We start from the raw sequence: 493,160 nt of genomic DNA on the forward strand, positions 1-493,160 counted from the left end.
TTATTTCTCCATTTGTAACTCACTCACCAAAAATCACAATATGCTGTTTTACATTTTGTGTTATTTATGCTGGTCTAATTCCTAAAATGGAAAAGCGGAAGAATCTGTGGGCTCTTGGATAGTAATAATAGTTAATAGGGTGCTCTTCAATATCCCAGGTTTGTGGCATTGATGAATAAAAAATCAAATCTATACTTAAAGTCTGATGTTTATATGTTATGTATGAAAGGCATATGTATGCATTGTTTACTATTTTGATTTCTTTGAAACAATGTAATTGTTGGAGTTCAGGTGTTTGACGTGATTGATGGGTGACTAGGTGCATTCTTGTCAAATAGATATGCTTATTCATTCATGATTATGGATACATTCTGCAATGAGTTAATCTGGCTTTGAATCTGCAACAGAACATGTCAACAATTTAGTTCTGAATTGATTTAATACAGCAGTGCATTCGGACACCATGAATTGAAATAGATGTAATCTTGTTCATATAGTTGGCAGAAATGTTAAGGGATTAAATACCGGCTGAAGGAGAAGAGGAACTGGTCAAATTAGGGTATGTTGCTAATATCATCTAGGTAGATAGCTAGCTTCTTTGCAAAAAAACTTGTACCTAGTATTCATGGCACATTGTAAATATCTGACTGCTACTAGGATAGTATTCGGTACAAGACCCAATGCATAAATAAGCCAACAAATATTAGTTAAATAAAATATGGAACAGTAAATGAAAATGTTCAATATATATTTAGCTTTGGATCAAAGTAGCTAGTAGCTAGCTAGCTGACAGCAAAGGTGTCAGCTAGAGATGACTTGCAGGAGCTTGCACGGATTTGTAGTCGTGCATGTCTACTTTGTTGCTAATTAGTATTTTCGAATCGGAGAGTAAATAGAGCCGAATATATTGATAAAAGTCATCGTGTCCGAGATTTACACGGTTATTAAAACGTCACGCCAGGGAAAGCTTACATGAAACACAGACCTTGTTTGAAGTGGTTCTAAAATCCCCTATGGGAATAATGAAGGGTTATTGGAACCATTTCCGTGTTTGACCGCTAGGTTTTATGGGTATTATGACTCATCCACTGTGGGGCTCTATGGATATAGAGCGTGTGACTTGAAGTGACTAAACATCAAGCACAGAGCTGCACACACGTTAGCAACACATGTTCTACCAGCAGCACAAAAACAACGATGTAGTGAGTACATTCAAATGTTTGATGATATCTAGATTAGAACTGGACTGAATTTAAATAGAGTTGTTTAGAAACCAACGTTGTCTCGGAACATTTTGTATTATACTGTACGTAAATCTCAGACACTCCATTTAGTATGATATGTAACGTTTCGTATGGTATGTATTACTTTGTGGATGTCCATCATTCATTTTGTGTAAAATGTTATGAATTACAAGTTGTATGATATGTTTACGAATTGCAATTCATACTATATGTTACGAATTGCAATTTGTTCAATATGTTACGAATTTGCAAGGTACAATATATTATGAATCTGCAAACCGTATGATAGGTTACGCATTCCAATTTTTTTGGCTAATGTTGGCTAGGTGGCTAGCGCTAATGTTAGCTAGATCTAGGGGTTAGGGTTAGGTGAAGGGTTTGCTAATATACAAAGTAGCTAAAAAGTATTAAGTATTTGCTACTAGCTAAAATGCTAATGTTGTCTGTGATGAGATTCAAACAACACAAACTTTGGGTTGCTAGATGTTAGACACCCACCGCATTATACGCCCACCCATCCACTCCAACCAACCAGCCTCCTTTTGTTTTTGCCTTGTTAAGTAACCTTCTATCTCAGTTGTCACCAACCTTTTCTGAGTCAAGATCACTTTAAGTCAAAATGCAAGCAGAGATCTACCACTCAGATTAAAAAAAAAACATGACTTAAAAAACATAAGCCTATGCAACATTAACCAATTAAAAACAGTTCTGTAGCAATGAGGTTTGTGCAGTAGGCTATAGGCCCAATACATTATCACTGCATATTGTCTATGCTTAAATTGCCCTGCCAATGTTGTTCTTCTCATATCATTTTGAAATTATATTTTAAAAATGTAGGTATACAGTGCATTCGGAAAGTATTCAGACCCCTTGACCTTTTCCACATTTTGTTACGTTACAGCCTTATTATAAAATTGATTAAATATTTTTTCCCCCTCATCAATCTACACACAATACCCCATAATGACGAAGTGAAAACAGGTTTTTAGAAATTGTTGCACATTTACTAAAAATAAAAACAGAAATACCTTATTTCCATAAGTATTCAGACCCTTTGCTATGAGACACGAAATTGAGCTCAGGTGTATCCTGTTTCCATTGATCATCCTTGAGATTTTTTACAACTTGATTGGAGTCCACCTGTGGTAAATTCAATTGATTGGACATGATTTGGAAAGGCACACACCTGTCTATATAAGGTCCCACAGTTGACAGTGCACGTCAGAGCAAAAACCAAGCCATAAGGTTGAAGGAATTGTCCGTAGACCTCCGAGACAGGATGGTGTCGAGGCACATATCTGGGGAATGGTACCAAAACAAATTCTGCAGCATTGAAGGTCCCCAAGAACACAGTGGCCTCCATCATTCTTAAATGGAAGAAGTTTGGAACCACCAAGACTCTTCCTAAAGCTGGCAGCCCTGCCAAACTGAGCTATCGGGGGAGAAGGGCCTTGGTCAGGGAGGTGACCAAGAAACCGATGGTCACTCTGACAGAGCTCCAGAGTTCCTCTGTGGAGATGGGAAAACCTTACAGAAGGACAACCATCTCTGCAGCACTCCACCAATCAGGCCTTTATGGTAGAGTGGCCAGACGGAAGCCCCTTCTCAGTAAAATGCACATGACAGCCCGCTTGGAGTTTGCCAAAAGGCACCTAAATGACTCACAGACCATGAAAAACAAGATTCTCTGGTCTGATGAAACCAAGATTGAACTCTTTGGCCTGAATGCCAAGCGTCACATCTGGAGGAAACCTGGCACCATCCCTACGGTGAAGCATGGTGGTGGCAGCATCATGCTGTGGGGATGTTTTTCAGCGGCAGAGACTGGGAGACTAGTCAGGATCGAGGGAAAGACCTAACGGAGCAAAGTACAGAGAAACACTTGATGAAATCCTGCTCCAGAGCGCTCAGGACCTCAGACTGGGGCGAAGGTTCACCTTCCAACAGGACCATGACCATAAGCACACAGCCAAGACAACACAGGACTGGCTTCGGGACAAGTCTCTGAATGTCCTTGAGTGGCCCAGCCAGAGCCCGGACTTGAACCCGATCGAACAGCTCCCCATCCAACCTGACAGAGCTTGAGAGGAACTGCAGAGAAGAATGGGAGAAACTCCCCAAATACAGGTGTGCCAAGCTTGTAGCGTCATTCCCAAGAAGACTCGAGGCTGTAATCGCTGTCAAATGTGCTTCAACAAAGTACTGAGTAAAGGGTCTGAATACTTATGTAACTTTCAGTTTATGTATATTTTTTTGCAGAAATGTCTAAAAACCAGTTTTTGCTTTGTCATTATGGGGTATTGTGGGTAGAGTGATGCTGGGAAAAAACAATTAAATCCATTTTAGAATAAGTCTGTAACGTAACAAAATGTGGATAAGGTAGAGAGGTCTGAATACTTTCTGAATGCACTGTATGATCATCGATAATTTGTAGTATTACTTGTGATGCACAGCTGAGTGAGCATAATAATTTGCTTTATTTTATTTTTTACTGGACTGATGGTCTGCATCTGATGGTCAGTTTGAGGGGAGGGAGGGAGCAGCAGTGAGGCTGTGCATTCAAGGCTTATTTTTACAGTCTATGACTCAAGGAAACCGTGCAGCTACATTGATCTGAGCTATCTGATTGGCCAGCGGTAGGCCTATAGGTGCACTTGATTTGCTCTCTGGGCCTGCCGGGTAGGCAGAGTTCTATCTTCAGACACATGAAATAGTATTTCCCGGCACTAGGGCTGCTGAATCAAGTGCACCTACCGCCAGTGCGAAACAAAAAAAGAATAATAGGAATGCAAGGGTTTATCGTTGGATTTTTTACAGAAATGTTTGGCGACCGGTTGGTGACCACTGTTCTATCTTATGTAACCATACCAAAAGTAACATATCATACTAATTTGAGTGTGAGCATTTACTCTGGTAAGTCTAGTGTATGAGACCAGTCTGCAGAAACATGTCAGTCCCACAACAACACAATGATACAAATACTTTGTCAGTAGGTCAATGCTTTTTTATTTTCCAAAATGCCTCATACAGCTCAGAATAGTAGCCTACTGAAATCAAATGATGAAATCAAAATCAATGAAAAGTACACTTTGAACTTCGGAATTATACAGTTCAAACAGACATTAGCTAATTGTTTGGACGGAAAGTGTTTGTGTAAAATAAACAAAAAAGAAAAACCACAAAAACATCACTATCACTCCAACATATCATTGCTGATGCCACAAATACACAACTCTGTCTAAAATCACATGATAGAGAGATAGTAGTGTTCAGTCTGAGACAAGAATTTCAAATCTTGCAATAATAAGAGATGATACATGAACATTCAGAATTTGATCCATCGCAATCACACATAAAATAGGTAGGCCTGCTCTGGATTTATGAAAATTCATGAAAGAATTAAGCAAAACAGACAAACACATACTGTATCTCACAAATTCAAATTCATCCCCACCATACATGTCCATGACCCCATAATTAAAATACAATCATTCATTCTCTACTCTATTCTACATTATCTATTTGCTTGAAGCCTATTTCTCACCAGCCATGGACAACAGTAAATATCAAAGTCCAAGAACATAATTTCCATCCCTCACTCTCTTCTCTCTAATGTACCTGGTGTCAACACTGTTACATGACTGGAGATCATTTTTCCAGGTGCCCACAGTGTAATCACTGGGAAAAATACCTTGCAAGAGAAAGAATGTCCTGTTAGATAAATTAGAAGCTTGATGCTCTCCCCATTCCCTATATAGTGCACTACTTTTGACCAGAGCCCCTTATATAGGGAATAGGGTGCCATTTGGGACACAACACTTGTTCTCTGCCACATATTCATTTAGTTAAAAAAAGGCAGCCAGCTAAAATAATGAATGAATCTCTCTAATTGGAGAGCTTACGTAATAACCTGTCTGCCCAACGTGCTGTGTTATAGATTTATCCATTCCCCAAGTTTTAAGCCTGCATCAGTAGTATTTCTTCTCACTATGCAGTAAGGGTTGAAATCTTGGCCTTAATATGTTTATGTAAAGTCTTCTAAAGGACTTACTTAAATATTTATGATGTATATGGACGTTTGAGATGTGATTAATATCCCAAATCAGTATTCAGCCCTGTGTTCATAGCTCCTTGCTCTGGTTGTAAAACTGTTTACTTGGCTTTAATTGACTCCCTACACATTTCCCAGCATCATATTGACACATTTCCTTTGACAAGACATGCGAGTGCACGAACACCACAAAAAACAGGATGCTAAGTAAATACATCAACAGTGGAACTTTAACATCGTAAAACCATAAAACCATGAAACGTGACCCTTTCATATCTAACGCCACCAACCACTATCATAGCACCTGTGTTATGCTGTGTGTTTCTCACAGCTTTAGTGCCCTATCAACTAATGCTATCGTACTAGGTTTTAGCTTGTCAACAGACATTATTGTACCGCTCTGCAATTTCACACTGACCTTGTGTTGTGGTCATTGGTGAGAGTGGGTGATCTGTATGATGCACAGTAAACATAGCAGTTATACTTCCCACAGTATTCCAGGTCTTTGACACAAATATATACTGAACAAAAATATAAATGGAACATGCAACAATTTCAAAGCTTTTACTGAGTTACAGTTCATATTTGGAAATCAGTCAATTGAAATAAATTCATTACGCCCTAATCTATGGATTCCACATGACTGGGAATGCAAATATACATCTGTTGGTCACAGATACAGTACCTTAAAAAAAAGGTTGGTGCGTGGATCAGAAAACCAGTCAGTATCTGGTGTGACCACCATTTGCCTCATGCAGCGCGACACATCTCCTTTGCATAAAGTTGATCAGGCTGTTGATTGTGGCCTGTGGAATGTTGTCCCACTCCTCTTCAATGGCTGTGCGAAGTTGTAGGATATTGGCGGGAACTGGAACACGCTGCCGTACACATCGATCCAGAGCATCCCAAACTTGCTCAATGGGTGACATGTCTGGTGAGTATGTAGGCCGTGGAATAACTAACATCTTCAGCTTCCAGGAATTGTGTACAGATCCTTGCGACATGGGGCCGTGCATTATCATGCTGAAACATGAGGTGATGGCGGCTGATGAATGGCACAACAATGGGCCTCAGGATCTCGTCACGGTATCTCTGTGCATTCAAATTGCCATCAATAAAATGCAATTGTGTTCGTTGTCCGTATTTTATGCCTGCCCATAACATAACCCCACCGCCACTATGAGGCACCGTTCATAGCGTTGACATCAGCAAACCACTCGCACACACGATGCCATACACGTGGTCTGCGGTTGTGAGGCCGGTTGGACGTACTGCCAAATTCTCTATAACGATGTTAGAGGCAGCTTATGGTAAAGAAATTAACATTTAATTCTCTGTCAACAGCTCTGGTGGACATTCCTGCAGTCAGCATGCCAATTGCACACTACCTCAAAACTAGAGACATCTGTGGCATTGTGTTGTGTGACAAAACTGCACATTTTCGAGTGGCCTTTTATTGTCCGGTGCACAAGGTGCACCTGTGTAATGATCATGCTGTTTAATCAGCTTCTTGATATGCCAAGGCTGTCAAGTGGATGGATTATTTTGGCAAAGGAGAAATGCTAACTAAAATTTGAGAGAAATAAGCTTTTTGTGCATATGGAAAATGTCTAGGATATTTTATTCCAGCTCATGAAACTTGGGACCAACACGTTACATGATGCATTTATATTTCTGTTCAGTGTACATGCCCATTCATTACTCAAATCCTTTCATTTTTATACATGACTATTACACATTCTGCCTTACAACATACTTTATGCCCATTGCATCCTCTAAAGAAATACTATTGATTTCACTTACTTTGAATGCCACTATCGCCTCACAGTGTTGGATGAAATGAAAGCCTCTGAAGCAAAAAGAACGGTGGAATTGCACCGTCAATCACTCATTGATTTCTGTCCAATGAAAGCTTAATGAAGTGAAACTCAATAGTGGCCCATTTGCTAAAATAGAGCCATCAATGACAGTGTCCCCAATACCAAAAAGTTTACTGGCTTAATCTGTCTCGCATTTATGCGTACTTGAATACAATGCAACAGTCTGGTCTCTCTCAACTAAATTCTGGTGTGGGAATGTCATCATCTGTATATTCCTAGCAGTATTCTCAGTGAAACCGAATAAACAGATCTAAAACAGACCTCCCTCTTGAAATCTCTCTCCTGTACACATCACAAACTCAATAACTACCCCCTCACTCTCCTCAATCAATGTGTTATCCCATTGTCCCAAGTTTTATTTAATGGTGATATATATGGACACAATTACCAGCTTCATCTGAATATCCTGGAGTTACTTGTTGGTCTTGTTATGAAGTAACCATCATGTTTGTCTGCCTCTAGCGTCTCCAGCTCCAGTTAGTGTGGTACACAGATCTGTAGCTCGGCTGCTGCTGGCCTCCCAGAGGCCTTCCGTACCCATGACTAGCCCCAGAGGGCCCGATGTTGGTCTCCGTCAGGGACCTCTGTGGCTGCCACTGTCTGGGCAGGGACCTGTAGCCAGTCGGACCGGCGGGGGCTGAAGCTATGCTCTTGGTCGGGGACAGGAACAGAGGCACAACTCTGCTGTAACTCTGACTCTGACCCTGGTTCTGACCCTGACTCTGGCTCTGACCCCGGCTCTGATCCTGGTTCTGACCCTGGCTCTGACCCCAGCTCTGACTCCGGCTCTGCCTCTGGTTCCATCTCTGGTTTGGGTTCCATCCCTCAGTCTTCCTGGGAGGATCGTAGGACACCCTAGCCTTCCACTCGGCAGGGGGCTCAGGGAGGAGCTTGCGCTGGGCAGCCGAGCGCACGTTGAAGGCGATGGCATGCTGGGGGTTCTGGAAAGCGAAGGCCTCGTCAACCAGGCCCATGGGGTGGTGGGCTGCGGCCTCCCAGGGGGAAGGAGGCTTGTGACTCCTGTCCAGCCATGACATCTGCCTCTCCGGGGGTGCCTGAGAAGATGAGGCCTGGGCCGGGGGTTTGTATGAGGGGAAGGGGGACCCAGACGATGACCAGAGGCCCAGCGATGGTGCTCTTACAGCGGGTGGGGACAGAGTGTAGCTCCTGCCAAACTCCTGGAAAAGGGACATTCAGACATGTTTACTTCAGACAGGGGCAGATTTAGACATTCTTGTCTGACTACTAACAAATTGCAGAGTGTAACTTGGAAAATGGCTTAGACAAAGTTTGAGAGCTTCCTTTGAGCATTTAAGACCCACATATAGTCCAGTATGCTCTTAAATCTCTTGCAGCACAGTAATGTGTAACTATAAAACTTAATGTTAGGTCATGTTTTAAGTAATATTTTTGATATGGTATATTATTATTAAATAGAGAATCTAACTAAAGCAATTAGATCATTTGTTTTGAACACCCATCTCAAATTAGTTATGTTATAAATCATCAGTTTGTATTCTCTTGAGTGAATAGAAATAACCCGGCATTAGTCCTAAATCATGTGAGGATTATTTTGGTAATCAGAATCTTTATATGTTAGACGTTAACATTCACGCTGCGATGTTCTAAAGGAAGAAAACTACCACAATCATATGATACAACTTGATAGAGGACACTTACTCAAGTAGGCTACTTCACCATTTTGTATTGTCACAATTCCAACACTTAGCCGGTCTTTTGATTTCTCAGAACAATTGGCTTTTAAGTGTGTGTTTCCAATGTAAGTCACGTTTAGCTTGTTTAAATTGGATCTGACTGGCATTGTGGATTACAGGCTTCACTTTTAAGGTATCTCAATGAGTCTGCAAATCTCCTCAAGGGCTGTTATCTTGTCCTTCTCACTGTATCAAAGACCAGGGTCATTTTAAGTCCCAATTAGAATGCCTGCACAGGCGGAGGAAATGTGTCGAGTGGGCAATGCTGGCAGCATCTCTTGTATAATCAAAACAGTCTTCCTGTAACTTAAATAGCTCAGAAGGGAGTGTGCTGCCATCTGGTGAATAAGTGTAAGAACAGCCAATAAGATCAGCTACTATAGAAACTTGTCACTCATAGGACAGCAAGAGAGTGATGTCAATTGCAGCAAAATAAAATGGAATTGTATGAGTCATTTTAGGGGGAAATTCAATGAATAACTTGTTTAGTGAGTCAAGATATCTGGTAAGCTGTAAGAGGAAAACAAGATCCAGCTGTCTTTGCAATCCAGCTGTCATTATTTGGACTGGGACACATATGAATGGGCTTAAATAGATTAGAAGACAATGTAAGGACTTGTTTTATTCAATAATTATGTTAAAGAGGATTTGTACATTTGAATTGATATTGCCTTTATTACATTTAGTCTATTTGTTTGTTGGGATATACAGTAGGGTTGTTGCACCTCCAAAAAGCACAAGAAAGAAGATTGACACCCACCGTCTCAGATTGTTCTAATATCGTTTCTGTTGTTAGAAAAAGATAAGATTAGCATTCCTGCAACACTATTTTGTTGAAATATATTTAGATCTTTGAGAAATTAAGTTAATTGATTGCACCCAAATGGGCCATTTTAATGTATATGATTCATATAATATTCAATAAATATAGTACCTAACATTCGATTTGGACCAAACTTTTTTTCTAACAATGAGTTAGACATGAGGAATCCAAGGAAATGGTCAAAAGCCACCCACGGACCTTCCACACTCCACGCCAATCCAACCCCAACAACAAGTATATAGTAACAGTTCTCCATGTTTGACAAGTGGAATGGAGCTGTGGCTCGGAGTGTTGTTTTTTCATCCTATGTAATGTATTCTCAATTAATTTTGGGATGGTTTCCCCCCCTGTTCAGAGAGGTTAGTCATTGAAGTTGTTGGGTTTATGTCTCATCCTGATATCACTGGGTATTGACCACTAGATGGTGCTGTTCCTGCTATTTGGTGATACTTTTTTAAAGAACCCCCCTCCCCCCTATTGTTAAAGGGATAGTTCACAGAAATGACATATTGGTTTTCTTGTAAGCAGTCAATGGACCAGGTATAACAGCAACCCATGCTTTGGTTTTGTTTACCTGGCCACTGTTTAAAATGCTAACCTTTTAGCATTTGTGTCACAAATCCAATGCAAATCAATGGTACCTATATTTTCACACTTCATGTCCAAATCATCCTAAAGTATCAACACATGTATTGTGTAACTCACTGATGTTACTTAAAGATGATTTGGAAATGAAGTGCGAAAATGCTAATATACAGTACCAGTCAAAAGTTTGGACACACCTACTCATTCCAGGGTTTTTCTTTATTTGTACTATTTTCTACATTGTAGAATAATAATGAAGACATCAAAACTATGAAATAACACATATGGAATCATGTAGTAACCAAAAAATTGTTAAACAAATCAAAATATATTTTATATTTGCGATTCTTCAAAGTAGCCACCCTTTGCCTTGATGACAGCTTGGCATTCTCTCAACCAGCTTCATGAGGTAGTCACCTGGAATACATTTCAATTTACAGGTGTGCCTTGTTAAAAGTTAATTTAAGGAATTTCTTTCCTTCTTAATGCGTTTGAGCCAATCAGTTGTGTTGTGACAAGGTATACAGAAGATAGCCCTATTTGGTAAAAGACCAAGTCCATATTATGGCAAGAACAGCTAAAATAAATAAAGAGAAACAACAGTCCATCATTACTTTAAGACATGAAGGTCAGTCAATCCGGAAAATTTAAAAAACTTTTAACGTTTCGTCAAGTGCAGTCACAAAAACCATCAAGCGCTATGATGAAACTGGCTCTCATGAGGACCGCCACAGGAAAATAAGACCTAGAGTTACCTCTGTTGCAGAGGATAAATTCATTAAAGTTTACTGCACCTCAGATTACAGCCTAAATAAATGCTTCACAGAGTTCAAGTAACAGACACATCTCAACATCAACTGTTCAGAGGAGACTGCGTGAATCAGGCCTTCATGGTCGAATTGCTGCAAAGAAACCACTACTAAAGGACACCAATAAGAATAAGAGACTTGTTTGGGCAAAGAAACACGAGCAATGGACATTAGACCGGTGGAAATCTGTCCTTTGGTCTGATGAGTCCAAATTTGAGATTTTTGGTTCCCACCACCGCGTCTTTGTGAGACGCAGAGTAGGTGAATGGATTATCTCTGCATGTGTGGTTCCCAACGTGAAGCATGGAGGAGGAGGTGTGATGGTGTGGGGTGCTTTGCTGGTGACACTGTCTGTGATTTATTTCGAATTCAAGGCACACTTAACCAGCATGGCTACCACAGCATTCTACAGCGATACATCATCCCATCTGGTTTGCACTTAGTGGGACTATCATTTTGTTTTTCACAGGACAATGACCCAAAACACATCTCCAGGCTGTGTAAGGGCTATTTGACCAAGAGGGAGAGTGATGGAGTGCTGCATCAGATGACCTGTCCTCCACAATCACCCGACCTCAACCCAATTGAGATGGTTTGTGATGAGTTGGACCGCAGAGTGAAGGAAAAGCAGCCAACAAGTGCTAAGCATATGTGGGAACCACTTCAAGACTGTTGGAAAAGCATTCCTCATGAAGCTGGCTGAGAGAATGCCAAGAGTGTGCAAAGCTGTCATCAAGGCAAAGGGGGGCTACTTTGAAGAATCTAAAATCTAAAATATATTTAGATTTGTTTAACACTTTTTTTGGTTACTACATGATTCATATGTGTTATTTCATAGTTTTGATGTCTTCACTATTATTCTACAATGTAGAAAATAGTAAAAAATAAAGAAAAACCCTTGAATGAGTAGATGTGTCCAAACTTTTGACTGGTACTGTAGGTACCATTGACTTGAGTTGGATTTGTGCCACACATGCTAAAACGTTAGCATTTTAAACAGTGGCCAGGTAAACAAAACCAAAGCTTGGGTTGCTGTCATACTTTTTCTATGGACTGGTTAACGGGTAACCAATATGTGTTTTGTGATTTGAGTGAACTAACCCTTTAACAATAGGGGGGGACATAATGATAATCCCCTAATAGCAGGAACAGCACCATCTACTGGTCAGAACCTGGTAAAATCAGGACGTAGGATGGGACATAAACCCAACAACTTCAATGACTAATTTCTCTGAACAGGGAAAAAAAACATAACCAAATTTACTGAGAATACATTACATAGAAACAATATTCAGAGCCGCAGCTCCATACTACTTGTCAAACGTAGAGAACTGATACTATATACTTGTTGTTGGGGTTGGATTGGTGTGGGGATCTGTGGATGGCTTTTGACCACTTCTTTGGATTCCTCATGTCTTACTCAATAGCTAGGTTTCCATCCAATTGGCAACAGTTTTTAATGTGAATATTCTAAAATCCGCATAAAGAAAATATGAGCATTTTCCCACTGGTGGTGTATTTCCACACAAACGGACTTGTTGTGGATAAAAATCAGTGCTTGATGACGTAGTGCACACAATGTACTTTTTTGCTTAAGTTTTCATGTACCGAATAAAAACCAAAAGTTCAATGTGTTTCCAAAGCATTTTCAACTCTACCAATAGTTTTGTCAGAAAAACTGTTGCGTTAAATAGCAAATGTGCCTACTCTGGACTTGGCACATGCGCTCTAGACAACAGCTCACATATACAGTGTGGGTAGGCTAGTCTACAGGATGAGATTATTATGATTTCTTATTTGTCAAACAGCAGTCAATCATCGATCATCATGTCACCAGAATCAGACCCTCGATATTTATTGGAAAGGAGCATCAAGATCACTGTGCACTTCACCACACTGGGAAGCTCATCATAAGTTATTTCATCTGTAGCCTAATAAACTGCATGGTTTCGTAGTGGGAGGACCACACACCATTTCATCACATGACTCCAAGTTTACTTCGATATGATGGTTATTATACTGAACAAAAATATGAACGCAACATGCAACAATTTCAAAGATTTGACTGAGTTACAGTTCATATGAGGAAAGCAGTCAATTGAAATAAATTCATTAGGCCCGAATCTATGGATTTCACATGACTGGATTACAGATATGCATCTGTTGGTCACAGATACCTTAAATAAATGAGCCTCACAATTGGCCTCCGAACCTTGTCACAGTGTTTTTGTGCATTGAAATTGCCATAGATAAAATGCAATTGTGTTCGTTGTCCGTAGCTTATGCCTGCCATACCATAACCCCACCGCAACCATGGGGCACTCTGTTCACAACATTGACATCAGCAAACCGCTCGCACACACGACGCCATACACATGCCATGGTCTGCGGTTGTGAAGCCGGTTGGATGTGCTGCCAAATTCTCTAAAACGATGTTGGACGTGGCTTATGGTAGAGAAATGAACATTCAATTATCTGGCAACAGCTCTGGTGGACATTCCTGCAGTCAGCATGCCAATTGCACGCTCCCTCAAAACTTGAGACATCTGTGGCATTATGTTGTGTGACACAACAGCACATTTTAGAGTGGCCTTTTATTGTCCCCAGCACAAGGTGCACCTGTGTAATGATCATGCTGTTTAATCAGTTTCTTGATATGCCACACCTGTCAGGTGGATGCATTATCTTGTCAAATGAGAAATGCTCACTAACAGGGATGTAAAGAAATGTGTGAACTAATTGAACTAATCGCTGATTCCCAGCCACAGTCAGGGACACTTGGGTGTCTGCCTGGGGTTGGAGGGGGTGACGGTAGGGGATGGAAGGTCAAACTTCGATGGGCACCATTGAGTCTGGCTCTACCACACCAGTTAGTCCAGTTAGCATTGCGTGTCACCGTTAGCCATTTGATGATGTCATGGCAACTGGGGTTGTTCGAGAGAGAGTCTACTGGGCTGTCGTGATAGTGCTACAAAGGGATTTGATATTTTCTGTGTTTTCCACTTGGCTCCTACATCACTGGTTTATAAGCAAGCGCAATCTATTACTACCTGTTGACTACCTCAGATGAAAAATACTGAGATGAGGGCATTTGTTGGCAAAGAGATCATGTGTGAACAATGTACACATTTTGGGGTCTTGTCTCATTTAATCTACCAGGAAACACGTTGTGCATCAATAAATGCATTTCTATTCATTCTGCAACTCTCCCATTCCTTAGCTATAAGCCAGCCAGTTTTAGTATTGATTGCGACTTTCCCATAACTCATATAGAGGTCTATACAGTAATTAAAATGGACAACCAAGTAGAACAGATTTTACATTTATATTTTAGTCATTTAGCAGACACTCTTATCCAGAGCGATTTTTCCCGTCAAGGGCATATGAAAAGATTGTTCACCTAGTCGTCTCTGGGATTCGAACCAGAAACCTTTCAACCAACGCTCTAAACCACTAGGCTACCTGCCCTCCACCTAAATAAGTCTTCATTAGCATGCATAAAAATACATAAATCTATGTGAGATTAAGAAGCAGGTGTAGCCAATAGGCCAGGACTCTTCTAGTCAGGTCATTCAAGTAGGGATACAATTTCCACCCGATATAGCCTGTGCCTGCAGCCTGCTGTGGGCACCGATTGATATTAAGACTCCCTCTCAACAGATGACATCCCCTTGACAACCCCTCTAACATGGCTCCCAAAACGACGTGATGATGCAAGACTGACGGGTAAACATTTAGGTCAGAGATTGCTCATCCTCCAATCTTATCCAATGAGTTCGCACCAAGCTCCAATTCGATGAGGTCGTCAAAGCTCGAAATACCCTTGATGCAGAATCAGTGACCATGCGTTCAGGGATGGGAATGTGCCTTTTGAGCACTTTCCTCGATTCTAGAGATCTCTAGAGTTCGGGTGAGGAACATATCTGATTTCTAAGTAGGGGCAGCTGGCTTGTTACAAGGCTTTTATAGAAGGCGAGCAGTGAGCTATTATTGGAAAGTGGTTGGCTATCCATTGGATTTATAATAATAAAACACAGTGGTAACAGTGGTAGTTACCTCCACTCTGACAGTACAAAATCATGTTGGCTATGCCAATAAACATGTCAGTTGTTTAGAAGGTGACATAGAGTACCTGCACAACTTTCTTCTCCTCTATTCTAGTTGACTCTATGTTCTCAAAGTCCCTTTGGCTGTGATTATTGAAAGGATGATTTGTATTTTGCTATAACTGAAAATAGTATAAGATGTGTTGCATTTTTGTAAATCCAAATCTACAATCCATCGGTGTTCATATTTGAGTAAAGAAGTATCAAAACAATGAATGCATATTTTAATTATGTGGGTGTTGTCATTTTTCTACAGAAAATATGGTGAAGTGGTGACATGGGTGACAAGGTGGGAACAATGTTGTTCCAAGCATAAAGAAGGTATAGAGGAAAAGTAAAGAGTAACAAACAGAATGGGATCTAAAAATGCATGCAGAAGAGACCAACCAAGGAAATGCAAACAGAAGGATAAAATACATTTTTAATTGCATCGATGTGAATCTTTCAGAAAGTGCACTATGAAGAAGAAACACACAAAAGAAAATGAAAAAGAAACAACTTCAAGAACGAAAGGAAGCAATTATAACTTAACATTACAGGGTGATTCATCCTAACTCACCTTTTTTCTGTAACTGTGCTTATTTAAATATCCCTTTTAATAATGTTTGTTTTTGGCGTTATGTAAAATCAAAGCAGGTGGACAGAAACATAGAATAAGGATGCAAAACTGAAATCAGAATACAATAATTTGTAGGCCAAAGTTAGAGAGGTAGTGAGTGACTGCCATTCGTGTAGGTGAAAACCTCAAGCCTACTAACCCTCCCAAACCAACAGCTCTCACTACACACAATCATACAATCTGTGACATTGGACAGTTTAAATGTAGAAACCTAACATGACGCAACAGCTGGTAAAAAGTTTAAAATAAAACCTAACCATTCAAGTAGGGTCTTTGGAAGACGCTGAAGGAAATTGTACACGATCTACATCCTACATTCGTCCAAGTACATTCCACCTCTAAGAGATGGGGCCCTAAAAAACACGCACGCACGCACTCACGCACTCACACACACACACACACACACACACACACACACACACACACACACACACACACACACACACACCCTTTAAACCCCCTATGCACCTTTGAGACCCCTCTTTCAAAGTCACTAAGATCTCTTCTAGCCATGGTAGACAAAATAATGGGCAACTGGGCATTTTTATACATGACCTTATGCAAGATGGGATGTTAATTGCTTAATTAACTCAGGAACCACACCTGTGTGGAAGCACCTGCTTTCAATATACTTTGTATCCCTCATTTACTCGTGTTTCCTTTATTTTGGCAGTTACCTATATACTTCCACATATAAAATACAATTCCTTTTTGCGATGCAATTTATGAATATTTTTGGCAAAATGAAGTCGGCAGGTTTCCTATTCATTATAGCATATGAGCATTATATCCACCAAATCTAAATAATTTCACTATACATAGAAAACATACATATCCTCCTGAGACCCAGCAATACATTTTTGTCCTCTCTAATGGACATTAGTTTTTGGTCCGTATCTCTTAGGCCATACATGACACTGTGTTAGGTCCTGTTGTACCGTTGAGAGGACATTCTGGGCTTTTCAATGATAACATGTGTGGGGGTGTCACCTTGATCATTTTTTCTTTCTGGTTCTTTAAAATGCCTACCATCACAATTAGCACATTTCATAGTAAGTGTGTGTAATTGTATAATTATCATTTTTGTGAGTTTGATATTCAAATGGGTTCTAATAGGTACATATCTCAGGAATAGTTTGGTGAGTTTTTAGAGCAGTGTAATCATATGTCACATTAAATAAGAGCTAAATAATAGCTTGTTAAATGTCCTCTGTAGTGGACATCAGGATGCGCTAACTATGTTTTTTTACCTACTGTCCCCACTTACTGTAATGTTACATTTTTCATATTTCTTCATATTTACTATCAACCGAGTCCTAATGGCCACTACATTGCACATTCTTTGAAATGTTGTTTTTCACCCCAAAAACATAATAATAATTTTAAAAAATAACCTAAAACTGGGTCACAGGAGAATATGTAAAATAAAGCCAGACAGTTCTTAAACCTGTCTCTAAATATATTTAAACTGACCAGTCCTAGTCTCCCTTACCATGTTTTAACCTCTTTAGTCGCTACTAATCACTTAGTCTTATCTCTTTGTCATCAAGGTCAATTTTGACAAACAATTATTGCACATCTTAACAGCTAACAAATACACTGTTGATATTGCAGAAGAGCTTCTCAGAATTAGCACTCGCTCACGAACCGCCTTAGTCCTCAGTAGATCCAACATTTTCTTAAATTACCTTTCAATCTTCTCTCATTTCCATTTTTTACTTTCTCAGCAATAAACACTCACCTGTTCACATTCTGTCAATGCCTGCTCACAGGCTCCAATGCCTGCTCACAGGCTCCAATGAATCAACACTGATTCTCATCATAAGTCCATTGAATGCACTTCATTGCTTTCCTGAAAATCTACATTTTATTCTTTTTGGGCTCGGGTAACTAATAAGATATACCAATATCATATACTTCATTTTCAATGTATTTTGCATTGCAATAATGCTAAGAAACAAACTTTGAGAAGCTTTGCTTAGCTGATGGAAAACTACATCCAAACTTTATGATATTTTACATTCTAAAATGTGTCATATTGTGACATCATTTCTAAAAACATATGTTGGCTATAAAATGTTGAGAAAAGGCATCTTAAAAGCCTTCTATGAATATATTGCATTTGTATGAATGTCTATGTTGTAACTAGATCTTATGTTGTTTCAAGCAAATATTAATTAGTCATCCTATCAAAATCACTCTTTCTCTGCAGCTACTGGCTTCCATACCTGGGCTGAACTCTTTTTGGCCATGAACCTGGGCTTTGGAGCGGTGCTGCCCCCAGAGATGGACTCAGGCTTTGCCGCTATGGGAAAGCTGGGGACCACATAGGTACTGGGAGTTAGTGGCTGGTAGGGGGCTTGGGGTACTGCTTGGTAAGGGGGGCTATGGGCTGGCTGATAAGGACCTTGGGGGGTCGGTTGGTAGGAAGGGTTTGGAGCTTGGGGCTGGGGATGGGGCTGGGGTTGATAAGGAGCTGGAGGGGCTTGTTGGTAAGGGGGATAATATGGTTGTTGGTAAGGGCCTGCAGGAGCTTGCTGGTAGGGATTGTTAGGTGGCTGGTAAGCATTAGATGGGACTTGGTGGTAGGGACTATCGTGCATGTGTGGTTGAGGGGGCATCCCATAGGGCTGCTGAGGGGGCTGGGGCAGCTGTGGATAGGGAGCATTCATTGGTCCAGCCGGCTGGACAGGGGAAAGTTGCTCATATCTGATTGGTTGGTTTTGGTTTGGAGGGACTGGGGCAGGGGCTGGGGCAGGCTTTGGTGCAGCGGCCTTGGCAGCCTCGGCAGCCTCCACTGCTGGGCCATACGTAAAGAGGGAGGCATTGAGCTGATACGGCTGATGTTTCATGACATCTATAACAGCAAGGGGTTTGCAGGCAGGTTTGCCTTTCCCTTTCTTGGCTTTGGCTGCAGGGCTAGATGAAGGGGGTTGCTTAATGGCCCCTGGTGGGTAGGACGGGGACTGTATGGGGTTGTAATTTGATGTAGGGGGAGCTCTGCAATTGGGTGAATATTTCCACGAATGAGGTACAGAGGGAGAAGGCGATGTGGGCCTTGCCTTGTTTTCCTGCGCAGTGGCTGCCTGGGCTTGCTGGGCTGCCTGTGCAGTGGCTGCCAACACAGTGTCCGAATCCACAACATACTTCTCCATACGAGACTGCCTCTTGGCGAACAAATCAGCTCCTTTCCCCGTAACAGCTGGCATCGACAAAGCCGAGCCCATGCCTCGCACTGGTACCAAGACGCTGGCCATTGGATTGATGAGGGGTGATGATGACCTTTCTCCAAGCGTGTAAGAATTCATTCGGTGTGGGCGAGGCGGAGGAGTACAACGGGGAGCATTTTGTGGCGCATTCCCAGGTTTCGGAGAAGGTTGACCCACTCTGTCCATCGGGGTCTGAGTATTCACTGGTGCTTGCTGTGGTTGTGGGGCCCAGGTACTTGTGTGTGTCTGAGGCTGTGCCTGAGCCGGGGCCCATGCATTCATTGGTGGCTGTGGGGGTGCCTGCTGTGGAGGTGGCTGTTCCCAGCTTTGCTGGGGTGGGGATTGGGTTGGAGTTGTTTGGGCCCAAGGTGACTGTGGCTGGGCCTGATTCTGATCTGGGGTCCAGGCATTAATGGGTAGCTGTGCTTGCTCTTGAGGTTGCTGGGCCCAGGGAAGCTGGACCTGAGTCTGAGCAGGTGCTTGGGCCCATGTATTCATATGGGGTTGGGGTTGGGGTTGGGCTGGTTGGGCCCAAGGTGGCTGTGGTGGCTGGGCCTGGCTCTGTGGTGGTGTCCATGCATTCATTGGAGGCTGAGGTGATGACACCCAAGGTGGCTGAGGCTGGGCCTGGGTCTGGGCCTGGGGCCAAGCCTGTTGTGGAGGCTGAGGCTGTTGACCCCATGGTGGCTGGGGCTGTTGCTGTACTTGTTCTTGAGGCAGAACCCAAGGTGGCTGGGGCTGTTGCCGAACTTGTTCTTGAGGCTGAGCCCATGGTGGCTGGGGCTGTTGCTGAACTTGTTCTTGAGGTTGAACCCATGGTGGCTGGGCCTGTGCTTGTTCTTGAGGCTGAGTCCATGGTGGCTGGGGCTGTTGCTGAACTTGTTCTTGAGGCTGAGCCCAAGGTGGCTGGGGCTGTTGCTGTGCTTGTTCTTGAGGCTGAACCCATGGTGGCTGGGCCTGTGCTTGTTCTTGAGGCTGAGTCCATGGTGGCTGGAGCTGTTGCTGAACTTGTTCTTGAGGCTGAGCCCAAGGTGGCTGGGGCTGTTGCTGTACTTGTTCTTGAGGCTGAACCCATGGTGGCTGGGCCTGTGCTTGCTCTTGAGGTTGAGCCCATTGGGGTTGTGACTGGGCAGGTGCTGGAGCCCAATAATTCATCGGTGGCTGAGGCTGAGCTTGAGGCTGAGGAGGTGGAGGTTGGGGAGTCACCCAAGGGAGCTGTGATGGGGACTGACTTGGAGCTGGAGCCTGGGGCTTCATTTCAGCAGGTGTCCAAGTACTCACGGGTGGCTGCTGTGGTGGCTGCTGTTGTGCCTGTGTTTGCAGCGGAGCCTTGGAACTCACTTGAGGCTCGGGTTGCGAATGAGGCTGAGGTGGAGAAGGTCCATTTCCTCCCCAGGCTGGTGCTTGCTGGGGCTGCATCTCCACCTGGGACCCTGGGGGACTCCATGTGTGTTTTTCTGGAGAAGGGGTGTTGGCAGGAACTTCCTGGGGTGCAAGAGGGGGGGAGGGTTCTGGGGCAGGTGCAGGGGTTGGCTCCAGTTCTGGAGCAGGGGCGGATTCCGGCTCGGAGGCTGTAGCAGGTGCAGGGACACTATTTTCAGCATGCAGCAGCAACTCCTGGTTGGCCAGCTCAGGCTGAGGGGACCAAGGCGGAGAGTTGGGGTTAATGATGGGCTTTGGAGCGACTGGTGGAGGCGTCTTATGCTTGACCCTTGGTGACTGGAGAAAGTTGCAAGCCTCAGCCCCCAAACTAAGGTAGTCCTCTTCCGTGACTAACTCGAAATCCAACTTCTTGTCACTCCTGTTGAGGAGATTCATAAGCTCTGGGTTGGGTGGCACTTTGGGAGCCTGTTTGAAATTGAACATTGGCTTGTCCTTGAACCTGTTCCTTGTGTCCTGCAAGATCCCAGACTTAATAGCCGGCGTCGAAATGCGCTCGTCGCGCGAGGCAATCTGCTCCCCCTGACCCAGCGCCTCTTGGTTGTTCCCACTCACTGGGGGAGGAAATGGTGCGGGCACCTGGTTTTGTACCGAGAAGGGTTGGGGGGTTCGATTGCTCATGGAACTCTGCATTTCATTGGTTTGGTGGTTGGCCACGCCATTCATGTTAGACGAGTACTGTTGAATTTGCTGCTGCTGTTTGTACTCTTGCTGCTGGTGATACTGCTGCTGTTGTTGATATTGTTGCTGCTGGTATTGCTGCTGCTGGTTGTAATGCTGCGGCTCGTACTGTTGTTGCTGCTGGTATTGCTGCTGCTGCTGGTATTGCTGTTGCTGCTGCTGCTGTTGCTGCTCATAGTACTGCTGCTCTTGGTACTGCTGATACTGTTGCTGCTGCTTCTGGTGCACGTTCACATCCATGTAGGCCTGGCTCTCTGTGGTGGCCTGCATGTACGAGCGCTCCTCCAACTGCTGGTAGGCCGCATGCTTCTCCACCTCCTGCACTCCCTCCACAGGAATCCCCTGGCGCCTCATCTCCTCATGTTCGGTGGCGATCTCGTCCATGCGCTGGCGGCGCTGGGCAAACATCGTGGCTCCCTTGCCCGTGGTGTTGGGCAGTTGCTCCATCTCCTCTCCGGAATTGAGCTTGCGCTCGATCTCGAGTAGTCCCGTGTCCCAGTCGCAGGTTATCACTCTGCCTCCACCCTGGGCATTAGTAATGAAGTCCTCGTCAAGCTCTGACTCGCTGGTGGTGGCTACGAGGGTGAATTCGATCGCCCTGGTGTTTCTTTCGTCGTAGTCTTCCTCCTCCTCGCTGTCGTCGTCCTCGTACTCTGGTTCGCTCTCACCGGTGCCGTAGCTGACGAGTGTATACTTCTTAGCCCTCTGTCGATGCCTCTTGAACATCAACACCCCCTTGTTGTTGGGGTTGGGAGTGCCAGCGTTCAGAAGAATAGCAATACGCTTACATTTAGATTTGGCCTCCTTCACCTGCTTGTCTGACAGGCTCTCACTGCGCCTGAGCCCTGCGAAATAGAGAGAGAGAGAGAGAGAGAGAGAGAGAGAGAGAGAGAGAGAGAGAGAGAGAGAGAGAGAGAGAGAGAGAGAGAGAGAGAGAGAGAGAGAGAGAGAGAGAGAGAGAGAGAGAGAAGGGATATTTCAAATGGTTGCTTCTTGTGGCCTATTTAATTTAATTGCATATAATGTGTATTAATAGCTTGGGTAGAATTGAGACCACCACAAATCATTCCATTTGGATGAACATGCATCGGAAAATGTTTGCCACACCAAGTTACACTGTTTTCAGATACCAGTAGGCCACCACATTTTCTAATGTTTTATGATAATCTTGAATACATCTTAACACTGCATGTCCACCCTAATGACATTGTGAAAACATATCTTAATACATTAAAGCAACCACTCACTAATTACTTTCACTGATATTTCACTTTATATAAACAATCACTCTTTAAATGGCAGACATGAAAAATGGCAGAATTTCTGACAAACTGCAAACTCAAATCAGACCATGCTATTAGCTAGTTCATTAAAAGCAGCGTTAAATATCATAGCAGACCATTTGATTCACCCCATTATATTGAAAACCTGAATATGTTTTTAAAGCAAAAACAAATTGTTAAAAATACCCCTCAAATGACATAAATGCAAGCAATAACCTACACATTTCCATAAACATACATAAGAGCTAAATCTAATCCATTCATTCATTCAATATTTTCCTGGTCCTGATCTTATACTTGGCTTTCTATAGCCCAACAAAAAGTAATTTAAAGCCAAATACCTCAGTGCCAATACTTATCACAGATTTGATCATTCAATCTACACAATCTCTATTCAATCAACACAAAAAGCAATTACCTAATTCTATGACCAATTGTCTAATATCCTCCTCGTTTGTGCCCCGATAATACACGATAGTAACACAGCTGTGACAGCCTGTTCAACGGGTGGTCCCCATAGTTTCAGCCAATGGCAGAGCATAGAAGAGATAAAATGGATTAAAAATAGTCTGTGGGACGGAAGTGCATTCACCAGCACCCAAGCACCTTTCCCAGTCCTTATCTGTATGTCCACTCTCGGATCTGTCACCTAAACCCGAGCCGACGACAGTCATGTCCACCCACTCTTTAACAGCACCAACCCTACACACACATACACAAAGCGGTGATTTATAAAAGAACCCATCTTTACATTTTTATTTCCCTCAGTATGACTAACCTCAATGTGGAGGAAGACGGTGCGTAGTGAGTGACACTCGCTTTATGGCGCGGGCTAAGACATACGGTGTAAAAAGGATCGGGTAACAGGCTAGTGCAGCACATGCTGGTGTCCGTCAAAGAGCACTTCTGCAGGCATCATCAACGCGCTGACATTTTATTTATGTCCCCCTGCACGGCTCAATGAAATGCCATATTTATCGCCCTGAAAGACACATCCTCATCAAGCCCCTATTCTAAGCTAAAGGAAAACATTTGATAGGACTTTTTTTAAATATATTTTTTTTAAACTGAGAATTCTCTCTCTCTCCCCCCTATTAAATTGCCACAATCCTGCCTTCAGTGATCGTGGATACTACAAACTCGAAATTCAGGCTTGAACTGAACCTCTCTGCTTCAATCCAAACAAAACCCCTCCCAAGTAAGAGAGAGCATCTACTATTTTTGGGGCCACATTTTTGTGTGCAACAGGGCACCGGGCTAAGGAATGCACACATGCCTCCCAGAGTTGAGTTGACAAATGCAGTTCACAGCAGTGCTACTGTATGTCAGTCTGCTAATAGTTCGGAGTCGGTGCACCCTATAAGACAACACTAAAAACACACACACAAAGCAGGACTAGTAACAGCGGAAACAGGCATAGAGTACTCACTGGCGTGCCTGGCCCGGTGCTTGTTGGGTTTCCCAAGGTCCTTCTCAGAATCCGAGTCTGGCTCCTCTGCCGGCTCCGCCCCCTCTTCGGGAATTCCAAAGGAGACGGTGAAGGAGGTGGGAGCTCCCTGGCTTTGCCCTGCTCCTTCCTTTCTTGGGGCTCCACCAACACTTCCACTGGCCCCATAGGCACCCACCACCTCTACCAGACGTGGAGAGCCCCTCCCGACAGCGGGGTGCTGCAGGGTGATCTCCACCACTCCATGCTGACTCAGGGGCTCCCTAGCTGGGCCACAGACGTAGAGCGAGTGGGTGGTGGTGTGGAGGAGGGCCTTGTTCTGGAGGGCTTCTCTCGCCTGGATCTCCCCCTCTATTCCAAGAGCACTCCCCAGGGAGGTGCAGACGGGATCCTCCAGGGTGTGTTCAGCGAGGGACAACTGGAGCTCCACCATTGCCCCCGGGGAGAAACTCCCTCCCTGGGGTCCCGCTCGACCTCTGTCCCCTCCCCCTCCGAGTAACTGTGACTCTGGGCCGCTGCACTCCCCAGGCGCGGGCACGCAGAGCTGGGTGCGGACCAGGTGGGTCCCTCTGGGGGCCTCTGTGTCACTCTCCATCTCCCCATAGTAAGCCTCATCCTGGGACTCGGCGATGTAGAGCTCCCTGGGTGATTGGGACCTGCCAAGGGAAAGGATGCGGAGGTTGGTGCTTTCCAAAGCCTCGCCAGAGGACTCCCTTGTGCCAAAGTAGGTCTCCTCTGAATTAAATTCCTGGGGGGTTAGTGCGCAGCATCTGTATGAGCAGAGGGGGGAATGGAGATTGGGGAGCATAACACATCATACAATAGTTCAATGAAAATCATTTTGAAGTTGCAAGTGTTGAGACTGTGCATAATAAGAGTGTGGTTTGGTATGGTCATTTGGTTTGAAATTGGATAGATAGATAGATAGATAGATAGATAGATAGATAGATAGATAGATAGATAGATAGATAGATAGATAGATAGATAGATAGATAGATAGATAGATAGATAGATAGATAGATAGATAGATAGATAGATAGATAGATAGATAGATAGATAGATAGATAGATAGATAGATAGATAGATAGAATATCTCTGTTTCCTTTTTCCTTGAAGACACAGGCAAAAGGTTATCTGGTGATCTTTTGATCTCATGATTTGATTGCCTGGATTTCCAATATGAAATATCGTTGAATATTGTGCTGTGCACCAGAGCACTTGCCGTTTGTGTTAACTAAAGCCATCTCATCAACCAATGGCCCCTCAAGTGGTCACCATAATCAAGCAAACTCAATCTCCGTCCCTCATGTTAAATGACTGGAGTGAAGCACTGAAGTGGAAAGTAATCACAAACCCACTTCCTTTCCCCTTTCAGCGTCATAGAGGAATGCAGTATGTCGTTGTGTCACTACAATTATTGCATTGGAGTCAATTAGAACCTAGCAACCAAAAGGGAAGGGGATGAGATATGTGACCAAACATATTTCATTAAGTGGTAATGCCCTCGAAGCCAGTGTTTGAAGGATATATTGGCACAGGTGTTGTTAGGCCTGAGACGTAGTCGAAGTCCCGACACAAATCTACGGTTGCTACCCATATGCCACACCTCCTCGGGCCTTATTGCTTAATTAATTTATATTGGGCACAATATAATCTGAAACACAACCAAAGCAAACAGCAAATGCATCCAACAAGTTTGTACAGTCACAAGCTTAATGTAGTCATTGCATGCTCGTAATATGGGACCAAATACTTCACTTTTTACTACTTTGATACACAAGTGAATTTGTCCCAATACTTTTGGTCCCCTAAAATGGGGGGACTATGTACAAAAAGTGCTGTAGTTTCTAAACGGTTCACCCGATATGGATGGAAATACTCTCAAATTAAAGATAGTCTGCACTTTAACCTCATAGTCATTGTATAATTTCAAATCCAAAGTGCTGGAGTACAAAGCCAAAAATGGTCACTGTCCCAATACTTTTGGAGCTCACTGTAAGTGTTCCCTTAAATATGGGCATCGGCACCAATATCCGTTGGCACACGAGACGTGCACGGTGTGTGAGGCCCGCTGAGTAACTGTTTAAAAGCTGCTTGTTGAGCGGGCACACAAATCTGCAACAGCTGGTTCGTCAGCAGCCAAGACACTCAAAGGTCAACACACTTGCCTATGAACTACTATCTGTCTGTCCGGCCACCATATTCCAGGCCACTCAACCGTGTACATGCAAATAATACACTAGTGCTTGTTGTGTTGTATTGAACCATGCCTTGTAGTACATGACCCAGTTGATCACACCAATGCGGCAGTAAGTTTTGAGAGCATTGACATAAACCTTGATAAACCTGTAGCACCCTGAGGTTGTAATGTTAACGTGGCAGTAATTTTTCCAAAAAGAAAACTAAGCAAAAGGCATTTTTGGGGGTATAATTCTGGTTTGAGAAGCAATGGTGTAGTTAATAATGAAAAATCCAGCCTTTGGGGTTACCTTTTGACCAGTAATTGCAGGCAGTCGACACAGGCGTCAATGAGAGCAATAGCTTCTGAGAGGGAAAGGTCGCCGCTGGGTTCCCCATTCAGCGACACCACCTCATCCCCCTCGCAGACCCCGGCCAGGGACGCATGACCCCCCTCTTCCACCTACGGGATGACAAACAGTGGTGAGTCCCCATGACATGCCTCAAAATAAAAATACAAATCACCTACACCTATAACTCAGGTTAGTGTATTTACTGTATGTAACCGAGGTGGTTTTGGTCAACCACAGTTGCGTGATGAGTAACATTGCCTGAGATCTAAAGGCTTGTGTTAGCTCGCCGAGTTAATGCCTAGGACTAGACTTTATCTCAGCAGGCTAACACAGCCGTTTGCCACGCAAGATACCCAGGTTCAAACTCCACATGACTGTAGGTAACATTTTCCATAGGACATCTACATGGATAAAATACAGAAAACCTTCCCTCTTAGACTATGAGGGCAGTCATTCAAACAGTTTGAGTATGTTTAACCAAGTGGATATCGGGTCCCTGGTCATTGGCAAGACTTAGGATGATGTTAGTGACGCGTTAAGCCTAGGCATTAGCTCTGGGAGCCAACTTGAGATTTTGTGTCACTGGCCTACACACAATACACACCCCATAATGTTTTTAGAAATGTTTACAAATTCATTAAAAATGAAAAGCTGAAATGTCTTGGGTCAATAAGTATTCAACCCCTTTTTTATGGCAAGCCTAAATACGTTCAGGAGTTTTTGAATGACTGCATCATCTCTGTACCACACACATACAATTATCTTTAAGGTCCTTCAGTTGAGCTGTGAATTTTAAACACAGATTCAACCACAAAGAAGGGCACATATTGGTAGTAAAAATGGAAAAAGCAGACATTGAATATCTCTTTGAGCATGGTGAAGTTATTGATTACACTTTTGGATGGTGTATCAATACACCCAGTCACTACAAAGATACAGGCGTCCTTCCTAACTCAGTTGCCGGAAAGGAAGCAAACCGCTCAGGGATTTCACCATTAGGCCAATGGTGACTTTAAAACTGTTACAGAGTTTAATGGCTGTGATAGGAGAAAACCGAGGATGGCTCAACAACATTGTAGTTACTCCACAATACTAACCTAATTGACAGAGTCAAAAGAAGGAAGCCTGTACAGAACATGCATCCTGTTTGCAACAAGGCACTAAAGTAATACTGCAAAAAATGTGGCAAAGCAATTTACTTTTTGTCCTGAATACGAAGTGTTATGTTTTGGGCAAATCCAATACAACACATTACTGAGTACCACTCTCCATATTTTCAAGCATAGTGGTGGCTGCATCATGTTAAGGGTATCCTTGTAATCATTAAGGACTGGGATGTTTTTCAGGATAAAAAATTAACTTTATGGATCTAAGCACAGGCAAAATCCTAGAGGGAAACCGGGTTCAGTCTGCTTTCCACCAGACACTGGGAGATGAATTCACCTTTCAGCAGGACAACCTAAAACACAAGGCCAAATCTACGCTGGCGTTGCTTACCAAGAAGACAGTGAATGTTCCTGAGTGGCCGAGTTACAGTTTTGGCTTAAATCTGCTTGACAATCTATGGCAAGACTTGATCAACAACCAATTTCACAGAGCTTGAAGAATGTTTAAAAGAATAATGGGCAAATGTTGCACAATCCAGGTGTGGAAAGCTCTTAGAGACTTACCCAGAAAGAATCACAGTTGTATTTGCTGCCAAAGGTGTTTCTACAAAGTATTGACTCAGGGGTGTGAATACTTAAGTAAATTAGATATTTCTGTATTTCATTTTCAATACATTTGCAAAAATGTTCACTTTGTCATTATAGGTTATTGTGTGTAGATGGGTGAAAGAAAAAATATATATTTATCCATTATTAACTCAGGCTGTAAAACCACAAAATGTGGAATAAGTCAAGGGGTGTGAATACTTTATGAAGGCACTGTATTGTTATATATGTTTGTCATATTTCTGCTGTTGGGAAGAGAATAGGATGTTATGCAGAACAATATGTTGGAAGGACAAGGCTATGTATGTTTGTTCACATGGAAGTCAGTGATGTATGTTTACTATAGGTTAATGAGGCAATACGAATGTGATGTGACTCAAATGAAAGGCCATTTAGTTGACTGAAACGGCAAACTGTTTTTGTAATTTTGACAATAACTAGACTAAATCATTATTCAAATGACAAAATGTGACCAAAACTAAATTATATTTTAGTCAAACTGACTAAGACTATACTAAATCTAAAAAAAGAGTGCCAAAATTAACACTGGCCTTAAGTCAAATGTCTTTATTGATACGAGTCCTAATGGAACCTCTATTAAGATATCATTGACTTAGATGACAGCACAACAATACAACTCCACACCACACATTTTCGGTGCAACTGCTGACAGAAAAGTTGGCATAAGAAATCACCACTATATTCACGTTAACCCAGTGCATATGCCAATGCTAGTGTGACCAGCCAGTGTAGACAAACCCGACAGGTCATTTCTCCACCGTCAGAGTTCTGTGACATCAGAGTGTACAGTGTCCACCAGTAAACATACCACAACAGGTGCTCGTCGTGTGACACAACAATGCAAATTGCTGCTTCGGTCAGACCCGTAACCCAGACGTTAAGAATAGCCAAGGAGCGGGGGGGTGTTCAGGTGCAGGAGTTACCACTGACCTTCTCTGCCACTTTAGATATGGCAGTGATACTGTATCTACAGCAAGAACACAAGTCAGCTCCGTAATGCGGTCAGCTCCAAACCACGTCAACTCCATAACTCAATCAATATTAGATGCATGGACATACCTAAAGTAATAGGGACAACATAAGGACTCAGCTGACATTGATACTTATTTTATTTAATATAACTGTGTCACTTATAATATTAGGTTACTGTACTAATTGAAATTACACTCACCTCTAGAAATATATGAGAAATACAATGTGGTGGATACAATTAGAACATGTACTGTAGATTAATAGAACATACTACTGCATTATAAAGCTACAGTAAATGAACTATAAATAGACTGCAGCTAGTTATGGAGTGATACAATTACCACTGTGCTGTGATAAAACAATATAGAATAAAAGACACGCAAACACTATGTATGTGGTTATTAGTGAAATGAGTAGGATTTGGAAGTTATTCTTTAAAAAGGTGCAATCTGTGATTGCTACATCAATTTTTAGACTTTTAAATTAATGATATGCGTATATCCATGAATTCTTGAAGAATATACCTTATAAATGCCTCATGAGCTTAGTTTAACTGTCGTACCCCATTAGAACCCAAAGTATAAGCTTGTTTTACTAAATTGTTTGTAAAGAATGTAATTACAAACAAACACTGTAAAGATTTAAAACATGGTTAAAACTATAATTTTGCATCCATAGCTGTATCTATGAGAGTGGTTACATTTCTCCAGTCGCATTCCTCAGCAGTTAATCGAAAGAGTGGCGGGGTGGCGCCTTTGTTATTCTTTGAACTACAGATTGCCCCTTTAAACAATATCCAGCACTGGTGGTTTGTATGAATAACTATGCACACCTTTTGGCCTCCATTCCCCTTGAGAACCCTTTTCGGGAGTGGAGGCCAAAAGGCGTGCACAGTTGTTCATACAAACCGTTTATATGCCAGCAAATCATGCAAATGCAAGCATCACTTTGCATCCGTTTGGTAGTAAATCTGCTTTGTTCTCTATTAAACTCTCCATGAAATCTGATACCACTGTGTCAGTAATTGTATATTGCACAAATGACCAAAAAAAGTGGTTTGAAGCAAAATGACTTAAAGATACTTGAAAATATATACATTCAAATGGATGATAAAGATCTGTAGTCAACTTTCAACAAAAGAGTAATTGAAACATTGCTTATCATTGAAGCAAGTAACAACCTTTTATGGCATCTATATCCAACAAATTAAATCAGTCAATTGAAATAAATGAATTAGGCCCTAATCTATGGATTTCACATGACTGGGATACAGATATGTTGGTCACAGACACCTTTAAAAAAAATGGGCCTCACTATGGGCCTCAGGTTCTCGTCACGGTATTTTTGTGCATTGAAATTGCTATCAATAAAATGCAATTGTGTTCGTTGTCCATAGCTTATGCCTGCCCATGCCATAACCCCACCGCCACCATGACGGCACTCTGTTCACAATGTTGACATCTGCAAACCGCTCGCCCACACGACGCCATACATGCGGTCTGCGGTTGTGAGGCCGGTTGGACATACTGACAAATTCTCTCAAATGAAATGAATATTGAATTCTCTGGCAACAGCTCTGGTGGACATTCCTGCAGTCAGCATGCCAATTGCACGCTCCCTCAAAACTTAAGACATCTGTCGCATTGTGTTGTGTGACAAAACTGCACATTTTCGAGTCCCCAGCACAAGGGGCACCTGTGTAATGATCATGCTATTTAATCAGCTTCTTGATATGCCACACCTGTCAGGTAGGTGGATTATCTTGGCAAAGGAGATATGCTCACCAACAGGGATGTAAACACATTTGTGCACAAAATGTGCGATAAATAAGCTTTTTGTGTATATGGAAAACTTCTGGGATCTTTTATTTCAGCTCATGAAACATGGGAACAACACTTTATATGTTGCGTTTATATTTTTATTCAGTGTAGATTCTATTTTTTATTTTTTTTATAGATTTTCAAATATCATGTAGCCATTGCAAACTGCACGTGTCTTTGTATGAAATCCATGTATGGCATCACTGACAGTTGTCTTGTGAACAGCTCTGAGTTCTGACAGTTCTCAGTTCTCTCTGACTGCCATAGGTCATATCTTCAATGCCCCCTAGCTGCCGTGATAGTAATCCATTCTGAGAGGTCCATTTGTATCGTAACACCATTTTCCAAAAAAAGCTCTTCCATTTGCTATATTTATAGCCTCGTTACCCAGAGTGACCTCTGGCGACTGCTTTCCACAAAAATCATGTTCAGCTCTCCTTCTAAGCATAATATTTAGGCATTTATATACAGGCAATTACCAGGGACGATCCCCAAGGACTCTCTGACTATTTAAACAACATGGCCCACAGCTGTTTGAGGCTAACTGTAAATAACTCTTTCCCATGCCTCGTAGGATTCTCCCATGTCCAATGAACAATAAAAGGACAAATGAAAGTGTGACATTGGATTCAGTGAATTGAGTGTGATGTTAAATGCTTAGGGGACAATACTGCTGAAGGTTCAACCTTTGTCAGTTTTGCTTTGTTGCTCTGTCCCCAACTGCCCGAAAATGACACTCTCTTCACTTATTGCTCTCAGATCACATTTTATTTTGTGTACAATCATTGTGTACATATTGTCTGACACACAGCAGTATTATTACTAGGTTTTTACTTGTTATTTGTCATGGGTTGTTAACCACTGACTCATCTCTTGTGGACAGCTTCGCAAGAGTTTTACTTCTGGGTATCCAAGATTAACCACAGACAACAAACACACCAGTCAATCCTGTTTTAGTTCATTGTTCAACTTTGGGTGGGTCACAACTTCTCATCAGTTACTAAGAGTTGAATAACAAAGTTGATGACAATGGAATTTTTAAAAATGTTTTTCTAGGGACACAAATTCGGACAAAAACATGTATTTCCCATATAGGAGTTCTGCACATAGGCTTACTGGACATAGCCTTGTCTAGTCAGTCATAACCTCGTCCCCAGGCTATTGCACATTTGGGCAGAAAGTGTCTGGGAATGATATTAAGTCAGTCACAACACTGATGTTTGTTCCTCTACTCTGGCACTAGAGGGCAGTGTACAGCCAATGTTGGGGAGCACAGGTCATAAACTGCATGAACTTCGATTTTTCTCCCAACAGTGACTAAGCTGGGAAACAACCTAATTGTACTAAAGTCCACAGTTCTGGACCCGTATTCATAAAGTGTCTCAGAGTAAGAGCACTGATCTAGAATCAGTTTTGCCTTTTAGATAATAATGAATAAGATTACATGGAGTGGAGGGGACGTGATACTGGATCAGCACTCCTACTTTGAGACACTTTATGAATACGGGCCCAGTTTTATTCCATGAAATTGTCTTTCTCTTACAGTGAAAATGCACAAATGCTTTCACAAATATAGTATGAACTGAATGAAAATATAAGTTTTTACATTGGCCCATAAGATTATTTCACACCATCTTGTCTCTACTCCCTTAAGTACAGTATTCAGGCCTTCATATTCAAACATAAAATTGGCCATTGATTAAAGGTCCAATGCAGCTGTTTTTATCTCAATATCAAATCATTTCTGGGTAACAATTAAATGCCTTACTGTGATTGTTTTCAATGAAAATGCTCAATTATTTATTTATTTTTTACAAAAAAGCTTCTTAGAAAATAAAAATTTCCCAAGCAAGAATTTTCCTAGGACTGTCTGGGAGCGGTCTGAGTGGGGAGGGGAAAACGAGCTGTTATTGGCAGGGAGGTTTGGAACTCTTTCTTATTGGTCTATTAACAAATTTACTACCTGGTGATGTCACCAGGCAGACCAAAAATCCATCCCACCAAAACAGGCTGAAATTTCAGGGGGTCTTTTCAAACAGCTCTTACACTAAAAGGGCATTATCATTATGTTCATAATTTCACAGAATTATTCCAACCTTAGTGTGGAAATATATTTAAAACACAGGAAAATCATGTTTTTGACTGCACTGGGCCTTTAAACGCCCACCCCAGTAGAAATCCAATTTTTTGGATGGCCAGAGTTTACCCATGATGTTGCACAACGATGTAAGTCAATAAGTCAACGTTTAAGTCAAAGTATGATATATTTGGGCTTGAAGTGACAAATCCGAATGTGTGACTTTGTATGTTTCTGTGAGTCTTACGTGCCTTTTCCTATGAGATGACGTGCAAATTCTTTTCAGGCTACGTTTCGTTTCAGGGCTGGGTTTTATTTAAATGTTACCACCCACCAGCATGGCAATGTTTAATAATCAGAAACACCTGCTGCAAAGTTATTCCTATTCGCGAGTCGTCTGTCGTCCAACAGCTTTTCTCTGTAGCCTACACGTGGGTTTCCACTAGATAAAACAGCCACAAAGTCAAAAATGTGCTATATCATACAAATTCATGAAATCAAAAATGAGATTTTTTGTCTTAATTTAAGGTCAGGGTTAAGGTGGGAGATAGGTTATAAGAAGAACCATTTTTGAAATAGACGGAGTTTATGACGTTGTAGCTGCGTTAAATAGTGACGACCCTATCCTTGTCTGCCTTGCCATGGAGCAAATTCAAATAGGGGGTGCAAACGTTTCTGCACCACCCCTTTTTACCAGCTAATTAACATAAGCCATTGGATAATTGGTCAAGTTTCACTTATTTTTGAGCTAGTCTGTATTAAAAAATATGACCATTTAATATAGCTCCCCCCGTCGCTTCAAGATGAATGGTTTTGACCGCTAACGTTTTAGGCAAATTCGTTTAACATGGCCTGGTGCCCCGGGTGTGCAGGGTTTGCTCATTTTCGAACATTCCATTGATCCTAAAGATATAATCTCTACACACCCGGGGCACCGGGCCATGCAAAATGAACCCGCCCATTGCTTTAATACACGTTGCAAACCGTTAAATAGTTAGACTATCCATATTACCGGAGTTTATATTATTAATATTTATATAGTGGATTTGCTGCCACAATTTATACTCAACAAAAATATAAACACAACATGTAACAATGTCAACGATTTTACTGAGTTACAGTTCATATAAGGAAATCAGTCAATTGAAATAGATTCATTAGGGCCTAATCTATTGATTTCACATGACTGTGCAGGGGTGCAGCCATGGGTTGGCATAGGCCCACCCAATTGGGAGCCAGGCCCAGCCAATCAGAATACGTTTTTCCCCACAAAAGGGCTTTATTACAGACAGAAATACTCCTCAGTTTCATCAGCTGTCCGGGTGACTGGTCTCAGATGATCACGCAGGTGAAGAAGCCGGATGTGGTGGTACTGGGCTGGCGTGTTTACATGTGGTCTGCAGTTGTGAGGCCAAATTCTCTAAAACAACGTTTGAGGCAGCTTATGGTAGAGAAATTAACATTAAACTATCTGGCAACAGCTCTGGTGGATATTCCTGTAGTCAGTACGCCAATTGCACGCTCCCTCAAAACTTGAGACATCTGTGGCATTGTGTTGTGTGACAAAACTGCACATGTTAGAGTGGCCTTTTATTGTCCCCAGCACAAGGTGCACCTGTGTAATGATCATGCTGTTTAATCAGCTTCTTGATATGCCACACCTCTCAGGTGGAGGGATTATCTGGGCAAAGGAGAAATGCTCACTAACCTGGAAGTAAACACATTTCTGCAAAAAATCTGAGAGAAATAAGCTTTTTGTGCATACAGAAAATGTCTGGGATCTTTTATTTCAGTTCATGAAACATGGGACCAACACTTTACATGTTGCATTTATATTTTTGTTCAGTAATAGATAATGCATTGATATACAGTATAGCTGCGCAATTTAGATAATGCATTGATATATACACTGAACAAATTTATAAACCAGACAGGCAACAATTTCAACCATACCTCTCTATTTCCTTTGACATTACTCATGGGAATAGCCCTAGTTGCATCCCAGCTAGCACATAATGTTCTGAGAACCATGTTTCTTAGAGCTTGGTGAGAACGGGGTTGTCCAATGGTTATTTTGCATACAACCTTCCCCCTACTTTCTCCAAATGGTGCAGGATAGTTGCTTGGCTTTGGAACATTCTCAGCACATTTAAGAAACTTGATAAAAAAACGTTTTTTTCTTGTTATTTCATTACTTTCCTAAAAGTTCAAACATAGTTACATTTAATTTACATTTTGGCAATGTTCTAGGTACGTTCTCCAACTGGTTTGACGTTGGGAATGTTCTCAAATAGTACAAAGAACGTTAAGAAACAACGTCCTTCTCTGGGAATTTCAGTACTTCAGTATTACGTTTCCTATCGGTTTCCTCATGGTTCTATTTAAAGTAATGTTCTCAAATTGTTCCGAAAATGATGCTGTGTCACAATAAAAAAAACAAAATGTATTTGCATGATTAATGCTTAAGGAAATACATTTCCATGTGTCTTATCTGTGCTTGGAGTTCAAAAAAGTTAACCCAAAATAAGCTAGCTGTGTTATTAAGTCTTATTGAAACATTTAGTGAACGTTTTAAGGAAGTTATTCAAAAACCTCAAAATAGCCTATCATTTCCATTCTCAGAGCGTTAATAAAACCTTCCAGGAAAACTTTAAAGGAACCAGAGTAAAACGTTCTCAGAACCTCCCTACAACCTAACAATAAACGTTCCCAGAATAGGCAACATTTTCACTTCTGTTCTCAGAACGTTTAAAAAACATCAGGAAATGTATGGCTTTGTTCCCACAACCAATGTGAAACCAAAAACATACATTCCCACAACTTCCAAGGAACCACATTTGCTAGCTGGGCTGTTTCTCCTTGCTGTCACTCACTCTGCTTACAACTGTAGGCCAGAATTTCATGTGCTGCCTTGCCTACATTATTTTGATCCCCATCCTAGCCACCTGCCTCTGTCAGAGTCAAACCAGAGTTCCCACTCTCTCCAACATAGTATCAACATGATTCACATACGTATACCGTACCATAATAGTAATATACTACTGAAAAGGCCACTACCTGACAACCTGTGATAAAAAACAAGACCTTGCTATATATACAGATACGTTTTATGGGTTTCTTTTATGAGCTGGTAACCGTCTGATAAAACAGTGTGACTCCAGCCTGGGTTTTAGGAGCAGCCTGTGTGCAAACAGGGCCGTATATGGAGGCCTCCTGTGAGCCTGTGTTTGGACTCTCTGTGGGAGGAAAGTCTGTCTGGACCACCACAGCACCACTCCTCCCTCCCTCCTCCAAAAAAGGAGGGGAAACCTTTCATTTCTTTCCTCTCCTGAGCCATAGTGATAGACACAGATGTCAGACAATGTTCTGGACAGGACTGCTTTGCCACTGTTAAATATCAGCCATAGATTGCTTATAAAATGTTCCTCAGGGTACTGTATATGTTCCGCTTAAATTGTTATTGCTTTTTTTCTCTTGGTATGGAAAGATCAACAAAGGAAACACTCAGACGCTTATTAGTGTTCATAAGAGTGTTCATAAGAGGTTTGAATCTGTCATTCAGATTACAGGGCAGCTTTCAACATAATCTTGTGTAGTTACAATGTGGCATTTACCATACATAAAGATTTTAACAGTAAGACATTTTATATTGCCAGCTGTAGGGCTAAAATGAGACTATTTATGCTCACGGCACGCTTGACTGCTCCTTTCCCAATTTTCCAACATAATTTTTAGTGTCTTAAACACAACACAAAACAGGAAATACAAGACTGTGCATTGAACACATAGCTTCAGGCAGTTCCTACTCCATGCAGCTTTAAGCAATTATGTTTTTAAATCTCAGGCAAACATTTTCCATCTGTCTTACAGGTAACTATGGAACTGGGTTTTGCTGTATAGATTCATTTAATCAATAAGGCAATGTGTACTGTATAAAAAACTCTACTTGAAATCAAGGTTTGCATTTTTTTCACAGCAAATGACAAGCACTGATTGACCACCACAGTGAACTCCCGCAGTCACCACAAGTGAATGGACAACGCCATTTGTCTCCTGCTATAACTCTACGACTGCAGGGAATGCGTGAGAAAAGGGTATTTGATAGTACAGCATCTTAATCAAGCTCATGTGGTCCACCATTAGGACTAATGCACAAGTAACAAAAGGCCTCTATACTCTCAGGGCTGGTTTCCTGGACACAGATTAGGACTAGTCCTGGACTAATAGGATATTTCAATAGAGATTCTCTACTGAGCATGCTTTTTAGTCTAGAAAACCGGTCAAAAGAAGGGTAAAACAGCTCTGATCCAGGAGCGATATTCCCCAAAAATGGGGAATGACTTTACTTCCCTCTTTTGAAATTACTTCTGTGCTCCTCCTTGTATTAAAGTGGCAATCAGCAGTTGAAACAATAACAAACTGCAGATTGCCCTTTTAACATTGACATTGACTTAATATAAAGACCTTCTGACTCCCTTTAAGAAAATATTTAATCTGGTCTTTGGACAATGGGGTTTACTTGATACGCAGTGACATACTGTATCTCAGTAATTGGAAGCCCTATTTATTCACTTACTGCCATCTGTGTAGACTACATAGGACGTTAACTCGAGGGTGACTGTCAGGCTTTCTGGATTCAGTATGGACACAGAATCAGGGTAACGTACAGTACTTATCTCATAGGATTTAACCATGTTGGAATAGCATCACTGGCGCTTTCAAAAGAGCTATAGCGCAAACTGAATCCCAACTATATTTATATTGTCATAGCAATCCATCTAGCCAAGGCCAGAAATTAGCCTTCATGGATGAATTCCCAGGGCATTTTTCATCTCATGCATTTTCCCATGTCTAGCTGTCTGGAATGTGACACCATTTCAAGGAGCTGTAGAAATCAAAGGACTCTGTTTGCCACAACCCCCTGCACTGTGGCAGGAAATGCCACCTGACAGTAATTGATTAATCAACAATGTGTTTCAAGCACAGTGAATGCCACTCTTTAGGACTATGACCATGAGAGATAGGGAAACGGAAATCGCAACATCCATGTGGACTGAAAGTGAGTTTGAAATGGTGCAAGTGTTGTAATGTTTCATTGTATGATCAATTCAGTACACCGAACCTGAAAGTATTAGTTTGGTCTCTTTACGCTGTTATCAGAGGTAGGCCTTTCCTTTGGAGTTAACAGTCCCCTCCATATGTATTTGGACAGTGAAGCAAAAATGTTCAATGTATCTCTATACTCCAGCATTTTGGATTTGATATCAAGTGTTTCTTATGAGGCGACAAGACAGAATGTCACCTTTCATTTGAGGGTATTTTCATAAATATCTCAGGTGATGAACAAATAAACCATGAGAGCCACGCACAGACCTGCGTTTTTAAGTCAGTAATAAATCATATGTAGGTGTTTTTGTCTCTTATTTCCAACAGCATAAGGAAGAACACAGCGGTCAAATGGTAGAGTAAGTTCAAATTAAGTTTATTCAACATGCTGACTTGTAAAGGGACTGTCTTCATGAATCTATATGTTCGCGACAAGAGGGGAGAACTCCACACTAGGAAGCCTAGAGGCTAGCACTACGATGTCAAAAGTTGATGTCAGTCAACATCGACGTAACATGTTTCACAAATTCGGTGAGGCAGGATTTGGAGAAACCCAAGTGTTCAGTATAATACCATTTCCAGATGCAAAATACTTCGAAAATCAATTCAGTAATGTGGGATTGTGTTTACACTAAATCAGTTAGAGGAAATGACATGAAAATAGACATGCTGGCTACAACATTTTCCATGAATAAAAACAACAAAGAAATATCCCCTACTTATTGAAATGTGGCTGCATTTCAGTCAGGCCAAAGAGTTTCTGCACCTTTAAAAAATGAAGTGCGTTGAGACTTCACCAACTTTGTTGGTAAAAAGTCAGATTAAAAAACAACTTCCCATATATGGAAAACAGCCTCTTGAGTGTAAAGAGACCCCCTCACACTGTGGGCCTACTGCATGTCAGTACATTCAACAGCCACTTTCTCCTTAGAGAGAGGGAGCCCCGCTCACACGTAATCCAACAGAAGCTTTGAATAACTCCAATTGATCAGATATGAAAGTGCCCTACCTCTGCCAGTGGAATATTTCTCACAATCTTGGTATGTTAGCTTTTAAAGCCTTTACTGACAGCTCTTCTCCCCCACCCCCTGCTCCAACCCTCCTCAAAAAGTCTCAAGACAAGCTTAAAGTTATGTCTTCCAGATGACTTGCTGTTACCACGAGGTCACTCTTCAGATGTCGTCGATTGAGTCGTAGACTCGCAAGAGACGTCATCTATTGCCATTTCACACCGGCACAGGCAAATATTTGACAGCTAAGCTAAAGAAGACATACACACAGGGCTTAAATACAGTGCATTCGGAAAGTATTCAGACCCCTTTTCCACATTTTGTTACGTTACAGCCTTATTCTAAAATTGATTAAATTGTTTTTTTCCTCATCAATCTACACACAATACCCCATAATGACTAAATGTAACAAAAAACTGAAATATGACATTTACATAAGTATTTAGACCCTTTACTCAGTAATTTGTTGAAGCACCTTTGGCAGCGATTACAGCCTCGAGTCTTCTTGGGTATGATGCTACAAGCTTGGCACACCTGTATTTGGGGAGTTTCTCCCATTCTTCTTTGCAGATCCGCTCAAGCTCAGTCAGGTTGGATGGGGAGCGTCGCTGAACAGCTATTTTCAGGTTTCTCCAGAGATGTTCGATCGGGTTCAAGTCCGGGCTCTGGCTGGGCCACTCAAGGACATTCAGAGACTTGTCCCGAAGCCACTCCTGTGTTGTCTTGGCTGTGTGCTTAGGGTCGTTGTCCTGTTGGAAGGTGAACCTTCGCCCCAGTCTGAGGTCCTGAGCGCTCTGGAGCAGGTTTTCATCAAGGACCTCTCTGTACTTTCTTCTGTTCATCTTTCCCTCGATCCTGACTAGTCTCCCTGCCGCTAAAAAACATCCCCACAGCGTGATGCTGCCACCACCATGCTTCACCGTAGGGATGGTGCCAGGTTTCCTCCAGGCATTTAGGCCAAAGAGTTCAATCTTGTTTCTCATGCTCCTTTAGGTGCCTTTTGGCAAACTGTGCCTTTTACTGAAGAGTGGCTTCCGTCTGGCCACTCTACCGTAAAGGCCTGATTGGTGGAGTGCTGCAGAGATGGTTGTCCTCCCTGACCAAGGCTCTTCTCCCCCGATTGCTCAGTTTGTCTGGTCGGCCAGCTCTAGCAAGAGTCTTGGTGGTTCCAAACTTTTTCCATTTAAGAATGATGGAGGCCACTGTGTTCTTGGGGACCTTCAATGCTGCAGACAGTTTTTGGTACCCTTCCCTAGATCTGTACATCGACACAATCCTGTCTCGGAGCTCTACGGACAATTCCTTCGACCTCATGGCTTGGTTTTCGCTCTGACATGCACTGTCAACTGTGGGACCTTATATAGACAGGTGTGTGCCTTTCCAAATGATGTCCAATCAATTGAATTTACCACAGATGGACTCCAATCAAGTTGTAGAAACATCTCAAGGATGATCAATGGAAACAGGATGCGCTTGAGCTCAATTTCGAGTTTCATAGCAAAGGGTCTGAATACTTATGGAAATAAGGTATTTCCGTTATTTTATTTGTAATACATTTGCAAACATTTCTAAAAACCTGTTTTCGCTTTGTCATTATGGGGTATTGTGTGTTGATGAGGACTTTTTTATTTGATCCATTTTAGAATAAGGCTGTAATGTAACAAAATGTGGAAAAAGTGAAGGGGTCTGAATACTTTCTGAATGCGCTGTAACAATGTGCTCAGACTTTGGAGAGACCATCTTTTGGAACTTAGCACCCTTAACCCTAAAATACTGCAGTTTAATCAAACTTTATTTGTTTGACAAATCCAACAATGAGTTCAATGAGGATGTCATGTGCAAAACCCTTTTCTTGAGGAGTGGTGGGTGTTTTCATTGCACTTCCCTACAAATTTAATTCAACTTTAATTTAATTCAATTTTCCCCTATTCCTTACGCTACATTAGAAAGGCCTCATTCACAGCTGCCTTGCCTAATAAAGGCCCATTGTTACTGTCTGATGTGAAGTAAATAAGCCAAGTTGCTCTACATTAGTGTTTTTTGGAATGTCAACACATTCCCCAATTCTGAAAAAAACAAGGTTTAGAGCGAGACTATTTGTCTAAAAATGGAAATCCAGTTGTTTGGCTTATTTATAGATGAACATTACTGGAGTGGCTGTGGCCGAGTGAGGCTTATCATGGATGATATGATACAGCAGCATTGTAATTCTGTCTGTGTCAATTAAAAGTTATTACATTTTACATTTACATTTTAGTCATTTAGCAGACGCTCTTATCCAGAGCGACTTACAGTTAAGTGAGTGCATACATTATTTTTTTATTTTTCATACTGGCCCCCCATTATCATTGATAATGGGCCAATGGGAGAGTTATAGTTATCTACTGCAGGGACTTCTGCACACGTTGTTTCAGTGAAAATGTCAGTTTATCGTGGCAACATTTACATTTAAAATGAGGATTTGCACTAGGGCTGCACTCCATTTAGTCGACAGGCTGTTGGTCGACGGAGATTTTTTTATTCGAGTAGTGGCAAATATATATAAGCTACTCAAAGTAATTTTTTCTTCACCTCAAACAGCAAGTAAACAAAGTCTGTTTTTACATCCATTGAGAATGACAATAGTTCCTCAACGTAGCCTATGTGAAAAATCTTTCCAGCTCTCTTCCTTTCGAGTACCACTCAGCATGAAAGGGGGAAAAATGTCATGCTCTGATCCAGTGGAAACATCCTAAAATAGTCCTACCTGATTACTTCTTATCCCTTGCGCAAATAGCCTACAGCTATGTCTGTCTGGAGCTCACATTTATACAATGTTGCAAGTTTGCTAGCAGGAGCTTCAGGCCTGACCAAGTTAAAACAATAGTTGATACAATGTTTCAAGTTCCTTGTAGCCAATGTGATTTATAGGATACTTATTTTTATCAGGATATTTTCTACCTGCGGGCTGCAAAAGTCTTTATTTGTTGTCTTTATGTAGGGGCTATTTTTACATATTGGCAATAGAAGTTACTTTTAGATTTGTATTCTTTTTCATTAAGGTAGAATTTTGATTAACCACATGACATTTTGAGATATGAAGACTTTACTATAAATGAAATTAAACTGTTCCACAGAAATGTGCATATGAAAATCATAACTGGCACGCAACGCAGATCAGTAGAAATGGTACGATAACTTGGCAATCCAAATGGAAAAAGGTTGCAACCCCCTAGTGTAGCCTATTAACGGCAACTTCAGGAGCATAATGCAGAATCTGCAAAGGCCAGTAGCAGTGGGCAGCAGGAGGACGAGGGTCAGAACAGGGTTATTATTACTTGCTCTGCCCTAAATAAATTAACTAAATCAATTGAATGTCAACATCAAGTAATAGAATCAAGGATGACTTCAGTTGAAATTGAATGACACAAAAAGCTAACATTTTCTAAATAGCCACGTCAGTGCAACGTTGCATGTCCAGAAATGTATGTATGTTCAGTTTTCATTTCAAATAGAACAGGACCAAAGTACAAAAACTCAAACTCTGAAACACATATACCCAGAGGTTAACATCCCTTTATAAAAGCAATGCAGTTACGGTAACATAGTAACTGAGTGAGTGTTTGTCCAGAAAAACAAAGATATTCCCTTTGATCGTGCTCCATGACACTGAACAAGTGCCAGGCACTTAAATCTCGGTGATAGGCGATTTCTCCCACTCTCTTTGAATTTCAACCTGACTTTTATGAGATTCTTCTGACTTTCGTGTTAAACACTGCAGTGCTGTTTAGTTGAAAGGCCACTGAGCATAATGGGTAAATCAATAATTTATTAGCTTAGGATTGACCTCAATCAGTAGAACAAATTCAGACAAAGTCAAAAGGTTGAATTCAACTATTATAATATATATATTATATATAGAGGTAACTGCCAAAATAAAGGAAATACTTGAGTAAATTAGGCTTCTGGTGGCTCTGTTATGGTGTGGGGTGCATTTTCCTGAAGGGTATCCTACAAAGCAGGTTTGAGGAGTTAGTGAGGTAACTTTGGTCAACTCTAAATTCAACTCGGAATAAACGGTCATACGGAATTGGCTCACCTTTAAGACAGGTACATTTCTATGGCAACGAATCCTTCAGAACTAACCTGCTCCAGGCCAGGCTAACTCACGGCTAACTCCACTTACCCAGAATGAAATGACTGAGGACCAATGAAATCCGATTCCCTTCCTCTTGCAAAGATTGCATCATCCACAGGCAGCTGGTGGCATCTTAATTGGGGAGGACGGGCTCATAGTAATGGCTGGAACTTAATAAATGGAATTGTTTCCTACACATGAAACACGTGGTTTCCATGTGTTTGATGCCATTCCATTTGCTCCATTCCAGCCATTATTATGAGCCGTCCTCCCCTCAGCAGCCTCCCGTGGCATCATCATCCCCTTCATTTGAGGAAGACTACTGATTTAAATATTTTATTAATCAAATGTTTTTTTTGTCTTAAAAAAGAAAGTTAAAATATATCACATTACACATATAGTAATGACAGAATGCATTTTAAATTTCACGCAATGTAAAGCTTTTGTATGATAGGAGTGGGGGAAAAAATGTGCTTGTGCATCGATAAGCACCCCAAAGCACACCAAAGATGGCATTAAAGATAAGTAATAAAATAAAGATGGCACTTCTAAAAGCCTATTTCACACCATAGCCTGATGAATTTGCAAAATAAAATTTCATTTTTATTTCGGTGCAAATTAAAATGTGGCACTGACTCCCCCCATGGATTGATGTTTCAGCATTGTCTCAATGAAGAGTCCGGCGTTCGACTAGCCATGAGCGACATGCCTGCTAGAGTTAGCGGCAGGCGGACAAGCAATATCCATCCTCGTAGAATGGATGAAGCCTGAGTTGGAATGTGAAGCTAACTGAAGCTGGTTAGCTTTAGAAAACCCTGAGTAGATCTAGGTTGCTTCGTAGGATACCCCTCTGGTATGGTTTAGGTCCACTCAAGGTAAACACAAATAAATACACAGCCTTTCTGAGTGAATCATTTCTATCCTGATAGGAAAATGCCCCCATCCACAGGGCTCGTGGTGGCCCAATGCCTTATTAAGACTCTGTTGGTGTTTCCTTTATTTTGGCAGTTACCTGTATATTATATGTTATAATATATAAATGTCATAGAGTTCGTAAAATGTTTGATTTTCATGTATTGGGGGGATTTTTTGGTACATACTTTTGATGTCACAGGAATGTATTTGTGTAAAAGAAATGGGTTTACTCTCTCTCTATGGTTGACAAGTTAATGACAGATTTCCTTAAACAAGTCCTGGGGAGTGTAACATTCCAACACCTGGAAGAGCACATGTTGAATTATTATATGAGCATTCTAGCTTCAAAGTCTAACAAGGTAATGGCAGTAGCCTTGTGGTTAGAGAGGCAGGTCAGTTAACGCCCACTGGGTACAGACGTCAATTCAACGTCTATTCCACGTTGGTTCAACGTAATTTCATTGCAATGAGGTGGAAAAACATTGATTCAAACATTGTGTGCCCAATGGGCGGAGGGAGGGTTGACAGTTCAAGTGAAGCAGTTTTGGCTATTTCGGTCAGGCTTGAGGTAATGCTTTTCACATGGTATCATATGATTTACAAACAGTCTTTGTACATGTTTTTTTTTTGGATAAGTAAATTACTAAATGTTTCACTTGAGGTTAAATAAATCATATTGGTGCTCAAAGGGAGTATTGTGGATCTATGAAGTGGACAGCTCTTTTAAAATTGGAATTATACCATCTATGAAATGGTGTACAGTGTACACTTCTGTAGATAAATGGAGGCGCTTCAGTAAACTATGCTCTCATGATGAGTAAATTTGCCTGAGACCTGAACACTTGTGTTAGCTCCCTGAATAGTTCAGTGGGCTAACAGTCTTGTGGCACTCTTTGGGCCGGTTTCCAGGACACAGACTAAGCTTAGTCCTTGACTAAAAAGCACGTTCAACGAAGATTCTCCATTGAGCATGCTTTTTAGTCCTGGACTAGGCTTAATATGTGACTGGGAAACCACCCCTTAGTGCTTAGTACTTGGTGACATCATCAATCCTGTTTACTGAATTGCAACGTCTGTCAAAAAAGGACCTTTAAAATAGTTTAATTCTTTAAAAATGTGGTTCATATGTTTGGTCCATATGTTACCAACGTCATTCCCTGGAGTTCCACAAAGCAAAACCAGGCTCTCCCTAAAACAAAGGATGTAATGACTTAAATAGTCCTATAACCAGTAAATGGCTACTAGTGAGGTTTGGGTCAGTGTTGTGGGTCCACTTAAAATTTCAATTAGGAGAGTGTACCCCCACAAAGCTTAGTTATTTGGCCATTTCAGAGTTAGTATTTCATGATGAGGTATTAAAATATTTATTGGTTCAGCCTTTTTTATTGGGCTGCCTATTAGAACTTTTAGTGCAGGGGAGAGCATTGCTTGCGAGTTGTTCTACTGGCCAGAACAAATCAATGCCTCACAGTCCTAGACCCCCTCTAAGCTACACCTTGACCCCTTGCTGGGGGGCTGGCTGTGGTCGATGGGGTACCAATCTACACCATCATTCACAAGCATAATCATTTTGACTTCCTTTACAATGCACTTGACATAGCCTAGTCACACTGATCCATCAGCTGTCTTTGGATGGCATTGCTACATAAAGCACCCATGCGCTTTAAGGATCAGTTTATCACTATGCGATGCTTCCCAGGTAGCTCTATGTGTGGCCAATGAAGGAGAGGATTGCCTTTTGGTAACAGTCTCTCTGTCAGCATGGGTTTACTGTCCATTATCTATTACAGTAGTGCACTGTACCTACATAGTAATGTGTAGCCAAGTGGCCACTGTTCCTAAACACGAGGAGAATAAAAGTTGTTGGCCACAAATGCTCACCAAGAAAGTTATGCCATTTGGAAAGGCACCATTATTTCAGCTGGATACAATTACTAACATGTAGCAAGTAATAGGCTACAAATTAGGACTGCATGGGATAGGCCTTCTGTATGAATCAACAAGTGGTTGGCTTCGCAATTAGGCCTATAGGCTTCAATGATCATCTTCTTCAATTAAACAAGATTTAACAAATCTACCATTTTCGATTGAGACTTATCTAAATAAAAGTTCCCATCCAACAGCTTTCCATCTTTCCCTCTTTGTTTAGGTTATTATCACTCCGTGACCCCTGAAGGAACGCGAGAGCTCAAGCATGTTTAGATTCTTGCTGAAATCTTCATTAGCAATAACTGATAGATCGCTCTGCACTCCACAGTCCTCGAGCACTGACCATATAAGGGTTCCCAGAAATCATAGGCATACAAGAAAAACATATCCGACACACCAGAAAAAGGGGAATTCTGCCTGTCTCAAACAAACGCTCTCTATACTCAAAACATTTGCCCAAATCAAGCCTTTTCAAAACAATTCATTTACCATATGAAATGTAGGCTACAACGTCAACCCTAAAGAGCAACATCATTAGGATCCCTGTCTCAACATCTTCCCAGCAAATAACCTACATTTCAGCTTAGCTAGTTAACTCACTTCCAAGTGGCCACTGTTCCTAAACATGAGGAGAGAAAAAAACTTGTTGGCCACAAATGCTCACCAAGAAATGTATGCTATTGGGAAAAGCACCGTTAGAATTACTAACTTACATTGTCTGGATGCACTAACATAGGCCTACAGCCAAGTTCAGAATGATAAGATAATAGATGACATCCTCTTTTGAAAATGGAGTTTCAAACAAACAATGTTTGACATAAACATGTTCCTAAAGCCACACTGTATGACATGTAAATGCACGTTTTACATGGTTCAACAGAAAGATTCCAGAAATAAAAGCGAGACAAAACAAACCTGCAATGCGACAGAGCATAATCTTGATGAAGTCTCCGTTGGCCTATGTTAAAACATTCCAACTCCAAAAGCATTAACAATTAACAAAAACATATTTCAAACTAATTATGTTTCTACCTGATAAACCTGCAAAGGTCGATAGGCATCCCCCTCTCCTTCGCAGAGACTGAAGCCCCAGGGCGCGCCTCCGCGCACAGTTACACAGATACAATCCCCAGTGCCCATGCCACACGCAACAGGCGCCCACCAAAACCGCTATCATCAAATTGTCCGGAGTTCGACCAACAGGGCTCTAGGAAACCAAGAGCAACACAGTGCAGTATAATTCCCATCATCTGCAAGTTATCCCGAGTCCAGCCCGCTCTGAAACGTCATTGCACATTGCCCCGCCTGCTCATCAAGTGGTGAGCTCTTGGGAATGTTTTATAGCTGCATTTGTATGGGGCCACCGAAACTTAACTTCTTATACAGTGTAGCTACAATAATAATGGGCCTTATTATTATTTATCCCTATAAATGTGTTGATTAATTGCATTGTAAATGTAAAAAGAATATCTGATGACTAGACAAATAATGGACTATTGGAGCCGAACTTTGCTCCTTATAGTCCAAGGACCTTACATGCTCTTGTTTAGAGGCGAATTGGCTCTGGCAGCCAATACTCTATCTACACACAGGTGTTTGGAGACGAAGATATAGCTAATTAGCCAGGTGCTACCTCTGTCTTCAGTCTATTTTCAGTAAACAAGCCCTGTAACATGGAAATGTGGCTTAACCCTATGTGTAGTAATTTAACCTTTTGTTTTTTGAAAAGTATTTATCGCTGAGAGTTGGGGCTCTTAACAACAGGCAGAAGATAGGCCTACTATTGTCAATAGGCGCTAAATGTAGTTCGCGTCTATGAATGGGTTATCTGATGACGTTCTCAGTAAGTGGTGGCCCGCGGTAAATTTTCTCGAGTTTGAGCATGTGAGGTACCCAGGATATTGAGTGTACTGTTTTGCGTTTGGCAATTGCCTACCTATACAATAGAATAAAAGACAATATAATAGCCTATAATAGAGAGATGTTAGTGGCAATAGAAAATAATAGGAACATTGTACTGATAGGGAACTTGTCTTGTGCACAGGCCTACACAAACACTAGTAAGTGGATAAACACAATACAGTCACATGTCACCTACAAATATGCAGAGATGCAAACCATTGAATTCAAGTGGTGATTGTCTATTGAGACACTTCATGTTTTCACATCAGAAATAATCTGCACAAAATCTGGAGTTGGTAGAACTAGCCTGTTGGGACTTTAATTGTTATGAGCTAATTGGCCTGGTCTCAATTACATAGACATTGTTGATAAGCCTTTTTAGATCACGTTTTTAGATCACCTGATAGTGGATCTATTCAAATTGTTACTGCCTATTGAATGGAGAACGAAATTAAGTTTAGATAGGCCTACTGCCTAGTTTACATTATGAGCAGTTGATGGCCTGGCTGACAGATCAGAAATGCACAATTTTCTAAGCCTTGAGAGTGTTTTATGCTATGCAATCGGCGCAATAATATTTGTCTATGCTGACGTGTAGGGTTTCCCACAGGTTGGTTCATGCGCACTTACCACTGTGAGATTTACAGCGCGTAACATAGGGACCGGTGCTGTGTTGGAGTTTGACGTGGCACTCTACTTTGACTATCAGGAATTCATAGAAAAGAGCCTCGGCAGGTACTCCCCAGAATAAAGGTAAATAATAAAATTTTACAGAAAAGCCTAATACGTTTTATAAGAGAGTATTTCACTGTCTGATGTAGGCCAATTAAAATGCATTTTATACCCAAATGCTTTCATAGCTAGCTATGTACTGTTAGCTAACGCGTTAGCAATTTCCGTGTATGAACGACACATCGTATTTATTTGTAAATACACCGCGCACACCCGAAACGCAATTGTTGTGTTGGATAGATGGATATTGTTTCGGGTGGCGTAAACAACCTATATATTTTCACGCAGTTGATAAATATTGATGTCTGTCTGGTTGTAACTGAATGGTAGCTAGGCTACCTAGCCTAGGTCCTAGCTAGGTTGGTGAAGCTCAGCTTTTAAACCATTATAACGGTCTTTGACGTGGCAATTCTGGGTAGTGGCTGAACTACTCGTCGTATAGTAGGCTACGTTTTTACCCATGACTGTTTCTTTTGATATTTCTGTCTTCATCTATGGATTTTTTTTCTCTCCAATTTTAAGCACTTTTGCATTTGATATGAGTCGCAATACGAGACAGCTGTTTGTGGCCTTAATTGAGCAATATTTGACAGCTGTTGTATAGACTTGTGCAAGTCCATAAAGTCAAGATCAGGTTGTTCTAAAACTGAAAAAAATGCAGCCTTACCGAGAGATTTAAGGACAAAAAATAGCTTACAAGGGAGACCAATAATTCGTTTTTTCCATTATTATTATTTGCCTATTTTGCAGAAGGTGACTAACTTATTTAGGCCTATGTATTTATTTATAACCATTGGACTTACTGAGAAGCCTATTGCTCAATAATTATTTCACCAACACTGCACATGAGCTTGTGAAGCTAGGCCTAAATCAGTAATTCAATAATTTGAACCGCAATTAAGAGATACTGTATCTACCTACAATTTCTGCTCCAAAATGTCATTAAGCAACCATTACACAGGCTATCACCAACCAACAGTTGTAAGACATGATATTATATATAGTAATAATATAAGAGTATAATTACATTGTGTTCTCAAATGTTATCGCATATATTAATCTTGAGAGAATAATCATTCTTATTTTAGGACCATTGTTGCAGGAAACTGACTGGCAACAACAGTATAAATTGAGTCACTTGTAGATTAGCCAATGTTATCAAAGATGGAACTCTCTTATCTCCCAATAGTCCAATGTTCTTGGGTCTTGTTACACGTGAGCGTTGACGTTGTCTTGAGGTCAAATATTGCTTGTTGGTGTTGCCTGGTGGAGAATACATTTACATTTACATTTTAGTCATTTAGCAGACGCTCTTATCCAGAGCGACTTACAGTTAGTGCATACATTATTTTTTTTCATACCCCCTGTGGGAATCGAACCCACAACTCTATCAACTGAGCTACATCCCTGCCGGCCATTCCCTCCCCTACCCTGGACGACGCTGGGCCAATTGCACGCCGCCCCATGGGTCTCCCGGTCGCGGCCGGCTACGACAGAGCCTGGATTCGAACCAGGATCTCTAGTGGCACAGCTAGCACTGCGATGCAGTGCCTTAGACCACTGCGCCACTCGGGAGACCTGTGAGATGATTTACAGCGCGTAACATAGAGACACTTATTTACTTTGTACTGGAGGAAAATACTGATGTTAGGTGTGAGAAAAGTAGTGACGACCACAAAGCATATTAAGTGTGCAGTCTATGAAAAATCTTCCCAGGTGCAAAGTGACAGTTGTAGCTTGGTTTGTGAAATTCTGTGAATTAGAGTTTTTGTAATCTCATTATTAAATTCAAACAACTTTTTGGGCCCGTCAAGACTACTAGAGAATGCTAGAACAATAGACATTTCCTTAAATTATCTGCCTCATCAGAAAGCAAAATTCCTTACTCGGTGCTTCCATCTTTGCAGGTTGTTGGATCTCCTCCATTTTGTAATGAGAAGACCATAACGGCACATAGGATGAGTCAGCAGGGTTATGTTGCCACACCTCCCTACTCCCAGGCCCAGCCTGGGATGGGGGGCTACCCAGCCGGGTTTGGGAGCGCGCCTGCCCAGCCCCTCTATAGACACTATGGGGGACCACCTCAATCATTCCCCGCCCCACCAACAGGTAAAGCCACGTGCCTTTGGTCTTCCATTCCTCCTGTGAAGTCTTCTGTTTAGTTTATCATTTAACAGGTCTGATCTTGTCAGTTGGGAAGTGTCCAGTAGCAATTGTTCATGAACGAGTCAAGCGATGCAGCTTCAATTGAAATTACCACATTTAAGCCTAGGGATATGTTTTTTTTTTCTGTACGGCCATGCTATTGTGTCATTATTTAGGTTTGCCCATGTTTGTACTGTACTCTGTATGTAATGTGTGACCGTAAGAGGATGCTTTGTGGACGGACATGCTATTGCCATAGCATTTAGATTAGATGTTTTGCTCAGGTGCATGCTTTGTATATAATGTGTTACCATAAGAGAGTGCTTTACCTTCCAGGTATGATGAAGCCTGTGTCGTCCCCCTCCGGCATGCCTCCAACACAGGTCCCCAGCCATTACGGTTCAAACGGCCAGCAGAACGGCGCGCACCCTCAAAGGTAACAGAGCCTCCTCCACCGAGTCCATTTACTACAGTAACATTGTTATGGTCCAATTCTACCCTTCTCCCTGAAGTATGCACTTGATCTGTCCCCCTCATGGAATTTGATTTAATTTAAAGGAAAAGGACTGGTGCAGTACATGTGCTATAAACGCCCTCTAGCCAATGTTAACACCAATTAATTGCTTTCAAAGAATGCTAGAACAATAGACAACCCTAAATCCTTAAACATGGGTACCCTCATAGATATCATCCTGACTAACATACCCTCTAAATACACCTCAGCTGTCTTCAACCAGGATCTCAGCGATCACTGCCTTATTGCCTGCGTCCGTAACGGGTCCGCGGTCAAACGACCACCCCTCATCACTGTCAAACGCTCCCTAAAACACTTTAGCGAGGAGGCCTTCCTAATTGACCTGGCCCAGGTATCCTGGATGGATATAGATCTCATTCCGTCAGTAGAGGATGCCTGGTTGTTCCTTAAAAGTAATTTCCTCTCAATCTTAAATAAACATGCCCCATTCAAAAATACAGAACTAAGAACCGATATAGCCCCTGGTTCTCCTCAGACTTGACTGCCCTTGACCAGCACAAAAACATCCTGTGGCGTACAGCATTAGCATCAAATAGCCCCCACGATATGCAACTTTTCAGGGAAGTTAGGAACCAATATACACAAGCAGTCAGGAAAGCAAAGGCTAACTTTTTCAAACAGAAATTTGCATCCTGTAGCACTAACTCCAAAAAGTTTTGGGACACTGTAAAGTCCATGGAGAATAAGAGCACTTCCTCCCAGCTGCCCACTGCACTGAGGCTAGGAAACACTATCACCACCGATAAATCTACAATAATCGAGAATTTCAACAAGCATTTTGCTACAGCTGGCCATGCTTTCCATCTGGCTACCACTAACCCGGCCACCAACTCTGCACCCTCTGCTGCAACTTGCCCATGCCCCCCCGCTTCTCCTTCACACAAATTCAGACAGCTGATGTTTTGAAAGCGCTGCAAAATCTGGACCCCTACAAATCAGCTGGGCTAGACAATCTGGACCCTTTCTTTCTAAAACTAGCCGCGAAATTGTCGCAACCCCTATTACTAGTCTGTTCAACCTCTCTTTCATAACGTCTGAGATCCCCAGAGATTGGAAAGCTGCCGCGGTCATCCCCCTCTTCAAAGGGGGTGACACTCTAGATCCAAACAGCTACAGACCTATATCCATCCTGCCCTGCCTTTCGAAAGTATTCGAAAGCCAAGTTAACAAACAGATCATCGACCATTTCGAATACCACCGTACCTTCTCCGCTATGCAATCCGGTTTCCGAGCTGGTCACGGGTGCACTTCAGCCACGCTCAAGGTCCTAAACGATATTATAACCACGATTGATAATAGACAGTACTGTGCAGCCGTCTTCATCGACCTGGCCAAGGCTTTCGACTCTGTCAACCACCGCATTCTTATTGGCAGACTAAATAGCCTTGGTTTCTCAAATGACTGCCTCGCCTGGTTCACCAACTACTTCTCAGATAGAGTTCAATGTGTCAAAACGGAGGGCCTGTTGTCTGGACCTATGGCAGTCTCTATGGGGGTGCCACAGGGTTCAATTCTTGGGCCAACACTTTTCTCCGTGTATATCAATGATGTCGCTCTTGCTGCTGGTGACTCTCAGATCCACCTCTACGCAGACGACACCATTTTGTATACATCTGGCCCTTCATTGGACACTGTGTTAACAAACCTCCAAACGAGCTTCAATGCCATACAACAATCCTTCAGTAGCCTTCAACTGCTCTTAAACACTAGTAAAACTAAATGCATGCTTTTCAATCGAACGCTGCTAGCACCCGCCCACCCGACTAGAATCACCACTCTCGACGGGTCTGACCTAGAGTATGTGGACAACTACAAATATCTAGGTGTCTGGTTAGACTGTAAACTCAACTTCCAGACTCACATAAAGAATCTCCAATCCAAAGTTAAATCTAGAATCGGCTTCCTATTTCGCAACAAAGCCTCCTTCACTCATGCTGCCAAACATGCCCTCGTAAAACTGACTATCCTACCGATCCTTGACTTCGGCGATGTCATTTACAAAATAGCCTCCAACACTCTACTCAGCAAATTGGATGTAGTCTATCACAGTGCCATCCGTTTTGTCTCCAAAGCCCCATACACTACCCACCACTGTGACCTGTACGCTCTTGTTGGCTGGTCCTCACTACATGTTCGGTCGTCAAACCCACTGGCTCCAGGCCATCTATAAATCACTGCTAGGCAAATCCCCGCCTTATCTTAGCTCATTGGTCACCATAGCAGCACCCACCCGTAGTCTGCGCTCCAGCAGGTATATCTCACTGGTCATTCCCAAAGCCAACACCTCCTTTGGCCGCCATTCCTTCCAGTTCTCTGCTGCCAATGACTGGAACGAATTGCAAAAATCTCTGAAGCTGGAGACTCTTATCTCCCTCAATAACTTTAAGCATCAGTTGTCAAAGCACCTTACCGATCACTGCACCTGTACACAGCCCATCTGAAATTAGCCCACCCAACTACCTCATCCCTATATTGTTATTTATTTTGCTCTTTTTGCACCCCAGTATCTCTATTTGCACATCATCTCTTGCACATCTAGCATTCCAGTGTTAATACTATTGTAATTATTCTGCACTATAGCCTATTTATTGCCTTACCTCCATAACTTGCTACATTTGCACACACTGTATATATATTTTCTGTTGTATTTCTGACTTTGTTTTTTTTACCCCATATGTAACTCTGTGTTGTTTTTATTGCACTACTTTGCTTTATCTTGGCCAGGTCGCAGTTGTAAATGAGAACCTGTTCTCAACTGGCTTACCTGGTTAAATAAAGGTGAAATAAAAAAAATTGCTTTCAAACCCATGAGTGGGAGGGAGAAAGTGCACACTTCAGGTAAAAGGGTAAAGAATTGGAAGGCAACCATCTGCATCCCAATACTCTTAGTGCATTCCTCTTCCATTTTCTTCATGACTAATAGGTGAAAGGACTGAGTTGGTTTTCCTCTGTACTTTCAAATCAGTGGTGATTAAGGAAAATAAGCAAGGCAAGGAAGCTAATTGATACTATTGGAACAGACTAAATATTTAGCTCTTTGTTTACTTTCCTCCAGCTACCCTGCCCCTCCATACGGACAGCCGCCTCAGTCCCCCTACCACAGCACGGCCCACCAGGGCCCGCCCCCAGCACAGCAGCTCACCAATCAGATGGGTGCCATGAACCTTGGATATGGTAATTAATCACTGAACTCAAGACTGTTGTTTTAAGGATGGTTAGGGCATCCCATTTAGCTGGTATACAAGATGCAAACCAACTCCCAAACAAGTTAATAAGTAAACTGCCTTGATGCCCAAACAGTAAAATGGAAGCTTTTAGGTAGATCTACTCTTCTTACTAGTGTTAGTCTATATATTTATGGCGTTGTCAACAGAGGCACCACAACTTAGGTACACTAGCATGCAGTATGTTATTGTTAAGGCTTCATTCATGCAGTGTGTTGAAAGTTGTTCACCCTTCCCTTGCTTTTCCTGCAGGTCCAGGCCCCATGCAGAGCCATCAGGCGCCCCCCACCTCCCCCTTAATCCAGCAGCCATTCCAGACCACCCCTCCCCCAGCCATGGGACACCCACCACTGGGCCCCCCACCTACGGGTCCTCACTCGTCTCAGATGGCTCCCCCACAGTCGCCCCTAGCTGGTCCACCTATGGGAGGGCCCCCATCTATGGGTGGCCCCCCACCCATGGGAGGCATGGGTAGGCCCTTCCCTGGCCCACCCCCTCCAGGTGCTGGGGGATTCCAGCAGCCTGGGCCTGGAGCAGCCGGACCACCAGGATACCCTCAGCAACTACAAGGTACAGATAGCACAGTAACCTGGAGCTCAACAGTGGCCATTTCAAAGCTTTATGGATTTGTAGGGCCAGTTTCCTGGAGCCAGATTAAGCCTATTCCTGGAATGAAAATAGGTTTTCAGTTCAGGGATAGGATTAATCTGGGTCCTTGGATATGGTAACTCACTGTGGAACTCAAGCTTATTGTATTGAATGTGGCGAGGAATGTGCACAAATTGCTTTTGGAGGACTGTACCGCTAATTGTGTTCTTGCCAATAGGATTGCACTAGGTGCAGGTCACCAGAGCCTGACACTGTGGAATTGTTTGTGTGTCACAGGTCAATTAGGGGGGCAGATGGCGGGACCTGGGATGGCGGGACCTGGGATGGCGGGACCTGGGATGGCGGGACCCTTCCAAGGTGGGGCAGCCCAAATGGCCGGGCCACCTCAGAAAAAGCTGGATCCTGACTCCATCCCTAGCACAGTGAGTTCATATTTAATTATCCTGTGACTTGATTTGGCTACTTCACATACAGTATATATGACTTACAAATGACGAAGTCAACCCTGTTTATTTATTTATTTCACCTTTATTTAACCAGGTAAGCCAGTTGAGAACAAGTTCTCATTTACAACTGCGACCTGGCCAAGATAAAGTAAAGCAGTGCGATTTAAAAACAACAACAACACAGAGTTACATATGGGATAAACACAACGTACAGTCAATAACACAATAGAAAATCTATATACAGTGTGGATTGTTGTCAGGCAAACTGCAAAAAAGCAACAGCAGCATGTGAATTTATACCGTACCAATCTGTGTCCTTTAACACACACAGCCAGCAAAAACAGACAGAGCGGAACTGATTGAAATCTTTCACCCAGCCTGACTGCTTGTCAAGGAAATGGCTCACCACAGTATAAGCTTTACTGACAATGCACCTCTCTGGTTTAGACACAAGTCATCGAAGACGACCAAGCCAAACGAGGGGGACAGGTGTACACTACGAACGTCAGGGGCCAGGTGCCCCCGCTGGTCACCACTGACTATACAGTACAGGACCAAGGTAAGGCACAGGAATACCAGTGTTGGAATAACATGTTGTTACCTACCTTTACCACCTGGGGGTGGCCCGTCAGGAAGTCCAGGATCCAGTTGCAGAGGACGGTGTTTAGTCCCAGGATCCTTAGCTTAGTGATGAGCTTTGAGGGCACTATGGTGTTGAATGCTGAGCTGTAGTCAATGAATAGCATTCTCACGTAGGTGTTCCTCTTGTCCAGGTGGGAAAGGGCAGTGTGGAGTGCAATAGAGATTGCATCATCTGTGGATCTATTGGGGCGGTATGCAAATTGGAGTGGGTCTAGGGTTTCTGGGATAATGGTGTTGATGTGAGCCATGACCAGCCTTTCAAAGCACTTCATGGCTACAGACGTGAGTGCTACGGGTCGGTAGTCATTTAGGCAGGTTATCTTAGTGTCCTTGGGCACGGGGACTATGGTGGTCTGCTTGAAACATGTTGGTATTACAGACTCAGGGACATGTTGAAAATATCAGTGAAGACACTTGCCAGTTGGTCAGCACATGCTCGGAGTACACGTCCTGGTAATCCATCTGGCCCTGCGGCCTTGTGAATGTTGACCTAATTAAAAGTCTTACTCACATTGGCTACGGAGAGCGTGATCACATAGTCATCTGGAACAGCTGGTGCTCTCATGCATGCATCAGTGTTGCTTGCCTTGACACGAGCATAGAAGTGGTTTAGCTCGTCTGGAAGTCTTGTGTCACTGGGCAGCTTGCGGCTGTGCTTCCCTTTGTAGTCTGTAATAGTTTTCAAGCCCTGCCACATCCGACGAGCGTCAGAGCCGGTCTAGTACGATTCAATCTTAGTTCTGTATTGACTCTTTGCCTATTTGATGGTTCGTCGGAGGGCATAGCGGGATTTCTTATAAGCGTCCGGGTTAGAGTCCCGCTCCTTGAAAGCGGCAGCTCTACCCTTTAGCTCAGTGCGGATGTTGCCTGTAATCCATGGCTTCTGGTTGGGGTATGTACGTACGGTCACTGTGGGGACGACGTCATCGATGCACTTATTGATGAAGCCAGTGACTGATGTGGTGTACTCTTCAATGCTATCTGAAGAATCCCGGAACATGTTCCAGTCTGTGCTAGCAAAACAGTCCTGTAGATTAGCATCTGCGTCATTTGACCACTTTTTTATTAACTGTGTCATCGGTGCTTCCTGCTTTAGTTTTTGCTTATAAGCAGGAATCAGGAGGATAGAGTTATGGTCAGATTTGCCAAATGGAGGGCGAGGGAGAGCTTTGTATGCGTCTCTGTGTGTGGAGTAAAGGTGGTCTAGAGTTTCTTTTCCTCTAGTTGCACATTTAACATGCTGGTAGAAATTAGGTAGAACGGATTTAAGCATTAAAGTCCCCGGCCACTAGGAGTGCTGCCTCTGGATGAGCGTTTTCCTGTTCACTAATGGCCTTATACAGCTCATTCAGTGCAATCTTAATGCCAGCATTGGTTTGTGGTGGTAAATAGACAGCTATGAAAAATATAGATGAAAACTCTATTGGTAAATAGGGTGGTCTACAGCTTATCATAAGATACTCTACCTCAGGCGAGCAAAACCTTGAGACTTCCTTAGTATTTGATTTTGTGCACCAGCTGTTGTTTACAAATATACACAGACCGCCACCCCTTGTCTTACCGGAGTCAGCCGTTCTATCCTGCCGATGTAGCATATAGCCCGCTTAGCTGAATGTTGTCCATGTCGTCGTTCAGCCACGACTCGGTGAAACATAAGATATTACAGTTTTTAATGTCCTGTTGGTAGGATAACCGTAATCTTAGGTCATCTAATTTATTCTCAAATGATTGAACATTGGCTAATAGGATTGATGGAAGAGGCAGTTTACTCGCTCGCCGTCTGATCCTTACAAGGCACCCCGACCTACGTCTGCGATATCTCCGTCTCTTTCTCCTGCGAATGACGGGGATTTGGGCCATTTTACAGCCCTCTAACCAATTGTACTATTATGTGTGTTTTTCCGCGTTATTTGTAATTTAGTCTGTACATAATGTTTCTGCCATCGTCTCTTATAACCAAAAAGAGCTTCTGGATATCAGGACAGCGATTACTCCCCTCGTATTGGACGAATATTTTTCCTTCAACAAGTCGGACGCAAAGGATATCCTACAGACACCCGACATCTTCTCCGGTGAAATTCACACTGAAATTATTAACGTTGCTTTATTTCCAGTCCATCACTAGCACACCTGACTCAACTAATCAAGGGCTTTGTGATTACTTGACTAGTTGAATCAGGTTTGTTTGTGCTGGTATTGAACAAGAATGTGCTGTTGTGGGGTTCCCCAAAGAATGGATTAGTAAAACATGACACAGATGGCTTTGGACAACACCGTAATAGCCTTAGTTCAATCATACACTTTTGAATGATTTTTTTAATGGCAACATGGGGAACATGATAGGGGTGTATTCATTAGTGCACAACGTAGCAAACTATCAAAATGTTTTCGCAACGAAAATGAGAGTTTCTTATTGGACAAGTTCACGTAGGTCCCTCCCCATTTATTGATTTAAGTAGTAACGTTTGATACTGTACTCAAAAGGTATGAATAAGAACACTGAACACTATTTCTTTGTAAAAATACTATGTAAAAGACAGTAAGTTATTTACAACCTGATGAATCTTTAAAGATATGAGGGAAGAACTGAACGATATTGTGAGAGGAAGGCTATATGTGTAAACACAAAATGCAAACCTGTTTAAAATGTATTTATATTTTCTTGAATATGAGTACATTCTTTACTCTCTAACCAACCTAATTAACATATATTTTTTATTTTTGAAACTTTCTGTTTCCATTTCTTCTTCCCCTTTAGGAAACGCCAGTCCAAGGTTCATGCGTTGCACCACCTACTCTTTCCCCAGCACGGCTGACCTGGCCAAGCAGTGCCAAGTTCCCCTGGCCACCATCATCAAACCCTTCGCCACAGTGCCAAAGAATGAGGTAGGCCTTGCCCTCTGTATGTTTGCAGAGATTATCCACATTGTTTTATAAAGTCAGACCACTAAGCCGCTTATGAATTCTGAACCCAATATGTTTCAACCCAAACACTACATAAACCTCAGGTACATACTGTAGAAATGTTAGGGGAGGGAGACACTAGCACTTTTCGTTTTCCTCAGAAGCTCAATGAGTCGTATACTTTTTTTTATTCCTTATAAAAATATACTTTACGTACAAGTGCTGTAAAAGTTCTAGTGTCCTGTGGACAACCTCCATTTGGATCCTGTGTGGTCCCAGGAAACCTGACTTAGATATTCTTCCCCTCGCATTGTCATCGGCGCCAAAGGGCCTTTTTAGGCAACGTTAATGTAGCTTTCTCTCTGTCTCATAGAGAGAGCTAATCAGCTAATGTCAAGATCTGCGGGGACCACAGAAGATGAAAGCGGTTTAACAAAGCACTCATGTCAAGCACATTGCCATCTCAGGTTAGCACTCAGTGTCCAGACAGTGCTAGCACGATTCCCATAGTAGGAAGTTAACGTATGCTAAAGCGCTGCATGGATTCCATATCAAACGAGCTAGCATTTTATCAGCACGTTAGCATTGTTGTTTGAAATGAATGACCTAACTGCACAAGCACTCGAGTCTTAACGTTAAACTCTTGTATCGCACTTGAACTTATTATAAACAAATGTATAATAACATCACGTCCTCTTTGGATGAACTGTTCTAATACTATAACTACTTGGCTGCATTGACGTCTGTCTGCAGTTTTATGGCCTTGGAGCGCCTATGAAACCCTTACTGTAGTACTTGTTTATATACTGTTGTATGTAAAAGCCTCCCTTCAAGAAAGAGGAGAAACCAAGGTTCCCTGAACTGGTTCCTTCCCCTGGTTAAAAGTCTAATTGGAGTTTCTCAGGATAGATTTAGATTAGCTTTACGCCTAGTAGTGACCATATTTTAGACAATGTTTTGGTTGTTAGGCTACAATGTTTTGGATAGTATATCACTTCTGTGGTGCTAATATATTGTCTGAACCCATTGAATGAGGCTTGGCTCTAAGATTTTATGCCCTCAAATAAATCTTCTAACTAAGGCTATTTGAACTGGGTGCGCACGTGTGTGTGTGTGTGTGTATATAACATGTGCGCACAGTTAGTTTTTGCTAATAAATGTATGAGTATACAGACTTTGTGCACATGAGCATTTTAGAGGCAATTTTTACCATATGTTCCCATGGGTTTGTTTGTGTGTGTTAGTGCCGAGCGATTAGTGTTTTTTGAGGTCGGTTCGATTATTTAAAAATAATCAGATTTCGATTATGTTTTTAGACATTAAATGCACTATGCATTATGTAGGTTGAATGCTGTAACACAGAATAAAACAATTAATAAAAGTCCCATGATGGTAGTGACTACCCATTACTGCTTATCACTTATTAACCATACTTTATTCACATTATTTAAGTTTAAATTACATTTGTTTTAATTAGATTACTTTATTATTTCATTCAACGTGATCTCTATAGAGCTGCTGCCTTTGCTGTCTGGAAAAAAATATTTGTGTTTTAGTCGTTTTTCAAAGTAATTATGCATACTTTTATGACTGCTAAATACCAACTATCTATCACTTAGATCATGTATTTTCTGGTAGAGATACCTCACGAAGCAAGTGCTCGCTATCCCTCTCGATCGCGCATTCTTCTGTCTCTTCTCTCGGTGTCTGCTCCACACTAACTTACCGTAGCGGGTGTAAAAGAAACACACAGACTGGACAAGTAGGCGCGCAATGGATTATCGTCGTTGTAGTTAATTACCACGTTTTCTGCGCTAAACTATGTAGAATATTGGCCTGTTGGAAACTACAACTCCCTATTTCAACTTTCAAATGGTACCACCGAGATGGTTGGAGGTCCACACATCAGAGAATGTTGACTTGAATGGGAATGTTTTTTTAAATTATACTGTCAATCCTCCATAGGAAACATTTTGAAAACATAGAAATATAGAAAATAAATGACAATTGTAAGTTGACATTCGATGGTGGGTGGACCTACGGTCATCTTTGTGGTAGTAATTAGAAGTTTACATTTCAATTTCAGTGGTGTACCTGCTAAATTGCAGTGCTCTGAATGGATAGGTCCATTCTATTAATTATATTTCTATGATTGAAATGACTGTGTTTAAGAGCATGTTGGGTCTCAACCGATGGCGTGCAAAACACAAAATCAGATCATGTGAAATGGGGTCTAAGCTACAACATACGAATATGAAGAAAAAAATCAGAGTTCACGCGTCTTTTATATAATTGACATTAAAGGTTTTAAAAATGACAATTTGTATTAAAGCAGTTTGACCACTGTTTTGTAAGCTTTTAAATTATATCAAACTCAACCGTTTATCTTTTCCAGTGATGAAGAAATGGATGTCTCATGGTATGGTGGGGTATGCAAAATGGGTCAACTTTGAGCACCTTTATCTCTTAAATGTTTTGGCATTCAGGTCCAAAAAGTTACTTTCTGAGTACTATTTCTACAATGGGCAAATATGTATGGAAGGTTTCGTTCAAAGCAAAAGGGGTGCTGTCAAAAAGTGATTGAATTCAAATAGATTACCCACTCTGTTGGACAAGGGTTAAGGGTTTGATAAAAGTTAAATTTTTGACTGAAACCTTGCATCCTGGTCATGATTACTGATATATGAATTATACAGTCAATGACTGGATGCTTCTGTTGGTGTATAGCCAGCTGGTGCTACTCTATAAACTGGTGAAGATGAGGGCAATGGAATGCATGGTCATCATCATGGTTAACCTGAAGCCTGTATATTTCACACAAACGACCAAATAAGGAATAATCTATCTGTACAGTTGACTATAGCCTACAGTTGACTCTAAAACAAACAGATGTGTGACAGCTGTCTTATGAGACTGACTATCTCCTCTGTTGTGTGGCCCAGACTCCTATGTACGTCGTGAACCATGGTGAGACCGGCCCAATCCGCTGTAACCGCTGCAAGGCCTACATGTGTCCCTACATGCAGTTCATCGACGGCGGCCGCCGTTACCAGTGCGGCTTCTGCAATTGCGTCAACGAAGGTACGTCCACCCATAACAAGGAGCCGATGCGGGGCCTTATTGGGTCATAATGGTCTGTGGCTAAAAATCAGCTAAGGATCTGACCAACCTTTTTGAAGATCAAAGCTAGAATAGGTTGCTTTAATTTGGGTAACCAAAATCTCAATGATAGTTTTTTGGGTTATTCTTAATATTTCTGACATAAGTTCCAACCAGTGCTGTGCTTTGGGTTAATTTGGAACTTTCTTTTATATAGAACCTAATGCACTCAGGTAGGGGACACTGCCTGAGAAAGACAGTAAAGGGGGGTGGTTGCTAAGCAGAGGCAATATTATGTTTGGGTTTGTTTTTGTCACCGCTGCTAAAACACGTTATTTTGTTCTTTCACAGTGCCAGCCTTTTATTTCCAACACCTGGACCACATGGGCAGAAGGGTGGACTTCTACGAGAGGCCAGAGCTGTCGCTGGGGTCCTACGAGTTCGCCGCCACCCTGGATTATTGCAAGGTACGCGATTCCCTACTATTGCAGTTTTTCTGCCTTTCTAGTGAACCGTATGTATGATATTGCTTGGTTTCATTTTATACAAATAGACAGAAATAGGACTTGGTAGAAACTAGTTTGAATGACTTTTGTATGGATGAAAAGTTAATTAAATCAATATTCTAAGTAGTTTATACGTCACCAATAGACCCAATAGCTTACAATGTGAATTGACATGGGGGGGGGGGGAAGCTGTGACAATGCATGGATAAAACGTTCAATGCTTGGCAAGAGTCTATCTCCTAAAAACTTATATGGACAGAAAGTGAAAGTTATTAGGATCTCCAGTCCCAGTGGTCTTTCTGAGGGGGGTCTATAAATTGTGTGTGTGTAGGGAGGAGGGGCTCACCTCTTGGCAGACACTGCATTCTTCATTCAGGACCAGATGATTAGAAGGAAGCACAGGCAAAAGCATGTTCAGTTCTGTTCCGTCCAGACCACTGCATTAAAGCCAAAAGATCTCAATAGGTTCTCCATTTTGTTGTGCTCTGTGGGGTTGTCTTTTCTTGTACATTCTGAGTAGGGGTAGGTGGGGGCTAGCAACTTTACGTTTCGCTACTTAAGCCAACGTGTTACTTCAGTCTGTTTATTAATATTTGGAAATGTAGTCCCGGACGGCTTTTATCGAAAGCCTCAGAGGTAAGCTATGTCACAGACTGTTACCGCGGAAACAAAACAATGGCATGCTCATCCACATTCCTAACATGGAGGGCAGTCGGATGTTACATAGTCCCTCCTAACGGCTCCAAGATCCAAGCAAGCTGTACGTTTAAACACAAATAAAGTACTGGGTGTGGTGGAGGTATGAAGAGTCCATTGACCAATGTAGTTTTGATGAGAGTAGCCTACAATTTCAAAGGTTAAGGGATAAGTGGCTTCAGTGTAAACACTTGGCACTATGGCCAATATACCACGGCTAAGGGCTGTTCTTATGTACGACGCAACGCGGAGTGCCTAGATACAGCCCTTAGCTGTGGTATATTTGCAATATACCACAAACCCCCGAGGTGCCTTATTGCTATTATAAGCTGGTTACCAACATAATTAGAGCAGTAAAAATAAATGATGTTCTGTCATACCCGTGGTATACGCTCTGATATACCATGGCTTTCAGCCAATCAGCATTCAGGGCTCGAACTTGTGATGAATGAGCCGTCTGATTCAATGAATCAGCATCTGTTTACATTTACATTTTAGTCATTTAGCGACGCTCTTATCCAGAGCGACTTACAGTTAGTGCATTCATCTTAAGATCACAATCGTATCAAGTACATTTTCCCTAAAAGTATTTATCATCAAAGTGAGTGCTAGTGGGAAAAGAGAAGTGTCTGTTTTTTTTGGGGGGTGTCGGGGGCACCGTGATTTATTTAAGATAATCTTCAAAGCGGTAGGGTTTCAGATGTTTTTGAAAGATGGGCAGGGACTCCGCTGTCCTACATTTACATTTGACATTTTAGTCATTTCGCAGACGCTCTTATCCAGAGCGACTTAGTTTAGTGAGTGCATACATTTTTTAAAATTTTCATACTGGTCCCCCGTGGGAAACGAACCCACAACCCTGCCGTTGTAAACGCCATGCTCTACCAACTGAGCTACACAGGACTACACTTTAGGGGATGCCGGGACAGAGAAGAGATTTGACTGGGCTGAGCGGGAGCTGCCCTCCCGTAGGGTTGGGAGGGCCAAGAGACCAAATGTGGCGGAACTGCGTGCTCGGGTTGGGTTGTAGGGTTTGAGCATAGCCTGAAGGTAAGGAGGGGCAGTTCCCCTTGCTGCTCCGTAGGCAAGTACCAGGGTCTTGAAGATGATGCGAGCTTCAACTGGAAGCCAGTGGAGTGTGCAGAGGAGCGGGGTGACATGGGAGAACTTAAAAAGGTTGAACACCAGGCGGGCTGCGGCATTCTGGATAAGTTGCAGGGGTTTAATGGCATAAGCGGGGAGCCCAGCCAACAGAGAGTTGTAGTCTAGACAGGAGATGACAAGTGCCTGGATTAGGACCTGCGCCGCATCCTGTGTGAGGAAAGGTCATACTCTACGGATGTTGTAGAGCTTGAACCTGCAGGAGGGAGTCACTGCTTTGACGTTTGCAGAGAATGACAGGGTGTTGTCCAGGGTCACGCCAAGGTTCTTTGCACTCTGGGAGGGGAACACCCTGGAGTTGTCAACCGTGAAGGAGAGGTCTTGGAGCAGACAGGCCTTCCCCAGGAGAAAGAGCCGACATCCAAGCTGAGATGTTTGGCCATTGGAGGCAAGGTCAATTGTGTTGATTTTATGGTATAATTCAACAATAGTTGTGTTGGTGTTTCAGGGTTTTAAAACTGCATTTAGACAGTCAAATATATTTTAAATACAGCAAAATATGAGCAAATAAAAGAAAAGAAATAAGGTGAAGTAACACAGTAGTTGAATTGAATTTGTAATTCAAAATGTTGTCGCTCTTTCTCTCGGTCTGTCAGAACAACAAGCCAGCCAGTCCTCCAGCGTACATCTTCATGATCGACGTGTCCTATGCCAACATCAAGAGTGGACTGGTCAGACTGGTGTGTGAGGAGCTGAAGACCCTGCTAGACAACCTGCCCAGGTACACACACATAAGCATACGCACACACACACACGCAAGCTATCAAACACTGACCTCTCATAATCAAGGAATAGAGCCTTGAACCGCCTGCATTTGAGCACTTTCTAGAAACTGGCCCAACATCGCTCTGCCTACAGCCTAGCTCCAAGGTCTTTTATATAAAATCTGCTAACTTGTGATAGAGGTCTTTGAGACCCACTACATAACCTTGGAGGTCACAGTGAAACTACGTAAGCCGTCTCCAATGTCAGAATCCTTCATACAATGCTGTGCCCTCTAAGGTGTTATGAGTAATGAGATACCATGCTAACTGGTGTCTCAAGGCAGAGAGAAACCACATTTAGATTTATGGAAGTGTTGGTTTTCGACACCCCCATCAGCCATAATGTGTAGCTGGGTGGTTTGTTATTTGGGTGGTGGGCTGCAATACACTGCCAAATAAGGAGGTCCCACAAGTCCAAGGCAAAGAAAAAAGCTTTAAGCCAAGTATTCAAGTATCTCATCGGTTGAAAATTATTGCCTGAAGGTTGTTGGGAGTAGGTTGGTGGGAGGGGGGAGATGCTAGGGGGAGGGAAAGAAGGAGGGTGGCCTAAGACGGAAAATTTTATTGTGCAGATTCCAACCTTGAATCCCGTCCAAAACACAAGAAGTCCGCTGCACAGATGGGTCTGATTTTGGCTGTTTTATGTGGGTCGCCGGCGAGGAAAAAAGGTTTTGATTTATCACTGAGAAAACGATTCTATACTTCACCTGGCCTTTTCTAAAATAACTTATTTGGAAACTCGCTCTCGCCCCTAGCCTGCAGCCTTATGGACATATTTGTACAGAACCCTTACGTCACCCCCGAAACAGCTAGTAGTGTTCTCCCTGTTCTCCGTTGTGAAGCTTTGCTCTCTGCTGCATTTAAACTGATGGAAAACATGTTGGACACCCAACACTTATATGGATGAGCAATGCTGCCGAAATAGTCACATCTTTGCCTCTAGCTTGTTAGGGGGGAAACGGGGCTCGGAGAAAGCAAAAACAGGTGTAGACTAAATCCTGTAGTATTTCTCTCTGTCATCTTAATATTTAATAATTGATACTGGGTATGAAAACAAGCAATAACAAGCCTGCATTGCCGGACTGCTTCTCCTATCAGTTCTTATGAATGATGTTGATAGAAGTCCGCTCTATGGGACTTTACATTGAGTTGAGGTACATGTTCCGTATTGCTCTTGCAGTGCTCAGAAAGAAAGGGAGACAAGCCCCAGTTACCCCTTGTCAGATGGGGAATGATTTTACATGTCGTTTTTTATAGTGAGGGTTTTAGATACAGGCCCCAGTTCAACAGACCTACTAGTCCCACAGGCTCTGGTCTATGTCACACTTGGTTCTCTCTACTACCTTCCCTCTAGCCTCGTCAAAACAAGTTGGTTTTATCTCGACTGCGTTGAATTCTCTCCAGTCCATGAAAATGAAAGCGAGATCTGTAAAAGGGAGGGAAACAGTCATATATTTCATTGACAGTTTCTTATTAATGTAATTGAACTTCTGTTGAGGTTGGAGAGGAGTGTGTGTGTTTGTGAGAGAAAGAGAAGGAAATTGTTGGTGTAGTTTAATGTGCGAGAAAGTGTGTGTGTGTGCTTAATTGAAAGCATACGTGGCCCCTTGTTTCCTTCACCTATCAGCACTTTGCCCTGAAGAAAAACAACTCTACGCCTCTCTCCTCAGCCCCTCTAAGCCTCAATACCCCACTACCCCTCCTAGAGAAAAAGCAATGTCAGGACCTTCTGAAGTCTAACTCTCCAACACACTCGCTCTCTTCCTCCCGCTCTCCTCTGCCAATAAACGATCCCATATTCTGTTATTCCACTCTTCCGTGGATGTTTGTGTAAGTTCATTAGGCGTGCATGGGTAATGGGCCTTTTAATTAACTGAGTGGTGGCTGCTGCAAGAGGTGCCCATCCTCGGAATAAGACTCTCTCCCATTTTGTTTTGGTTTGCCCTAAAAAAGCAATTCTGCCCCCAGGAATGTTTTTAGCGCATTGGTTGCTTACCCTAAAACTTCACTGTGATTTATAGGGCGGGAAGTTGTTTTGGTAGATCAAATAAATATACAAAGGTCCTCAAACCAAGCATGAAATAGGGCCTCAGCTTTGATGTAGTGATCTCGGAGTGGTCCATGGAGAGTTGTGGGAAAGCCATTAGCTTTCTAATTTATCATTACCTCTTGAAGCATCCATAACCAAATCATGGACCAAAAGGATAGGAGCAATTTCATAAGTCAGCTTTGACTTGGCTGTTATCTATGCTGTAGGACTGTATGTATAGTTAGCTGAAGCTAACATACCTGGGTTCAAATACTATTTGAAATCTTTCAAATATGTTGAGCGTTTTGCTTTAGCCTGCCTGGAGTGCCAGATGGGCAGAGTTTACACATTTGGGACTATTCTATTGTTTCCATTACACCATGAAAGTTCATTCAAAGACAGCTGAAGTATTTTAGTGATTTCAAATAGTGTTTGAAACCAGGTCTGATAGCTACCGCTAAGTGCATACAGTGTGTATCCACATTGATTTGTGATCCGTTCATGTCAGGAACACTGTCTTTTAAAATATCATGTTTAGAATAACACTTCAGAATAGGGGACTTATTGCTGCTTATTGGCCATTATGTCAAAGTGGATAAACGACTACAACATTTGATTACTTCATATACGCTGTAACATAGTGCCCTCTAAGGACCAGCATGGTTAGAAAAAAAATTAAAAATTCCCATCTGGTCCCAAATCTGTGTGTTTTAGACATGATTATAATTCATGACTCACACCAGGCTACTCTTTCTCTCTCTCTCTCTCTCTCCCCCTATTGACACACACACACACACACACATTCATCTCGCACTTTTTTCCTCTCTTCCTCCCCCACAGAGAGGATGGTGCTGAGAGCTCGATGGTGAAGGTGGGCTTCGTCACCTACAACAAGATCCTACACTTCTACAACGTGAACAGTGCCCTGGCCCAGCCCCAGATGATGGTAGTATCCGACACGGCAGAGATGTTCGTCCCGCTGCTCGACGGCTTCCTTGTCAACTTCCAGGAGTCGTGCGCAGTCATCAACAAGTAAGAGAAAGGGCACATCTCTGACATGAGAGTTGATTTGAGTAGTGATCCTTGATGGCATATTTTCTAATATTTAGATATGTTAATTAGTGTGTATGAATGGCCACAGGTAATGTGAGGAAGCTGAACCTCTTGAAGAAGGCATTGACACTGTTTAGCTTATATAGCCCAATGGAAGCTCTTTGTTTAGAAAAAATAACAAGATAATCTCTGCACACTGCAATCTATGCTCCAAAGTCGGACAACCTGATGAAGACAAAAGGGTGAAAATCTTGTCTGGATGAATCTTACTTTGGAGCGTAGTGTGTTAGTAGTGGTTGTTTTCTTTTTGCTAAACGTATACTTTGTCTTTATATCTCCAGCTCCTTCTCAAAGCCCATGGATGTGCCTCTATTTCTGTCGAAGCTGATTTCTGAGCTACATATTTCATGTGGTAATAACAAATGTTGAATGACAGCATTTGATTATCTTGCCCATCAGAAGGTTTCCAAAGCCTCATTTTCTCTGCATCTCTAGTTTGTGGTTTTCATCATAAACGCCAAGATGGCGTTGAAAAACAGTTACGTCCAGAGAATGCTTAGGAGGTTAAGTGGTCCCTGGAAAGATTTTATATTAAAAATACTTGTGGATTTATATGGGAAAATAGTCTTATCTATGCAGTTGTGTATGGCACCAAAATGATTTATCACCACTTTATATTTTGGTGTGTCTATGCAGTCGTACAGAGTACATGGCGGTAGTCCATGTCAAACAGGGACCTTTGGCTAAATCTCTTACTCCCGATATAATTAAACAAATGTGAGTTGAGGCCTTGGTTTAGATCCAAATATGACTTTAGAAGAATTGAGTTGCTGCTAGAAAGGGGTTTTGTCTACTGTATGACCTGTGAAATGGACTCTTCTGAACTGTTCATGTGCATCATAGTCCCCCAATGATCTGTGGAATTGTAAGGACATTGCCTTTCGATCTAACCACTTGCTGTCCCAGTGATCTAAAATAACTTTCTTATTTCTCTTCCTTAGAAACCACAGAAAGGTGAAAGTACTACGGTCAATGTCCATCCAGTTAACTAATTATCCTTATAGATTAGCTGTCATAAAGGAGGCAATGAAACAGAGCTATTTAACACGATTATCTACCAAGTGTTGAAAACCAATGTACCAGAGGTGAACGATTGTGACACTGTCCCTCTCTCTTAACCCCTTTCCAGTCTCCTGGACCAGATCCCTGACATGTTTGCAGACACCAACGAGAGCGAGACAGTCTTTGCCCCTGTCATCCAGGCTGGGGTAGAGGCACTGAAGGTGAGAGGCTGGATGTCAACTCCCACTCACACACAAGGGAAGGGAACATGGCAAGCCAACAGTTACTTTGTCCAGGTGGTGATGGACACTAAAGTGCTGATTTCACTTAAATTGTTTATTTACATTAGGACAGATACAAAAACACTGACATATTGAAATGAAAAGACAACAGATTAAAAGACAACATACTCACATAATAAGTTGATACAGTGCATTGTGAAATCCGACTAGATTATTATCAACCAATCTTAAAACTAAAGGAAGTAGAATAGTCCAAACAAATAACAGCTGTAGAGGCCAACTGAACTTTTTGCAGTCACAGCCTCCTTACCGCCAACTCTCCCCCCAAAACAGGGATTGTTTTCTTTTGTCGACACAGACTGTTATACTGCGCTTCTGCAATTGGCATTGTGCAGTAAAGTTTCTCCAACTCAATGACTTTGCAACTTTCCTTTTCGCTTCCTAATAGAACTGTTTATTTAATCGGCTCCAACTGAATATTTCCCAAAGACTTGTCTTCAGTTTGATTGAATGTGTGGTAGAGGTCAAATAGATTTGACATGTGAACAGACAGCCTTGCAGAAAATGCTAGTACTGGCATAATGGTGAGTTAGCAACTCATTTGGGTCGGTAAGACTGTTGACTATTGCCTTAGCAATCTGTTGACCTAGAAACTCCAACCATAGAATCCCCTCACTGAAAATGAACACACAGAGACCCGTCCAGTTCAAATCAATGTTGTTCCCTTCATTGAAACAGTCCCACAAGGAAATACATTTATGTGCACACCTTTTTTTTATATTAGCACTCTCCTTTTATCTCTCTTGTCTCTCTCTAGTGTGATTATTTATTTGCGTCCTCTCCAGGCAGCAGAATGCAGCGGCAAGCTGTTCATCTTCCACTCCTCCATCCCCACCGCTGAGGCCCCTGGGAAACTGAAGAACAGGGACGACAAGAAGCTGATAAACACAGAGAAGGAAAAGGTGAAGCAAAATTGGCAGTCTTTTAACATTTGTATTCAAAATGCGGACTTTAAATGCACCATATCATCGGCTATCCCATTTTTTTGACTGTGTGAGATATCCATAGCCTGCTGTCTGTGTGTGTTTGTGTGTCCTGTCTTGTTTGGGTCCCCTGCGGTGTCCTAGACTCTGTTCCAGCCCCAGAAGGCTGTCTATGAGCAGCTGTCCAAGGACTGTGTATCTCAGGGCTGCAGCGTGGACCTCTTCCTCTTCCCCAGCCAGTACGTGGACATCGCCACCATGGGAGATGTCCCCACACACACAGGAGGCTCCGTCTTCAAGTACAGCAACTTCCAGGTACGTACACATTACATCCACAGCCGAGGACAGGCGCCACAACCCAACATATAAATATTTTGTAGTCCACAGTCCATAAAGTCAAATAAACCAATAAATAAATAATGTGATAATGTAATTTGTAAGGAGGGAGGGAGGGAGCAACATGGTCACAGCCACGGGAAAACCTCGGGAGCCTAAGTCCGAGTTAGGCACCACCACCAAACATGGCATGGTAGAACGGGATAGTTTGTATTTTGTCCAAACTGCCATTTGAGTCCACCAATTGTTCTGTTATTGAACAAATGTGATGAATCACATTACCTTAAATGCATTAGAGCCTAAATTGCATTCAGATCTTGGCCCTGGTACAATAGTCCATGGAGGGTAATTGTGGAAACTCTGCCACCTTGTGGTTGACTGTAGCACTACCTGTGTATTTCAGGTGGACATGGATGGAGAGCATTTCTTGAGTGACCTGAGGAAGGATGTCGAGAAGGCCATCGGGTTTGATGCCATCATGAGAGTCCGCACCAGCACAGGTAATTCAGCCATCTACTGTATTAAGTGTATGAACTCATTTCATTGCCCTTGTATGTACTCAGAAACCCCAAAATATGTACAGTCTCGATTGTAGGAATTTTTATTTTATTACATTTGTTTCCAACAGTTTTACAAGGTCGCCAGATAATTCCATTGCATTGATTAAAATTTGAGGTAAAATTGATTTTAATACTGCTGGACTGTACTGCCACTCCAAGATACTTACTAATAGGTGTCCCTTGTCTCTCCTTCCAGGCTTCAGGGCTACAGACTTCTTTGGTGCCATCCACATGAACAACACCACAGATGTGGAGATGGCTGCCGTGGACTGTGACAAGGCTGTGACGGTGGAGTTCAAACACGACGACACACTTAGCGAGGAGACGGGCGCTCTCATGCAGGTGTGTCTCGCAACCACTCATAAAACTCAAAACGAACAATGTGAATCTGATTTTAGAATGGTTACCACTAATAGATATTTAGGCTCACTGCAAAGTGGGTATTTGACTGCAACCAAAACAAAAATATGCATCACATTTAATAACCAGTGGTGTAAAGTACTTTGAAGTACTACTTAAGTTGTTTGAGGGTATCTGTACATTACTCTTTAATTTGACAACTTTAACTCCACTACATTCCTAAAGAAAATATGTACTTGTTACTCCCTTACATTTTCCTACACCAAAAAGTATGATACATTTCGAATGCTCAGGCAGGACAGCAATATGGTCCAAATCATGCACCTGTGAATATAACGTGTTGTCATCCCCACTGCCTCTCATCTGGCAGACTCACTAAACACAAATACTGCATTTATAAATTGTGTTGGCGTGTGCCCCTGGCTATCCGAAAATAAAAAAACAAGAAAATCAGGCTGTCTGGTTTGCTTAATAAAAGGAATTTGATGTATAACATTTACTTTTACTTTTACTCAAGTATGACAATTAGGGTTCCACAAAGCCTTAAACATCCTATTCTGATATGTTAGATTAAAACCCTGACAGTCTTTTAACCCACTAATGGCTTCTGTGTGTGTTCCGTTTCCCAGTGTGCATTGCTGTACACGACCATCAGCGGCCAGCGGCGTCTGCGGATCCACAACCTCAGTCTGAACTGCAGCGCACAGCTGTCTGAGCTCTACAAGAGCTGTGAGACGGACGCCCTCATCAACTTCTTCACCAAGTCAGGTGACTACACACAGCAGAGTATTACTGTCTTTAGGCCTGTGTCAGTATGGTCCAAATGAGGGAAATATCCTATAAGTGTATCATAAGATCATAAGACATTATAAATCCACTTTAAAGGCATTATGTATGTTTGCCTCATAGAAGTTACCAAAAGGTTTGATTGAAGAAGAGATACCTCCTGAACTTGTCCATTTGGAATGTTCATGTATGTTTCCTGTTTGAATATATTCGCTCCCTCCCATCTAGGCATATTGAATGAGATTTGGGTATAAATAATATCAGTTAAATACCACTTAGTAGTGGAACATAGCTGGCTGATGTGTAATTCTGCATTATATACAGCATACTCATACCCTATATGTACAGTGAGCTCAAAGTATTTGGACAGTGACCATTTTTGTTGTTGTTTTGGCTTTGTACTCCAGCACTTTGGATTTGAAATTACAGTACTTTTTGTACATAGTCCCCCCATTTTAGGGGACCAAAAGTATTTGGACAAATTCACTTATGTGTATTAAAGTAGTCAAAAGTATAGAATTTGGCCCCATATTCCTAGTACGCAATGACTACATCAAACTTGTGACTCTGCAAATGCATCCAACTAGTTTGTAATTGGTTTTGATTGTGTTTCAGATTATTTAGTGCCCAATAGAAATGAATGGTAAATGTATTGTGTCATTTTGGAGTCACTTATATTGTAAATAAGAATAGAATATGTTTCTAAACACTTATACATTAATGTGGATGCTACCATGATTATAGATACACATGAATTAATCGTGAATAATGATGAGTGAGAAAGTTACGGAGGCATAAATATCATACCCCCCAAAAAATGCTAACCTCCCCTATTATTCGGTGATGGTGAGAGCATGTCTTGTGGGTATGATCTTTGTGCCTAACCTTTCACTCATCATTATTCACCATTCATTCATGATTATCTGTAATTTTCTAAACACTTCATGCTTCACTTTAGCTACCTTGTATATGTAAATCACCTTAAGAAAACTAAGAGGTGAAGTAACTTTTAAAAGCAGAACCATATGCCTCCCATAAAGTATTAGTGACAAGCAAACCCCTTGGATGAGACCACTTCAAATCAAATGTATTGGTCACATACACATGGTTAGCAGATGTTATTGCGGGTGTAGCGAAATGCTTTTGCTTCTAGTTCCGACAGTGCAGCAATATCTAGCAAGTAGTATCTAACAGTTCCACAACAAAACCTAATACACACAAATCTAAGTAAAGGAATGGAATAAGAATATATAAATATATGGATGAGCAATGTCATTATCAGAGTGGCATAGGCTAAGATGCAATAGATAGTATAGAATACAGTATATACATATGAGATGGGTAATGCAAGATATGTAAACATCATTAAAGTGACTAGTGTTCCATTTATTAAAGTGGCCAGTGATTTTTAAGTCTATGTAGGCAGCAGCCTCTCTGTGCTAGTGATGGCTGTTTAACAGTCTGATGGCCTTGATATAGAAGCTGTTTTTCATTCTCTCGGTCCCAGCTTTGATGCACCTGTACTGACCTCGCCTTCTGGATGATAGTGGGGTGAACAGGCAGTGGCTCTGGTGGTAGTTGTCCTTGATGATCTTTTTGGCCTTCCTGTGACATCGGGTGCTGTGGGTGTCCTGGAGGGCAGGAAGTTTGCCCCCGGTGATGCGTTGTGCAGACCGCACCACCCTCTGGAGAGTCCTGCGGTTGTGGGCGGTGCAGTTGCCGTACCAGGCGGTGATACAGCCCGACAGCATGCTCTCAATTGTGCAGACAGGTTCAGCGTGGGAACACAGTTACTGACCTTCAAATGCCCTCTACCTCTCCCTTCCTCCCCCTCTCCCTCCCAGCGTACCGTGCCATGCTGAACCAGCCCCTGAAGACGGTGAGGGAGATCCTGGTCAACCAGATGGCCCACATGCTGGCCTGCTACAGGAAAAACTGTGCCAGTCCCTCCGCTGCCAGCCAGGTCAGTGGCATACAACACAGTTAACTTGAATAGAGAACGTTATTCTCCATTTGTGACAAATTGTCTTTGTGTATGTAGGGTAATATGTGAACGCTTTCTACTAATCCAGCACTGTGAGGTGTGTAAGATTGTGGTGTTATTCACTCATAGGTCAGTGTGTGAATGCTAAAAACTGAACATGGCGCAGCATATGGTCTCTAGGGACATGAAGTATACTAACATCCAGAAACGTACAGGTGCAGAGTACAAAAGTAAACTGATAAAAGACAGATTCCGGCACGCTTGATTCCTACTGCAGTTTTATGCTTGCTTTCGTCTTTTCAAGAATTGCAAACAAACAATATTACTGTGGCATCAGGGAGTCCTGTGTTTATTAGGGGTGTTCTCACTAGCTCGTCTCTCCCCGTGTAGCTGATCCTGCCTGATGCCATGAAGGTGTTCCCGGTCTACTTAAACAGCCTGTTGAAGACTGGTCCCCTGGTGGGCAGCGCTGAGCTCTCTACAGACGACAGGGCTCACCAGAGACTCAGCACCACAGCCATGGGGGTGGAGGATACCCAGCTGCTTCTCTACCCACGCCTCGTCCCACTGGTGAGACAACACACCAAGTACTCTCTCCTGCCTTATCCCACTGATGAAAGCATACACACACAAACACACCCACCTCCTGCTTTACCCATGTCCCATCCTATTGATGAGAACTCTCTCACACACACACACACACACACTCACTCTCGTCCTTTTTACCAACTGCAATTCCTTCTTCATTGAGGCTAATGGACCTCACTCTTAGTAGTTTTATATCACTCTTTCCCAATCCCACTGTCCTCATATCATAGTGCTGAGATCTGACTACAAGTGATACAATAAAGAAACAAATATATTCCGTGTGGATCCCAGGCTAGCCAAAGGATTCTGAGGTTAAAGACCCCTGTTCTACAGATGAACAGCATTTCAGTGTGCGTCTCCTATAAGCAACTACAATTGAGTCGATGCATTTACTAGTTCTTTGGTATTGGCATCCCTAAGGTGTGACATCCTCTTATTTGATATGCCAACTAATTCCATAAATATGATGCCACTGTATGAGGCTGTGTATTGCATGCCAGCAATTACCCAGCACTTTAACGAAACCTGCCATTTTAAGGTGGTAAGAAAAGTTCAATAAATTGTGTCCATGAACAACTTCTGAGAAGCGTGTTTGAGGGTAAATGTAACACTAGGCGCTGGAGGGGATGGCTGCCGTTTTACGGGCTCCTATCAGTAAATCACTGGGGCCAAGCTTCCTGCCATCCAGGACCTATATACTAGGCGGTGTCAGAGGAAGGCCCAAAAAATTGTCAGACTCCAATCACACAAGTCATAGACTGTTCTCTCTGCTACCGCACAGCAATTAATCAAATGTCCACCCGGACTAAACTCAGTAAAAAAAGAAAAGTCCTCTCAAACTTAACATGTGTAAATATTTGTATGAACATAACAAGATTCAACAACTGAGACAAACTGAACAAGTTCCACAGACGTGACTAACAGAAATGGAATAATGTGTCACTGAACAAATGGGGGGGTCAAAATCAAAAGTAACAGTCAGTATCTGGTGTGGCCACCAGCTGCATTAAGTACTGCAGTGCATCTCCTCCTCATGGACTGCACCAGATTTGCCAGTTCTTGCTGTGAGATGTTACCCCACTCTTCCACCAAGGCACCTGCAAGTTCCCAGACATTTCTGGGGGGAATGGCCGTAGCCCTCACCCTCCGATCCAACAGGTCCCAGACGTGCTCAATGAGATTGAGATCCGGGCTCTTCGCTGGCCATGGCAGAACACTGACATTCCTGTCTTGCAGGAAATCATGCACAGAACGTGCAGTATGGCTGGTGGCATTGTCAGGCTGGAGGGTCATGTCAGGATGAGCCTGCAGGAAGGGTACCACATGAGGGAGGAGGATGTCTTCCCTTTGATTGCCTGCAATGACAACAAGCTCAGTCCGATGATGCTGTGACACACCGCCCCAGTCCACGACGGACCCTCCACCTCCAAATCGATCCCTCCAGAGTACAGGCCTTGGTGTAACGCTCATTCCTTCGACGATAAACGCAAATCTGACCATCACCCCTGGTGAGACAAAACCGCGACTCAGTGAAGAGCACTTTTTGCCAGTCCTGTCTGGTCCAGCGACGGTGGGTTTGTGCCCATAGGCGACGTTGTTGCCGGTGATGTCTGTTGAGAACCTGCCTTACAACAGGCCTACAAGCCCTCAGTCCAGCCTCTATCAGCCTATTGCGGACAGTCTGAGCACTGATGGAGGGATTGTGCGTTCCTGGTGTAACTCGGGCAGTTGTTGCCATCCTGTACCTGTCCCGCAGGTGTGATGTTCGGATCCTGTGCAGGTGTTGTTACACGTGGTCTGCCACTGCGAGGACGATCAGCTGTCCGTCCTGTCTCCCTGTAGCGCTGTCTTAGGCGTCTCACAGTACGGACATTGCAATTTATTGCCCTGGTCACATCTGCAGTCCTCATGCCTCCTTGCAGCATGCCTAAGGCACGTTCATGCAGATGAGCAGGGACCCTGGGCATATTTCTTTAGTTTTTCAGAGTCAGTAGAAAGGCGTCTTTAGTGTCCTACGTTTTCATAACTGTGACCTTAATTGCCTACCATCTAAGCTGTTAGTGTCTTAACGACCGTTCCACAGGTGCATGTTCATTAATTGTTTATGGTTCATTGAACAAGCATGGGAAACAGTGTTTAAACCCTTTACAATGAAGATCTGTGAAGTTATTTGGATATTCACTAATTATCTTTGAAAGACAGGGTCCTGAAAAAGGGACGTTTCTTTTTTTGCTAAGTTTAATTACATTGACACCTCCCCCCTCCCTTTGTTTTTACACTGCTGCTACTTGCTGTTTGTCTATGCATAGTCACTTTACCCCTACCTACATGTACAAGTTACCTCGACTAACTTGTACCCCTGCACATTGACTTGGTACTGGTACCCCCTGTATATAGCCTCGTTATTTTTTTAACTATTTCTTGAACTGAATTGTTGATTAAGGGCTTGTAAGTATTTCACGGTAAGGTCTACTAACATTTAATTTGATGTATAAGTTGCCCTTAGTAGAATAATTACATGCTTCATAATTGTGACCAAATATCTGAGACAATGGCAGTTGTTGTTCTCCTTCACTTCAATTGCAGTGTTTGCTTGGAAGGGGCCAGGCACTTGTGATTAATTTTGTTTTAATTTGTGTGACACTGTCACCAAACACTGCAATTGTTTTAAAGCAACACTTTGTAATATTGCAAAATTATGGGTGGAATGGTCCTCCTAATAATATGCTGCAAACTCTGGATTACTGCTCACTCTGACCTGAATGAAAGTGCAAGATGGATTTAACTTGTCAGGCTAACTTGATGGGTAAAAAAAATATATTTGCAATCTCATCCAATACTATTTGGTTGGGGTACATGTCAATACTCTTTTGCAGGGATGCATCTACAGTGGGGGGAAAAAAGTATTTAGTCAGCCACCAATTGTGCAAGTTCTCCCACTTAAAAAGATGAGAGAGGCCTGTAATTTTCATCATAGGTACACGTCAACTATAACAGACAAAATGAGGAAAAAAATCCAGAAAATCACATTGTATGATTTTTAATGAATTTATTTGCAAATTATGGTGGAAAATTAGTATTTGGTCAATAAAAGTTTCTCAATACTTTGTTATATACCCTTTGTTGGCAATGACACAGGTCAAACGTTTTCTGTAAGTCTTCACAAGGTTTTCACACACTGTTGCTGGTATTTTGGCCCATTCCTCCATGCAGATCTCCTCTAGAGCAGTGATGTTTTGGGGCTGTCGCTGGGCAACACGGACTTTCAACTCCCTCCAAAGATTTTCTATGGGGTTGAGATCTGGAGACTGGCTAGGCCACTCCAGGACCTTGAAATGCTTCTTACGAAGCCACTCCTTCGTTGCCGGGCGTTGTGTTTGGGATCATTGTCATGCTGAAAGACCCAGCCACGTTTCATCTTCAATGCCCTTGCTGATGGAAGGAGGTTTTCACTCAAAATCTCACGATACATGGCCCCATTCATTCTTTCCTTTACACGGATCAGTCGTCCTGGTCCCTTTGCAGAAAAACAGCCCCAAAGCATGATGTTTCCACCCCATGCTTCACAGTAGGTATGGTGTTCTTTGGATGCAACTCAGCATTCTTTGTCCTCCAAACACGACAAGTTTAGTTTTTACCAAAAAGTTATATTTTGGTTTCATCTGACCATATGACATTCTCCCAATCCTCTTCTGGATCATCCAAATGCACTCTAGCAAACTTCAGACGGGCCTGGACATGTACTGGCTTAAGCAGGGGGACACGTCTGGCAAAGCAGGATTTGAGTCCCTGGCGGCGTAGTGTGTTACTGATGGTAGGCTTTGTTACTTTGGTCCCAGCTCTCTGCAGGTCATTCACTAGGTCCCCCCGTGTGGTTCTGGGATTTTTGCTCACCGTTCTTGTGATCATTTTGACCCCACGGGGTGAGATCTTGCGTGGAGCCCCCAGATCGAGGGAGATTATCAGTGGTCTTGTATGTCTTCCATTTCCTAATAATTGCTCCCACAGTTGATTTCTTCAAACCAAGCTGCTTACCTATTGCAGATTCAGTCTTCCCAGCCTGGTGCAGGTCTACAATTTTGTTTCTGGTGTCCTTTGACAGCTCTTTGGTCTTGGCCATAGTGGAGTTTGGAGTGTGACTGTTTGAGGTTGTGGACAGGTGTCTTTTATACTGATAACAAGTTCAAACAGGTGCCATTAATACAGGTAATGAGTGGAGGACAGAGGAGCCTCTTAAAGAAGAAGTTACAGGTCTGTGAGAGCCAGAAATCTTGCTTGTTTGTAGGTGACCAAATACTTATTTTCCACCATAATTTGCAAATAAATTCATTAAAAATCCTACAATGTGATTTTCTGGATTTTTTCTCTCTCATTTTGTCTGTCATAGTTGACATGTACCTATGATAAATTACAGGCCTCTCTCATCTTTTTAAGTGGGAGAACTTGCACAATTGGTGGCTGACTAAATACTTTTTTCCCCCACTGTAAATACTATGGTTCTTGTTATAGTGTGGTCTAACATGACATTCATGTGCCAGCCCCCTAATTTGTTCAATAAAGTAAATGTATTCATTAATCCTCCTCTTCCAGCACAACATGGACGTTGCCAGTGACATGGTGCCAGCTCCGGTGCGCTGTTCTGAAGAGCGCCTGACAGATGCTGGCATGTTCCTGCTGGAGAATGGGTGCTCCCTCTTCCTGTGGCTGGGCCAGGCCTGCCCCCCAGAACTGATCCAGAGCATCTTCAACGTGACCTCCTTTGCCCACTTGCCCATTGACCTGGTGAGGACAGTAACTTCCTTACCCCCAAGCTCTACAGGAGATGGGGTGTTTCGAAACACTGAAGTTAGTCATACCATTAGTTCAGATGGTTGCGATATTTTAAAAGTTAATTCCAGACTGTGTAGAAAGCACAGCATATCACTAATATTCATGTGTGTGTGCTTTCCAGAGGTCCCTACCAGAGCTGGATAACCCCCAGTCTAAGAAGCTGCGCTCCATTATTGACTCCTTGCTTGACCAGAGGCCCAGCTCCATGAAGGTACAGTATTCAATGTTGGTTACTGTGCATACTTTCCCCAAACTAATTTGATATAATGAAAGAATGGTATCCGTTTTTTGCCTGGAACCTGGTTTTGCCTGTAAGCAATTGTCAAAATGTAAGGATTAGTGAAATAAATTATTTGAATAGACAGCTAAAATATATCAATTAAGTTCCAGGGAGAAACAAGCAGCAGGACTGTAGTACTCCAGTGCTCTGGATAGGAGCGTCTGCTAAATTATGTAAATGTAAAATGCACAGTTTTGTTCCTCAAGTTCGGTCGTAAGCTGACTATGTCCCCATGTTATCCCAATATAGCTCCTGATTGTGAAGCAGAAGGACCGGTCGGAGATGCTTTTCCGCCAGCACCTGGTAGAGGACAAGGGGCTCCACGGTGGAGCCTCCTACATGGACTTCCTGTGCTACGTCCACCGCGAGATCAGACAAGTCCTCACTTAACACCCACCACTGGATATCACCTAGCTGGGCTGGGCTAGGACCAAAACAACCAGAGGACCACACCACCTCTGACTCCAGAGCTGCCTTTCCAACACCCCTTTACCCCCCCCTCCCCCCAAACCTACGGGACTACCGCTCGCTCTCTGTCAGAGTACCAGGATCTGTGCTCCAGTCTGCATTGTACATTTTCGTGTACTTGTACGAGTCAATCTGACTGCTTTAAGTCTGTTGAATTTATGTACATTAACAATTAACTGATTTCTATGTAAATGGGCCAATGATGGTAAAAGGAATTGGTGGGGTTCAGAACATCAGGACCACAGCGTTGGCTACATTTTGAAACATTAGACTATGTTCACTCTGTTTCACTATTGACCAAACCAAATTTCAAATTTTTTTTGGGCAATTTCAATGTCTGTTTTAAGTACATGCATTCCTTCCAAAATTGTAGGTTTGTCACAATTTCTCATTATTAGGGAATAGTTGACAATGCCACAGCACCAAATGGTAATTTAGCCACATGGACTGGAATAAACACATCTGGTTGCAATGACTGAACACTGGTGCCGTGGCTATTCAATTAATGTCTCACTCCACCATTTGTGATTTAGACTCCATTATTTTGCCATTCCCCTTAGGAATGGAGAGGATTTGCTAGCTAGTTAATTCATCCAAAGCTGAATCCAGTGACAACTCACTGCTAAGAATAAGGGAGAAATAACCCAAATCAATTATTTATCCGTAAAGATGCGATTAAAAACATTCCACACTTAATTCATTCGTTATATAACTATATGCAGTTTTGTTTTTATCAAGTTATTGCCGTCATTCATTTTAATATAAAGTCAAGTATTGTGTCACGTTTTACATGTGCGCTCTGCAAACCAATGGTTGGTTGTTTGTATGCGATGTGGAGGTTTTGGGGAAACTGTTCCTGTGCCAGTTAACCGTCTGCCTTAATTAAATTGTTTTTATGGTAGCAAATACTAGAGGCCATTATTCTATTCCAGTGTGATATAGATAGATTGAAAACATCTCAGGTAATTTGTGTACCTAACACTTGTGGTGCAGAGCTGGAAAACAGTGGCGTTACTGTTTCACTGAAAAGGTGGATGTGTTTGAGTGAAGGGCCTTGGAGTGGCGTGCCTTGTACATTTTGATTAAATTCCTGACTATATCAAGCTTTTGAAAAGTATTGTGCTTGTTTTTTAAACTTTTAATTCCACTGATATTCTCACTAACAATATTGAGTTGGTTTAGTCTGGTGTAGAAGTTTAGTAACAGACTGTTGAATTACATTTTAAGTAGTATGGTGTAGAATACTTCAGCTTTAACTATATTTTGACATTTAGTCAACCAAAGAACATTTCAGCACAACATAACTACACACACATTAAATATCTGAACACGGGCCTGTGAACATTCGGAGCCGTTAATTGAATCGCTGTGTAATTAGTTGAGCACATTAAATGCCCAGTGAGCTCACTACTCTTGAAGTCCTTTAAATCTTCCTGCTAGGCCTCTACACAAATTAAACCTACACTATCAATGGTAGCAGTTTCCAAGATTTAGCTAATTGCAGTTAGATTGTTGGGGCGTGAAAGAGGAACATAAATAGTTTATATATAATATATACACACCACATATTTCAAAATAGCATTCAAGTAATCAATTACCTACTTTTTACATAACAGGTTTGTTTCTGAACTCAACACGGTTTCTCAAGATTGGAGCAGCAAATGGACCCCCATTATTTTAATGTGTAGAATTTTCACCTTGGCAGTTTATGCATTTCAAACACTTGATTCTCTGTGGTACCTGTGGGAATGATCACCTGAATTGCCAATATTTCAAAGTACATTATTTATATGAATAAAGTGATAGGCTCAGAGTACAACAAGGTGGCGCTATTGTATTATTTTGTCGCTTCTCTAAGGGTTATATGGAGAAAATCATGCCCCTCCCTTCACCAAAATAAATGTTACCTAAAAGTGACCCTCCCCTATACCCAAAATAATAATTAAAACAAAGTGGATAGAGAACATGTCTACCGTTTACCCTCACTTCTTGGGCAGACCAGCGCCTTAGAAACTATTCTTCGTCCTGTAAGCATTACATGGCAACGCAGGAATTTTGGCTGCGGGCCAGGTTGTGGGTTCGCAGACCACTGTGGACAAGAGAAGGGGCTGAAATATCTCCTTTATAGTAAAAGCATTGCCTGAATCTATCATTGTATTTCCAGGTCCAAGAAAAATAGCCTTTTATAAACATTTCATGCAATTCTACGTCATTTTACATATTAGCAGAATCTTTTTTTAATACCACACAAATTACAGGCTAAGAATTGACAGAGTTGGCCTGTGTTCATCTTATCATATTTTTCCAATACCAAATCATTGTGCATTGTTTGCAACGAAACTATCCCTGTTTGCAAATAATTATATCTGAGACATATTGAGTGGCACAGCGGTCTAAGGCACTGCATCTCAGTGCTTGAGGCGTCACTACAGACCCCCTGGTTCGATTCCAGGCTGTATCACAACCGGCCGTGATTTGGAGTCCCATAGGGTGGTGCATAATTGGCCCACGTCATCCGGGTTTGGCCGGTGTAGGCCGTCATTGTAAATAAGAATTTGTTCTTAACTGACTTGCCTAGTTAAATAAAGGTTTAATAAAATAACAATTCTGAATCTGAGCATGATACTTTCAAAAGTTAGGCCTACCGTTCCACCCCAGACAGAGTAAGCCTATGTGAAAAATGGAAGCTTTAACTGCTGGCTACTTTTCTTCCGTGGCTTAACCATCGATAGAAGGTCACAAGTGTTTCCCTAAAAGCTGTCTAGGTTTAAACATCTATTGTACAGAAAATAAATAGCTTAATCAATTGATAGTGACAGAATTCAATTACTGATAAATACATCATGGGCAAGAAACATTGATTTTAATAAAATCTATTATAGTAGTAGCAAGCTCACTACATGTCCAAAAGTATGTAAACCTGCTTGTCGAACATCTCATTCCAAAATCATGGGCATTAATATGGATTTACAGTGCATTCGGAAAAAATTCAGACCCCTTCACTTTTTCCACATATTGTTACGTTACAGACTTATTCTAAAATTGATTAAATAGTTTTTTTCCCTCATCAATCTACACGCAATACCGCATAATGACAAAGCAAAAACAGGTTCATAAATTGTTGCACATTTATGAAAAATTAAAAAAGTATATATCACACACTACCGTTCAAAAGTTTGGGGTCACTTAGAAATGTCCTTGTTTTCGAAAGAAAATCAATTTTTTTGTCCATTAAAATAACATCAAATTGATCAGAAATACAGTGTAGACATTGTTAATGTTGTAAATGGCTATTGTAGCTGGAAACATATGATTTTTTATGGAATATCTACATAGGCGTACAGAGGCCCATTATCAGCAACCATCAGTCCTGTGTTCCAATGGCACTTTGTGTTTGCTAATCCAAGTTTATCATTTTAAAAGGCTAATTGATCATTAGAAAACCCTTTTGCAATTATGTTAGCACAGCTGAAAAGTGTTGTGCTGATTAAAGAAGCAATAAAACTGGCCTTCTTGAGACTAGTTGAGTATCTGGAGCATCAGCAATTGTGGGTTCGATTACAGGCTCATAATGGCCAGAAACAAATAACTTTCTTCTGAAATGCGTCAGTCTATTCTTGTTCTGAGAAATGAAGGCTATTCCATGCGAGAAATTGCCAAGAAACTGAAGATCTCGTACAACGCTGTGTACTACTCCCTTCATAGAACAGCGCAAACTGTCTCTAACCAGAATAGAAAGAGGAGTGGGAGGCCCCGGTGCACAACTGAGCAAGAGGACAAATACATTACAGTGTCTAGTTTGAGAAACAGACGCCTCACAGGTCCTCAACTGGCAGCTTCATTAAATAGTACCCGCAAAACACCAGTCTCAACGTCAACAGTGAAGAGGCGACTCCGGGATGCTGACCTTCTAGGCAGAGTTGCAAAGAAAAAGCCAACTCAGACTGGCCAATAAAAATAAAAGATTAAGATGGGCAAAAAAACACAGACACTGGACAGAGGAAGATTGGAAAAAAAGTGTTATGGACAGACAAATCGAAGTTTGAGGTGCATGGTGGAGGCAATGTGATGGTCTGGGGGTGCTTTGGTGGTGGTAAAGTGGGAGATTTGTACAGGGTAAAATGGATCTTGAAGAAGGAAGGCTATCACTCCATACCCTGTGGACGGCGCTTGATTGGAGCCAATTTCCTCCTACAACAGGACAATGACCCAAAGCACAGCTCCAAACTATGCAATAACTATTTAGGGAAAAAGCAGTCAGCTGGTATTCTGTCTATAATGGAGTGGCCAGCACAGTCACCGGATCTCAACCCTATTGAGCTGTTGTGGGTGCAGCTTGACCGTATGGTACGTGAGAAGTGCCCATCAAGCCAATCCAACTTGTGGGAGGTGCTTCAGGAAGCATGGGGTGACATCTCTTCAGATTACCTCAACAAATTGACAACTAGAATGCCAAAGGTCTGCAAGGCTGTAATTGCTGCAAATGGAGGATTCTTTGACGAAAGCAAAGTTTGAAGGACACTATTATTTCAATTAAAAATCATTATTTCTAACCTTGTCAATGACTAAATTTCCTATTCATTTTGCTATATTTCCTATTCAAACTCATTTCATGTATGTTTTCATGGAAGTCCGGGCTCCGGTTCAAGTCCGGGCTCTGGCTGGGCCACTCAAGGACATTCAGAGACTTGTCCCGAAGCCACTCCTGCGTTGTCTTGGCTGTGTGCTTAGGGTCGTTGCCCTGTTGGAAGGTGAACCGTCACCCCAGTCTGAGGTCCTGAGTGCTCTGGAGCAGGTTTTCATCAAGGATATCTCTGTACCTTGCTCCGTTCATCTTTCCCTCGATCCTGACTAGTCTCCCAGTCCCTGCCGCTGAAAAACATCCCCACAGCCTGATGCTGCCACCACCATACATCACCGTAGGGAGGGTGCCAGGTTTCCTCCAGACGTGACGCTTGCCATTCAGGCCAAAGACTTCAATCTTGGTTTCATCAGACCAGAAAATCTTGTTTCTCATGGGCTGAGTGTCCTTTAGGTGCTTTTTGGCAAACTCCAAGCGGGCTGTCATGTGCCTTTTACTGAGGAGTGGCTTCCATCTGGCCACTCTACCATAAAGGCCTGATTGGTGGAGTGCTGCAGAGATGGTTGTCCTTCTTGAAGGTTCTCCCAACTCTGGAGCTCTGTCAGAGTGACCATCTGGTTCTTGGTCACCTCCCTGACCAAGGCCCTTCTCCCTCGATTGCTCAGTTTGGCCGGGCAGCCAGCTCTAGGAAGAGTCTTGGTGGTTCCAATCTTCTTCCATTTAAGAATGATGGGTTCTTGGGGACCTTCAATGCAGATAAGAAATGTTGGTACCTTTCCCCAGATGTTATGCCTCGACACAATCCTGTCTCGGAGCTCTACGGACAATTCCTTCGACCTCATGTAGGACCTTATATAGACAGGTGTGTGCCTTTCCAAATCACGTCCAATCAATTGAATTGACCACAGGTGGAATCCAATCAACCTGTAGAAACATATCAAGGATGATCAATGGAAACAGGATGCACCTGAGCTCAATTTCGAGTCTCATAGCAAAGGGTCTGAATACTTATAAAAAATAAAATTTCTAAAAACCTGTTTTCGCTTAGTCATTATGGGGTATTTCCACAGAAATAGTTTTATTGAATCCATTTTAGAATAAGGCTGTAACGTATCAAAATGTGGAAAAAGTCAAGGGGTCTGAATATTTTCCGAAGGCAGTGTATATACAAAAGTATGCGGACACCCCTTCAAATGAGTGGATTCAGCTATTTCAGCCACACCCGTTGCTGACAGGTGTATAAAATCGAGCACACAACCATGCAATCTCCATAGACAAACATTGGCAGTAGAATGGCCTTACTGAAGAGCTCAGCGACTTTCAATGTGGCACCGTCATAGGATGCCACCTTTCCAACAAGTCAGTTCATCAAATGTCTGCCCTGCTAGAGCTGCCCCGGTCAACTGTAAGTGCTGTTACCGTGAAGTGGAAACGTCTAGGTGCAACAACGGCTCAGCCGCGAAGTGGTAGGCCACAAAAGCTCACAGAACGGAAGTGCTGAAGCGCGTAGCGCGTAAAAATTGCTTGTCCTCGGTTGCAACATTCACTACCGAGTTCCAAACTGCCCCTGGAAGCAACGTCAGCACAATAACTTTTAATCGGAAGCTTCATGAAATGGGTTTCCATGGCCGAGCAGCCGCACACAAGCCTAAGATCACCATGTGCAATGCCAAGCGTTGGTTGGAGTTGCTCATCTTCGCCCTTTCCTTCTCAAACTGAACCAAACAGACTACAGGCTACTCCGAGTGCAAGATATGCATTTTTTGGACTAGGCCTAATCAAAAAATTGTTTCGGAAGAAGCCTTTGACTCTCCTCCTGAACTGCCACCTTAGGCCTACACAGCACAGCAATTGATTAACCAGCACACAAAAAAGTTTTTTATCAGCAAGAGCAGAGCAGGCCGGGGCTCAGGGTTGGAATATCCATTGCAGTGTGTAATGCAGCCTAGTTTTATTTACACCATCCCAGCAGCTCTCTTAGAAATATAACTTTGCCCTGTGCTTCTCCGAGCATGCACTTCGTAGATTAGAATAGCCTATAGGCGCACTTGATATTGCGCGCCCAGCGGAGAATCAGAGATGAGGGGTGGCATCAGGCACACATCGATATATAGCATAATAAGCAACTAATTCTAAAACACTGAGAAATATAGACGTTTCATCAATTACAAATTATATGACCCTCCCCTGGACTAGATTTAAAAAATACTAAACCCTCCCCTTGACTGAAATTGAAAAAGCATGACTCTCCCCCACTTTCCTCCAGGTACCCATTCTGTAAATGTCGATCCATCCCTAAGTGTCTGTCACAGTGCTAAGGTTAAAAGTATAATTTGTTAGGCACAAGCAAAATAACTTCAGTACAGAAAAGTGTTTAAAAAAAACATGAGAAATAGTAGTTGATTCATTTTAACAGGCTTCGTTTCGATGCATTCACATTTTCCAATATAAGATTTTGAGTGCATAAAATCAGAAATCATAGAACCCAATTATTACCCTCATGCAATAATGATCTATTTAAATACATTAGGACGTAAGGTTGAATAACAGATTGACAGAAGTCACTTTTTTGCAACACTTCTTTATCATTAGGGAACTTGTTTTCAGTAGGGAGAATTTTTTTTTGAGATGTAGTGAAACAGGTACTACCTGAACTTGCCTAAACATCAGACTTACCATGGTTACGCCATGGATAATCAGTCTGAAAGAAGTCGCTGTAAAAAAGATGCAATAGTCTCTACAAACCAGGTTACTTTACCGGATATCCGTGCTGTTGGTCCTTTTGCTGGAAGGTAGGGGAGATCAAATGTTTACCCAACTTTTTGCGGCGCCAGTAGGTTCTGTCGCTTGTATTTTCCATCTCCTGACGCATTTCACGTGATGCACAATATGTAAACAATAGCCAAATGTAACCGAACGTTGTCGACATAAGCCTGTTCCCTGCAATCAGCTGGAAGTGCTTGTGAAATTTGCTTGGGACAACATTCGGTCTGTGCTTCGGTTAAGCTCGGCCATTGTTGACATATTGTGCAAATCGCATGCGAATTGCGTCAGCATTGAAAATACAAACCGATACAGACCAGCGTACTGAAAGTCGGGTTAATAACACTACTCTGTGGATATTTTGTCTCAGATTACCTCCTACATAAAGGACACAATCAGTGGACAACAGGTAAAGCACGTTCAAATGAAGTTTATTCAACATTTTGACTTGTGATGGGACTGTTCACAAAAAGTGAGCCTACATGTTTGAGACGAGAGAAGAGTCTATACCTGAACTTATTCCAAAAAGAACTTGTTTTCCATTGCAGGCGTTGCTGTGCCCTACTTACCTCAACCCATGTGTTTAGGAGATACTTAGCCAGCTGAACAAAATCATTGGTCAAATAAGATCAAGTTAGGTACACAAAGTTATTGTCCTAGATGATGCTTAATCATATGGACATCAGAACACATTCCCAAGGGGGCACTTACATGGATAAATAAGTAATTGCCAATTAAGGCAAGAGAAGTGAATTGCACAGAATACTGCAGATACTACCTTGCTCGTGTCCACATTGCTTTTACCAACCTTTCAGATAGAAGAGGACGAAATAGTAGGGTTTTTGGAACCTCCTGTAAGTGAGTGAGATTGGGGAGGGTGGGGGTGGGGGTGGGGGTGGATCCCCATCTGCTACCCAGCATGCTCTGTGCCTTCCCACATTTGGGACCAATCAGGGCTCTAATCAGAGACAGCAGGGGCCAATCAGTCCTCATTATGCAAAGAAACTGGACACATGCCCCAAACAAGAGGAAAGAAAACACAGGCCCCATCCAGAAACAACCTCTATCCAGAAACAACCTCTAGCCCCTTAATACACTTGTAGGTGGTTTGATTCCTGGCCATGCGACTTGGGTTGAATGGTCAAATCTGATTTGCCCTCAAGTGGTTTTTAGACTTATTTGGCATATCTTGTTGCTTGCTAGCTACTCTGTTAACAGTTTGACAAGAACATGTAGTAGGTAACTAGTTTGTTTAAACACATTAGTGAAAGATAAACAGCTACCTAGCTAGGTAGTTGACTGCTTTGGCTAGCCAAAAAGCACTTGTTTTGAAAGTTAGATCATCTTATCCTTAAAAGTGTTCTTACACTATGATTTTCAGCATTCAAAGCAACTGGGAAACATCCTTGTTGTCACCTTAGCTTGCCACATAACTTCTGAGAAGCACGAGCACCACCACCACCAATCAGCCTACACCACTGCGCACACACCCTTCATTATTATGACAACTAGCAAATGACTGCGGTCCTCTGTAGCTCAGCTGGTAGAGCATGGCACTTGTAACGCCAAGGTAGTGGGTTCGATCCCCGGGACCACCTATACACCCAAAAAAATAATGTATGCACGCATGACTGTAAGTCGCTTTGGATAAAGGCGTCTGCTAAATGACATATTATATTATTCCAAAACAGATTTTAAAAACAAAACTGATTTGAGCAGTAAGGCCTGCAGTGTGAACAAGGCCTGAGAGGATTGGATAGATATAAAATTAAATAGATCATAGCTCACCTTGCCTTCTGACAGGCCGAGTGGAATTATTGCCATATTGCTTACACCTGTCCAATCCTCTCAGATCTCTGCAATTGTCTAGAAAGTTGGGGCTAGAGGTTGTTTCTGGACAGGGCAACATATTTACAAAAACAAAAAGGTGACAGAGATTAGATTTGCTTGTATAACTTCATCCCAGTGACCCTCTTTATAAGACAGTGATAAATATACATTACATACCCAATAATACCTTAAATTCACCCCAAGAGTTAGCTTCTGCTTAATACTGAACATCTGACTATCCCTTTGTACACTGACTACCATATTATATAAATAAAATCCAACATACTAGTGTAAACTGCAAAATAGTGCTTCGAAACATGAATGGAAACATGTCGACAGGACACATGATCTCTACACGGGGAAATACACACATTTAGGGTCACATAAAATACATTTACAAGCAGCATAATCTTGTGACAAGATAGTCGTTCCTCCTAATCGTAGACTCAAGGTAAGTAACAGCTACCTGTGTGCTTCTAACGATACTTTTCACCATCCCAACTCATCATCAAACTCAATGTGGAGTGCATCGTCTCATTCTAGTTGGTAAGTAAACATGAACAAAGTTGAACATTGCTCAGATTCTTAACTATAGTATAAACATATTTTTTAAAAATGGTACAATGTTAAGTCTATATTTTATCCAGGTCCCAGGAGAGCAAAGGATGGACCATGGTGGGTGAAAAACCTCAGAATTCGGGGCCTACTTTAGCAACGCTTGTTTGTCACTATTCATCACAAACGCTCACCTTTCAAACTCATTGTGTCCATCTGTTCAAAGGCAGTGGCAAAATCTAACACAGCTGGGTTTCCTGTACTGCAGATAAAAGCTGACTGCAGCACAGCTGTTAAGATCGAGGCATCTTTGTACACAGGAGGTTTGAAGAGTTCAATCTACTCAATCAAACCACAAAACTCAAATTGAAAAGGAAAGATTGGAAAGATCATTGCTTTTTTGCAAAGTTATTCAAGAATGTTTCATACCATTACATCTATACTGTATGTTTTGTGTGGTCCATTGCAATGGACAATATGTTTGCCTGAATAGCGTACAGTTGATAGAATAGCGTCTGTTGATAGTCCGGTCCAGAGCTCTCCAGGTCAGCCACAAGTTAAATGACATTATCAAAGAGCTGCATCGATCTCATGATGTTCTCATCCTGGTGGACAAAGATACATTTTAGAGATATGTGCCTACTTCAATGACAACTCTTATGTGAATACCAGAGGTACTAAATATTGCATTATGCAAAACATACATTTTTGTGTATGGGTGGTCCTCTGTAGCTCAGCTGGTAGAGCACGGCGCTTGTAACACCAAGGTAGTGGGTTCGATCCCCGGGACCACCCATACACAAAAATGTATGCACGCATGACTGTAAGTCGCTTTGGATAAAAGCGTCTGCTAAATGGCATATTATTATTATATGATGCAATTGCAGAAAAGAAGGCAGAATTAACTCACATTTTGGCAGCAGTCAATAAACTCGTCTATGGTTACAACTCCATCCTTATTTTTATCCATCTTCTGTTGGTCAGGAAGGGCAGAGATGTTGGGAAGGCAACGCAAGATAATGTATAATGTAACAGTATAGACAGAAACAAATTGAAAAGATGGTAAATTGTTCATTTCATTCCACATAACAAATGTCACTGTACTTTAGGGTAATTTGTTTCTAAATATGACAAGCATTGGACTATGGGTACATACAATAATTGCTGCTGATGGTGAATATAATATGCACATTTTGGCAACAATGTATCGAATAAAAAAATAAAAAACATACCTGAAAAAATATCTCCACGTGTTGCCGAGGCGTATCGTCTTTGAGTAGGGGATATGTGCATTTCCCCATCATGTCATAGATGGCCTTCATGATATCAAGCATTTCCTTTAAAACGGAGAGTAAAGATAATGGATACGTTGACAAGTACATTATGCAATACCACACTTTCAGGGTATCATACCAAGAAACATTGACAATAAAGTAGGGGATCGTTCTTTTTTACATATCATTAGACTGGTTGTCCAGTATGTAACGACGTCATGCTCTATATCTACATACAGTAGGTCATCACTCATACATGTTACAATTATTAGAAGGTCAGTATAGTTATCCCTTTTATTCGTATTTAAAGAAATCAATATATGATTCACTCTGTTCAGTCATCTACCATATCAACATCATAGAGACAGCAAGTTGTGACATTAATGGTAAGTACCTCTTTAGTAATACATCCATCCTTATTAATATCATACAGATTAAAGGCCCAGTTGAGCTTCTCCTGGACTGAGCCTCGGAGCAAGATAGAGAGGCCCATTACAAAGTCCTGCAGTAGAAACACAACCCATTAGACCTTTGCACTTACACAATGAATATCTCGCTCATAAAGATGAATTTAAAATTGTACCAAGAATATCTCAAACATCAATGAAACCTGAATGGATTGATATGATACTGATACATCCAACATACACACATGTATATTAATGTAGAAAGAATGAACTTGAATTTAACTTAGATCACTTAGATATGGTAATCAAACTAAGTATCAGGTCTAAAATACATACTGCATTCATCGGTGTGATTCTTCCAAACAATATTCTTCCCAAAAAGCAACAAATGAACAAAGAGAACATTATATCCTTGAGGTGCTAAATAATACATATTATTTGATTTGTAGAGATTTTTTAGGATCCCTATGAAATAGACGTGAGGGTTATTCAGTACTATGGGACAGAAGGTCCCAGTGTTTATTAACACCAGATAACTAGGGTGTAGAGCAATGACAACATGTCTGTTGTAATAAGTAAGACTATACTCTTCATTACTGTTAATTATATGTATGCTGGGTGGGATTCCCATGCATATATATAGTTCCAGCATTATCTTGTGTCTTGTGGGTAAAGCTCAAGCTATGGAAAGCTCAAGTTTTATCAACTTCTGTCAAATGCTCCTAGGGCAACGGGGTAGATAAACTGGGAGAGGATTGAGAAGACCAACTGAGTATCTCATCAACGTCATTATACTTTAGAGACTGATGTCAGTCAGTGATGAACGGTCAAGGAGGATACACTAGCTTACCTCGAAACTCACAGATCCATCTTTATCTGTGTCAAATGCGTTGAACAGAAAATGTGCATACGTCGAAGCGTCTGAAACGAGAGTGACACAGCCTCAGTCAAACATTGTGATGACAAGTCACAACCTTCATTTACACGGACAATACATGCCGACAGTGGTTCCAACTAGACATTTTCAACTGTGATGTTTTTGCTCCTTTGTTCAACATAAAAGCAATCATACGTTTGTTTCCCAAAGCAGAGTAACAATAAGAGATATTAGAGTTGTTTTCATTTGATAGTTTTCACAGTAGCAGGCCTTTAAGCAAGATGTGTTATCGCTCCCTTTCAAAGTCACGTCTTCACATGTTTCGGTTGCAACTCTCAGGTAATCCCCAAATATTTTCAAGCAGCATAAACAGAACTAAGCGTCTGTGTGTGCCTGCGTGCGCACTCAAAGCTCTGCCTGTCTGTGACTGACTGACGGCATGTGTGTGTTTGCTGTAAAGATGAAAGATCAGAAAAAAAAGTGTGCTGAGTTTCTTTTGTTGAGCTGTGTAGGCTAATGCAGATGACAGTCCATCAAACACAAGGAACCCAGGGGGACTAGCAGAAAAGGCTGCCCCAGTCAGTGTAACAAATAAACGGAGCACAAAAGAACAAGTGATATAACGACATTACAATGTTACATTGCTTCTTAATAGGAAATCCATCATTGTACAGTGGACAGTAAGACACATACTGTAGATCTATTACCTACACTACAGTATAGACAATTTTGCTTCATGTACTGGTTGAGCAGAATGTATCTGTGTGAGTTTGGCTGCAATCCAGCACTGTCATGTACAAACAGTTTATATAGAAAAGTTACATTTTTTATAGGTTTCTAATGTACTATAGGCTCCTGTACTGTATCATTGTGAAATAAATGAAGATGTGTGTTTTTCTGAGGTAGACAGGTCAAACCATATCCCCGGCGTTTACACAGTTTGGTCTCGCTGTAATGCAACTGACATCTAGAGCCATATATTTTGAGATATATTTAGCTATGGACACATCATATAAAAGTGACTTGGGGGACACATTGTCCGGTGTCCTTCAATAAACAGCAGTAGTTTGTTTTATTTCTTAATTTCTTTTTGGGTGAGATATAGTGCCTTATAAGGGGCTTTAAAAAACATCAAATCGGTGAATTAGAACTTGGGAGTAGAAGAACATTACTTCACCTTTGGGCATTGCGAGCTGAATTAACTGAATATCGATGTGCCATAGAACGTTCAGGTGCTCAGGCGCTTATTTCCAAGAACCCAAACCCCTCTCTTTCCAGTTATACCAATTCCAATGACCCAATTCCACTGGATAATCAAAAGCAAAAGCACACCTTGGCTGTACACATTTTGTCCGTCCAAATGCAAAAACCCATTATAAAAATTGACTAAGCATTATACACTTGCTTTTTCAAGTCAGCATGAAAAGAAAACCTAAAACTGTCTTCATTTCCACTTTGCCTGTAATGTGATATTCCTTCATTCTTTGTCATAACCTTTATTTTACCATTTTGGTCTACCTATGCCTAAACAGAGGCATTGCGCGAGATAACCAATCAACCTAATGAGTTACAGAGAAACAACGACCAGGGTTGTTTTCAGTAGGCATAAAACAAAAAGCGTTTTGAAACAGAAAACTACCATACTTGTTGGATGAGTTTAAGCACTAAATTATCTGTTTCAAAGTATTTTTGTGCCATTTTGTGCTTACTGAACACAACCCAGTGTTAAACATTTCAGCCTAAAGCAGTATGGTTCATAGGAGCCATTCGTCAACCAGAACAATTCTCACCAGATGTGTCAACATACCTCCCTGTGGAAAGAACTGGGAGTAGATGTCTTTGAAGGTGTCTTCATTGACCACACCACTAGGGCACTCCTGCAAAGAAAAGGGAATATCATTCCATAATTCATTAAAGGTTTCTCAATTAAAACATGTTTTCAAAAAAGGCTAATTGATTTGATCACAGGGTCTTTGCTTCAGACCCATAAGGTATTCTCAATTTGCCTCCAGAAAACCTCTGACATGGCCAACCCCATGCTGCAAGACGTGAAGCAAGCCATCCTTTCTACTGCTTTGAAAAAGACCCCCGTAGCCTTTCAAGTTTTCAAGTTTATTCGCCACATGCACAGGATACAACCGGTGTAAAACAGTACAATGAAATTCTTACCTTACCTTGTGATAATAGAAATACAATGCAGTGATAATAGAAAATAGAATAAAACATTTAAGTAAGACTAAAAAACAACGATGAGTGTTAAAGAAACATTAAAATGCAAGTATATACAGGTCAGTGCCAGTACCTTATTCAATGTGCAGGGGTACTGGAGTGGTTGAGTTGGGTTTATATATAAAAAGTGACTGCTAGCAGGATATACAGTTGAAGTCAGAAGTTTACATAGACTTAGGTTGGAGTCATTAAAACTTGTTTTTCAACCCCTCCACAAACCCCTCCACAAAATTACTTGTGCATAACACAAGTAATTTTCCAACAATTGTTTACAGACAGATTATTTCACTTATAATTCACTGTATCACAATTCCAGTGGGTCAGAAGTTTACATACATTAAGTTCACTGTGCCTTTAAACAGCTTGGAAAATTCCAGAAAAGGATGTCATGGCTTTAGAAGCTTCTGATCGGCTAATTGACATAATTTGAGTCAATTGGAGGTGTACCTGTGGATGTATTTCAAGGCCTACCTTCAAACACAGTGCCTCTGCTTGACATCATGGAAAATTCAAAAGAAATCAGCCAAGACCTCTGTCTGGTTCATCCTTGGGAGCAATTTCCAAACGCCTGAAGGTACCACGTTCATCTGTACAAACAATAGTACGCAAGTATAAACACAATGGGACCACGCAGCCGTCATACCGCTCAGGAAGGAGATGCGCTCTGTCTCCTAGAGATGAACGTACTTTAGTGCGAAAAGTGCAAATCAATCCCAGAACAACAGCAAAGGCTCTTGTGAAGATGCTGGAGGAAACAGGTACAAAAGTATCTATATCCACAGATTCCACAGTAAAACGAGTCCTATATCGACATAACCTGAAAGGCCGCTCATCAAGGAAGAAGCCACTGCTCCAAAACCGCCATAAAAAAGCCAGACTACAGTTTGCAACTGCACATGGGGACAAAGATCGTACTTTTTGGAGAAATGTCCTCTGGTCTGATGAAACAAAAATGGAACTATTTGGCCATAATGACCATCGTTATGTTTGGAGGAAAAAGGGGGATGCTTGCAAGCCGAAGAACACCATCCCAACCGTGAAGCACGGGGGTGGCAGCATCATGCTGTGGGGGTGCTTTGCTGCAGGAGGGGCTGGTGCACTTCACAAAATAGATGGCATCATGAGGAAGGAAAATTATGTGGATATATTGAAGCAATATCTCAAGACATCAGTCAGGAAGGTAAAGCTTAGTCGCAAATGGGTCTTCCAAATGGACAATGACTCCAAGCATACTTCCAAAGTTGTGGCAAAATGGCTTAAGGACAACAAAGTAAAGGTATTGGAGTGGCCATCATAAAGCCCTGACCTCAATCCTATAGAAAATGTGTGGGCAGAACTGAAAAAGCGTGTGCGAGCAAGGAGGCCTACAAACCTGACTCCGTTACACCAGCTCTGTCAGGAGGAATGGGCCAAAATTCACCCAACTTATTGTGGGAAGCTTGTGGAAGGCTACCCGAAACGTTTGACCCAAGTTAAACAATTTAAAGGCAATGCTACCAAATACTAATTGAGTGTATGTAAACTTCTGACCCACTGGGAATGTGATGAAATAAAGAAAAGCTGAAATAAATCATTCTCTCTACTATTATTCTAACATTAACACATTCTTAAAATAAAGTGGTGATCCTAACTGACCTAAGACAGGGAATGTTTACTAGGATTACATGTCAGGAATTGTGAAAAACTGAGTTTAAATGTATTTGGCTAAGGTGTACATAAACTTCCGACTTCAACTGTACATGTAAACAGGGCTGAAACGTGACTGGTAGTAGGAATATATAAATACTTATGGTAGCATACTAATGGTAATATATACATGTAAACAGGAGTATGTGACCAGTAGCAGGATAAATGCTAATGTTAATGGAAATCAATAGTCAATGGACAGCAGCGTAATGGCATAATACATCTAATCAATGATCATTTTAGCAGCAGTGTTGGATGGTGGTGTTCAGTCCCAGGGTCCAGAGCTTGGTGACAAACTTGGAGGGCACTATGGTGTTGAACACTAAGCTGTAGTCGAACAGCATTCTCACATAGGTATTGCTCTTATCCTGGTGGGAGAGGGCAGTGTGGAATGCAATTGAGATTGCATCCCCTGTAGATCTGTTGGGGTGGTATGCAAATTGCAGTGGGTCTAGGGTGTCTGGGATGATCGAGGTGATTTGTTCCATGATCAGCCTTTCAAAGCACTTGAAAGTAGTCATTGTTGCAGGTAGCTTTACAGTTCTTAGGAACAGGAATGATGGTGGTCAGCTTGAGACTGAGGTTTACAGACTGGGACAAGGAGAGGTTGAAAATGACCGTGAAGAGCATGCGCAGCTGGTCTGTGCATGCTCTGAAAACGTGCCCTGGAATACCTTCTGGTTCCATGGCCTTGCCAGTGTTGACCAGATTAAAAACCTTACTCACGTCGGCCTCGGACAGCGAGATCACCCAGTCCTCTGGGCCGACAGTGGGGCCCTTGTGCATGGCTCGGTGTTGTTTCGAAGCGTGCATAAAATGCATTGAGTTCGTCTGGGAGATGGCATAGTTGGATAGATCACGGCTAGGTCTACATTTGTAATCTGTAATGGTCTGTAGCCCCTGCTACATGCATCGGAGCCGGTGTAATAGGATTTCACCTTGTTCCTATGTTGTCCTTTTGCCTGTTTGATGGCTCTGTGGAAGTCGTAGCGGGACTTATTGTACTCAGTCGTGTCCTCAGCCGAAGCCTCTAGGTTGGCTGCGAAAGCCCTGTGCGCGGTAACTCTGTTCTTTAGCTTAGCGCATACCTCTGTGTTAATACAGGGCTTTTGGTTGCGGAGGCAGCGAACCTTCACTGTGGGGACAATGTCGGCGATGCATTTCCTGATGAAGCCAGAGACGGAGGTGGTTAGCTAATCGATGCTATCCGCAGAGTTCAGAAACATATTCCAGTCAGCGCTAGCAAAGCAGTCCTGCAACACACCCTCCGATTCAGAGGACCATTTCTGTACAGAGTGAGTTGCGGGTACTTCCTGGAAACAGGAGTATAGAGACATGATCTGATTTGCCCAAGGGAGGGCCTTGTATGCTTGCTTGTGGGTTGAGTAACAGTGGTCTAGGACTTTATTGCCCCTAGTGGCGAAAGAGACATTACATAAAAATTTTAGTCATTTAGCAGATGCTCTTATCCAGAGCGACTTACAGTTAGTGAGTGCATACATTATTTTTTTTATTTTTCATACTGGCCACCCGTGGGAATTGAACCCACAACCCTGGCGTTGCAAACGCCATGCTCTACCAACTGAGCTACAGACATGTTGATAAAAGTTGGGCCTCACGTGTCTTAGTGATGCAGAAATAAAATCACGGCAACAAGAGAAGTACCCATAGCAAAGTGTTGTTAGGGCATAACTTCTGCATTGAGATGTGTGAGCCTTGTTTTCAATATCAGCTTGTTGCCAGCCAGCATTCACACAGGCCAGATATTGACGTTTGGGAGTGCATTTTTACTACTGGGGAAAATCTCTCAACCGAAAGGTATGAGGGAATTGTCTCCCCACATTTTCAAAACAAGAATCGACCCTTAGCCAAGGCAACATGGGGTTGAACGAATTCATATTAGATTACATATCAAGGGAAGGTAAATGATTATTTAAAAAACTAACATTGGGGTGATATTTTCTTTTAGCACAATGAATGCCTTTGGGAAGTGGATATATTATCCACATCTAAGGGAATCATCTATACTGAACAAAAATATAAACGCAACATGTAAAGTGTTGGTCCCATGTTTCATGAGCTGAAATAAAAGATCCCAGAAATGTTCCATACGCACAAAGCTCATTTCTCTTACATTTTGTGCACAAATTTGTATACATCCCTGTTAGTAAGCATTTCTTCTTTGCCAAGATAATCCATCCACCTGACAGGTGTGGCATATCAAGAAGATGCTTAAACAGCATGATCATTACACAGGTGCACCTTGTGTTGGGGATAATGAAAGTCCACTCTAGAATGTGCAGTTTTGTCACACAACACAATGCCACAGATGTCAAGTTTTGAGGGAGCGTGCAATTGGCATGCTGACTGCAGGAATGTCCACCAGAGCTGTTACAAGAGAATTGAATGTTAATTTCTCTACCATAAGCCGCCTCCAATGTTGTTTTAGAGAATTTAGCAGAAAGTCCAACCGACCTCACAACCGCAAACCATGTGTAACCACGCCAGCCAGGACTTCCACATCCGGCTTCTTCACCTGCGGGATCATCTGAGACCAGCCACCCGGACAGCTAATGAAACTGAGGAGTATTTCTGTCTGTAACAAAGCCCTTTTGTGGATAAAAATTCATTCTGATTGGCTGGGCCTGGCTCCCCAGTGGGTGGGCCTATGCTCTCCCAGGCCCACCCATGGCTGTGCCCCTGCCCAGTCATGTGAAATCCATAGTTTAAGGCCTAATACATTTATTTAAATTGACTGATTCCTTTATATGTAACTTAGTAAAATCATTGAAATTGTTGCACGTTGTGTTTATATATTTATGTTCAGTATACTTGTAGTGTGGTTTTCTTGATTTACTGATCAAAGGACCTGGGATGCTGTTACTGTACCTTATTATAGAAAAAATATATAAAATAAAAAAACTAGAGGGCTAACAGGATTTATTTCCAAAACCTTCCCATGGAACTGTGAAGAGCTTCAACCAGATAACACTTAGCCAGTCAAAACAGTGAGATGGGTACAATTAAACCATAAAACAGTGGAATCATTAGGAAATGTGTTTCAGGCAAATACACTGGCATTCAGTGGGGAGCGGTTTTCACCTAATAGCACAGAACTACAGTATATCAGATGCATTAGGCTGGCCATTATCATCCTTGAGAGAGTGTGGAGAGAAGTGTGTACAGACCACAATCGCAAAAAGGAAATAGGGATATAAAAAGGGCTTTTAAAATGATGAAGTCCTTTTGAGAAGAAAATAGAGTTTCTGGGGCCTCTTATCAAATGTGCAGAGGGCGTCTTCTTCAAGTCCAGAGATATACATGCATCTGCCCTTGTCTGCGCAATGGAAATCTATACAATTATATTATCATAAAAGCCTCTGGAGCTATTGTCAAGGTCATCTAGCTTTTGTTTCTTACAAGCTAGAAGAACCAATGATCAATTTATGTTTAGACATCCACCAAGGACACCTTTTTAAAATGAGATCAATGCTTGACTTGAATAATTGTTACCTTTTGTTCTCGTCTGTAAACAATGAACAGCAGCATACAATTAAACGTTTATCTTGTCTCTGTACAACAAGACAGAACTAGAATATCCATCTTGCAGTGCATGCTTTTATTTACACATACAGTGGGGAGAACAAGTATTTGATACACTGCCGACTTTGCAGGTTTTCCTACTTACAAAGCATGTAGAGGTCTGTTATTTTTATCATAGGTACACTTCAACTGTGAGAGACGGAATCTAAAACAAAAATCCAGAAAATCACATTGTATGATTTTTAAGTAATTAATTTGCATTTTATTGCATGACATAAGTATTTCATCACCTACCAACCAGTAAGAATTCCGGCTCTCACAGACCTGTTAGTTTTTCTTTAAGAAGCCCTCCTGTTCTCCACTTACCTGTATTAACTGCACCTGTTTGAACTCGTTACCTGTATAAAAGACACCTGTCCACACACTCAATCAAACAGACTCCAACCTCTCCACAATGGCCAAGACCAGAGAGCTGTGTAAGGACATCAGGGATAAAATTGTAGACCTGCACAAGACTGGGATGGGCTACAGGACAATAGGCAAGCAGCTTGGTGAGAAGGCAACAACTGTTGGCGCAATTATTAGAAAATGGAAGAAGTTCAAGATGACGGTCAATCACTCTTGGTCTGGGGCTCCATGCAAGATCTCACCTCGTGGGGCATCAATGACCATGAGGAAGGTGAGGGATCAGCCCAGAACTACACGGCAGGACCTGGTCAATGACCTGAAGAGAGCTGGGACCACAGTCTCAAAGAAAACCATTAGTAACACACTACGCCGTCATGGATTAAAATCCTGCAGCACACGCAAGGTCCCCCTGCTCAAGCCAGCGCATGTCCAGGCCCGTCTGAAGTTTTCCAATGACCATCTGGATGATCCAGAGGAGGAATGGGAGAAGGAATTGGGTCTGATGAGACACAAATAGAGCTTTTTGGTCTAAACTCCACTCGCCGTGTTTGGAGGAAGAAGAAGGATAAGTACAACCCCAAGAACACCATCCCAACCGTGAAGCATGGAGTTGGAAACATCATTCTTTGGGGATTATTTTCTGCAAAGGGGACAGGACGACTGCACCGTATTGAGGGGAGGATGGATGGGGCCATGTATCGCGAGATCTTGGCCAACAACCTCCTTCCCTCAGTAAGAGCATTGAAGATGGGTCGTGGCTGGGTCTTCCAGCATGACAACGACCCGAAACACACAGCCAGGGCAACTAAGGAGTGGCTCCGTAAGAAGCATCTCAAGGTCCTGGAGTGGCCTAGCCAGTCTCCAGACCTGAACCCAATAGAAAATCTTTGGAGAGAGTTGAAAGTCCGTATTGCCCAGCGACAGCCCCGAAACCTGAAGGATATGGAGAAGGTCTGTATGGAGGAGTGGGCCAAAATCCCTGCTGCAGTGTGTGCAAACCTGGTCAAGACCTACAGGAAACGTATACATTTTACATTTACATTTACGTCATTTAGCAGACGCTCTTATCCAGAGTGACTTACAAATAGGTGCATTCACCTTATAGCCAGTGGGATAACCACTTTACAATGTGGGGTTTCAAATGTCTCCGGAAGGTGGTGAGTGACTCCGCTGTCCTGGCGTCGTGAGGGAGCTTGTTCCACCATTGGGGTGCCAGAGCAGCGAACAGTTTTGACTGGGCTGAGCGGGAACTATGCTTCCACAGAGGTAGGAGAGCCAGCGGGCCAGAGGTGGATGAACGCAATGCCCTCGTTTGGGTGTAGGGACTGATCAGATCCTGAAGGTACGGAGGTGCCGTTCCCCTCACAGCTCCGTAGGCAAGCACCATGGTCTTGTAGCAGATGCGAGCTTCAACTGGAAGCCAGTGGAGTGTGCGGAGGAGCGGGGTGACGTGAGAGAACTTGGGAAGGTTGAACACCAGACGGCTGCGGCATTCTGGATGAGTTGTAGGGGTTTAATGGCACAGGCAGGGAGCCCAGCCAACAGCGAGTTGCAGTAATCCAGACGGGAGATGACAAGTGCCTGGATTAGGACCTGTGCCGCTTCCTGTGTAAGGCAGGGTCGTACTCTCCGAATGTTGTAGAGCATGAACCTACAGTATGATCTCTGTAATTGCAAACAAAGGTTTCTGTACCAAATATTAAGTTCTGCGTTTCTGATGTATCAAATACTTATGTCATGCAATCAAATGCAAATTCATTACTTTAAAATCATACAATGTGATTTTCTGGATTTTTGTTTTAGATTCCGTCTCTCACAGTTGAAGTGTACCTACGATAAAAATTACAGACCTCTACATGCTTTGTAAGTAGGAAAACCTGCAAAATCGGCAGTGTATCAAATACTTGTTCTCCCCACTGTACATACACAATGTCATTCTGATATGGCCATCAGACTGTTAAACAGCCATCAATAGCACATTAGAGGCTGCTGCCTATAGACATAGACTAGAAATCACTGGCCACTTTAAGAAATTGAATATATAATATATATACTCATTGACAAAAAACCTTTATTTTTTGACAGAATGTTTAAAAAAGGTATAATCTTCGTAAAGGATATCATCGGTAGGACTGGTGGAGTTATGTCGCACATGCAGCTAACAAAAACATAGAAATGTTTGCTCTACCCAAAATTACAACCAAATAATTGCAGCCTTACCGCAAAAGTGGAAGAGGAAAGTGGAAGGGGGAGAAAGTAAGGAACTTGTCTGTCGGCCTTGCATTAAAGAACATAATTGGTTAAGGAAAACTGTGATAAATAAAAAAGTATATCAGTTTCACTTAAGGACCAAAGGATTGACAGCCGTCCCATATAGATTGCAAAATAGTTGGGAAGATATTTTTGACGTACCGATCCCATGGCATAGTGTTTATGAACTGACACGCAAAACGACACCGGATTCAAAAATTTTAATCTTTCTATTTAAATTATTATATAAAATTCTTGCTACCAATATAATGTTATTTATATGGGGGATACAATCTTCCCAGCTCTGCAGATTTTGCTGTGAAGAGACAGAATCATTAGATCACTTGTTTTGGTTCTGTCCATTTGTAGCTTGTTTTTGGACACAGGTCCAGGAATGGCTAAAGGATTGCAATATTTACCTGGAGCTAACCTTGCAGAAAGCATTACTGGGTGATCTGAAAAGTCATAGTCAATCGATCAATAATATAATAATACTTTTAGCAAAAATGTTTATTTTTAATTCACAATCTGTAGAAGCAATGAGAATAGAAAGGTTCAGAACTTTTGTAAAACATCACAATACGGTTGAAATATATATGGCAAATAGAAATCCTATATGGATGGTGTTAAGAGATAGATGGGAGGTATTGAATGGAGTTGAAGGATGGGACTAATAACAAATAACAAATAATAACAAGATAACTAATAATGTAAGCATACTGTGTCCATAATAAGTATATAGGTTGTATGTTGGGAGCTTTTGGGAAAGAGCACAGTTAGAAAGATATGGCATATAGAAGCAAACCGGATGGACATCATGAAAATGATCGGAGGTTGAGAGTAGAAGTAGTTCAGGAGCAAAAACAAATAAAATATAATTATTGTCAAATTGACTGTGTCCATAAGGTGTAGATAGTAAGTATAGGCTGGAAGTAGAGGCCTGGGCATTGTTGTTCACTAATTTACCCCAAGTAGGGAAAGGATGGCGGGGTTGAAAAGTAATAAAGGGGAGTATATATATATAAAAAAAAAAATAATGGAACACTAGCCACTTTAATAATGTTTACATATCTGCATTACTCATCTCATATGTATATACTGTATTCTATACTATTCTACTGCATCTTAGTCCATGCCGCTCTACCATCGCTTGTCCATATACAGTGGGGAAAAAAAGTATTTAGTCAGCCACCAATTGTGCAAGTTCTCCCACTTAAAAAGATGAGAGAGGCCTGTAATTTTCATCATAGGTACACGTCAACTATGACAGACAAATTGAGGAAAAAAATCCAGAAAATCACATTGTAGGATTTTTTATGAATTTATTTGCAAATGATGGTGGAAAATAAGTATTTGGTCACCTACAAACAAGCAAGATTTCGGGCTCTCACAGACCTGTAACTTCTTCTTTAAGAGGCTCCTCTGTCCTCCACTCATTACCTGTATTAATGGCACCTGTTTGAGACTTGTTATCAGTATAAAAGACACCTGTCCACAACATCAAACAGTCACACTCCAAACTCCACTATGGCCAAGACCAAAGAGCTGTCAAAGGACACCAGAAACAAAATTGTAGACCTGCACCAGGCTGGGAAGACTGAATCTGCAATAGGTAAGCAGCTCGGTTTGAAGAAATCAACTGTGGGAGCAATTATTAGGAAATGGAAGACATACAAGACCACTGATAATCTCCCTCGATCTGGGGCTCCACGCAAGTTCTCACCCCATGGGGTCAAAATGATCACAAGAACGGTGAGCAAAAATCCCAGAACCAACGGGGAACCTAGTGAATGACCTGCAGAGAGCTGGGACCAAAGTAACAAAGCCTACCATCAGTAACACACTACGCCGCCAGGGACTCAAATCCTGCAGTGCAGACGTGTCCCCCTGCTTAAGCCAGTACATGTCCAGGCCCGTCTGAAGTTTGCTAGAGTGCATTTGGATGATCCAGAAGAGGATTGGGAGAATGTCATATGGTCAGATGAAACCAAAATAGAACTTTTTGGTAAAAACTCAGCTTGTCGTGTTTGGAGGACAAAGAATGCTGAGTTGCACCATACCTACTGTGAAGCATGGGGGTGGAAGCATCATGCTTTGGGGCTGTTTTTCTGCAAAGGGACCAGGACGACTGATCCGTGTAAAGGAAAGAATGAATGGGGCCATGTATCGTGAGATTTTGAGTGAAAACCTCCTTCCATCAGCAAGGGCATTGAAGATGAAACGTGGCTGGGTCTTTCAGCATGACAATGTTCCCAAACACACCGCCCGGACAACGAAGGAGTGGCTTCGTAGAAGCATTTCAAGGTCCTGGAGTGGCCTAGCCAGTCTCCAGATCTCAACCCCATAGAAAATCTTTGGAGGGAGTTGAAAGTCCGTGTTGCCCAGGGACAGCCCCAAAACATCACTGCTCTAGAGGAGATCTGCATGGAGGAATGGGCCAAAATACCAGCAACAGTGTGTGAAAACCTTGTGAAGACTTACAGAAAACGTTTGACCTGTGTCATTGCCAACAAAGGGTATATAACAAAGTATTGAGAAACTTTTGTTATTGACCAAATACTTATTTTCCACCATAATTTGCAAATAAATTCATTAAAATCCTACTATGTGATTTTCTGGAATTTTATTTCTCATTTTGTCTGTCATAGTTGACGTGTACCTATGATGAAAATTACAGGCCTCTCTCTCTTTTTAAGTGGGAGAACTGCCAATTGGTGGCTGACTAAATACTTTTTTCCCCACTGTATGTATATATTCTTAATTCATTCCTTACTTAGATTTGTGTGTATTGGGTATATGTTGTGAAATTGTTGGATATTAATTGTTAGATATTACTGCACTGTCGGAGCTAGAAGCTCAATCATTTCGCTACACCCGCAATAACATCTGCTAAACACGTGTATGTGACCAATAGAATTGGATTTGATTTGATTTGAGCTTCTTCCAAAATCAATCATTCGCTTGGTAAAAGCACAGAATCCCCTCCTGGAACAAGAGCCTTGCAGGCTAATATTTGTTTTGTGCGTGCAACAAACTGTGTAGCGTTTTTGAGTTACTTGTATAGTTTAGGTCAGAAACTGTACCAATTGTTTGGAATGCGCTTGTTAGCATTAAGTTAGTGTTCTCTATGAGGATTCCTTAGTACTTGTTAGCATTCTGGTAAGTGATATTTTTTGGGCTTTGAATATTTTTAATTTTTAAATAAATACCTGCAGTCAACTTGTGCACAAGGTAATAGATAAAGCAGATCGCGTTCATCATTTCGCCCGTTAGATAACTTTTCATTATGAAGCTTACTGGTACTCGCCACCCCTCATTTCGCAAAACAGTGTTTTGAGCCAGTCACGTGTGTTTGTTTACAAAGAAGCACAACAAGCAAAATGGGAGCTTCGTAAGATGAGTCACTCCTGCAGAGCAATTTAAGTGAGGTGATCAAGTTACACTTGTATGAAATTCATTACCAATTATTAAGTTAACTATCTAAGATGTGCCAAATAAATTATCTCCAGCTGGGTTTTGCTAACTTGCTAATGTTAGCTAAGTTTGCAAGATCAAGCTTCTTAGTAACAGCAGCAGAGACAATCCTCTCCTGGATTAAGACAAATATTCTGCTTTAACAAAATGTCATGCTGTTTTAAAATGAAACACAATACCTTGCTCGTTAAACCTCTTAGAATTGATTTGTTTGGAAATCCACATAAAGTGTTGGTTGTAGTAGCTTTCCAAAGTGTTATCTTATGGTTATGAATACTGAGGTTGCACCGGTCATTGCTATGGTGGCCATGAGGTGCAATACCCCAAAACAATAAGAAGAAATTGGATAGAAACAAAATAACTTGACAAACTAAATGAACATGTCACAAACTGAATGAACTTGACGTGAACACAACTAAGTTGGCACAAACAAAATGTAAATTGGCCAAAACAGGTCACTTACAACATTTATAGAACTCACCCATGCATGCAAAACTGTATAAAATCCAAGGGAGACAGCGAAGGGTGGTAATTGTGTGGGCCACAGCTGCTGTTTGTGGGTGAGGGCCAACTACATAAACAAGGCTGGTAGGTGGCACCCTCAGACTTTTTAAAAGCAGGGCTGCCTCGACTCACAACACCAGCAGGCATTCGATCAGCTGTGTGGCAGATCTTTGATTATGGTTCCCATGTATTATGACACCCTTAATAGGCCATGGGATACTCAAAAAAAGGTGTGATAGATGAAAACAAACATGTTTCTATCAAATGCAAAACCAAACCTTCCAACACATTAAATTATTTTGTTACCACACACAGAGATGTACAAGAGAAAGAGCACTAGAGAGCTGAATCAACTTCAAACCTATTCCCTTTGTACCTAAACAAAAAGGTTTCTGCTGTACAGACAAAGTTCGACGTATACAATATTTATTTGGAGCCTTTGTTGTTCTGCTAATTAAAACAATGTTTTGGGTTCTGTTCCACCCCCCCCCCGTCTTGTTCACGCTGCATGAGGCCATTTCAAGTAATTACACTCAGAAGGGTTACAGTATGTTGAGACATTAAACCGCTTCGCTTAGTTCACCTCTATTGTCTGCTAGTCAAAATATGGTTGTGAGCCTTGCGGTGTCTTGCAGAGTGTAAATACAGTTTGTTCACACTATCCTCAAAACCCCAGGGACTGTTAGGAGATTACAGATGTCAACACTAATTGGACATAGTGACTAAATGTGAAGGAAATGAAGAATGGCTGGGTTCCAAACCAAAAAATGTCCTCCCTCTGCCCTTTATACAGTGCAGTAACTCGCACTAGCACATTTGAGGAGACCATATAGGTGAAAGCATATAGGCAATTCAATAACATTGCTTTAATGTATCCAGTCATTCCAACAAGGGCAGGGAGAATGTAGGAAGTTTTCAGTTTGCAATCAAGCCAATTGACCCAAACTTAAGTACCCGAACAATAACATATTTACTTCAGATATTTCATGGAGAACATACACTACCGTTCAAAAGGTTGGGGTCACTTAGAAATGTCCTTGTTTTCCATGAAAACATACATGAAATGAGTTTGAATAGGAAATATAGCAAAATGCATAGGAAATGTAGTCATTGACAAGGTTAGAAATAATTATTTTTAATAGAAATAATAATTGTGTCCTTCAAACTTTGCTTTCGTCAAAGAATCCTCCATTTGCAGCAATTACAGCCTTGCAGACCTTTGGCATTCTAGTTGTCAATTTGTTGAGGTAATCTGAAGAGATGTCACCCCATGCTTCCTGAAGCACCTCCCACAAGTTGGATTGGCTTGATGGGCACTTCTCACGTACCATACGGTCAAGCTGCTCCCACAACAGCTCATTAGGGTTGAGATCCGGTGACTGTGCTGGCCACTCCATTATAGACAGAATACCAGCTGACTGCTTCTTCTGTAGGAGGAAATTGGCTCCAATCAAGCGCCGTCCACAGGGTATGGCATGGCGTTGCAAAATGGAGTGATAGCCTTCCTTCTTCAAGATCCCTTTTACCCTGTACAAATCTCCCACTTTACCACCACCAAAGCACCCCCAGACCATCACATTGCCTCCACCATGCTTGACAGATGGCATCAAGCACTCCTCCAGCATCTTTTCATTTGGTCTGCGTCTCACAAATGTTCTTCGTTGTGATCCGAACACCTCAAACTTCGATTCGTCTGTCCATAACACTTTTTTTCCAATCTTCCTCTGTCCAGTGTCTTTGTTCTTTTGCCCATCTTTTATTTTATTGGCCAGTCTGAGTTGGCTTTTTCTTTGCAACTCTGCCTAGAAGGTCAGCATCCCGGAGTCGCCTCTTCACTGTTGACGTTGAGACTGGTGTTTTGCGGGTACTATTTAATGAAGCTGCCAGTTGAGGACCTGTGAGGCGTCTATTTCTCAAACTAGACACTGTAATGTATTTGTCCTCTTGCTCAGTTGTGCACCGGGGCCTCCCACTCCTCTTTCTATTCTGGTTAGAGCCAGTTTGCGCTGTTCTGTGAAGGGAGTAGTACACAGCTTTGTACGAGATCTTCAGTTTCTTGGCAATTTCTCGCATGGATTAGCCTTCATTTCTCAGAACAAGAATAGACTGACGAGTTTCAGAAGAAAGTTATTTGTTTCTGGACATTTTGAGCCTGTAATCGAACCCACAAATGCTGATGCTCCAGATACTCAACTAGTCTCAAGAAAGCCAGTTTTATTGCTTCTTTAATCAGCACAACAGTTTTCAGCTGTGTTAACATAATTGCAAAAGGGTTTTCTAATGATCAATTAGCCTTTTAAAATGATAAACCTGGATTAGCAAACACAACGTGCCATTGGAACACAGGACTGATGGTTGCTGATAATGGGCCTCTGTACGCCTATGTAGATATTCCATAAAAAATCTGCTCTTTCCAGCTACAATAGCCATTCACAACATTAACAATGTCTACACTGTATTTCTGATCAATTTGATGATATTTTAATTGTCAAAAAAATTGTTTTTCTTTCAAAAACAAGGACATTTCTAAGTGACCCCAAACTTTTGAACGGTAGTGTACATCTAAAATTGTTAAGAGATACATTTAGAGGAGAGGGTTTGGTTAAGGGCAGCGAAGACAGGTCACGTGGGCAAGCCTGCTGAAAGACAGCTAAAATGTTTCCTATCGATTCCATCAAAAAGCTAGGCTCAAGAACCTGCAAAAAACAGTCAACTTCACTTTAGGCTCTTCTTCCATCTTTAAGTTTGATCTCAAATCTATAAAGAGAAGCGTTTTGCCACGGACGAGGACATTACCTCGTGCACTTCCCTATTACATTTCAGGAGGTGAGGTCTAGTTCATCTCTCTCCTGGGGACATCTCATGGGGACGCTTTTATTTCAGACTGATGATTCTCAGAGGTGCGCTACACTGTGTCCCTTGCTGCTTGTTCTTTGTTATTTAATAAACCCATTTTAATATCCTGCGAGGAGTAGATTAGGTCAAGAAGTCCCTCGCTTTAACTGGAAAGCAGGCGAGGAAACAACATTTGCACTAAGTCTGTCACAGGTTTTTATTTTGGCTGTTTTGTGACCTGATTCGGTTAAAAGTGAAGTGTAAGGGAGCTGTGAAGGGTGTTGTGGGGTTAACCTCTGACCTCTCTGGATTGTCTTACTTTTGATAGAGAGTACTAGGTAAACATCGATTATACTGTCTATGTAAGCTTGATCTATTCCTGGCTTTGAAAGTACGGTGGTGGGAATTCTAGGTCACATTTTGCATATTTTACAAATGCATAATCATGGATATTACAGTAATTCTAATGTACCTCAGATATTTGGTAATTTGGAAATGCCATTCAATTAAAGTGCAATTTCAATGAGGGTTTCGGGTATTGCATAGTCATGATACTGTGGACACAGCACAGTGATTACAACCATATTTCTATCAAATGCAAAACCAAACCTTCCCACACATTATATCATTTTGTTACTCCACACTTTGAGAGATGTACAACAGAGAGAGTACTAGAGAGCTGAATCAACTTCAAACCTATTCCCTTCATACCTAAACAAATCAAGGTGTCTGCTGTACGGACACAAAGTTCGACAATATTTATTTGAAGCCTTTGTTGTTCCGCAAAGCTCCTGCTAATTAAAACGTTTGTGTTCTTGTCAACCCCACCCCCCACCACTTCTTGTTCACGCTGCATGAGGCAATAGAGTAATTACACTCAGAATGGTTACAGTACATTGAGATATTAAATCGCTTCCCTTATTTCACCTCTATTGTCTGCTAGTCAAAATACTGTATGGTTGTGAGTCTTGCAGAGTGGAAATGCAGTCTGTTCACGCTATCCTTGAAACCCCATGGACTGTTGGGAGATTACAGATGTCAACACTAATAGTACATAGCGACTAAATGTGAAAGTAATGAAGAATGGCTGGGTTCCAAACCAAAAAACGTCCTACCTCTAATTTATACAGTGCAAATATGCACAGTTCCCCATTATTTTGGCTACCACGGCTAGAAGAGATCTCACTGACCTTGAAAGAAGGGTCTCCAAGGAGCACAGGGGGTTTAAAGAGTGCATGTGTGTCTCAGTCACCAGATCTCAACCCAATTGAACACCAACTAAATATCAACACACACCTGGCCCTAGTAGGGAGAATCTGGAGCATGACATTTCTTGTGGAAGAATGGTGTCGCATCTAGAGTGCCAAGGCGCATTGAAACTGTTCTGGCGGGTCATGGTGACCCAACGCCCTATTAAGACACTTTATTTTGGTGTTTTCTTTATTTTGGCAGTTACCTGTACATAGTCAGCAGCATTCCCAGTCACAGTTTGAATGGGTCCGAGGTCACTCAATGTATCTGTATTAATTTGATAAGCTTGTGAAATGAACTCATCCATGAGAACAAAATCATAACTGTAATTTGTGGAATGCAATAACCAGCCGCACGTGAAATTCCTTCCAATGACTCATCCCGGCAAGGTTGGGAAGAAAACGTATGGGGAAAATAAGGTTATTGACAGAGGTTTGAACAGTGGCATCTCCACTGATGGAATTGAAAGTGTCACAATCTGAGATGGCAATCTTGTGCCCCATGCCGAAGCCCTGGCTCTGAATTCCTGAGCAGCGCCGAAGAGTTGGTCAGACGTGAGGACATCTAGGTTGCAATTACCAGGAGACGATATTGTACCACCCGTGGACGCTCACCCAGGAGCCATTTGATTCGCACCCAATTCTGAGACGTCAAAGACACAGAGCCAAAATACTCGTAATGGAGACTGTGCCAGACTACATTTGTCTGGCTAGTTTTAAATGTTGCCTTTATTCTGCCTTTGTCACTGGGATATAGTGTGAACCATTGATCAGGTATTTGATTAGCCCACAGGCCAGCTGATGGCGATATTGAGTCGTTTCATCTTAACGTCCAAAGGGAATATATGCAGCTGGCTAAACATTCCCAGAGGACCTATTCGTACATAAAACATTATCCATTCAGACTGCAAAGCCGTCTATTTCCTCCTTAACTTGATTTAATGCAGTTAAGAAGTTAAAGAGTTATAGCCTTGTCAATGGACAGAAGAAAATAAACGGCTGTGAGTTTTCCAAGTGTGACATTGTCCTTATTGGAAAGGTACCCAACTACAGTAACTGCCCGACATTAGAGGAGTGATGGGTCTAGCTTCTGCAGAGAGAGGCCACTATCATTGAACAATCTTCCCAGCTCTGCAGACTTTGCTGCTAAGAGACAGGATCATTAGATCATTTGTTTTGGTACTGTCCATTTGTAGCTTGTTTTTGGACACAGGTCCAGGAATGGCTAAAGGATTGCAATATTTATCTGGAGCTAACCCTGCAGATAGCATTACTGGGTGATCTGAAAAGTCAGTCAAATCGATCAATAATATAATAATACTTTTAGCAAAAATGTTTATTTTCAATTTACAATCTGTAGAAACAATGAGAATAGAAAGGTTCAGAACTTTTGTAAAACATCACAGTACAGCTGAAAAATATATGGCAAATAGAAATCCAATATGGATGGTGTTAAGAGATAGATGGGTGGTGTTGAATGGAGCTGAAGGATGGGACTATGTGTGTATGTACAGTGGGGAGAACAAGTATTTGATACACTGCCGATTTTGCAGGTTTTCCTACTTACAAAGCATGTAGAGGTCTGTAATTTTTATCATAGGTACACTTCAACTGTGAGAGACGGAATCTAGAACAAAAATCCCGAAAATCACATTGTATGATTTTTAAGTAATTAATTTGCATTTGATTGCATGACATAAGTATTTGATACATCAGAAAAGCAGAACTTAATATTTGGTACAGAAACCTTTGTTTGCAATTACAGAGATCATACGTTTCCTGTAGGTCTTGACCAGGTTTGCGCACACTGCAGCAGGGATTTTGGCCCACTCCTCCATACAGACCTTCTCCAGATCCTTCAGGTTTCGGGGCTGTTGCTGGGCAATACGGACTTTCAGCTCCCTCCAAATATTTTCTATTGGGTTCAGGTCTGGAGACTGGCTAGGCCACTCCAGGACCTTGAGATGCTTCTTACAGAGCCACTCCTTAGTGTGTTTTGGGTCGTTGTCATGCTGGAAGATCCAGCCACGACCCATCTTCAATGCTCTTACTGAGGGAAGGAGGTTGTTGGCCAAGATCTCGCGATACATGGCCCCATCCATCATCCCCTCAATACGGTGCAGTCGTCCTGTCCCCTTTGCAGAAAAGCATCCCCAAAGAATGATGTTTCCACCTCCATGCTTCACGGTTGGGATGGTGTTCTTGGGGTTGTACTCATCCTTCTTTTTCCTCCAAACACGGCGAGTGGAGTTTAGACCAAAAAGCTCTATTTTTGTCTCATCAGACCACATGACCTTCTCCCATTCCTCCTCTGGATCATCCAGATGGTCATTGGCAAACTTCAGACGGGCCTGGACATGCGCTGGCTTGAGCAGGGGGACCTTGCGTGTGCTGCAGGATTTTAATCCATGACGGCGTAGTGTGATACTAATGGTTTTCTTTGAGACTGTGGTCCCAGCTCTCTTCAGGTCATTGACCAGGTCCTGCCGTGTAGTTCTGGGCTGATCCCTCACCTTCCTCATGGTCATTGATGCCCCACGAGGTGAGATCTTGCATGGAGCCCCAGACCGAGGGTGATTGACCGTCATCTTGAACTTCTTCCATTTTCTAATAATTGCGCCAACAGTTGTTGCCTTCTCACCAAGCTGCTTGCCTATTGTCCTGTAGCCCATCCCAGCCTTGTGCATGTCTACAATTTTATTCCTGATGTCCTTACACAGCTCTCTGGTCTTGGCCATTGTGGAGAGGTTGGAGTCTGTTTGATTGAGTGTGTGGACAGGTGTCTTTTATACAGGTAACGAGTTCAAACAGGTGCAGTTAATACAGGTAATGAGTGGAGAACAGGAGGGCTTCTTAAAGAAAAACTAACAGGTCTGTGAGAGCCGGAATTCTTACTGGTTGGTATATGATCAAATACTTATGTCATGCAATAAAATGTAAATTAATTACTTAAAAATCATACTACGTGATTTTCTGGATTTCTGTTTTAGATTCCGTCTCTCACAGTTGAAGTGTACCTATGATAAAAATTACAGACCTCTACATGCTTTGTAAGTTTGAAAACCTGCAAAATCGGCAGTGTATCAAATACTTGTTCTCCCCACTGTATATGTATGTGTGTATATATATGTATGTATGTATGTATGTATGTATGTATGTATGTATGTATATATATATATATATATATATATATATATATATATATATATATATATATATATATATTTGGAGGGAAAAAAACATATGGGGGATTGGAAGTGATGCAGACAATTACATTGATGGAAGTTACAATCTATCTGCAATATTAAAGCTGATCTACCCCCTAAAAAATAATAAAAAAAGAAAAAAGAAAAAAAAGAAACATGCAAGACCAAATGCCACCTTAAAGGTAGACTCAGCGAAATGACGTTGACATGAGCAGCACCGCAGATATTGAAATGAGCGAGATGCAAGACTTCACTCTCACACAGTCACACACAGTATCTGCACATGTGCATGGGTTCCCTTCACGCTGTTACAGAGTGATAGTCACGGCACCAAAACAGCAGAGAAGTGTGAGCCTCGCACTTCAACAGCCTTAGTTGTTGCAGAAATTGACGCACTTTGCCATTTATTTTCTGCATCTACGACATATCGCTGAGCCTACCTTTAAAACCCTGGTCTTGGTTAAAGAGGAGAGAAAACAAAAAGCTCTAGAGGTAGGGAAGCGGAAGGGGTGTAAAAAATATTTTGATGGGAGATCCCATTGGGGCAAGGAGTCAGGGAGACTACAGGGTGCCAATTAACAGCTGCCTCACTCATTAGACCACTTATCAACCCCTATTCCCAGTCTCCTGTGGTGAAGGGCTAATGGGTAGAGTTCACCTCCGTGCCTTCCAGGGTCTCGGGTTAGGGGCCATGGGGGCCAGGGCCACTCGGGATGCAGGTATCATAGGCCGTTGGCTCCCCCTTCTACCCTTCTTCCATTTGTCACCATCCAATTTGGGTCAAATTCATTCTGGGTCATCTCATTACGGTTCACAACAGAAGTGAAGATTTCGATTGTATACGTACCTCCCTAAGGATCTTTGTATGACCCGATTGTACATTAGAATATATTCCATTCTAGCTTATGACTAAGTATGACCTAATTGTTCCTTGAGTACTCTAGAATATTCTCGAGTGAGAAATCTTCCAACTGTGATTACACTTGTGCCATTTGACAGAAGGTCACACTTCTACACGCAGGTGATAAAACAATTATATTTGGCCATTAAACCTATTGAATACTTTCAATGCCCCCTACAATTCCTTAGGCAGAGTTGAAATGCCATGAACCCAAGGTCAGGGGACAATTGAAAAGAAGTTTCCCCCTGCACCAACAAGAGCTCAATAAAGCAGTCGGAATGAAGTTCAATAGATCAGGTTTTCTTTTGAAAGTAAAAACAAGTGTAGCAAGTAGACTAAACATCAACACATCTGGCCATAGTAGAAAAAAAAAGAAAGCTGTCTAAGAATGGAGACACGAATTTGACTGGATGTAGAGTACCAGTCAAAAGTTTGGACACACCTACTCATTCAAGGGTTTTTCTTTATTTTTACTTTTTTTTTTACATTGTAGAATAATAGTGAAGACATCAAAACTATGAAATAACACATATGGAATCATGTAACCAAAAAAGTGTTAAACAAATCAAAATGTATTTGAGATTCTTCAAATAGCCACCCTTTGCCTTGATGACAGCTTTGCACACTCTTGGCATTCTCTCAACCAGCTTCATGAGGTAGTCACCTGGAATGCATCTCAATTAACAGGTGTGCCTTCTTAAAAGTTAATTTGTGGAATTTCTTCCCTTCTTAATGCGTTTGAGCCAATCAGTTGTGTTGTGACAAGGTAGGTGGGGGTATACCGAAGATAGCCCTATTTGGTAAAAGACCAAGTCCATATTATGGCAAGAACAGCTCAAATAAGCAAAGAGAAACGACAGTCCATCATTACTTGAAGGTCAGTCAATGCGGAACATTTCAAGAGCTTTGAAAGTTTCTTCAAGTGCAGTCACAAAAACCATCAAGTGCTATGATGAAACTGGCTCTCATGAGGCCCGCCACAGGAATGGAAGACCCAGAGTTACCTCTGCTGCAGAGGATAAGTTCATTAGAGTTACCAGCCTCACAAATTCACCCCAAATAAATGCTTCACAGAGTTCAAGTAACAGACACATCTCAACATCAACTGTTCAGAGGGGACTGTGTGAATCAGGCCTTCATGGTCGAATTGCTGCAAAGAAACCACTACTAAAGGACACCAATAAGAATTAGAGACCTGATTGGGCCAAGAAACACGAGCAATGGACATTAGACATGTGGAAATGTGTCCTTTGGGCTGGAGTCCAAATTGGAGATTTTTGGTTCCAACCACTGTGTCTTTGTGAGACGCGGTGTGTGAGAATGGATGATCTCTGCATGTGTATTTCCCACCGTAAAGCATGGAGGTGGTGGTGTTATGGTATGGGGGTGCTTTTCTGGTGACACTGTCTGTGATTTATTTAGAATTCAAGGCACACTTAACCAGCATGGCTGCCACATCATTCTACAGTGATATGCCATCCCATCTGGTTTGGGCTTAGTGGGACTATCATTTGTTTTTCAACAGGACAATGACCCAACACACCTCCAGGCGATGTGAAGGAGAGTGAGTGCTGCATCAGATGACCTGGCCTCCACAATCCCCCGACCTCAACCCAATTGAGATGGTTTGGGATGAGTCGGACCACAGAGTGTAGGAAAAGCAGCCAACAAGTGCTCAGCATATGCGGAAACTCCTTCAAGACTGTTGGAAAAGCATTCCAGGTGAAGCTGGTTGAGAGAATGCCAAGAGTGTGCAAAGCTGTCATCAAGGCAAAGTGTGGCTATTTGAAGAATCTCAAATATAAAATATATTTTGTTTTGTTTAACACTTTTTTGTTTACTACATGATTCCATATGTGTTATTTCATAGTTTTGATGTCTTCCCTATTATTCTACAATGTAAAAAAATGTAAAAATTAAGAAAAACCCTTGAATGAGTAGGTGTGTCCAAACTTTTGACTGGCAGTGTATATTTGGAGGAGGACCTTAGCGGAGAGACAAAAAAGACAGTGCATGTTCTCTCAATGGCTTTGGATGCGTGGTGAAACTGGGCCACTTACGTTCTTGAAGCCTCGGTAGAGGATCTGCAGCTCCTTGCGGTTAAAGCGGGTCAGGGCCTCCAGTTGCTCCAGGCCCTCGGGGCGATGGCGGACGGCCGACAGCTCCAACTCATCCTCCACGCTGTCTGGAGAGGAGGAAGGAGGAGTCAGACTCATTCAGAAGCTTAACACAATTGGCTGCATTTCACCCATAAAAGAAAAGAGTGTCCTGTCCTATTTCAGTCAGTTGTGCAGAGCCACAGGGCGTTCTGGAGCCCACAAAGACCTCACAGCACTGACTCGTCATCTAAGAACAGAGATTAGCAGTGTGTAATTTACACTAGCCACGTTAAACAAAGGATTTATAAGAAACAATAGTGCTCTACCATACACTAGTTTGTATTATAGCAGCAAGGTTAATTGAGTCAATGATATGAATGTCAAACACTTCTTCTAAACATGCTAATTCTGGATCCTTAAGTAAGCACTGCAGCTATTGTGAAACCAGTTACTTCACAGGCTATTGTTATATAATACTGGGGATAGCATACCATTACCATAGCATAGCAGCTTAAATACAGGGTCTATAAAATGACTGCTCAGAATCAACTCTCCACCATAGTGAGCCAAAGGAGTCTATAGCCACTTCGAAATGTTTGATTGTTATAGGAGGAGGGAATAAGGATACACTAGCCCAGAGGGCTGAGATGAATAAGTATTGGAACCAGCTCACCTGTCGCTGTTATCTAATGTGATAAAAATGATCACCCATGTTGCTAATGTAATCCCATTGAAATGCCATTCACGCATACCCCACTGTAATGTCTTAAAGGCCTACAGCCAGGTGAATCTCAGACACACAGTATCAGTCTCAGGAGGGGTAGAATATAGGCTAGTAGCGTACAGTCATTGTCAGTTTAGCCATACCCACTTGATGATCCCTACAATTTGATGTTATTTGACATTAGGCTTAAGGGTAAACTTCTAGCACACTTCCAAAGCCAACCAATCATGGAAGATCTTTTCACATCCTCACCTGGTCCCTTCATTACAAAATGTTACATGACAAAACTGAGCAAAACCCCCAAACGTTTGGCGGTGTCCTGATCTCTCCTCATGAAATATCACAGCAGAGGTAATTAGCGTTATCTAGACCCAGGAACAACGGCCCTCTGGCAGGGAGCCTCCTCGAGATAAGGGCCGCTGAACTCGGAGAGGCGCTTTAATGGGTCTGTAATGATGGCAGCCGCCGTCTCGGGTCTGTCAACGCCAGCGGTTGTCCTCAGAGCCGAGCACTTGAATATTCTCTCTTGCACACACTCACCTGAGGTATGCCAGCGTCTCGCCACCCCTCATTAGCCCTGAGAGGAGTCTTGTGGACGGTGGCCAAAATGCCACATCTCTTCTCAGTATTGGATTAACCTGCTGAAGAGCTGGTGTGTGTGTGTGTGTCTACAAGCATCAATAGGATAGGGAAGACACTTTCATAGCTCATATGCTGCCAATTTCAGAGTTTCCCTTTGATGCTGATGAAAACCTTATGCTCCGACTCCAAAAGACTACAATATCTTGTGATCTGGTTTATTATGCTAATGACAAAGTGCTCGTCGTCCTCAGATTGCTATAATCAAATCCTGCCATCACTCACACTGTCAAGTCAATTAATCACACACAAAGGCCATGGTGAGTCTGTCCAGTCCACTGCGCATGTTGGCACCACACAGTGAGGTAAGAAACTGCGTGAGGGGTGATTCTTCAACAGAGCTATGGAGTCTGCCTCTACAGTGGGCTTGTTGGATGATGAATGGGACACACACAGGCACACACAGACAGTGACAACCCAGATTAATGATTCACCCATTTCTACTGACTCAGTTATGATATAGTCATAGGGTTTCAATAAATGTTTGTGTTATTTAATAGACAAAGGACAATTAACAGGTGGGTTGTATCAGACTTCAAACTTTGTTTAACACCTTGGCTTCAGTGTCTAACCAAGTTCATTGACATCTTCCATATTGGCATTTGCATGTCTTTTCCCATGCACCGTTTTTCTCATGACATTAAGGAGCTCACTCTATGAAGTTTGAAATTGATTTGAAAAGGGAGGGATTAGACTTTGGTATTAGGTCCCACATTCTTTGTAGAATCTGAAGTAAGGATTAGGCCTCTAAAAATGTTTCCTTGGCGGCATCTCTGGCCAGTGGCCAGCCACATAAGATGAGGACACCAGAGAACAGACTGGAGAAGCAGTGACTGCTGGCCTGATGTTCCTTTCAAAAACCTCACTGACTGTATGGTCCTCTGTAGCTCAATTGGTAGAGCATGGCGCTTGTAACGCCAGGGTAGTGGGTTCGATCCCCGGGACCACCCATACGTAAAAAATGTATGCACACATGACTAAGTCGCTTTGGATAAAAGCGTCTGCTAAATGGCATATTATTATATTATTACTGTACTACAGTACCACAGAATAAAGGGTGGGAGGTAGGATAACAGTTAGGGGGAAAGAGAGGTAAAGGGGGGAAAGAAAGAAAATGAGTGAGAGAAAAATGTTATGAGAGAGAGAAAGACACTTGCTTTGGCTACTGGCAGACGACTTTTTGGCGGCAGAGCACGGTAAGAGCTTCATTAGCCGAGCTTTGACGCCGCGCCTGTGGCCGTTCTGAGAGTAGACGTAACCTAGGAGATACAGCATAGTGAGTGTCACGGTTACCATCACAACCGACGGCTGCTGTGCATGCTGGGAGACTGAAAGGGAATGGGGATTGCAAGCAGTGGAGATGAGTTACTGTCACAAACGGTTCTCAAGACAACAACACTGGACAGGAGTGCATTTACGTGCCCTGTGTAAACATTCAGAGTCAGCACATATATTCCTCAAAGTGAAATTAAGCATCTCAAATCTGGGCCCAAATTATCAAAGTGCATGCATCTCATGTCAATGTATTTGTGTGCAGATGCAGCCTATAAGACCTTGTCTAAGCAGCTTGGGTTCACGATAATTCAGTGAAGTATTTAAAAATTACTTTCGATTTGCCTTTCGAATGTAAAATACTAATTTGCAATGCAGTAACTTTGTTATTACTACACTAGTACATCGAAGAATCTATTCACTTCACTATGGCACTATTGTATATCCTCACTGTAAATCACCTCCAGAGTTATGTTTTATGTTTACTGTATTTAGATTGTATAATCTGTGTATTGACTTGTCTGTATTCTGTTTGTACATTGTCAATTGCTGGCAGCAGCGCCTGCAACGCCTGCTCCATGGAAACCAGTCAGTATGTTACATGACTTATTAATATACTGTAGTATTGTGGCACTAAGTCATCACTGTAAGCAGGGCTTTTAATACAATCTGGAGCACATGACCTCAGGTTGGACTTCAATCATCATCTCTAAACTTATTACACACACTGTCAAGCGTATCGCTTCACAAACGCCCAGGGGTCCATGTTGTACCTGCCACTGTGAGCTATATTATACATGACTGCCGAATGGATAATGTTCCACGTAACCCACTTTCGCAACAGCAGCGTGTGTCAACACAATTTCTACCACCTCAAGGGGATGCAAATGCTAAATCTTTATGATCGCTATAGCGTGTAATAAAAAAAAACTCTACAAACATTATCTACGTAGTGTTCTAATGGTGCCCTGCACTCAACATGAAAGTCTTTAAATAACACGTTTAAGAGTCCTCTCTTACAAGCGCTAAAGTTGTTTCTACCCTCTTGCCAGAGTCAGTGCTGAAAAATAGTCCAAGGCTTTAAGGCGAGCGTGGGCATGAGACAAGCTCTCAAATGATGTCGTTTGTCACTCACTTCCAACACTTGTAAATCCAAGACAGCTTTGATGTCAGGTATAAAGAATAACAGCGGTGATAGACTGTGTTGCGTGTTTGTGAGGAGTCAGACACACTGACAGCCTGTAGATGGGAAATCTAGAGTGGCGAAAGAGGCTTCACTTTACTTGGGACTTGTTCAGTGTGAGGCTACATTTAACAGGTTGTAGATAGAAATATACTACGCAGAGTATGTGTGATGGAAGTCAAAATGATAACACACAGTGTATAGTTAGATTCTAGAATATACAGTGAATTCGGAAAGTATTCAGACCCCTTCCCTTTTTCCACAAAAGGAATAGAAATCTCAATCTACACACAATACACCGTTATGACAAAGCAAAAAACTTTTTTTTGTTTTTTTTTAGCAAATGTATTAAAAATAAAAAACACGAATACCTTATTTACATAAGTATTCAGACCACTTGCTATGAGACTCGAAATTGAGCTAAGGTGCATCCTGTTTCCATTGATCATCCTTGAGATGTTTCTACAACTTGATTGGAGTCCACCTGTGGTAAATTGAATTGATTGCACATGATTTGGAAAGGCACACACCTGTCTTTATAAGGTCCCACAGTTGATATCAGAGCAAAAACCAAGCCATGAGGTCAAAGGCATTGTTCGTAGAGCCCCGAGACAGGATTGTGTCGAGGCAGAGATCTGAGGAAGGGTACCAAAAAATGGCTGCAGCATTGAAGGTCCCCAAGAACACAGTGGCCTCCACCATTCTTAAATGGAAGAAGTTTCAAACCACCAATACTCTTCCTGGAGCTGGCCGCCTGGCCAAACTGAGCAATCGGGGGAGAAGGGCCTTGGTCAGGGAGGTGACTAAGGACCCGATGGTCACTCTGACAGAGCTCCAGAGTTCCTCTGTGGAGACGGGAGAACCTTCCAGAAGGACAACCAACTCAGCAGCACTCCACCAATCAGGCCTTTATGGTAGAGCGGCAAGGTGGAATCCACTCCTCAGTAAAAGGCACACGACAGACCTCTTGGAGAACTCTCAGACCATGAGAAACAAGATTCTCTGCTCTGATGAAACCAAGATTGAACTATTTGGCCTGAATGCCAAGCTTCACGTCTGGAGGAAACCTGGCACCATCCCTACGGTGAAGCATGGTGGTGGCAGCATCATGCTGTGGGGATGTTTTTCCGCGGCAGGGACTGGGAGACTAGTCAGGATCGAGGGAAAGATGAACGGCGCAAAGTACAGAGAGATCCTTGAAGAAAACCTGCTCGAAAGCGGTCAGGACCTCGCAGGAGTGGCTTTGGGACAAGTCTCTGAATGTCCTTGAGTGGCCCAGCCAGAGCACAATCTTGAACCCGATCAAACTCTCGATCTCTGGAGAGACCTGAAAATAGCTGTGCAGCGACGTGCCCCATCCATCCAACCTGACAGAGCTTGAGAGGATCTGCATAGAAGAATGGGAGAAACTCCCCAAATACAGGTGTGCCAAGCTTATAGCATCATACCCAAGAAGACTCGAGGCTGTAATCGCTGCCAAAGGTGCTTTACAAAGTACTGAGTAAAGGGTCTGAATACTTATGTAAATGTTATCCGTTTTTTATTTTGAATACGTTTGCAAAAATTTCTAAAAACCTGTTTTTGCTTTGTCATTATAGCGTATTGTGTGTAGATTGATGAGGGGAAAAAACAATTTGATCCATTTTAGAGTAAGGCTGTAACGTAACAAAATGTGGAAAAAGTCAAGGGGTCTGAATACTTTCCGAATGCACTGTATATATTGAAGCTGATTAATGACAATCTACTTCGTTCTTCGAGACAATATCCATCCAGGCCAATAACCTGTGTGAGCTATGTCGCAGACAATCTCGCAGACACAATCTCCTCCTCCTCTAGCATGACAATCTTATTGACCATATGGTCAGATGTCTTGCTGTTGTCAGCCATTCCTGTTACCACACTGACACACACCCTGTTGCTGAGTGGCAAGGAGAAGTCTGTGCGTCCTCGCAAAAGACAAAGCAAGGGTAAGGGGGTGCATTGCTACTAGCGTTAGCGCAATGACATGCTAGCTGTTCTCATAGACTTCCAGTCATTGAGCCAACGACTATCCATTTAAAAGTGCGTCTCGGCAGAAATATATATATACTGTATATACAAAGTTACATCATCTTTTTTGCAGCGGTGGCAACAAACAAAGCAGTGGGCCACCGCTGCTAAATGAATATAGGGGAAACACTGAGTAGCTCCACTAGGAGCTAAAGGGAATAAGTCAAGTAAGTATTGTGACTACTGTAGCCAGTATTGACGATATTCAAAGATAATGTTTGTCTGAAGTGAATGCCCAAATTATACGAATATATAATTGCATGTTTTGTTATTTTCTAGAGCTGTGCAGTAAGGGACTAAGTGCCTGGCTTGAGAAATGGCAGACAACAGTGGAATTAACGTAGGGCCTGAGTGACGCGGCCCTTAATCAAGGAGGAAAAGAGCATGCAGCCAGTGTGTCTGGATGAATAAATGCCCTTTGTTCCTTTATTGACTAAATGGATGTGATATGTAATATGTAGGGGTCAGCTTTGACTATGAGTTGGCAGGCGTCACAGTGACTGCTTCCTTACCACTGCTCTAGTGAATTGTCGTGCCAAGTTTGTAGTGTGACATACAGTATTAATGATAAGCAAAGGTCGAGTGTTGTTGTCCTAACCAAGACATTGTTGTAATATGGACAAACTGATTTGAAATCACAACGCAGCATAAAATCACAACATGCACACTGCTGTCATTTCATACTTTTGCCTTCTGTGAAAAAGGAAACAACCCTGGCACAGTTAGTTACCGAATAGATTGACACAGTGTCACAGGAATGGTAGGTTGTTAAGTGCAATGCTCATCAAAATGTTGGCGCATTTTACTTTTTGATTCAGTCTCTCGTCAATAAAGTGGTTGCCTTAAATAGTTTGCCCTAGAGGCAAAACGAGGAATGAATTCTGATCTCGTCAAGGGTTATAGGAAGGGCAATAAATGCCCCAGTAAAACAATTACCAGGGGATGCTTTTACTTTTGCGGCCTGGCAAACACACAAAGTATACAGTTATGCTCAACAACAAAAAAGGATGCCAGAATAGCGCTATTCCCTACAGACTGACTTCGGACACATCAAATCAAATCCCAACTGCTCAATTTCATAAAAGTATGACATTCACAAGAGTAATTTTTCCTACAGTAGAGCTAATGGTTACGATTACACTCACTGCAATCAATATGATATATGGCCTGAAAAACATGGTTTAAGTATTTGATAGATTAATAGTATGTATACACTCAATTGCCTTTGTTTCAGAAGACAAATAGTTAGACATAGTTGAATGCTTATAATCAATTCATAGTTAAACAGCATTTTTCTGCTGAAACAAACAATTTGATGATTTCTGCTGCTGTGCTTGTGTAGGTTATAAGGTGAAGGGTAGGGGTGGGTTACCCTAGTTCTGAGGGGCCACATGGGCTGACGTTATTCAGTACACATACAATCCATTATTTTGCTGACCGAAAGGTCCCTCACATACAGTAGCTTATCTTATAAAGTATCAGCAGTTTATTTTTGCAGTTAATTTCTTACATTTAAACAGACCATGTATTTTCCTTCAGATGACTTACAAGCTGAGATGCAGTATACCAAAGGCATGACAGTCCAGATCAGGGAACCATGATGAACCTTTCCACGATGAAGAGTATTCTGGGTGAATGTCCTATTATCAGAACAGACAATGTATCATGAAGAGGAAACATAATTCCCTTACAGCTTTTCAATCTTAACATCCCTTATGTAAAGCTCTGATCTTCTCATGACTTCCATCAAACCTCATAGGTTACCCTCCCCTAACAACATCCCTTGTACAAATATCCCCCAATATTCCAATATTACTGGATCATGGTCTGAAACAGAGCTAAACTTCAGTTAGGCCTTATAGTGCTCTGTTCAGAAAGCTTTTGTTTCTCATGCCTGTCAAAGTCTTACCCTGGCATGAGTTAGCATCAGATCCCAGACATTATGTTCGCTCTGTGGCGTCAGGAAGCCGGGACAAAAAAACCAGGCCACCACTCAGAGGACCTACAACTTATCATCCGGCGACACACCTGCTAGTGTTACAGGCAATCACACTTGTGTGTCATAAGAGCCTTTTCGTAGGTCTGTGGATCTCTTAACCGTGCCTGGTCATTCCATTACGGTAGATGACAGGTTCCCCGTAATTACCATAACCCGTGTTGACCTGAGGATATCCAGGCCTTGTTTGGTGATAATGCGGTCAGGTCGTTAACCAGAGGAAAGGAAAGGAAACCACTTCACTCGGGTGATGAGAAACCCAGTTGAATAATTGAGGAGAGTCATTAAAAGGTGACCATACTATACCATATAGTGTCCACTCCAATGCCCTAAGCTACCCTCTTAAAAGGTAAAATACTATTGCATTTATTAAAGTGGAACTGACAGTGTTTTAACTACTTTGCAGATATGAAACAAACAGACAATCATAATATCAGTAAAAAATATCAAATCCCCAGTTTATGCTACAAAACCAACTTTATAAGAAGTTTTAAAAATAGGTTCTATTTGACTCAAAATTCCATGACGTACAGTAAGGCATTGTTGGCAGAACAGATGGATGCAGCTCAATGCATGATTCATATAATTCACCAATACATTTATTGGTAGTCCAACAAATACTACTATAAAGGTTGTAAATCACAGCTGGCCTGGTACATTGTTTTGTGCCTCCAGCCATTAAGGATGCACTGTTTCAGTTTTTAATGACTCAATATTTCGGATAAAAATGTATGAATGTAATGAAGGCTGGGAATGTCAATACAATCAAACTAACAAGGGCAATGATCACAAGTCAGTCATAACGTGGCTAATAGTTTAGCTTATCTATTTACAGTTGAAGTCGGAAGTTTACATACACTTAGGTTGGAGTCATTAAAACTCGTTTTTCAACAACTCCACACATTTCTTGTTAACAAACTATAGTTTTGGCAAGTCGGTTAGGACATCTACTTTGTGCACGACACAAGTCCTTTTTCCAACAATTGTTTACAGACAGATTATTTCACTTATAATTCACTGTATTACAATTCCAGTGGGTCAGAAATTTACATACACTAAGTTGACGGTGCCTTTAAACAGCTTGAAAAATTCCAGAAAATTATGTCATGGCTTTAGAAGCTTTTGATAGGCTAATTGACATCATTTGAGTCAATTGGAGGTGTACCTCTGGATGTATTTCAAGGTCTACCTTCAAACTCAGTGCCTCTTTGCTTGACATCATGGGAAAATCAAAAGAAATCAGCCAAGACCTCAGAAAAATAAATTGTAGACCTCCACAAGTCTGGTTCATCCTTGGGAGCAATTTCCAAACGCCTGAAGGTACCACGTTCATCTGTACAAACAATAGTACGCAAGTATAAACACCATGGGACCACGTAGCCGTCATAGCGCTCAGGAAGGAGACGCGTTCTGTCTCCTAGAGATGAACGTACTTTGGTGCGAAAAGTGCAAATCAATCCCAGAACAACAGCAAAGGACCTTGTGAAGATGCTGGAGGAAACAGGTACAAAAGTATCTATATCCACAGTAAAACAAGTCCTATATCGACATAACCTGAAAGGCCGCTCAGCAAGGAAGAAGCCACTGCTCCAAAACCGCCATAAAAAAGCCACACTACGGTTTGCAACTGCACATGGGGACAACGATTGTACTTTTTGGAGAAATGTCCTCTTGTCTGATGAAACAAAAATAGAACTGTTTGCCCATAATGACCATTGTTATGTTTGGAGGAAAAAGGAGGACGCTTGCAAGCCGAAGAACACCATCCCAACCGTGAAGCACGGGGGTGGCAGCATCATGCTGTGGGGGTGCTTTGCTGCAGGAGGGACTGGCGCACTTCACAAAATAGATGGCATCATGAGGAAGGAAAATTATGTGGATATATTGAAGCAACATCTCAAGACATCAGTCAGGAAGTTAAAGCTTGGTCGCAAATGGGTCTTCCAAATGGACAATGACCCCAAGCATACTTCCAAAGTTGTGGCAAAATGGCTTAAGGACAACAAAGTCAAGGTATTGGAGTGGCCATCACAAAGCCCTGACCTCAATCCTATAGAACATTTGTGGGCAGAACTGAAAAAGCATGTGCGAGCAAGGAGGCCTACAAACCTGACTCAGTTACACCAGCTCTTGTCAGGAGGAATGGGCCAAAATTCACCCAATTTATTGTGGGAAGCTTGTGGAAGGCTACCCGAAATGTTTGACAATTTAAAGGCAATGCTACCAAATACTAGTTGAGTGTATGTAAACTTCTGACCCACTGGGAATGTGATGAAATAAATAAAAGCTGAAATAAATCATTCTCTCTACTATTATTCTAACATTTCACATTCTTAAAATAAAGTGGTGATCCTAACTGACCTAAGACAGGGAATTTTTAGTAGGATTAAATGTCAGGAATTGTGAAAAACTGAGTTTAAATGTATTTGGCTAAGGTGTATGTAAACTTCCGACTTCAACTGTATGCAGCTATTTATTTAGCAAGAAAAACACGGAGCCTAACATTAGCTAGCTGCTGCTGGGAGGATGTCATGTCATTGGACGAGTGGGTAAGTGGACAAATTTTTTGGCTACAGCTAGAGATGCAGTTGTCATTTGGTTAGCTAGCAAGAAATCTGAATCACTTTGCTATGTAGCTATGCTGAACTTGAACGACTTATCCACAGTTAGCATATCTCTTAGTTGTCAATCAAATGTATTTGGCATTGATCAAATGGGTGGGCAGGCAGGCAAGTCCCCACTCAGTTGACAAAATGTGGGTTGGGACAAGCATGCATTGGCAGGCAGGCTACTTTTCCGAATTGTTTATCAGTGCAATTTTGACTGCCAACTACACGCTGAAAAGGTTTGAGGGTTTATCTACTGTTCCCTCGTTAGACTTTAGCTCATCTCGCTCTGGCTAACATTAGTTGTTGATTTTGATGTTGTTGATGTGCATAGGCAACTGAGGGAGAGAGCCTACCTTCCATGGTTCTTTGATAAATAGGACTGTAAAGTTCCCAAAGGTAAGAGGACTCCCGTGGTATTTACATATTTGCAGAAATCCATTCAGGTGTATTTTGTGGCTTTTGGTGAATGCTTTCTAATGATCTAAAGTCACGCTGTTGCTACTGCCTGTTAACACACAGTCCAGTTCAAAGAGAATGATGGCAGGCCCGTGTGGCAAATGGTTTATTTGCATATAGGCCTACTGTAGCTCTGATTGGCGCACCGGTCTGTGTCGAGTACAGTTCTGTACAAGACAGATGTTTTTATTAGGTTTTAATTACTGCAGTGTCTATTAATTGTTCGAATACATGGCCGCTTTCCCACTCTATATTGCTATAGAATTTTCCCAAATGCCTTACTCCACGTCAGGAGTTCCCAAACATGTTTAACTCAGGCCCATCTTCCAGCATTGGGGAACATCCCGCACACGCCACGTCTATTTCTATGGGCACTGTTCATGAAACAAACTGTTCACACAGCTCTTGGTTGAGAGAATATTGTGTCATGGGGTGCAGATACATTTGTGCAGTTTTAAAGATCATTTTCTTGCAATTCTATACATTTTGCCATGTCTGATGTGATTAATGTGATATGAGTGACTCAAACATTACCAAAAAAAAAATAATCGATAGGCTAACAAAACCTAGCTAAAAAAAGTTAGCTGACATGGGCTAGTTGATCTGGACATTTCTGACAAGTTATAAATAGCTCTCTAAGGTATGCAATAACTGACATGACAAGAGGAAAACTGATGATGTACTAGCCAATTTCGAAATTGCACCTTGTGCATTCTCCTATTACAACTTTCAAGTCCTTGCCGATAACAAGCATCTCCACAACATGATGCAGCCACCACCATGCTTGAAAATATGAAGAGTGGTACTCAGTGATGTGTTTGCCCCAAACATAACGCTTTTTATTCAGAACATAAATGTCATTTCGTTGCCACATTTTTAAAAGTTTTATTTTAGTGCCTTATGCAAATAGGATGCATGTTTTGGAATATTTGTATTCTGTACAGGCTTCCTTTTTTTCACTGTCATTTAGGTTAGTATTGTGGAGTAACTACAATGTTGTTGATCCATCCTCAGTTTTCTCCTATCACAGCTATTAAACTCTGAAACTGTTTTAAAGTCACCATTGGTCTCATGGTGAAATCCCTGAGCGGTTTCCTTCCTCTCCGGCAACGGAGTTAGGAAGGATGCCTGTATCTTTGTAGTGAATGGGTGTATTGATACACCATCCAAAGTGTAATTCATAACTTCACCATGCTCAAAGGGATATTCAATGTCTGCTTTTTTAGGTGCCCTTCTTTGCGAGGCATTGGAAAACGTCCCTGGTCTTTGTGGTCCCTTTGTTATTTTCAAAAACAATGTTAAACACTATTATTGCACACAGAGTGAGTCCATGCAACTTATTTTGTGACTTAAGCACATTATTACTCCTGAACTTATTTAAGCTTGCCATAACAAAGTGGTTGAATACTTGACTCAAGACATTTCAGCTTTTCATTTTTAATTAATTTGTAAAAATTTCCAAAAACTGAATTCTACTTTGACATTATGGGGTATTGTGTGTAGGCCAGTGACACAATCTAAATGTAATCTATTTTAAATTCAGGCTGTAACAACAAAATGTGGAAAAAGTCAAGGGGTGTGAATACTTTCTGAAGGCACTGTACATGAAGAGAACAAACAGGCATAGGGATAACATGATTGGTCAGTGTCAGTTATCTCTCCTTCCTGGTTGCTTGTGCACCAAGAGTGAAACGGAAGCCTGGTCAGAACAAACCATGTGTTGTATAGAAAAGTCACTCCACTGTCAGTGGCGCGACATGTGACAAATGACAATGAGTGTGAAAGTGTTCTGTGGGAATTGAACATGTCAGGATGGCCAACGTCACAACAGAGTCTGGGGAAGGTTATTGCCAGAGAGCGTTATTGGACCGGCAGTCGCAAGGTGTTGATGTCTATCTCCCCTCACTATCGTCAGCATTGTGTAAAAGTAGAGATGAAAGTATGGGCAAGAGCCCATGAAAGACACACTGAAGTCAGATGTCATTGGCTGCCCATAACAGTCATCTTGATCGAGGTATTGCTTTGCCTTTTGTGACACCTTACACATTTTTTCAACTGCAGACTGCTGTGGACTCCGGGATGAAATCTGATAAACAGATTGCTGAATTGCTCTAGGAGTGCATTTTACATTTTATTATTTCTGCTTTAGAGGAATAAAAGGGCTATGATCAGTGAATTGGAAAGTTACCACAGAGGACAGTATAGATAATGGTAATGGCTGGAATATGTTATGTGAATGACACTAAATATGTCACACAGTAAAGGCGCTTTAGAAAGCACACAGACGCGATCCCCTCCACTACAGATTATTTCAATCAATCATTTGTCCTCAACACTAGAACCGCTGGGACTTGACGCATACAAAAAGCAGCAAATGACGCCTTTTAAGATTTTACTTTGTCTTATTTTTTTACAATACAAAACATACACTTACAAAATGACAACATACAGACACACACAACCATCCACAACATCACCCCTGCCCAGACCCCCCTGCTCTCACACGCCCCCATCTCCAGCACCCGTATCACTCTCCACCACATGGGCTCAAACTGCACTACTTTGTTTCCCTCTATCGCACACACACTTTTAACATTTACTGTAGATAATAAAGCATTTGATCTTTCCATTGTGTTAACAATGGAGGATTGGTTGATCTCCAGCTTCCAAGCACAAGTCCCTTCAAGATGATTGACGAGAAAAGCATCGTCCAACCCATCAGGCATCTCACTGCAACCCCACTTGCCATGTCCCGAAATATGCAGTCAGACGGACCAAAAGCAAATTTACATTGCATTACCTTTGACAGCCAACATTCCAACTCCGCCCACAACTCCCGAACTTCATTGCACTCCCAGAAGACATGGATCATTGAGTCATTGTTAGCCTTACACCCAAGACATTACTCTGCCGTTGCACTGTAGAACTTGTGAACCATGTCCCCTTTGCAATCAATTCTACACATTAGTCCATTCAGGACCAAGTGCAAACCTCGTCAACTCCAATTTCGTTAGTTATGTTCCAACACTCCCTCCATCCCAACATTAGCTCTCTTCAAGTCCCAGTTCCAGTAGCCTACACTTTTTTCCCAAGAGATTATCAGTTGGATGGGCTCTCTGCAAGGTTCCGTACATCCCACCCATGATATGAACATCCCTCTCTGACCCAAATATGGCTACCTCAAGATGACTCCGATGTTCAAACGATTCCAAATCGAAACCTCCTGATACAGTGAGGGAAAAAAAGTATTTGATCCCCTGCTGATTTTGTACGTTTGCCCACTGACAAATAAATGATCAGTCTATAATTTTAATGGTAGGTTTATTTGAACAGTGAGACAGAATAACAACAAAATAATCCAGAAAAATGCATGTCAAAAATTTTATAAATTGATTTGCATTTTTATGAGGGAAATAAGTCTTTGACCCCCTGTCAATCAGAAAGATTTCTGGCTCCCAGGTGTCTTATATGCAGGTAACGAGCTGAGATTAGGAGCACACTCTTAAAGGGAGTGCTCCTAATCTCAGTTTGTTACCTGTATAAAAGACACCTGTCCACAGAAGCAATCAATCAATCAATCAGATTCCAAACTCTCCACCATGGCCAAGACCAAAGAGCTCTCCAAGGATGTCAGGGACAAGATTGTAGACCTACACAAGGCTGGAATGGGCTACAAGACCATCGCCAAGCAGCTTGGTGAGAAGGTGACAACAGTTGGTGCAATTATTCGCAAATGGAAGAAACACAAAATAACTGTCAATCTCCCTCGGCCTGGGGCTCCATGCAAGATCTCACCTCGTGGAGTTGCAACGATCATGAGAACGGTGAGGAATCAGCCCAGAACTACACGGGAGGATCTTGTCAATGATCTCAAGGCAGCTGGGACCATAGTCACCAAGAAAACAATTGGTAACACACTACGCCGTGAAGGACTGAAATCTTGCAGCGCCCGCAAGGTCCCCCTGCTCAAGAAAGCACATATACATGCCCGTCTGAAGTTTGCCAATGAACATCTGAATGATTCAGAGGAGAACTGGGTGAAAGTGTTGTGGTCAGATGAGACCAAAATCGAGCTCTTTGGCATCAACTCAACTCGCCGTGTTTGGAGGAGGAGGAATGCTGCCTATGACCCCAAGAACACCATCCCCACCATCAAACATGGAGCTGGAAACATAATGCTTTGGGGGCGTTTTTCTGCTAAGGGGACAGGACAACTTCACCGCATCAAAGGGACGATGGACGGGGCCATGTACCGTCAAATCTTGGGTGAGAACCTCCTTCCCTCAGCCAGAGCATTGAAAATGGGTCGTGGATGGGTATTCCAGCATGACAATGACCCAAAACACACGACCAAGGCAACAAAGGAGTGGCTCAAGAAGAAGCACATTAAGGTCCTGGAGTGGCCTAGCCAGTCTCCAGACCTTAATCCCATAGAACATCTGTGGAGGGAGCTGAAGGGTCGAGTTGCGAAACGTCAGCCTCGAAACCTTAATGACTTGGAGAAGATCTGCAAAGAGGAGTGGGACAAAATCCTTCCTGAGATGTGTGCAAACCTGGTGGCCAACTACAAGAAACGTCTGACCTCTGTGATTGCCAACAAGGGTTTTGCCACCAAGTACTAAGTCATGTTTTGCAGAGGGGTCAAATACTTATTTCCCTCATTAAAATGCAAATCAATTTATAACATTTTTGACATGCGTTTTTCTGGATTTTTTTGTTGTTATTCTGTCTCTCGCTGTTCAAATAAACCTACCATTAAAATTATAGACTGATCATGTCTTTGTCAGTGGGCAAACGTACAAAATCAGCAGGGGATCAAATACTTTTTTCCCTCACTGTATGGAACCCTCAAATTGCATGTCCAAAATTACCCCTCAATTCTGTCATTGAAATACACCCATTTCCCATTACCAAGTCATATTTGGTTTCTATGCCTTTAGTTTTCCATGTGGACCAATTCATCGGTGAATTCTAAAAAGGTATCCAAGGATTGTTCCATAGGGTTGTGTTTTTAGGGAGTGATATTGGTTCTTCATATTGTTAAAGTGTTCTTAACTATGAAGTTGTTAATGTTTTTAGCTTTATCCTTATAAAATAGACACGTAAAAATATTCTTCCCTTAAAAACTTTGGGCATAGGACAGTCTTTCACATTCAGCCCCAAAATAAACATTTGCCTGTAGTCATGAAAATACATGTATTCATCTCTCAAGTCATGACACATGATTCCAATGTTACTGATGACAGGGGCTACTTCTTATGCAGACTCGTTGGTACCCCTTTCGATTGAGATTAACACCCTGTGATAGACTGAAGGTCAACTCATTACAAGTAAATGAATTGTGCAAGGGAGATCAATAAATACAAAATAAATATGTAAAAAAATGTATCTCCATTGCACACACACTACATGACCAAAAGTATGTGGACACCTGCTCGTCGAACATCTCATTCCAAAATCATGGGCATTAATATGGAGTTGGTCTTCCCTTTGCTGCATTAACAGCCTCCACTCTTCTGGAAGGCTTTCCACTAGATGTTGGAACATTGCTTCCATTCAGCCACAAGAGCATTAGTGAGGTCGGGCACTGATGTTGGGCGATTAGGCCTGGCTCGCAGTGGGCGTTCCAATTCATCCCAAAGGTGTTCGATGGGGTTGAGGTCAGGGCTCTGTGCAGGCCAGTCAAATTCTTCCACATCGATCTCGACAAACCATTTCTGTAATGGATCTCGCTTTGTGCACAGGGGCATTGTCATGCTGAAACAGGAAAAGGCCTTCCCCAAACTGTTGCCACAAAGTTGGAAGCACAGAATCGTCTAGTGTCATTGTATGCTGTAGCGTTAAGATTTCCCTTCACTAGAACTAGGGGGCTAAGCCCGAACCATGAAAAACAGCCCAAGACTATTATTCCTCCTCCACCAAACGTTACAGTTGGCACCATGCATTGGGGCAGGTAGCGTTCTCCTGGCATCCGCCAAAGCCAGACTCTTCTGTCGGACTGCCAAATGGTGAAGCGTGATTCATCACTCCAGAGAACTCATTTCCACTGCTCCAGAGTCCAATGGCCGCGAGCTTTACACCACTCCAGCCAACGCTTAGCATTGCGCATGGTGATGTGTAGATCACATGTACCATTCTCCCTTACCTCTTCAATGAAAATCCCATAGGGATCCCCTCTACATTATGGACATGGTATGTGTATGAAAACCATCATCAAAATAGTTTTTTACATTCACATTTACCACAAGAACCAAGGTATGAATACTGTCGTGTGCATGTTTTGTTAATCATCTATATAATTACAATTTTTTGGATTCACAGACTTCACCCTCCCTACACCTCTGATGAACATAACAGGAAACCTGTTCGATCACCATGCACTGCAAATCTTTCTGGCTATGGATACGAAGAACATCAGCACATTAACATCAACATGCCAACATCAACATGCCAGAGGATATACCCATTGGACTTGGGGCTCTGCTGGGAGTTCACCTCATATTTTTATATTTTTATCCTGCTTTGCCACTAAAATCCTAATAAAATATTGTGTTATTGTTAAGCGTATTACTACTACTACTAATAATAGTAATAATAATAATAGGGGAGGGAGGAGTAGTTCAAAAATTAACCCCACAAGGTTCTTCAAAAGGTTATTTGAGGATCCATTAAATGGGGTTCTTGAAGAACCATTTTAAAGAGTTATTCGGCAAATTATAAACCTGTCTGTGTGGCTGATAGTTTTCACTGTTTCATACATCAAGTAATGAAAGTGGTACCCTGAGGCAGTGACATCCCCTTAAATGAAGTGACTTTAGACCAGTCAGCACTTTCACAACTAACTAAAATGGCATAAACTCATTGACAACAACATTATGTGCTGACTTTAATTAGCAAAGTATGGGTTAAAGACTTTCAAAGCCAGACAAAATGCATGAGAACACCTACCTCCTCTGCATAATTATGGAAAACACTGTTGCCTGATTTTTTGGAGGTGATTGTTTTTATTTAGCTAGATAATTATAGTTAAAGTGCTGATTGAGAGTATTCCCCCTGTATTGTCTTGATTGAATAATAAATAATGGATGGGTTACTTCAGGCCTCAGGCAGTCAGCTTCAAAGCTCCTCAATCAAAATTGAATAGTTTCAAGACGAAAACTAAAATAAGAAAATATGTTTGCCCACTGACAAAGAAATGATCAGTCTATACTTGTAATGGTAGGTTTATTTGAACAGTGAGAGACAGAATAAAACCAAAAAAATCCAGAAAAACGCATGTCAAAAATGTTATAAATTGATTTGCATTTTAATGAGGGAAATAAGTATTTGACCCCTCTGCAAAACATGACTTAGTACTTGGTGGCAAAACCCTTGTTGGCAATCACAGAGGTCAGACGTTTCTTGTAGTTGGCCACCAGGTTTGCACACATCTCAGGAGGGATTTTGTCCCACTCCTCTTTGCAGATCTTCTCCAAGTCATTAAGGTTTCGAGCGTGACTTTTGGCAACTCGAACCTTCAGCTCTCTCCACAGATTTTCTATAGGATAAAGGTTTGGAGACTGGCTAGGCCACTCCAGGACCTTAATGTGCTTCTTCTTGAGCCACTCCTTTGTTGCTTTGGCCGTGTGTTTTGGGTCATTGTCATGCTGGAATACCCATCCACGACCCATTTTCAATGCCCTGGCTGAGGGAAGGAGGTTCTCACCCCCCAAAGTCAATACTTTGTAGAGCCACCTTTTGTAGCAATTAGAGCTGCAAGTCTCTTGGGGTATGTCTCTATAAGCTTGGCACATCTGGCCACTGGGATTTTTGCCCATTCTTCAAGGCCCTACTGCTCCAGCTCCTTCAAGTTGGATGGGTTCCGCTGGTGTACAGCAATCTTTAAGTCATACCACAGATTCTCAATTGGATTGAGGTCTGGGCTTTGACTAGGCCATTCCAAGACATTTAAATGTTTCCCCTTAAACCACTCAAGTGTTGCTTTAGCAATATGCTTAGGGTCATTGTCCTGCTGGAAGGTCAACCTCCGTCCCAGTCTCAAATCTCTGGAAGACTGAAACAGGTTTCCCTCAAGAATTTCCCTTTATTTAGCGCCATCCATCATTCCTTCAATTCTGACCAGTTTCCTAATCCCTGCCGATGAAAAACCTCCCCACAGCATGATGCTGCCACCACCATGCTTCACTGTGGGGAAGGTGTTCTCGGGGTGATGAGAGGTGTTGGGTTTGCGCCAGACATAGCTTTTTCCTTGATGGCCAAAATGCTACATTCTAGTCTCATCTGACCAGAGTACCTTCTTCCATATGTTTGGGGAGTCTCCCACATGCCTTTTGGCAAACAACAAACGTGGTTGCTTATTTTTTTTCTTTAAGCAATGGCTTTTTTCTGGCCACTCTTCCGTAAAGCCCAGCTCTGTGGAGTGTACGGCTTAAAATGGTCCTATGGACAGATACTCCAATCTCCGCTGTGGAGCTTTGCAGCTCCTTCAGGGTTATCTTTGGTCTCTTTGTTGCCTCTCTGATCAATGCCCTCCTTGCCTGGTCCGTGAGTTTTGGTGGGTGGCACTCTCTTGGCAGGTTTGTTGTGGTGCCATATTCTTTCAATTTTTTTATAATGGATTTAATGTTGCTCCGTGGGATGTTCTAAGTTTCGGATATTTTTTATAACCCAACCCTGATCTGTACTTCTACACAACTTTGTCCCTGACCTGTTTGGAGAGCTCCTTGGTCTTCATGGTGCCGCTTGCTTGTTGGTGCCCCTTGCTTAGTGGTGTTGCAGACTCTGGGGCCTTTCAGAACATATGTATATATACTGAGATCATGTGACACTTAGATTGCACACAGGTGGACTTTATTTAACTAATTATGTGACTTCTGAAGGTAATTGGTTGCACCAGATCTTATTTAGGGGCTTTATAGCAAATACATGCACCACTTATCAATTTTTTTTTTTTTATTTCACTTCACCAATTTGGACTATTTTGTGTATGTCCATTACATGAAATCCTAATAAAAATGCAGTTAAATTACAGGTTGTAATGCAACAAAAAAGGAAAAACACCAAGGGGGTTGAATACTTTTGCAAGGCACTGTATGTCCCCCCCACTTATAAAACCAAAGTTGTGAACCTGGTAATTATCATGCTGTTTAATCAGCTTATTGATATGCCACACCTGTCAGGTGGATGGATTATCTTGGCAAAGGAGAAATGCTCACTAACAGGGATGTGAACAAATTTGTGCCCACATTTTTTGAGAAATAAGCTTTTTCTGGGATCTTTTTTTCCGCTCATGAAATATGGGACCAACACTTTACATGTTGCGTTTATATTTTGTTCAGTATATATTTCACAGTGATTTACAGTTGAAGTCGGAAGTTTACATATACCTTAGCCAAATATATTTAACTCAGTTAGCATCACCACTTTATTTTAAGAATGTAAAATGTCCGAATAATAGTAGAGAGAATGATTTATTTCAGCTTTTAATTATTTCATCACATTCCCAGTGGGTCAGAAGTTTACATACACTCAATTAGTATTTGGTAGCATTGCCTTTAAATTGTTTAACTTGGGTCAAACGTTTCGGGTAGCCTTCCACAAGCTTCCCACAATAAGTTGGGTGAATTTTGGCCCATTCCTCCTGACAGAGCTGGTGTAACTGAGTCAGGTTTGTAGGCCTCCTTGCTCGCACACGCTTTTTCAGTTCTGCCAACAAATTCTCTATACGATTGAGGTCAGGGTTTTGTGATTGCCACTCCAATACCTTGACTTTGTTGTCCTTAAGTCATTTTGCCACAACTTTGGAAGTATGCTTGGGGTCATTGTCCATTTGGAAGACCCATTTGCGACCAAGCTTTAACTTCCTGACTGATGTCTTGAGATGTTGCTTCAATATATTCACGTAATTTTCCTTCCTCATGATGCCATCTATTTTGTGAAGTGCACCAGTCCCTCCTGCTGCAAAGAACCCCCACAGCATGATGCTGTCACCCCCGTGCTTCACGGTTGGGATGGTGTTCTTCGGCTTGCAAGCGTCCCCCTTTTTCCTCCAAACATAAATGGTCATTATGGCCAAGCAGTTCTATTTTTGTTTCATCAGACTAGAGGACATTTCTCCAAAAAGTATGATCTTTGTCCCCATGTGCAGTTGCAAATCGTAGTCTGGCTTTCTTATGGCGGTTTTGGAGCAGTGGCTTCTTCCTTGCTGAGCGGCCTTTCAGGTTATGTCGATATAGGTCTTGTTTTACTGTGGATATAGATACTTTTGTACATGTTTCCTCCAGAATCTTCACAAGGTCCTTTGCTGTTGTTCTGGGATTGATTTGCACTTTTCGCACCAAAGTACGTGCATCTCTAGGAAACAGAGCGCGTCTCCTTCCTGAGCGGTATGACGGCTGCGTGGTCCCATGGTGTTTATACTTGCGTACTATTGTTTGTACAGATGAATGTGGTACCTTCAGGCATTTGGAAATTGCTCCCAAGGATGAACCAGACTTGTGGAGGTCTACACATTTTTTGGTGGAGTGGTTGAAAAACAAGTTTTAACTGTAGATGGTACAATGATTCCCTACACTATTCAGTGCTTGTTTTCTCACAGAAACCGTAATTAAGCGAACAATGTAGAATTTTAGCAACCAGAAGATAGCCACAAAGTCAGAACATTTTGACAACAGATGCCACTCCGGTGGGAGAAATCAATAGGCGAATACCACAGCCAGGCACGACACTGGCGGTTAAGTAATACTGTGAAACACTATCATTCCACTACTAGCACCACATATATTATGGCCATTTTCTGAAATTACAAAGCAAAAATCTCAAAAATAATAATAATGTGTAGCGCCTTTAAAGCAAATGATAACAGGGACGTTACTCTGACTAACACCTTCAAGAACACCTTTCAGAAGTCACTCTCAACCAAATTCCCACAGAAACGCTACCGTCAAACTCTGGGTGGGCTTACAACAAATCCTCCAACAAGGACACACAGATTAGTCAAAGGGCGTGTGACATGGTTAACTGTTAATACACTCTCCATGGTCTTCCCTGTAATGGATGACACAGGGTTTTAAATTGAAACTGTTCAGCTCCCCATGTAATAGCACTGTGTGTGGTGCCAGGGCCGAGAAATATTTATCTTACCCTGACACACTGATAAGTATGTACCTGTGAGGCCTCGCTCAGCACTATGCACTAATGGGTCTGAGTGTGTGTGTGTGTGCTGCACAGATAGTTCTGTTAGCATGACTGAGTCAGGAATCAAGTGTCAGCAGCTCATCAGGCCGTAGGGTTTTCACATTGACTGATTACAGCTCAGGCTTTCAATTAGAGATCCTAAGACAGTATTGATGAAGTGTTAAAAACTGCAGGTGGCCGTCCTATCGCCTCTGACCACAAAACATTGACTGTCATTTCTGCTCATTTCCGATGATCGCCAACGTTCATCGACACCCAGCAGGTGATCTACTGCACACGACCAGCATTTTTTATGACGTGTCTTGTCCTTTAAGACAATATAGTTTAGCCAACCACAAATTAGAATTATAACTACAAATATAAAAGTATCCACAGTGTTTGGTCCGGTGGGGCAGCCAGTGCCTGATGCAATGTTCCAGAACATTATGTGCAATAGGAGAAATTGTCTACTGCCTGGTGTTGCTCAGAAGTGATCCGAGCATGCTAATAGAAAACTCCCTGGGTCAAACTGTACACAAACCCTGCTGGGCAGGAGGGGCATTTTCAGCTCCAATATAGTCAGCTGTGAATGGTACCGGGTCGGAACCCCTTTTCTAGTACCGGGTCGGAACCCCCTTTGCCTCCAGAACAGCCTGAATTCTTCGGGGCATTCTACAAGGTGTCGGAAATGTTCCACAGGGGTTATGGTCCATGGTGACGAGATGGCATCACGCAGTTACTGCAGATTGGACGGCGGTACATTCATGCTGCGAACAGCTCTATTGGGTTGAGGTCTGGGGACTGTGCAGGCCACTCAAGTAAACTGAAAGCTGTCATGTTCCAGGCAATGTTTTTCTACTCCTCAATTGTCCAGTGCAATGTTTTTCTACTCCTCAATTGTCCAGTGTTGGTGAACTCGTGACCCCACTGGAGCCACTTCTTCTTGTTTTTAGCTGATAGGAGTGGAACCCTGTGTGGTCGTCTGCTGCAATAGCCCATTCTTTAAAAAAAATGTATTATTATTATTATTTTACCGCTTTTTCTCCCCAATTACGTGGTATCCATTTGGTAGTTACAGTCTTGTCCCATCACTGCCACGCCCGTACGGACTCGGGAGAGGCGAAGGTCGAGAGCCGTGCGTCCTCCGAAACACAACCCAGCCGAGCCGCACTGCTTCTTGACACAATGCCCGCTTAACCCGGAAGACAGCTGCACAAATGTGTCGGAGGAAACACTGTACACCTGGCGACCGTGTCAGCGTGTACTGTGCCTGGCCGGCCACAGGAGTCGCTAGTGCACGATGGGATAAGAATATCCCTGCCGGCCAAACCCTCCCCTAACCTGGACGATGCTGGGCCAATTGTGCGCCGCCCCATGGGTTTCCCAGACAGAGCCTGGACTCAGGATCTCTAGTGGCACAGCTAGCACTATGAAGCAGACCACTGCGCCACTCGGGAGGCCCTGCAATAGCCCATTTTTGACAAGGACTGACGAATAGTGCTTTCCGAGATGCCATTCTGCACACCACTGTTGTACTGTGCAGTTATTTGTCTGTTTGTGGCCCGCCTGTTAGCTTTCACGATTCTTGCCATTCTCCTTTGACCTCTCTAATCAATGAGCTGTTTTTGCCCACAGGACTGGCGCTGACTGGATGTTTTTTGTTTGGTCGCACCATTCTCGGTAAACCCTAGACACTGTCGTTTGTGAAAGACCCAGGAAGGTATCCGTTTCTGAGATACTGGATCAGGCGCGCCTGGCACCGACGATCATACCACGCTCAAAGTTGCTTAGGTCACTCGTTTTCCCATTCTAACGTTCAATCGAACAGTAACTGTCCACCTGCTTTCTATAGCAAGCAACGGCGACATGACTCACTGTCAGTAGGAGTGATACATTTTCATAAACTGGCCAGTGAGTGTATGCTAGAAGGTCTTATATGTGGATGGCAGATATAGGCCTACAGTACTATTAATGGACTGTGGCATAACTGATGTTCCTACGGGGCACTGTACTGGACAGCAATGAGAACTTCAGAGCACACTCCCAGTATGATTCCTATGAGAATCAAGTACATGTTCAGTTTGTTTAATCAATTTCAGGCTATGGTTGAGTCTGCGAGGCAAAGGAGAAAGGACAAGAGTGCATCTGTACATTAAGTATGTATCTTTCACCAAGGAGAGAAAGACATATTGTTGACTGAGGTTAGGCAAGTGTTCTTTGTATAACTGTGCCTTGAACAATAATTATAAAATTAGCAAACGTTCTGGTGATTTTCTAAAAGAAAATTCCAATTTTCCGATCATAAGTCTATCACTTCTACCCCCAAATACCAGACATGTGCAAGACTGCCTAAACACCATTCCACTACATCTTTTGATGAGGCTAGTTGTGCATGATGATCATCATCATCTTCATCATCCAATTCCCTCTAAAACATGACTAGATTGGAGATGCAACATGTCAATGTAGTTATTGATCAACTGTCAGGCGGTCTAAAAGCTTAGCCACCAGACATCCTGTCAAGGTGATTATGCTGGGGTGAACTGATTCATGAGATAGTGACCACACCATCTGGTTTTCATAGGTTTATACCACACACTGTGAAGGTTGATACAGTATCTTTATCCAACCACCACGGCAACAGATCGATACAATGACTACTGCTGAAAAGTAGGACAATTGTCTTTCAAAATAAAATACTAAAGATTTACATCCAGTATATCAACCTAATTTAGTGTCCCTTGTGATGTAATTTTTTTAAAAATGAATTATTAGATACACTTGAATTTGCTTGTAGAACTTCTTAGGAACAATAAAAGAGAGTAACAGTCCGATACTGAAAGCATGTTTGTATATGACCACAATTGATATTGATTAAGCAATGGCAATTGAGTGTGTATACAGTGGGGAGAACAAGTATTTGATCCACTGCCGATTTTGCAGGTTTTCCTACTTACAAAGCATGTAGAGGTCTGTAATTTTTATCATAGGTACACTTCAACTGTGAGAGACGGAATCTAAAACAAAAATCCAGAAAATCACATTGTATGATTTTTAAGTAATTAATTTGCATTTTATTGCATGACATAAGTATTTGATACATCAGAAAAGCAGAACTTAATATTTGGTACAGAAACCTTTGTTTGCAATTACAGAGATCATACGTTTCCTGTAGGTCTTGACCAGGTTTGCACACACTGCAGCAGGGATTTTGGCCCACTCCTCCACACAGACCTTCTCCAGATCCTTCAGGTTTCGGGGCTGTTGCTGGGCAATACGGACTTTCAGCTCCCTCCAAATATTTTCTATTGGGTTCAGGTCTGGAGACTGGCTAGGCCACTCCAGGACCTTGAGATGCTTCTTACGGAGCCACTCCTTAGTTGCCTTGGCTGTGTGTTTCGGGTCGTTGTCATGCTGGAAGACCCAGCCACGACCCATCTTCAATGCTCTTACTGAGGGAAGGAGGTTGTTGGCCAAGATCTTGCGATACATGGCCACACCCATCCTCCCCTCAACACGCTGCAGTCGTCCTGTCCCCTTTGCAGAAAAGCATCCCCAAAGAATGATGTTTCCACCTCAATGCTTCATGGTTGGGATGGTGTTCTTGGGGTTGTACTCATCCTTCTTCTTCCTCCAAACACGGCGAGTGGAGTTTAGACTAAAAAGCTCTATTTTTGTCTCATCAGACCACATGACCTTCTCCCATTCCTCCTCTGGATCATCCAGATGGTCATTGGCAAACTTCAGACGGGCCTGGACATGTGCTGGCTTGAGCAGGGGGACCTTGCGTGTGCTGCAGGACTTTAATCCATGACGGCGTAATGTGTTACTAATGGTTTTCTTTGAGACTGTGGTCCCAGCTCTCTTCAGGTCATTGACCAGGTCCTGCCGTGTAGTTCTGGGCTGATCCCTCACCTTCCTCATGATCATTGATGCCCCACGAGGTGAGATCTTGCATGGAGCCCCAGACCGAGGATGATTGACTGTCATCTTGAACATCTTCCATTTTCTAATAATTGCGTCAACAGTTGTTGCCTTCTCACCAAGCTGCTTGCCTATTGTCCTGTAGCCCATCTCAGCCTTGTGCATGTCTACAATTTTATCCCTGATGTCCTTACACAGCTCTCTGGTCTTAGCCATTGTGGAGAGGTTGGAGTCTGTTTGATTGAGTGTGTGGACAGGTGTATTTTATACAGGTAACGAATTCAAACAGGTGCAGTTAATACAGGTAACGAGTGGAGAACAGGAGGGCTTCTTAAAGAAAAACTAACAGGTCTGTGAGAGCCGGAATTCTTACTGGTTGGTAGGTGATCAAATACTTATGTCATGCAATAAAATGCAAATTAATTACTTAAAAATCATACAATGTGATTTTCTGGATTTTTGTTTTAGATTCCGTCGCTCACAGTTGAAGTGTACCTATGATCAAAATTACAGACCTCTACATGCTTTGTAAGTAGGAAAACCTGCAAAATCGGCAGTGTATCAAATACTTGTTCTCCCCACTGTATATATATATATTTTTTTTAACAATCAGCGGAAACAGCCATTTAGCTTTTAATGCACATATGACTATTTCCTATGTGAATGAGAATACTACAAGGACTCACCAACATTTGATTAATAGTCTTAACTACGGTTGAAAGTGTGTTTACCAAACCATAGCCTGATGGATGGTCTTTACCTTAACTAAAAGTGCTTACTAAACTTTTCTACTTGACTTAGACAACTGTTCTGCCAAATTAAACAGTTTATTTAGTCATGCCACGTTCTGTGCTCAGTTCAACTGGAGTCTGCCCTTACTTAGTAACATCTAAGTGTTAATGATGTCCCTTGTGTACACCAAACGAGATGTGTACTGAGCTTATAATAGTAATTCACACCTTCTATGATTAGCCAACACACTACAGCACAGAGGAGAAAGGCACTGTCTGGCGTATGTAAGCACACACAGCGCAATACAGCGATGATTACACAGGCACCAAGAAAAATAACCCCTCCCACAAACTTCTTCCTTGAAAATATCAAAAGGTTTTAAGAAATCTAAAACACAGAATGACTTAAATTCAAGAGGCACAAATCTCTCTTGACCTGTAGGCCAATATAAACCACAACCGGAGATGTATTACAGTCTGAGTTGACTAAGCCTCCAGCACCCGTATCTTCCTCAGCTAATTCTGTATCTCTTAATGCTCCCTTTATTCAGCCCCCATCTCATCGCTCAGTCAGTTTACTCTACTCCTCCCTAAGGGCCTCTTCACACTACACAACTTTGACTACACATGCTAGTCCCAGGAAATATACTTTTGTTGTGTAAAGAGATGGATCTAGATTAAAATCTCTTTGAGAGATGTCTCCCACACAACCTCCGGAGCAGGGTTTCTGTTAGCCGGTAATCCTAAATAAAATTGTTGCCGGCCAAATTGACCAGAGAACCCACGGTGCTCAGAATGCAGAAATCACATTTAGATTATGGTAATTAATCTTAACAGAACATGCAACTCCTGTAATGAAGCAGCCAATAAAACAATTTTCAAACATTTGCCAAAACGCAATTTGCAGGAAAACTCTATTCTAAACAGCGCACCTGATGAGATCAGTTCCATACGTGATGGATGAAAATCTCTGTTAGAAACTTAAAAAGAGGGGGAATCTAAAGATGCAACAACTAGGATGGGTTGCTAATATGACTAGGATTGTGCCTTTGGCTTCTGGACAATGAAAGAAAGTTCATATGAAAACCAATACAACAGGAGAGAAATGCATGGTTTCAATGGCATATGAGGAAGTCTTTATAAAAGAATTGCCCTCATGTTTCTATGGTCAGATTTTGCCTAGGCTTCTTTGAAGTAAGGTAAGACATGCCTCATAATATGAAGTAAAACGTTCAGGTTTCAAACAATTAAGTACATCTTTTCAAAATACATACTGCCTCCAGGTCACAATACAAAGTGGTGGGTGATGCGCTGATGGAGTACCGTTGCCTATGCACTCAAATGGCGAATGGGAGGCGCGCTTCAATTACCAGTTGAGAAATAAAAATAGTCGCTCTTTTTAAATCGTGGTCATCAGAACTGTTTAACACGCGATTGCATTTAGAATTGTTGCGCAATTATAAAAGCACATTTCACTCCAGCAGAGCAGAGGAGCTGCAGCAGCGCTAACGCCGTCTGACAAGTGATATTCTGCTAAAAATAGGCTCTGTATGCTGTGATCAATAAAATACATGACGACTAAAGAAAATACACACGCCCCAATTTAATTCCCCCAAATTTTGCTAATTAACCTATAGACCGATAAGCATGACAATCAAATGTATATCCATCAACTGATATTTACATAAATGAATAAAAAGCATTCTGCAATGGGATTGTTTTTTCTCCAAGTCAATTTGGCCGGCAACTATTTTATTTGGGCCAAAATCCGGCAATTACCGGCTAACGGAAACCGTGCTCCAGAGGTAGTGTGGGTGACATCTAAACCACATACTCCTCTTAGTGGTATAGTGTAAAGAAACTACACCTCTCCCACACCACATCCCTGCAAAAATTACCTTCATACCAGAACACAGCATTTTTGCTCTGTTAGCATAATTGAAATTAAAAGCTTTTAAAATATCCACACATTTGTGAATCGTTGTATTAATCAAGTGTCCAACATTATGTGCAATATGGTTTAGATGAGAAGCTCCTGTATAGTTTGAAATTATATCCTTATTTTGTTTGTCTATATACTCTGGTATTTACGGTACGCTAATAGCTGGCCACACCACATCAAAGACTAAAGTAAGGATAGTGAAAACAGAAAAGTTGCAAATGATGTTGAACAGGGACAGATCTCACTACACATATATTACTAATGTAAATTCACCCTTACACAGTAGTTGACCACCCCGGTCTTATAGTGGCTGGCTACACCAGTTTAAGTTTCGCAAACTGCTCTCAGACACTCAACTACAAAATCAAAGAAGCTTCATTGGCAAGAAAGGAGCTCCACAATGTTGCAAAGCAATATAATACAAAACATTTCACATATCAAAATAACATCTGCAAGCAAATTAAAACACAGTATAATTAAGTAAGGAGAGCCACCAATGGACAGATCACTTATACTACAATTCAAAGCCCCTCGCTCTCTTTGTTTTCCATCGCTCTGTCTCGCTCCTTTCCATCTCTGTATCTCCATCTCTCTCTCTTACCCTCGGAGAAGTTGATGAGCCCCAGCAGGTGCAGCAGTTTGAGCGAGGCACAGACCAGCACCACGATGCCCACCGTCTGCAGCCCCTCAGTCTCCCACACAGTGTTCAGCATGCCACCACCATGCCCAGACCCTGCAGCCCCGGCTTCGGACCCCGACCCGGCCTCCTCGCCCTCAGGAGCCCTGGCCACGCCTTCGGCGCTCCAGTTCCCCCGCGCCCACTCCACCTCCGTTGCGCCCACACGCACGGGACGGATGCCGCGAGGCACCCGCCTACCGCCCGCTCACTCCCCAAATCCAGATGGGTGGATGAGGAGTCTACCTTAGAGTCCCAGAAAGTCTGCTAGAAGCATACAGGTAATGTTACAGTTTCGCTAAGAAGTAAGAGAGTAGTGGAAGAGTGACAAAGACAATAACGTGGCTCCTGAAGTCCTTTTAAAGAGTGCCTCTTTCTCTTTGACTCTCTTTCTGTCTATGTATCTCTCTCTCTGTCAAGGGAGAATAGTCTAAGAGCTACGGATGAGGAGAGAATTAACTCCTATGTTACCTCTGACAGTTAGTAGCACTCTCTCACTGTGGCTCAGATGTAGAGAGGGGAGGGAGGCAAAGGAGGGATGGAGGGAGGCAGAGGGGAGGGAGGGAGGCAGAGGGGAGGGAGGGAGGCAGAGGAGAGGGAGGGAGGCAGAGGAGAGAGAGGCAGAGGGAGGGACGGAGTACATGTACGAGAGAGAGAGAGAGAGAGAGAGAGAGAGAGAGAGAGAGAAAGAGGGTATAAAAGAGAGAGAGGTAGAGTGGGAATGTATACAAGAGATAGAGAGAGGGAGGTGCGGAGAGAAAAAAGTATGAAATGTATGCACTCACTACTGTAAGTCGCTCTGGGTAAGAGTGTCTGCTAAATTGTAAAAAAAAATGTTAGATGTAGAAATGTAAATGTAAGATAGAGAGGGGGCGGTAGAGAGAGGTAGACATATGCACATACAGTACAGTTCTCTAATATTATGAAGAGAAGTAGGCTAAACCCAGTAAATACTGGTCTAAACTATTGGATACTGGGACAGTTGTTTATTTACATAAATACATATTTCTCCATCAGAGCACGAATTGATCACAGCACATGGCAATAATGAGAAACAGTCCATTTGAAGGGACTACGGACAGCACCATAGATTAATAATAATAATAATAATAATAATAATAATAATAATAAGCCATTTAGCAGACACTTTTATCCAAAGTGAATCAGGTAACCTTTGCCAATAAGAGCAAAAAGCTCATTGATTACTCTAGCTCATTAACTGTGACTGATTACATTTAGGATCCATTTGATTCAACAGAAATATATTGAAGTAGGTAGGAGGTAGCGAGGGGAAAAGCAATATAGCTTTTCATATCCTAACTACTCTCTAGCGCTATGTGTGTGTACTTGCTCCAGGAAAAAAAGCCAGTGATCATACCCCCACCAACTGGGCTGCTATAGAACTGTTCACAATACCACCGACTTTATTATGGTTTATGAATTCTTCCGAGCTGTTCTCCATCTACCCACTGAACCATCCTTTCAACTAACAGTTCAGTCACATGAAGGCAAAAAATAAGTGTATAAGTTGTGACCAACAGCACCTTAATTACATCTAATAAGTAAGTCCCCTATGAAGACAAATATATACCCATTTTCATTTACATTTTGCTCAAATTTACACAGCTCTTATACGGAATGCAAATTCAAGAACAAATGAAAACAATATGTTCATCTTCTCCTCGCATGAATAATTTAGCATATTGCCTTTTTTTTATCCACCAAACATAGGCAACTGTATTTCATGAAAATGGTACTGTGAGTGCTCATTGGTAGTATGTGTGTCTCATTCACAGTGCTAAGATGTCCTCAGCGACAATATTACTCTAAAAGGCACCTGGGAGTAAGGGAACTCAAATGTCAGATTTGTGTTATTGCAGGAAAGGCACTAAGGACATATCAAGAGGAACCTAATAAAATACCCATCATATCTGGCCCTGTGCCCTCTCTGAATCGTGGCATTGAACGCTTTAGCAGGATTCCTTCTCTTCACAACTGACTACGTGATTATTGGAGCTCAATGGGTGTAACTTTTGTTGACAATTTCGATACCTTTTGGAAACAAAACACGTTTTATAAGGAGGATGGGATCCACCCAAATCATTTGGGTTCCTGGATCCTTTGACAGCATTATAAGGCTGCATTGAGACAATGACTTATCAATGACCCAAGCCCAGCTCAGTTAATCCCAACCATTGTGACGCTGAGTTGTCATAATGCTTCAGCAAATGTACATGATACCAGGGGCGTTGGTAGACACAATGTAAGTAACCTAATGTATGTCCCTCCAACTGCCCTGAATGCCTCTGCTGATCCTACAGCAATTGTATGCAGTAATCATGTGCCTATGAACTAGATGTATACTGTTAGCACTGAGGCGGTGTGCCCTAGTAGGAAGTCCACTGTGTGCAGCTCACCCTGCACTAACATAAATAACATGAGAATATCTACTTCTGCTAAGCTTCCCAGTAAAGCAATGAAAACAAGTAAGCATCGCAGAAGAAAAGTATGTAGCTTAAGAAACAAGGTTAATGAAATCAATAATTTGCTAGTAACAGATGACTAAATACATATTCATATTCTGACTATCTCTGAAACTCACTTAGATAATACCTTTGCTGATATTGTGGTAGCAATACAAGGTTCTAACATTTACAGAAAATACATACATGCCAATGGTGGAGGTGTTGCTGTTTATATTCAGAACCACATTCCTGTAAAGCTTAGAGAGGATCTCATGTTAAATACTGTTGAAGTAATATGGCTACAGGTTAATCTGCCTCACCTAAAGCCCATTCTTGTGGGAAGCTGCTATAGAACACCAAGTGCTAACAGTCAGTATCTGGATAACATGTGTGAAATGCTTGATAATGCATGTGATATTAACAGAGAGGTATATTTCTGGATGATTTAAATATTTACTGGCTTTCATCAAGCTGCTCACTCAAGAAAAAGCTTCAAACTGTAACCAGTGCCTGCAACCTGGTTCAGGTTATCAGTCAACCTACCAGGGTAGTTAAAGACAGCACAGGAATTAACTCATCAACATGTATTGATCACATCTTTACTAATGCTGCAGAAATTATCTTGAAAGCAGTATCCAGATCCATCGGCTGTAGTGATCACAATATAGTAGCCATATCTAGGAACACCAAAGTTCAAAAGGCTGGGCCTAATATAGTTTATAAGAGGTCATACAATAATGTTTGTAGTGATTCCTATGTTGTTGATGTAAAGAATATTTGTTGGTCCATGGTGTGTAATGAGGAGCAAACATTTGTGGGCAGAACTGAAAAAGCGTGTGCGAGCAAGGAGGCCTACAAATCTGACTCAGTTACACCAGCTCTGTCAGGAGGAATGGGCCAAAATTCACCCAACGTATTGTGGGAAGCTTGTGGAAGGCTACCCGAAACGTTTGACCCAAGTTAAACAATTTAAAGGCAATGCTACCAAATACTAATTGAGTGTATGTAAACTTCTGACCCACTGGGAATGTGATGAAAGAAATAAAAGCTGAAATAAATCATTCTCTCTACTATTATTCGGACATTTCACATTCTTAAAATAAAGTGGTGATCCTAACTGACCTAAGACAGGGAATTTTTACTAGGATTAAATGTCAGGAATTGTGAAAAACTGAGTTTAAATGTATTTGGCTAAGATGTATGTAAACTTCCGACTTCAACATTTGTTGCTGGCATGTCATGCCTAAGTTTGCTAATCTTGCCAATGAAAAAAACATTAAAGTAGTTGGCAATATTAGTCGATTTTGTGATGAATGAGCCGTCTGATTCAATGAATCAGCATCTGTTTACATTTACATTTTAGTCATTTAGCAGACGCTCTTATCCAGAGCGACTTACGGGAGCAATTAGGGTTAAGTGCCTTGCTTAAGGGCACCGACAGATTTTTCACCTAGTCGGCTCGGGGATTAGAACCGGCGACCTTTCGGTTACTGGCACAACGCTCTTACCCACCTGCCGAGCCGACTAGGTGAAAAATCTGTCGATGTGCCCTCATCGCATTCCCAGTGGGTCAGAAGTTTACATACACTGAATTAGTATTTGGTAGATTTGCCTTTAAATTGTTTAACTTGGGTCAAATGTTTCGGCTAGCCTTCCACAAGCTTCCCACAATACGTTGGGTGAATTTTGGCCCATTCCTCCTGACAGAGCTGGTGTAACTGAGTCAGATTTGTAGGCCTCCTTGCTCGCACACGCTTTTTCAGTTCTGCCCACAAATGTTCTATAGGATTGAGGTCAGGGCTTTGTGATGGCCACTCCAATACCTTGACTTTGTTGTCCTTAAGCCATTTTGCCACAACTTTGGAAGTATGCTTGGGGTCATTGTCCATTTGGAAGACCCATTTGCGACCAAGCTTTAACTTCCTGACTGATGTCTTGAGATGGTTGCTTCAATATATCCACGTAATTTTCCTTCCTCATGATGCCATCTATTTTGTGAAGTGCGCCAGTCCCTCCTGCAGCAAAGCACCCCCACAGCATGATGCTACTACCCCCGTGCTTCATGGTTGGGATGGTGTTCTTCGGCTTGCAAGCGTTCCCCTTTTTCCTCCAAACTAAACGATTGACATTATGGCCAAATAGTTATATTTTTGTTTCATTAGACCAGAGGACATTTCTCCAAAAAGTACGATCTTTGTCCCCATGTGCAGTTGCAAACCATAGTCTTTTTTATGGTGGATTTGGAGCAGTGGCCTCTTCCTTGCTGAGCGGCCTTTCAGGTTATGTCGATATAGGACTCGTTTTACTGTAATCGTGATACAGGTGTAAAATACAATACATTGCACAGAGAAATGGCTTGTTATCAAAATTCAATTCAGCTGGGTTCTCACTGGAGATGGGAATGTATTATTATTGATGCCAAAATTTCAAGCTAACAGTTTCAATGAGAACAGAATGAAGGCAATATTACACCTCGACTGTAATTTAAAAGTAGAGTATAAGCCTACATAAATATGCACATCTTATTTTTGTTTTTAACCCTTTTTTTGTGATATCCAATTGGTAGTTACAGTTTTGTCTCATCGCTGCAACTCCCCTATGGACTCGGGAGAGGCGAAGGTCGAGAGCCATGCTTCTTCCGAAACACGACCCTGCCAAGCCGCAATGCTGCTTGACACACTGCATTCGGAAAATATTCAGACCACTTCCCTTTTCCACATTTTGTTACGTTACAGCCTTAATCTAAAATTGATTGAATTACATTTTTCCCCTCAATCTACACACAGTACCCCATAATGACAAAGCGAACAGGTTTTTAGATATTTTTGCACATTTATAAAAAAACAAAAACAGAAATACCTTATTTACATAAGTATTCAGACCCTTTGCTGTGAGACTTGATATTGAGCTCAGGTGCATCCTGTTTCCATTGATCATCCTTGAGATGTTTCTACAACTTGATTGGAGTCCACCTGAGGTAAATTCAATTGATTAGACATTATTTGGAAAGGCACACACCTGTCTATATAAGGTCCCACAGTTGACAGTGCATGTCAGAGCAAAAACCAAGCCATGAGTTCGAAGGTATTGTCCATAGAGCTCCTAGACAGGATTGTGTCGAGGCACAGATCTGGGGAAGGATACAAAAAAAATCTGCAGCATTGAAGGTCCCCAAGAACACAGTGGCCTCCATCATTCTTAAATTGAAAAAGTTTGGAATCACCAAGACTCTTCCTAGATCTGGCCGCCCGACCAAACTGAGCAATCGTGGGAGAAGGGCCTTGGTCAGAGAGCTGACCAAGAAGCCGATGGTCACCCTGACAGAGCTCCAGATGGGAGAACCATCCAGCAGGACAACCATCTATGCAGCACTCCACCAATCAGGCCTTTATGGTAGAGTGGCCAGACGGAAGCCACTCCTCAGTAAAAGGCACATGACAACCAGCTTGGAGTTTGCCAAAAGGCACCTAAAGGACTCTCAGACCATGAAAACAATATTCTCTGGACTGATGAAACCAAGTTTGAACTCTTTGGCCTGAATGCCAAGCATCACATCTGGAGGAAACCAGGCACCGCTCATCCCCTGGCCAATACCATCCCTACGATGAAGCATGGTGGCGGTAGCATCAGGTTGTGAGGATGTTTTTCAGCGGCAGAGACTAGGAGACTAGTCAGGATCGAGGGAAAGATTAACGGAGCAAAGTACAGAGAGATCCTTGATGAAAACCTGCTCCAGAACGTTCAGGACTTCAGACTGGGGCGAAGGTTCACCTTCCAACAGGACAATGACCCTAAGCACACAGCCAAGACAACGCATGAGTGGCTTCATGACATGTCTCTGAATGTCCTTGAGTGGCCCAGCCAGAGCCCGGACTTGAACTCGATCGAACTCTCAATATCTGGAGAGACCTGAAAATAGCTGTGCAGCAACGTGCCCCATCCATCCAAACTGACAGAGCTTGAGAGGATCTGCAGAGAAGAATGGGAGAAACTCCCCAAATACAGGTGTGCCAAGCTTGTAGCGTCATACCCAAGAAGACTCGAGGCTGTAATCGCTGCCAAAGGGGCTTCAACAAAGTACTGAGTAAAGGGTCTGAATACTTATATAATGTTATTATTATTTGTATTTTGTTTTATTGCAAAAATGTCTGAAAACCAGTTTTTGCTTAGTCATTATGGGGTTTTGTGTGTAGATTGATGAGGGAAAAAAAAACAATTTAATCAATTTTAGAATAAGGCTGTAACGTAACAAAATGTGGAAAAAGTGAAGGGGTCTGAATACTTTCTGAATGCACCGTATGTACAGTACCAGTCAAAAGTTTGGACACACCTACTCATTCAAGGGTTTTTCTTTATTTTTACATTGTAGAATAATAGTGAAGACATCAAAATTATGAAATGACACATATGGAATCATGTAGTAACCAAAAATTATTACACAAATCAAAATATATTTTATATTTGATATTCTTCAAAATAGCCACCCTTTGCCTTGATAACAGCTTTGCACGCTCTTGGCATTCTCTCAACCAGCTTCATGAGGTAGTCACCTGGAATGCATTTCAATTAACAGATGTGCCTTCTTAAAAGTTAATTTGTGGAATTTCTTTCCTTCTTAATGCGTTTGAGCCAATTGCGGTTGATTAACCTGGTGGTAGCCGACTAGTGACAGTGACTAAGTTCAGGGCAGGGTACTGGGTGGAGGCCGGCTAGTGATGGCTATTTAACAGTCTGATGGCCCTGAGATAGAAGCTGTTTTTCAGTCTCTCGGTCCCAGCTTTGATGCACCTGTACTGACCTCGCCTTCTGGATGGTAGAGGGCAGAATAGGCTGTGGCTCAGGTGGTAGTTGTCCTTCATGATCTTTTTGGTCTTCCTGTGACATCGGGTGCTGTAGTTGTCCTGGAGGGCAGGTATTGTGCCCCCAGTAATGCGTTGGGCAGACCGCACCACCCTCTTCAGAGCCCTGCGGTTGCAGGCTGTGCAGTTGCCTACCAGGCGGTGGGTGATACAGCCCGACAGGATGATCTCAATGGTGTATCAGTAAAAGTTTGTGAGGGTCTTAGGGGGCCAAGAACATTTATTCAGCCACCTGAGGTTGAAAAGGCGCTTTTGCGCCATCTTCATCTCACTGTCTGTGTGGGTGGACCATTTCATTTTGTCAGTGATGTGTACTCCAATGCGGTCCCGTCGATGTGGATCGGGGCGTGCGCCCTCTGCCGTCTCCTGAAGTCCATGATCAGCTCCTTTGTTTTGTTGACGTTGAGGGAGAGGTTATTTTCCTGGTACCACTCCACCAGGTCCCTCACCTCCTCTCTGTAGGCTGTCTCGTCATTGTTGGTAATCCGGCCTACTACTGTTGTGTCGTCTGCAAACTTGATGATTGAGTTGGAGGCGTGTGTGGCCACGCAGTCATGGGTGAACAGGGAGTACAGGAGGGGGCTGAGCACACAAACTTGTGGGGCCCCTGTTTTGAGGATCACCACCTACGGGCGGCCCGTCAGGAATTCCAGGACCCAGTTACACAGGGCGGGGTTCAGACCCAGGGCCCCTTAATGATGAGCTTGAAGGGTACTATGGTGTTGAAGGCTGAGCAGTAGTCAATGAACAGCATTCTTACATAAGTATTCCTCTTGTCCAGATGGGATAGGGCAGTGGGCAGTGCGATGGCGATTGCATCGTCTGTGGATCCTTTGGGGCGATATGCAAATTGATTGGGTCTAGGGTGTCAGGTAAGGTAGAGGTGATATGATCCTTAACTAGCCTCTCAAAGCACTTCATGACGTCAGAAGTGAGTGCTACGAGGCGATGGTCATTTGGTTGTTACCTTTGTAATCCGTGATTGTCTGGAGTCACTGCCACATACGTTGTAATTGACCCGTTGAATTGCGACTCCACTTTGTCTCTGTACAGTTTTGCCTGTTTGCATTACGGAGGGCATAACTGCACTGTTTGTATTCAACCACATTCCCAGTCCCCTTGCCGTGGTTAAAGGCGGTGGTTCGCACTTTCTGTTTTGCGCGAATGCAGAGATCAATCCACGGTTTTTGGTTTGGGTAGGTTGTAATAGTCATAGTGGGAACAACATCCCCTACACACTTCCTGATGAACTCCATCACCGTGTATACGTCAATGTTATTCTCAGAGGCAACCCGGAACATATCCCAATCTGCGTGATCAAAACAATCTTGAAGCATGGATCCCGATTGGTCAGACCAGCGTTGAATAGAGCTTCTTTTTTGAGTTTCTGCCTATAGGATGGGAGGAGCAGAATGTAGTCGTGATCTTATTTGCCGAAGGGAGGGCGGGGGAGGGCCTAGTAGCCATCCCGGAAGGGAGAGTAACAATGGTCGAGAGTTTTTGAAGCGCGTGTACTACAGACAATGTTTTTATTTTTTTACCTTTATTTAACCAGGTAGGCCAGTTGAGAACAAGTTCTCATTTACAACTGCGACCTGGCCAAGATAAAGCAAAGCAGTGCGATAAAAACAACAACACAGAGTTACACAAAACATACAGTCAATAACACAATAGAACATCTATATAAAGTGTGTGCAAATGTTGTAAGTTATGGAGGTAAGGCAATAAATAGTCCATAGTGCAAAATAATTACAATTTAGTATTAAAACTGGAGTGATAGATGTGCAGAAGTTGTGCAAAAAGAGATACTTGGGTGCAAATGAGCAAAATAAATAACAATATGGGGATGAGGTAGTTGGGTGGGCTAATTACAGATGGGCTGTGTACAGGTGCAGTGATCGGTAAGCTGCTCTGACAACTGATGCTTAAAGTTAGTGAGGGAGATAAGAGTCTCCAGCTTCAGAGATTTTTGCAGTTTGTTCCAGTCATTAGCAGCAGAGAACTGGAAGGAATGGCGGCCAATGGAGGTGTTTGCTTTAGGGATGACCAGAGAGATATACCTGCTGGAGCGCATACTACGGGTGGGTGTTGCTATGGTGACCAATGAGCTAAGATAAGGCAGGGATTTGCCTAGCAGTGATTTATAGATGACCTGGAGCCAGTGGGTTTGGAGACTAATATGTAGTGAGGGCCAGCCAACGACTGAGTACAGGTCACAATGGTGGGTAGTATATGGGGCTTTGGTGACAAAATGGATGGCACTGTCTTAGACTACATCCAATTTGCTGAGTAGAGTGTTGGAAGCTATTTTGTAAATGACATCGCTGAAGTCAAGGATCGGTAGGATAGTCAGTTTTACGAGGGCATGTTTGGCAGCATGAGTGAAGGAGGCTTTGTTGCGAAATAGGAAGCCGATTCTAGATTTCACTTTGGATTGGAGATGCTTAATGTGAGTCTGGAAGGAGAGTTTACGGTCTAACCAGACACCTAGGTATTTGTAGTTGTCCACATATTCTAAGTCAGACCCGCCAAGAGCAGTGATTCTAGTCAGGCGGGCGGGTGCAAGCAGCGTTCGATTGAAGAGCATGCATTTAGTTTTACTAACGTTTAAGAGCAGTTGGAGGCTACGGAAGGAGTGATGTATGGCATTGAAGCTCGTTTGGAGGTTTGTTAACACAGTGTCCAATGAAGGGCCAGATGTATACAGAATGGTGTCGTCTGCGTAGATGTGGATCTGAGAGTCACCAGCAGCAAGAGCGACATCATTGATATACACAGAGAATAGAGTCGGCCAGAGAATTGAACCCTGTGGCACCCCCATAGAGACTGCCAGAGGTCCAGACAACAGGCCCTTCGATTTGACACATTGAACTCTATCTGAGAAGTAGTTGGTGAACCAGGCGAGGCAGTCATTTGAGAAACTAAGGCTATTTAGTCTGCCGATAAGAATTTGGTGATTGACAGAGTCGAAAGCCTTGGCCAGGTCGATGAAGACGGCTGCACAGTACTGTCTTTTATCGATCGCGGTTATAATATCGTTTAGGACCTTGAGCGTGGCTGAGGTGCACCCATGACCAGCTCGGAAACCAGATTGCATAGTGGAGAAGGTACGGTGGGATTCGAAATGGTCGGTGATCTGTTTGTTAACTTGGCTTTCAAATACTTTCGAAAGGCAGGGCAGGATGGATATAGGTCTGTAACAGTTTGGATCTAGAGTGTCACCCCCTTTGAAGAGGGGGATGACCGCGGCAGCTTTCCAATCTCTCGGGATCTCAGACGATACGAAAGAGAGGTTGCACAGGCTAGTAATAGGGGTTGCTACAATTTCGGCAGCTAATTTTAGAAAGATAGGGTCCAGATTGTCTAGCCCAGCTGATTTGTAGGGATCCAGATTTTGCAGCACTTTCAGAACATCAGCTGTCTGAATTTATGTGAAAGAGAAGCGGGGGTGGCATGGGCAAGTTGCAGCGGAGGGTGCAGAGCTGGTGGCCGGGGTAGGGGTAGCCAGGTGGAAAGCATGGCCAGCCATAGCAAAATGCTTATTGAAAATCTCGATTATCGTAGATTTATCGGTGGTGACAGTGTTTCCTAGCCTCAGTGCAGTGGGCAGCTGGGAGGAGGTGCTCTTATTCTCCATGGACTTTACAGTGTCCCAAAACTTTTTGGAGTTAGTGCTACAGGATGCACATTTCTGTTTGAAAAAGCTAGCCTTTGCTTTCCTAACTGATTGTGTATATTGGTTTCTGACTTCCCTGAAAAGTTGCATATCATGGGATCTGTTTGATGCTAATGCAGTACACCACAGGATGTTTTGTGCTGGTCAAGGGCAGTCAAGTCTGGGGTGAACCAGGGGCTATATCTGTTCTTAGTTCTGAATTTTTTGAATGGGGCATATTTATTTAAGATGGAGAGGAAAGCACTTTTGAAGAACATCCAGGCATCCTCTACTGACGGAATGAGGTCAATATCCATCCAGGATACCCGGGCCAGGTCAATTAGAAAGGCCTGCTCGCTGAAGTGTTTTAGGGAGCGTTTGACAGTGATGATGGGTGGTCGTTTGACAGCGGACCCATTACGGACGCAGGCAATGAGGGAGTGATCGCTGAGATCCTGGTTGAAGACAGCGGAGGTGTATTTAGAGGGTAAATTAGTCAGGATGATATCTATGAGGGTGCCCATGTTTACGGATTTAGGGTTGTACCTGGTAGGTTCCTTGATAATTTGCGTGAGATTGAGGGCATCTAGTTTAGATTGTAGGACGGCCGGGGTGTTAAGCATATCCCAGTTTAGGTCACCAAGCAGTACGAACTCTGAGGATAGATGGGGGGCAAGCAATTCACATATGGTGTCCAGGGCACAGCTGGGGGCTGAGGGGGGTCTGTAGCAAGTGGCAACAGTGATAGACTTATTTCTGGAAAGGTGGATTTTTAGAAGTAGAAGCTCAAACTGTTTGGGCACAGACCTGAATAGTATGATAGAGCTCTGAAGGCTCTCTCTACAGTAGATTGCAACTCCGCCCCCTTTGGCAGTTCTATCTAGACGGAAAATGTTGTAGTTGGGGATGGACATTTCAGAGTTTTTGGTGGCCTTCCTTAGCCAGGATTCAGACACTGCTAGAACGTCAGGGTTGGCCGAGTGTGCTAACGCAGTGAATAACTCAAACTTAGGAAGGAGGCTTCTGATGTTAACATGCAAGAAACCAAGGCTTTTACAGTTACAGAAGTCAGCAAATGATAGCGCCTGGGGAGTAGGAGTGATACTGGGGGCTACAGGGCCTGGGTTAACCTCTACAACACCATAGGAATAGAGGAGGAGTAGAATAATACGGCTAAAGGCTTTAAGAACTGGTCTTCTAGTGCGTTGGGTACAGAGAATAAAAGGACCAGATTTCCGGGCGTTGTAGAATAGATTCAGGGCATTATGTACAGACAAGGATATGGAAGGATATGAGTATAGTGGAGGTAAACCTAAGCGTTGGGTAACGATGAAAGACATAGCATCACTGGAGTTTCCGCGTGTATGGGGGGTGGGACAAAGGAGCTATCTGAGGCAGGTTGAGCGGGACTGGGGGCTCTACAATGACATTTTATAATAAGAACTAACCGAAACAGCAATAGGCAAGGCATATTGACATGGGAGAGAGGCATAAAGCAATTGATTGCGTGTGCTAGCGGGCAGGGGCTAGCAGATGGATCTTCGTGGTCGTCGCAATGGCAAGCCTGTTGAAACCACATCAGACGATCACGTCGGCAGACCAGTCGTGATGGATCGGTGGGGCTCCTTGTCGACATCCGGTTGACAGAGAGGTAGATAGCCCTGAGATGGGCTTGGCTTCGGTAGCGTTTTCCTCAGATTTGCTTTGTTAAAGTCCCCATCTACAATAAATAAGGCCTCAGGATATGTGGTTTCCAGTTTGCACAAAGTCTAGTGTAGTTCCTTGAGGGCCTTCGTGGTATCGGCTTGAGGGGGAATATACATGGCTGTGACTATAACCGAAGAAAATTATCTTGGGAGGTATTAAGGTCAGCATTTGATTGTGAGGTATTCTAGGTGAACAAAAGGACTTGAGTTCCTATACGTTATCACAATCACAACATGAATAGTTAATCATGAAACATACACCTCCGCCTTTCTTCCCGGAGAGTTCTTTATTCCTGTCTGCGTGATGTACTGAGAACCCAGCCGGCTGTATGCACGGGACAGTATATACGGAGAGAGCCATGATTCCTTAAAACTGTATGTTACAGTCCCTGATGTCTCTCTGGAAGGAGATCCTCGCCCTGAGCTTGTCTACTTTATTGTCCAGAGACTGAACATTAGCGAGTAATATACTCGGAAGCGGTGGATGGTGTGCACGCCTCCTCAGTCGGACTAGAAGTCCACTCCAAATACCTCAGTCGGACTAGAAGTCCACTCCAAATACCTCTTCGCCGCCGGTGGCGTCTTGGAGCAGCCTCTGGGATAAGTTCAATGGCCTTTTTGGGGTACGAACAAAGGATCCAATTTGAGAAAGTTGTATTTCTGGTCAGAATGCTGGTGAGTTACCGCCGCTCTAATATCCAAAAGTTATCCAAAAGCTCAGCCCAGTCAAAACTGTTCGCTGCTCTGGCACCCCAATGGTGGAACAAGCTCCCTCACGATGCCAGGACAGCGGAGTCACTGACCACCTTCCGGAGACACTTGAAACCCTACCTCTTTAAGGAATACCTGGGATAGTATAAAAGTAATCCTTCTACCCCCCCCACAAAAAATAAATAAATATATATATACATGTATAAAATAAAATAAAAGTGGTTGTCCCACTGGCTATCATAAGGTGAATGCACCAATTTGTAAGTAGCTCTGGATAAGAGCGTCTGCTAAATGACGTAAATGTAAATGTAATTTCCAGCTGTATATCATCACACAAAAAACATTATGGGCTAATAATGTAAGAAATAACAACAAGAAAATAAAATACTGCAAAGTTGCTTAGGAGCTAGAAACAGAGCTGCCATTCATATCCTACAGTACAATAGAGCAGTGAGTCATTCAGTCACCAACACGCATCTCTAGTTGCCCAATGGTGTCAATTCACGGAGCCATAGCCAAAATGATAAACACTTGGGAGAGACAGATGGTTTCAGACCCAAATAGAGGCTAACAGAGCGTGAGAGAGAAAGAGAGGAAGAGAGAGAGGAAGAGAACGAGAGAGTGGTCTCCATCCATCAATGTTACAGATTAACCTTCAATTAGATAGCTCGTTACATTTTTGTTCCAATGGAGGACATGGGTCAACTGACATAACAGGTCATTTGTGTGAACCTTGTGAAACTTTTTTTGTTGGAATACAATCAAGTCCCCATATTCCAGCAACATCTGTCTTCCGGTGCGTCCAGAGTAGCCAGTGTCTGAAAATGTCACTCGGCCTCGTCGATGAATAGTGCCTCTCCATTCCGAGACTGATTCCTTATCATGGAGCACATGTGCCACTGAAAAACCTGAGGCCTTTGTTCCTCTGTCTCTGCAGGCGAAGATATTGATTTTGTGGACAGATTACATATTTTCTCTCTCCTGGCTGTCTCTCGCTGCCCTCCAGCCTGCCTCGCCCTGTCATATTCGCATGGGGGGGGGGGAATCTTATAACCAGGAGTCTGGACTGACCGGGCCCTGCAGGAAGAGGTAAAAGACTGAGTCCTCCACATCGACAGTGTGTGTCTGTCTGGAAGCTAGAGCTGCGTTTGCACAGGTAATGGCAAAGACAGAATGAAATCATGAAATTGCATCACGAATAGCCAACAATCGATGAATAAGCGCCGTACCCCAGTTGGATGGTGTTTGTCAATGGGAAAATTCAGAAGTTTAGAATAACCGAGGTTTTTATGCCTTTTCATCCCAAAACCCATGACTATGATGATTCCAGATTGACAAATCATAAATGGAAATATAAACACCACGTGGGAGAAAGTAATTACATTTGCTATCGTTGAAAAAGTAACTTCATTCCTTGTTTATTAGCACCCCCCATGTATACCTAGCCACTAGTCAAGCTTTAAAAAACAACCCCAAACTAATTTCCATTCAACTTTCGACAGCTGTTATCTTTCCCCAGGCACCCAGGGTGGAATTTTTTTTTTTTTTAATACTTTGTTTATTGAATTTTCAGTACCAGCATTTAGTAAATAATTGCACTTGAAAGTTATTTGGTATGAATATGGAACAACAATTTGAAGACAACGATACAGCAAAACATAGAGAGACAGACATGAAAGAAAAAATAGGCATTGAATACATAAATAAGATAAAACACAAAAAAAAAAAAAAAAAAAAGGAAAAATATCTGTTTTGATCCAGTTGTTATAGGTCAGCTAGCACAGTTATTACCGTCCTTAACATCCGAGATGTCGTATATGCACATACCAGGCTTCTTACATCACCAATATATAAATATACATCACTCTGGAACTGCATGGAAATGTATTCTTTTAACATAAGAAAAGAAGGGAGCCCACTTTGCATAGAATTTGTCTACAGACCCATTGAGTGTCTGTTTTATTTTCTCCAACTTTATGCAATTCAAAATAGATTTAATCCAAAGAGCATGAGAAGGGGCTGCAGAGGATTTCCATCTAAGTAAAATTAATCGTCTCGCTAACAACGTGACAAAGGCAATTACATCCTTATTCATTTTGGTCAATTGTATTGTGGGTAAGGAAACTCCAAATAATGCAATGAGAGGGTCTGGCTCGATCTGTGTGTCGCTTAATTCTGAGAGTGTGTTGAAGATGTCTTTCCAGAAACCAACAAGAGATGGGCAGCACCAAAACATGTGCACATGATTAGCAGGGGACTGGTTACATCGAACACAATTAGGGTTCACATCCTTGTAAATTTTTGATAGTCTTGCTTTGGTCCAGTGGGCCCTATGAATGAGTTTGCATTGGATGAGGCCGTGTCGAGCGCAAATAGAAGAGCTATGTACCCTTTTGAGTGCCCCTTCCCATAGTTCATCAGATATTTCCTCACCCAGTTCCTCCTCCCAAGAGGATTTGATATTGTTTAATGAGATGGCTTGTAGTGAGCAAATTTGTCTATAGATTATTGACAATGTGCCTTTCTGATTAGGAAGTGGGGTGAGAAATGTGTCGAACTGTGTTCCACCAGAAAGGTTGGGGAATCCTGGATCTATGCTGCGGACATAACTCCGGACTTGTAAGAACCTAAAAAAAATGATGTCTGGGGAGACCAAATTTAGCTGATAATTGTTGAAACGTACTAAATGTATTGTTAGTATACAGGTCTCTGAATCTTTTAATACCGAGATTAGACCATGTTGAGAAAGCACCATCAATCATAGATGGGGAAAAGCTGGGTTTGAGGCTACCGGAGCCAAGGAAGAGGTTGTTTGAAACCCAAAGTGGCGTCTAAATTGATTCCAGATCTTCAATGTTGTTTTGACACATATATTATTGGTGAAGGAGGAGTAAGGGCCTGTAATAGAGGAGTGAGCGAGGAAGACAATGATGCCGGTGTAGACGAGGCAGCCTCCATCTCCAGCCAAGTTGGGGGTGGGAATATCACTCTGCTCTGCAACCAGTACTGAATGATCCTAAGGTTAGCGGCCCAATAATAGAATCTGAAATCTGGTAGAGCTAGACCGCCGTCTGGTTTGGGCCTCTGCAAGAGCTGTTTTCGCATCCTAGGAGGCTTTTTTGTCCCATATAAAGGGTAGAATTAGGCCGTCGATCTTTTTGAAAAATGTATTGGGTAGAAATATTGGAAGGCACTGATAGAGGTATAAGAATTTAGGGAGAGTATTCATTTTAATAGAGTTAATTCTAGCAACTAAGGAGAGGTGTAGCAAAGACCACCGTTCCAAATCGTCCTTAGTACGGGTTAAGAGAGGAGCAAAGTTGGCTTGAAAAAGGTTTTCAAACCTACTTGTGACATGTACCCCGAGATAAATAAAACTACTGTGAGCTATTTTAAATGGCAAGTTATGTAAAGGGGATTTTTTTGCAGCCATGTTAAGTGGCATCAATTCACTTTTACTGAGATTTAGTTTATACCCTGATAAGTGACCGAAGGATGCGAAAGTGGCAAGGGCAGCAGGGACAGAGACAGAAAGATTGGATGTGTATATTAATAAATCATCTGCATATAAAGACAGTTTGTGTTCGTGCCCATATCTGACTATGCCTTTGATGAGGGGGTTGGAGCGAAGTGCTATTGCAAGTGGCTCTATGGCGAGGGCAAACAGTAAGGGACTTAAAGGGCAACCCTGACGTGTCGATCTTTGCAAAGGGAAGCGATCTGATTGAGTGTTATTAGTCCTGACAGAGGCTTGGGGGATGAGTACAGAAGTTTTATCCAGGTCATGAATTTGGAGCCAAAGCCAAATTTATTTAGAGTGTAAAAAGGTATTTCCATTCCACCCGATCAAACGCTTTCTCCGCGTCCAGGGATATAATGGCTTCAGAGGTATTGTCGATAGAAGGATTGTATATAATATTAAATAATCTTCGGAGATTGAAGAATGAGTGTCTATTTTTTATAAATCCTGTTTGATCCGGAGAGATAATTGATGGGAGGACAGTTTCTAGCCGCGTTGCCAGAATTTTGGCTAGAATTTTATAGTCCACATTTAGCAAGCTAATTGGACGGTATGATGCACAGTCAAGAGGGTCTTTGTTTTTTTTAAGAATAACACAAATGGTTGCTTGAGTGAGAGTATGTGGGAGAGCACCATTTACAAATGCATCATTGTACATTTCAATTAGAATAGGGGCTATTTTGGTGATAAACTTTTTATAAAACTCTGTCGGGTAGCCATCAGGCCCTGGGCTTCTCCCAGATTGAAGGGATTTGATAGCGTTAGACAGTTCTTCAACAGTGATCGGCTGCTCTAATTTTTTAACCAAATCCCGGCTGACCGAAGGCACAGAAAGTGAGTGGAAGAAATCATCCAATTCCAGTGTATCCGCTTTACTTTCAGAGGTATATAGAGACTGGTAAAATCTCTTGAACTCCTCATTGATCCCCCAGGATCTAATGATATCCCAGATGATGTACGAATTTTTGTAATCTGAGATGATGATGATAGTTGACGTAACTTGTGAGCTAATAATTTACTGGCTTTATCTCCTTGTTCATAGTAAGTGCTCCTAGACTTGACAAGCATTTCAGTAACCTGGTCTGTTAATAGTGTGTCAAATTCTGCTTGCAGAGTTAAACGTTCCTTATAAATATCCGGGGGATGGTGAAACGGCATAAATGTCATCTAATTGGGCAATACAGCGTGTTAACATAGATAACCTATTCCTTTTCAATTTGTTCTCATGTGCGGTGTAGGAGATAATTTCACCTCTGATATAAGCTTTCAAAGTTTCCCAGAGGGTAGACGCAGAGATGTTTGGGGTTCTATTTGTAATCATGAAAAAGTCGATTTGACTCAAAACAAAATTGACAAAGTGTTCATTACTGAGCAGTTGAGTTTTTAGTCGCCAAGGCGGTCGCTGATTGTCTACATTTTGAAAAGCTACTTCCATAGTAACAGGGGCGTGGTCAGATACAACAATTGGGTTATATGAACATGAAGATATGGAGTGGAGGAGCCGGTCATCAACAAGGAAGTAGTCTATGCGCGTAAAAGTGTGGTGAACCGATGAGAAAAAAGAGTATGCTTTCCCAGCTGGATTAGCCATTCTCCAAGGATCTGAGATTGCGGAATTCAGACATAAAGGTTCGAACAACTCTAGCTGAGGTTGATAAGGTGGTAGGTTTAGTGGAGGATCGATCCAATTGTGGGTCTAACCAACAGTTAAAGTCACCTCCTAAAATCAACATATGGGTGGACATATCTGGGAGTGTAGAGAAAACCGATTTGAAAAAATCACCATTGTCCCAGTTAGGAGCATAGATATTAACAAGAAGAACCTTTGTATTGAGCAGCCTACCACTGACAATTATATATCTACCATGGGGATCTGCGATCACCTTAGAACATGTAAAAGGTACCGATCTGTGAAGTAAAATAGCCACCCCTCTCGCCTTACTCTGAAATGAGGAATGGAACACCTGACCCACCCATCTGCACCTAAGACTTGAGTGTTGTGATACCTTCAGATGAGTTTCTTGAAGAAAGATGATGTGAGCTTTCAAATGATGAAGATGGTGTAGCACCTTACTACGTTTAACTGGGTTATTTATGCCCCCTGCAGTTCCAAGTAAGAAAATTAAAGCCATTCCCTCCAGCAGTATGGGCTACACTAGGCTGAGTCATATCTTAAGAGAGAGAGAGGATGTGTAAAGGACAAGGTACAATGTAAACTGAAGATCTTAGTTGAACCTAAAAGCGCAAATGTAAAAAACAAAAACAAGCGAAGAGGCACAAAAACATATACAAACTATATACAAATAGAGAGTGAACAAACCCTTCCCTCACACCCGCCCTTGCCGAAGCATCTCCCCAAATGAGATGCAAGCAAAACCCTAAATACAAAGAAAGTTTAGAGCTAAGCATGATAACTCTTACTCTGTGCTACCTAAGATTAGTGACCATTTAACTAGAGTAAGCCAAACATGGATAGAATGGTCCCCAACAGAGTTTAAGGAAAATTATCCTCGATTAAGAGAGGTTTAACCTCGACGCAGATGGTAAATGAACAAACTGAAACAGCCATGCAGACCCCCAGATATTGGCATTAGAGGCGGCAAACCTGGGCTGGAAATAAAGAGATAAAAAAGAGAATGACATTCATATGTCGATGAACCCAGCAAAGATGGCTTCGTTAGTCACCCATTCGGCCTGCTAACTAGCCTGCTAGGAAGACCAGCCAGCCAACCATTTGTTACACACCATGCGGTACAACAGCCGCTTTCACGTTCTTGTTGATGAAATCTGCCGCTATAGCCGGGTCCTCGAATCTGTGCATGGAGCCGTCCGGTAAAGTCAGTCTCAAAACCGCAGGGTAGATGAGGCCGAACTTCACGCCCGGGCAGGCGTGTAGTTGGCGTTTCACAGCTCCAAAGCTAGCCCGCCTCTTAGCCACAGCTGTTGTGTAGTCCGCAAATATCGAGACTCTTTTACCCTTATGTAGAAGAGGGGATGCTTCTCCTGATCTTCTCAGTATGTCGTTGCGGACGTGAAAGAAATGCACCCTGATGACAAATGGTCGTGGGCGTTCTCCGTCCCTGGGTCGGCTACGCAGAGTGCGGTGAGCCCGGTCTAGCAATGGCTTCTCCTCTAGCCCGAGTAGCTCCTGAAGTAGCTGGGCCATGTACTCCGTGGGCCTTGGGCCCTCCACTCCCCTCCGGTATTCCCAGTAGACGAATGTTGTTCCTCCGCATTCTACTTTCCATATCTTCGCATCTATTATCGAGGAATGCCACCCTAGTTGTCAATGAGCCGACGTAAGCCTCTAGCTCGCTAATGCGAGTGCTGTGGTCTGTAGCACCTCGCTCCAAATCCGATAAAGTCACCCCATGTGCGTCGAGCTTATTCTGTATACTCTCGATAGATTTTTTAAGCTCGTCTTTGATCGTTGATATCTCTGACCTGAGATTGGTAGAGAGACAGTCAATTTTTCCCGAAAATGTCGGTTTTGAGGGTGCCTATCACGGATTGCAGCATCTCCACAGTCAGTGTTTCCGTGGGGCCGGCATTGGCAGCGTTCGGTGGCGGGGGTGAGTCGGGAGAAGTTGCAGGCTTGTTGCGGCCTGCTCTTGCAGACTCTGTTTTTGGCCGGGTTGATGTCATTACGAATTTGAATTTATTAAACTTGAACTGAGTTGTTTATGGGTCTCTTCAGACGCCTGGGCAAACAGAAATGTATGCAATTTTGCAAAGTTAAATATATAAATTTGGTCACTAACTCAGGAGCGATAGGGAGACGCGTGCTACATCCTTGGCTTCCAACAGCGCCCCCCCAGGGTGGAATTTAAGCTCGCGTGAAACTACAGGACCAAGAGGAGACACAGCTGTAATCAATCAAAACGCTGACAATCGTTGGACATGCAAAGAGGCAAAGACTAGATCTTCTGCGCTTTTTCAGATCAGGAGCGTGCTAGCATTGTAATCAGGCGACACTTGAAGCGGTCTGCTCAGGCATGCAGAGCAGCTTTGGTGTTTGGGTTGCTGTTGTATTTTGGGAGCGCGTTGAAATGAGTCCATCATACTTACAGAAGCATCGCCTGTGAAGGGGATGGCAATTAGAAGCTATGATCCGAGGAAACCCGTAGAGGAGCTGCATACACAATGAATGGTGGAGGGACTCTTACAATGCAGAGATATTTATTAAAGGCGCCGCATGGTCAATCCGAGGTCTGCAGTGGCCGTACAGCGTTTACTGCGATGCGGCCTCCGCAGAAGTCAGATCAAACATAATTTTTGCGGTTCGCCGAGCAGAACTGTTGTGAAGGAAGTTGTCAAGGAAGTGAGTCTGTGTTTATACAGGACCTCCCGCCCCCACCTACATTCAACCAATCGTGTCAATGCGGAGCGACACAGAGCCCTCCACATTGTTACAAAATTTGAGAGGTGCACAGTGATGTGGTACGGAGCTTGATTTGGCATCTACACGCATCCGGAGTCTCCACAATTGCGTCACACCCTCCATACAAAGCATCGGACCACATTTTCGGATCAAGCATAAATTGGCTTTTAGTGGCCTCTTTGGATCTTGCAGACACCCACAAAGGAGAATGTCACACACAAAAGTACACATCTACAGATGCCGCGTGCTTACATCAAAAGCACCAGACCCCTTGGGTCTGACAATAGGCTTATCGCTCACTCCAAGGTGCTACATATGCCTCCTTCATTTTCATACACTTCAAGCCCCAGGGCTCCTTGTGAGAACTGTTAATCTCAAACAGGTGACAAGGGATTTTTTTTCACAACACTCAAGTTGCCAGTGTGCACTGTGGCTGTTTTTGCTGTCAAACGGCTTGCTCCGCACCATCACACACAATAATAAAAAAATCGTCTGACTTCAGGAGACACAGAGGGCCAAAACCCCTCACTCGTATGATATTGATTGATCCATTTAAACAATTGTCTGGAGTCCCTGCCACATACGTGGTGTCTGAGCCGTTGAATTGCGACTCCACTTTGTCTCTGTACTGTGTTGCCTGTTTGCATTACGGAGGGCATAACTGCCCTCCATAATTGGTTTTCAATGCTCATGGCTCTATTGACAGAGAGAGGAGGTCAATGGGTCCAATCAGTTGTACACCAAATTGCTGCCGGCTGGACAGGCATTGTCTGCAGGTGGACAGTCACACAAAACCCAGAGGTTTGAACTCAGTGTGCTGCTGCTGATAACATTGACTCGCTGTTCCATCTTAGGTCTTAGCCTGGTCGCTAACATGGTCTAAAAGCCTTACTATGGACGTACTGCATGGAAGACAGAGGGCAAGAAGCCTTTTTGAAGGACTAGCTTTGTACTTCTGATTTACAGTATAGGCTAGGCTACCATCCTTCAGTGGCAAGGTACAACAAAAAACAACAGTTGAGTAAAGGTCGCTGAAGAATATGAGGTGGCTGAAAAACTGTGGGGAAAGACATGGGGTGCATACAAAGGAAGTGGACATGGGGCTGGGCAATATGGCCATATAGAATTTTTTCAAACATTTGGTTGATTCACGACACAGTACATCTTGATTTTTTGTATGTTTCCTCCAAATAAGCTTTGTTGTACAATTAAAGGTAAAATACTTCACATTTTAAACAGTCAGCAATAATATAATGAATTCAGGGCTTGTGAAATTATACGTAGGCTAAATATAAGCCTTCCACAACCATAAGACCCACTAATAAGCTTTTTTGCAATAATCACTGATCTGGCTGTCAAGACTGTCTATGAAAATGCTATTTTCATTAGAAATTTAACCAGAACCATGCATAATGCACAATCACTAATAATGACTAACTTCATGTACAGTGGCTTGCGAAAGTATTCACCCCCCTTGGCATTTTTCCTATTTTGTTGCCTTACAACCTGGAATTTAAATTGTTTTTTGGGAGGTTTGTATCATTTGATTTACACAACATGCCTACCACTTTGAAGATGCAAAATATTTTTGGGGGTGAAACAAACAAGAAATAAAACAAAAAAACAGAAAACTTGAGCGTGCATAACTATTCACCCCCCCCCCCCAAAGTCAATACTTTGTAGAGCCAACTTTTGCAGCAATTACAGCTGCAAGTCTCTATAAGCTTGGCACATCTAGCCACTGGGATTTTTGCCCATTCTTCAAGGCAAAACTGCTCCAGCTCCTTCAAGTTGGATGGGTTCCGCTGGTGTACAGCAATCTTTAAGTCATACCACAGATTCTCAATTGGATTGACGTCTGGGCTTTGACTAGGCCATTCCAAGACATTTAAATGTTTCCCCTTCAGGGTTATCTTTGGTCTCCTTGTTGCCTCTCTGATTAATACCCTCCTTGCCTGGTCCGTGAGTTTTCGTGGGCGGCCCTCTCTTTGCAGGTTTGTTGTGGCGCCATTTTCTATTTAATGGTGCTCCGTGGGATGTTCAAAGTTTGGGATATTTTTTATAACCCAACGCTGATCTATACTTGTCCACAACTTTGTCCTTGACCTGTTTGGAGAGCTCCTTGGTCTTCATGGTGCCGCTTGCTTGGTGGTGCCCCTTGCTTAGTGGTGTTGCAGACTCTGGAGCCTTTCAGAACAGGTGTATATATACTGAGATCATGTGACTAATCATGTGACACTTAAATAAAGTCCACCTGTGTGCAATCTAACTAATAATGTGGCTTCTGACGGTTATTGGTTTCACCAGATCTTATTTAGGGGCTTCATAGCAAAGGGCGTGAATACATATGCACGCACCACTTTTCCGTTATGTATTTTTTAGAAACAAGTTATTTTTTTCATTTCACTTCACCAATTTGGACTATTTTGTGTATGTCCATTACATGAAATCCAATTAAAAATACATTTAAATTACAGGTTGCAATTCAACAAAATAGGAAAAATGCCAATGGGGATGAATACTTTTGCAAGGCACTGTAGCAGGCATTATAGAACATTAATACAGGTCTCATAAACAATCTCTCAAGCACAAGCCCACGTGCTAGTGAGTAGCCAGCTAATCTTCATATTTAAAGTTTAGGTAACTTGAATCTATTTGCGAGCTAATAAGGTAGAACAATTTAATTGTTATGGACACACTCTTCTGTCAGTCTCCAACTGTTTGAACAGCATGCTTGCGCCCGCAACCGTCTGTCCAAACACGAGATATGGTGAGAAAATCGTGGTTGCTGAGAGGAAATCAATTCAGGCAGTTATCTCTTGATGGGATCATGAAAATAGTGGAAGAAATAGGGAAGGTAGAATGTGTGTCATCAGTGTTCAATCTAAGTGTCCTCGGTTCAAGTAAGGAGTCGGTAGCAAAGAAAGGCAGTCAATGTTCATGGCTTGTCCTATTGACAAACTGTCATTGCTGTCTAGTCTCCAAAAACGTCAAAGCCGTATGGCAATTTCCTGCTGATGACACAAGTACACTGAACAAAAATATAAACGCAACAATTTCAAAGATTTTACTGAGTTACAGTTCATATAAAGATATCCGTCAATTGAAATAAATTCATTAGGCCCTAATATGGATTTCACATGACTGGGAATACAGATATGCACCTTTTTTTTAAAAAGTAGGGGAGAGGATCATAAAACCAGTCAGTATCTGGTGTGACCACCATTTCCTTAATGCAACACGACACATCTCCTTCGCATAGAGTTGATCAGGCTGTTGATTGTGGCCTGTGGAATGTTGTCCCACTCCTCTTCAATGGCTGTGAGAAGTTGCTGAATATTGGCGGGAACTGGAACACGCTGTCATACATGTCGATTCAGAGCATACCAAACGTTCTCAGTAGGTGACATGTCTGGTGACTATGCAGGTCATGGAAGAACTGACATTTTCAGCTTCCAGGAAGTGTACAGATCCTTGCCACATGGGGCCGTGCATTATCATGCTGAAACATGAGGTGATGGCAGCAGATGAATGGCATGACAATGGGCCTCAGGATCTCGTCATGTTCTCTGTGCATTCAAATCGCCATCGATAAAATGAAATTGTGTTCATTGTCCGTAGGTTATGCCTGCCCATACCATATCCCCACCATGGGGCACTCTGTTCACAACGTTAACAGCAAATAGCTCGCCCACACGATGCCATACAGCGTGTCTGCCATCTGCCCGGTACAGTTGAAACCGGGATTAATCCGTGAAGAGCACGCTTCTCCAGTGTGCCAGTGGCCATCGAAGGTGAGCATTTGCCCACTAAAGTCGGTTACGACGCCGAACTGCAGTCCGATCCAGACCCTGGTGAGGACCACGAGCACACAGATGAGCTTCCCTGAGACGGTTTCTGACAGTTTGTGCAGACATTCTTTGGTTGTGCAAACCCACCGTTTCATCAGCTGTCTGGGTGGCTGGTCTCAGACCATCCTACAGGTGAAGAAGCCGGATGTGGAGGTCCTGGCCTGGCGTGTTTACATGTGGTCTGCGGTTGTGAGGCCTGATTGACGTACTGCCATATTCTCTAAAACGACGTCGGAGGTGGCTTATGGTAGAGAAATGAACATTCAATTCTCTGGCAACAGCCTTGGTGGACATTCCTGCAGTCAGCATGCCAAATTGCATGCTCCCTCAATACTTGAGACATCTGTGGCATTGTGCTGTGTGACAAAACTGCACATTTTAGAGTGGCATTTTGTCCCCAGCATAAGGTGCTCCTGTGTAATGATAATGCTGTTTAATCAGCTTCTTGATATGCCACACCTGTCAGGTGGATGGATTATCTTGGAAAAGGAGAAATGCTTACTAACAGGGAGGTAAACACATTTCTGCATAATATTTGAGAGAAATAAGCTTTTGTGTATACAGAACATTTCTGGGATCTTTTATTTCAGCTCATGAAACCTGGGACCAACACCTTACATGTTGCGTTTATATTTTTGTTCAGTATAAATAGCCTTTAGAAAAAGTCAACAAAAAAGTGGAGGAGAGCACCACAAGTCAAATTGATCGGTCCAAGCACCACAAACATTTAAGACAAATATGTACGGCTTCCAAAGCTTTTCCTCCAAACACAATGGGTGAGTAACACTGTTTGACTTTGACTCATCACAGTACAACAATCAAAACGGGTCAATGGCTAAATCCACTCATGATTCAAGATTCAAGAAATAGGGAAAGTGGGACCTTTTCCCCCTTTCTTTTTAGTGATTTCATTACAGTGTGATCTGTAGTAATGTATTATGGATCTGTTTGCTGAGAATGTGAACGGAGAAAATGTCCGCTGGTTGTGTTGATCACTAGTGGTGGAAAAAGTACCCAATTGTCATACTTGAGTAAAGATACCTTAATAGAAAATGACTCAAGTAAAAGTCACCCAGTAAAATACTACTTGAGTAAAAGTCTAAAAGTATTTGGTTTTAAATATAGTTAAGTATCAAAAGTAAAAGTAGAAAATAATTACAAATTCATAACATTAAGCAAACCAGACAGCACCATTTAAGTGTTTATTTATTTATTTGCGGATAGCCAGGGGCACACAACAACACTCAGACATTTACAAACAAAGCATGTGTGTATAGTGAGTCCGCCAGATCAGAGGCTGTAGAGATGACCAGGGATGTTCTCTTAATAAGTGTGTGAATTGGACCATTTTCCTGTCCTGCTATGGATTTAAAATGTAACAAGTACTTCTGGGTGTCAGGGAAAATGTATGGAGTAAAAAGTACATAATTTTCTTTAGGAATGTAGTGATGTAAAAGTAAAAGTAGTCAAAAATATTTATAACTTTTAAATATAAATAGTAAAGTACAGATATCCCAGAAAACGACATAAGTACTATTTTAAAGTATTTTTATTTAAGTACTTTACACCACTGTTGATCACAATAAAACTTTTCAGAGTTATGAGTTTTTCTTGTGGTTTCAAGACCTAAATGGCTAGATGCTTTCGAGAAGGCAGTAACAGTGGTCGGGTGCAAGTGGTTGGGTAACGCTGAATGTGCAGATGTCCAACACTGACAGGATGCACACACCAGTGTTTACAAATGGTTATGACCAGCCCAGGGATGGGCAGCTCATTGATTGCATCATTTCCTAGAACATTTAGGCCCAGAGCCAATATAAAGTGTCCTTACTTTAATTACCGGGGACATTATAATAAATCCCATCAGATTCTTGTATCTAATTGGGATGAGTAGAGAATTCACATCGGAAGTGAACATGAACCTTCATTCTTTTATCAACTATTCTCCTCCATTTAACCTCCCAAGGGATACAGCCATCCCCAAAGGGAATATCTCTTTGGTTTTAATAATGTTCCACCACTTTATATTTCAGGATATTTTCTTTCTCGTATAATCCCAGTTAATTGTGTGGAGACATCCCTTGTCATAAAGCAGTTGATGCCGGCACAGCATTATCAGGGGCCATCTGTGCAAATTTGCAAAATGGATCAGATATCTTCGGCAGCAGACAGCCGATCCCTGCTGCAGTTTGTGCAAACCTGGTCAAGACTTACATGAAACGTATGATCTCTGTAATTGCAAACAAAGGTTTCTGTACCAAATATTAAGTTCTGCTTTTCTGATGTATCAAATACTTATGTCATGCAATAAAATGCAAATGAATTACTTAAAAATCATACAATGTGATTTTCTGGATTTTTTTTTTTGTACCTATGATAAAAATTACAGACCTCTACATGCTTTGTAAGTAGGAAAACCTGCAAAATCGGGAGTGTGTCAAATACTTGTTCTCCCCACTGTAACTCCACCAGTCCTACCGATGATATCATTTACGAAGATTATACCTTTTTTTTGGGGGGGTCAAAAAAAATAGTTTTTTTGTCAATTAGTATATTTGAGTTTAACCACAATATTTGTTGCATTATTGTTCTGTCGTTTCTGGAGGATTAAATTGAAATTGCAACCAACTTTCTATGGCTTGTTTTAGAAATAGTGATATTTGGGAGATGATTTCCTTTTCAAATAACTGAAAGTGAGAGGTTGTAATCTGAATAAAGTGAAAAAGGCCATTCTTGAACATTGGGTGAGACAATCTTACTAATTTGCTAGAGAACCAGTTCGGATTTATGTATAACTTTTGTATGACTAAAGCTTTTAGTGATAGGTCTAATGCTTTAATATTTAATAATTTCTGTCCTCAGAATTCATATTCATTATATAAATAGGCCCGTTTAATTTTGTCTGGCTTGCCGTTCCAAATGAAATTGAATATTTGTTTTTCATATAATTTAAAAAACTGTTCGCTAGGCATAGGCAAGACCATAAGCAAATAGGTAAACTGGGATAATACTAAAGAGTTAATCAGGGTGATTTTTCCACAAATTGACAGGTATTTACCTTTCCATGGTAGCAAGATCTTATCTATCTTTGCTAACTTTCTATTAAAATGTATTGGAGTGAGATCATTTATTTCCTTTGGGATATGTATTCCGAGTATATCCACATCACCATCAGACCATTTTATTGGTAAACTACATGGTAATGTCATAATTTGGTTGTAATCCAGAGAGGTTAGAAAATGTATCTAGACCCTCTATGAGGCTGTGGAGGGATTCTAGTTGTGGATTTAAAAGAAAACATGAATCATCAGCGTACAATGACACCTTTGTTTTTAAGCCCTGGATTTTTAATCCCTTGATATTGTTGGATCTGATTTTAATAGCTAACATATTGATGGCCATAATAAATAGATATGCCGATAGTGGACAACCTTGTTTCACTACTCTTGACAGTTTCAAACTTTCTGAGAAATAGCCATTATTTACTATTTTACACTTAGGGTTACTATACATGATTTTGACCCATTTTATAAGAGATCCTCCAAAATTGAAATGCTCCAGGCATTTATATATAAACCCCAGTCGTACTTTATGAAATGCCTTTTTGAAGTCTGCTATTACATTTACATTTGAGTCATTTAGCAGACACTCTTATCCAGAGCGACTTACAGTTAGTGCATACATTATTTTTAATACTGGCCCCCCGTGGGAATCGAACCCACAACCCTGGCGTTGCAAACGCCATGCTCTACCAACTGAGCTATATCCCTGCCGGCCATTCCCTCCCCTACCCTGGACAATGCTGGGCCAATTGTGCGCCGCCCCATGGGTCTCCCGGTCGCGGCCGGCTATGACAGAGCCTGGATTCGAACCAGGATCTCTAGTGGCACAGCTAGCACTGCATCGCAGTGCCTTAGACCGCTGCGCCACTCGGGAGACACAATGAATAGCAGGCCTGGTTTCCCAGATTTTCCATAGTGTTCTATTGTTTCCAATTGCATCCAGAAGTTCCTCCTATGTAATTTCACCTTCACATGAGTCTTTCTGTATGGCTGTTAATTTTACATTATCAATAGAAAAAAATACTCTAAAAAATGAACTTTAAGGGATAGCTAATACAGAAAGAAGTCAGCATATGGGGTAAACTGATTTCCACTTATGACTCAAGGACTGGAGCGGAGGGAAATCCAAAAAGAACACAAACTGAAAAATTCCTGTCTTATTACAAACAAGATAAAGTCAAGGTAAAGCACATTCATCAATAAAACATTGTTTTATAAAGCTAGGGTATTCTGCTGAAGAGGATGGAACATTTGTGGATACTGTATTTCTTGTGATGGTAGAAATGTTGTAATTACACATTCAAGGCACGTTTTGGAGGGTAAGGGGGTTGAAAACATCAAACCAATTACGATAATACAACAGCCAGAAGTGAAGCACTTAGCTGCATAAAACATCCTGTGCGAGGGATGTTATCTGCTACACACCAGCATACACCACATTTCCAACATTGGGAGAGCCAATGTGTTCATAGTCAATTAATTAAGCCCTTCTGATCATTAATCACCATGGAAACAACAGATCCGTAAATTACTGTATGTTGTTCATGCTTGTGACAAGATACACTGACTTTGCTTGTTGTGTATTAGAATCTCTGACATTTATTTCAACGACCCATAGTTTGCAGGAATGTGAGGAATATACGGGATTAATGATTTTAAAGATGTGAGACAGTAGGAGACAAGATTGGTCTTCGTTCAAGGACGATGGGCCTCTCTCGACGTCTGGTATGACCCATGACCTGCTCTAAAAGAGTTATTTTAAATACGGAAGCGACTCCGTTTACGGGGCAGTGAACAGATCCAACTAATTGGACTGAACAAAGATATGTAAAATACAGTATCCCCCTTAGCCAAGATTAAAAAAGGACCACTGTCATAAAATCGTTCCTACGCCGGGAGTGTGTCCGGGCCAATACAGACGGGAACAGATTATTAAACAAAGCCATTAAAAGTCAGCTGCAAAATCCTGTTTGACCTGGTGTAAAAATGGATGACTTTGCAGAGACTTACTACCTCCGCAAAACTTACCCCTCTTAAATCGTTTGGTAAGACCAAGAGCAAAGTGCTCAAGGAAAATTAAACAGCTCAACCTACTTTTTGAAATGCAGGAGCTCAAAGTTGAAGTTACGATCGGTTCTTTTACATTGTCCTTTTTTTTTTTTTTTTTTACATGGTCCTATTCGGGATATAGGTAATTAGCTTTATCATCAGCTGAAGTGTCAATCAAATTGCGTTGTCTGGCGCGTAGTTGAATTAAGATGTGGTTCAGAGCTTAATGGTATGTTAGGTTGAGTACAATGTCTATGGATTACAATGTCTATTGTGTCTCCTCTGAAGCAGAATGGTTTTCCGAGTGGGGGGGGCTTTCATCTCATAGAAAAATGTGTTTTCAAAACACTAACATGGAGACTCCCATCTCCTCTATTAAAAAGGTGTATGTAAGCAACATAAAACAAATTACAGGAGGATGCGTATGCGGATGAACAAATCGCATTGACTTAATGTGCACCGTGATGCATGATCCTGTAGAACTAATGCCTGTGGAAAGACTACCTACTCAGGCATAATTCAATGTAGAGCTCCCTTTAGTGACAATATGCCTGCTATTCCACGTCTGATATTCCAAGCCATTAGAATAGATTGTACAGTTTGTACATTTGCCTTCAGTCTGTATTCAGCTATACCCCGTTAATTCATTCAGAAGGTAATAAAGGTGCAGGGGAGAACTTTAATATGAATAAAACTGGCAAATACCTTAACACTAACTCATAAGCAGAATGCAATGCTTATTTTCTTTTAGCAAACCAATGTAGGTTTTGAAAAACAGTTCCTTGAGTTGAATACTCATTAAAAAGCGGTCATTTGTTCTAAAGCCGATTAAACAGCTTGAAAATGGTGTATAGAATAGCCTCCTGTAGCTCAGATGGTAGAGCGCTTGCAAAGCCAGGGTTGTGGGTTCGATTCCCACGGGGGTCAGTATGAAAAATGTATGCACTCACTAACTGTAAGTCGCTCTGGATAAGTGTGTCTGCTAAATGACTAAAATGTAATGTACATTTAAGCACACAGAAGTGTGCAAAAAAATATGAAACTCATGCATAAAGCAACAAAACCTCTCACTCACATCTGCTTTTGGATGGTTATTTATTGATAAGCTGATTTATCCACTCTGAATTATTAATTTTTCAACTGTTTTTCGTAATGACTATAAAATAAAAACACTGAGCAGAGGTTGTCTAGCGGTTGCCATTGTGTTTGACTTTCCTCTTCAAAGGCCCAGACTGCAGCTTGCAGTAGTTCATATTCAATCAGCAAAATCTACGACAGGTCCTTCAAGGGGTTAAAAACAGCCTATGGCTCCATCCTGTGGCAGGTTTTAGAACTATAACTATGCCCATGTGTAGTTTTGTGCATCAATCCACATTATTTCTGCACAACAAGAATGTTTTCACTTTTCATGGAAACCAGGGGTGTATTCACGACAAGAGCACACTGTTTTGCAACGGAAACTAGAGTTACTGTTGGACAAACATTTCATTATTTTTGCTTCCATTTGTTTCCTAGTGAATACACCCCAGGTTATCACATTTTGACTGGGCCCAACATATAGTGTCTGAGGTTTGTCTTTGTGTCCACATGGGTTCGGCCTTTAGAAACAATCCTGTACAAACACAAGCAATGGAATCGGGCACTCCAGGCAGGCCAAATCTTACGGTTTACGTACAGTGAGGGAAAAAAGTATTTGATCCCCTGCTGATTTTGTACGTTTGCCCACTGACAAAGACATGATCAGTCTATGATTTTAACGGTAGGTTTATTTGAACAGTGAGAGACAGAATAACAACAAAAAAATCCCCTCTGCAAAACATGACTTAGTACTTGGTGGCAAAACCCTTGTTGGCAATCACAGAGGTCAGACGTTTCTTGTAGTTGGCCACCAGGTTTGCACACATCTCAGGAGGGATTTTGTCCCACTCCTCTTTGCAGATCTTCTCCAAGTCATTAAGGTTTCGAGGCTGACGTTTGACAACTCGAACCTTCAGCTCCCTCCACAGATTTTCTATGGGATTAAGTTCTGGAGACTGGCTAGGCCACTCCAGGACCTTAATGTGCTTTTTCTTGAGCCACTCCTTTGTTGCCGTGGCCGTGTGTTTTGGGTCATTGTCATGCTGGAATACCCATCCACGACCCATTTTCAATGCCCTGGTTGAGGGAAGGAGGTTCTCACCCAAGATTTGACGGTACATGGCCCCGTCCATCGTCCCTTTGATGCGGTGAAGTTGTCCTGCCCCCTTAGCAGAAAAACACCCCCAAAGCATAATGTTTCCACCTCCATGTTTGACGGTGGGGATGGTGTTCTTGGGGTCATAGGCAGCATTCCTCCTCCTCCAAACACGGTGAGTTGAGTTGATGCCAAAGAGCTCCATTTTGGTCTCATCTGACCACAACACTTTCACCCAGTTCTCCTCTGAATCATTCAGATGTTCATTGGCAAACTTCAGACGGGCCTGTATATGTGCTTTCTTGAGCAGGGGGACCTTGCGGGTGCTGCAGGATTTCAGTCCTTCACGGCGTAGTGTGTTACCAATTGTTTTCTTGGTGACTATGGTCCCAACTGCCTTGAGATCATTGACAAGATCCTCCCGTGTAGTTCTGGGCTGAATCCTCACCGTTCTCATGATCATTGCAACTCCACGAGGTGAGATCTTGCATGGAGCCCCAGGCTGAAGGAGATTGACAGTTATTTTGTGTTTCTTCCATTTGCGAATAATCGCACCAACTGTTGTCACCTTCTCACCAAGCTGCTTGGCGATGGTCTTGTAGCCCATTCCAGCCTTGTGTAGGTCTACAATCTTGTCCCTGACATCCTTGGAGAGCTCTTTGGTCTTGGCCATGGTGGAGAGTTTGGAATCTGATTGATTGATTGCTTCTGTGGACAGGTGTCTGGAGTTGTGGACAGGTGTCTTTTATACAGGTAACAAGCTGAGATTAGGAGCACTCCCTTTAAGAGTGTGCTCCTAATCTCAGCTCGTTACCTGTATAAAAGACACCTGGGAGCCAGAAATCTTTCTGATTGAGAGGGGGTCAAATACTTATTTCCCTCATTAAAATGCAAATCAATTTATAACATTTTTGACATGCGTTTTTCTGGATTTTTTTGTTGTTATTCTGTCTCTCACTGTTCAAATAAACCTATAATTAAAATTAGACTAATAATTTATTTGTCAGTGGGCAAACGTACAAAATCAGCAGGGGATCAAATACTTTTTTCCCTCACTGTATTTGAAAGAAAACAAATACTATACCGATGTCTGCTTTCAAATGATAACGCCAGCTTGCCATTGTGCTACCATGATGACAATGACGTCAGAGAATAGTGAAGGGCTGTGAATGGTGCTGCCATGGTGATTAGTGAATCACTGCCGAGTGAAAAGTTTCTCTGGTAACAACTTTCAGTCACAAAACAAGAACATCACACAATGTCACTTGTCGCTATGACTAAGCAAGTGGTCTGCAATTAGAATGCCATTGTAGGTTTAAGCCTAATTGATGAAGTGACAACTTAAAAAACGCAAGTCATCTTGGCTGCACCCCTCACATTGTTTACTTGCATTATAAAAAATGTAACAATCAAGTTTGTTGAGCTCAGGATAGATGTTCAGATAGACAGATGGTTTGTTCCAAAACTAAATGGTGAGCTGTAACATTTGCACTTCCTTTAACATATTTTTAGAGTAGGACCCGAATACCTGTTAGACCTACTCTCCCCATATGAACCTCCACGCAGCCTACGTTCAAGCCATGCAAAACTGCTCCATGCCCCTAGGACCAGGCTCCGCACAATAGGGGCCTTTTCCTCCTACGGACCACACCTATGGAACTCCCTTCCTGATGATCTCAGGGCTGTTCAGACTGTTGTGGCTTTTAAAGCTGGCCTTAAGACTCATCTCTATCGGCTGGCCTACCATTTATTGTTGCTTTTGTGATATATACACTATTTATACAAAAGTATGTGGACACCCCTTCAAATGAGTGGAATCGACTACTTCAGCAACACCCGTTGCTGACAACTGTATAACATCGCACACACACCATCAAACACCTTTGGGATGAATTGGAACGCTGACTGCGAGCCAGGCCTAAACGCCCAACATCAGTGACCGACCTCACTAATGCTCGTGGCTGAATGGAAGCAAGTCCCTGCAGCAATGTTCCAACATCTAGTGGAAAACCTTCCCAGAAGAGTGGAGGCTGTTATAGCAGCAAAGGGGGACCAACTCCATATTAACGCCCATGATTTTGAATGAGATGTTTGGCGAGCAGGTGTCCACATACAGTGCCTTCGGAAAGTATTCAGACCCCTTGCCTTTTTCCAAATATTGTTACGTTACAGCCTTATTCTAAAATGGATTAAAATATTTTTGAAACTCAGCAATCTACACACAATACCCCATAATGAGAAAGCGATAATCAGCAAACCGCTCGCCCACACGACACCATACATATGGTCTGTGGTTGCGAGGCCGGTTGGACGTACTGTCAATTCTCTAAAACAACATTGGAGGTGGCTTATGGTAGAGATATGAACATTCAATTCTCTGACAACAGCTCTGGTGGGCATTCCTGCAGTCAGCATGCCAATTGCACACTCCATCAAAACTTTAGACATCTATGGCATTGTGCTGTGTGACAACTGCACAATTTAGAGTGGCCTTTTATTGTCCCCAGCACAAGGTGCACCTGTGTAATGATCACGCTGTTTAATCAGCTTGTTGATATGCCACAACGGTCAGGTGGATGGATTAACTTGGCAAAGGAGAAATGCTCACTAACAGGGACGTAAACAAACTTGTGCACAAGTTGGACATTGGAGAGAAACAAGCGTCTTGTGCATATGGAACATTTCTGGGATCTTTTATTTCAGCTCATGAAACATGGGACCAATTCTTTACATGTTACGTTGATATTTTTGTTAGGTGTGATATATATATACACTACCAGTCAAAAGTTTGGACACACCTACTCATTCAAGGGTTTTTCTTTATTTTTACATTGTAGAATAACAGTGAAGACATCAAAACTATGAAATAACATATATATCATGTAGCAACCAAATAAGTGTTAAAGAAATCAAAATATATTTTATATTTGAGATTCTTCAAATAGCCACCCTTTGCATTGATGACAGCTTTGCACACTCTTGGCATTCTCTCAACCAGCTTCATGAGGTAGTCACCTGGAATTCATTTCAATTAACAGGTGTGGAATTTATTTCCTTCTTAATGCATTTGAGCCAATCAGTTGTGTTGTGACAAGGTAGGGGGGGGTATACAGAAGATAGCCCTATTTGGTAAAAGAACAAGTCCATATTATGGCAAGAACAGCTCAAATAAGCAAAGAGAAACAACAGTCCATCATTACTTTAAGACATGAAGGTCAGTCAATATGGAACATTTCAAGAACTTTTAAAGTTTCTTCAAGTGCAGTCAAAAAAAACATCAAGCGCAATGAAACTGGCTCTCATGAGGACCGCCACAGGAATGGAAGACCCAGAGCGCCCTCTGCTGCAGAGGATAAGTTCATTAGAGTTACCATCCTCAGAAATTGCAGCCCAAATAAATGCTTCACAGAGTTCAAGTAACAGACACATCTCACCAACTGTGTAAATCAGGCCTTCATGGTCGAATTTCTGCAAAGAAACCATTACTAAAGGACACCAATAAGAAGAAGAGACTTGCTTGGGCCAAGAAACACGAGCAATGGACATTAGACAGGTGGAAATGTGTCTTTTGGTCTGGAGTCCAAATTGGAGATTTTTGGTTCCAACCGCCGTGGCTTTGTGAGACACGGTGTGGGAGAACGGATGATCTCTGCATGTGTATTTCCCACCGTAAACCATGGAGGAGGAGGTGTTATGTTGTGGGGGTGCTTTGCTGGTGACACTGTATGTGATTTATTTATAATTCGAGGCACTCTTAACCAGAATGGCTACCACAGCATTCTGCAGCGATACGCCATCCCATCTGGTTTGGGCTTAGTGGGACTATCATTTGTTTTCAACAGGACGATGACCCAACACACCTCCAGGCTGTGTAAGGGCTATTTAACCAAGAAGGAGAGTGATGGAGTGCTGCATCAGATGACCTGGCCTCCACAATCCCCCGACCTCAACCCAATTGAGATGGTTTGGGATGAGTCGGACGGCAGAGTGAAGGAAGAGCAGCCAACAAGTGCTAAGCATATGTGGGAACTCCTTCAAGACTGTTGGAAAAGCATTCCAGGTGAAGCTGGTTGAGAGAATGCCAAGAGTGTGCAAAGCTGTCATCAAGGCAAAGGGTGGCTACTTTGAAGAATCTCAAATATGAAATATATTTTGATTTGTTTAACACATTTTGGGTTATTACATGATTCTATATGTGTTATTTCAGTGTTGATGTCTTCACTATTATTCTATAATGTAGAAAATAGTAAATATAAAGAAAAACCCTTGAATGAGTAGGTGTCCAAACTTAACTGGTACTGTATACCATAGGATGCTGCTGAAGGGAGTAATAATGGCTGGAATTGAGTAAATGGAACGGTATCAAACATGGAAACCATGTGTTTGATACCATTCCATTTATTCCATCCATAAATATGAGCCCGTCCTCCCCAATTAAGGTGCCACCAACCTCCTGTGATGTAAACCTACTTCACTATGGCAGTCTGCCTGTGTGATGAAGAAATAGCATATTATCCAGGGCCAATGGTTGGATTTAATGTTCTCACTCCAAAACTCATGCTCTCTGTAAAAGTATTCCAGACTTTAATAAAAAGTAACTTGTTCTTCCCCCTATACTCTGGTGAGTCTGCTGGGCTATGGAACTCTAGAGCAGCACATCAAAAAACCTGCCACCCTGTTGTCAGCTATCCGCAGACCGTTCCCTGAGGAACGATGGATCTATCTAAGCTTTCAATGGCCACATTTTGGAGCTGACCAAATGCATTTAAGTTTAGAATAAACAACTCATTTTCATTTTTATTGTAAGATTACTGATATGACGACTGTTTGATGCAAGATTATTAATGTTTGTAAACTCCTGAGCTGCATGTGGGAGAGAGGACAAGGACACGCCATGAGTTATAGAGGTCACTGGTGTGTGACAGAGCGTCGGGGTGCCAAGATAGATTGGGGGCAACTTGTGATAATCTTAGAAGGTGTACGTGATAGAATGGCCTGGCTAGGGTGCCACATGATACCATGTATGGGGATACTATTGTAGGAGATGAGTGACACTCAATAATGATTGGCAACTGTGGGATAGAAGTAGCTTGGAGAGCATTATATAAACAGATATTTTCTATGGAAGTCATTCAGATGGCAGGAGGCTACGTCCGTACCGCCTGTCATTGAATCCAGTACTGAATTAAATAATGATGAATCAACTCTTAATCTGTATCCCATATTGTCTTACATCCTGAAGTACTTGATACCAGAGAAACTCGTCATAACAATTACAAAACAATAAATTATTCATAGCATGTTTGTCCCATTGGCCTTCACATTGAGATGGCTCCTGCCTTATGAGCCATTCCGGCTTGCACAAGCCAATGATTCGTGCAAGGCCACCTACCTACATAATAAAATAAATAATACAGTGAAAATTACAGTACAAAATAAATACAAATGTCTGTCTTCAGAATGGCTGCAAGACAGAGACTGTTCTGTATTCCCAGGTAAGGCCCTTGCTTCTGGTACCACTGAAGGCCCCATTATTCAGTCAGGCAGCTTGAAGAAGATGTGTCATCATCCAGGCCCATGTCACAACATGCAGTGTCCTGATAGGGAGATGACAAAAGGTACATGATACATATATTATCACCAAAGCCATGTTAGCGTTCACTGCACGTTGCTGAACAGTTCAACCCTTTTGTTAGTGTCATATTGATATATGGAAATTCACATACAATATTCAGTTAATAAGCATTGACTAATACCTCCAGGGTCCTGTGGTGAAACGACCACGATGCAAGGTATTGGGCAACAGCTTTCTTCATGGGCCCATATTCACAAAACGTATTCAGAGTAGGAATAGTGATCTCGGACCAGCTCCCCCTTCAATGTAATCATTTTCATTTTGGTCTAAAAAGGCAAAACTGATCCTAAATCAGTACTCCTACTCAGATGCTTTGTGAATATGGGCCCACCACTGCGACAACACCAAAAACATAAGGATTAGCCTAGTCAGTAACTTAGTTAACTAATGAAACACTCATGTAAATGTACACAAGCCTATTCAGCCAAATTATACAAAAAATCTACTTTGTCAGTCACCAATGCATCATTACACAGGCAGGGGAATGAAGTAGCTTGACAAAAAAATTTCAATAGTCAGTAACTAGTCTTTAAAGTATAGTTCGCAAATATACACTGTGTACAAAACGTTAGGAACACCTTTCTAATATTGAGTTGCACCCCCTTTTGCACTCAGAAAAAGCCTCAATTTATCAGGGCATGGACTCTACAAGGTGTCAAAAGTGTTCCAAAGCGATGCTGGCCCATGTTGACTCCAATGCTTCCCACAGTTGTGTCAAGTTGGCTGGACGTCCTTTGGGTGGTGGACCATTCTTGATACACACGGAAACTGTTGAGCTTGGAAAACCCAGCAGCTTTGCAGTTCCTGACACACTCAAACCGGTGTGCCTGGCACCTACTGCCATACCCCGTTCAAAGTCACTTAAATATTTTTTCTTGCCTATTCACCCTCTGAATGGAACACTTACACAATCCATGTCTCAATTGTCTTAAGGCTTAAAAGTCCTTCTTTAAACTGTCTCCTCCCCTTCATCTACACTGTGTATAGTTATTTTCTAGAAACCTGGCTACAGTCCACTTAGCTAGCTAGGATGAACTCAGACTGATGGTTTGAGTTAGGTAACGTTAGCTAGCTTTCCCCCAGCAGTTTCAATCTAGCTAATGGCATTTTTTTATCAACTTTATCAAATCAGATGGATAGCTAGCAAATATATTTGTTCCCCCCCTCACATCTAAAGCTGCCTGATACAGCTTGCCAGTTGCTAGTAAAGTGTGATTTGTAATTCAAAAGCCAGCTAGCAATGTCAAGTTAATGCATTTTACCCAAAGAAATCATGTACACATAAAAGAGACAATTACCTTCAAGCAGATAATTTTGGCTTTATTCTCATACTTCAGGCCGAGAAGTGCTACCTGTTTGTGGAAAATGCTTCTTCTCCAGATGTTGTCCCCAGTCAGCTCCAGTCTTCATCTGAACTGACGTCATAGGCTGTGTCAAGCACTTGAGGGGGTGTTTGTTGCTTACTAGCGCACGTGCTTCACAAATTGTTACCTCTAGCAGCCCGGGGAGATTACATTTTTCCCTCATCAATCTACACACAATACCCCATAATGACAAAGGGAAAACATTTAAAAAATATATATATATTTGCAAGTGTATAAAAAACGGAAAACATACCTTATTTACATAAGTATTCAGACCCTTTGCTATGAGACTCGAAATTGAGATCAGGTGGATCCTGTTTCCATTGATCATCCTTGAGATGTTCCTACAACTTGATTGGAGTCCACCTGTGGTAAATTCAATTAATTGGACATGATTTGGAAAGGCACACACCTTCCCAAATCACAGTTGACAGTGCATGTCAGAGCAAAAACTAAGCCATGAGGTTGAAGGAATTGTCCGTAGAGCACCGAGAAAGGATTGTGTCGAGGCACAGATCTGGGGAATGGTACCAAAACATTTCTGCAACATTGAAGGTCCCAAGAACAAAGTGGCCTACATAATTCTTAAATGGAATACGTTTTGAACCACCAAGACCCTTCCTAGAGCTGGCCGCCCGGCCAAACTGAGCAATCGGGGGAGAAGGGCCTTGGTCAGAGAGGTGACCAAGAACCCGATGGTCACTCTGACAGAGCCCCAGAGCTCCTCTGTGGAGATGGGAGGAACTTCCAGAAGGACAACCTTCTCTGCAGCACTCCACCAATCAGGCCTTTATGGTAGAGTGGCCAGACGGAAGCCACTCCTCAGTAAAGGCACATGAGAGTTTACCAAAAGGCACCTAAAGGACTCCCAGACCATGAGAAACAAGATTCTCTGGTCTGATGAAACCAAGATGGAAATCTTTGGCCTGAATGCCAAGCGTCATGTCTGGAGGAAACCTGGCACCATCCCTATGATGAAGCAAGGTGGTGGTAGCATCATGCTGTGGGGATGTTTTTCAGGGGCGGGGACTGGGAGACTAGTCAGGATCAAGGGAAAGATGAACGGAGCCAAGTACAGAGAAATCCTTGATGAAAACCTGCTCCAGAGCGCTCAGGACCTCAGACTGGGGCGAAGGTTCACCTTCCAACAGGACAACGACCCTAAGCACACAGCCAAGACAATGCAGAAGTGGCTTCGGGACAAGTCTCTGAATGTCCTTGAGCGGCCCAGCCAAATCCCGGACTTGAACCCAATCGAACATCTCCGGAGAGACGTGAAAATCGCTGTGCAGCGATGCTCCCCATCCAACCTGACAGAGCTTGAGAGGATCTGCAGAGAAGAATGGAAGAAACTCCCCAAATACAGGTGTGCCAAGCTTGTAGCGTCATACCCAAGAAGACTCGAGACTGTAATCGCTGCCAAAGGTGCTTCAACAAAGTACTGAGTAAAAGGTCACAAATGTCATATTTCAGCTTATTTACTTATTTTTGCAAAAAGACTCATAACAGTTTTTGCTTTGTCATTATGGGGTATTGTGTGTAGATTGATGTTGGGAAAAAAGCTATTTAATCAATTTTAGAATAAGGTTGTAACGTAACAAAATGTGGAAAAAGTAAAGGCGTCTGAATACTTTCCGATTGCACTTTATATGTTTTTAAATAATATTGTCTCTGAACATAACTAAAGTTATGGAACATTTTCTTAACACTCTGAACAGTTTGAGAACGTGTCTTCAAACAGAACCATGAGGAAACCTGTAGGAGACGTTATACTTAAGTACTGAAATTCCCACAGAAGAAAGTTGGTATCACTTTACACTCGTACCCGTATACGGGTTGAAAATGGCAGATTTGGGCACTGATAACCCTCTAAATTGAAAAGCAGTGGCTGTACAGTAACATGCCGTCAGAGCTCTGGCTCTGCGCTTCACAGCACTGTATGAGTTTTGACTGACAACCATTCTGAACTTGAGCACCTTGCGCGACAACTTGCCCCATCCCTCCCGCTAATTGGCCAACTTTTGCAAATGTTTTGTTGTCCGAGCGAGGGAATGCTGTAAATTAATCAATGTTTATGATCACTATGTTTTATGTAGTTACAAGATGACATGGCGTCATACCCTTGGTTGTTCTGAACAGAATGAGCCTATGTTTGTCTATTGTGAAGAAAAAATTATCCGCGGAACTCACACTTGAATGCACTCATGACTCCTTTCTATGTGCACAACAATTATGATCCCTTTCCTTGAATTGTTTTGTGACGGTCTAACACTAATATCGTATTTTATAACTTAGCTAGTCATGTTGGCAGTAAAACAGGCTTTCAAGTGATTCCCACCTGACCCAGATTGTGATTTATAAAATGACCGGAAACAGTAATTGTAATTGTGAGGGCAGGGATGCTTCCAAACAAAACAAATACAAGTGTGCTTGCTCGTTCCTCAACGGCACAGCTAGGAGAGCTCAAAAAAGCACCTTATAGGCCTAGTTGAAGACTCTTCTTTGAGTCATAAAGGTGCATTGAAATTACTTCAGAACTGTGCACAATTTGGAGAGGTGTGTGGCCACTTAGAGACATCAGTTAGTACCCCAACTCAAACCCTTGTCATTCTTTTGTCTTATGTTGCACCTACCCCACATTTTCCAGAAATATTCTCATCATGTTACTGAATATAGCCTATCCAGAGTATTTTTAGATTTCATTATCAACAAATGTGGCAAAAAGTACAGTAAATGTAAAATTCACATAAAATCAGTGTAATGTAAAAATTAAAGTAATGAAATACCAAGAACAGTTTTTTTGTCAAGTTCCTTAAAAATGTGCTGAGAATGTTCCAAAGCCAAGCAAATATTCTGCAGCACTCCCAGAAAGTTGTGGGAAGGTTGTGGGAAGGTTGTATGCAAAATAACCACGCTCTCACCAACCTCTAAGACACATATGGTTCTCAGAGCATTATGTGTTAGCTGGGCATTGTTTTGACTCTCTTGCCAATCATCATCTCGGTTCACCTGTCGTTGCGTATTACAACTACCTATTTCTCACCCTCTCACAGTTTGACTACTTTGTACTGGATATGTGAATGACTAGCAAAATAATGAAATCTTAGTGGTCATAGAAAATGAAATAGCTAAGAGAGCACAGTCATGACCAAAGGGCATTTGATCCAGAGGGAACTACAGATTCAAATATGTTAACAGAATCAATGCCTAACCTGTTGACTATTTCTTAGGATGCATAAAACGTACATAAATAGCTATGAAAACACAATTCTAGTCTGCAACAGGAGCTATACTTAACTTTAACCAATACATCAATAAGGAACCAGACAAGTCCACAATTAAGTTGAATAGTTTGAGTAGTGACAGAGCTAAATTAAATCAGCTTCTACAAACTGTGCAATCAAATACAACTACGAAGTTACATTCAACAAGGTCGGACAAACCTCTCGTTCAAAAAAGTCCTCAAAGTGACTTTAGGGCTCTGACAAAACAACAAAGAGAGAGTCTTGGTTCTATCTTACCGTCGTTACCAGTCTCTAAAAGTCCAAACTGCTCCAGAACCTTGACAAAGAGGACCACCACCACTAACACCACGATCATCTCCAGCCCCTCCAGGTTCATGGTGATCGAGTCAGTCGGGTCATGGGCTGCGCATGGCCACGGTCACAATCACAGAGCTCACTGCCCGTCTACAGGCCAGTTACCTCCACTTAGAGAGCCAGCATCTCAGACTTGATGAGACACCGTAGAGAGAGAGAGAGAGAGAGAGAGAGAGAGAGAGGGGGGGGGGGGGGGGGGGGGTGAGAGGTTAGGGGAGTAAGGAGAAAGAGCAATGGGAAGAAAACAGGAGAGAGGGTGAAGAAACTAACAAAAATAGAGGAAGAGGGGGAGCGAGAGAGCAAGGGAAATGGAGCGACACAAAGACAAAGAGCGAGAGAAAAATGAAAGGGGGAGAGAGAGAACAAGTTGCCAGGGGCTGTGGGGATTACCAAACCCCTCGTTATCTTTTCCCCACAGTGGGACACACCAATGCTGCAGAAAGGACAGCAAATCACATCCCAGCATAGGAGGGTCATATGGGAGCCACTCCCCAAACCCCCTGTTCCCCCCTCCATGATACCTGGGCTATCCCATGACCCCATGGATCAGGGAAAGTCCAAAAGGCAGCTCTCTAGGAATAAGGCACTTCTCAATACAGTACATTCCATAATGGTCCAGCACGAACAGAAGGAAGCATTCTGAATAGCCTGTTGCTATGGTGACAGTAAACATTTACAGAACTATAGAGGTATTTGAGCACCTGTGTACGTTTACCAAAGCACATGGTACAGTAATGGGGAAAAAGTGTTCACGGTGAAACACTGTCCATTTTATCCTTTTCTGTACTCATCTACGTTTAAAAGCTTTACAAGTTGGAAATAATAAAAACACCTGGGACCAATGACTTATTCTGTATTAAAGGGCATTTCCTTCTAAAACGCATAACTAGGTAACCGCGTAACATTGAAACCATCAAAGTATGGTAAGTTACATAAACCCGTAATTAAGTATATAGTAAATTATTTCTCAAAATATCCTATTCTGCAATTACTACCCAGAATTCACTACACGGTTTCAACCGATTCAAAGGAATTGGAGGAAACTTTCTTTTTACTGATAGTGTATGACTGCCCATTGCAGTCACATGGCCACTTAAATGGGTCTCTTTCCTCCTCTTTAACTGTTGTAATAATGACATTATGCATTAGGCTTGATTGCGACGATATAGCCTCTCAGGTTGTTTAGGCAAATGTAATTAACATGTTGGCCTGCGCTGCGCTGCCCTCAAACATTAGCAAGGTAAATGCATTAGCCCAACTTGATTTATGAATCCACTTTGATAAAAAGGGGTCTAAATAAGTATATAAACATGGTTTGTTCTAATGGGAGAGTTTAATTGAAAGCACGGTTATTTTTGTACTGGCGTTTCATGGAGATATTAATTGTAATATTTAGAAATATAGTCATTCTATCGTTCTTAAAACATGCACTCTTGACTGGAAGCCTTCGCTCATGAAGTGGAGTATGGGCCTCTTACCTTTTCGATATTGCAAAAGAGGAAAAACTTGGTAACACTTTACTTGATACCCAGTTTCATATCATGTTATGACACAGTCATAACCATGTCACAATGTCATAACAGCTGACATAACATGTCATAACCTGTCATAATATGGTCATAACACGGTCATGACCCATACATTTACACCTGTTGTGACATACAGTACCAGTCAAAAGTTTGGACACACCTACTCATTCCAGGGTTTTTCTTTATTTTTACTATTTTCTACATTGTATAATAATAGTGAAGACATCAAAACTATGAAATAACACACATGGAATCATGTAGTAATCAAAAAAGTGTTAAACAACTTAAAATATATGTTATAGTTGAGATTCTTCAAAGTAGCCACCCTTTGCCTTGATGACGGCTTTGCACATTCTTGGCATTCTCTCAACCAGCTTCATGAGGTAGTCACCTGGAATTCATTTCAATTAACAGGTGTGCCTTGTTAAAAGTTAATTTGTGGAATTTATTTCCTTCTTAATGCGTTTGAGCCAATCAATTGTGTTGTGACAAGGTAGGGGGGAATACAGAAGATAGCCCTATTTCGTAAAAGACCAAGTCCATATTATGGCAAGAACAGCTCAAATAAGCAAAGAGAAACGACAGTCCATCATTACTTTAAGACATGAAGGTCAGTCAATCCGGAAAAATTCAAGAACTTGTAAAGTTTCTTCAAGTGCAGTCGCAAAAACCATCAAGCGCTATGATGAAACTGGCTCTCATGAGGACCGCCACCGGAAAGGAAGACCCAGAGTTACCTCTGCTGCAGAGGATAAGTTCATTAGCGTTAACTGCACCTCAGATTGTAGCCCAAATAAATTATTCACAGAGGTCAAGTAACAGACATCTCAACATCAACTGTTCAGAGGAGATTGTGTGAATCAGGCCTTCATGGTCGAATTTCTGCAAAGAAACCACTACTAAAGGACACCAATAAGAAGAAGAGACTTGCTTGGGCCAAGAAACACGAGCAATAGACATTAGACCGGTGGAAATCTGTCCTTTGGTCTGATGAGTCCAAATTTGAGATTTTTGGTTCCAACCGCTGTCTTTATGAGATGCAGAGCAGGTGAACGGATGATCTCCGCATGTGTTGAACCCACCGTGAAGCATGGAGGAGGTGGTGTGATGCTAAACTAGCTAGACGCGAACTAGCTAAATCGATTCAGTAGCTAGCTTTACACTTAACTAGCTAACAGTAGCTACTAAGGGTAAGTTTATAACCTACATTAATTTTTATTTTACATACTGGTAACCAGAGTCGTTTAAAGGGAATTCACGACATGGGTGACTAGTTAACATTAGCTTGGCTTTCTCTGTGTGTTTCATACCGTGGGAGGAGGGGTTGGTTCGTTGAAAGAGAGCGATGGCTAGCCAATATGCTAACTATTCTAGCTAGCTAACTAACTAACTGGCAGAATAAGTTGACGACGTACTCACTCAAACTGTCAAAACGAACCACAAAACTTTACACAAAGTTAGACACGGACACGAATGATCTGTTTAGCATGTTAACACACTATTGGTAGTTTGTTGTAACCGAGTATTGGTGCTAAACCGTGTGTTATTGGAAGCTAGCATTAGCTATGGCGTCATAGGATACGATGCCCTGGGCGGTTTTCACGGAAGAATACTGTACCAAGTTAGCTAGCTGAAAAAACTAAGTATATTCCTAGAAAACATGGAACCGCTGTAGTTTACAACAATTATAATTTCTAATGTGGAATTTGGGAGAGTTATATTTCAGTGCTTCAGTGAAAGGTAAGTGAGGGAGGCCCCGCTCTCTCGCTTTCCCAGATGTTTAGTTAATTTCATTCCGATCTTCTTTGCATTATTGTAGCCTTTTCTGTAGCCTGTCAACTATGTGTCTGTCTATCCCTGTTCTCTCCTCTCTGCACAGGCCATACAAACGCTTCACACCGCGTGGCTGCTGCCACTCTAATCTGGTGGACCCTGCGCGCACGACCCACGTGGAGTTCCAGGTCTCCTGCAGCCTCTGGAACTGCCGTTCTGCGGCTAACAAGGCAGAGTTCATCTCAGCCTATGCTACCCTCCAGTCCCTCGACTTCTTGACGGAAACATGGATTACCACAGAAAACACTGCTACTCCTAATGCTCTTTCCTCGTCTGATCATGTGTTCTCGCATACCCCGAGAGCATCTGGTCAGCGCGGCGGTGGCACAGGAATCCTCATCTCTCCCAAGTGGACATTCTCTCTTTCCCCCCTGACCCATCTGTCTATCTCCTCATTTGAATTCCATGCTGTCACAGTCTCTAGCCCATTCAAGCTTAACATCCTTATCATTTATCGCCCTCCAGGTTCCCTTGGAGAGTTCATCAATGAGCTTGACAAGTTCCTTTCCTGAGGATGGCTCACCCCTCACAGTTCTGGGTGACTTTAAACTCCCTACGTCTGTCTTTGACTCATTTCTCTCTGCCTCCTTCTTTCCACTCCTTTCCTCTTTTGACCTCACCCTCTCACCATCCCCCCCTACTCACAAGGCAGGCAATACGCTTGACCTCATCTTTACTAGGTGCTGTTCTTCTACTAAATCTCACTACAACTCCCCTCCAAGTCTCCGACCACTACTTTGTATCCTTTTCTCTCTCGCTCTCCTCCAACACTACTCACTCTGCCCCTACTCAGATGGTAATGTGCCGTCGCAACCTTCGCTCTCTCTCTTCCCTCTGCTAAATCCTTCTCCCTCCGATCTCCTGATTCTGCCTCCTCAACCCTCCTCTCCTCCCTTTCTGCATCTTTTGACTCTCTATGTCCCCTATCCTCCCAGCTGGCTCGGTCCTCCCCTCCTGCTCCGTAGCTTGACGACTCATTGCGAGCTCACAGAACAGGGCTCCGAGCAGCCGAGCGGAAAAGGAGGAAAACTAGACCCCCTGCGGACCTGTCATCCTTTCACTCCCTCCTCTCTACATTTTCTTCCTCTGTTTCTGCTGCTAAATTCAAGGCACACTTAAACAGCATGGCACCCACAGCATTCTGCAGCGATACGCCATCCCATCTGGTTTGCGATTGTTTATTTTTCAACAGGAGAATGAACCAACACACCTCCAGGCTGTGTAAGAGCTATTTGACCAAGAAGGAGAGTGATGGAGTGCTGCATCAGATGACCTGGCCTCCACAATCACCCGACCTCAACCCAATTGAGATGGTTTGGGATGAGTTGGACCGCAGAGTGAAGGAAAAGCAGCCAACAAGTGCTCAGCATATGTGGCAACTCCTTCAAGACTGTTGGAAAAGCATTCCTCATGAAGCTGCTTGAGAGAATGCCAAGAGTGTGCAAAGCTGTCATCAAGGCAAAGGGTGGCTACTTTGAAGAATCTCAACTATAACATATATTTGTATTTGTTTAACACTTTTTTGGTTACCACATGATTCCATTTGTTATTTCATAGTTTTGATGTCTTCACTATTATTCTACAATGTAGAAACCCTTGAAATAAAAACCCTTGAATTAGAAGGTGTGTCCAAACTTTTGACTGGTACTGTGTATATATATATATATATATATATATACACATATATAAACATACTGTTGACACGTAGGCTATGGTGAAATGGTATGTTTTGCCTTGTGTGGTAGATTTTGTGGGTTTTTACACTATGTAGGTGTCATAACCAGCCATAACGTAGTGCAATATACACTAAATATACAAACGTATGTGGACACCCCTTCAAATGAGTGGATTTGGCTATTTCAGCCACACCCGTTGCTGACAGGTGTATAAAATCAAGCACACAGCCATGCAATCTCCCTAGACAAACATTGGCAGTAGAATGGCCTTACTGAAGAGCTCAGTGGCTTTCAAAGTGGCACCGTGATAGGATGCCACCTTTCCAACAAGTCAGTTCATCAAATTTCTGCCCTGCTAGAGTTGCCCCGGTCAACTGTATGTGCTGTTATTGTGAAGTGGAAATGTCTAGGAGCAACAACGGCTCAGCTGCGAAGCGGTAGGCCACACAAGCTCACAGAACAGGACCGCCGAGTTCTGAAGCACGTAGCGCGTAAAAATCGTCTGTCCTCGGTTGCAACACTCACTACCGAGTTCCAAACAGCCTCTGTAAGCAATGTCAGCACAATAACTTTTCGTGGGGAGCTTCATGAAATGGGTTTCCATGGCCGAGCAGCCGCACACCAGCCTAAGATCACCATGCTCAATGCCAAGCGTTGGCTGGAGTGGTGTAAAGCTCGCCCCAATTGGACTCTGGAGCAGTGGAAATGTGTTTTCTGGAGTGATGAATCACGCTTCACCATTTGGCAGTCCGACGGACGATTCTGGGTTTGGCGGCGGATGCCAGGAGAACGCTACCTGCCCCAATGCACAGTGCCAACTGTAAAGTTTGGTGGAGGAAGCGTAATGGTCTGTAGCTGTTTTTCATGGTTCGGGCTAGGTCCCTTAGTTCCAGTGAGGGGAAATCTTAACGTTACAGCATACAATGACATTCTAGACGATTCTGTGCTTCCAACTTTGTGGCAACAGTTTGGGGAAGGCCCTTTCCTGTTTCATCATGACAATGCCCCTGTGCACAAAGAGAGGTCCATACAGAAATGGTTTGTCGAGAAAGGTGTGGAAAGACTTGACTGGCCTGCACAAAACCTCAACCCCATCAAACACCTTTGGGATGAATTGGAATGCCGACTACAAGCCAGGCCTAATCACCCAACATCAGTGCCCGACATCACTAATGCTCGTGGCTGATTGGAAGCAAGTCCTCGCAGCAATGTTCCAACATCTAGTGGAAAGCATAGTTTTGGTCATGTAGTGCATCGGTGACCAACAGATGCAGATCTGTATTCCCAATCATGTGAAATCCATAGATTAGAGCCTAATGAATATATTTCAATTGACTGATTTCCTTATATGAACTGTAACTCAGTAAAATCTTTGCATTTATATTTTTGTTCAGTGTACATGCAATATTCAAAAGTCAAGTATTTGTGTGTGTTTGTGCATTATTTTCTGTAGCTAACCAAGTTTTACACATTGGAGACAGGTCATTCTTAGCACATATTTCCCTCATATCTGGGGCCATTTCCCCTTGATTAGATTCTAATCAAATTCTAATAGTGTCTCCAATGAGCCTGGTCAATTTCAGCTCCTGAACTATGAAGCCAGGAAATGAATTCCATCGATTTCTGGTATTGACCCCCAGCCACACAGAGTATGAGTCGTATGGCCTCCCTGGCAATGAGAGATTTCATTATGACACATTCACTGCTCCTCAGTGGAATAGACTGTACTGTGGCTCCTGGTGTCTGCAGTATTTGATCTTACTGTATACAGTACTTCCATGGTGGTAGGAGAGTGACTTATGAGTTTATGACAAAGGGCAATGAGGATATCATTTTGGTGATGTGATTAATCTGGATGATGTGAAGTGTATTACTGCACTTCAGTCTTCATTTTTGTTGCAGAAAAAGTGAATAGTGTTGTCTGAAATAACCCTATTAAAAATCTAAAATGGTCTACAATTCAAGCAAATGTTAAAATATATAATTTCCAGGGGTTCCTAAACTCTGGTCAGCCCTCCCTGGGGGTGTCTATTCCCGGAGAGCAGTGATGATGGCAGGGCCTTGGCGGAGGCTGAGAGGTGATGAGCTGACCATGCTTCACCCTGATATGGATGGCACTCCACAGCAGTCACAGAGTGCATTAAAAGAGTAGCCCTGTGGAGCACTGAGAAATGTGAACTCTGTAGCCTCCTCTATGTGTGTGTGTGTGTGTGTGTGTGTGTAGTGGGTGATGGGGCTGTGTGCATGCGTATGTGTGTTGCAGATGGCCAAGTTAGCATTGCCACTGCCGTCCTGAGACCTGAAGTACTGTCACTTCTGACTGTGGTAGCGTTGTCACGCGTTAGAATCCCAGGTAGGCTGTGGACAACGTTGTGTGTTTGTCTGAAGCTCTGTATAGCAGGAAAAAAACAACCAGCTGTGAAGTAACTGTCCTCAACATGGAGGAACATTTTGACATAACATCCACAACATATAGGTCAAGTTCGCTACATGCTTGACCCATGTCCATTTTATGTCTATCATGTCATTTTTTGTTAAACACGCTCATACATGAATATCAATGAACCATGGCCAGATGTCATAAAAATAAATGTAACAGGCCATTAAGAACCACAGTTCACGGCATTAATATGGATGACTTCTTTGCCCTTCAACACCTATAGACAATGCTTACCATTTAACTTTGCTTCCCGAGGGAGCATTAGACTCGTCTCGACAAAGTGCTAAATGAAATGAAGCACCGGCTGAGCTCAATATTGATATATGCAATGCATAATTCAGGTAGAGTACACATTTCTGCCAGTCAAGTTACTCATGCATGATTTATGATTGCAAACGTGGATACACAACAACCTAGTTGATGTATCCTAGCCCTATACATGTGCCATGTTAGATCAGTTTCTAGGAACATGCCCTATACATACTGTATATCGTACTGTATAAGGTTGTGACTGATTTTTAAGTAGGGCATATGACCAAATGGCATACATTGATAAATAAGTCCCCCAAAAATTGATGCGTTAAACTGCTACGATTATAATTACTTTGATGTAGCCTACCCGTTCCAGTTAAAGTAGATGCTTGAGTAATTTATTGTATCAATTTGTCAGCCATTACTAATAAATTACATTATATGGTTGTCTGATTAACTGATTGTTCTATATCTGAAGTGCAGCATATCACCTGGAAGTCTTCCACTTAGTCTTTGTTGATGAAGGTTTTCCAATAGCATTATGTTGGGTCCTAGAAGAATTGTTAGGAAATGTTTATTCAAATTGACAGTCAAACTGATACAATTTCAGCACCATGTCAGTCACATCTGGGGTTGCAGAAGAGGACAATTGAAACAAAGCACAGCATGGTTGGTAACATTTGGCACTACTGAAGATGCAGTCCAAGCCAAAATCATCAAACCTCGAAAGTGATCTAATATTTGACACTACGTCCCACGCCATCTGTTGTGTAGAGCCAACCTGAGGTATACACTGTATATCAAGATGTAGGACCTACACAACAGATGGCATGGAATATTGGCCTAATCGTCCAACATCAGTGCCCAACCTCACTAATGCTTGTGGCTGAATGGAAGGAAGTCCCCACAGCAATGTTCCAACATCTAGTGGAAAGCCTTCCCAGAAGAGTGGAGGCTGTTATAGCAAAAAAGGGGGGACCAACTCCATATTAATGCCCATGAATTTGGAATGAGATGTTCGACGAGCAGCTGTCCACATACTTTTGGTCATGTAGTGTGTCACAACAGGTCTAAATATGTGTCATGACAGTGTTAGGACCATATTATAACAGGTTATGACAAGTTATGTCAGCTGTTATGACATGGTTATGACACGGTGTCAAGTAAAGTGCTACCCAAAACTTCTAGTGAAAGTTTCTAGAAATATGAATAGTTATAGTCTCTCGTTTTCAACCTATTTTCTGAAAAACTCATTTAATGTCAAGTTTGATAAGGGTGACTTTCCGATAGTCACCTTTTTCAGTGACGGCAACAAGAGCTTGTCTTCCGCCTTCCATCTTGCTGCAAAATGGCTAGAGACAAAGGGTAACTTAAAGTGGAACTGACAGCATTTTAACACCATTAAATCTTATTCAAATCTGTTCATATAAACACCCAGGAAGAATGACACATTTTTTGTACATTTCCTGACAAGCCACCACTTAGATATGGTCATTTTCACGTTTTCATAAAATAATAGAATGTTTGGGAATTACGTATAGTAGGGTTGGGCGGTATCCAGATTTCCATACTTTCACACCGTGCCTGTGCCATCCCGGGATATACGGTATTACCGGTACTGCACAAAAGGGGCGCACATTTTTTTTCCAAACGTAAAAAAGGCCCAAATAAATATCGCTTACCAGAATGCTAACAAGTACTAAGGAATTCTCATAGAGGATGCTAAGTAAATGCTAACGCAAGCATGCAAACATTTACTACTAGGACAGACAACCCAGCTCATAAAGTTATTCAAGTATCTCAAAACGCAGTTTGCAGCACACACAAAACAAATCTCAATTCAGGAGGGGATTGTCTATGCTGATGTTACCAAGAAGCTTGATCTTGCAAGCTAACATTAGCCACTTAGCTAACATTAGCAAATTAACAAAATTATTTGGCCCATCTTAGATCGTTAATTTAATAGTTATAAGATACTTTTAGTAATGTAGTGTATGTGGACACCTGCTCGTCAAACATCTCATTCCAAAATCATGGGCATTAATATGGAGTTATCTCCTGAGTGGCGCAGTGGTCTAAGGCACTGCATCGCAGTGCTAGCTGTGCCACTAGAGATCCTGGTTCGATTCCAGGCTCTGCTGTAGCCGGCTGCAACCGGGAGACCAATGGGGCGGCGCACAATTGGCCCAGCGTCGTCCAGGGTGGGGGAGGGAATGACCGGCAGGGAGGTAGCTCAGTTGGTAGAGTATGGCGTTTGCAACGCCAGGGTTGTGGGTTCGATTCCCACGGGGGGCCAGTATGAAAATAAAAAAAGAATAATGTATGCACTAACTGTAAGTCGCTCTGGATAAGAGCGTCTGCTAAATGACGTAAATGTAAATGTCCCCCATTTGGTTCTACAACAGCCTCCAGTCTTCTGAGAAGGCATTCCAGTAGATGTAGGAACATTGCTGCGGGGACATGCATCCATTCAGCCACAAGAGCATTAGTAAGTTCGGGCAACGATGTTGGGCAATTAGGCCTGGCTCGCAGTTGGCGTTCCAATTCCTCCCAAAGGTGTTCGATGGGTTTGAGGTCAGGGCCCTGTGCAATACAGTCAAGTTCGTCCACACCGATCTCGACAAACCATTTCTGTACGGACCTCGCTTTGTGCACGGGGGCATTGTCATGCTGAAACAGGAAAGGGCCTTCCCCAAACTGTTGCCACAAAGTTGGAAGCACAGAATCGTTTAGAATGTCATTGTATGCTGTAACGTTAAGATCTCCCTTCACTGGAACTAAGGGGCCTAGCACGAACCATGAAAAACAGCCCCGTGACCATTATTCCTCCTCCACCACACTTTACAGTTCGGATTATGCATTGGGGAAGGTAGCGTTCTCCTGGCATCCGCCAAACCCAGAATCGTCCGTCTGACTGCCAGATGGTGAAGCGTGATTCAACACTAAAGAGAACGCGCTTCCACTGCTCCAGAGTTCAATGGAGGCAAGCTTTACACCACTCCAGCCGACGCTTGGCATTGAGCATGGTGATTTTAGGCTGGTGTGCCATTGAAACCCATTTCATGAAGCTCCCGACGAACAGTTCTTGTGCCGAGGCAGATTAGAACTAGGTAGTGTGTTGCAACCGAGGACAGACCATTTTTACAAGCTACGCGCTTCAGCACTCGGTGGTCCCGTTCTGTGAGCTTGTGGCCTACCACTTCGCGGCTGAGCCGTTGTAGCTCCTAGACATTTCCACTCCACAATAATAGCACGTACAGTTGACCGGGGCAGCTCTAGCAGGGAACATTTTTTATGAACTGACTTGTTGGAAAGGTGGCATCCTATGACGGTGCCACGTTGAAAGCCACTGAGCTCTTCAGTAAGGACATTCTACTGCCAATGTTTGTCTATGGAGATTGCATGGCTGTGTGCTCGATTTTAGAGACGTGTCAGCTACGGGTGTGGCTGAAATAGCCGAATCCACTAATTTGAAGGGGTGTCCACATACTTTTGTACAGTTGAAGTCGGAAGTTTACATACACTTAGGTTGGAGTCATTAAAACTTGTTTTTCAACCACTCCACAAATTTCTTGTTAACAAACTATAGTTTTGGCAAGTTGGTTAAGACATGTACTTTGTGCATGACACAAGTAATTTTTCCAACAATTGTTTACAGACAGATTATTTCACTTATAATTCACTGTATCACAATTCCAGTGGGTCAGAAGCTTACATACACTAAGTTGACTGTGCCTTTAAACAGCTTGGAAAATTCCAGAAAATGATGTCATGGCTTTAGAAGCTTCTGATAGGCTAATTGACATCATTTGAGTCAATTGGAGGTGTACCTGTGTATGTATTTCAAGGCCTACCTTCAAACTCAGTGCCTCTTTGCTTGACATCATGGGAAAATCAAAAGAAATCAGCCAAGACCTCAGAAAAGAAAACTGAAGACCTCCACAAGGCCGGTTCATCCTTGGGAGCAATTTCCAAACGCCTGAAGGTACCACATTCACCTGTACAAACAATAGTATGCAAGTATAAACACCATGGGACCACGCAGCCGTCATACCGCTCAGGAAGGAGAAGCGTTCTGTCTCCTAGAGATGAACGTACTTTGGTGCGAAAAGTGCAAATCAATCCCAGAACAACAGCAAAGGACCTCGTGAAGATGCTGGAGAAAACAGGTACAAAAGTATCTATATCCACAGTAAATGAGTCCTATATCGACATAACCTGAAAGGCCACTCAGCAAGGAAGAAGCCACTGCTCCAAAACCGCCATAAAAAAGCCAGACTACGGTTTGCAACTGCACATGGGGACAAAGATCATACTTTTTGGAGAAATGTCCTCTGGTCTGATGAAACAAAAATAGAACTGTTTGGCCATAATGACCATCGTTATATTTGGAGGAAAAGGGGGGACGCTTGCAAGTCGGAGAACACCATCCCAACCGTGAAGCACGGGGGTGGCAGCATCATACTGTGGGGGTGCTTTGCTGCAGGAGGGGCTGGTGCTCTTCACAAAATAGATGGCATCATGAGGAAGGAAATGTATGTGGATATATTGAAGCAACATCTCAAGACATCAGTCAGGAAGTTAAAGCTTGGTCGCAAATGGGTCTTCCAAATGAACAATGACCCCAAGCATCCTTCCAAAGTTGTGGCAAAATGGCTTAAGGACAACAAAGTCAAGGTATTGGAGTGGCCATCACAAAGCCCTGACCTCAATCCTATAGAACATTTGTGGGCAGAACTGAAAAAGCGTGTGCGAACAAGGAGGCCTACTAACCTGATTCAGTTACACCAGCTCTGTAAGGAGGAATGGGCCACAATTCACCCAACTTATTGTGGGAAGCTTGTGGAAGGCTACCCGAAACATTTGACCCAAGTTAAACAATTTAAAGGCAATGCTACCAAATACTAATTGAGTGTATGTAAACTTCTGACCCACTGGGAATGTGATGAAAGAAATAAAAGCTGAAATAAATCATTCTCTACAATTATTCTGACATTTCACATTCTTAAATTAAAGTGGTGATCCTAACTGACCTAAGACAGGGAATGTTTCCTAGGATTAAATGTCAGGAACTGTGAAAAACTGAGTTTAAATGTATTTGGCTAAGGTGTATGTAAACTTCTGACTTCAACTGTAGGTAAACAATTAACCTAGCTAGGTAAACAACGTGTAAGATCACACACGTAACGTAACATTGCTAACGAGCCAGCCAGCTAACGTTAGCTAGTTAAACAACAATGAACATAGTGCCAAATCATAGTGCCTCACGGTTGCAATGCCACGGTTGCCCTTAGTTTGAAGATGTAATCCGGAGACAGGTGTTTTCGCCATCTCTTTAGGTATCATACTCTAATTCCACTGAGTTCAAAACTCAATCCTCCAGAAAGAGGCATTTCTGCAAAATAAACGTTCAAATGGCTCTCCTGTGAAGTCGTGACTTGTGACATACGCCTAGTATCCTGAAAACGGGTCACATACGGTATACTGCCCAAGCCTAACGCATAGTAAGGTCCCATAGTAATATTTTCCTGAATAGAAATATGGGACCAAATACTAAACTTTTGACTACTTTATTTCTAAGAATCTTTAGGGGTGTCAATAATTTGCACCCCTACCTTTTTGAGAGAAAAAATAATTACTTGTTAAACTAAACCTTTCTCTGAGCAATTGTATTATAAAATGATATGATTTCCTATTTTTTTGCATACAATATAGCTAGCTCAGTGTTTGAATTTATTTTATTCAGTACATTTCGGACCTCACTGTATTTAGAGTTTGGCCAATGTGGTTTCTGCATTATGATGCATTTACTTGACACTTCATGGCAGCCATGTTAGCTCCCCATTAATAAGACATGGGGAATATTGAAACAATGCTATGTAACAATGTCTAGAATTAGAACAATATTCAACATTTTAAAAGTTGGCCTAAATAAATATATGGCTTTGGATATACGTATATGACATACTCAACGAACCAAAGGTGACAATATGGGCTATAATTGCAAAGCGCTACAACAATTAGGATGCCCACAGAGACTGTCATTGATGGTACCCATACCACGTTTCTCTCAATGTTGCTCTAGGGGGGACTCTTAGGAAATATTGTTGATTTACCATGGCAACTACCTCGGCGGCATGAACGTTTTTGACCAGCTCATTTAGGTTACCTTTTGTTTGTGGCAGCTGGGCTCACTAAATATAGCTCTCAGGCCCTGGTGGTAGGTTGTTTCGTGTTGCTAGCTTGTGTGATCTTTGGACATGTCAGGACAGGCTGGACTGAGTGGCTGAGAAAGCACTAACAGTGTATAGGGGCTTAGTGAAAGTGCTGGAGTCCATGGAGCCCTTGAAATTCAACCAAGAGCATGGCTATTCCATAGCGGTCCTGGAGGGATGAAACACACCTGGTTTTCATTCTCTCCTTCTCAAGAGAGACCAATTTGTTCCATATTCTATAAATTCTCAAATCATACAAATTGAAGTTAAAAATAATTATAGTCCCTGGGAAATCTTAATGACAGCAATCAAGAGCTGCGCTGCTGCATGACACACGTCACTCCTGCACACAGTTTGCCACATCCAGCAGATGGGTGATTGGTGAGGATGGCAATTATGGGAGCTACTGTACAGCTGAGTCTTCTCAAATGGCATTCATTAAAGCATGATCAGTGTGGATTGCATTACTATGATATCAGAAACTGCCCTGACCAGCAGCCCCAGAAATCCCTAAAACAGATCTACACAGACATCTCCACAATGGTCCGGCTTCAACAGGGATAACATGGTCATGTTACATGTTTCAATTAGAAATCAAGCTATTCCGAACAGTTCAAACGGCAAGAAGAAAAGGTATAGGTAAAGATTATTCTAATCCCTTAATCTTAATCTCACGAGCTCCACTCGTATATAGCTTTATGCCCATCCAAGGTCTTCCCCAATGAAAGGAAGCCAGATAACTTCGGCAAACTTCATAACATGCTCAAACACAACAACAAAAAACCAGTGGATGCTCAGATGGCGTTTGCCTCATATTCTTGTGCAAACATCCAACAGCACATTCTTCAAGATTTGCTCTCATTACACCAGTTCTTGGCACGTTCTCACAGTAGACAAACAGAAAGGTAGGAGAGGGACCATGGTTTCCTGGAGTGTATTGAAATCGAGTTACCATTGAATTCTTAACTCCTGGAAGCCCCGAGAGGCTAGAAGGCGTTAAAACAAATTGTTTTCCATTTGTTGGTGGAATTAAATTAGACAAGCCCTACTGGCCTGTAGCATTTCAAGCAATGAGCTTAATTGCAAATGTATTTGATTTTGCTCTCAGTAGCTTCCAAGTAATGGATTGGGGTACAACGACAAAAGACAATTTCATCCTGTAAGGCTTTCTTTCATTCACTGATAATATAGCTAGGCCTTGTAAACACACTGACAGGCAATTCATACAAACAAAGCAAATATTGCCTAATCCAACCCATTTGTGTTAGGTTTAAAGGAATACTTTGGGATTTTGACAATGAGCCCCTTTATCTACTTCCCCAGAGTCAGATAAAAATTGTATCCACGAGTACATGTCTGTGTCCAGTATGAAAGAAATTAAAGGTAGTTTTGCGAGCCAATGCAAACTAGTGATCCTTGATGAAAACCTGCTCCAGAGCGCTCAGGACCACAGACTGGGGCGAAGGTTCATCTTCCAACAGGACAACAACCCTAAGCACACAGCCAAGACAACGCACGAGTGGCTTCGGGACATGTCTCTGAATGTCCTTGAGTGGCCAAGCCAGAGCCCTGACTTGAACCCGATTGAACATCTCTGGAGAGATCTGAAAATAGCTGAGCAGCAACGCTCCCCATCCAACCTGACAGAGCTTGAGAGGATCTGCAGAGAGGAATGGAAGAAACTCCCCAAATACAGGTGTGGCAAGCTTGTAGCATCATACCCAAGAAGACTCGAGGCTGTAATCGCTACCAAAGGTGCTTCAACAAAGTACTGAGTAAAGGGTCTGAATACTGTAAATGTAAATGTTCCAGTAAAACATTTTTTTTTAAACTAATTTGCCAAAATTTCTAAAAACATGTTTTTGCTTTGTCATTATGGGGTATTGTGTCTAGACTGAAGAGGAGAGAAGAAAAAACAACTTAATCCATTTTAGAATAAGGCTGTAACGTAACAAAATGTGGAAAAAGTCAAAGGGTATGAATACTTTCCGAATGCACTGTGTATCTGTTCCAGAGCGATGAGGGAAGGGTTGACCATCTTGACCAACAGAAGCAATTACAATGTTGGACGTGCAGGCTGAAAATGGTGGAAGCATGTGTTTTTGGGGATGCTTAACATTGCCATCATAAATGCGTACTTTGTGTGGGGGCCCCTTCCCAGAAACTGCAGCCGCTGGTCACTGAAGGCATTCAAAAATGCAGCTTGTGCATTCACTTTGTGATATGGCTACAGTGCCAGGAAGAGGGGAGCCAAGAGTGTGGCACCAGGGCGTGTGGACCGAGTTGTAACTCTTTTGAAAGCAGATGAAGTTTGAAGGGCACAAGAGAGGGTGTGTGGTGTACATCCGGAGTGGACGCAGGGCAGAGTGGGAGATGTGTAGAAACCTCCTTTGGGTGCTCTACGTGTTCTGTGCCACTTTGCATGATGGGGCCGTGCTTCCAGAAGTTCCATGACATGTTTTAGGCTAAATGCAAACACTAAAATGACAGTGTGAAATATGAATTTGTCCTACAAATCTTTTAGAGAAATGGTGTACTTTTAAAAAGTCTCTGAAGAGTTGTTGTGATTAGTATGTTTGGTTCATTGTCATGCTGGAATACCCATCCACGACCCATTTTCAATGCCCTGGCTGAGGGAAGGAGGTTCTCACCCAAGATTTAACGGTACATGGCCCCGTCCATCGTCCCTTTGATGCGGTGAAGTTGTCCTGTCCCCTTAGCAGAAAAACAGCCCCAAAGCATAATGTTTCCACCTCCATGTTTGACGGTGGGGATGGTGTTCTTGGGGTCATATGCAGCATTCCTCCTCCTCCAAACACGGCGAGTTGAGTTGATGCCAAAGTGCTCGATTTTGGTCTCATCTGACCACAACACTTTCACCCAGTTCTCCTCTGAATCATTCAGATGTTCATTGGCAAACTTCAGACGGGCCTGTATATGTGCTTTCTTGAGCAGGGGGACCTTGCGGGTGCTACAGGATTTCAGTCCTTCACGGCGTAGTGTGTTACCAATTGTTTTCTTGGTGACTATGGTCTCAGCTGCCTTGAGATCATTGACAAGATCCTCCCGTGTAGTTCTGGGCTGATTCCTCACCGTTCTCATGATCATTCCAACTCCACGATGTGAGATCTTGCATGGAGCCCCAGGCCGAGGGAGATTGACAGTTATTTTGTGTTTCTTCCATTTGCGAATAATCGCACCAACTGTTGTCTCCTTTTCACCAAGCTGCTTGGCGATGGTCTTGTAGCCCATTCCAGCCTTGTGTAGGTCTACAATCTTGTCCCTGACATCCTTGGAGAGCTCTTTGGCCTGGGAGTGCATAGGCCCACCCACTGGGGAGCCATGCCCAGCCAATCAGAATGAGTTTTCCCCCACAAAAGGGCTTTATTACAGACAGAAATATTCCTCAGAAAACCCCTCAACCCCCCTCAGACAATCCCACAGGTGAAGAAGCCGGATGTGGAGGTCCTGGGCTGGCGTGGTTACACATGGTCTGCAGTTGTGAGGCCGGTTGTACGTACTGCCAAATTCTAAAACGACGTTTGAGGCAGTTTATGGTAGAGAAATTAACATTAAATTATCTGGCAACAGCTATGATGGACATTCCTGCAGTCAGCATGCCAATTGCATGCTCCCTCAAAACTTGAGACATCTGTGGCATTGTATTGTGTGATAAAGCTGCACATTCTAAAGTGGTGTTTTCTTGTCCCCAGCACAATGTGCACCTGTGTAATGATCATGCTGTTTACAGTGGCTTGTGAAAGTATTCACCCTCCTTGGCATTTTTCATATTTTGTTGCCTTACAACCTGGAATTAAAATTGATTTTTTTGGGAGTTTGAATCATTTGATTTACACAACATGCCTACCACTTTGAAGAATATTTTTTATTGAGAAACAAACAAGAAATAAGACAAAAAAACAGAAAGCTTGAGCGTGCATAACTATTCACCCCCCCAAAGTCAATACTTTGTAGAGCCACCTTTTGCAGCAATTACAGCTGCAAGTCTCTTGGGGTATGTCTCTATAAGCTTGGCACGTCTTCAAGGCCCTACTGCTCCAGGTCCTTCAAGTTGGATGGGTTCCGCTGGTGTACAGCAATCTTTAAGTCATACCACAGATTCTCAATTGGATTGAGGTCTGGGCTTTGACTAGGCCATTCCAATACATTTAAATGTTTCCCCTTAAACCACTCAAGTGTTGCTTTAGCAGTATGCTTAGTGTCATTGTCCTGCTGAAAGGTGAACCTCAGTCCCAGTCTCAAATCTCTGGAAGACTGAAACAGGTTTCCCTCAAGAATTTCCCTGTATTTAGCGGCATCCATCATTCCTTCAATTCTGACCAGTTTCCCAGTCCCTCAATGAAATATCTACGTCTGGCTCTAACCAGAATAGAAAGAGGAGTGGGAGGCCCCGGTGCACAACTGAGCAAGAGGACAAATACATGAGTGTCTAGTTTGAGAAACAGACGCCTCACAGGTCCTCAACTGGCAGCTTCATTAAATAGTACCCGCAAAACACCAGTCTCAACATCAACAGTGAAGAGGCGACTCCGGGATGCTGACCTTCTATGCAGAGTTCCAAAGAAAAAGCCATATCTCAGACTGGCCAATAAAACTAAAAGATTAAGATGGGCAAAAGAACACAGACACTGGACTTTTTCTTTGCACCGGGGCCTCCCACTCCTCTTTTTATTCTGGTTAGAGCCAGTTTGCGCTGTTCTGTGAAGGGAGTAGTACACAGCGTTGTCCACAGCTTTGTACGAGATCTTCAGTTTCTTGGCAATTTCTCGCATGGAATAGCCTTCATTTCTCAGAACAAGAATAGACTGACGAGTTTCAGAAGAAAGGTCTTTGTTTCTGGCCATTTTGATCCTGTAATCGAACCCACAATTGCTGATGCTCCAGATACTCAACTAGTCTCAAGGCGGCCAGTTTTATTGCTTCTCTAATCAGCACAACAGTTTTCAGCTGTGCTAACAAAATTGCGAAAGGGTTTTCTAATGATCAATTAGCCTTTTAAAATGATAAACTTAGATTAGCAAACACAACGTGCCATTGGAACACAGGACTGATGGTTGCTGATAATGGGCCTCTTTAAGCCTATGTAGATATTCCTTTTTTTTTTTAATCAGCCGTTTCCAGCAACAATAGCCATTTACAACATTAACAATGTCTACACTGTATTTCTGATAAATTTGATGTTATTTTAATGGACAAAAAAATTGCTTTTCTTTCGAAAACAAGGACATTTCTAAGTGACCCCAAACTTTTGAACGGTAGGGTTTACTGAGATCATGTGACAGATCATGTGACACTTAAAGTCCACCTGTGTGCAATCTATTTAACTAATTATGTGACTTCTGAAGGTAATCGGTTGCACCAGATCTTATTTAGGGGCTTCATAGCAAAGGGGGTGAATACATATGCACGCACCACTTTCCCGTTATTTATTTTATTGAATGTAGTCATTTTTCTCATTTCACTTCACCAATTTGGACTATTTTGTGTATGTCCATTACATGAAATCCAAATAGAAATCCATTTAAATTACAGGTTGTAATGCAACAAAATAGGAAAAACACCAAGGGGGATGAATACTTTTCCAAGGCACTGTAATCAGCTTCTTGATATGCCACACCGGTCAGGTGGATGGATTATCTTGGCAAAGGTAAAAGGCTGACTAACAGGGATATAAACACATTTGTGCACCAAATTTGGGAGAAATATGCTTTTTGTGCATAGGGAAGATTTCAGGGATTTTTTATTTCAGCTCATGAAACATGGGACCAATACTTTACATCTTCCGTTTATATTATTTTCAGTGTATATTATACTTGGTACATTTTGAGTGAGTAATTTAGTAAAATGTAGCCTACTATTGAAATACTCTAGGGTTTTTTGTCGTGTTGAGTGGTAATAATTTTTTTGCTATTGTCTTCACACAACGGCAGACAAAATGAGTCTTATTCAATCAATCAATCAATTTTATTTTATATAGCCCTTCTTACATCAGCTAATATCTCGAAGTGCTGTACAGAAACCCAGCCTAAAACCCCAAACAGCTAGTAATGCAGGTGTAGAAGCACGGTGGCTAGGAAAAACTCCCTAGAAAGGCCAAAACCTAGGAAGAAACCTAGAGAGGAACCAGGCTATGAGGGGTGGCCAGTCCTCTTCTGGCTGTGCCGGGTGGAGATTATAACAGAACCATGCCAAGATGTTCAAAAATGTTCATAAGTGACAAGCATGGTCAAATAATAATCAGGAATAAATCTCAGTTGGCTTTTCATAGCCGATCATTAAGAGTTGAAAACAGCAGGTCTGGGACAGGTAGGGGTTCCATAACCGCAGGCAGAACAGTTGAAACTGGAATAGCAGCAAGGCCAGGCGGACTGGGGACAGCAAGGAGTCACCACGGCCGGTAGTCCCGACGTATGGTCCTAGGGCTCAGGTCTCTCAGTTGGCTTTTCATAGCCGATCATTAAGAGTTGAAAACAGCAGGTCTGGGACAGGTAGGGGTTTCGTAACCGCAGGCAGAACAGTTGAAACTGGAATAGCAGCAAGGCCAGGCGGACTGGGGACAGCAAGGTGTCAGCATGCCCGGTAGTCCTGACGTATGGTCCTAGGGCTCAGGTTCTCAGAGAGAAAGAGAGAACGAGAGAATTAGAGAGAGCATACTTAAATTCACACAGGACACTGGATAAGACAGGAGAAGTACTCCAGGTATAACCAACTAACCCCAGCCCCCCGACACATAAACTACTGCAGCATAAATACTGGAGGCTGAGACAGGAGCGGTCCGGAGACACTGTGGCCCCATCCGAAGAAACCCCGGACAGGGCCAAACAGGAAGGATATAACCCCACCCACTCTGCCAAAGCACAGCCCCCGCACCACCAGAGGGATATCCTCAACCACCAACTTACAATCCTGAGACAAGGCCGAGTATAGCCCACAGAGGTCTCCACCACAGCACAAACCAAGGGGGGCGCCAACCCAGACAGGAAGATCACGTCAGTAACTCAACCCACTCAAGTGACGCACCCCTCCTAGGGACGGCATGAAAGAGCACCAGCAAGCCAGTGACTCAGCCCCTGTAACAGGGTTAGAGGCAGAGAACCCCAGTGGAGAGAGGGGAACCCGGCCTGGCAGAGACAGCAAGGGCTGTTCGTTGCTCCAGAGCCTTTCCGTTCACCTTCACACTCCTGGGCCAGACTACACTCAATCATATGACCTACTGAAGAGATAAGTCTTCAGTAAAGACTTAAAGGTTGAGACCGAGTCTGCGTCTCTCACATGGGTAGGCAAACTGTTCCATAAAAATGGAGATTATAGGAGAAAGCCCTGCCTCCCGCTGTTTGCTTAGAAATTCTAGGGACAATTAGGAGGCCTGCGTCTTGTGACCGTAGCGTACGTATTGGTATGTACGGCAGGACCAACTCGGAAAGATAGGTAGGAGCAAGCCCATGTAACGCTTTATAGGTTAACAGTAAAACCTTGAAATCAGCCCTTGCCTTAACAGGAAGCCAGTGTAGGGAAGCTAGCACTGGAGTAATATGATCAAATTTCTTTATTCCTATCGACATGAATGTGGTGTCATTAAAGAATAGGTTGTAACTTGTAATTTGTTATTTGTTTTTGAGCTATGTCTGATATGTGTTAGAAAATTAGCTTTATCTTAAATTCTCAGTAATCTACAGCAGCATTCTAGAATTCCATTGGTGTCTAAAAGGTTAATGGAAGGATTTGTATGGAAAGCCAAGCTGAAGCCAACAGATGTTGTCGTCCTCATAATAACCACACATGGTTTTACCGCAACACCCTTTGATTGAAGCGGCAGGAAACAAACGAGTGGCCACAAACCCCACAAAAATGAAATCAAGGATAATCATAAGGGAGCAGGAGAACTTATAAATCATGTCTGATTTAAGGTAAGCCTATGCCAGTACTTGAATTTCTGAACTCCAAATTCAAGTAGGCTACTTCAAGCCCCTTGTATTGTTTAAAAATGGAAAACAAAATGCATTTGTCATGTTATTTCATTGCCAGATCATATTGTGAATAAGCCCACTAGGCTATGTAATTTGTTGTCATTATATCCAGAATAATTAATAGGAAGTGTGTTGGGTGTTGCGCAATAGTCTATCATGCACAATTGCGCACAGTAGACTAGGGTGTCAAATCCGAGACACAAAACATGAACTCATTACCTTGATGCTTTCTCTATTAAATCTAACGAGACCCTGCTGTAAATCAAGCAGACAACAGATGATCAACTTCAATCGCTAGGGATATTAGATCCAACATGGATCCAGGCACAACTGTCTTCACCGGCCAAAATAATTTGACACCAAAATATTCTGGACATTCCTCGTGAACACCTTTTTTCCAGCACTTGGGCTGTTGTTGCATTGCATGCACTATCATAACAGCTGTTGGTCACTTGACTGTCATACGGAAATGTCCTTCCTGGATCAGATGATGTGTGAAACTATCATGGCATAATTAATCAACTCAACACCAAATGCGCATCCAACAAGTATTATGCATAATTATTGAAGAACCACAATGTCAGTATCGATTTAGGTTTTAAGTATGAAGGTAAGGTGACCCTTTCGGTTAGAAGCATTCGATTTTTCAATCGCATTTATTATTTTAGTTTTGTGTGCCCATGAAAACATTTTCACCCTGTAACATAAGACAAGATGTCAAGTAGTTACCCTGCATTTCTGAGTTCTCTATACAAAAAAACTCTCCGACAGCTAGATCCAGGATTCTTACAGGGTTCAAGTTCAATGTCTAATTTAACTGATTAATGCTTAATATATGATATAACACCAACTTACACTGCCATAAATGCAAGGACAGAAAAGTAATGTTTTATGTCACACGATTTTGGACAAATCCGTTAAGACACCAACCATGATAAAGGGTTAAACATAGGTATTAAATCAACTCCTGATTTGTATTGAATATAGCTATGATCCCCCCTTATATCTTAATGTAATGACATAAATCATTGATAATAATCTGCTTATCAACAGCTGTAACAAGTGGTCCACTATAGGAAATCCTCACTGGTACCCTAGTTTATAAAAGGACCCAATTACAGTATAAACCGAGTGAAAAGTGCTATCACTGAATGACTTACAGTACATGGTTGCACTGCATGATTTTATTTCATACATCTAACCATTCACAATACTGTACCTACCCATCATGCATTTGGACACAGCTTACAAGTCTATAACAATATGACTTTATAATGAGGCATGTATAGCACAATATTGCCATCGATTGCCTTTCAGCAGTGTAAAACGCAGTGTGCATATCTAAAAAGATGGCCCTTTTCATCTCCACAGGTTGTTGTATTGTTATACAATCAACATACAGTACTGTGTTTGTGACTTTGCTGCCATCAAATGGCCACTGACAAAACAGCAGGGTTAGACAGTTCCCAACTATGAATTAAATCAAATCAAATTTTATTTGCAGTTTTAAGAAGGAATACCCACCTCGAAAAAAATAAAAATATACTATATAAAATAATACAAAATAAATGTAACAAATACAGTTGAAGTCGGAAGTTTGCATACACCTTAGCCAAATACATTTAAACTCAGTTTCACAATTCCTGATATTTAATCCTAGTAAAAAATTCCCTGTCTTCGGTCAGTTAGGATCAACACTATTTTAAGAATGTGAAATGTCAGAATAATAGTAGAGAGAATTATTTATTTCAGCTTTTATTTCTTTCATCACATTCCCGGTGGGTCAAAAGTTTACATACACTCAATTAGTATTTGGTAGCATACCTTTAAATTGTTTAACTTGGGTCAAACATTTCGGGTATTCTTCCACAAGCTTATTGGGTGAATTTTGGCCCATTCCTCCTGACAAAGCTGGTGTAACGGAGTCAGGTTTGTATGCCTCCTTGCTCGCACATGCTTTTTCAGTTCTGCCCACACATTTTCTATACGATTGAGGTCAGGGCTTTGTGAGGGCCACTCCAATACCTTGACTTTGTTGTCCTTAAGCCATTTTGCTACAACTTTGGAAGTATGCTTCGTGTCATTGTCCATTTGGAAGACCCATTTGCGACCAAGCTTTAACTTCCTGACTGATGTCTTGAGATGTTGCTTCAATATATCCACATAATTTTCCTTCCTCATGACGCCATCTATTTTGTAAAGAGCACCAGTCCCTCCTGCAGCAAAGCACCCCCACAGCATGATGCTGCCACCCCCGTGCTTCACGGTTGGGATGGTGTTCTTCGGCTTGCAAGTCCCCCCTTTTTCCTCCAAACATAATGATGGTCATTATGGCTAAACAGTTCTATTTTTGCTTCATCAGACCAGAGGAAATTTCTCCAAAAAGTACGATCTTTGCCCCCATGTGCAGTTGCAAACTGTAGTCTGGCTTTTTTATGGCGGTTTTGGAGCAGTGTCTTATTCCTTGTTAAGCGGCCTTTCAGGTTATGTCGATATAGGACTCGTTTTACTGTGGATGTAGATACTTTTGTACCTGTTTCCTCCAGCATCTTCACAAGGTCCTTTGCTGTTGTTCTGGGATTGATTTGCACTTTTCGCACCAAAGTACGTTCATCTCTAGGAGACAGAACGCGTATCCTTCCTGAGCAGTATGACGGCTGCGTGGTCCCATGGTGTTTATACTTGTGTACTATTGTTTGTACAGATGGATGTGATACCTTCAGGCATTTGGAAATTGCTCCCAAGGATGAACCAGACTTGTGGAGGTCTACAATATTTTTTCTGAGGTCTTGGCTGATTTCTTTAGATTTTCCCATGATGTCAAGCAAAGAGGCACTGAGTTTGAAGGTAGGCCTTGAAATACATACACAGGTACACCTCCAATTGACTCAAATGATGTCAATTAGCCTATCAGAAGCTTCTAAAGCCATGACATCATTTTCTGGAATTTTCCAAGCTGTTTAAAGGCACAGCTGGAATTGTGATACAGTGAATTATAAGTGAAATAATCTGTCTGTAAACAATTGTTGGAACAATTACTTGTGTCATGCACAAAGTAGATGTCCTAATCGACTTGCCAAAACTATAGTTTGTAAACAAGAAATTTGTGGAGTGGTTGAAAAACAAGTTTTAATGACTCCAACCTGAGTGTATGAACACTTCCGACTTCAACTGTAATTAAAGAGCAGCAGTAAAAAGAGGCTATATACAGGGGGTACCGGTACAGAGTCAATGTGCGGGGGCACCGGTTAGTCAAGGTAATTGGGGTACCAGTACAGAGTCGATGTGCGGGGGCACCGGTTAGTCAAGGTAATTGAGGGGGGGGGCAATGCAAATAGTCTGGGTAGCCATTTGATTAGATGTTCAAGAGTCTTATGGCTTGGGGGTAGAAGCTGTTTAGAAGCCTCTTGGACCCTAGACATGGCGTGCCGGTACCGCTTGCCGTGCGGTAGCAGAGAGAACAGAGCCTTCCTCTGACACCACTTGGTATAGAGGTCCTGGATGGAAGGAAGCTTGGCCCCAGTGATGTACTGGGCCGTACGCACTACCCTCTGTAGTGCCTTACGGTCGGAGGCTGAGCAGTTGCCATACCAGGTAGTGATGCAACCAGTCAGGATGCTCTCGATGGTGCAGCTGTAGAAAATGTCAGTCAAATCTCGCGCCCTACACTTGTCTGTCCATCGCACATATGAACAAGTATAGCCTAGGTTGCCTAGGCAAAAATAACTATAGCTTGCCCGCTCCATAGCAAGATGCTCTATCTGCACTGATTGGTGAAGTAATTTAATATCGAGCTAAATGTTTAAAATATATTTTTTTTAAAGATTATTTCAGAGGTTTAAAAAGGAACAGAAAGGAACTATATAAACCGTTACTTTTTTGGGGTTCGAACCGGTCAGAACTTAACTTAGCAGGTCGGAACATTGGAACGAAAAAATAATATATATATAAAACTAAACGATTGGAAAATAATTTTGGTTCCAACCCCTGGTGAGTGCATACATTTGTACTTTTTCGTACTGGTCACCCGTGGGATCGGAACCCACAACACTGGTGTTGCAAGCGCCATGCTATACCAACTGAGCCACACATCTTCCAGGCCCCTAAGAGTGATGCTAGTCATTCATCACAGGCCCGCACAGACTGTACGATTTTAGCAGTCTTATGCCAAGATTTTGCCGTCCCAGACAAAATTTCCACGCCGTGGGCAAATTCTTAGGTCGTAAACTATTGTTGGACGTCTTGGCTCATTCAGTGTGACAGGGTCTAGGTCTGCCGATTAAGTACTACTGCGTGCAGCCGTAGGCTCCGACAATATTATGGCAGTGTCAAATGTTGAGCTTTTATCGTGTATTATGGCTGGTTTAACGAGCCGATCCCGGTGACTGACCAATAGGAACATGGCCGGCACTGAGTATTGTGAATAGTCCTATTATTATTATAGTTTGATTTAAAAGTTTGCATGCGTTGCAAGAAGAACGATTTCCATAATAATCTTGTTTACATGACATCTGAAATCAGGCTACCTGATTGAGATTTTGATAAATGCACAAAATCTGCAATCAAAATAAACGTTCTACCATGTTATTTTTGGGAAGCCTTTTTGATTCCGAGTTCTGACATACAGTGAGGGAAAAAAGTATTTGATCCCCTGCTGATTTTGTATGTTTTCACACTGACAAAGAAATGATCAGTCTATAATTTTAATGGTAGGTTTATTTGAACAGTGAGAGACAGAATAACAACAACAAAAATCTTGAAAAACGCATGTCAAAAATGTTATAAATTGATTTGCATTTTAAATTAGGGAAATAAGTATTTGACCCTCTCTCAATCAGAAAGATTTCTGGCTCCCAGGTGTCTTTTATACAGGTAATGAGCTGAGATTAGGAGCACACACTTAAAGGGAGTGCTCCTAATCTCAGCTTGTTACCTGTATAAAAGACACCTGTCCACAGAAGCAATCAATCAATCAGATTCCAAACTCTCCACCATGGCCAAGACCAAAGAGCTCTCCAAGGATGTCAAGGACAAGATTGTAGCACATATACAGGGCCGTCTGAAGTTTGCCAATGAACATCTGAATGATTCAGAGGAGAACTGGGTGAAAGTGTTGTGGTCAGATGAGACCAAAATCGAGCTCTTTGGCATCAACTCAACTCACCGTGTTTGGAGGAGGAATGCTGCCTATGACCCCAAGAACACCATCCCCACCGTCAAACATGGAGGTGAAAACATTATGCTTTGGGGGTGTTTTTCTGATAAGGGGACAGGACAACTTCACTGCATCAAAGGGACGATGGACGGGGCCATGTACCATCAAATCTTGGGTGAGAACCTCCTTCCCTCAGCCAGGTTATTGAAAATGGGTCGTGGATGGGTATTCCAGCATGACAATGACCCAAAGCACACGGCCAAGGCAACAAAGGAGTGGCTCAAGAAGAAGCACATTAAGGTCCTGGAGTGGCCTAGCCAGTCTCCAGACCTTAATCCCATAGAAAATCTGTGGAGGGAGCTGAAGGTTCGAGTTGCCAAACGTCAGCCTCGAAACCTTAATGACTTGGAGAAGATCTGCAAAGAGGAGTGGAACAAAATCCCTCCTGAGATGTGTGCAAACCTGGTGGCCAACTACAAGAAATGTCTGACCTCTGTGATTGCCTACAAGGGTTTTGCCACCAAGTACTGGGTCATGTTTTGCAGAGGGGTCAAATACTTATTTCCCTCATTAAAATGCAAATTAATTTATAACATTATTGACATGCGTTTTTCTGGATTTTGTTGTTGTTATTCTGTCTCTCACTGTTCAAATAAACCTACCATTAAAATTATAGACTGATCATGTCTTTGTCAGTGGGCAAACGTACAAAATCAGCAGGGGATCAAATACTTTTTTCCCCTCACTGTAAAAAGTTGGTATGTGAAAACAATTTCTAAGATTTTTTTTCAGAACTCTCTCACGCATAAGCATAGACGGAGGCTTGCGCTGCTGGTGCTGGCACATGCTTAGATCAAATACACTACTGCAGTTGATGTAGCCTTCGTTGGCTGACGTAGCCTCGCAAGCCAATGGCAGAATGTGAAGACAAAACTGAAGCCAATCGTAAAATCTGGCCATGTTGATATCAAGATTTTAATTTGGTAAAGATCACACAGTGTGACATGGAATTATTGTAAGACTGAATCTGACGTACAGTGTGGGAAGGCCTTTAGGAAGCCTTCCTAATATATCTGTCAGTGTATACCCCAAGGAGACACGTGATTAATTATAGGAAGCAAGTGATCGTGTCAAGGGCCACACAACGTTATGAAGAAGAAAAAAAAACATGTTTATGGCAACAAGTACCCCCTAAAAACCAACCTCTGTGACCCCACCATTTCAATCTGTGTGTCAACACAGCAATGCTTCAAAAGTGACTTTGAAAAATAAGTGAGATCTCATTTGGTTCTTAGGGATGGAAGATGAGGGGTGTTTGGATGAGGTGTTTGGATAGCTATATTGTTAGTATTAAATTTTGACAAAGTATGGATATTTGAGAGACTGTGACGGAGAAGTCCGTCACTGGCCGTGGGCAGCATTTGGTAAGCTAACACACCCACACTCATCTCCCCCTCCCTGTTCTGTGTTCAGCTATGCTAGCAATGTGGGTAGACACACAAGTTAATTTAGCGATCTCAGTTCATACATTACACACATTATTCTTACCTCCCTTCAGTAACAGTTTGGTCTGGTATAAGGAATATACAGACAAGCTTTCATGTTTAATTTAAGTGACATTTATTGTACTTATCAATGTTATGGATGAGTGCACTGTTTGTTTGTTTCTGTTCCTCTCTCTCCGTCTCTGTAGCTTCCGGGTATGCTGGAATAAGGATCCGAGCTACGGCAATCGGGCTGGCTTTGTAGTGCCTGTCCCAAATGGCGCGTTCATGTGAATGGGTGTATTGAAGACACCATGTCAGCAGTGATGGGATACTGTAAATGTGTTATATTGTGCTATATTGTATTATGAGAAACCGATTGCAAAGGTTCAATGAATATAATTCATGATATGTTTAGCTGAGTGGAAAATGTAGGCTTTGATGTTCGTAATTGCTTAATTCATTAATGAGTTTGGTATGTTCTGATGGGAGGGGCTTCCCCTACAAAAGGAGCCTCTCTTTCAGTTCAAAGGTGGGAACCTTTTTGATGGAGCAGCACTGTTTAGCTGTCCCCATAATGTATACTTCTGGTGGCAGTACTGTTTTTCATCCGGAATCACTACGGAAATAAACACCCTTGCACAGAAGTACTTTTGCGGCTCCGCCATTGTTTTATTTGATAGAGGTTTTTCAGTTTAGCCTTCTGGCCTACTCTATGCGACAGAGACTATGAACATTTATTTAATCTCATTTTAATAGACTCCATGGCTTTGAAATAGAAGATCGATCCATTGGTGTTTGCAATCCTACGCATCCTTCAAAGGATAAAGAGTTAACTTCACACTAATGAATGATATTGGTGAGTTGTTGAATCAACCAACATCTCTTGGGCCATTACTTTTCTCTATTTTTACAAATGATTTGCCACTTATCTTACAAGAACCTAGAATGCCTATATATGCTGATGGTTCCACACTCTACAGCTCAGCACCCACAGTCACCGAGACTTGACCCCAAGAAGAGTAGCCGCTGCATGTGCAGGATACTAATAAACTAAACTAAATCTTGAGAGCCAAGGAACCAGACTAGCTTTATGAGGATCGATGTTAACTTCAACCCGAGGCTCTGCATCGCCAATAGGGCTATACCAGTTACTAACACTACATAAATCAACTGCAGTTTGAGTGACAAGGTGAGAGGACAAGTATTCTCCAGGTAGTAGGGATGTCCAAAAATGGACAATGTGTATTTGTGATCTTTGAGTGACTAGTGTCCTTTAGGAGTGTGTGTGTGTGGGGTGGGGGGGGCATCTCTGGTTGGTTAGCAAACCCATACATTCATTAGTTCTATCCAGACAAGCAGTGTAATGTATGCATACTGATAACCAATGTCACCTCAAAACTTGAACATTGTGAAAATTCTGAGCAACTTCCGGCGCCCGTTTACTGTGAACACTGAGGCTGTACCCACTTTAAGTTACAGTTTTAACAGTGGCCAAGTAGGCTACTGTGGCTATTTGATCATAACGTAGGCCTACCAGAGTGGCCTACCATAAAAAAATGTATCCCATAACATTTTAACATGGAAATAGCCGTTCTATCATTCAGCCTACAGTAGCAGCAAATGTGTGGTGTTCAATGTAGGCCTACATTCCATGAGACTTTAGAAAAAAACATGGAGGACTTGACATGAACCAGTTTATCCACTTGTCCTTCAGACAAGGTGGTGACTGAAAATGTTGTTTAATGCATTATTATTCCCATATCATTATTATAGAGAATCAGACAAATTATGCTACCCTCACAGACTCAGAATACAACACTGCCCCTTTGAGACATAAAAAAGCTCTTTAACTGACTTTCTTTTCAAAGATGTCTAGAAATGCACACATTACGTGCTCTTCTAAGAAGCAACCACTCCATTGTTCACTAGAAATTAAAATGGGTGTCCTTTCGTAAGAGTAGGGGTGTTAACCCCGGAGTCGCAGATAAATTCCCAATCTGGCCCTCATACCATCATGGCCACCTAATAATCCCCAGCTTCCAATAGGCTCATTGATCCCCACTCCTCTCCCTTGAAACTATTCCCCAGGGCGTTGCTGTAAACTTACCTGGTAAAATAAGGGTTCAATAAAATTCCTGCAATGTTCAGGCCCTACCCTACCCAGGCCACATTGCTTCTGCCAAATTAAAGACCAGCCCAAAATCAGAAACAACTTCCTCTGTTAGTAAATCCATTAGCTGCACCTCGATGTCTGTCACTTGCGCTCTGCTCATGACATCTCTGGGTCTGTGAGTATCCATAGCAACAGCTCTGCTTGCGCTGCTCAATGATGAGACATGAGAGCTGTTAGCGACTTTTTCTCTTTTTACTCTAAACTCCGACAAAACTCAAGGAACATTTTCGGTGAAATAATCTCTCCTGTTTTATATTTGATGAGGTTGAAGCACTTCTGACACCATTTTATGATCTTAGTCAGATATGACTATTGCGCAGCAGAGCACGAGCAAATGGCTCAGCTTCACAATGTTAGAGATTAATTTAGTGATACCCGAGCCCTACCCGTACCCTAGTTATTGATGAAAAAAAACAGGCCCTACCTTAACCGATGTACTGTATAATTTTGGGGCCCATCTGGCTCGGGTCAGGTAGCAGAGCTCTAATCGGCAGTAATATGCTTTTTAAAAAACGTTCAACTAACCAAGTGAGGTCTCTGCTATGGATTTGCTCTGTAAATAAGTGTGTTTTGAAAGCAATAGAGTTGTGCCCTTTTCAAAAGCGAACAACCCTCTTGTGATAAATGCCATGGATCTTTAGTGATCAAAAATAATCAGAACCTTCGTTTTAAAGTCTCATTTTATGGACAGTAGCAATACACAGTGTGGTATAAAGGCATGCTATGAAGCTACTTTATGCACTGTATGTGTTGCTTAGTAGAGTGTCCATGAACTGTGTGATTTAGTAGCACTGAGTGAATGGCAACCATGTAATCAGAATGCGATGACGACTTTTACAACTTTAGGGCTCTGTAACAAAATTCACGCTCAAACAGACACACAACACAACATATAAACACGTAGGGAATGTGAGTAAGTAGCACTTCCACCGTGTGAGCAGAGTGGAAAATGGGGTGATCATGGCTGAGCAGTACCCTGGGTTTAGTGGCAGCTGCTCTCCCTGCGGATGTCACAAGTCTCTCGTAGTTCTGTAAACACCAGAAGGCCTATACCAGGGCCCGGCCAGCAACACGACCCACTCGGTACCCCTCCACCGAAACAGAGGGAGATCACAGCAATCAATTAACAAATGTACTGGGATTGCCGGAAAGAAGAAAACGCATGTGTGACCAACTGGGTTCAAACCCAGGTCTTCTACATGCTACAAGACCATTTTGGTCTCTTGAGCTAAAGCCTATGCATTAGATCAGGAAGCTCATCCAAGTATCAGGCAAGGTCACGCATCACTCGAGTGTGGTACATCATGATATAGTTTAAATTGGCCTTTTCTGCTTGATAAATTACATGATATTAACATGAAACTTAAAAAACTAAATGAGCAGTGCAGAGGAAGTGGTGGAAAACATTTAGTGCTTGCTTATACAACCATTCACCTCCATTTGACAGATTAGAAAAGTACAAAACAGACATCCATTTACCCACTAAGGGGTTGAGTCACTTGATATTTTGCAGTTTCTATCTGAGAGATAATGCATCGAGTGCAGCACTCCTACGCCAACCCCACTCACAAACAAACCCTGAAAAGATCGAGTCACAGCAGATTACGTCGACAACAAGCCCACTACACCTAAACCTACAATCATAATGAAACCACCATAACTACACTGTCACATCATTTCACAATACTTCAGTAGCTCAAAACCCACTCAGACCAACCCTGAACAAAAGAGTCAGAGCCGGTGATGTCCACAACAAAATGCACAATAGATCTAGACCTACCCATAGAATTACATATATAACTCTATAGAAACTGATTTATATGGTTTTGGTGGACCTACCATCATACTGAACCACCATAACTAGCGTACACTCTCAGATCTCTTCACCTTGAGACACTTCAAAAGAGTGGGTCTGAATGGAGTAGAGTAGAGAGGAGTTGGAGGTTATGGTTGGCTAGGCGCTAACTAAAACAGTAGCTCTTCACATGTAGGTGAGTGCAGCTTTGGTAATTAATGTGAGACACCGAGTGGGTAGTGGAGTGGCACTCAGGGCTTCTGGCCCCATGCATTTACCATGCAAAGAATCAGCCCAATTCATCATCGCTGCCATCCACTGTGATGGTCCCAGGAGCTCAGTCTGGGTTTGAACTACACACACACACACACACACACACACACACACACACGTGTCTTCATGAAGAAATGCTAAATAATATAAACCAGAATAATAAGAGCTCATTACAATGCTGAGCACAGTGAGTGAGTATTCATCCATTTGGAGGTTTGCAAATCTTGATTTCAGCTTAAAAGGGACATTTCTAAAATGTTCAACTTCATATTAATCATCTCCAGCACCACCCCGACATCAACGTGTGAAGATAGCACATTTCTATACTTTTTTGTTGAAAAAAAGATTGAGGAAGATAAGTGTGATTTTAAGCAATTATGAGTAGTAGGCATTGCCTACTAATTGTCTATTAATTGGTTGATGATGTTATTGGAAACGCTCATCTTCCTTTAACTTTTTTTCCCCACAAAACAAAAATGCGCTATTTTCACATATGGTGATGTTGGGGTGGTGCTGGAGATGATGAATATGAAGTTGAACATTTTAGAAATTTACCTTTAAGAGTTTATGGAGGGTAGTTGTGCCTCCCTGGTCCACATGTTCTCCTATCTGGGTTCTGGTGAAATGTGCACAGACAGAGCTGTCCAAACTGATCTATTGCCTAAGAGAGTTAACCAGGCTCCCCCATTCATTTATCTTAAAGCTTGTTTCACAATACGTCAATGAAATATGACTTAAGATAAGAGTGATCCATCAGTGATCAGTCTCTCCTACAGCACCAAACGACTAAATATAACTTTTGACAACTTACGACCCCCACCACTACCACCATGACTGACCACCTATTAAATATTTCATTGTCCTTAAATTATGGTCTTAAACTCTGTTTTAAAGCTGCAATATGTAACTTTTTGGGCAACCCGACCAAATGCACATAAAACTGTGAGTTATAGATCTGTCATTCTCATTGCAAGCAAGTCTAAGAAGCAGTAGATCTGTTCTATGAGCGTTATTTCTATGCTTCCCATTCTTAAGTTTCGTTTTTTGCATCTTACTTTTGGTTTTGTACACCAGCTTCAAACAGCTGAAAATACAATATTGTTGGTTATGGAAAATATATTACACAGCGGTTTAGATGGTACAATAATTCTCTACGCTATACTTGCTTGTTTTGTCACTTAAACTGAAATTAGGCAAACTATTCAAATTTTTGCAACCAGGAAATGGCGGAGCGATTTCTGCATAGCACTCAACAAAGCAGTCACTGCATCACTTTTTTGGTAAATAGCTGAGGGATGGAGCTGGAGTAACCACTCAAATTCATAAAACACTCAAATTCATCCATGGGATGAACATTAGAGTTTTAACCATGTTTTGAAGCTATACAGTGTTTGTTTACAATTACATTGTTTAAAAAAACTAGTTTATATTTTGGGTTCGGATGCCAGTTGAACTAAACTTTTTAGCTTTAAGTTATATTCTTCAAGAATCAATGGCTATATGTCATTCATTTCAAAGTTCAGAAATGTATGTATCAATCCCTGATTACCCATTTAAATTGTGAAAAGTGGCATTTGAAAGTTCAAGGGGTAAATAATGTGGAGTCAATTTCATGGTCTGGTGGTCTGGCACATTAATTCATATAGGAGTATAATGAACCCAACAACACATTACTAATGGACAAGTCTGTACGGGATTGAAGAAAACAAACACCCTAAAACATGTTGCAAATACAACAGAGAAAACACATATTAGAGAATGAAAAGATAAGGCTCTCTTTCAGGTCTTGTCTTTGAAAATAATAAACAATTGAGCACATTACCTCAATGTCTTCAGTAGTTAGGGTAATCTAGTTTAGTGATTACGACCACCATCCTGCATACCAACCCCCCCCCCTCCCCTCCCCCCCACACACCCTGGCCTACCTGTCCTTTTGCGCCTCTGATCTTTCTGAAGAGAAAAGATGACCATCAAAGCACCCATGTTGCCCCCCTGTCCCGGTCTTGCTCAGTGATCCAGAAGTCCTGCTAGTTTTGACGAGACTACAGCTGTACACTTTGCTGGCTTCTGAGTAGAGCAGAGGAGAGCTGATGAGCTGCAAATAAAGAGTCTCTGGACTGTGCTTCCTAGCTTCCCTTTTATCCATCCAGGCTTGGTGAGCTGGGTGCGCAACGACGGTGTGGAGTGGGAGTCGAGCGCCGGTGCCACCCTTTTTCAGTTTAGAATTTTGACGCGTTTTTCAGTCTCTGGCCCACCTCCTTTTCTCGCTGAAGTGGGCACTTTGGACCAGAGTGTTGCTGCACTGCCTGGCTACTTTGTACCAGTTGAGCACCTAGATTCATTGAGCTCTCTGAGCAGGAGCCAGGAACTTGCTATGGGAAATAGTAGCGGCACTCAACAGATACCCTCCTCACAGTGGGAGGGAACGAGGGAAGAAAGGGAGGGAGCTCAAAGATAAATATTGTTGCTCTTCATGAGTGAATAGGTATTTTTAAACTATAGCCCCCATGCTGTGAGAATGGGGAAACCATGCCATATCTGTGACATTGACTAAAGAACGTAGGCAGCCGGTGTAGATATTTCAATTACAAGCGGGTCAATCACTTGACGACAACAAGGTCCATCTGCACTGTATCAATCCTGAAAAGGTGGAACCAATTTAAAGGCAGATTAATGTGTCAAGAGACATCTCTCATCATGCTGTGTATAACACCTGTTTTTCTGATTCTGCCAGCATATTCTAATTCTCTATGCAACATAGACATGTTTTTCAAAGGATGAGATCCTGGAAATTACTATGGAAGGTCATGCCTTGCTGCAAATTTCCTTCAATACATTAATCAAGGTTTTCATCCCCCCCCCCCTTATTTACATTTGATTTAATTCAATCACATTCGTTGAGTCCTCTAATTACAATCCTGCAATCACAACATTCATAACACAAAGGAACAGCAATGGGACGCATGTAATCAAAAACGCCACAAAAGACAGAAAATGTTTATTGTTTTCCCTCCAAATGCATTGATATGCAGAGTGCATAGACTACTAGTGTATCGAACATCAACAGGTTGTACAGGGAGAGAGTGGTGTTTGAAAAGGAAAACAATTCCAATTCATTGAATGTTTCTGTCAACACATTCAAAGTCTCCCTCTACCACACCAAAGCCTTTTCTTAACCTACCCATACAACCCTCGAAATGTGATTGCGAGTTTTTAAAGGAGACCCTTTGCCTGCCTATTTGTGTTGGACACAAAAGGCTTTTTGGATATTTGCCATGTTATTTGTACTCTTTATTGTTATTCACTGTCACTATTTCTATTATCTTTAACGCTGCATTGTTGGAAAACGACCCATCAGTAAGAAATGTCAAGCATGTGACAAATAAAATGTGGATGGTCAGAGAAGCGGAGGGATCTTGCGATCCCCCAGGTGGCCTTCTGAAGGTCTACAGAACGCTGGCCCGTTTTCTACAGACATGGTCTCCTACTTTAAAATGTATCACTGGCACTCGACTTCTCTTTCACACAACAAAATTTAAAAAAAAACTTCAATGCCCACCGCCACCCCCGCAGAACCCTTAGCCGTCCTTTCAAAGATCATTCACGTCAGCGGTCCAATTTACAACACGACCGCCCGCAATCAAGAACCAATTTTCCCGCTTCCTGCCTCTCCGGTGTGCCCGTCGCCGTTCTGGGGCCTCCTACAGATCAAAGTCTAAGGAAGAAACGAGTATGTGGGGCTGGGGATGATGAAAACAACTTCAGCGTGGCATGAGCAAGGCTTTAGAGTGGGATGATGACGCACTACCTGGCAGTGCGTCATCATCACCATCCTGAAGGTCAAAAGGCCCTTTGGGTCGCCCCCTGCACTGGATCTACATTGTAATTGGGTTTCTCTCAAGGAGTCCGAGTCCAGTCTACAAGGGGAAATCACACCTGCTTGACAACTAAATTACAACCAGAACCACTCTGACCAGTTCGATAAAATACATGGCATTGTTGTGGTAGGATCCGGGAATAGGGCTACTGGTCACTTTTACATTTCTTTTTTTCTGCCTCCAGTGGTGCTTTTCAAAGCATAAGTCACAGCGGGAGAGAAATTGCAAATTGCTGGCCAATATCTTGGTTAATCTCTCGGCTATAAAGATCTACTTCAATCGAATTCTGGAATGTTTGCATTGCAAATGGATTAGGCTTGGTACAACATCTGATGAATGTACAATACATCAGATAATTTTACTGGGGGAGGTCGGGTAATGTATTTATGTGCACAAAAACAAAACACCACATCCGTAATTTTAGTCCCGTGCGAATCTGCCATGTCAGTAATTTTTACATGGTGAGGCAAATTCCAAGGTCCTCTGATAATATTAATCCCGTCCCCGACATCCCTGTTTCCGAGACTTTAGAGTTTGACAGGTGCTGCTTGCAGTTTGAGCAAGAAAACGGATAAATGGATGCTTAAAACTAAGTGCTGCGCATATCTTTCATCAGAATGGCCTACATTTATCAACTTTCAAAGTGAATACTTTTATTTAAAATGTGTTTTGTGCCAATGAATTTCAACATGGCCAAAACTCAGAATAATGTGCAATAAAAGTATTGTGCCTAGGCCGATTTAATGAAACCCTGGCTGTAAATGTAGGCAATATATCGCAAAGCAGGGCATCCCCAATTCCTCACTGAGCTACATTTGAGAAAGTTAACAATATTTTACATGATCATATTATCTTCAAGCCTAGAATAATAACCTACAGGTTTCCGTCCTAATCAAACATTTAAAAAAAATTAAGACAGGATATGAGTACTGTGGAGGTAAACCTAAACATCAGTGTTTCTGCTGCAGTAATTTAGCTGTGGCGCTACACCACAGCAATATTATTGCAGCCACGGCAAAAAAATTTAACATGAAAATATATTTCTGCCGATGCACACATTGAACAGTCCACATTTGCTTTTCCTCTGCAAACAAAACAAGTATTGAATAGAAAGATCTGACAACCCCATAGTAGAATACTTTAGCTATTTACCTAGTCGGCTTGTTTTTGTGTGTTCTATGCGAGATAAATATTCCTTGAGGCACATTCAAGTTATGAGTGCCATGGGGAAACATGCATTCTGACAAGCAGTCAATGCACAACAATTCTTGCAATCGCAGGGAAAAGAGCAGTTAATTGCATTTGTTAAAAAGAGGGTGATCCCAGCTTTCCAATCCTATTTTATTTATTTCTCATCTCCTAAAAATAAAAGAACGGTACCATTTTAAATGCAGAGTTTTTAGCAGCAGCATGCTCTGCAATTTGCTGTGAGTGCATAGCGGAGAGTGGGGCTAAATGTAACTCGGGTCAATTGTAGGGTAACCTGGGGTTAAACGCCAACCCTCCTCAAAATCATTATTTGGGAGTGACTTAAATTTTGATGAGACCGATTACATTTTTAGTTGAGCAAGAGTATTGGACAGCCAGGGAAAGTTTTTGGGTAAAAACTGGTGACATTAAGTGTTTTTTGTGAGAAGTACAGGAAGGGGGTGTATTACTCCGGGTGGCAAGTTACCCCAAGTTACTCTAACAGGTAGGCCTGTTAGTTTTTGGGACATTAAATTAATCAATAGGATGCTAACAAGTTAAAAGATGACATTCAGGATCTAGCTAATGATAAACCAATAGAGGAAATGCAGATGGGCTACCCCATGCTTCAGCCTATTTATTCACTGTCACAGGAATCCAAGATGGCGTAGCAGTGCGGTCGTGTTCTTTGTTGAGTGTCCGTGTAAATAGCCTTTTTTTTGTATTTTTTTGTATTTTTCGTACATATTTCCCTATCACACTTTTCATCCTTCTCCTAAATATACTTTCCTGCAACCCGCCTCACTCAATGTGGAACGGATTCTATTATTTACTCACCTTTATCTAGAATCTCCAGTTGAAACTAGCTAGCCAGCTAACTAGCTACTTGCTATTAGCCACCGTTAGCGGTTTTCACCCAGAACATCGGATTTTGTGCCGGAATAACTGAATCACTGGCCCCTAACACCGGATCGCAACTAGCTAGCCGCAACCGAATGGATGTTGCTGTAGGCTAATCACCACTGCCCCCGAAGCAAGCACCAGTTAGCCTTGAGCCAGGCCCATATCCCGGCTATCTACCCCTTTGTCTACCGGACAGGAGTAGCCAGCTAACTAGCTACTTGCTATTAGCCACCTTTAGCTGTTTTTCACCATTGTCCGTGGCCTGCACTACCAGCCAGCTCTAGCCTGGACTATTATCGGCCAGTCTGCACTGTCTGCACAGCGCGTTATCGACCCAGAACATATCGGATTTTCTGCCGGAAATACTAAATCACTGGCCCTTTAACACCTGATCATCGCAACTAGCTAGTTGCAACCAAATGGATGTTGTTGGTGGCTAATCAGCCTTGAGCTAGCCTCGAATTAGGCACATCTCCCGGCTATCTACCTCTCTGTCAACCGGACGGGACCTCCTAGAGTCGACATGGAGCCCCGCCGATCCATCACGACTGGTCTGCCGACGTAATCGTCTGTGGTTTCAATAGGCTTCCCGTTGCGATGACCACGAAGATCGATCTGCTAGCCCTGGCCCGCTAGCACACGCAAACAACAGCCGTGCTTCCTGCTCGCTGTGGTTTAGCACCAATTCGAACTGCTCTCGGACTCACATATTGCTATTCACCTGTGATTGCTTTATGCCTCTCTCCAATGTCAATATGCCTTGCCTATTGCTGTTCCAGTTAGTTGTTAATATACAACTTCAATATAGAACCCCAAGTCATTCTCAAACTGCCTCAAATAGCTCCTTTGTTCGACCCCCCATACACGCCGAGACCGGCTCAATCGGTGCCTCCAGTGATGCTCTCTCTTTCATTGTTACCCAACGCTTAGGTTTACCTCCACTGTACTCATATCCTTCCATATCCTTGTCTGTACATAATGCCCTGAATCTATTCTACAACGCCCGGAAATCTGCCCCCTTTATTCTCTGTACCCAACGCACTAGAAGACCAGTTCTTAAAGCCTTTAGCCGTATCCTTATTCTAGTCCTCTTCTGTTCCTCTGGTGATGTAGAGGCTAACTCAGGCCCTGCAGCCCCCAGTATCACTCCTACTCCCCAGGAGTTATCATTTGTTGACTTCTGTAACCGTAAAAGCCTTGGTTTTCTGCACGTTAACATCAGAAGCCTCCTTCCTAAGTTTGAGTTATTCACTGCGTTAGCACACTCCGCCAACCCTGATGTTCTAGCAGTGTCTGAATCCTGGCTTAGGAAGGCCACCAAAAATTGAGACATTTCCATCCCCAACTACAACATTTTCCGTCTAGATTGAACTGCCAAAGGGGGTTGAGTTGCAATCTACTGTAGAGATAGCCTGCAGAGCTCTATAATACTATCCAGGTCTGTGCCCAAACAGTTTGAGCTCCTACTTCTAAAATACCACCATTCCAGAAATAAGTCTCTCACTGTTGCCGCTTGCTACAGACCCCCCTCAGCCCCCAGCTGTGCCCTGGACACCATATGTGAATTGATTGCCCCCCATCTATCCTCAGAGTTTGTACTGCTTGGTGACCTAAACTGGGATATGCTTAACACCCCGGCCATCCTACAATCCAAACTAGATGCCCTCAATCTCACAAATTATCAAGGAACCTACCAGGTATAACCCTAAATCCATAAACATGGGCACCCTTATAGATATCATCCTGACTAACTTACCCACTAAATACACCTCCGCTGTCTTCAACCAGGATCTCAGCGATCACTGTCTTATTGCCTGCGTCCGTAACGGGTCCGTGGTCAAACAACCACCCCTCATCACTGTCAAACGCTCCCTAAAACACTTTAGCGAGCAGGCATTCCTAATTGACCTGGCCCAGGTATCCTGGATGGATATCTATCTCATTCCGTCAGTAGAGGATGCCTGTTGTTCTTTAAAAGTGCTTTCCTCTCAATCTTAAATAAGCATGCCCCATTCATAAAATTCAGCACTAAGAACAGATATAGCCCCTGGTTCTCCTCAGACTTGACTGCCCTTGACCAGCACAAAAGCATCCTGTGGCGTACTGCATTAGCATCGAATAGCCCCCGCGATATGCAACTTTTCAGGGAAGTTAGGAACCAATATACACAAGCAGTTAGGAAAGCGAAGGCTAGCTTTTTCAAACAGACATTTGCATCCTGTAGCACTAACTCCAAAAAGTTTTGGGACACTGTAAAGTCCATGGAGAATAAGAGCACCTCCTCCCAGCTGCCCACTGCACTGAGGCTAGGAAACACTATCACCACCGATAAATCTACGATAATCGAGAACTTCAATAAGCATTTTTCTACGGCTAGCCATGCTTTCCACCTGGCTACCACTACCCTGGCCACCAGCTCTGCACCCTCCGCTGCAACTTGCCCATGCCCCCCCCCCCCGCTTCTCTTTCACACAAATTCAGACAGCTGATGTTCTGAAAGAGCTGCAAAATCTGGACCCCTACAAATCAGCTGGGCTAGACAAACTGGACCCTCTCTTTCGTAACGTCTGAGATCCCCAGAGATTGGAAAGCTGCCGCGGTCATCCCCCTCTTCAAAGGGGGTGACACTCTAGATCCAAACTGTTACAGACCTATATCCATCCTGCCCTGCCTTTCGAAAGTATTTGAAAGCCAAGTTAACAAACAGATCACCGACCATTTCGAATCCCACCGTACCTTCTCCGCTATGCAATCCGGTTTCCGAGCTGGTCATGGGTGCACCTCAGCCACGCTCAAGGTCCTAAACGATATTATAACCGCGATCGATAATAGACAGTACTGTGCAGCAGTCTTCATTGACCTGGCCAAGGCTTTCGACTCTGTCAACCACCGCATTCTTATTGGCAGACTAAATAGCCTTGGTTTCTCAAATGACTGCCTCGCCTGGTTCACCAACTACTTCTCAGATAGAGTTCAATGTGTCAAATCGGAGGGCCCGTTGTCCGGACCTATGGCAGTCTCTATGGGGGTGCCACAGGGTTCAATTCTTGGGCCGACTCTTTTCTCTGTGTATATCAATGATGTCGCTCTTGCTGCTGGTGACTCTCAGATCCACCTCTACGCAGACGACACCATTTTGAATACATCTGGCCCTTCATTGGACACTGTGTTAACAAACCTCCAAACGAGCTTCAATGCCATACAACACTCCTTCCGTAGCCTCCAACTGCTCTTAAACACTAGTAAAACTAAATGCATGCTCTTCAATCGAACGCTGCTGGCACCCGCCCACCCGACTAGAATCACTACTCTCGACGGGTCTGACCTAGAGTATGTGGACAACTACAAATACCTAGGTGTCTGGTTAGACTGTAAACTCTCCTTCCAGACTCACATTAAGCATCCCCAATCCAAAGTGAAATCTAGAATCGGCTTCCTATTTCGCAACAAAGCCTCCTTCACTCATGCTGCCAAAGATGCCCTCGTAAAACTGACTATCCTACCGATCCTTGACTTCGGCGGTCTCATTTACAAAATAGCCTCCAACACTCTACTCAGCAAATTGGATGTAGTCTATCACAGTGCAATCCGTTTTGTCACCAAAGCCCCATATACTACACACCACTGTGACCTGTACGCTCTTGTTGGCTGGTCCTCACTACATATTCGTTGCCAAACCCACTAGCTCCAGGCCATCTATAAATCACTGCTAGGCAAATCTCTGCCTTATCTTAGCTCATTGGTCACCATAGCAACACCCACCCGTAGTATGCGCTCCAGCAGGTATCTCTCACTGGTCATCCCCAAAGCCAACACCTCCTTTGGCCGCCATTCCTTCCAGTTCAATCAATCAATCAATTTTATTTTATATAGCCCTTCTTACATCAGCTAATATCTCGAAGTGCTGTACAGAAACCCAGCCTAAAACCCCAAACAGCTAGTAATGCAGGTGTAGAAGCACGGTGGCTAGGAAAAACTCCCTAGAAAGGCCAAAACCTAGGAAGAAACCTAGAGAGGAACCAGGCTATGAGGGGTGGCCAGTCCTCTTCTGGCTGTGCCGGGTGGAGATTATAACAGAACCATGCCAAGATGTTCAAAAATGTTCATAAGTGACAAGCATGGTCAAATAATAATCAGGAATAAATCTCAGTTGGCTTTTCATAGCCGATCATTAAGAGTTGAAAACAGCAGGTCTGGGACAGGTAGGGGTTTCGTAGCCGCAGGCAGAACAGTTGAAACTGGAATAGCAGCAAGGCCAGGCGGACTGGGGACAGCAAGGTGTCAGCATGCCCAGTAGTCCTGACGTATGGTCCTAGGGCTCAGGTTCTCAGAGAGAAAGAGAGAACGAGAGAATTAGAGAGAGCATACTTAAATTCACACAGGACACTGGATAAGACAGGAGAAGTACTCCAGGTATAACCAACTAACCCCAGCCCCCGACACATAAACTACTGCAGCATAAATACTGGAGGCTGAGACAGGAACGGTCCCGGAGACACTGTGGCCCCATCCGAAGAAACCCCCGGACAGGGCCAAACAGGAAGGATATAACCCCACCCACTCTGCCAAAGCACAGCCCCCGCACCACCAGAGGGATATCCTCAACCACCAACTTACAATCCTGAGACAGCAGTTCTCTGCTGCCAATGACTGGAACGAACTGCAAAAATCTCTGAAGCTGGAGACACTTATCTCCCTCACTAACTTTAAGCATCAGTTGTCAGAGCACCTTTCCGATCACTGCACCTGTACACAGCCCTTCTGAAATTAGCCCACCCAACTACCTCATCCCCATATTGTTATTTATTTTGCTCATTTGCACCCCAGTATCTCTATTTGCACATCATCTCTTGCACATCTATCATTCCAGTGTTAATACTAATTGTAATTATTTTGCACTATGGCCTATTTATTGCCTTACCTCCATAACTTGCTACATTTGCACACACTGTATATATATTTTCTGTGGTATTTTTGACTTTATGTTTTGTTTTACCCCATATGTAACTCTGTTGTTGTTTTTATCGCACTGCTTTGCTTTATCTTGGCCAGGTCGCAGTTGTAAATGAGAACGTGTTCTCAACTGGCTTACCTGGTTAAATAAAGGTTAAATAAAAAATAAATAAATAAAATAAAAAATGTATTTATAGCCACTATGCTGCATCAGTTGGGATCAATCATACGCATCCAATAAATTAGTCTGCAACGCACCACTCGTAGTGATTCAGAGCTAATCTCTATAGCAATCCAGCTAATTACAAGCAACTGGCTAAACGAAAATACCTTACCTCTTCTGAGATGTTGGAGTCCATTTCCCGGTGCTTGACACAGGAGCTCAGCCAAGATAGCATAAAGTAAAAAGGCTGCACCATTTTCCCATCTGCATCTCCACCCCGAATCGCCCATTGTCCACATTTAGGCTATTGTTTATATACTGAACAGAAATATAAAACGCAACATGTAAAGTGTTGCTCCCATGTTTCATGAGCTGAAACAAAAGACCCCAGAAATGTTCGATACGCACAGAAAGCTTATTTCTCTCAAATGTTATGCAAAAATGTGTTTACATTCCTGTTAGTGAGCATTTCCCCTTTGCCAAGATAATCAATCCAGCTGACAGGTGTGGAATATCAAGAAGCTGATTAAACAGCATTATCATTACACAGGTGCACCTTGTGCTGGGGACAATAAAAGGCCACTAAGATGTCCAGTTTTGTCACAACACAATGCCACAGATGTCTCAAGTTTTGAGGGAGCATGTAATTGGCATGCTGACTGCATGAATGTCCACCAGAGCTGTTGCCAGAGAATTGAATGTTTCTCTACCATAAGCCACCTCCATCGGTTTAGAGATTTTGGCGTGTGACTACGCCAGCCCAGGACCACCATATCTGGATTCTTCACCTGCGGGATCGTCTGAAACCAGCCACCCGGACAGCTGATGAAAATGTGGTTTTGCACAACCCAATAATTTCTGCACAAACTGTCAGAAACCATCTCAGGGAAGCTCATCTGCGTGCTCGTCGTTCTCACCAGGGTCTTGACCTGACTGCAGTTCGGCGTCGTAACAGACTTCAGTGGGCAAATGCTTACCTTCGATGGCCACTGGCACGCTGGAGAAATGTGCTCTTCACGAAATAATCCTGGTTTCAACTGTACCGGGTAGATGGCAGACAACGTGTATGGCGTCATGTGGGCGAGCTGTTTGCTGATGTCAACATTGTGAACAGAGTGCCCCATGGTGGTGGTGTGGTTATGGTATGGGCAGGCATAGGCTATGGACAACGAACACAATTGCATTTTATCAGTGGCAATTTGAATGCGCAGATATACCGTGATGAGATCCTGAGGCCCATTGTTGTGCCATTCATCCGCCGCCATCACCTCATGTTTCATCATGATAATGCACGGGCCCATGTCGCAATGATCTGTACACAATTCCTGGAAGCTGAAAATGTCCCAGTTCTTCCATGGCCTGCATGCTCACCAGACATGTCTCCCATTGAGCATGTTTGGGATGCTCTGGATCGACGTGTATGACAGCGTGTTCCAGTTCCGCCAATATCCAGCCATTGAAGAGTGGGACAATATTCCACAGGCCACAATCAACAGCCTGATCAACTGTATGTGAAGGAGATGTCGCGCTCCAGATACTGACTGGATTTCTGATCCATGCCCCTACTATTTAAAAAAAACGTATCTGTGACTAACAGATGCATATTTATATTCCCAGTCATGTGAAATCTATAGATTAGGGCCTAATGACATTTATTTAAATAGACATATTTCCTTATATGAACTAACTCAGTACAATCTTTTAAATGCATGTTGCATTTATATTTTTGTTCAGTCCACATCATTGGTTGGGATACAGGTGATAATGCTTATTGCTAACAGCATACCTGATAATATGGACCATGCATAGGCCAATATGTTATTGAGCTCGTTTCGGGAGGTGGAAGTTATATTTTAGATGGTGTCAGCATAATTTTATTTTAATACATTTTGGAGTAGAATGTCCTTTAAAAACGGTCACCAGAACTGCGCACAGCTCCTCACTGCCTCGAACCACAGATGGCTACTAACTGCTCAGAACCACGGACATCTCCTAAATACTGAAATCCATTAATATAAATAACCTCCCTGCGACTAGGCTCACTCTATAATCCCAAACTGCAGGAGATACAATAATCATACAGGCAGGATGAGAGGATTGACAAATCCTCACAGTGCCAGAGAAGTATTGGGCCAAAAAGACTTTAAATGGTATACCCTGTTTCAAAGTTCTTCCCTGTGGCCTGCTGGCACAGATCTGGTTTTAGATTACCTTCCCTAAACCTAATAATCAGGGGGTAAAAACAAAACGGGCCTTAGATCAGCATCTAGGGGCAACCTCATCTAGGGGCAACCTCACCCTACTCCTATCTTGACTGCAGCTACCTCTTTAGCTGCATTAGCTCTGGCAACACTTCAAGCACCCTGCCATCCACTGAGCCTGTGGATTTAAAAAGCTGTGAGACTAGCAGTGTAAAATTGTATATATCCATTGAGTCTGCCCTCAAGCTACAATACCCCAGCAAGGATCAGTCCAAGCGCAAAGTCATTATTTTCACACTTTCATGCCTTCCATCATTAAAAGTGATTAGATGCGTCCCTTATTCTTCTAACCATAATTTCATCTGCAGTAATAATAATATAATAATAATAATACGCCATTTAGCAGACGCTTTCATCCAAAGCGACTTACAGTCATGCGTGCATATTTTTTTTTTACGTATGGTGGTCCCGGGGATCGAACCCACTACCCAGGCGTTACAAGCACCATGCTCTACCAATTGAGCTACAGAGGACCACCCAGTAAGACTTCCATCTGTGTGCAGAGATACCATGTAAGAATCATGCCCCGTGTGTTATCACTGGCAAACATCTGAAATGGCATTCTGTCACAAGCTGCTGTCCCTACTTGTAATGCAACCTACATTGCAAGAGCATAACAATTATTGACTGTTTATCACTGTCCTTAGTAAGACAAATTGATTGGTTGTGTGTTTTTTACACAGGCTGGAACTCAATTTAGACATTGTGGGAAAATCACATTCTATTTGCACCTTTCTCCTATAAAGGTTTTTAAGTAGTGTGATTTATCGTCATTTTTCTGAGGACACTAAATCAAACCGAATTCGATATCAAGGAAAGAACATATACAACAAAGTAACAACATGATTTCTGTTTTCATTGATTTTGGTCCTACTGTCAGATAAAAGCAAGGTGGTGAGTTGAAACGGAGTTCACTGCACAGACAACCCAGTCAGTCTGCGCCTCACGTATTTGATTTACAGAGACGTTAGTCAGAAACACCCATTACAATCTATCTCCGCTCTGTCGGTTATCACCGTTTCCAATGTACAAGCAGGGAATGGAAAGCTGGCTCATTTCATCATGCTCAATGAGCTGACTGACTCAATGCGTGGCTTTTCTGTATCTCACAATGTTCATTTTACGGTTGCAGATATTGACTGTGTCCCAAATGGTACCCTATTCCATATATAGTGCACTACTATTGACAAGGGCACATGTGGAACACAGTGTGTCAAAGAAACAAAAATTATTAAATGAAACTCATTCATCTAACCCTTATCAGAAATGGCTCATCTTATGTCAAATTAAACCAGTTTAAGTTGATTGCTTCTTGCTCACAGATAAAACTGAATAAATGAACAATTTACTAAGAGTACTAAGTGTAGCCTGTGTTGCACAGTCAAGCATTGAAAAAATATTTTAGAAGAGAAGAGTCTAGAAGAGCTAGTATACAGTGCCTTGCAAAAGTATTCATCCCCCTTGGCGTTTTTCCTATTTTGTTGCATTACAACCTGTAATTGAAATTGATTTTTATTTGGATTTCATGTAATGGACATACACAAAATAGTCCAAATTGGTGAAGTGAAATTTAAAAAATAAGTTGTTTCAAAAAATTATACAAAATAAATAACGGAAAAGTGGTGCGTGCATATGTATTCACCCCCTATGCTATGAAGACCCTAAATAAGATCTGGTGCAACCAATTACCTTCAGAAGTCACATAATTAGTTGAATAAAGTCACCAGTCTGCAATCTAAGTGTCACATGATCTCAGTATATATACACACTTTCTGAAAGGCCCCAGAGTCTGCAACACCACTAAGCAAGGGGCACCACCAAGCAAGCAGCACCATGAAGACCAAGGAGCTCTCCAAACAGGTCAGTGACAAAGTTGTGGAGAAGTACAGATCAGGGTTGGGTTATAAAAAAATATCCAAAACTTTGAACATCCCAAGGAGCACCATTAAATCCATTATAAAAAAATGGAAAGAATATGGCACCACAACAAACCTGCCAAGAGAGGGCTGCCCACCAAAACTCACAGACCAGGCAAGGAGGGCATTAATCAGAGAGGCAACAAAGAGACCAAAGATAACCCTGAAGTAGCTACAAAGCTCCACAGCGGAGATTGGAGTATCTGTCCATAGGACCACCTTAAGCCGTACACTCCACAGAGCTGGGCTTTATGGAAGAGTGGCCAGAAAAAAGACATTGCTTAAAGAAAGAAATAAGCAAACACGTTTGGTGTTCGCCAAAAGGCATGTGGGAGACTCCCCAAACATATTGAAGAAGGTACACTGAGCTTTTTGGCCATCAAGAAAACGCTATGTCTGGCGCAAACCCAACACCTCTCATCACTCCGAGAACACCATACCCACAGTGAAGCATGGTGGTGGCAGCATCATGCTGTGGGGATGTTTTTCCATCGGCAGGGACTTGGAAACTGGTCAGAATTGAAAGAATGATGGATGGCGCTAAATACAGGGAAACCTGTTTCAGTCTTCCAGAGATTTGAGACTGGGACGGAGGTTCACCTTCCAGCAGGACAATGATCCTAAGCATTTACATTTACGTCATTTAGCAGACGCTCTTATCCAGAGCGACTTAGAAATTGGTGCATTCACCTTATAGCCAGTGGGATAACCACTTTACAATATTATTTTTAATTTTTTGGGGGGGTGGGGTGGAGTAAGGGGGGGTAGAAGGATTACTTTATCCTATCCCAAGTATTCCTTAAAGAGGTGGGGTTTCAAGTGTCTCCGGAAGGTGGTGAGTGACTCCGCTGTCCTGGCGTCGTGAGGGAGCTTGTTCCACCATTGGGGTGCCAGAGCAGCGAACAGTTTTGACTGGGCTGAGCGGGAACTGTGCTTCTGCAGAGGTAGGGGGGCCAGCAGGCCAGAGGTGGATGAACGCAATGCCCTCGTTTGGGTGTAGGGACTGATCAGAGCCTGAAGGTACGGAGGTGCCGTTCCCCTCACAGCTCTGTAGGCAAGCACCATGGTCTTGTAGCAGATGCGAGCTTCAACTGGAAGCCAGTGGAGTGTGCGGATGAGCAGGGTGACGTGAGAGAACTTGGGAAGGTTGAACACCAGACGGGCTGCGGCATTCTGGATGAGTTGTAGGGGTTTAATGGCACAGGCAGGGAGCCCAGCCAACAGCGAGTTGCAGTAATCCAGACGGGAGATGACAAGTGCCTGGATTAGGACCTGAGCCGCTTCCTGTGTAAGGCAGGGTCGTACTCTCCAAATGTTGTAGAGCATGAACCTACAGGATCGGGTCACCACCTTGATGTTAGCGGAGAACGACAGGGTGTTGTCCAGGGTCACGCCAAGGCTCTTCGCACTCTGGGAGGAGGACACAACAGAGTTGTCAACCGTGATGGATACTGTTAAAGCAACACTTGAGTGGTTTAAGGGGAAACATTTAAATGTCTTGCAATGGCCTAGTCAAAGCCCAGACCTCAATCCAATTGAGAATCTGTGGTATGACTTAAAGATTGCTGTAAACCAGCGAAACCCATCCAACTTGAAGGAGCTGGAGCAGTTTTGCCTTGAATGGGCAAAAATCCCAGTGGCTAGATGTGCCAAGCTTATAGAGACATACCCCAAGAGACTTACAGCTGTAATTGCTGCAAAAGGTGGCTCTAAAAAAAAATTGACTTTGGGGTGGTGAATAGTTATGCACGCTCAAGTTCTGTTTCTTTATCTTATTTCTTGTTTGTTTCACACAAAAAAAGATTTTGCATCTTCAAAGTGGTAGGCATGTTGTGTAAATCAAATGATACAAAACCCCAAAAAATCCATTTTAATTACAGGCTGTAAGGCAACAAAATTGGAAAAATGCCAAGGGGGGAGAATACTTTCGCAAGCCACTGTAAATGGCTGCTATAGGACATGACTTAGACCAAAACTTTGTCAATCGCTGTTATAAAGGATTGTGAGAAATCGGTTGTTAGAGGGTTGGTGAGGACATTAGAAGTAAGGAGCGTGGGTGGAATTAAGTCAAAGAATGTGTCAGTGAGCCTTCATGTGTGAGTGTGAAAGAGAGACAGCGACAGAGAGAGAAAGAAAGCGAGAGAGAAAGAGAGCGAAAGCAAAAGAGAGAAAGAGACAGCGAGAGAGAGAGAGAAAGAGTGACAGCGAGAGAGAGAGAGAAAGAGAGCGACAGCGAGAGAGAGAGAAAGAAAGCGAGAGAGAAAGAGAGCGAAAGCAAAAGAGAGAAAGCGACAGCGAGAGAGAGAGAAAGAGAGCGACAGCGAGAGAGAGAGAAAGAGAGCGACAGCGAGAGAGAGACCGCGCGCGAGCGAGAGAGAGATAGCAAGAGAGAGAGCGAGATAGCAAGAGAGAGAGCGAGATAGCAAGAGAGAGAGAGAGATAGCAAGAGAGAGAGCGAGATAGCAAGAGAGAGAGCGAGATAGCAAGAGAGAGAGCGAGATAGCAAGAGAGAGAGCGAGATAGCAAGAGAGAGAGCGAGATAGCAAGAGAGAGAGCGAGATAGCAAGAGAGAGAGCGAGATAGCAAGAGAGAGAGCGAGATAGCAAGAGAGAGAGCGAGATAGCAAGAGAGAGCGAGATAGCAAGAGAGAGAGCGAGATAGCAAGAGAGCGAGCGAGATAGCAAGAGAGCGAGCGAGATAGCAAGAGAGAGAGTGAGATAGCAAGAGAGAGATCGAGATAGCAAGAGAGAGAGCAAGATAGCAAGAGAGCGAGCGAGATAGCAAGAGAGAGATCGAGATAGCAAGAGAGAGAGCGAGATAGCAAGAGAGAGAGCGAGATAGCAAGAGAGCGAGCGAGATAGCAAGAGAGCGAGCGAGATAGCAAGAGAGCGAGCGAGATAGCAAGAGAGCGAGACAGCAAGAGAGAGCGAGGTGAAGCACGTCTCCAAAATGACCACTACGGGGCAGCAAAACACTGCAGTTAATCAAACCAAACCGTTGCAGTTGCTCAGTGTACATACAGTGAATTCTGAAAGTATTTAGACCCCTTGACTTTTTCCACATTTTGTTATGTTACAGCCTTATTCTAAAATGTTATAAATACATTTTTCCTTATCAATCTACACACAATACCCCATAACGACAAAGTGAAAACAGGTTTAGAAATGTTTGCAAACATTGAAAATAAAAAACTGAAATAACTTATTTACATAAGTATTCAGACCCTTTGCTATGAGACTCGAAACTGAGCTCAGGTGCATCCTATTTCCATTGATCATCCTTGAGATGTTTCTAGAACTTGATTGGAGTACACTTGTGGTAAATTCAATTGATTGGACATGATTTGGAAAGGCACACACCTTTCTAAATAAGGTCCCACAGTTGACAATGCATGTCAGAGCAAAAACCAAGCCATGAGGTCGAAGGAATTGTCCGTAGAGCTCCGAGACAGGATGGTGTCGAGGCACAGATCTGGGGAAGGGTACCAAAACATTTCTGCAGCATTGAAGGTCCCAAAGAACACAGTGGCCTCTATCATTCTTAAATGGAAGAAGTTTGGAACCGCCAAGACTCTTCGTAGAGCTGGCTGCCCAGCCAAACTGAGCAATCCAGAAGGACAACCATCTCTACAGCACTCCACCAATCAGGCCTTTATTGTAGAGTGGCTAGATGGACGCCACTCAGTAAAAGGCACATGACAGCCCGCTTGGTGTTTGCCAAAAGGCACCTAAAGAATTCTCAGACCATGAGAAACAAGATTCTCTGGTCTGATGAAACCAAGATTGAACTCTTTGGCCTGAATGCCAAGTGTCAGGTCTGGAGGAAACCTGGCGCCATCCCTACGGTGAAGCATGGTGGTAGGGATGTTTTTCAGTGGCAGGGACTAAGAGACTAGTCAGGATCGAGGGAAGATTAACAGAGCAAAGTACAGAGAGATTTTTGATGAAAACCTGCTCCAGAGCACTCAGGACCTCAGACTGAGGCGAAGGTTCACCTTCCAACAGAACAACTGGGGGACAAATTAATCAATTTTAGAATAAGGCTGTAACGTAACAACATGTGGAGAAAGTCAAGGGGTCTGAATACATTCCGAATGCACTGTATAAACTAGATGACTTATAGGGGGCGCTGTGTTGAAGCCACCGTGCCTCCATCTTCACCCACCATTGTAAAACATTTTGGAAGCTATAGAAATGCATTGCTCATTGCTCATGAAACTATAGCAGGGCATGCGATGACATTGTTTTAAACTGCCATTAGGAGAGAGTTCTGAGCTGTAACCTACTGCAATACACAACATGGTCAATGACCTCTCATTAACATATGTGCCTCTATTGAGTGACACCTACAAGTAGGAGTTAAGACACCCAATCAATACCATTGGTGTAGGAGCATGTTCCCAGGGGGTGAGAACGAGTTGATGTCGATTGATGAATAAACTGCCTGTGTGTATGGACTGAGTCAGGATTTGAATAATTTGTGTCACATGTCGTCTCATCTTCCGTACCATATGTGTAGCATATTCCTCAGGACATACAGTGACGGAAAAAAAGTATTTGATCCCCTGCTGATTTTGTACGTTTGCCCACTGACATAGAAATTATCAGTCTATAATTTTAATGGTAGGTTTATTTGAACAGTGAGAGACAGAATAACAACAAAATAATCCAGAAAAACGCAGGTCAAAAATGTTATAAATTGATTTGCATTTTAATAAGGGAAATAAGAATTTGACCCCCTCTCAATCAGAAAGATTTCTGGCTCCCATGTGTCTTTTATACAGGTAACAAGCTGAGATTAGGAGCACACTCTTAAAGGGAGTGCTCCTAATCTCAGTTTGTTACCTGTATAAAAGACACCTGTCCACAGAAGCAATCAATCAGATTCCAAACTCTCCACCATGGCCAAGACCAAAGAGCTCTCCAAGGATGTCAGGGACAAGATTGTAGACCTACACAATGCTGGAATGGGCTACAAGACCATCGCCAAGCAGCTTGGTGAGAAGGTGTCAAAAGTTGGTGCGATTATTCGCAAATGGAAGAAACACAAAATAACTGTCAATCTCCCTCGGCCTGGGGGCTCCATACAAGATCTCACCTCGTGGAGTTGCAATGATCATGAGAACGGTGAGGAATCAGCCCAGAACTACACGGGAGGATCTTGTCAATGATCTCAAGGCAGCTGGGCCCATAGTCACCAAGAAAACAATTGGTAACACACTACGCCGTGAAGGACTGAAATCCTGCAGCGCCGCAAGGTCCCCCTGCTCAAGAAAGCACATATACAGGCCCGTCTGAAGTTTGCCAATGAACATTAATGATTCAGAGGAGAACTGGGTGAAAGTGTTGTGGTCAGATGAGACCAAAATTGAGCTCTTTGGCATCAACTCAACTCGCCGTGTTTGGAGGAGGAGGAATGCTGCCTATGACCCCAAGAACACCATCCCCACCGTCAAACATGGAGGTGGAAATTGAAAGGGCATTGAAAATGGGTCGTGGATGGGTATTCCAGCATGACAATGACCCAAAACACACAGCCAAGGCGACAAAGGAGTGGCTCAAGAAGAAGCACATTAAGGTCCTGGAGTGGCCTAGCCAGTCTCCAGACCTTAATCCCATAGAAAATCTGTGGAGGGAGCTGAAGGTTCGAGTTGCCAAACGTCAGCCTCGAAACCTTAATGACTTGGAGAAGATCTGCAAAGATGAGTGGGACAAAATCCCTCCTGAGATGTGTGCAAACCTGGTGGCCAACTACAAGAAACGTCTGACCTCTGTGATTGCCAACAAGGGTTTTGCCACCAAGTACTAAGTCATGTTTTGCAGAGGGGTCACATACTTATTTCCCTCATTAAAATGCAAATCAATTTATAACATTTTTGACATGCGTTTTTTCTGGATTTCTTTGTTGTTATTCTGTCTCTCACTGTTCAAATAAACCTACCATTAAAATTATAGACTGATCATTTCTTTGTCAGTGGGAAACGTACAAAATCAGCAGGGGATCAAATACTTTTTCCCCTCACTGTATCTGGAAGAAACACTTGCACCCTTTGTTCCCAGTCAACTTTTATGGGGGCACGTCCGGGATCAGGACATTGACATGAATGTGTTTCACATTTTCAGTGCTACAGCTTACTCACGATAGGGTTCTACTCATGTTCAAAGACACAATTCTCAAAACAAACGCATACTGTAATATTACTGAATACTAATGTAGCAAACTACTAGGATTGCTAATGCATCCCAAGTAAAACTACAGTAGTTAAAGATGCTCCGGAACATTGTCGACTACTAAGCTTTGGGCTGGACATCACTGTTGTTTGAAAGCAAAAGTTTGTCTGGAAGCTGTGCTATGCCATTTTCCCAAAATGTTCCCCCACGTGGGCCAGCCCTCTAGCAATTCGAGTTCTGGCCAATGAGCTTCAGCCCCTCGCCATTTGAGTGACAGCTAGCAATAAGCACGCACAGCAGAGCGAGAGGGCAATGACGTGGTTCACATATCTGCATGTATGTGACGTAGTCCAGAATAGTCGGGGATCACTTTTGGTTCGTGAACACTACTTTCATAACAACTGGATAAAAAGTATACAAAAGTACCAGATATTCTCTTTGATGTGGAACACAGCCATTAGGTAATCCTCCCCACTTTTGTTGATGTCCAGAGAGGGACCTGCATGATGAGGTACAGTAGCACCAGTGATGTGGCGCTGATGTTTGGACAGCAGAGGGCGCTACAGGCTTCTAGAAGAGAAAGACTACACTGAAACCCTCTCAGCTAAATAACCTGCTCCCCCATTGTCAGTATGGCCTATGGTCTCCGGGTGTATACTCTTAGCGTGTGCACTTCATTCTGCAAGGTTAACTCTTCACTATATTACACCACATGATCATCTTCTTGTGAGAACTGCGTTAGGGAATGTTCATCTATTACATTTTTGTCAAGAGATCTGACTCATCATCCGAGTCATGAAATACAATTTCTTAGTGTCGTTGAATGAGAATAACTAGAACATAAATGTACCGTATCATCTATCTATGAAAACATTACCACCGTCTAACACCCCCAACATGCCTTTAAAGATTGCTACACTCTCCTCAAAATCAGAGGAAAAAGTTAATTCTCCAAAACAAACTTCGAACAGTGACCGGAGATCGAACCCCCAACTTTCCAATCTTGTGTCCACACTGAGATTGGAAGCTTGGGAGTTCAATATTAAAAAGACTCCGAAAATGGGACCCAATGCCGCTCCGCTTAGCACTCAGCATTATGGAGATTAATTGGGGGTGAGGCCCTGTGACAGACTAGCATCCTGTCCAGGGGGGTGTCCTTGTACATCAAGCTGCCTCACAATACAGAAACAGGAGATGGGCTCCTGCCCTATGGGCTGCTCTGGGTCAGACAAGGGAGGCTTACTTGTCCAAGGTTTACCTACTTGCTTTTACTACACTTAGCTTAGGGCCTAGAAGGATATAAACATAATATAAATAGTGGAGAACAGACAGACTCAGTAAAACGGTTATTTATCATAAGGACAGCAACAGAGCCGTCTCCTCTACAAACTATAGGCCTACAAAGTTTGGATCACTATAGAACTCCAACCACCTAGTATACAGGTCAGTTACATGGCTAACTCAGCCTTGTACCTTTTTAAATGGTGGTTTTGTGTCTAGGCCATTTGGGGAAACTACTGGCCTCTTTGGATAACAGAGGCAGCACTGTGAATCAGTGATTGAGAGGATAGTAGGGCACCACTGTAGCTGAAAGGATTTTTGCAAACTGCAAGCAGAGGCGTCCCACTGTCAGAGGAAGCCAAGTGGAAGTGCCTCAGGAATACTAATTCAGCGTTTTCAGCAGTATGACAGGGAGGTAAAAAAAATAATCGAGGAATAACAAATAGTGGCTTTTTAAAAAAAAGGCAACTTACCAGGAGGGGGGTAGAGGGAGAACAACAACCCAAGAAATAGGATTGTTCCAAAAAGACTGAACAGACATAACATTGTCAACAGACACAGATTAGAAACCACATTATGAGTCCCTAACACAAGAATCAGTGGTGCCTTCTTAATAAGTAATGCCACCTCTGCTCCACCTTGCCCAACTCTGTGGTGTGAAGACAAATCCATCAACTGATCCAGAGACAACTTGGCTGTCTTACCCATGTTTGGGAAGTTCAGGACCGGTGTATGGGTTTAAGGAGAACTGATCTAGAATCAGTAGTTGAGAATAACCAGAGCCTCCCAGTAGGCTCAGCGCTTGCATGAGCAGCAGTTGGTGAGAGCACGCAGGCCCCTAGTATGCCATGGCACAGATGCACATTTCCAGACGAGTCTGCGACCTGCTGTTTTTAATTAAGGCCCAATTAAGACAACGGCCTTCTGAGGACACGGGAGGCGCCGGTTGCGGGCACGCGTTAGGGTTGTGTTTGCGTTGTCATGGAAGAGAGCAGACGGCTCAGATTAGAGGGTGCTCATCTCTGTGTGTGAGTGAGAGTGAGTAAGAGAGAGAAGAAAGATTGAAGGTCTGTACTGTATGCTTTGTGTCTGTATGTAACTAGTGTGTGTGTGTGTGTGTGTGTGTGTGTGTGTGTGTGTGTGTGTGTGTGTGTGTGGGTGAAGGAGAATTAACATATTACAGAAGGTTGCCAATCCTGTCATGTTCTCCTGTCCTTTTCCCATATTTTTTTTAACAACCACACATTAGTAAAGATGTGACATCACAAGGCAAAAGGGGCACTTTGCCAGATGGTACACTTGCGGAATCCTGGGGCCACACATGGGGCCACACGATGTGACATATGACATCATCAATCACTGACAAACATGACTCAATGCAAACACTTTGCTCCTTCCAAAGGGCAGTACAGTACAGAGTCATTGGAGTGTGAATTACAACTTAACCACCTATGGGCCTCCAGTAGCTTCAATACCCCACTTGTTGAAATGTAATATAAAAGGTAGAGGCCACTGGATTAGTTAGCACCATCAGGATGGAAGCCTTTATAATTTCCCACTGTTTAAAGGAGGACAGGTCTGTCAGGTCAGGATACAGCTCAGGTCCATGGGTAGTAGGTAGCAGTTGACCTTAACGCACCCGTTGTTTTACTCAATATCAAATAATTTTGGTGTAACAATTAAGGACCTTACTATGATTTTTTTCAATTGAAATGGTCAAAAAGAAACAAAAATAGTTTCTTAGCAAAGAGCAATTTCTCAAGCAAGAACTTTACTATGTCTGGGAGTGGTCTGAGTGGGGAAGGGAAAACTGAAAACTAGCTGTTATTGGCATAGAGGTTTGGAACTCTTTCTTATTGGTCTATTAACTAATTTACCCCATGGTGATGTCACCATGGAAGGCCAAAACTTCCTCCCACCAAAACAGGCTGAAATATCAGGCGGCCTTTTCAAACAGCTCCTACACTAAAAGTGCATTATCATAATTTTCACAATTTCACAGTATTCACAGTATGGAAATGTATTCAAAACACAGGAAAATGACGTTTTTGACTGCACTGGGCCTTTAACCACTGGACCAGGGTCAGATATTGTTTAACCCCACTAATATTCAAGGTAATGATTGGGTATAGGGTAACCTGATCCTAGATGTGCAGTGAACGTCCATCTCAAGCAGTTTATTAGACCCAATTTTCCCATCACGGACCAGTGGTTATGTGGGACTGGGTAGCGTGGAAAGGCCAGGCAGCAGGACCGGTTGGGCGCTCGCCCCAGTAGCACCTGCTCCAGTCTATATGTACTGTAGCTGATTAGCACAACCCCACCTGCCGCCATTCTGTCCCCTGGAATCACAGCCTTTGTCAGTTTCTGTTTTCACACCAAGTCAAGCTGCAAAGGGCTGACACAGAGCCAACCAATATGGGCCAGCATGTAACAACACAACAAGCTCTAAAAAGGCACAACTCCAAAAAAATTGATATTCATGACAATACAAACTACTATAATACAGGAAATGCAGAGCTAAAATATGAGTAGGTTTGGCCCAGTCAAAATTCATACTGTCTTGTCCAACGGACCTCAAATCATGGCTAAAAATATAATTTATGATACATGTGCAGGTGATAACTGTGCAGCATACTGAATCATTTGGCTCTAGGTGTAAACTTAGAAAATGAGGACAATAACACTCCACCAGTAAATCCAATCAGTTATTTGGGAACACAAATACAGCTATGCCCAAGTGAACTATCAAAACGCTAGCAGGAAACACAATTTATCGGTATTGTTTGAAGTGCTCAGAGATGTTGAGATTACGTCAGAGTGATACATCTCCACTTCATTTGAGGTGCTCCTGCATACCATTACCTAAGCAGGGTGAAGATGAGATTAAGAGCTTTGGGATGAGGATTTATACAAATTAAAATCTCAGCCGACTTTACATTATTGAATTATGGGCATTCATTATTTTATTTCTCAAAACTAGAGAGCTCACCAGTGCCGAGAGAAGCGACGGTATCATCGCTCATGTCACGTTGTCATGGTGATGATTCATCTGGTGCGCTTTTGAGCACATTACTTAAGTCCTTCTGCGGTGTCAGACTCTAAACTGATTTACTGTCTACTCTTGGCTCATTTTTCTTTACAGTATATGCATCTGATATTCTTAGAAGCACTGGTTTGAAATACAGGAGCTGACAGCGGTTTGCAGTGCTTTTAAACTGTCAAGGTGTGGGTTTGCTTTTTGGGTGGTCCTCATCAATGACTGTGTGTAGTGTGTACATTTACTTTTACATTTTAGTCATTTAGCAGACGCTCTTATCCAGAGCGACTTACAGTTAGTGAATACATATATATATTTTTTTTTATACTGGCCCCCGTGGGAAACGAACCCACAACCCTGGCGTTGCAAACGCCATGCTCTATCAACTGAGCTACATCCCTGCCGGCCATTCCCTCCCTTACCCTGGACGACGCTGGGCCAATTGTGCGCCGCCCATGAGTCTCCCGGTCGCGGCCGGCTGTGACAGAGCCTGGATTCGAACCAGGATCTCTAGTGGCACAGTTAGTACTACGATGCAGTGCCTTAGACCACTGCGCCACTCAGGAGTGTAGTGTGTGTGTGTGTGTGTGTGTGTGTGTGTGTGTGTGTGTGTGTGTGTGTGTACACAACATGTTCCAGAGTGATTCAATCCCTCCAAGACACCATCTTACAGAGACGTGAGAAAGACTCCCAGAGACACCAACATATTCTTGGAATCGCACCATCCAACTCCCAACACGTATCCCACCCGCAGCATTGTGTAGCTCACACGTCGGCCACCACACCCACATGAAGTGGCTCGCTAATTCCAATTCTTATTAGGCATATCTGCGGGGAACCGTCTGAGAACCAAATAATAAACTGCAATACCTGCTCAGTGCTCACACCACTGAAATAATATGGTTAAGTATATTTGGAAGACTGAGAACATATGGCTGTCCCCTCAAATCTTGGTCAACAGAGAGTCGTCTTGTTCTTTCGACCAATCAATTGGTCAACATTTTTAAACGTGTATTTTTACATACAATGCATTCGGAAAGTATTCAGACCCCTTGACTTTTTCCAAATTTTGTTACATTACAGACATATTCTAAAATGGATTAAATAAATAAAAAATCCTCATCAATGGGCAATGGCGCCAAAGGGGATGACTGCAGTTTTACAGGCTCCTAACCAACTGTGCTATTTTGTGTGTTTTTTCGCATTGTTTGTAATTTATTTTGTACATAATGTTGCTGCTATCGTTTCTTATGACCGACAAGAGTTTCTGGATATCAGAACAGCGATTACTCACCTTGACCTGGATGAAGATTTTTGATTTTATGAATCTGACACGAAGGATATACTGTTTCTCCGAGACCAGGCCCAAATCCCCGTGAAGATCAGACGGTGGTACAGGGGACGGAGATCGGGGTGCCTTGTGAGAATTTGTTGACGAGTGGGTAACCCGCCACTACCATCCGTTCTATTGGCCAACGTGTAATCAATGGAGAATAAACTGGATGAGCTCCGTTCGAGACTATCCTACCAACGGGACATTAAAAACTGTAATATCTTATGTTTCACTGAGTCGTGGCTGAACGACAACACGGATAATATACAGTTAACTGGGTTTTCCATGCATCGGCAGGACAGAACAGTTACGTCCGCCAAGACGAGGGGTGGTGGTGTGTTTATTTGTCAATAACAGCTGGTGAACGATGTCTAATATTAAAGGAAGTCTCAAGGTATTGCTCGCCTGAGGTAGAGTACCTCATGATAAGCTGTAGACCACACTATCTACCAAGAGAGTTTATCTATATTTTTCGTAGCCATCTATTTACCACCACAAACCGATGCTGGCACTAAGTCTGCACTCAACAAGCTGTATAAGGCCATAAGCAAACAAGAAAATGCTAATCCAGAAGCGGCGCTCCTAGTGGCAGGGGACTTTAATGCAGGCAAACTTCAATCCGTTTTACCTCATTTCTACCAGCATGTCACATGAGCAACCAGAGGGGAAAAAAACTCTAGACCCCCTTTACTCCACACACAGACGCATACAAAGCTCTCCCTCGCCATCCATTTGGCAAATCTGACCATAATTCTATCCTCCTGATTCCTGCTTACAAGCAAAAACTAAATCAAAATCACATTTTATTTGTCACATACACGTGTTTAGCAGATGTTATTGCGGGTGTAGCGAAATGCTTGTGCTTCTAGCTCCGACAGTGCAGTAATATCTAACAAGTAATAACTAACAATTTCACAACATATACCCTATACACACAAATCTAATAAGGAATGGAATTTAAGAATATATACATATATGTACAAGCAATGACAGAGCGGCATGGACTAAGATACAGTAGAATTTTATAGAATAGAATACAGTATATACATATGAGATGAGTAGTGCAAGATATGTAAACATTATTAAAGTGACTAGTGTTCCATTTCTTAAAGTGGCCAGTGATTTCAATAGGCAGCAGCAGCCTCTAATGTGCTAGTGATGGCTATTTAACAGTCTGATGGCCTTGAGATAGAAGCTGTTTTTCATTCTCTCGGTCCCAGCTTTGATGCACCTGTACTGACCTCGCCTTCTGGATGATAGTGGGGTGAACAGGCAGTGGCTCGGGTGGTTGATGTCCTTGATGATCTTTTTGGCCTTCCTGTGACATCGGGTGCTCTAGGTGTCTTGGAGGGCGGGTAGTTTGCCCCCGGTAATGCGTTCGGCAGACCGCACCACCTTCTGGAGAGCCCTGCGGTTGTGGGCGGTGCAGTTGCCGTACCAGGCGGTGATACAGCCTGACAGGATGCTCTCAATTGTGCATCTGTAAATGTTTGTGAGGGTTTTATGTGCCAAGCCAAATTTCTTCAGCCTCCTGAGATTGAAGATGCTCTGTTGCGCCTTCTTCACCACACTGTCTGCGTGGGTGGACCATTTCAGTTTGTCAGTGATGTGTACGCCAAGGAACTTTAAGGTTTCCATCTTCTCCACTGCGGTCCAGTCGATGTGGATAGGGGGGGTGCACCCTCTGCTGTTTCCTGAAGTCCACAATCATCTTCTTTGTTTTGTTGACGTTGAGTGAGAGGTTATTTTCCTGGCACCACACTCCCAGAGCCCTCACCTCCTCCCTGTAGGCGGTTTCGTCATTGTTGGTAATCAAGCCTACTACTGTTGTGTCATCTGCAAACTTGATGATTGAGTTGGAGGCGTGCTTGGCCACGCAGTCATGGGTGAACAGGGAGTACAGGAGGGGTTTGAGCACACACCCTTGTGGGTCCCTAGTATTGAGGATCAGCGAAGTGGAGATGTTATTTCCTACCTTCATCACCTGGGGGCGGACCGTCTGGAAGTCCAGGACCCAGTTGCACAGGGCGGGGTTCAGACCCAGGGCCTCGAGCTTAATGATGAGCTTGGAGGGTACTATGCTGTTGAATGCTGAGCTATAGTCAATGAACAGCATTCTTACATAGGTATTCCTCTTGTCCAGATGGGATAGGGCAGTGTGCAGTGTGATGGTGATTGCATCGTCTGTGGATCTATTGGGGCGGTAAGCAAATTGAAGTGGGTCTAGGGTGACAGGTAAGGTAGAGGTGATATGATCCTTGACTAGTCTCTCAAAGCACTTCATGATGACAGAGGTGAGTGCTACAGGGCGATAGTCATTTAGTTCAGTTACCTTTGCTTTCTTGGGTACAGGAACAATGGTGGCCATCTTGAAGCATGTGGGAACAGCAGACTGGGAAAGGGAGAGATTGAATATGTCCGTAAACACAACAGTCAGCTGGTCTGCGCATGCTCTGAGGACGCGGCTAGGGATGCCGTCTGGGCCGGCAGGCTAGCAGGGGTTAACATGCTTAAATGTCTTACTCACGTCGGCCACGGAGAAGGAGAGGCCACAGTCCTTGGTAGTGGTCCTCGTCGGTGGCACTGTGTTATCCTCAAAGCAGGCGAAGAAGGTGTTTAGCTTGTCTGGAAGCGAGACGTCGGTGTTGGCGACGTGGCTGGTTTTCCTTTTGTAGTCAGTGATTGTCTGTAGACCCTGCCACATACGTCTTGTGTCTGAGCCATTGAATTGCGACTCCACTTTGTCTCTATTCTGATGTTTTGCCAGTTTAATTGCCTTGCGGAGTGAGTAGCTACACTGTTTGTATTCTGCCATATTCCCAGTCACCTTGCCATGGTTAAATGCAGTGGTTCGCGCTTTCAGTTTTGCGCGAATGCTGCCATCTATCCACAGTTTCTGATTAGGGTAGGTTTTAATAGTCACAGTTGGCACATCATCACATATACACTTCCTGATAAACTCAGTCACCGTTTCAGTGTATTCATCAAAATTATTTTCCCAAGCTTCCCGGAACATATCACAGTCCACGTGATCAAAACAATCTTGAAGTGTGGATTCTGATTGGTCAGACCAGCGTTGAATAGTCCTTAGCACGGGTACTCCCTGTTTGAGTTTCTGCCTATAGGAAGGGAGGAGCAAAATGGAGTCGTGGTCAGATTTGCCGAAAGGAGGGCTGGGGAGGGCCTTATATTCACATCAATGGGGCTGTAGTGGAGCGGGACGAGAGTTTCAAATTCCTTGGTGTCCACATCACCAAAAAACTATCATGGTCCAAACACACCAAAAAAATCCTTAAGAGTGCACAACAATGCCTTTTTCCCCTGAAAAGACTTGGCATGTGTCCCCAGATTCTCATCGAGAGCATCCTGACTGGTTGCATCACCGCCTGGTATGGCAACTGCTCGGCATCAGACCGTAAGGCGCTACAGAGGGTAGTGCGTACGGCCCAGTATATCACTGGAGCCAAGCTCCCTGCCATCCAGGACCTCTATACTAGGCGGTGTCAGAGGAAGGCCCAGAAAATTGTCAAAGACTCCAGTCACCTAAGTCAGACTATTCTCTCTGCTACTGCACTGCAAGCGGTACTGGAGCGCCAAGTCTAGGTCCAAAAGGCTCCTTAACAGCTTCTACCCCCAAGCCATAAGACTGCTAAACAATTAATGAAATGGCCACCCGGACAATTTACATTGACCCCCCCCTTTGTTTTTACACTGCTGCTACTCGCTTTGTATAATCTATGCATAGTCACTTTACCCATTCCTACATGTACAAACTACCTCGACTAACCTGTACCCCTGTACATTGACTTGGTACCGGTACCCCCTGTATATAGCCTTGTTATTGCTATTTTATTGTGTTACCTTTGATTGTATTTTTTACTTTAGTTTATTTAATAAATATTTTCTTAACTCTATTTCTTGAACTGCATGGTTGGTTAAGGTCTTGTAAGTAAGCATTTCACGGTAAGGTCTACACCTGTTGTATTCGGCGCATGTGACAAATACAATTTGATGAATCTACACACAATACTCCATAATGACAAAGCAAAAACAGGTTTTTAGAAATGTTTACAAATGTATAAAAAATAAAATATTACATTTACATATGTATTCAGACCCTTTGCTATGAGACTCGAAATCCTGTTTCCATTGATCATCCATGAGATGTTTTTACAACTTGATTGGTCCACCTGTGGTAAATGCAATTGATTGGACATGATTTTGAAAGGCACACACCTGTCTATATAAGGTCCCACAGTTGACAGTGCATGTCAAAGCAAAAACCAAGTCATGAGGTCGAAGGAATTGTCCATAGAGCGCCGAGGCAGGATTGTATTGATGCACAGATCTGGGGAAGGGTACCAAAACATTTCTGCACCATTGAAGGTCCGCAAGAACAGTGGCCTCCATCATTCTTAAATGGAAGAAGTTTGGAACCACCAAGACTCTTCCTAGAGCTGGCCGCCCGGCCAAACTGAGTAATCGGGGGAGAAGGGCCTTGGTCAGGGAGGTGACCAAGAGCCTGATGTTCACTCTGACATAGCTCCAGAGTTACTCTGTGGAGATGGGAGAATCTTCCAGAAAGACAACAATCTCTGCAGCACTCTACCAATCAGGCCTTTATGGTAGAGTGGCCAGACGGAAGCCAATCCTCAGTAAAAGGCATGTGACAGCCCGCTTGGAGTTTGTCAAAAGGCACCTAAAGGACTCTCAGACCATGAGAAACAAGATTCTCTGGTCTGATGAAACCAAATTGAACTCTTTGGCCTGAATGCCAAGCGTCACTTCTGTAGGAAACCTGGCACCGCTCATCACCTGGCCAATACCATCCCTACGGTGAAACACGGTGGTGGCAGCATCATGCTGTGGGGATGTTTTTCAGCAGGAGGGACTGGGAGACTAGTCATGATCGAGGGAAAGATGAACGGAGCAAAGTACAGAGAGATCCTTGATGAAAACCTGCTCCATAGCGCTCAGGACCTCAGACTGGGGCGAAGGTTCACCTTCCAACAGGAAACAACGCAGATGGCCACGCTGTGTAAAAACAAAAGATGACAGCGAGTGCCTGATGACTGGCGCACGTAGTCTCTCTCTCTCCTCCCTGCTGCAGCGAATATGCACCACAGCAAGAGTTTATCGCTCTGTCCGTGCTGATGCTGCAACATATTTACAGCCATTTCGTTTCTGACTTGTTTCTGACAGAAAAGTTCTGTTACCAAAATACCTCATTTGTTTAGGAAAAACATTCCCTATTCCCTCAACCCTTGCTCCCTTTACTTGAAACATTGCATGCACGTGACCAATGGGGCCTGACCTATAGCCTATCATAATCACATCAACTGGTTATAACAAACGCCGAACACCGTAACACGTTAAAGCAAAATGGATGTGGAGGACGTGAAAAAGAAACTTGAAACAGGGGAACGTTTACTGCTTGCTCTGGAGGGAAAGGGAGAGGGGAGGGAAAGGGGAAGTCCGATGTGTAGAAGACACATTTTGACTTAGTTGTGGAAACTACTGGAGATCAAGAAAAAGGGTATAAGAGGTGTGTGAGTATTGTGTGCCAAACAGGTGCTGTTAGATTACAATATTATATTGTTTTCTGACCATTTGGAACAATGTAAACAATAAATATATTTACCAGAGAGTCTGTTTTAACGTGAAACCCCCCCCCCCACCCCCATATATAAAGCCTTTATTACAGGACTAAAAACAGTTGCATGCGGTTTATTTATTGGTAAGGCTAATTATCGAAAGCTCCCTGTTATTTCATTTTTAACTAAAATGCTTGATTGCATTTCAAAGCATGAATGACTCGTATGAGGTGTGATCACAAGAACGAATGAATGATTTATAGCTACAGTAACCTATATATTGAAATATAGCCCGAAGTAAGTTACGGTACTAAGACTAAACAGGACGCGCTCTTAGGCTTACAGCTCAATGGTGGATATACAAGGCCAGTGGTGTAAAGTACTAAAGTTGTTTTTTGGGGGATCTGTGCTTTATTATTTATATTTTTCCTAAAGAACAGAATGTACTTTTTACTCCATACATGTTCCCTGACACCCAAAAGTAGTCGTTACATTTTGAATGCATAGCAGTACAGGAAATTGGTCCAATTCTTGCACTTATCAAGAGAACATCCCTGGTCATCCCTACTGCCTCTGATCTAGCGGACCCACTATACACAAAGTGTGCCCCTGGCTATCCGAAAAAAAAATTAAAAGAAAATGTTGCCGTATGGTTTGCTTAATAAAATGATTTTTAAATTATATATACTTTTATTTTTGATACTTACAGTAAGTATATTTGAGCAATTACATTTACTTTTGATACTTAAGTATATTTAAAACAATCCTTTTAAACTTTTAATCAAGTAGTCTTTCACTTGAGTATCACAATTGGGTACTTTTTCCAGCACTGTACAAGGCTACTACTACAGTGAGGGAAAAAAGTATTTGATCCCCTGCTGATTTTGTAAGTTTGCCCACTGACAAAGAAATGACCAGTCTATAATGTTAATGGTAGGTTTATTTGAACAGTGAGAGGCAGAATAACAACAACAAAATCCAGAAAAACGCATGTCAAAAATGTTATAAATTGATTTGCATTTTAATGAGGGAAATAAGTATTTGACCCCCTCTCAATCAGAAAGATTTCTGGCTCCCTGGTGTCTTTTATACAGGTAACGAGCTCAATCTTAAAGGGAGTGCTCCTAATCTCAGCTTGTTACCTGTATAAAAGACACCTGTCCACAGAAGCAATCAATCAGATTCCAAACTCTTCACCATGGCCAAGACCAAATAGCTCTCCAAGGATGTCAGGAACAAGATTGTAGACCTACACAAGGCTGGAATGGGCTACAAGACCATCGCCAAGCAGCTTGGTGAGAAGGTGACAACAGTTGGTGCGATTATTCGCAAATGGAAGAAACACAAAATAACTGTCAATCTCCCTCGGCCTGGGGCTCCATGCAAGATCTCACCTCGTGGAGTTGCAATGATCATGAGAACGGTGAGGAATCAGCCCAGAACTACACGGGAGGATCTTGTCAATGATCTCAAGGCAGCTGGGACCAGTGTCACCAAGAAAACAATTGGTAACACAATACGCCGTGAAGGACTGAAATCCTGCAGCGCCCGCAAGGTCCCCCTGCTCAAGAAAGCACATATACAGGCCCGTCTGAAGTTTGCCAATGAACATCTGAATGATTCAGAGGAGAACTGGGTGAAAGTGTTGTGGTCAGATGAGACCAAAATTGAGCTCTTTGGCATCAACTCAACTCGCCGTGTTTGTAGGAGGAGGAATGCTGCCTATGACCCCAAGAACACCATCCCCACCGTCGTTTGGGGGTGTTTTTCTGCTAAGGAGACAGGACAACTTCACCGCATCTAAGGGACGATGGACGGGGCCATGTACCGTCAAATCTTGGGTGAGAACCTCCTTCCCTCAGCCAGGGCATTGAAAATGGGTCGTGGATGGGTATTCCAGCATGACAATGACCCAAAACACACAGCCAAGGCAACAAAGGAGTGGCTCAAGAAGAAGCACATTAAGGTCCTGGAGTGGCCTAGCCAGTCTCCAGACCTTAATCCCATAGAAGTTCTGTGGAGGGAGCTGAAGGTTCGAGTTGCCAAACGTCAGCCTCGAAACCTTAATGACTTGGAGAAGATCTGGAAAGAGGAGTGGGACAAAATCCCTCCTGAGATGTGTGCAAACCTGGTGGCCAACTACAAGAAACATCTGACCTCTGATTGCCAACAAGGGTTTTGCCACCAAGTACTAAGTCATGTTTTGCAGAGGGGTCAAATACTTATTTCCCTCACTGTATAAGAAGCCGACTAATGATAATGACATTACTTGTTATAATGATGATAATAATAATAATTGTAATAATGAGATCAAGAAAACGGAGGGTATAGGAGCGAGAGCTGCATGCATATTATGTGTGACAAACAGGTGCTTTTAGATTACAGTATTATTTTTCTGCCCGTTTGGAACAGTGTAAACACAAAATAAATAAGTAATACCAGAGTTTTTACATAAACATACACAGTGTACAAACATTAACAACATCTTGCTAATATTAAGTTGCACCACCCCCCCTTTTGCCCTCAGAACAGCCTCAATTCGTCAGGGCATGGACTCTAAAAGATGTCAAAAGCGTTCCACAGGGATGCTGGCCATTGTTGACCCCAATGCTTCCCACAGTTGTGTCAAGTTGGCTGAATGTCCATTGGGTGGTGGACCTTTCTTGATACACACAGGAAACTGTTGTGTGAAAAACCCAGCAGTGTTGCAGTTCTTGACAAACCGGTGCGCCTGGCATCTACTACCATATCCGGTTCAAAGGCACTTCAATCGTTTGTCTTGCCCATTCACCCTCTTGAATTGCACACATACACAATCCATGGCTCAGTTGTCTCAAGGCTTACAAATCCTTCTTTAACCTGCATCATCCCCTTCATCTACACTGATTGAAGTGGATTGAACAAGTGACATCAATAAGAGATCATAGCTTTCACCTGGTCAGTCTATGTCATGGAAAGAGCAGGTGTTCATAATGTTTTATACACTCAGTGTATAGCCTATCATGAAAAAGGGATAGAATGTCATCTTTGAGTAGTCCTTCAGGCCATGTTCTGTCAGTCACATTGCAAAGCCATTACCACCACTCTGATGACAGAAAGTCAACAACACTAACAGGTGAAATGTTAGCAGTGTCCTCAATATTAACATTAGCGGTAACATTGTGGTACCTGTCAATGTGTAGACTGCTTCCCTATTCATAGTCAGCTGCTACTTGTGTAACGATCCCGGCAGTCTGAGTCGGGTCCTGTCTGTGGACTAGTTTTTCTGTTCGTGATCTCCAGTTTCCCGAGGGTTCTGGAACGCTCCGGGGAGCTCTCTTGATTTCCGCACCTGCATCCCATCAGCAATCTGCACACCTGGTCCTGATCATCACCCTTCTTAGGCTCTGGCCTAACATCCATTCCCTGCCGGATCGTTAGCCATAAACATCATTCTCCCGGAACCTTCACCCAACCCCTGCCGTGCCATCAGTTCATCTGCTACTTCACCACCACCTACTCATCTCCGCCACCCGCTCCGTCTACTGGACTATTCTGTATCTTTATCTGTAAATAAACACTCTCATTCGTTCAACTCACCTTGTCCTGGTCTGCTTCTGGGTTCGGTCTTAGAGAACCGTGACAGAACGATCCGGCCATTAATGAACCCAGCGGACCTGGACTCTGTTCGCCATGCCATTACCCATCAGGAGAAGATGTTGGGCCATCATAGCACGGTACTACAGGAGATCGCGTTGTCAGTTCGGAACCTTTCTACCGGTCTGACGGAGGCCCAGAACCAACGCAAAGTTCCGGTGGAGGATCCACTACCGGTTTCACCCATCTCGCCTGCCGCTTCTGGAGCGGTGTCCTTCCGTGAGCCCAAGGTTCCGACGCCGGATAAATATGAGGGGGAGCTGGGAAGATGCCGTTCCTTCCTTATGCAGTGTGGATTAGTGTTCGATCTACAACCCTACTCTTATGCCACAGACAAGGCTAGGATAGCCTTTGTGATTGAGTTGCTGCGTGGTCGAGCGCTGGAGTGGGCTTCAGCCGTTTGGGAACGACAGGATCCCTGCATGGCTTCATACCAGGGGTTCACGGCCGAGATGAGGAAGCTCTTCGACCATTCCGTCCGAGGGAGGGACGCAGCTAGGCGCCTGTTTTCGCTTCGCCAAGGAACTCGCAGCGTGGCCGACTTCGTGATCGAGTTCAAGACGTTGGCTGTGGAGAGTGGGTGGAATGAGGAGTCTCTGCAAGCGGCCTTTTACCAGGGTCTGTCGGAGCAGCTCAAGGATGAGTTGATCTCCTATCCGGAGCCTAGTGACCTGGACAGCTTGGTAGCCTTGTCTATTCGGGTGGATAATCGAGTCCGAGAGCGAAGGAGGGAGAAGCAATGGGGTCCGTCCAATCGATCAGCTTCTCAGTTCCCAGTCGGGTCGGGTGGTGGACCAGAACACGTCGATCATTCTCCACCACAAAGGATTAGGGGAGAGGTTCTCTCTCCCGATTCTGAACCCATGCAAGTGGGGCGGCACGGGTTAACCAAGGAGGAGCGTCAACATAGACGTAAGACCAACTGTTGCCTCTACTGTGGTAGCTCGGGACATTACATCTCCACTTGTTCCCGGCGGTCGTCAAACTGCCCGGCTCGCTAAAGTTGGGAGGACTTTTAGCGAGCCAGTTTCAACCTCTCAGTACCTCTGTCAGACCCCGTTTCCGGCTACCCTTGTGAACAGGAATCAGAGCTTAGCGATTAACGCTTTTGTCGATTCAGGTGCCGATGGAAGCTTTCTTGATGCCGAGTTGGTGGAACAGCTGGGGCTTTCCAAGGAGCAATTGCCGGAAGCCATTGAAGCGACCACTCTGAACGGCAGTAGTCTGGCACGTATCACGATGAGGACTGAACCGGTTAAGATGCTGTTGTCGGGGAATCATTCGGAGATGATTTCATTCTTCATTCTGCCGTCTTCCCATGTTCCTCTAGTCCTTGGATACCCCTGGCTGAAGGAACACAATCCCACGTTCGATTGGGTGACGGGCAAGGTAACGAGTTGGAGCCTTGATTGTCATGCTAACTGTCTCAAGACTGCCTGTCCCCATTCGGTTCCCAGTCAGGTGATTGAGGCTAAACCCCCAGATTTGTCCCTGGTTCCCGAGACATATCACGATTTGGGGGAAGTGTTCAGTAAGCAGAAGGCTCTGTCACTCCCTCCCCACCGACCATATGATTGTGCCATCAACCTGTTCCCTGGAGCTGTCTACCCCAAGGGAAGGTTATACAGTATCTCCCGCCCTGAACGTGAGGCTTTGGAGACCTACATCAAGGAGTCCCTAGCTGCTGGTCTCGTTCGTCCCTCGTCATCACCCCTGGGGGCAGGGATTCTTCTTTGTGGGTAAGAAGGATGGCTCTCTTCGACCGTGTATTGATTATCGGGGGTTGAATGACATCACGGTCAAGAACAAGTATCCCCTGCCCTTGATGAGTTCTGCCTTCGACTCCTTACAGGGTGCTACGGTGTTCACTAAGCTAGACCTACGCAATGCGTATCACATGGTCCGGATCAGAGAGGGAGACGAGTGGTTGACGGGTTTCAATACACCGATGGGTCACTTCGAGTATCAGGTGATGCCGTTTGGACTGACCAATGCTCCAGCGGTATTCCAGAGTATGGTGAACGACGTCCTGAGAGATATGATCGGTCTCTTTGTGTTTGTTTACCTGGATGACATTCTGATCTTCTCGAAGGAACCTTCCGACCACGTCCAGCATGTCCGGCAGGTTCTGCAGCGATTGTTGGAGAATCGCCTGTTCGTGAAGGCCGAGAAGTGCGAGTTTCACGCCCACACGACATCCTTTCTCGGGTACATCATCTCCAGGGGAGAGATTAGGATGGACCAGGAGAAGGTTAGAGCGGTTCTGGAATGGGCCCAGCCCGGTACGAGATTGCAGCTCCAGAGATTTTTGGGGTTTGCGAATTTCTACCGCAGATTCATCCGGGATTACAGCCGTGTGGCCGCTCCGTTAACGGCCTTGACTTCCAGTATCAGGAGCTTCAAGTGGAATCCGGAGGCAGATCGAGCGTTTCTGGATTTGAAGAGGCGATTCACCAACGCACCCGATTCTCTCTCAACCGGACACGGCCCGTCAGTTCGTCGTTGAAGTGGACGCGTCTGATGTGGGAGTTGGCGCCATCCTGTCGCAGCGATGCTCCACGGACAGTAAACTCCATCCCTGCGCCTACTACTCTCGTCGCCTTTCGCCTGCGGAGAGGAATTACGATGTGGGTAACCGGGAGCTTCTCGCGGTGAAACTTGCCTTGGAGGAGTGGCGCCACTGGTTGGAGGGGGCGGAGCAGCCGTTTATTGTCTGGACTGACCACAAGAATCTTGCTTACGTGCAATCGGCTAGACGTCTCAACTCCCGTCAGGCCAGGTGGTCGTTGTTTTTCGGACGATTCAATTTTTCCCTGACGTTCCGACCTGGATCTAAGAACGGCAAGGCGGACGCCTTGTCTCGGATGTTCTCCAAGACGGAGGAGAGTGGGTCCAAGACCGAGACAATTCTCCCCCGGAACTGCATCGTGGGAGCTGTTAGGTGGAAGATTGAGGAGGAGGTGATGGCGGCTCTTCGGACGCAGCCCGGTCCCGGTAACGGTCCACCTGGTCGGTTGTTTGTGCCTGAGTCGGTTCGTCCGGCGGTCCTCAAATGGTCCCACGCCAGCAAGATGGCTTGTCACCCTGGCGTGGCTCGGACGATGGCGTTTCTTCGCAGACGTTTTTGGTGGCCTGCCATGGCCGAGGATACTCGGGGTTATGTTGCTGCCTGTCCAGTGTGTGCGCAGAATAAGAGTACCAATCGGCCCAGCTCTGGACTACTTCACCCCCTTCCTATTCCCCGGCGACCATGGTCGCATCTGGCCCTGGACTTTGTCACCGGGTTGCCCGCTTCTGAGGGGAACACGGTCGTTCTGACTATCGTGGACAGATTCAGCAAGTTCGCCCACTTTGTGCCAATTGCCAAGCTTCCCTCTGCCTCGGAGACGTCCGAGATCCTGGTTAGGGAGGTTTTCAGGGTCCACGGGTTGCCCAGTGATATCGTTTCCGACCGTGGCCCTCAGTTTACCTCTGCTGTCTGGAAGTCCTTCTGTTTGGCCATTGGAGCTACAGTCAGTCTCACATCTGGTTTTCACCCCCCAATCTAATGGTCAGGCGGAGAGAGCCAACCAGAAGATGGAATCCACGCTACGCTGCCTGGCCTCTTCCAACCCCACCTCCTGGGTCTCTCAGTTGCCTTGGGTTGAGTATGCCCACAATACTCTCCCCTACATCTGCCACTGGGATGTCTCCCTTCCAGTGCCTGTATGGCTACCAACCTCCCTTGTTCCCTTCTCAGGAGAAGGAGCTCTCAGTGCCTTCTGTTCAGGTCCATATTCGTCGTTGCCACCGGACCTGGCATCGGGCCAGAAAAGCACTCCTTAGAGTTTCGGACCGGTATCAGCTCCAGGCGAATCGTCGCCGGATCCCCGCTCCCACCTACACCATCGGAGATAGGGTCTGGTTGGCCACACGGGATCTTCCTTTACGGACTGAGTCTAGGAAGTTGTTACCGAAGTTCATTGGTCCGTTTGTGGTGGAGAAGGTGATCAATCCGGTGGCAGTTCGACTCAAACTCCCGAGGACGCTCAGAGTCCATCCCACCTTTCATGTCTCCTGCCTCAAGCCTGTTTTCCTCAGTCCTCTGTTGCCTCCTCCGCCTCCTCCTCCTCCTCCTCGGATGATCGGAGGTGGTCCTGCCTACACGGTGCGACGCATCATGGATTCCAGACGGGCGGGGCCGGGGTTTCCAGTATCTCGTGGACTGGGAGGGGTATGGTCCTGAAGAGAGGAGTTGGATTCCGCGGCGACAGATCCTAGATGCTGACCTCATCAGTGACTTCTACCGCCTCCATCCTGGCGCTCCGGGAGTCCGCCCGGTGGCGTTCGTCGGAGGGGGGTACTGTAACGATCCCGGCAGTCTGAGTCGGGTCCTGTCTGTGGACTAGTTTTTCTGTTCGTGATCTCCAGTTTCCCGAGGGTTCTGGAACGCTCCGGGGAGCTCTCTTGATTTCCGCACCTGCATCCCATCAGCAATCTGCACACCTGGTCCTGATCATCACCCTTCTTAGGCTCTGGCCTAACATCCATTCCCTGCCGGATCGTTAGCCATAAACATCATTCTCCCGGAACCTTCACCCAACCCCTGCCGTGCCATCAGTTCATCTGCTACTTCACCACCACCTACTCATCTCCGCCACCCGCTCCGTCTACTGGACTATTCTGTATCTTTATCTGTAAATAAACACTCTCATTCGTTCAACTCACCTTGTCCTGGTCTGCTTCTGGGTTCGGTCTTAGAGAACCGTGACAACTTGAGTGTGTAAGGGAAAAACCTTTCCCTGAGAGATGGCTTACCTGCTGAAAACAACAGCCCCAAACAGCCCCAAGGACTGTAACAGAGCTAGCAGCTAATGCTAACACAAACATTATCAAATCAAATCAAATTTTATTGGCCATATGCGCCGAATACAACAGGTGCAGACATTACAGTGAAATGCTTACTTACAGCCCTTAACCAACAGTGCATTTATTTTTCATAAAAAAAGTAAAATAAAACAACAACAAAAAAGTGTTCAGAAAAAAAGAGCAGAAGTAAAATAAAATAACAGTAGGGAGGCTATACAGTGGGGCAAAAAAGTATTTAGTCAGCCACCAATTGTGCAAGTTCTCCCACTTAAAAAAGATGAGAGGCCTGTAAATTTCATCATAGGTACACGTCAACTATGACAGACAAAATGAGAAAAAAAATCCAGAAAATCACATTGTAGGATTTTTTATGAATTTATTTGCAAATTATGGTGGAAAATAAGTATTTGGTCAATAACAAAAGTTTCTCAATACTTTGTTATATACCCTTTGTTGGCAATGACACAGGTAAAATGTTTTCTGTATGTCTTCACAAGGTTTTCATACACTGTTGCTGGTATTTTGGCCCATTCCTCCATGCAGATCTCCTCTAGAGCAGTGATGTTTTGGGGCTGTCGCTGGGCAACACGGACTTTCAACTCCCTCCAAAGATTTTCTATGGGGTTGAGATCTGGAGACTGGCTAGGCCACTCCAGGACCTTGAAATGCTTCTTACGAAGCCACTCCTTCGTTGCCCGGGCGGTGTGTTTGGGATCATTGTCATGCTGAAAGACCCAGCCACGTTTCATCTTCAATGCCCTTGCTGATGGAAGGAGGTTTTCACTCAAAATCTCACGATACATGGCCCCATTCATTCTTTCCTTTACACGAATCAGTCGTCCTGGTCCTTTGCAGAAAAACAGCCCCAAAGCATGATGTTTCCACCCCCATGCTTCACAGTAGGTATGGTGTTCTTTGGATGCAACTCAGCATTCTTTGTCCTCCAAACACGACGAGTTGAGTTTTTACCAAAAAGTTCTATTTTGGTTTCATATGACATTCTCCCAATCCTCTTCTGGATCATCCAAATGCACTCTAGCAAACTTCAGACGGGCCTGGACATGTACTGGCTTAAGCAGGGGGACACGTCTGGCACTGCATGATTTGAGTCCCTGGCGGCGTAGTGTGTTACTGATGGTAGGCATTGTTACTTTGGTCCCAGCTCTCTGCAGGTCATTCACTAGGTCCCCCCGTGTGGTTCTGGGATTTTGCTCACCGTTCTTGTGATCATTTTGACCCCACGGGGGTGAGATCTTGCGTGGAGCCCCAGATCGAGGGAGATTATCAGTGGTCTTGTATGTCTTCCATTTCCTAATATTTGCTCCCACAGTTGATTTCTTCAAACCAAGCTGCTTACCTATTGCAGATTCAGTCTTCCCAGCCTGGTGCAGGTCTACAATTTTGTTTCTGGTGTCCTTTGACAGCTCTTTGGTCTTGGCCATAGTGGAGTTTGGAGTGTGACTGTTTGAGGTTGTGGACAGGTGTCTTTTATACTGATAACAAGTTCAAACAGGTGCCATTAATACAGGTAACGAGTGGAGGACAGAAGAGCCTCGTAAAGAAGAAGTTACAGGTCTGTGAGAGCCAGAAATCTTGCTTGTTTGTAGGTGACCAAATACTTATTTTCCACCATAATTTGCAAATAAATTCATAAAAAATCCTACAATGTGATTTTCTGGAATTTGTTTTCTCAATTTGTCTGTCATAGTTGACGTGTACCTATGATGAAAATTACAGGCCTCTCTCATCTTTTTAAGTGGGAGAACTTGCACAATTGGTGGCTGACTAAATACTTTTTTTCCCCACTGTATATACAGGGGGGTACCGGTGCAGAGTCAATGTGCGGGAACACCGGCTAGTTGAGGTAGTTGAAGTAATATGTACATGTGGGTAGAGTTAAAGTGCCTATGCATAAATAATTAACAGAGTAGCAGCAGCGTAAAAAGATGGGGTGGGGGGTGGGGGTGGGGGCAGTGCAAATAGTCCGGGTATCCATGATTAGCTATTCAGGAGTCTTATGGCTTGGGGGTAGAAGCTGTTGAGAAGTCTTTTGGACCTCATGCCCACGGATTTCCACATGACTGTAGTGTGTTGCATAGTTTGCATTACATCACATTGTTCAATCAGTCACTTGCTGGGCTTAAAGTGGAAGTGGATGGTGTGATTGCCAAGTGATCAACAGTGTCAGTTCCCTTTGACAGTGATTAGTACTGTTTCACCTACAGATGCTAGGCAGGGCACTTAATTACCAAACACTGACTGCCTTTCTTGCTATTTGTCTTTACTCTTTTGTGAGAAACACAATCGGTTTATGAGCTACTCTTAGAGTTAATACAAAGATGGCTCAAGACCATTTCCATTTGACACCACCTTCGCCACCTGCAAGATTCGCTGACGGACAATTGCAATGAAAAAGCTACGTTAAACCAAATTAGTTAAGATGTCCATTCAGAAGGTGACCGGGAATTAAAGTGTTTTTGGCCAAGGTTTGTCAGCAGAGTTGGTACGGTGTTCTTTTTTCCGCCGTCAGCCTAATTCAGTTACAAACACTACAACGTAGACACTCGGGGACAACAGGATAATTAATGGCACTGGTGGCTTCACGACGATGAAACAGCGGCCATGTTTTAGTCGATTGCCCCTGTGAAAACCTACTATAAATGTCACAAATGGAGAATGTGGGATTGAGCAGTAAACCAGGATGTATCTTTGTCACCAAGTACTGAAGTTGGGTCTGGTTGGGTCTTCATGATGGTAAATGGGAAAGTTCACGCCAACATACATGTCTGTCATACATTTACAGACATCAGAAGTGGTCGACTAATGTTGATATGAGTCAATGTTCCATGTCATCTGTTGTATACGGCCTACATCTTGATTTACAGTGTATACCTCAGGTTGGCTCTACACAACAGATGGTGTGGGACGTAGTGTCAAACAGATCACCTTTGAGGTTTGATGATCTTCGCTTGGACTGCATTTTCTGTTGTGCGAAATATTACCAACCATTCTGTGCTCTGTTTCAATTGTCGTCCCCTGCAACCGCAGTTGTGACTGACATGGTGTTGAAATTGTATCAATGGGACTGTCAATTTGAATAAACATTTCCTAACAATTATTCTAGTACCCTACACGTGCACAGACCTAGTGGAGGACTTCTAGGTGATATGCTGCACTTCAGATAATGGAACAATCAGTTAATCAGACAACCATGTAATGTAATTTATTAGTAATGGCTGACAAATTGATACAATAAATTACTCAAGCATCTCCCTGCCTCAAATGGAACGGGTAGGCTACATGAAAGTAATTATGAACGTAGCAGTTTAACAAATCAATTTTTTTTATCAATGTACGCCATTTGGCCATATGCCCTATTTAAAAATCAGTCACAACCTTATACATTTACATTTCAATATACAACATGTATAGAGCATGTTCTTAGAAATGGATCAAACATGACACGTATGCATAGGGCTAGGATAGATCAACTAGGTTGTTGTGTATCCGCGTTTGCGATCATAAATCATGCATGAGTAACATGACTGGCAAAAATGTGTACTGTACCTGAATTATGCATTGCATATATCAATATTGAGCTCAGCCGGTGCTTCATTTCATTTAGCACTTTGTCGAGACGATTCCGCTCAATTTAATCACGAGTCTAACGCTCCCTCGGGAAGCAAAGTTAAACGGTAAGCGTTGTCTATGGGCTGTAGCTCAGTTGGTAGAGCATGGCGTTTGCAACGCCAGGGTTGTGGGTTCGTTTCCTACGGGGGGCCAGTATGAAAAAAAGTACGAAAAATGTAAGCACTCACTAACGGTAAGTCGCTCTGGATAAGAGCGTCTGCTAAATGACTAAAATGTAAATGTGTTGAAGGGCAAAGAAGTCCTCCATATTAATGCCGTAAACTGTGGTTCTTAATGGCCTGTTACATGTATTTTTATGACATCTGGCCATGGTTCATTGATATTCATGTACAGTTGAAGTCGGAAGTTTACAAAAACAAGTTTTAATGATTCCAACCTAAGTGTTTCAACCACTCCACAAATTTCTTGTTAACAAACTATAGTTTTGGCAAGTCGGTAGGACATCTACTTTGTGCATGACACGTAATTTTTCCAACAATTGTTTACAGACAGATTATTTCACTTATAATTCACTGTATCACAATTCCAGTGGGTCAGAAGTTTACATACACTAAGTTCACTGTGCCTTTAAACAGCTTGGAAAATTCCAGAAAATGATGTCATGGCTTTAGAAGCTTCTGATAGGCTAATTGACATCATTTGAGTCAATTGGAGGTGTACCTGTGGATGTATTTCAAGGCCTACCTTCAAACTCAGTGCCTCTTTGCTTGACATCATGGGAAAATCAAAAGAAATCTGCCAAGACCTCAGAAAAAAAATGGTAGACCAACAAGTCTGGTTCATCCTTGGGAGCAATTTCCAAACACCTGAAGGTACCACGTTCATCTGTACAAACAATAGTACGCAAGTATAAACACCATGGGACCACGCAGCCACCATACCGCTCTCCTAGAGATGAACGTACTTTGGTGCGGAAAGTACAAATCAATCCCAGAACAACAGCAAAGGACCATGTGAAGATGCTGGACATAACCTGAAAGGCCGCTCAGCAAGGAAGAAGCCACTGCTCCAAAACCGCCATAAAAAAGCCACACTACGGTTTGCAACTGCACATGGGGACAAAGATCGTACTTTTTGGAGAAATGTCCTCTGGTCTGATGAAACAAAAATAGAACTGTTTGGCCATAATGACCATCGTTATGTTTGGAGGAAAAATGATGCTTGGCAATCCGAAGTACACCATCCCAACAGTGAAGCACGGGGGTGGCAGCATCATGCTGTGGGGGTGCTTTGCTGCAGGAGGGACTGGTGCACTTCACAAAATAGATTACATAATGAAGAAGGAAAATTATGTGGATATATTGAAGCAACATCTCAAGACATCAGTCAGGAAGTTAAAGCTTGGTCGCAAATGGGTTTTCCAAATGGACAATGACCCCAAGCATACTTCCAAAGTTGTGGCAAAATGGCAACAAAGTCAAGGTATTGGAGTGGCCATCACAAAGCCCTGACATCAAGCCTATAGAACATTTGTGGGCAGAGCTGAAAAAGCGTGTGCGAGCAACGAGGCCTACAAATCTGACTCAGCTACACCAGCTCTGTCAGGAGGAATGGGCCAAAATTCACACAACTTATTGTGGGAAGCTTGTGGAAGGCTACCCGAAACTTTTCACCCAACTTAAACAATTTAAAGGCAATGCTACCAAATACTAATTGAGTGTATGTAAACTTCTGACCCACTGGGAATGTGATGAAAGAAATAAATCTCTACTATTATTCTGACATTTCACATTCTTAAAATAAAGTGGTGATCCTAACTGACCTAAGACAGGGAATTTTTACTAGGATTAAATGTCAGGAATTGTGAAAAACTGAGTTTAAATGTATTTGGCTAAGGTGTATGTAAACTTCCGACTTCAACTGTACCAGTGTGTTTAACGAAAAATGACATGATAGACATCATAAAATGGACATGGGTCAATGATTAGAGGACATCGGTCAAGCATGTAGCGAACTTGACCTATATGTTGTGGATGTTATGTCAAAATGTACCTCCATGTTGAGGACAGTTACTTTACAGCTGGTGTTTTCCGCCCCTGCTATACAGAGCTTCAGACAAACACACCAACTAAAACACACAACACTGTCCACAGCCTACCTGGGATTCTAACGCTACCACAGTCAGAAGCGACAGTACTTTAGGTCTCAGGACGGCAGTGGCAATGCTAACTGGGCCATCTCCTACACACATACGCATGCACACAGCCCCATCAGCCACATACACACAGCCCCATCAGCCGCATGCACACAGCCCCATCAGCCGCATGCACACAGCCCCATCAGCCGCATGCACACAGCCCCATCACCCACCGAGGAGTTCACATTTCTCAGGGCTCTTTTAATGCACTCTGTGACTGCTGTGGAGTGCCATCCATATCAGGGTGAAGCATGGTCAGCTCATCACCTCTCAGCCTCCGCCAAGGCCCTGCCATCATCACTGCTCTCCGGGAATAGACACCCCCAGGGAGGGCTGACCAGAGTTTAGGAACCCCTGGAAATTATATATTTTAACATTTGCTTGAATTGTAGACCATTTTAGATTTTTAATAGGGTTATTTCAGACAACACTATTCACTTTTTCTGCAACAAAAATGAAGACTGAAGTGCAGTAATACACTTCACATCATCCAGATTAATCAAATCTCCAAAATGATATCCTCATTGCTAGGGCTGTTGCGGTGACCTTATTACCGGCAGTCAAATTTGAAGAAATAGCCTAATAGTTTATCAACATTTTAAGCTAAACGTTCTGATCTGTTGCGTCAGCCACATTGCATAAAAATTTTTTTTTGATGCTAGTGGTTGTATTAATTTGGGATCTATCGCATCCCACAACTGTCCCAGACTATGTTTGGAATATTTATTTCTCACACAGAATAGGTCGACTTTTGTACTATGGAGGATAGTAGATTGACAGGTGCTAGTGCTTTTGCTGTTCGTTAGGCCTACTCATCTTGTTGGCTGACGAAAAGTAAATGTGGACAGTTCTTCCAATATCTTCAATATGCACCTCGGAATTGGATAAGGACGCGCACAGTTGCATCCCCGATGTGTCCGTCTTAACTTGTAGCCTATGAGAAAGACCCGATCACGTGACAGAGAACCGTGTGAGTGAGAGATGCTTCGGATTGCGCAGCACACTCAGGGAGAAGGGCACAACGTATCATTCCGGGCCGCAAAAGGCATGGATTTTTTTTATGGTGCATTACAGCCACAAAGGGGATGCCGCCGTGAAATTTGAGGTATTATCAAGTGCTTGTCAAATGTGAATGAGAGACTATTGGAGTGTGTAAAGCCTGCGCAAAAAACAAAGCAGAGCTCATGCCTTTCAAGCAACTTTTGTCAAATAATATAATATACAGTGAGGGGAAAAAAGTATTTGATCCCCTGCTGATTTTGTACAAACTGAGATTAGGAGCACTCCCTTTAAGAGCGTGCTCCTAATCTCAGCTCGTTACCTGTATAAGAGACACCTGGGAGCCAGAAATCTTTCTGATTGAGAGGGGGTCAAATACTTATTTCCCTCATTAAAATGCAAATCAATTTATAACATTTTTGACATGCGTTTTTCTGGATTTTTTTGTTGTTATTCTGTCTCTCACTGTTCAAATAAACCTACCATTAAAATTATAGACTGATCATGTCTTTGTCAGTGGGCAAACGTACAAAATCAGCAGGGGATCAAATACTTTTTTCCCCTCACTGTAAATAATAATAATATGCCATTTAGCAGACGCTTTTATCCAAAGCGACTTACAGTCATGTGTGCATACAGTCATGTGTGCATCATTAGTCTCTCATCATGCAGCCTTACAATGTATTAAACATCAAAACATATAGCCCAACGTTTGTAGAATAACTAAAGTTACATTAATAACTCTAAATTAAGCATTTGGAGTACCTATTTCTTTGTTAACTGCTCAACACAGAATAGCCGCATGTGCGCACTCCCTTAAATCGTTTGGAGAAAATATTTTATTCAGCTTTCTGCAATTGTATTCTTCATATTATAAAATAATATACAATAATGCCACGGAATTATAAGCAGATCTTGTCTGCTAAATCAACTAGTGTAGCCCACAGCCATATGGCATAGCCACATCAGCACCTAACATAAGGACAACTCCGAGTATGCTACTCTTTTCTTCTGAAATAAACTAAATTTTCTTCATATTATGCTTCTTTAGACCTGTCAAAAATAAATAATGGATTTATGTAAGCTTTATTATAAGCTTTATTACATGGATTTATTAGACTTTTTAAAATGTCTTGTAGGCTATGTGTGGAAGCCAGGAGATGCTAAATGTGTTTATGTTAATTAATGGTCAATTACCGTGAGACCGACAGTTATTTGCTTGACAATCACCGGCTGAGGAAATTGCGTTACCACCACAGCCCTACCCATTGCCCTTCGTCATAAACTCATAAGTCACTCTCCTACCACCATGGAAGTACTGTATACAGTGAGTTCAAATACTGCAGACACCAGGAGCCACAGTACAGTCTATTCCACTGAGGAGCAGTGAATGTGTCATAATGAAATCTCTCATTGCCATACGACTCATACTCTGTGTGGCTGGGGGTCAATACCAGAAATCGATGGAATTCATTTCCTGGCTTCATAGTTCAGGAGCTGAAATTGATCAGGCTCATTGGAGACACTATTAGAATTTGATTAGAATCTAATCAAGGGGAAATGGCCCCAGATATGAGGGAAATATGTGCTAAGAATGACCTTTCTCCAATCTGTAAAACATAGTTAGCTACAGAAAATAATGCATACAAATGAGCACGAACAAACACACACAAATACTTATCTTTTGAATATTGCATGTACACTGAACAAAAATATAAACACAACATGCAACAATTTCAAACGTTTTACTGAGTTACAGTTCATTTAAGGAAATCAGTCAATTGAAATACATTTATTAGGCTCTAATCTACAGATTTCACATGACTGGGAATACAGATCTGCATCTGTTGGTCACAGATACCTTAAAAAAAAGGTAGGGGCGTGGGATCAGAAAACCAGTCAGTATCTGGTATGACCACCATTTGCCTCACACAGCGCGACATCTCTTTCATATAGAGTTCCCCAGGCTGTTGATTGTGACCTGTGGAATGTTGTCCCACTCCTCTTCAATGGCTGTACGAAGTTGCTGGATATTGGCAGGAACTGGAACACGCTGTCGTACACGTCGATCCAGAGCATCCCAAACATGCTCAACGGGTGACATGTCTGGTGAGTATGCAGGCCATGGAAGAACTGGGACATTTTCAGCTTCCAGGAATTGTTTACAGATCCTTGCAAAATCGGGCCGGGCACTATTATATTATATTATTATTATTATTATTATATTATATTATTATTTATATATTATATTATATTATATTATATTATCATTATCATGCTGAAAAATGAGGTGATGGCGGCGGATGAATGGCACGACAATGGGCCTCATGATCTCGTTACGGTATCTCTGCATTCAAATTGCCATCGATAAAATGCAATTATGTTCGTTCAGCCCCACGACGCCTTACACGTGGTCTGCGGATGTGAGGCCGGTTGGACGTACTGCCAAATTCTCTAAAATGACACTGGAGGTGGCTTATGGTAGAGAAATGAACATTCAATTCTCTGGCAACAGCTCTGGTGGGCATTCCTTGCCAATTGCATGCTCCATCAAAACTTGAGGCATCTGTGGCATTGTGTTGTGTGGCAAAACACATATTGTCCCCAGCACAAGGTACACCTGTGTAATGATCATGCCGTTTAATCAGCTTCTTGATATGCTACACCTGTCAGGTGCATGGATTATCTTGGCAAAGGAGAAATGCGCACTAACAGGTAAGTGAACAAATTTCTGCACTAAATTTTAGAGAAATGTTGTTCGTATGGACAATTTCTGGGATCTTTTATTTCAGTTCATGAAACATGGGACCAACACATTACATGTTGCGTTTATATTTTTGTTCAGTGTAGTTCACATGAAGTTCAATTATTGCGAGAGATCCATTTTCCCTCCTGAATTCCATTATTAGAATTAGGTAGTGCTCCTCAGTTGAAGAAAATGTCATTTATCTCAGTCCCTTCAAAACATGCCCCAGTATGCTTTAACTGTGTAATTAACCTGGGCCCAGAAGGTACAGTAATATTCACATCCTGACATGTACTGAATTAATAATGTGAAAGAAGCGGAGTGCCTTTCAGACATACATTGAAACCCTCCTTGTGTATGTTTACATTACATTGTCCTCAAGTTATATAAAAACACATGTGGGGCTGTAATAACCATGAGAAGAAAGATGTGAATAAAGTGTTTACAGTAAAGTTGATATGGGTGTTTCTATGTACACATCAAAACGTAGGCCTATCTTGAAGCTCTGAACAAGACATTAGTTAGCAGCACTTCCAATTGGAGAAAGTTGAAAATTCGTACTGAATATGAATATTTAAAATAAGAAAATATCTGAGTAGACATTAGCGCAGTAAGAAATATTCAATATTAAGTGAATAAAATGAAAACTCCGGTGTACTCATTGAAATGTAAAAATATAGATTTATACTGTAGAAATTGTTTCCCAAACATGAAGAGTAACTCATAGAATATGGCCAGCAGTCTGGCCAACAACTGAAGCAATTCTATCAATTTGTCGTCATGGCAGAAGTTTAAATGATGCATTTCGGCCACAAAGCCTGTCAACACTATTGTCAAGACACCAGTGGCCCTGTCAACATGATACAAATCTACGTACCATCCCTTTTATCACAATGACTGGTATCACAGCACATGGATATTGCAACCAGTGTGACCATCTGCTATGGAAACAACTTCTCAGACTCACACTGCTTCTTGAAGTTAGTATGAGGTGAGCGCACGCACCCTCTCTGACGTACACGCAGACACAAACACGTGGCTACAAATTAGCTAATGCAGCTTCTACCACCAGGTCATCAGACTGTTGAACAACTAACCCTAGCCGTCCACCTGCACCTTAGAGACTATTTGCACCTCAGGCTGTCAGCACAGTCTTCACACACAAACCCACACACAGTCAACTCTGCCGTTCTATAATAAGGCCCGAGGGGGTGTGGTATATTGCCAATATACCATGACTAAGGGCTGTTCTTACGCACGATGCAACGTCGAGTGCCTGGATACAGCCCTTAGCCGTGGTATATTGGTCATATACCACAAACCCCCGAGGTGCCTTATTGCTATTATAAACTGGTTACCAACGTAATTAGAGCAGTAAAAATAAATGTTTTGTCATACCCGTTGCATATGGTCTGATATACCACAGGTGTCAGCAAATCAGCATTCTGGGCTCGAACCACCCAGTTTATAATATATTATTAATTCAACTGTGCGACTAAGACACTATCCACTTTATATCTGTAACAGTTAACATGACATAGCACATTCATCTTTTATACTGTATATCCTATTGTGTACATATTTTAATTACTACACATACTACCTTCCTCTAAATATATATTTTTTACTTGATTATTATTGATATTGTGCTGTAAACTGTACATGGCCAATACAATTTCATGCACAAAACAGACACAAAAACACATGGCTACAAAGGTGCTAAAACACCCCCCATCTCATGTTTCACTTTGATTGCCTATTATGTCACGCAGATGAAGTTCTCAGACTTTTAACGCAGAGAACTGCTGCATCACCATGGGTTATTATGCCAATGCAGGGGTCATAAAACTCTTGTGGAAGGCAATTAAACAGGCCAACACATGAGATGCCTGCATATAGAGCAATCAAGGCCACAAACTTTCGAGTCTCATAGCAAAGGGTCTGAATACTAACGTAAATAAGGTATCTGGTATTTTGGGGTGGAGGTTTATCAAAAATGTCTAAAAACCTGTTTTCGCTTTGTCATTATGGGGTATTCTGTGTAGATTGATGAGGAGAATGTTATTTAATCAATTTTAGAATAAGGCTGTAACGTAACAAAATGTGGAAAAGTGAAGGGGTCTGAATACTTTACGAATGCACTGTAAATCTTGTAGTTATCATGGCCAAATTACGTGCCCAGTTTGTTACTACGTCGATAAAGACAATATTCATTCGCTCCTTTGCCGCCTAGGAAGTGTGTGTGACCGGACCTTCTCAAATAGCAGTCAAGTACCCCTGGTTTCTAGCCTTCTAAAGCCAGTGTGATGACGTCCTAATATGGACATCATAGGAGTGACTTTCTTTCATAGAGAATAATGCCGTCCTAATATGGACACCGTAGCAGTGACTGTCAAAGGGATTAATAATATGGACACCGTACGATACCTTTTTTTGTCTATATCTGAAATTGGTCACATGTAGCCTAGCGGTTAAGAGCGTTGGGCCTGTAACTGAAAGATTGCTGGTTCGAATCTCCAAGCTGACTAGGTGAAAAATCTGTCCATGTGCCCTTGAGCAAGGCACTTAATTGCTCCTGTAAGTCGCTCTGGATAAAGCTTCTGCCAAATGTCTCAAATGTAAATAGTCCGGATAGTCCATCTGTAGGTGCTCAACAGATAGTTTGTTAATAGTATGACCGACCAACTGTTGATAAGCAACTGCTTGCTAAGGTTAGGGTTAGAATAAGGGCTAGGGTTAAGACAAGGGTTAAGGTTAGGGCTAGGGTTAAGTAGATAGTTGAAATGTTATTGATAGTCTATATAGTTTGTCGAGCATCTACAGATGGACTATCCAAATAAAGTGTTAACCAGAGCTTTGAGCCTTTTTCATTAGGCCCGTTTTGGCTCCACTGTCCTGGGAGTTGGCTGCGAAGGGTTGGCCCCTCTTTGCCAAGCAGATCGATCGCTTTGTTACGGGACGGGTAATTGACAAATAATTCTCAACTTGCCTCTGGGCTGCTTCAAGAGCAATTTGTTCGGGCATCACTCGGCCCAGGGGCTCCAGCACAGAGGGGGGAGACAGAGGGGATGCTGATGGGTAATGTGATCTCCTCGTGACGTGTAGTGAGCTCCGACTGGTCTCTGTCCTTGTCTGTCTGTTTTGGGTGTACTGGGAAAAGCAACACTGACAATCGATTAGGAGCCTGGCGCTCTGGTCGAGGGTAAGTGAGGATGGCAGCTCGAGGTCTTGGGGACGTAGTATTTCCGATCCACTTTCTCTCCCCAGTTTAACATCGGAGAGTTTAGCTTGGTTTTCTGATGCTGACATTCAAGAGGAGCTTGTAGCCATTTCATTTGCTGTCATGAGATGTTTTAGCCTAGTGTTGCATGGTATACCAAAACTTCGGTACATTTTTGATACTAGAACATGAAAAACTGTTCGGTACTAGAATTGTTGTTACCTTGAGTACTTTATCAAATGTGTCTCACGTCGTCTACTGATTGAGGGAGGATCAAGTCTGTATCAATGCAGCTGATGTCCCCTTCTAGCGTGAGCGCACTGTGCCTGCTCCACTTACGCATTGCTAGCTCTAGCCTGTCCTGGAGCCACTACACTCACAGGGAGTCTGGGCTGCATCATGTTCGCTCCCCACTCATGCTGCACAGAAGTTAACACACTTGAACAATGCAACACAGCATGTAGAAATGGTGCAACTGTAATTACTTTTGGAAAAAATGTCCATTACAGGCTAGAACACTTTGCAATGAAAGAAGATTACGGTAGAGTCCAGCTTTGTAGGCTAACTTTCCTTAGCTTACAGCTGAAGCTAACATCAATTCACTACCCAAGTACTTTGTGATACCATAACGCAAAATATGCTGATTTCTAGGCTGATTGTTATCTCTCATTGTGTGTATATGACATTCATACAGTGAGGGAAAAAAGTATTTGATCCCCTGGTTTACCCACTGACAAAGAAATGATCAGTCTATAATTTTAATGGTAGGTTTATTTGAACAGTGAGAGACAGAATAACAACAAAGAAATCCAGAAAAACGCATGTAAAAAATTTTATAAATTGATTTGCATTTTAATGAGGGAAATAAGTATTTGACCCCCTCTCAATCAGAAAGATTTCTGGCTCCCAGGTGTCACACTCTTAAAGGGAGTGCTTCTAATCTCAGATTGTTACCTGTATAAAAGACACCGGTCCACAGAAGCAATCAATCAGATTCCAAACTCTCCACCATGGCCAAGACCAAAGAGCTCTCCAAGGATGTCAGGGACAAGATTGTAGACCTACACAAGGCTGGAATGGGCTACAAGACCATTGCCAAGCAGCTTGGTGAGAAGGTGACAACAGTTGGTGCGATTATTCGCAAATGGAAGAAACACAAAATAACTGTCAATCTCCCTCGGCCTGGGGCTCCATGCAAGATCTCACCTTGTGGAGTTGCAATGATCATGAGAACGGTGAGGAATCAGCCCAGAACTACGCGGGAGGATCTTGTCAATGATCTCAAGGCAGCTGGGACCATAGTCACCAAGAAAACAATTGGTAACACACTACGCCGTGAAGGACTGCAATCCTGCAGCGCCCGCAAGGTCCCCCTGCTCAAGAAAGCACATATACAGGCCCGTCTGAAGTTTGCCAATGAACACCTGAAGTCATCCTGCCAATAACGAGGCCTTCTGTGCAGATATCTTAGCAGTCACATACTATTTATACCCATCACACTCAAAACAAAACGTACACATCGTTAATGTATTCTCTGGTGTTTGTTCATTACCTGTGGACTGAAAGGTATTCTCGTCCCATAGGAGCGCATCAAACGCATATCCAATACTGCATTCAGTCAGATTACCTTAAATCGCTAACGTGCGTATTGTCCCTCTTTATGGAGTTTCATTGCGGTGCTGTGGGCTCTAGATTTAGCCACCCATTATCATGCAAGGGACATTTTTCATGTCTAATTGTTCCCTCCATTAAAGAGGAACCTGGAGGAACTGTAATTTAGCATGCTGTCACTAAGCCGAGACCAACAGATGCTTCTGAAGATATATGCTCTTTGTGCTCAGTGTGTCGGTGATAAAAGGTTAAAGATGGGAGAAATATACTTTATCTGAAAGGTTAGATAGGATATAAATAGACTTCAACTGAAATGTTATCCATAAAATAAACGTTCTCATGGCCTCTCAGACCCATTGTTAAAAGATGATTGGGTGGAATTAGGATGTTAATTTAAAGCAGGGATGGGCAACTTTGTTAACTCAGTCGTGGTCTCAACTTACTGTTCAGAGTCAGAATAGTAGAATACACAACGTGCATTTGGTTGTGCATCAGCAGTTTCTCTTATGTCAGTCACTGACAGTCACTCAGTGGAAATTGATCATGTCAGCTAAATGTTTTTAGATTAGAAAATTAATCTAGCTATCTAAATTTATAGTAATCATGGGCGAATTATCAACCGGGGGACCCCATTAATTTTGTTAATCACTCACTCAGATAATATTAAAAACTGCAAAGATTTCTCTCCAACCTATGGCAAAATTGGTCGAATTGTAGGAAATCAGTCTTAAAACTGCACATTTTTCTCTCGACCCCATGGCAAAAAGACTAGAATTGCATGAAATTTGTTATACAATTGCTCAAGCTCTCCGCCCATGGCAAAATGTGTAGAATTGCAACAAACTTGCTTTAAAACGGCAAAATGTGTAGAATTGCAGGAAATTAAATCTAAAACATACATTTTTCTCTCTGCTGTCAAAAGGGGCGCCGCTAAAATGCTTTGCTCGCAAGGTAGAGTGCCCCGCCAACTAAATTTAACTCGGCTCTGACTACATGTGTGGGTAAGAATGTGGGTATGCAGACCCGCGAGCCACTTCGGAACCTCATGATGAGTTCAGATTTGTTATGGCCCCCAAAGTTTCCCATCCTCGATTTAAAGTATAGGCCTATGTGTTGGCTAATTTATACTATTGATTATGATATACTGCTTATACACAGTGTTTAAAAAAAACTTGATATTTTCTAGCATTAAAACAGCTTATTGATAAAATTGAGATTTCACTGATCCTGGTCGATATGTCAATCAATCAATCAATACTTTGAAAAGGGTTGACAAGAACAACCGCGTTTTAGGCTTCCCTTTTGGACTATCCATAGGGTCACAGCTTGTCACACAGTGAAGTCAACCAAGCTGATCAGGAAGGAACTTAAAAGGGAGCACCTTCTCACCAAACCAATTAACGTAATGCCATGTCAACTTAAATCATACGACCAAAAAGTAGAGAAGGTCCTAATCTCATAACATGACAATTGGCTCTAGGTCCAACTTCTTGCGACTGAAATAAAATGCATTTCCCCTGGTTTAGATAGATATGCTCTGATGTAGTATATTCTCTTAATTTCATTATTCAACAATGAAGAATAAGCCGTAATTTCAGATTTCAGGTTGTTAATATGAACTATAAATGACAAGCCATTTTATGATAGTTCTGCAGATAGCCAATGCAGTTATCAGGAAATTAAAACATGGAAATATCCGTTACTGTACTTGTAAGTCAGAAGCAGTCTGCAAACCATTACCAAAGGAAAGGCATTAAGGTGAAGCAAGGTTCTTGTATGCAGTATCTTATCAACACCCTCTGGAATACCATTACAGGTTACAGCGTTTGTACCAAATGTGCTGCAGGAATACACTTTTCCTCCTAGATTGAAACTTCACACCACACTTCCTGTGGAATTGACTACCGCTTTACTATCCTCACATAAAAATACCCTGGGGTTGATAGCACCGTCCTTCAGAGCATTCTTCAATTGCAGTCAGAGAGCTCAGTTTGACGCACTCATTGTCCTGTGGCAATGGAGTCTCAGCTCATCTCCCAGCTAAACTGGAGGAGACTGATTTAAATGGAAACTCCAATAGAAATTCAAAGCGGACGACGCAGAGGCGAAGCGAGTCAATGTCAATGTCACTAACACGTTGCTGAAACGGCTTTGTACATAAACCTGCCACCCCTCATTAAGCTATACCAGAGTTATCATAGCCTATAGTCCATTAAAACGGATCCCATGTAGAGAATGGCCATGAATCAATTAAATACTACCATGCACAATGTACGTTACATAATCCAGTCATGAAGTCTAACTTCGGCCAATATGTTCTTTCAATATGGTACACATATCACACATAAATGAAATGTAACCTCAAGGACAGAGAGCTGTATTGTTGCAATAATTAGCGTACTACAGAAGAACCCCCTCATACTGTGAAAGGGAGGGTAATGAGAAGTGCACCAGTGCTGATAAAAGCATTTAGCATCTACTTAGTTTGAAGTCCCTTGACTGGAGCTACGTTCAAATATATTTTTAATTCCCCTTTAATGGCAGCGCGTTAAGTAGGGGACGCCATGCTGCTTGCTCAGAGAGTTGAAGCTGCAGCAACTCCCTCTCTCTTTGTTACATATACACAGTGTACAAAACATTTAGAACACCTGCTCTTTCCATGACAGACTGACCAGGTGAAAGCTATGATCCCTTATTGATGTCAATTGTTAAATCCACTTCAGTGTAGATGAAGGGGAGGAGACCGGTTAAAGAAGGATTTTTAAGACTTGACACAGACTGTGTATGTGTGCCATTCAGAGGGTGAATTGGCAAGACAAAAGATTTAAATGCCTTTGAACGGGGTATGGTAGTAGGTGCCAGGTGCACCGGTTTGTGTCAACAACTGCAACGCTGATGGGTTTTTCCACAATCAACAGTTTCCCGTGTTTATCAAGAATGGTCCAAAAGACATCCAGCCAACTTGACACAATTGTGGGAAGCATTGGAGTCAACATGGGACCTTGTCCCTGTGGAACGCTTGACACCTTGTAGAGTCTATGCCCCAGCAAATTGAGACTGTTCTGAGGGCAAAAGGAGGTGCAACTTAATATTAGGAAGGTGTTCTTAATGTTTGGTATACTCAGTGTATACTAACGCGCACACATATACAAATAGATCTGTGCACCTACAAGTGTGTGAGTTGACTGTAGACCACCAAGTGTGCATGAAGTATAGCAGACAGATGTTCCACTATACGTGTGACATTAACCTGGGTAAGGTTTCTCTGGACACAGACAGTGATGAGTCTAGGTGGAGAAACCTGAGTTTGGCGGAAAATAAGATGTGCATATTCCATTGACAAATGCAATAAAATCAGGATGAACCAGGATATTAGCAGTCACGCCACACAGAACAACCACCTCCATTTTCCCCATGGACAAACATTTAGGATACAAATATTACATGCAAGCAGTAAGAAAAACAGATGCCAAAGTCACTCAGTTTTGTAAGCTCCAGCGGGTCTGAGGACAAAGCCTGGTTCAAACCGGGTCTGGCTCGCATTCGTCTGTATGTTGCAAGGTGCTTTTCTAACATTTGGGTAAAAAACATTAGCATAGTATGTCTCGATCTCAAACATGCACGCACACAGTTACCTATGAAGCTCTTGGCTCCCTCGCCACACCCTGTAGCCTACAAAGTGGGTATCTCCGGTAGTGCTGTCCCACTGATAAGAAAGGAGGGCCTCTGGTGGTGATGAATCACACCCCCAGCAGTAACAACGGACAACCCTGTCAGGTGCCATTAGTCAATAGCCTGAGCATTAGATAACACAAGAAATAACCACTGCACCATTCTGGATTACAGGCTCTATCCACATTTCATTCATTAGTTCACTGGATGGAGGACAAAGATGATGACAGGGAACACCATCATATGTTCCACGTCGCTGCACATCAAGATGAGGTGTTCTGTGTTGAGCTCTGGTGTAAAAACCCTGCATTTCTACAGGACATAGTTTAATCACATTCAACTAAAGCGAAAAGTGTGGATAGGCAGAATAACAGGATGGAGGGACCTCAGAGTAGATATAAAGAGAAGGGGTGATCTCTATCCTTATTACGTACATATCTAATCTATCAAGTCACAGACTGCACTAAAAAGAAAACATTTTAGGGGGTATACAGTGTAGCGTAAGGAAGATACCTACTCCGGATGGCCCAGCTCATTGATTGCAGAGGTGACCAAACCAACCCTAAACACCTTCTTACTGTGTTGCTTTGCATTTCAATATCATTTTGGCCTGAGGCCAATGTCATACATCTTTCTTCTTATCTGCTCTACAGTGCGTACACACACACAGAAACACCAACTCCGTGGTCCATACCCACCGCACAGAACATGACCGGACAAGTCAATCTATGGCACATCCCTAACACATTCATTAATTCAGTTTCAGACATAACCACCACATGCATGAGTCTGGGGGATCTAGGTGTGATCCTGTTTGCATCTGCCTCGTTGTTGACACACTGAGCCATGAACGTAATGTGCCAGGCCCTCGCTGGCGGTCTGCCTCTTGAATGATGGAGAAGGTGTTCTATTTTCCGCATGGCGATCCATGACAGGATCCACAAGGGAGAGTGGCGGATTGTCTGGATTTAGGGAAGGGGTTTCTGTCTAGGATTACTTGTGTCAGAGCGGTAACTACGCCCCCATTGACCACTAGGCTTACGTTGCAGTGCCCTTCACATCCTGCTGGTTAAGACAAGGTCACAGCTCGACTGCTCCCTGCACGCACACATGCTTGCTCACACACACATACACACCCAGACACAAATACTCACGCACACCTCCAAACTTGCACAGTCTATACGTGCAGGCATTGCATACAAAAGACAAGTACACCCCAGAAAGACTCACACATAGCATCCCAAAGGAGAGCAGACCACACATGGGCGCTCTTCTCCCAAATTAGTTAAGTAACATCCCAAAACTAGGTTAATTTAAACAGCCCGACTTCTGGAGCAGCTGTGCCACTTGGACAGAAAGCATCTGCTCAGATGCAAGAGGAGAAAATGCACAAAAATGCCAGATTAGTAATATTCCTATGTTTATCTATTGCCTTCTCGGATGGGACTTCATCCTTGACCTGTTGATGTTTATACCCTACCGGCCTTCCTTAATCAAAAACATTCAATCAAATGTTCTACAACATTTGGCAACATACATTTTATCACAATAACAATCTATTGCACTCCCAATCTATTAGTTTAAGGCTATAATAAAAACTGTATGGTGCAGACGTTATGATTGAAATAAGTTGTGGGCATCAGGGCTATCTTCTCTATTAAATCAATATTCGCAATAGCAAAACATAGGAAGGCTAAAAGGTGATAGCAACTGGCAGACTGAACATCCGTTGCCTTGATTTCGCAGAGGGGTTCTCTCAAAATCTTACCAAGGCTGGTGGATTTTGTCATGATAAAGTCATTGGATTGTAAAGTCTCAAGGGCGAGGTGACTAAAGGTGTCCGCTTGCTTCCCAGCCTAAATAGTTCGGTAGAGTTTGTGCATATATTATGACATTTTGTGACTTTATTATTCGTGAATTTTATTTATTTTTTTTTTTTTTTTTGGCTGTTCGGGCACACAACAGTTTTTCTGGAGGTGATTGGTTATTATACTAGAGACTAGTCGTTTTCATGCCAAAATGTTTTTTGAAAAATACTGCACCAAACATCTTAGATGTCAAATCTAGTATCTCTTTGGCAAAAACATCAAAATTAATGACAGACTTCTTGAATTATCTTAGATTAATTCTAACTATTTTGAGGAAGTATATCCTGGCAACCGCATCTCAAAATGGACAAACAGTACTATTGCCGCTTTTATCATTTTTCAAGCGCCGGTCTTTTAAAGGAGTATGCCAGCACACTCGTTCGGTTAGGCGCCAACCAAACTGAAGCACGCTGATGCCTTCAGACTAGAGGGGGAATTCTATCTGCACCTAAAGGCAATACTAAGATGTGCACAGCAGGTCTGGCTGGGTGTAGAAAGCTGACATAACTATACTGAACAAAAATATAAACTCAACATGTAAAGTGTTGGTCCCATGTTTTATGAGCTATAAAAAAAGAAAAAGAAAAAAGAAATGTCCATATGCACAAAGTGTATTTCTCTCAAATGTTGTGGACAAATGTGTTTGCATCCCTGTTAGTGAGCATTTCTCCTTTGCCAAGAAAATCCTTCCACCTGACAGTTGTGGCATATCAAGAAGCTGTTTAAACAGCATGATCATTACTCAGGTGCACCTTGTGCTGGGGACAATAAAAGACCACTCAAAAAATGTGCACAATGCCACAGATGTCTAAAGTTGAGGGAGTACGCAATTGGCATGCTGACTGCAGGAATGTCCACCAGAGCTGTTGCCAGAGAATTTAAATGTTCATTTCCCCACCATAAAGCGCCTCTGGTTTTAGAATTTGGCAGTACGTCAAACCAGCCTCACAACTGCAGACCACGTATAACCAAGCCAGTCCAAGACCTTCACATCCGGCTCCCGGACAGCTGATAAAACCAAATCAAAGAATTTCTGCACAAACTGTCAGAAATAGTCTCAGGGAAGCTCATCTGCGTGCGTCCTCCTCACCAGGGTCTTGACCTGCCGTCGTAATCGACTTCAGTGGGCAAATGCTCCCTTTCGATGGCTCTTCACGGATGAATCACAGTTTCAACTGTACCAGCAGACAGCGTGCATGGCGTTGTGTGGGCGAGCGGTTTGCTGATGTCAACGTTGTGAACAGAGTGCCCCATGGTGGCGGTGGGGTTATGGTATGGGCAGGCAGGCATAAGCTATGAACAACGAACACAATTGCATTTCATTGATGGCAATTTGAATGCACAGAGATACCGTGACGAGATCCTGAGGTCCATTGTTGTGCCATTCATCCGCCACCATCACCTCATGTTTCAGCATGATAATGCACAGCCCCATGTGGCAAGGATCTGTACACTTCCTGGAAGCTGAAAATGTCCCAGTTCTTCCATGACCTGCATACTGACCAGACATGTCACCCATTGAGCATGTTTGGGATGCTCTGGATCAACGTGTAAGACAGCGTGTTCCAGTTCCCACCAATATCCAGCAACTTCGCACAGCCATTGAAGAGGAGTGGGACAACATTCCACAGGCCACAATCAACAGCCTGATCAACTCTGCGAAGGAGATGTCGCGCTGCATGAGGTAAATGGTGGTCACACCCGATACGGACTGGTTTTCTGATCCACACCCCTACCTTTATTTAAGGTATCTGTGACCAAGATGCATATCTGTATTCCCAGTCATGTGAAATCCATAGGTTACAGACTAATGAATGTATTTCTATTGACAGATTTCTTTATATGAACTGTAACTCATGTTGCATTTATATTTTTGTGTAGATAAGCCTTCAGCCAAGGACTGTAAAAACTGATTTTTTATTCTCCTCTTTATAAATCTTTGTGTGTGTGTAGACTGCATTTGAAGCCAGCTGGGATGAATCTTGCTCAATGACGCACCAAATGAGAAAAAAATTACATTAAACTGATAGACAATTACAAAGGTAACAGAGGGTGTAATTACAAAACAACAGTGTTGAAACATTTATGCTTACCCTCATGTTTCCCATAGCACAGTGCACACCATTACAAGGATCACTGAAATTAAAATCCTACAACTACTGAGATTACATAGTCTCTGCATACAATTACTGCTGTGCCATCTCAAACAATGGCTGGCCATGAATGTGAGCGACAATGCATGATTTGAAACACCATACAATAATTATTCTACATATGTGACTCATTCCAGTCTGCCGTGAAGCATTCATCCATGTATACGGTTAAGAGTCTAGCTACATTTTCAGATATGTTTCTAATTTTGGCTCACTAGCTAACGTTACGTGTAGTAGAGGGGTTCGTACCAAAAGACTCCACTTCGGCCGGATTTGGGAAAGGGGGATACCTAGTCATTTGTACAACTAAATGCATTCAACTGAAATGTGTCTTTTAACCCAACCCCTCTGAATCAGAGGTGAGGGGGCTGCCTTAATCAACATCCACGTCATCGGCGCCCGGGGAACAGTGGGTTAACTGTCTGGCTCAGAACAACTGATTTTTACCTTGTCAGCTCGGGGATTTGATCCAGCAACCTTTTGGTTACTGGCCCAACGCTACTACCCGCCAGGCTACCTGCCGCCCGTGATTATTACATGACCCATCAAATTAGCCAGGTGTGTCTGGGGGTGATTATGGCAATCTATTGTGTTTCATGAACATGTGCACATGTCTAGACAATAGTGACCCATCCACTTAGCTAGATGTGGCTGGTGTTGGTTATAGCATTTCCTTCACATGACCCATCAATTTAGACAAGTGTGTTGGGTAAGCGTCATCTAATAACTATAAAATATTTTTATCTGGACACTTTCTGTTTTTGATATCGCTACCATGCAAGTAACCACTTCACTGTACTGTTTACACCTTCTGTATCCTGTGCATGTGACAAATAAACCTAGATTTTACTTGATATAGCTTGTGTTTACACAAGGCCTCACATGTGAATCCTTAAAGAGATGGGTGAGGCTAAGGCTTAAGTGGGTGTGAACGATGCTGAATGGGTGTAGACAAAGAAGATGTCTCCAGTAGGTGTACCAAAACATTCAAGGGCCATTTTCTCAAAAGTGGGTTTACAAGTTTATCAACTTTCAAAGCAGAATTACTTTCCCATTGTTCCTCAACTGCTGTGTATGATACATTATTTTCTAGCTCAGTCTCTACTTTTATCCAATGTAAAAAACACCATTAAACGTTTTGCTACATAAGACCGAATCGAGGCGGTCGGTCATATATGTTGCCTACCACCTGCCTACAGATGGAAATTAGCCCTTCAGATTAATCTGGCACATTTAAAGAGATGTTAATTGATGGGCTTTGTCCCTGTCAAACAAATTTCATTAAATAAAATAGAGAGAAAGTTAGCGCAAATGTTCACATATTAATCCAGAAAGGAGAGAGTGAAGACACATTCTATATTGGCCACAGGCAGCTGTCTGTAAGCACATGACGATTCCACCGCTGTCACCAACTGTGAAGTAAAGCTGACTATCAGAACCCTCCAAGAAATGATGGCACAGGTGCAATAGCGCATACGTGCAGTGAAGCTTCCTCATCGTGCTCTCCATGTTACAGTCAAAGTTCATATGAGAGGAGAATTGAACCCAGTGGTGATGTTAAAGAGTCATGTCTCAGAAAGTTTGAATTCTGTAATGGAACGAGCCTGTCTCAGAAAGGAACGTTCAGATGTCATTTAATATGCAACACAGATGCATATTAAATGCATGTGTGGCAGTGTCAGTGGAATTCCACAGGGCATACATTCATTTTACATTTTAGCCATTTAGCAGATGCTCTTATCCAGAGCGATTTACAGTAGTGAGTGCATACATTTTTGTACTGGTCCCCTGTGAGAATCGAACCCACAACCCTGGCGTGGCACTGCAAGCACCATGCTCTACCAACTGAGCCACACGGGACCACACTCAAAGGGCTCTTCCATTCTGTCCATCTTTCCATTGCCCATTTAACATCCTGGACGTCATCATTCATCTTTTATGGATTTAAATGAACAGGCTCGTTCCATTACAGAATTCAATTTAGCGCCAATCTAAAAAGACTAGAAAGCATTTCCAGGAAATGGCTATATTCAATCAGTGAAAAAGGGTGATGCTTTTTGTGTTTCTCAAGCACAGGCCAAACAAATGCAACATTAAAAATAAATCATTAAAATATTACATTACTATACATAAGTGCCTCAAAGCATGCCACGTTCATCTCATATAGACTTTGCATTCCCAGCGTTGCAATGCAATTCCTCAAACTTTCACATTACTGAAACTCCATTCCTACCCAACACAGCGTATATAAAACTCATGAAAACTCATGATGAAACATTCCATTATCTTAAGGCCTTAATGGTATACTAAGTTCTTCCAGTTTCCAAGGGACATTCGCTCTCCCATCAGGGTGTATTGATTCTCCTTTGTTGCAGGAAGAGCGGAGGCAGGACTTTAGTGCTGGTAATTGGGAGTAAACTGTGCGGGGAGGACATTGTCTCTCCTGTCACAAGCCGTCTTGGGCAAGAGGGTTAACTTCTGGAACACTAACCACGTTTCCATCCACAGATCTCATGCGAGTAAAGTCATCTGTATAAAAAAACTACAGCTGTGATTGAAAAATATAGTTTTGGTACAATTGTATTAATGCTGACAGAATTTGTTCATTCGACATGGTGGGATCCTTGTCTGTCAGTAAAATGTATTATGCGAGAAATGCAGGTGAAAACTCTTTTATGTGCAAATATAGATATAACAACCATAATATCATGCAAGGATATGGTGTGTGGTCCTCCAACTATGACTTGGGATACCATGCAGTTTTAGGCTACAGATGGAGTAAATTATGATGAGCTTTACAGGGTGGTGAAAGTGCAGGCTATGAGCTAGATGCTCCTTTCCAATAAATATCAAGGGTATTATTCTGGTGACATGATAATCGATGCTTGACTGCAGTTTGACAAACACAAATACTCTCATTCTTATCCATAACAATCTCATCCTGTAGACTAGCCTACCCACACTGTATCTGCCAGCTGTTGGCTAGAGCACATGTGCCAAGACCAGAGTAGGCACATTTGCTATTTAACGCAACAGTTTGTGACAAAACTATCGATAGGGTTGAAAATGCAATGGAAACGCATTGAACTTGAGATTTTTAGTCGGTACATTAAAACTTAAGCGAAACATTACATCACGCACAAATTATTTTAGCAACAAGTCAGTTTGGTGGAAACACCACTGGGTGGAAAATGTGCCCATTTTCTTCATGCAGATTTGAGAACATTCACATGAAAATCTGTCGGCAATTGGATGGAAACCTAGCTACTGACAAGACCAACAGAGAGAAAAGGACAGAGGTGGAACGTAAAGAGCCCAAGAAAGCGTTTTCCACAAGTGCATAGAGTAGCCAGCCAAATGTGACCGACCGCCTCAATTCGGCCTTATGTGGCAAAATTTGAAATTGTGTTTTTTACATGGGATAAAAGTCGACACTCAGAGCTAGAAAAATGTATATTATACACTACAGTTGAGGAACAATTGGAAAGTAATTCTGCTTAGAAAGTTGATAAACTTGTATCCTCACTTTAAAGAAAATGGCCCTTGAATGTTTTAATAAACCTACTGGAGAAGTCTTCTTTGTCTACACCCATTCAGCAACGTTCACACCCTCTTAAGCCTTAGCCCCACCCATCTCTTTAAGGATTCACATGTGAGGCCATGTACTAAACAACCAAAGATTTCAAGACTAAATGCTGGTTTATACTACGTGTGCGTTCGTAAATTCAATCTGGAGTGCCAGAGTGTGCTCTGGGCGTTCGAAAATTCAGAGCGTGGCGCTCTCGGAGCATTCAGAGCGCACACTGGATGCTCTGGCCGAGGAGTAGGGTTGATCCGAGCGTTCTGACCTAACAACAGCTTACTGGCTAGCTACTTCCAGACACAAATGAGAGAACAGCTCACTCTGACCATTTTACTCGCCCTGGCAGAGCTGGTTAGGCTGTTTTCATGTTGGTGACTAACTGTGCTGCTGGCAACAATTTAATTGCGCTTTTTTGCCAACGCTTACTGACACCGGCCATATTCAACAGGTGTTGAGCTTTCGTAAATTTGTCAGTTATTCTGCGCTCTGTCACACTGACGAGAGTGCTCTGAAATAGGAGTAGATAGCCAGAGCGAATTTACCAGCTACGTTTATCGACAGTTGTCGCAGTGACATCATGAAAATTCTATTGAAATGGTTACTTGCATAGTGGAGTCTTTTGTTTAGACATGTAGCTAGCTAGCTAAACAATGAACCATAATCCCAACTCCTAACGTTCCTACCCTGCATGAATCTGCAGGTAACTAACCAACCAGGTTCAATGTTAGCTAGCTAGCTAACATTAGGCTATAACAAGCAATGCAAATGGCTCTGAGATACGAATAATATTTCTACACAGATCATAAACGTAACGTTAGCTAGCGAGCCAGCCAGCTAACGTTAGCTAGCTAACAGTATGCTTTATCTTGAAATGAAAACGACTTTGACAAATTAGAAATCTGTAATATCTGAAAATGTAGCTAGCTAGACTATCTTACCCGTATACATGGATGGACGCTTCTCCCTCTCTGTCACGGATGCCACGGTTGTCCTTAGTTTGAAGATGTAATCTGGAGACAGGTGTTTTATACAACAGCCTTCTGTGTGTTCTCTTTTCGACTCCCTCCGCATATTTGCAATCAAACAGCAGAATTTTCTCCATCTCCTTAGCTATCATACTCTAATTCCACAGGGCATTCCACTGATTTCAAAACTTGGTCCTCCAGAAAGTGGAGAGCAACACGTTTGCAGTTCTACTATGTGATATCGTTCAAAAAAGCCACGTTAGAAAGGATAACCTACACATACTGACCAGCTCATGTTATAGACATGGCAGACCAATCCAAACTCATCTCTCGGCATGTCCAGCCCAACCATTATCTCAGCCAATCATGGCTAGCGGGAAGGATCCGGTCTTTTCCGTGGCTAAACCAACTAGGCTCATAATTTAACAATTGTATTCGTATTTACAGATGGCATACAAGTTTGTTATTAAGGCACATGAAAGTTCATATGTTCGAGAAGGCATTTCTGCCAAAAAACAAATTTTTATTAAAAAAATAAAAAAAAAAAAAAAAAGTTTGTTCAAATGGCTCTCCTGTGAAGTAGTGACGCGCGACATGCACCTAGTTTCCTGAAACGAGTCACAAATATAAAAAGTAGCCAGCCAGGCTTCCAAGGACCTCTATTTTGGGTGGCCTCTGGTACATTCAAATGCCTCCATTCCATCTGAAATATACAGCGAAATGATCACCTCCCAGATTGGAAAAAATTGTTGTGGTATTGTGTGTAAAGACATTACTTATTAAAAATGTATGAATTCAATGTATTGTTAGTTGTTTTGGATATTGTCTAGGCCTATATGATCAGGACTACTTTCTAAGTAAGATAAAATTAAACCTTTAACCGGTCTTCGAGATTAAAGTGTTATTTACAGTTTACCGCAAGATATGAATTGCCATGATGATGTTTGTTCTTCAAATTATGTATTATATTAAAACAGAAAAATGAAGCAAATAGCCCAAATGATCTTGACAAATAAAAGGTTTTGTTTTTCCAGGTTTGTTTTTCCCAGGTTTCTGCTCTCAAAATCAAATGTTTTTAATAGAAAAATAACATTTGGATGTTCTAAGTCCACAACAATGCTTAAACCACATCAGGAGAACACTTGAGGTCCAGGAAACATCTGAGAAAGGTATATGAGGTGTAGTTACCCTTTAATTAAAGTGTGCGCCTAGCAAGAGGCTGTTTAGCTGTGTTTTTGTAGCGCACATGTGATGGTAGAGTTTGCAAAACAAATACCCACTGGATTTGTGAAAATAATCATATCATTCTGCCAGGTAAGGCTACTTTATAGTTAACAATTGAGTTTTTTGGGAAAGCTTTTCCAGAGGACCGTTTTCACTAGCATCATCGCTAAAAGCTACACAAAGTGGTAGACGTGCGTACCACACACACATAGAGGCAGGGGCATTCTCGTTGCCTCTTCAGAAAGTTGCAGGAATGACGAATCACGTCTTCTGATAAACTTAATTCTCAATACATTTACAGTAGTTGATTCCCGACTAAGGTCAATACATTTTTGAATTTAGTTGAATTCCGTTTTAATGCCTGGATTCCGTGAGGGCCCTAATTATCATATTTCCACTACCTATTGTTCCTGCAGTGATGATTCACCATCTTCATAGAATGTTTTCATAATTTATCTGTAAATAATCGCCTAAAAGCCTAGTCGTAACAGTAACCTATGCAAATTAGGGAGCCAAATGAACGACTCTCACCGATGCAATTCGGTAGGCTACACTGACGAGAGTCACTCACTTTAGCGTCACTGTCTGGCAAGCCCTAACATCCTAGGAACGGAAACCTAGTAAACCCTTTGGTTTATTTGTCCCGATGCGATATGGACAACCACGTTGCATGATTGGGATATAGGAGATCGACTGTATTCAGTTTGTTACTTTTTATAAACTAGTCAACGCTTGCTGTTCAGTTGTCAATCAAAGCACAGTAAATAGCCTACTATGCGAAATAAAATAAATGGTGTCAGAAAACAATAATTCATCCAAGTCGTGGATTGTGACTCATTGTTACCACTTATATTACATGGGACGTGCAAATTTGACAGCAACCAGAGATCTATAATGACTACATGCTCATGTCTCCACCCTAACAATGGGAGTCGTTGTCCCAAAGGCGGAAAGGAGGGCGACAAGCTTAGGTCCATAATAAGCCCATAGAAACGCATTGGGCTCATTTTGGACAGATTTAGGCAACAGTGAAACCTCTCACTTCGTCTCTTCCTCTGATGCGTTTCCTGGTCATCGCTTGCTTTGTGACTGACAGGCACCTATCCTATCAATAAATCTCTAGAAGATGCATATCGTTCATTCTAGCGGGAGAAGGCTCAACGGACTAGCGAATGTACCCCCCTTTTCGTGATATTTAATTGCGATCCAATTACGATCTTGTCTCATCGCAGCAACTCCAACGGGCTCGGGAGAGGCGAAGGTCGATTCATGCGTCCCCCGAAATATGACCTGTCAAGCCGTGCTTCTTAACACCCGTTCGCTTAACCCGGAAGCCAGCTGCACCAATGTGTCGGAGGAAACAGCCTGCAGGCACCCAGACTGCCACAAGGAGTCGCTAGAGCGCGATGAGCCAAGTAAAGCCCCCCTGGCCAAACCCTCCCCTAACCTGGACAACGCTGGGCCAATTGTGCGCAGCCTTATGGGACTCCCGGTGAAAAGTAGCCTAGTTAATATGAAGTGGAAAATGTAGCCGGCTGAAAATGATTAGCAGACAGCTGACGCTAATGGAAAACACTGAAGAAAGAGTGGGAGGTAGAGAAAGAAAAATTTACATGAGATTGAGAGAAGGCGGCAGAAGACCAGAACAAGAGGATTGTGAATTGGGGGAGAGAAAGAGCAGTAGAGAGAAAGGAAGGAAGAGTGAGAATAAGCAACAGGGGCACAAGAGGGTTGATAGAGGGGGAGGGAAAGAGAAAGATGATGAAGAACAACATAGATTGAGTGCGCAAACAAAAGAGCGGGGAGGGGGGTGGAGAATTTTGTAATCTAAATTTAATCTAAGTTCACAACAGTAATGATGACTTGAGGGAGCACCAAAACACAAAGGGAAGGTGTTTGGGGTATTGGAATGAGTCGCTGAGGTGATAAAACACGAGGAACAAAGAACACAAATCAACACCAAACAAATTAAGATCCCTGGGTTGATCTAAAAGGGCAAAGCCTTCACTGGCTGTTCAATGTCCTTCGGCTCCGGTCCGACAGCCCTGCCTCTTCCTCACATCATTATCTAATAATGAAGCAGGTCCATATCGCTGCAGGTTTTCAATTTGGCTCCAGTCCTGCAGCAGCAGCGCTATCCAGGCATCTGTGGTCCGTGGGTCCCCAGGAGGCATCAAAGTACAGAGGTATCCAATACACAGAGCTTAGCGCTCGACCGTGCCCTCCAACGCTGCTGCTAAAAATACCCTGGCCATTCTTTCCAGTGAAAGGGACTCTCATTTACAAACATTAGTGTAAATGGGAAAACTGATTACATTTTCTATAGGGGCTAGATTGGAATGGACTGCAGACTAGGATCACTAGGAGCCGTAGGCCAATGCACATTGCAAAAAAACAATGACTTCTCGGTATCCAGAGGGACTGGTGAATTCTCTGACTGTATTGCAGTCGCCACGGGCACAGACTACTAAAAAACAAACAAGGCAAATGTAAATGTCACCCTGACTTTTGCCGCTTTTCCTTTAATGAAAATATTGTATTTATTCAAGGAAAACACACTGAATCCGGGGTCTTATTCCCAAGGGTGCCCTGATCACAGTAATACAACAATCAAATACAACGTAACAAAACAGCAATCAATACAAAACACACAACTTAAGAAAAAGTGACATTACTCAGCTACTAGGTCCTCAATCAACACCCGTGTTATACGGTCTGATATACCACGGCTGTCAGCCAATCAGCATTCAGGGCTCGAACCATCCATTTTATAAACTGTGGTAGACCAGGAGTGTTGGGGTTGTATAGACAATAACTTCAGCTCTAGTCCCTGGATACAGGGTGCTGTAATCACTTCTCTCAACCCTGAGGGTGACATTAATTTGACAAGCTCATCATTATCTAATTACTCGTTGTACGTCCAAATTAATAACATGCTACTCAACCATGGGGGTTCTAACTCTACAACGACTACTAGAATGCTGAGCCATCCATATCCACTGGTGCGTATGTGAGCTGTGTGTTCACTTCATAACGCACTCGTGAGTTTTTTTTTGGAGAGGTTGGACCCAAACATACCAAAAACAGATTACATAATCAAAGTCAGAATAACAGCTGGTTGCCTTAACTTCTGATTTATAACAGGGTGGAGGATTACTGAAGCCAAGAATCATTACTTTTTTACAAGCATCATTCATTTTTGACTTTGAAACTTGGCGGAAGGCAACCGAGTAGCCAAATGTTAGACGGGACATTCATCATGCCCATCTTCTCCCTCTTTTACATTAGAGTGAGGTGGATTGCTTTACTACATCCATCCCAGCCCGAGGGATGACTTGTTTGGACTGTGGAGTCCGATATCCCTCGCCGTGTGCCCGCCGGCAAGCATAGTGCCACATTGGGTCCAGGAAGCCATGCCAGTCTGACGGCAACAAAGCAGCGGTACCTCTGGTAACAAGGAGCCAGTGAATCAGACCAGAATCAAGACCTGGTAAGAGAGCTGACCTCTTCCAGGTCCATGCCAAAAGGCAGTGAACTTTGGGAAAGAGGTCGTAACAAAAGTTCAATATTCAGTGGACGTGGGCCGACATGCTACTGAGATGGATACCATCTTGAGCCTTTCCCGTTTTTGTTCAATTATGTATGGAGTGGAGAACGGCTTGATAAGACGTTACCAATGCCCTTGTCAGACATTCCTTGTCTTAGGTCACCTGGTGTCATGTCACCTAGGTCTGGCTACCTGTCTAAATGAAGGATGAATTAAACAAAATGCCTTTGATCTCTAAGATCAGCTGAAGGGGGTTTGGGGACATTCGTCACAGAGATAGAATAAATAGCTCTCTGATAGTAAAGTAGGACAATTTAATTACCACTTTCTTGGCGCCGTCTGCAGCTAGGGGATGTCTGAACATTTTCAGTCTAAATTAAATCTAGTTATGATGCTGATTGTATTGTGTAGCTGCATTGTGATATTCCATGGACAGCAAATTCAAGAAAGCCGATTGCAGAGTCACTGACGAATCATTACGAGACAAACATAAGCATGCTGTTAGCAACAGAATATCCTATGGAGACTTAATGGGCCGGTTCCCCTTAAAGAAAACGACTAGGCTTAATCTGTCGACACTTTAGGGTTTTAGACTGGGTTTCTATAAGCACTATACGCACCAAGTACGTTTTCACTATACAATATGGACCAAGAATTAGATTGAGAACAGTAGCACACAACTCGTATATTGGCAAAAGGATGCGTCTCAGGTTCTCAAGCAGATGTCATATCAGTTCACTGGAGGTGAAAGGCAACATTATGAAACATTCATCAACAATCTGTTATTGTTGTATCTAAATGAAATGTGGAGATGGGCTGCATGGATTGTATACAACAAACACTCATGTAGATCTGTAAGGTGCGTATCGGTTCAATCAATATGGTCATTGCTTCACTTTCCTTCCGATAGGCTGGGTGGAATTTTTGCCATATTGCTTAGATGTATACAATTGTTTCAGATCTACAGTACCTAGCAGGTAGAGACTAGGGGTTGATTTGGGATTCACCAAGTGCACAGAGTTCAACAGTGAGCCTTCTCTGGTCACAGAGCAGGTAGACAATGTACAGTGAGGGCCAACATGCCAACTCAATCTGCGAATAGGTATTAAATATTCAGTGTTTGGTCCGGGACTATGGGCTTTGAGAGCGCCGTCTCCAGAGGACAGGTGGAACATGACCTGCTAATAGCCGTCAGGAAACCAAAGACAGGGAAACAAAGACAACTGCCCATCACGGGGCAGGGCAGGCCTTCACAAGCTCAGTCACACAGACACACTTGAGGGCACATCCACACAGACACAAAAAAATAAACATACTAGGAAATGGACACAGTCCCGTGAATGCACACCTTTGCTCATATGTAAACACACACTGATGCACACTCAAAAACAAACAAATCAAACCCAAACAGACATGAGGAGACGAGTGGGTCTAAGCAATGTCCTAAGATTTGGGCTGGATCCAAACACTTGCAATGTTTATGCAAATCTCTCTACAAGCAACTTCCCATGAACACATCTTCTGCTGAATCGAAAGAATTAAGCCACGACGGTATAGATAACATCACTGCTTATGTTCATGAGCAACATGTCTCAACATTTCTCTCACTTTTCAATACGGAAGAGCAAGGAGGGGAAATATTAGTGATTTCGTTGACAAGCTAAATTAAAATTACTTGAAATCAATGAGGGACCACTGAACCGCTTCCAAGGGAATCCAGAAGCCTGTACACCTCTACTTTGACAGAGAGGGAGAGAAGTTGTTGCAGTCCGTATATGGAAACTTTCCCCAGGTAAGTGATTCAAAAGCAAAACAGGAGGGAAATAGGAAGCAATGTTCCAGAATGAGCACCAGGTATCTGAGCCTGTCCGGCTGAAAATGATGCATTACAGGAGCCGCCGCCGGTGACAGCTGAACGCTAAGGGGACCATCCGACCGGAGAAGGGGAGAAAAAAAAACAGGAAAATATCTGCCTCTGATCTGGAGCAAATGGCATATTTACAGCACACTGTCTGTAGCGCAGGCATGGGCATCAGCTGCATAGAAAAGAAGAGGCAGGCCTAATGTACAGGGGAGATTTGGAACACTTGTGCAGAGTATGTTAGCGCAAAGTCTGGGGGGATATTGACAAGAAAGGATTGACTCTGAAATTAGGCCCGCTTAGGAGTAAACACGTAATACGTGCAGGTTTAAAACATCTTATACACTTGATTAATACTTCGGTGAATAGTCCCTCTTTCTTTCCCCCTCTCTCATTCAGTAAAAATGCATACTTAAAAGGGAAATGTGTTTCCCCTCGGTGCTCAGATAAATCATTGCGGTTTTTAATGTATTGAAGAGTGCTGATAGATGTTTTGTTTTATGGCTTAAAAACGTACAATTTTGATTTGCTTCCCCTCCCTTTACTCTCGGAGGCAGATCACTGCTGAAAAATTTAAGGATCTGCTCTGCGAAAGCGTTAACATAGAACGTGTGCCATGAATACAAATTCAACCGCAGGCCTGACTGTAGCAATTGTACTCGTCATAACCTTTTGCGCTGGACATAATCATTGTTCCTCATCCACACAAATAAACCAGGGCATCACATTCATATGATAGTGGGCAGTAAAATAACCCAATGTATATACAGTACGGTGCAACATATTAAGTCACACATACTGCACTGTAGGCCTATGCATAGAGATACAATCTTATTGACTATGTAACAGAAAGAGCATCCATGGACTGTGCTTTGTAAGTAAAGTAATCAATGTCCATGGAGCCTATTCTAGAACAATTAACATCTCAATTAAAATCTTATGGTCCGGTAATTTGCATCATCTATCCTTCTCCTACCAGATCATCACAGTGATGTGGCCATTGCTCTGGTCAAAAATGATTTTAGATTTTAATCACATCAAGTTCTATAAAATAGTTTGCCCATGCAGATTTTTCAGCAATGGGTTCACTGAGGTGGAAATGCTATTCTGGCTCTAATTGTTTAATTATTAATGGTTGATATAATCATGTGGGTTTCATCTACATCACATGTCCATTGGCTGTTGGCAGTTAAACCCCTCAGCATATGTTTTCATACCAAATACAACGAGCAGCAGCATTGCTGGTTTACAATACATTAAGTCACTCTTGAAGAGCATCTTCCCATTCTCCCATAAGAAAAAGGCTAAAATATCTAAATATCTGAAATTGAGTAGGGCTAGATTATGATAAATAACTGATTAGAGACGTGGGACATAAGCCTAGTTTAGTTGCAACCAGTCTACACCAAATGTGCAAATAACTGGCAGAGATGGCCACGTTCCATTATCTGGATTTTATCGTTTCAGATAAAGCACCACAGCAAAGGTGCAACACCTCCATATCAAACCATTAGGCTTCTTACAAATCCATACTAGCATTGATAAAACTTATTAGCACTTAACATACTGCATTTAATTGTGAACACTTTAATGTGTCAGATTTTTTTTTTAAAGATGCCACCAATGGGGATTGGAGGTTTAGAGAAAGAGACCATGCACACTTAGAACAGCTGAACTGGCTTTAAATGGTCAATAACATCTTGGTTTTCCTAATTCAGCAAGCTTACAGCTTGAGCAAACAATAACTATGCTTCAATGAACAAAAGCAGAAATGTGTTCTGATAAAGCAAAGGATAACGACAATTGCTGACGTGTAACCTGCCCACAGGCACCTGTAGGTATTAAAACCAACATCTCATTTGGTGGAGAGATGGTACTCTCCTTGCTCCATACCGCCAATAGTGATCACATCAATCAGTGGTGTAATTGAGTGGAAAATACCCTCCTACAACCTGCCCCATTGGTGGAGCAATCTTGACATCTCACTGCAAGGCTGCCCATTGGTGGAGGACATCCATCATGACATTTCCCCAAGACCAGCAAGGAAGAGCCTGAGGACTTTGATGTTTACCATGTTGACCTTGGCTGCAACCAGATGTTCGTATCCAACAAAATCCAGTCCGGTACTGAAACGCTAACCTCCCCAATGCTGAAATGTCTTCTACAGTATATTCGAAAAGTACTCAGACCCCTTCCCATTTTAACATTTGTTACGTTACCACCTTATTCTAAAATGGATTTAACCAAATGTTTTCCTCATCAATCTACACACAATAACCCATAATGACAAAGCGAAAAGGTTTTGAGAAATGTTTGCAAATGTATTATAAAGAAAAAACAAATACCTTATTTACATAAGTATACAGACCCTTTGCTATGAGACTCGAAATTGAGCTCAGGTGCATCCTGTTTCCATTGATCATCCTTGAGATGTTTCTTCAACTTGATTGGAGTCCACGTGTTAAATTCAATTGATTGGACATGATTTGGAAAGGCACACACCTGTCTATACAGTGAGGAAAAAAATTATTTGATCCCCTGCTGATTTTGTACGTTTGCCCACTGACAAAGACATGATCAGTCTATAATTTTAATGGTAGGTTTATTTGAACAGTGAGAGACAGAATAACAACAAAAACATCCAGAAAAACGCATGTCAAATGTTATAAATTGATTTGCATTTTAATGAGGGAAATAAGCATTTGACCCCTCTGCAAAACATGACTTAGTACTTGGTGGCAAAACCCTTGTTGGCAATCACAGAGGTCAGACGTTTCTTGTTGTTGGCCACCAGGTTTGCACACATCTCAGGAGGGATTTTGTCCCACTCCTCTTTGCAGATCTTCTCCAAGTCATTAAGGTTGAGGCTGACGTTTGGCAACTTCGAACCTTCAGCTCCCTCCACAGATTTTCTATGGGATTAAGGTCTGGAGACTGGCTAGGCCACTACAGGACCTTAATGTGCTTCTTCTTGAGCCACTCCTTTGTTGCCTTGGCCGTGTGTATTGGGTCATTGTCATGCTGGAATACCCATCCACGACCCATTATCAATGCCCTGGCTGAGGGAAGGAGGTTCTCACCCAAGATTTGACGGTACATGGCCCCGTCCATCATCCCTTTGATGTGGTGAATTAGTCCTGTCCCCTTAGCAGAAAAACACCCCCAAAGCATAATGTTTCCACCTCCATGTTTGACGGTGGGGATGGTGTTCTTGGGGTCATAGGCAGCATTCCTCCTCCTACAAACACGGCGAGTTAAGTTGATGCCAAAAAGCTCGATTTTGGTCTCATCTGACCACAACACTTTCACCCAGTTCTCCTCTGAATCGTTCAGATGTTCATTGGCAAACTTCAGACGGGCCTGTATATGTGCTTTCTTGAGCAGGGGGACCTTGTATTTCAGTCCTTCACGGCATAGTGTGTTACCAATTGTTTTCTTGGTGACTATGGTCCCAGCTGCCTTGAGATCATTGACAATATCCTCCCGTGTAGTTCTGGGCTGATTCCTCACCGTTCTCATGATCATTGCAACTCCACGAGGTGAGATCTTGCATGGAGCCCCAGGCCGAGGGAGATTGACAGTTCTTTTGTGTTTCTTCCATTTGCGAATAATCGCACCAACTGTTGTCACCTTCTCACCAAGCTGCTTGGCGATGGTCTTGTAGCCCATTCCAGCCTTGTGTAGGTCTACAATCTTGTCCCTGACATCCTTGGAGAGCTCTTTGGTCTTGGCCATGGTGGAGAGTTTGGAATCTGATTGATTGATTGCTTCTGAGATTCCCTTTAAGAGTATGCTCCTAATCTCAGCTCGTTACCTGTATAAAATACACCTGGGAGCCAGAAATCTTTCTGATTGAGAGGGGGTCAAATACTTATTTCCCTCATTAAAATGCAAATCAATTTATAACATTTTTTACATGCGTTTTTCTGGATTATTTTGTTGTTATTCTGTCTCTCACTGTTCAAATAAACCTACCATTAAAATTACAGACTGATCATTTATTTGTCAGTGGGCAAATGTACAAAATCAGCAGGGGATCAAATACTTTTTTCCCTCACTGTATAAGGTCCCACACTTGACAATGCATGTCAAAGCAAAAACCAAGCCATGAGGTGGAAGGAATTGTCCGTAGAGCTCCGAGACAGGATTGTGTTGAGGCACAGATCTGGGGAAGGGCACCAAAAACGTTCTGCAGCATTGAAGGTCACCAAGAACACAGTGGCCTCCATCATTCCTAAATGAAAGAAGTTTGGAACCACCAAGACTCTTCCTAGAGCTGGCCGCCCGGCCAAACTGAGCAATCGGGGGAGAAGGGCCTTGGCCAGGGAGGTGACCAAGAACCCGATGGTCACGCTGACAGAGCTCCAGAGTTCCTCTGTGGAGATGGGAGAACCTTCCAGAAGGACAACCATCTCTGCAGCACTCCACCAACCAGGCCTTTATGGTAGAGTAGCCAGACGGAAGCCACTCCTCAGTAAAAGGCACATGACAGCCCGCTTGGAGTTTGCCAAAAAGGCACCTAAAGGACTCTCAAGACCATGAGAAACAAGATTCTCTGGTTTGATGAAACCAAGATTGAACTCTTTGGCCTGAATGATAAGCGCCACATCTGGAGGAAACCTGGCACCGCTCATCACTTGGCCAATACCATCCCTACGGTGAAGCATGGTGGTGGCAGTATCATGCTGTGGGAATGTTTTTCAGCAGCAGGGACTGGGAGACTAGTCAGGATCGAGGGAAAGCTGAACGGAGCAAAGTACAGAGAGATCCTTGATGAAAACCTGCTCCAGAGTGCTCAGGACCACAGACTGGGACGAAGGTTCACCTTCCAACAGGACAACAACCCTAAGCCCACAGCCAAGACAACGCAGGAGTGCCTTCGGGACAAGTCTCTGAATGTCCTTGAGAGGCCCAGCCATAGCCCAGACTTGAACCCGATCGAACATCTCTGGAGAGACCTGAAAATAACTCTGCAGCAACGCTCCCCATCCAACCTGACAGAGCTTGAGAGGATCTGCAGAGATGGGAGAAACTCCCCAAATACAGGCGCGCCAAGCTTGTAGCGTCATACCTGAGAAGACTCAAAGCTGTAATCGCTGCCAAAGGTGTTTCAGCAAAGTATTGAGTAAAGGGTCTGAATACTTACGTAAATGTGATATTTCAGTTTTTTATTTGTAATACATTTGCAAAATAAATTAAAAAATAACTTTTTGCTTTGCCATTGTGGGGTATTGTGTGTAGATTGACGAGGGGAAAAAATAATTTCATCAATTTTAGAATAAGGCTGCAACGTAACAAAATGTGGAAAAAGTCAAGGGGTCTGAATACTTTCCGAATGCACTGTACATGTATTACAGGGTTTCCACTAGTTACCACAACGTCAAAATGAGCTATATCGTTAAATTCAAGAAAACAAGTGTTTTTTGGTCTAATTTAAGGTCAGGCATAAGGTTAGCAGTGTGGTTAGGTTCAAGATTTTAAGAAGATAAATGGTAGAAATAGGCAGGGTTTATGACTTTGTGGTTGTGGTAACTAGTGACGACCGTATTATAGGCATATATGAATTTATTATATATATATATATATATATATAATAAATTCATGTTCATATGCAATCAGTATGGAGCAGCTGTTCATTGCAGTACATTCAGTCCCACATACCACTTAATTTGCCTCTGCCAGTCATTAGCATATTCATTTAGCATCTCTGAGGCTTAGGGCCACCTCGTACACGTAGGGAGATAATCAACCAGGCCCTTCTACGAGACAGCCACATTAATGTACTAACAAGACAGTGACATTACGTCTACTAGCCTAAGGAGACCTCACAGAGATGACAATGTACTCTGGTGATGACAAAAGCCAGTGTCCTCATAATACATGAAAATCAACTGAATGAGCGAGAAAAATAAAAACAACCGATTGATTAATAATGTCCACTACCGGTCAAAAGTTTTATAACACCTACTCATTCAAGTTTTTTTATTTTTTGTGACTATTTTCTACATTGTAGAATAATAGTGAAGACATTAAAACTATGAAATAACACATATGGAATCATATATCAACCACAAAAGTGTTAAACAAATCAAAATATATTTTATATTTGAGATTCTTCAAATAGCCACCCTTTGCCTTGATGACAGCTTTGCACACTCGTGGCATTCTCTCAACCAGCTTCACCTGGAATGCTTTTCCAACAGTCTTGAAGGAGTTCCCACATATGCTGAGCACTTGTTGGCTGCTTTTCCTTCACTCATCCCAAACCATCTCAATTTGGTTGAGGTCGGGGGATTGTGGAGGCCAGGTCATCTGATGCAGCACTCCATCACTCTCGGTCTTGGTCAAATAGCCCTTACACAGCCTGGAGGTGTGTTGGGTCATTGTCCTGTTGAAAGACAAATGATAGTCCCACTAAGCCCAAACCAGATGGGATGGCATATCGCTGAAGAATGCTGTGGTAGCCATGCGGGTTAAGTGTGCCTTGAATTCTAAATAAATCACAGACAGTGTCACCAGCAAAGCACAGCCATGCTTTACGGTGGGAACCACACATGCGGAGACCATCCGTTTACCCACACCGCGTCACACAAAGACACGGCGCTTGGAACCAAAAATCTCAAATTTGGACTCTAGACCAAAGGTCATATTTCCACCAGTCTAATGTCTATTGCTCGTGTTTCTTGGCCCAAGCAAGTGTTCTTCTTATTGGTGTCCTTTAGTAGTGGTTCCTTTGCAGCAATTTGACCATGAAGGCCTGATTCACGCAGTCTCCTCTGAACAGTTGATGTTGAGATGTGTCTGTTACTTGAACTCTGTGAAGCATTTATTTGGGCTGCAATCTGAGGCGCAGTTAACTCTAATTAACTTATCCTCTGCAGCAGAAGTAACTCTGGGTCTTCCATTCCTGTGGCGGTCCTCATGAGAGCCAGTTTCATCATAGCGCTTTATGGTTTTTGCGACTGCACTTGAAGAAACTTTAAAAGTTCTTGACATTTTCCAGATTGACTGACCATGTCTTAAAGTAATGATGGACTGTCGTTTCTCTTTGCTTATTTGAGCTGTTCTTGCCATAATATGGACTTGGTCTTTTACCAAATAGGGCCATCTTCTGTATACCACCCCTACGTTGTCACAACACAACTGATTGGCTCAAACGCATTAAGAACGAAATAAATTCCACAAATTAACTTTTAAGAACGCACACTTGTTAATTGAAATGCATTCCAGGTGACTACCTCATGAAGCTGGTTGAGAGAATGCCAAGAGTGTGCAAAGCTGTCATCAAGACAAAGGGTGGCTATTTGAAGAATCTCAAATATAAAATATATTTTGAACACTTTTTTGGTTACTACATGATTCCATATGTGTTATTTCATAGTTTTGATGTCTTCACTATTATTCTACAATGTAGAAAATAGTAAAAATTAAGAAAAGCCCTTGAATGAGTAGGTGTTTTAAAACTTTTGAACGGTAGTGTATATATGTATGTTATATAAATACAGTATGCATACAGTATCTATAGAACATGTTCTCCCCACATGCTACTATAAGTAACCTTTGTTCTGTATTGAACGTAATCTGGTGTAATCCAATATGTAATCTTATTCAATCTCATTTGTTCATTATCAGTCCCATCACCAAAGATCAGACGTGGGAGTTAAGGTGGTTCTGAAGTTACAATAAATCTGTTAATATAAGTGTACTTGGGATGACAGTTTTACAATGATACCTAAATCATGCACATAAATCATGCAAACAAGGCAGTTAATATAGGAATTATTTTAGATTTATGCTAATTTTTCTGATGCAGTATGGCTGTATAGTTTCCCTGTCAAGAGGTTAGCTGAGGAGCAAGCAACACATTGATCAAGGTAACTTTGCCACTTGATTGATATATTCACTGAATTAAACTTCAGTCATTTTTGATGACCAAGAATACGCTTTATCCATGAATACACTGAAACCAACAGCATTACGAATTCATGAGAGTAAATGTACAGGAAGCTGATTCGTTTATAACCTTAAACATAAAATATACTGCATATAATGTAAAATGCAGTATTCTATAAATCAATTGTGGCCAGGTATGAAAGAATATTGGGTTGTCAGCCATAATGATTCTCAGATTGATCTACGACAAAACCATAAAATACAACACATAATGGTCTTCTTTGATGAAGCTGTTTAAATGGTTCTCAGTTACTACATCACATTTTGTGCAGTGTAGCTCAGGCACGCTGGAAGGGTTGTACACAACTAGCGATCAGTGGCATATATTCAGGCACCTGTCCAAGGAAGAGATCATCTATTTTTCAGTCCCTCCCCCTCGCCTCCTTACCCATCTCTCTTTTCTTTTCACTCGCTCTGACACACACACACCCAATGACCTGGTGCATGTAATAAAGCACACTCCAACTCTGGTATTTTTCACTGTCCTCTAACTTGGCCTAGAGTCATGACTGTATAAATGAGCTAGACACCAAAAGGCATGGCAAGCACTAAAGTGTGATAGCTCTGAGTGGCAGTTTTATGCTTCTGTGGAAGCTGTTGCTCTACTTTGCACCGTGAAGCAAAGTGACCATAATTTAACATGTTTAGGAGCAGCTTCCAAGAGTACGACAACTTAACTTCAGAGATTACAACTGTTAGACTACAACCCATCTCAGCAGGACTGAAAGCAAAATAGTTAATGTACACACAAAACACAGTAGAAGACAAGCGATGGCACAAAGCCCCTCAGAAACTTTACCTGCATGAAGCGTGCCCGTGACGAGTCTATACAGGTACTGAGCGAACTTGAACATCTCCCTCTTGCACCTCTTCCTGCAGCTGCTCATGTTGGCGTCGGGGGTCGCGAGGGGAATGGGGAATCTTCTTCAGGGTGTAATCCTTCTTGGTCCTCTCTCCAGGCTCTCCTCTTCTGTCCTCCAGTCCACTGTGTGGCTACGTTCCTCTGGTGTAAGTGTGTAAGTGTGAGAGTGGTGGTGGTGGCGGGAGCGCTTTGTGGAGAGCACCCCGGGGCTGCGCTTAATGTGACGCCTCTCTCAGGGCTTCTCCGGCGCCTAGGCTCCGATCACCAGTGGGACGCTGCGCAGTGAGCGCTCTGTCAGGGCCATTAATATTTCCTCACTGGCAGTTTACCTCTGGGTCCCCACGGGGCTGCTCTGCATCACTTGCACGCCCTCTTTTTCTCTGTAAAGTGACCCTCCTTCCTCAATTTCTCTCCCTCTCACTGAAGCTTATTTTACAAGAGGCTATTCTCTCTCCACCCTTCTCTTTTCTTCCCTGTATAGTAGCTTTCCACCTCTTACTTTGTCTGTACAGTGGCTCTCCACCTCTCTCCCTCTTGCTCCCGTACTACGCCGGCTGCTTACTCTACTCAGCACCATCTGTGGATGTTTTGCCCTCGACGACTGTTACCAAGAGGGAGGGGCCTGTTTGGCCCTAGGGAGGAGGAGCGATAGAGCAAAAGGAGGAGAGAAGGAAAGAAGGGGAAAGTAGTAGGGGGAAAGTGTCTAACTCAATGAATCAGCAATGGCCGCAGATTACGGGCCTGTCACGACATCAATCTGCACTATCACCGTGACTGACAGTGATAATGCAATTTTCTTCCAATGAATTAGGCTCTAGCATTTGAACCATTTTGGCTATACGCTATTATGACCACATTCCTGAAAGTGAAGACTCGAGCATGGATGTGCCTTCTGTTCCCAGCCTATGATGATCACAGGCCGCGTTAGAAGGGAGTGTCACAAAAACCGCTATTTAGCCCCCATAACATTTTTGCCCCGTCATAGCCCTTTTAAGGATAGACTTTCCACTCCCTATGTAATGTTGCTCTTGTGACTGACTGGGTTCGAACTAGGTCTCCTGCATGTCACAAGACTGTTAGCCCACTTACACTGAACAAAAATATAAATCGCAACATGCAACAATTTCAAAGATTTTACTGAGTTACAGTTCAGAATATCATTAGGTCATTTTTTTATTTTTACCTTTATTTAACCAGGTAAGCCAGTTGAGAACAAGTTCTCATTTACAACTGCGACCTGGCCAAGATAAAGCAAAGCAGTGCGATAAAAACAACAGAGTTACATATGGAATAAACAAAACGTACAGTCAATAACACAATAGAAAATCTATATACAGTGTGTGCAAATGTAGTAAGTTATGGAGGTAAGGCAATAAATAGCACATAATACTAAATTGTAATTATTTTGCACTAACACTGAAGTGATAGATGTGCAGAAGATGATGTGAAATTGAGATACTGGGGTGCAAATGAGCAAAATAAATAATGTAAATAACAATATGGGGATGAGGTAGTTGGGTGGGCTAATTACAGATGGGCTGTGTACAGGTGCAGTGATCGGTAAGCTGCTCTGACAACTGATGCTTAAAGTTAGTGAGGGAGATAAGTGTCTCCAGCTTCAGAGATTTTTGCAGTTTGTTCCAGTCATTTGCAGCAGAGAACTGGAAGGAATGGCGGCCAAAGGAGGTGTTGGCTTTGGGGATGACCAGTGAGATCTACTTGCTGGAACGCATACTACGGGTGGGTGTTGCTATGGTGATCAATGAGCTAAGATAAGGCGGGGATTTGCCTAGAAGTGATATATAGATGACCTGGAGCCAGTGGGTTTGGCGACGAATATGTATTGAGGGCCAGCCAACGAGAGCGTACAGGTCACAATGGTGGGTAGTATATGGGGCTTTGGTGACAAAACGGATGGCACTGTGATAGACTACATCCAATTTGCTGAGTAGTGTTGGAAGTCCAGGATCGGTAGGATAGTCAGTTTTACGAGGGTATGCTTAGCAGCATGAGTGAAGGAGGCTTTGTTGCAAAATAGTAAGCCGATTCTAGATTTAACTTTGGATTGGAGATGCTTAATGTGAGTCTGGAAGGAGAGTTTACAGTCTAACCAGACACTTAGAATATGTGGACAACTACAAATACCTAAGTCAGACCCGCCGAGAGTAGTGATTCTAGTCGGGCGGGCGGGTGCTAGCAGCGTTCGATTGAAGAGCATGCATTTAGGTTTTACTAGCGCTTAGGAGCAGTTGGAGGCCACGGAAGGAGTGTTGTATGGCATTGAAGCTCGTTTGGAGGTTTGTTAACACAGTGTCCAATGAAGGGCCAGATGTATACAAAATGGTGTTGTCTGCGTAGACGTGGATCTGAGAGTCACCAGCAACAAGAGCGACATTGATATACACAGAGAATAGAGTCGGCCTGAGAATTGAACCCTGTGGCACCCCAATAGAGACTGCCAGAGGTCCAGACAACAGGCCCTCCGATTTGACACATTGAACTCTATCTGAGAAGTAGTTGGTGAACCAGGCGAGGCAGTCATTTGAGAAACCAAGGCTATTTAGTTTGCCAATAAGAATGCAGTGATTGACAGAGTCGAAAGCCTTGGCCAGGTCGATAAAGACGGCTGCACAGTACTGTCTTTTATCGATCGCGGTTATTATATCGTTTAGGACCTTGAGCGTGGCTGAGGTGCACCTATGACAAGCTCGGAACCAGATTGCATAGCGGAGAAGGTACGGTGGGATTCGAAATGATCGGTGATCTGTTTGTTAACTTGGCTTTCAAATACTTTCGAAAGGCAGGGCAGGATGGATATAGGTCTGTAACAGTTTGGATCTAGAGTGTCACCCCCTTTGAAGAGGGGGATGACTGCGGCAGCTTTCCAATCTCTGGGGATCTCAGACGATACGAAAGAGGTTGAACAGGCTAGTAATAGGGGTTGCGACAACTTCGGCGGCTAATTTCAGAAAGAAAGGGTCCAGATTGTCTAGCCCAGCTGATTTGTAGGGGTCCAGATTTTGCAGCTCTTTCAGGACATCGGCTATCTGAATTTGGGTGATGGAGAAGTGTGGGGGGGGCATGGGCAAGTTGCAGCGGAGGGTGCAGAGCTGGTGGCCGGGATAGGGGTAGCCAGGTGGAAAGCATGGCCAGCCGTAGCAAAATGCTTACTGAAATTCTCAATTATCGTAGATTTATCGGTGGTGACAGTGTTTCCTAGCCTCAATGCAGTGGGTAGCTGGGAGGAGGTGCTCTTATTCTCCATGGACTTCACAGTGTCCCAAAACCTTTTGGAGTTAGTGTTACAGGATGCACATTTCTGTTTGAAAAAGCTAGCTTTTGCTTTCCTAACTGATTGTGTATATTGATTCCTGACTTCCCTGAAAAGTTGCATATCGCGGGGGCTGTTCGATACTAATGCAGTACGCCACAGGATGTTTTGTGCTGGTCAAGGGCAGTCAAGTCTGGGGTGAACCAGGGGCTATATCTGTTCTTAGTTCTGAATTTTTTGAATGGGGCATGCTTATTTAAGATGGAGAGGAAAGCACTTTTGAAGAACATCCAGGCATCCTCTACTGACGGAATGAGGTCAATATCCATCCAGGATACCCGGGCCAGGTCAATTAGAAAGGCCTGCTCGCTGAAGTGTTTTAGGGAGCATTTGACAGTGATGAGGGGTGGTCGTTTGACCGCGGACCCATTACGGACGCAGGCAATGAGGCAGTGATCGCTGAGATCCTGGTTGAAGACAGCGGATGTGTATTTAGAGGGTAAATTAGTCAGGATGATATCTATGAGGGTGCCCATGTTTACGGATTTAGGGTTGTACCTGGTAGGTTCCTTGATAATTTGTGTGAGATTGAGGGCATCTAGTTTAGATTGTAGGACGGCCGGGGTGTTAAGCATATCCCAGTTTAGGTCACCAAGCAGTACGAACTCTGAGGATAGATGGGGGGCAAGCAATTCACATATGGTGTCCGGGGCACAACTGGGGGCTGAGGGGGGTCTGTAGCAAGCGGCAACAGTGATAGACTTATTTCTGGAAAGTACGCTCACTGGACCCACTGACACTCCAACACAGACTACATACGCTCACACACAAAACACAGACTCCATACACATGCTGCTGCTACTCTGTTTATTATCTATCCTGATTGCCTAGTCACTTTTACCCCTACCTACATGTAAATATTACCTCAACTACCTTGCAGCCCTGCACATTGACTCGGTACCAGTACTCCTTGTAATTTATATAGTCTCGTTATTGTTATGTTATTGTGTTTCCATTTCATTTTCAGCAAATGTACTTAACTCAGCATTGTTGGTAAACAGCTCGTAAGTAAGCATTTCACTGTTGTATTCGGCGCATGTGACAAAAAAAATGATTCAATTTTTCATTTATTTGGTGAACCTTCCATGTGATGAGTAGCCTCGTAATTACCAGACTGATTACAGCATGTAGCGAACCATGCATGTAAGCTCGTGGGGTCAGGCCGCTCGCGACGCTATGTGATGCTCAACCTTGGCAGAGACATGTTAGTTTGACTGATGAGGTTCTAACCCAGGTGTCCTGTGCATCGGACAATGCAACTTTCTCAAGGTACTCATCACACGAGCGTGGTCACCGAAACACCTGTTACACTTCAGCCCCCCTTTAAAGAGACCCATCCATGTCACAGGACCAATTACTAGGCTTTACCTCAACAGGCTAACAGTCTTAACCCAGTCGGTCACGTTATCCTTATAATGACTACTCTTACCGGAGACCAGGGGCGGAATAAGACCAAAAATCAGCGATGGCAATTCTAACACACATTATTTTCCTTGAAGCCCCCACACTGGTCCATTCTTTTCCTCCAGGACCTCACACTAGCCCATTCTTTTCCTTGAGGCCCCCATTTGTAGCCAGATGATAATTGTGTGCAAAAAAACCAAGGTAGACAGGCCCACTGGGCTAAAAACGGCAGAAGTCCTGAGTTCGAGTCTCCATATGAGCTGAATCAAGGGGAAACGGTACTCGATAAGCAGGCAGCGTGACATCCTTTGCAATTTTGCTACTGGACTCGGATCGACAGTTGTGCTGGTTCAACCGCTGGGGTCGCTGTGAAGTGAGTTAAGGGGGTTAATGTAGCAGATTGGGATCTATGAATCTCAGTCATGAGCCTGAAGTATCGCTCCTTGCGCAATTGAAGGGCTTTTTTAATAGCACAATGGGTTGAAATGCTTCAGGAGGGCGGTCACCTGTGTATGCGAGGCAGATTTCCTGAGTTTGAGTCTCGGTATGAGCTGAATCAGGGGGAAACGGTACACGTTAAGCAAGCAGCGTGTCATCCTTTACCTACAATTCCTGAACTTATCCCTATAGGCTTTAGCTAAAGTGGGCTAACAGTCTTGTGACATGCAGGAGACCTGGTTCGAACCCAGTCAGTCACAAGAGCAAGATTAAATAGGGAGTGGAAGGGCTATGACTTGGCATTTCAACTATACTCATATGGGGGCAAATTATTAATTTTTTCAGACATTCCCTTCTGACGCAGCCTGTGATCATCATAGAGGGGAACAGAAGGCACGTCCATGCTCCAGAGTCTCAGCTTTCAGGAATTATATAATAGCTATAGCCAAAGCGGTTCAAACGCTAGAGCCAAATTCATAAGAAAATACATTCAACATGCCACATTGGCATCAGAAACTGCCAGAAGCTTCCTTTCACCACAGAGAGCATTTTTTATTTTTCCACTACCTTTCCTGGCTGGCAAAGTACCAGGATGTTTTCTCTGGTTTTGAATCTGAATGAAGAGAACTGAATTTGAAAACTGAATTTGAAAACTGCATCTGAATGCATCTGATAAGTTGAATATATGAAACATTGATTACTTCAAATGGTTTGTAAACTTGATACAATGAATGCATTATCTACCATATTGAAACAACATATAAAATGTTGAATTTGAATATTCAAATAAATATACATTTTATTTTAAAAAGGGAATGCAATATTAATTCAATTCAGTTTCAAATCATGAAATACATGTTCAATTTATGAATTCAATGATTGAATTTGCACATTAAACATTCAAATATATTACATTCAAATTCTATATCCTAATACAAAATCATAAAATTAAAATGCAATCTGCTTGCACTGAAATCGCTTCATACCATGCCACGGTTCCCCTAGTCAAAAGATAGTCGTTAACTCAAACCCCCATCAACTCAGTCTATCATCTCCCATGCCACGCCATCAATTTTAAAAACCATCCCTTTCCAGTGGTATTATTTATAAGATAATAAGGTGGGTGCTAACATTTGTCCTGTCACCACATGTACAAATGAATTTGTGAATTGGAAATTTGATATTTTGCATATTCCCCCCACCCGAGACACCTTCTGAGAGTGGGGTCAGAGCCAGGGATCAGTCATTAGGGTTAAGTGCCTTGCTCAAGGGCACAGACAGGTTTTTCACCTAGTCGGCTCAGAGATTTGAACCAGCAACCTTACGGTTACTGGCCCAACGTTCCTAAACGCTAGGCTACCTGCTGTCCCATGGATAGTCTAGGTACTGTGAGGCCTAGCATGTGATTGATCATTCATTATTCGTCTGACTAACATGGGGCGGCTGGCGCTTTCAGGTATGAAATGAGATGGCTGAAACCTACTGTGAACTGAGGCTATTGTTCCATAGGTCATTCTGTGCATACGTAGCAGGCAGGCCTATTTTGGGAATGTCTGCAAGTGCCGCTGTCGTCTGAGGATTCCGACCTCTGCTTTCGCAGGCGCGTGACTGAAGTATTGTTTTAGGGTAGAGATGAGAAGCACAGGGACTGTTTCCTACTTAGAAAATTGTTTGAACAAATTGTAGACATCCTTTGTGTCAAAACCTAAAGTTGTGGATTATATTCACACTGTTGGTTAAAGTTAAGAATTAGAGTCTCCAATAAGCACAAAATTAAAGCAAAATGTAAGAAAACAGGCCCGGGGGGTGTGGTATATGGCCAATATACCACAGCTAATGGCTGTTCTTCCTGGACACAGCCCTTATCCGAGGTATATTGGCCATATACCACAAACCCCGAGGTGCCTTATTGCTATTATAAACAGGTTACCAACGTAATTAGAACAGTAAACAAGTATTTTTGCATCATACCGGCTTTCAGCCAAATCAGAATCCAGGAGCCAAACTACCCGGATTATAGTATGCCATAAGGAAGGACAACTTTAGCATGTCTAATACAGTACATTTAGCACCACTAGTGCCATACAAGGCTTCAAATAGTTAGAATAAAATAAGGCTAATCAATCAATGTGCCGTGTCAGCTCATTGTTTACTTTCAGTTTTCTTGTAAAATAAAATAGACAAAACACATTGGAGTCCAGACATGGGGGGGGACACTAACGTCAGCTTGAAACTCAGCAAAAGTCTCAGCAAAAAATAACACCACCCTTTCTCGGTAACTTCTGTTCCACCCGCTCAAGAGTCCACGTCCAAGGTATGCAGGCCTATTCAGGCATGTTCAATAGAGGGTCATTTCAATCAGTGTAGAGACATTACGAAGGCAGGTGTGCTGTATTTTACTCTAAGACTGCACCATTTAACCAAGGGAGAATTTGGGTTGATAATCTGTGCAGCTCCGTCACCTCTCACCCAGCCCCTGGATTCCAATTCCAGTCGTGTTTCTGATAAACAACAGGGGCCCTTTAAAAGTCTACAACCAATTCCCTCGCAGTTGTGATTCACTGCAGTTATGCTGGGGTATTTTAAGGACAGTCCATTGTGTCGATGCTTCAAGTGGCATGAGGACAATGGCGTTCTCTGGCCTATATCTGACAATACAGAGTGAAATAGTGGCTCCTTTCACACAAGCCTCAGCCAATTTGAAACACTGGCAAAATAACACCAACTAGTGTACACAACAATATATTTCAACTGTAGCGTTCTAGAAACTGCAATCTCTCATCTTTGACCAGACGCACAAGTAACGTTTTTCATAGATCACTAAATTAGCATCTCCTGTTCCTCAATACAAATGTATACGACACATGACCATCACATTCCAAGCCCATATATGTACCGTCGGCTCCCTCAAGACCAGGCATGTTTGCCTTAATGGAAGTTGCTCCTGTAATGACGATAACTCACATTAGCAAGTGTGGAACATGCCTTCTTGGAAGCCCTGCCGATGTCATGGGATGTTTACAGTGAGGCTAGATTATGGATTAGGCAGCTTCTGTTTTGGTACTAGTATTCCAAATAGGATTATGTCAGAACACAACCTTTGAAAAACATATTTCAGGAATTTTAAGTTTCTGTTAAGATCCATAATGCTGCAATTGCTGAATGACTTTCTATAAATTAGGCTAATATTGTATTGTCTCTTGCCAAGTTTTGCCATATGCCGAACCTCCTACTCTATGCTAGAAAGCAGGCCCACTCAACAGTTTCAGTCCACCAGCAGCAAACGTTGAGCAGACTGCCTTTTTTCAGACACTCTCTCCTCCCTAACGCCCTTGAACCTATTGGAGGGGATTGGTGTCTGAAGCACGGCCTGGTTTCAACCATCCTCAGTAGAGATAGAACCTAGCGGGCTGTAGACCTGGTGCGGTCTGTTGCTGAAATATGAACGCCCTAACCTAGTAGGCACCTGTAACCTGACAGACTGACCCACAGGTTCTGCCAAGGGAACACTAAACATCACTGCATGCTGAAGAAAATGAGGAAGAGGAGAGAGGTATAATGTGTGAGGGTGGGTTGAAGAGAAAGGTGTGAAGGAGTGTGAAGGATAGAGAACTACTAACAAAGCAAAAGAGAAAAATACTTTTCCAATGCATTACCTCTGTTCAACCAAAACAAACCTTCAAAAACTTTTGGAAACAGTTTGAATGTGTTTCCTTTCGCAATTCAACTGGATTGAATTGCACTTTCTAGTTTTTCTCAATAAAAGCATCCACTGAATTGACTGTGACATGTTAAATTGCCCAATCCCATGTATAGAAATAAATCCCAGTGGCTCACAGAAACTTTTGTTTGATAGTTTTAGACCGGTGGAACGGGAACTTTGACATTTAGCCTTCTGGCAATGAGGACAATGTGGAGGTGACCTCCATTCTGATATGTTGACAGGTGTATTGATGCTGAAAACAATGGAAGGCAGCGCCTGGGGAGAGATGGTGACTATCGCCACTGAGGCATAGCGTTGATTTCACCCTTTGAAAACTGCTCTAGACCCAAATAGAATGCCTTTTCAATAAAATTAAAAACATTACTACATGATTCCATATGTGTTATTTCATAGTTCTGATGTCTTCACTATTATTCTACAATGTCGAAAATATAAAAAAATAAAGCAAAACTCTTGAATGAGTAGGTGTTTTAAAACTTTTGACCGGTAGTGTAGAACTAGATCATTATGTCAAACTGAGGGTAAATTACAAGTTCAACTCGATACAACAACAAATGTGAATGCATCTGAAAGATCCAGCATAACTGAATTGAAAAGGCTAACATATGTCGACCTTGACTACAACTCCAATTTCACACTTGCTTTTTACAGGAGCAAATCCACAGAGACATGAGGCTGAACAAATACCGCTTTGCAGTGGATTTGAAAAGTATGAGGAGAAATGACTGGAAATAATAGTGATAGACTCTGGGATGATGTAGTCATTTTCAGATAATACAGTACGCCTGGGCTCTCTGCCCAGACACGCTTACTGAGAGCACAATTTCATCAGCCTCAAACAGTGAAAGGTAATATGATGTATCATCGCCAAATGTGCACAGTGACATTAAAATGGGAAATCCTTGCTGTGGAAAGAGAAACAATCGCAGACAAGTTCCTGAAAAGTGCCTCTGCAGAAATGAGTCGGGCCATGCAAGATTTATTTAAACTTCCCAAAATACTATGAGTCCTTTTAAAAGTTCATTCACAACTGAAAAATCACAGAACACTAATGTAAACATACGGTGAAATTTCACAATTGACTAAACTGAACAAAAATATAAACGCGTAAAGTGTTGGTCCCGAGTGTATCTATCCCACCACTCTGCATCCTACAGAAGTACGCCTCACAAAAAGGACAGCTTGAAATGCAGCAAATTAAGATGAGAATTTTGATAACAATGTGCTCATACTGTAGGCTGTAGTTGCTTTAACGGAATAGCCTGAAATCTTTGTTTCTGCTTAGATTTAGTCAAGAGGCATAGGCCAAGTGTTTTTTTATGTATTCATTCGGGTTCAGTGTGGACCGAACCGAGGTCCCTGTACCGAACGGTTCAGTACGAATACGTGTACCGTTACACCACCATCAGCAAAACATTTTTTTATTGGTAAGTTAGTCTAGCCTGCTATCTGAAATTGTAGTAATCATGGTTGAATGACCGACCGGGGGCCCCCATTGATTTTGTTAGTCACTCTCACTCAGATACTGTATCATATTAAAAAGTGAAAACTTCTCTCCACCCTATGGCAAAATGTGTAGAATTGAATGAATTTAGCTTTAACTTTTTTTTTTTACTCTGCTACTAAATAGTTTCGCTGGCAAGGTGGGGGGGAAACACAACAACATTTTGCTTAGGGCCCCCAACAATCTAGGGCCGGCTCTGACTGCATGTGCGGGTATGATGTGGGTACGCAGACCTGTGAGCCAATGCAGCACCTCATGATGAGTTCAGATTGTGGCTCCCACCCCATCAAAGTTGCCCATCCCTGGTCTAGGCCTACTGATATATAAATTATTTGATATATTTTATAGATATATATTCTGCTGCAGAGCAGATAGAACTGCAGAGAGTATTTCTAATTTCAAGTTGGTCCAAGTCCTCTCTCTCTGAGTGAACTCAAAAGCCAGGGCATGGATAAATCACCTGCAGCTTTTTCTCATTCGCTACCATTCAAAGCCCTGGAAAGCTGACAAGTTTCTGAGAAGTGCTGAAAACTGATCAGCAACGACTTTCATACAAAGTAGCCAACTCTGGTCACCTCATACAGTATCTTTCATTTGAACCAAAGCGCACTGCTCAGTTGTGTGACTCAGTTGGTAGAATAAGGCGCTTGAAACAGTAATTGAAACTTACATTTTATACAGAAATACAGAAAAAGTAATACATAGTCTAGAAATCAACTATAAACATCAGTGGCTCGAGCCTGAACATCATTACTTCAAAAGACAGCCCAAGGCTATAAAGCCTGCTACGGTAACCTTTGAGGATAAATAGACCATACTGATGTGGTCATCAAGGCAGAGGACAGATCAATATTTGAGTTCATGGAAAAAGACCCAACAACGCCCTTGCCTTAGAGGGACCCTTACTAGCATTGGTTATCGATGATAAATACCCCCAAAAACCATGGTAAGTAATGACGTTTCTGCTCTTAACTTAGTGGAACGAGATCACATTCTCTAAATTAGCGAGGTGATTGAGCTCTGGTCAAAGTAAAGTGGGTTCAACGATCAGGTTTGGCTCAGCTCAATGCTCAAACGATTCAAACCCATTAAGGATAGACGACTTATCAATGTACAGTGATATCACCCACCACCAAGCCATGCATGGGGATGAGAGTGCTTTAAAGGAAACATGGTTTATTTTTTCTGAAAAGTAGAGGGCTGTTTGAAGAACAAAAGAAAAAAAAGTGTAGCCCAAAACTAAAAAGAACATAATTTTCCATCATTGCACTGGTTTATATTCCACTATTATTATCAAATGAAGTGCCAAGTTTCACAATTAAACATTGATGGATCAGAGAGCCAAGCCTTTAAGTTTAATTATTAATGCTGTCAGCAACGGGTGTGGTTGAAATAGCCGAATCCACTAATTTGAAGGGGTGTCCACATTCTTATGTATATACACACACACACACACACACACACACACACACAGAACAAAAATATAAATGCAACATGCAACAATTTCAAAGCGTTTACGGAGTTACAGTTCATAAGGAAATCAGCCCATTTAAATAAATAAATTAGGCCCTAATCTATGGATTTCACATGACTGGGAATACAGATATGCATCTGTTGGTCACAGATACAGTACCTTAAAAAATGGTAGGGGCGCGGATCAGGAAACCAGTCAGTATCTGGTGTGACCACAATTTGCCTCATGCAGTGTGACATCTCCTTCGCATAGTTGATCAGGCTGTTGATTGTGGCCTATGGAATGTTGACCCATTCCTCTTCAATGGCTGTGTAATGTTGCTGGACATTGGCGGGAACTGGAACACGCTTTCATACGCGTCGATCCAAAGCATTCCAAAAATTCTCAATGGGTGACATGGTCTGGTGAGTATGCAGGCCATGGAAGAACTGGGACATTTTCAGCTTCCAGGAATTGTGTACAGATCCTTGCAACATCCGTGCATTATCATGCTGAAACATGAGGTGATGGCGGTGGATGAATGTTACCACAATGGGCCTCAGGATCTCATCATGGTATCTCTGTGCATTCAAATTGGCATCGATAAAATGCAATTGTGTTTGTTGTCTGCAGCTTATGCCTGCCCATACAATAACCCCACCGCCACCATGGGGCACTGTTCACAATGTTGACATCAGCAAACCGCATGAGGCAAATGGTGGTCACACCAGATACTGACTGGTTTTCTGATCCACGCCCATAACTTTTTTGTTAAGTTAACTGTGACCAGCAGAGGAATATCTGTATTTTCAGTTATGTGAAATTCATAGATTTGGGCTTAATGAATTTATATCAATTGACCGATTTTCTTATATGAACTGTAACTCAGTAAAATCTTTGAAATTGTTGCGTTTATATTTTTGTTCAGTGTAGCTGTTATCCCTTGTCATAGCAGTTGACAACGTGTAACTTTCACTTGCTTGACACACTGATATACCTTTGTTTGGTTGTAGTGCGTAAGTCTCCAGTTTTGTCATTAGTGTCCCAGTCATATTGTCATTCTTCAGCACGGTTGCAACGGCTGTGCAGGTGCCATATTTTGAACAGAGGGAGGGAGCTCCCATCTCACTTTGTTCATGGTGCCGGCCAGACTTGTTTTCTTTGCTAGGAACTTGTTTGCCAATGACAGTGAAATTGTCCAAGGTGACATTTATTCCCTTGCCAACCTAAGGTTCCACAAGCCTCATCACCACATTCTCCGAAACACATATTGAAAGCCGTTCAGCATGTACAATTACGCACGCTCTCACTGTGTAGCCTATTCCAAGTATGCCAGAGTAGACTGATAAGACTGCTTTGATTCGGTGGACTGATATAGGGATAATTAGAGTGGATCAATAGAATAGCCCACCCTGTTCTTCATTCACAATTGTCGATAACATTAGGCATCGTTCGCTTCCCCTAGCTCATCAACTCACCCATTCTTCCTATCATACTTTACTTATTTTATTTAATCTATTGTGTGTGTGAAATTTGTTTCAGTATAGTTTAGGTTCAGTTTCGAGTCAATTATCTGGGTGATTATCAGCTAGACACTGCTCTGTCAACTGTCAGAAGGAGGAGTGGAGCAGGCCCTACTGTCGGGAGGGGCAACGGGGGAAAACCCTTTTTTTTTTTAAATAGCATGCCCTCCTAAAACTGGTTATAATTCCAGTTCTGTTTGTGATATTAAGATTCTAACACCAACAATAATTTTGCCTTATTTAGGAAAGGTCAAGGACAGAGCGGGGCATGACTTTAAAACATGGCTGAGTAATAAAAACAAAAACCATGAGCAGTCAAAATGACTGCTTTAGCAGTTCTAGTGTTACTAGACCAATAAGAGAGTTGCAAACCTCTCTGCCAATAACTGCACATTATCAGTTTTCCCCTCCCCAGACAGTCTTAGCTAAATTCTTGCTTGAGAAATTGCCCTTTGCTAAGAAGCTTGTTTATTTTTGACCATTTTAATTTAAAACAAATCACAGTAAGGTACTTAATTGTTACCAAGAAAAGATTTGATAGTGAGATAAAAACAACTATTGGACCATCAAGTTCCCAACTTGTTGTAATTCACGCCTTATTTGTCCAATTCTAAAACCAAAATAACATTGAAGAGAACATAAACGTTACACTTTTTTAAAGGTGTCCCATCTCTATACTGTAGGTGTTCACAAGGCCATAAAACCCTATGTGACAAACATGCCATTCCAACAATAACGGAGCCCATAAGAGAAAATTACATCAATACATCCATACACTCTGAGCAGATCGTTCACCTTCATGTGACATATCATTCATTATAGTGTGGCTTTAACCCCCTACACTCCACAACCCCTGGGGCGTGCTGCTATGGGTAAGGGGCAAAAACTCAAAATTAAACATTTCCAGAGACCGAAGCGATAAAAAGAAAGAGCCCATCAAACAGTCTTGGGAAGGAGAGCTGTTGGGCCGCGGTGGCTCAGAAGGTAACAAAAGAAACGCTGAGCTTAAGGCAGAACGGTGTTATCAGTGAGTTGGAGTTTAATGCACTGAGCCATTTCAGAAATGAGCCAGGGTTAGTATCCTCCCAGTGCGCTAAACTGCTATGACATCAGTGTGCTAATGTTAGCTCTCCTGCTCCCTTGGGGCATTGAGGAGAAGGCATATGGTGTGCATCCTTGTGTTCATTTGAATTTGGGATGGTTCTGTATCCACTCAAGGATTTGACAGTGTGTCGACCTATAACTAGGCAATACTGAACCATATGGATGATCATCTGAATTAAGTGCCAGAGCAATATGATACTCCAGGTATTATTTTATATGCGTTTGGCATGAAGGGAAGGGTATTTGATTTGAACATATGGCAGCTGACATGATGTATATGGAATATTTCTAATGCTTGTCTGCCGTCAGTGGTCTTTTTGTAGGGATGTGCATCTTTCCCTTTCCAGACGATTCGATACGTATCTAGATACCTGGGCTCTGATTCGATACAGGAACGATATGTTTAAGTTTGAAACAATTCGGTGCAATTCAGTTTGATTAAAGGAACGAATTGAATCTAAATTAAAATCTGCTGCTGATGGATCTCATGAGCTGGGCCTCTGAGCTGGATCTTTCTGAGCCAACAGCCTGGTGCAGGTCTACAATTTTGTTTCTGTTGTCCTTTGACAGCTCTTTGGTCTTGGCCATAGTGAAGTTTGGAGTGTGACTGTTTGAGGTTGTGGACAGGTGTCTTTTATACTGATAACAAGTTCAAACAGGTGCCATTAATACAGGTAACGAGTGGAGGACAGAGGAGCCTCTTAAAGAAGTTACAGGTCTGTGAGAGCCAGAAATCTTGCTTGTTTGTAGGTGACCAAATACTTATTTTCCACCATAATTTGCAAATAAATTCATAAAAAATCCTACAATGAGATTTTCTGGATTTATTTTCCTCAATTTGTCTGTCATAGATGACGTGTACCTATGATGAAAATTACAGGCCTCTCATCTTTTTAAGTGGGAGAACGTGCACAATTGGTGGCTGACTAAATACTTTTTTCCCTACTGTAAGCAGCTTGGTTTGAAGAAATCAACTGTGGGAGCAATTATTAGGAAATGGAAGACATACAAGGCCACTGATAATCTCCCTCGATCTGGGGCTCCACGCAAGATCTCACCCCGTGGGGTCAAAATGATCACAAGAACGGTGAGCAAAAATCCCAGAACCACACAGGGGGACCTAGTGAATGACCTGCAGAGAGCTGGGACCAAAGTAACAAAGCCTACCATCAGTAACACACTACGCCGCCAGGGACTCAAATCCTGCAGTGCCAGACGTCTCCCCCTGCTTAAGCCAGTACATGTCCAGGCCCGTCTGAAGTTTGCTAGAGTGCATTTGGATGATCCAGAAGAGGATTGGGAGAATGTCATATGGTCAGATGAAACCAAAATAGAACTTTTTGGTAAAAACTAAACTCGTCGTGTTTGGAGAACAAAGAATGCTGAGTTGCATCCAAAGAACACCATACCTACTGTGAAGCATGGGGGTGGAAACATCATGCTTTGGGGCTGTTTTTCTGCAAAGGGACCAGGACGACTGATCTGTGTAAAGGAAATAATTAATGGGGCCATGTATCGTGAGATTTTGAGTGAAAACCTCCTTCCATCAGCAAGGGCATTGAAGTGTGAAAACCTTGTGAAGACTTACAGAAAACATTTGACCTGTGTCATTGCCAACAAAGGGTATATAACAAAGTATTGAGAAACTTTTGTTATTGACCAAATACTTATTTTCCACCATAATTTGCAAATAAATTCATTAAAAATCTTAATGTGATTTTCTTGATTTTTTTCTTTCTCATTTTGTCTGTCATAGTTGACGTGTACCTACGATGAAAATTACAGGCCTCTCTCATCTTTTAAGTGGGAGAACTTGCACAATTGGTGGCTGACTAAATACTTTTTTCCCCCACTGTATAAACACTGTTTTAAGCAAAACTACCGCTGATGGTGAACCTGAACAATCCAAATCGAATGTAAGCCACGATCAGCAGGTACAGGCTGATGACTCGTCTCCGGAGGTAGCTTAGGCTACTTTTATTCTGGTAAAACACACATTTCAACAGCGCATTTGATAAAAATAACCTAGCAAATTACATTGGTTGTCACTAAACTAATAAAGCCTAATATTGCACAAGCCATTTTACAAACACTTGAATGCTGAAGGTGACGCGCAAATGTGCCAGATCAGGAATAGGCCTACCTCTCCTTGGTCAGCGCGTGAAGCTGCGCACAGTTTGACTAGGCTACTGATATTGCCTGGGGTTGTTTGGCATGCAAAATGACTTGTAGATCAATGACTGTCAACACAATTACATGCTTAGTTCAACACTGAAGGAGAGGATGCAGCGGTATTTTCAGAAAGTAGGAAGTAATTTGAGCAACAACAAAAAAAAATAACATTTGAATTGATTTTCTGACCGATGCATGCCACATTTGGATCGGTTTGGGGTCCCCCAGACAGACCCCAAACCAATGCACTCATATCAAACATTTGAACCGGTTGACCAGTGAATCGTTATCCTATCTTTTTGCATTTGCTTTCATGTCTCAGAATCTCCTAGCGCCTTTGCAAATGGTTATATCATCACAGAATATTGATACAATCCTCAGTAGTACAAACTCGCTGATGGGGTACTTAAGATTTATAAAGAAACTTGCAGTCAATAAATCTCTTTATCCTTGTGGGAACAGGGTATATCTGTGTAATTTTGCTTCGGAAATCCTGACGTTTTTTTACATGCGTCTGACGTACTGACGATTTTTATCTCTAATGCAGCACCTGCAGGAGCTATTCTGCAAGAAGAAGAGTTATAACAAAACACAGATAAGTGCAGACTCTGCTTTCTTTGTCCATTTGTGAAGCCCAATGCTGCAAAGAGGCTGTAATGAACAACTCTTATCTTTGGAAACCTTTAGCTCCGGAAAAGTTGTCTGACTCAAAACAAGAGCAGAAAGGACATTTCTCGGCATGGCTCCAGCGTCCACTAGGGAGATAAATGCTTTTTTGTCCTGCCTCTCTTTTTTAATTGGTTGTTTTGTGTGGGGTTGTAGGTCTTTTCGTCTGTTAATGTCCATTGACTCTTCTCTCTGTGTGTGAATCATCGTTGTTTTCCCTGCACTGTCTTTAAAAAATGGGGCCCTTCACCTCTGGCAGGGTATCAGAGACTCCACTTTCCCCCTACTCCCATTTTGCCCACTGATTACGGGCAAGGTCGCCTGCTCAGACCAATCAAATAGGAGCCTTATGTTCAAATGTAGAGATCGCACAGAAGGCAGGAAACCATATAATGCACGGCCATATGTGGGTGTGGTAAATCTGTGGGCTTTAATGTAAAGTGTGTGGCAACTGAAGCCTGATAATGGAAACGTAAGGGCGCTTATGTTTCCAATGTGAATCAATGTGTAGATTTACAGGTGGGGTTCTTGTAATGTCAAGGTAATGAACTATACCTTCAGCCGTGCCACAATAGAGTATGATTATGATTGTGGACAAAATAAGCACACTTACTGTGCAGTATATTTGCTTAGAGGTGACTCAGGTGAGTAAGCGTTGATAGAATCTACAACAACTCATGCCACATGGTTAAGAAGCAAAACTTGCAACTAATGCATTATCATATCAACCTCAGTGGTGAACAATGGTTAGAGGCGCTGGGCCAGTAACCGAAAGGTCGCTTGTTTGAATACCCGAGCTGACAAAGAAAAATTATCTGTCGATATGTCCTAGAGCAAGGCACTTAACCCTAATTTGCACCAGGGGCAGCGTCCTACTATGGCTGAACCTGAAAGGCAACATATTTCACTGGGATTGTAAGGGTGTATGTTACAATGCAACAATTATTTTATTACCATTGTAGACATTATCTGTAACACAATAGACACTTGTCTGAACCACTGCATTCTTAAGCAGGGAGGAGAGTGCCAGCAAAGCAGATGTCTCAAATGTGCACTACATGCTGAGCTACAGCTGCCTAAGAACATCCCAAAGGCCAAAACCCGCTTTAGTTACTGTCCACCGAGCAGTGAGCCTGCCAAATTACACAGAGGTACAGACAGAGGAGAAGCCAAGTCTAGAGCCAGTCAAAAAGTGTATATGGGACAAAATCAGAAATATTTTGAAGAGACTGATATTTCCTCATATGAACCCATCTCTTCTAGACCTTTTTCTAGTGAAGGAGACAGTCCTCAAAACTGCAAAGGGAAAAACAAAAAACCTGAAAGGTCTCAGAGACAGTCGGAATAATGACATCACTGGTGACGACTGTCTCCTAGTCTGCTGGGGCCGACTGACAAACGAGTTAAGGAGCAGACGGAGCGACCAGCTGTAAGAGACACGGAGGGAGAAAGAAGTGAAGGAGAGAAAGAGAAATGGAGAGCAATGAAGACCTCAGAGACGGGGAAAATAATGACGACCATCCCTCCATCTATCTATCACTCTGATGGAGTGAGAGCTCAACGCTCATTTTGTCCAAAGGCCCCCCCGTCTCCTTCCCTTACAATCCCTCAGGCCAGCAAAATCTTTAAACATGATGCTCCTCTTCACACAAAGTATCCCATCCATCTCACTCTCTATGGGGAAGGAAGTAAACATTAGCAGTAGAGTAGGACCTTGGTAATGGACGTGCTAAACAAATTATATCCCATGGGCATACTCTATTCAAAATCGATTACATAAGGAACCAGTTAAACATTGCATTCATCTGTAATGGGCCTAAATCATGTCATTTTCAGCTTTATCTGTTAAACTGAGACTTTTAGAGAGTAAGCCTGAACTGTCTGAACAGACTACAGTCCATGTGTCCGTAGAGTCAGTCTAAAGAGCACTGTCCTAAATCTGGGTCTAAACTAAACTGACCGTCCAGTGGAGGCTATTTAACCAAGGTCACTTCTGGTTTCCTCACAAATAGTGCCACAGAGGCTAACCCTGAGATAGAGGGTAATTATCTTCCAGTGAACTTTCTCTGCACACAGAGGATATATATGGGGGATAAATCAGAGGTAGGAGATTATACTGCAGTTATTTACTGTAGTACAACTTTATTCCATTATGGTGTGTTACAGGATGGTGCGCTACATCGCAAATTACTGAACAGATACCACACCCATGGTGTCCAGGTGGAGACTAAGATGATAATTAAAATGTCAAAAATGAACAAATATGATTGAATACAGGTGGCTAGTTTAGCCAATGTTAAACCTTCCCATCAGTAGCACAATAGAAATGCCCATTGTATATGTAGTATAAATATACCAAAAATAGGAATCTTAGACAGCAATGCTTATCTATATTAGATATTCACAGTTTTTCCCCATGTCTTGTTACAAATTTGCATGAGAGTCATTTTGCAGATGCTCTTACCCAAGTGCATTCAGCTATGGGATGGGTGAAACAACCAAATGGGGCATTCAAGTGAGATGTCACCAAGGGTTCCAATCCACAGTGGTTAATTGAGCAATCAATTTTGAGACAACTGTGGAGTATTCATTTCCATACCCTCGAAGTGCAATGTCATCTCGTAAGATGTGCTTAATTGGAGGTCCTTCATGAGTAGAAATGGCTAATACTGTGGGATATTCAATTAGTACAACTGAAGAGATGGAGAGAGGTCACAAGAGGTGATAGCAATCTAAGAGACCTGTTTTAGTATTCAGAAAATACATTCTACCAATGTTAAAGATGCATTCAGTAATGTCAGAAGATAGCAGATTCATTACTTACCAACAGTTGCAAATTCCAATAAAACGATCCAGTTTTGATGTTCACTTCTCTTGGTTTGTCTTACACTATCATGAATTTAGCAAATACGTTTTGTGGGTCAGAGTGCAGTATTTATTTATTTAGTTTCATAGCACAAACATTTGTTAGCAATGTTTCTCACACTGGCTTTAGCCACACAGGGGGGTTGCCGAGCAACATGTGCCTCAGAGGGAGTCAACGTCTGCATTACGCAACAAATTCCCATGATTTGTGAATCTGTTCAGACTGAACAGCTAGCGCGACAGCTAAAATGGCTTTGAAAAAATAAGATTTCCAATAATAGGGAGATGTTTCTAACAAAATAAATATACTGAACAAAAATCAATGCAACATGCAACAATTTCTAATATTTTACTGAATTACAGCTCATAAGGAAATCAGTCAATTGAAATATACTAAAGAAAAATATAAACGCAACATGTAAAGTTTTGGTCCCATGTTTCATGAGCTGAAATAAAAGATCCCAGAAAATGTCATTGTACATTATGGCATTTACAAATTAAACTATTTACATATAATACACATCTGTACATTTTTTGACCAAATTCTCACTCAACCTTTAAGTACATTTGGAAATGCCAATTGAATTAATTATTTTAATTGTGCAATAAATAAATTCAGAGTAGGTCGCTGTATTTTCAGTAATATATAGTAAATAATTGAGAAATCCGCTCCTCAGAAATTGGCCATATCCGCATGGCTCCAAACTATTCTATATTCAAATCACTGCTGACATTTAATCACTAGGCCAGTTACTGTGGTAGATTTGTCCGGGGAAGCACCATCAGGATTTAGTGATTTATCGAATGCATTGCTAACCAGCTCGAGTCAAGCAGTTACGCAGTCTCGCCAAAATGAACCTGTAAGGGGCTATGTACAGTGGGGAGAACAAGTATTTGATACACTGCCGATTTTGCAGGTTTTCCTACTTACAAAGCATGTAGAGGTCTGCAATTTTTATCATAGGTACACTTCAACTGTGAGAGACGGAATCTAAAACAAAAATCCTGAAAATCACATTGTATGATTTTTAAGTAATTAATTTGCATTTTATTGCATGACATAAGTATTTGATACATCAGAAAAGCAGAACTTAATATTTGGTACAGAAACCTTTGTTTGCAATTACAGAGATCATACGTTTCCTGTAGGTCTTGACCAGGTTTGCACACACTGCAGCAGGGATTTTGGCCCACTCCTCCATACAGACCTTCTCCAGATCCTTCAGGTTTCAGGGCTGTCGCTGGGCAATACGGACTTTCAGCTCCCTCCAAAGATGTTCTATTGGGTTCAGGTCTGGAGACTGGCTAGGCCACTCCAGGACCTTGAGATGCTTCTTACGGAGCCACTCCTTAGGTTGTCCTGGCTGTGTGTTTCAGGTCATTGTCATGCTGGAAGACCCAGCAACGACCCATCTTCAATGCTCTTACTGAGGGAAGGAGGTATATGGCCCCATCCATCCTCCCCTCAATACGGTGCAGTCGTCCTGTCCCCTTTGCAGAAAAGCATCCCCAAAGAATGATGTTTCCACCTCCATGCTTCACGGTTGGGATGGTGTTCTTGGGGTTGTACTCATCCTTCTTCTTCCTCCAAACACGGCGAGTGGAGTTTAGACCAAAAAGCTCTATTTTTGTCTCATCAGACCACATGACCTTCTCCCATTCCTCCTCTGGATCATCCAGATGGTCATTGGCAAACTTCAGACGGGCCTGGACATGCGCTGGCTTGAGCAGGGGGACCTTGCGTGCGCTGCAGGATTTTAATCCATGACGGCGTAGTGTGTTACTAATGGTTTTCTTTGAGACTGTGGTCCCAGCTCTCTTCAGGTCATTGACCAGGTCCTGCCGTGTAGTTCTGGGCTGATCCCTCACCTTCCTCATGATCATTGATGGCCCACGAGGTGAGATCTTGCATGGAGCCCCAGACCGAGGGTGATTGACCGTCATCTTGAACTTCTTCCATTTTCTAATAATTGCGCCAACAGTTGTTGCCTTCTCATCAAGCTGCTTGCCTATTGTCCTGTAGCCCATCCCAGCCTTGTGCAGGTCTACAATTGTATCCCTGATGTCCTTACACAGCTCTCTGGTCTTGGCCATTGTGGAGAGGTTGGAGTCTGTCTGATTGAGTGCGTGGACAGGCGTCTTTTATACAGGTAACGAGTTCAAACAGGTGCAGTTAATACAGGTAATGAGTGGAGAACAGGAGGGCTTCTTAAAGAAAAACTAACAGGTCTGTGAGAGCCGGAATACTTACTGGTTGGTAGGTGATCAGATACTTATGTCATGCAATAAAATGCAAATTAATTACTTAAAAATCATACAATGTGATTTTCTGGATTTTTTTAGATTCCATCTCTCACAGTTGAAGTGTACCTATGATCAAAATTACAGACCTCTATATGCTTTGTAAGTAGGAAAACCTGCAAAATCGGCAGTGTATCAAATACTTGTTCTCCCCACTGTAGATGTTATTCACACCTGACAAGTGAGGGAATCACACTAATTACAATAAGCGGACACGTGCCTCAACCTGCAACCCTCTTCCAGACACGTCGCCTCTGACGTGGTCTGCTTCAAATGTTTTATTGGATGCGATTAGCGTTTTATGACATCTAAGTGCCGATGCGGTGATGCCAAAGTGTCACGAGGGAAACAAAGTAAATTAGCATTTGAAATGAAATGGCTTCTTGCTGATAAACACTCATTTACTTTGCATTTCACACAATAACTTTAGCAGATCATGCCAAACCAGTTTTTATGACCTTAGCCAACTACGATATAGTAATTAAGTTAACTACAGACTAAGAGAGACATGGGCGCACGTACAAAAGCTATTTACCGAATGGCAGAGATATCTTTGTTACAGCCATGGGATAAGACAAATTACTACAAATACAGCGCAATGATCATTAGCAATGCAATTACTGTGAATGTGAACCCATTGTGTTTAAAATTAATCAGTAAAGGTAGATCGCCAGTAAGCATTAAAGCATGGAGGAAATAATCACTTGGGGGATTATGTAGCAACTAATGTCCTCACAGTTTACAAATATGACCAGGGGTTCCTGGAAAGGTCTCTGACCTTCATGTACACAGCCACATTGATCGCATATGTCTGGCATTGTGTTTGGCCAATAGGGCTCTGGTAGTATTCATGATGTTCTGGATGTTCTCAAAGGAGACCTCTTTTCATAACAAGGCCCAAGTGTTTTGCTGGTACAATGAACGTTTAACATTTGATTGTTTAGTTTTTTGCTTTGTGCCTCTAAAAATGGTGGTTATCATACATCTACTCCTTTCTAAACTAAGGTGTTATCCTTTTGCTGATTCAAGAGGATCAAGTAAACATACTGCGAGCGCTTATGAAGAATATTTTGGCAAAGAAACTGTTAGTGTTCAAATAGAGTGCTGTCATAACAGAGCATATATTGTACCACGCTTAAAAAGGTCTGCAGGCCAGCTGAAGCGTTTCCTTTTTTTTCCATTACCTCATTTGTTTAGTTGAACTCTGAAGGACTGTAGTTCTCCGACCTATATTCTATCCAATTCGCCGGAGTCGCATTGAAGACTGAACCCACACACGCAGAAAGCCAGGGGAGAGATGGTACTCCTCAGGGATGCCCGTTTTGTCTTCGAGCATTTCGCAAATGAGATGTCCCATTTCTACTCCACCAAACCGAGGCTGACCTTAATGTGTAGTTGGAAACCAAGATAGCGCCGGTGATCCCTTCCTCTAGCTGTGTGGGTGAAGAATTACCAACCCAGTTCTGGGGTGAAGGTGTGAAAACCTAACAGTGCCATTTCAGAGACTGGGTCAATGTACAAAGGGACTAATAAGCATCCATCTCTCTTTTGCAGCCGTCCAAGGGGCCTTCATTATCACACAAATGTTATGTGGTTGGGTTTTTCTTGGAGGCTATGACAACACTGACAGGGAGGGAAAAGGCCCTTTGGCAAGAACTGCATAACCCAGGTCAATTAAAATTCCCTGGCGCATGGTTTGCAATGAATTGAGCAGATGTTCAAAGGCAGATGTTTGAGAATCCAATCATGCTGTGGATTGTCGGGCTCAGTGAGAGCAAGCTACCCTCGGATAAGTTATCACAACTTATTACCCTCTACGCCACCCTCCATCTCTCCTCCAAGCCCGCTACCTCCCCCTCTGCCTACCCTTTGTTGCCCTGTCTCTTACACCTTGACGCTCCACGTCTATCTATCAATCCCTCTTTCATTCTACACCTTTCTCTCCCAGTCTATCAATCTTTCACTCTATCCATCTTTTTATCACGTCTCTCTGCCCCTCTCTCTCCATCATCCCTCCCTTGCTCTTTCTTTTACACGTATCTTTTTCCCACCGTCTGTCTCTGTATTCCTCATCTCCCCCTTGCTTCTCTATTTCGATCCCTCCTCTTGCACTGTTCTCTCCAGCTCCCATTTGCTTCTCTATTTCTCTCCTCCCTCAATCTCCCACTTCTCCCCATCACCTTCCCGTCTCTTGCTCTACCTCCACTTCACTCTCACAGAAGTCCCTCTCGTTCGTCTGCATTGCTAGTACTGACAGGCCTTCTAACATGGCCTATTATTGTAAGCTTTGGCAAAGCCGGATCCCTATAAATCACTGTCACTATACATGGGTCTTGTTCAGGAGGGTGCAACATTCTGGACATAATATCAATGTAGGAGTAAAATATAAATGTTGAACTTACATGATTAATTGCTCTACATTTCAGATGCATGTCTACACAATACTACAGAATCTGTTCTACACAATACATTTCTATCAACAACCTACAGTGTTGTGCCATGATGAATGTTGCCTATGCACCTCGTAGACCTTCACTCTCATTAATATTACATTTCCATTCAGACTGGGTGAGAACTGCCATCTCTTCCATTAGCCCAAGTGATAATGACGAGGGCCTCGTAATCAAAGTGTAAACAAAGGTGACATCACCTCAATTATTCATGGCGGTGGCACCTGGCACCAAACAAATATAAAGGATTAAATATCAAGCAGCCAGTCATTAAGGGGGGCTACAATCAGAGAGCCGTGTGGAGGACTTGGAGGGCAAAGTCAGAAAGTGTACAGTACTTAAACTGGGACGTTACAAAGACATGATGTGGGTACTGAACAAACTGTCAATAGGAAAGGTGTGAATCTATTTAGAGATGCTTTTTGGGGGGCAAGAAAATCCAATGTGGCTTTTGAAGTTGCATTTAGGCTATAGGTGGTGGAATATAACAGGCTGTAAATGAGTTTCACTGTGCTGCTATGAAAATATAGGCTACTTCATCTCATCTCTGTTTTGACAAAAATATAAAATGTGCCACTAGCGCCACATGCATCCCTACTCCCATTTGAAAAGGTTACCCGGAAATGCTAGCAAAAAGAATTTACTGAAACTGGTTACAAATGACGGAGTCACCCTTGATTCACCAAATGATATTTTGAAGGAGCAAGCAAAGTACTTTAAGCATATGTTTTCGTTTCAGTCGCCTCCATCTCCTCTAACTGAAGCTAATTGTAGGGATTTTTTCTATTGATAATGTAATATTAACAGCCATACAGAAAGACTTGTGTGAAGGTGAAATTACATAGGAGGAACTTCTGGATGCAATTAAATACCAAGTCCGGGAAAACTCCAGGGTTGGATGGCATACCAGTCGAGGTATACCAAACCTTTTTTGATATACTCAGAGGACCATTATTAGCATGTTTTAACCAGTCCTATGTAAATGGTAGATTATCAGACACTCAAGAAGAAGATATGTTTTCATTATTACTGAAACAGGATACAAGTGGGAAATATAAAGATCCAGTCCATTTAAAAAAATTGGAGGCCCTTTACACTGTGTTGTGATGCAAAAATTCTAGCGAAATGTATAGCGCGTAGAATTAAAAAGGTATTGTCGGACATTATTCATTCTAAATCAGACAGGTTTTTTACATGGAGGATATATTGGAGATAATAAGGCAAATACTGGAAACGATAGAACACTATGAAAAATCTGGGAAACCAGGCCTGCTATTCATAGCAGACTTTGAAAAAGCATTTGATAAAGTACGACTGGGGTTTATATATAAATGCCTTGAGCATTTCAATTTTGGAGAATCTCTTATAAAATGGGTTAAATTTCTCCAAAAGTTTAAAACTGTCAAGCGGAGTGAAACAAGGTTGTCCACTATCGGCATATCTATTTATTATGGCCATCGAAATGTTAGCTATTAAAATCAGATCCAACAATAATCAAGGGATTAGAAATCCAGGGCTTAAAAACATAAGGTGTCATTGTACGCTGATAATTCATGTTTTCTTTTAAATCCACAACTTGAATCCCTCCACAGCCTCAGAGGATCTAGATACATTTTCTAACCTCTCTGGATTACAACCAAATTATGATAAATGTACTATATTACATATTGGATCACTAAAAAATACAATTTTTACATGACCATGTAGTTTACCAATAAAATGGTCTGATGGTGATGTGGATATACTCTGAATACATATCCCAAATGAAATAAATGATCTCACTCCAATACATTTTAATATAAAGTTAGCAAAAATAGATAAGATCGATAAGATCTTGCTACCATGTCATTTTGTGGAAAAATCACCCTGATGAACTCTTTAGTATTAGCCCCGTTTACCTATTTGCTTATGGTCTTGCCTACGCCTAGTGAACAGTTTTTTTTTTAATATGAGAAAAGAATATTCCATTTTATTTGGAACGGCAAGCAAAACAAAATTAAACGGGCCCATTTATATAATGAATATGAATTCGGAGGACAGAAATTATTAAATATTAAAGCATTAGACCTACCACTAAAAGCTTCAGTCATACAAAAGCTATACTTAAATCCGAACTGGTTCTCTAGCAAATTAGTAAGATTGTCACACCCAATATTCAAGAATGGCCTTTTTCCCCTTTATTCAGATTACAACCTCTCACTTTCAGTTATTTGAAAAGGAAATCATCTCCCAAATATCACTATTTCTAAAACAAGCCATAGAAAGTTGGTTGCTATTTCAATTTAATCCTCCAGAAATGACAGAACAAAAAATGCAACAAATAGTGGTTAAATTCAAATATACTAATTAATTAAATAAAAAATTTAAAAAAGGTATAATCTTCTTAAATGATATCATAGGTAGGACTGATGGAGTTATGTCGCACATGCAGCTAACAAAAACATATGGAAACGTCTGCTCTACCCAAAATTACAACCAAATAATTGCAGCATTACCGCTAAAATGGAAGAGGAAAGTAAGGAACTTGTCTGTCGGCCCTGCATTAAAGAACATAATTGGTTAAAGAAAATTGCGATAAATAAAAAAGTACACCAGTTTCATTTAAGGACCAAAGGATTGACAGCCGTCCCATATACACATTGCAAAATAGTTGGGAAGAGATTTTTGACGTACCGATTCCATGGCATAGTGTTTATGAACTGATATGCCGGATTCAAAACTTATAATTTTTCAATGTAAATTATTATAAAAAATTCTTGCTACAAATAGAATGTTATTTATATGGGGTATACACTCTTCCCAGCTCTGCAGATTTGGCTGTGAAGAGACAGAATCATTAGATCATTTATTTTGGTAGTGTCCATTTGTAGCTTGTTTTTGGACACAGGTCCAGGAATGGCTGAAGGATTGCAATATTTACCTGGAGCTAACCCTGCAGATAGCACTACTGGGTGATCTGAAAAGTCATAGTCAATCGATCAATAATATAATTTATATACTATAGAAACAATGAGAATAGAAGGGTTCAGAACTTTTGTGAAACATCACAGTACAGTTGAAAAATATATGGCAAATAGAAATCCAATATGGATGGTGTTAAGAGATAGATGGGTGGTGTTGAATGGAGTTGAAGGATGGGACTAATAACAAGAAGATAACTAATGTAAAGCATACTGTCCATAATAAGTATATAGGTTATAGGTTGAGAGCTTTTGTGAAAGAGCACAGTTAGGAAGATATGGCATACAGAAGCAAACCGGATGGACATCATGAAAATGATCGGAGAGGTTGAGGAAGTTCAGGACAAAATATAATTATTGTAAAATTGACTGTCCATAAAATGTATGTAGTATGTATAAGCTGGAAGTAGAGGCCTAAGCATTGTTGTTCACTAGTTTACTCCAATTAGGGAAGGGGTGGTGGGGTTGGAAAGTAATAAAGGGAAATATATTTTTTTAAAGGATATATATTTGAGAGAAAGAAAACATGGGGGATTGGAAGTGATGCAGACAATTACATTGATGGAAGTTACAATCTATCTGCAATATTAAAGCTGATCTACCCCCTAAAAATAAAATAAAAATAAATAAAAAAGTGTCTCTGGCAACTTTGTAAATTATCAGTGGACTAAAACTCATGATGCCCGTCATGTCATGGCTCCATGCTCCCCCTTGAACTAATGAAAACATTACTGTGGTCGTTCACTTTGGTTGACATTTAAATTAATGGTTATTCGTTAGTCAAACAGTCCTGTCTAGCAGCTGCACTGAACTGACTGCACGACGTGAGCTCCGACACGCATCACGTTAAAACTACATTTTCCATAAACCTCTGCCTCAGACCTGGTGTTTCTTTAGATTAAAATTGGACAATTAGATTGTGATTACGGAGGCAGTCTCCAGCGACCCGGCTAATGTCTGTCTGTAGTAAGTGTTTTGGTGTACGTGAACCATGGTTATTAACCAAAAGCAAATGCCGGAAGAGAATAGGGGTTGCAATATGTTAGCCCACGTGACCGGGGCTTGGCCCTATGTCAAGCTATACAACCCTTGTGATGGGGATTGAGTATGCAAGCTAATGTTCAAATGCCAAATGTATTTGCAGAGAGAGGGGGTATCCAGTAAATGTCTCTCCCCTCCCTACTCAATCATTATAAATCAAATGTATTTATAAAGCCATTTTTACATCAGCAGATATCACAAAGCGCTTATACAGAAACCCAGCCTAAAACCCCAAAGAGCAAGCAGTGCAGATGTAGAGGCACAGTGGCTTGCAAAAACTCCATAGAAAGTCAGGAACCTAGGAAGAAACCTAGAGAGGAACCATGTTCCAATGGGTGGCCTCTTCTGGCTGTGCTGGGGTGTATATTAGTACATGGCAATTAAGGCCAAATCGTTCTTCAAGACGGAGTAAATGTCAGTTGGCTTTTCATAGCCGAGCATTCAGAGGTTGAGACAGCATACCGGTAGAGAGGGGGCGAGAGAGACAGTTGAAAAGAGCAGGTCCGGGATAAGGTAGCACGTCCAGTGAACAGGTCAGGGTTCCATTGCCACAGGCAGAACAGCAGAAACTGGATCAGCAGCACAACCAGTTGGGCTGGGAACAGCCAGGAGTCGTCAGTCCAGAGGCATGGTCCTAGGGCTCAGGTCCTCCGGGAGGGGAGAGAGAGATGGGAGAGTTCTAAAGTGAAAAATAAGACAAAAAAGCTTGAAAATAGTAAGTGCATCTGGGACCACATTAGCAATGGAAAGTCAACATGTTTAATTCAGGATCACTGCTTCCATTAGAGATTTGTCATGCTGTCAAATGTCCATTAGGCAACGGTTTCCTTGATTGCAACCTATTAACACAGAGGTTCAACCTCTAGTGGCTTACTTATAAACTGGAAGTCTGTCTAACTCCAGCTACAGGTAATTCCCATTAAAAAAAATATATACAGTACCCGTCAAAAGTTTGGACACACCTACTCATTCAAGGGTTTTTCTTTATTTGTGTTATTTTCTACATTGCAGAATGATAGTGTAGACATCAAAACTATGAAATAACACATATGCTCAGCGTTCAACACCATAGTGCCCTCAAAGCTCATCACTAAGCTAAGGATCCTGGGACTAAACACCTCCCTCTGCAACTGGATCCTGGACTTCCTGACGGGCCGCCCCCAGGTGGTAAGGGTAGGTAACAACACATCTGCCACGCTGATCCTCAACACAGGGGACCCTCAGGGGTGCGTGCTCAGTCCCCTCCTGTACTCCCTGTTCACCCAAAACTGCATGGCCGGGCATGACTCCAACACCATCATTAAGTTTGCCGACGACACAACAGTGGTAGGCCTGATAACCGACAACGATGAGACAACCTATAGGGAGGTGGTCAGAGACCTGGCCGTGTGGTGCCAGGATAACAACCTCTCCCTCAACGTGACCAAGACAAAGGAGATGATTGTGGACTACAGGAAAAGAAAGAGGATTGAGCACGCCCCCATTCTCATCAACTGGGCTGTAGTGGAACAGGTTGAGAGCTTCAAGTTCCTTGGTGTCAACATCACCAACTAACTATCATGGTCCAAACACACCACGACAGTCGTGAAGAGGGCACGACAAAGCCTATTCCCCCTCAGGAGACTGAAAAGATTTGGCATGGGTCCTCAGATCCTCAAAAAGTTATACAGCTGCACCATCGAGAGCATCCTGACTGGTTGCATCACCGCCTGGTATGGCAACTGCTCGGCCTCCGACTGCAAGGCACTATAGAGGGTAGAGCGTACGGCCTAGCACATCAGGCGGTGTCAGAGGAAGGCCCTCAAAAATTTCAAAGGCTCCAGCCACCCTTGTCATAGACTGTTCTCTCTGCTACTGCACGGCAACCGGTACCGGAGCGCCAAGTCTAGGTCCAAAAGGCTTCTCAACAGCTTCTACCCCACCCAATCTTTTTACGCTGCTGCTACTCTGTTAATTATTTATGCAGTCACTTTAACTCTACCCACATGTACATATTTCCTCAACTAGCCGGTGCCCCCCGCACATTGAATCTGCACCGGTACCCCCCCTGTATATAGCCTCCCTACTGTTGTTTTATTTTACTTTTTTATTACAAAATAAATGCATTGTTGGTTAAGGGCTGTAAGTAAGCATTTCACTGTAATGTCTACACCTGTTGTATTCGGCGCATGTGGCAAATAAACTTTGATTTGATTTATGGAATCATGTAGTAACCAAAACAAATCAAAATTTATTTTATATTTGAGATTCTTCAAAATAGCCACGCTTTGCCTTGATAGCTTTGCATTCTCTCAACCAGCTTCATGAGGAATGCTTTTCCAACAGTCTTGAAGGAGTTTCCACATATGCTAAGCACTTATTGGCTGCTTTTCCTTCACTCTGCGGTCAAACTCATCCCAAACCATCTCAAATCGGGTTGAGGTCGGGTGATTGTGGAGGCCAGGTAATCTAATGCAGCACTCCATCACTCTCCTTCTTGGTCAAATAGCCTGGCTGTAAGCCACGTTTAGCCACTAATCATGTTTATCATCAGGGCAGCGTTCTGTTGAGACGGGCTCCAGCCAAGTGGGGAAAAGGACTGCCAGTCTCATTATGGATGAAAGAATGGTAACTAATACTCAAGTGTGCATATCGGTTTGGGACGTTTTGCACAACAACTACTCACACCACTGAGTAATATATCATGCTAATTGCATCACCCCATGTCATCATAGGGGCCTTTTGGGCTGCCATTATCAACTTTGCAATTATGTTAATGTTACAGCAGAAATCAACATTGCTAATTGCTAAAACAGACAGTAGCCCCCCTGATCAAGTAAGCGATTGTGTGTGGCCTTTTCATTTAATCGACACAGATGGAAAAAAGTAAAGGGGTCATGACTAATATTCACTGCAAGCCAGGTGAATAATGATGACAAGTAAAATCTATCAAATGTAATAACTCAAATTTGAGTTCAGCCATCAGCATGTTAATGGTACAATTGATTTGAAACGTAAGTCTTTCGGCACGTGGCAAGTGTTTGCCTCTCTAGCAATTTCTAGTGTGACATGTGACAGTATCCGAGGTGAGAGGCGCAAAACCTCTGTGTGCTTCCCAGCTTCGCAAGTGACACACCCTACAAAAGATAAATCAACAAGATGACAAAGGCAAGGGGCACGCCGGCACTTTTGGGGCAATTACTCTTCCTCCCCTTTCCCCAAACAACTGAGCTGCCGCAAGTTTCACTTTAATCCCTCAAGGCCTCATGGCCGACTTCCACCTTGATTGCACAGAGGACTCCCACTCTGGCAAAATGGGATGGAAGACAACTAATCTTTAAACCAATGAACCATGATATATGTACTCAAAGACAGTTACTGATCGGGGAAACGCTGTATTTCATGTAATACATCAGAAACTCTCCTGTTTATCTGTCCTGGGTCTGTCCATTACCATCTCCATTGGCAGTAATAAACTGTGAAATGCTTGCAAGTCTGACAAACATTTTTACTTTATAGTACTTAATTTAAAAAAAGATAACAGCGGGATGACAGGCATTAATCCTCAAGGTGAAGAGGCCATTTTAGCAGCGTCACTCAGCGCTGCGTCAAAACAGCTAGGCCTAGATCTTGTGCTGCGACTGCACTTTTCCTTCAGCAATTCAATTTGCATTATAAACTGGGTGGTTCGAGCCCTGAATGCTGATTGGCTGACAGACATGGTATATCAGACCGTATACCACCGGTACTACAAAATATTTCATTTTTACTGCTCTAATTACGTTGGTAACCAGTTTATAACTCCACTTTGTGTCGTGCCTAAAAACACCCCTTAGCCGTGGTATATTGGCCATATACCACACCCCCTCGGGCCTTATTGCTTAAATAAACTCAATAACAACAGTGCAAGTCAGACCGAATGAGTTCACAAAAGAATAGCGTTAACAAAAATCGAATTGAGAAAATGCTTCCTTTTCATGCTCATGCTACAAGAAACTGTTTCCGAGTGCTTGCCTTGTACACAGGGGAATTGGACGATATGACCCTGACATGTAATATCATGGTGAGGGACTCTGCATCTGATTGATGGGATAGGCAGAGCCGTGGAAAGCATTGGTGCCCCCTGTGAGGGGAAAAGCCTGCAGTAGAACCTGTAGTGTAGAAGTTGAATTAGAGCAGTGCTTTTACTGAATTAAAGTGGGAAACCTGGAGTGGTTGTTTTTTCTGTTCTGTGATTCATTAACTGAATTCCTAATTATAAAGCCAATCTAGGCTTTATTTTCAACTTAAATGAAGTGGAATTCTTTGTGTGTTTTCATGTGTCATTTAAGGAATTCCGTTGATCTTAGAGCCAACTGAGCATAACAAGTGAGTCAATATCCCAGCATTCACCAAAACTATGACGGTATTCCATTCCATTCTAATGACAACTTTTGTTGAGCAGACGCATTGTTGAGTCTGACAAATTGAACAATTTGCGAGTCCCTAAACTCACTTGAGTGCCATCTCATCAGATGAATACTAATTAGCTTCATTTCACGACTGGCCGCTAATGACAATGATATGCCACCAATCTATCCATATTTATTCCAGCATCATTTTATTATTCATGTGTGGCCCAACTTCATCAGAAAAAAGACAGTTTATCGGATCAAATGTGTTTGGGAACAAAACAATCAAGACTGCACGACAATGAGGATACTTGCCAACTCCAGCAAATATCTACTCAGCCGTGAGTGACTTTAGCAAGTAAGCCAATTGCCTAGATAGCGATTCAAGTGTAGAAAATTGGTAGTATTGCAACATGTAGCATGCTACTGACAACCTATTAGCCAGCTTGGATAGTTGTCTAATCTTATGCAAATCCATACACCGACAAAAGGCCTAAGCTGCTATATTCTAATAATCGTACAATTATCACACATAAAATTGCCAATTTCACCTGAATATTAGAACCCTGCTGCTTACACAGGTAACGTGAGCGAGCGATAGCTTGTGAAAGCAAGTAAATGGTGCTACACATTCAACAGTAGCCCTTGGGGCTACAATGCAGTTAATGGCATGTTATTTTACCTGCACAACCTGTGGTGTCCAATTTCATCTTTGACACATAGGCCTGCAATATGATGCTTTGAAACGTTGTCTGATGATGATCCAATCTAACAGTACTTGTAGAAGTAAAATAAAAAAGACAGGTTGTGGTTAAAGCAGATAATGATATAGTAGAAATCCAACAGGTTTCAACAGCCTAACCCTGCCTTACTATCTAAATTGAGTCTTAAAATATCATATTATAGAGATGACCTATAGGCTACATAATTAAACAATATGTAACAAAGTACAGTATAACCGATACCATTCCCTTGCACTTGTAGGGTACTGCTTATGTTTTGTGGGTTGTTGCCATCTTCTGGTTACAAGCATGAGGCTGCATGTGATTTCTCTAAGATGTACAATACATTAATCATTTTTTCAGGCTAGATCACCAAAATCAAGTTGGCCTATTCTAATGAACAAAATATTTATTCCAACAGATCAAATACATGAGCATCTAGTATAGAGGACCAATAAGCAAACACAGCACAGAACCTCATTAACTCTGAATTCTAAGAGAAATTAAAACAAAAGTAAATATGTTTGCATTAGGCACTATAAAACAGAAGATACCCATGTTATTATTTGTAAGTCGCTCTGGATAAGAGCGTCTGCTAAATGACGTAAATGTAAATGTTATTCATTGGTATTAATTCATTTACAAATAGTATTGCATACAGGACAAAAACACTGGTAATGATACATTTGTTGTGCTCTTGCCCCCTCTATAGTCCAAATGTAATATCAATATTAGGCTTGCTTATGCATAGTTTGGAGTCGTCCTATATTGTGGACAATATCACTGAAGCACACAAGAGGATTCTGAAACAACTGTCAAAATAATACTTTAATAAAATATCAGTCACCTACACATATAAAAACTAGGTAGGCATATATGGACAAGAGGCTTGCCATTCAATTAAGTCCAATAACACAAAAACTCAAAACATTTGACAAATCCAAAGTAGCCTAAATCACAGTATACAACCCATTATGGTGGGCGGCCCTCTCAAAGTGAATAGCCCTATATTGACTAGCCCTATATTGACTAGCCCTCTAGCTCTGACTCAGGGCATGCGTATTTATTTATGCCCCATTTAGCAAGCTTGCTCATTTGCCAGCAACTTCTCCTTGGTCCTGACGGGCCTGTTGGCACCTGGCAGGGCTGTAGTGTGATTATCTAAGTAATGAAGAAGCAGTCTGTTCTGAGACTGGGGTAATACGCTTTGAGACAAAATGGAGGAAGGAAGGGCAGAGAGAACAAACAAATGCGCAGTCTTGGTGGGGCGAGACACCTGACAGAAACACCTGACGCTGGCAAGGCCTCAGCTGGCTGCCGTAGCTCACTGATTACAAGGCAGAGGGCTCCATAACAACTGAAGGCAGAAAAACACACATTTATATTCAAAGACAGACATTAACAACTCCACTGGCGATGTTACAATGGGATCCTAATGATGGAGTCATCTACAAACTGCACATGCCACACTGAGGCAAACTCCATCTGAAGATTACAAAATGCAAATGAAGAGGACAGTGATATATGGCATGCATACATTTTAATGGCACAAGGACTGCAGGAATATGTTTTTCATTGACATTTTAGTAATTTAGTCAACGCATACATTTTCATACTGTCCTAGGGACGTTAAGTGAGTGACTTCTGTATGCCTTTGTCCTGACTGAAATATAATTTGAATGCAAAATGTCATTCATGACATCCCTCAAGACAGTCATTGTATAGCCACACAGTCATAAATCATTCACAAGCAAGTGTAATTTTCTCTTAAAGAGTGATATAGCGCGTGTCACTTGCTAAAAGGTTATGCTTTAAGAGGTGACTTGGCAGATGCTGCTGGGCAAATTCACTGTAATAGAGAGTGATGCTGAGATTCACTTTCATTTTTAAATGTATGTCAGCCTCCCGAGTGGCACAGTGGTCTAAGGATCCACTACAGTCTTGGGTTCGATCCCAGGCTGTCACATAGCTATGCCCTCAGACGAACCATCAAACAGGCAAAGCGTCAACACAGGACTAAGACTGAATCCTACTACACCGGCTCTGACGCTCGTCCGATGACGCGAGCCTACCAGACAGGCTAAATGCCTTTTATGCTCGCTTCTAGGCAAACACTGAAGCACGCATGAGAGCACCAGCTGTTCCGGACGACTGTGTGATCACGCTCTCCGTAGCCGATGTGAGCAAGACCTTTAAAACAGGTCTACATTCACAAGGCTGCACGCGGGGCCAGACCCATTACCAGGATGTGTACTCAGAGCATGCGCGGACCAACTGACAAGTGTCTACACTGACATTTGCAACCTCTCCCTGACCAAATCTGCAATACCTACGTTTCAAGCAGAGCACCATAGTTCCTGTGTCCAAGAAAGCGAAGGTAACCTGCCTAAATGACTACCGCCCAGCAGCACGTCAGTAGCCATGAAGTGCTTTGAAAGGCTGGTCGAGGCTCAAAACACCATCATCCCGGAAACCTTAGACCCACTCCAAATCGCATACCGCCCCAAAAGATGACGCAATCTCAATCGCACTCCACACTGCCCTTTCCAACCTGGACAAAAAAGGAACACCTATGTGAGAATGCTGTTCATTGACTACAGCTCAGCATTCAACACCATAGTGCCCACAAAGCTCATCACTAAGCTAAGGACCCTGGGACTAAACACCTCCCTCTGCAACTGGACCCTGGACTTCCTGACGGGCCGCCCCCAGGTTTTAAGGATAGGCAACAACACATCTGCCACACTGATCCTCAACACGGGGGACCCTCAGGGGTGCGTGCTTAGTCAGGCCCCTCCTGTACTTCCTGTTCACCCACGACTGCGTGGCCAAGCACAACTCCAACACCATTAAGTCTGCTGACGACAACGGTGGTAGGCCTGATCACCGACAACGATGAGACAGCCTATAGGGAAGAGGTCAGAGACCTGGCAGTGTGGTGCCAGGACAACAACCTCTCCCTCAATGTGAGCAAGACAAAAGGAGATGATCGTGGACTACAGGAAAAGGAGGGCCGAACATGCCCCCATTCACATCGACGGGGCTGTAGTGGAGCAGGTCGAGAGAGTGTCAAGTTCTTTGGTGTCCACATCACCAACGAACTATCATGGTCCAAACACACCAAGAAAGTCGTGAAGAGGGCACGACAACGCCTTTCCCCCTCAGGAGACTGAAAAGACTTGACATGGGTCCCCAGAACCTCAAAAAGTTATACAGCTGCACCATCGAGAGCATCCTGACCGGTTGCATCACCGCCTGGTATGGCAACTGCTCGGCATACGACCGTAAGGAACTACAGAGTGTAGAGTGTACGGCCCAATACATCACTGGGGCCAAGCTGCTTGCCATGCAGGACCTACAGAACCAGTCAAAAGTTGACAACAACTCATTCAAGTTATTTTTTTCTTTCTATTTTCTACATTGTAGAATAATCGTGAAGACATCAAAACTATGAAATAATGTAGTAACCAAAAAAAAGTGTTAAACAAATCAAAACATTTTCTATTTGAGATTCTTCAAAGTAGCCACCCTTTGCCTTGATGACAGCTTTGCACACTCTTGGCATTCACTCAACCAGCTTCATGAGGTAGTCACCTGGAATGCATTTCAATTAACAGGTGTGCCTTGTTAAAAGTTAATTTGAAGAATTTATAACCTCAATGCGTTTAAGCAAATCAGTTGTGTTGTGACAAGGTATGGGTGGTATACAGAAGATAGCCCTATTTGGTAAAAGACCAAGTCCATATTATGGCAAGAACAGCTCAAATAAGCAAAGAGAAACGACAGTCCATCATTACTTTAAGACATGAAGGTCAGTCAATCTGGAAAATGTCAAGAACTTTGAAAGTTTCAAGTGTAGACGCAAAAACCACCAAGCGCTATGATGAAACTGGCTCTCATGAGGACCGCCACAGGAAAGGAAGACCCAGAGTTACCAGCCTCAGATATTGCAGCCCAAATAAGTGCTAAAAAAAGTAACATACAGATCAACATCAACTGTTCAGAGGAGACTGCGTGAAATCAGGCCTTAATAGTCTAATTGCTGCAAAGAAACCACTACTAACGGACACCAATAAGAAGAAGAGACGTGCTTGGGCCAAGAAACACGAGCAATGGACATTAGACTGGTGGAAATCTGTCCTTTCGTCTGATGAGTCCCAATGTGAGATTTTTGGTTCCAACCGCCGTGTCTTTGTGAGACACCTAGTAGGTGAACGGATGATTTCCGCATGTGTGGTTCCCACCGTGAAGTATGGAGGAGGTGGTGTGATGGTGTGTGGGTGCTTTGCTGGTGACACTGTCAGTGATTTATTTAGAATTCAAGGCACACTTAACCAGCATGGCTACCACAGCATTCTGCAGCGATCCATCTGGTTTGGGCTTAGTGGGACTATCATTTGTTTTCAACAGGACAATTACCACAAACACACCTCCAGGCTGTGTAAGGGCTATTTGACCAAGACCGAGAGTGATGGATTGCTGCATCAGATGACCTGGCCTCCACAATCACCCGACCTCAACCCAATTGAGATGGTTTGGGATGAGTTTGACCGCAGAGTGAAGGAAAAGCAGCCAACAAGTGCTAAGCATGTGGTAACTCCATCAAGACTGTTGGAAATGCATTGCAGGTGACTACCTTATGAAGCAGGTTGAGAAAATGCCAGGAGTCTGCAAAGCTGTCATCAAGTCAAAGGGTGGCTACTTTGAAGAAGTTTAAATATAAAATATACTTTGATTTGTTTAACACTTTTTTGGTAACTACATGATTCCAAGTGTGTTATTTCATAGTTTTGATGTCTTCACTATTATTCTACAATGTAGAAAATAGTAAAAATAAAGAAAACCCCTTGAATGAGTAGGTGTCCAAACTGATGACAGGTACTGTAAATACTAGGCGGTGTCAGAGGAAGGGCCAAAAAATTGTCAAAGACTCCATTCACCCAAGTCAGACTGTTCTCTCTGCTACCGCACGGCAAGCGGTACCGGAGCGCCAAGTCTAGGTTCAAAAGGCTCATTAACAGCTTCTACCCCCAAGCCATAAGACTGCTGAACAATTAATCAAATGGCCACCCGGACTATTTGCATAGTCACTTTCACCCTACCTACATGTACAAATTATCCTCGACTAACCTGTACCCCCTGTATATACTCATTATTGTTATTGTGTTTCTTTCATTCTTTTTTAAAAACTATTTTCTTAGAACTGCATTTTTGGTTAAGGGCTTGTAAGTAAGCATTTCACGGTAATGTCTACACCTGTTGAATTTGGCGCATGTGACAAATACAATTTCATTCGATTTGATTAACATACATTTTAGAGTAAAGAATCTGTAAAAAATCTGAGTCTCAGCATCACTCTTACTGTGGAATTGCCCTGCTGTAATGCATCGATGTGTCATTAGACAAAGAGAATGGCAGGTTCTTCAACAGCAGGGAAGACCGAATCATAATTCTAAATTAGGACTGCTCATGGAAAATGTTCCTCCAGGCCACAGTAGCCCAGTCTCGGATGCCATTTCAATGCAAAACAAAAACATAAAATTGAGTTATATACCAATGTACCTCCAGGCAACAAAAAACCCAGATGCTCTGAACCCATGCCATGCAAATCTAAGAAAAAGGGAAATCTCTTCTGAATAATCCAAACTGAAAGACAAAGCCTTTAGGACAAATTGATCTCAGTTAGCTAGCCAAGACTAATTCACTACTTTTCTTTTTCCCAACGGTTCAATGCTACATTATAATAATACCCACTGGTCCTGTTCATTCTCTTTTGAGGATATTTCCTTGGAAGATTTTTAAGACTAAATATAGCCCTGCCAACTTCAAATTCTATTTGTGCGGATAACATCCAAGCCATATTTCCATAAAAGCCTGTATTGTATATTGACAGAATATATGAATACCAAATGCTTACTTTTAAGGCCAGTTTTCTGGACACACATTAAGCCTGGTCCTGGACTTAAAAGTTATTTCATTGAACATTCTCCATTGAGAACGCTTTTTAGTCCCAGGCTTAATTTGTGTCCGGAATACCGACTCTGAAGGTATATATTTAGACCACAGGAAATGCATATAACTGATTGGCAGTAAAGCAAGTAAATATGATACACAGCCCCTAACCAAAGGCACCTAACTGTTTTCTTCTACCATCTATCAGTTTATGGCCAATGTCTCATGATCCAATTGGAGGGAGCTCTCCTATAGCAAACACTATTCATAATGCCATATGACCATATATAGCCCACTGAGTAATCAATAACACTGCGAATACATTTATCTACCGCTGTCAGCTTCAGCATATGGTGCAATGAGCGTCTATCATTTTTCATTCAGACTGGACCATAAATTGTGCCGTTCCTACAACGTGAGGAAAGGGCTGATCGATATCACATTAATAGTGTTTTAACAGTCTTGGAAGCATGATATGTTTTTTGCCCCACATACAGCGATACGTTCACTGATTCATTCCGGACCAAAGTAAAGCATATTTCTGTGACTTCTTCTGATTGATTACAAATTAACAGCAGACAGACTGAATCATTAGACAAAGATTTTTGCCAAAAATATCAGGGATGAAATAAAAAACATTTGTCTGGTGCATCTTGATAATTGTAAAAAAAAATCTCTGTAATTAGAAACCAGCTCTTTCCTGCACATCAATTTTAAAATGTGGGAAAATGACCGGGCCATCCAAGGGTATCTATCTTCGGCTGTCATCAAACCACGAAGCTCAACGCCATACGCTCATTACACAGCTGAATTCCCTGGAGTACTAGTGATGCTAACACCAAAACAATGAACATCTGAGAAAAGGTAAGCTTTATGTTGACAGGGGTATCAACCTGCTGGTAAGGGTTACTCATGTTCCACAGCAGAGGTGCATTTATACTGAATAAAAATAAAACACAACATGCAACAATTTCATTGATTTTACTGAGTTACAGTTCATATGAGGAAATCAGGGATTTTAAATTCATTAGGCCCTAATCTATGGATTTCACATGACTGGGAATACAGATATGCATCTGTTGGTCACATATAACTTTAAAAAAGAAACTGGCCTTACAATGGGCCTTAGGATCTCGTCACTGTATTTTTGTTTATTCAAATTGCTATCGATAATATGCAATTGTGTTCGTTGTCCGTAGTTTATGCCTGCCCATACCATAACCCCACCACTCTGTTCACAACGTTGACATCAACAAACCGCTCGCCCACAAGGTGGTCTGCGGTTGTGAGGCCGGTTGGACATACTGCCAAATTCTCTAAAACGACTGAGGCGGCTTATGGTAGAGAAATGAACATTCAATTCTACGGCAACAGCTCTGGTGGACATTCCTACAGTCAGCATGCCAATTGCACGCTCCCTCAAAACGTGAGACATCTGTGGCATTATGTTAAGTGACAAAACTGCACATTAGTGTGACCTTTTAATGTCCCCAGCACAAGGTGCACCTGTGTAATGCTCTGCTGTTTAACCAGCTTCTTGATATGCCACAGGGTTGTAAACACATTTGTGCACATAATTTGAGAGAAATAAGCTTTTGCATATTGAATATTTCTGGGATCTTTCATTTCAGCTCATGAAACATGTGACCACCACGTGTTGCGTTTATATTTTTTGTTCAGTATAATTGGTCCCGACAGAGGAATAAATAGTTTTGTTTCACCATTTTCACATTGCCTGATTTCACAAATAACACAGTCAGAGTACATGTATATATTTAAACAAATACCACTTACAGCACAGTGAAGCTTTCAAGAATATGACAACGATTGAAATGGATTAGTTTATTAACAAGAAAAAGTTAAACATCTGTTCATCAGGTGTGCAGAGGGCGAGAGAAATAAAGCTTTGACGTAAGGTCTCGCACAGGTGTCCTGACAAACCACATGTATCTGACATTGCATCACTTCACCACAATGACATGCAACAGCAGATGCCATGTTCAAGGCACAGTACTAGTGTATACAAATCAACGTCCTGCCCTGATCGGATAACATGTTCTCTGCCACTACTACAAAGCTGATCATAGGATCCAATACGCTATTTAGCAAACTGATCATTTCAATCCTGAGTCTTCAGGTCTCAGGGCAATGTGACATCACTTTAACAACCATTGTTAGCATAGGTAGCGACTAATCTACATTATCAACCCACTCGAGTGGAGTTCCCTGTACCTTTGGTGCTGGGGGAGGCCCAGGCGATGATGCATCGGACCAGGCAGCAGTTGAGCAGCAACTTCTTGGAGATGCCCTGGTCCCTGCGGAGGTGCTGCAGTTGCTCCCGCCACTGGGTCCTCTTGGTTGGGGCCGACATGCTTGTCACTCACTGCACACTCTTGGCATTCGCTCAACCAGCTTCATGAGGTAGTCACCTGGAATGCGTTTCAATTAACAGGTGTGCCTTGTTAAAAGTTAATTTGTGGAATTTCTTTCCTTCTTAATGCGTTTGAGCCAATCAGTTCTGTTGTGACAAGATAGGGGTGGTATACAGAAGATGGTCTTTTATCAAATAGGGCTATGTCCATATTATGGCAAGAACAGCTCAAATAAGCAAAGAAAAATGACAGTCCATCATTACTTTAAGACATGAAGGTCAGTCAATACGGAACATTTCAAGAACTTTGAACGTTTCTTCAAGTGCAGTCGCAAAAACCATCAAGTGCTGTGATGAAACTGGCTCTCATGAGGACCACCACAGGAATGGAAGACCCAGAGTTACATCTGCTGCAGAGGATAAGTTCATTAGTGTTACCAGCCTCAGAAATTGCTGCCCAAATAAATACTTCAAGTCACAGACATCTCAACATCAACTGTTCAGAGGAGACTGCGTGAATCAGGCCTTCATGGTCAAACTGCTGCAAAGAAACCACTACTAAAAGGACACCAATAAGAAGAGACTTGCTTGGGCCAAGAAACATGAGCAATGGACATTAGACCGGTGGAAATGTGTCCTTATGCAAAAGCAGCCAACAAGTGCTCAGCATATGTGGGAACTCTTTCAAGACTGTTGGAAAAGCATAACCTCTCCTGATAATCTTACTGGAGTACAATACACAAGATTGCATGCTTCTAAATAAAATATGGCATCCCGCTTAGCTATATACTATGGTTTCAGTCCCCTGAGAGTCCCCTTTCAAGAGCTGAAGTTTGAGACAACACATCACACATCTGCCTTATCTATAACCATTTGTGCCCGACCGCCTTCATTCGGTCTTATGTAGCAAAATTTGAAATTGTGTTTTTTATATTGGATAAAATGGTATATCATACACTGCATTTAAGGGAACAATAGGAAAGTAATTCTGCTTTGAAAGTTGATCAATTTGTAATCTCACATTTGAGAAAATGGCCTTTGAATGTTTTGGTACCTAGTGTAGAGCTCTTTGTCTACACCCATTCAGCATCATTCACACCCTCTTAAACTTTAGCCCCACCCATTTCGTTTGGCTCTCGGGGGGGTTCAGAGCACACACTGGACGCTCTGGCCGGTGAGTAGGGTTTATAGGAGCGTTCTGACCTCACAACGGCAGTCAAGCACCCAAGCTAACATCTGCTAGCTTGCTATTTACTTTAAGACACAAAATTGGGATTATGGTTAATTGTTTACCTCTGGATAACATGAAAACAGCCTAACAATTGAATTATGCTTTTTTGCCGACGTTTACTGGCACCGGCCATATTCAACGGGTGTTGTGCGTTCGTAAATGTATCAGTTATTCTGAGCTCTGGCATACTCAGACTGAATTTACGAACGAACCCGAAATGGTTACTTGCATAGTGGAGTCTTTTGTTAAGACATGTAGCTAGCTAGGTAAACAACGTGTAAGATCATACACGTCACGTAACGTTAGCTAGCGAGCCAGACAGCTAGCATTAGCTAGCTAAACAATGTCCCATAATCCCAACTCATGACGTTACTACCCTGCTGGTAGCTATCCAACAAGGTTCAATGTTAGCTAGCTAACATTAGGCTCTAACTAGCCAAGCAAACGACTCAGATACGAATAATATCATACCCCTAACGTTAGCTAACAGTACACTAACTTGAAATTAAACAACTTTACTTTCAAATGGCTCTGAAGTAGTGACCCGTGACATACGCCTAGTTTCCTGAAACTAGTCACATTTGCACTCGCTTTGAAATACATATATTTATAGTATTCATTTGCTATCATTTGTCTTTTCAGGCACTGCCTTACCTTGTAGGCTAAGTCATGATGTGTGATCTCTCCCTCGAGTCAGAGCGATCCTCAGGTTTCACGAGCGCTTTGCCTTCTCTGAGCCGATCAACAGCATGTGAAAGGGGTCGGGAGGAGGTGAAGGAAGGAGCAAGCAGATCTTGTTTGAATGTGATCATGTGTGACTTTCCCTGACCAGGCTTATCAGCCACCTCTGCTTCAGTGCCGAGGGCACAGTGTGTGTGTATATATATATATATATATATATATATATATATATATATATATATATATATATATATATATATATATATATATATATATATATATATATATGAGTGGTATGGGTTGTGTGAGTCTTCATATACACAGCACACACAAAGTAGCTTCTAATTACTTCCCATGATATCTATAAAGCAGATAATGTAGCTATAAAGACAGAGGGGGTGTCTGACTAAACAGACCTGGGAATACCTCCACTTCATCCCAGCAGGACAAAGCAAAACACACCATACCGGGAGCAAGTATGAAAAAATGTATGCACTCACTAACTGTAAGTCGCTCTGGATAAGAGCGTCTGCTAAATGACTAAAATGTAAATGTAAATGCAATGATGGGTCTTCAAGCGATGGTATTATATGCAGTCAAAATAAATATTTTCTAAGCTTCCTATATAAGGGAACAGATCCCAGAGTATACCTGAAAGTCCAAAACAAGGTGGCACAGTTTATCCTCTCCAAACTGAATTTAATTGGATTGTATACAGAGCCCTGAGGGATGCCAAATCACCCATGGGGGGTTTATGGTCGTGTGTAATGACACGCTCTGGGTGGAACTGGTGGTTCTGCTATGCTTGATTGAGTAACACTCCCGAGACAGTCAAACTTGAAATGAGGAAGTAAGAAAGTGTGTTCGAGCCAAAGACAAACTGTTTGGCTACTACAGAAAAGGAAATCAAAAGCAAAGCATTGAATTGTCTCAAATATAAATAAACAAATATTCTATACTGAATTATTCAATATGTTTATGATTTAGCCTCATGTTGTTGACTGAAAAACAAAATGCCTCGCCTAATTCCTATACTTTTACAGCTGTGTGGGCGCTAAGCCGGCCGTGTGTTATGTTGGGTGAAATATAGCAGAGTTTGTGGATGGATGGCTTAGAGTTGCAACCTCATTGTTCCTTGATTACATATGCATATTGATCTCTGGTCAGAAGGAAATGCCTTAATGCATTCACAAGATCAATAGGCCTATAGGCTGCGCTTGATTTCACATTTTTTTCTAGTGTTACAATGGACGACTATGATAGTCTTACGTTTGGGCTGCCAATACTGCCTAAACAAGTAATTGCATTACACACACTGTATATCACAAGATAGTTAACCAAATTCAATGTTCTTCGATGTCATCTTACACATGTAAACAAGACCAAATAACACCAACTACCATTCTAAGCCCTCGAGCGATGGATAAACACTTAACACAGTCTTTGAATAATTCATCACATTGTGTCATTTCCATTTTTCTAATGAGCTTTCAGAGGAGCCGCCCAGTCTCATGACCAGAAACAATGAAAAACAGAGCGTGGGCTGACACCATATCCAAACTAAATATTTAAAATATTTCAACATATTTACTTGAAATAATATTAATTAGGAAATTCAGCCAAGTCCCCCTTACAAAGAACCCCTTCCCCTGGCTTCACCTGCTGTGAGGGTGCGTTCAGAAGTTAGTGATATGAACATACCACACTCCCACACTTAATGATGATGGAACACACACTTCAAAACAATACGCTCATCTACGCCTCAGCTCTGAATCTCCATAAAGCCATGTGAGGATAATGTTAGAACCCATTAGGGAGGCCATTACTGAGCGCTAAGGAGGTTGCTGTTCTAACAGCATAGGCTTGATGACATTATACCAGGACTTGGCTCAGGTGCTCAAAACTCCATGACACATATCACTTTATATGAACATTTCCTAGGTTTGTGATGCATTTGTGTTAATTGTGTTTTAATACAGGCCATTACATAGCCACAACCTGTTATAGATGCTTACATCAATTATAAAGCATGATGGGTGATAGAATGGAATATATATTATACATTCATAATACACTGTTCATATGCGGTTCATAGAAAGTTTTACCAAAGTTGTTCTCTCCCAGAAGAGGACAGCGGTGTATACTTAGAATTCCCTGACCCTCACCTACTTTCCTAGATAGCTTCTAGTAGTTTGGATTACCATGTGCATCATCTGAAGGTGGAGGTGAACTTCATACATCCTTGACACAATAGCCTACCGAGGAAGAAATTATCATTCTAATCGTTTCACATAAAAATGTGTCTACTTTCTGTCCTAACAAGTATGCACAACGGAACTGATGCTATGTTTTATCAACAAGTGCTTGGCTTAGATAATACTTTTATCTAGAACTGTCTGTACTGTGTGTGTACGTGCCATCTTGCCTGGCACCACAATGTCATTGTGGTCAGAAGCCCTGTGGTTCCATGACAACAGGTCAGTGGGTAGCCACAGCAGGGCCAGACAGCAGAAGAAGCATAGAGCTGAGCACACCGCATTTCACACACACCAGGGCTATAATCTTGTCCTCCATCAAAACACCAGCTAAAAATAGCAGAACAAACGGGGCATAGCAATTGTCTCCTCAATTAAATCCCCTGCGGCATTCAATGTAAAGAGGTTGAGCCCGCCAGGCATTGGATTTAGTACACCAACTGAGATGGCCCTGTCTTAAAACAAAAGTCATTCGTTTTCCAATAAATTAATATATTGTGCCATTTTCAACAGAACACTTCACTGTTAGGCGTGTCATGGATTGTTCAGCTTTTGCTCAGACACGACCACTCACAAGCACAAGATTGATACCATGACCTCGTTGACCATATCAAGTGATATGATATAGATGGGGAAAATCCTAAAACAATACATAGTCCAGAACAAGGAAGCCAATGTCGAGGTCAGGTTAAAAACAATAGCTATGAAACATAAAACTGCTGTGTGTAAATTCATAATGCAGTCGACTGCCTTTAACTTCATAAACATTTTTTTATCCAAAATTATATTCTTACAGAAGCAGAACAAATATGATTCTCCTATCATGTGCATGCGTGTTGAAGTGTGAAGCCCGAAGTAAAACGTGGCCCGATCTTAATTGTTTACATTTTTCTATTTAACCTGGTCTCCATCTGGTTGATGGACATATAAACATGGAATGACGTTTTGCAACCCTGCCCACTCAGCATTATTATACAGTATAATCTTCCTGTTAATGGACAGTATCAAGAAACATGCCATGATAAGGAAATAAAGATGACCATAAATATAACCAAACACACAATTACCTCGGCACATTGTTCCATGTTTCCAATAAATCCCTGCACTCACGTGGAGGCATTCATCAATAAGGAAATAGATATGAGCCTGCTATTTTGTACTTTGATCAATTGCTACAAGAATCACTCGTAAACATACTGTATCAGCAACACTAGTTAACCATTGTTAGAAATTAACTTTGTGGCCATGAAAGCTACCTGTAGCGTATAAAATGTGCTCCTCTTCCTCCAGATGTACAGAACCCTCTAACAGGAGCCTAGTGCAATGGAGAAGTTGACCATCCTCCTACTTGTCAGTGCGGTCTTGGAGCTCAGCAACACAACGCCCTTACTGGAGGCCCAACTTCTTCCTCTTAAGCCCTTACTGGAGGCAAACCCAGAGCTTGCTGACGCCAAACATGTTCCTCCTATGGAGGACATGGGTGCCGAGGGAAACTACTTTGAACAGAACCCACCTCTCGAGGTCTTTGAGGAAACAGACGCTGGACAGGGTCTACCTCTCGAGCCATCAGAGGAGCTTGGTGTAGAGCAGGCAATGTCTCTGGAGGAGCTTTGGGGAATGGAGGAGGAGCAGGTGATAACAGAGAGCAGGAGTGCATGCCCCACGGGCTGGTTCAATCATGGACACCGCTGTTTTACGTACATCCCCACCGAACGGACATGGGCCGAGTCGGAGCGCTACTGCGTCTTTCAGGGAGCCAACCTGGCATCCATCCACAGCACAGAAGAGAACCACTTCATTCAGGAGATGATCCGCAGACAGACGCACGACTTCCCAAGCGCCTGGCTCGGCGGACAGGACGCTACCCAGGAGCGCCTTTGGCTGTGGAGTGACGGGTCCAGGTTCTACTACCGCGACTGGGACAACGTACAGCCTGATAACGCCAACGGAAATGAGAACTGTATGCATATGAACTATGGAGAAGAAAAACGCTGGAATGATCGTGTCTGCAGTGTGAAGTTACCTTCTGTATGTGCCATGAAACTATAAGCTCTGACGTCACCTTAAATCGAGATGTCTATTTAGTTACGTTTTCTATTTATTTTCATGATGACTATTAGTGAATCAGTAAGATTAAATAAATTGCTACGTAACATGACTAACAGAAAAAAAAAAAAAAAAAAAAAGTGTTATGTGCATCAGTTTCTATTTTTATCTCTGCATTTGTTAGTAACATCCATCTTGTAAAGACCGAAATAAAGGTTTGATAATGTTTGTCAAATGTAAATAAAGGATTAGTTTCTGTATACATTCAAAAGGCTACGCATGTTATTGTAAGGATACACAACCTCTAAACTGGTTTGTAGGGTGACAAGATTCTTAGACTATGTAATATGTAAAGAATAAAACTTAAAGGAAAGTTATCCCAATCATTGAATATATTTACATGCCAAACAATCACTTTTTCATACTACAGCAATAATAGTAATAATTATGCACAGATTGTAATTATTTCCCAAATGAGACTTGAGTGCTTTAAGTGGGAATTGTCAATACTCCAGGGAAGAGCCAACTCAGCATAATTGTAATGAATAGTGAAAGCGGAGCAGTCCATGTTTGCTTGGTCTCTCTCTCCCCATAGCAGCCTTTTCACCTGACATTTACGGCCTGAGTAGCAAGCCACTTTAGACACACGCCACGCACACACAGGAACCTTAAAACAAATATTCTCAGGAGATGTGCCGTGCTCTGAGTCAATGGGTTGGAATGTCTCCATAAATTATTTAGGCATGCGGTGCCTGCTATATGCAGATAACAAGTGCCTCTTTACCAGTCAGCGTGTTCCAAAGACACTGAAGAGATACACACTGTACAAGCCACCTGGGTTACAGGCCTGTGTCCGTGAAGGGCTGTGTGTCACTGTTGCAAAGGAGCACAATACAATACTAGAGGTCACCATTTTCTCAGCTCACTAGCCGGAGGCTATTTGGGGTCAGACTTCACGTCAACAGCGACAAAATGTACATCAGAAATTAATTAATGCAGCGCGTGACATAACTGTTTGGCCCCACCATATGCTAGGCTATCTGTTGTAAATCTCAAATCTTAAAAATAAATAGAGCTGGAAGCAATTGTTTGACAGATTTTGCAATCAACAGGGCTGAGCTTTGCTAAAATCCATAAGCATTCTGCCTGAAATACAATACCTATTTGGTAGGAGTGTAACGTAGGGCTGGGCAATATGGCAAAAACACCATATTACGGTATTTTTCTTGACAGTATGACGGTATTTTATGTTTTTGAATAATAAACATTCTAAATTTGCTTTAGGAGTAGTGCGTGACCCTAGGGGTGGCAACACATACATTAAGTGATTTCAATGAGTCTTTCTCCATTCTGATTGTTTTTCATCCATTTCTGCTTTTCCTGCACTCATTTAGGAAAATGTCCATACTGCCACGTAGGGCTGCACGAAAAAAAGAAAATCTAGGTCTTATTTTTTACCAAATGTAAAATTTACCAAATGCAATTGCAATTTGACTTGCGATGTAGATCAAAACAATTGGGTGAACTGTTGGAATCATGGAAATATAATGATTATTCTAATTCTATAGTTTTAATATACAGTTGAAGTCGGAAGTATATACACACACACACCTTAGCCAAATACATTTCAACTCAGTTTTTCACAATTCCTGACATTTAATCCTAGTAAAAATTCCCGTCTTAGGTCAGTTAGGATCCCCACTTTATTTTAAGAATGTGAAATGTCAGAATAATAGTAGCGAGAATGATTTATTTCAGGTTTTATTTCTTTCATCACATTCCCAGTGGGGAAGAAGTTTGCATACACTCAATTAGTATTTGGTAGCATTGCCTTTAAATTGTTTAACTTGGGTCAAACGTTTTGGGTAGCCTTCCACAAGCTTCCCACAATAAGTTGGGTGAATTGTGGCCCATTCCTCCTGACAGAGCTGGTGTAACTGAGTCAGGCTTGTAGGCCTCCTTGCTCGCACAAGCTTTTTCAGTTCTGCCCACACATTTTCTATAGGATTGAGGTCAGGGCTTTGTGATGCCCACTCCAATACCTTGACTTTGTTGCCATTTTGCCACAACTTTGGAAGTATGGTTGGGGTCATTGTCCATTTGGAAAACCCATTTGCGACCAAGATTTAACTTCCTGACTGATGTCTTGAGATGTTGCTTCAATATATCCACATAATTGTCCTTCCTCATGATGCCATCTATTTTGTGAAGTGCGCCAGTCCCTCCTGCAGCAAAGCACCCCCACAGCATGATGCTGCCACCCCCGTGCTTCACGGTTGGGATGGTGTTTTTTTCCTCCAAACATAACGATTGTCATTATGGCCAAACAGTTCTATTTTTGTTTCATCAGACCAGAGGATATTTCTCCAAAAGGTACAGTCTTTGTCCCCATGTGCAGTTGCAAACCGTAGTCTGGCTTTTTTATGGCGGTTTTGGAGCAGTGGCTTCTTCCTTGCTGAGCGGCCTTTCAGGTTATGTCGATATAGGACTCGTTTTACTTTGGATATAGATACCTTTGTACCCGTTTCCTCCAGCATTTTCACAAGGTCCTTTGCTGTTGTTCTGGGATAGATTTTTTACTTTTTCGCACCAAAGTACGTTCATCTCTAGGAGACAGAACGCGTCTCCTTCCTGAGCGGTATGACGGCTGCGTGGTCCCATGGTGTTTATACTTGTGTACCATTGTTTGTACAGATGAACGTGGTACCTTCAGGCGTTTGGAAATTGCTCCCAAGGATGAACCAGACTTGTGGAGGTCTACCATTTTTTTTCTGAGGTCTTGGCTGCTTTCTTTTGATTTTCACATGATCTCAAGCAAAGAGGCACTGAGTTTGAATGTAGGCCTTGAAATACATCCACAGGTACACCTCCAATTGACTCAAATGATGTCAATTAGCCTATCAGAAGCTTATAAAGCCATGATATTTTCTGGAATTTTCCAAGCTGTTTAAAAAAGGTACAGTCAACTTAGTGTATGTAAACTTCTGACCCACTGGAATTGTGATACAGAAATAATCTGTCTGTAAACAATTGTTGGAAAAATTACTTGTGTCATGCACAAAGTAGACGTCCTAACCGACTTGCCAAAACTATAGTTTGTTAACAAGAAATTTGTGGAGTGGTTGAAAAACGAGTTTTAATGACTCCAACTTCAGACTTCAACTGTAATAGTGGGCACTTTGAATACAGTGTTTGACATGACAATGAATGAAAATGTCAGGGAGGAGTTATTTTGACAGGGTAGGAACCAAAGTGTTGGTCAGTGTTTGTTCTGATCACCACCTCAAGGTGAACCTCGGCAAGACAGAGCTGCTCTTCCTCCCGGGGAAGGACTGCCCGCTCCATGATCTCGCCATCACGGTTGACAACTCCATTGTGTCCTCCTCCCAGAGTGCAAGGAACCTTGGCGTGACCCTGGACAACACCCTGTCGTTCTCCGCTAACATCAAAGTGGTGACCCAATCCTGCAGGTTCATGTGCTACAACATTCGCAGAGTACGACCCTACCTTACACAGAAAGTGATCACAGGTCCTAATCCAGGCACTTGTCATCTCCCGTCTGGATTACTGCAACTCGCTGTTGGCTGGGCTCCCTGCCTCTGCCACTAAAGCCCTAAAACTTATCCAGAACGCTGCAGCCCATCTGGTGTTCAACCTTCCCAAGTTCTCTCATGTCACCCCACTCCTCCGCACACTCCACTGGCTTCCAGTTGATGCTCGCATCTGCTACAAAACCATGGTGCTTGCCTACGGAGCTGTGAGGGGAACGGCACCTCCTTACCTTCAGGCTCTGATCAGAATCTACACCCAAACGAGGGCACTACGTTCATCCACCGCTGGCCTGCTAGCCCCCCTACAGAAGCACAGTTCCCACACAACCCAGTCAAAACTATTCGCTGCTCTGGCACCCCAATGGTGGAACAAGCTCCCTCACGACGCCAGGACAGCGGAGTCACTGACCACCTTCTGGAGACACTTGAAACCCTACCTCTTTAAGGAATACCTGGAATAGTATAAAAGTAATCATTTTACCCCCCCCTCCCCCCTGCCCCACAAAAAAAGAAAAACAAGTGGTTGTCCCACTGGCTATCATAAGTTGAATGCACCAATTTGTAAGTCGCTCTGGATAAGAGCATCTGCTAAATGACGCAAATGTAAATGTGTTTCCTATGGGACCCTATAATCTTTGCCAACATTAAACTTTCTCTTTACTTCATGTAGCCAGTGCATTCGGAACTTTAATCTTTCCACATTTGTTTACTTTACAGCCTTATTCTAAAATGGATTAAATTGTTTATTATCCTCAATCTACACACAATACCCAATAATGACAAAGCAAAAACAGGTTCTTATACATTTTTGCTAATTTATTACAAATAGAAAACTGAAATAATACATTTACATAAGTATTCAGACCTTTTACTCAGTACTTTGTTGAAGCACCTTTGGCAGCGATTACAGCCTTGAGTCTTCTTGGGTATGACGCTACAAGCTTGGAACACCTGTATTGGAAGAGTTTCTCCCATTCTTCTCTGCAGATCCTCTCAAGCTCTGTCAGGTTGGATGTGGAGCGTCGCTGCACAGCTATTTTTCAGGTCTCTCCAGAGATGTTTGATCGGGTTCAAGTCCGGGCTCTTGCTGGGCCACTCAAGGACATTCAGAGACTTGTCCCGAAGCCACTTCTGCGTTGTCTTGGCTGTGTGCTTAGGGTCGTTGTCCTGTTGGAAGGTGAACCTTCGCCCTGGTCTGGAGCAGGTTTTCATCAAGGAGCTCTCTGTACTTTGCTCCGTTCATCTTTCCCTCAATCCTGACAAGTCTCCCAGTCCCTGCCACTGAAAAACATCCCCACAGCATGATGCTACCACCACCATGCTTGCTCTGACTCAGTACATTTATTAGCTAGCTAGCCAGCTAACTAAGACGGTCAAGTGAATGTCTCAATCTGACACGAGAGCACTGAATGACTTAAAACACTGTGCTCAGGTATATATCTACAATGACATAAAATCGATGTGGTCCTAGTCTTTCCAAGTCAAATGAAAATGCTAAGAGTTAGTTAAATTACTCGAGTAATAAGTCGATTGTCATTATTACATTCACCTGCTTTTGTATCACCAGGTTCGTAAATGTGAAAATGGGTTCATCATATTGATCACAACTACCTTGGTTTAGGGCAGTCCAGTTCTTTCTCTAAGCTCAGGTTTCCTTACTAGCTACCTAGCTTACTAGTTAACCAGTTACGCATATCACTACAATGTATTTGTTTTCTTATTTAGTTTATTTTAATTCTCAGGTTATGCGTTTTGAATTCAATGCACTAAATGTTGTATCGCTAAATTTCAGGGGTTTACGAGACATAACTAAAACTATTTTCTAAACACTAATGATTCTAGTTTTTGGAGATCACAATGGGGAAATACTGTTTATTATAGTCATGGGTCTAACCATTTCAGCTGGTATTATGATATTACATCGTAAGTTTAGAGGTGATATTTCAGAGTCGTGTGTCCAAAAGATAAGATTGGTTATATTGATCTCCAAACTAGATAATACTTGTTTTATTATATGCAGTGTGTATGGGTACAATTCTCACACTTTATCAGATCTTGCTGATAAGCTTACTGAGCTGCAAAACAAGTAAACAAATGCATGGCTTATAGCTGGATACTAATAAAACACCTGATAAGGTTTTAGATAGATTTCCACCTAGAATAGCTCAGAGATCTCAGAATAGTGACGTCACCTCATTTTGCAGTAAACTGACAGTGATCGATACATGGCGTTTCTTAAATACAAACTTAAACGAATACAACTGGTGTAATAGGTCAATAGTCGGAACCAGAATGGATCTGTTTCTCATTTGTACATGTAGTAAGTCATAAACATGCTCCTTTGACTGATCATAAAATGATATTATTTAAGTTAGAAAGTTCTGATAAATCCAGTGTTATCCGAGGATACTGGAAACTTAATTGACTCAAACGATCCAGTCTTTAACAAGAGCATAAAGAGCTTAAATCAGGGACTTGTTTAATTCAAATGATTTAGAACCAAAGCATGGAAGTAACTGGGAAATATTTAAATTCAAAGTACTGTAAGATCTATCACCATTTCAAACTGTCATTTTGTGAGGCGCAGCCGGGAACTAGTTCTGTACGATGACGAGGTGTGGAGTCAATAAACCAGAATTGGAGGATTCTCCATCGTTTATATTTACAGTTTGGGAACATTTGTTTCCCGGTAGATTATAACGCCGATGGACAGAGTATGTCACCACTGTTCAACGAGAATAGCCTATGCAGCTGCCAACACCTCAAAAACATGTTGACATTTACGCTGACATCAACCCAGTATTCCCACCACCGGAGCAAGACTGATACGCAAATAAACGTTGTTTCCCCTTTGCAGCCGATTCTGACCGGGCCAAAGAAATTACAAGAGCGATGGGTATGTTTGTAGCCGCGGATATGCGCCCATTATCGGTGGTTGAAAGAATAGGGGGTTTCAACACCTTGTGAAAGTGCTCGAGCGACGTTGCATACTTCGCCCTTTCGCACCCATTTCCAGTAGTAGCCGCTCTATATAAGCAAGCTAAAGCCAACGTTGTCAATGAATTGGCCAATGCACCCTGTGTTGCCCTTACTACAGATGGCTGGACCTCCAGGGCTACAGAGAGCTACTTAACAGTGACAGCCAAATCACATTACCCCAGAGTGGGAAATAAGTACAGTGCTACAGACCACACCCCCTTTATGAGTCAGACAAGTGCACATATTTTTCTCTTTGTAAGAAAACATTATAGCATAGGCCTATGCAATGTCTGAGCCATGTTTATTTATTGATTTCACAAGCATGTGGCACTTTGAGTATTATTGTTGATGAGTAATCATGTGTTTTCATTGAAGAAAATCCAAAGTGTTGCTATTCCTTGTTATGCTCACATCAGGCTTTACATGACTCGATCATATATGGAAGCAGGAATACCAACATTATTCTTAAATAAACAAAAACTTCAATAACTGTGGGCATTTCATTTTCCACTGTACCGAAACGTGACCCCAAAACCGCAAAGCGTACCAAACCGTGAGTTTGGTGAACAGTTACACCCTTACTATTTGGCTTTAATCATATTGAATTAGGCTGCTGCTTTAACATTTATTAAACTGATTGAATCACAATGCTGTGAAAATATATAAAGATGGGAGTTGAGGCTTCAGTCTAAATCCCCTATGGCCATGTACAGTGAGGGAAAAAAGTATTTGATCCCCTGCTGATTTTGTACGTTTGCCCACTGACAAAGAAATGATCAGTCTATAATTTTAATGGTAGGTTTATTTGAACAGTGAGAGACAGAATAACAACAAAATAATCCAGAAAAACGCATGTCAAAAACGTTAGAAATTGATTTTAATGAGGGAAATAAGTATTTGACCCCCTCTCAATCAGAAAGATTTCTGGCTCCCAGGTGTCTTTTATACAGGTAACAAGCTGAGATTAAGAGCACACTCTAAAGGGAGTGCTCCTAATCTAGGTTTATTACCTGTATAAAAGACACGTCCACAGAAGCAATCAATCAGATTCCAAACTCTCCACCATGGCCAAGACCAAAGAGCTCTCCAAGGATGTCAGGGACAAGATTGTAGACCTACACAAGGCTGGAATGGGCTACAAGACCATCGCCAAGCAGCTTGGTGAGAAGGTGACAACAGTTGGTGCAATTCTTCGCAAATGGAAGAAACACAAAATAACTGTCAATCTCCCTCGGCCTGGGGCTCCATGCAAGATCTCACCTCGTGGAGTTGCAATGATCATGAGAACGGTGAGGAATCAGCCCGGAACTACACGGGAGGATCTTGTCAATGATCTCAAGGCAGCTGGGACCGTAGTCATCAAGAAAACAATTGGTAACACACTACGCCGTGAAGGACTGAAATCCTGCAGCGCCGCAAGGTCCCCCTGCTCAAGAAAGCACATATACAGGCATGTCTGAAGTTTGCCAATGAACATCTGAACGATTCAGAGGAGAACTGGGTGAAAGTGTTGTGGTCAGATGAGACCAAAATTGAGCTCTTTGGCATCAACTCAACTCGCCGTGTTTGGAGGAGGAATGCTGCCTGTGACCCCAAGAACACCATCCCCACCGTCAAACATGGAGGTGGAAACATTATGCTTTGGGGGTGTTTTTCTGCTAAGGGGACAGGACAACTTCACCGCATCAAAGGGATGATGGACAGGGCCATGTACCGTCAAATCTTGGGTGAGAACCTCCTTCCCTTAGCCAGGGCATTGAAAATGGGTCGTGGATGGGTATTCCAGCATGACAATGACCCAAAACACACGGCCAAGGCAACAAAGGAGTGGCTCAAGAAGAAGCACATTAAGGTCCTGGAGTGGCCTAGCCAGTCTCCAGACCTTAATCCCATAGAAAATCTGTGGAGGGAGCTGAAGGTTCGAGTTGCCAAATGTCAGCCTCGAAACCTTAATGACTTGGAGAAGATCTGCAAAGAGGAGTGGAACAAAATCCCTCCTGAGATGTGTGCAAACCTGGTGGCCAACTACAAGAAACGTCTGACCTCTGATTGCCAACAAGGGTTTTGCCACCAAGTACTAAGTCATGTTTTGCAGAGGGGTCAAATACTTATTTCCCTCATTAAAATGCAAATCAATTTATAACATTTTTGACATGCGTTTTTCTGGATTTGGTTGTTGTTATTCTGTCTCTCACTGTTCAAATAAACCTACCATTAAAATTATAGACTGATCATTTCTTTGTCAGTGGAGGATCAAATACTTTTTCCCCCTCACTGTACCATTTAGTCTAAGAATAGGCACACCGTAATGTATATCTCATTAGGCCAACTGTTTGCATAAGGATGAGAGCATAGCAAACTGTCAGTACATAAGACTGGAGCCGTGTCTCTAGCTTCTTTCCCCGTAAAACCTTTTTCTAATAATCTTTCCTCCGTGACCACTAATGTGACAGGGAATAAAAGGTGAAGTCAGCATGGCAGAAACCTATCCAGTCCTTCCATGTGTCCGTGGTGATGGACGAAAGGAGACAAGGGAATGAGTCAATTATGCTAATCAACTAGAACAGGGTTTCCCAAACTCAGTCCTCTGGACCCCATGGGGTGCACGTTTTGGTTTTTGCCCTAGCACTACACAGCTGAATCAACTAATCATCAAGCTTCAATTATTTGAATCAGCTGTGTCGTTTTAGAGCAAAAAACTAAACGTGCGCCCCTTAGGGTCCCGAGAACAGAGTTTGGGAAACGCTGAACTAGAACATGTCATCCTGTGCTTAGTGTCCTGGGATCTCATGTGTTCTTAGTCTGTAGAAATAGTTCAATTTCACTGTACTACCACTGGATGTCACCCTTTCACCCCATTACTGCTGTTGTACCAAATAGTTTTTTCCGGGAATGGATATGCCATCCAGCTGTCCATTTCAGATATGTAACAAATAACACAAGAGATTTACCTTCAGAGATACATTAAGGAATGTCAAACAAATGTCTGTTTGATTTCTGAAAGGGGTGAAGGGTCTACAAGAAAGACATCGCCACAGTATAATATAGTTTAGTGCACACATCATAGGTGTGTACACTGTGGGATAGTAGGAGCAGCATGAAGTCTCCTTTTCCCCTCATTTATAACCTGATTTATTTAACAACAAAAAAGGCACATCAATAGGTGGTCCAGGTATGACATGGCACAAGTGGGGAGGTGGGCCTTCTCTCTTTTGTCCTCTATTGTTCCCGCAAGTGTGTACATTACTGTATTTATACTTGGGATATTGTTTTCAACACGAAAGTTCAAAAATAGCTGGAGTGTCTCTTTAAGGTTAGGATTTGGTAAGGGTAAGCTGATCCTAACTTCTACCCAAAGCGGGGTTGTTGGGGTGCAGAAGTGGGCAGGGTTTTGGGCGGATTCTGAGGACGTGGACATGAACAGACCGGCCCCTCCAATGCAAAACAATGCCTGCGCATATCATCCTACTTCAGGGGAAAGTAGTCTTCCAAAAATATCAACGTGACTGGCCTATAGTATAGAGCAACGAAAAATGGAAGGCAAGAGTCACTTAATTTAAGTTGCTTGTGGCACAATGTCGTCAGCCTGGTTTCATGGCTCAACCAGCAATGTCAACATTAACAAAATAAGCCTGATAGATGAAAATATGTTTGTTACATAACCTAGTATTCCCATTACATCGGATTTCACAGTGTATTATTCTTGGACGAGCAAGATGAAAGACATTGCTTTCCATTGCGTTTGTGTCTGCCTACGCATACAAGGAAAACAGTCACTAGTCCAATGTAATACAAAATCTGACTGCAACTACAGACAGACAAGGAACGCAGACAGAGCAATATTGTGAGAATAGAACAATTATAATGTTTTAGATTCCAGTACATTCTAGTCCAAATTGAAAGAGCAACAATTTTACTACACAATTGGGTGTTATAGAGGAAGCACTATGAGTGTACTATGCACAGGTGGTTAGAAAGTGTTTCTACTTTCCCCTTATTCCGATCGATGTGTCACTTATTCTGAGTAATGAACTTGGAGAAATAAAGACAAAGCTAGAGTTGCCAGACTGCTTTATTGGGGAGCTTTATTGGACTGTGGGTATAAATCATTTTACTTGTTCTTATTTTTATTGACTATTTCATTCGTCAACTCATTAACATGCCAAACAGTCTGCTTTGACAGTGTGGCAAAATAGTTATAATGCACTTCCATCTGCACTGCACCTAAAAACAATGACAACATTCATTGGTAAAATGAGTTATATGAAAGCACTTGATCACTTGCACAGTCATGTCAGGACTGAGTCCATTTGCGCAAATCGTTTAATCCTAAGAAGCAGGGGTTGGAACATAAATTATTTTCCAATCGTTTTGTTCTGAACATAAAAATGTTTATTTTGTCCAGAAAACTAAACATTTAGAACTGGTTCAAACCAAAAAAAGTGACGGTTTAGATCATTCCTTTGTTCATTTTTAAACCTCGGGGGGAAAGAAATGATATTACATTCAGCTCAACAATACATTATTTCACCAATGGATAGAGCAGCTTGCGATGGAGCGGGCAAGTTATGTACATGCATTAGACAGACCAGAGTAGTGTTGGCAGGGTGCAAGATACGACTGAAATTTCACAAGTGAGGAGAGCGCTGGGCATCTTGTCGTTATGACATGCATTATCTGAATTAGGCCCACAGAATTATACCTACAGTGGAGTGGAACTTTGAGTTGGTTTAACTAACATTGGACCAGAGCTAGCCCCCTTGATCATGACACTCAGTTCCACTACATTACACATAATGCCGCCTAGAGTTGGGGCACCAGAATTTAAATAAACACATCTAAAACCTTTTTGTAGTTAATAAATCTAAATGTGAAACTTGATACTATAGTATCCTTAATTCGCATTGAAAAAGTTCAACCATTCTTCTAATTAAAATTCTCTCCCTAATTGCTTCCGAGGGAGGGGGAGAGGCAGGTAGCCTACACACAGGCAAAGATTTTCAGCTGGCAGGCAGACACTGGAATAAGTTTGAGTGACAAAGTGAGGGCTTTCCATAGGCACTTTGTTGAATTTTTTGTGGGACTGGAAAAAAATGCCATGAACGTAAATAAACGTTATTAACCGTTACCATGCTTTTAAAATAACGATTCAGTTCCGGAGCAGTATAGATCACTTTCGTTTTCGATTCTGGTTCCTCGTTTGATGGTTTTCTGTTCCCTGCTAAGAAGTTTGACCAAAACATGATTTTTGAGTTAGTTGATTTTAGGGTAGTCAAACTTTTCCACAGTAAAAGTTATTCATATTGTGTTTGGGTAGTAGGGGTTTGCCGACATGGCCATATTCATAATCGTATCTGTAAATTGACAGATGATAGTCGGATCGGATGATACTCATGATCGGAAAAAACTGAAATGTTTTAATATGCCCAAGTAGATGCAGCGTGCCAGAGCAGCTCTTCGACTGTCGGGAGAAATGCTAATCCATATTAATTGCTTCGCTACCATACCCACAACGGAAGCACAATCATGGCCTCGGATTCGCAGGTGGTCATTCGAACAGACCCAGGGACTGTTTCTGTGGTGGCAGAAACTCTAAGGCTCATGGTTAGTGTATATTTTGGTGCTCTTTGAAAGCAGGAAATAACGGTTAAAAACACAACATTTTAACATGGGCACTACATCAACGTACAAATTGTTTTGCAATCTCAGGAGAAAATATGTCTGTTGCACAGTAGGCATAATATCGCTAACAGATCTCATGGTTTATCTTAGGGATGAGACTTTGTGATTCCTTAGTAAAAAGGGAGTTATGGAATCTGAAGACCTGTTACATTAACCGAGACACATTAAACCGATCACATTAACTGATTAAAACATTAAATTCCGCACTGCACAGGTGTGTGAATCATGAAAACCAATGAGGAAGTCTGCAGTGTTGAGAGGGGTTTCATGAAACCAAGCAAAGCGCTCAACCGTGTCAGCCCGCATTTAATTTCTATTCAGTTAGACTCGCTTTTGACGTCTGAACTGTACATGAGTAGCCTACAGCACACTACAGTGAAGGAGCTGAGTGGCACTGTCACTCTGTGGCACCACCTGTTTGGCATACCCATCCAAGGAAGTCAAACGGATTGAAATGTGTGGCGTAAACAAGCCTAGGGGTTGAATATCTTGACCGTCCATTCTCCTTTTGGCATCCAGCAATCATAAACAAACACCTTCTGTTCACTCTTCCCTGCGCTGTTTATTTCTGCCACCACCGCACACCGACTCCACCACTTCCGCTCTTCCACTCCCTCTCCCCATCTGCCTCTATCCATCTCTCCCTCTCCTCTCGCACTCTGGCCTGGGTCCGACGGCTATCCTAGCAGATGCTTCCCACCACGGCATCCTTACAGAAAAAATAAAAGCTGGCTCCAAAGCAAACAGAACCTGGTGGAGAGCACCCGGGAGACGAGCGGGAAGTTCTCCTCCGCAATTAATCCTCCATTTTCCGAGGGATGCTTTTTTAGGTGAAATCAACCTAGTAACTAGCTAGTCTTTTTAAGTATTAAGTAAAAGACTGCTGGCATGGCATGTCTATTAAAAACCACCTTCACTTTCCCAATTCAATACAGAACAGTGGACTGCTCTTTCTCCAAATCATATAAATCGTTAGCATTACTGATTAAAACACTGTCTGTAGACACACAGACAGATCACTCAGCAATCCATAAACCTGTGTGCCATTTCTGGAATGGCTTTCTGCTTTTTCAGAGATCTGCATTCTGATGATCAAGTAATCTGACAACACCTTTGTTTGAAAATATTTTATAAGGCACATTGCCATTGTTTCATACACACAGTCACCTAATGTATCTTTATAATATGTGCTAGTGTTTGACATTACTGTGTACATAGACTAAAAACATCCTTTGCAGTCTGTAGTCACCAGAAATGTCAGATCATTGATCCGGTGTATAGAAACATTGAAACCATCCTCTGAAACACAAAGATGTACGTCTCTATTGTCGGAGATTGAGGGCAGCCTGTTCAATCCTTCGAAACACTGCTGTGAGCTCAGGAACATTGGCTGACAAACACAGATGTTTCAAAGATGGCCCTATACGCTCTCATGTGGTCAGCTCTCCTCAATCTAGCTGAACTCAATGCTCCTATCTACTACGAGATGATTAAAGCCAACAGCAGGAATAAAGAGCAGGAACACTGCGACTCCTTGTTATAAGACTCTAGGTTTAATAGCTGAGTGCTAAAAAACAGTCGCATGGTTCTCACAATAAAGGTCCCACAATGGCATTGTATGCTTCTCCAAGTGTTCATTACACATTACAAGAGACATTACACATAAAAGCTAGGTGCAAATGTCAGAGGAAACAAATGGAAGCTCTAGAATTATTATTTTCTCGTCTTTAATTTTTTGTTTTTTTTAGGTATAGCTATAGAATGTTTATCAGAGATAATTATTTTATCTATAATTTAGTCATGTTATTATGTTTTGTCAAATCAAAATAAGATCTGGGGAAAATATTGCATGGTGAGGTCAGGTGCAGGCTGCATACAAAGACTTAGAGTTCCATACAAATGCAACTCAAATGCAAAGAGTTGCATTCAAATCAGAAAAGCTTTCTTGATCTATTAGGAGTTTACAGTAGTCGTAAAGGTCAATTTATTGTTACAGGCTGGTTCAAGGGTGGCCAAAGCATATAACTTAGTGGCTGAATTAGCAAAAACCAAGGAGATGTGAATCTGAATAATACCAATGCACTTAGGCCTACTTATTGATTAATGCAGGAGAGTTTTTTTGTTTTTTTTTGTTTTTTTAAACATACAATTTACCTGCAGTGAAGCCGCTCAACATTTCCAAGAGTGTTTATCTTAAAGCCAATTTGTAAAGTGATGCATATGTATATTTGTTCTGAGACCAACTGCTAGCAGAGAGAAAGTACTATTATGTAGAGAATGCCACCTGACTCCAAAAGCAAAACTATAATGTTGGACAATGCACCACGCAAACCAGGGCATGGCTAAGTTCATTGTTAGAACCTTCGTAGGAGCATCATTAAATCTCAGAGCAGTTTCCCTAAACCATTGTTATTAACGTTGCACTTGAAAACGCTCGTAATCGAACGCCTGCCTCAGACCACTCGTAGAACAGCTAAGTGCGTCATTAGATGATTTTTTTGTGACATTTCCAATGTCTTCGCAATTGATTCAAACAAGCGACATATAAAAAGGTGATTCAAATGAAAACCGAAATATTGCATAAAAATATAAATACAGTAGGCTAAAGTCCTATTCCAATCATATTGAAATACATTACACGTTCAATAAATTATGTTCTATTTTGCTACTTGTAGGCTACTTTGTTTCAATATACACTGCTCAAAAAAATAAAGGGAACACTAAAATAACACATCCCAGATCTGAATGAATGAAATAATCTTAAATACTTTTTTCTTTACATAGTTGAATGTGCTGACAACAAAATCACACAAAAATTATCAATGGAAATCAAATGTATCAACCATGGAGGTCTGGATTTGGAGTCACCCTCAAAATTAAAGTGGAAAACCACACTACAGGCTGATCCAACTTTGATGTAATGTCCTTAAAACAAGTCAAAATGAGGCTCAGTAGTGTGTGTGGCCTCCACGTGCCTGTATGACCTCCCTACAATGCCTGGGCATGCTCCTGATGAGGTGGCGGATGGTCTCCTGAGGGATCTCCTCCCAGACCTGGACTAAAGCATCCGCCAACTCCTGGACTGTCTGTGGTGCAACGTGGCGTTGGTGGATGGAGCGAGACATGATGTCCCAGATGTGCTCAATTGGATTCAGGTCTGGGGAACGGGCAGGCCAGTCCATAGCATCAATGCCTTCCTCTTGCAGGAACTGCTGACACACTCCAGCCACATGAGGTCTAGCATTGTCTTGCATTAGGAGGAACCCAGGGCCAACCGCACCAGCATATGGTTTCACAAGGGGTCTGAGGATCTCATCTCGGTACCTAATGGCAGTCAGGCTACCTCTGGCGAGCACATGGAGGTATGCTGAAATAATTAATGTTAAGCTAAGATTTGAATTGCGAAAGCTGATCCGAGAGCTACACTGCCTTTCTTTCGAACCTATCCGTAGCAACATGCTCCAACGACACATTCAGCTATCTTTCTTTCGGTGTGGTGTTTTGGGAAAAGCATGTTACATCTTCAGCCGTTGTAGGAACACACTTGTAAGCCTACGGTCCATCGCTATTGGGAAACCGGGCCAAGGTCCTTAGACTACTGGCGTGTTAGTGCATACTGGTGCCAGCCAAGGTGCTGAAATAGAGTTCCTGCATAAAAAACTACACTACTACATATCTGACAAACCAGACCATACGATCCCATTTCCTTCTGCCTATTGGGACTAGGCATGCGACTGGTCATCTGACAGATGGTTGAGGAAAACCCTACCATGGTTTATTGTTGTATTAATATAGCTGCCAAATTACAGAATCGCAAAAGAAAACAGGGAGAAATGGCAGCCGAAGCCAAGGGGGGGTGCCACTTGAGTGACATGAAAAGCTTGATTTGCTGTTGCCAACACTGATCAACTACTGAAAGGGTGACTGGCCACCCATCAGTTTGTTGATGCAATATAGTGAAATGGCCAACGCTAGGAAGATATACGTAGATATACACTGCTCAAAAAAATAAAGGGAACACTTAAACACAATGTACAGTGGGGAAAAAATGTATTTAGTCAGCCACCAATTGTGCAAGTTCTCCCACTTAAAAAGATGAGGGCTGTAATTTTCATCATAGGTACACGTCAACTATGTCAGACAAATTGACAAAAAAAAATTCCCAGAGAATCACATTGTAGGATTTTTCATGAATTTATTTGCAAATTATGGTGGAAAATACGTATTTGGTCACCTACAAACAAGCAAGATTTCTGGCTCTCACAGACCTGTAACTTCTTCTTTAAGAGGCTCCTCTGTCCTCCACTCGTTACCTGTATTAATGGCACCTGTTTGAACTTGTTATCAGTATAAAAGCCACCTGTCCACAACCTCAAACAGTCACACTCCAAACTCCACTATGGCCAAGACCAAAGAGCTGTCAAAGGACACCAGAAACAAAATTGTAGACCTACACCAGGCTGGGAAGACTGAATCTGCAATAGGTAAGCAGCTTGGTTTGAAGAAATCAACTGTGGGAGCAATTATTAGGAAATGGAAGACATACAAGACCACTGATAATCTCCCTCGATCTGGGGTTCCACGCAAGATCTCACCCCGTGGGGTCAAAATGATCACAAGAACGGTGAGCAAAAATCCCAGAAACACACGGGGGGACCTAGTGAATGACCTGCAGAGAGCTGGGACCAAAGTAACAAAGCCTACCATCAGTAACACACTACGCCGCCAGGGACTCAAATCCTGCAGTGCCAGACGTGTCCCCCTGCTTAAGCCAGTACATGTCCAGGCCCGTCTGAAGTTTGCTAGAGTGCATTTGGATGATCCAGAAGAGGATTGGGAGAATGTCATATGGTCAGATGAAACCAAAATAGAACTTTTTGGTAAAAACTCAACTCGTCGTGTTTGGAGGACAAAGAATGCTGAGTTGCATACAAAGAACACCATACCTACTGTGAAGCATGGGGGTGTCTGTCAGCGTAGTGTCCAGAGCATGGAGGCGCTACCAGGAGACAGGCCAGTACATCAGGAGATGTGGAGGAGGCCGTAGGAGGGCAACAACCCAGCAGCAGGACTGCTACCTCCGCCTTTGTGCAAGGAGGAGCAGGAGGAGCACTGCCAGAGCCCTGCAAAATGACCTCCAGCAGGCCACAAATGTGCATGTGTCTGCTCAAACGGTTAGAAACAGACTCCATGAGGGTGGTATGAGGGCCCGACGTCCACAGGTGGGGGTTGTGCTTACAGCCCAACACTGTGCAGGACGTTTGGCATTTGACAGTGAACACCAAGATTGGCAAATTCGCCACTGGCGCCCTGTGCTCTTCACAGATGAAAGCAGGTTCACACTGAGCACATGTGACAGACGTGACAGAGTCTGGAGACGCCGTGGAGAACGTTCTGCTGCCTGCAACATCCTCCAGCATGACCGGTTTGGCGGTGGGTCAGTCATGGTGTGGGGTGGCATTTCTTTGGGGGGCCGCACAGCCCTCCATGTGCTCGCCAGAGGTAGCCTGACTGCCATTAGGTACCGAGATGAGATCCTCAGACCCCTTGTGAGACCATATGCTGGTGCGGTTGGCCCTGGGTTTCTCCTAATGCAAGACAATGCTAGACCTCATGTGGCTGGAGTGTGTCAGCAGTTCCTGCAAGAGGAAGGCATTGATGCTATGGACCGCCCATTCCCCAGACCTGAATCCAATTGAGCACATCTGGGACATCATGTCTCGCTCCATCCACCAACGCCACGTTGCACCACAGACAGTCCAGGAGTTGGCAGATGCTTTAGTCCAGGTCTGGGAGGAGATCCCTCAGGAGACCATCCGCCACCTCATCAGGAGCATGCCCAGGTGTTGTAGGGAGGTCATACAGGCACGTGGAGGCCACACACACTACTGAGCCTCATTTTGACTTGTTTTAAGGACATTACATAAAAGTTGGATCAGCCTGTAGTGTGGTTTTCCACATTAATTTTGAGGGTGACTCCAAATCCACACCTCCATGGGTTGATACATTTGATTTCCATTGATAATTTTTGTGTGATTTTGTTGTCAGCACATTCAACTATGTAAAGAAAAAAGTATTTAATAAGATTATTTCATTCATTCAGATCTAGGATGTTTTATTTTAGTGTTCCCTTTATTTTTTTGAGCAGTGTATATACACACAATAACATGCAGAGTACCCCTGCCTATTTATATAGCACACGGATTGGAGGCAGGATCATTACATTGCATCATGGGTGGCCAACCCTCCTAGAGAGCTACCGGGCTGTTGTCTTTTGTTCCAGCCCTGCTCTAACCACCTAATTAAACTTATCAATGTCCTGATACATAGCAGATTAGAGCAGGGCTGGAGCAAAAAACCTGAATGTACAGAGTAGCACCACAGGAGGAGATTTTGCCACCCCTGTATTACAGAATATCTTTCTAACAGTTAGGGTTGATACACTGTCTTTCTATAAGAGACACTGCACAATTGTGTTATGTACAAACACTGGATAGTGTCACTGGTCATGTACAACATATTTAGCCAACATGTTTAAATAGGCAACCACTTACATTATACAGCTCCGGAATCTAAAACTGACCACCCATGGCCCGAATGTAAAGGGAAAACAACCTGAGTGTGAGTCTACATTAAGCACCATGCAAGGTTAAAAAAAATGTTAAAATAAATTACAAAGCAGCTAAATGCATTGAATATGCAAATTAAAGCAATTAAGCTAATCTTGCCAGAGGCTGAGAGCATTTTTTGCAATACCACAAGAACATCAAATGATTGCATGGTTAATCTGCCTTGTCAGTAGAGTTGGTTTAAGGAAGTACAGAATTACCCAGTCAGAATAAATCAGTTTCATATCTCACATCTGAGTACACATAAGGAAAATGTGAAAAGCACTTAAATGACATACACTTTCTTTCTCTGCTGACCACTTTAGAGAAAGTTGTGGTCAGCACACTTGATTCAAACTCCTATGCAGGCATAATAAGGACCCAATCAAGGACGCAAACAGCCCAAAATACATTGACCTGTGTGAGGGATAATTATCTGTTAACTGCTGTTCAACTGCTTTGCGAGAAGCGATGAGCTGCCTGAGGGAAACCCATCAACTATAACAGAGTGATAATCCATCTGGAAGGCAGCCAAGCTCTCTGATTAGAGAAGCAGCCAGGGTAGGAATGCAGGTGTTCTGCAACCTGTGATCAGTTCTAGAACAAACTGGATTGTCCATGACCTCCAATGATCGATCTCCCTTCTTGTCACAATGGACAAATTATGTCGTTACAGGGACTGAGGATCTAAAAGTGCATTTTATATTTTTAAGAGTGCTTGGTACTACAGTGGAAAAATGTACTTACAATGTAACACAATTGACTGTTGTATTAAATTATTATTATAGAAATGAAGTTGAGCAGGTAAGAGCAACAATGTTCATGGAGGAATTGTCAATTATAGGGTTTACATTTTTACATTATGGAAATGGTGATTAAGACATTAGCTAGGCCTAGTAAAACAGTCTACATAGTTTGGTTCTGACTGCAGTATTGCAAATCATGGGTATTTATTAGCCATTATAAACTGGGTGGTTTGAGCCCTGAATGCTGATTGGCCGACAGCCGTGGTATATTTAAGCAATAAGGCACGAGGAGCCGTGGTATATGGCCAATTTATCAATTTATTTAGTACTCCCGAGGAGCCTTATTGCTATTATAAACTGGTTACCGATGTAATTACAGCAGTGAAACAATGTTTTGTCATACCCGTGGTATACGGTCTGATATACCATGGCTTTCAGCCAGTCAGAATTCAGTGCTCAAACCACCCAGTTTATAACAGACCATATACCACAGCGTATGACAAAACATTTGTTTTTACTGCTCTGATTACGTTGGTAAACAGTTTATAATAGCTGAAAGGCACCTCAGGGGTTTGTGACACTGTATATGGCCAATATAACACGGCTAAGGGCTGTGTCCAGGCCCTACTTCACATCATGCATAAGAACAGCCCCCGTGGTATATTGGCCATATACCACATCCCCTCGGGACATATTGCCTTAATATATGGTGTCAGCTACATATTTATTTAATAATCTGACAAACTTGTCCAAGATCCCTACACGAATGCTGAGAACAGTAATGCTAAATAATTGGGCTACAATAGAAAACGATGCGACGCAAAGGACACTGCCTCATGCAGGTGTTGGTAATCAAAAACAGCTGTTCAAATTGACGAGGCAGTGCCAAGTAGTATAATGTACACCAAATAAGGTAGGGCTACATTTCGTTCCTATAATATCGGAGAAGGCAAAAGTACAAACATGACAAAAAAAAAGTAGCATTTTGCAAAAGTCTCCATGCAAACACTTCCGAGGAAAAAAAACATGATTGTTGCGCAAACTGCAGGGCATAATTTGATATATAACAACCCATAGGTCTATAAACATGCAAATACTGTCCTACCCGTTGAAGACCCAGCAGCATCCACTCGGGCAGAAATGCTTTCCACTCTCTTTGTCTTCGAATCCATGGTCATATAAATTGTAGCTTAGTTTGAGTTCCGACGGTGAGTATTTGCAGAGCTGGGTACTTTGTTGTATTTATGCTCCCCTGCCAACTTGTGCAAGAGTCATTGCAGGAATCTCGCGCGCATGACACTCTCCACCCGCGCGCGCAAACAATATGGTGTAATTGCAGACCGCAATTCGGGGCGTTTCCCTAATATCAGGACACGCCCATCAATACCTGCCATTGGGCGGATTCGATTACGCTAGGCCGCGGGGCACCAAAAGCGGTGAGGGTTGAGCACCCTTCAGATCAAACGGTCATTGCGCTGCTCGGTCATGTTGTCAACAAGGCATCATGGTGCATAGTCCAGAAACATGCATCTCTTTTCCATAAAATACATATGTTTTAATTTTCAACTAGTTTTCATTGGGAAGGCAGATGAAGCGTTTTTTATCAAAAGCAATCACTTTTGCATGTGAAAACAGAATCTTACTCATTACACCTCCTTCTTAATTATGTCACTTTTCTTTTGAGCCAATTTCGCACAGAGCTTTGAACGGGCATCTGTGAGGCACCCAGGTTCCAAAATGAATGCAATCAAGTTTCACCCTGTGTAAAACACGCCTACTGTGGCGCCTGGGCCAAATTAATCGAATCCCCTCATCGGTCCGTTCTGGTGTTATGAGACTAATGGTTTCTTGACAGATGATTTGTTTACATAGCAGGTTAACTAATGTGGCAGGTTAGGAGACTGAGGTTAAAGTTAGGAAAATAGTTAGGGTTAGCTACAACGCTACAGTTGTTCCAAACACGAAAGAAACTGCCACGGACCAATGGCGAACATCAATGGGTATAACTTGATATCAAGAAACGCCTAAATCAGAAAACACCGCTAATTGCGGTCTGCAATTACACCCTTATTTTTATTCCAAAATGTGAATAAAACAGGTAAATGTCTCACTGTGCACCATTTAAATTATGTAGTCTAACAGTACAGGGATATGAAAAAGTGACTCAAGGACATATACCAATTCTTCATATTGACACAATATATTTACAATATAGAATTCTGAAAAGTCATGCAGGAGTATGGTATTGTGGGTAGATACTATTCCAGCTATGCATGCACGTGCGCACATGAACGTGCACGTGCACACACACACTTGTCTTCTTGGTTTTACAATACAGACCATAACTCTTTAAATTCTGAGATCAAAAGACCACCCAGATTAATCCAGATTGCATGTCAGTAAATGTAGACAACAAAAATCTGACGTGTCACAGAAAATGGTTCCTTTCTGCTTTTTACAAACTGTATCGAGTGCCTATCAGTGACAAATCAAAGGAGTTTGCAAATGAGTGTAAAAAAGTTATACTCGGCACCACTGGGAATAGACATTTCATCTCTATTTTCGACACTGTCAGTTATCTAAAGTACAATGGACAGTTTTGGGGTAATCTTTGGTGTGAAACAGGAGGCAATTTACTCAGTTGATCGCAGAATTTGCTGACAATATGTAGAAGGGACGCAATCCATTACAGTCCTGATAACACATTACATTAAGGCCAAGTTATATTCATATCTAGAATACATAACCATAGCACAACGTGTGAGCCAATATTGACACAGTGACTATAGAAAGTCTACACGCCCTTGAACGTTTTTCACATTTTATTGCGTTACAAAGTGGGACTGAAATAGATTTAATTGTAATTGTGTCATTGATCTACACAAAATACTCCATAATATCAAAATGAAAATAACATTTTACACATTTTTACTAATTAACAAAAATTTACTAAAATAGTCCTTACATTACAAATACTTATTTCCCTCATTAAAATGCAAATCAATTTATAACATTTTTGACATGCGTTTTTTTTTTTTTTGTGTGTGTTATTCTGTCTCTCACTGTTCAAATAAACCTACCATTAAAATTATAGACTGATCATGTCTTTGTCAGTGGACAAACATACAAAATCAGCAGGGGATCAAATACTTTTTTCCCTCACTGTATAAACCACCCAGATACATCAAAAGATGCAGTCGTCCTGCTGAACTGTGCTGCAGGACAGGAAGGAAACTGCTTAGGGATGAAACCATGAGGTCATTGGTGATTTTAAAACTACAGAGTTCCATGGCTGTGATGGGAGAAAAATGAGGATGGATCAACATTATTGTTGACTCCACAATAATGACCTACATTACTAAAAATAATAAAGAACAAAAATGTACAGAATACAGATATTCCAAAACATGCATATGTATGCAATAATAACAAAGACTTTGGCCTAAATGCAAAGCCTTATGTTTGGGGCAAATCCAACAACACATCACTGAGTAACTGCTTCATTTTCAAGCATGGTGGTGGCTGCATGGTACGGGTATGCTTGGTACGGCAATGACTGGGGAGTTTTTCAGGAAGAAAAGGAACGGGATGGAGCTAAGCACAGGCAAAATCCTAGAGGAAAACCTGCTTCAGTCTGCTTTACACCAGACACTGGGAGAGGAATTCACCTTTCAGCAGGACAATGACCTACAACAAAGCCAAATCTACACGAGTTGCTTACCAAGAAGACAGTAAATGTCCCTGAGTGGCAAAGTGACAGTTTTGACTTAAATCTGCTTGGAAGTCTATAGCAAGACTTGAAAATTGTAATTTAGCCATGATCCCCAACACCTGGACAGAGCTTGAAGAATTTTGAAATGAATAAAAATCGGCAAATAATGCACAATACAGGTGTGCACAGCTCTAATGAGACTTACCCAAGACGTCTCACAGCTGTAATCGCTGGTGTTTCTAACATATATTGACTCGGGAGTGAATACTTATCTAATCAAGGTATATTAGTGTTTTATTTTTTATTAATCTTTAAACAATATAATTTCTCTTCTACTTTGACAGAGTATTGTGTCACTGACAAAAAATGACAATTAAATAAATTTTAATCTCACTTTGTAACAATCAAATGTGAAGAAATCCAAGGGAAAGCATTGGAGTGAATGTCTTCAATTGCAGTTATTCATTATTAATTAATACACAATTGCACAATATACAGTGGGGAAAAAAAGTATTTAGTCAGCCACCAATTGTGCAAGTTCTCCCACTTAAAAAGATGAGAGAGGCCTGTAATTTTCATCATAGGTACACGTCAACTATGACAGACAAAATTAGAAAAAAAAATCCAGAAAATCACATTGTAGGATTTTTAATGAATTTATTGGCATATGATGGTGGAAAATAAGTATTTGGTCAATAACAAAAGTTTCTCAATACTTTGTTATATACCCTTTGTTGGCAATGACACAGGTCAAACGTTTTCTGTAAGTCTTCACAAGGTTTTCACACACTGTTGCTGGTATTTTGGCCCATTCCTCCATGCAGATCTCCTCTAGAGCAGTGATGTTTTGGGGCTGTCGCTGGGCAACACAGACTTTCAACTCCCTCCAAATATTTTCTATGGGGTTGAGATCTGGAGACTGGCTAGGCCACTCCAGGACCTTGAAATGCTTCTTACGAAGCCACTCCTTCATTGCCCGGGCGGTGTGTTTGGGATCATTGTCATGCTGAAAGACCCAGCCACGTTTCATCTTCAATGCCCTTGCTGATGGAAGGAGGGTTTCACTCAAAATCTCACGATACATGGCCCCATTCATTCTTTCCTTTACACGGATCAGTCGTCCTGGTCCCTTTGCAGAAAAACAGCCCCAAAGCATGATGTTTCCAACCCCATGCTTCACAGTAGGTATGGTGTTCTTTGGATGCAACTCAGCATTCTTTGTCCTCCAAACACGACGAGTTGAGTTTTTACCAAAAAGTTATATTTTGGTTTCATCTGACCATATGACATTCTCCCAATCCTCTTCTGGATCATCCAAATGCACTTCAGACGGGCCTGGACATGTACTGGCTTAAGCAGGGGGGACACGTCTCGCACTGCACGATTTGAGTCCCTGGCGGCGTAGTGTGTTACTGATGGTTGGCTTTGTTACTTTGGTCCCAGCTCTCAGCAGGTCATTCACTAGGTCCCCCGTGTGGTTCTGGGATTTTTGCTCACCGTTCTTGTGATCATTTTGACCCCCACGGGGTGAGATCTTGCATGGAGCCCCAGATCGAGGGAGATTATCAGTGGTCTTGTATGTCTTCCATTTCCTAATAATTGCTCCCACAGTTGATTTCTTCAAACCAAGCTGCTTACCTGTTGCAGATTCAGTCTTCCCAGCCTGGTGCAGGTCTACAATTTTGTTTTTGGTGTCCTTTGACAGCTCTTTGGTCTTGGCCATTGTGAAGTTTGGAGTGTGACTGTTTGAGGTTGTGGACAGGTGTCTTTTATACTGATAACAAGTTCAAACAGGTGCCATTAATACAGGTAACGAGTGGAGGACAGAGGAGCCTCTTAAAGAAGAAGTTACAGGTCTGTGAGAGCAAGAAATCTTGCTTGTTTGTAGGTGACCAAATACTTATTTTCCACCATAATTTGCAAATAAATTCATTAAAAATCCTACAATGGGATTTTCTGGATTTTTTTTCTCAATTTGTCTGTCATAGTTGACGTGTACCTATGATGAAAATTACAGGCCTCTCTCATCTTTTTAAGTGGGAGAACTTGCACAATTGGTGGCTGACTAAATACTTTTTTGCCCCACTGTATTATGCAAGTGGAAAATATTAAAGATACATGATGCATATTGCTTGGAAGTCCAAATCAATCTATTCTTATCCAGTATCCAATCATACTGTGATTCACGTGAATACATGTTTTGCAGAGAAGCGTCCATTTTGGTGTTCGGCAGGTTTTTTTTCCGTCTGTTTCCGCACACACATTTTATGGACGGGATTGTTCAATGAAGTGTTTGTTGTCATTCAACGAGAGAGGACTACTTTTCATGCACATTTTTTCACTCAAGAAATACTGCACCAAACATATATACTGAACAAAAATATAAAACGCAACATGTAAAGTGTTGGTCCCATGTTTCATGAGCTGAAATAAAAGATCCCATAATCTTTCCATACGCACAAAAAGCTTATTTATCTCAAATTCTGTGCACAAATTTGTTTACATCCCTGTTAGTGAGCATTTCTCCTTTGCCAAGATAATCCTTCCACCTGACAGGTGTGGCATATTAAGAAGCTGATTAAACTGCATGATCATTACACAGCACTTGTGCTGGGGACAATAAAAGGCCACTAAAATGTGCAGTTTTGTCACACAACACAATGCCACAGATGTCTCAAGTTTTGAGGGAGCGTGCAATTGGCATGCTGACTGCAGGAATGTCCACCAGAGCTGTTGCCAGAGAATGTAATGTTCATTTCTCTACCATAAGCCGCCTCCAACGTCGTTTTAGAGAATTTGGCAGTGCGTCCAACCGGCCTCAAAACAACAGACCATGTGTTACGTGTATGGAGTCGTGTGGGAGAGCGGTTTGTGAACAGAGTGCCCCATGGTGGCGATGGGGTTATAGTATGGGCAGGCATAAGCTACAGACAATGAACAAAATTGCATTTTATTGATGGCAATTTGAATGCAGAGATACCGTTACGAGATCCTGAGGCCCATTGTCTTGCCATTCATCCGCCACCATCGCCTCATGTTTCAGCATGATAAAGCCCGGCCCGATTTCGCAAGGATCTGTATACAATTCCTGGAAGCTGAAAATGTCCCAGTTCTTCCATGGCCTGCATATTCACCAGACATGTCACCCATTGAGCATGTTTGGGATGCTCTAGATCGACGTGTATGACAGCGTGTTCCAGTTCCCGCCAATATCCAGCAACTTCGCACAGCCATTGAAGGAGTGGAACAACATTCCACAGGCCACAATCAACAGCCTGATCAACTCTATGCGAAGGAGATGTGTCACGCTGCATGAGGCAAAATGGTGGTCACACCAGCTACTGAATGGTTTTCTGATCCACGCCCCCTACTTAAAAAAGATATTATTATTATTATTATTATTATTATTAATATTATTATTATAATATGCCATTTAGCAGACACTTTTATCCAAACCGACTTACAGTCATGTGCGCATACATTTTTACGTATGGGTGGTCTTGGGGATCGAACCCACTACCCTGGCGTTACAAGTGCCATGCTCTACCAATTGAGCTACAGAGGACCACAGATGATATGTGACCAACAGATGCATATCTGTATTCCCAGTCATGTGAAATCCATAGATTAGGGACTAATTTATTTATTTTAATTGACTGAATTCCTTATATGAACTATAAGGCTGAAAAAAAACGTTGAAATTGTTGCATTTATATTTTTGTTCAGTATAGTATGTGGGCGCCTTTTAGGGGTGGGTCTCATATGAAATGAAAAATGAATCAGATTCACTCATGAAATATTAACAAATTAGCGCTGACTAATTTCGCCTGCACTCTCAAAGGGAAAGTCGCACTCAATCAACATATTTGAGGAAGTACCACGGTTAGGCTAGTTACAATGTTTAGAAGATTGCAGATAGAAATGTAATGAATAGAGCTTACATGACTCCCTATCCTGATTGAGAGAGAATGTCTGTTCTACACAACACATTTCTATGTGAACTTTCTACTGTGTAACATTGCATTTAGGGTTGCACAATTCCAGTAACTTACCCAAAATTCCCAGTTTTTCTGAATCCTGGTTGAAAAATTCCTTGATGTCAGGATGGAATAAACAAGAAATAAACAAGAAATATTTTTGGGGAAGTTACTGGAATTTTGCAACCCTAATTGCATACAAGCCTCACATAGTAGGGTATACTATAGAAAATGTATCCATTTCTTATATACATTCACTTATCTTGCCTTTAAAAGCCTATGAATATGTGCAAATGCCCTAGAGTTGCATTGTAGTACAAGAAATAAGCTAGTTTACCCAAAAAGCTAGTTGTTCAGTCACAGTAGCTTCCCCTTCAGATGCAACTTTGCGTGATTCTGACAGTAAGCAGTAACCTCCTGAATCCACTTTGCAGTTGACGGGTCGCACTAGAACTGAGTGTGGCCTGGGGGTGATGAGGCTAACAGAGGCTATTATGTGTGATGGGTTTATGTAACTCCAGTCTAAAGTCACCATTTTCTGGGCTATATAGTACACAAAAAGCAGGTCCCAGGATTTGGATATTTTAAACACTTGTGTGTTCTCCATTTAGTGTGGTCAGTCATTGCCTTTGTGTGGATTATCCTAATGCTCTGAGGCATCGTGGGTAGTCACAGCCTAAAATGCATGCCTTCCTATGGAAATGTAAGCCAAAATCATGAACGTGGCAATTAATATAGAAGATTTTAAATGAGTCGAAAGACTTCAGATTACTTTGAAAAAATCAATCAATAATGCAATATTGTGGCTCTCTTGTAAACCTGCAACATTTTGCAACGTTTCAACTAACCAACATATTGACTCCAACCCCTGCAGGTTTAGCGCAGCGGTGTTAGTGCAGGGCTGTAACAAAAATGAGCACTTTGGGAGTCCTCCAGGAATGGAATGAAAAAACAACAAAGAACCTCTCCCTTATCTCTTCCTCAACTTCTACCTTCTCTCTTGCTCTTCCTTCTCCTCAATCTCTCCCTCTCCTCCACCTTCCCCCCATCTCACTTAACCTCAACTTCTACCTTCTCTTTCCTCAATTTCTTCCTCTCCCTTCCCCTCAATCTCGCCCTCAGTCTCGCCCTCAGTCTCTCCCTCAATCTCACCCGCTCCCTCAATCTCAGTCTACTGCCACTCCCCTCTTCTCAATCTCTCCTATCGTCATTCCCGCTACCTTCTCTCCCTTCCCTCAACTCCTACCTTCCCTCTCGCTCTTCCTTCCCTCAGTCTCTCCCTCTACCTTCTTTCCCTTTCCTCAATCTCTTCCTCTCCCTTCCTTCACCCTTGACCTCTCCCTCAAGCTCGCCCTCTACCTTCTCTGCCTCACCCTCAAGCTCACCTGCTCCCTCAATCTGACCCGCTCCCTCAATCTGACCCTCAATCTCAGTCTACCTCCACTCGCCCTCTCCTCAATCTCTCCCTTCCCTCTTCAACACTTAGCTGAATCTGGACCTCTGCCCATTGCATAAAAAAATGGCCCCCACACCCAGCCATCTGTATAGTCAAGAATCCCTTGGATGAGCCTGAAAAGACCATGAGATCCTACTTTCCCATACTGACATCCTCAGTGACTATATCTATAGACCTGCAACAGTTGGATTCAGGAAACGCATGCCAAACAATGACTTACTTTGACATCAGCATAGGCCATTGATGAATGTCCTCCATTTCAATCGGTTCAAGGAAAGTTCTTCCACTCGCTCAGTCATCTCCACCTGGTCTTCTCTACCCCAGGTGTGACTGAAAACAATGCGTTCAGATAAAAGCACGACTACTGCATATGCTTACTATGTCTAGGGTCCTTGCTATCTGGGATCCTTGGGACAACCCTACCCCATTTAAGTTGAAATGCAAAATGGTTAAGGTAAGGGTTTAGGGTTGGGACGTCCAAAGGAACCCGGATAGCACCAACCATCTAGAGGCCTAAGGCAGACAGCTTACCTTCTTCAGTTTCTGACCTTAGACCGGCAGCGTTGACCATCTAGGCTGGCCATCTCCAGCATTGTTTGGTCGTTCGGTTGTATTTAGTTGAAAATACTAAAAACACAGAATAAAGAAAAGCTCCATCAAAGAGACTGCATGGTCTTCCACATCAGTCCAAATGGCCTCCATGTGCAGGAGCACACCAAACGATCAACTCTCACCACCACGTGGATTCCTGAAGTTACCCAAACCAAACAGACTTCAACAGATTGCTTCAGCCTTGAGAGTATATTGACAGCCATCTGGGGGTGTGGAGTGTGATTATGTGGTAGTGCTGTGTAAACTAAATGCACCCCATGGCTGCGTTTAGACAGGCAGCCCAATTCTGATCTCTTTTGCCACTTATTGGTATTTTGACCAATCAGATCACCTCAGAAAAATATCTGATGTGAAAAGATCTGATGCCATATTATCAATCATTATTAGAAAGTACCAGACTCAATGTATGATTCATATTTTGCTACATGTAATAAGACAATGGCTTGAGACTGCCATAATCATTAGAAACGCTGGTTGCTAATTTATATTTTAATCTATATTTCAGGCCTCTGAAGTTGTAGGTAATTAGGACGCTCCAGGTAATATATTTATTTTCCTCTAGACAGTTCGAGCCAGCTAAATTGTGACTAGCACAGATGGCATGACTTTGCAGAAGGTATCAATCTTAATTCCTGTGGCAAGTTTCCACAACAAAGCCAGATGCTTCTTCCAGGCAAGGTAGGTAGTTATCGGAAAATGTAAAAGATGCATCACTCGTCTGACCTTTACTGTCCTTCGCCGCCCATAAGAAGTAGTGGTTGTTCACGCTCTTAGGCATTCATAGTTGATGACAAAAAACGATATTACTTTATACATCTCATTATAGCGGTCACCATTTGAAGTTTCTCAACTACTTTTTTTACAGTCCTGGAAGCATTGGATATCCTTTGCCGAGTTCTAAAACAGACATTTGGGGAAGCAATTGACTATTAATATCTGATCTTTAATTTATACATTTTTGTCCGAGGTGTCTGCGTGATTTCAAACCAGATTGAAATCAGCTTGTTGGTTGACTTGATTAGCTCAAGAAAGAAAAACAGAAAAGTGTCAACCTCAAGTTAACTTTCTAACAGATGGGATCGACTCCTTGAAACAGTCATTATTTGAAGCTCACTCTTCTGACTGGAGGGAATCACTGAAGCCAACACTAATCAAGCCATAACTGCTCAATACATTATTCAAAAGGCCATATTACAGTTTGTCACTTCCAAGATGGCTGGGTAATACATCTCTGCCTGCCTGAAGTATGCTTTGTATTGCATCATTAGCATAAACATCTGAGTGATGGCTTTACTTTCTTTGCTGTGTCCTTTGTGACTGGGACATGTAGTCAGTCTTTTTTTAATGAATCACAAGTGTACTTTCTTTTTACACAAAAGTTGAATAAAGGACAGGTTGATACGTAATAGGTGTAGTATGTCAAATAAATGACTGTCAAACGTATAGTAAACATTTAGGGCAGATCCTCCAGCATGGATTGCCCCTAGGCCCTATAGGGGGATTACTAATCAATGGATTAAGACCATAGTTGATATCAATCCATTATAACTGACAATGGGATTCACCTAGCAGACTAAAGGATGGGAATCCATCTCTCTCCAACACATTGGAGGTAAAGTACAGCTCAGTCGTCAAATCATTCTCTTCACTCCTCCTCACAGGGATATCCAGCTGTAAAAAGTGCTGATGCTACAGAGAGGAGAGGAAAGGGGGAGAGGTATAGAGGTTTAGATGCACTGCACTAATTATCCTCTCCTCTCATTGCCGACAGTGACATGGACTCTGGCCTGAGAGTCAGCTGTCAATCACTGCAGGCGTTGCCGTGGCAAGCCAGTGGACCCCCAGAAACTTCCAGGACACAGTGTGCTGTATAAAATCCTGGACTGATTTTTATAATTATACTTTTTTTTAAATCGATACTAACCAAGACCTCAACCACAATTAAAGCATGACCTCTCAAGGAGTGTAAAAATGACAGGACACAGAGCTCACCAAAAACCCAATTACGAGCTTGTCAAGGAACCACTGACAGCATGGGAACTTTTGAAAACCAAGATGCTTCGACTCACCTTTGCACTCTTGAAATATGCCGGTCAAAGTTAACCGAGAATAGCGGAGAGACTTTCAATTAGGTGAATGGAATTAGAAACGTTTGGTTTATTACGTTGAAACAAACTAGAAAATAAAAAAGAATCCGCCCAATGGATATGCACAGGGTAACGGTACAGACCATGCAGTTTCACGTACAAAACTCGAGAACAGCGTAACCAATCGGGATTAAATTATTTAAAAATAGACCATTTATAAAATGTCTACTACAGAGACAGACGAGTGGCATCCAAAACACAGACTTTCACAAACTCAAAATATTGTGACTATTTTTCAGATACATTTTCTTCCCAATAACATTTATTTTATTATTATACACAATCTAAAAAGCAACTATAGTAGAAAATAAAATTTCACAGTTGAAGGGTAGAGCACGTGATATGCAGTCTTTGGTGCAGAAAACATTCGCTACACGGTAGTTTCGTGTTTCCATAAGCCAGTCTTTATGTTGGCCGAGCTCGAGCTCTCTGTGTTGATTAAGGGCATGTTCTGCCCGTTGTCTTTGAGCGTGCCGTTTTGTGTAGCCAGGTTGAGCCCGTACGACTTGGGCCGGCCCTCCACCAATTCTGTGTTATTGGGCTCCTTTACGCTACTACTGTCTTTACTCGTAACGGAAGCAGCAGTCCCAACCCCCTCACTTTCTCCTCCTGACCCTACTATTGTTCCTACACTTCCACTTCCAACTCCTCCGACAGCCCCGTTGCCCAGGGTGCTAGTGCTGCCCCCTCCCTTGTCGGCGTAGCGCGAGGGTCGGGGCAGGGACGTGCTGGCGTCGCTGCTGTCCTGTTGCATCTGGCTCTGGAGGCGCTCCCTGTAGGCCATGTAGGCTGCCCGTCGGCTGCTCCGCGCCTGCTGACTGTCGTGGTGTTCGTGGCGATGCCGCCTGTGGGGGGCGCTCTGCACGCTGCTGTCCACGCTGGTGGGCACGTCATAGGCGTACTCGCGCAGCACCGTAAGTCGGCTGGCCCGGTGGGACCGCGCCCTGTTCTTGTGGTGCCGGCCCGCGTGTCCGTTGGTGGCGGCGGTGGGATTGTTGTTGTTGTTGACGGGCCGGAACTGCACCTCCACGGGCGCCACGTGCATCTTGATCTCGTTGTCCACCGAGTGCTCAGTCAGGCTGTTGTCCAGCAAGGCTGCGCCATTGGCCGGCGCGGGCAGGGGTAGTAGGGGCAGGGACTTGTTCTGTGCCGCCTCTGCATGCAGATTGGTCAGTTTACTTCCCTGGGCGGAGTTTCGCATGCTGGGGGCACTCTTATTGGTGCACGATGACTCAGCACTGCTGTGGGCACACTTGGCCGCATCGCCATTGCCCCTACCAACCGACCCAGTCGCGGATGCCGTGGATGCCCCCGGCAGCGGCAGCAGGGCATCCTCCTGCGCCGAGTAGGCCCGTCTCCCAGGGCAACAAGCCTGGGCCCAGTGGCGCCTCATGTCCTGGCGGTTGACGCAGTGGTGCGCCATTAGAAAGCCACCCAGGGCCAGCGCCGCCACACCAAACAGGCAGGAGAACACCAGGTCGGCCGGCCTCTCCTGGGACACGGCCATGGCGCCAAACACCCACAGCGCTGCGTAGAGCCCCAGAGCCGCCGCCGCGCCCAGGAGCTGCACCGCGAATGTATGCTCGTTCTCCAAGGCCAACAGGGACACGGCGTGAGGAGCCGAAACTGTGGAGGACGAGGTGTCCTGGGGGTGGAGGTGGAGGAGGGTGGCCGGGACGTCTCCGGCCTCGCTGCCCGCTACCGCCAGTCGCTGCTGCTCCTCGGCGGGCTCCTTGAGTTCGTAGCGGCGCTCGGGGTGGCGTCGCAGCTGGAGGAGGATGCTAAGGAAGTACATGCAGTCCACGAAGACGATGAAGCTGACAGGGCCGTAGAAGGCCCCCAGGCTGGGCTCCCACGCCATCCAGCAACTGAGAGACACATATAGGGGGAAGGCATCAGTACAAACATACAGTAAATATTTATGTAAATGTGGTACACACGCACATGATCATTCACACAAATGTAGTATGCGGTGGTGTTGATATATCAGCAAAAACATATGTTGGCAATAGAGCCATATGACGTGTATGAGGGTCGTGCCACAAAAAGAGTGCATTTGATATTTTAAGTAGAAATTGTGCACCAATACTGAATGTTAAAAGCCTATTATATTAAATGAATTGCCCTTTAATATAGACCACATGGATAATTCAATAAATCAGATGTTTTTATATAAATAAAAAGACTGGTTACAGTGCCAAAATTCTGCATTTTGACATGTCAAGATTTTAACCTCTTAACCCCCAAATGTCTCCAAGTTTCACCATTATTGTAAAGCTCTACTTATTTTGTTGCTTTGACAAAGTAATTTGTGAGAGAATCATTTATTTCTTGTGATTAGTGATTCATTTACGTCTGTCCCTCATTTTAAGGTCAACCCTGTTACGTGAACTGAACTCTTGTTTTAATGGTGAAATCATAATTTTTTTTTATTATTGCAAAAGAAACATTGAACATCTAATAGTCAAATCATAGTGTTAAAGCAGGTGAGCTGGTTCTCTTTTTGGCCATTTTCTGGTGGAAAACTGAGCGGGTTGAGCATAACATGTCAACCCTGTTACCCATAGATAGATAGGCTAGAAATGTTTTAACATTTTCATTTTGGGGGGAAGATTGCATTCAATTGCCACTCCTATTTGCACACAACAAGCTTCCATTCCCCATGTCACAAGGGGATTTATGGCCGATTTAAGATGAAATCATCAACCCTGTTACTTTATTTGGCATTTAATAGGCACTTAGTCTTTTTCTCACTCTGGAGGTGGGAAAACATGTTTTTTAAGAAGTTGAGCATATGCTCTTTATGACAGAATGTTAAAATGAGGTGAAATCAAAAGGTTACACTTTTCAAAAAGGCACCGAATTGGTGGAACGACCCATGACAAATCTTTGCATAATGAGTCACTGGATGAGTCAAGTGCCACACATTCATGTGGTCCAACCTTTAAAAAATATATAATGAGTTTGACTCAACCCCTTATCTCATTAAATCAGGTAAAGACACACATGCACGCATTGAGTCTCTTTGTATTAAACATCCTGCTTTCCTATTCTCAGAGAATCTGTTCCAGAAGATTCCACGGGGCGGGTTCCATTCGTCTCGGTAGCGCAAATTAATTAAACTCCAAAGACTTCCAGGTCCAGATTTCCAAATTACTCAGTGCGCTTATGCAACCCAAACAGCTGCCACCATAAAAGAGAAGAGAGAGAGAGAGAGAGAACGAGAGCACGAGAACAAGAACAAGGGAGAGAACATGAGAATGAAAGAAAAAGAGGGCGAAAGAGAAGAGAAAGAGAACGATAGATTAGGAAACTGGCAGCAGATTTGAGAGAAAAGAGTGAGAGAAGAGAGTGAAAGAGAGAAAGAGACAAAGAGAGAACAGGAGAACGAGAGAAAGAGGGAGAAAGATAAGAGAAAGAGAGAAACTGGCAGCAGACGTGAGGTGCCGACACACTATAAATAGCGCTCCTAAATCGGGTTCTCAGAACTTCACAGGGACTCAGAACTTTTCCTATCCCCGCTAAATAGTTGTTATTTACATAAATCCCTGCACACACGCATTCTGGCCAGTCGAAAACAAAAAGCGAGTTCCCTTGGGTATAGTTTTCTATATATACACGAAGCCTTCTGGCGAGATCAAATGTAACAGAATTTCCATAAACACACAGTATAGTAGAAGGACTAATTGGTTTCCATACAATGTGACAGACTGGCACTACTTACTATGCCGCGTTGGCCCGACTACCGTAGTTCTTGATGTTGGCGGCTGCAGTTATGCCACAGACTATGATCGGTATCCCTCCGCCTATTAGGTAGAACCTGGTAGGAAAAGGTAGTGGAAAAATCACTTATTAGGGCCTGCTTTCTTGTGAAAGAGATCAAATTGGTGGTGAGTTGGTTGCAGAGGTGGTATGTGTGCTTTAGGCCTCTATACTGACACCATGTGATGGAATTGAAACCAACAACACAAACCAACCTTTCTCCCTCCACAAGTCACAGAGGTAAGAGAAACCTTTCTAGAAGATATTTTAATAGTATTAGCAGCTCCTTGTAAAGGGAGCACACACTTTTGTCTGACTCGCTATCTGCCATGAAAGTGGTACTACCTGGTTCCTCATTTTGTAGGATAAGAATTGGCTTCAAATTTGCATCGTCAAATTCATGACAACGCGGTCATATAACATGTATATGTGTTTCCGAGTGAATTTACTTACCATATGCCGGTGTTCAATGTATTTGACGGCCAAGACGAAGCATGAAGCCGAAAATTCATTTCAACTACACACTTGAACTACAACTCCCACCAGCTGTATATGTCTCACTTTCAACAGCTTGCCGGTCTACAAAGAAAGTATATTTTCTTTTTTAAGTACTGGCTGACAATGTTCAGTAAAAAAGCCACAGTGTAATCTAATATAAAACACATCAAATGGACTGTAACTAAAGGGTTTTTACCGTCCTGTGAGTTCTCAACTCGAGCAAGCACGCTCCAGCTTGCGAACTAGACTTCAGGAGTTGTAGTTCAAATGATACTTTTGTAACTTTCGCCGATGTGACTTACTTATTGAGCGTCAAATATTTTGATAAAAGGCATCAGGTACGAGCAAATCAATGCACAAATATGAATCCAATTTATATATATATATATATATATATATATATATATATATATATATATATATATATATATATATGACTGCGATTTCATGAATTTGATTAAATAAGCTTGAAGCCCATTCAAAAACCGTACAGGACTGGAATCAGGAAGTAGGCAGGACTTTCATTGGGTATAATGACCAAGCCTTTTCATAACAGTACATTGTGGGAACTGTAGTATTTTACCTCAGCATGGGTCGTGGAGGGGGCGGGGGCTCGTCCAGCTCTTCATAGCGCTTGGCCTTGCGAGTCACCTGCTTGTAGATGTTGCGTGCCGTCACGCCCACCCACAAAGCCGTGGCCAGTGTAGAGTAATGCAGAATAATGCCCACCTAAAAAAAAAATTAAAATACATCTCAGTCCCACTTTCAACAAAAAATGTAATTGTGAAAAGGTTCAGTGCCCCAAACTGTACAAGTGTACCAAGTTTCATGCTTTTATGAAAACGTGAAAGATCTTTCCATATATTGCCTGTACTATATGAAGGCTTTATAGAGCATTCATAAATTCTACATAAGCGCTACATAGATGCTTCACAAATAATTTGTGAGCAAAATAATACACATTTACTTCATAAAATGTTATTGTACTAATAGTCAGTTGTTTAAATTCCTTGACAAAGTAGAGACTAGCTGTACGATATCCTTTATTCCAGGTGGAAAACAGGTTTTTCCCCAGATGTTCTCTACCAACCAGGCCCTTTGTGTGAGGGACAATGCATTAATGAAAGAACCCAGTGCAGATCAGCAGGGGGTGCTACACTGCCTTCAGCTGAAGTAGAAATCTATACTTGAGAGATAGACTGCGTCCCGATTCTCCACCCTTCTCCCAAAGTGTGCACTTGCACACCTCATCATGGATTTAACAAATGGTGTAAACTCCCTCTAGCCAATCCAATGCATTTCAATCTATGACGGCAAGTGTGCAAGTGCACACTTTGGGAGAAGGGTGGTGAGCCGGGACTCCGCCACAAATCCAGAATCACACTACGTTGCCAAAGGCACATCTTTCTCCACAACATCTTGAGATCCCCACATAATTGTGAGGTGCTTTGGGCACGGGAAGGCAGGTTGGCAGTCTGCCTGGCAGCCTGGTAGGCAGATAGGCTGGCACACCAGGGGGTTATGGTGGGTGGTAAGGGGGAATACTCACGGCTTGGCACATGCTGGTGTAGCGTGTCTGGTTGATGCCACCCACGAAGACGCCGCAGGTGAGGAAGATGTGGAGGCAGAGGTTGACCAGCATGTGCCAGTACTTACGGCTGATCCGGACAGACCTGGACACACAACCATGCAGAATTGACATGGTGAGATTCAGCAAATAAATGCTGAGCTCAGGGAATAAAATATAATAGCTATTTGTCATAGAATATAGTAGCTATTCGTACGTTTGATTAATTCAAAATCTTTGTTGTTATTTTGAACGAGTTTGGAGTGGTAGAGATGCGCTTGTGGAGTGGTGAAAATCTTACTGGAGACTGGACAGTATTGGTTCTCAAACTTCTTTGCATTGTGACCCAACCAATAAGAAACATTCTGGCCTCAAATCTTATGCTGCGACCGAAAAGCGAGTCACAGTCCACCATTTGGTAATAAACACTGTATTAGATACCGTACTACTAGTAAGATGGGTACTTGGTATCTTATACACCTGGTATACACTGTACTAGATTCTACTAGCAGGATGAGTATGCAGGTAGAGCTGTTACCTGTGGTGGTATATGTAGCTGATGATGATAATCAGTAGACAGAGCAGCAGGACGATAGCTGTGGCGTAGATGACTGGGTGGAGAGGCTCAATGCTGGGAGAGAAATACTCCACCCCAGTAAGATCCTGTGGGATACACATAGCATGTTAAAATGTCATCACTTATGACAATGTGCCATACAATAACAAATTAACCCTGATGAAAGACGCCGATTTCGCCAATTCAGGAGACTGTCATGTGGTTGAGCCAAAACTAAACAGGAAGTGTATATAGAAAGTGTGAACCCAAACAGATGGGGGGGAAAAGGCTAATGTCTCGAAAAAAGTAAGGCTGTCATGATATTACTATCCTAATACTCAGAAGTATCATGGAAAGAAACTAAAACAAGAAGCTGACTACATTTCCTGAGGAAAATAGCCCTTGTTGGGAACAAACAACCTTATGTTGTCACATTTGTTCATTGAGTTTAAAGGCCAGGAACCCCCTGGCCACTCACCATGAGCAGGGCATAGTTGCTGAGCGAGTCGCAGGAGAGCGTGGTGAAGTTGTCGTGGTGGCCCAGGAGACGGCAGCCCTCGCTCTGCCAACCGCCCTGCCCGCCCAGCAGGCTGAAGTTCCAGCAGGCGGGCACAGCGTCGGTGCCGCGGGCAAACCTCCGCAGCGTGGCGTTCACCGGCATCCGCAGGCCGCGCAGTGGGAAACCATCTGACCAGAGAGAGAGAGAGAGAGAGAGAGAGAGGCGTTAGTCTTGAATGTCAAAACATGTCCTGGTTCTTATCTTTATGCATCTATCAATCCTTTTTGCGCAACATTTTCTAAAATCTGCTGTAACAAAAAACATATTGCCATTTCGCACGTAATTGATAGAGAATATAATGGCCACACATTTTCACTACATACAACTAAACTTCTTAAGCTTTTTCGTACATTATAAAATGTAAAATTACAGATGGGATCCTAAATCAAGTCTTTGCAAGCTTAAATCAAGATCTATTCCTCCTAATATAATTTATGGTGCCCATACCGTAAAATTCACTATTAAAATAAGTCGCAACAACATCTTGAACAAAACCATCTAATACTTTAGTGGTACAGTAAGGTCCATGTCGGACTCACCTATCTTGGCCAGGAGCACGGGGGTGGCCACGTTCCTCCTCTTTCCCCCGTCGGCCAGAAGGGTGGAGTTGCCCGTGGAGGGGAAGAGCTTGCCGTTGCGGAAGGCCAGCAGGTGGAGCTTGTAGACGTTGTCGCCGGCCTGGCCAGGGACAGAGTACTGGGAGAACAGAGAGGGCGGGAGCTGCAGGGACGCCTCCACTATGGTGTTCTGAGGAGAGAAAGAGAGGTGATTCTATTCTATAATTTCATTTATACTTTATTTATACAGGTGAGTCCCATTGAGATGAAAATTATGATTGAGTGTATAGTATAATTGTGGAATTCTGGGTAACGCTTTATCTTACAGTTCATTGTTTTAATGTGTGTTATGGGTGAACGTCACATGACAATGCACCTCATTAAAGACGTCTGCATGTTTCCCATCTGAAACAGTTTGGGCATATATTATGACAAATTTTGTGACGTTTTGGTCCGTTTTGGTCTTCGGTAAGGTTTTTTTTCAGCTGTTCGTGCACACAAAACATTTTCTCAAGGAAAGCCGAAGTTTGGTAGCCAAAGTCTACGCCCCTTTGTCGGTGATTGGTAAACATAGGATTCTTCAATTAAGTGTTTGTTGTCATTCAACGAGAGACGACTAATTTTCATGCAAATTGTTTCACTTGAGAAATAGTGCACCAAACAGATTAGTTAGATGTAAAATTACGCGACTAAGCAAAAACATCAAAATTAATGACAGATTTCTTGTGTTATTTTAGATTAATTCTGACTATTTTGAGGAAGTGTATAATGGCTACGGCGTCTCAAGATGGACAAACAGTACTCGTTTTTCAAGCGAAGGTCTTTTAAGGGAGTTCACTTCGCCTAGCCGAGTTCTGCTAGGAGCAAATCGAACTTAGTATGCAGATGCCTTCATTAGGCCTGTTACAATGAACATGACTGCTGCTGCTTGCTCTTTGCAGTCTAGGCTGTGTTACTTTATAAGCACTTTGTGATTGACTCCCTTATGGACATTCCTGGGTACTGACCTTAAGAGCGAGGCTGGACAGGGTGCTGGTGACATTACACTTGAAGCTGAGCTGGCGGTCAGGGTTGCCGTCTAGGTCTATGCGTGGGCCCAGGTCTCGGAGCCCGCCACGTTCAGGCATCAGCTTCTGGAACAGTGTGCAGGTCATGCCGTTGAAGCTGCTCGCCTTGATGGCGTGGGCCTCCAGAGCGATGTTATGGGAATTCTGGGAACAAATAATAGGAAATAGAGAAAAATAATACACGAGGCGAAATGAAGAACAATAAGATAGGACAGGTTTTTAAATTCAAATAGTGTAACACACACACACACACACACACACACACACACAGATCTACAGACAGTGGTCCAACTCCATGTGCATCTCCCAATGACATCAACGCATTTATGCCTCAATGCTGTTCAGGATTTGGTCCATAGAGTTGTAATAGGACATTATATACTGTGATCTCATGATTTACTGTGATCTTACGGTGGAGTAGGTCTGGGCTGTGCTAGCTAGGCGGTGTACAGCGATCCTCTGGAGACACTCCACGATGCGGGAGCAGGCCCTGGCCTCGCGCTGAGCCATCCACAGCACCCGCTCATCAGCCAGCATCAGGTTACTGGAGATGTCCACCATCACGTCCCCCAACTGAGACAGAGAGAGAGAGAGAACAGGGTTAACACACACCAAGAAACAACATAACTACACGCTAACAGTTACCTGCACATACATGCAGGGCCACAGACAGGCACATGCATACACCAGCCATATCAATCGAAAACAACAACAATGTTATTATCATCACTGTGGAAATAAAATAATTTTGAGGCTTTGGTGCTGACTGAGGGCACAGGTCTCAACCAGGTGCGCCACTGAAAGCCTTCCCAACGGAAACCCAACAGGCAAAGAAACCTGACCCGGCCTTGCTCTGCCATCCCCCACAGCTCAAATCACCCACAGGAAAAATCCCTCATTCCAGATCCTATCTTATCCGCTCTCATTCTGATTCCTCTGTGGATTTAAACAGGACAGGGTTGCTTTGTCTCAACTATGAGGAACGTAGTTATAACGTCAATGGAAAAAGCCCCAAATATCAGGAGTAAGATTGAAAGGCATACAGTAAGTTGAGGATTCACACTGTCACTTGCACTCAGAAGCAATGTGGGAGCATTCACTTGAACACAGTAAACACACACTGACAAACTATTATCTACAGTAGTTCGACTTAAAGTGACCCAATTTCTTCTCATTACACCTATGCCTGCAGAGTCACCTCATCGTGCATGTGTTACTATCCTCTGTGTGTGTGTACAGTGGCTTGAAAGTATTCACCCCACTTGGCATTTTTCCTATTTTGTTGCCTTACAACCTGGAATTAAAATTGATTTTGGGTGGGTTTGTATCATTTGATTTACACAACATGCCTACCACTTTGAACATGCAAAATATTTGTTATTGTAAAACAAAGACATGAGACAAAAAAACAGAAAACTTGAGCGTGCATAACTATTCACCCCCCTAAAGTCAATACTTTGTAGAGCCACCTTTTGCAGCAATTACAGCTGCAAGTCTCTTGGGGTATGTCTCTATAAGCTTGGCACATCTGACCACTGGGATATTTGCCCATTCTTCAAGGCAAAACTGCTCCAACTCCTTCAAGTTGGATGAGTTCCGCTGGTGTACAGCAATCTTTAAGTCATACCACAGATTCTCAATTGGATTGAGGTCTGGGCTTTGACTATGCCATTCCAAGACATTTAAATGTTTCCCCTTAAACCACTCAAGTGTTGCTTTAGCAGTATGCTTAGGGTCATTGTCCTGCTGGAAGGCGAACCTCCGTCCCAGTCTCAAATCCCTGGAAGACTGAAACAGGTTTCCCTCAAGAATTTCCCTGTATTTAGCGCCATCCATCATTCCTTCAATTCTGACCAGTTTCCCAGTCCCTGCCGATGAAAAACATCCCCACAGCATGCTGCTGCCACCACCATGCTTCACTGTGGGGATGGTGTTCTCGGGGTGATGAGAGGTGTTGGGTTTGCGCCAGACATAGCGTTTTCCTTGATGGCCAAAAAGCTCAATTTTTGTCTCATCTGACCAGAGTTCCTTCTTCCATATGTTTGGGGAGTCTCCCACATGCCTTTTGGCGAACACCAAACGTGTTTGCTTATTTTTTTCTTTAAGCAATGGCTTTTTTCTGGCCACTCTTCCATAAAGCCCAGCTCTGTGGAGTGTACGGCTTAAAGTGGTCCTATGGACAGATGCTCCAATCTCCGCTGTGGAGCTTTGCAGCTCCTTCAGGGTTATCTTTGGTCACTTTGTTGCCTCTCTGATTAATACCCTCCTTGCCTGGTCTGTGAGTTTTGGTGGGCGGCCCTCTCTTGGCAGGTTTGTTGTGGTGCCATATTCTCTCAATTTTTTAATAATGGATTTAATGGTGCTCCGTGGGATGTTCAAAGTTTCTCATATTTTTTAATAACCCAACCCTGATCTGTACTTGTCCACAACTTTGTCCCTGACCTGTTTGGAGACCACCTTGGTCTTCATGGTGCAGCTTGCTTGGTGGTGCCCCTTGCTTAATGGTGTTGCAGACTGGGGCCTAACAGGTGTATATATACACTGAGATCAGGTGACAGATCATGTGACACTTAGATTGCACACAGGTGGAATTTATTTAACTAATTATGTGACTTCTGAAGGTAATTGGTTGCACCAGATCTTATTTAAGGGCTTCATAGCAAAGGGGGTGAATACATATGCACGCACCACTTTTCAGTTATTTATTTTTTAGAATTTTTTTAAACAACTTTTTTTTTTTCATTTCACTTCACCAATTTGGACTATTTTGTGTATGTCCATTACATGAAATCCAAATAAAAATAAATTTAAAATTACAGGTTGTAATGCAACACAATAGGAAAAACGCCAAGGGGGATGAATACTTTTGCAAGGCACTGTATGTGTGTGTGTGTGTCTTTATATGCAAATGCGTGCGTCTTATTCATCCCTAAATGAGATACAAGGTGAGCCTGTGAGATGGAAGTGGGACTCACCTCCTTGTATTTCTCAGCAAACTTGCCAAACTTCTCGATCATCTCAGCCACGAAGATGACGTCCATCTTATCGGAGAAGTTGGCGGCCTCCACTGTGTAGACGAGCAGCTGGCGGGCCGTGATCACTGCGTTGGTCATGTTCAGAGGCATCTAGAACACACACACACACACACACACAGACAGACAGACAGACAGACAGAGACAGAGACAGAGACAGAGACAGAGAGAGAGAGAGAGAGAGAAATTTAAAAGGACTGTACACAAGGGTGAAAGCATCAAGAGGAAATGTGAGTGAAAATAATAAAAACACTGGCAGAAGAAAGAGATAAAAAGAACAGACCAAGAGCAAAGACTTGAAAGATGAAAACAAACAAAGATGAGGAAAAATATAATAAGTTGTAGAAAGAAAACAAGAGGAGATCGAGAAAGACAACACAGACAGACAACGAGAGCAAATCAAACATGGGCAGACAGAGTGCCATGGTCACCTGGTTGATGATGTAGAGGACGCGGGTGACGTCCTTCTGGTACTGGCAGCGGGAGTAGTCGTCCTCGGCCCACAGGCCCCCGCGGTCACAGCGACGCCATGCCCGCCGCTCGTCACCCACCGAGCCCGAGTAGATTCCTGCGCCCGACGCCAGCTTGTTGCAGGGCATGAAGGCTGTGATGCCCGCCAGGGTACGAGGCCATCTGAGTGGAGGGGGAGAGGAAAAGAGAGAGAGGGGGGGAGAAAGAGAGAGAGAGAGAGAGAGAGAGAGAGAGAGAGAGAGAGAGACAGACAGAGGAGAGACAGATGGAGATCAGAGAGAGAGAGAGAGAGAGAGACAGGCGGAGGGGAGAGAGAGAGCGAGAGACAGACAGAGAGAATTTGTTCAGCTAGCAAAATGCCAGAATCCCCCTAAGATTGATGAAGTGCGTAATAGATGTGCCAGGTTGACGTTTATTGTCAAGAGTCTTCCTCCCAGCAAACCAGTTATAGAGAGATAGAATTAGTGACAAAAAGAAGGGTGGTTATGCCACAGTGTAGTTAGCATGAGTCACGTGGTATGTTCCACGAACATCATGTGATTATTTAGCCACAACAGCTGCCACTTACTGGTGCTCTACATCATCATCTAAAACTGTGGAAAGCTTTTATTCCAGCCCTGTGCTACGATTTACTCAATGGATTAGATGCTTTTAGACAACTACAATTTTACAAATTGAAAATATCCAGCAATCAAAACAAGCATTTCTTATTGGACAAGTTCACATTAGTCCTTCCCTGTTTCAGTCAGTTTTCTTCCATTTGGTGCCTAGTGGATACGACCTAGATATAACTACAATTAAAAGTCTGATATTCAGCCACTAGGAGGTGCCACAGAGCCAAGCTTGTTCCACAAACAACTGACACAAATTTAAACAGCCTAAACAAGTCTATTCAAATTACACAAGTCAGTGTATACCTACCTGCTTACATAAAACAATAGATGAGATTAAACCACATGGTGGAGATTAGATCAAACCAATATTAGATTAGATCAAACCAATAGATTAATAAAAGTACAACTTTTACCTAAAATATTTATCTAACAGATACTGACTGATATCAACCTGGTCTGTGACAATGAACATATCCCCCGCTCACCTGAAGTCTCCCTTGTTGTTGGACACCCTGTCGGGTGGGCAGTACTTGGCAGAGCTCTCCAGAACCACAATGTGGACGGTACGCGTGGTGTTCCCGCGGCTGGTCCTCACACGACACTCCCAGTTTCCCGTAGAACCAGGCTGGATGTTGGAGATGGTCAACGCACTGACAGAACATAGAGGGAACAACAGTGACATAAAATATTACTGCCAAACAGTAGCTTTGGCCTTTTACTGTAACATAGGAGTCATACACAGGATTTCCTCAGTGCTGACCACATTCCTTTTTTAGAAATGCATATACCATGGTTTCACACACTACTGTGCTAAGGAGGCCGCTTGAACTTCATGGTATCAATCAATCAAATTTTGTTTACACTGCCCTTTTTTCAACAGCATTTGTCACAAAGTGCAAACAGCTGCACAGTGAGCAAATAGCAGAAGCACAGTGGCAAGAAGAAACTCCCTGGAAGAAAGAAACGGAGAGGAACCAGATGGTATTCATCTTACCTAGCGATGAGGGAGCAGTTCTGTACCATGCTCTTCTCAATGAAGATGCCCTGGGCTGCGTCGGGTTCCACCATGCGGCCGTCCTGGTACCACAGTACCTGCATGTCCTCCGCCACGAACGAGGCCTGGCACTGGAAGGGCAGGCTGTCGCCCTGGAACACGATCTGACGCTGGGATGGCGTCAGTTGGAAGGAGGGCAGCTCCAGGGGTGCGTCTTGGGAGGACAGGGTTACATTTAGGGCATTTGTGTCCCACTTTTATAGTTTGGTGTGTGCGTGTACATGACTATAGGTGAGTATGTGTGTGCATATACTCATATCTAGCGGACAGGATGGGGTTAATTCAATTCAACACAACTTTATTAATCTCCTGTGGGGATCCCCTCAATAGGCAAATGTTGGTCCTATTCATCACTCAGGTCATGTGTCTCTACTTGTGAAAGCTGTGCCACGTATGTCCTAACCCATGCAGTGAAGAGTGCCAAACTGATAAGACACGGCAAGCACAAACAAACGCTGTACTGCTCCGTACTGCTGGCCCTTTCCTTATCGCCTGTGCCATTGGACAACTCCCATTCCCAATAACACCAGCAACACAAAACAGAGTACAGAACCAAACTCACTACTATGGAGTGGGGATAAAGAGGTGTTACGTACATCTATACTGTATATCTGTCCTGTCTGAGAATGCGTCTTGGAGGGCAGCAGGCCAAAGACTGCTTGTGAGAGTGTGTTTCCCGTGAGGTCGAAGTGAGGAGATCAGGTGTGTGAGTGTGGCTGAATGTGACTGAGCAAGAGTTTGAAAATGTATGTGTTTATACATCAAAAGTTAGCCTCTTACTAGGAGCTCTGGTTTGAGCAAGGTGATGTATGGTGTGGGGGAGTAGCGTGTGTGTGTGTGTTTGGGATTGTGTTCTGACAAAACTTAGGTTTGATGAAGGTGAGGTGAGTGTGTGAGTTTGTTTGTGTGTGTGTGTGCACGTGCATTGGTGCGTGCCTGTGTGTAGTGTTCTCTGTGTGTGTTTCTGTATCTGGAGCTTAAGGGCTGATGGGTAAGTGTAGGACCAGGTGTGTGTGTGTGTGTGTGTGTGTGTGTGTGTGTGTGTGTGTGTGTGTGTGTCCTTACCACAGGTGAATAGTTCAGGCTTGGTGGAGGTGATGAGCTGGCCCTGCAGGGAGCGGGGGTAGGAGCAGCTGGTGTCCTTCACCCCCACGTTGTTGTCTTTGATCCAGTGCAGCAGCCACAGCAGGTTGCAGTCGCACAGCAGGTACGGCGTCTGGAACTCCCTGAGGTAACATGGAGACAGACACAGAGTTAAAGGGGCAGGTCAACACTCCCGATGACATCGTAGAGAGTCATTTTCTTAGGACCGTTTCTTCTCATCTTTTTGACTACATAACACATTAAATTACTGTTTGAGACCTCTGTAGAGATAATAAATAGTGGTAAAAAAGTGGTAAAGTGCCCCTTTAAGTTTCATTTCCAGTCAAAAGCACTAGCCCTATGAAGCAGTTTGGAAACAGAGGTTGAGGGTTTTGGCAGATGGAATCATTTGATTCTTTGTTTTGTAATGTATTTGTAGTACCTTGAGTTGCCAACTGGGAAATAAAAGTTAAAGATTCCACCTTTAAGTGGCTGCCTGAAGAATGGTGTAGCCCTACCATTTTTAAATAGCCCAGTAAAAACACTGTAAACTGCTACAGAGACCCATGGGATAGCATTTATTTCCTTAAACCCTAAATCATACTTACAATGTCTTCAACGACACCAAGCTGTCAAACGTCCCTTGGGCTAGCGATGAAAACATGTTTCCTGAAAGGTTTCTGAAAAGACAAGACGAAGGCTATCAATCACCTATAACAAATTCATCAAGTATGCCAACCTGTCACATCACACAATCAGGACCCAAACACAACCTGTCATTGGTTACTCCACCGAGATGTCCAGGAATATCTTAATCCTCACCTTTGCATTGTGGGAAGAGGACATGGAATAATGTGTTGCAGCTGTTGCACTGAGACCTGTGGGGGAACCCTGGGTAATATGCTAATATCTCAACACCTGGCTGCCACCATTTTCTGGTGTTCAGAGCAGGGCAAATACTATTGGGGCGCTGGAGCCAAATATGTAACTTTCACGTGAATGTCCTTATCAAGAACTTATGGCATAATTTTGAAAGTAATTTTTAAAGATGGATAGAGAAAAAAGTGAACGGCTTTCAAAGCAAATCAAAAATAACTATTACTTACAGTCGAACCAGACTTGTGAGGCCCTTGAATATGTCCACGTTGAGGCAGCCAATGCGGTTGTTGGACAGGTCTCTGTAGAAAGCAAAACAAATGGAGATTCTGGTTATATTCTGTCCTGATTTCCTCAAGTCAAACAGCAGCAATATTTTTAGAAACATCATAGGCCATCGCAAATTGTACAAACAACATGATATACATTCGACTAGAGTCAATTGACTTCATGTGGTGAATCAGCGAATTCTAATAAATCCACGTTTTAGGTCAACAAATCAAAAATGGGGAACACTGTCAACTAGACTGGTGTTGTCATTCCCTGACAGACAAGTTGGGGCAGAGGCAGGGATAAAAAAAATTAAGGTGTCAGTTTTACAACTTTCAAGGTGATTTGAGATGTCTATGTTCGCCCAGAGGGGGTTTCCACATCAAAGCTTGTGTAACACACTAAACTAGTCAAGATTAATCTCTTATGATGTATGTCATACACATCTAAGTGTCTTTTTCGCCGGGACTCTGGCAAACGTCAGGTAGCATCATCTATGACCTGGAGGTCCTTTGTAAAGAAACCATGTTTGTGCGAAGATTGTTTTTAGACAACATTCCGAAAATATGATTTAGTTCAACTCAAAGATACAAAGTCAAACTAGAAGAAATGAGGTAGGCAGGGAATTCGAAACAGCCATTACAAAAACATGCCCCCGTGAATAAAAGTAACGCGGTGGGTGTATAAAATCAAGGTTGTGGGTGTATATGCAAGCAGTTACAGCGGGATGTGCAAGGAACCTTGGCGTGACCCTGGACAACACCCTGTCGTTCTCCGCTAACGTCAAAGCGGTGACCCGATCCTGCAGGTTCATGCTCTACAACATTCGCAGAGTATGACCCTACCTTACACAGAAAGCGGCACAGGTCCTAATCCAGGCACTTGTCATCTCCTGTAAGGATTACTGCAACTCGCTGTTGGCTGGGCTCCCTGCCTGTGCCATTAAACCCCTACAACTTATCCAGAATGCTGCAGCCCGTCTGGTGTTCAACCTTCCCAAGTTCTCTCATGTCACCCCGCTCCTCCGCACACTCCACTGGCTTCTAGTTGAGGCTCGCATCTACTATATGACCATGGTGCTTGCCTACGGAGCTGTGAGGGGAACGGCACCTCCTTACCTTCAGGCTCTGATCAGACCCTACACCCAAACGAGGGCACTACGTTCATCCACCTCTGGCCTGCTAGCTCCCCTACCTCTACGGAAGCACAGTTCCCGCTCAGCCCAGTCAAAGCTATTCGCTGCTCTGGCACCCCAATGGTGGAACAAGCTCCCCCACGACGCCAGGACAGCGGAGTCACTGACCACCTTCCGGAGACACTTCTTTAAGGAATACCTGGAATAGTATAAAGTAATCCTTCTTCCCCCACAAAAAAATAAAAAATAAAGTGGTTGTCCCACTGGCTATCATAAGTTGAATGCACCAATTTCTAAATCGCTCTGGATAAGAGTGTCTGCTAAATAATGTAAATGTAAATGATAAAATAGCATCTGCTTAATAACTCAAACGTAAACCAATGACTAAAGTGTAACACCAGTACATGTTACGAGCATGATAATGTCGATGACATCATCCGTACGATGGCATCGTCCATATAAGGTTAACGCACATTTACAGTATCAAGGTCTAATACCAGGGCAGCATCATTGCTACAACCCTAACCCAAGGCCTAATGCCAGGGCAGCATCATTGCTACAACCCTAACCCAAGGCCTAATGCCATGGCAGCAGCATTGCACTAGCAAACATCACAGCACTAGCAACACTTTTTGTCAAAATCTTAGAAAATAAGTGTGGAGCACATCACGTAAACATCCTGGTGTTGGTCTAATTATTGTTGTGGGTCCTAGGGAGGGTGGCAGCTGGGGAATTTACTGTTCGAGGTGGTTAGTTCCGCCTGGCCTGGAAAAACCTTTCGGGGGCTGCCAAGAAGTCGTGCTGGCATCCTGTGTCTGAGGAGGATCACCTAGTGGGGGGGGGGTACTTCCTTAGCTAAAGGGATAAACTCCTGTCCTGCCAATGCTGCCATGCCATATCACTAGACATGGTGCTGTGCTCTCGCAGTTGGGAAAATGTAGTGTGATGTCAAAGCAGCCCACATAAGGAGAAAACATCTGCTATGCCTCTCAAAAATGACATTGTTGTTGCTTGTGTCATCATCAGCAATGATCATAGCAACATCATGTCCAATGATTTCCAACAATATTTTAAATGACAATTGAAGACTTTATGTCCTTGCCAGTTTTTTCCCCCACTATAACGTCGCTTCAGGGCTGTGTGTCACAGTCACAAGGATCTTGGTTTTACAGTACTTCAAATCATAAAACCTGTCCATGAACTTGTAGTCTGTCCACTAAAGTAGCAGCAGAGCTCAACATTACAGCTAGGCAGACCCAGAGCAAGCTGTCTGTTATGATATGAGCAGATGCTAAAATAGCCTGGTGTGTAAGTAACAAGGCAGGGTCAGTGACTGTTCAGCTGTTGGTGGAATGTTGAGGCTGCTGCTGGGTGGTAAGGCCCTGGAGAGGCCAGTAGGGAAGAGGAGGAGTTGTAGGGTGAAGTTTCCCCTAGACGCTGATCTTGGGTCAGTTTCCCCACTAATGGTTCATATCAGGGTTGGGGGAGGGGGAGTTGATCCTACATCTGTACCCGGGGGAAACTTCACCCCGGAGTCACTTGAATGGGTGGCTCTTAACTCATCCAGCACAAACGAGCCTTGTCATGTCATAGGTGTCATATGACTATATTGCCAACGTATGCAGTTTGCTGATATATCGACACAGCACCGAGTCTACTACTTGCTGTTCACCAGGACCTTGACTAGATGTATCAGGTGTTACAACAGTGTTGGAACTAGCATTCCCTGGGGCTCTCTCCTCCCAGGGTATCTACTCCCCCCACCCCTAGCCAGCCAGCCCCTAACAGCTGAGACAGGCACCGTCTGACTGACACCGGATCAGATGTTTGTCCCATGAAGAGTCCAGGCGCCAACCTAAAAGCAAAGCTAAGCTACCCTGCAAACATTGCAGTCATGTTGTGTTAGCTCTGATATTTATTTACTAAAGTGGGAGTGTATCAGTTGCATATCTGTTGTGCTGTAAGAGCCCTGGTTTGAAATAGGCTATAACATTTCCTAACAATGTACACTGGAATATAAAGTGGACTTTGACCTAACTAAGTTTTGATTACAAATGATGACAATGAAAGGGGTGAAGTAATGCATTGTAGCGTGCATTGAACATGTATGTTTCTTCACGAAAACAATATGGGTAAAAGAGGCAGGCAGCCTCGGTTTGGCCTAGCCGCTAGCGAGTGGCATGTCTTAAAAACAAGCAAACATTTAATTAGGGTCTTGAAGAGATGTATAAGAACAGATGGGAGACATTTAAGATTGGGGCTGTGTGTGTGTGTGAGAGAGAGAGAGACAGCACTGCAAGTCTTTGTCAGGAGCCTTTGCTACCAACTGCATTAGAATAGAAAGGGAGCGTGTCAATTAACTCCATCACCCTTTTCCAGAAGCCCAGTGGAGGGCAGGCAGGAGGGTATGCGGACTGCGTGCCAGAAGTTGCAACGGGGCTTCTGTCTACAGCACAAAGCCCAATACTTTTTACCTCTCCTACTCTTTTTTGCACCTTCGCTAGTTGAGAAATAGGTTGAAGTGTAAGCGATATATTGGAGATGCAGCCAGAGACCAATCAAATGAATGATTTAACAACCTGACAAGCTGTCTGTGCAATATATATCCACTGCCAAACACGTTTAATTTTGTGAAAAGACTGCTGTGTCGTTCTGAACAGAAACACATTATATTGATGAATTTATATCAGTGGATATCCAGTGTTTCTGATCAATTCATTTTATTCCAACCCAACTTTGACATTGTGTTATATAGGCCCATTCAAGATGAAATAGCTGTTGGCTGAATGATATAGGTTAGATAAGGGAAATATAGCTATAGGTTTAGAGAATATAGTTACACTGTTGGTTGTAAAATGGCTGAGGCTTGACAAGGGGAAATGAAGCTCTGTCCAAGCCAAGGAGTTGACAACCTTCCCGTCTCACTCACTGCTCCGCACCAGCAGCCAAACTCTAGTTTATGTTGGCAAGGACCGGCCAGTGTGAGATGATCCCAATACACATGCACTCATACAGGCGCACGCTCGCACACACACACACACACAGAAGCGTGCACAGACACAAACACACTCGTACACTCTCTCTAACACCCACACATTACCGAGTACACACCCATCCCCCTTTTCCTTGTATGTGTGAAAGTAGATAGGGCCTCATGCAGTCTCGAGCAGTCCCTGGCAAGGGCCCAAGTGGACTGGAGAACTGAATAGAAAGCTGCTTTACAGCAGTCACTTATAGACTGGATACACTAGACCCAGAGAGTTGGCAAGCGCCTCTATACCAGATACAACAGATAGGGCCAACATCGGTCAAAATGTTGCGACGTGGGAACATATACAACCGTGTGTAGGTATTTCTCTTTTCATAATCTCCTGAGTGGCGCAGTGGTCTAAGGCACTGCATCGCAGTGCTAACTGTGACACTAGAGATCCTGGTTCGAATCCAGGCTCTGTCGCAGCCGGCCGCGACTGGGAGACTCATGGGCGGTGCATAATTAGCCCAGTGTCGTCCGGGGTAGGGGAGGGAATGGCCGGCAGGGATGTAGCTCAGTTGATAGAACATGGCGTTTGCAACGCCAGGGTTGTGGGTTTGATTCCTACGGGGGGCCAGTATATAAAAATAAAATAAAAAATAAAATAAAATAAAATTTATTCACTAACTGTAAGTCGCTCTGGATAAGAGCGTCTGCTAAATGACTAAAATGTAAATGTAAATGTATAATACCCATCTCTTTCTCTTCTCTAACAGTATTGGAAATGGTGCGAATTGGATTCTGTGAAAGAAATCTGACGTTGAGTAAAAGAGCTTGGTTTAGACACAGGTTTGAAACTGTTCAGCCGATGACTCTTGCTGGCTGTCGTCCAAGACCTACACATTATAGCATCTGCCAAGAAATTGACATATTTTACTAAAATTAAAATGATTTAATGCTGATGGGAATACTGATAATGCTCACAGTCTTTTGAGTGCGAGCAGTCCAAGAAAAGCCCCCGGTTCGATACGGCTGATGATGTTGTTCCGCATGTCCCTGTGAAAGACAAAAAGAGGGTTAGCCACAAGAAAATAAAGACAAACTTAACATCAAGTACACAACAATTAATACTTCTAGTCTTGTTCGTGTCATAATGCAATCAGATATTACGAATACTTGCAACCAACTTCATCCAACAATACCACTCCCTAATGAGCAATAAATCATATTCTACGCATCTTATAACAAACATTAGAAAGGATTGATTCATATTCCCTGATGGACTGATCAAATAAATAGGGCTACTGTTAATATAAGTGCTTTGTACATTCAGAGACCAGTTCTAAGAGACTAAAGGCGTCCGCATGCTTCCCAGATGAAACAGTTTGTGCATATATTATGATTACATTTTGTGACGGGCACACCATTTTTTTTTCGAGAGGCAAGCCGAAGTCTACGCCCCTTCGTCGGTGATTGGTCAACAGTAGGGATTCTTCAATAAAGTCTTTGTTGTCATTCAATGAGAGATGACTCGTTTTCATGCACATTTTTTCATTGAGAAATACTTCACCAAACATCTTATTTAGAAGAAAAATTGTGCGACTAAGATCTCCTCGACAAAAACGTCAAAATTAAATGACAGATTTCTTGAGTTATTTTAGATTAATTATGACTATTTTGAGGAAGCATATACTGGCTACGGCATTTAAAAATGGACAAACAGTACTATTGGGATCGAACCCAGATTTGTAGTGACGCCTCTAGCACTGCGATGCAGTGCCTTAGACCGCTGCGCCACTCGGGAGGCCATCCAAGAGCCAGCTTTTAGCAAAATTTTTAGGAGAATGCATGACTGAAATCCCACTGCTGCTCACCCCATTAACCCCTGGTTCTATGGTACTTCGTTACAGTAGAACCAAATGGCCAACAATCCTCCCATATCCCGTGGGACTCTCACCCACTCAGACACCTGTGGCTAGCGCACGAGACCCCCCCCTCCCCCCATCAATCAGGCCTCCTCAGCACCATTGCTGACAGCCGTGGGTGCCCACACACAAAGGACCCCGCCACGCTCCATCCTGGACCAAGTTCAAAGGTCGAACGGTCACAGATCCCTGCTAACGCCTAGCGCTCACCCGCGCCGCCACTGCAGAGTCACTCATTACAATCCATGTTTCAAAAGACCTTGCGGGTCGCCACCTGAGCCTCCACACAAAGGCCGCTGGGTAACTGTGGCTGGGCTGTTTGATGTTGAGGAGCTGTCATGAGGAAAATGGTGGGGGGATTGGGAGGCAGGGCTACACAGTCTAGCTATTGCTTTTGATGTGAACTGGCAGAATTGGCTTTCCTGTAGAGGGGTGTTGAAAGAAAAATGGAAAAGGGGGAGGGCGAAAAAATAATTATCTTTGAAATGCAAGGCACAAATAGAGCACAGAGTGCCTTCGACCACCTGCAAGAGGCTAGGAAGGGAGGATCTTTGTACTTGCTTACTGTGCCGAAATGGTACTTTTTCCCTACTAATTTCTCTATAGCCAATTCTGTTCTCCTCTCTAAATACCTTCCAAAAAGTTTCACTTTGAAATGCTAGTGTTGCCATCACCAACCCTAGCTGTGGTCTTTACCCAACTGTTTGATGTTGCTGACCATAGTAAATCAACAGAGAGGGGCAAAATATCACAAGTGGTAGAATAGCAGTCCAGACTCTGGGGGAGGGTGTTCAACAAGGCAAAAGGTGGGTTTTACATTTATCCATGCTTAATCAGGCTTAATCATGCCATGGTTGGGCCAGTGCCAGTCAAATGGCCAGTGTCAAAGCACCAAAGCCAATCCCAATCTAATGAGCCTTTCATTTCCTCAAAGAGTAGTGTTGGAATGCTGGCAAAGGGTGAAAGAGTCCAACAATTGTTCTGGACTCGTTTCAAACTCAAGTTCAGAGTTCTCTGTGATTGCATTTCCTAATGTTCGTTCTGTGGTTTTCCAAAAAACGGACAGCTTGGCGTGATCAGTTCTGTGGCTTCTTGGAAGGGGGTAAAGAATGGTCTTTGTTTGGTGGATTACTTGAGGCGAGTCACTGAAAGGTACCGTTTCCGATCTGTGTCAGTTGTTTAAAGATGGAATCCTCATTAGGGGAAACAGCGCCACCGGTCGCCCCACCGCCTTTGTTATTGTTTTTTGTCGAACAAGGTGAGGAGCGTCACACAGTGTGATAAAGAAGATGTGCAATACATATTATTCTGTTCTATCGCGCATCCAGTGTTGGTTGTTGGCAGTAACTTCTTCGTTGGTGTAATATCCCAAACGGACGTGGCCGTTTCACCATTACGGATTCCAGCTTTAAGAAGTTGGTTGATCTATATTTTCTATTAATTGACGCTCCAAGTACAATCTGCTGTACCCCACTGTCAAGTCGTCACTGACATCACTAAGATACAATTTGAGGGGTGGCATCGACGTATTGGAAAGGGAAAATCATACAAATCCAACACTATCACCTTTGCATCTGCACTCTACTGGCAGAAATAGCAGAAACAGTACAGAATATAAAAACCATTTGAAGTTTCCTTTTTAGAGAAGCAGAATAACTTGTGGATAACATGAGGGGCGAGTCGGGGTAATGTCGGGGGTAGGCCGTATCCCAACTCCGCCTCAAGTTCTATAAACTCTCTTTGCAAGAACACGCTAGGCCTGCTTGTCATTCTAAAATGGAAATGACTGGATAATGGAGTCTGAATTAATTTACCTTGGGAGTGCTTTAGGTGGTTCCAGAATTATCCTTGTGTTCGGTCTACTTTAAACTAAAGATTATGTAGAAGCCTCTGCAGCCATTTTGGAAAGGTGTAGAAACTGCCAAATGTGCTGTTCAATATAAGAGCACGGTAGCTACTGATAAACATTATGGCCTTGTCATTCTGAAGGTGGAAAATATAACGTTTCTTCAATTTCCATTTGCCACAAGCAATATTAAAGTCAGATTGTCTATTTGGTAGGTTTCTAACAAGTATACTCTACCAAATCTGTCACAAGGCTGCTTTCAAGATGAACATTTATGTTGATGAAGAGAAATTGCTGATGTTAAACAAGGCTGTCTTCTGAAACAAAATGATGGATGATTCCTTGTTAGCAGATCACAAGAATTGATCAAATAAGGCTTCTCTCAACTTTGAGATTTTTAAGTGAGAAACAATCAATCAATCAATCAATCAATTTTATTTTATATAGCCCTTCTTACATCAGCTAATATCTCGAAGTGCTGTACAGAAACCCAGCCTAAAACCCCAAACAGCTAGTAATGCAGGTGTAGAAGCACGGTGGCTAGGAAAAACTCCCTAGAAAGGCAAAACCTAGGAAGAAACCTAGAGAGGAACCAGGCTATGAGGGGTGGCCAGTCCTCTTCTGGCTGTGCCGGGTGGAGATTATAACAGAACCATGCCAAGATGTTCAAAAATGTTCATAAGTGACAAGCATGGTCAAATAATAATCAGGAATAAATCTCAGTTGGCTTTTCATAGCCGATCATTAGAGTTTAAAACAGCAGGTCTGGGACAGGTAGGGGTTCCATAACCGCAGGCAGAACAGTTTAAACTGGAATAGCAGCAAGGCCAGGCGGACTGGGGACAGCAAGGAGTCACCACGGCCGGTAGTCCCGACGTATGGTCCTAGGGCTCAGGTCTCTCAGTTGGCTTTTCATAGCCGATCATTTAGAGTTGAAAACAGCAGGTCTGGGACAGGTAGGGGGTTTCGTAGCCGCAGGCAGAACAGTTGAAACTGGAATAGCAGCAAGGCCAGGCGGACTGGGGACAGCAAGGTGTCATCATGCCCGGTAGTCCTGACGTATGGTCCTAGGGCTCAGGTTCTCAGAGAGAAAGAGAGAACGAGAGAATTAGAGAGAGCATACTTAAATTCACACAGGACACTGGATAAGACAGGAGAAGTACTCCAGGTATAACCAACTAACCCCAGCCCCCCGACACATAAACTACTGCAGCATAAATACTGGAGGCTGAGACAGGAGCGGTCCGGAGACACTGTGGCCCCATCCGAAGAAACCCCGGACAGGGCCAAACAGGAAGGATATAACCCCACCCACTCCGCCAAAGCACAGCCCCCGCACCACTAGAGGGATATCCCCAACCACCAACTTACAATCCTGAGACAAGGCCGAGTATAGCCCACAGAGGTCTCCACCACAGCACAAACCAAGGGGGGCGCCAACCCAGACAGGAAGATCACGTCAGTAACTCAACCCACTCAAGTGACGCACCCCTCCCAGGGACAGCATGAAAGAGCACCAGCAAGCCAGTGACTCAGCCCCTGCAACAGGGTTAGAGGCAGAGAACCCCAGTGGAGAGGGGAACCGGCCCGGCAGAGACAGCAAGGGCTGTTCGTTGCTCCAGCCTTTCCGTTCACCTTCACACTCCTGGGCCAGACTACACTCAATCATATGACCTACTGAAGAGATAAGTCTTCAGTAAAGACTTAAAGGTTGAGACCGAGTCTGCGTCTCTCACATGAGTAGGCAGACTGTTCCATAAAAATGGAGATCTATAGGAGAAAGCCCTGCCTCCCGCTGTTTGCTTAGAAATTCTAGGGACAATTAGGAGGCCTGCGTCTTGTGACCGTAGCGTACGTATTGGTATGTACGGCAGGACCAACTCGGAAAGATAGGTAGGAGCAAGCCCATGTAACGCTTTATAGGTTAACAGTAAAACCTTGAAATCAGCCCTTGCCTTAACAGGAAGCCAGTGTAGGGAAGCTAGCACTGGAGTAATATGATCAAATTTCTTGGTTCTAGTCAGGATTCTAGCAGCCGTATTTAGCACTAACTGAAGTTTATTTAGTGCTTTATCCGGGTAGCCGGAAAATAGAGCATTGCAGTAGTCTAATCTAGAAGTAACAAATGCATGGATTAATTTTTCTGCATCATTTTTGGACAGAAAATTTCTGATTTTTGCAATGTTACGTAGATGGAAAAAAGCTGTCCTTGAAACAGTCTTGATATGTTCGTCAAAAGAGAGATCAGGGTCAAGAGTAACGCCTAGGTCCTTCACAGTTTTATTTGAGACGACTTTACAACCATCAAGATGAATTGTCAGATTTAACAGAAGATCTCTTTGTTTCTTGGGACCTAGTACAAGCATCTCTGTTTTGTCCGAGTTTAAAAGTAAAAAGTTTTCAGCCATCCACTTCCTTATGTCTGAAACACAGGCTTCTAGCGAGGGCAATTTTGGGGCTTCACCATGCTTCATTGAAATGTACAGCTGTGTGTCATCCGCATAGCAGTGAAAGTTAACATTATGTTTTCGAATAACATCCCCAAGAGGTAAAATATATAGTGAAAACAATAGTGGTCCTAAAACGGAACCTTGAGGAACACCGAAATGTACAGTTGATTTGTCGGAGGACAGACCATTCACAGAGACAAATTGATATCTTTCCGACAGGTAGGATCTAAACCAGGCCAGAACTTGTCCGTGTAGACCAATTTGGGTTTCCAGTCTCTCCAAAAGAATGTGGTGAAACACAAATGTCTCACCCCATATTATACATTTTGTGTAATTGATAACCTGCAGTTACACAATATTTACAGTTCTCTTACATGCATACAGTCCCAGACTAGCATTCCTCACTGACAGTTATTCCCATAATGGTTCCTCTTGAAACTCAATACCTCTCCAGTCTTTCCAAATAACAAGAGATTATCCCCGCTTCATTCGTAATAACCCTTCGCTCTGCATTGACTTTGTGGCAGCTTTGGGAGAGAATAACCGTGCGACAGGGGCTAGCTTGGGTTCATATTACTGTGTAGGAGGGTGATAATGGGGATTCAGTGGGCCTCATCTCCATGCCAGGACACCTTTGGCCGTAACAAAACACTGCCGTCGCCACAGTTACCCTGCCATTTCACGGCTGAAGAGGGCTAATCAATTTCCCCCCTGCCTGCCACTCACAATGAGCTCCAATCACAGAGCGCACCACTGCACACAAGCTGAGGAGAATCCCTATTTTGTTGGCTGTGCTCTGAGGAAGGAGGGAAGGAAGGAAGCAGGGGAGGAAGGAGGGAAGGAAGGAAGCAGGGGAGGAAGGAGGGAAGATAGAGCACGTCACTGCATGCAAACAGACCAGGGCACAGAATTCTTAGTTTTTTGTTGTCGACTGTAGTCAGACGAGAGAGGGAGGGAGAGAGAGATGGGAGGAGGGAGTTGGAGGGAAGAAAAGCAGGGGCCGCTTCAGCATGCAACCGGGCTGGCATTGTGTGTGTGTGAATCATTCTGACGACACCTCTGGTCTTAGCTTGGCTTCATTAGAATGACAAAGCAAAGAGCTTCTCTGGATGAGGGAGTGGGATGAAAGGGGGTTGGGGAGGAGGGAAAGCACAATGGGAGCTGCTTTGAGGTAAATGTGCCACTGGCTGCACACTTCTTCCACCCAGAGAATTAACTCGCCAGCCAAAGCGACTGGCCATATACTATGCATTAAGATGAAGCGAAGAGAATTAAAGGCTTCCTCAGCGTGGGAGGATCAATGAAGCTTACACTCACTGTCAGAAAGCACTTCCAGTTAGTCTTACGGCCTTCCACTCCGAAAGTCTAAAATCTGACCCACTTATAAAAACCGGGAGGGAAGTTCTCCCCAAATCCATAAACAATCTGGGAGCGGATGTCTTATTAATACGGCAAGGTAGTCGGGGTGAGGTCAGGCATGTGGCTGGTCCAAGCAAAACTCATAGCAACTACAGAGTATGACATGCATCCATTGCAGTGCAGTGATATTCTAAAGCAAATTAATGCCTAGGTACATCCCTGGCTGTGACTCGACTCTCCAAGGGTGTCTCAGGGGGAGTTGGGATATCCACTTGTACATGCAGTGAAACAGGACAAATATAAGCACACCCTATTTGACCTTTGATGTCATTCTGGGTCTTCTCATTGGTTCAAGATACATCAGCATGGATCTGCTAGTCAATAGCATCATAACATATTCAGATGAGGGATAGGTGTGCTTGTGGGTGAAAGACAAACGGAGGGTAAACAAGCTAACAGACTGGAGCTAAACATGTAGCCTCACATGATGAGGAACTTCAACAAGTGGGAATGTTTACTGTAGGTACAACTCTTAAACTTCCACTGAGTACGGTTACATGCACACAATAATGCGATTATTGTGGATAGTCAGGTTAATATAATAGTTTAAAATGTTTACATGCTTTGCAAGAAGAACGATTTCCCTAATAATCCAGTTTACATCGACACATCTGAAATCAGGCTACTGATGGCACTTCTAATAAATGCAGAAAATCACCAATCAGAATAAAACATTCTACCACATTGACCACGTTATTCTTGCGAAGACTTTTCGATTCTGAGTTCCGACATATAAAGTTTGTATGTGAAAACTATTTAAAAGATGCATACTTCAGTTTTTCCAAACTCACTTCACTCTCGCATAAAAGGGAGGCTTGCGCTACCCAGTGCTGGGACATACGCAGATCAAATACGCCGTTGGAACACTGATTAAGCTGTTTACATGTCCCAATAATTTGAAAGATTGCTCATAAATCCAGGTGTTTTAATTGGCATATGCTTACTTCGATTATGACCTTACGCCGATTAAGATAAGCAGAGTAAGGTGTTTACATGACTAATGCCATACTCGACCTTCTGCCATAATCAGTTTAATATTGAATTATTAGTGTGCATGTAAACGTACTGTGACCCAACATTAAGTTATACATTTGTTCTACAACCTTCAACCGCCTGTCTATGGTTTCTAAACCAATACCAGATAGCTAACTGCGGCCAAAAAAGGCTCCCATGGACCTTTTAACAAGACCTGGGAAAATATTCCCTTGAAATTCCCCATTGATACAGTCATTGGTTATTGTAGCCTTGGGTAAAAGCTTGGCTATTAATGGTCTGGTTCTTTTATCTGCACGAAGCCATTCCGAAGCAATAAATCACCAGAGGTCCATAACACACGGGCCGAGAGCATTTCCTCTGAGTCTCGGGGGAAACACGGGAGTTATGATTCCAAAACAAGACTCCAACAAATGGATTCCAACAACTATCCGCGCGCTCACTCAATCGTTCCGACGCACATTCAATATTGACAGAGCACACCACCTCAATAAATGTCTTCGCTGCCTATTGACACGAAGACAGAGAAAGTACAACAAGCCTACTCTCCTCTCCCCTGTATTGCTCCCCTCTAGCTTTCACTCTTACTCTCTGCCTCATGTATCTTCTTTTTGTTGTTGCATTTTTTATCTCGTTCTCTGGCTCTCTTCCTAACTCATAGCTTATTGCATAATGGTTTACTCCACTTACAATCACTAGATATTGTTCTGACTTCTGAAATGAAACACCAAGAAATGCCTGTTGTGTGAAACAAGCTTGGATTGGATTCTGTCATTACTGCCCCTAGAAAAGGTTTGCAAGCCTGTAATAAATAAAGCACATTTGTGTCTAACATAGCACTTCCCCAAGCTTTACTATGGTATATATAGTATGAGTAATTGGGTTGGTTTAGGACTCATCTCACACATTATACTGAAAGGAAGCTGTGCCTTGTCAAATAGTATGTGGAGAGTGAAACATGATTCTAGATATCGATTGACATGAGATGAAAGGCATAAATTACACTTATTATTAATTATCCCATGGTCAGAGCTTGTAGGAAACATGAGAATATTATGAAAATGTTAAGACTCACAATCTTTCCAAAGTAGACAGCCCAATGAAGGATCCATTCTTCAGTTCCTGAATTTTGTTGTTGCTTAAAATCCTGTGAAGAAAATAAAGAGATGTATCTGTCAACTTCAATTAAAGAACAACATTCTACAAATGTACAGCAGCTTTCAGCAGTAAATACTATTTGCAGAATTCGAACTCAACTACATTCCACATACTAAAAAGTGCTCATCACCTAACAAGAATGAGTCTACTTTGGACATTTGAAATTCCTTCAACACTGAAAAAAAGCCCAGCTCTAGTAATCCCATCCTATTGTCCCTCAACCCTCCATTCATGGAATGTTCTATAGTGCCAGGAAGAGGACAGGGGAAAAACAACTATCTTCTGCCCACCATGGTCTTTCATGATGCTAAATTGGTAGCATGTGTCTCTACAGGGTACAATTCATCCAGGTTGGTGAGAGTCGGTGGTTGCATACTTTCCGTCAAACCTCTTCTGCTTTGATGGTTAAAAGGTATGATAATCTGATCCAAAGCGGCGGTGACTCACTTTGAGATTGTTTCCTGAGTGCCACATGAAGTCATTTGATGTAACGCTTGATCGTAGACACCAGCAGTTCAGGTGTCTCGTCTTGACCTTCAATAATGATAGACGCGTTGGCAACCAGGCATTATCGTTTTATAGGGGCTAGATCCACAAGTCACTGGTATTGCTAAATCTATGTTCAGACTAGTTCAAGTCGGGGCAACAACGACTCAATGAAAGTATGCATAATTTGTCTGAGAGAAATCTGATGTCTACATATGGTAAGATGCATCACCTCTATCAACTATCAATCAGATAACAGAGAAAGCATTGTACAAAGGGCTTAAGTATTGTACTTATTGACCCCTTATGAATTTGAGATAAGATGCTATGAGGTAATCAACTTTATGAGTGCCAAATATCTACAGCACCTGGTGTCACAGGAAGGCAAAGAAGATCATCAAGAACCTCAGCCACCCGAGCCACGGCCTGTTCACCCCGCTGCCATCTAGAAGGCGGAGACCGTACAGGTGCGTCAACGCTGGGACCGAGAAACTGAAAAACAGCTTCAATCTCCAGACCATCAGACTGTTAAATAGTCACCACTACACGGCCTCCGCCCAGTACCCTGCCATGAACCTTAGTCACTGTTACTAGCCGGCTGCCACCCGGTACTCTACTCTGCACCTTAAAGACTGTTGCCCTCCGTACATAATCCTTGAACAATGGTCACTTTAATAATGTTTAGATACAGTTTTACCCACTTTATATGTACACAATGTATTCTAGTCAATGCTCCTCCTATAGAACTACCGCTGTACACACCTTTTCTATTCATATACTGTCCATACTGTCTATTTCACACCATTATATACAAACACTAAGTGTAAAAAACATTAGGAACACCTTCCTAATATTGAGTTGCACCCCCTCTTGCCCTCAGAACAGCCTCAATTAATTGGTGTTGAAAGCGTTCCACAGAGATGCTGGCTCATGTTGACCCAATGCTTCCCACAGTTGTGTCAAGTTGGCTGGATGTCTTTTGGGTGGTGGACCATTTTTGATACACACGGGAAACTGTTGAGCGTGAAAAACCCAGCAGCGTTGTAGTTCTTGACACACTCAAACCGGTGCGCCTGGCACCTACCACCATACCCCATTCAAAGGCATATTTTGTCTTGTCCATTCACCCTCAATGGCACACATACACAATCCATGTCTCAATTGTCTCAAGGCTTAAAAATCCTTCTTTAAGCCATCTCCTCCCCTTCATCTACACTGATTGAAGTGGATTTAAAAAGTGACATCAATAACAGATCATAGCTTTCACCTGGATTCACCTGGTCAGTCTATGTCATGGAAAGAGCAGGTATTCCTAGTGTTTTGTACACTCAGTGTACACAAACTAATTAAAAATCTTTCATTGAATAAGATGACTCATTAATCACAAAACCTTTTGATGTTGACAGTTACAAAGTAGGCAAACTTAGGTATGAAATGCCAACAAAAAACTGTGAACCATCATATCCTGTACATGCATAACATACCTAATAATGAAAAAAAAAGCATTGTAATTTTGAATTCTGTAAAAGTTAGTGTGGGTGAGGTGGGGAAATTATTATTGTCCATCAATAATGAGAAACCACCTGGCATTGACAACTTAGATGGAAAGCTACTGAGGATGGTAGCAGACTATATTGCCACTCCTATTTGTCATTTTAATCTGCGTCTGGAGAAAAAAGATTATCCTCAGACCTGGAGGGAAGCCAAAGTCATTCCGATACCCAATAATGGTAAAGCACCCTTTACTGGTTCTAACAGCCGACCAATCAGCTTGCTGCCGACTCTTAGCAACATTTAGGAAAAATTAACAGACTTTCAGCATGATTATAGAGAAGGGCACTCAGCATGCACTGCACTGACACAAATGACTGATGATTGGTTGAAAGAAATGTATAATAAGAAGATTGTGGGAGCTGTACTGTTATTATTGACCTTAACCTGTTGTTGAAAAAACTTGTGTTATGGCTTTTCAAACTCTGCCATATCGTAGATTCAGAGCTATCTATGAAATAGAACAGAGGGTTTTCTTTAATGGAAGCTTCTCTAATGTTAAACATGTAAAGTGTACTGTACCGCAGGGCAGTTCTCTTGGCCCTCTACTCTTTTCTATTTTTACTAATGACCTGCCACTGGCATTAAAACAAAGCCTATGTGTCTATGTATGCTGATGATTCAACCCTATACGCGTCAGCAACCACAGCTAGTGAAATCACTGCAAACCTAAACAGAGTTGCAGTCGGTTTTAGAATGGGTGGACAGTTATAAACTACTCCTGAACATCTCTAAAACTAAGAGCATTGTATTTGGTTCAAATCATTCCCTAAGTTCTAGACCTCAGCTGAATCTGATAATGAATAATGTTATGTAGCTGTTGAGCAAGTTGAGGAGACTAAATTACTCTGTGTTAGTTTGGATTGTAAACAGTCATGGTCAAAACATATTGATCCAATGGTTGTAAAGATGGGGAGAGGTCTGTCCGTGATAAAGAGATTTGACACCACACTCCACAAAGCAAGTCCTGCAGGCTCTAGATTAATCTTATCTTGATTATTGCCCAGTCATTTGGTCAGGTGATGCAAAGAAGGACCTAGTTAAGCTGCAGCTGGCCCAGAACAGAGTGGCACGTGTTGCTCTTCACTGTAATCAGAGGACTAATACTATGCATGCCAAGCTCTCTTGGCTAAAAGTAAAGGAGACTGACTGCATCACTTATTTTTATAAGAAACATGAATGTGTTGAAAATTCCAAATTGTTTGCCTAATCAATTTACACACAGCTCTGACATACACTTACCCCCCACCAGACATGCAGCCTTGCATCTTTTCAGTCCCCAAATCCAAAACAAAGTAAAGAAAGCGTACAGTATTATATAGAGCCATGATTGCATGGAACTCCCTTCCATCTCATATTGCTCTAGTGAACAGCTAAAAAAACAAACAGATAAAGCAACACATATGTAGGCTATGTGCAGGTGTGAAAGTATAATTAAATTTCTTCCCGGTACGGGACCTCCTAAAAATTGTATGGACCTAATCATAGAATTACATTTGGAATCCCTATTAATTCAAATCGGATCTCTGTGGACCTAGTCGTAAAAGATTTGTCATTAAACATTAAAAACCTATTACTTTTTATTGTGGCATAAACACAACCAGTCATGATGTTCTCATCTGATTGTCAAACGATCACTTCAAAGGGCTCCTTTACTAGGCTTCCCCCGCACGCTCATCCACTCGCAATATATTTCCAGCCTCCAAACAGTGGTGAATGGAAAGAGACATCTGTTTCTGTCTAGTCTAGGAGACCAGTCTAGCTACACAAAACACCAAAAAGTGTAATGACATTTGGAGATTGTCATTAAGCCAGAATGTATGCATCCACTGCTGTCCACGCGTGTCTTTGAGTCGACCACTCATCTCTGCCTTGGCAAAATGTCAGTGTTCTCATCGAACCACATCGCATTTTGGAGAATAGACTATACCACCCGTTTTCAAGTCCATTCGCTTATTTTCCATGCCTCTGACATGCGGTAATGATCAAAAGTGATGTTATGATCAAAAGTGGTGTAATAGCTTACAGTTTTTGACATTTTGTTTTAATTATTGTGATAGGCTCATGTTTTACCGGTACGGTGTACCCCCACTATTTATTTTGCCGGGACGCCGCACCGGATCACCTTAATCCTAGCCATGTGTGACGTTTTTATTAAGCTGTTCTTGTCTATTAATGTTCTGCATTATGTAATGTTTCATGTATTGTGTGGACCCCAGGAAGAGTAGCTGCTGCTTTCGCAACAGCTAATGGGGATCCTAATAAAATACAAAACATCAGATTGTGCTCTAAGTGATAAATGCTATGCAAGTCTCTTCTTTCAAGGGTGAAAAACTCAGAGCATTATGCTAAAATGGGAAACCATACAATCGGGGAAATTAGGGTATCAAACTTCAATGACCAAAGTTTATTAAAAACATTTTGATGGTGGCTTCAGCCAAAAGCATCAATTAATAGGGTGTCCAATCAAAAACAATTTTTTTGACCAATGGGAAAAAATAATAGTGTAGATAATCCTCTAAGAAAACCAATGGTCCAAACCACGTCTCTATCATTATCCGTTCAAAAGTTACCCAAGTTTTTACCCTCGCAGGATGGCCGGAATTAGGGTGACTAAATCAACAGAGGCCAGAGAAAAAGAATGTTCAGAAATCCAACCTGGTCTCAGAGCATTTCATATTATTCTGTACATATGATATGTTACGTTTACTATGGTTATAAGACAGATGGTTACTTAACCTCTTAACGATCACACCCTTTTTTTCAAATTTTGCCTAAAATGACATACCGGAAATCTAACTGCCTGTAGCTCAGGACCTGAAGCAAGGATATGCATATTCTTGATACCATTTGAAAGGAAACAATGTAGGACAATATAACACATTAGATCTGGTAAAAGATAATACAAACAAAAAGCCAGAGACAGCAGGGTTCAAACTGTAGAACCCAGTTTCTACATTTGAATATAAAAATGGATTTTATCAAACAAAACTATGCTACATTTTATCTATGGGACCCTTAGGATGACAAATCAGAGCAAGATTACTGAATGTAAGTACATTATTTACCTTCAGAGGTAAATGTATCAAACCAGTTGCCGTGATACGTTTTTGGTTGTTATGCACTCTCCTCCAACAATAGCATGGTATTTTTTCACTGTAATAGCTACTGTAAATTGGACAGTGCAGTTAGATTGACAATAATTTAAGCTTTCTGCCCATATAAGACATTTGCTGTTACTTACAACAGTCATGCTAATCACATTAGCGCACGTTAGCTCAACCGTCCCGTATTCGGGACACCGATCCTGTAGAGGTTAAGGCAAAAACAAAAGGAAGGTGGTTGGTCGGGGAATCTCATCACAGACAACTTTAGCATTTTAGCAACTTTTCAACTACTTACTACTAAGTAACCCTTCTCCTAACCTTAACCCTTTCACCTAAGTCCTAAACATATCCCTAAACTTAACCCCTAACCCAAACCCCTAGCCTAGCCACCTAGCTAGAATTTGTAACATATCATAAGTTTAGCAAATTCGTAACATATCATACGTTTCATGCATAATGGGGGATGGACAGCCACAAATTGATACATACCATATGAAACATAACATACTGTATCATACTAAATGGAGTGTTTCAGATTTTACATACAGAATAGTAAGAAATGCTCTGAGACCAAGTTGGAAAACATCATTGAAAACATCAATAAATAAAATTAAAATTAAAATCAGGAAAATTGCATAGTGTCAGCTAGGCTGGATTCTGTGCAAGAATTAAGGCTACCTGACAGGCTCACTTTCCCGTTGAACTCGAATCCGCAGGAAATTAAACAATAGAGGTAAGATAGATATCGATTTTGAGACATGACATGTAGCACTTTCATACTTTATTATACGCTTCTCATATCAATTAGAAATTCATGTTCTTTTAAAAGATTTCTCACAAAAATAACCATATCTCTGAAATGTCAACGGAGCACTGAGCGTTTAATTAATAATCACATTTAATTCAGCTGGTGTCATGCTAATTTTGCAACCCGCGGAAACTTTGAAGACAACAACCACAAAATGTAAAATCCTCAAAAAAATCTGCACCGCTATGTCAACAGAGCTCGGTGCTTATTATCGGATGTATAAGGTTAAGATTTCCAACTTTTTTGATAAAATGTTAATGACATTGTTAGAGAAAGACCCCACTGAACGATTCAGAACATGAATAATTATATTTATCAAGGTAAAAATGTATTCTTATAGCATAAAGAAGTGAAATTCATCAACAAAGCACGTTTTCATCCACTCTGGGCAGTATGGGTGGATACCCTACAATGAGAAGTCATTGGTTTACTCTGAAAAACATTGTCAGAGAAAATGTCCTGTGACAGAAGACCATACACAAGCAGTGTCATACATCTCAGAAGAAAAGAAAAGAGCAGGCTCATTTTAGGCCCCAAAATACACTTTCTTCCCCTTTCTTCAGATTTGTACTCACGCTAGTCACCTTTCACAGTACAGTATGTTATTCAATAGTATGTTAACATCACTATTCAATTACTAAGCCTTTGGAGGAAGAGGGCGTGAGAAGAGGGGGGGGGGGAGACCCAACTGGCTTGTGGTCGCCCTATTTTTTGGCCTTCTGGAGGGGATGTGGTGGGTCACACACACACACACACAACCAGTACCCATAACCCCCGGCCAGATTGGAGTCATTAAAGGGTGTTGAGGGCTAGCTTTATTACAGGGTTGGCCAGTGGAGACTCATTCGATATTTTCTCTTCCCTGCTCCAAACCCCTCAGACAGGGAACACAAACAGTTCCTGTGTTTCATGGCTGGCCCGTGCATACTTTTCTGCGTGCGGAAACTCCAGATGTCGGGGCTTGGTGAGGAACGAGACTGCAAAGTCTATCACAGCTCTCGACATGTACTGATGATATAGGCAGAGCCACAGGGTCCTCACATAAAGTGCTCGGGTCGAGAAAATCGGATTTATATAGCCTATTTGATTGCTTTATTATATGGTTTAGGGAGGGATGGTTTAAAACGCAATTCCATTGTGAATAAATAATAAGTAAAGTACATTAATGGTTTTTGCACTGATGATAATGAGCACTAAGATGAAAGAAAGCAAGTAATGCTTCCAATGAATGACGTTTATATATTAGTGGGGGGAAAAAAACTGTGTATACATTGATATAACTTCGGATACACAAATTCAATATATTCTCTCTCTCAGGACCTGAGTGACCTGTAGGCACATCCAGCTCCAATTACAGCTTGGTTTATCCACAGATATCCCTGCTATTTTCATAGAAAACAGCATAATTAGGTTTAATTAGATTCAGAATTTAAATCAGCACAGCTATAATTCTAACACACACACTGCGGAATTCTTCAAGTCCGTCTAGATAAATATGCACTTCTAACCTTGTGACTCCCCGACTGTCAAAATAAATCTGTGTAAGAGGGTTCTCCTGAGAGTCATGAGCTCTGTTCTTGCTCTTCTCCTCCCTCCCTCCCTCCCTCATTCTGTCCCTCCCTCTTCATCTCTCCCATGACTGGTGTGTGACCTCCGTGAGGGGAGCTGCTTAGCTTCCAGGGAGAAACTTGCATATAGTTTACCATAAACAACTACCTCTAAACAGTGTGTGTTTATAGTTCTGCCGAGCACTCTTACTAATCACATCTTAATTGGGACAAGGGTCCTGCATTGTAGATACATAGAGGAGCCTACGACGAACAGATAGTCAACCTATGCTGTAGAATCGATTTTGTAAAGTACGCCAAAGTTGGCCTATAGATTGTGCCGTTTCATACGTGAAAGTAGCCGGCTCAATCGCCATTTGATTCTCAATACGTACACGGAACAAAAATATAAATGCAACATGTAAAGTGTTGGTCCCATGTTTCATGAACTGAAATAAAAGATCCCAGAAATGTTCCATATTCCATATTTCGCTAAAATGCTGTGCACAAATGTGTTTACATCCCTGTTAGTGAGCTTGTCTCCTTTGCCAAGATAATCCATCCACCTGACAGGTGTGGCATATGAAGAAGGTGATTAAACAGCATGATCATTACACAGGTGCACCTTGTGCTGGGGACAATAAAAGGCCACTCTACAATGTGCAGTTTTGTCACACAACACAATGCCACAGATGTCTCAAGTTTTGCGGGAGCGTGCAATTGGCATGCTGACTGCAGGAATGTCCACCAGAGCTGTTGCCAGAGAATTGAATGTTCATTTCTCTACCATAAGCCACCTCCAATGATGTTTTAGAGTATTTGGCAGTATGTCAAACCGGCCTCACAACTGCAGACCACATGTCACCACGCCAGCCCAGGACCTCCACATCCGGCTTCTTCACCTGCGGGATTGTCTGAGACAAGCCACCCAGACAGCTGATGAAAATGTGGGTTTGCACAACACAAGAATTTCTGCACAAACTGTCAGAAACCTTCTCAGGGTAGCTTATCTGTGTGCTCGCCGTCCTCACCAGGGTCTTGACCTGACTGCAGTTCGGCGTCGTAACCGACTTCAGTTGGCAAATGCTCACCTTCGATGGCCACTGGCACGCTGGAGAAGTGTGCTCTTCACGGATTAATCCCGGTTTCAACTGTACCGGGCAGATGGCAGACAGCATGTATGGCATTGTGTGAGTGAGCGATTTGCTGATGTCAACGTTATGAACAGAGTGCCCCATGGTGGCGGTGGGCTTATGGCATGGGCAGGCATAAGCTACGGACAACGAACACAATTGCATTTTATCAATGGCGAGATCCTGAGGCCCGTTGTCGTGCCATTCATCCGCTGCCATCACCTCATGGTTCAGCATGATAATGCACAGCCCCATGACGCCAGGATCTGTACACAATTCCTGAAAGCTGAAAATGTCCCAGTACTTCCATGGCCTGCATACTCACCAGACATGTCACCCATTGAGCATGTTTGGGATGCTCTGGATCGATGTGTATGACAACGTGTTCCAGTTCCCACCAATATCCAGCAACTTCGCACAGCCATTGAAGAGGAATGGGACCAACATTCCACAGCCCACAATCAACAGCCTGATCAACTCTATGTGAAGGGGATGTGTTGCGCTGCATGAGGCAAATGGTGGTCACACCAGATACTGACTTGTTTTCTGATCCATAGATTAGGGCCTAATGAATGTCCTTTTATGAACTGTAACTCAGTAAAATCTTTCAAATTGTTGCATGATAAATAATTCACAGAAGAACCATATCCAGAAAATGTAGACAATCTTGTGGCAGTCCAGACACTATTGACCAATTCACAATGCGTTTGATCTGCAGAGGGCAAGTGCACAGAGACAAGTGTCTGCTTCTCAGTGTTCACACCTGCCTCTGGGAGTGTTCACGTCGGGAAGCGTCTATACGTCTGTGAGGGACTAGGCACCTGCACAAGTCCTGGGCATCTGAATTTCAAGCATCTGCATTCCGAGTGTCTGTGCAGTGTTCGCACAAGTGTCTGAGTTAAGATTATCTGAGTGTCTGTACTTAATTGTCTGCGTACTTAGCATCTGAAGTCAGCAGGTTGTCTACTATTTGACTACTAACTTCCTGAGCATCTGCCCTGGCTCTCAGACGGTGATGAACTGCCTGTTGAATTCCTCAGGGCTCAGGGGTGGAGGAGGGGAACCACCCTTACCTTAATACATAGGCTGATAGGGATTGTGACTTTGCATTGGGCCGATTACTGCACCTTGTCATCAATGACCTCAAATACTAATCTGCAATATACTGCATTTGCATGTAAAACCTCCACACAACACTGTATATATTCATCACGGCAGCATCCCTCCCTTATATAGATATATCCCCTCTGTAAATGGTATATTCCCACTGTAATCAGCCTATACTCCAGAGTTTTATGTTTACTGCTCCGATACTGTATATTCTGTATGACGTTTATGTGGACTTGTGTCTGTATTGTTTGTCTATTGCTGGCAGCACCTTCTCACTAAGGCAAATTCTGGATATGTGTAAATGTCCTTGGTGAATAAAGGTAATTCTGATAAGATTGCCTTCAGCAGGAGCCAGGAACAAACGGCAGATAGATTAGGGCTGTCTCCGACCAAAGGTCGAAATGTTAAAATATCAATTTTTCCATATAGACACACCCTATGTTTTTTAATAAAATCAACTATATGTAGAGCTTGTCTGATGCCTAAAGCACACTGTTTGATTACATAATTAAGACACACAAATGACTAAAGTGGGAGCCAGAGAGCAAGATAGCCTAAACAGAAAGAAAAAAATATATATATAAATAACTTGTTCCCGACCCTCCTCCTACCGCTGCTGCTGGCCTTCGCAGATTCTGCCGTTATGCTCCTAAAGTTACCGGTAATGGGCTACACCAGGGGTCGTCAACCTTTTCCATTTGGAGTGTCAATTTATCTTACAATTTCTACCGATCTGCGTGCCAGTTATGATTTTCATATTCACATTTGTGGAAAATGTCATTAATAGTAAAGCCTTCGTATCTCAAAATCATTGTCATGTGGTTAATCAAAATGATATCTAAATTAAAATGATACAAATCTAAAAGTAACTTCTATTGCCATTGCCAACTATTTAAAAATAGCCTACATAAAGACAACAAATAAAAACATTACAGCCTGAAGGTAGCAAATATCCTGAATAAAAATAAAATATCCTATAAATCACATTGGCTACGCATGGCCTCTCTGCAACAAACTTGAAACATTGTATCAACTGGGTCCAGCCCGAATCTCTAGCAAGCAAACTTGTAACAGAGTTTCCAGCGCCAGTGAGCTCAAGACAGACACAGCTGTAGAGTATTTGTGCAGGTATTTTATGACTTTTCCACTGGATCAGAGCATTACATTTTTCCCTTTCATGTCGAGTAGTTATCAAAAAGGTGAGAGCTGGAAATATATTTCAAATACATTGAGGAACTTTTGTCATTCTCAATGGATTCTAAAAACAGACTTTGTTTACTTGCTGTTTGAGGTGAAGAAAAAATTACTTTGAAAAGCTCCACAGCTCATTAGTGGTGGTGAGTTAAGCCAATCAGAAATACTATCAGATCCCCAAATGGGCACATTTATAGGCCTACATTTGCACGCAGCCCAGGTAGCCTAGGCCTACATCTATATGCGTAATCAGGTGTGCGTCTTTACTCAACATTGACAGGAGCGCTCCAAACAAAAGACAATGAATACATTGACAAAACTTGTAAATGGAATGAAATAAACCAAAACTTGTTTCACACAAACGTGTCCACTCCAACAATGAGAATGGTAAATGACTGTAATAATAATAAATATATATATATATATATATATATTTAATGCATTAACAGAAATTAACGTAACCAAATAGGCATTGTAGATTTGAAATGGGAATTAACGGTAAATGTACTTCTGGTGATATATGTAATGGGAAATTGATAGACACTAACAATCAAAGGGCAAACAATTCACACAATGAAGTTATGAAACAATGAATGTGCATGAAATGGCAGGAGAGAGCACATTCTGGAGAGACGTGCCTTGTTCATCACACTCCCCTTCTTCTTGGGCCGTTCCAAAAAAGTATCTATTTGCGACTGCTCGACAAAAAAATTAAAATAAATCTCAGTCGACCAACAGCCTATCGACCAGTGGACTAAATGGGGTCAGCCCTAAGACAGATCCACACAAATCTCACGTAATATGCTCTAATGTAATAGGGACTGTAAATCACAATAATTGTAGCCTCTATCACACAAACTTTGCGTGTTTTCAAACCTAACTGACTTAACTATCTCTTCATTGTTTCACCACCACTCCACCAAATCCATTGTGATAATTCCTCCCCCAAAAAAATTTACCAAACAAAAAAGGCAAACTAATGTTCTGTTCTCCCCGTACTCTTCGAGTGAAGCAAAAAACTCAAAGATAAACATACAACCTATATTACAGTTATTCTTTCCCAGAAGGGGCCTATCAGTCTTGAAGGTAAGGTTGCACTCTTTTCACATCAGAAAATCCAGCCTTTGAATTACATCGTCCACAGGTTATTAGCACAAAGTTAACCAGGGATTGAGTAAAAAAGGTCAGCGACTATACAACCCCCTCAAAGGCAGTAGGCAAAAAAAGCCAACTTGTGCTCGCTCAACACTTTCTTTATGCTCAGAAGGCTTAAACAAAGGACGGCCTGAAGGAGAGCTGTAACCCTTTAGAAACACAGGGGTAACACGTTTCTGACTGCATTTGAACTCATAAAACCCCTGCTAAAGAGACTCTCAGTGTGAGCTTAGTGAATGGTGGAGAAGGGATGGGTTGTGGTGGTGAAAGAAAAGGAGGGCTCAATAGCTGTGGAGTCTTATTTTTAGCTGTTTACCTCTTGCTAGTCAATATTAAAAAGGGGAAACTATGAACATTCATCAAGTATCTGATTGAGATAGGAGGGTAGGTACTTAAGGCTCAAATGTTGCTTAGTACAAACATTACTTAATTACATATGATGAAATAGCGGTTAAAGGTGACCCTGGTACTTTCTCTCCACTTCCTGGAACTGTGGTAACAACCAGAACACTTGGGAGACCATAAGGAAACTCCTCTAAAATTCCCATAGATTATTCTTTAACTAAGTTATGAATTGGCAGCATGTATATTCCACAAAATGAAGGCCTGAATACTGTCTCACATTTGGAAGCCAAATGCCTTGTCTTTCAAATAATTCACTTTTGTTAGGGCAGAGCTGAGAAGGACACTTGTCATACAAGAACAGACAATGCTGTGTCACTCTCCCACAGCTATAAGCCGGACAATATCTCCTTTTAAGTCCAACGAGCTACGGTATAAGAACGTATAGAAAACGGTCACCTTACAGCTCCTTTACGTGCAAGGTAAAATGATACACAGTGCCAACAACCAAATACAGGGCTAACAGACAAATGAATAGAAACCAAGAACTGGGGCCTTTCAGATAGACAAACAAGAAGGCCCACGTCCTTGTACATCAATACAGGTGCACATATGACCAAGCCCAAATGAATAGCCTAGCCTTGAATGAACTTGAGGCCTAAGTATGGTCTGGCAAACCAAATGCTCAACAGGTCTGAGTGTGTAATGAGAGACTGTGAGCTACCTGGCTGTGAACATTCGGCCGCCAATCATTGCCTCGCCTTTGGGATTTGGTTTTCCTCTCCAAACATCACACAACAGCAAAGGAAAACACATGGAGCTTTGTTTTAACCCAAATGCTTGCCTGAAAAGCAAAACAAACCTTTCTAGCCACCGGACATGCATGACAGCATACTCTTGGGTACTAGTTACACAAGCACTTCAAAGGCTGCCGGCCTGCCAACTTCACCTTTTCATGTAGGAGCAGCTAAATAAATCAAACGAACAACAGAATGGATTCTACCTTCAGATGCCACAACAACTAAATTCAGCTCACTTGAAATTGAAACAACGATATCAAATATAGTGGTGAGAGAATGTGTTGTGTGCATCTCTAGGCCTAAAAATCACTCGTCTTTGTCATACATTTAAAATGTTAAATAAATGTAAAATGTACATTTATTTTACAGCAAGTTTCAAGTCAATCTATTCTGGAGTAAGCTACTCCATTCTAAAAACATGGTCTAATGGCATTCACTGCAGGTTAAGTCTTCAGGAAACTGGATGCATACCGGGCCCGTCCCCCATGATTCCCTGCTGCTGTGAAGCGTGCGTTTACGGCTCCTGACTATGTCGTCAAATTACACTTGCTTTTCCTGCAGTGGGGAGGAAATCCCTGCCTCGTGCTGACATCAATCCCACACTCCTCGGTGGACTCCAGGTGTGTGCTGGGCCACATAGTCAAGCCCAGGTGCCTTCTGGGAAGGATCCCAGAAAAGCTGTTCTAATGTAGGGTGAAACATGAACAGGTACAGCCTCACACACACATGCAGTTGTGCATATACAGTTGAAGTCGGAGGTTTACATACACTTAGGATGGAGTCATTAAAACTCATTTTTCAACCACTCCACAAATTTCTTGTTAACAAACTATAGTTTTGGCAAGTCGGTTAGGATATCTACTTTGTGCATGACACAAGTAATTTTTCCAACAATTGTTTACAGACAGATTATTTCACTTACAATTCACTGTATCACAATTCCAGTGGGTCAGAAGTTTACATACACTAAGTTGACTGTGCCTTTAAACAGCTTGGAAAATTCCAGAAAATGATGTCATGGCTTTAGAAGCTTCTGATAGGCTAATTGACATAATTTGAGTCAATTGGAGATGTACCTGTGGATGTATTTCAAGGCCTACCTTCAAACTCAGTGCCTCTTTGCTTGACATCATGGGAGAATCAAAAGAAATCAGCCTAGACCTCAGGAAAAAGAATTGTAGACCTCCACAAGTCTGGTTCATCCTTGGGAGCAATTTCCAAACGCCTGAAGGTACCACGTTCATCTGTACAAACAATAGTACACAAGTATAAACACCATGGGACCACGCAGCCATCATACCGCTCAGGAAGGAGACGCGTTCTGTCTCCTAGAGATGAACGTACTTTGGTGCGTAAAGTGCAAATCAATCCCTGAACAACAGCAAAGGACCTTGTGAAGATGCAAGAGGAAAAGGTACAAAAGTATCTATATCCACAGTAAAATGTGTCCTATATCGACATAACCTGAAAGGCCACTCAGCAAGGAAGAAGCCACTGCTCCAAAACCACCATACAAAAGTCAGACTACAGTTTGCAACTGCACATGGGGACAAAGATCGTAGTTTTTGCAGAAATGTCCTCTGGTCTGTTGAAAAAAAATTCACCCAACTTATTTTGGAAAGTTGTGGAAGGCTACCCAAAACGTTTGACCCAAGTTAAACAATTTAAAGGCAATGCTACCAAATACTAATTGAGTATGTAAACTTTTGACCCACTTAGAATGTGATGAAATAAATAAAAGCTGAAATAAATAATTCTCTCTACTATTATTCTGACATTTCACATTCTTAAAATAAAGTGGTGATCCTAACTGCCCTAAAACAGGGAATTTTTACTAGGATTAAATGTCAGGAATTGTGAAAAACTGACTTTAAATGTATTTGGCTAAGGTGTATGTAAACTTCCGACTTCAACTGTACTCTTCACACGACACACCTGCAATTAGCCCACTGTGTGGAAGAAAGAGGCAAAGGTTATGCTAGCACGAGGCATAATTTTACACAACTCCTTTCTGACAAGAGAACAAGCTGATTGTGTCAACGCATGTCATTTCTCTCAGATTTCTTTGGCATGCAGTATCAGTTGGAGAGTCCAAATGCTGGGAATGCAGCACTCATCCTTTCTCCACAGAGAGACATTCAGCAGCCTGAACTCAGGGAGAGCCACGCTGGATAACTGGATGCATTCCACAACAGGGTCACCAAATACTTTCCCTATGAGCCTAATGAGCTTGACTTTTAAACCTATCCAATTTTCCAGCCATTTTGATTACGAACAATTACCAACTAACATTTTTCTAAATCGTAGTCATTAGTTACACTGACTAAAATGTCAACACATTTAGAACATGTTATGGTGGTTTCGCAGACCCTAGACCAGTGGTTAAGGCTGGATACGATTGTGTGAACTCCGTCCAGAAACATCCATTATCTGCACAAGTCAGAGGTAACTCTCGATAAGCCATTTCCCTGAGATAATGGCGTGGTGATCCAAACTAAACCAGATAGGAAGGTTTATTTACCCACAATGGTGGGTCTGACAAAGGTCATCTTGACATAGCAAATTCACTGGGGAAAAGTTGTAACTTTGCATACCACTGACTTAATTGAAATATGAAATGCTCACAAAACAATCAATTTATGTGGTGTGCTTAACCAGAAGTTAATTACTATCTTATTGTCAGTCAATTTATCAAAATAAACCAAATTTCCTTACACTATCAATTTAGTTTCTGGCACTTTCTCTCCTCCCAACTTTAGCTTTTGGGGCCAGAAGGCAGAGTGAACTTGTTGCCCCCACAGAACAAGAGCGAGAGGTAGTAGGGTATGACTGGGACCTATGGTGTCCAGGCAGGGGAAAGTGATTGATTTTCAGGGTCAGGGAAGGTCGGTTGGAGCAGCAGGGAATCTGCCTGGGATCGGGCCAGTCCAGGCCCAGTGTCCAGACCGCTGTTAACCCCTCTGGCAGGACACCGAGAGAGGAAGTAAACCAGCCCCTTGACCACTAGGCATGCTGATTTTACAAGCCATAAATAAACACCCCCCAAATGTAGTGGCCAAAAAGAGAGCGCAGTTTCATGGTCAGTGGTCACTTTCATCTGGACAGAGTTGCAGCAAGTCTAATTGACAGAAACCTTGAAACCCTGAAGACCTACTGCCATTTTTCCCGAAATCTGTTGACAAAAACTTTAAGAGACCCATGGGGAAGTTTAGTGGGAAACCCATAGGAATGCCTGAGAACTTTGCAATGTGTACAGTCTAATTAGCGCTCTTGTTCTGCGGTGACCAACTCTCAGACCTTGAATCATTGAGCTTGGTTCAATGCTCAAGACAGGAATATGTTTCCTCTCCCAATCAATCACTGTCGGGCGGAACAAAATGATGGCCCTCCAAGCAGTTGAGCTCATTGTACCGCATAAAGAAAGATCACATACCATGACGGAGGTAATAATATCTTAATCAGTCACTGACTTAACCAACGTCATGCCTAGTCAAAATAGCAAAATAAACCTCGAGGAACTACAAGCTTCTTTGGAAGAACTTAAAAATGAAGAAGGAAAAGCAACAGTCTACCACCCACTTCAATCAACACCTACATCCTCCGTTTTAAAATTCTAGAGGCCCACGTACAATCACTAAGCCTAATTCCTTGCATTCTTTTCTCCTATTTTTGGAAGAGGGACTGAAAGAGGCCACACAAAGAGAGACAACTGTACCAATGAGGCTTTTATACATGCTTGACATATCCCCTTGAAAAGACATCCCATCACATGGTTTGTTTTTTATTTAGCTCCGAACAAACAAAAGGCACCCAACGCACCAAACACAACATTGATCAAATTAGGCAAAGGCTCAGCCTTTCATCAACCAAGTCACACAAAAAAGGCCTTTTCCATCTCTTGGGCCATTCAAATGAGGTATTAGTGTAGAGTACTAGTGTAAGGAACTGATGTTCTTGGCTGGTGTAGACTCAAAAACACTGCTTCAGTCTTCTCTCCATCGGGGTAACTGCATGTGCAATATGCTGTGGTGGTTTAATGGTACACAGTGTGGTTGCATTACACAAACAGCTGTGTTGTGTTGTGGCAATGAAAATGATGACCAACCACACATTAAATGTGTTCAACAATCTCAGTGTGTGTGTCTGCTTAGCCTATATAAATACCCTTGGGATGCCATACAATTATATACTCCATTTACCATTTTAAAACTGTATTCTGGTCTCTGACATTTCCATCATACAGGACTAGATTATAGTGAGACATGACAATGACATCTGTTAAGTAGGGTTTAAATATGTAAAGGATATTATTATTGTTATGCAGCTGACAAGGGATGGATGTGGAGGTGATACAATAAAGATACAAATAAAATAGGGACCTCTGCATCCTTGACACAAGTCATTTAGTAAGAACCGGGTCACTTTATATGAGCTGTAATGTACAGTATGTGGATGTCAGTAGTTGAAGTCATCAGCAGAACTTAGTGATTAACCTAAACATACCCCAACAAGGTCAGTGTAGAACTAACAAGATATAGCTGGCTATTAGATAATTGAAGAATTCTGCAGTTGGAATTCTGCAGAATCTCAATTGGTCCCCCCCAAGACCCCTCACTTACCAAGTCATAACGTAAAAAAACAACTACCGGTATGTTATGCCAGTTGTGTTGGCCTGAAGGTTGAATAGTAGTTGGCCTCAACAGACAGAATAAAGTGCAGGTAATAAACAAGACAAACATTTGGCGGTTTGGTTCTTTCTGTGTGTCCAAGCTGTTCCAGACAATGGGACAGCATAATTATTTTGTTCATGCCAGATTGACCTATTGATTTATACTTACAAAGTGACTGTTCTGTTGGGAAAGGAGTCCAGGGGTAACACCTGATGGAGTTCCATATTGCTGCAGACCACTTTCCTATCCGCCGTGGCCACCGACGGTGTGCTTTTCCCTGCGCTTTTTGAACGTTCATCATATGATTTACAATCAGATGATAGCGCAGAGCCATCGCCTCTGAATAGCGAAACAAGTAACAATTGCAACAAATCCACCGCGCTTACCCTCATTTTTAAATTATATGTTAAGATAATTAGGCTACTGTAGAGAAAAGTATCTATTAATATCAAGTTGCGCGGAAGCCAGGGGTTTGTGGTCGTACTATAAAATGGCCTGGCACAAATAGGCTACTGTTAAAATTGTAAACCAAAACGTCCTTCAGAATATTCTGACAGTTTCAGTCATGTTGCAAACATCTTGTCCACCATAATGTGTATTTCCCCCTCCATTTCTTGCAAGGGTTTCGATTTGTGTTCGGCGTCAATTAATCCGAGAGAGGGTCTATACATCCTTTGTTTGCCAAAACACACAGATGTATAATTCAATTTCTTCATAGGGTTTTCTGCCGCATTCCGGAAAAAGAAAAAAACAACCACACACTTGTAATTTTACCGATTTTTCTGGGCTAAACAATTTAACTTCAACGATTGAGAAAATATTTTCTTTGTTGCCAATAGCGCGGATCCAAGTGAGAAGATTGCCTACTCCACCAAGAGACAGCTGCAGTCATCCAAGGATAACACACTAACTTAATTAAATCTGATCACGCCTAAACTTTAAAAACGTTCTCCTCAAGATAATTGATCCCGAGAGACGTAAACTGGCACACATTTAAATAGCTTTACAACTAACTAAAACATCTGTAAACAACTTTTCACTTCAGGCGTCCATCGAGTTCAGTTGTTGGTGCAAAGGGAAATCATGGGACTCCTAAAAAAACGAAAGAAGGAAACATATTCCCACTCGAGTTAGTCAGTAATGTGTAGAAATCCTTCCAAGTTTGAGTAGATATCCATAATTGCTGTCCTCGTCTCTCTCTTTGAAAGTATTCATTGGCTTTATTTCCATTGAGAAATTTCCTCCCACAATCTTGCCCCGGGCTCCATGTTGCCTGCGTTTACACCCACTGACGTCACTCTACACGCCATACAGACTGCCTCTTTCTCCTATTCTGTCTGTCGCTCAGGTTTACATTTTATGTGCCAGTGAAGAAAATAGAAGAAACACAATAAAAGATAAACAAAGCAAAGTTGTGCACTTCCATAAGTTATACAGAAAACAACCTCTCTTCATGCTATTGATAGGTAATTTCTTTAATTTAATGGAAAATAGAATTGCCTAGCTTTTTTTTTCTGTGAAAATTATACAGTATTGGTCCTTGAACTTTTGAGCATTCCTGAGTGACAAATATATATTCTTGAATATTCCTATCAAATAATTAAATGTTGTCAAGATGTAGGCTACATCACAATACAGGGAATGTCAGTTAATAACATGTATTGCCCATCTCTTTGATAGACCGAACAAACTGTTGATTTGGATATGTAGCCTATTTACATTTACATTTACATTTACGTCATTTAGCAGACGCTCTTATCCAGAGCGACTTACAAATAGGTGCATTCACCTTATAGCCCGTGGGATCACCACTTTACAATGTTTTTTTTGTTTTTTTGTTTTTGGGTTGGGGTTTGCGTTGGGGTAAGGGGGGGTAGAAGGATTACTTTATCCTATCCCAGGTATTCCTTAAAGAGGTGGGGTTTCAAATGTCTCCGGAGGGTGGTGAGTGACTCCGCTGTCCTGGCGTCGTGAGGGAGCTTGTTCCACCATTGGGTTGCCAGAGCAGCGAACAGTTTTGACTGGGCTGAGCGGGAACTATGCTTCCGCAGAGGTAGGGGAGCCAGCAGGCCAGAGGTGGATGAACGCAATGCCCTCGTTTGGGTGTAGGGACTGATCAGAGCCTGAAGGTACGGAGGTGCCGTTCCCCTCACAGCTCCGTAGGCAAGCACCATGGTCTTGTAGCAGATGCGAGCTTCAACTGGAAGCCAGTGGAGTGTGTGGAGGAGCGGGGTGACGTGAGAGAACTTGGGAAGGTTGAACACCAGACGGGCTGCGGCATTCTGGATGAGTTGTAGGGGTTTAATGGCACAGGCAGGGAGCCCAGCCAACAGCGAGTTGCAGTAATCCAGACGGGAGATGACAAGTGCCTGGATTAGGACCTGTGCCGCTTCCTGTGTAAGGCAGGGTCGTACTCTCCGAATGTTGTAGAGCATGAACCTACAGGATCGGGTCACCGCCTTGATGTTAGCGGAGAACGACAGGGTGTTGTCCAGGGTCACGCCAAGGCTCTTCGCACTCTGGGAGGAGGACACAACGGAGTTGTCAACCATGATGGCAAGATCATGGAACAGGCAGTCCTTCCCCGGGAGGAAGAGCAGCTCCGTCTTGCCAAGGTTCAGCTTGAGGTGGTGATCCGTCATCCATACTGATATGTCTGCCAGACATGCAGAGATGCGATTCGCCACCTGGTTATCAGAAGGGGGAAAGGAGAAGATTAGTTGTGTGTCGTCAGCGTAGCAATGATAGGAGAGGCCATGTGAGGATATGACAGAGCCAAGTGACTTGGTGTATAGGGAGAATAGGAGAGGGCCTAGAACTGAGCCCTGGGGAACACCAGTGGTGAGAGCACGTGGTGCGGAGACAGCTTCTCGCCACGCCACTTGGTAGGAGCGACCGGTCAGGTAGGACGCAATCCAAGAGTGAGCCGCGCCGGAGATGCCCAGCTCGGAGAGGGTGGAGAGGAGGATCTGATGGTTCACAGTATCAAAGGCAGCAGACAGGACTAGAAGGACAAGAGCAGATGAGAGAGAGTTAGCTTTAGCAGTGCGGAGAGCCTCCGTGACACAGAGAAGAGCAGTCTCAGTTGAATGACCAGTCTTGAAACCTGACTGGTTTGGATCAAGAAGGTCATTCTGAGAGAGATAGCAAGAGAGTTGGCTAAAGACGGCACGCTCAATAGTTCTGGAGAGAAAAGAAAGAAGGGATACTGGTCTGTAGTTGTTGACATCAGAGGGATCGAGTGTTGGTTTTTTGAGAAGGGGTGCAACTCTCGCTCTCTTGAAGACGGAAGGGACATAGCCAGCGGTCAAGGATGAGTTGATCAGCGAGGTGAGGTAAGGGAGAAGGTCACCGGAGATGGTCTGGAGAAGAGAGGAGGGGATAGGGTCAAGCGGGCAGGTTGTTGGGCGGCCTGCCGTCACAAGTCGCAAGATTTTATCTGGAGAGAGAGGGGAGAAAGAAGTCAAAGCATAGGGTAGGGCAATGTGAGCAGGACCAGCAGTGTCATTTGTCTACCAGATTTGTTGGCAGATAAATCCTTTCACATCCTTGGGTAAATTGAATTTGGTAACACTTTACATACTCTTGGTGCTATATGCGTAGTAATACTGCAATAACTACAGTAACAACATTGTTGTTACATAGCAATTTAATTTGTGCAATTCAAATGCCATTTTTAAACTGGTATGTAACAATACTTAATTGTTGTTACTAGTGTTATAATAGCATGATTACCCATCTACCTACACATGTCTACCTTGATAACAATACAGTTAAGACAATTAAACGATGCTTTCCTTTTCAAATGTAATAAAAGCAGGCCTTTGCGATGCACCCCTTCTCTCTTTTAGTGCATCCAGCATTGTATCTCCTCTCTTTCTGGGTAACTTCACACAAAGCTCTCCTTTCACTTCTCAAACAAGTTAAGACTAGCTTTGCAATGGGCAATAGCCATGGAAAGCCAGAGTCAGTCAGAGAGGAAAACACCATATAAGAATTCACATGTGCTGTACTACAAAACCCTTGTGTAACACTCATGTAGAGCCCATCTGTCTTCCCTCATCTTTGCTATGATGGGGTAAATTGAGCATCTTGGTTTTAGAAGAGTGACAGACAGACAGACAGACAGATGGAGAGAGAGACAGACAGAGAGACAGAAAGACAGACAGACAAAGTAACACAGTAATCTCAGGAAACCTCATACCCCGGGGCTACGCATCTTTTACTTCCATTAGTCTTGTTTGTTTTTAGGCTCGCACAGGGTTTTGACTTCCACTGAAAGAAGGCTGTCTGCAAACATACGGACGACAGCTATTGTAGTAACGGATTTTCCTGGAGACAAAACAAGGAGTGCTTTAGGATGACACAATGAAATGTATTGATAGGGGCGGTGGCCTTCAATATTTACTAACAAGAGACCAAAATAAGGTAACATAACAAGCCAATTATATGAAAACATGTCAAATGAGTAATGTAAAATGACTGTAATTTATTTATTTCTCCAGATGCAGGACTTATTCCTATTATATTACCCATAAACTATGCAAATTGTCATTATGGTCCAAAGAATGTCTGTTATGGATAGTATGCATTGACTGATAATTTGATTATTAGATTGTGCTATCCCTATAGAGGACAGAGGACTAGTCACATTCCTGATCATGAATGATTCAGGAGGTCATCTCATTCTCTGGGTAATTCTTTTAATCAATGGACTCCTGGGACCACTGTTGTGAGGTAGCCTATAACTAATGCATTTTGAAAATATATATATCTTTTTAAATCAAATTCAGCCAGGGTACAGGACAGGTAACAAGTGATTCATGAGCAATGCGCGGATTCAAAGATAAATAGAGTGCCTTCAGAAAGTATTCATACCTCTTGACTTATTCCACATGTTGTTGTGTTACAGCCTGAATTCAAAATGAATTACATTGTATTTTTTTCTCACCCATCTACACACTATACCTCATAATGACAAAGTGAAAACATGTTTTTAGACATTTCTGCAAATTGATTGAAAATGAAATATAGAAATATCAAATTTTCATTAGGATTCACACCCCTGAGTCAATACATGTTAGAATCACCTTTGGCAATGATTACAGCTATGAGTCTTTCTCTGTAAGACTTTAAGAGCTTTGCACACCAGGATTGTACAATATTGACACATTATTCTTTTTCAAATTCTTCAAGCTCTGTCAAGTTGGTTGTTGATCATTGCTAGACAGCAATTTTCAAGTCTTGCCATAGATTTTCATGCCGATTTAAGTCAAAACTGTAACCAGGCCACTCAGGAACATTCAATGTCATCTTGGTAAGAAACTCCAATGTATATTTGGCCTTGTGTTTTAGGTTATTGTCCTGCTGAAAGGTCAATTTGTCTCCCAGTGTCTGTTGTAAAGCAGGCTGAACCAGGTTTTCCTCTTGGATTTTGCCTTTGCTAAGCTCTATTGTGTATCTTTTTATCCAAAAATTCTCCCTAGTCCTTGCCAATGACAAGCATACCCATACCATGATGCAGCCACCACCATGCTTGAAAAAATGAAGAGTGGTACTCAGTGATGTGTTGTGTTGGATTTGCCCCAAACATAATGCTTTGTATTCGGGACATAAAGTTCATTTCTGTACAGGCTTTCTTCGTTTCACTCTGTCAAATAGGTTAGTATTGTGGAGTAACTACAATGTCAAATGATAAAACCAAATCAAATGTTATTTCCCACATGCCCTGAATAAAACAGGTGTAGACCTTACAGTGAAATGCTTACTTACAAGCCCTTAACCAACAATGCCGTTTTTAAGAAGATAAAAAAGTGTTAAGTAAAAAATAGATAAGTAACAAATATAAAATATAAAATATTTAAAAAGCAGCAGTAAAATAAAATAATAGTAGGGAGGCTATATACAGGGGGTACCGGTACAGAGTCAATGTGCGGGAGCACCGGTTAGTAAGCCCTAAAAATTGCCAAAGACTCTAGCCACCCTAGTCATAGACTGTTCTCGCTGCTACCACACGGCAAGCAGTACCGGCGCGCCAAGTCTAGGTCCAAAAGGCTTCTTAACAGCTTCTACCCCCAAGCCATAAGACTCCCGAACAGCTAACCAAATGGCTACCCAGACTATTTGCATTAACCCCCCATTTTTATGCTGCTGCTACTCTCTGTTTACTATCTATTATCCCGCACATTGACTCTATACCGGGAACCCCTGTATATAGCCTCGTTACTGATATTTAATTGTTGCTCTTTAATTATTAGTTATTTTCTTCTATTTTATTTTAATTTTTTTGCATTTTACTTCAGTTTATTTAGTAAATACTTTCTTAACACTTATTTTTCTTAAAACTGCATTGTTGGTTAAGGGCTTGTAAGTAAGCGTTTCACTGTAAGGTCTACACCTGTTGTATTCGGTGCATGTGACAAATACAATTTGATTTGATTTGAGTGCATTGCTAGTAGTCGTAGGAGGGGAGATTCTGGGCTAAACCAACCCGGGAAGGAGCCTCTCATAGTGTTCTAAGGTTGAAGCTCTGGCCTGGACGATCCTGAAGAGTCGCCGGGTTGCAGGGTGAAGGAGCATAGGCACTCGACTTCGGGGATAGCCCACTCTACTGTAAGGCCCTTACTGTTGAGTCTGAGGGACAGACTCATCTTCCAACTATGTTTTTTTTTTTACTACATCCTTTTTGTAGCCTACAAACAGAATTTGTGAACGTGCGCAGGGCGAGTTCACAACGACGCTTGCGAACAAGCCCTAGTGGTGTAACGCATAGGAGGTGCGAGGACTCAGAGTGTACGTAACTAAAAGCTAATTTATGCTTGATCTGAAAATATGATCGGAGGCTCTGTATGGAGGGTGTGACGCAATAGCGGAGCCTCCAGAGGCATGCAGTTGTCAAATTGAGCTCTGTACCGCACCGCGGTTCACCTCCCAAATGTTGGAACAATGCGGGGGACTCCGTATAGCTCCGCATCGTCATTGACCGTACGTAGGTCATGTATAAACACAAACTCACTTCCTTGAAAACTTCCTTCAAATTAGCTCTGCTTAACAGTTCTGCGCTGCTATACGAAGCGCAAGAAGTATGAATGCTCTGACTTCTGCAGAGACTGTATCACGGTAAATGCTGCACAGCCAATGCAGAGGACAGATTGACCATGTAACTCCTTTAACTCTAACTAACGCTTGCTTGACCAAGAGAGTTGTTTAGTGTTTTTTTTTTACATGTAGGCAAATAGAACCAACAGCCCTGAATGGAATTGTATGCATACAAACGACGCTGAAACCATGTTCCCGACAAACTTTGCATGGGGCGCGGCTACAGCCGCTTATCAAATCGAGGGTATGTAATAAGAATTTGTCTGGCGCCGGCGGTCAAACTGTACACGTGATTTTTTTGTGCATTTGTAGATACAGTAATTTGATTAGGAAAGCTAATCCGCGTCCCTGAGACGAGCTTCTCTGGCCAAACGCGAGAAGTAGGCTAGCCTACACAAACACAACTGCTTGCTACCGGTAGGTTACAGTTGGATCTGTAATGCAGAAGGGGGACTAACTCAAGAGTTTATCTCAACCACTGTATCATGTCTTGATAGTAGCCTAATAGTTAATTATTAATGAAGTTATGTATACATTTAACTACAGAATGAGGAACTATAGACTCACAGTAGCCTATATATTTACAGTGCATTCGGAAAGTATTCAGACCCCTTCACTTTTTCCTAATTTTGTTACGTTACAGCCTTATTCTAAAATGTATTAAATTGTTTCCCCCCCTCATCAGTCTACACACAATACCCCATAATGACAAATAAAAAACAGGTTTCTATACATTTTTGCAAATGTAAAAAAAAAGAATATTTATTTACATAAGTATTACAACCCTTTACTCAGAACATTGTTGAAGCACCTTTGGCAGCGATTACAGCCTCAAGTCTTCTTGGGTATGACGCTACAAGCTTGGCACACTTATATTTGGGGAGTTTCTCCCATTCTTCTCTGCAGATCCTCTCAAGCTCTGTCAGGTTGGATGGGGAGCGTCGCTGCACAGCTATTTTCAGGTCTCTCCAGAGATGTTAGATCGGGTTCAAGTCCGGGCTCTGGCTGGGCCACTCAAGGACATTCAGGGACTTGTCCCGAAGCCATTCCTGCGTTGTCCTGTTGGAAGGTGAACCTTCACCCCAGTCTGAGGTCCTGAGCGCTCTGGAGCAAATGTTCATCAAGGATCTCTCTGTACTTTGCTCCGTTCATATTTCCCTCGATCCTGACCAGTCTACCAGTCCCTGCCGCTGAAAAACAACCCCACAGCATGATGCTGCCACCACCATGCTTCACCATAGGGATGGTATTGGCCAGGTAATGAGCGGTGCCTTGTTTCCTCCAGACGTGACGCTTGGCATTCAGGTCAAAGAGTTCCATCTTAGTTTCATCAGACCAGAGAATCTTGTTTCTCATGGTCTGAGAGTCCTTTAGGTGCCTTTTGGCAAACTCCAAGTGGGCTGTCATGTGCCTTTTATTGAGGAGTGGCTTCCGTCTGGCCACTCTACCATAAAGGCCTGATTGGTGGAGTGCTGCAGAGATGGTTGTCCTTTTGGAAGTTTCTCCCATCTCCACAGAGGAACTGGAGCTCTGTCAGAGTGACCATCAGGTTCTTGGTCATCTCCCTGACCAAGGCCCTCCTCCCTTGATTGCTCGGTTTGGCCGGCGGCCAGCTCTTGGAAGAGTCTTGGTGGTTCCAAACTTCTTCCATTTAAGAATGATGGAGGGCACTGTGTTCTTGGGGACCTTCAATGCTGTAGAAATGTTTTGGTACCCTTCCCCAGATCTGTGCCTCGACACAATCCTGTCTCTGAGCTCTACGGACAATTCCTTCGACCTCATGGCTTGGTTTTTGCTCTGACATGCACTGTCAACTGTGGGACCTTGTATAGACAGGTGTGTGCCTTTCCAAATCATGTCCAATCAATTGATTTGATCACAGGTGGACTCCAATCAAGTTGTAGAACAGTTCAAGGATGATCAATTATTTTATTTTATAAATTTACAAACATTTCTAAAAACCTGTTTTAGCTTTGTCATTATGGGTTATTGTGTGTAGATTGATGAGGAAAACAATTAATTTAATCCAAAATGTGGAAAAAGTGAAGGGGTCTGAATACTTTCCAAAGGATACAGTACAATAAGTATTTTTAGGAATTGTAGGCCTTTTAATAGACATAAAAATTAATAAATTAAAACAGTGCGTTATGCGTGATCAATACTGCTATGAAATTAACCTTGCAGGAGGCTGGGATGCGGATGACAAGGGACCAAGCATTTGGGACACGTTCTGTCACGAGGGGGGCAGACTAGTGTTGGAGGGCCAGAGTGGAGATGTCACCTGTAACAGCTATGAGCTCTGGGAAGAGGACCTCCGGTGTATCCGCCAGCTAGGCCTGACCCACTACCGCCTGTCTCTGTCCTGGTCCCGCCTGCTACCGGAGGGGACAACACGACATGTCAATCAAAAAGGTAGCCGTGTAGTCAGGGGACCCATCTTGAAGACTTACCTTGAGACTGTTTAGTGGTTACTTAGGATTAAGATTCCTCCAGTATTTATTTGTGGGGAATGGCTATGACATATGGTATGATATAAAAAAATATATATATCATACGTTATTGTGTTACGACCAGGCTTTTGTTTATGTAAACAGTGCAGTACCACAAACTCTGTCAAGGGCTCTGGACCCTTTTGTCTTGTAAACCTAATTTGGCCTTGATACCCATGATTTACTACTAAGCTACGTGTCTCTGTCCTGCAGGTTTGCGATACTACAACAAAGTGATCAATGATTTGCTGGCTAGTGACGTGTTGCCCATGGTTACCCTGTACCACTTTGACCTGCCACAAGCTCTCCAAGACCAGGGAGGTTGGAAATCACCTGAGATGGCGGCCATCTTTGACAGCTACGCCCGCTTCTGCTTTGAAACGTTCGGGGACCGTGTGAAACTGTGGATCACTTTGAACGAGCCGTACGTGTGCGCTAAACTGGGCCACGAGGATGGCATCTTTGCCCCAGGGGTAAAAGAACCAGGGATTGCTGCCTACCTGGTTGGCCACAACATGCTACGTGGCCATGCCAGGGCCTGGCACAGCTACAACGTACTCTACAGGGCAAAACAGGGTGGCTCGGTGTCCTTAGCGATTAATAGTGACTGGGTCGAACCGTTGGACCCGGCCAGCCCTGATGACACGGCCGCCACTGAACGCTACCTGGCCTTTACACTAGGTTGGTTTGCGTGGCCCTTGTTTGTTACTGGAGACTACCCAGAAGTGATGAGGTCTAGTATTGAGGTCAGAAGCAAAGAACTGGGTTACCAAGAAGGTTCTAGACTGCCCAGGTTCTCCAAGGACGAGCCTAGTCTTCTCGGCACGGCTGACTTTTTTGCGTTGAACTACTATACATCTCGAAGGGTGAAGCCGGGTGAAGGCTGTCCAGGGGTGTTGGGGTTGAAGAGTGACCAGGATGCAGAAGGGGTGGTGGACCCATCCTGGCCGGTATGTGGAGTGTCATGGCTGGCTGTGGTTCCTGACGGCCTGAGGAAACTGCTGAAGTACGTTAAGGTAAAGAGGACCAGGGTCCTGTTCCAATACTTACAAAAAATAATACAACGTTTTAAAAGTTCCACCTCACCACTTCCTCCAATCCACATCATGTCAGATCAGTGATTACTTTAAGGAAAGTACACATTTTTTAAATATCCGAACAGCGCCCAGGTTAACAGGGTAGGCTCGATTCGAAAGCAGTCAATTCAGAGGATTAAATTAAGTTTGAGAATCAATCATTTCCCATGATTTTCCATTTAAGGATTATTCGATTCTTGAATTGAATCACCTGCCTTGAGCCAATCAAATTGAGCCAAACCTTTAGTGAGGAGAAACCATTTAACATTAATAGAGTTGCTTGCTATTGTTAGTTTTTTTGCACAGTAAACAGATGGAGGACCCATTACAGTTGTCACATTGAATTGTGTCACATTGAATTGTGTCACATTGATTGCTTGAAGTGAAAACAGTTTTTTGAGAATGAGAAATATCCTGCTGTCGCGGGTTGTCACAGGGGTAAATCGATTTGAATCCAATTTAGCTAGTACCCCATTTTAAATTGAAATGTTATTGAAATGGTAACTTCTAATACCACAAAGATGACCGCCAGTCCACCCACCATCGAATGTCAATTTAAATGGTCATGTCTTTTCTATGATCTATATTTGTATGATTTCGATAGGTTTCCTATGGAGTTTAATTTAAAACAACATATTCCCATTCAAGTCAACATTCTCTGATGTGTGGCCCTCCAACCATCTTTGTGCAACGAAACCAACAAAAGCCAGAACACACACACACACACACACACCCCACTGTACTTTAAAGCCTTCCACTGTGTTGTTTGACTGTCATTATTGAACTGAATGTCTTGTTGGACAATGATAGCTACCCCTTTCTTTCACAGGACACATTCAACAACCCTGCGGTCTACATCACAGAAAATGGCTTCTCCCAGATGGGGCCAGTGGACATGGAAGACGTCCAGCGCTGTGGGTTTTACCATGACATCATCCAGGAAGTAGCCAGAGGTAATGACCAGAAAGTGGCCGCTATAGAGCTGCCGTATATTATGGAGAATCTATAATTATTTAATGTGAATTTATTCTGAAATTCAATCCAGTCACTACTTGTACTATCTCAACCTCTGAAGGTTTGCTTCGCACATAAAATCATAGTATTTATGCATGATCCACAATCTAAGTTACAGGGGGCTGAGTGACTTGAATCCTTCTTTGATGAACCTGTTCTGTTGAATTAGGTACAGTATGTAGGCTATTTCACGTCAATGGAGAAGGTTGAGCGAGAGACTATGGCAATCATAATACAACGGGATCTTGTCCTTTTGTAATGTGTGAACAAAGTATTTTCACATTACCCCTTAATGCGCACTGTCACATGTATGTTTTATAAAAATACCATGTATGTTATTCACTTGTTGTTTGTCTCTTTGTTCTAGCTCTCAGAGAGGATGGTGTTGACGTTCGAGGCTATTTCGCCTGGTCTCTCCTGGATAACTTTGAATGGGCCGACGGGTTCAGCGTTCGATTCGGCCTGTTCCACGTGGACTTCTCTCGACCGGAGCGACCACGGACCCCGTACCGCTCTGGAAGGGAGTACGCCGGCATCATTTCCAAGTACAGATCTCAGACCAGGGCAAATAACTAAACAGCCAATGGGCACAGTGTGAATCAGCCAATAACAGTGTTCTGTTCTAATCGACTGCAACCAAGCTTGGTCCATTGCAATGTTCCTACAGGCAATTTTGAATTGAAGCCCATCAGAAACAGATTGTAGTTGTGAAGTCTTTAAGACATTCCTTTTCACCACTTTTCTCTGTCAACCCTGAAAATTTTTTGTAAAACAGTGCTAAGCTTATTTGGCTTCCTTTGCAATAAAGTGATTTTGTCTGATTTCTTCCCTGACTTTGACATAGAACTGCAAGGACCCAGCCAAAGAGTGTTACGTTTATTCAAGTGAATGGAAATTAGTATTCTATCCTGCCCAATTCCCAGTCAATCTGTACAAAGGGTTTATATGGCCAAGCTGTTGTTGCCAATGCAGGGCTTGGTGGGGTGCACAAGTCTACAGAGGAGTGTGTGTGTGTGTGTGTGTGTGTATGTGTGTGTGTGTGTGTGTGTGTTGACGTGTTTAACTATTCTTGTGGGGACCAGAAGAGGGGAGTTTAGGGTTAAGGTTAGAATTAGTGTTAGGGTTAGAATTAGGTTTAGGGTTAGGAGCTAGGGTTAGGTTTAGGGTTAGGGTTAAGGTTAGGTTTTTGGGTTAAGGTTAGGGTTAGGGTTAGGGTAAGAGTAGGGGTTAGGGAAAATAGGATTTTGAATGGGACTGAATTGTGTGTCCCCACAAGGTTAGCTGTACAAGACTGTGTGAGTGTGTGACCTAAAATCTCAACCCGCAAGGCCCCTATATGGCTCAGATGATTTTTTTAAAAAGAGTCCTATACAGCCCTCATGTTGAAACAAAATACACAATGCAACTCATTGTGCCCAGTGGAGAGTTGGGGTTGAGTGAGAGCTTGCTGTAACACTAAGAGTAAATCCTACTGGGCCTGGCTCTAGAGTGGCGCCAGGCAGGAGCCCATGCCCAGGTATGAAGGATCACAAAGTCTAAAATGCAGGTTTGTGTTTACAAACAGAATCAGAGATAATGCACAGGGAGGGGTCACATGGAAGTCAGTACATTATGAGGGAAGAGAGTTACGGACGTTCAAATATGCAGGATGAGGACAAACATTTACATGGAAAAACATTTACCAACCAAATGTAAGCAAATGTCAACATTGGCACTGCACTGGTGCTCAAGGTTTGTTGCTCATTGTGCTATTCAATGGCAGGAGAAGTCTAGGTATACACTGAGCCAATTTGTCAGGGCATGGACTCTACAAGGTTTCAAAAGTCCTCTGTAGCTCAATTGGTAGAGCATGGCGCTTGTAACGCCAGGGTAGTGGGTTCGATACCCGGGACCACCCATACGTAAAAATGTATGCACACATGACTGTAAGTCGCTTTGGATAAAAGCGTCTGCTAAATTGCGTATTATTTTATTATTAAAAGCATTCCACAGGAATGCTGGCCCATGTTGACTCTAATGCTTCCCACAGTTGTGTCAAGTTGGCTGGATGTCCTTTGGGTGGTGGCCCATCTTGACACGCGGGAAACTGTTGAGCGTGAAAAATCCAGCAGAGTTGCAGTTCTTGACACAAACCGGTGCGCCTGACAGCTACTACCCTTTCAAAGGCACTTAAATATTTTGTCTTGCCCATTCACCCTCTGAATGGCACACATACACAATCCATGTCTCAATTGTCTCAAGACTTAAAAATCCTTCTTTAATCTGTATCCTACCCTTCATCTACACTGATTGAAGTGGATTTAACAAGTGACATCAATAAGGGATCATAGCTTTCACCTGGATTCACCTGGTCAGTCTATGTCTTGGAAAGAGCAGGTATTCTTAATGTTTTGTATACTCAGTGTGTATACAGTAGTGTACATATAAAAGGGAAACTGTCATTTTCAGCTTCAATGGAGAAAAGCCATCAGTCAGATGTGTTTTTGGTGTAAAGGGTAAAGGGTCTGCCCATTGGGGGCTGAGGTACAGACAACATATTGCTCTCTTAATGGATCCAAACCCCAGGGGCATTATGATACGTCCTGTGTATGAGACCCTAGTCAAATGGAATAGTGCTGTGGCATAAAGACTCATGGACAGGAGTACTGAGAATTGAGTACTCCAAAACAGCAAATGCATCCAACACATTTATACAGTCACAAGCTTGATGTAGTCATTGTATACTATGAATATGGGATCAAATACTTCACTTTTTACTACTTTAACACACATATAAGTGAATATGTCCCAACACTTTTGGTCTCCTATAATGGGGGGACGATGTACAAAAAGTGTTGTAATTTCTAAACGGTTCACCCGATATGGATGAAAATACCCTCAAATTAAAGCTGACAGTCTGCACTTTAAACTCGCTGTCATTGTTGGATTTTAAATCCAAACTTTTGGAGTACAGAGCCAAAATAAAATAAAAATGCTTCACTGTCCCAATAATTACGGACGGCACTGTATTTACTTGATAGCCTACCCTTGTTGTCCTAACCAAAACATCCTGTTTGTGTTTCCCTGAATCTGAACCCCTTTCATACAAATGTTCCTTTGTGAACAACAGTGTGTACTGTACAACAACCTTGACCTGTAGTTTTGGTAGTGCTTCTGTTTTGTTTTGTATTAAAAAGATACAAATAGATTTATTGCATTATGAGCCTGTCAGCGTGGATAAAACTCATTTCAACAGCCCTGATCAAAATGCCATGCTGAACAACAGATGTCATCATGCCACCAGAAAACCAGGGTGGCATTTGTGTACGTGCTCTGGCGGCCCTGGCAGCTGTACAAACTGAGAAACTACCCAGAAAACAAGGTGAAAATCCTCCCTCAAGTCCTGTGATTACTCAATGTACATACTGTGGTTAATTCTGGCTTCATTTTACATGGACTGTCGAACAATGGACTGTAAAACCTGCGCAGCTGAGGCTGGTCTTTCTCTGGGCAAGCCATTGCAAAACACCACTGAATGGCATGTCATGCACCCGAAAATTTTGAGGGGGGACTTAAGGGAGGGACAAATGGAATTTATTTGAATTAATACAGTATAGAATTAACTACATCTTGTATTTTTTATCTGAGAAATGAATGAAATTGCTTAGTTTCAGTGGGCATTGACGATTGAACAGCCTCGATTGCGGGTGAAATTGTTAAAATAAAATTAGTGGATTTATTTGTTAGAGCAATAAAATGTTCCTTTTACTCGGATACACGTGAACAACATGTTGGTTCTTTTTGTTGGCTTACACTGCCGCTATGTGGTACTAAATGGGACTACAGCTTTAGTGCAAAATTAAATGATCATTGGCAACGTGGCATCACACAATAAAGTGTTTTTAACCAATAACATGTATCACAAACAATCTTTCCACAAGTCCCTAAACCATATCTGTAGTTATGATAAATGTCGTATTAAAATATTAATATTTATGCACCAATTGGAAGGAAAGCATAATTTCATTATGTATTATGTAACTTTGTTGTTTACATTAAAAAGGATATTGTGGCATGATGTATCGTCGGCTATGCAGATTGTTTTCAACAGATGTGAAAAATGCCTCCGTGGCCCTCCTCTATCTAAGTCAAGCAGAATGAATTTATCTTTTGTCTTATGATGAATAACAACCTATTGTGCGGCCATCAATAATGTCTTTGAAGTCGGCAGTGAATATTTCTATGAAATTTTTTTAAATGTATGTGCGATTTAACAACCTTTCACACCACTTCTCTAACCTGTCTTGAAAACCTTTGGACCAGATAATACATGCTTTAAAGTGCTTTCACCAAAGCTTGCCTCTTATTTTACAGAGGGAATAACAACATTAACAGCAGAATATAACTATGGTAAGTTATTAATTAAAGGGGCATTTCATCACTTTTAAACATCATATTTATTCTCTCCATCACCATACCAATGTCTACATATTTGAAAACAGCGTGTTTCTTCCTGCTTATGTCAAAAGTATAAGAAAATAAGGTTCTAAGAAAATTACTCCCTATGATGTCATACAAAAAGGAGAGATAAAGAGTAAAGAAACGTGTGGAAAACAGTAAATTAACACTAATAATCATTTTACACAACATATCAAGAATCCAATTCAGTTAGAATCATACAAAACTTTGCACCCAATAATTCTACCAGCTACCAAACTATAAAGCTGCATTTGGAACACATGACAAGCCCATATTCAGTTAGGTAAACACAATAATTAAGTGTTTCTTTTCAGCATCAAATTGGGGGTAAAATAAGAGATCTTGAGTTATTTCCCTTTGATTTATGATTGTCAAGGTACGTCATTCATCCCTCTAAATTCCAGCCTGGACTGGTTGAGTCATTTCCCAGCCTGTCTATCATTATTGATAGATTCATCTTTCCATGTGACTAGCTAGGGAGCAGCATGTGTGAGAGAACTGCTTCGGAATTGATTGCCTGAAATATGAGGAGAAGTTAGCACTGCTCCTAACGAGCGGCAAGATTGGCCTTTTGTGATAGTTTGGAATGAATAATATGTGCCTATTGCAGGTTGGAATGCTGAAACATTAAGTAACATTTAAATAACTCATTGTTACAGCCTCTTTTAATCAGCCCAACGAATATTCAACTTTAATTCATTACGCAGGGAATTTATTCTGATTAGGCTGTGATGTAGAAAGTCGTTAAGGAAGCCGTTTCCGAACGTGCTTTCTAATTAAGTCACAAATATATAACGTATAAGTTGCTTCTGACAATGAATTAGGACGTTTAATTGAAACATTCAATTTCTGTTGCCGATGGAGACTTGTGCCTACAAACATTCTTATTAATAATACATTATTATTGTCATTATTATTTGTATTTGGACAAACTTAACTTGTTATATTTGACAGGCCCTATAAAATATTCAACGGCTAGGGAAATCATTTTCTTAATATAAATTATCTGAATAATTTAGCTGCAAATTAACTAGTATCTCCAAAATTCCTGAGTCTTAGGTCTTGGCGTATACTGGTACAGTGCATTGCAAAAGTATTCATCCCACTTGGTGTTTTTCCTATTTTGTTGCATTACAACCTGTAATTTAAATGGATTTTTATTTGGATTTCATGTAATGGACATACACAAAATAGTCCAAATTGGTGAAGTGAAATGAAAAAAATAACTTGTTTCAAAAAGTATAAAAAATTAATAATGGAAAAGTGGTGCGTGCATATGTATTCACCCCCTTTGCTATGAAGCCCCTAAATAAGATCTGGTGCAACCAATTACCTTCAGAAGTCACATAATTAGTTAAATAAAGTCCACCTGTGTGCAATCTAAGTGTCACATGATCTGTCACATGATCTCAGTATATATACACCTGTTCTGAAAGGCCCCAGAGTCTGCAACACCACCAAGCAAGGGGCACCACCAAGCAAGCGGCACCATGAAGACCAAGGAGCTCTCCAAATAGGTCAGGGACAAAGTTGTGGAGAAGTACAGATCAGGGTTGGGTTATAAAAAAATATCAGAAACTTTGAACATCCCACGGAGCACAATTAAATCCATTATTAAAGAATTGAAAGAATATGGCACCACAACAAACCTGCCAAGAGAGGGCCGCCCACCAAAACTCACGGACCAGGCAAGGATGGCATTAATCAGAGGCAACAAAGAGACCAAAGATAAGGAGCTGCAAAGCTCCACAGCGGAGATTGGAGTATCTGTCCATAGGACCACTTTAAGCCGTACACTCCACAGAGCTGGGCTTTACGGAAGAGTGGCCAGAAAAAAGCCATTGCTTAAAGAAAAAAATAAGCAAACATGTTTGGTGTTCGGCAAAAGGCATGTGGGAGACTCCCCAAACATATGGAAGAAGGTACTCTGGTCAGATGAGACTAAAATTGAGCTTTTTGGCCATAAAGGAAAACGCTATGTCTGGCGCAAACCCAACACCTCTCATCACCCCGAGAACACCATCCCCACAGTCAAGCATGGTGGTGGCAGCAGCATGCTGTGGGGATGTTTTTAATCGGCAGGGACTGGGAAACTGGTTAGAATTGAAGGAATGATGGATGGCGCTACATACAGGGAAATTCTTGAGGGAAACCTGTTTCAGTCTTCCAGAGATTTGAGACTGGGACGGTGGTTCCCCTTTCAGCAGGACAATGACCCTAAGCATATTGCTAAAGCAACACTTGAGAAACATTTAAATGTCTTGGAATGGCCTAGTCAAAGCCCAGACCTCAATCCAATTGAGAATCTGTGGTATGACTTAAAGATTGTTGTACACCAGTGGAATCCATCCAACTTGAAGGAGCTGGAGCAGTTTTGCCTTGAAGAATGGGCAAAAATCCCAGTGGCTATATGTGCCAAGCTTATAGAGACATAACCCAAGAGACTTGCAGCTGTATTTGCTGCAAAAGTTGGCTCTGCAAAGTATTGACTTTGGGGGGGTGAATAGTTATGCACGCTCAAGTTTTCTGTTTTTTTGTCTTATTTCTTGTTTGATTCACAATAAAATATATTTTCCATCTTCAAAGTGGTAGGCATGTTGTGTAAATCAAATGATACAAACCCCCCAAAAATCCATTTAAATTCCAGGTTGTAAGGCAACAAAATAGGAAAAATGCCAAGGGGGGTGAATACTTTCGCAAGCCACTGTACACCTTTTCTATTTACCCTCAAATGCATATTCTTGGGAGAAATGGTGTATTGAAATTGTTAATTTATTATCACGACAAAGAGTACTGAAATGATAGCTTTCATGTATTTTACCATCATTTCCTCTCTCACATTCCTAGTCTCTCTATCTCGGTCTCTCTCTCAGCCAATCAGAAAGGGACAGAGGAGAGGTCTATACAGATCTCTGTATCTCTTTCCCTCTCTCACCCGCTCTCCTTCTCTCTCATGTCTACAGTATATGCGTGCCTCTGTCTATCTTCCCCATCCCTCTCTCTTTCACCCTCTCTCTCTCTCTCTTCTCCCCCTCTCTCATCTCTCTTCCTCTCTATCACCCTCTCTCCTCTCTCTCTCCTCTCTCTTTCTTTACAGAGCTCATCTCCTTCTCTCCTTCTAATCGCATTGCTGCTCAGTCTCCATTGACAAGAGAGGAGAAGAAAAAACAGGCCAAAATGTCTAAATCCCAGTGACCTACTTCGCCAGACATTTCGCTGGGAATTCATATTAATGCGAAACACTGAAGAGGAAATGTAGAAAAGATGTGTTCTCTTCTCTTCATCACAACCTCAATATCCCCCTCTTCTTTGAGCTGGAAGCCATTTCCAGCACATCCCATTCTGAGGGTGGGGTGGGGGGAGGGGGGAGGGGGGGGGGGGGGATAAATTCCTTTGCGTGGCATAACTCGCTCTTTCTGAGCTTTTGTCCATCTCGTAAGAAGTGTGACATCAGAGTTAAAAAGCGATTTGGACAGCCTCGACATTGATTCTTGAATCTAGGGATGAGACAAGATTGAGAGATGAATGCTTCGGCCTTGAAGACAGGAACTGACATAGCAGGAGCGATGCAGAGGACTAAAGCACACAGTAATTAAGAAAAAAAGAACAAACTATTCAAAGTTTTTCTTTGTGGTCCCACTGAGAGAGAGGAAATGACCTCACTGACGACTGTTCAAGCCCAACTTCTCCCGCGTACGACGGCTCTCCGTGATGGGAGTTCACATACCCCTTGAAAAATCAAACGCTTGTAGAATATTCAGCTGCTTCTGAGAGCACAGTGGGCGAGGTGTGAGGAGATTGATATTCAGGGTGTGAGTGTGCGGTAGGTAGGCCTAGCGGGGGTGGGAGAGAGACCCCCTGTGTGTGTTGAGGTAACCAATGAGACAAGTTCCGCCGTCTCTCTCTCATGGCAGAAACCGCAGGAGAGAGATAGAGAGTGTTTGTGTGTTTGTGTATCACACCGGGACACCTGCAGCAGCTCGAAATCAGAAGTTAATATATCCTGATGTGATGACACCAGCCCAGGAGCCAAGCAGAGAGAGAAAAATATAATATATAAAATATAGACACTATTGTGACCACTGTGATTATTATTTGACCCTGCTGGTCATCTATGAACGTTTAAACATCTTGAAGAACAATCTGGCCTTAATGGCCATGTACTCTTATAATCTCCACCAACACAGCCAGAAGAGGACTGGCCACACCTCAGAGCCTGGTTCCTTGCAAGGTTTCTTCGTAGGTTCCTGCCTTTCTAGGGAGTTTTTCCTAGCCACCATGCTTCTAAATCTGCATTGCTTGCTGTTTGGGGTTTTAGGCTGGGTTTCCGTATAAGCACTTTGTGACATCTGCTGATGTAAAAAGGGATTTAGAAATACATTTGATTTGATTTGATTTGATATTGCTGTGCTAGTATGCAAACCGACTCCCATTGAAAATGTCAACAAAGACCAAGACAAAATCTGAAACACCCTTGAATCTTGTCAAACGTCATTGACACTCACAACACCCCAAAACTACTTCAGTAAAAGTCTAAAACTATTTGGTTTTAAGTATCAAAAGTAGTATCAAAAGTATATGTATTTGCTAAAATATACTTAAGTATCAAAAGTAAAAGTATAAATCATTTAAAATTCCTTAAATTAAGCAAACCAGACAGCACTATTTTCGTGTTTTTTAAATTTACGGATAGCAAGGGGCACACTCCAACAAACAAAGCATTTGTGTTTAGTGAGTCCGCCAGATCAGAGGCAGTAGAGATGACCAGGGATGTTCTCTTGATAAGTGTGTGAATTGGACCATTTTCCTGTCCTGCTAAACATTCAAAATGTAATGAGTATGTAATGTGATGGGTGTCAGGGAAAATGTATGGAGTAAAAAGTTAATTATTTTCTTTAGGAATGTAGTGAAGTAAAAGTTGTCCAAAATATCAATAGTAAATTACAGATACCCCAAAAAACGATTTAAGTTGTACTTTAAAGTATTTTTACTTAAGTGCTTTACACCACTGTCGCTAACACTAATGAGCTCTAAGTGTTGAACGACATGCTCCCTCTCACCCGCGTTGTCACTCAGAGTTGGAGTGTGGCTATTGAGTGAGTAATCTAGGCCCCGGCCCTGGTAATAATGCATTCAAATGAACACCGCTGACCTGACCTATGGGATGGCTTTTTAATCTCACCACTTAATACCATTCAGACTGCTGGCTCGACGCTCGTTTGCTTAGCTTTTTTTTTTGCCCCGCCTCCGTCCATTATCGTCATTGATCAAATAGGTGTGCTAATTGTGTTTAATTTCTCTGCCTTTTCTCTACACATGGATTGTCAGGTGTTTTGGAGCGAGGGGGGTGGGGGGAAGTGACACACACACTTGAGTCCTGAGACAAAGTGACATGGGTGTGTGTTAGGGGGTGTAAGCCCCTTATCGTGGGTATACAGTCAAGGATTAGGGAGGTTAATAAAGGTCATGAGTTTACAGCGGAATTCCGCGACATGCAAAAGAGCTCTCGCTTTGTTTGGATTAACATAATCATTATCTGCTGGCGCCAAAACCCAACACTGGATTGTTGTGCAAACATTGTTTTCCAACGCAATACAAACATTCCAAAGGGGGGCCGGGGAAATTGTATAAGAATTACCTGGGTGATATTAGTAATTTAAGCATTCACACTTTAGCAAATAAGCTTGACGTTTTTTAATTGGATAAAGGTTGTTGTGATGGAGGGAACGTGTGTCTGTGTCGGTTTCTGCCTCTCAGCCAGACAGCATTGAACCCCAGCAAAATGAGGAATGACCCCCTTCAGGTGTTCGGATGTTGGTGTTTTTGTTTTTCCAAGTGATACCGGTAATAAATAGCGGATCAGGCAGAGTTCAAGGCTGCTCACGAATGGGCTTATGCGTTGGCTGGCTTTTTGGGGGCTTTTATCGTTATAAATCTCTTTGGTGTTTGGGTGTGCGTATGTGTGTCTTTCTGTCTGTGAATGTGTGTGTGTGTGTCTGTCGGGGGGGGTGCATTAGCAGTGTTTTAACTCGTGAGCAGGGCTATGAGGGTAAATCAAAGCCCCTTGGCCCTCAGACGTCACAGGGAGGAGAGGATGGAGAGAGAAAAAAACAGAAAGAAAAAGGGAAAAAGCAAACTCACACTCTGGAGTGACTTACACAGAAGGCCCTCCACTCCCCAAACTCACACTCTGGAGTGACTTACACAGAAGGCCCTCCACTCCCCAAACTCACACTCTGGAGTGACTTACACAGAAGGCCCTCCACTCCCCAAACTCACACTCTGGAGTGACTTACACAGAAGGCCCTCCACTCCCCAAACTCACACTCTGGAGTGACTTACACAGAAGGCCCTCCACTCCCCAAACTCACACTCTGGAGTGACTTACACAGAAGGCCCTCCACTCCCCAAACTCACACTCTGGAGTGACTTACACAGAAGGCCCTCCACTCCCCAAACTCACACTCTGGAGTGACTTACACAGAAGGCCCTCCACTCCCCAAACTCACACACTGGAGTGACTTACACAGAAGGCCCTCCACTCCCCAAACTCACACTCTGGAGTGACTTACACAGAAGGCCCTCCACTCCCCAAACTCACACTCTGGAGTGACTTACACAGAAGGCCCTCCACTCCCCAAACTCACACACTGGAGTGACTTACACAGAAGGCCCTCCACTCCCCAAACTCACACTCTGGAGTGACTTACACAGAAGGCCCTCCACTCCCCAAACTCACACTCTGGAGTGACTTACACAGAAGGCCCTCCACTCCCCAAACTCACACTCTGGAGTGACTTACACAGAAGGCCCTCCACTCCCCAAACTCACACTCTGGAGTGACTTACACAGAAGGCCCTCCACTCCCCAAACTCACACTCTGGAGTGACTTACACAGAAGGCCCTCCACTCCCCAAACTCACACTCTGGAGTGACTTACACAGAAGGCCCTCCACTCCCCAAACTCACACACTGGAGTGACTTACACAGAAGGCCCTCCACTCCCCAAACTCACACTCTGGAGTGACTTACACAGAAGGCCCTCCACTCCCCAAACTCACACACTGGAGTGACTTACACAGAAGGCCCTCCACTCCCCAAACTCACACTCTGGAGTGACTTACACAGAAGGCCCTCCACTCCCCAAACTCACACTCTGGAGTGACTTACACAGAAGGCCCTCCACTCCCCAAACTCACACACTGGAGTGACTTACACAGAAGGCCCTCCACTCCCCAAACTCACACTCTGGAGTGACTTACACAGAAGGCCCTCCACTCCCCAAACTCACACTCTGGAGTGACTTACACAGAAGGCCCTCCACTCCCCAAACTCACACTCTGGAGTGACTTACACAGAAGGCCCTCCACTCCCCAAACTCACACTCTGGAGTGACTTACACAGAAGGCCCTCCACTCCCCAAACTCACACTCTGGAGTGACTTACACAGAAGGCCCTCCACTCCCCAAACTCACACTCTGGAGTGACTTACACAGAAGGCCCTCCACTCCCCAAACTCACACTCTGGAGTGACTTACACAGAAGGCCCTCCACTCCCCAAACTCACACTCTGGAGTGACTTACACAGAAGGCCCTCCACTCCCCAAACTCACACACTGGAGTGACTTACACAGAAGGCCCTCCACTCCCCAAACTCACACTCTGGAGTGACTTACACAGAAGGCCCTCCACTCCCCAAACTCACACTCTGGAGTGACTTACACAGAAGGCCCTCCACTCCCCAAACTCACACACTGGAGTGACTTACACAGAAGGCCCTCCACTCCCCAAACTCACACTCTGGAGTGACTTACACAGAAGGCCCTCCACTCCCCAAACTCACACTCTGGAGTGACTTACACAGAAGGCCCTCCACTCCCCAAACTCACACTCTGGAGTGACTTACACAGAAGGCCCTCCACTCCCCAAACTCACACTCTGGAGTGACTTACACAGAAGGCCCTCCACTCCCCAAACTCACACTCTGGAGTGACTTACACAGAAGGCCCTCCACTCCCCAAACTCACACTCTGGAGTGACTTACACAGAAGGCCCTCCACTCCCCAAACTCACACACTGGAGTGACTTACACAGAAGGCCCTCCACTCCCCAAACTCACACTCTGGAGTGACTTACACAGAAGGCCCTCCACTCCCCAAACTCACACTCTGGAGTGACTTACACAGAAGGCCCTCCACTCCCCAAACTCACACACTGGAGTGACTTACACAGAAGGCCCTCCACTCCCCAAACTCACACTCTGGAGTGACTTACACAGAAGGCCCTCCACTCCCCAAACTCACACTCTGGAGTGACTTACACAGAAGGCCCTCCACTCCCCAAACTCACACACTGGAGTGACTTACACAGAAGGCCCTCCACTCCCCAAACTCACACTCTGGAGTGACTTACACAGAAGGCCCTCCACTCCCCAAACTCACACTCTGGAGTGACTTACACAGAAGGCCCTCCACTCCCCAAACTCACTTCTGTATACTGTGTACAATAAATTTGAATCGAACTGAATAGGGTGCAATTAAGAGGGATTTAACAGGATTTTCTAAGAGGGTCACTCCGGGGAGACCAAGGCCTATACCTTGGATAGCCAATTCGCTCTGGAATGTATATTTCCAGTTCAATTTAAAAACGCAACAATGGCCACTCGAAGACAACTGTCATCTTACGGGACTTGCTAAAAGACGCCACCCCGGAACCTCAATAATGACGGGATTAGAAGCATAGCAATTGTTATTCCAGCCCTTTTGTTTAGACAAGAGCCTTTTGTTACTGCATCGCTCTGAAACATACTTCCCCTCCCCTCTGTCACTCTGATGGACGCAAAAAACTCCACCAGCCAGTTGTGTACTGTGCACTGCTCTAGGGTGGATTTTAAACATGTTGGATACTGTGTAAGTGTGATCATTCTTATATAAATATAACTCTTTTAGAATCTGCTTTTCAAGGGAGATTTGGCCCAAGACATGACCATAGAGTACATGCTTAATGCATACATGTGAGGGCAATATGTATACATGCAGTGGTGTAAAGTACTTAAGTAAAAATACTTTAGAGTACTACTTAAGTCGTTTTTTGGGGTATCTGTACTTTACCTTACTATTTATATTTTTGACCACTTTTACTTTTACTCCACTACATTCCTAAACAAAATGATGTACTTTTTACTCTATACATTTTCCCTGACACCCAAAAGTACTTGCTACATTTTGATTGCTTAGCAGTACAGAAAATGTGTGCAATTGAACATCCCAGGTCATCCCTACTGCCTCTGATCTGGCGAACTCACTAAACTAATGCTTTGTTTGTAAATGATGTGTTGGAGTGTGCCCCTGGCCAGACGTACATTTTAAAAACAAGAAAGTCGTGCCATCTGGTTTGCTTAATATAAGGAATTTGAAATTATTTATACATTTACTTTTGATACTTAGGTATATTTAAAACCAAATATCTTTAGACTTTTACTCAAGTAGTATTGTACTGGGTGACTTTCACTTTTACTTGAGTCATTTCTATTAAGGTATCTTTACTTTTACTCAAGTATGACATTTGGGTACTTTTTCCACCAAGGTATTCATGAGGACAGTACTTACACATACAGTGCCTTCAGAAAGTATTCATACCCCTTGACTTATTCCACATTTTGTTGTGTTACAGCCTTAATTCAAAATGGATTAAATATATTTTTTCTCTCTCACCCATCTACACATAATGACAAAGTGAAAACAAGTTTTTAGAAATTTTAGCAAATTTCTTGAAAATGAAATACAGAAATATCTAATTTACATACGTATTCACACCCCTGAGTCAATATTTTGTAGAAGCACCTTGGGCAGCGATTATAGCTGTGAGTCTTTCTGGATAAGTCTCTAAGAGCTTCCGACACCTGGATTGTGCAACATTTGCCCATTATTCTTTTCCAAATTCTTCAAGCTCTGCCAAATACTGGTTGTTGATCATTGCTAGCAACCATTTTCAGGTCTTGCCATAGATCTTCAAGTAGATTTAAGTCAAAAACTGTAACTCTGCCACTCAGTAACATTCACTGTCTTCTTGGTAAGCAACTCCAGTGTAGATTTAGCATTGTGTTTTAGGTTATTGACCTGCTGAATAAATCTCCCAGTGTCTGGTGGAAAGCAGACTGAACCAGGTTTCCTCTAGGGTTTTGCCTGTGCTTAGCTCCATTCCGTTTATTTTTTATCCTGAAAAACTCCCCAGTCCTTAACGATTACAAGCATACCATAACATGATGCAGCCACCACTATGCTTGAAAATATGGAGAGTGGTACTCAGTAATGTGTTGTATTGGATTTGCCCAAAACATAACACTTTGTATTCAGGACAAAAAGTTAATTGCTTTGCCAAATTGTTTGCAGTATTACTTTAGTGCCTTGTTGCAAACAGGATGCATGTTTTGGAATATTTGTATTCTGTACAGGCTTTCTTCGTTTCACTCTGTCAATTAGGTTAGTATTGTGGAGTAACTGCAATGTTGTTGATCCATCCTCAGTTTTCTCCTATCACAGCTATTAAACTCTGTAACTGTTTTGAAGTCACCATTGGCCTCATGGTGAAATCCCTGAGCGGATTCCTTCCTCGCCGGCAACTGAGTTAGGAAGGACGCCTGTATCTTTGTAATGACTGGGTGTATTGATACACCATCCAAAGTGTAATTAATAACTTCACCATGCTCAATGTCTGCTTTTTGTTTTACCTATCTACCAATAGGTATCCTTCTTTGCGAGACATTGAAAAACCTCCCTGGTCTTTGTGGTTGAATCTGTGTTTGAGGGACCTTACAGATAATTGTATGTGTGGGGTACAAAGATCATGTTAAACACTATTATTGCACACAAGTGAGTCCATGCAACTTATTATGTGACTTGTTAAGCAAATCTTTACTCAAGGGTTGAATACTTATTGACTCAAGACATTTTAGGTTTTCATTTTTAATTAATTTGTAAACATTTTTTAAAACATATAATTCCACTTTGACATTATGGGGTATTGTGTGTAGGCCAGTGACAAATAAATCTCTATTTCATCCATTTTTAATTCAGGTTGTAACACAACAAAATGTGGAAAAAGTCAAGGAGTGTGAATACTTTCTGAAGGCATTGTAGTAAACAAGCCTGTCATTGGTTGAAAGGGCATTGTACACTACCCACTGGGCAAAAACTGGTTGAATCACCATTGTTTCAACGTAATTTGTCAACATATTGTGAAGTGGAATCTACGTGGAAAATACATAGGATTATTTCCTTAATGTAAACTGTTGTTTTGAAGGTGAAATTTCCAACACAGGATTATTAGTCATCATGGTAACCACATTTCTACATAGTCCTTTTATTAATTCGATTTCCTCACTTCCTGCATCTTCTCTCCTCCGTCCTCTCTCGCCTCCTTTTGAAAAATGTCAAAGGTAATCGAGAATCAGCGAGGAGAGTGAACGTGGATGGAAATGCGCTTGCTTGAAATGAGATGGTCCTTCTCCACTTGCGCGTCATTAGGCAAACAACGTTTACAGGGTGGAATCACAAAATAAATGTATAAAGTGATCAAAACAAATGTAGCTAGCTTTGCAAGACATTTGTATAGATAAAAGGATAAGTAGAATATTGTTTTTAAATGTTTTCATGCTTTTCTCCTTCGAGAAAACAATAGCTGATTCAAAGGGGGTGTGGCAGATTTCAAAGCTCTTCCGCAAAGGACTCAGGTAGGATACACTTGTGCTTCCATGCCAAAAGGAGGCTATCGAGGAGGGGAGGACTGTCTTCCATTTGCCTAATAACGAATTGACACACTCCTTGACCACTCGACCACTTATAGGTTACCTGGTCATGGAGGAGAGAGGACAGAGGCGACAGGACGGAGGACTGACTTTTGCCAAAACGAGAAAACCCTGTAGACAAACCTTGTATAAAATATGTTGAATTTGTACCTTTAAAACAACATCAGACTTTCAACGTTATATCCACTATCAGAAGAAAAAAAACAATAGGCTGGGCAGCACCTCCTACTGGAGAATTGATCTATAGCTACACTTTGGTCTCCCATCCAAGGTTTTAACCAAGCCCTGCTTCTCTTTGATATTTGTCACTGACTATTACCGATGAGAATGATTGTTGAGAGATCTTTACTTCAAAACGAAATAGATTCACTGTTGTTATCGAAGTCATTCCAAATGGTAGGTTTACCAGAGCAAATCAAATGTGAGCATACTTTATCAATCATAAATTATGCTATTTAGGCCTATATAACATTTGAAACCCAGAAATCAACAAAAAATAGACAAAACAATAGGCTTAGGGTTTCAAGCTCTGGTTGATTTCAAATGTAATCATATTAAGGGATATTGAATTGTCAAATATCAATTTTTGAAGGAGATGTATCTTCTGCTTGGATAGTTCCATCTGTCCCACTGACTTAGTCTGGCTTTAATTCCAGTTTGTCTACAAATTAATAATTGATATGTTGGTTTCACATCTCTACCTCAACCAGAAATCTAAGTTAAAGAATAGAACAAAATCCAATCAAACTTGATTTAAAGTGCATTTTATGTTTGATTTGATTTAATCTTATTCTTTAACATTGGTTTTTGGTTGAGATGGAGATGTGAATCCAACATATAAATTATTAATTTGTAGACAAACTGGAATTAAAGCCAGACTAAGTCAGTGGCAGAGATGGAACTATCCAAGCAGAAGATAATTCTCCTTCAAATGTTGATGTTTGGTCACGTTGACAACCAAACACAATTCAATATCACTTTTGAAATACAATAAATAGCCTATTAACTTGTCGACAAGTTAACAAATGATATGTTGGATTCATGTCTCCAACTCAACCAAAAATAGAAGTTAAAGAATGGGATTAAGCCTCATATACTACCCACCATTGTGACCTGTACGCTCTCGTTGGCTGGCCCTCACTACATATTCGTCGCCAAACCCACTGGCTCCAGGTCATCTATAAATCACTTCTAGGCAAATCCCCGCCTTATCTTAGATCATTGGTCACCATAGCAACACCCACCCGTAGTATGCGTTCCAGCAGGTATATCTCACTGGTCATCCCCAAAGCCAACACCTCCTTTGGCCGCCATTCCTTCCAGTTCTCTGCTGCAAATGACTGGAACGAACAAAAACAATTTCTGAAGCTGGAGACACTTATCTCCCTCACTAACTTTAAGCATCAGTTGTCAGAGCAGCTTACCGATCACTGCACCTGTACACAGCCCATCTGTAATTAGCCCACCCAACTACCTCATCCCCATATTGTCATTTATTTTGCTCATTTGCACCCCAGTATCTCGATTTGCACATCATCTTCTGCACATCTATCACTCCAGTGTTAATACTAAATTGTAATTATTTGCACTATGGCCTATTTATTGCCTTACCTCCATAACTTACTACATTTGCACACACTGTATATAGATTTTCTATTGTGTTATTGACTGTACATTTTGTTTATTCCATATGTAACTCTGTGTTGTTGTTGTTTTTATCGCACTGCTTTGCTTTATCTTGGCCAGGTCGCAGTTGTAAATGAGAACTTGTTCTCAACTGGCTTACCTGGTTAAATAAAGGTGAAATAAAAAAATAATTAATTAATTAAGCCAGTGGCTCAGATGGAACTATCCGAGCAGTAGATACATCTCCTTTAAATGATGATATTTGCTTGCGTTGTCAACCAAACACAATTCAATATTACTTTTGTATATAGTAAAAAGACTAAAGGTAAGGCTATCTTACTGTAACTGTACATTTATTCTTATGTAATCATATAAAGTGTGCATGTTCAAGATAGCATGCATAGGTCATCCCAGGTCTGTGAGATCTTCACAATTGCTGTAATAATCTGCGCAGAATCTCGAACAGCATTGATCACTTGCACCATCTACTTTTAATGTAATCTCAACTGCAATCCAGCTCATTTGGTTCTGCTATTAGATGATATCATATTAATCTGTTGTATAAATAAACAAAATCTCTGACATTGTATTCCCATTTGAACTGCTGTGCTTTTAAATGGTTGAAAGCGCAGTGATAGACATTCGGGTGACAACTAAAGCAAAAATCAGACAGTTTTTCCATTGGAATTTGGTTATGCTTTTAGATGGTTGAAAGCATAGTGATAACACAATTGGAAATTCAACTAACTTGTGGCTGTCTTTTTGATTGGGTGAATATAGGTTGTAATCTCATTGATCAACATCTCAACCAAATATTACCCAGTGGGTAGCCTTTTCTTGAAAGCCATGAGAGTGTTCTATATGGCCTATGGGAGGCAGATTCATCTCTCTATCTATTATGGCGAGGCCCATTGTCATCCAGTGCCTCAGGTAAAGAGCCCAATCGTCACTTAATCCCGTGAAGGCCGACGCTATCTACCCTGACGGTGACTGATGACAGGGGTGCCTGAGTGTGTGTGTGTCTGTGTGTCATTTCCGAGGGGGGTCTGGTGGATGGAGGCGGTGTGTATGGGAGAGATGGATGCCACCCTGGCTGGGTGCTCTGTTGGAGGCCGGTGGGCAGTGCCACGCCGTGCAGCTATGCCCATGACAGAGGAGGGGGGCGGACGGACAACCAAGGACGGCCACAGTCGCCAAGATGGATCAGTTGTCAAATGGTCGGTGTGCCCACTGTCCATTGCAGTAGCCTGTGTTGTTTGTTGGTGTGGCTGTATTGGATACTGTATTCCTGGTGGGGCCCTCAGAGGGTGCACGTTTTTGTTCTAGCCCAGCACTAACACATCTCATCCAACTAACCAAAGGCTTGGTCATTAATTGATTCGTTGAATCAGGTGTGTTAGTGCTGGGCTAGGACAAAAATGTGCACTCTCTTTTGAGACAGACCCAGTGAGTGGCCAGTACTATCAATCACCAGCCTGGCCGAAGTGCCTGGAGCCGTCTAGTGGGCACAGGGGTGTCTAACTCAATGTGACCACGTGTCATTACTGGACCTATAGCAAGGACTCTTCTTTGAGGTGCTGAGGTGTGAGGTGTTCACATCACCACAATGAGCTCTGGGTGCTGAGTGTGTGTGTGTGTGTATGTGTGTGGACTGAGGCTGAAGGTGATGTGCATGTGTACGTGTGTGTGTTCTCACACAGCCTTCCCCGAGAAGATCAATGTGACCCCATCGAACATTGTCCTGACTCCAGTGAGTAGAGACTAAGGGGTTGTAGGGGAGGAGGGGGGGAGAAGAACAGTACACTATGGATGCGATGCAAATGACACCCGAGGACATCACAATCAATTTACCTTATTGAAACAAATGGGGAGAGCAGCTCAGCCGGGCGGGATACATTTTCTTTGGCCGCCCCCATTGTTATTGTAATTAACCCTCCCAACCCAAATCTGTGACATCCCCCTCTTCACTCTCCCCCTGCACCCCACTCCCGGCGACCCCATTGCTGGGTCCTGCCTCAGATCCCTTTTACTTTAATCAAAAAGCCCTGACGTTCTCAGGTAACATGTAGCAATTGTGATTCATAGTCCCGGGTGACATGCTAAAAGGCATATGATATTTTTTACATTTACATAAAAAATACAAAAATGTAGTCATTTAGCAGATGCTCTCTCTCTTATCTAGTGTGCATATATTTCTCTAACTTCTCCTCTGTGGGAATCGAACCCACAATCCTGGCGTTGTAAGCGCCATAATCTACCAACTGAGCCACACTGGACCCCAGCTCTGCTCAGGAAATCATTTAGGAAGAGTATTCCATGTAGGCTGTATCCCCCATTCTCAGCACCCCTCTAAGATGGTTATGGTCATTCCCCGGCTCACTCTCATGTTGATAAACTCAGCCACATTCATGAAATCCCAATATACAAAATGGACCAGCACAATGATTATTTCAGTGATGTGTGTCCTATTGAGGGTTTGCCATTCTTGTTTTTTGTCTTCGGCTGGCCATAGTGATGCCTGTGGTGGCAGTGGCTATTCCTGAGTGTGGCGGGGCAATGTGATGGGGTCACAGTGGTGATCAATGCCTCTGTACAAATGACCTAGAGCCGCCGCATGATTAGCCGCTTGACACCTGAGACGGTCTTTTCACCAAATGTCCTCCATACAGAAATGCCACGACGGCAGGTCTACAGATAAAAAATAAATAAAAAAGAGGCGATATGCAAACTAACTCAGCACCCGACAAACTGCCGCCAGGGTAGCGCCCATAGTTAACCCAGTACTACCTAAACACAAACACATGCACCTGAGAATGTAAATTAGCCTGTGCACAGTGCATGTGACCCCTCTCGCGGCTTGCGCTTAACAGGCAAATTGGGATTCATTTGGGAAATGGCAGGCGTGGAGGTGACAATGTGTCGTTCCGCCCCGAAGAAAGGGGGGTTTTCTGTGGAGAATGAGGAGCGGCAGGCGACATTGATTGTTCCCCCATTACCCGAGTGCCATTTTGCATAAGCGCCACTTGGCTGTGATAAAAACAAGTGGCGGTTGGTTTCAGGTGTGAGGCAGACACACAGATAATTAGTTTGTATTTTGTCTCTTCTTGGCCCTTTCCACCACAGCATAATTCAGGGGAGCCATCTTGTGGAAATGTCAGCGTATGATGGGGCCTCAGAGCAGCCAGCGTGACAAAACGTGACGCCTCCCACGCTGCAGGGCCCTGAGACGGGCTAAGCGGAATGAACGCCGCTGCCCACCTGACCTTGCGGCTGGTGATGTATGCGGCCGCATTTGCGTCAGAAAAACAGACAACGGATGCCTCTCTCTTGGGCAATTCCACGCAAGGATAGCCCAAAAATATTTTGGGTATCTCAGATTGTTCTGGCAGTTCTCATATAGAAACTTCAATATTAGGAAGGATGTTTGACACGCTTTTTACTTTTGGATCACATATTATTATTTTTGTATGATTAATGTGGCCACTTTAGGACCTTTTTAGACCTATACACGTCTCCTGTAAGACCCTGTGATCCGTGAACTGTACATGGTATCATCATACTCCTTACAATGTACTCTCAAATATGGAGTGAGTCTAGATTCAGGAAAAAAAAATGTCACATCAATTTATTCAGCATTACACATATTAATATGAATATCTCAAAAGTGCCCTTTTTGATTGAGCTTATTTTTAGACATATATATTTTTAAACAATACACTCTTGAAACACGTCACATTTCCATAATGGGCTCTCTGGTACTTTTTTATAGGCCTACATAGAAATTGATGTGAACAGCCCTTAGAAGGGAGTTATCACATGATAATCCCAGGGTTCGAGAGCCTTATTTCTTTTATAAAACATTTGCTAACATATTTATACAAATATTAACATTTACATTTACATTTTAGTCATTTAGCAGACGCTCTTATCCAGAGCGACTTACAGTTAGCGCATACATTATTTTATCGAACCCATTAACGACAGGAAGATAAGTGTTTCCAATGAGATCATCAACCAATTAGTAGACAATTAGTAGGCAATGCCTACTCATAATTGGTCAAAATCACATGATGCACACAGATGATGTCATTGGAAAAACGTATCTTTCGCTGTCTATTTATCCAGAAAACATAGAAACGTGCCATTTTCACATATGTTGATGTTGGGGTGGTGCTGGAGATGATGAATATGAAGTAGAAACATTTAGAAATGTCCCTTAAGGATGAATGCACTAAGTGTAAGTCACTCTGGATAAGAGCGTCTGCTAAATGACCATAATGTAAATGTAAATGCATGTAGCTAGCTAGCAGAGATTTCATGATGATGAGAGAAAAGATCTTTAATAAATAACGATTTAATAAATATCCAATAGACCTACATAGGCAACAACTATTATGGTTGGCGAGTCCGAGCTAACCAAGCTAGTTGGTGACGTTAATAGTGACGTTTCCGTTGATGGCACACGAGTGGAAGAACTGTCCATGGTCCTGGCGCTGGTTGGTGACAGACAGTGCTTGCCTCTTCTTTGGCGGAGAATGGGACTTCCCACTCACATCGTTGCCAGCTAAAATGGCACTCCAGCGCGTTCTGTTCTCCATGTTAGGAGCTGCCGATAACTCTTGAGTGAGCTCTCACACCGATGGCCACTCACTGCCATTATTTCCCTTGCCTCCATGCCCGCATCGGATAACTTTTGCATTCTGAAGTTGCTACCCAAGCGACTGTTTTGACCCAGTCGTTAATTCTAATCATTCTATTCATTCGACGTTGCTATGTTAAACAAATCATTGGCATGTAGCTAACTAGCAGAGAGTTAATGATGATGAGAGACAAGAACTTCAATAAACAATGATTTAATAAAAACCCAATAGGCTTACATAGGACGCACTGCGCTGCTTAATGAATTAATGGAATTCTGAGTGTTTACAGTTTCCATGATGAATGATTCATTTCACTTACATTATTGGGCTAGCTAGCCTACTGGCACGGGAGAGATCACATTTGTAAGAGGTAGGTTTATACAACCCACAACTGTTGCAAACCAAATAGTGTCATGGAAAAATAAAGTTTCTTCTCCAAGGGAGATTAAGTTTATGAATTTCCTGCCTGGGCTGCGGGACAGTAGAATTATGACTTTAACAGGTCATGGTATTTTGCCACAACTCCCGCATATCAACCAATCAGCATCCAGGATCCTAACAACACACAGTTTGTTGATAGTATGATCATCTATATGGGACTATCCAAATAAAGTGTGACCGTATCATGTATCATGTACCGTTCACGGATAATAGGGTCTTACATAAGGTATGTACAGGTCTAAAAAGGGTCTAAAATGGCCACATTCATCACGATTTCCTAAAAAAGAAATTGCGACACAAATGTCAAAGCATGTCAAACTTCCTTCCTCTCAATTAAGTTTCTATGTGAGAATTGCCAGAACAATTTGAGATACCCAAAATATTTCCGGATTGTCCTGACTCCTGGCGGGATGAATCTTATCCTGGCGGCAAAGCTAAGCAATTTCCACTAGATGGGCCAGCTGTAATAATGCATGAAAAAAAAAAGGTTAGGGTTAGGCATAATGTTAGAAGTGATTTAATGACTTTGTCAGCTAGTGGCTATGCCGCCTCCAGTACATGAGTTTTCCCAATTTTACATTTAAGTGATTTAGCAGACGCTCTTATGCAGAGCGACTTACAGTAGTGAGTACATACACGTTCATACTTTTTCCCCATGTGAATTGATCCCACAACCCTGGCATTGCAAGAGCCATGCTCTACCAACTGAGCCACACCGGACCAGTAAATTCCAACCTTCGTCCTGGCGTGGAATTGCCCTCTTGTTCTTGGTGGAGTTTTGTCGCCGTGAGTGAGAGTGCACATTGGGTTCATGGAGAGGTGGCGCATCTTTCAAAAAGAGGGTGTTATGTTTTTATTTTCCAGAGGAAACAGATTCTTTCCTCCCATTTTTTCTGCTCCTGTTTTAAATAGATGTCAATTATCTACCTATCTATCTTTTTTTGTGCCCCTCAATTCTTTACCGTAGCTGTTGGCACATCCTTAAACGTTCCACTGTTCTATCACAACCGCCCCACCCCCTACTTCCTACCTTGAGAACAACAGCAGATGTACCATCTCCATTTCTACCCCCCCTCTCTTCTTTAGAGACCTGATTACAAATGGTCCATTTGAAAATAGAGTCGAAAGTCCCCCAAGGCCGCTTGCTTGTCAAATTGAAAAGGCACAAGGGCAAGTAAGTCGCCCATGTCCTCATCTTGATATTCCAAGGCGAGAGCGATAGAGAGAGGGAGGGAAAGAGAGAAAGAGACAGAGTGATAGAGAGAGAGAGAGAGAGAGAGAGAGAGAGAGAGAGAGAGAGATAGAGAGAGAGAGAGAGAGAGAACATAACAACTTCCCCCTGCTCAGCAGGAGAGGCGATGGTAGGTGATGTTGATGCGAGGAAGAAGCAGAGGCAGAGGCGGCGGGGGGAACAGGGAATCTTGAACATCTAGCCCTCAGCATTTATATCAGAAGTCTCCACAAAGCGGCCATGGATCACTCCAGTCAGCTGGTGTTAGCGGTATCAGGAAACGCCATGGGACTTTCATAATTTACCACAGACAGGCCCTACCCTTTTCTACCTCAGCCTCAGCCTCACTCAAATGCAGACGCAAGCCTTTGAGGATAATATCTTCTCAAATCCCTCTTCACCATGCTGAGAGAGAAGGCTATTTTTATTTCATATATATATATTTATTTCATTCTCTCACTATCTTCCCATCTCCCTCTTGTGTTTTTCCACCATCCCTCCATCTCTCTCTCTGTCTCTCTCTCGCTCTCTATATCCCCCAATCTCGTTCTCTCTTTCTCCCCCGGCCTATGACTTTACTGCTTGTGACTGCTGGAGGAATCGCTCCTAAGTCGTCCGCGGAGTGGTCTTAGCACGGCTCATGTTTTTGCCGTTGTCCACACTGATTCACTTCTTCAAAGTGGAAGGGGTATTTTCTTCTCTTTTGGAGTTGCATATATAATACCAATTTACACAGTCCCCATTCTAGTATATCCACAGTGATAATTTAACAGTAAGTACCACGGGCCGAAAATATTAGGCAGCGAAGCCCCAAAAACATTTCATCTGAAATAAACCTGTGAGGGTGATGATCCGCAAAGCCTCGGAAACTATCGAGTTTGTCTGGAAATTAGCTTTGGCACCACTTGCTCTCCTAATAATTTATCACATTAATTTCACCCATCCTCTGCCCATAGAAATGCTAAGGTCGTTGTAATGCTACAAACAAACGCTATGAGAGTTGTCATCTAGGCATCTGCTGTGATTTTTTTGCGTTCACGATGGCCCGCTTTCTGATTAATCATAGCAATGATGGAGAGTGCGCTTTCAAACACTCCAGATGTCGACTGCACCGCAACTCGTCGAAGAGGGCTTGTAATCAGATGGGATACACGCTTTTCCCCCCTCGCTGTTTTTCACCACTCTCCCCGGAATACATTATGGAGGAATATGAGCAACGGAATGGTCTTTGGAATGGTGAGGTGAATTGAAGCGGTCGTGCTTGTGTCGTTCTCAAAGAGTTGAATGGTAATAGATAGTAGAAGATAGTTTATTTTATTTTATATGTGAGACCGGATCTCACCAGAATAGCAGCAGGCTGTGTAGGTACACTGCCCTCCACTCTTACAGATAAAAGGGAATATTACCATAAATCACTCTATTGGGCCATTATCATGCGGGTGCTTATCACTGACCCTTCCAAAGCTGCAACATCACCCTAAATGTATGTATCCTGTGAACTTTCCCCCCACTTTGCATGACAGGGTCTATGTTTCACATTGAATGCTGAGCTAGCCTTTGATACCCATTGGTCAACACAAAGATAGAAACGAGTGGAAAATGTACAGTATAGCTTTTCCCTTGAGGCTCAATGAAACACACCTGGTTGAATATGGCGATATGCCCGATAGAATATAGGTGTGCTCAGTTTATTCCTTTTGTTTGGCCCTGATGATGTCATTTCCCCAAAAGGTGTTGGTTTTACCAATAAAACACTGGTTTATAAAACAAACTATTGTCCATCCTATTGTCCTACCAAGAGTTGCTGAATATATTTTCATCTAAGGTGAGAAGCCTTATAAACTGACAGGTTCTCCACCAAGCTAATAAGACTATGCTACTTTTATTACCGCAGACACCTATAGGCTACTAGATAAACAGAGCCGCATCAACCTCATTATTTTTACTTTTTCTCCTCTACTCCTCCTGACAGTTGTTTTTTGCACACGGAGGCACATTTGAAGTTGTTGTCTATTATTCTTTATCTAATTCCCTCTAACCACAGTTAAAAAACAACTTTCCTATCTTCCAGTTCTCAACTAAGCCGGGTCTTAGTGCGGCCCTCTGCTTACGGGGTTGGGGAGGGATGGAGGGTAAAAAATGCTTGGGTAAGCAGAGTAAGGATTCCTTATTTTCCAGGTAGTCCCCCCCTTAGCCAATACAAGTTCTGTCCCTGACCTGTATTATTATTATTGTTATTATAATTATAATTATAATTATTATTATTATTATTATCAGCAAACAAGTATTTTTGACGAGGATAAGTAATAGCGGAATCCATATGTGTAGGATGCAGATCTCATGTGTCACACCCTGGCTCTGGGGACTCTATATGTTGAGCCAGGGTGTGTAGATTCTATGGGTTTATGTTCTGTGTGGGAGTTCAAGTTGTTGATTTTCTATGTTGGCCAGAGTGGCTCCCAATCAGAGGCAACGAGTGTCAGCTGTTGCTGGTTGTCTCTGATTGGGAGCCATATTTAAACAGTCTGTTTCCCTTAGTGTTTGTGGGATCTTGTTTCCGTTTGGTTTGTTTCCGTGTTAACCGTAGGACTGCACGTTTCGTTTATTGTTTTGTTGTTATATTATCACTATAGATAATAAAGTTAAGTATGTTTGCAACTGACGCTGCGCATTGGTCTACTCTCTACGACGATCGTGACAGAAGATCCCACCATACCAGGACCAAGCAGCGTGTCCAGGAGCAGGCAGCCTGGACGTGGGAGCAAATATTGGACGGGCAGGGGTCCTGGACCTGGGAGGAAATCCAGGCCGGGATGGATCGCCGTCCATGGAGTGAGACGGTAGAGGCGCTGACGGAGAGAGGAGCAACGGCGTCAACAGTGTCGTCAGCCGGACGGACGAGAGGCAACCCCAAAACTTTTTTAGGGGGCATACGGCATGGGCGACGGGCAGCAGGAGGCAGCTACAGGGCGTAGTAGGAGGTTAGGGTGAGGAGGCCACCAGGTTAAGGGGGCTATTGGCGCAGAGGGAGCAGGAGTTAGTGGTGCAGAGGGTGGAGCTATTGGAGGCGATAAGGGAGAAGGTGAGAATTGAGGCACGGCGAGAGGAACTCGGTAGGCAGCTGAGGAGCGGAGGGTTATGACGAAACCCAGTCCCGCCTCCTCACCAAGCAAGTGGTGTGCGTCACCAGTCCGGTCCGGCCCGTTCCTGCTCCCCGCACTAAGTGGATGGTGCGCGTCGCCAGCCCGGCCCGGCCTGTTCCTGCTCCTCGCACCAAGCCTACGGTGTGCGTCGCCAGCCCGGCCCGGCCTGTTCCTGCCCCCTCGCACAAGCCTACGGTGCGCGTCGCCAGCCCAGCCCGGCCTGTTCCTGCTCCCCGCACCAAGCCTATGGTGTGCGTTGCCAGCCCGGCCCGGCTTGTTCCTGCTCCTCGCACCAAGCCTACGGTGCGCGTCGCCAGCCCGGCCCGGCCTGTTCCTGCCACTCGCACCAAGCCTACGGTGCGCGTCGCCAGCCCGGCCCGGCCTGTTCCTGCCACTCGCACCAAAGCTACGGTGCGCGTCGCCAGCCCAGCCCGGCCTGTTCCTGCTCCCCGCACCAAGCCTACGGTGTGCGTCGCCAGCCCGGCCCGGCTTGTTCCTGCTCCTCGCACCAGGCCTACGGTGCGCGTCGCCAGCTTGGCCCGGCCTGTTCCTGCCACTGCCTCAAGCCTACGGTGGCGCGTCGCCAGCCCGGCCCGGCCTGTTCCTGCCACTCGCACCAAGCTACGGTGCGCGCCAGCCCGGCCCGGCCTGTTCCTGCCACTCGCACCAAGCCAGGGGTGCGAGTCGTCAGCCCGGTCCAGCCCGTTCCTGCTCCACGCACCAAGTCGAGGGTGCGCATCGTCAGCCGGTCCGGCCCGTTCCTGCTCCACGCACCAGCCAGGGGTGCGCATCGTCAGCCGGTCCGGCCCGTTGCTGCTCCACGCACCAAGCCAGGGGTGCGCATCGTCAGCCCGGTCCGCCCGTTGCTGCCACGCCCAAGCCAGGGGTGCGAGTCAGTCAGCCCGGTCTGGCCCGTTCCTGCTCCACGCACTAAGCCAGGGGTGCGCATCGTCAGCCCGGTACGGCCCGTTGCTGCTCCTCGCACCAAGCCTACGGTGCGCGTCGCCAGCCCAGCCCGGCCTGTTCCTGCCACTCGCACCAAGCCTACGGTGCGTGTCGCCAGCCCAGCCCGGCCTGTTCCTGCTCCTCGCACCAAGCCTACGGTGCGCGTCGCCAGCCCAGCCCGGCCTGTTCCTGCCACTCGCACCAAGCCAGGGGTGCGAGTCGCCAGCCCGGTACGGCCCGTTCCTGCTCCACGCACTCAGCTAGGGGTGCGTATCGTCAGCCCGTCCGGCCCGTTGCTGCTCCACGCACCAAAACCAGGGGTGCGCATCGTCAGCCCGGTCCGGTTCGTTTCCTGCTCCACGCACAAGCCAGGGTGCGTGATCGTCAGCCCGGTCCGGCCCGTTGCTCCACGCACCAAGCCGAGGTGCGCGATCGCCAGCCTGGTCGGTCCGTTCCTGCTCCACGCACCAGCCAGGGGTTGCGCATCGTCAGCCCGGTCCGGTTCGTTCCTGCTCCACGCACAAGCCAGGGGTGCGTATCGTCAGCCCGGTCCGCCCGTTGCTGCCACGCACAAGCCAGGGGTGCGCATGCGTCAGCCTGGTCCGGTCCGTTCCTGCTCCACGCACCAAGCCAGGGGTGCGCGTCGTCAGTCCGGCACAACCCGTGCCTGGGTCACCGGTGCCTGATCAGGTACGGTCAGCTGCTCCACAACGGAGCTTAAGCAATCCGCTCTCGATGTCCAGTCCAGCTCCAGCCAGCGGGCCAGACCGGACCAGGGGCGCCACGGGGGGATTATTGAAGGGTGGTGGTCAAGCCCGAGCCGGAACCGCCTCCGAGGAGGAATGCCCACCCAGCCCTCCCTGTTTGGGTTTTGTTGAGGCGCGGTCGCAGTCCGCTCCTTTGGGGGGGGGTACTGTCACACCCTGGCTCTGGGGACTCTATATGTTGAGCCAGGGTGTGTAGATTCTATGGGTTTATGTTCTGTGTGGGAGTTCTAGTTGTTGATTTTCTATGTTGGCCAGAGTGGCTCCCAATCAGAGGCAACGAGTGTCAGCTGTTGCTGGTTGTCTCTGATTGGGAGCCATATTTAAACAGTATGTTTCCCTTAGTGTTTGTGGGATCTTGTTTCCGTTTGGTTTGTTTCCGTGTTAACCGTAGGACTGCACGTTTCGTTTATTGTTTTGTTGTTATATTATCACTATAGATAATAAAGTTAAGTATGTTTGCAACTGACGCTGCGCATTGGTCTACTCTCTACGACGATCGTGACATCATGGGAATAGCATAAGCGCTGTGGACATTTTTCTTTTCAGTCCAGTATCTAACGTTCACAATGAAAATGGAGTGTTTGCGGGTGCTTATGATTTGTTGTTTTCGCTATTCTCAATTGGCGGCAATGAAGGCAAGCTGCTGAGAGTGAGTAGGCCTAATGACATAGACCAGGTGTGGCCACAAAGTGTTTGGTATACTACAACAGCTCTATTAGCTAAGAGTTACACCAATGAAGATAGAGTCAGATTTGTTCAAGGGATGACATGGCACATTATTTAGTCTTGAGTTCCAAATACGCATGCACACACATACACACACACGTGCGCGCACACACACACACACACACAATGTGGATAATACACCATGATCAATATGTCAAAGTGTACTAGCGAAGGGAAGCTGCAAGCAAAAACGTTGAACTTACAAAAGCAATCTATAAGCTATTTATGGTAGCAGTAGCACAAACGTCAACTCAATGTGAATAATGCATAGAAAAAAGTTTAGTCCCATTTATGTATTAGCATACAATGCTGAATTCTCAGCTGCAACTAAAACCCACAGAAAAGGTCAGAAAGTTTCTCTGCAAACCGTGCATTAGCTAACTAACCCTAACCATAACCCTGGGTATAATCCGCATATTCCTGGTTTGAGACAAAATGATGAGAAAGGAAGGCTTCAAAACCTGAGTGAATCTGGTCTATTGCTCCTGACAGAGGCTTTGCATCTTGCTGAGGATTGGAGGATGGTGAGGAGGATGAAAGAGAGGCGTGGACAGGAGGAAGATATATGCTAATAAAGTGGACACAAATAAACAGTCTCAGGGCCCCTAATCCTAGAGACAGGCTCGGTAGTTCCCTGTCAAACTGCGCGTCGCCAATTTGAATGCACAGCGGGAACTCCCCACTCATCAATTTTGAGGGGATCTTGTTTATTTGCAACCCCTCTCTCTCCACACCACCAACAAACCCAACACCCCTACAAAAAAAAGTATATTATTTGTTTGTGTGCAATTGCTGTTTGACATTGAGGAATAAGAGGAGGATAAGTCGACCGAAGATGAAGGATTTTGATATTTCAGTAATTAGGAAAGTAAAGGTGTTGGCCTTGTGGACAGAACTTTCAGTCTCTTGTTGACTCGTCAGCTATGAAGTCTTGAAGGCCTTCAGGTCCCTTGCCAAGTATGCCACTCACCGGCAGTGGAATTCGAAGCATGTGTCCAGACCAATATATCAACAGGGCTGTGGCCCCGCCAACGGAACGCCACTCTGGGAGGTGAGACTGAGGTTTGGTTGGAGGGTTGTGGGGTTGTGAGGAGGAGAAAGGGTAAAGAGAGTTGCCTCATACATTTGGTCTTTAAACCATACTGTTGTCTGTAGTAAGGACACTTCCTAAATGCGACAGGCCATTAATTTGTGGTTGCAGCCCCCCCAAAAAGAATGAAGGAATGGGGGCAGTCCCACTCCTTCCGTATTTTGTCATGTTTATTGAATAGAGAGAGATAGAGAGGTGAAAGGTAGGGGAGAGTGTGCTGAAAGAGCACTGGGCTGGATTCGAATCTGTGCTGACAGTGGTACATCGTACATGTGCTTCAGAGGTAGCTGCTTTGACCGCTAGACCACCCCAGGCCATAGGATCCAGCATAAAAATAAAAAAAATCCTGTTGTTAGGGCTAACAAATTTGGTAGATTACCATGTCCTGCTAGTCAAATCTGGTTAAGTAATGGCATAGAAGGGTAGAAGGGCCAACAATTTGAATGCAAATTACAGTACGTTTTCTCAGACTTTACACTGAAATTCGGCTGTTGAAACTCTTCAAAACACAAGGGGAGAAAGAACATTCCCCCCCTTGTCCCCCCCCTCTCCATCCTCCCCCCCGGTCCCTGTCAGAGTAAATCCCAGCGCCACCTCTGAGCAGCTTGACCTTTGGCTCTGCCTTTTAGAAGCATTGATCCGCCTGCCGCCTGGTCACTTCAAGCCCCTCTGCCCCATCCCGCCCACCCAGTTAACCTGCTCACAGAGAGCAACTGCGTGGGTCCTGCATCGTATGCTCAACGAACACCTCTCCACACTCAAACGTCACCTCAGATTTATTGTTTTTTAAATGCCTTGTCTTTCAAAAAATAAAAAGAGAGAACACTATAAAAACCCAACAATGTTAAAGAACCATCAGGTCAGTATTCGGGTGCAGGGTCGTGGGTTCTAAATGGAGGGGGTGTTCATTGCGACGCCCCTCATCTGTCCTCGTCCTTCTCTACTATGACAGACAAAGGCACTCTTCTCTCTGCCAAGCAGTTCTGGGGCCTGCTGTACCAGTTGTTCCTGCCACCTCCTTGGCAGCACCAGACAGATTTGCACTTCGTTGCGTTTTGCAAGTTGTCATTCATTTCAATGCAGCGCCTCATTGCTCCGTTGCGAAATGGATGACGCATTCTTTTTCCAAACTCTGCGTGGTCTTCAGTCTGGCCAGAGTCCGTCAATAGAACAGAAAGTTACCAAACCACAGAATGAGGTTCTATAAATGAGTACTATTTGAATAGTAATGTTGAATAATACAACATTGGATGTCAAGCCAATTATATTACTGTCGCCTCCCGTTTTAATTCAGAAAAGTGTATTGTGACTACAATGACATTTGTGTAGCTACAGTATCTTCAACCTAGCCTAGCTTTTAGCTAGCTAGCCTACCTTGGCTGCTCTGTGTAAGCTAGCTTGACTTCCTATAAAGTTAGAGAAACAAGTTGAGGAAGAAGTAACTAAACAAAACATTTTTTATTAACAAAACAGTTTATTAAAATATGTTTCTCCTGTCTTTAATGAAAATGTCATATTTTGCAATCTCCAAAAAATTTATGCGATCTCTGATGAGAGACAGGGTCTCCTCCATCTTGCGGTACAAACATTACACTTGTCCAACCAGTAGTGGAACGAGATTGCATGAAAAGGACGTATGGCCAAAGGGCGGCAGGTAGCCTAGCGGTTTAGAGCGTTGGACCAGTAACTGAAAGGTTGCTGGTTCAAATCCCCGATCTGACTAGGTGAAAAATATGTTGTTGTGCCCTTGAGCAAGGCACTAAACCCTAAATCCTCCTGTATGTTGCTCTGGACAAGAGTGTCTGCTAAATTACTTAAATGGAATTCTGTCCAGTTGTGAATGGGGCATAACACACACACTAATGCCTGTCGGGTTGTCTGACAAGTAACCACGGTAGTACCACACCTTAATGTTCCTGTCTGGATATGTTGTACATGGCACGGTCTCTCTCCTGTGAGAGTAGCCTACAAAGGGAAGGCGCTTGGAAAGACTATTCCATTAACAGTAATAGGAGTTGTCATTTCCATATATTCCCAGGCTGCACATATACTGTAACTGAGTTACTCCATCATGAATACAAATCAGAAGAGTTACATTGTAGCCAGGCTAACTCATAAACCACGGGCCTGTCTGGTATTAAGGCCATTTTGCCACATTAAGGCCTCAGAGTAGGGCTCATTAAGTTATCCCAGCAAAGGGAATTGTGGGACAGCGCCACACAAAGCAATTCAGCATTCTAACGCCCTGTCACCGCGCCTCTCGCATTTCAAGCGTTTCTTTCTTCATCTTTGTCTTCCTCAAGAGTTCTGGCAAGGTGTTAATTGTGCACCGCTGTAATTAATCCATGTCAGGTCAAAAACAGGCTAAAGTATGATTGCCACATATTGTCTCGCATTGACAGGGAAATGTGGGAGCCCAGAGGAGCTCTCACTGAGTCTTCTTCTTCTACAGTGCTTTCATGTTTCTTATGCCTGCTAAAGACTCACGTGGCTTTCAGCAAATAGTACACATTCACTGCTATAGGATACAGCTGGGGCTTAGAAGTGACAGTGGACTTAAGAGATGGAAATGGTTTGTCCATTCAATGGACACCATGGAGCTAATGTACATGTGGCCACTGCCTAATCCGGATTTCTGGTCCAATCACCAATTCAAAAGAGCATGTTGATGTAATTGTTATGCAAAATATGTTCCCCAATGAGAATGACTGAAAGTATACCATGGTTCCAGGATAGATCAGGTTAGGAGTAAAATGCCTGTCCTCCCAGCAGGAACCCACTGGGCACAGACATCAGTTCAACATCTAGTTTTGATTTAAATTAGGTTGAGTTGTCAACTAAAGTGAATTCAAAGTGAAATCAACCAAAAATGTCACCCTGTCATTGGATTTATGTTAAAGATTGGGTGAAAATAAAACGAAATTCCCTTATGTTGATGACTTTTTGCAAATTCAATCAGTTTTCCACGTTGATTCAAGGTCATCACGTTTAATTGTTTTGGTTCAAATGACGTGGAAATAACGTTGATTCAACCAGTTTTTGCCCAATGGGAGTCCAGCCAACATGCCTGGAAAAGGCCTCGGGTGATGATGCACCATATCACCGTAATTTAGCTAGCAGTGTAAAGCTACAGTAGTTACAGTAACTCTACACTGAACCAGAACTCACACTGGTTGTAAAAAAACGAAAACTTCTAAGACATCTATTCTAGCACTCATGGAAGCCCTCGCCACCCTTCCCGACAGGTGCCATGAGGGTTCTGACATTGACTGCTTGGATTAATCATAAATAGTTCAAATCCGATCAATCTGGACGAAAAAAGAGCATGAAAACCCAGTTAGTTTTTAACAAGTACGTCACAGGGGATAGAACAAGAATATAAACATGAGGTCGAAGTACGGGAGGAGGCCTGAGCCACTTTCGTAGTTCACACACATGCGCACACACACACCTCGAACACTGAATACGCCTTGAAATGTCCAAATATATCAAGCGCACTCAGAGGCCATCGAGAAGGTCCCACACGCCCTTGCCCCACATTCTACTCTCTTAACATCTGTGAGTATCCAATTGTTTAGCCACATGGATAATATGGAGCTGTTCTATAGAAACAAAGCTTCAGGTGAAGGGGTGAAAAAGATCCATACCAAATCTGGACCACTGAGCAAAACCTCTTATGAATCTCTTGGCTCAAAGATGAGAGCTAGGGTAGAGTATTCTAAATGGATCTGTTATTTTTTACTTTATTTAAACTTATATATTTTTTTACACAAGTTCATAAGTTTGCTTCATTATCAGGTCTGATTAACATTTATTACATGAAAAGTCAGACGAACCAGCGATGAGAGAGAGAGAGAGAGAGAGAGAGAAAGAGAGAGAGAGAGGATTTGGGATTTTAGGTGCGATGAGGGAGACGAGGAGACGATGCATAAAAAACTTTTTTTGAACATATAATGAACAGATAATGCGTTTCTCCCAGGACTCCCTCAAAGGATGAGCGATTTTGGTTTTCACTCCTGCCCCGGCGCTCATTTAGACCCTATTAATCTAATTACTCGGCCAATTGTACATATTTAACATTTGCAGGATTCTCTCCCACTCGACGATATCAAGACATGCCGCGAACCGAGGTGCTTTACAACACCTATAAAATAAATTACTGAAGCTCGCAGATAAAAAAAAAAACTAAATAGCCGCAATTCATCAGGCAATTACACCAATTATGTTCCCGGATTCGGATGGAACCTCCGGATCACGGACCTCTCCGTCTGCAGTTCCTGGCACCGTATCCCAACACCGGCCCATCCATCTACCATTGAGAATACCGGACCCGACTGTCGGAGTTCCGGCGCATAGATATTAATGTCAGGCTATAATTCCCGACATCTCGCCGCCTGGTCGGTAACACAAGCGGTTTATATATATGTTATTAATAGCCTATAAATATTCACTAGATGTTTAGTAGGACTTTGTGGTGAGAGATTAGCTGAAGCCATTCTCATGGCGTGGAAGAACGGGAGTTTTTTATGTACTGACGTGACAAAGTGCAATGCTGTGGCTAACCTTGGCGATCAGATGATGGGGGAATAGACCTTGGTTTGAAGCGCCACTTTTATTCTCGCGCTTTTCATGACTAGCCAGGCAGAAAATGAGGGGCTGCATGCTCCAGACGACTCGCTCTCACATCCTTCAATCCCAGACCCACAAAATACAAAATAATCCAGTACACCTGGCAACATGCAAGTGTGACTGTCTGGGATTCAAACCCAGGTCTTCAACGTGACTGTATTAGCCCGCTCAGCTAAAGGTTCGTTTTCAGATCTGAGGGAAGATTACTCATCAAGCCACCTCTGTTACATAAGGCAATAAGGAGATGCATTAGCTTGCTCAAATAACACAGCCAATTCAATCCAGTCTTCAATCCACTTCAATTTTCTACAAATAAAATTAAATAAAATGGTATTGGTCACATACACGTGTTTAGCAGATGTTACTGCGGGTGTAGCTCCGACAGTGCAGTAATATCTAACAAGTAATATCTAACAATTTCACAACATATACTCAATACACACAAATCGAAGTAAACAATTAAGAATATGTAAAATTATGGACGAGCAATGTCAGAGCGGCATAGACCCTTGAGCAAGGCACTTAACCCTAATTGCTCCTGTAAGTCGCTCTGGATAAGAGCGTCTGCTAAATGACTAAAATGTAAATGTAAAATGACTAAGATACAGTAGAATAGTATATAATACAGTATATACATATGAGATGAGTAATGCAAGATATGTAAACATTATTAAAGTTTACACCCTGATAACTGAGCTGACACCTCTCATTGCATCAGCCGTTTTCTAAACAACACACAAAGCGGAGAGAAAAACACAGAGAAAATGTATGTGTATTGTGATCAAATTTGTCGGTTGACTCCCTCAGAATATTTCCCCACAGGTTTAGAGAACCACAACCACACAAATACCAAATACAACCAGACATCTTCCTGGATCAAGCACACATATTCATACAGACTATTTTGAAGAGAGAGAGAGAGATCGAGAGAGAGACAGAGACAGAGACAGAGACATAGACAGAGACAGATAAGAGACAGAGACAGACAGATAGAGGCATAGAGAAAGGAAGAGGAGGAGTCTCACTGTCTCTTTCAGTCTGGCTAGGTTTGGTTCATTCTAATTCATGGAGACAGGATAGGGGATAGATTGCTAGCCTTGGGTGTTGAAGGACAGGCCCATTCTCCCAGAGAGATGGATTAGGAGAGGGAGGTGAAATGAATGATCATGGGTTTTAATGGCCTTATGGCTTTCTTATGCTTCACCTTACCATTTCCGGCTGGGGGACTTTTGCGATCGCCCATTGCCCATTGCAGTTTGACACCACTACAACCACTTCACTATATCATGTGATTGAGAGGTCTCGCAACCAAAATGGGCAAATGGTAACAGATCAAATCAAATCAAAATGTATTTGTCACATGCGCCGAATACTGTGAAATACTTACTTACAAGCCCTTAACCAACAATGCAGTTTTAGGAAAATAGAGTTAAGAAAATAATTACTGAATAAACTAAAGTAATAAATAAATAAAAAGTAACACAATAAAATAACAATAATGAGGCTATATACAGGGGGTACCGGTACCGAGATAAAGGATAAATAAAGGATTACGACTGAACCACTGCAGGTTGACAAAGTACTTAGGCAGAAAGGGGGTGGCCATTGCGCAGTTTGGGCAGTTGGCCTGTCTAAATTGTTTTGTTTTTTGAACACAATGATTATTATTTAACTAATATTGGGGAAGATATAGGCTGGTGAATTAGAAATGCCCAGGATTTCTGGTCACACTCCGTCCCTGTGCTTCGGTGTTCGCAGCTCTATAGGTTTCTAGAATGGACATATGCATCCAGCAAGGTCTCTTGGCTAACTGAAACGGTGCCACCTCAAAAGGTGCTCCCCATAGCACACATTGTAACCTAACTCAGTATGGGTCAACCATTGCCCCCTGCCCCCTTTTGGCAGGGGTTGGATGGTTAGATCTACTTGGCCTGAATCCAGCTGCTAAGCTCTTTATCTATCCTGCACTAGTGTCTACGTGAGCAGAAGTGTTAAGAGGAAAGAACACGAGAGCCATAAATATTAGCACGGACAACGCTATCTCAAAATACAGCACATCATCAATCTTTTTATGCACAAGGCACATAGAAGTCTCTAATAGTTGAATAATACACTGTGCCATTATTTTATATGGAAATGTAGCCTTGGGTCCTGGAATAACGAATAGGGCTAGCTCTTAATTTCTGTTATGATAAGTTCTCCTCGTGATTGCCTTCCATAAGGCAAAGATCTATCTTCATAAGGCTCTGTGAGGGTTGTGAGGACTATTAGTGCTGATAATCCATTGGTTAGATTTATTTCTATTACAATACGCCGGGTTACATCTTTTTCTAAAGATGTGAGCAAGAGAGGGATGGAAGAGATAACCAAAGAGCCGGACAATGAAAAGGAATCTGGGAATGAAATACTTTAAACGTTTGTGCATGTTCGAATTAACTTTTTCTCTGTTCAACTTTCAACTTTTTTTTTATTGACAAAGGAGAAGGCGTGGTAAAATTTTGGAGGTCATCTTTTAGAATTTCTTTGTTTTTTTCTGTACTGCAGTGTCTTTATATCTGTTATTCACCTTGGTTTTGAATCTGATCAATCTTTAATGACTTAAAGGGATACTCTGGGATTTTGGCAATGATGACCTTGATCTTCTTCCCCAGAGTCAGATGAACTCGTGGATATATTAATGTCTCTGTGTCCAGTATGAAGGAAGATAGAGGTAGTTTTGTGAGCCAATGCTAACTAGTGTTAGTGCAATGACTGGTAGTCTATGGGTATCTGCTAGCATGCTACATAAAAATGGTTTCCATGAGTTCATCTGACTCTGCGGAAGTATATACAGGGCCTCATGACCAAAATCCCGAAGTATCCCTTTAATAACAAAACAACAACGAAAAATTGACAAAATAAAACAGAACTGAATATTACAATGCACCAGAGCCCAAATAAGAACTTGAATCCCCATTTTATTATACATGCCCATTTGAGGCTGTTGGGATGACCATGGAAGATGAGAAGAGCACAAAGTCAATTCATCACACTCTCTCTCTCTCTCTCTCTCTCTCTCTCTCTCTCTCTCTCTCTCTCTCTCTCTCTCTCTCTCTCTCTCTCTCTCTCTCTCTCTCTCTCTCTCTCTCTCTCTCTCTCTCTCTCTCTGCTCTCTCTCTCTCTCTCTCTCTCTCTCTCTCTCTCTCTCTCTCTCTCTCTCTCTCTCTCTCTCTCTCTCTCTCTCTCTCTCTCTCTCTCTCTCTCTCTCTCTCTCTCTCTCTCTCTCTCTCTCTCTCTCTCTCTCTCTCTCTCTCTCTCTCTCTCTCTCTCTCTCTCTCTCTCTCTCACCTTTAACCTGGCCAGGGTTGAGGGATTAACAGCCCGGTTTAGGGTAGAGACTGGAATGAGTTTGGGGGGCTTCGGCACTGTCTGTCCAACCCCGGGAATCCGTCACCGTCACACCGACCCTACGGCACCCACTCTAGAATCGGTGGGAAAGGGGGATCGGAAGGGGGAAGGATAAAGATGGATGTGTAAGGGGCTTGTGCTCCTCTATCATCATTTGACAGGTCTGCGACAGCAACACCTCACACTGGGAATCATCATTAACTGTGGTGGAGGACGGAGGGAGAAAGGGATAGAGAGAGGGATGGCGGGAGGAAAAGAGGTTGGAGAGAGTGGGACCAATAGACTGTATATTTCCAAAGTGCAGTCAACCCTGTGTGGTTTGTCACTTACAAAGAACAGTTACACCTATTTGTGGTCAGACATTGAATTGACAGACTGATTGAAATCCAATTTAAACTGATAAGACCATAGATTGTTTATGGGCCACTTGATGAAAAGGTCCATCAAATACTACATTGTTAGAAATTAGATCACTCTTTTCAATTCATCCGATGTGTTTGACATCTCTGTGCATAGTCATGTAGGGAAGGGAACTTAGTTAAGCCATAATGCAGTAGGCATGTAGGCATACAAATGTGTATCCTCACATACACACACACACACACACACACACACACACACACACACACACACACACACACACACACACACACACACACACACACACACACACACACACACACACACACACACACACACACACACACACACACACACACACACACACACATCCCACCCCCTCCCCCAACACAGATTAGGCCACTGCTGGGACTGAGGAAAATAGGTTTAGGGGACCCAGGGCTTTGTCTGTGGTTCCCCGTCTGGGCTTAGACACAGCCTGTCGATAACTAATCCTGACCTTTCCCCAGCCGCAAAATTGAAAATAAGAATAAGAAAAATAACATAGATGGTGGATGCTATCAAGGGGCGTGCGGCTCCAGCGGAGGATATGGTAGAGCTAATGGATTCAGCACAGGGGTAAGGGGGAAATTGGACAGCCATTCAGTTGGACGGCCCTATCAGTCCAGTCACGTGGCCACACAGTACTGGGAATAATTCCTGCCTCCTTGTTCCGACCCAACAGCACAATCCCATCCAGGAGAGGAGAGGAAGTCACGGAATGGCCGATTGCAGTGGGGATGGAGGGCAGACAGAATGGGAAATGCGTGTCGGTCTTCTGGATAGATAGAGATCTAGAAATTGACACCTGAAATGGCACCTTCAGGTAATTGGTGACCTATACAGATTCTAATATATGTGAAAAGCACTCTTCCGGCTCACGTCCCCCTGGTTCACTCTGTGCAGGGAGTAGGGACTATAACTGCGGCCTCACCTTTCCTCACACTTACACACACACACACACACACACACACACACACACACACACACACACACACACACACACACACACACACACACACACACACACACACACACACACACACACACACACACACACACACTCATGGCAGCATGATCACACTCAGACCCACACACACACACACACACACCCACACAAATATACAAATACACGGCGATACACACAAACACACACACTCCCATAAACACACTCCTGCTTGCTCTGTCATACCTGTTAGAGCTCTAAATTACCTTCCCCATCGCCATGGCGAGGGTTGCCATGCATCTCAGTGTAGCGCATACATTTGGTTACATTACCTAGCCACCCATGGAGCTGGGGGAAGTAAGTACTGGGCTAACTCTCCTCAGGATCGAAAAGCAATTAATGCAAAAACATAATTTCATAATCTGCAGATGGTAGCCATGCCATTGTGTGAACACTAGATACATTAACTAAAATAGTGTCAACTATCTGCTTACAGTTTTTCTCAATTGTTTACACACAAATACTGGTACTTGAGACACAATGACCACAACATGTAACTCATGCGCCAACCCCCTGAACCAATTCTGCTAAACTACAAGCACAATTCCTGCTTTACACTCAAATTGCAGTTCTACAACACACTTTTTTCAAAACACTACACACAAATCTTTGCATTTGGCACAATTTTCATGCAGAAAATCTCTTGTTTTCACAATGAACACACTGCCATTCAAATATGCACACTGACTCATCACATGGGCAAACACCGTCACACAGTTTTACAATTAGCAATCAGAGCTTTAGCATAAAAGGGCAACAGGTGAGCTCTTCTGTTTTGGAGCAATGGATGCCAACATTGGAAACAGAGGCAGAGCCAGAGGAGTGAGAGTAAGAGGAGGAGGACGAGGACGAGGACGAGGATGAGGACGAGGACGAGGACGAGGACAAGGAAGGCCAAGGACCGTAATCTCTGATGAGATCCGAGCCACTTTGGTTGATCATGTGGTCAACCATGGTCTTACAATGAGGGAGGCTGGGCAAAGAGTACAGCCAAATTTGAGCAGGTACACTGTAGCATCCATCATCCGGACATTCCGAAATGAGAATAGGTAAGAAATCTACTCTCACTAGAAAATTGCAGTACTGTACAGTAGTACATTATTGCCTGTGGACTGTTCTGTAGGACTGTAACATTTTTCTAGTGTTTCAAGTATTTGGGAAATGTATTTCTACTTTGTATTTACAGCAATTTACTATTTGTTTGGCAGAACTGAAAGATTACCAACACAAGGTGGTCGGGAACGTGTTCTGTCTCCTGAACAGGAAACTGAAATCATGAACATGGTCCTAGAAAATAACGCCATAACATTACGGCAAATACAAAGAAAAATAATAGAAAACAATGAGATATTTCAAAAATATTGATAGGGTAAGCTTATCAACACTGGACCGTGTCTTGCGCAGAAATAATCTCAGGATGAAGCAGGTCTACAGGGTGCCATTTGAACGCAATTCAGAAAGAGTCAAAGAATTGCGATATAACTATGTGCAAGTGAGTCCTATGCAATCCCACAATTGATGCATACTCTCAACACTGTATAAACTATAAATATTTCAGTATTGTAATCATAATGATTGTGCTTCACAATAGTGACCACTCCATGTCTATTTCTGATATTGTCATGTGTGTTTCAGAGAGTCCTTGAGCTAGAGGTGGCTGCAGTGGAGCACCAGTTCATCTTCATTGATGAGGTTGGATTCAACCTCACAAAAAGACGAAAGAGGGGAAGGAATATCATCGGCCAGCGTTCCATTGTTCAAGTCCCTGGCCAGCGCGGATGGAACATCACAATGTGTGCAGCGATTACCCACCACGGCGTCATCCATCACCATGCTACCCTTGGCCCCTACAACACCGCCCATCTGATCACATTTCTGGACACCCTACACAACACACTCATTCCACCAGATCAGGTAGATGGCCCAGAGCAGCTCAGGTACGTTGTCATTTGGGACAACATACGTTTCCACAGGGCTGCTCTGGTTCGTAACTGGTTCACTGCCCACCCACGCTTTTTAGTTGTTTATCTCCCTCAATATTCTCCATTCCTCAATCCTATTGATGCATTTTTTTTTGCCTGGAGATGGAAAGTGTATGACCGAAATCCACAAATGCGTATACCTCTTCTCCAAGCTATGGAAGACGCATGTGGAGATATAGCAGCTGATGCTTTTCATGGCTGGAATCGCCATGCTAGGCGATATTTCCCCCGCTGCTTGGCCAGGGAAAACATTGCTTGTGATGTGGATGAGGTGCTGTGGCCAGACCACAACAGAAGAGAGGATGCAGCATAGTTTCTTTTTTTTATTTCTTTTTTTTTACTGTAACTGTATACATTAAATTATTCTGTTTTGTATGTATACCACAGTATGTGCAACTTTGTGTTGGTTGGGAATGGGATGTACACTGTGTACATTGTTTTTGTGGGAAAAATGTAATATATTTGTTACCGTGTATTTGTGTGTTCTGAGTATAAAAACAATATTCTCAAATATTTTACAACACACTTATGGTTGTACTGTCTGTAGTAATGGCAACACTGAACCAAAAAAAGGCCTAAGTCATTATGATGAATGGAGAAGAAGTGTTTTCCATTCATCATAGTGTTTTACATTGAGCACATCAGTGTTCAACTGGTTCTTATAAATGTCTATTCATATGATGGTTTGTGTGTGTCATTTGAAAACAAAATACCATTTTGATACGAAATAACATTGTTTTGAATGTAAAGTTTCATTTTGCTGGAGAATTGAGGGGTTTTGCCCATTGTGTGTGTGTTTTTTGATTTGTGTGTAGCGTTCTGAGAATATGAGGCATGCTTTCAGAAAATGTGTGTAAACAATCGAGAAAAACTGTAATACAAGTCACTCACTCAATGTCACTCATTGTCACTGGATGACAGGTGTGGCTGTGTCGCCTTTCCACACAATAAGACAACTTCTTAATTAGGTTGATCATTTAGCAGGCTGTGAAACCTTTAGCTATTTAACCCAAATTCTAAAGCATGATACATAGGAGAGCTAAAACTATGAGCATCTGCCAGTGATGTTAACGGCTGAGCTGAGCTCTCCCAAACCAGGTGACTAAAAACCTGTAGAAGATCCTTGCCAGCTCTCCTAAACAAAATCCAACATGGCCCAATCTCATTTAAATGTACAAACAGCCCTGTAGTTACAGCCACCCTGTCCAACTGGAACCAGGCTCCTGGGTATACATTCATACCGCGAGCCTTGGCACGGAATGGCCACTTTCACACACAAAGGATAAAGAAACACACACACAGAGCTATACACACAGGGGCATGCACACACGCACGCACAGAAGCATACACAAGCACACAGAGACACAACACACACACACACTAAGCAAAGTGCCAGGCTGATGTACTGCCGGGGGCCACTAAGGGGAGCTATTTCCTCTTTCCTTATCGGACAAGTGCAAAGACAGTCAGTCTGTCCAGTCAGGTCTGTTTAATCTCTTCTGTGCTGCGCTGGTGTTGTGATTTAGCTCTAGCTCATATATAGCCTTCGCTCCAGGTCACCAGAGGGATTTCAGGTCAGTCTGTTTGCAGCTCCTAATTCCCTGCCTGTTGGTAGTTGGGATAATAAGGTGCGAGGATCTTGGCGGGTCATTAGGCAATCCTAATCCGGTTTGAACAAGTCGACTGGACACACAGAGACAGAGAGGAGGAAGAAGAGAGAGCGAGAGAGAGAAAGAGAGAGAGAGAGAGAGACAGAAAGAGAGAGAGAAAGAGAGCAAGAGAGAAAGACAGACAGACAGACGGACAGAGTAGGGGGAGAGAGAGAGAGAGAGAGAGAGAGAGAGGGAGAGAAAGAGAGAGAGAGAGAGCGAGCGAGAGAGCGAGAGAGAGAGCGAGAGAGACAGAGAGAGAGAGAGAGAGAGAGATAGAGACAGACAGAGGAGGGAGGGAGAGAGAGAGAGCGAGAGAGCGAGAGAGAGAGAAAGAGAGAGAGAAAGAGAGAGAGTGAGAGAGACAGAGAGACAGAGAGACGGAGGAGGGAGGGATAGAGAGAGAGAAAGACAGACGGAGGAGGGAGAGAGAGAGAGAGAGAGAGAGAGAGAGAGAGAGAGAGAGAGAGAGAGAGAGAGAGAGAGAGAGAGAGAGAGAGAGAGAGAGAGAGAGAGGAAAGAAAGAAACAGACACAAACCTGTACACGTACTGTTTACACACACACTCACTCACTAAAATGATTGGTTTCACAGACGTTCGGGCATGTGGCATCGAGAATGAGAATGGTATAATCTTCCTCCCTCCCTCCCTCCCTCCCTCTCTCGTTCGGTTGGCAGATCAACAGGCCATACCTGTAACTGCTTCTTCCTGGGCGCTGGCGCGTCTCCGCTGCTGAAAATGCGCCATGCCTTTTGATGCAAATAATACACATTTGTAAGACTCATTAGTTGCTCAGTGGGTAATGGTGCCAGACAGATGCAGAGGCCCAGCTAGACAAAAGGAGATAGCATTTTAACAGCCGCCCAACACACTATCCTGCCCAGCATTTTCATAGTATTGTTTGTTCCTGGCCAGAGAACCAGAGTGAAAGAACATGGACGTAGCGTAGGGGACAGACCTACAGAGGTGTATTTTTTACTCTTCTGGGTAAATCGAAATACGGTTTCTCTTTTTTAAGTCTTTTTTTTAACTTAAAATGGTAGAAATAGTATCAGTGGATGTGGGTTTATGGACATGTTGAAATACTCCTTTCCTGGCCCCTTCCTTTAAAGTTACCAACAATCTGACATGACTGGAAAGGTGAAAGCTAGGCAGTCAGAAGAACACATCCCTAATGTATGTCTACGTCATTTTATGGCTACGGCGGGTACAGCCCCCTGTAGAGCTACGGCGGGTAGAGCCCCCTGTAGAGCTACGGCGGGTAGAGCCCCCTGTAGAGCTACGGCGGGTAGAGCCCCCTGTAGAGCTACGGCGGGTAGAGCCCCTGTAGAGCTACGGCGGGTAGAGCCCCCTGTAGTGCTACGGCGGGTAGAGCCCCTGTAGAGCTACGGCGGGTAGAGCCCCCTGTAGAGCTACGGCGGGTAGAGCCCCCTGTAGAGCTACGGCGGGTACAGCCCCCTGTAGAGCTACGGCGGGTAGAGTCCCCTGTAGAGCTACGGCGGGTACAGCCCCCTGTAGAGCTACGGCGGGTAGAGCCCCCTGTAGAGCTACGGCGTGTAGAGCCCCCTGTAGAGCTACGGCGGGTAGAGCCCCCTGTAGAGCTACGGCGGGTAGAGCCCCCTGTAGAGCTACGGCGGGTAGAGCCCCCTGTAGAGCTACGGCGGGTACAGCCACCTGTAGAGCTACGGCGGGTAGAGCCCCCTGTAGAGCTACGGCGGGTACAGCCCCCTGTAGAGCTACCACGGGTAGAGCCCCCTGTAGAGCTACGGCGGGTAGAGCCCCCTGTAGAGCTACGGCGGGTAGAGCCCCCTGTAGAGATACGGCGGGTAGAGCCCCCTGTGGGAGCTACGGCGGGTACAGCCCCCTGTAGAGCTACGGCGGGTAGAGCCCCCTGTAGAGCTACGGCGGGTAGAGCCCCTGTAGAGCTACGGCGGGTAGAGGCCCCCTGTAGAGCTACGGGCGGGTACAGCCCCTGTAGAGCTACGGCGGGTAGAGCCCCCTGTAGAGCTACGGCGGGTACAGCCCCTGTAGAGCTACGGCGGGTAGAGCCCCCTGTAGAGCTACGGCGGGTAGAGCCCCCTGTAGAGCTACGGCGGGTAGAGCCCCCTGTAGAGCTACGGCGGGTAGAGCCCCTGTGAGAGCTACGGCGGGTAGAGTCCCCTGTAGAGCTACGGCGGGTAGAGCCCCTGTAGAGCTACCGCGGGTAGAGCCCCCTGTAGAGCTACGGCGGGTAGAGCCCCCTGTAGAGCTACCGCGGGTAGAGCCCCCTGTAGAGCTACGGCGGGTAGAGCCCCCTGTAGAGCTACAGCGGGTAGAGCCCCCTGTAGAGCTACGGCGGGTAGAGCCCCCTGTAGAGCTACCGCGGGTAGAGCCCCCTGTAGAGCTACTGGCAGTGCAGTCTTATTCTCCAGCCCTTCATGAACACACCTGATTCATCCAATCACGGTCCTGAAGAGCAACTAACTTTAATCAGCCGAATCAGGTGTGTTCAAGCAGGGCTGGAACAATATTCTGCATAGCCAGTAGCTCTGATTTAGACTAAGGCTGCATCTATAATGGAACCCTGTTCACTGGTCAAAAGAAGTGCACTATATAGGGAATAGGGTGTCATTTGGGACACCACCTATTCCTCTTTGTCTGTGAAGGTCAATGGAGTGGCTCCCCCTAGTGGAGAGTGTCCTGTTTCTGCATACAGAGTTGTTTTTTTAATGGCGTGTTCGCCTCCAGCTATCCACAGCATGGCTAATTAGCTGGAGTAATTATTTGCTTAGGCAGACAAAGTGAGCATTTTGTCTGCATTCGGCACTTTTCAAGAGAGGGAACATTGTGTCCGGATGAGGACACAGTCAATAGATGGGAGTAGCCGTGGGTGAGAAACTGACAACAATGGTCACAACACGCCACAGTGAGTTGAGACATGTCCGAGGAAGAGATACGGAGAGTTTGATTTTGAATTGAATAATAACAATTGGGATCAATCACGTTTTGGATCAGATAACTGATCTAATGATCATTTTCATTCAATATTTATAGCTTTGCATGCGTTTGATCCTGTGCGAATGTTTTGAATCATGGCAGTGATAGGTGTATGATGACTGTCTTTATTCAGTTATGAGGAAATTAATTGACATTCAATTCATGACCTTCATAACATCATCTGAAATGGACAATGTCTGTGCAGATATAGGCTGCGTCCCAAATGGCACCCTTTTCCCTATATAGTGCACTACTACCCTATGGGCCCTGGTCAAAAGTAGTGCACTATAAAGGGAATAGGGTGCCATGTGTTGCCTGCGCCATAAATTAACATCAAACCACAGAGTTACTGAGAAAAATGCTAAATTGGGCTTTGGTTGAATATAATACTGTAGCTCTATAAACAGAAGACAGAAAGGAGCCTAATGCGTTGGTGTTGTTTAAGCTGTCACGTCATGGGCAGAGGTCTGTGAGAGACTTACTGTATAGAGGGACTACAGAATGAACCTGTCCCCTGGCTTACACACACACACACACACACACACACACACACACCAAATGCAGAGCGCGTGATAAAACAAAGCACTTAAGAAATCAAAGTGAGAACGGCAGGGGCTGGGAGTGAAGGACACCGATCGGGCT

General features: G+C 42.8%; 6 protein-coding genes across 9 annotated transcripts; 3 read left to right on the plus strand and 3 right to left on the minus strand.

The window, feature by feature from the left end:
• Window positions 1–6,838: 6,838 nt before the first annotated feature.
• On the minus strand, window positions 6,839–47,315 carry LOC121554257 (synaptopodin-2). The gene is made up of 6 exons (XM_045211815.1): window positions 47,135–47,315; window positions 26,382–26,533; window positions 23,875–24,662; window positions 18,032–22,007; window positions 15,240–15,297; window positions 6,839–8,353 (listed from the first exon to the last, which is right to left on the minus strand). The coding sequence occupies exons 1-6, from the start codon at window positions 47,240–47,242 to the stop codon at window positions 7,634–7,636; spliced, it is 5,802 nt and encodes a 1,933-aa protein (XP_045067750.1). The 5' UTR covers window positions 47,243–47,315; the 3' UTR covers window positions 6,839–7,633.
• A 1,323-nt stretch (window positions 47,316–48,638) lies between these two features.
• On the plus strand, window positions 48,639–82,131 carry LOC121554649 (protein transport protein Sec24D-like). The gene is made up of 23 exons (XM_045211959.1): window positions 48,639–48,757; window positions 50,644–50,845; window positions 51,218–51,317; window positions 54,472–54,590; window positions 54,893–55,210; window positions 55,526–55,671; window positions 56,143–56,254; window positions 59,096–59,223; window positions 62,184–62,322; window positions 62,692–62,807; window positions 65,300–65,424; window positions 68,337–68,528; window positions 69,739–69,832; window positions 70,699–70,815; window positions 70,981–71,151; window positions 71,576–71,672; window positions 71,929–72,074; window positions 72,722–72,860; window positions 74,723–74,841; window positions 75,253–75,432; window positions 80,041–80,232; window positions 80,402–80,491; window positions 80,810–82,131. Exons 2-23 carry the CDS (start codon window positions 50,695–50,697, stop codon window positions 80,948–80,950), a joined length of 3,132 nt encoding a protein of 1,043 aa, XP_045067894.1. The 5' UTR covers window positions 48,639–48,757; window positions 50,644–50,694; the 3' UTR covers window positions 80,951–82,131.
• Window positions 82,132–90,310: 8,179 nt separating this feature from the next.
• Window positions 90,311–375,543, minus strand: LOC121554377 (Kv channel-interacting protein 4). Of its 4 annotated transcripts, none has more exons than XM_045211960.1 (8): window positions 375,375–375,543; window positions 117,663–117,787; window positions 95,124–95,193; window positions 93,290–93,360; window positions 92,427–92,534; window positions 91,991–92,095; window positions 91,669–91,731; window positions 90,311–91,363 (listed from the first exon to the last, which is right to left on the minus strand). In XM_045211960.1, the coding sequence occupies exons 1-8, from the start codon at window positions 375,445–375,447 to the stop codon at window positions 91,316–91,318; spliced, it is 663 nt and encodes a 220-aa protein (XP_045067895.1). In that variant the 5' UTR covers window positions 375,448–375,543; the 3' UTR covers window positions 90,311–91,315. The 4 variants fall into 4 exon arrangements, with proteins under 4 accessions (XP_045067895.1, XP_041723868.1, XP_045067896.1 ...); XM_041867934.2 differs by lacking the exon at window positions 375,375–375,543 and adding an exon at window positions 306,077–306,686; XM_045211961.1 differs by lacking the exon at window positions 375,375–375,543 and adding an exon at window positions 224,849–225,021.
• On the plus strand, window positions 353,981–354,752 carry LOC121554375 (ladderlectin-like). Its single transcript, XM_041867932.1, has one exon. It carries the CDS (start codon window positions 353,981–353,983, stop codon window positions 354,704–354,706), a length of 726 nt encoding a protein of 241 aa, XP_041723866.1. The 3' UTR covers window positions 354,707–354,752.
• Window positions 375,544–386,163: 10,620 nt separating the features above from the next.
• LOC121554283 (adhesion G protein-coupled receptor A3) lies at window positions 386,164–435,212 on the minus strand. The gene is made up of 19 exons (XM_041867765.2): window positions 434,108–435,212; window positions 415,954–416,025; window positions 407,230–407,301; window positions 402,100–402,171; window positions 401,602–401,673; window positions 400,976–401,136; window positions 399,851–400,064; window positions 399,342–399,506; window positions 398,203–398,404; window positions 397,715–397,864; window positions 395,151–395,312; window positions 394,680–394,883; window positions 393,655–393,862; window positions 393,035–393,243; window positions 392,539–392,663; window positions 391,983–392,106; window positions 391,017–391,162; window positions 389,898–389,993; window positions 386,164–388,041 (listed from the first exon to the last, which is right to left on the minus strand). The coding sequence occupies exons 1-19, from the start codon at window positions 434,329–434,331 to the stop codon at window positions 386,544–386,546; spliced, it is 4,176 nt and encodes a 1,391-aa protein (XP_041723699.2). The 5' UTR covers window positions 434,332–435,212; the 3' UTR covers window positions 386,164–386,543.
• Window positions 435,213–440,730: 5,518 nt separating this feature from the next.
• On the plus strand, window positions 440,731–446,437 carry LOC121554636 (cytosolic beta-glucosidase). The gene is made up of 5 exons (XM_041868294.2): window positions 440,731–441,281; window positions 443,222–443,449; window positions 443,740–444,542; window positions 445,432–445,555; window positions 445,984–446,437. Exons 1-5 carry the CDS (start codon window positions 441,203–441,205, stop codon window positions 446,190–446,192), a joined length of 1,443 nt encoding a protein of 480 aa, XP_041724228.1. The 5' UTR covers window positions 440,731–441,202; the 3' UTR covers window positions 446,193–446,437.
• The last annotated feature ends 46,723 nt before the right edge of the window (window positions 446,438–493,160 follow it).

This window comes from Coregonus clupeaformis, chromosome 39 (genome assembly GCF_020615455.1).
Source record: "Coregonus clupeaformis isolate EN_2021a chromosome 39, ASM2061545v1, whole genome shotgun sequence".
NCBI classification, from domain to species: Eukaryota; Metazoa; Chordata; class Actinopteri; order Salmoniformes; family Salmonidae; genus Coregonus; species Coregonus clupeaformis.

What these genes read in the sequence shown, in the direction of transcription:
- LOC121554257 (XM_045211815.1), bottom strand. Translation starts at nt 47,242, where the DNA reads ATGGGCACTGGGGATTGTATCTGTGTAACTGTGCGCGGAGGCGCGCCC. An exon ending in CTGCAATTACTGGTCAAAAG is followed by an intron (nt 24,663 to 26,381) that starts GTAACCCCAAAG and finishes CTGCTCATACAG; the next exon opens with ATGCTGCGCACTAACCCCCC. An exon ending in CCAGTAGCTGCAGAGAAAGA is followed by an intron (nt 15,298 to 18,031) that starts GTGATTTTGATA and finishes CAATAATCACAG; the next exon opens with CCAAAGGGACTTTGAGAACA.
- LOC121554649 (XM_045211959.1), top strand. Translation starts at nt 50,695, where the DNA reads ATGAGTCAGCAGGGTTATGTTGCCACACCTCCCTACTCCCAGGCCCAG. An exon ending in ATACCCTCAGCAACTACAAG is followed by an intron (nt 55,211 to 55,525) that starts GTACAGATAGCA and finishes TGTGTGTCACAG; the next exon opens with GTCAATTAGGGGGGCAGATG. An exon ending in AGAGGCCCAGCTCCATGAAG is followed by an intron (nt 80,492 to 80,809) that starts GTACAGTATTCA and finishes ATCCCAATATAG; the next exon opens with CTCCTGATTGTGAAGCAGAA.
- LOC121554377 (XM_041867933.2), bottom strand. Translation starts at nt 147,114, where the DNA reads ATGCTGAACACTGTGTGGGAGACTGAGGGGCTGCAGACGGTGGGCATC. An exon ending in TCTACCGAGGCTTCAAGAAC is followed by an intron (nt 95,194 to 117,662) that starts GTAAGTGGCCCA and finishes TTTTCTTTGCAG; the next exon opens with GAGTGCCCTAGTGGTGTGGT. An exon ending in ATGGATCTGTGAGTTTCGAG is followed by an intron (nt 92,535 to 93,289) that starts GTAAGCTAGTGT and finishes TTTCTACTGCAG; the next exon opens with GACTTTGTAATGGGCCTCTC.
- LOC121554375 (XM_041867932.1), top strand. Translation starts at nt 353,981, where the DNA reads ATGGAGAAGTTGACCATCCTCCTACTTGTCAGTGCGGTCTTGGAGCTC.
- LOC121554283 (XM_041867765.2), bottom strand. Translation starts at nt 434,331, where the DNA reads ATGAGGGTAAGCGCGGTGGATTTGTTGCAATTGTTACTTGTTTCGCTA. An exon ending in CCCAACAGAACAGTCACTTT is followed by an intron (nt 416,026 to 434,107) that starts GTAAGTATAAAT and finishes TTTTCTTCACAG; the next exon opens with GATTTTAAGCAACAACAAAA. An exon ending in AGTCGGGCCAACGCGGCATA is followed by an intron (nt 388,042 to 389,897) that starts GTAAGTAGTGCC and finishes TGTGTCTCTCAG; the next exon opens with TTGCTGGATGGCGTGGGAGC.
- LOC121554636 (XM_041868294.2), top strand. Translation starts at nt 441,203, where the DNA reads ATGCATACAAACGACGCTGAAACCATGTTCCCGACAAACTTTGCATGG. An exon ending in AACTGCTGAAGTACGTTAAG is followed by an intron (nt 444,543 to 445,431) that starts GTAAAGAGGACC and finishes TTTCTTTCACAG; the next exon opens with GACACATTCAACAACCCTGC. An exon ending in CATCCAGGAAGTAGCCAGAG is followed by an intron (nt 445,556 to 445,983) that starts GTAATGACCAGA and finishes TCTTTGTTCTAG; the next exon opens with CTCTCAGAGAGGATGGTGTT.